At 35.3% G+C, this 576,716-nt stretch overlaps 1 protein-coding gene and 2 pseudogenes across 1 annotated transcript; 2 read left to right on the top strand and 1 right to left on the bottom strand.

The window, feature by feature from the left end:
• The first annotated feature begins 281,986 nt into the window (after positions 1-281,986).
• LOC122745722 lies at positions 281,987-282,679 on the top strand (annotated as a pseudogene).
• Positions 282,680-433,411: 150,732 nt separating this feature from the next.
• On the top strand, positions 433,412-433,738 carry LOC122747339 (small ubiquitin-related modifier 3-like). Its single transcript, XM_043993422.1, has 2 exons — positions 433,412-433,564; positions 433,637-433,738. The coding sequence occupies exons 1-2, from the start codon at positions 433,412-433,414 to the stop codon at positions 433,736-433,738; spliced, it is 255 nt and encodes an 84-aa protein (XP_043849357.1).
• A 132,998-nt stretch (positions 433,739-566,736) lies between these two features.
• LOC122750143 lies at positions 566,737-567,192 on the bottom strand (annotated as a pseudogene).
• Between the last annotated feature and the right edge of the window lie 9,524 nt (positions 567,193-576,716).

Raw genomic sequence — 576,716 nt, 5'->3', positions numbered from 1 at the left:
GAAAAGGAAAATATCTGACATGGAGAATCAGAGGTTCATACAGAAAAAGAATAGAATGGAATGAAGCTATGCATAAGAGAAAGCACATCTTCCATGTATTTTTTCTATTTTCCAAGCTAGTTAATTAAGAGTCAAATGCTCCGATTTGTAGAAAATGATGTAGGATTCTTAACCTGAGGGAAAAAAATTATAACTTATAAAGAAGAACCACTTACAACTGTATTTCACATTTCACTATGCTGCTACTTCCTTTCTATCATGAATAATCTTTGCTTCATCCTACCTATATTGCAGACAAGGAAAAGTCAATATGGATGACAGCAGTAGGATATCATTATGAATGGTGAGCCAGAAGGAGAATTTCATAAAATATATATCACAGGCTAGCTTTAGTATTTTCAATAATATAGCTCATACTCAGTGTCTTGGTTAGCAACATTTCAGGCCTATTCTTTTTTTTTTTAATGTATAAGGTATTTTATTTTTTTCCATTACATGTAAAGATAGTTCTCAACTTTTGTTTAAACAAGCTTTACAATTTCAGAGATTTCTCCCTCCCTCCCCTCCCTCCCCCCTCCCCTAGACAGCAGGTAATCTGATATAGGTTATGTCTATATATCTCTATACATATAGATATAGATATATACACACACATATATATATACATAATAACATTAATCCTATTTCTGCATTAATCCTGTTATAAGAGAAAAAATCAGAGCAGTGATGCAAAACCTCAAAATAGAAAAAAAAAAAAAACAACAGCACCCAAAACAAAAGAAATAATATGGTTCAATCAGCATCTATACTCCACAGTTCTTTCTTTCTTTTTTTTTCTTGGATTTGGAGATCCTCTTCTATCATGAGTTCCCTGGAACTCTTCTGTACCATTGCATTGGTGAGAAGAATATAGTCCATCACAGTAGGTCAACACTCAATGTTGATGATACTGTGTACAATGTTCTTCTGGTTCTACTCATCTCACTCATCATCAGCTCACATAAGACCCTCCAGGTTTCTCTGAACTCTTCCTGCTCATCATTTCTTAAAGCACAATAGTATTCCATTGTATTCATATACCACAACTTGTCCAGCCATTCCCCAATTGATGGGCACCCCCTCAACTTCCAATTCCTTGCTACCACGTAAAGAGCAGCTATAAATATTTTTGTACATGTGGGTCCCTTTCCCCCTTCCATGATTTCTTTGGGCAAAAGACCTAAAAGTGGAATTGCTGGGTCAAAGAGTATGCACAGCTTTATTGCCCTTTGTTCATAATTCCAAATTGCTCTCCAGAATGGTTGGATCAGCTCACAGCTCCATCAACAATGCATTAGTGTTCCAATTTTCCCACAGCTTCTCCAACATTTATTATCTTCCTTTTTTGTCATTTTAGCCAATCTGATAGGTGTCAGGTGGTACCTCAGAGTTGTTTTAATTTGCATCTCTCTAATCATTAGAGATTTAGAGCATTTTTTCATATGGGAATAGATAGCTTTGGTTTCTTCATCAGAAAGCTGCCTGTTCATATCCTTTGACCATTTCTCAATTGGGGAATGACTTGGATTCTTATAAATTTGATTTAATTCCCTATATATTTTAGAAATGAGGCCTTTATCAGAAGCACTGGCCTCAAAAATTGTTTCCCAGTTTTCTGCCTCTCTTCCAATTTTGGATGCATTGCTTCTGTTTGTACAAAATTTTTTTTAATTTAATATAATCAAAATCATCCATTTTGCATTTTATAATATACTCTATCTCTTGTTTGGTCAAAAACTGTTCTCCTTTCCAAAGATCTGATAGGTACACTATTCCTTTCTCTCCTAATTTACCTATGGTATCACCTCTTATGTCTAAATCATGTATCCATTTTGACCTTATTTTAGTATAAGGTGTAAGATGTTGGTCTATGCCTAATTTCTGCCATACTATCTTCCAGTTTTCCCAGCAGTTTTTGTCAAATACTGAGTTCCTATCCCAGAAGCTGGAGTCTTTGGGTTTATCAAACACTACATTACTAGTGTCATTTGCTACTGCATTTCCTGAGCCTAGCCTATTCCATTGATCTACCACTCTGTTTTTTAGCCAATACCAGATAGTTTTGATGACTGCCACTTTATACTAAAGCTCTAGGTTTGGTACCGCTAACCCACCTTCCTGTGAATTTTTTTTTCATTATTTCCCTGGATATTCTTGATTTTTTGTTTTTCCAGATGAATTTTGTTATTATTTTTTCTAGCTCTATAAAAGAATTTTTAGGTAGTCTGATTGGTATGGCACTGAATAAGTAAATTCATTTAGGCAGTATTGTCATTTTTACTATATTAGCTCTGCCTATCCATGAGCAATTGATATCTTTCCAATTATTTAGATCTGATTTGATTTGTGTGAAGAGTGTTTGGTAGTTGTGTTCATAGAGTTCCTGGGTTTGTCTTGGCAAGTAGACTCCCAAGTATTTTATATTATCTACCATTACTTTAAATGGAATTTCTCTTTCTACCTCTTGCTGCTGGACTTTGTTGGTCATGTATAGAAATGCTGATGATTTATGTGAATTTATTTTATATCCTGCTACTTTTCTAAAGTTGTTAATTGTTTCAAGTAATTTTTGACTTGATTCTCGATGATTCCTTAAGTATACCATCATATCATCTGCAAAGAGTGATAGTTTTGTTTCCTCCTTGCCTCTTCTAATTCCTTTAATTCCTTTCTCTTCTCTGATTGCTAAAGCTAACATTTCTAGGACAATATTAAATAATAGGGGTGACAATGGACATCCCTGTTTCACCCCTGATCTTATTGGGAAGGCCTCTAATTTATCTCCATTGCATATAATACTTGCTGATGGCTTTAGGTAGATACTGTTTATTATTTTAAAGAATCCTATTCCTAAACTCTCCAGTGTTTTGATTAGGAATGGGTGTTGTATTTTGTCAAAAGCTTTCTCTGCATCTATTGAGATAATCATATGATTTTGGTTGGTTTTCTTATTGATGTGGTTGATTATGTTAATAGTTTTCCTAATGTTGAACCAGCCCTGCATTCCTGGTATAAATCCCACCTGGTCATAGTGTATTATCCTGGTGATCACTTGCTGTAATCTCCTTGCTAATATCTTATTTAAGATTTTAGCATCAATATTCATTAGGGAAATTGGTATATAATTTTCTTTCTCTGTTTTTGCTTTGCCTGGTTTTGGTATCACCACCATATTTGTGTCATAAAACGAATTTGGTAGAACTCCTTCTTCACCTATTTTTCCAAATAATTTGTATAATATTGGAATTAATTGTTCTTTAAATGTTTGGTAAAATTCACCTGTAAACCCATCTGGCCCTGGGGATTTTTTCTTAGGGAGTTCATTAATGGCTTGTTCAATTTCTTTTTCTAATATGGGTTTATTTAAGGATTTTATTTCCTCTTCAGTTAACCTGGGCAGTTTGTATTTTTGTAAATATTCATCCATTTCATTTAGATTGTCAAATTTATTGGCATACAGTTGGGCAAAATATTTCCTAATTTTTGCTTTAATTTCCACTTCATTGGTGGTAAGATCACCCTTTTCATTTTTGATACTGGTAATTTGGTTTTCTTCTTTCTTTTTTTAAATCAAATTAACCAATATTTTATCTATTTTTTTGGTTTTCTCATAAAACCCGCTCTTAGTTTTATTGATTAATTCTATAGTTTTTTTTTGCTTTCAATCTTATTAATTTCTCCTTTAATTTTCAGGATCTCTAATTTAGTGTCTAATTGGGGATTTCTAATTTTTTCTTTTTCTAGCTTTTTAAGTTGCATGCCCAATTCATTAATCTCCTCTTTCTCTTTCTCATTCATGTAAGCATTTAGAGCTATAAATTTTCCCCTAAGCACTGCTTTGCCTGCATCCCATAGATTTTGGTATGTTGTCTCGTTATTGTCATTCTCTTGGATAAAGTTATTGATTGTTTCTATGATTTCTTGTTTGGCCCATTCATTCTTTAGAATGAAATGATTTAGTTTCCAATTGATTTTCATTCTACTTTTCCCTGGCTCTTTCTTACATGTAATTTTTATTGCATCATGATCTGAGAAGGATGCATTTACTATTTCTGCCGTTCTACATTTGACTATGATGTTTTTGTGCCCTAATACATGGTCCATTTTTGAAAATGTGCCATGTACTGCTGAGAAAATGGTATATTCCTTTCTATTCCCATTCAATTTTCTCCAGACGTCTATCATGTCTAACTTTTCTAGTAATCTATTCACCTCTTTCACTTCTTTCTTATTTATTTTTTGGCTAGATTTATCTAATTCTGAGAGGGGGAGATTCAGATCCCCTACTAGTATAGTATTACTGACTAATTCCTCTTGTAACTCATTTAACTTCTCCTCTAAGAACTTGGATGCTATACCACTTGGCGCATATATATTTAATATTGATATTACTTCGTTATCTATAATACCTTTAAGTAAGATGTAATTTCCTTCCTTATCTCTTTTAATGAGATCTATTTTTGCCTGCACTTTGTCTGAGATAAGGATTGCTATCCCTGCCTTTTTTACTTTAGCTGAGGCATAATATATTCTGCTCCAGCCTTTTACCTTTACTCTGTGTGTATCTCTCTGCTTCAAATGTGTTTCTTGTAAACAGCATATTGTAGGGTTCTGGTTTTTAATCCACTCTGCAATTCGCTTCTATTTTATAGCAGAGTTCATCCCATTCACATTCACAGTTATTATTACTGACTGTCTATTCCCCTCCATTCTATTTACCCCCTTTGTACTTTTCCCCCCTTCTTTCACCCTATTCCTCCTCACCGACGTTTTACTTCTTACCCCTGCCTCCCCCGATCTGCCCTCCCTTTTTATCACCCCCCTCTCTTTTCTTTACCCTTTTCTCCCTTGCTTTTGTCCTCCCTTCTATCAGTCCCCCCCTTTCCCTTCCCCTTTTGTTTCCCTAAAGAATGAGTTAAGTTTCTTCATCCCAGTGAACGTATATGTTATTCCCTCTTTGAGTCAAATCTAATGAGAATAGGGTTGAAACAATGTTCACCCCTCCTTTCTTTCCCTCTATTTTAATAGGTTTTTTTCCACCTCTTCATATGATATAATTCATCCCATTCCACCTCCCCTTTCCTCTCCTCCCCATAGACTCCCTTTTTAACCCCTTAATTCTTTTCTATCATCACATTAAGGACAATTTATATTTATACCCTCTATATAAAGTCCTTCTCTCTGCCCAAATACATTTACAGTTTTTAAGAGTTATGAGTATTATCTTCCTTTGTAGGGATATAAACAGTTTTACCTAATAGGGTAACCTTTTTTTTTTCCCCTCTGTTTACCTTTTTAAACTTCTCTTGAGTCTTGTATGTTGAGATCAAATTTTCTATTCAGTTCTGGTCTTTTCACCAGGAAAGATTGAAAGTCCCCAATGTCATTAAATGTCCATCTTTTCCCCTGAAAGAAAATGCACATTTTTACTGGATAATAGATTCTTGGCTGCAATCCAAGCTCCTTTGCCTTCCGGAATATCATATTCCAAGCCTTGCGGTCTTTTAAAGTTGAAGCTGCCAGGTCCTGAGCAATCCTGACTGTGGCTCCATGATATTCTTAAATTGTCATTCTCTATTTTTACAAACCTCTTATTAACTGATTAGTCCCATTAGATTCTTGTTGATACCAATCCCAGACAGAATTACAGGACACAACAATTCTGAAGTTTTGATAAACCCTGAAATACATTTATTGACTTTGAATTTCACATGATGATGATATATCCTTTTTTATTTAAGTTTATGTGAACTATACTTATTACTAGTTTTCACTGAAGAAAGTACTCTCAAATTTACTTAGCCTACCAAGTTAATGGCAGCTAGGATTCCTGAAGTTTTTCACTTGTCATTGATAATGCCAACATCTTTCTGAACTTCTCTTTTTATCCTTCAATTTCTATAGTGGCTATCTAGTCCTGGAATTTCAGGATGTATGCCAAGAGTTAATCAATATTCCTTTTATTCCTCCAAACTGATATGTCATTTCCTTCATTACTTTCATCATAAAATAATAGATAATAAATTGAAAAGACATTTTGGTGGAAAATATTTTGAAACACAAAGGCTAAATACAAATATCATAGTTACTTTGATATTTCTATAATTCTCTTTGACATATTATTTCCAAATATGGAACCGCACACAAACTGTTTGCTCTCATCCTGTTAACTACTTCCCATATTCTGTAATTCTTCAACCATATTTCATCCAGCATTCTGATCTCTTTCCTCTAGTAGTAGTAGTAGTAGTAGTAGTAGTAGTTGCGGACAACCATGGATCAGCGCCTTGAAGAGCCACAGGCCACAGTGTGGCTGTGCAGTTCAATATGGGAGCCACAGCTTCTGCCGCAATGAGGACATCGGAAAACTGCACTCTCTGTTGCCCATCTCTAGTAGTCTTTACATAACAAGAACACCAAAGGGTGACATATATTCATCATTGGTTTTTCCATATTTTTCTCTACCTTCTTTCTGGCCTTATGTATTTCTGCTTATATCCTGCACTTCTCTATCTTGATTTTTAATTATCAGCAGCCTTCTCATACTCACTCCACTGGCCTTTTGACTGATCCTCTGTTATGGAGAATGTATAATAAATTCCAAAGGAAAGCAGAATTCCTTACAGATTGTGAAATCTTCCAATTGGCCCTTTTTGAAGATGTCATTGTAATGATTTCATCAAGCCTGGGGACATTTCATATCCTCCTTAAGTAGTGTCATGATCACTCATAGAATTTGGTTTGATTATCCAAAATGGCAGGGGGAAAACTATGATTGATGCTTAATGTATAGACTATGATACAAAGAATGATGGACGACCCATACAGGTGACCAGTGTATAAGTTTTGGAAACATACTTCTGGACAATGAACTGGGGACATAATTAACAAGCAAAAGGAGAGTGTGCTAGTTTGCTTTTCAGAAATTGTGATACTTTTAATGACCTAAAACCTTTTCTTATAATAAAGGTTTATCTATTTAAGATATAATATTCTGGTGATGATGTCTGGTGAAATCATGGAATTCCATAGTCTTTAAAGAATTCTATTTCATAGTTGTCAAGTATTTATAGGGTATTCACTGGTTGCATAACTCTGAAAATATATAGTAAATAAATTCAGTGCGATCTGAAAAAATTCACAGAGTTTACTGAAAAGATACCTGGACAGTGAATGAGGAAACTCTTAACTGAGTAGATTAGTGAATAGAGCACTGAACTTTGAGTCAGGATGATGTATTTTAAAGTCCTGACACTGATACTTAATTCCTTTATGACCATTGTCAAATTCTTCACTATTTCTGAGCCTCACACAAGTCTCTTAGACTTATCTGATAAATTATATTTAGATTGGGATATATGTTGATGGTAGGAGTTCCTGAGTCAATGAAATCATATGAATGTAACAGACCACTCAATTCATTCATCATATAACCTACTTCTATGTTAATATAAAATGCTTAGCACATAGATCAATTTAGGAGTAAGACTTATACTCTTTAAACTATGCTTTCTTTAGCCAGGAATTACTTCTAGTCCTGATATTTTTGACTTGAAAAATTACTTGAGAGTCTGAATTAACCAGAAAATGTTGAGGCCAAGGACTAACAGCTTAAGTTAGGGGTATGACTAACTTAATTGCAGAGCAACCAAGAACCACCTCATTTTATTTTGAGATTTTTAAAAAGTTTTTCCTTACTCTTGTTTACTTCAATTTATATTCCAATTAATTTCCATTCTCTAGTATAGATGAGTTAGTGATGGAGTAGAGGAAGTGGTCCAGAACTGTGGGTGGTAGATATTAAAATTTGCTCCATACAATCTGCAGTAGATAATACATGGGGAGATAATTAAGAATTGGCTGGATTATCATTAATCACTATATGCTTCTTAATCATCCTTTATTCTATATCTACTGTTTTATATCCATATGGTGTTTTCAAAATCATATCTTTTTATTTTCTCAAAATAGAGAAAAAATCATTTTCCAAACATTACTTCTTCTAAATTTTAGTTAAAAATAGTCTTTTTTTATTGGATGAGAGGTACCATGGTATACAATGTGTTGGACTTAGAATCAATTAGAACTGAATTAAAATCTTAACTCTGACAATTACTAGTTATGTGAACATATAGAAGTCACTTAACTTCTTTGTATTTTTATTTTCTCATCTGTCAAATGGTATCTATTTCAAAGTAGATATCCACTATTCACAGTATAAACTTCAAAGAATTATTGAATGGCTTAAATATGATAACAAATACAAAGCAAATTACAAACTTTAAAGCACTATATAATTGCCAACTAGTCTTAAAAGAGGCAATGCCAGATTTTATAAAGGAAATGAGACAAAAGATCGATTAATGCATTGTTTCGCAGTCAATGGGGTCTTTAATTATGATATAATTCACATGGGTAATAAGACCAACATTTTTCTCTTTCTTCTCACAGAGCTGCCCTCAGGACCTGATTGTTTTCTGTTTACTATTCTTCTTCTCTCTTCTCTCCCCCTGCCATTCATAACAAATATGGAGTAGGCACAAGATAAAACTGTTACTGGGATCTGATTGGCCTCCGTTTGCCTAATGTGACCTTCTGGTCATTTAGAGTTATATAAAGTCCCAGCCTTACAAACCTGGTAACTACCTAGGAAACAAAAACAAACAAAATTAAATAAACATTTCCAATAATGAGTAAATGTCATATTAAGTTGAGGATTTAATAGAGCAAAATGAAATAAAAAGCAACAAGTGAAACAAACAGGCAAACCTAAGATGAAGCAATTTTTGTACTGTTTCTCCTTCTAGTTCTACCTGAATTTCCACTAATCTTGTGTTATTTTCTTAGAAAATAAAATAAGTTGTGACAATGCATATACATCAATTTTTATTGAATAATGATTCCATTACAAATTGTTTTATTTTGACTCAGGAGAAATTTTTCAATAAGTACCCAAGTACTCCCTTTCTTCATGATCAAAACTTCTAAGGAAAGCCACCAATAATAACCAATATAACCAATAGTACACATATCACTCTTAGTTTACTAATTATTAAAAGAAATGGTGTGTGAATTAACTGTAATTATTTGATAATGACATAGTCTATTGAACTTGAACAGAGTTTTCTAGTCCTTGAGTTTATTTTTTTTACATTGTTATTATTTTATATGTATTGGGGCCACATATTCAATGCCCTAAAGAAAAGGTATTAACACTGAATTTTTGAGCCTTTACAAACAGCAGAGCTGTCAGTGTCCTAGGAAGACAGTTTGGTCATTACTGATCATGAAGAAAGAGAGTAAAAATTCCAAGAACAGACAATGAAGAACAAGAATTTTTAAGAGATATGGGTTGAGTCAAACCTCTATGTATTAATTGCATTGGGCTCCATGATTTTCACCACATTCTTCCACTGTGGTGAAAATGGACATTTAATATTCATATGAGGCCACAGGGTATGTCTGATCTAAACTGAACTCCCTCATCAGAAATCTGTGGAAATGGTAAAGTGCTTTGTTCATGTTGTAAGAGGAAAGTTTTTAAATTTACAACTTTTCTGTTCTTTAAAACTTCATCTATGGTTACTGTTTAAATAGTCTTACAGTTTTCTAGATAAGGTCTCACCAATCTTAATTGTTTCTGATCTAAGTATTTCATTGCTGTGAAGGGGAAGCCTGAGTAAAGGGAGCTATGATGAGACAGTGAATAGAAAAAAGTGAAAGGGAGAGATGTTTGAAATTTCTTTCTATTCCAATCTTTACAAAACTTTCAGGGACCCAAGAGGATCTTAATTTTATATACACATGTATATATGTATAGGCATATACACATATGTACAGACATGCACACATATATGTACGCGCATAACTGTACATGCATGTGTGCATGTATATATACACGCCTGTATGCATTATACAGAGACATGCCAGGTGGACCAAAAGTCACAAAGGGGTCTGGTGTTTTAATAACTTTTTGAAAATTATTTTACTTTATTTCCTGTCTGTCTCTGTCTCTGTCTGACTGTCGCTCTCTCTCTCTCTATGTGTGTGTGTATACATATATACATACACATACATACAGACACATATATGTATACATACATGCATATGTGTATATTGAAACCCCATCATGATAATGACTTTTGGCCCAATGTGTGTGTGTGTGTGTGTGTGTGTATGTGTGTGTGTGTATAATCAGAGATAGTTAAATAAATTGTATTGTTTGAATGCAAAATCTTTTAAGGCTTTGTGTCTAATCCCAATGTACTCATGAATTCTGACTGAGTCAGACCTTCTATGGAATATTGTGTTAATATCTGGCCAAATATAAATCTGAAAATATTTTGATAATGGGTATCCATCTAGATTAGGACAACCAGAATAATAGAGGATGTCATTGTCATGTCACATGAAAATCAGCTTTAGGTAGGAGGTTGTAAGGCAGAGAGAAAGAGAGAGAGAGAGAGAGAGAAAATATGTATGTGTATGTGTGTGTGCATGTGTGTTTGGTGTATTTATGTGTGTATATTTGCAGAATATATCTAAATATAGATATATTCTCTAAGTGTGGTAATAACACGTGTGAACAGAACTCATTATTCCCCACTGTGTATAAATGACTTAAAACAATGCTATTTTGGTAGGTGTTCTTAATTTGGAGTCAGTGAATTTGCTTAATATTTTAAAAAATGTTATTTAACAGTTTCCTTTGCAATCCTATGCACTGTAATATTGTAAATAAATAAATTGAAAATCCTATGCATTTAAAAATCATTCTCATGTGTTGCCCATAGGCTTCATCACACTGCTAAATGGGTACAAGATACATAAGAAATATTAATAAACACTCCTCCCCCTTGAATGAGGGGTGTGAGGTTTGGTAAATAAGAAAACAGGAAAAGCTGGGAGAAAGTTTACCATCTCCCCTCTCTCCATCTCCCCATGCACCATCTCCCCTCATGTCTTCTCTAACTGCTTCTTCTCTGGAATGAATGGTGAAATGAAGGCATTGACTAATGAATTATCATTCCTCTGAAGCTTATAGAAGGAATTATAGGGTGAGTATAACCTATGTAGATCCAATTCTTTACCTTTCTTTTGACTATTTTCTTCACTCTGCACTACTTCAAATGAGGCTTATGGTCGCCCACCAAAATAGGTTTTATTATCCATTTCCTCCTGTAATTTATTTAACTTCTCCTTCAAAAATGTAGATGCTATATGACTTGGTGAATATATGTTCAGTATTGATATGACTATTATCTATGGTACCTTTCAGAAAGATATAGTTTCCTTCTTTATCTCTTTTTTTTTTTTTTTTTTTTGCTGGGCAGTGGGGGTTAAGTGACTTGCCCAGGGTCACATAGCTAGTAAGTGTCAAGTGTCTGAGGCCGGATTTGAATTCAGGTACTCCTGAATCCAGGGCTGGTGCTTTAACCACTGTGCCACCTAGCTGCCCCCCCCCCTCTTTATCTCTTTTAACTAGATCTATTTTTGCTTTTGCTGTATCTGAAATCATTACTGCTACCCCTGCTTTCTTTGCTTCAACTGAAGCATAATAGATTTTGTTCCAAACCTTTACCTTTGCCTTGTGTGTATTATTCTGCTTTAAATGCTTTTCTTGTAAACAGCATATTGTAGGATTTTGGTTTTTAATCCATTTCTGCTATCTGCTTCTGTTTAATGGGTGAGTTCATCCCATTCACATTTCTAGTTATGATGACTGTTTATTTCTTTCTATGCTATTTTTCACCTGTTTATTCTTCCCACTCTGACCCCCCACCCTCTCTCTTCCCACAGTTGTTTTACTTATGATCACCACCTTCCCCAATATCCCCTCCCTTGTATTTGTCCCTCCTCCTCCTATTATCACCATCCCTTTTTGAATTTCCTTATAGGTTAAGATAGTTTTCTATATCAAACTGAGTGTGTTTGTTATTCCATCTTTGGGCCAACTTTGATGATATTAAGGGTTAAATTTTGCCCATATTGCCCATCTTCTCCTCCATTATGATAGGTTTGTTTTATGCCTCTCTGTGTGTGTCTGTGTGTGTGTGTATACCCCATTCAGTTTCTCCCCTCCTACTGCTTCCATGCAATTTCTTTTTAGCCCTTTATTTTGTTTTATGTGGTTTCATATCATCAATGTCACATTACAATCACACCTTCTGTCAATATATATTCTTTCTAATCATTCTTAAGTAACAGTTTTTAAAACTTACAAATATTATCATAGCTTAAATATTACCTTATGAACACAACCTCTTTACATATATTCCTAATTGTACTAACAATTGCTTTTACAATAAAATTATTAAGACTTACAAATATAATGTGATCATACAGAACTAGAAACAGTGTAACGTCATTAAATTTTATACAGTTTTTTTCTTTCTTGTTTCTTTTTTACCTTTTTATGTTTCACTTTAACCTTGTATTTGGAAGTCATTTTCTCATTCAACCCTGGCCTTTTAATCAAATATGTTTGAAATTCCTCTATTTTGTTAAATGCCCATTTTTTCCCCCTGAAAGATTATAATCTATTTTGCTGGGTATATAATTCTTGGTTGTAAACTGTTAAGGGCTAAAATTCTAGCTATTCTGTCTAAAATATCTAATGAGTGGTCACCAATAAATTATAAGGTTCAGCAAGAGTTAGGCTTTTAAGCATTTATTAAGGAGAATAAGAATTTGGTAAAGAGAGAGAAAGGCCTACATTCATCTATCTATTAAAGGGAGAGCACATTTCTAGCTCCACTCTCTACCAGAGTCCAAAGGAAAGAGAGCGAGACAGAGCGCCAGTCTCTTCCTTCTTTCTCCCACTAGCCAATGTCGCTTCCTGATGCCAAAGAAAAGACACATGTTCTTGCCCTCAAAGACCTTCATTTCATGGGTGGAGCTCTTCTACAGTAAGTTTCCAGCAGGTGGCATCATTCCAATCGTTACAGTTCCCCCTTTTGTTTCTTCAAGAAACAGGGCATTTCCTTGATGAAACAGTCAAAAATAACATAATATAATAACCTATGATAACTAACAACATGTTAATAACAATATAGAAAAGGTAGAGAGGAAAGTTTTGTCCGGAGGGGTGGTTTTCTGTCCTCATGAACCGATGCTTTGACATTGGTCTTGCAAAGGGAGGGCCTCTGCAGAGAGTACAAGTTACAGATAGTGTATATTATAACAGAAAGAGAAAAAGAAAAACAACAACAACAACAACAACAACAAAACTGTTCATTTAAAGTCTCTGAAAGTCTTTTCTCAGATGTCCTCTAGGTGTAGTCATGGAATGGAAGTCTTTTCAGGGGTTGATGTGTGGATGCTGGTAATCAGACAGGAAAATTTCCTACAAAATTGAGCTTAACACAACTTTAAAATAGCTTTGTCAATAATCAAATCAAACAATGAAAGTTCTCAAAAACATGTCTAAGGGAATTCAGAATCTTAGTTGTTACATATGAAACATGTAATAAAACAAAAATTGAAACATTCTTTAAAATTAATATTATTATAGTTCCCTCTTATGGAGGGTAATTGAGAAGATAATTGCTGTGATATTAATTTTTAAAAATAATTTTTATCTTTGTTTCATCACTTTTTGCATTATTTGCTTAATTATCCTCATGCCATTATGAGAAATTAAAAAATATAATGTTTGGTAACAGATGTCAAGGCTAAATTCAACACTGTTATTTATCATGACACCTCAGATAATTATGGGGGTTACCATAAAAGAACAGAGAAAGGATGGAATATGAGCATTCCCACATTTGAGCAATATATACTGTCCTTGCAGTATGCCAGGCTTAAAATAGGTGGATAGAATACATGTCCATGCCACTGAACATATTTGAGGAAACTGAATCAGAATTAATCAGATGCATGGGATTGAGATGTCCATGGCATCAGGCATATAGGAGGGGGCATAGAAGCCAGGTGAAGAATGAGATGGGTGGGATCAAGACTTCCAGCCATCTGTACAGCATTGTGGGGAAAAAATAAAATAAAATATTAAACCAAGAGAAGCCAACCTCAACATTTGTCAAAAGCTGTTCCCCCGGCCATACCTTGACTTCATGCATGTCTCCCCTCATGTGACAGTTCAGCGTCTGCTCTTGCATGTATTCCTCTTGTGATTGGATGGCATCTTGGCCAACTGGCATCTGATAACTCAGAATAAAGGCAATTAATGTCTTAAATGATAAATTCCCATAATCCAAGTCTCATATGGATTTAAAAATTGAGGATAATAAATTATCACAAAAAATGTGTATGTACCTTGACTCAGAATATAATATACAATTACAATCTCAAAGAAAACTTTTTTTTTGAAATAAAGAAAACTTTTACAAATGTTCCCCTCTTTTTTTTTTTTTTGGAATATGCTTATCAAAAATAATACTTCTAGAATCAATTTACACTTGCCATGGCAACCAATTTGCCAGGGAAATGCTTTAAAGAGTTTGATCAAATTATCAGTTGAGAAAAAATAACAAAAACAAACAACTTAGAATATGGGAGCACAATACTCCCAGAATTAACATTGTATTATGAAATCAAAACCATCTTTCATTGTTTCTAAATTAGATAGATGAATGAACAGAAGAAAATACACATGGAACAATAAAAGACAATGAAATTCAAACTAGGGAAATCTAAATGAATATTAAATTAATATTAATAAGAGTATTATAAAGTATAAACTTGACACATGACTATAAAAGCTTTTACAAATATTCCCCTTGTTTTAAAAACTAAGTATAAAACACAATCACAAAAGCATGAAAATCTCTATGAAAATAAACCCATACCATTAATTTCAAAATGTATATGTAATAGCATAGAAATCCTATGTAACCTCTGAACTGACATTAATACTCTGAGTAAAGTTAGAACACTTTTGATTCCGGTATCTAAAATTCCCAATTCTCATATCAATACCTTGCTGCTTACTTCTACATTTCTGTAAAATATGTACCCTTCCATGGCAAAAGAAGTGGAGTCTTGAACTATTCAACTTAAGTTTTTCTTCTTTAACCCCTCTACATTGTCTGTCAGTCCTTTCATGATACAAATGCTTTAGAAGGTTACTAATTAAAGACAAAAGCAGATTAGCAAAATTATGAACAAAACGAGCATATCTGGAATTTAAAGGGTTTTCTAAGGTTGTCTCAGAAGCACAGTTCAGCTGAGGTAGGGCCAAAAATGCAGGTAAAGAAAGCTGTGCATGTGCATTAAATCTCTGGACTTCCTGGGCAGGGGAAGCAATGGGCTTAGTCATGGGAGGTATGGAAGGTGGGGTCTGGAGAGGAGGGGACGGACTAGGGCAATTTGAATCAGACTTGATTTTGAACTCAGGCCTGGATTCCTCTTCCTGCACTTTGCCTCCAGGCGCTAGGGGATTAAAAGTTTCTAGAGGGTGGGTTGTTGCCTCTAGGCATGCAAAATTAGAGCAACAATTAGTCTTAGAACTTGGAAAAGCTTCTGGAATCTCTTCAGGTTTCTCTGAAAAAGCATGGTTGGGAGAGGGGGAGATATTTCCTTGTGTGAGTATGTTGCTAGCTCTTCAAACAAAAATAAAAATAAAAATAGAAAACCCACAAAAACAAAGCATTAACATGATCTTATCTCTCATTTGTCTGCTTAAACAGACTAAAATAAAAAATAAGGTAATTAGGGAGTTTAAAAAGTCCATTTGAAAAAATTTAAAGGAAAAACACCCGGCAATTCAGCAGTACTTTGGATTTAAAGGGACAGAGTAGGGGAAATTTCTTACCCAACCAGAAGATCAGAAGAGTGAGGTTCAGCTTTCCTCTTCATAGTCAGCCAACTGTTAAAGGACTAAAATTCTAAAATTCAACTATTCTGTCTAAAATATCTAATGAGTGGTCACCAATAAATTATAAGGTTCAGCAAGAGTTAGGCTTTTAAGCATTTTTTAAGGAGAATAAGAATTTGGTAAAGAGAGAGAAAGGCCTACATTCATCTATCTATTAAAGGGAGAGCACGTTTCTAGCTCCGCTCTCTACCAGAGTCCTAAGGAAAGAGAGCGAGACAGAGCGCCAGTCTCTTCCTTCTTCCTCCCACTAGCCAATGTCACTTCCTGATGCCAAAGAAAAGACACATGTTCTTGCTCTCAAAGACCTTCACTTCATGGGTGGAGTTCTTCTACAGTAGGTCTCCAGCAGGTGGCGTCATTCCAATCATTACAAAACCTAACTTCTTTGCCTTCTGGTATATTATTTACCAATCCCTGAGATTCTTTAATGTGGAAGCTGTCAAATACTTTGCAATTCTGGCAGTATTTGAATTGTTGGGGTTTTTTTGTTTCTTTGGTGTTTTGGGGTTTTTTTTGTTTTTGTTTTTGTTTTTTTCCTTGCTTGCAATACTTTTTCTTTTGTTTGTAAGTTTTAAAATTTGGCTAGGATGTTCCAGGGAGTTTTCTTTTGGGGATCTCTTTCAGGCAGTGATCAGTAGATTTTTTCAATTTCTATTTGGCCCTCCAGTTCTAATATTTCAGGGCAATTTTCCTTGATAATTTCTTGAAAGATATTGTCCAGGCTTGATTTCTTCCTTCCTTCCTTCCTTCCTTCCTTCCTTCCTTCCTTCCTTCCTTCCTTCCTTCCTTCCTTCCTTCCTTCCTTTCTTTCTTTCTTTCTTTCTTTCTTTCTTTCTTTCTTTCTTGCTTTCTTTTTTTCTTTCTTTCTTTCTTTTTTCGGTCATGACTTTCAGGAAGTACAATAATTCCTATATTATCTCTCCTGAATCTATTCTCTAGGTCAGTTGTTTTTCAATGATAAAGTTTAGATTTTCTCCTACTTTTTGCTTTTCTGATATTGTTTTACTTCATTTTGATGTCTTATAGGGTCACTATTTTCCATTTGGGTAATTTTCATTTTGAAATAATTATTTTCTTTATTGACTTTTTGAAATTCCTTTTCCATTTGGCTAAATCTGTTTTTAGGGTGTTATTTTCCTTAGTAATTTCTTTTTCATGGTTCTCCTGCATCACTTCCAATTTTTCCTCAACTTCTCTAATTTGATTTCAAAGTCCTTTTTAAGCTTTCAGGAATTTATTTTGGGCCTGAGACCAATTTGTACTTTTCTTTCGAGGTTCACCTGTAAACATTTTGTTACTGTCCTCCTCTACTTTTGCCTTAATATGTCCTTCATTGAAATAGCTGTGAATAGTTATTTTTTTTTCATTTTTGTGCCAGCTGCTTGCTGATTTGCTAAAGTTAACAGTCTTTTTGGTAGTTGGCCCCAGAGGAGTGATCATTTTGATCATCTGGCCTAGGGGTGTTATATTGCTCCTGGGTTGTTATAGTAATCAATCACTCTAGTAGCAGGCCCTGGAAGGGTAATTTTGTTGTGATTTGCTGAATCCCTGGTGTCAGTTTGCCCTGGAACTGCTCTGAGGTCACAGGGGTAGGCAGTAAATGAGCCCAACACTCATCAGAATTGGCTCCAAAGACCTTAATCTCATCAGAATTGACTCAAGGAGAGAATAACATTCAAACTCAATTGGGTGGAGTAATCTATCTAACCCTGTAGGACAATAGGTGGGGAAGGGTATAAGGAGGGAGGGGCAAAAAGAAGGGAGGGGAGATTGGGAGAGGGGACAGTCAGAGGCAAATTCCTTTTGAGGAGGGATAGGGTGAAAGAAGATAGATAATAGTGTAAATATCATGGGGAAGGGAATAGGATGGAGGGAAAGAGTTAACAATAGAAATTGTGAAAAAGAGAAAAGGGGGAAAATATACAAAAAATATTTATAGCAATTCTTTGTGGTGACTAAGAATTAGAAATCAAAATAACGTCAACTAATTGGGATATGACTGAAGAAGCTGTGATATATGATTGTAATGGAATATGATTTTGCTATAAGAAGTGACAAGCAGGATAACTTCAGGAAAAAAAAACTGGAAAGACTTATATGAATTGATGTATACTGAAGTGAGCAGAACCAGGAAGACACTGTGCACAGTGAAAAAAAAAAATAAGACAGACCTTTCATGCTAGGCTGGTAGGCTATTTTTCTTCTCAGATATTATGGTTCAGAGGCAGTTTTATGTTGGTTTAGAGGAGAAATCTGGGAGAGGTACATCTGGGTTGCTTCCTCATTTGGTCATCGTTGCTCCGGACATTCCCCTCTCAGAACTGGATAGATCAAAGAACAAATCATAGAAACAATTTATGATTTCATTAAAGAAAATGACAGTGATGAGACAAAATATCAAAATTTTTAGGATGCAGCAAAAGCAGTTCTTAGGGGAAAATTTATAGCCCTAACCACTTACATCATTAAAATAGAGATAAAAGCAGATCAATTATTAGGGCATACAACTAAAAAAAACTAGAAAATGAACAAATTAAAAATCCCCAACTAAACAAAAAATTGGAAATCCTGAAATTCAAAGGAGAGATTAATAAAATTGAAAGTAAGAAGACCACTGAATGAATAAATAAAACTAGAAGCTGGTTTTATGAAAAAAAAAACAATAAAATAGATAAACCATTGATTAATTTGATCAAAAAAAGGAAAGAAAAAACCAAAATTACTAGTATCAGAAATGAAAGGGGTGAAATCCCCACCAATGAAGAAGAAATTAAGACAATTATTAGGAATTATTTTTTTCCCAATTATATGCCAATAAATGGATGGAATAGACTGAAGCATGCTATCTTTCATATTGTTTCATTAAGTGACAAATATTGTGGTGTTTTGCATGATCATATGTGTATAACCCATATCAGATTGTTTGCCACCTCAGGAATAGGGAGGGAAGGAGGGCTAGAGATTGGTACAGAAAAATATAACTAAAAATCTTTAACCAGAAAAAAAGAAGGTGAGGGAGGGGTGTGTTGGTACAGGTACAGGATATATGTGTATACACATACACACACACCCAAACATAAATATATATATATATATATATATATATATATATATATATATATATATATTTGTTGTGTATATATGGGTTATTTAGATATTTATTTATATCCTTTTTTGTGAGGCAATTGGTGTTAAGCGACTTACACAAGGTCACACAGCTAGTAACTGTCAAGTGTCTGAGGCCAGATTTGAACTCAAGTCCTCCTGAATCCAGGGCCAGTGCTTTATCCACTGTGCCACCTAACTGCCCCCATACATTATTTATAAAACAATTAAGTACCTGTATAGAAAAAAAAAACTGCCTGTTTATTAAAAAAAAAAAGAGGAAAGATTTAAAATAATATGTACTAGAACATATCAAGGTATATCTAAATGTGATATCATAGAAAATATAAATATACATAATATATGTGTATGGGTATATTATATATAAATGTTTGATATATGTATAAAATTTAATTAAATATCACAAATTTTTAAAAAATAAGACATGCTTCTGTGCATTAATCATCCTTCCAGATCACACAATAATCATAGAATGTTGGAGTTGGAACTTCAGAGACAGTCTTGTCTGTTTCATATCTTAGAAGGAATTCCTTCTTTTCATACCCAACAAATGGTCATCCAGTCTATACTTGAAGACTTCCAGTACAAGATTACTCATTAAATCCCAAGAAAACCCTTGTACTTCCATTCCACTTTAGGGTAACTAAGTGTGAGAAAGTTTTTCTTTATGGTAAATCAATTCACTTCATTACCAAATTCCACCCATTGGCCCCAGTACTATTTTTTCTGGGGCCAAGTAGGACTCTTCCATGGATAAACTGTTAAATCAAGAAATATGGCTATCCTGACACTTTGGGTTTTTCTCTGTTGCTCTGTCTCTCACTATCTTTCTGTCTGTCTCTGTTTCTGTCTCTGTCTCTGTCTCTGTCTCTTTCACAGGCTTAATACCCTCAGCCTTCATCTGATTTTTATGTGACATGATAATGAGGTCCTCCATCATTCTGGTGGCCATAATCTGGATGTTTACCCATTATTAAAATATTTTTAACTATACAGTGACCAGAAATTAACACAATATTCCACAGAATGTCTGATAGTCAGAGTCCATTAGGATTAGACACGAAGCCTTTAAGGATTTTGCATTCAAACAGTACAATTTATTTAACTTGAGCATGTATGTTATTCCCTCTTTGAGCCAATTCTGATGAGAGTAAGGCTTGATCACTCCCTCCCGCTCCTTCCCCATCTTCCCCTCCATTCCATAAGCATTTTCTTGTTTCTTTTATATGATCTACTTTACCACCTTCCACCTCTCCCTTTTCTTTTCTTCCAGTGCATTCCTTTTGCCCCTTAACTTATTTTGAAGATGTCAACATGGGTCAGCTAAGTGACACAGTAGACAAAACACCAGATCTGGACCCAGGAGACCCCAAGCCCAAATTAGGCCCCAGACATAAGCCAACCCACCCTGCCTGCTCCACACAAAAAAAGGATAAACAAACAAAAAAATTGTTTTACAGATATCACCCCTTCATATTCAATTCACACCTGTGAACTCTCTCTAAGTATTTTCTTTTCAGCTGCCCTAATACTGAGAAAGTTCTTATGAGTTCCAAGTATCATCTTCCCATGTAAAAATGTAAACAGTTTAAGCTTTTAATATCCTTCATGATTTCTTTTTCATGTTTACCTTTTTATGCTTCTCTAGAGTCTGCTATTTGAAAGTCAAATTTTCAATTCAGTTCAGGTCTTGTCATCACAAATCCCTGAAAGTCCTCTTTTTCATTGAAATCCCATTTTTTCTCCTGAAAGAAAGATTATACTCAATTTTGCTGGGTTGGGGATTTTTGGTTGTAATCCCAGTTCCTTTGTACTCCAGAATATCATATTCCATGCCCTCTGAGCCTTTAATCTGGAAGCTGCTAGATCTCATATTACCTGGCTGTAGCTCCCCAGTACTTGAATTCCTTTTTTTCTATCTGCTTGAAATATTTTCTCCTTGACCTGGGATATCTGGAATTTATCTTTAATATTCCTGGAGGTTTTCCTTTTGGGATCTCTTTCTGGAGGTGATTGGTAGATTCTTTCAAATTCTATTTTACCTTCTGCTTCTAGAATATCCAGGCAATTTTCCCTGAAGGTGAAGGCTGCTCCTTCAACTAAATGATGATCCAGGGTGGATTCAGAAAGGGCTGAAGAACTATCAGTAAGATGTTTGCTGTCTGACAACCATAGGAGAAATGCCAAGAGCAGAATAATGGTCTGTACAAAATGTTCATTGCTAATTTCAGTCTAGCAATTAAAAATAAGAAAACACAGGTACTCCATCAGCTAGCCCCACAATATTCCTATGTGAAACCATCATTTACAGCAAATGGAGAAGTTTTAAATACTGTGGATAAGTTCACTTAATTTGTCAGAATACTTTCCAGGGATATACACATAGATGCATGCATTGCTAATGTTACCTCAGTTTTGGGAGGCTCCAAAGGAAAGTGGGGAAGAAAAGAGATATTAGGCTGCCTAGCAAACTGAAAGTTCACAGAAACATTGTTCTTATCTCATTGTTGTATGCCTGTAAATCCTCGACAGTATGCCAACAACATGGCAGGAAACTAAATTGCTTCCATTTGAATTATCTTAGGAAGATTCTGAAGATCACCTGGCAAGATAATGTACCGGACACTGAGGTCCTTTCTTATAAAGAAACACCAAGCATTCAAACTCTACTGCAGAGGACATGACTCTGATGGGCTGGCCACATTGTTTGAATGCTGAAGGTATATTTGCCTAAAAGATCATTTTACAGAGAACTCACATAAGGCAAGTGCTCACATAGAATGAAGGACATTCTTAAGATATTTCTGAAGAACTTTGGAATCAATTTTGAGACATGAGAGACACTAAAACAGGGCAGCCCAGGATTGTGTGCCTGCATCAAAGATGGTAGTATGCATTATGAGCAAAGGATTGTGATAACTCAAAAGAAACATGAGAAGTGCATATTTAGAGACTTCTCTACTCCAAATTTGGACTATTTGTATCCAACCCATGGCAGTGCCTTCTTGGCCCCAATATAATGATGTCATTTTGTTCCTCTTAGAAAACAAAGGACAACAAATGACTGATCTTCTCACACTTTCATGGGGGACTTCCTGAAGAAGTGCCTTTAATATTTTGTTTTGTTTGACTGAATAAAAAAGTGAGGGAGTTAATAAACAAATGATAAACATAATGGATCTTGTAGTCTCTCCAAATATCAGTTAATTTTGTGACTGTGAAGACTGGGTCTTCTGTGGAAAATATTTTGTGTGAGTGTTACCTTTTCTCTTATTTTTGACTAGAAAGTTTAAGCAAGTATGGCTGAAAAATAGAGGGAGTTTAGAGTTTTAAAAGACAGATTTATGGGAGGTTTATAATCTTTGGAGATAGAAGGAAATAAGAAACAGCTGAAAAGCTCTGGGGACAGGTGAGAGAGAGAGTTAAATGTAATAAAACAAAGGAACATTTTGGCGGGGTGATTTAAAAGAAAATAAAGTTAAGAGGTGCTGAAAGTGTCTGTAAAAATCTTTTGTTTTCCCTTTTACTTTTTCTTTTCTTTTTTTTTTTTTTTGCAGGGCAATGAGGGTTAAGTGACTTGCCCAGTGTCACACAGCTAGTAAGTGCCGAGTGTCTGAGGTTTGTTTGAACTCAGGTCCTCCTGAATTCAGGAGGTGCTTTATCCACTATGCCAACTACCTGCTCCCTACAAATCTTTTAAGTTGCACTAATTGATAACAATAGACTGAAAATTTTGGGGTTCTGAAACCCAATTGAACATAAATACCCCATTCCAAGTAATTTTATATTGGTTTTAAATGGGATACTATAATTGCTAAAGGTAATAAAATTAAATATATATGTGTGCATATATATATACATATATATATTTATATATTTCCAATCTTTTTTGTTTTGTTTTGTTTTTTGAGTGAGGCAGTTGGGGTTAAGTGACTTTCCCAGGGTCACACAGCTAGTAAGTGTTAAGTGTCTGAGGCCGGATTTGAACTCAGGTACTCCTGACTCCAAGGCCTATGCTCTATCCACTGTGCCACCTAGCTGCCCTATTTCCAATCTTAATATTATTTTTTCCAGTTACATGGAAAGCTAGTTTTCACTAGTCATCTTTATAAGGTTTTGAGTTCCAAACTTTTATCCATCTGTTACTTCCCTACCCACTCCATAAGACAACAAGCAATTTGATATGTTATATATGTACAATAAACTTAAAATTTATTTCCACGTTAGTTATGTAGTGAAAGAAGAATCAGAACAAAAAGGAAAAACCTCAAGAAACATTCAGATTCCACAGTTCTTTTTCTAAATATGGAAAGCATTTTTCATCATGAGTCTTTTGGGATTGTCTTGGATCATTTTATTGCTGAGAAGAGCCAAGGCTGTCTCTGTTGATCATCACACAATGTTGCTGTTACTGTGTACAATGTTCTTCTGGTTGTTCTCACTTCACTTAGCATCAGTCCACTTAAATCTTTCAAGGTTTTTCTGAAATCTTCCAGCTCATCATTTCTTATAGCACAATAGTATTCCATTACATTCATACAACTTCTTTAACCATTCCCCAATAGAGGAACATCCCAATAATTTTCAATTCTTTGCTACCACATAAAGAACTGCTACAAACATTTTGGGTCATGTGGGTCCTTTTATAAAATGATTTCTATGTAAGATAATTTGGAAATGAATTTGAATTGATGTCATCTGAATGGTAATATATTTTTATTTCATGATATTGTGTATGTTATTACTTGTATTTCTAAGTTTTCTTGTATTTGGGAAACCATTGTACAGGAACTGCTATTAGGAAGAAAATACAAATATATCATTGAAAAAATTAACTCCTTTTAATCTGGATACTGTAAATGAATGAATTAATTTATTAGAGGCTATTGCTATAATGTTAGAACCTATTAATTATTTAATTGGGTATATTTTAAAATGGAAGAATAATGATTATTTATTTTGTGGGAAATAGAAAGAAAGAAAGGGAAAGACCTTGTCAAATCTCCTTATTTCTAAATTTGCAGGGTTTCTTGGGACTATACACTTGGGAAATTTCATAAAATCTTATTGACCCCATGAAAGAACATGTTAATTGTTGTGAAATTCCAGAAAAATGACTTGGTTTACTGGGAAAATTGGATTCCCCACTTCTATTAACAACATTCCTTAACAAGGGGTTGCTCAAATTTCAGTTTGTCCATAGTGCAGAAGTGCTTTATGTGATGATTTGTGATTATAAAATTTATGAAGTTATACCTGGAATAGTATATGTTATATGTTGAAGTTACATCTTGGGACTACTTAGTCTCAACAGATTGCACTTTATTTTTTTTAGGGATTTGTTTTTGCTTTAGGGATTGATATGTAATACCTTAAGAAATGAATGTCTGTTAGTCTGGATATTTTCAGTAATAAGTCATTGTGTTTTCTGGCTTGTTTTAAGTGAACTATTTATGTACTATCTATGTGGATTTCCAATATGTAATCATTTTCCTGATATCCAGTGATTTATATTCACACTAGGATGAATTTAAACTGGAGAAAAAGGGGAAAAGAAGAAAATAATATTGAGTACTGTGTGTGTTTTACTGCTAACAAATATTTCAAAATGAAATAACACCAAAAATAATTGTATATAACCCTAAGCTATAATTACTTGTTATTTGAGGTATATTCTCTTAGGACTATAACTGGATTTTGTTTAAGAATTAAATACAGAGTTAGATAAAAATAAACCCTAAGAAGAAAATAACAAAGTCAAAGTTCCTACATCCAAAGCTTCCAAGAAAAATATGAATTGGTCTCAGGACATGGAAGTGATCAAAAAAGACTTTGAAGATAAATGAGAGAGGTAGAGGGAAAAGTAATAGAGGTAGATGAAAAAATAGAAAGAGAAATGAGAGTGATGCAGGAGGGTCATGATAAAATAAGTCAGTAGCTTGAAAAGCCAAATTGGCCAAATGGAAAAGGAGATACAAAAGCTCTCTTAAGAAAATCATTTCATAAGAATTGGGATAGAAAAAATAGAAGCTAATGACTTTATGAGAAATCCATACACAATAAAGCAAATTCAAATGAATTTAAAAAAAGAGGGAAATATGAGATATCTCCTTGGAAAAACAGCTGACCTGGAAAATAGATCCAGGAGAGAGAATTTAAAAATCATTGCACTACCTGACAAACATGATCAAAAAAGAGCATAGACATCATCTTCCAAGAAAATGTCAGGGAAAATTGCCCTGACATTCTAGGAGCAGAAGATAAAATAGAAATTGAAAGAAACCACCAATCCCCTCCAGAAAGAGATGCCAAAAGGATAACTTCCAGGAATATTATATCCAAATTCTAGAGATCCCATGCCAAGGAGAAAATATTGCAAGCAGCTAGAAAGAAACAATTCAAGTACTGTGGAGCTGCAGTCAGGCTAACACATGATCAAGTAGCTTCTACATTAAAGGATTGGAAGGCATGGAATTGATATTATGGAGGGCAAACGAACTGGAATTATAACCAAGAGTCACCTACCCAGATATACTGATTATAATCTTTCAGGAGAAAAAATGGGACTTCATTGAATAAGAGGACTTTCAGGTATTTGTGATGAAAAGATATGAAGTTAATAGAAAATTTGACTTTCAAATACAAGACCCTAGAGAAGGATAAAAAGGTAAATGGGAAAAAAGAAAACATTAGGAATGTTAAAAGGTTAAACTTTTTACATTTTTACATTTACATCTACATGGGAAGATGATACTTCTAACTCATAAGAACTTTCTCAGTATTAGGGAAGCTGAAAGTAATGTATTTAGAGGTCACAGGTATGAATTGAATATGAAGTGATGATATCTGTAAAACATTTATTTCTTGTTTATCCTTTTTTGTGTGGAGCAGGCAGGGAGGGGTGGGTTATGTCTGGGGCTGGATTTGGACTCAGGGCCTCCTGGGTCCAGAGCTGGTGCTTTGCCCACTGTGTCACCAAGTTGCCCCATGATTACATCTTTAAAATAAAGTTAAGGGATAAGAGGAATGTGCTTGAAGAAAGATAAAGCAAGAAGTGGAATGGGGAAAATTATCTCACATAAAAACAACAAGAAAAAGTTTAGGGAATGGTGGGGGAAGGAGCAGGGGAATGAGTGAGCCTTATTCTTATCAGAATTGGCTCAAAGAGGGAATACCATACACACTCAAGTGGGTATAGTAACATATTTTTCCATGAAAGAAAGTGGGAGGGGAATGGGAAAAGTGGGGGAGAGGTGAAGGAAGGGAGGGCAGATTGAGGGATGGGGTAATAAAAAGCAAAACACTTTTGAGGAGTAATAGGGTGAAAGGAGATAGAAAATAGAGTAAATATCAAGGGGAGAGAATTGGATGTAGTTAGCAATAGTAACTGTGAAAGAAATGATAAGCAGGATGCTATCAGAAGGAATTATGAAAATGCAATTCATCTACAGAGAAAGAACTGATGGTATCTGAATACAGATTGAAGTATAATTTTTTTGTTTGTTCCTCTTTCTAAACTTATTGTGTCTATTTCCCTTCACAACCTGACTCATGTAGATGTTTTGCATGACTACACATGTGTAACTTACATTGAATTGCTTGTTTTCTTGGGAAGGGAGGGGAGGGCAGGAGGAAGAAAATTTGGAACACAAAGTTTTAAAAAATCAATGTGAAAAAAAATTTTTTTTTTACATGCAACTAGGGGAAATGCTAAATAAATAAATGATTAATTAGGGAAAATTTTTAAAATAAAGTTGCTCATTTTCACACAAAACAAGATTTAAATTCAGGGAAATACAAGTTGTTAAAAGATAGTATAATCCCAAAACTACTACAGATAGTTGTCTTTATCTTGGAAAAGTTTTAGAGTTAACTTTAGCATAACCAAATATAGGATACTCTTTATTTAATTTACCCATTGTGGCATTTCCTTTTTAAAACAGGACTATTTTCCACCTGATTAATATTGAGCTTGACTAAGATACCCTGTGAATAATGTGGATCTTTGTTATATGATTTGACTGTTCCAAAAAGTTCACTATGACTCTTACCTGAAATCAAACAGAACTAAGAATGCTTTATCCTATTATATGTGAGTCATTCTGTGCCTTTAGGTTTAGGCCTAGAAGACAAGTCTTTATATTCTTATAACCATGTCCCTTCTTCTTTCTTTCATAGCAAATCTCTCTAAACATGGTAGGTAAATTGGTATGTTTTTTTTTAAATACACTGAATCTTATTGCTGCCATACTCCAACACCTCTCCACTGTTATAATAGGATTTTTGTGTAAAATATTCTACTGTTTTCAATATGAATTGGTAGATAATTTTATATCCTAAGCAACTAATTACATAATTTTAGGGTTTGCTAATAATTATATAATTTTTGATAAGTTAGGTCCTTGAAATACCTTATTCTTTCAGGAAGAGATGGAGATGATGTCCTCCTAAAGGGGAAATTTTCACCAACATGCAATAGTAAAGTATTTTTTTTTAATTAAAGTGGTAAACTTTGAAAAAACAGAGTCAGACAGTTTTTTCTAAGAACTAAAATATATAAATGCATATTTGGCTTCCAAATATTTCCAATGGGATAATAAGTTTTAGACATTACAATAAGGATATTACATATCAAATTGTACTGATAGTTGTAAAGACATTATGAATCATATTTATTTTTCTTATTTGAAGTCTTTAATTATTATAAGAGTGAAACAGAGCAGTTTTATAATTTAAACCCTCATATATTCTTTTTACATTTTTAGGTAAAGATAGAAATACCAACTTGTATGTAAAAACAGAAATTCTCTTAAATTTCATGTGAATTATGGGTTCCTAATTTTATGTTCTTATAGATTTGTTAATATGATCAGAAGTAGGGGCAGCTAGGTGGCACAGTGGATAGAGCACGGGCCCTGGATTCAATAGGAACTGAGTTCAAATCCGGCTTCAGACACTTAACACTTACTAGCTGTGTGACCCTGGGCAAGTCACTTAACCCCAATTGCCCTGCCCCCCCCCAATATGATCAGAAGTATAAGACTTGAGCTGGTTATCACCAGCTGAACTAATTATTAGAAAGACATATTTAGGCTGCACTAAATTGTATTCTACCTTGTTACTGGAAGATTTTAGTGGAATTAATTAGGAATATATGCAAGTAACTTAGAACTAGAGAAGCAGATCTTCAAAGAGGAGACCCTACAGAGCAGTCCTAAGAACATGATCTATTCCAGAATATCCAAGAAAAAGATATTTCCAGGGACTAGAAAAGTACATGGTACATTAGGGACTCAAAATGAAACATGCTGATTAAATGAACTTTGGGAATGAGTTATTAAGATTCTCTTTAATGTTGATGATCATCATGATATTACTTTGGCTTTTTGTTCATGGTGCTTCTGTTTTCTGTTTTCTTGGTTACCTTACTGACATGTTAATCTCCCCCAGAAAATTAGTTCATGGTTTTAGACATTTTTTTACTATGATATACTATAATTACTCATTCTTTTTTTTCTTACATTAACCAATCAGGATAAATTGTTACCAGCCTAAGTAAAATTTAACAAACTAGAGCAGTGACACAACTATGCATTGCAGTGAACCCCTGGTAGAATCCCTGTTCCTGGTTCACTTGGCTGCAAGGAACCATCCTGATAGGAACCCTTGTTAAATGCAGCCTTTTTTACTCTGTCTTCTTATCTTTTCAGAATTTGCCTTAGTTACTATCATAAAGCCCATTATGTACTGCTCAAATTGATTATATTACAAATCTTTTAGAATAAGCCCGTATATAAATGATCTATGGAGGATGTCTCCCATTGATCCAAAGGGATAATTGAGAAAATCGAATATTTTTGTAATTGATTTTATTCTGCATGACCAGTATTTTGCACAATGCTTATGTCATATTTCTTGTCTCTGAGTTAATTCAGATTTTAAGCCTTCCTCTCTGAGTTTAGAAATTTGGTTTTATTGCTAAGTACTCTTCTTATGTAAGTGGCAGGTATAAGGAACAGTGGATAGAGTAATAAGTCTGGAGTTAGGAAGATTCATCTTCCTGAGTTCAAATCTGGCCTCAGACACTTACTAACTGCGTGACCCTAGACAAATCACTTAACTCTGTTAGTTTTCTCATCTGCAAAATGAACTAGAGAAGGAAATGTCAAACCACTGTAGTATCTTTGCCAAGAAAATCCCAAATATGGTCATGAAGAATTGGACATGAATGAAAATGACTGAACAACATTGTGTGTGTGTTTGTGTGTGTGTGCATGCATGCATGAAGGTAATATTTTATCCTTCAAGGATGCAGGTAGATAGGATTAGTGGTAGGACACTACTAATAATCTTTCCATAGCAACAAGATGGAAGGAGGGGTTGTGCCTAGCCCTATATTCCATTTTCCTTTTTTCCATCTAATTTTGGTTCTATAGCTTTTGTTTGTACAAAAAATAATTTACTTTAATCAAACTATCCATTTTAACTCCCTTGAAACTTTCTATTTATTATTTAGTCATGAACTTTTCCCTTAGCTATAGATGTGACAGGTGATTTATCCCATGGTCCCCTAATTTGCTTTTGACATCACCATTATATTAATATAGTGCAATATGTTGAACTGTGCCTAGTTTCTGCTAGATTACTTTCCAGTTTTCACAAAACTTTTGGTCAAATGGTGAGTTCTTGCCCCAGTAATTATGTTTGTCAACAGTAAGTTACTATGCTTATTTACTCCTGTATATTATGTACTTAATCTACTCCACTGATCAATGACTTTATTTCTTATGCATTTTTGATGATTATAACTTTTTAGTGTAGTTTGGGATCTGGTACTTGTGGTCTGTCTTCAATTTTAGAAATTTATTCCATTGATATTCTTTACCAAAAGGTCCCTCCAGGAAAATTTTGGAATTATTTTTTCTAGATCTTTTAAAATAATTCTTAGTATTTTACTTAAAAATAACTGATAGTTTACTATTTTATTGATGTTAAAATTACTGTTAATTTTCTCATTGTTGATTTTTCTTATTAGAGGGACTAACTATACTCATCAGTTGTTTTTTTTTTATTTGTTTGTTTGTTTTGCAGGGTATTGATGGTTAAGTGACTTTCCCAGGATCACACAGCTAGTAAGTGTCAAGTGTCTGAAGCCAGATTTGAACTCAGGTACTCCTGAGTCCAGGGCTGGTGCTTTACCACTGTGCCATCTAGCTGCCCCTCATCAGTTGTTTTTAAAAATATACATGTTATTTTTACATCAGAAACAACCAGATGCTTTTCTTATTATTAAAAAGAAGCATATAGAAAACATTACTCAAGGCAGTTCGATCATACAGTGAAGGTTCAAAACAAAATAGAATCCATTATGATAAATCAACAAAATATCATATTTTTTATTTTTTAATTCTTTTTTTTGGCAGGGTAATGTGGGGTTAAGTGACCTGCCCAGGGTCACACAGCTAGTAACCATCAAGTGTCTGAGGTTAGATTTGAACTCAGATCCTCCTGAATCCAGGGCCAGTGCTATATCCACTGTGGCACCTAGCTGCCCCCAACAAACTATCTTATTAAGGCAATAAAACTCATTGTTTTCTTATTATCTGTTACACTAAATTGACAAACCTATCCCTACTATCTTATTTATTGAGCTAATAAAATTTACTCTCACAGCAGAGCTAGATGACAAAACGACTGATCTTGTGATTGAGAAACATGAAGAAGGTTTTAAAAGTACAACCAGACCTCAGTAATATAGGTGTGAAATCACAAATACCTGGGAAATGGCTTTTGTCAGCAAGAAGAAGGACTAATTGGTAGATAAAAATATGAGAAGGGAAAGGAAGGGATTGATCTTGGCAACCATTCTGAATGAAGGGGAAGAGGGAGCAAGAAAGATATAGGCATCTAAAATGACTCCTAAGTTTCTGGCTTTGAATACTTGCAGTACATTGGGCAATTTAGGCAATCAGAACACTCACCAGCTATGTGACACTGAGCAAGTCACTTAACCCCAGTAACCTTATGAAAGATATGTGGCCAACTCCAGTCATACTGATATGTATTTTGCCAATGGACTTAGATAGTTCTGAAGGAGAGAGTGAGGTTGGTGTCCTTCCACAGCCCTCCCTCATTTGAATCCAATTCAGTGCAAGTTATGACATCACCACAATGCCATGGTCCTCTTCCAGAATGAAGGACAAGCGACAACAACAACAACAACAAGAGGTAAGACAGGTATTTCTTTCTCAGCTATTGGAGAACTTATAGGGCTCTTCCAAGAACCTTATATGCAGAGCATAACAGGTACATATTATGCTTGAGACATATTGTGTCTAGCCCTGCTTCCAGTGCACCTTCCATCTCACAGTCCAAGAAAGCACAGGACCAGCTTAAAATAGATGGCTTCAGAGAGTTGTAAAGGGATATATTATAGAACCTCCTGCCAAATACCAGGAGTGAAAAAAGGAGAATAAAGCAAGCTTTCTGGACAGAGATAGGGATAAAGGCCAATTTAAGTCTTGAAATATTCTGCAGTTCTTCCTGTGACATTTATCTATGGCAATAATTTTGGGTGTCATTTCCAGGAACTTTAATGTGTAATAACCTGTTTTGGGACATTGATTTTTGTATTACTGCATAAGTATACTAGAGGATGATTATCAGGCACTGTGTGGCTCATGCCGAGCTGAGCACTATTAGAAAGACAGCTCCTTCGCACAATATTCATGGAAGGTTATTACTCTGATTTCTGTGCAAAGTTCTGAGCCTTCCTTTCCCTGGCTATTTATTTAAAACTTTCTTTTGGCATTCTCTCTAGAGTGTTTACTTCAGAAATTTTGCTTAATGGGAACTGTTTGGATATTTATTGGATGGATCATTAGCCCAGGAATTTTGTCAGGTTTGCAAGTGTACTCATTTCTTTTCCCTGAGGACTGACATAACACTGCATGCTTCTTTAGGGTAAGCCATATATGATGAAAATGGTATGTGATATTTAATAAGCTAGAGGTACATTATAGATTTATTCTCTATCATAGGGCAGAGAGAGCATTTTCATTTTTTTTTAAAAGAACCTAAACTACATTTTTACATGAAATTTTTACTTTTATATGCATTCAATTTACTTTAAAGGAATGGGTATTTTTAATGCTACTGGTAACATTGCAATCCTCGTTTCTTGGAGTCATTAGCTAGGTCTTTAACTGATAACCTTTCTCACCTTTGCTGCAATGAGACACAGTTGAAATGTATTCGAATGACAATTTAACAGTGTGAGAGAACTGGTTGAATAATGTGTGGTACTTTATAAATTGTATTTCTCCAACTTGTGCAGCACTACCTTTTTTAGCTTTTTCTTGAAACTCATTTTCTATTCCTAGCCTAATATTTTTCTCCCCACCCTCATTTCAACATTATATTTTTTTCTATATCAATTTAAAATATAAACAATTAGACCCACTATTCAAATTAGGACTTACTCTGTATATTGCAAGTATTATTTTCTTATTGCAAGTGTTATTTCCTTATTCTTACATATCATTGTCCTTATAAATTATTATATAGTTATATTTTTGCTACATTGTGTAGCTTTATATATGTATACAAATTCACATTTTCCTAACACAGCTAGATTGCTCATTCATATCTAACCTGTTGGTTTCTCAAACTCCAAGGTCAGTTTTACACTAGTGTCCAGCTGTTCTCAGGGAAGAGAGCTCCACTGTACTGCTGTGTATCTATTCTATTAGATGACATTATATTTCCACTTAATCAGCTCATCAATTCACAAGGTCCCTTAAAATGTGGTTCCTTCTGGCAAAATGTTTTATTCAGTTTTGCATCATATATCAACAAGTAATTTAATTTTAACTTACATATTCACATATTAAGTCATGAAGCCATTTAATTTATTATATCTTTAGCATGTGGTGTCTACATTTGACATTTTAACATGAATTCAGAATATATATATGTATTTTTAGTGAGGCAATTGGGGTTAAGTGACTTGCCCAGGGTCACACAGCTAGTTAGTGTTAAGTGTCTGAGGCCGGATTTGAACTCAGGTAATCCTGACTCCAGGGCCGGTGCTCTATCCACTGCACCACCTAACTGCCCCCAGAAAATATCTTCTTAAGGAAATTGTACTCAAAAAATTTAATATGAACTGTCAACTATAAATTAATTCTCTTATAGTGATCAATATATTTGTAGTACAATTATTTCATTTTCTTTCTATTAAAATACGCATTTCTTTTTTGAATGACTTCTTCCCTTTCAAACTGTTTTCCCCCTTCCTTCTTTTTTATCTTTTTTTTTAAGTGATTTTTTTTTCCCCAAAGGCCAAATAGATCTCAGGTAAAATAAATTAAACATAGTCAGAACTGCAAAATGTGAATAAGATATAATTCCTTTAACTTATAGGTACATCCAAAAGAAGTAAGAACATGTGAAGCTGTTGTTTTTGTACAGGATTGTTTCATGATATTAGTCAATATTGAATTAAATATGTCTATATTGAACCTCTTCTAAAAACCAGAAATCTAAATGAATACAGAGAATGTGACATACCTCATAGATCCTGGTAGTGGGAATTTAAGATCATATGGTCAGAGACTCCTATGTGAAAAGTAAAATCACACAAAAAACTTTTCGGTAATTATCCACTCAGAAAACAAAACAAAAACCAAAAACACAAGAACAGGGGATGAAAAATGCATATTACCCAGATTACTAGGTGATGTAATATTTTATGGATTTTATTGACTCTATGTAAAAATAAAATTTAAAATTTTGTATCTGAGTATGCCTGTATGTTCACATGTTTGGGGGTGGGGGGATACTCTATTAAATGAAAGTCATGTGACTAGGATGCAAGAAATTTAGAATTTCAGGGGAGGAAAATTTCTGGTAGTTTTTTTTTTCCTCCAAGTTATCCTGATTAATCAAATCCCCACTAAAGAAACTCCTATAAATAATGGGATATGCTGTCACAAAGAAAGAGGTAGAGGTGAAAAGATATCCCAGTACAACCCCCACCACCACCATCTTTAAGTACCATAGAGAGTTTGGTGCTTTCCCATTACTGTTGCTTGGGAAGAATGCACAAACTCTTTGGAGAATGAGGAACTTCACCAAGGTCTGATCCTTGTTGTTTCATTTCATTTTGTTTTGTTTTAATGTGAACTTAAGAAACAAAACTAGCATTTCCAAGGCAGAGCAGAATGGTAAAAAATGTATATGATTGCACATAAAACTGTAAATTTATTACATACAATGTTCTATTCCATTTAAATATATATTAAAGTTATAAAATGTTACATTTTCCCCTTATCCCCCTTCAACAGAGATGGCTACCATTAGACACACACACATATATATTTTTCTATCTATCTATCTATCTATCTATCTATCTATCTATCTATCTATCTATCTATCTATCCACACATAGACATACATACATATACACATATAAACATATGATATCTATGTATATATATGCATATGATTATTTTATACATTTTTCTATTTGTCATTTCTTTCTCTAGATATAGATAGCCTATTCCTTCCTAGATCCTTTGAAGTTAATTTGGGTTTAATAATTGTTAAAATGATTTAGTCATTAAAAGTTGTTCTTAAAATAATATCACATTCCCCAATTGAGAAATGGTCAAAAGATACAAACAGGCAGTTTTCATATGACAAAATTAAAGCTATCTATAGCCATATTAAAAAATGTTCTCAATCATTAGTGATAAGAGAAATGCAAATTAAAAATACTCTGAGGTACCACCTCACATCTATCCAATTGGCTAATGTGACAAAAAAGGAAAATGATAAATGTTAGAGAAAATATGGGAAAATTGCAACACTTTAATGCATGGTTGGTGGAGTTGTGAAATTATCCAACCATTCTGGAGAGTAATTTGGAACCATGCCAAAAAATCTATAAAACTGTGCATACCTTTTGACCCAGCAATACCACTATTGGGTCTTTTTCCCAAAGAGATCATAAAAAAGGGAAAAGGACCCACATGTACAAAATATTTATAGCTCTTTATGGTGGCAAAGATTTGGAAACTTAGGGGATGACCATCAATTGGGGAATGGCTCAACAAATTGTGGTACATGAATGAAATGGAATACTAGTGTATTATAAGAAATGATGAAGCAGCAAATTTCATACGAACCTGGAAAGTTAACATGAATTGATGCTGAATGAAATTAGAGAACACAATCTCAAAAGATAAATGTTGGAAAATACTCTCCACATCCAGAAAAGAACTTTGGAGCCTGAATGCAGATTGAAGCATGCTATTTTCACTTTTGTTGTTGTTATTTCTTTGTTTTTGTGTCTTTTTTCCTTTTGTTCTGATTCTTCTCACCCAATATGACTAATATTTACATGATTGTAGTGTGTGTGTATATATGTATGTATATATATATGTGTGTGTGTCTATCCATACATGTAAGTGTATGTGTGTGTGTGTGTATATATATATATGTATATGTGTGTATATATATATATATATAACCTACATTATGTTGCTTACTGGCTTCAAGAGGGGGGAGAAACAGGAGAAATGGGGCGGGGGATTTAGAACTTAAAATCTTTAAAAAATGGAAAACTGGGGGCAGGTCAGTGGTGCAGTGGATAGAGCACTGGCCCTGGATTCAGGAGGACCAGAGTTCAAATCTGGCCTCAGATACTTGACACTTCCTAGCTGTGAGACCTTGGGCAAGTCACTTAACCCTCATTGCCCTGAAAAAAAAAATGGAAATCTATCTTTACATGTAACTAGAAAAAATAAATAAAACACTATTATATAACAATATTGCTCTTACTGTATAGAACATTCTCTTGGTGCTGCTAATTTTACTGTTCCTTATTTTGTAGATTTCTATGCATTTTTTTTCTAAAATCATTGAGTTCATCATTTTATATAGCACAGTAGCATTCTATTACAATCATGTACTACAACTTCTTCAGCTATAACCTAATAGACAGGCATCCCCATAATTTCCAATTTTTTGCTACAATACAGAGAGCTGCTAAAAATATTTTAGAATATAGGCATTCCTTTCCTTTTCCCCTAATCATCCTTGGAAACAGGTCAAGTAGTGTTATTGCAGAGCTAAAAGGTATTAGTGGTTTAATAACTCTTTGAACAGAATTCCAGAGTGAATCACCAAGAGTAAATGTGTCCAAATTTTTCCACATCCCCTCCAACATTTGTTGCTCTCTCCTTCAGTAATTTTAACCAATCTAATAAGTGTAAAACAATATTTTAGAATTGTTTATTTTATGCCTCACAATGCTGTCTTTTGATTATTCATAAATTATTTGCCTATCTATAAGTCTGATTGGTAATATATTCCATGTTCTTCAAAATTTCTTAAAATATCTCTTTATATCTATTGACCCTTATTAGTGAATAACACATTCACACTTGAAGGTGAAGATACATGTAGGAAAAAAGAATAGTGAGAGTATAATGCTTTTAGAGAGAAATATATGGATAATCTGTGTGGCCAGGGTATACTTGTAGAGGGATCCAGAAATAGAGAGCATTCAGGAATTATTCTATTATACTTACTATGAATGTTCCCTGTGTAGTCTTGAATGAAATGTGGTATCTCTTAGCTATGTAGTAGTATCTATAATCTATCTATTCATTCTCTCTCTCTCTCTCTCTCTCTCTCTCTCTCTCTCTCTCTCTCTCTCTCTCTCTTTCTATCCACTTCACTTATTTCTCAACTTATTTAGTTATGTATTTGGCCATCTGATGTTTTTATTTACAAATCTAAGGAAAACCAAAGATTTATCACCATATATATGTGTATGTGTGTGTGTGTGTGTATATACTATATACATATATACTATACACTATATACTACACTAATACTATACTATACCACACACACACACACACACACACACACACACACACACACTTGACCAAGATTACACAGCTAGTGTCTGAGGCCAGATATGAACTTAGGTGATCCTCAATCTATGTTAAGCACAGTCTGTACTGTGGCACAAGCTGGGTGATGTGCAGATCTACCTGTATGCAGCTTTAGTATATCATATAAACTCTTCTCATTCACTCCCCCTCCATAAAAATTATTCTCTCCTCTACTTAATCCTATATTGTATTAGAGATTTAGAAATGAAAGGAATTGTTAATTATTAATAATTGATACTACACAGAGAGAAGGGACATAACAAATACTTATTATTTACCTTCCTAAATAACATTTGCATGTTAGCAGAGAGCTTCAAAGCCCCAAAGATTTATTAAAATACATCTTACTGGAAATGTAACAGGCTTTTGAGTTAGTCAGTTGGGGAAGGGGTCTTTTTCTATTATCCATTATATCTCTTATCTCATTTGAGCTTCACAACAATGCCACGAGGTAGGTGTTACAATTATTATCATCAGCTCTCCAGATAAAGAAGTGTTGGAATCTGAGTGGAGATTTAAGCAGGTTTCCCTTTTATTTTTCTTCTATTTTTTCTTTCTCTTTTTCTGGACATGGTTAATGTGGGAAATTGTTTTGAATCAGTATGATATTTGGAATAAGTTTTGTTTACCTTGTTCTCTCAATAGATGGGGGAGGTGGAGGGAGAAAATTTGAAATTGAAAACAAAAAAAAATTAATTAAAAAAAATATTACCAGCACTATTTTACAATAGAGGGAAAAGGGGCAGAACAGAATTAAGTCATTTCCTCCACAGTCAAACAACTGAGAAGATTAGAATGTGAGATTTGAACCCATTCTTCCATTCGATCATAGAGTTTGAGTTGGAAGAGGTCTGAAATATGATGTAGTCCAACCTCTTCATTTTGCACATAAATAAACTGAGGGTCAAAGAAGTTAAATGACATGCAAATTCATACACGTTATAAATGGTAGAACAGCTATTTGAACCTAGCTTCTCTGTCTCAAAATCCAGTGCTATCTCCTGTACCACACTTCCAGTACAGGTGCTGACTACAAGTTTGGTGGTCTTATATTTTTGTGAAATGATTCTGCTTTGTCAAATTTTGTCCTAAGGCAAAGAACAAAAAAAAATACTTGCAAATAAAAGAAAACCAAACATCAACCACACAATCAGACAATCAGGAGATGTCAACGGAGATGAGGCTATGGAAACAAACAAGGGCACAACCTCCGCTCAATGAATTAAGATTAATGATGATATCTAAATCCTTTAGTTCAGATTAAATCCTATTGGTTTTCTTGAATTAGACACTTCTTTTGTCAACTGCACATAAAACACTATAGATAAAATGTAAGAAAAGGCAGTAGGGTTTGTCTAAACACTTTTGAACTAATGGCCTTATTCCTTTTCCTGTTTTACTTTCAGGCAGCTGAGAAATTTACTGTAATTTGTCTGTCTGAAATAAGATTTGATTGTCAGTCATCAATGTTTCCAAGTTGCTGTGGCATGGCCTACTAAAAAAAGAAAACTGAACAGGGAGCCTGGGCATCCTAAATTGGGTCCAAGATTTTCACCTACTTGTCCTGTGACATGGGAAATGATGTTTCTCATCTATGTTCTTTGAATATTTCATAGGTGGAATAAAGATATGTTTTTCTTCTTTGTCATGGTAAATTAGACACAACTGAAATGACTAAAAAACAACAACAATCCCTTCTATGTTCTTTGAGTTCTTCATAGGTAGAATAAAGATGGTATGTACTTCACATTTTCTCTTGATTTTTCACTCTTCCAAGCACAACTGTCTTTAAAACATTTTTTTCACCTAATGCTGATTCCATCTCTTCATTATTTGCCTCCCAGAAAAGCTCCTTTTGGAGGCTTTACTTTTCTTCTTTTGTTTTATCCCATCAAATCGTTTTCACTAGACAGATAACTTTTGCTATGAGTCAGTATCTTGATATTTTAACATAGTATGCAAGGCTTCCTTCTGCTTTGGTAAATGTGATGTCAACTTCTTTAATATGGTATCACATGCATGCACTATTGCATGTATGTTTATACATGTATTTAAGTCAGATTAAATAACTGTGGAGAAGAAATAGAAAAAAAAAACTAATTTTTTTTGGATATAACTACTAAGGGAATCAATTCCTTACATTCAATATTTCCAGATAAAGAATAACTCCCAATGAAAGGTGCTAGCTACACATTCTTCTGGAGAAATGTTCCCTCTTCAGCAATTGACTTCAGATGTCAGCCTGACAATCAATGACTTTTCTCAAAACCAAACCTTCTTTACCCTTTAAACTAGAACACTATGCCAGCAACATCAGTGCCTATGCCTTGAACATGACAGGCACTGATAAAATATATTCTAATGCTATATAGACAAATTAATCACAGCAGTACCCAACTCAAAAAAGTGAATCACCATGGTGAATGATGCTAATATATGGAAGAGAGGTTATTGTTATTATTAAGTCACGTCATGTGATGGTAATTTTGGATGTGTGTGTGTGTGTGTGTGTGTGTGTGTGTGTGTGTGTGAGGAAAACCTATATGGAAATAAGCAACAGTGTTATTCTTAGTTTGTTTTAAGAAGACTGCATTATAAAAGAACTATCAGAATTTTAGACCATTCAACCAAAAATGAAAGTTAGAAAAGACAGGTGTCAGGACATGAGAAGTGAGAAGTGAGGCGAATTTGAAAAGGAAAATAAATATAGTACAGACACTTGGGATTAGAATTATACTATTTTCTGAATACCATTACTTGATTACTGAAGATTATAAGGGAAATCAATTTTTTTCCTGTATCTTAATGTCTAAAATAAATTTCCAATACAAAAAAAAAAACCTCACCAATAACTGAGGGAATAAATTTTGTCTATATCTACACAAAGAAAGTATGTGGCATTGTTTGTTCTAGGACATTTTCTTCACTGCCTTCCTCCCTTCCACAAGCATTGGTCCTCAAGGACATAGAAAGTATAACTCTGAAGTACCATCTCAAAACCTATCAAAATGACTAATATGACAATATTATAAATGTTGGAGAAGATGTGGGGAAATTTGAACAGTAATAAAATGTGGGTGAAACTGTGAACTAATCCCACCATTGGAGAACAATTTGGAACTATGCCAAAAGGGCTATAAGACTGTGCATACCCTTTGATCCAGTAATACCACTATTTTATATGCATCCCAAAAAGACCATAAAAAGGGGAAAGGATCCATATGTACAAAGCTATTTATAGCAGCTCTTTTTGTGGTGGCATAAATTAGAAATTGAGGGGATGCCCAACATTTTGTAAATTGTTGAACAATACATATGAATGTAATAGAATAATATTTTACTATAAGAAATGATAAACAGGCAGATTTCAGAAAAAATCTTGGAAAGAGGGAGGGAGAAAAATATGGAACTCAAAATCTTATAAAAATGAATGTTGAAATATATCTTGACATGTAATTGGGAAAAATAAAATACTTTTAAGTGGAAAAATAAAGGGGAAAAAGATAAAGAATGCTAAAAACAGCTTTGGGGAATTATAGGAGTAAGCAGTATAGCCTCATCAAAGAATTTCTCCTCAAGATAATTCAAACAAATATTTTGAAGGAAAGATGTGAATACAGTGGAAGAGAGAAAAATGAATAGAGAAAGTTCTCACATTATGATACTGCCTCAACAGTCCCTTCATTCCTAAAACTTTTAATTGTCCCCATATGGAGACAATCTACATCATAGATCTCACATCTCAACTATTCATAAAATGAAAATACCTTTGTGTTTATTTCATCTCACAAAATTGAACTACGCTTCTCCTTATAAAACTTGAAACTTTTTAACGTTCATTTTGAACTTAATTTTTAAGACTCTAGTAATCTACTTTGTTTCCAGTTAATCTGATATTTTCAGAAACTTTATTTATCTGTCTTGGTTTCAGATTTCATAATAGTTTAAATACACTGTTTAGGAATATAAGAGTACGTTTTAGCAAATGGTCACTTAAATTGGAAACTCGGCTACCATGAGGATTAAGTAGGCTGTAGCTTGGAAAAATGCCTTTTTAAAAATGTTCTTAAAGTAAACAAGTTAACTTGTGGTACAAATCATTTAACACACCTATATTTAGTGCCACATTTAAGTCACAAAGGGTGTGTTTTGCATTTATCCAAATTCACTTTCTAGATCTCAGTTTCTCAAATTGTATGTGTTGCCTTTTGTGTTTATTGTGTGTGAGACAGACAGATACAGGCAGACACAGAAAGAGGGGGAGAAATGAACAGGGAGGGAGGAAGAGAGGAAATGGGGAGGGAGAGAGAGAGAGAGAGAGAGAGAGAGAGAGAGAGAGAGAGAGAGAGAGAGAGAGAGAGAGAGATTTGTCAGTGTACATTGCCATGAATTGCAAAGATGATTATTTATACTCCTTTATATCAAAATTGAGCCACAATGACTACTTTTACTCCCCCTGACACTGAGTCACTGTCACATTCTCCACCCATCTCCTCACTGAAGTGGCAGACTTTTAAAAGACAAGAATAAGAGAAGCACAGGTGGTACCACCTACTGCAAGTCCTTCAATTCTTGTTAGTTTTGCAACAGCTGTTGGCCTTTTTACAGTCTGTTCAGAGCAAAAGGAAGAATAGGCTGTGGGCTATTGACATTGTGCAACATGGCCATTTGTTTGCTCAGATCATGACAACCAATGGTAATACAAGAGGGAGTGAATATTGCCAGTCTTAGGCTTCTGTTAAGAAATCCAGGCTCTGGCTTTTAACCATCAGACATGACTGCTGATTAATTCTGGGAACTTTGCAAATTATCTAACTTCTTAGTACTTTGGTATTGCTTATTTTGTAAGATGTTATTACAATTTTATTCTAATGGAATTTTGAAGAATTATTGAACTCCTATTTTCATTGGTGTGTATGTGTTGGGGTGGAAGGAAGAAAGACTGGGGAGAAAACAGGCTATTCTAAGGATGAGCAAGGATGACTTAAGTGCTCCTTTCAAGGCAAACAACTGTATTCCACCCCCTCTTCGATCTACACTGTGTTACTCTGTGTAAGTACTGTATCTCTCACCTATTCTGCCCAGGCTACAAATAGCCCAGGTCCTTAATTGTGCATCAAAATTAATCATAACTCAGCAATGCTGAGTTACGTGTTTTTCTTATCAATGCCACCCCAAAGATGGAAAATAGATATCATAGTTGAAGTGATACTAATTTTCCTCCCTATATTCAAACCCTTGCAGCTGACTCAGTATGAGTCTCTGCCTACAAAAGGCCTACATTGACAGAGTAATTATGCAAGGCCAATAATTATCCCACCATGCATAGGATGGAATTTTATTACTAATAAAGCCTCTCAGCCACAGAGCACAGAATACAGTCTTGTATGTATCTAAATAGAATCAATTACATAAAAATATTTTAAGTGCCTAATTTGAATAAGGTCACAGCAGTGGACAGAGTGGCTGACTAGAAAGTCTCATCTTCCTGGGATGTAAATCTGGTCTTAGACATTTACTAGATGTGTGATCCTGGGCAAATCACATAAACCCTTTTTACCTCAGTTTCCTCACCTGTAAAATATGTTAGGGAAGGAAATGACAAACCAACGTTGTATCTTTCAAGAAAACCCCATGTGCAGTCACAGAGTTGACATGACTGAACAATAACAACAAAAGAATAAGGTACTATATTAAGCTCTGAAGATACAATGGTCAAGAAAAACAAGACCTTACTCTCAAAGAATTCACAATATTTAATTCAAAAATTTATTTTGTATTGATTTTATATTTATTTATCCACTTATAAGTTCCCAATTTCACACCTTGACAAAATATAAGCCTTTTGAGGGCAGACTATTGACATTTTTATGCTTTTATCCTAGTGACTTAAGTATAACAGCTTCTTTACAAATACTTTCTAAATTGAATTGTATTTAATGATATATTATGCAGGCATAAATAAATAACTATTACACAGGACAAAATTTAATAAGGGTAATAATGAAGTGAATTAGAAAAAAAATTGTAGGGATATTTAAGGAAGATTTTCAGTTGAAGGAATTTAGGGGAAAGCTTTGAGGAAGAAGCAACACCTGAGTCTGGTCTTGAAAGAATAGCAGTTGAGCTTTTTAATATGGGGTCAGGCCTATTACATTTTTTTTTAATTTTTAATTTTATTCTTTAATATTTATTTATTTATTTAAGGTTTTGAGTTCCAGATCGTATTGCTCTCTCATTCCCTCCTTCCCTCCCCTCACAACTTCCGAAGGTTGTAAGCAATCAATATAGGTTATACATGTGAAATTATGTAAAACATTATCATATTAGTCATTTTACATAAAAAGACTCAAGCAAAATAAAAAGAGAAAGTGCAAAATAGCATGCTTCATCATTAGTTCTTTGGGATTGTCTTGGATCATTGTATTGCTGAGAGTAGTTAAAATCATTCACAATTACTCATAGAACAATAATGCTGTCACTGTGCACAATGTTTTCCTGGTTGTGCTCACATCAGTATACATCAGTTCATATGAGTTTTTCCAGGTTTTTCTGAAATCATCCTGCTTGTCATTTCTTATAGCACAATAATATTCTATTACAATCATACACCACAGCTTGTTCAGTCATTCCCCAATTGATGGACATTCTTTTGATTTCCAATTCTTAGCCACCACAAAGAGTTACTATAAATATTTTTGTACATGTTTTCCCTTTTCTCTTTTTCACAATTACTATTGTTAACTGTTACCCTCCATCCTATTCCCTTCGCATGATATTTACTCTATTGTCTATCTTCTTTCACCTTATCTCTCCTCCTAAGGGATTTGCATCTGTCTGCCCCCTCCCCCAATCTGCCCTTCCTTCTTTTAACCCTCCCTCCTTATCCCCTTTGCCTCCTATTTTCCTGCAGGGTTACATAGATTTCTTCATCCAATTGGGTGTGTATGTTAATCCCTCCTTGAGCCAATTCTGATGAGATTAAGGTCTTTGAGCCTATTCTGATGAGTGTAAGGTTAATTTACTGCCTTGCTCCTCTCCCCATCTCTTCCCCACTCCACAAGTCCTGTCCTGTTTCCTTCATGTGGGATTTCATCCTATTCTGTCTCCTTCCCTCTACCCTAGTTCATTCCTCTCACCCCCCAATTTTACCCTAAAGATGTATCATGGGGCAGCTAGGAGACACAGTGGACAAAGCACCCACAATGGACCCAGGAAGACCTGAGCCCAAATCCAGCATCAGTCAAAAGCCACTCACCCACAGTATGACCCCATGCATGTCACCCAACTGCAAACACCCCACAAAAAAAGAGAAACAAAAATTAAATACTTTACAGATATCATCCCTTCATAATCAATTCCTACTTGTGCCCTCTGTCTAAATTTATTTCTGACCCTAATACTGAGAAAGTTCTTTTGAGTTAGACATATCATCTTCCCATGTAGGAATGTAAACAGTTTAAATTTTTCACATCCCTCTAAATTTCTTTTTCCTGTTTACCTTTTTATGTCTCTCTAGGGTCTTGTATTTGAAAGTCAAAATTTCTATTCAGTTAAGGTCTTTTCATCACGAACACCAGAAAGTCCTCTTTTTAATTGAAGTCTCATTTTTCTCCTGAAAGATTATACTCAGTTTTGCTGGATATGTGATTCTTGGTTGTAATACCAATTCCTTTGCCCTCTGGAATATCATATTCCATGCCCTCTGATTCTTTAATGTAGAAACTGCTAGATCTTGTGCTATCCTGATTAGGTTCTATAGTACTTGAATTCTTTCTTTTAGGCAGGTTGTAATATTTTCTCCTTGACGTGGGAGCTCTCAATTTTGGCTATAATATTCCTGGGAGTTTTCATTTTGGGATCTCTTTCAGGAGGTTATTGGTGAATTCTTTCAATTTCTATTTTACCTTTTCCTTCTAGAATATCAGAGCATTTTTCCCTAAAAAATCCTATAAGATGATGTCTAAGCTATTTCCTTGATCTTTATTTTCAGGTATTCCAATAAATTTGAAATTATCTCTCCTGGATCTATTTTCCAGGTCAACTGTTTTTCCATTGCCCTCAATTTTTTATTTATTTGGATTTGTTTTATTGTGTCTTGATTTCTCATACAGTCATTAGCTTCCATTTGCTCAATTCTAATTTTTAAGCAATGATTTTCTTCAGATAGCTTTTGTTCCTCCTTTTTCATTTGGCCAATTTGACTTTTTCAGCTGTTGATTTTTTTTTCCATGACCCCCCTGAATCCCTCTCATTTCTCTTTCCATTTTTTCCTCTACCTCTCTGGCTTTATCTTCAAAGTCCTTTTTAAGCTTTTCTAGGTCTGAGACCAATTCATATTTTTCTTGGAAGCTTTGGATATAGGAGCCCTGCTATTTCTATCCTCTTCTAAGGGTACACCTAAATCTTCCTTGTCATCAAAGAAACTTTCTATGGTCCTCACCTTTCTCTTTCTCTTCATCTTCCCTGTCTTTTACTTGACTTTTAACTCCTTAAAGTGGGGCACTGTTTCCAAACTGCACTGTCCCAAGCTTCAGGGAGTCCCAGGTGGTATGATTTAAGGAGGGAGAGGTTCTTCACTCACCTGGTCTGTAGATCACCCAGGCCAAATTGCTAATTAACCAGACAGCAAAACTTTTTGTGCTGTGGTTATTAGCTCTGAGAAGCCTCCTCCCCTCCTCCAGCTGGGCCACTGCCACTCAAGCCTACTTCCTGGTTTCCAGTAGCGGTAAAACACCCAAGTTCTGCATCAGCTCCAGCAGAGACCCCTGTAATCTCTCACGTGCCATCCACTCAGCCCTCTCACCAGACAGCACTGGCACTGCAGCTGATTCAGAGGCAGGTAGGAGATTTTCTGTTCCCTACTTCTGACTTTCATCCCCACTGATTGTATTTCCCCCATTTCAGGTGCACAGTGAATATCACCCAAATTTCATTTTACAATTTGACATGCAATTAGAATTAAAAAAGAGATTTGCTTCTGAATTTTATCAAGGACAAATATACCAATATTTCCCCATGAGCTCCCATATATATCAACTCTAACCCAGGAAGGGTGGGGAAATAGGGGGACAGTTTAGTTCATTTCCTACATATCATTGGCCATATAAAGTTCAAACCCAAAGCCAGCAATGCAGGCTTTTCTTCAGCTTCTTCCAGGACCCATAATTCTCAGAGCTTCATTGCTCAGACAGCTATAACATCAGACCAACAATTCATATCTGACTGATCAGCTCAGTTCCCACTGAAATCTCTGTACATATCATGAAAAATTACAAATAAAAATTCCAAAGCCCCAGTTCAGTTTCTTGAGACAATACAGCTGGGAAAGTGTGGGGAGAAGGCAGAGCTTAGGCCCTTCTCTTACACATGGTGTCCAGTCCTGTGAATCAGAGCACATGAATCAGGGATCTTGTGGCATCACAAGGAATAACAAATATACAGAATTCAAGAAACATGGGGACCTAGTATGAAGTAATGATATAAAGTAGAGTAAAAATAGCATATGCATAATGACTACTCTAGTATAAATAAAATCAACTATGAGAAACAACAAAAGCCAAATCAAATATAACAGAAACAATACATTTCATACTAGCAAAGTTAGAGACACTTTTCTACTTCTAATAATTTATAGACAACAAAAACTAAAAGGAACTGTTTTCCATTATCCATATTCATGATATTAGTTGATCTTAAATAGGAGTGTTTGAATGCTTGTTGGTGTCTATTGCTTCCAAACAAAATGTATTTTATTTTCTCTGTAGAAAGATGTAGAATAAGAGACTGGTATTGTATATTAAAATAAGTTTTCAGAGAGTAGAAAGCAGGGCTTTTTTTGTTTTCTTTTAATTTAAAATTTTATTTTTCCCAAATTACATATAAAAACAAAATTGAGCATCCATTTTTAAAACTTTGTTTTAAATTCTCTTCTTGTCTCCCTCCCCACCCCTTCTTAAGATCTCAAGAAATTCAATATTAGTTATACATGTGTAGTCATGCGAAACATTTCCACATTCATCAGGTTGTGAAAGAAAATAGCCAAAAATGTTTACAACAAGGAACTAACAAAAATAATATTCATATCCCATATGCTTTCTTTTTCCTGTTTACCTTTTTGTGTTTCTCTTGAGTCTTGTATTTGAAAGTCAAATTTTCTATTCAGCTAAGGTCTTTTCATCAAGAACACCTGAAAGTCCTCTCTTTCATTGAATTTCCATATCTTCCCCTGAACGATTATACAGTTTTGCTAGGCAGGTGAGTCTTGGTTGTAATCCCAGTTCCTTTGCCCTCTGGAATATCATATCCCAAGCCTTCCAATCCTTTACTGAAGAAGTTGCTAGATCTTGTGTCATCCTGACTATGACTCTAACCTACTTTAATTGTTTCTTTCTGGCAGCTTGCAATATTTTCTTCTTTATCTGGGAATTCTTGAATTTATCTACAATCTTCCTGGAGGTTTTCATTTTGGGATCTCTTTCAGGAGGTGATCGAGGTTGTTTCAATTTCTATTTGACCTTCAGGTTCTAGAATATCAGGGTAATCTTCCCTTTTGGAAGATGATGTAGAAGCTGTTATTTTGATCATGGCTTTCAGGTAATTGTTAATTTATCTCTTCCGGATCTATTTTCTATTTTCTATTTATTTATTTATTTATTTATTTATTTATTTATTTATTTATTTATTTATTTATTTATTTATTTATTTATTTATTTATTTATTTATTTATTTATTTATTTATTCTATTTATTCTATTTATTTATTTATTTATTTCTATTTATTGGATCTATTTTCTAGGTCAGCTGGTTTTCCAAGGAAATATTTCATATTGACTTCTATTTTTCAGTCTTTTGGTTTTGCTTTATTGTTTCTTGATTTCTCATAAAGTCATTAGATTCCTTTTGCTTAATCCTAGTTTTTAAACAATTATTTTCTTCAGAGAGGTTCTGTACATCTTTTTCCATTTGTCTTTTCAAGGTGCTGACTTTTTTTCATGACTTTCCTGCATCACTCTCATTTATCTTTCCATGTTTTCCTCTATCTTTCTTACCTTATCTTCAAAGTCCTTTTTGAGTGCTTCCATGGCCTGAAACCAATTCATATTTTTCTTGGAAGCTTTGGATATAGGAGCTTTGATTTTATTATTATGTTCTGAGGGTAGATTTTGATCTTCCTTGTCACCAAAGAAACCTTCTAGGGTCAGCATCCTTATCTGGCTGCTCATTTTGCTAGCCTATTTCTTGACATTTAACTCCTTCTTAAAGTGGGACAGTGCTAATTGGATGCACTGTCCCAAGCTTTAGGGGGTCCCAGGTAGTATGATTTAAGGAGAGGCATATTTGCCACTCCCCTGGCCTGTGCTCAGGTCTGCAAAACAACAACAAGCCTGCTTGCCCTCTGACTCAGAAGAGAATCGTGTTCCACTGTATCAGCAAGCTCTGGTGTGACTAAGCCCCTGCCTCACATGGGCTGCTACTCAAGACAGTGGCTTGGTTCCATGTATGGACAAAACAATAGAGGCCACACCTCAGTGCCAGAAGAGATCCTTTTAATCTTCCCTTGGCCAACAGCTTGACCCCCTCACCATCCTTGGACTGAGTTCCAGAGGTAGCTGCAGCCACAGCCAAGAGGCTCATCTGGAGTCGCTTCTCTAGGGCTGGATCTGCATAGTGCTGCCTGTGTCTTTAGCTGCGGCATGGCTCTGGGGCTCTGCTCCACTCTTATCCCAACATGAAAGCTCTTTCCCACCAACCTTCTAAGCTGTATTTGGCTGGAAAATTATCTCACCCCACCCTTTTGTGGGTTCTACTGCTACTGGAATTATCTTATGGCATTATTTGAAGGAATTTGGAGGGATTGTTGGGGAGAACTCCAAGAAGTAACTGCCTTTGCTCCACCATCTTGGCATCACTGGCAGAACTTGAGTGTTTTCTTGTTTTTTTTTTCTTCTTTTATTTCTGTTCTTTGCATCCCTAAGGCTTAGCACCATTCCTGATACATAGGAGGTACTTAATACCAATTTGTGTGTATAGGTATGAATATATTATATTTGTATACATGTATTTATGTACATATACATACATATATATATATATACATACATATATATATACATATATATATATATAGAGAGAGAGAGAGAGAGAGAGAGAGAGAGAGAGAGAGAGAGAGAGAGTCTATTTTGTTACTTTGTTATGGGTTCATTGTCAGGGAGTTATATAAAAAAGACTGGTCCAAAAAACAATCACATAAATAAAATATTTCCAAACTATCAACAAATGGAATAAAGTATTTCAAAATAATGCATTAAATTAAAAATAAGTGGAGGGTTTAACTTTGACAAACAACCAAACCACCTCAGTGCCTGACAATATAGAAAAAGAATTAAAAAAGGATGAAAACAGAAAAAATGAGGGTTCAAGTAGAGAAAAAAGGAAAAGATGATTAAAAATGAATAAGTTACAGTCTTCTCAATAAAGTAGAAGGTGAGTGTGCTGTCTGACAGGACAGGCTTAGGTTGAAGATAGCTGAGGGAATTTCAGAAAGTAGAAGGAAAAATATAGTTCTGTAGATTTATGGTGTTCTAGATTTAACAAATGTCTGTATGTGGTGAAGAATTGACAGCATTTTTTAAAAACTAAAAAAGCAGACTATTTTTTTGTTTCCCATTACACTGGACATTGTTAAAACTTTACTATTAAAGGGATGTGTTTTAAAACCACTCCAAAAATACAGAAAACACATATGTCGATATATACATAACAAATGAAAATGTGAAAAATTGAAATGACAAGAAGGAAAATTGAAAGCAGCTCTCACATTATTGTGGAAAGAGTAGAATCTCTTTGGTTGTAATTACTTTTGGCAATACCTGACAATATTAGTCTTATGCTCTATCTCTGCTTTTAACTTCTTTCCTAAAGGGAATGTTTGTGCTTTCTAGGATTGTAGCAACTATAGGATTCATAAAAATGATAATAGAATTAAAATTTTATTTGAAAAAGTAGATGTTACTAATTGTTTTTGAGTAAATTTTTAAATATATATCTTTTCTCATTTGATTTTTTTGATAAACATGAAAATAAATATGGAAAGAAAATCAGCACTAGATTGAGAGAGAAAATTTTGGCAAGGAATATATTAATGTAGGCTGTGTATTGGTGCTATATAGAACATCTTAAGCACCCCTCCAGTATTTTGTCTTTTTATAACCCTACTAGTGTTTTATCTTCTGAGATTTATAATTGTAACTAGTTGCTCCACTTTATATATTTTAATTGAACTCTTTTGAAACTTTTAAAGAAGGGCAGCAGAATTCTGATTTTTTTTCTGGACTTGAAATGGTTCAGGAAACAAATGTGATGTTACAAATAAAAAAAAAGAATTCAAGATAGTGTCACTGTGAAACCCATGGACTCTAGCTTAAAAATTGTAACATTGTTGCTTATCTGACACTGATTGATTGCCTCACAAAGAGCTGTTTAATAAAGTTAGGTTGATAAAGGCATTCTAAATAAGTAAATTGTCAGGAATATGAATGACCATTTCTCAAATGAGAGTATTCAAACTATCAACAAGCTTAAGAAAATTTTCAAAACACTAATAACAAAAATACAAAATAAAACAAGTGAAAGGTTTTGCCTCATACCTGACAGTTTGGAAAATATGCTAAAGGAAATGGAAATTGTTAGAAGCATCATGGGAAGGCAGGATCAGTAAAGCACTTAAAATATATATTTCTTTAGATTTTGAAGTAAGTTACATGTAAAAAAAAACAAAACTTTTCACATTTTTTAAACTTTGAATTCCAAATTTTCTTCCTCCCTCCTTCCTCATCCCTCCCTAAGAAACCAAACAATACAATATGTTATACATGTGCAGTCATGCAAAACATCTTCACATTAGTCAGAGTGTAAAAGAAAACAGACAAAATAACTTTAGAAAGAGGAACTAACAAAAAATTATACTTCAATCTCTATTCAGTTCCCATCAGTTCTTTCTTTGTTGATGGTTTGCATTTTTCATACATCCTTCTGATAGCATCCTACTCATCATTTCTTTCACAATTACTATTGTGAAAAGTACTACCCTCCATCCTATTCCCTCCCCTTGATATTTACTCTATTTTCTATCTTCTTCCTCTCTTGTTTCTCTTCAGATTGTATAAATCTTTTGTCTTTCACTAAAGCACATTAGATTTGAATTGGTGTTACCATTATGAAAGAAAATTAGATTTTACCTCCAACCCCACACATCACCAAATTACATCAATAATTTTACTCAGGTATACTACTCCTAGGCACATACCCCAAAGATATCAAAAACATAAGCAAAGAATCAATATTTATCAAAATTTTTTAATTATAATAAGGAAATAAAAATAGGTGGGTGCTCATTAATTTGAAAATGGCTGAGAAAATTACATTATAGGAATATCGTTAAGCCAAAGAAGAAACATATGACTTATATGAATTGATTCTGAAGTGAGTAAAATCAGAGAATAATTTATAAAGAACAAAACAAGCAGAAGTTCAAAAGGGAATAAATAAAAATCAGATATTTTTAAAAGATGGTGCTAAATTTAAAGTATAATATAAAAGTAATCTGTATGCAATCAAAGTTTACATTTTGCTATATAATCTACCCTTTTCTGTTCTTTATATATTGAAATGTTGATCCTTGTTGATGTTTGTCAATTTCATAATAAAATATGAAGGAGAAAATAATGGATTTATATAATATTATGTAGCTTTTAGTACGAAAGGCAAGATGCTTCAATAAGGTTTATAAAAGTACTATAAAACAACTTCAAATATTGTGTGGGAAATATTGTTTTTAAATTTATGGGAACATAATATGAGAGTCAGAAGCTAAAGCAGAATAAGAGAATGATAAGACCTCTGTTTCAGAAATAGGGCAAGATCATAATAAATGGCAAATAGAAAACATAGCTATAAACCTAATATTTTTTGCTTGCAAATTTTTTACCTTTGTTTATAGTTTCTAAAGAGTTAAAATACATATTACACTGAGGGCAATAAAGAAGTGAAGATTAGGTATGAATCTGTTGTGTTATATGATCAATAAGAAATTTCAAATAATAATAGCTGTAAAAAGGTGTTATCAAGTGGTTATTGTATTATAGGAAGATAAAATGGGCTGTTCATGTGATGATGGCAAGGGATGACAGGAAGATGACTAGCGCATTCCACTGGTACCCTCACAATGTCAGGAGAAAGTTAGGGAAACTTTCAGAATATTATTTTTCTTCCCCTTGAGCCACGAGAATAATGGAAGGACATTGATAATAATCACACAGGTTGGCCAGACATAGTTGGTTCATGGTGTTTATTATTGAAGAGAACTTCCAAATTTATAAGACAACAGATGCATTTGTCTATTTCTTAAACTAAGCAAATAACCTTCAGAATAGGAAGAATCAAGCAAAAATTGCAAATAGAATCAGATTCAAATTAAGTTAACAAGTGATAGTTAAGTACTTAGCTACCTTTAATGAGTTCAAGATTCTAGCTATGAGTAATTAAAACCATGAATTCTGACTACTTGGGGAAGAATTGATGATAAGCATCCAACATGAGTTTGTTACAAGTCATACCAAAAAGAGCTTTTTTTCAACTCTGACATTGTTTTTAGACTGATAGGTTAAAGGAATTCTATAGATATAGCATATCTGTTTTCCATTTGGCAACTGACTGAGTCTCTTGTGGTATCTTTATTAAGAAGATAAAGAAATGTGGACCAGATGATAGGACTTTTATTTGGATTCAGATCTTATTGAATAACGATATTTAGGAAATGATTATCAGTGACTTGAAGGAAGTTATATAGTACAGGGTAACAGGATTCTCATTCTTTGAACTGACTATTAAATATTTTAACCAATAATTTGGATGAAACTACTGATGGCAAGCTTATCAAACTCAGGGTAGTGAATTTCAGATTGTAGTCTAATTAGATCCTGACAAGCTGAAAGGAGAGGAAACTAAGATTAAATTTGATGAGTATAAATGAATTAAATTAACTTCAATTCAATTCAACAAAAATTTAGTAAGTTCATAATAGGAGAAAAATTATGGTGTAAGTGAATAGAAGGCTAGATTTGAAGCCAGGAAGACCTGAATTAACATACCTCCTTTGACATATCTTGACCGTGTGACACAAGGAAAATCAATTAGTTCATCAATGCTCTATGTAACTCTCCAACATTAATTTCTCTGCAATGGTAGAGAAATATGGTATTATTTTTTATTCCTATTGTGAAGTGATAGATGGCATTTTCTAATCACATCATGGTTAGAAAAACCTAGTTTCAAATCCTGCCTCAGATACATGGATCCCATATGATTATAGTCAAATACTTTTGCTTCTTACTATCCTAGCTAACTCTTTAATCTTATAAATTAACAACATTAAAATAAAATCTGACCTGCATCAGTAGAAGGAGTTTTAAGTAAAAACTTTCCCATATGGATAAAATCACAACTCTGTTCCTCTCCTCAATTTCAAACAAACAAACAAATTAATAGACAAAGCAATGTTTTAAGAAGGGATTGCATTGGTTCTAGATGATTCCTGAGATATTTTCTATATCTGGGATTCTATTATCTCATTGTTCTTAGGCAGATTATACACATACACACATGCATACACACACATGTAAAATGAATGTGTGTATATACTTTTTTGTTAGTTGAGAATGGTGGAAGGAACCAGACCTATGATTAATTTTTACTGAAAACTCCCTTTAAATATGTGGATGTTATAATATATACATAAATACACATGCACACATACATGTATATATATATATGCATACGTGCACGTATATACATATTGCATGTGTAATAAAATCAATATATGATGGATGCTCTATGTGTATACATATTTATATGTGTGTCTACACAAACATATATGTATATATAGTACATGTAGAATAAATATATGCAATAAAATCTGTGGGTATATATGTACATATACATAATTATGTGTATATATTAAAATACAGATTAAAATTTTTGGGGGTGTTTAAGCAAGTAGGATCATAAGGATTGACTTGCCAAAGTTGAACTTTGGTAGTTGAGGTGACAGAGTAAGCATATGTTATGATACAGAGTGCTTTCATAAAATTACTATTTTATAAGAAAATTATTTTTTTCCTTCATAGTCCTTGTTAATATTAGTATTGGCTGAGGCAGTAAAGTGCTGCTAAATATTTAGCAATTGCCTCTGAAAAAATGTATGCAGGAAATACATTTAACCTTCATTGTTTACATTTTTCATCATTCATTAAGTCTATACAATAAACTAAACAGTAAATTAAGCCCATATCTGCAGTGTTTGTCAATTCCCCAGATATAAATATTCACCTTGAAAATTTAACTATCAATGCTTATAAACCAGTTTAAGCCGATTTCAACACACCTTTTGAGAAGTAAATAGTAGTTAAAATAAGAAAACAGTATATTGTGGATAGCCTTCTGGACTTGGCATCAGAAAGAACTGGGTTTGAAGAAATGATGAGCAGGAGGAGTTCAGAGAAACCTGGAGGGTCTTGCATGGGCTGATGATGAGTGAGATGAGCAGAAGCAGAAGAACATTGTACACAGTATCATCAACATTGTTGATCTACTGTGATGGACTATATTCTTCTCTCCAATGCAATGGTACAGAAGAGTTCCAGGGAACTCATGATAGAAGAGGATCTCCAAATCCAAGAAAAATAAAAAAAGAACTGTGGAGCATAGATGCTGAATGAACCATACTATTTCTTTTGTTTTTGGTGCTGTTGGGTTTTTTTTCTATTTTGAGGTTTTTCATCATTGCTCTGATTTTTTCTCTTATAACATGACTAATGCAGAAATAGGATTAATGTTATTATGTGTATGTATCCACACACACACACACACACACACACACATATATATATATATATATATATATGGGAGGAGGGAGGGGAGGGAGGGAGAAAAATCTGAAATTAGAAAGCTTGTATAAACAAAAGTTGAGAACTATCTTTACATGTAATGGAAAAAAATAATTAATTAATTTAAAAAAAAAAAAAACAGAAAGAACTGGGTTTGAATCTTGTCTCTCATAATCTGAGTAAGCCCGAACAAGTTCCTTATACCCCATGGCTTTTAAAATAGAGGAAATAACAATTGTAGTACATACCTCATGAAGGTGATGGAATTATAAATGTGATAATATTAGCCTAAAAGTACTACCCTAATGCTAGTTACTATTATTACAATAGAATTGTTCCTTCTCCTCTCCTTTTATTATTTTTAATAATAATGTCACATAACTTATGCCTAGTGAGAGAAAGCTCACTCTAATATAACTTACACTCCTTATAACTTTATTAGTTGTAAAATGTTTCCTCTCTTACATTAACCTCTTACTTTGAACTCTTCTAATTCTTTATAGTATTATAAAGTTTTCATCTTCTAACTTGCTCTAGTGGGCTTTCAGATATTTAGAGTATTAAAACTTTTCTATGTGGCTATTGTTTAGCTAAACTATACACACTTTGTTATTCTTGTATGACTAATATTTAAAATAATTTTAATGCCTTGAATTATGTTTACTGCCTATTATTTATTTACATTTTCATTGGCTTTCTTTTTGTGTTATTTCATCTTTTAAATATATGCTGTTCAGGCATTTCAGGGAATTAATTTAATTTAATTAATTAATTTCAGAGAATGTATCTCCATGAATACATGAAGACCAAATATCTTCGATGAGGATGAAATTTCTGCATCTCATGTGACTTCCAAAATGGGAATCTTAATTTTCCTATGTGATGTTTAAAATCTAAATTGTGGTCGCCTTACATCAGAAGCTTCAGCTCCAGTCTAGCCTAGAGTTCCAGCCTGGTTGGGTTCTTCCTGAAGTCCTCCTCCATGAGCCTGCTTTAATCAGGAACACCTTAGCAAGCTGTTTGTGGAAGCTTTTTTATAGATCTGGAACAGAGGCGATCCTTACACACTGCTTCAAGGTGATTGGTTGGCGTCATCCAAATCCATTGTCTTTGAAGGTGTTCTCAAGTTGAGTTCACAGTCTAGTTTCTGAGAACAATACCTTCTTAAGGGATAGCCAGGTGTGATTACAATCCAATTAACTTGAAGTAGGCTTAATCAGCAGTCAATCACTCTCACTTGATTCAATCAGTATAGATTAATCTCCAGGTGGGTCTTTGAGTATCTGCTAAATCCCATTATTTCATCTCACCTAATGAACTTCTTTAATTTAGTAATGAATAGAGTTTTGCTTCTGTCATCTTCCTCAACTAAGTCTGAATAAATAAAAATGGCAAAATTTTCAGTCAGTCAACATTGTTTCCTTCAGGAGCTCAAGGAGTGGCATGACTATTGAAAGTTATTGTGATCCCAACAAAATAGCATGACTGAACCCAGAATGACAATGCATATATGTATATGTATGTATGTATATATATGTGAGTGTGTGTGTATACATATATATGTAAATTAGAACCCATGCATTTCACTGAATCAGTGGTTCTATATAAATCCTCAAACTACTTCTACTTATCTACAAAAACCCATTGGTTGATGACTCAAATATAGTATTGTCTTTAAATGTCTCAATTTACTTATTAAGTATTTTAGTATGATTTATTTTAGTTTTTTTCTCAGATAAACCAGAAGAGTTCATCACTCCTGATGAGAGTTCTAAATGTGCTCTTACCTCTCCAACATAATTTCTTTTACAAGATCTTGTATTTTTTTTACTCATCACTGAATAAAATTTTCTTGAGCCAATATTATCAACAAGATATTACTCAATTTTTCAAATCATAAATTGGTTTATTAGTTTACTTTTCAACACATTGATGTCTATTTCATTTACTGATTATATATTAATGGAAGAATATACCAAATACCACTTCTTATTCAACTCATTGTCCTTGTACAATACATGTACAAGATAAGTGTACCAACAGGGTAACTTAATGGACTATGTATCCAACATCTTATAGTTTGAACAAAGGTGTTCTTGATCCATTTTTTTCTTGTATGAATTATAAAGCCAATATCTTTTAAATGCTTAAAGATTGAAATCAAAAACAATATAGTATCCCTTCCTGCCACCCAACTCCCACAAAACAGCAGTAAAGAGTATCAATAACTACTACACAGCTACTTTTGCTCTCTCTATGTTTTGTCACATTATATATATATATATATATATATATATATATATATACATCTTTGAAATGACATAACTCTGAGAAGTTTAATGATACAAAATATAACTATATTTACTATTTATTGATTACAAGGAGGAAAACTATTTGAATTATAGAATAAAAATAACATTAAATGCTCCCTTCCAACAACATTTCTCCAGTACGTAAAAGATCACGCAAAAATTCTCGATAGAAGAAACCAGTGAGGACTTTGTTCAAAAATTTTCTGATTATTGCTCTCAAGGGAGGTGTAAAACAGGAAGGCATATGCTCACCAAAAGTGCCAGTGAAATGGAGAATATCCTGAACAGACTTAGAATCATCTGAGTACATGAGAAATTCCCTATAGATGATTAGGTCCTTGAGATGCACCTGTTTGTGAATAAAATGTGCTGATCTATGGAGGTTATGCACCATAAATTTGTCTCCTTTAAAATCAGTTTAGTCATGTGAATTTCTCCATTGAAGTGTATTAGTGTAGAAATGGGCAGACAAACCTTATAAGTAAGGTTAACAGGTATGAAATTGTTAAAGGTCAGGTAGCTTGAGATAAGTTAAAGAAAGGGCAAAAGAAATTTTAAAGCAATATACCATTGGAACAAAGCTATGTGTGGTGGTAAATGAAAGGTACAGAATAAGAGAGATCAACAAAGAATGAGGACAGCAATCTAGGGAAAATAAGTAACAATGTGAGTGAAGAGTAGGTTTAGTGAGGTTGAGAGATTGGACAACATTGAAAGTTGACCGTCAGCAAGTAATTTTACCCCTCCTGACCAGTTTTAAAGCTGTAAGACAAGACTCTTGAACTGTGATTTATAAAGTTCCTTCAAGTTTAAAAAAACACCTTATTTTATGTTTCTATAAGTATTTTGTTAAAAAGTAGAAGTTCAAAGTGTAAGATGTTGGAGGTGGTATAATTCAATGCACTCTCACACTGTTTTCCTCTCCACATAGGTATGAATCTGTGGTTGTAAAATAAGATTTTATGTATAAATGGGACCATGTGTAAGATAACAAATTATTTTCAGTAAGATTATATATATGTGGTTATATCTAAATATTTAAACTAACAAATATATAGACTGTTGCATCATAGTCATGTTAAATTCTGAAGCCATGTAGACTTGATGAGGGACTGTTAGATTGAAAGGAAAGGTAGACATCACAGGAGATTTAAGTTTAATATCTAAACCTATTACCTCAATCTGAGATTCTCAAAGAAGGGCATATCTCTTTTAGATAAAGTCATGCACAGGGAAATAACACTAATCTCTAAAGTCATCTCACTTTTATATACCTGACATAAATAACCTCATCCCCAAGTAACCCAGCCTATGCTCTCATTATTCCCTTGGTGTTGTTTTGCTGCTCCACTGGGTAAGGTCACTTGCTCACATGCATCAGCCATCATGTTCTTCTCTTTTGCCTGGAAAACAGGAGCCAGTGGCATTGAAGCATCTTTGCTTATCTAGTGGGAATTTACAGACCCTTAAGCAATGAAAAATACAAGACCCAGCACAAAATATCTCCCTCAGAATCAAGGGAACATAAAAACCTGGGGGAAAAAATCAATCCTTGGGACTGTGTCAAAGGACAGGCACAAATCCTCATGTTGGCATCAGATAACCAACAATTCTGATAGTTTCATCTTTGTAGTTATATGGACTAAAAAGATTTTAAAATATCTACAATTTTACTTATGATTCTATTTTTCCCTTGGCCTTTGACTATATTTTTTTCTTATCTTTGCTCTCTTTTCAGAATTAAAGTTTAGTATCACCAAAGAGTGGCCATTAGCATCCTTATTTTTCTGGAAACTAAAAACATAAAAAGGTTCTATCCCAAGTAATTATTGATAGTCTTGAGAATTTTTTTTTTTATCATTTGGTGATTTCTTTAGAATGTTTACTAAAACAGGAGTAGAAATCTGCCTTTATTCATCAGGTAGTCAAATCAATTAAACTATTTCATAAAAACTTTGCATTTTACTTGTAATAACTATACCATGCTCATTTCTTCATTGGAAACATAGATATACATACATACATACATAGACATGTGTACATATATACATACACATGTATGAAAACCTTTATACAGCCTTAATATAGACGTATAGAAATTAAACATTTGAGAGAATTAGCTCAAGTTACTACAAAATCAAGTATCCTTTCTAACATATTCTGGAGGTCAACCAACCTATACTAAAGCATGTCCAGTGAAGAGACATACTGAAATATCACATAGCTAAAATGCTTGGAAATTCCAGGTAGGTTTGTGTTTTCTATATTCATTCAATAAAATAAGATAAGAATAAATGAAGGGAAAGACAAAGACAAAGCCAGTCCTAAGAGGCACTACTAGATGCTTCAACATTCTTTAAAGATTAGCATTCAACCAGCTGCAGATGCCTTTAAATACTCACATTTGTCCAATGAACATAATGAGAATTAGTAAATTTCCATAAGGAAATTCATATATTCCATGTCTGTAGGCATTCACCTACCCTGTCAGTTTAATAACCCTAGAAGTCTTTTACCTAAGAGCAAAAAAAAATAAATAAGACAAGGCAGTAATTACCACAAACCCTAGAATTACAGTTCTAAGAGATTTCTGCTTTGTTGAAGTTTTTCATTGCTACCATATCTAGCCTCTGCTAGCTTTGAAGTATGTGCTAGTAAAGCATTATCTATATCATCTACCTGTCTGGGCAAACTATACTCCCATAATTATAGCAATTCAGTGTTTTATCCTTTTTAATCCTTACCCAATATTACTCCATGATTCTACCTCAGGTTAGTGGATAAATAGATAATATATTCTACGTCAGATTTGTTTTCTTTTTTTACATATTTAATTTCTTTGTTCCTTTCCTGTGTGTACTTTGGCTCTAACATAAGTCAAGGAGAGCCAAAAAGAAAACATATTCTGGCAGAAACCGAATCTAGCTACATAATAGGACCAATCAGCTTGCCATGTCAAAGGCAATAGCTGTCTACAATTAGCACGGAAGCAGCCACAGGAAGATGTGTTTGTCCATAGAACTATATTGTCTATCAATAGTTTGAGAGTAATCTAGGCCAAATGTGTTTCTAGAAATTATAAAACAGAGGATTCATTTATTTCCTGCTGTTTATGGTCTCTCTTCTTCCCAACTTCTCAGTTTAATATATATTTTTTTATATTGGCTAGGTTGCTTGGAGTAGTTATAAAGCAGCTGAACCAAACTGATGCCATCTTTGCAGCTGTTCAGTAGTCTCATTTTCACCTTTTCTCTGTAACAGTCTAGGAAAAAATGCAGGAAACTTCACATGTAGCAATATATGGATTTGACCAGCATCACTTCTATGTCACCCAACCTCAGCCTGCTACTTGACACATAAAATATAATAATTTTATCTTACTGAAATGTAATATCTAGAAACATGTTGTGATAATTTATTTATCATTAATAATCTCAGCAACTAAGTGGCACAATGAATAGCACGTTAGGCTGTGAGTCAGGAAGACCTGAGTTCAAATCCAACCTAAGTGACCCTGGGAAAGTCCCTGAACATGTTTGCCTTAGCTTCCTCATCTGTAAAATGTGTTGGAGAAGAAAATGGCACATCACTTCAGTATTTTTGCCAAGAAAACTCAAAGTAGGATCATGACTTTCAGGCTTGACTGAAATAACTAAATAACAACAGTTAATTTGTAATCATTTACATTAATTAATTAGCTCAAGCCTCTAAGAACATGTAGAAAACTCCTTTCCCAATAGTATTTATTCATTCTTTTTATAGTTGAATAAATTGTAAAATTATTGATTATATTAATGAAATGAACAGGAAACACAAAAACATACATAATTGTTCATAGTATTTTGGCAATGACCAATGTCACAGCTAAAATGCCCACAGATTCTGAACATAAAAGTAGTCAATTATTTTATGCTTATCCCACAACTCAGTCTTACTCTATTCAGTTCATTCTAGTTATTGATTAAAGTTCCTTAAGAATTTTCTTATTATTTTCCTTTAAGATTTATCTTTTTGAAAGGTATTTCCTCTTCAGTTTTCATAGAAACAGGCTTTCCAATATACATAGTACTTCTCAGTTTCTCATAGATTCTTCATGTGATCCGCTTCATAAAGTTTCTTCATAATACTATACTTAAAATACTTACAACAAGGAAAACATTTGTTCTCTTTCCTATCTGTCTTCTTCATAGATATTCATGAATCAGAAATGAAACATAATTTGACTTGACTTAACAGAGAGAATAGCTTCATAATGAGTCATTTTCTCAGCTATCATTTCAAAATGTCTGGCAAAAACTGCTTTAATAAATATTCTATTTTCTTCGTATCTAACTTTTAAAGGTACTGTGATAATTAACAATGTACCGGGGGGGCTGAGCCAAGATGGCAGAGAGGAAGCAGCAATCTGCCTGAGCTCTCCTTCTGTTCCCTCAAAACGAACATTAAATCAAGCCTCTGGATGGATTCTGAAACTACAGAACCTGCAAAGAGACAGAGAGACACAGTCCTCCAACCAGAGATAATTTAGAAGACTTCAGGAAAAGGTCGGTCTGACTCGGGCAAAAGGGAGGCCCAGCGCAGGGCAGCAACCCAGCGCCAAGGGGGTTGGGGCAAGTCAGCAGGAGCTGCGGGCCACAGCCGGACAACTGAAGCTCCAGGAACCTGGTTCAAAAATCTGGTGGCCAAGAAGGACAGTGGAAAAAGCTACCTGCACCAGGACGGGAGGGAGACGAACGGGTCAGGCAGGATCAGACGCCGGGGTCTGGCGCCTGGCTGGCCGAGTGCAATCAGACAGGAAGTGCAGGGCAGGGGATCTCCACACACCATAAAGGCCTCAGAGTAAAAGCCCGGTCACACAGCACCTATACACCTGCACAAGAAGCCCAAAACAGGGACCCTGGTGCCCCCAGAGCAGACCTCAACTTAAAGAATAAATAAATAAGTTGCAATAATGAGTAAGAAGCAAAAAAGAGCCCTCTCCATTGAGAGCTTCTGTATCAATAGGGAAGAAGCCAACACAAACTCAGATGAGGACAATAGCCTCAAATTGTCTACATCTGAAGCCTCACAAGGGAAGGTGAATTGGTCTCAAGAACAAAAAGCCTTCCTGGAAGAGCTCAAAAAGGATTTTAAAAATCAATTGCAAGTGGTAGAAGAAAAAATGGGGAGAGAAATGAAAGCAAAACAAGAAAACTATGAAAAAAGAATCAGCAGCTTGGAAAAGGAAGCTGAAGAAAACAAAGTCTTAAAAAATTCATTTGGCCAAATGGAAAAAAAGCTGCATAATCTCACTGAAGAAAACAATACCTTAAAAAATTCACTTAGCCAAATGGAAAAAAAGGTGCATAATCTCACTGAAGAAAACAATGCCTTAAAAATTAAAGTGGGACAGTTGGAAGATAAGGAATCCATGAGACACCAGGAATCAGTCAAGCAGAAAAAAAAATAAAAAATTGAAGAAAATGTGAAATACCTCATTGGAAAGACAACTGATCTGGAAAACAGATCGAGGAGAGACAATTTGAGAATCATTGGACTGCCTGAAAGCCATGACCAGAAAAAGAATCTAGACACCATATTCCAGGAAATTATTAAGGAAAACTGCCCTGATATCATAGAATCAGAGGATAAAATCATCATTGAAAGAATCCACCGATCACCTCCTGAAAGAGACCCCAAAAGGAAAACCCCAAGGAATATTGTAGCCAAATTCCAGAATTATCAGGTGAAGGAGAAAATACTCCAAGCAGCCAGAAAGAAGTAATTTAAATATCATGGAGCCACAGTCAGAATTACTCAGGACCTGGCAGCTTCAACATTAAAGGACCGCAAGGCGTGGAATATGATATTCCGGAAGGCAAAGGAGCTTGGATTGCAGCCGAGAATCTATTACCCAGCAAAAATGTGCATTTTCTTTCAGGGGAAAAGATGGACATTTATTGACATTGGGGACTTTCAATCTTTCCTGGTGAAAAGAGCAGAACTGAATAGAAAATTTGATCTCAACATACAAGACTCAAGAGAAGTTTAAAAAGTAAACAGAGGGGAAAAAAAAAGTTACCCTATTAGGTTAAACTGTTTATATCCCTACACAGGAAGATAATACTCATAACTCTTAAGAACTGTAAATGTATTTGGGCAGAGAGAAGGACTTTATATAGAGGGTATAAATATAAATTGTCCTTGATGTGATGATACAAAAGAATTAAGGGGTTAAAAAGGGAATCTATGGGGAGGAGAGGAAAGGGGAGGTGGAATGGGATGAATTATATCATATGAAAAGGTGGAAAGAAACCTATTACAATAGAGGGAAAGAAAGGAGGGGTGAACATGGTTTCAACCCTATTCTCATTAGATTTGACTCAAAGAGGGAATAACATATACGTTCATTGGGATAAAGAAACTTAACTCATTCTTTAGGGAAACAAAAGGGGAAGGGAAAGGGGGGGACTGATAGAAGGGAGGACAAAAGCAAGGGAGAAAAGGGTAAAGAAAAGAGAGGGGGGTGATAAAAAGGGAGGGCAGATCGGGGGAGGCAGGGGTAAGAAGTAAAACGTCGGTGAGGAGGAATAGGGTGAAAGAAGGGGGGAAAAGTACAAAGGGGGTAAATAGAATGGAGGGGAATAGACAGTCAGTAATAATAACTGTGAATGTGAATGGGATGAACTCTGCTATAAAACGGAAGCAAATTGCAGAGTGGATTAAAAACCAGAACCCTACAATATGCTGTTTACAAGAAACACATTTGAAGCAGAGAGATACACACAGAGTAAAGGTAAAAGGATGGAGCAGAATATATTATGTCTCAGCTAAAGTAAAAAAGGCAGGGGTAGCAATCCTTATCTCAGACAAAGTGCAGGCAAAAATAGATCTCATTAAAAGAGATAAGGAAGGAAATTACATCTTACTTAAAGAACCCAAATAAGGCAACTGGAAATAGTCTTGTTACATGAGGAGCTTCCCAGGTGTGACTATGCTTATGTGTGTGTGTCTGTGTGTATTTCTATGTGATTAGAACTGAAATATTATGTTAAGTTCTTTTTTTTCTTTTTGCAACAAATATTTATTTTATTTTTTCCAGTTACCTATAAGGGTAGATTTCAATATTCATTTTCATAAGATTTAGAGATCCAAATTTTTCTCCCTCCCTCCCTTTCCTCCTCCTTCCACAAGACAGCAACCAATCTGGTATAAGTTATATATGGTCAATCCACAAGTGATCTTTTTATCAGTTCATTATATGAGAGTGGACAGTATGTTTCATCATTAGTCCCTTGGAGGGTTAGATAGATTACCCCACCCAGTTGAGTGTGCTTGTTATTCCCTGCTTGAGCCAATTCTGATGAAATTAAGGTCTTTGATGAGTGTAAAGTTCATTTACTGCCCTGCTCCTCCCCCATCTCTTCCCCCACTCCCAAGCCCTTTCCTGTTTCTTTCATGTGAGATTTCACCCCATGTTACCTCTGCCCTTCCCCCTCCTCCAATGCATTTCTTTCACCCCTCAATTTTACCATAAGATGTCATCATGGGGCAGCTCTGTGACACAGTGGACAAAAGATCCACCCTGGATCCAGGGGGACCCCAGCCAAAATCCAGCCTCAGACACAAGACAGTCATCCACTGCACGACCCCAGGTATGTCTGACAACTCCAATTTTTTATGGTTTTCTAGAGTCTTATATTTGAAAGTCAAATTTTGCATTCAGTTCAAGTCTTTTCATCATGAATACCTGAAAATACAATTTTTTGTTAAAGTCCCATTTTTCCTATGAAAGATTATGGTCAGTTTTGCTGCATATGTGATTCTTGGTTGTAGTCCCAATTCCTTTGCCCACTGGAATATCATATTCCATACCCTCTGATGCTTTAATGTAGAAGCTGCTCGATCTTGTGCTATCCTAACTTGGGTTCCACAATACTTGAATTCTTTCTTTTTGGCAGCTTGCAATATTTTCTCCTTGACCTGGGAGCTCTGGAATTTGGCTATAATATTCCTGGGAGTTTTCTTTTGAGATCTCATTCAAGAGGTGATCGCTGAATTCTTTCAATTTCTATTTTACCTCCTGCTTCTAGAATATCAGGGCATTTTCACCTGACAATTTCTTGGAAGATGATGTCTAAGCTCTTTCCTTGACCATGGTTTTCAGGTAGACCAATAATTTTCAAATTATCTTTCCTGGTTCTCTTTTTCAGATCTGCAGTTTGTCCAAGAAGATAGTTCACATTGCCCTCTATTTTTTATTCATTTGTATTTGTTTTATTGTGTCTTGGTTTCTCATAAAGTCACTGGTTACCATTTGTTCAATCCTAATTCTTAGGCAATTATTTTCATCAGAGAGCTTTTCCATTTGGCTTTTCAAACTGTTGACTTTTTTCTCATGTCTTTCCTGCCTCACCCTCATTTATCTTTCCATTTTTTCCTCTACCTCTATAACTATCTTCAAAGTCCTTTTTGAGCTTTCTATGGCCTGAGACCAATTCATATTTTTCTTGGAAGCTTTAGATATAGGGGCCCTGATGTTGACCTCTTCCTCTGAGGATGCACCTTAATCTTGCTTGTCACTAAAGAAACTTTCTATGGTCCTCAGCTTTCTTTTTCTGCTCATCTTGTCTTCTTTTACTTGATTTTTAACTCCTTAAAGTGCGGCATTGTTTTCAGGCTGCACTATCCCAAGCTTCAGGAAGTCCCAGGTAGTATGATTTAAGGAAGAGCAGGTTATTCACTTGCCTGGCCTGTTACATGGTCCATAGATGCCCCAGATCAACTTGCTAATCAACCAGATTTGTGTGCTGTGGTTGTTAACTCTGACAATCCTGTGCCCATGCCCCAACTGGGCCACTGCTACTCAAGCCCATCTCCTGGTACCAAGCAGGGGTGAAAAACCCAAGTTCTGCCTCAGCACCAGCAGAGACCCCTGTTATCTGCCTCCTGACAAGATCTCAGCCCTCTCACCAGATTGTGAACTTAGTTCCAGATGAAACTGGTGCTTCTGCTGATTCAGAGTCTCTGGGGTTCTCTTTCTCTGGTGAGACCTTCCTGGAACTGGATCTGTGTCAGGGTGACTGTGAGTTTGGGCTCTACTCCTATATCAGCACAGCCTCTCCCTCTTTCCAAGCTTCCAAGCCAACCTTGGATGGAAAATGATCTTAGTACATTCTTCTTTGTACTTTGCTGCTCCATGAATTGTCTTATGGTGTTATTTGAATGTATTTTGGAGTGACTTTGTAGTGTGTTCAAGAGCTCACTCTATGTTGAGTTCTAAGCAATACATTTTTTTTATTGGTAAGGCAATTGGGGTTAAGTGACTTGCCCAGAGTCACACAGCTAGTAAGTGTCATGTGTCTGAGGCCAGATTTGAACTCAGGTGCTCCTGACTCTAGAGCCCGTGCTTTATCCATTGTTCCTGTAAGGGGCTAAAATTCTACCTATACTATCTAAAATATAATGAGTGGTTGCCAATAAATTGTAAGCTTTATCAAGAGTATTTAAATGTTTAAGTATTTTTTAAAGAGCATTAGGATCAGAGAGAAAGGTAAAAATCTAACAATTTCTGAGAGACCCTATCATCTGACCCACCATGGCAAGAGCAGGAACCAAAAAGAGACAAAACCCCTTCACCCATATCCACTTCCTGCTTTGTGTCCTTCTCCCAGAAATGGGAGGCTCCTCAATTTGATTGGCCGGCAGCCTTGATAGTCAGTACCCACGAGAAAACATCACTTCCTGATGCCAAAGAAAAGATGCATGGCCTTGCCCTCAGAGGCCTTCTCCTCATGGTGGAGCTTTCTTACAGTAAGTTTTAGCAGGTGGCATCATTCCAATCATTACAGTCCCCCCTTTGTTTCTTCTAGAGACAGGGCGTTTCCTTGATGAAACATTCAAAAATAACAGAATATAATACATAACAATATAGAAAAGAGAGAGAGAAAAGTTTTGTCCAGAGGGGCGGTCCCTTATGAACCAATGCTTTGACATTGACCTTGCAGAGGGAGGGCGTCTGCAGAGAATACATATTACAAATGGTGTACATAACAACAGAAAGGAATAAAAATAAAAAAAGAAAACTGTTCATTTAAAGTCTTTGAAAGTCTTTTCTCAGATGGTTCTTGGTATGTGCTCTGGGTGTAGTAGTGGAATGGAAGTCATTTCAAGGGTTGATGTGTGGATGCTGGTAATCAGACAGGAAAATTTCCTACACAAATGAGCTTAACATAACTTTAAAATAGCTTTGTCAATAATAAAATCAAACAATGAAAGTTCTCAAAAACATGTCTAAGGGTATTCAGAGTCTTAGTTGTTATACATGAAACATATAATAAAACAAAAATTGAAACATTCTCTAAAATTTAATATTACTATAGTCCCCCCTTAAGGAGGGTAAATTGAGAAGACAATTGCTGAGATATTAATTTCTAAAAATAATTTTTATCTTGGTTTCATCACTTTTTGCATCATCTGCCTAATTATCCTCATGCCATTATGTGAAATTAAAGAATCTAATATAATTGGTAACAGATGTCAAGGCCAAATTCAACACTATTTATCATAACACCTGAGATAATTATGGGGTTTACCATAAAAGAACAGAGAAATGATGGAATATGAGCATTCCCACACTTGAGCAATATATACTGTCCATGCAGTATGCCAGGCTTAAAACAGGTGGATAGAATATATGTCCATACCACTGAACATATTGGAGGAAACTGAGTCAGACTTAATCAGATGCATGGGATTAAAACATCCATGGCATCAGCCATATAGGAGGGGGCATAGAAGCCAGGTGTAGAATGAAATGGGCAGGATGAAAACTTCCAGCCATCAGTACAATATTTTGGGGAAAAAATTTAAACCAAGAGAAACCATTCTCAACATTTGTCAAAAGCCGTTCCCTAGGCCATACCTTGACTTCATGCATGTCTCCCCTCATGTGACAGTTCAGCGTCTGCTCTTGCATGCATTCCTCTTGTGATTGGATAGCATCTTGTCCAACTGGCATCTGATAACTCAGAATGAAGGCAATTAATATCTTAAATAAGTTCCCATAATCCAAGTCTCATATGGATTTAAAAATTGAGGATAATAAACGATCACAAAAAATGTGAATGTACCTTGACTCAGAATACAATACACAATTATGCAACAAATTCAAATAAAACCTTTTTTTACTAAGTATACAATTACTTTTGTGAAAAATCAGAACATGTTTAATTACAAATTAAAGCACAACACAATCTCAAAGAAAACTTTTACAAATGTTCCCCTCTTTTTTGTTAAAATATGCTTATCAAAAATAATACTTCTAGAATCAATGTACACTTGCTATGGCAACCAATTTGCCAGGGAAATGCTTTACTTGAGAGAAAAAAATAACAAAAACAAACAACTCAGAATATGGGAGCACAATACTCCTAGAATTAACATTGTATTATGAAATCAAAACCATCTTGAATTGTTTCAAAATAGAGATAGATGAATGAGTAGAAGAAAATACACATGAAAGAATAAAAGACAATGAAGTTCAAACTAGGGAAATCTAAATGAATATGAACTTAACCTTAATAAGAGTATTACAATATGTAAACTTGATCACATGACTTTAAAAAGCTTTTAGAAATATTCCCCTTTGTTTTTAAAAGCTAAGTATAAAACACAATCTCAAAAGCATGAAATCTCTATGAAAATAAATGGATACCATTAATTTCAAAATGTAGATGTAATAGTGTAGAAATCCTATGTAACCTCTGAACTAACATTATTTCTCTGAGTGAATTTAGAACACTTTTGATTCTGGTGTCTAAAATCCCCAATACTCATATCAATACCTTGCTGCTTACTTCTACGTTTCTGCAAAATGTGTACCCTTCTATGGCAAAAGAAGCAGAGTCTTGAACTATGATGATGAGGTTTGTCTTGTACATCTGTGTTCAGCTTTAGTGTCTCTTGTTTTTTTACCCCTTTATATTGTCTGTCAGTTCTTTCATAATACAAATGCTTTATAAGGTTACTAATTAAAGACAAGAGCAGATTAGCAAAATTATGAACAAAACGAGCATATCTGGAATTTAAAGGGTTTTCTAAGGTTGAGTCAGAATCACAGCTTAGCTGGGGTTGGGCTGAAAATGCAGGTAGAGAAAGCTGAGCATGTGCAAGATCAGGACCTGAGAAAGGTGGATTAGATCTCATGACCTCTGAGCAGGAGGATCAAGGGGCTTGGCCATGAGAGGAGTAGAAGGTGGGGTCTGGAGAGGAGGGGAGGGACCAGGGCAATTTGAATCAGACTTGATTTTGAACTCAGGCCTGGTTTCCCCTTCCAGACTGCTGGGGGATTAAAGGCTTCTAGAGGTTGGGTCATCACCTCCAGGCATGCAAAATTAGAGAACCTCTTAGCATTAGAATTTGAAAAAAATGTAGGAGTCAGAGGTTTCTCTGAAAAGGCATGGAGTATGTCTATATTCCCTTGTGTGAGCACCTTGCTGGCTCTTCTGACAAATGTAACAATTGGAATGACATCACCTGCTGGGGACTTACTATAAAAAAGCTCCACCATGAGGTGAAGGTCTCTGAGGGCCAGCCCATGCATCTTTTCTTTGGCATTAGGAAGTGACGTTTGCTTGTGGGGGGAAGAAGGGGGAGCCTGGAGCTCTGACTCTATGCTCTTTCCTGTGGACTCTGGTGGAGAGCGGAGCCAGAAATGTGCTCTCCCTTTAATAGATAGATGAATGTAGGCCTTTCTCTCTCTCTTTACCAAATTCTTATTCTCCTTAATAAATGCTTAAAAGTCTAACTCTTGCTAAAGCTTATAATTTATTGGCGACCACTCATTAGATATTTTAGACAATATAGCTAGAATTTTAGCCCTTTACACAAAAATTAAAAAAAAAAGTAGAAAATCCACAAAAACAATGCATTAACATGATCTTATCTCCCATTTGTCTGGTTAAACAGACTAAAATCAGAAATAGGGTAATTAGGGAGTTTAAAAAGTCCATTTGAAAATTTAAATAGAAAACAGCCAGTACTTCAGCAGTACTTTGGATTTAAAGGGACAGGGTACAGGAAATTTCTTACCCAACCAGAAGATTAGAAGACAGAGATTCAGCTTTCCTCTTCGTGGTCAGCCATCTGTAAGGGGCTAAAATTCTAGCTATACTATCTAAAATCTAATGAGTGGTCACCAAAAAATTATAAGCTTTAGCAAGAGTATTTAAATGTTTAACTACTTATTAAAGAACATTAGGATCAGAGAGAAAAGTAAAAATCTAACTATTTCTAAGGGACCCTATCATCCGACCCACCATGGTGAGGTCAGGAACCAAAAAGAGACAGAATCCCTTCACCCAAGTCCGCTTCCTACTTCATCTCCTCCTCCCAGAAATGGGAAGCTCCTCAAGTTGATTGGCTGGTAGCCTTGATAGACAGTACCCACGAGCAAATGTCACTTCCTGATACCAAAGAAAAGCCGCATGGCCTTACCCTCAGAGGCCTCGTGGTGGAGCTTTCCTACAGTAAGTCTCCAGCAGGTGGCATCATTCCAATCATTACACTCCACCTAGCTGCCCCTTTGTTTGTGTTTTTAAGTGGAAAACAGCATCCATATTGGGCTGTGCTATAAATATCTCTGGGATCTTCAGACTGTTATGTAGTACAATATAACAAGAATAGGTGAAAATGATTATTATTTTGCGATCAAAATATTTTCCTTGATGATACCTTTTTTTGGAAAAAAATTTAATGACAACTTTTATTTTTAATTTATGTAATAAATTAAGGATTTCTATAACATAGAACAATAAACAAGTTTATTGTATATGAATTTGCAAATCTACTATGTATAATTTGCTATCCATTTAAATATACAACAAAATTATCATGTAAATTTCTTTTTTTTCTTCCCTCTCCTTGCTCCCCCCATACATATGGTTCCCATTAGACACAAATAAGTATATATGTAAAATTAATCTATATGTACTTATCAATTTGTTTATCAATTCTTTCTCTGGATTTAGATACCGTCTTTCTTCACATGTCCTTTACAGTTTCTCCCCCCATAATGTTGTTTTATATATGTATGTATATATATATAAAGATGATTGCACATGAATCTGCAAATCTACTATGTGTAACTAGCTATTCTATTCAACTATACAACAAAATTATAATGCAATTTTTTTCTTTTCATCCCTCCTGCCCTACAGATGATGGCTACCATTAGACAGATGTGTGTGTATGTATATATGTATATGTATATATATGTGTGTGTATGCACATACATATATACACATATGAATGTATAATCTATATCAATATTATCTATATATAATTCCATTTATCAGTTTTCTCTCTGGTTGCACATAATGTCTTTCTTCATATGTCCTTTATAGTTAATTTGGGTATTTGTAATATTCAAAATAATTTATTTACTTCTTGAAGACTCCCTATTCTAAAAGGAAAGTCTGCCACTCCAAGTGAGAACACAGAAAAGCATATATATATATATATATATATGTATATATATATATATATATATATATGTGTGTGTGTGTGTGTGTGTGTGTATCTGTATTAATATGTATATATAGGTATATATGTGTGTGGATAGAGAGATAGAAATATTTATGTTTGTATGTATATATGTGTGTGCATTTTAAATTTTTGACAGTAAAATGAATCTTTCTCTTTAAAGAAATCCTACAAATATAAAATAATAAATATTATTTGTTTTTTCTTAATAATTGTACTTATATTTATTTTGTGTCTATCACTTAGAGTATTTTCATGCCCAATATTCTGCTTACCTATGGATTTATTTTTTCATCAATTTTTCAAATACCTTTCTTTTGTTGAAGAATAATCTTTATTTCTGTGATTATAGGTCTCAACTTTGCAAGATGTTATTTTAGTTTGTAGCTTATGTTCCTCTACCTTATAGATGATTTTTTTCAATTGTCTTAATCCTAGGTTGCTTAAAATGGTGTTTTTTATAGTTGAAATATTTTTATTGGGTTTTTTCCTAAATGTATTTTATTTGAATTGTCATAAGTATTATATTTAACCATTGAATGACTTGGGGTTTCAAATATCAGATTTATATTTGGCATCGAGACTTATTTTTTGGTTCTTTAACTTTCCATTGTTGTACAGAATTCTACCCGCCCGTGCCTTCTCCCTGACCCCCGCCCACTACACACACACACAGCCCATGTCTAGGATTCACTGTGGACTGAGGGATGTGCCTTGTGATGTTGAGCTCTAAGTATTCAAGTAATCTGATACCATTATTTGAGTGCTATTATTTTTGTTCATTATTATATTTTATTAAATGTATATTTATATATATGGTAACTGATATATATCAAATTAAATTAATTATATTATTTAAACAATTTGATCTTATGTAGTGTCTCTGCCTGAGTTTCATAGTAGATCGTACCCCAAAAAATGGCAAATAATCTAAAAGACAATGGAGATGGGGATAATGGCTCTGAATTAACTTATATTTTCAATAAAGATTGGCACAGTTTCCCCAATTTAGAAATTGTCAAAGGATATGAACAAGCAGTTTTTAGATGAAGAAATTAAAGCTATCTATAGCCATATGGAAAAAATGTTCTCAATCACTATTTATTAAAGAAATGAAAATTAAAACAACTCTGAGGTACCCACTCACACATACCAGATTGGCTAATATGGCAAAAAACTAAATGATAACCGTTAGATAGGATGTGGGAAAATTGGAACATAATTCATTATTGGTTGACTTGTAAACTGATCCATCCATTCTGGAGAACAATTTGAAACTATGCCCAAAGGGCTATAGGGCTGTGACCATTTGACCCAGCAATACCACTGTATCCCTAAGATATCATTAAAAAGGGAAAAGGACCCACATTTACAAAAATATTTATAGCCTTTCTCTTTGTGGTGGCAAAGAATTAGAAATCAAGGGGATACCTAGTAATTGGGGAATGGCTGAACAAGTTGTGGTATATGAATGTAATGGAATGCTATTGTGCTATAAGATATTATGACCAGGTAGATTTCAGAAAAAGCTGGAAAGACTTAACTGGACTGATGCTGAGGGAAGTGAGCAGAACCAGGAGAATATTAAGCAAAGTAACAGTAACATTGTGTGATGATTAACTGTGATAGACTTAGCTCTTCTCAGCAATACAATGATCCAAAGCAATTCCAAAGGGTTTATGATGGAAAATGCTCTCCACATCCTTTAAAAGAACATTGCGGGGCAGCTAGATGGTGCAGTGGTAAAGCACTGGCCCTGGATTCAGGAGTACCTGAGTTCAAATACGGCCTCAGACACTTAACACTTACTAGCTGTGTGACCCTGGGCAAGTCACTTAACCCCAATTGCCTCACTAAAAAACAAAACAAAAAAACATTGTAATCTGAATGCAGATTGAACCATACTATTTTTTGCTTTGTTTTCTTTCTTGAGGTTTTTTCCTGATTCTTCTCTCACATCATGACTAATGTGGAAATATTTTTAACATAATTGTACATATATAACCTATATCAGATTGGTTGCTAGCTTGTGGAGGGCAGAGGGAAAGGAGGAAGGGAGAAAAAATATGGAACTCAAAATCTTACAAAGGTGAATGTTGAAGACTGTCTTTACACATAACTGGAAAAAATAAAATACTATTAAGATTGGAAAAAATTAAAACAAAAAAAAATATTGGCACAGTAAAGTATTTTATCAGATAGGCTTCTGTATTTTCTGAAAAGGAGGTGGGCTGATTATGTAGTGAGGACAAAATATTGATAGTGAATAGGTATGGTAGACAGTCTCTTAATACCATTAGATCCAAATGTCTTCAGGAAAGTCAGTTAACTTGTTTTTTTCTATCTCAGTTTATTCCATCTTTAAAATGAACTCTTTTTTTTTGGGTGGGGTGGGGTGGGGGTTAAGTGACTTGCCCAGGGTCACACAGCTAGTAAGTGTCAAGCATCTGAGGTCGGATTTGAACTCAGGTACTACTGAATCCAGGGCCGGTGTTTTATCTACTGTGCCACCTAGCTGCCCCCTAAAATGAACTCTTAAGGAGAACCTCCAAAAGATTGAGTGATTACCGTGTGGAAAAGTGATAGGAGGATCCATGGGATGAATTGAATTAGAATGCTATTATTCAGTCATTTCAGTCATGTCTACCTCTTCATGACCCTATTTGTAGTTTTCTTGGCAAATATACTGGAGTGATTTACCATTTCCTTCCTAGCTCATTTTACAGATGAGGATCTGAGGTTAACAGTCAAATGCCTTGCTCTGAATTACATAGTCAGAGGCCAGATTTGAACTCAGAAAGAAGAGTATTTCTGACTCAAGGTCCAGCGCTCTATGCAATGTGCCACCTACCTGGGTAGCACACCTGGGGTTTTGCCCCATGGTATTCAATTTAGATATTGCTGCCTCTATACCCTGTCATAGATTATCAATGTAGAATTGGTAGGGAGCTCAGAGGTCATCTAGTCCTACTACTCCATTTAGTTTATTTTACAGATAAGAAATCCAAGGTCTAACATCATAAATTAGTATGTGGCAGTTAGGATTTGATCCTATGTTCTCAGATTACAAAGTTTATAAAGACACTGTTATTTAATAGCAAATAAGTACTAGAGTTTAGTACCTACTTAACAAGAATAATTAGTTTACATTAATTTTACTAATTTAAACTAATAGGTGGCAGTTGGGGGTGAGCTTTTCCTTTGAACTACTCTCCTTACTCCACCCATATATAGATCCAAGTTGGTATGTAGTACTTTCATTTAACAGTCCCTTGTAACAAGTCTCATGCTTGTGTCCTATGTCTCTATTGCTTCATTATGTTCTAGTACCACTCCCCCTCTCCTCCCCACCAAAAACCCTCCACTGAAGCTAAACTGTGGTACATTTTTTGGCCACACAAAATCTCTCATTAAGAGACCCCTCTGAGATAAACAACAGAAGAAAAGAATATTAGATTGTGATCAGAACTTTAGAGGGTACATCTTCACTGATAAACTACACATTACTTATTTCTTTCCCTGTGCACTGTTTTGCTCCTGGGAAGAACTTTCATACCCATTTATACTTGACTTGTTTTAGGTGTTACGCTGAAAATCTGATGAAGAGTTAGTTATTAATTTAGCCAGAGTCATATGGTACCCACTTAAATACATGCAAAGCACTAAACAAATCTGTGATTTCCTCTGTATGGATCCTCTCTTTACCAATACAGGTTGTATCCTTTCCATACTTTTACAAATTGTTGTTACAAATCTGTGATTTCCTCTGTATGGATCCTCTCTTTACCAATACAGGTTGTATCCTTCCCATACTTTTACAAATTGTTTAATGATGTCATGGAATTATTTCATTAAACTGAATTGTCCTTGTTTAGCCAAAGTATTTTTAATTACTTGTGTATGGAAAAGGAGAATCAGATTATGGTCATATAAGCAAGTCCCACAATTGTGTTCTTCCTCATAGAAGTATATGATTGGCAATTTAGAGTCTTAAATAGGTTGAGAAGAGAAAGATTACATTGGGGTTGGTATAGAGTTGAAAAATGAATTAATAGTATGGGTTTAGCATAATGCTGATTCAGAAAGTCAACAAACATTTTTGGAAAAAAATTCTATGCAAAAGATAAGCACTGAGGTATTCATATAATTACTGTACAACATGATTCCTCCTGTCAAGGAACTCACATTCTAATGAAATAGCAATCATGCAAGTGAAAATGTACATATGAAATACATATAGTGTAAAAGAAAGGTAAAATTAGAAGGAAGAAACTAGAACTTGAGGGAACCAAGAGGATTAGCGTGACTCAGTTTTGGAGCTAGCTCACTTCCCGTTCTATCCAATTGTGGATCTAGTCCAATTTCTGTCATGTGAGAACATTTTATTTAATTGTGAGAATTATCAGAAAACTTTATTGCATTGTTTAAACTTATCCCTGCATGGCTGGGAAGCTGGACCACCTTTCTCTGATGCTTAGAGATCCTTAACTAAGGACCTAGGTTACCCAGTTAGATCTGATTGATGCAAGGAGTTTTCTTGTAATTGTACATCTCAAGCCACCAATAGCCTTTATCTGAAAACTGGCCCTGTACTGATCATTCAGTTATTGTTTCCATATTCCTTTGAGTGTTCACAGATACTTGTGGGGAATGGGACACATCATACTCTGACTTTATGGAATTTCATCTTTTTGTTCTCCCTTCCCAACTTGGAACTTCCCTAATATTTCATCCAATTAGAAATCAGATTACCTAATTTTGTATCCCAGTTAATTGTTTTCTTTTATTTAATTTGTATTTTTTGATTAATTGTTTCTAATGCAGAAAAATCTATATCCCCCTGTATTACACATCTAGTCCCTGTGAGAATTGGAATGACACCCCCTACTGGGAGAGATATTGCAGGGATGGTCCTCCATGAGAAGAAAGCATGTGACTTGGAAACCACATGACTTTAGCATCCAAAAGTTACCTAGCATCTGGAAGTTACATCTATAGAACCACGTGTGCGACCTGTCAATCAGAGCTACCAACCAATTAGCTTAGAGCTGTGTGTATGTGGATGGCCCTATTTCCGGTTTCACAAGGGGAATTCTGGAAGAACCTTTTGGGTCTTTTGGGTTCCTGACCTCTGCTTGGGGAGTCAGATGCTGGGGTCTATTAGATAGTTAGAGGAAGTTTACCTTTTACCTCTCTCTCTTTCCTCACCAAATTCTGATGCACTTTAATAAATACTAAAAAGCCTAAACTCTTGCAAAGCTTCTAATTTAAGGCAACCACTCATTAGATTTTAGATATCATAGCTAGAATTGTAGCCTCTTACATCCCAAAACTGAGGGTACTGGAACTGATTTGTTATGCAATTAGCATGCATTACTTAATAAACTATATAATAAGTTATGAATTAATTTAATAAATGCTCAGAAGGACAAACCTTTGTTTCATCAACAATTTCATTTTTCACCTGTCACACAGTAAAAAGTTGAGGGGAAGAGGTGAGGATGCTAATTGACCTGAGCCTTAAATGAAGTCAGGGAAGCCAGAAAGCAAAGGTGAGGATGGAGAGCATTCAAGACATGAGAGGCAGTCAATGAAAAATCATGGAATTGGGAGGTGAGGTTTTCTGTTTAAGGAGGAAGTATCTTGACTGTAGATTAAGTGCAGAGAAATAAAGTGTAAGAAGATTGGAAAGGTAGAGAAGGGCAAGGTTGTGAAGTAATTCTGGAGTGTTTTACATTTGATCTTGAGGCATTAGGTAGGTGCTGGGGTGTTTGGGATGTTCAAAGAGGAATAGCACCTCTGGTATGTGGTTTTGTCAGGCACTTTTCAAGGCTGTTCCTTCGGTATCCACCTGGCACTCACTTCTCTAACCTGTTGCTCCAAAAAGTCAAAGCAGGTGCCTCAGTCACAGCCTGGTAAATTGTCTTCACAGATAGGCTAAATGATGTTGAGAGTAACCAACAGGCCTCAAACCTATTGTTGATTAGGAGGGTGACTAACCCAAGCATGTAAAGACTCTCCTTGACAGAATGGATAGATGAGAATAATTTCTCCCAATGGCCATGAAAGCAGCTCAAGCAATTAATATGGAATACTTAGAGCTTGGTCAGATATCAAAGACACCAAGGTCATACCCTGCATCCCAAGCCACTAGGCTTTGATGACTCTAGAAGAGTGAAAGTGATGTCTTTGTGAAACTCTGACTCATTTAAATCCAATTCATTCACAAGTCAAGACATCACCCCATGATGACTTTCATTGGTCTTCTTTTTAAAATTTTAATAGTATTTTATTTTTTTCAGTGACATGTAAAGATAGTTTTCAACATTCATTTCTATAAGATTGGTTCTAAATTTTTCTCCCTCCCTCCAGTCCTTCCCCCTTTCCCAAGACAGAAAGCAAAATATCTTTAAACATATTTCTACATTATTCATGTTGTCAAAGAAGAATAAGAACAAAAGGGAAAAACCAGTGAAAATGTAGAAATAATATGGTTCAAATTATATTCAGATTACAATGTTCTTTTTCCTGAATATGGAGAGCATTTTTCATCATGAGTCCTTTGGAATTGTCTTGGATCATTTTATTGCTGAGAAGAGCTAAGTCTATCACAGTTAATCATCACACAATGTTGCTGTTACTGTGTTCAATGTTCTCCTGATTCTTCTCACTTCCCTCAGCATCAGTCCAGTTAAGTCTTTCCAGGTTTTTCTGAAATCCACCTGCACATAATATCTTATAGCACAATAGTATTCCATGACATTTATATAATACAACTTGTTCAGCCATTCCCCAATTACTAGGCACCCCCTTGATTTCTAATTCTTTGCTACCACAAAGAGAACCACTATAAATATTTTTGTACATGTGGGTCCTTTTCCCATTTTTATGATGTTTTGGAATACCAACCTAATAGTGGTATTACTGGGTTGTTATTGGTCTTTTTAAAAAAATAAAGGACCATCATCTACAACAATTTGTTAGCCACTATAGGTTATTGAGTAGGAGAGCAATGCTTTAAAAATATCACTTTGGACATCAAGTGAAGGCTTTATTGGAGAGGGAAGAGACTTGAATTAGGGAGACCAACTAGAAAGCTATTGCAATAGTCTCAATGCAAAATGATAAGGAACTACAGCCAGGTAATAGCTGAAGTGTGAAAAAAGGTATTGATTTGAAGCATGCTGTGAAGGTTGAAATGATAAGAAGTTAAAATAAAGGGAGAATAGAATAAATTTGGAAAATATGGTAAACAGGAGATTGATAAAGGTTTGGCTAATGATCCATAGTAACTGTTATGTTTAGAATATTCTAGGCAATAGTACTGCAAGTTTGAACAGGTGTTTTCCTATCTTGCCTAAGGATATCAATTTTCCCCCCATGAAACATATTTCCCCAAAATTTCTTCATGTTAACAATATGCAGTTTGCCCATAGGCCTTTAACACTGATGCCAGCTTCTCTAGAAGCACAACTAATTAGACAGGCCTAGGATCCTGCTTCCACATTGAGGTGCTATGGCCAAAATTTATTCCCCAACATGAATGCCATCCTTTTGATCCTCTGGTGTTAACTAGACTGGTCCTCAGATTTCAGTTCACGGTTAAACCTAGCTTAGAAGGATTGACTGCAATTCGTAATCCATTGTCTTGTGATGGAGATAACACTGGCTTCTCAAGTGGTATAGGGCAACTTTGAAAAGGCATTTCGGAGATTTAAAACAAAAGTAATCTATTTATTTCATTTGAGTGTTATATTTGAAAAAGCAACCCTTATCCATGCCATTCAGTATTATAGAAAGCCAAATTATTTCTCATATATTAAAAGGTGGGATTTTCCATCTAAATTTGAGAACCATAATTTATCACATGATTCTATATTAATCATGCCACCTGTTCTACTTCCAGGGAAGATTACTTTTTGCCTTTTAAAAACTGTATTCTATACATAAAGATCTTAGTTCATAGAAGGGGAGGACGAGTCTTGAAATAAACAATAGCAGGATTCTGAAACAGTATGTGGAAAATTAGACATGAAAATTTCATCAACATTAATGGCAGTTGTGGGACTAAATTTCCTTTGCTTGTTGTCTTGAAAGGATACCATTTACACTTAGAATTACCAACTAAAATAAAACCCACAGGAATTCTCACAAGAAAGGCTGAGAATCTAAGTTAACATTCTGGCCTTAATTCATTTCATTGTGCTGAAGTATGGCAGTAAATAAGATGGTGAGCTGCATTCCTTACTGAATTACTATGAAATATTGTAGCCACAATAGTAACATGGTAACTAAAGTGATTTCACTGGAAATGATTTTAAAATAGCCACGCGATTGACTGCTGGTTGTTGCATGATAGCATAATAAATAACTTCTCAACACTGAATGATATGCAGCTACATGCATTGCTGAGACAGGAAGCTAATACTTGGGATGCTTCTGTATCAGGAGGATGGATATGAAAATATATGAAAAAACATAATTTATAACTGAGGTTTACCTTTTATAAAAAAGGGACAGGAGGATATCTTATTAAGAAGGGGAAAAAAACTCCATTTACAGGTAGATATCCTTTACTTGTTCAGTCTTTAATCTTCAATCACAGTTTAACTCTTATATGACCTTAAGTCACATATTTTCTTGTTATGCCTTAGCAGTCTCCATAATTGCAAAATTATTCAACATATGGCAAAAACATTATTAGTGTATGCTGTTATAGAGATGGGATCTGGATCTGTGATTACAATGACATAGGAAACTCCTAGAGTGGGAAACTCCTACTAATACAAGTCAGCACCTTCTTTGCCATTTATATTCTTAGGGAGCTGCCTTAGAACTTTAGAGATTGACTTGCCAAAGTCAAACAGACAATATTTATTAGAGTCTACACTTGAACCCAGTACTTTTTGACTCTGTAGCCAAATCTCTAACCATTATACCATACTACTTCTCATGCTGTGATAGAGAATGACATTTTATTTGGTCAGAAAACTTGAAGTTTTATTGATAATATCGATATTACCTATGATGTTTTGGGCAAGGTTAATAAACCTAGAAAATCTGAGCTCATTTCTTAAAATTAGTTGTTTCTATAAAAATAATGTTGGCAGCATTGTGAGAACATTTGGTTAGCTTCAGGGAGATAATATACCTACTGGAGAATTCAGTCACATGTTTCTTGGGACTATGAAACTTGCCATGTTCAATAAGGGAAATGTTTTAGATTTCCTACCTGCCATTGCTCAGTAGTTTAAATTTATAGTCAAAATAAATTATTCCCAGATTTTTGAAAATTTGATTCTTTAAAGATCTGTGTTTCTTTTAATCTTCTTTTTCTCATGATACCTGTTTTTCTTGTAGCCACTTAACATATGCTTGCTATATTAAATTGCTTTATCCCCAGATACATTTTCATTTAGAAATGGTACTATTTACAAATGTAACAGGACATTAAAAATCATACTCCTGGGCAGGTAGAGGACTCTGATTTCTTTCAACATTAACTCTTGTGAGTTGTGGAGTTGCGACCATTCTAAAAATATAGCTCCCTCCTCTTATTCTAAAGGAGATAGAAGCTAGACTCTCACAGAAGTTGAGAATTTTTCAAGTCATTGGAAGGTTAGCTTTTCAGTGGTTCTTTATTGTGGATGTACAAAGAGGAAGGTAGGAGTCCACAAGAGAATATCTGACCTCTGTGACACGGGAGATGCTCAATGTTTCAGCTTCTGTTGTTACTCAGATTCCTGATTCCCTAACTGGATAGGAAATCCTAAAGATGGAGCCATCCCCATTTTACAATAACTACAAATAGTTTAATTCCCTTCCCAACTCTCATCTCCTTCTCCATCTTCATTTTAAAGAAACACATGGCACAATACAGGCAAAAACCAAACTTTTAAGTGAAGAATATTAGAGAGCCAATATACTATAATCTAGAGCCAATATATCACATTCTTAATCTTTCAAAAATTTGTTCTCTTTTAAAATATTTCTTCCATGAATTTCATTAAAATATTTTTATCTGTTTATCCTTGAGGAAAATTAAAAAGAGGTAAATAGGACTGATTATTGAAGGGTATAGGGAAAGAAGTGAATCTGTTAAATGATTTTCTTAAGTAAGTAGTGGCTAAACCATAATTTAAATTCAGTTAGGAGTCCTGACACTTAAGTGATCCTTCTACTATTGCTTGTTCTGTCACAGAGAAAGTGACATGCCTCTGTTTGTATAACATTATCATTCTATCTATAATCTTGCTATCTATCTATCTTCTATCATTCATCTATGGATTAATTAATTATTTTATTTTTAGTACTGCTGAAGTAATAGACTTATTTAAAGTATTTGAATATGAAATTTAGGTAGTGGTTAAGAATTTTATTTTTCATTAATTCTTCTATGTATTGTCTATCTATCCATTTAACAAATATTTTATCCAATTCATCAAATATGTTGATTGAAATAAATTAATAATATACTTACTTTGGGTCAAGTATTGCATGAAATAAAAGTATAAATAAAACATATCTCCTGCCCTCTTAGAGTAAGAGTGGTACCAATGAATATAATGAAATTTTGAAGATGACATTTACATACAGAGATTAGAAAGTGCTACAAAATTTCATAAAGGAATGATCATTTATTGGGGTAGTAGTAGAAATGTTCATAGAGGATGTGATATTCGATGAGAGCTAAGTATACAGTGGAGTACAAAGAGATAAATGAAAATCCACGGCAAGGAAAAACAAGATGGCTGAATCTATTTGACTTCTACTTCTGGATGAGATTTTATTTACCTTTGTATACTTGTGCCTTATGTCCTTGTGTACTTGTGTTTTGTGTTGAAATCTCTCTGATAAATCAATTGAACCATATTCCCTAGAAGAGACTGAGAGTCAAGTAGCCAGGAAAGTAAGTAGAATTATTAGGACATTAGCAACAAGGAGAAATAAAGTGCATAGTTCAATAGAGAGAAGAAAAAAAATAAAATTTAAGGGATTGAGAGGAAGACATCTTCATCTATGATAAATCCTAATCACTGCCTCTCAGCATGGCAGTACTTTTTAGAACCTGAGGGATAAAGGACCAGATAATTGAAGGCTCATCGTTTTAGCATCTAGACCAATGAAAGGATTTTGCCAATACCTTACCCTGGCGTATAGCTATTTTTCCCATGGATCATTGCCAAGCAGAGGCACTATATATCCTCTATTTAACTAAACAGTTAGGTTAAAGTTACTGTTACTTATCTTCCCTTAAAAATTTCAGAGGCTCAATGTTTGAGTATAGATAAATGTAGGACCATATGATCCCCCATCTAAGGAGTAGACATCTATGTCTGCCCCATAATTCTTTTCAGTACAATCAGAGTGTGACTTTCTGAAAGAATAAAGTGATTTGATCTTGAAATAGTAGATTGGTCATCATGGCCCTGACTATTAAGTTCTGGTATTTCAGCTACTAGAAGGACATTTGAAATGGATTGTGACCATCCTAGGAAGGGAGAGGGTTTTCTAGCATAGCAGGGGATTTTTTGTTTGTTTTGTTTTGTTTTTATTGCTTTTTTGATCCAGCCTCCACAAGAATTACTTCATAAGGAGAGAATGCTCTTGAATATAATTCCAGTTTACCATCTCTGATTTTTGCATTACTGGATTGTAGTTGCCTGGGCTTCGACTGAATAGTACATCTATTTTGCCCTGGCAAGCAGATATTTGCCCTTCCAAAAAGGGCTTGAAGGAAGGGAGGGTAGAAATTGTTTGGAGGTATCTTGCTTTGTAATGATAAGAAGAAGGTGAAATTATCTTTGTATAAATATGGTGAATATTAATTTACAAAAATAAAACTATAGCTTATTTGGGCAAAATACTTAACCATTGTATTAAGGTGAGAGAGAATCCTTGCCTAGACCCTACAAAAGAAGAAGGCAGCAACATGACAGAAGCCTCTAAAGAAATCAAGTTCCAATACTTCCTTACTTCCTCCATTACCATACAGATGATTCCCAGGGAGAGAGGGATCCTGGCTACTAAGATACAAGGTCATCCACTAGCTGGTGGCATAGGTCAAGTCTTGGTATTAGTTCTGGCACTAGGACTGGGAATGAAAAAATGAACCTTACCCAGGATAAGATCCATGAACTATTCCAGAAGAGTTATTATCTTCCCTAACCATTACCAACATTTCGTAAGGAGATCCACTAGGAATGGCAAGATTTCATTTTAACAATCACATGTACCATATGATTAAGATTTGGGATTTGGTCTTTCAGGAGTGGGGATATGCAGTCTAGTCTTGTTTTTTTCTCCACGTTGCTCACTTTTTCATGAGGTATTTATGGTGATTGTATATATAAATATACATATATATATATATATATATGTGTGTGTGTGTACATATATAAAAATATGTGTGTAACATAAATGTGGATAACAAATATATACACTTATATATATTTGTTTATATATAGCAGTATTATTTATATATGCATAATCAACAAAAATAGCTTACGTATATGTATATATGTATATATGTTTGATGTTCTTTCTTTCTTTTTTTTTTGAGGCAATGAGGGTTAAGTGACTTACCCAGGGTCACACAGCTAGTAAGTGTCAAGTGTCTGAGGCCGGGTCTGAACTCAGGTCCTCCTGAATTCAGGGCCAGGGCTCTATCCACTGCACCACCTAGCTGCCCCTTGATTTTCTTTTACATGCATTATCTTCCCCAGTGTTGCCTATAGCAGGAGCATCCATTTTCCAGATCAAGTTTGAACAGTAATAACCATAAGATCTTGTAAGTAGTAGAATATCCTTTAGAATATCTTTGGATCATTGTCATATAAGGGTGAGAGTACTAGGAGAAACATCTACTAAAGTCTCTCTACCAGATAGGTTAGGCAAGTATTTTTCTTGAAAAGTAATAAAAAATACCTTCAATATTTAATTGATCCAGGGTTCCAAGGCTTGAACACTAACATTAATTGCTGGTCAACTAAATACAAACACTTGACACATAAAGAATCAAAGACTCCTTAGGTTTGACATACTGTTTATCACGGTGTGCCCAGTGCAAATGTAAAGTAAGAGAAACTGCAGCCAAATGCATAATTGCCATATTATTTTTTGTTTTTGTTTTTTGTTGTTTTTTTAGTGAGGAAATTGGGGTTAAGTGACTTGCCCAGGGTCACACAGCTAGTAAGTGTTAAGTGTCTGAGGCTGGATTTGAACTCAGGTACTCCTGACTCCAGGGCCGGTGCTCTATCCACTGCGCCACCTAGCTGCCCCGCCATATTCTTAATAAATATGATTTTCATGCTATTCTTAAGGAAACTTTGTTTTGTCAAATATTAGAAGATTCAGTGTTTCATTTAATTTTCATCAATTAAAACATTTATTACATGTCTACTAAGTGTCAGGCACTCTGCTAAGTGCTGGGGATGCAAGAAGAGGCAAAACTTTTATTGCCTTCAAGTCCAGTCCTAAAACTAAACCACCCAATTGGACTGAGTCCAAATCATTTTACAAAATTTTTCATGCTTTAGTACTTTCATGCTATTTTTGTGGACAAAAATGAAAAGATGTGGCCTAGATAATAGTACGGTTAAGTAGAGTCCTATTTGGTTGAATAGAAAAAAGTAGTCAGTCACTGATGCATCAATATCAACTTGTTTCAAGTACTGTAATGGAGGCTCTCTAGTATCTGTCTTTGGCCATATTAAATTACTGATATCAATGACTTGGATGAAGGCATAGGATAAATGAAAGAAATTAATAATAAGTGAAAAACACACTGATTAAAGGCTTAATATTTTCCAGATATTATGCTATATTTTGGGGGATGTATGTGTGTATAGAATATAACCAAATAAAAACCAACCAAACAAACAAACAAACAAATATATATATATTCCACAGGTACCAGTGTATGAGCAAGAAGAACACAACAACTGACTAATATTTATGTACAGCTTTAAGGTCTACAAAGTGCTTTTACATATATTATCTTATTTGATTCTCATAATAACTCTGGGATGTTGGAGAAAGACAGAAACAGAGAGAGCCAGAGAGGCACACACAGAGAGACACAGAGAGAGAGAGAGAGGAAACAGAAAACCAGAGAAAATTTCTTAAATACTTTGGACAAAGAGTGGGGTGCTGGGGGGGAAGCTAGGTGGCACAGTGGATAAAGCACCAGCCCTGGATTCAGGAGGACCTGAGTTCAAATCCAGCCTCAGACACTTGACACACACTAGCTGTGTGACCCTGGGCAAGTCATTTAACCCTCACTGCCCAGCAAAACAAACAAAACACACATACACACACACACACACACACACACACACACACACGCAAACAAACAAAAAAACCTTAAGTGAAGCAGAATTTGCATCCAAGTCTTTCTAACTCCAAGTTCCATATTCTTTTAACTAATAGGTTACTTCAAAATCCAAAGTATCATTAACTATGTGAAAAATACTCCAAATCAGTAATAATTTGAGAAATGATAATTAAAGCACTTCTGAAGCTTTACTCTTATCAGATCAGGAAATGAAATTTATTTTTTTATTTTTAAAGTAATAAACATTTTTATTTATAGTTTTGGGTTCCAATATAATTTATAGTTTAGGTTTCAAATGTATAGTTTTGGGTTCCTTTCCTCCCTCCCCTCCTCCCTTCCCTGAGATGGTAAGCAATCAGATATAGGTTATACATGTACTATTAGGTAACATGTTACCATATTAGTCATTTTGTATAAGAAAACTTGAATAAAAGAAAAAATGAAAGAAAGTGAAAAATAGCATGCTTCCGTCTATGTTCCATCAATATCAGTTCTTCCTTTGGAGATGGCAAATATGTTTCAACAATAGTCCTTTGGGATTGTCTTGGCTCATTGTATTGTTGAAAATAGCAACTCATTCACAGTTCATCAAATGATATTGTTGTTCTGTGCATAAAGATAATATTGTGCACAGAACAGCAATATCATCTGCTTATTTCACTATGCATCAGTTATACAAGTCTTTCCAGGCCTTTCTGAAATCACTCTGCTTGTTAGTTCTTATAGCATAATAATATTCCATCACCATCATATATCACAGCTTGTTTAGCCATTCCCCAATTTATGGGCATTCTTTTGATTTCCAATTCTTAGATACCACAAAAAAAGAGGCTATATTTTTTTTGTACAAATAGGTCTTTTTCTCTTTTGGGGGGATGTCTTTGGGATATAAATCTAGCAGTAGTATTGCTGAATCTAAGAGTATGCACAGTTCTATGGCCCTTTCAGCATAGTTCCAAATTGCTCTCCAGAACAACTGGATCTTTTCACAACTCCACCAACAGTGGATTAGCATAGGAAATACAATTTAAAAGGGAAAAAATAAAAACAAATGCCAATTATTAGAGAATTTGGGGAAAATAAACAGGCACACCAATGCTGTATTGCCAGAGTTGTGAATAAGTCTACTCATTCTCAAAAACAAATTTGCAACTATATCCAGAAAGTTAATAAAATATGCCCTTTCACCCCAATGATATCACTTATTAGACCTCTAGCCTAAAGAATTTTTTTTTTTGGTGAGGCAGTTGGGGTTAAGTGACTTGCCCAGGGTCACACAGCCAGTAAGTGTTAAATGTCTAAGGCCAGATCTGAACTCAGGTCCTCCTGAATCCAGGGCCAGTGATCTATCTACTGTGCCACCTAGCTGCCCCTAAAGAGATTTTAAAGAGGAGAATGATGCATATGAATAAAAATATTTGCAGCAGGATTTTGTTTTTGTTTTTGTTTTTGTTGTTGTTGTTATAGCAGTCTTAGAAGGAAAGAATGCTCTTCATTTGGGAAATAGATAAATAAATTATGGTTCCAGAAACCTATGAAATAACTTGAAGCCTGAAATAACTTGTATGAACTAATGCAGAGTTAAATGATGATGCCAGCTATCATTTATATCATGCATACTATGTGCCAGGCACTGTGCTAAGTTCTTTATAGATATTACCTCATTTGATCCTTGTACGCAGATGCTATTATTATCAACCTCATTTTTATAGTTGAGGAAACTGAGGCAAATAAAAGTTAATGAACTTGCCCAGGTTCACACAATCTGAGGTTACATTTGAATTCAGGTCTTACTGACAGCAAGCCTAGCACTCTATCCACTATGGTAATTATTGTCTGTAAGAAGACAAAGAAATAAATCCCTTAGGAAAACAATATGTCTCACTCTAAGTCAAAAGTCTCAATTTAAATCCTAGTTTCTACAGGAAGCCTTTCTTATCCTTCTTAATCCTAGTTCCTTTCCTCTGTTAATTATTTCCAATTTATCCTACATATGATTAGAGGGTACAAGTGATTTGCTTTCTTATCATATATGCTAGAAGTCATGATGCAAATTTAAAAATAAAAGATCATGTACATTTTATTTATTTTTTAGTGCAGTATTAACAACAAAATTTAAGAATGTCAGAGTGACTTCCTTCTCCTCCCATTCCCCACTCCCAAAGTCAGGAATCTCCAGAAAAACAGTTTGTTTTTTTCTCTGTGGAAATTACTAAGCATTGGAGTTTGGTTATGGAGAAACACAATGTAAAATAGTAAAAAAAAAAAAAAAGTGCCACTGAGATGTCAACATAAATTATTTGGTTATCTGGAAAGTAGATTGTCTCTTATGAAAATTTAAGTCTCTCTTTGGATGTCCAGCCATACTGACATACATTCACAAAGATTAATCCTCAGCCTATATATATATATATATATATATATATATATATATATTTCAATGACTGTCAAATATAGTTCTATTATTCAAATGAAAATGACTATGGATGAAAATGTTTATAATTCTGCATATCAACTTTATATAATCCCACAGATAATTTAAACATTCTCATCTATAGTCTTTTTTTTTCTGGAAAAGTCTGAAGCTTAACTAACTGTCTATTGAATGATTTCAGGATTAGGAGAGCTACATTTCTTTTGTTCATTTCTTTGGAAATAAAAATTTGACATGCATATATTTCAAAGTGAAAGTGATGATTGCATTGGGAATCTGCCATGATTGTCAGCTTTCCTGAGTTGCTATTTACAGTTAGTAGAAGTGTTAGATAAACTGTACATAAAATCAAGGGAATTTTTTAAAAGGTGATCCTATGAGTTGTATCAAACACCTAAAGTTCATCATATATGGAACACTGGACCCCTGAATGCTTTTATTTACTGATAATTTTAAGAACTGTTCTCCTAAGAATGTGTCTGGAAGTTAAGCTGTTCTGCTATTTTTTTAAGGTCAACTGAAACACAAATTAAATTCACACCAAATACTACACCTGAAAAATTTTGTATTTGGAACAGAGTTATTTGTAGCAAGTTTACAAGCAATGAAATCTAGCCCATTTCCCCCTTCATGACACAGATCATGAAATGTAACAAAATGCTACAAGCATGCCAAACCTGAACCTGTATTTTCTGAAAGTTACTTCTATTCTCAGTCCACAAGATCAAAAACTTTTTCTTCTCTTTAGGGCGTAACATCAAGAACAGTGATTATTTTCTCTTTATTGTTTATCAATTTCTCCTCCCTCATAGTAAGTCACAGGTGGATCCAATTCAAAGTCATCCTTCAACTATCCAATAATTAGTAAAAAGAGGTGTTCAATATGAAAGTCCACTTTACAATAGCATCAGGAATATTAGGAAACAAATTATAGGCAGACAAATTGAATATATATTTCTCTATTATGAGTATTTTTTGTGTAATATTATATCACTGTTATAATAGAATACAGCTGGTAGTAGAATTGCACTGTGTAGAAGAATTTAGGATATATAATACAATGATAAATATGAGTTATTAATCTAGGTTTCAAGCAAAGGAAATTAGCAAAGGGAAGAAATATTCAGCAGTATTTTAGGTCTAGGATTACAAGGTCTTGGGGCCAGGAGGCCATAGAAAGTTAGCCATTCCATCTTGCTTATTCCTCCAGTCTGCCCTGGTCTCTTTCTACCTACAATAGAGGGACACACACACACACACACACACACACACACACACACACACACCCTGTTCTCTTACTACCTTCAGAGAAAGGAGAGAAAAACCCTCCCAACCTGTCCCAATGTTTTCACCTGGCCTCTTCCTGCTGACTGAGATTGGGCCTATTAGAACCAGGTTGTTTGTGTAACTGAATAATATTTATGAGAATACGTCCATATCCTTAATACAAAATATGCTGATGCTTCTTGTACTGAAGAGAAAACTATGAACTAGTATACAGTTGGAGATTCTTACTGAAGATCTTATTATATATTTGGGAAAAACAATGCAAGGATATTTTGATAGTGGAAAACTATTTTCTCCAAAATCACTTTCTCCCATAATACCTAAATTGTTGAACCATAGTCAATAAATCTCCTGAACTACCAAGAAGAGTTATTTTCTATTTTTTCTCAGCATTTTATAATTTCCCCACTTCTAACTTGAATCTCTACAAGATCTTTATCTTTTGAGTTTCTTGTCTGTACTGGGAGAGGTATATGATCATTGATTGTTTCAATAACCAATGAGGTATCTTGGGATCTTGGGGAAATAGTGGTGGGATGAGTCTCACTCTCTCAGCGTTACTATAGAGTCCATTATGTTTTCAGAAGTTCTCAAATTGGGCTTAGGTGGTGCTCCAAAGAGCTGGAACTCTAGCAGCTTCTTCTTAGGGATTAAAAAGCAGTGTACCATGGGAGAGGCAGCAATATAGCCTAGGTGTGGGAATGTGAAAAAGGCAAAAAACTTTGTTGTTGCCTTAGTTTTACAAGATGATCCCTTACTCAACTGAATTTTGAGACTGGCTGATTAGTATGGATCAATAATCATACTCTCAGAGGCTACTTGGTTCCCTTATTTTAATCAGCTCCAAGTAAGCAGGCAGGACAATTGCTGAATTATATGCAATGAGATGACCACAGGAAGATGAGGCATACATATTATACATCTGCATAGATACAGGTAACATACATATTATTGGCTAACTCCTGGCAATTCAGTTGACAGGTTCAATTAGGTTAATTCAGAAGATCACAGAATCATATACTTAAGGCTACAATGAACTTTGGAAATCATATAATCTAACACCTTTCATTTATTTTTCCCAATACATTTTTATTTATTTCATTAAATATTTCTCAATTACCTGTAAAAAATAACTTTTGCTTTTTTTCACTTTGAGTTCCAAATTGCTTTCTTTTCCTTCTCCCTTCTTGAGAAGGCAAGAAATTTGATCATGATTATATATAAAGTCATGCAAAATATATTTCCATAGTAGCCATTTTGCAAAAGAAAACACAGAGAAAAAACAGTTTAAAAAGTATGCTTCAATCTGTTGTGGGAAAATTCGATGGAGAAACCCAAATGCACTCAGGAATAAGGAAATGCAGTTTATTGACATTCTGGCCCAAAGCAGAGTAGCCTCTGATTCTTTGGGCCCTGAGCAAGTGTCCAAGCTGCAGTTATATACCTCTTAGGTGTGAAATACATGCAGGTTTTCACAGGTGCACTTGTGGTAAGCTACTGGCAGATAGGAAAGCACATTTAAGTAAACAGAGGCATATGTCAGGAAGTTGGTACTAAACCACAGACTTCGGGGGGAAAAACAGCAGGCGCTCCTTTCATTTTTGGTGTCTCAGTTCGGGCCTCAGTTTTATCCCCCCTACTTTCCCATATTACATCTACATTCAGACTCCATAAGTTCTTTATGTGAAGGGAGGTTACATTTTTCTTCGAAAATCCATTGGAATTATTTTGAATCATTGCATTAAACAGAATAACTCATTCACAATCAATCATCCTATAATATTGCTATTACTGTGTACAATGTTTTCCTGATTCAGCTTACTTCATTTTTCAAGAGTTCACATAAGTCTTCCTATGCTTTACTGAAACCATCTTGCTCATCATCTCTTATGCCATAATAGCATTCCATCATACTTATATACCACTACTTATTCATCCATTCCTCAATTGATGGGTATCCCCTCAATTAAAAATAATTGGTCACAATGAAAAAAATTTGCTATGAAAATTTTTGTATGTATGGGTCCTTTCCCCTTTTCTTTGAAATCTTTGAGCTGCAAACCTAGTAGTATTTCTGGGTCAACAGGCATGCACAGTCTTTTAGCACTTTGGGAATTGGTGAACTAGTCCACATATTTGGCAACAGTTTATTAGTGTCCCAAATTTTCAATATCCCCTCCAATGTTTGTCTCATTCTTCTTTCATCTTAGTCAATCTGATAGCTATGAGGTGGTACCTCAGAGTTGTTTTAATTTGCATTTTTCTAATCAAGTCAATTAGAAAATTCTTAATATACCTATAGATAACTGATTCTTTGTCTGAAAATTATCTTTCATATCTTTTAATCATTTATCAATTGGAAAGGACTCATATTATTATAAATTTGTCTCAGTTTTCTATATATTTGAGAAACGAGAGAGCAGAGATAAGATGGAATAGAAAAGCCAGGAAGATGTCTGAACTCTCCTCAGTTTCCTTCAGAAAGAATGTTAAATCAAGCCTATACCCGGATTCTGGAATGATAGAATCCACAAAAATATAGAGTAAAACAATTTTTCATTTCAAGATAACTCAGAGGGACTTTAGGAAAGTCTGGAAGGGGAGCACAACTCAGCACAGGTGTTGTCCAGGCTAGCTATTTGGAAGTGTTTAGCCACAGCACAGATCTGCAACTGAGATCTGTTGGTCCTGCCTCAGCAGGCTAGTGGTATACTAGGCCAGCTACGAGGCCTTGGCTCCAGCAGAAGAGGCAAATTGCAAGCCCATGAATCAGGCACAATAGGCATGGCTGGGGAAGGCCAAGGCAGCATAATGGGCAAGCCATGAGCCCCAGAAGTCATAGTGCAGAAAGCCAGTGAACAGGCCCTGGTCCCCCAGTGCAAGAAGCTTATGACAATACACCCTATGCACAGGGAGCAGAGCTCAACTTTAATAGTCACAAAATAGACTTAAAATGAGCCAAAAAAAATCCTGGCCTTAGAAAGTTACTATGGTGAAAGAGAAGATCAAGGCATTTAAGTTCAAAAGAGGACAATGTCAAAATGAATACATGTGATACTTCAAAGAGGAATATAAATTGGTATCAAGCCCAAAAAACCTTCACAGAAGATCTTGAGAAGGATTTTAAAAATCAAATAAGGCACTTCACGAGTCAAGATACCTGAGTGAAGAAGCAACCCACTGAAACTCCCAGATTTCCCCTCAAAAATGACATAAAATTTCTTTTGAAGCATCCCAAGACCAGGAAAACAGCCTACCAGCCTGGTGGGAAGGTCTGTCTTACCTGGATAGGAGGGAAGTGAGGTTCAAGAGCAGCAGCAGCAGCTTCTGGGCTCAAAGCAGGGGGCCTGAAGCAGGGCTTTGAGACTGGGTCAATCCATCAGTGAGGCCCTAGACATCTACAAACCAGCATCTACAAACCTCCCTGGGCAGGAGAGCAGTCTGGGCAGCATAGTTGCGACCCTCACTAGGTACCCCAAAGTTAGCAACAGACCACCAGAGAGGCTTTGACCCCACTGATAACCAGTGAAAAAGCACCACCCAAGACCGGTCAACAGGAAGTTAACACCCCTGCAACATCCCAGCAGAGAGAATGTTTCCAGGGCAAACCAGCACCAGGGACTCAGCAGATTGCAACAAAATTACCTTTCCAAGGCCTGCTAGCAGAGTAACTGGTTACCAGAGCAACACAGTAGCAGGACACCCTCCCCACCCCCAAAATACACAGACACTTGTGGCAATTGGAAAGAAAATCACTCTTCCATGGCCTGCTAACAGAGAGGCCCTGCTAATAGACTAACCCAGCACCAAGACACCACCACTAGGGCTGACTAACAAAAAGATTATTCCTTCAGGGCCAGTTACTAGAATGACTTTGTTAACTTTAGCAACCAAACAAAAGCAAGTGGCTAAGCCCTGAAGCCCAGTGAAAATCACCAATGATACCCAGAGCCTTGTAACAATTGGAATGATGCCATCTGCTGGACAACTACTGTAGGAAAGTTCAGCTATGAGGAGAAGGCCTCTGAGGGCAAGCCATGTTGCTTTCCTTTGGCATCAGGAAGTGATGTTTGTTGTGGGAGGAAGAAGGGTCAAGGCTGGCTCTCTTGCTCTCTTTTGTCAGGACTCTGGTGGAGAGTGGAGCTAGAAGTGCACTCTCCCTTTAATAAATAGATGAATCTAGGCCTATCTCTTTCTCTTCACCAAATTCTTATTCTCCTTAATAAATGCTTATAAATCTAAACTCTTGTTAAAGCTTATAATTTATTGGCGACCACTCATTTGATATTTTAGACAGACTAGCTAGAATTTTAGCCCCTTACAGCCTCAAGCACAAACCCTGGGATAATTTACAAAGAGAGCCCAAGTGAAATAAAAATATCAAGGCACAAAAATTAGCAAAAAAAAAAAAAAAGGAAAAATCATGACTATTGACAGTTACTATGGTGATACAGAAAATAAAGGTATAAATATAAAGGAGGAGAATAGTAAAAAATGGCTACAGGTGAAGCTTCAAAGAAAAATGCAAATTGGTCTCAGGTATAAAATGAATTCTTAGAAGAGCTTAAAAAGGACTTTAAAAATCAAATTACAGAAATAGAAGAAAAATTGGGAAAAGAAATAAAAATAATGCAAGAGAACTATGAAAAAGAAATACAAAGAATTACTGAAAAAAGTAACTCCCTAAAAACAGATTTAGCCAAATGGAAAAGGAAATACAAAAGGTCACTGAAGAAAATAATTATTTAAAAATTAAAATTGAAAAATGGAAACTAATGACTCATTGAGACAAGATACAGTAAAACAAAATCAAAAAAGGAAAAACAATATAGAAGAAAATGTGAAATTTCTCATTGGAAAAACAACTGACCTAGAAAACAGACCCATGAGAGATAATATAGGAATTATTGGACTACCTGAAAGCCATGACCAAAACAAAACAAAAAACAACCTGGATAATGTCTTTTTTTTATTGCAGGCTAATAAGGGTTAAGTAACTTGGCCAAGGTCACACAGCTAGTAAGTGTCAAGTGTCTGAGGCCGGATTGGAGTTCAGGTTCTCCTGAATACAGCACCAGTGCTTTATCCACTGTACCACCTAGCTGCCCCAGGACAATATATTTCAAGAAATTATCAAAGAAAACTGCCCTGAAATATAAGAACCAGAGGGAAAAGGGGGAAATTAAAAGAATACACAAGTTGCTGCCTGAGAGAGATTCCAAAAGGAGAATTCCCAGGAACAGCACAGCCCAATTTCAAAGCTCACAGATAAAAGAAAAAGTATTGTAAGCAGCCAAAAAGAAACAAGGCAAATACCATTAAGCTACAGTCAGAATTATACAGGATTTGTCAGCTTTCACATTAAAGAATCTCAGGGCTTGGAATATAACATACTAGAAGGCAAATATACTTTCAGGGGCAAAAATGGACATTTAATGAAATAGGGGATTTTGAAGAATTTCTGTTTAAAAGGCCAGAGTTGAATAAAAAATTTAACCTCCAGATATTAGACTCAACAGAAATATTATAAGGTAAACAAGAAACAAGAAAGAAAAACCATAAGAAATTTAATAAGGCTAAACTATTTCTTGTTCTATATGATAACATTTGTAAGTCTTAATGAATTTATTATAAGAGCAATTATTAGAGTAATTAGGAGTAAATTTAAAGAGGATGTGGTAGTAAGGTTCTATTGAAAGGATGATAATATTTTTAAGTCTTAACAACTTTAATATAAAAATAATTAGAATAAGAATATGTAGACAGAAGGTGTGGTCATAAAGTGACATTAATGGAATGACACCCCAGAAAACAAATTAAAGGAGTAAAAAGAAATTGTATGGAAGAAGAAGGAGAGGAGCATATGAAAGGACTGAATTGCCCCCTCCCCCCACATACACACAAAAGAGGCTTCTTCTGAGCAGTACATGGTACCTGTACAAAAATTGACCATGTATTAGGGCATAAAAACCTTACAATCAGATGCAGAAAAGCAGAAATAGTAAACACATTGTTTTCAGATCATAAAACAATAAAATTTACATTCAATAATGGACAATTGAAAGAGATATTAAAAACCAATTTGGAATTAAATAATCTGATCCTAAAAAAAAAAGCAAGTAGGTCAAATAACAAATCATTAAAGAAAATGACAATGATGAAACAACATATCAAAATTTATGGGATGCAGTCAAAGCAGTTGCTGGGGGAAAATTTTTATCCCTAAATGTTTACATCAATAAAATAAAGAAAAAGGAGATCAGTGATTTGGGCATGAAACTAAAAAAAACTAGAAAATGAACAAATAAAAAAACCCCAATTAAACACTGAATTGAAAATCCTGAAAATCAAAAGAAAGATTCATAAAATTGAGAGAAACCATTGAACTAATAGATAAAAATAGAAACTGGTTTTATGAAAAAATAATAAAATAGATAAACCATTGGTTAATATGATTAAAAAAAGGAAAGAAGAAAAACAAATTGCTAGTATCAAAAATGAACAGGGTGAGGGGCAGCTAGGTGGCACAGTGGATAGAGCACTACCCCTGGAATCAGGAGGACCTGAGTTCAGATCCAGCCTCAGACACTTACTAGCTGTGTGACTCTGGGTAAGTCATTAAACCCCAATTGCCACACCAAAAAAAAAAAAAAAAAAAGAAAAAAGGAAAAAAGGAAAGAGAATGAACAGGGTGAATTCACCACCAATGAAGGGGAAATTAAGACAATTATTAGGAACTGTTTTGCCCAATTATATGCCAATGAATTTGATAATCTAAATTAATAGATGGATATCTACAAAAATGTAAATTACCCAGATTGGCAGAAAAACATATTTAAATAACCCAATTTTATAAAAAAGGATTTGAACAAGCCATCTATGAACTTTTGAAGAATAAAGGCCCCAGGACCAGATGGATTCACAAGTGATTTTTTTTTTTATCTTATCTATATTTTGGGGCAGCTAGGTAGCTCACTGAATAAAACACTGGCCGTGAATTCAGGAGGAATTCAGGAAAGTCAGGTGACTTCAAATCCGACCTCAGACACTTGACACTTACTAGCTGTGTGACCCAGCGCAAGTCACTTAACTCCTATTACACCACAAAAATAGTAGATTTTATTATTTTTTGTCCTGTTAAATGTTTCCCAATTATATTTTAATCATAAAAGTATTTTGTTATTTTCCAGGTGCATGTAAAAATCATTTTTGATATTTGTTTTCATAAGATTTTTACTTCCAAATTTTTCTCCCTCCCCAACTTCTCTCCCCCCTCCCCAAGACAGAAAGCAATCTGACATAGTTTATATATGTAAAATCACATTAAACATATTTCTGCAATAGTAATATTGTGAAAGAAGAATCAGAACACAAGGGAAAAACCTCAAAAAAGAAAAAAAAACAGCCAAAAAGTAGAAACAGTATGGTTCAATCTGCACTGAGAATCCACAGGTTTTGTTGTTGTTGTTGTTGTTGTTGTTGATTTTGTTTTTGTTTCTGGTTGTGGAGAACATTTTCTATCATGAGTTCTTTGTAATTTTCTTGGATCATTGCACTGTTGAGAAGAACCAAGTATATCACAGTTGATCATCACACAATTTTGCTATTACAATGTACATTGTTCTGGTTCTGCTTGCTTCCCTCAGCATCGGTCCACTTAAACATTTCCACTTTTGTTTTTTCTGAAATCTGCCTGCTCAACATATTTTAAACCATGATAGTATTCTATAACATTTGTATACCACAACTTGTTCAGCCATTCCCCAATTGATGGGAAATCCCTTAATTTCCATTATTTGCAACCACAAAGAAAGCTGCTATAAATATTTTTGTACATTTGAGTCCTTTTCCACTTTCTATGATTTCTTTGGGATATAGACCTGGTAGTACTATTACTGGGTTAAAGATTATGCACAGTCCCATAACCCTTTGGGAATAGTTCCAAATTGCTCTAAAGAATGGTTGGATCAGCTCACAATTCCACCAACAATGCATTAATGTACCAATTTTTCCAGTGTCTTCAATGTTTCTTATTTTCCTTTTGTGTCATATTATCCAGTCTGATAGGTGTGAGGTGATACCTCAGAATTGTTTTAATTTGCATTTCTCTAATCAATTGTGATTTATATCATTTTTTCATATAACAATAGATAGCTTTGATTTCTTTATCTGAAAACTACCTATTCATAGCCTTTGACTACTTCTGAATTGGGGAATGACCTGCATTCTTATAAATTTGATTTAGTTCCCTATATATTTTAGAAATATGACCTTTTATCAGAAACACTGGATGTAAAAATTGTTTCCCAGCTTTCTGCTTCCCTTCTAATTTTGGCTCCCTTATTTCTGTTTGTGCAAAAAAAAAATAATAATTAAGGTAATCAAAATTATCCATTTTGCATTTCATGTTATTCTCTATCTCTTACTTTGTCATAAATTGTTCTCCCTTCCATCGATCCTATGGTATCACGTTTATGCCTAAATCATCTACCTTATTTTGGTATATGGTGTAAAATGTTGATCTATGCCTACTTTCTGCTACACTATCTTCCAGTTTTCCCAGCAGTTTTTGTCAAATCCTGAGTTTCTATCCCAGAAGCTGGAGTTTTTGGCTTTATCAAACAGTAGATTATCATAGTCAATTACTCCTCTTATCTCCTGTGTCTAACCTATTCATTCCATTGATGCACCACTCTATTTCTTAGCCAGTACCAAAGAGTTTTGATGACTGTCACTTAATAGTATAGCTTTAGATTTGTTATGGCTAGTCCACCTTCCTGTGCATTTTTCCCATTAGTTCCCTTAATATTCTAGACATGTTGTTCTTCCAGATCAATTTTGTTATTATTTTTTCTACTTCTATAAAATAATTTTAGGGAGTCTGATTGGTAAGGCACTGAATAAGTAAATTAATTTGGGTAGAATTATCACTTTTTTCATATTAGCTCTACCTAATCTTGAGCAATTGATATTTTTCCAATTATTTAGATCTGATTTCATAAGTACATTCTACCAAATATTTAAAAAACAATTAATCCCAAAACTATATAAATTATTTGAAAAAATAAGAAAAGGAGTCCTACCAAATTCCTTTTATAAGACAAATATTGTGCTGATACCCAAACTAGGAGGAGTCAAAACAGAGAAAGAAAATTATAGACCGATCTCACTAATGAATATTGCTGCAAAAATGTTAAATATCACACTAGAAAAAAGATTACAGATACATATCACAAGGATCATTCACCATGACCCACTATGCTCTCACTATGGTGGGATTTATACCAGGAATGCAGGGCTTGTTAGGAAAACTATCACCGTAATTTTCCATATTGATAAGAAAAGCAACAGAAATCATTTGATTATCTCAATAAATACAGAAAAGGCTTTTGACAAAATGCAGCACCCATTCCTATTAAAACACTAGAGAGTAATGGAATAATAGAGCTTACCTTAAAGTGATAAGTACTACTTATCTATAACCATCAGCAAAGATTATCTGTAATGGGGATAATCTAAAAGCCTTCCCAAAATAATCAGGAATGAAGCAAAGATGCCCATTATCACAACTATTATTTAATATCATTTTAAATATGTTAGCTATAGCAATAAGACAAGAAAAAGAAATTAAAGGAATTAAAATAGGTAATGAGGAAACAAAACTATCACTCTTTGCAGATGATATGATATTATAATTAGAAAATCCTAGAGAATCAACTAAAAAAGCTACTTGAAATTATTAACAACTTTAGCAAAGTTGGAGGATAAAAAATAAACCCATATAAATAATAAGAATTTCTATATATCACCAATAAAGTCCAGCAAAAACAGGTAGAAAGAGAAATTCCATTTAAAATAACTGTGGCCAAAATAAAACACTTGGGAGTCTACCTCTCAAGACAAACACAGCCAAGTGCTTTTCACAGAAATAAAATCAGAACTAAACAATTAGAAAAATATTAATTGCTCATAGGCAAGCAGAGTCAATATATAAAAATGAGAATCCTCACTAAGTTAATTTATTTATTTAGTGCTATTCCAATCACACTATCAAAAAATAGTTTATAGAGATAGAAAAAATAATAACAAAGTTCACCTGGAAAAATAAAAATTCAACAATATCATGGGAATCAGTGAATAAAATAACAACGAATGTGGTCTAGCAGTAGCAGATCTCAAACAGTATTATAAAGCAGTAATTGTTAGGGGGCAGCTAGGTGACACAGTGGATAAAGCATCAGCCCTGCATTCAGAAGGACCTGAGTTCAAATCCAGCCTCAGATGCTTGATATATACTAGCTGGGTGACCCTGGGGACATCACTTAACCCCCATTGCCCTGAAAAAGAAAAGAAAAAAAAAAGAAAAGAAATAAAGCAGTAATTGTTGAAACAATCTGACAGTGACTAACAAATAGAGTGGTAGGTCACTGGAAAAGAATAGATAGGAATTGTACTAGAATAAATGACAATAGTAATCTAGTATACGATAACCCAAAGATTCAAGCTTTTGGAACAAAACTTTATTATTTCACAAAAACTGCTGGGAAAACTGGAAAAAAGTATGGCAGAAACTAAGTATAGATCAACATCTCACACTGTATTCTAAAAAAAGGTCATAATTGGTAATGATTTACACATAAAGGATACCATAAACAAATGAAGGGAGTATTGAATCCTTTATTTCTCAGATTCATGTGGAAGACAAGAATTTAGGAACACAGAATATGTAGAAAATAAATTAAATATAAAATAGATAATTTTGATTATATAAAATTGAAAAGGTTTTGTATAAACAAAATAAATATAACCAAGAATGCAAGGGAAGTACAAAACTGGGAAAGAATTTTTGAAACAAATATCTCTGATTGAGGCTTCCTTTTTCAAATATAGAGAACTGAGTCAAATTTATAAAAATGCAAGTTATTCTCCAATTGATAAATTGTCAATGGATATGAACAGGCAGTTTTCAGGCAAAGAAATCAAAGCTATGTATAATCACATGAAAATATGCCCTAGATCATTATTGATCAGAGAAATGCAAATTAAAAGAACTCTGAGGTATCACGTCACACCTATCAGAGTGAAAAATATAACAAAAATGGAAAATATTGGATGTTTGAGGGGATGTGGGAAAGCTGGGATGCTAATCCATTGTTGGTAGAGTTGTGAAAAGATCCAAAATTACAGAGAACAATTTTGAATTATGCCCAAAGGGCTATAGAACTGTCCATAACCTTTGATCCAGGAATACCACTGCTAGTTGATATTCCAAAGATATCCCCAAATAGAGAAAAAACCCTATTTGTACAAGAATATTTATAGCAGCTCTTCTTGTAATGGGTAAGAATTGGAAATAAAAGTAATTCCCATCAATTGGGGAATGGCTAAACAAATTATGGTATATAGTGATAATGGGATATTATTGTGCTATAAGAAAAAACAAGCAGGATGACTTCAGAAAGGCATGGAAACACATGTATGAAATGAAAAGAACCAAGAGAACATTGTACACAGAGAAAGCAATATTTTTTTATGAAGAACTGTGAATGACTTTATTCTTCTCAACAATACAATGATCCAAGAAAGTCCCAAAGGTCTATTGATGAAACATACTAAACCTCTAAAGAAAGAACTGATATTGATGGAACAGACTGGAAAATGTTTTTTACTTCTTTCATTTTTTTCTTTTAATCAAGCTTTATTGTACAAAATGAAAAATATGGTAATGTTTTACATAATCATACATGTATAACCTGTATCTAATTGATGCCTCAGGGAGGTGGGAGAGGAGGGAGGGAGAGAGGGATAAAAATTGGAACCTAAAATTATAAGTAAAACTGTTCACTATTATTTTTTTAAAATCATATTATAGAGGTAGAAGAAAAATTGGGAAAATAAATGAGAGGTATGCAAGAGAGTGTCAACAGCTTGGAAAAGAAAAAATAATCAATATCTTAAAAATACAATTGGCCAAATGCAAAAAAAAAAAAGCCATAGAAGAAAACAATTCTTTTAAAAGTGGAATTAGCCAAATGAAAGAGGAGATACAAAGACTGGCTATGAAAAATAATTCCTTAAGAATCAGAATTGGGAGAGCAAAGACAGTGGAGTAAAGCCAGTGACTTCCCTGAGCTCTTCCCAGAACCCTTCAAATACCTCCAAATAATGCCATAGGATAGTTCCTGGATCAGCAGTACCCACAAAAGGACAAGGTGAGATCATTTTCCAGCCATAGATGTCTTAGAAGGTGAGCAGGACAGGTCTTTTGTGGCAAAAGGAGAGAGGAGCACATCACCATACAGGCAGGCCAGTACAGATTCTGCCCCAGGCAGGCCAGGCCAGAGAACCAGGCCTGAGAGATTCTGATTTGGCTGTGGCAGTGGTTACTTCTGGAACTCAGCCCATGGAGAGTGAGAGAGACAAGTGGTTGACCAGAGGGAAATTGCAGGGGTCTCTGTAGGTGCTGAGGCAGGATTCTGTTGTTTTTCCTGTTCTCAGACACAAGAAGCAGTCTTGGGAGATGGCCCAGGTGAGGGAGGGGCACAGGCACACCAGATGTTGCAGCCACAGTGAAATAGAATTCTGTTTTAGGTTAAAGGGCAAGCAGGCTTGTGGATGCTTACAGACCAAAGCACAGTACAGGGGAGTGGTAAATGTGCCTCGCCTTAAATTGTAGCACCTATGACCCACTGGATAGTGAATCCTGGAATCATTGCCTCATTTCAAGATGGAGTTAAAAGTCAAGAAATAGGCTAAGAAAATGAGCATACCTAAAAAATGCTGACCCTAGAATGTTTCTATGGTGAAAAGGAAGATCGAGTTGTAGCCTAAGAAGAGGATAGCAAGTTCAGAGTTCCTACATGCAGAGATTCCAAGAAAAATATGAATTGGTCTCAGGCCATAGAAGAACTCAAAAAGGACTTTGATAATCAAGTAAGAGAGGTAGAAGAGGGTGGCTTCTAGGTCTCAGATTGGATAAAGCACTGGCACTCAATTCAGGAAGACCTGAAGTTCAGGTTGGGTCTGAGACACTTGAAATTACTAGCTCTGTGACCCTGGGCAAGTCACTTAACCCTTTTAAAAACAAGAGAGTTAAAGAAAAAAATGAAAAGAGAAATTAGAGAGATGCAGGAAAGTCATGAAAAAAACAGTAAACAGGGGCAGCTAGGTGGCGCAGTGGATAGAGTACTGGCCCTGGATTCAGGAGGACCTGAATTCAAATTTGACCTCAGACACTTGACACTTACTAGCTGTGTGACCCTGGGCACTTAACCCTCATTTGCCCCACCCAAAAATAGTGTTTTAAAAAAATGAATGCCCCTTTTCTTTTTGTTCTTTGAGGGAGAATATATACCATAGAGTTTGTGGAATAGAATCTTCTAGAATCTGACCTCAGACACTTGACACTTACTAGCTGTGTGACCCTGGGCAAGTCACTTAACCCAAATTGCCTCATACAAAAAAAAAAGAAAAAGAAAAACAGTCAACAGCTTGAAAAACCAAATTGGTTTTTCAAATGGAAAAGGAGGTACAAAAGCTTTCTGAAGACAATAATTACTTCAAAATTAGGATTGAGCAAATGGAAGCTAATGACTTCATGAGAAATCAAGAAACAATAAAGCATAACCAAAATAATTTTAAAATAGGAGGCAATGTGAAATATCTCCTTGGAAATACAACTGACCTGGAAATGAGTTCCAGGAGAGATAATTTGAAAATTATTGGACTACCTGGAAACCATGATTAAAAAAAAAGAGTTTAGACATCATCTTCCAAAAATTAATCAGGGAAAATTGCCCTGAAGGTAAAATAGAAATTGAAAGAATCCACCAATCACCTCCTGAAAGAGATCCCCAAATGAAAACTTCCAGGAATATTATAGAGAAATTCCAGAGTTCTCGGTTCAAGGAGAAAATTTTGCAAGCCGCCAAAAAGAATTCAAGTACTATGTAGCCATAGTTAGGTTAACACAAGATCTAGCAGATTCTATATTAAAGGATCAGAGAAGATGTGATATGATATTCTAAAGGGCAAAGGGACTAGGGTTACAACCAATGATTACCTACCCAGAAAAACTGAGTATAAGCTTTCAGGGGAAAAAACAGAAAATCAATGAAAGGAGGACTTTCAGGCATTCTTGATGAAATGATCTGAACTGAATAGAAAATTTGACTTTCAAATACAAGACCCTACTGAAGAATAAAATGGTAAACAGGAAAATGAAATCATAAGGGATATTAAAAGGTTCAACTGTTTACATTCCGAAATGGGAAAATGATATGTGTAACTCATAAGAACTTTCTCATTATTGGGGCAGCTGAATGGAGTATATTCAGAAAAAGGGCACAGGTGTGAGTTGAATATGAAGTGATGATATCTTTAAAAAATAAAATTAAGGGGTGAGAGGAATGCACTGGGTGAAAGGCAGATGGAGAGGTGGGATGGGGGTAAAGTATCTCACATAAAAGATGCATGAAAAAAAGTTATGTAGTGGGAGGGAAGATGGGGGAAAGGATGAGTAGAATGCTATCAGAAAGGCCTGGAGAGACATTCATGAGCTGATGCAAAGTGAAATGTACTATATGCAAAATAACAGCAATATTGTAAAATGATCTGCTGTAAATGACTGTTATTTTCAGCAATGCAGTGATCCAACAAAACTCTGAAGACTTAAGAAAAATGCAATCGATCAACAGAGAAAGAAGTGATAGAATCATTTTTGGTTTGTTTTCTTTTACAACCTGACTAATGCAGAAATATTTTGCATGGCTGCACATGTGTAACTTAAATTGAATTGCTTGAGTTCTTAAGGAGGCATAGGGACAGAGGGAGGAAGAGAATTTGGAACACAAAGTTTTAAAAATCAATGTTAAAATTAGTTTTTACATGTAACTCAGGGAAAAGTTCTGAATAAATGAAAATTAAAAGTTTAAAAAAATAAGAATTAGGTAGATGGAAGTTAATGACTTAATGAAACATCAGAAATCCAGTAAAGAAGAATCAAAAGAATGTAAACGTAGAGGAAAGTGTAAAATACCTCATAAGGAAAAAAAAAAACAACTTGGAAAATGAATCTATGAGGGACAATTCAAGAATAAGTAACTGAGGGCCATTAAAAAAAAAAAAGCAAGCCTCGTACACGATATTTCAGGAAATTATTTAGGAGAAGTGCCCCAGAATCTTAGAACCAGAGGAAAAATAGTCATTGAAAGAATCCACTTATCATCTCCTGAAAGAGACAAAAAAGGGAAATTTGAAGGGATATTGTAACCAAATTCCAGAATTATCAGGTTAAGAGAAAATACTGTGCCACAGTGGATAAAGCACAGGCCTTGGATTCAGGAGGACCTGAGTTCAAATCTGGCATCAGACACTTGACACTTACTAACTGTGTGACCCTGGGCAAATCACTTAACCCTCATTACACTGCAACAAAAAAAGAAAGAAAGGAAGGAAGGAAGGAAGGAAGGAAGGAAGGAAGGAAGGAAGGAAGGAAGGAAGGAAGGAAGGAAAGAAAAGAAAAGAATAGAAAAAAAGAAAGAAAAGAAAATACTGCAAACAGCCAGAAAGAAACAATTTAAATATCAAGAAGCAGCCACAATCAAGATTCTACAGCATCTGGCAGTTTCAACATTAAAGGATAAGAGGGTTTGGAAAATGATATTCTGGAGGAAAAAGGAGCTTGGTTTGGAACCCGGAATCTACTAACCTGGAAATTGAGCATAATTTTTCTTTTTCAATATCAAATATTTGTTTATTTATTTATTTAAATTTTGAGTTCCAAATTCTATACCAAACTAAATACCTACCTTCCTTCCTCCCCAAGGTTGCAAACAATCTGTATAGGTTATATATCTGTAATTATGTAAAACATTACCATATTAGTAATTTTACATAAAAATACTTAAGTTAAAAAAAGAGAAAGCACACAAAAAAGCATGCTTCAGTTTGTGTTCAATCGATATCACTTCTTTCTCTGGAGTTGGATAGTACACATCATCTTTAGACCTTTGGGATTGTTTTGGATCATTGTATTGCTGAGAGTAGTTGTCATTCACAATTACTCATAGAAGTATACAGGAGTTTGTATGAGTCTTTCCAGGTTTTTCTGAAATTATGCTGCTTGTCCTTTTTCATTGCACAATAATATTCCATTACAATCATATACCACAGCTTGTTGTCATTCCCCAATTGATTGACATTCCTTTGATTTCCAATTTTTAGCCATCACAAAGAGTTGCTATAAATATTTTTGTACATTTTGTTTCCTTTTCTATTTTTCAAAATTACTATTATTAACTGTTTCCCTCCATCCCATTCCATTCCCCAAGATATTTACTCTATTTTCTATCATCTTTCATACTATCCCTACTCAAACTGGATTTGCTTCTGATTTCTCTCTCCCCCAATCTCCCTTCCCTTCTTTTACCCCTCCCTTCCTATCCCCTTCACCTCCTACTTTCCTGCAGGGCTAGATAGATTACTCCACTAAATTGAGTGTGGATTATTATTCAGTACCTTAGCTAACTCCGATGAGATTAAGGTCTTTCACTACCCAGTTTAGATAGATTATTCCACCCAACTAGTTGTGTTTTTTAATCCCTTCTTGAGCAAACTCTGATGAGATTAAGGTCTTTGAGCCTATTCTGATGAGTATAAGGTTCATTTACTGTCCTGCTCCTCCTGTTTCTGCCCCCCCCCACTCCATAAGCCCTTTCCTGTTTCTTTCATGTGGGATTTCACCCCATTCTACCTCTCCTCTTCCCCCTCCCCCAGTGCATTCATCTCACCCCTCAATTTTACTATAAAGATGTCATCACGGGGCAGCTAGGTGAAACAGTGGACAAAGCACTCACCCAGGACACAAAAAGACCCGAGCCCCAATCTAGCCTTAGACACAAGACACTCATCCACTGTACAACACCAGGCATGCCAGCCAACTCCAACTACCCCACAAAAAAGATGAAAAATAAATGCTTTACAAATATCATCCCTTCATAATCAATTCCCACCTGTATCCTCTGTCTAAATTTATATCATCTGCCCTAATACTGAGAAAGTTCTTATGAGTTAGATGTATTATCTTCCTATGTAGGAATGTAAATAGTTTAACCTATTAACATCCCTCTTAATTTCTTTTACCTGTTTACCTTTTTATGCTTCTCTAGGGTCATGTATTTTGAAAGTTGGTTTTTTCATTCAGTTCAGGCCTTTTCATCATGGATACTTGAAAGTCCTCTTTTTCTTTGAAGTCCCATTTTTTGTTCCACTGAAAGATTATTCTCAGTTTTGCTGGATAGGTGATTCTTGGTTATAATCCCAATTCCTTTGCCCGCTGGAATATCATATTCCATGACCTCTGGTACTTTAATGTAGAAGCTGCTAGATCTTGTTCTATCTTGACTGTGGCTCCACAGTACTTGAATTCTTTCTTTTTGGCAGCTTGCAATTTTCTCTTTGACCTGGGATCTCTGGAATTTGGCTATAATATTCCTGGAAGTTTTCATCTTGGTAAGTCTTTCAGGAGGTGATGGGAAGATTCTTTCAATTTTTATTTTAATTTTGGTTCTAGAATATCAGGCCAATTTTCCCTGACAATTTCCTGGAAGATGATGTCTAAGCTCTTTTTGTTTGATTATGGTTTTCCGGTAGTCCAATAATTTTCAGATTATCTCTCCTGGATTTCTTTTCTAAGTCAGTTGTATTTCCAAGGAGATAGTTCACATTGCTTTCTATTTTTTTCATTCTTTGGTTTTGTTTTATTGTTTCTTGATTTCTCATAAAGTCATTAGCTGCCATTTGTTCAATCCTAAATTTAAGGAATTATTTTCTTCAGAGAGCTTTTGTACCTCCTTTTCCATTTGGCCAATTTGGCTTTTCAAGCTTTTGAAATTTTTTTCATGACCCTTCTTCATCTTTCTCATTTCTCTTTCCATTTTTCCTCTACTTCTCTTACTTTGTCTTCAAAGTTCTTTTTGAGCTCTTCCATGGCCTGAGACCAATTCACATTTTTCTTGGTAAGCTTTGGATATAGGAGTCCTGACATTGCTATCCTCTTTTGAGGGTGCACCTTGATGTTCTTAGTCACTAAAGAAACTTTCTAAGGTCCTCACCTTTCTCTGTCTGCTCATCTTGCCTGTCTTTTTCTTGACTTTTAACTCCTTAAATTTAGTCACTGTTTCCAGGCTGTACTGTCCCAAGCATCAGGGGGTCCCAGGTGGTATGATTTAAGGGGGGGGGGCAGGTTCTTCACTCACCTGGCCTGTTCCCTAGTCCATATATAACACCAGGCCAACTTGCTATTAAATCAGACAGCAAGACTTTCTGCTGTGGTTGTTGGATCAAAGAAGCCTGCTCCCCTCACCCACCTGGGCCACTGCTGCTCAAGCCTCCTTCCTGCTTCCCAGCAGGGGTGAAAAACCCAAGTTCTGTCTCAGTACCAACAGAGTTCCCCCCACCCCCACCCCTGCCAACCACTCAGCCCTCTGAGTGGTTCAGATGTCACTGGTGTTGCAGCTGATTCAGAAGCTCTTTCCCTGGCTCTGCCTGCCTGGGACTGGATCTATGTTAGCTTGACAGTGGGGTTGGGCTCCACTCCAGCTTCAGCACAGCGTCCCCCTCCTGCCAACCTTCTAAGCCATCTTTGGCTGGAAAATGATCTCAGCCTGTTCTTTTGTGGGTTTTGCTGCTGCAGAAATTTTTGTATTTTATTATTGGATGTTTTTTGGAGTGATTGTTTCTTGAGTTCTGAGAGTTTACTGCCTTATAGAATATAATATTTTAGGGGAAAAGATGGATATTCAATAAAATAGGGGATGTTCAAACTTTCCTCAAGAAAAGACCAGACTTCAACAGAAAATTTGATCTTCAAATAGAACAGAGCTTCTTAAACTTTTTCTACTTGTGGTCCCATTATATCCGAGGAATTTTTACATGACCCCAGGTATATAGGCATATAAAATAGGTATACATAAACTTTTTTAGTTGCTAAATTTTTTGCAGACCCTACATTCAGTTATGCAACCCCTATTGGGTTGTGACCCACAGTTTAAGAAGTTTGAAATAGAAGACTCTAAGGAAACATAAAAAGGTAAACCAAAAAAAGAAAAAAAATATATATTCAGTAAGGTGAAACTGTTTACATAAATACATGTCAAGATGATATTTGTAACTCTTGAGAACTGTTTCTCTATTAGGACATCTAGAAGGAGTATGCATAGATAGAGGGTGTAGGTATAAGTTAACTTTGAGCAGATGATATTAAAAAAAAATAAGGGCTGAAAAATGAGTAATGAGGCCTTTATCAGAGAAGCTTGCTATAAAACTTTCACCCAGTTTCATGCTTTCCTTTTAATCTTGTCTATATTTATTTTGTTTATCCAAATACTTTAATTCAATATAATCAAAATAATCAATTTTATATCACAATATTCTCTATCTCTTGTTTGGTCATAATTTTTTTTTACTTATTGATAGAACTTACAGGTAAAAATTTTCCATGCTTCTCTAATTTGCATCACCTTTTATGTTTTAGCAATATACCCATTGAGACTTCATCTTGGTGTGAGATGTTGGTTTATACCTGTTTTTACCAAACTGCCTTCCAGTTTTCCTAATAATTTTTGTCAAATAGTGAATTCTTTTCCTAAAACTTTGGATCTTTACATTCATAAACACGAGATTACTATGGGCATTTACTACTATCTATTATATACCTATTCCACTGATGCACCACCATATTTCTTAGACAGTATCAAATTATTCTGATGATTAGTGCTTTGTAATACAATTTGAGATCTGTTACTGCTGGGCCACCTTTCTTCATAGTTCTTTTTTTCATTGATTCTCTTCATATTCTAGACATTTTGTTCTTCTAAATGAATTGTATTATTTTTTGTTGTTTCCTAAAATGATTTTAACCATTTAATTGCCATGGCACTGAGGAAGTAAATTAATTTTTAGATCTAAAGTTATTTGTGTGAAAAGTGTTTTGTAATCATGTTACTATAATTCCTGAATTTGCCTTAGCAGGTATTTTATGTTGTTTCCATTTATTTCAAATGGGATTTCTCTTTCTATCCCTTCCTGCTAAATTTTCTTAGTAAAATACATAATTTCTTATGATTTGTATGACTTTATTTTATACCCTACAACTCTGCAGAAGGTGTAAATTTTTTCACCTAGGTTTTTTTTTTTTAACTTTCTAGGATTCTCTAAATATGCCTTATATCATCTACAGTTAATAATTCTGTTTCCTCACTGCCTATTGTAATTCCTTCACTTTCTTTTTCTTATCATTGCTAAATATAGCTACAACTACATCCTGATGTTCTTCTAATTTAGAAGTTAAAGCTTCTGGTTTATTTCCATTACAGATAATTTTTGCTGATTATTTTCAGATAGATGCTACTTAGCATTTTAAGGAAAGCTACATTTATTCCTATGCTTTCTAGTGTTTATAGTTGTAATGAGTGTTGCATTTTTCAAAAGCTTTTTCTTCATCAATTAACATAATTTCATATCTATATGTGTTTATGTATATTCTGTTTTTCTTACTGATATGGTCAATTAAGTTGATAGTTTTATAATCTAAGGAGATTATAACAATATATCAGTAAAGTTATACACTATGACTAAGTGGGATTTACACCAGGAATATAAGGCTGCACCAGCCTTATGTTCTTTTGTGGTTTTTGCATCAATATTCACTAGGGAAATTATTTTTATTTTTACTTATTTTTCTGTTTTTTCTCTTCCTGGTTTAGTATCAACACTACATTTGTATCATAAAAAGAATTTGGTAAAATTCTTTTTTTTTGCCTATTTCCCCAAAATACTTTAAGTACTATTATAATTGATTGCTCTTTAAATATTTGCTAGAATTAACATGTGAATCCATCTGACCCTGAGGATTTTTTTTCTTAGGGAGTTCTTTGATGGCTTGTTTATTTATTTTTCTAAGACAGGATTATGTAAATATTTTAATTCCTTTTCTCTTAATTTGGTCAATTTATTATTTTGTAAATATTCATCCATTTAAGATAGACTTGGGGGCAGCTAGATGGTGCAGTGGTTAAAGCACTGGCCCTGGATTCAGGAGTACCTGAGTTCAAATCCAGCCTCAGACACTTAACACTTACTAGCTGTGTGACCCTGGGCAAGTCACTTAACCCCCATTGCCCTGCAAAAATAAATAAATAAATAAATAATAAATGTTAGCTATTATTATAAAAAAAAGATAGACTTAATATTCTAAGATTTTTATTCGTTAAGGATTTATTGGCATATATCTGAGCAAGATAGCTAGTAATTGCATTATTTTCACCTTTATTGGTGGTGAATTTTTCATTTTCATTTCTGATACTCTTCACTTCCTTTTCTTCCTGTGAATCAAATTAACCAATGGTTTATGTATTTTATTGTTGGTTTTTTTTTATAAAACCAGCTCTTAAGTTTAATTATTATTTCATTGTTTTTCTTACTTCACATTTCATTAATCTTTCCTTTAACTTTCAGAAATTCAGTTTGCTGTTTAATTGCAGATTTACAATTTGTTGTTTCTCATTTTTTTATTCATGCCCAATTCATCTATTTGCTCTTTCTATATTTTATTGAAAAAATCATTTAGAGATATAAAATTTCCCCTAAGTATTGCTTTGGCTGTCTCTAATAAATTTTGGTATGTTTTCTCATTATTGCCATTATCTTTAATGAAAATAGAATTTCTATGACTTTTTCTTTGACCAACTCATTCTTTATTATTATTTCCCAATTAATTTTAATATATGTTTTCAGGACCAATTGTTGATTATAATTTGATAGCATTATATTCTGAAAAGTATACATTTAATATTTTTGCTTTTCTTCATTTGGTTGTGAGGTTTTTATCCCCTAATAGAGGTTTAATTTTTGTTAAGGTGGCTTGGAGAATTGAAAAAAGGGTATGTTTCTATTCCCATTCAATTTTCTCTAGAAGTTGATCATATCTGACTTTTCTAAAATTCTATTCAAATCCTTAACTTCCTTCTTGTTCTTTGTTGTTGTTGTTGCTGTTGTTGTTGTTTTGTAAGGGAAGATTTGAGGACCCCTTTCCACTGTAATTCATTTATGTTTTCTTTTAAGAATTTGAATTCTATGCCATTTGGTGCATATATGCTTGGTATCAATTTTACTTTATTGTCTATGGTACCTTTTATCAAAATGTAGTTTCTCTGCCTTTTTAATTAGCCCTATTTTTGCTTTTGCTTTGTCTGAGGTTAGGATTACTACCCCTAATACTTTTTTAAAATCTCAACCAGGGGAAGCTAGGTGGCACAGTGGAAAGAGCACTGGCATTGGATTCAGGAGTACCCGAGTTCAAATCTGGCCTCAGACCCTTGACACTTACTAGCTGTGTGACCTTGGGCAAGTCACTTAACCCCAACTGCCTCACCCCAAAAAAAATCTCAACCAGTATTAATTCCAGTTTTTTCTCTGTTAAATATTTTTTATTTGTCCTCTATTTAGCATGCTTTGTATATATTTGTTTCCATTTTCTCTTCCCCATTATACTGTAATTTCCTTGAGAGCAGAGATAATCTTTCTTGTGTGTGTATGTGTGTGTGTGTGTCCCCAGCTCTTATCCCAGTGCCTGGCACATAATAGTCACTTATTATTGATTAGTTGATTGATTGAAGCATAAGAAATAACTTATTTTCCTACAAGCCACATTTAGACCTGGAACCTTGTAGACACACACACACATGTAACCTACCTGGGCAGCACACACAACTTGCATTAGTTTACATTTAAAATCAGTTCAATAGATATTATTGTTATTATTCCATTTAAAATGTTCAGCATTTTCCCATTAGTTATTTAATAAAATTCATACTTCCTTCACTGTCTTTCAAGGCCCTATATAACCTAGTACAACTTTATATTTCTACACTTATCTCATATTATTCTTTTCCATGCTTTCTACACATTTATTAAACTATGTTTCTCTACAATTCCTGAATACACATTGTTATTTGACACTTCCATGCCTTAACTCAGGTTAATATTTCTTCTTCTTCTTTTTTTTCATGGAGTAACCTCCCTCCCCATCTTTGCATTTCAAACCCCTAACCAACCTGTCTTCTTTGCCTATGGAATACTATCCATCCTTTATAAGACATCAAGTTCTGCCTCTTCTGGAAAGCCTTTCTTGATTCTCTAAGCTGGCAATATCCCTTTTTCTTTGACCTTACACAATATTTTGCTTTGTGTCCCTTTAACACACTTATGATGCAGTGCCATATGGTATTGCTATTTGAGTGGATTTCTTATGCAGATGCTTTTTTTTCTAAACTCTGTAAACAATTTCTGGCACATTTTAAAAAATAGATTTTAAATTTCATTATTGTAAAGAAGTCAGTGAAGAAACTCTACCAAAACATTTTGGCATCCATTCTGCAATTTGTAATCTTACAAAGTTGCCTTGGATCATTGATAAAGGCAAATAGGGTATAATAGATAGTGGACTGACCTTAAACTTATGAAGAACAGGGCAAAAGTCCCATTTCTGTTACATAATGACTTATTTGAAATACCTGTTAAATTTACTTGAATTTGTATCTCACCCAGCGATGAGCATAGCCTCTTTACAAATGCGTACTCAATAAATGTTTATTGACTTGATTTTGCTAATTCTACATGAAAACTGGCATAACCAATTTCTAATAATTAGCAAAGGCCTGGGAATTCTAGTGTATAGCTAATTAGAAGCTAAATTAAAGTATAACCACATATGTTACATATTTGTATCCAATCACTATGTAAAATGTTACTGAAACAAAAGCTATGTGTGAGAATTTTAGAGACCTTAGTCAATCTTGCTGCTTTGGTTAGAACTCATTTTTTCATTGTATAATGGGAGATCAAGCAAAGAGAGGGACTGGAGCAGTAAATTACCTAAACCAAATATGCTAAACATATATGTGGGTCGCTGGGCTATAAGAACTGAGAAAGAGGATGGGGAAAGAGTTTCTATTCACTTAGCGGGGAATAGATGTTAGGCAGGGAACTATTATCTCAAGCTTCAACTGACTTAAGATCTTAATACTCATGGTTCCATGAGCAACCTGAGATATGGCATTTTATCCATCTATATAGGGAAACACATTTAGGGACCTGTCCCCCTGTTCTCCTAATAATCAATATTAACTGTACAATGGAGTATAAGAATTTTGTATAAAAGCAAAGCCTGGAGAGGCATGACAGCTCCAATTTCACTATAAGACTGTCACTGTGGGAGAACCAGCCAACGCTGATATGGAGGAATTAAGCATATGAGAATGGGGGTGGAGAGAAATGCTAAAACACAAAGTACATAATGCACATAAAGTGCAAGCCTATGTGCCTATGTGCTTGAGTTGAAATTAAAAAATCATGACTGACAATTATATTCTTTTTCTAAATATAGATTTTAAAAGGTATGAAGACATAACTGACCTTTTTGAAGCAATTTGTAAAATTAACTGTGAACTAGCTCTTCTCCTCAGTGCCATGAGAAAGCTCCCTTGCCACACACAAAATTGCAATGGCTAAAAAGGTTAAATAAAATTAGTAAAATGCTTCAGTTACAATTTTTAATAATACTATCCCTCAAAGTACAAGCCTGACTCTTGGGTCATTTTACTGCCACCCTTTCCTATCCATCACATTTACCTCCCATTATAATAACTGAGCTACATTCACCTTTTGAATGGCACTAAAAACTTGCAAATGCCTAGCATAAGCAAGAGTCTATTAGAAATGGATAGCTAGTTCAGAAGATGTTGTCAAGAGAATGAGACTGGAATTGGTGCACTAGGATTTAAGATATGGGGATGTTGGGCTCTTGAATTGGGATGGAATGAATCCAATGAGGGCTGGGAAAAATATATAAGTATGTGCCTGGAAATTCATGAATTAAAACAACAGGCATACATATTATAAAACGTATCAGAGGAGTGGAAGAAAACATTGTGTAGGGGGTGAATAAACATTTATCAAGCACCTACTATGTGCTATACACTGTCCTAAATCCATTACACATGTTATCTCATTCAATCCTCACAACAACCTTGTGAGGGAGCTGCAATTATTATCCCCATTTTACAGATGACAAAACTAAGGCAAAGTAAAGATAAATGATTTGCCCAGGGTCACATATCTGGAAAACTAGATTTGATCTCTTCTTCCTAATTCCAGGCCCAGTTCTCTATCCACTGTGACACCTAGTGGCCACTGGGTATATTTACACAAAAAGATTAAGCTATCTTTTGAGTCATGTGACCAACAAGATGAAGGAAGACTTTTTTTTTAAATCTTGAAAATGTCTCAAACATCTCCAAAATAAGAATTATACACAAAAAAAAATAGAGCTCTCTCCACAATCTAAGACACCAAGACACCTATCAATATTAAGGCGCTATGAACTAATAGCAAAGGAGTCAAATCCCTAAAGCACTCACTCAGCACCCTCTGCCCAACCATCCTCCATGATCTAGAAGAGTAAGACAATCTCTGGAATCCATTCAGAAATTCCATTGCTGGAGCACTATTCTCTGCCAGCATATAGCCTCACCACCAACCACCTCCCCTTACCCACATCTGTGGCAAAAAGTAAAGTAAACTGCTAATTAATTGAGAATACATACATACATGCACATATATATGTGTGTATACATATACATATGCATATATGTATTTATAATAATTTAGCAGAATACCTGGCACATAATAGGAACTACCTAAATGTTCATTCTTTTTTCTTCTTTTACAGTCAGCTATTAAGTGAGGGGAGGTGAAAGTACAGGAAAGTAATACTCATGTTCTTAAGTGTGTGGGGGGGGTGTTAGTTTCTGTACTTTAACATAGCAGTTCTCATCAAAAAATATAAGAAACAAAGGTAATTGGGACAGAGTACCATAATGTGTTAAATTTTCCCTGAGTCCTGAAGGAAAGGGCACTGAAATCCAGTTGAGGCCAGCTGTGACCTCTTAGATGTTGAGTGGAGCAAACTAAGCCTGGTTAAGAAAAAGTTAAAGCATTTTTGACATGCAGGCCTCAGTCAAACTGTCATTAAAGGGGAAAGTATGAAAAAGTGAACAATAGCAAAATCTAATTGGAGAAAAAAAAGACTGGACTTACCAAAGATTCAAAGATTTTGAGATGAAGAAAACACAGTTAAAAGCCTTGAGAACAAAAAAAAAAAATGTATCAAGAAGGAGGACCTAAATGACAAAAGACAATATGACTTCTATATTAGCTAAAACAAATCCAAAAGCCATGGACAAATTTTGTTAGACAATGGAAAATTAATCACCATTCGAAGAAGTATAGGATCTTGTGGTTTCCCAAAAGAGCATAGAACTAAAGCAGGATATTTCTGAATAGTTTATAAGAGAAATAAGACTTGAGCCCGCAGACTTTATGACATTACAATGGAGATGATAAGTTTCAAAAATTAATTCATGAGGGCAGTTAGGTGGTGCAGTGGATAGAGCACCAGCCATGGATTCAGGGGAACCTGAGTTCAAATCCAGTTCAAATCAGACACTTAACACTTACTAGCTGTGTGACCCTGGGCAAGTCACTTAACTCCAATTGCCTCACAAAAAAAATTAAAAATTAATTCATGGTAGGAAACCTCACCAAAAAAATTTACTTATTAGGATTACAAATATGCAGAAGTTAAGGACAAACTACAAGAAAAGAAGCAAAAATAAATAACATTAAAAGAATACAAAATGTCCAGACAAGCAAAAGATAATGATCTCTTAGGATGACTAGATACAACTTTAAGATTAAACATCTTCCAGAAGAAAATGACAATGAAAACATCCAAACAATGTACTGGAAGAATAATATAAATATTTTGCCCAGAATTTTGAAGAAAATAATGTCAATCAAAAAAACCCAAAATAACCACAGATAACATCCAGGAGAAAAAGAAAATCAAAAAGAACAACAAACACCAATCAAAAATCTAGTCAAAAGGGGCACAGAGTATTGAGCACTGGCTCTGGAGTCAGGAGAACCTGAGTTCAAATCAGACATTTAACACTTACTAGCTATGTGACCCTGGGCAAGTCACTTAACCCCAATTGCCTCTCTAATGATTAGAGAGATGCAAATTAAAACAACTCTGAGGTACCACCTGACACCTATCAGATTGGCTAAAATTACAAAAAAGGAAAATAATAAATGTTGGAGAAGCTGTGGAAAAATTGGAACACTAATGCATTGTTGGTGGAGCTGTGAGCTGATCCAACCATTCTGGAGAGCAATTTGGAATTATGCCCAAAGGGCGATAAAGCTGTGCATACCCTTTGACCCAGCAATACCACTTTTGGGTCTTATTCCCAACGAAATCATGGAAGGGGGAAAGGGACCCACATGTACAAAAATATTTATAGCTGCTCTATACGTGGTGACAAGGAATTGGAAGTTGAGGGGGTGCCCATCAATTGGGGAATGGCTGGACAAGTTGTGGTATATGAATACAATGGAATACTATTGTGCTGTAAGAAATGATGAGCAGGAAGAGTTCAGAGAAACCTGGAGGGTCTTGCTTGGGCTGATGATGAATGAGATTAGCAGAACCAGAAGAACATTGTACACAGTATCATCAACATTGTGTGTTGATCTACTGTGATGGACTATTTTCTTCTCACCAATGCAATGGTAAAGAAGAGTTCCAGGGAACTCATGATAGAAGATCTCCAAATCCAGGATAAAAAAACCCAAAAAACTGTGGAGTATAGATGCTGAATAAACCATGCTATTTCTTTTGTTTTTGGTGCTGTTGTTTTTCTGTTTTGAGGTTTTTCGTCATTGCTCTGATTTTTCTCTTATAACATGACTAATGCAGAAATATGTTTAATGTTATTATGTGTATGTATGTGTATATATATATATATATTATATATATATAAAACCTATATCAGATTACCTGCTATCTAGGGGAGGGTGTAGGGAGGGGAGGGAGGGAGAAAAATCTGAAATTGGAAAGCTTGTATAAACAAAAGTTGAGAATTATCTTTACATGTAACAGGGAAAAAAGAAAATGCTATATAAAAATGATAATAATAATAATAAAACAAATAAAACTATGCTACAAAAAACAAACAAACAAATAAATAAATAAAGGGGCAGCTAGGTGACACAGTGGATAAAGCACTGGCCTTGGATTCAGGAGTACCCGAGTTCAAATCCAGCCTCAGACATTTGACACTTACTAGCTGTCACTTAACCTTTATTGCCCTGCAAAAAACATAATAAATAAATAAATAAATAAATACACACATAAATAGATAAATAAACAAAAATCTATGCTACAAACTCAATAACCACATTGAGTATTTAAGTTAAACAATTCTGATTAAAAAGCAACAAAAATAAAAAAAAACCCTGTCATTATATATTTCAAAGACATCCAAATATAATGGAAAGGAAATTAAAACAATATAATACCACACTACACCTAATAGAAACTGTGGTAAGGAACAGGAGAAGCTCATAATGTGATCCAAAGTGACATATCTGTAAACCTTATTGCACCTAGAAACACTGATCTCATGTTTACATATGGCTTTCACTCTCTATTGGGAATACAAAGGAAATAAAAACAAACAAAAACCCCAGTGTTTTCTTTCAAGGAGTGCAAAGTCAAATGACAAACAATACATAACTATATAAAAAGAAGATATACACAGAATTAATGGAATATAATTGCAAAATCATTTTTTTCAATTTAATTAATTATCGCCAAATAAAAGCAATGAAAATAGACGAATGGTCATCAAAAGAAGGCCTTTAAAGGCTTTCTATCAAAAAGTTATCCCTGAGCAAATTATTTGTTCAGCAATTTTTTCAACCTCCCCCAAAATGTGTGTGTGTGTGTGTATATATATATGTACATGTATATGTATGTATATGTATATATGATATGCATTAATATATGGGTATTTATAATTTTTGTGAATATATACATTAACATATGTATATATCACATATATTGTATATATTATAGACAAATATATGTTTGGATGTGTATGTATGTATATATTTATTTATTTATTTATTTATTTATATGGAGAGAGAGAGAGAGAGAGAGAGAGAGCAACAAAATATTATAGAGATAAAGAAATAAATTGCCTTGGGGGAAAAACAGACAGAAAAAGAAATAGAAATGCACCTATGAAATGAAAAATAACAGTAGCATAACAGAGACATTAGTTAGAGATTTCCTTCTAAATAAGACAACTGATTTGAAAGTGGAATTTAAATGGAAAATCTGATGGAGGCCTGAAACAACATAGACAAAGGTCTCACTACACCCCCTCCTACAAAAGAATCAATCTTTTATTCATGGAGAAAAAAACTAAAAAATAGTATGGCATGTAAAAGGGGACAAAGAAGGAAGAAGGTGGAGGGAAATCTGTATTGTGCCTTAATCAAATGAATTTTAATGAAGGGAAAATATTTCTATTGTCTCTCAGGAAGAAAAAGGGCCTATAGGACAATGGGTGAAGTAGCAAAGCAAGGAATGGAAATACAAAAATACAGTGGGAAATCTTAAGTTAGTGGTAGGAGGTGATCCCACTGAAGAATACTCCCATTTGAGGAAATAATTATTTTATAAGGGAAATAAAACTTTTCCAGTGGGAATAAGATACAAGAAGCTCTCTATCTCCAGCAGTGTTGTACATCCCTGGATAACATCCTTCCTCAGGAGAAGAGAATCAAAGCTCCTAAAGAAATTGGCAACCAAAGATAATACCTATACATCATATTTCAATAAAATACAAAGGAAAATTGCCACCACCTCAAAAAAAATCCCAAAATGAAAACTCCCAAGAATATTATAAAAAATGTCCAGACCTGCCAGGTCAAGGAGGAAACATTACAATTAACCACAGAGAAACCATTTAAATATCATGGAAACACAGTCAGTATCACAGAAGATTTAGCAACTATCACTTTAAAGGTATAGAGGGTATAGGATATGATACTCTGAAAGGCAAAGGACTAGGATTACAACCAAGAATATCCTACTTGGTGTGAGAAAATAATGGGATTTAGCAGATACTCAAAGGCCCACCTGGAGATTAATCTAAACTGATTGAATTAAGTGATAGTGATTAATTTTGCTGATTAGCCTACTTGAGGTTAACTAGATTGTAACCACACCTGACTAGCCCTTAAGAAGGTATTGTTCTTAGAAGCTAAGGACTTTGAACTCAACTTGAGACCACTTTCAAGTCCAGTGAACCAATGGATTTGGATGATGCCTACCAATCACCTTGAAGCAGTGTGGAAGGAATGCTTCTGCTCCAGACCTAGAAAAAGCTTTCACATTCAGTTTGAGAGCAGTTCTTGGTTGAAGCAGGCCCATGGCAGAGGACTTGAGGAAGAACCAGACTAGGCTGGAACTCTAGGCTAGATAAGCCTTTTCTTAACTCCATGTGTTCTCTTTTTTCTAATACCTAGTATGCTTTAATAAATGCTTAATGCCTAAAGAATAGTGTTAAAGCTTCTAATTTAAGGTGACCACACATTCGATGTTTTAGATATCACAGTTAGATTTTAAACATCACATCAGCAAAACTGAATATAATCAGTGTGGGGGAAATGGACATTTAATGAAATAGAGGATTTTCAAAAATAAATTTGAATAGAAAATTTAACTTTCAAATACAAGACTCAAGTGAAGCATTAAAAAGTAAACAAGGAAGATAAATAATAAGAGAATCACTGGGGCAGCTAGGTGGTATAGTGGATAGAGCACCAGCCCTGGAATCAGGAGTACCTGAGTTCAAATCTGGCCTCAGATACTTGACACTTACTAGCTGTGTGACCCTGGGCAAGTAACTTAACCCCAATTGCCTCACCAAAAAAAAAAAAAGAGAATCATTAAGGTTAAATTATTTACAATGGGGGGGGGGCAGCTAGGTGGCACAGTGGATAAAGCACTGGCCATGGATTCAGGAGGACCTGAGTTCAAATCTGGTATCAGACACTTTACACTTACTAGTTGTGTGACCCTGGGCAAGTCACTTAACCCTCATTGTCCTTAAAAAATAAATATATATTTACAATCCTATACGGGAAGATGGTACATGTAATTCCTGAGAACTTCATTGTTATTAGGAAAATTGGGAGAATTTGCATAGATAGTGCAGGACTGAAGTGATTATGTTGTATAATGAAAACAAACAAACAAACAAAAACCCTGCATGAAAAAGAAGGATCCCTTTGGAGAAGGCTGTAGGGAGAAAAAGAATAGGAAACATTATACCTCAAAAAAGTTGTGCACAAGGAAAAATCTTTAAAGTGAAGGGGGAAATGGTGTGAAAGTATGGGCAATAATTTAATGTTACTCTCTTCTAAATTGGTTCAAAAAGGGTACAAATACACACACACAAATATGAACACACACTCATTTGGGTATAGAAATTTATCTTATTTAATAGGGAAGTAGAATGTGGGATGGATAAAGGAATGTAATGGTTAGTTGGGAAAAAAAAATTTAGATGAGTGATAGGATAGGGAAACAGAAAGATAGAGACCAAGAGACACAGAGGGAGACAGAAAGACAGAGACAAAGATGGATGGAGACAAAGACAAACACACACACACACACACACACACACAGAAAGAGAGAGAGAGAGAGAAGACAAAGGAAAATAGGATGGAGAGAAATGAATAGTTAATAACCATAACCATAAGTATGAATGGGTTAAATTTGCCCCAAAACAGTAGCAGATAGTCAAATGGATTAGAAACTAGAATAAAACAATGTTACTTACAAGAACCACATATGAAATGGGGAGATACACATAGAGTTAACATATGGGGCTAGAGCAGAAATTATTACGCTTCAATGGAAATTAAAAATGCAGGTATGGCAATCATAACCTCAGGTAAAGCAAAAGCAAAAATAGGCCTAATTAAATGAGATAAGCAGGGAAACTAATCTGTCTAAAAGACATCATGGACAATGAATTATCAATTCTAAATAAATATTCACCAATTGTCATAGCATCCAAATCCATTTTTTAAAATTTTAAATTATATTTTTATTTCCAAAATTATTTCCAATTACTTTTAAATTTTTAACTTTTTTTTGAATTTTGAGTTCCAAATTCTTTCCCTTTAAACCTTTCCTTGCTTTAGAAGGCAAGCAATATGATATTGCTTATTACACATGAAATAATACAAAACAATTTCATATTAATCATGTTGCAAAAGAAAACACACATAACATACAAAACCAGGAAGATAAGTTGCAAGAAAAAAAAGGCTATGATTCAGTCTACACTCAAAGTTCCTCAGTTCTCACTCTGAAGATGGGTAGCATTTGCTCATCATGGGTCATGGATCATTGTCTTGACTAGAGTAGTTCTTTCACAGTTGACAATCATTACAATATTGTTATTACTATATACAATGCTCTCCTGGTTCTGCTCATTTCATTTTGCATGAATACGTATAAATCTTCTCAGCTTTTTTGCAAACTATATTGAAATGTTGATTTACTCATTTCCTGCCAAACTGCTTGCCAGTTTTGCCAACAATTTTTTTTTGTTTGTTTTGTTCTGTTTTGTTTTTAAATGGTGACTTCTTAATCCCAAAGCTTAGATCTTTGGTTTAATTAAAAACTACATGAATATGGTCATTTACTTTGGTTTATTGTGTACATAATCTATTTCATTAATCCAGCAATCTATTTCTTATTTCTTAGTACCAGATTGTTTTTGTGATTACCACTGTAATATACATTGAAAACTGGTAATGCTAGGCCACCTTCCTTCACAATTTTTCATTGATTCCTTTGCTATTCTTGACCTTTTGTTCTTCCAGATGAAATTTTTTCTAGTACTATAATATAAGTATTTGGTAGTTTGATTGGAATGGCATTGAACAAAAAAAGTAGAATTGTCTTTTTTATTATATTTGCTCAGCCTACCCATGAGCAATTCATATTTCTCTAATTGTTTTTTTTTTTCCCTGTGAGAAGTCTTTTGTAATTGTGTTTATATAGTCCTTTGGGCTTGTCTTGGCAGGTAGACTTTCAAGTATTTGATAGTATTTGCAGTGATTATAAATGAAATTTCTCTATTCTATCTCTTCCCTGCTGGACTTTGTGAGAATATATAGAAATGATGATGATTTGTGTGATCTTATACCCTGCAACTTTGAAAAAGTTCTTAAGTGTTTCATTGATGGAGTTGATTCTTTGTGGTTCTCTAAACATAAGATCATGTCATTTACAAAGAGTGATAGGTTTGTTTTATCCTTGGAAATGGGGTGATTGGGCTTCCTGACATGTCAGAATTCTTTCCTCAATGAAGGCTGAAAACACTAAAACTTTAGGCATGCATCCATGAGGAAGAGGAAAGTATTTGGTTTCTGAGATTAACAGCACTACCAGAATGTATCTGTGATCTCTGTTTGATAACTGTATCTCTGCACACTGTTGGCCTATTTTATATCTCTGATTTGTAATATATCAATCATTTATACAATCCATTATCTGGGTTTAGGACAGCTATCAGCCTCCTAATGCCTGAGGTTCTTTCAATGGAGTTAGTGAAAATGATGTCCTGGTTCAAGAAGGGAAGAGAAACAGTCAGTCTTCTGTATTGATTGTATACTATCCCCCTGATAACTGGTAAGACAAGGGCTGTGAACAGTGTGGGAGACATTTGATTAATCAAATAAAATCTCTTATGAGCTAGAGGAATTCATGCTAGAAGTTCAAGCTATTAAAATAAGAGTAGCAAAAGTATATAAATGTTTGATTGTGCTGGGAGAGGAGGGATAATGTGTGGATGTGGGGGTGTGGGGGTTGTTAAAACTGTAATCCAAAATGTAGGATTTAGGGGGCAGCTAGGTGGCACAGTGGATAAATTACCAGCCCTGGATTCAGGAGGATCTGAGTTCAAATCCAGCCTCAGACACTTGACACTTAGTAGCTGTGTGACCCTGGGCACATAACCCTCATTGCCTGGCAAAAAAAAAAAAGAGACAGATTTATAGGAGAGAAAACCATAGTCTTTTTGAAACCAGAGGTTAACCCCTATATGTGACAAACATAGCTCAAGTGGTAAGTGTTCTGCCTCATTTTTAGGGGTTTTCAGAGCTAATTTATTCCATTTGTCTTGTTTTATTACATTTTAGTTTAAAAAAAAATAACTGAATTCCTTTTCTCTCTTGGTCTCATCAACCATGATGAGGGGAAAGGTACTTTTACAGAGAAACAAATAGTGAGACAACCTAATAAAAATATTCTAAGCTTTCAGATACCTGTTGGAAGCTGACCAGTCAACAGAATTTGACTCTTTTTTTTCCTGATTCACCCATTTAAAATATAGAGGAGGTAAAAGTATGACGTTTTACTCTTCAATCTTGAGAGTCTTACTGAATCAAAAATATAAAGGAACTGAAATTGTGATACAAGTGTCAAGATAGGATCTTTTTGAATGTAGATTTCCTAATAGGGATGGGAATGATTTTGACTGCTTTATTTACCGAGTTTTTCTTTGATGCATTCCCCTATAAATTGAGTATAAATGTGTATTTGTGGAATTTGTTTACAAAAAATACCCACTCCAGAGGGTGTTCTTTCATCGTATTCCCTCCTATATCTTTCCTAGAAAGTATTCAGTGGTTTAACTGTATTGGGGATGTTTTATGAAAAGAGGTTTATTTTTTTTTCCAAGCCTAGGAACCTTTTATTAAGCCCACCTGCTGAAGAACATCCTAGAACATTGCTAAGTCTCGTAATAATTTCTGTGCTTAACCTCACAGAAATTAAAATAAGCATAACCCAGATTTTTAAAAAAAGTTATTTGAGATTGGCAAAAGGAAAAAGGGGAAAAAAAAAGATATTGTGCAATAAAATTTTTGTGAGAACAGGATGGCATTCATGAAATTTTGGCCTTGTCTATAACCTCATTAAATTTGTGAAAGTAATAAAAATAATTTCAACTTTCATAGGATTGTATGAGCAAGGTAACAAATATAAATGTTTAGCCTGAAAAATATGACATAATAGTAAATTAGCTTTTATCTTTCAAAATCTATGGCAAAATATACAAACACCAGACTATCTTTAATTTTCTACAAGACACTGGTGTTATTTCTAGATCTATCTATTTCCAGGACATTAAATAGAGCCTGCCCTGAGGTTTCCTAGGGCAAAAAAACAATAAAATATCCCAGAATACATATAGTATTCCCTAAAATTAGGAACTTTAATATTAGGTCCACTAATCTCAGTTTTGAAAACTGTTTTATTGTGTATTAATTTTAGGTGTGAAAGCATAGGTTGTGATTATCTTAGTTTTTTTCTTTTTTTAGGTAGTGTTTATACAGTTTTAAAAAAATATATTTGCAAACACAACACAGTGAGGTAAGACCTATTATTATCCACATTTTTCACATGCAGATATTGAGGGTGGTAAAAGTTAAGGAAGTGGAAGTTGAAGTCAGATTATCTCAACTTCAAGTACAGCACTCTTATCCACTCTCATTTTCAGACTGTACAAAACTATGAAAAGAAAAAAGGACCCAAAAGGTGTTGTTGTTTGTTGTTTTGTTCTGTTTTTTGTTTGTTTTGCTTCATTTCATTTTGTTTTGTTTTTAGAAAATAACTTGGGCTTAATGGATTACAACAATTAATGTTTTAGACAATTATGTGTTATACTACAACTATAAACATTCTAGTCTTGATATTAATTTGTTTTGGGTTTTTTTTGTGAGGCAATTAGGGTTTTTGTAGCAGAGTCCAAAATCACCATTCAAATTCTAGCAGCTGCCCAGAGGGAACACTGTCTAGTACCTTAACATATTGTACTATTATTTGGAAATAGATTTCTGGAAAAAGTTGAAAACATCAACTTTGTAAAAGCAAGTTGTAGTAGCCTTTGAACACAGTATACCTATTGTGCTCTTTCCCCTTTTAATGATAAAATGTTCTATTATGCTGTAGTTGGCTCTGATGCCTCTGGAATATCTGGAATTCTGGCACATAAATTGTGTTTTTTTTTAAATACATATGGAGAAAAACAAACAAACAAAAATAATAAAAGTACATATGGAGAGGGCAAAGATGTCAGAGAGAAGCTCCAAAGTTGCCTGAGCTCTTCCCAACTTCCCTCAGACCCAGTGTTAAAATCAAGCATATACTTGGATTCTGGATCTACAGAACCTAAAAAAAGACAGAGTGAAATAACTTCCCAGCTTACAATAACTTAGAAGGACTTGGGTAAAAAAAGAGTGTAGTACAACACAACTGATATATGGGCAAGCCAGCAGGAGGCTCTTAGTCACTGTATAGATCAGCAGGTGAAGTCCTTCAGTCTTAGCTCAGCAGGCTAGTGGGAGAGTGGGCCAGCTGTGTGCCCTCCAGATCCAACACACAAGGCAAACTGCCAACCAAAGAACCTCCCCAAACCATCCCCCAGAACAACAACTAGGCCAGGCAATACCATTGGAGTGAGTAAACAGTGAACCCATGAGGCCCTAGCTCAGAAAGTCAGTGATCAGCCAAAAAGAAACTTGGAACAGTGGCCCCTGTGTGCCAGGAGCAGAGGTCAATTTAAAAGTTGCAAAGCTAAAATGAGTAAAAAAACAAAAAGAGCCATGAACATAGAAAGTTATTATGACAACAGGGAAAACCAAAACACAAACTCAGAAGAGGAAAACACTGTTAAAATACCTAAATGCGAAACCTCAATGAGCAAGATGAATTGGTCTCAAGACCAATAGGCCTTCTTGGAAGGGCACAAACATGCTGTAGAAGAGAAGTTGTGAAAAGAAAAGAGAATTATTCAAGAGAGAATAAATAGCATGGAAAAGGAAGGATAAAAATTTACTGAAGAAAACAATTCCTTAAAAAATACAATTGGCCAACGGAGGGGAAAAAATTCACTGAAGAAAACAACTTCTTAAAAAGTAGAATTGCCAAATGGAAAAGGAGGTACAAAAGCTACTGAACAAAGTAATTTCTTAACAACTAGAATTGGGGAAGTGAAAGTTAATGACAATATTAGATATCAAGAATCAAAATCAAAAGAAAGAAAAAAACAGAAGAAAATATTAACTACCTCATTGCAAAACAAATGACCTTGAAAATTGATTGAAGAGAGATAATTCAAGAATTATTGGGCACCTTGAAAGCCATGACCATAAAAAAGAAAAAAAGAAAAAGAAGAACATAGACAAGTTCTTTTAGGAAATTTTCAAGGAAAACTAGCCTAATATCCTAGAACCAGAGGTTAAAAAACTCATTGAAAGAATATAGTGATCATCTCCTGAGATCCTAAAGTGAAAACTCCAAAGAATATTGTAGCCAAATTCCAGAATTATCACAGCAAGGAGAAAATGCTGCAAGCAGCCAGAAAGAAACAATTTTAATATCAAGGAGCCATAGTCAGGACTACACAGGACCTAGCAGCTTCAACATTAAAGGAGCAGTGGGCTTGGAAGATAATGTTTCAGAAGGCAAAGGAGCTTGAATTAAAAAGAAGAGCCAACAAACGAGTAAAATTAATTCTAACCTTTTAGAGAAAAAGATGGACATTCAACTAAATAGGATACTTTCAAACTATCCTGATGAAAAGAGTGTAACAACAAAATATTTGATCTTCAAATTACAAGACTAAGGGAAGCATAAACAGGTTAAAATGAGCCCCAATTTGTTATTCAATAATGTTAAACTTTTGATATCCTTTCATGGGAAGATGTTACTTGTAACTCTTGAGAACTGTATCTCTATTAGGACAGATAGAAGGAGAATACATAAAGAGAGGGTATGGATATAAGTTGACTGATATGGTGATATTTTTAAAAGGTTGCAAAAAAAGGATTGGTCTGGAATGAGATGAAAGAGGGAGGCAAAAGAGGGTAAATTATATCACATATAGAAGCACAAAAGACCTGTTAAATTAGAGGAAAGAAAGGAGAGGGCTAGCATTGTCTGAAGCTTACTTACATTGTATTTGGCTCAGAGGGAATAACATACATGCTCATTAGGGTGGAAAGGGAAAGGGGAAAGGAAAAAGAAGGTATAGTAAATGATTATAATAATTTCCTGTTTGAAAAACTCAGAGACTCCAGTTTCTGCACTAAGAACTCATTATTTGACAAAACTGCTGGGAAAACTGGAGAATGTATGGGAGAAACTAGGCATAGACAAATATCTCACACCATATACCAAGATAAGATCAAAATGGATACATGATTTAGATGTAAAGGGTGATATCATAAGCAAATTAGGAGAGCAAGGAATAGTTTGCCTGTTACATATATGGAGAAGAGAAGAATATATGAATGAACAAGAGATAGAGTTCATTATGAAATGTGAAGTAGATAACTTTGGTTACATTAAATTGAAAAGGATTTTTTGTACAAATTAAACCAATGCAACCAATATTATAGGAAAGCAGAAAGTTATGAAACAATTTTTACAGCAAATGTCTCAGATAAAGGCCTAATTTATCAAATATATAGAGAACTGAATAAAATTTATAAGAATATAAGTCATTACCCAATTGCTAAATGTTCAAAGGATATGAACAGGCAGTTTTCAGATACAGAAATTCAAACTATCTATAGTCATATGAAAAAATACTCTAAATCCATATTGATTAGAGAAATACAAATGAAAATAATTCTGAGGTACCACCACAGACCTTTCTTATTGGCTAATATGACAGAAAAGGAAAATTATAAATGTTGTATAAGATGTGGGAAAATTGAAACAGAATGCATTATTGGTGCAGTTGTTGATCCAACCATTCTGGAAAATAATTTGGAAATATGTCCAAAAGGCTCTAAAACATTGCATACCATTTAATCCAGCAATACCACTGATAGTTACATAACCCAAAGAGAGCATAAAAAATGGGGAAGGATCTACATGTACAAAAAAAATTTATAGCAGTTCTTTTTTTTTTTACCAAAGAATTGGAAACTGAGTGAATGCTTATCAGCTGGGGAATGGCTGAACAAGTTGTGGTATATGAATGTAATAGAATACTAATGTACTATAAGAAACAATGAACAGGAGGTTTTGAGAAAAACCTGGAAAGACTAACATGAACTGATGCTGTTTGAAATGAGTAGAACCAGAAGAACATTGAACACAATAACGACAAAATTGTGTAATGATCAATTATGAGGGATTTAGCTTCTCTCAGAAACATAATGATCCAAAACAATTCCAAAAGATTCATGATGGAAAATGATACTCACATCCAGAGAAAGAGTTATGAAGTCTGGATGCAGATTGAAGCATACTATTTATACTTTTTTCCTTTCATATAGTTTTTCCCCTTTTCTTCTGATTCTTCTTTCACAACATGACAAATATGGAAATTTGTTTAACACAATTGTAAATGTATAACCTATATCAGAATCCTTGCTGTCTTGAGTGAGAGGAGGTAGGGAGAGAGAAAAATTTAGAATTCAAAATCTTATTTAAAAAAACTTTTGGAGCAGCTAGGTGGCACAGTGGATAAAGCACTGGCCCTGGATTCAGGAAGATCTGAGTTGAAATCTGGCCTCAGACACTTGACACTTACTAGCTGTGTGAGCCTGGGTAAGTCACTTAACTCTCATTGTCCTGCAAAAGAAAAATAAAATGAATATTGGAAAAACAGCAATAAAACAAGCCCTGGAGCAGCAAAACTCACAAAAAAGACAGGCTGAGATCATTTTGCAGATTAAAGATGGCGATACTGGGCTGTAAGCAGAGTCCAACCCTGTGATCGTGCCAACACAGACCCCAGGCATGCTGTGAAAGTGGAACTTACTACCAAGGCTCTGCATCAGCTGCAGTACCAGCATCTTCTGGAACTAAGCTTAGGGCAGGATGAGAAGGCTGAATGGCTGACTGAGGAAGAAAGTGCAGGAGTGTCTGCAGGACCTGAGGAAGAATTTGGCTATCCCAAACCAGCAGGGAATAAGGAAGAAATCCTGAGCACCTGGAGGCCCAGGTGGGAGAGGGAGGTAGACTCACTGAAGCTAAGAACCACTACAGTACTCTGCTGGCTGGTTAACCAGCACGTTGGCCAGAGGTTACTTTTGGAGCAGAGAACAGTTCAGGTGAGAGAAAAACCTGCCCTCCCTGAAAGTGAAATACCTGGGGCACTCTGAAATTTGGGACAGTGTGGGTTGGAAGTAGGGCCCCACTCTAAGAGGGAGCTAAAAGTCAAGTAAAAAAGAGGAAGATAAGCAAGCAAAGAAAGTTGAAAACAGTAAAAAAGTGTCTTTAGCACCCTCAGAAGAAGATCACAAACTCAGGGCCCCAACTTCCAAAGCTTCCAAGAAAAATTTGAATTGGTCTCAGGCCATGAAGGCACTCAAAAGGGATTTTGAAGAGAAAGTAGGGGAGATAGAAGGAAGATTTAGAGAGGTAGAGGAAAGAATGGAAAGAGAAATGAGAGCAATGCAGGAGAGTCATGGGATAAAATTCAATAGCTTGAAAAGCCAAATGGAAAAGGAGATAAAAAGGCTCTCTGAAGAAAATTTTAGTGTAAGACAAGGATTGAACAAATGGATAAAGGTCTAATTTATCAAATATGCAGAGAACTGAAGTGACTTTATGAGAAACCAAGACACAATAAATCAAATCCAAATGAATAAAAAATCAGGGAAAAGAGATCCAGAAGAGATAACCATAACCAAAATAAGAGTTTAGACAGCATCTTCCAAGAGATTGCCAGGGAAAATTGCCCTGATATTCTAGAAGCAGAAGGCAAAATAGAAATGGAAAGAATCCACCTATCATTCCTGAAAGAGATCCCCAAAGGAAAACTTCCAGGAATATTACAGCCAAATTCCAGAGCTCCCAGGTCAAGGAAAAAATATTGCAAGCAGCTAGAAAAAAGGAATTCAAATACTGTTGAGCTACAATAAGGATAAAATAAGATCTATCAGCATCTACATTAAAGGACTGGAGGGCATGGAATATGATTTTCCAGAGGGCAAAGGAACTGGGACTATAGCTAAGAACCATGTACACAGCAAAACTGAGTATAATCTTTCAAAGGAAAAAGTAGGATTTTAATGAAAAAGATGACTTTCAGGCATTTGAGATGAAAAGACCTTAACTGAATAGAAAATTTGACTTTCAAATACACGACCCTGGAGAAGCATAAAAAGGTAAACAGCAAAAAAATCATGAGGAATATTAAAAGATTAAACTGTTTACATTCCTACATGGGAAGATAATACTTCAAACTCATAAGAATTTTTTCTGTAAGGAAAACAGAGAACACAGGTCTGAACTGAATATGAAGGGATGATATCTGTAAACCATTTATTTTTTATTTGTCCTTGTTCTTTTTGGGGCAAACAGGCTGGGGTGTCTCCCTTGTGCCTCCCATCTGTAGAATTCTCTCCATCTACATCTTCATCTCCTGACTTCCCTTGATTCTTTCAAGGTCCAGACATAATCTTACTTTATACAAGAAATCATTCATGATCACCCTGAATAGTAATGCCTTCCTTCTGTGAATATTTCCAAATTGCAAGTTTTCCCCCTTCTCCATTTGAATGTTTGATTTTTTAAAGTAGGCATTATGCTCCATATCTATTTTAGTCCTCAATACTTACCCCAAAACCTGGTTTTGGTTAACCGTTCACTTAACAAATGTATATTCACTGAGTGATGGCTACATCTTGCTGACTTCCTTGTAGATATTTCCAACTTCATGCTGTCTTGGAGGAAAGTAGGTGGCACAAAGACCTGATTTCCAATCTATCTTCAGACACTTAGTAGCTGTGTTGCTCAACTATATAATGAGCATAATAATAACACCTACTTCTGAAGATGATTGTGAGGATTAAATGAGATAACCTTTGTAAAATTCTTAGCACATTGACTAGCACTTAGTAGACAATTAAAATGCATATTTTTCTTCTTCCCTTTCTTTCTTAGCAATACCATATTAAACAAGTCCAAAACAGAACTCATTATATTTCTCCCCAAACCAATTCATCTTTTTTTTTTTTTAGTGAGGCAATTGGGGTTAAGTGACTTGCCCAGGGTCAAACAGCTAGTAAGTATTAAGTGTCTGAGGCGTCTGAGGCCAGATTTGAACTCAGGTACTCCTGACTCCAGGGCCGGTGCTCTATCCACTGTGCCACCTAGCTGCCCCTAAAGCAATTCATCCTTAAACCTTCAAATCCAAGTTTACAACTATAGTAGGTTGAATTAATAATAGGTGAGTCAGGCTGTGAACTTTCTCATAGAAAATGTATTTTTGAAATATTTAATTATTTTATATGCTTAATAAATTTATAACCAGTAACATTATTTGTCTAAGACCATGAGCTAGGGGGTGTATATTGAGGGCAAACTGTAGAAAAGTAAATTATTCACAATAGAGCAAGAACCATCCATCTATGACTAGGCTAAATACTGGTGTTTCAGAAAAAAAAGTGTGTGTGTGTGTGTGTGTGTGTGTGTGTGTGTGTGTGTGTGTGTATGTGTGTGTTTGTATTTCGGGGAGGGGAGTGGGAGAAAGGAAGCCCAATTGTTTCATTTAATTAGAATAGGGAAATGACAGTGACAAAATTCCTTTTGTAGTCTGAGAAGTTGCCAGGGGTGATGCAAAGTTAAATGACTTATCCAGCCTCAAGAAGACAAAGTTTCAACTTGCATTTGTATTCCAGACTTCAAGGCCATGTTACTATAGAGTAGGTTATATTGCTTCTCTATATAGAAATATTATTATCACCATTATAATTATCTGACATACCCAGGTAACTTATTTTAAAGAGAACTCTTCAGTTATTTATTTACTTATGACTATTATAAGATAATGAATAGCTTAGTTATTCATAATTTGTTATTGAGGTAGCAAATAAAAGAGCAGCACAAAGGAAGTACTTTCAGATAAAAAGGCAATTCCAATTCTTTTAATGTTCAGGCTCATTTTTTTTTTAAGTTTATGCTTATCCCATAAAAGGGACTATTGTCACTTTTGTGCATAGGACTACATCATATTTCCACTGAATTGTCTCTGCACTTAAAATGTTACTTGTTGGAACATCACAGGAGAGGGAAAGCTTCATTTCTCATCCCCAATCCAATTCTTAGTTATTGCTTCTTGTACTTATACTTCCTGAATCATGTTTCTTAAATAAATGACTTATGTTCCTCCTAAAAGACAATCTTACAATCCAATTTGAACGTCATGACAACAAAATTATTATTATTATTATTATTACAATTTATTCAGTTTGAAATAGTGTATGTCTTATTGAAACTGAAAGGGGCAATCCTTAGTGTAAAGTCTCACAATCATATCATTACAATTTGCAGGACCACTTAAAAAGTATTTTTATCTCAATCTTACTAGGCTAATAACACTTGTATTTGTACTTCAAATGACTGAGAACCTAGATGGGATGACAGAATAAGACTTATATTTTGACCATAATGAAAAACATTATCTAAATTATTCACATAATGATTGTTTTCTTAAAACTTATTGTTTCTAATTTAATTTTTCATTCTGATTTGTTTTTCTAGAACTTGTGGCTGAGAGCTGAAGGCAGGAAGGAGTGAAACTATCTTTTATTTTACTATTAGGTTAGATAAATTCACTCTATTTGTAATAATTGTGAAATGATCAAATAATGAATGTAGTAAGCTATAAGTCTCAGAATATAACAGAAAATTTCAATTAGAAGAAGCCTTAAAAATCATGTAGTTCAATCCAACCATCTCAAAAACTCTAGGATCTAGTTCAAGCTGCATCATTACCTAAATATGCTCTAAACCTGGGACTACATAACTCGCCCTTCTAAAGAGAGGGAGAGAGAAAGGGGAGAAAGAAAGAGAGAGAGAGAGAGAGAGAGAGAGAGAGAGAGAGAGAGAGAGAGAGAGAGAGAGAGAGAAGGAGGTAGAAGAGGTAGTATGGAGTAGAGGAAAGAGGTCAGGTATGGAAATTGTGACCTGGGTTCAAGTTCCACCTTTAACATACTGCCTATAAGTCCCTAAATCAATTATTTGATGTCTCAGGGCCCATATGTATATATTCCTCTAAAATTATATAATTTCAGTAATTCATTAGCAAAGGAATTTCTTACAGATATTTCCATACATTATGAAATTACAGGTATGCCCTCCACATACATATGTATGTATACACGTTTCCAAACATATCAAGAGATGGTAGATCATACCATTGATTTATATATAGATATCTTTTGGAGTTTTAGAAGGAAACAATTTATCCATTAGTTCATGTTTGTCAGTTTGGGTGTTCAAGGTATCACTGAGGGATACATTAGCATTCTATACAGGCTTATATGTAATGAAGATCTTCAAGAGAGGAAGTAAATTTGAGGATAAGAACCCTGGAAGCAGAGAAGAGAAGGATGTGGAATTTAGAAAGACCTGGCACTAATAATTGAAAAGCAAACTATGAAGAGAAGACTTGTAACCTAGCCTAACAGAAATGTTAAATGCAAGGGAATCTGCATGATTATGCTAAGAGAAAGAAAGGACACCCAGGAATAGTAAAAGTTGTCTTTGTCAAAGATTTAAGCTATGCAAGAGTGCATCATTGTACCATTGTATTCTTAAGTCTTAGTCTACCATCCCTATGGAGGCTACATTTTTTTTTGCTTGTACCTCTTCTTTTCACATATAATCTTTTGTAAATACTTTTGCTAGGAGCTAAATGGGTCTACTGACTGATTTTTAATGGGAAGCATACAGGTAGTATTCATAGGCTAGCCCTAAAATCTCAAACAGCCTGACAAATGTGAGACCAACTTAGATGTATAGCCCTATGTAATCACACACCCCTGTACCCATACATCCATGCACACATAATACACATGTATGTACATATATGCACAAATGTAGGTTTATATATATGTACACATATATGTGCACGTATACACATGTACCTATATGTACATCTATACATGTAAATATACACACACATACATATAAATAATTACAAAATGCTCCTAAAAGTAATAAAGAATTACTTTAATAACTGGAGAGATATTCAGTGTTCAGAACTTGGCTATACCACTATTTATAAAACAAAATGATTCTATCTAAATTAACTTAAATTAGTGGCATACTAATCAAACAATCAGGTGGATATTTTACAAAGTTTGATAAATTAATAAAAATAAAAGATCTAGGAAATAAAATGATTTAGAAATGAAAAAAGAATGGGAGAGGTTTGGGAGACAACACATTTTGCTACAAAGCAGTAATAATCAAAACTTTTCAGCAATAGTTAATTTTAAAAAATGGTCAGGAGAACAAATTTGATCATTTGAATTATTTTATCTTTCTTTTTTTTTTTTTTGAGGGGCAATGAGGGTTAAGTGACTTGCCCAGAGTCACGCAGCTAGTAAGTGTCAAGTGTCTGAGGCTGGATTTGAACTCAGGTCCTCCTGAATCCAGGGCTGGTGCTTTATCAGGGCCAGTGCTTTATCTACTGCACCACCTAGCTGCCCTGAAAATGTTAATTCTTAATAGAATAGGAGATAGAGGTAATCATGAAAAAATAAATAATTTTACTTACATAAATTTTTAAAGCTTTTACACAAATAAAACCAATGGAATAAGACTAAGGAAGGTAGTTTTTTGGGGAAGGGTAATCTTAAGATCAAACATTTGAGATAAATTTATATCTAAAATTGATAGGGAACTAAGACAAATATGTAAACTCAAGTACAATCAGGGAGACATTTTATACAGTTAGAAAAAATACTAAAAAAGGGAATAAATTATCCAGGAATGAAAAAGATTTATTTAGAAACTAAAAAAAGAATGGAAGGTTTCAGGGGAAAACACATTTTACTATAGAGCAGTAATAAAAAAAAAAAAACTTTTCAACAATAGTTAAACAATTGAAAAAAATGGTCAGGGATACAATTTTAATAAGAAAGAATCAGGCCAAACTAAATTTAATAAGCAAGTGTTTAATAAACCTGAAAACATAATTTTTAAAATATAAGAACTCTCTATTCAACAAGAATTATTAGGAAAATAGAAAAAAACAGAAAAAAAGTATACAAAAGAAAGCTTGGCAGAAATTGGGTTTAGACTAGTGTCTTAAACTATATAAGATAATGAGTACAAAATAAATATTACTTGAATATTGTCATGGTCAGAAAAATAAACCAAAATGAAATTGGGAGAGAAGCAGGTGAAATAACTTGCATAACTTTGACTAGGAGGAAAATTCTTAACAAAATAAGGGATAGGGGTGAACATGAAAAATAATTTAAATTACATAAAAGTTAAAAGCTTTTACACAAATAAAACCAATGCAATAAGTCTAAGAAAGGTAATTATTTTGGGGAGCTGTGGGGGAAGAAATCTTAAGATCAAATATTTCAGATAAGAAGTTTATATCTAAAATTGATAGGGAACTAAGACAAAAATGCAAAAATCAAGTATTATTCCCCTTTCTTTCAATAGTCAAAGTATATGAACAAAAAATTATACAAATATTAAATATCTCTCTCTCTTTTTTTTTGGTATAGCAGTGAGGGTTAAGTGACTTGCCCAAGGTCACATAGCTAGTAAGTGTCAAGTGTCTGAGATCTTATTTGAACTCAGGTCCTCCTGAATCTAGGGTTGGTGCTTTATTCACTGTACCACCTAGCTTCCCCAATTACTATCTCTCAATAGCTATTTAAAGCGATATGCCAAATCAGGAATAATAAGGGAAGTACAAATTAAGTGAGTGCTCAACTGAGATCCAGAAAATTAGGAAAGATGATTAAAGATGAGAATAGTCAATGTTAGAGGAAAGACAGGTTGGCATACACTCTTGGTTATATGGAACTTTGAATTGTTCCAACCATTCTGGAAAAAATGGAGAATTATGGGGAGAAAGTAAGTTAAGTGGCTAAGTTCATGTTCCCAGACATTCCTTTGCTAGACATATGCCCTATATAGGTTATATGATCATAGGCCAAGAATGAATGATAGTAATTAAAATAATAATTGCCTCATATACACAAAATATTTATATAAATGCTTTTTACAGAAGCAAAGAACTGGAGGGGGAGCAGAGAAGATATTATTGACTTTTTTTGGTGGGGTAATGAGGGTTAAGTGACTTGCCCAAGGTCACCTAGCTAGTAAAGGTAAAGTGTCTGAGGCCAGATTTGAACTCAGGTCCTCTTGAATCCAGGGCCGGTGCTTTATTCACTGTGCCACCTAGCTGCCCCAATGTTATTGACTTTGAATAGTTAAATATATCATGTAACATTAAAATAATACAATATTACTCTGTTGCAAGAAATAACAAATGTGGTTGAGTATAGGATATCACATGAAGACTATATTGAACTAAGAAAAGAAGAAAGGAGAAAAAAGAAAGTAATATACATGCTAATGAAAAGGCAAATAAGAAAAATGAATTACAAAAATCAAACCTGAATGATTTGAAATTACCAAAGTAATGACAGAAAAATAAACATTTCTCCCTTCTTTTCTGACATGGGGAACTATGAATGTGAACGACAGACTTGGTAAATATTGTTGCCCCAACACACTTTTTTAAACTTTTAGTCAGAGATGGTTCCCTGAGATGGTGAATGGGGAACCAATCAATCAATAAACATTTATTAGTCACCAATTTTATTACAGGCACTGTGTTAGGCACTGTAATAACAGAGACAGAAACAAAATAGTTCTCTTCAGGAAATATATGCTACTGGGAGAGAAAAGTATATCTATAGATGAATACAAAACACATAACATTATACAAGGTAATCTGAGGTAGAAGGGAATGAAGGAGGAATTGACAACTTGGTATAACAGGAAAGGCCTCAGGTAAAATATGCCACTTTATGAGAATTTTGAAGGAAAAAATGAATTCTAAGACATGGAGGTGATAATGAAGTGCTTTTCAACCATAGGAGATAGCAAATGCAGAGATATGAAGAAAGAAGATTCAGTGTTTTGTATGGGGAATGACAAAAACAAACAAAAACCAAAATAGTAATAAATAACATATCCACTTGAGTGACATCATAGAATGTGTACAAAAGAATAATATGTAAAAAACTGGAAAGGTAGGATGTAGTCAGGTTGTGGATCAATCAATAAAAATTTGTTAAATACTTACCATGTACCAGATACTGTGAAGAACTTTGTAATGGCATTGTAATACATGAGCTTTAAGAAAATTACTTTGTTGGTTATGGTGAATTGGAGTGGAGGAAAGATTGTTGGAAGGAGGTTCTTGCATAGTTCAAGCAAGAGGGGAACAGGAAGGGAATGCAATGGGAAATTAGTATATTAAAAGAAAACATACCCCCAAATTATTTAATTTTAGAAGAAAAGAGGGGGTTAATGACACTTTGGTAGCAGAGGAGTGGCAGGGTCAGACTTCTATTTTAGGAATATTACTTTGACAACTGTGTGAAGGATGAATTGAAAAGGAAAGAGAATGGATAGAAGGAAATTAATTAGGTGGCTATAGCAACATCCCAGGTAAGAGGTAATAATAGCTTGATAAATAGTGGTAGCTGTGTGAATGTAGTGAGAGAAAAAAAATATTGCATGCATTGTGAAAGTAGAATCAATAAGACTTTGCAACTGATTGGTCTGAGAGGTGAGGGAAAAGTAGTTAAGGATGACTGGGACTGTAAATTTAGGTAACTAGAAGGGGAAATGTGAGTTCTATTTTGAACTTATTGAATTTAAGATGCTTATAGGGCATCAATTTGGATGTGCAGGAGGCAGTTAGTGGTTCAAGACTGGAGTACTTGAAAGAAAATGAGACTGGATATATAATCCAGGGAGTCCTCTTCATAAAGAAACAGTAGTAGTTAAGGTCACTAAAAGAGAGGATAGAAAGAAAAAATAAAGCCAAGGACAGAGCTTTGGGTGGACCCATGTATAATAGGTAAAACATGGATGATATTATATGATATATTGAGAAGGAGAAGCCAGAGAAGAAGGAAAATAGAGAAGAGATAGAAATGTCATGAGAACCCAAGGAAGAGTGTACTGGAAAAGAAGGTGGTCAACCATTTCAAAAAATACAGGATAGTTAAAAAGTATGAGAAGTGAAAAAAAGGTCTTTGAAACTTGAAAATTAAGGGATCATTTATAACCTTGGACATGGAAATGTCGATAAGGTTATGAGGCCATAAAATAGTTAAGAAAGGAGTTGGAGATGAGAAAATTGAAGCAATAAGCACAAACAACTTTTTCTAGAAGTCTGACTATGAAAGGAAGGCTCTATAGGATGCTGTAAAGGGGAAAAAGTGGTTCTAGGAGGTCATACAATCAAGTAAAGTTTTTGTTTGTTTATTAAAGGGGAAAATGATTACCTTTAAGTCAAAGCAAGTGGGGTCAAATCCTACCTTTGATACTCCCTATCTATAAGCATTGCACTATGACTCTGAGTTTTTTAATATGCAAAATGAGGGGCTTGCTTAGTTTATATGTCAGGATGCTTCCACCTCTAAATCTATGATATTGTGGTTCTATAGAAGGAGAAGATTTTGGCATTTCTAATATTTCAAAGGCTGTAATTCATTACTTGGTGTCTATGAACTTTTATATACATATTATACATATATATGTATATGTGTGTTTATATACATATATACACATAAAACCATGTTTAGCATCACAAGTTACCTTAGTAATCCTATATATTTCATTTGATGCATATAAAAATCATACTGAGAAGGTTAGCATAGGCTTCCCTGGATTATCAAAGTATGGGAGCATAGTGAAGGGATACAAAATGAATCACTGTTCTAATGGTCCTTGTGGATGATTTTTGAAAGTTTCTATGTTTTTTTTCTCCAATGTAAATCAAATATCTTGAATTTTCTGATTTCATACTTCTTTTAAATATTAAATAAATTCAAATATTTAATTCTCAGAATTTCTGTTAGTTACATTATTCACTAAAAAGTGATGTTTTAGACAGTCAAAAAGTTTGTAGGTATCTCATCAGAAAAAAACCCACAAAAACAAAACAACAGAAACCTAATATTTTGTAATAATATTTGTATTTTATTTGGACGCATTATTTAAATTGTGCACACCTCAATAATTAAGACAACCATGTTTTTATTTTTAATAATTAATTTATATTTGTTATATAATAAATATGTCTATGTATGGTTGTGTAGCAAAAATGAACATTTTGTATCACTTCAAAACAAACTAAAATTACTATGAAATATATATATGTATATATATATGTATATATCAGTAAACATAACATATTTCAATGTTTCCTGAATCAAAAATTTAGTCTTTCCCTTGGCACATGTACAACCAATACATACCTTGTCATACTTTGAATTTCTTATGGAATTTTCCCCTCCATTACCCATAACATCCATAAATGATCTGTTCAAGTTACTAAGTGTCTTTCTTAATAACTTTTTCTTTTATGTGCCATGGGTACTATTAAATAATTTTGGCTGTCCACTTTTTTCCTGACAACATCTGCCTTTCTTATCATATATTTCCTTAAGGCACTTCATCATTAGGTTCTATTGTGAGCATCTTTTTCTTCTCCCTCTATACTACTTCACTTGGTGATCTCAGCAACTATGTAATTAATTACCACCTTTTTTGCTGATGCTTCTCAAATCTAACTTTCCTGCCCCAACCACTTTGCCTGACCTCAAATCTCACATCTCCAACTTCCATTTAGACACCTAGACATGTCCAGTAGACATTTTAATTTCACTATATCCAAAACAGAGCACATTATATTTTCTTATAAATACTCTGTCACTTTTACATTCCCTATTACTGTAAAGGGCAACATCACCTTTCCCTCCCCAAGACTCCCAACCCAGGAGTCATTGTGGATTCCTCACAATATCTCACTCCCCATATCCAGTCTGTTTCTAAAGCCTTTGGATTTCACCTTTTCAAAAGCTTTCAAATACCACCCCTTCTCTGACACTGCCTCCACTCTAGAAAATGCCCTTATCACTTTACACCTTGATTATTACAAAAGTCTGCCAACAGATCTCCTTGAATCAAACCTCTTCCGACTCCAAACTTTATTCCATTAAGCCACTAAAGTGATTTTCCTAAAATGTAGATCTGATCATGTCACACACCATACTCCTCTCCCATCAATAAACTCCAATGAAAAGGTACCTCTAGATGCAAATACAAAATATTCTATCATTCAAAGTCCTTCATAACTAAGCCCTTTCCTTACAATTTTGCAGTATTCCTATACCTTATTCTCCAACAAATAACTTCTTTCCAGTAACATTAGCCTCCTGGCTGCTCAATGAACAAGACAGTTTCATCTCTTAGCTTTAGGCATTCTCTTTCTCTCTGGCTGTTCCTCAAGCCTGGAGGGCTTTCCCTCCTCACCACTGACTACTGACCTCCCTGATCCTCCTTTAAATCCCAATTAAAATCTCACCTTCTACAGGAAGTCTTCCCCAATACTGATTAATTCTAATGCTTTCTCTCTGTCAATTATTTCCTATTTATTCTTAATATAGCTTGTTTTGTATATATTTGTTTGCACATTGTCTCTTTGAGGGAAAGGACTGTCTTTTGCCTGGCATACTGTAAGCACTTAATTAAGTGTTTATTAATTGATGGGTTATATCAATAACTACAGAAAATATACTATATGGGCCAGCTAAGTGGTGCAGTGGATAAAATACTGACCCTGGATTCAGGAGGACCTAAGTTCAAATCTGGCCTCAGATACATAACACTTGCTAGCTGTGTAACCCTGGGCAAGTCACATTACCCTCACTGTCCCACAAAAATAGAAGGAGAGAGAGACACAGAGAGACAGAGACAGAGACAGAGAGAGAGAAAGAAAGAAAGAAAGAAAGAAAGAAAGAAAGAAAGAAAGAAAGAAAGAAAGAAAGAAAGAAAGAAAGAAAGAAAGAAAGGAAGGAAGGAAGGAAGGAAGGAAGGAAGGAAGGAAGGAAGGAAGGAAGGAAGGAAGGAAGGAAGGAAGAAAGAAAGAAAGAAAGAAAGAAAGAAAGAAAGAAAGAAAGAAAGAAAGAAAGAAAGAAAGAAAGAAAGAAAGAAAGAAAGGAAGAAAGAAAGAAAGAAAGAAAGAAAGAAAAAATATACTATATAACAGTGGGAAATACATTTGAGAAGTGTATAGCTCCTTTTTTCATATCCATTAATAATCATAAGGTTGTTGAACAGAATTAATCCAATGAATTTTATATGAACTTAATATTAGAAACCCATATGAATGAAGATCTATATGGCAACTTATTATTTTAAGCAATTAATATCTAAATTTCTTATAGTTATGTAAATGTTTCTACCCAATCAGATGTTTATTCTTTGCTTCCTCTGTTTCTTCAGTATTTCACTTAGTCAAATAGGAAGTAGAAGAGGTTTATAATGGGATGGAGAAACACTTTCTACTTTTCTGTTTCATTATTTCAAAAATCTCTTCAAATTCAATACATTTATAACAGTCTAACATTTATATACCTCTCCAGTCTTTGAAAGATTAATCTGTGGAGAGTAGATTGGGTTTCCCAAGTCATATAAATGTCAAAAAGCATTTGTTAAGCACCCATTATGCAACTGACACTTTGCTAAATTCTGGTGCTATGGAGAAAGACAAAAAGAAACTTTGGCCTCAAGGAGCTCACAATATGCTCAGGATGATGACATTGCAAACTACTATTTACAGATTAGATAAATTAAAGATAATCTGACATGGAAAGGTGCTGATTTTAAGGGATATTAGGAAAGGGTTTTGTAGAAGATGGGATTTTATCTGTGACTTTCTGAAAGCAAGGAAAGCTAAGAAGAAGAATCAAGGAGGAAAACCATTCCAGGCATGGGAGACAGCAAGTGAAAATGCAGAGCTGAGGGATAGAGTATCTTTTTAAGGGGACAGTAAGGAAGCTAATACTTCTTGGAGAGGAATACATTGTAAGATAGGGCTGGATGTAAGGGTAAGGAGACAGTCAACAAAATAGACAACCTGCGTGGTGTGATGGCATCAACTGCAACACATCCTGGACCTCCTTTTAAGAGGTTCTGCCCAAACACCTTCTGTGACACCTCCTACTTGGAAGACAGGAATTCAAGGGTTTGATATAGAGGTGTATAATCAGTGCTGCTACCTCAGGAAGGAGGCAATTCCCTGTCCTTAGATCACCAACAATAAACGAAGAAGTACGAAGAAGTACGAAGAAGAAGAAGAAGAAGAAGAAGAAGAAGAAGAAGAAGAAGAAGAAGAAGAAGAAGAAGAAGAAGAAGAAGAAGAAGAAGAAGAAGAAGAAGAAGAAGAAAATATCTACGACAGGTCCCTGGATTAACATCAGCAAAAATAACAAGAGGAATAATGTAAAAATAAATTTAAAATAAAATTTAAAAGGGGAAGGGACCAGATTGTGAAAGACTTTAAAATTATACAAAAGATTTTGTATTTGATATGTTTAGACCTCTGATTTAGAAAGATCACTTTGATATGTTGATGGAAGATGGAGTGGTATTAGGAGATAATTGAGGCAGAGAGACTAGCTGGAAGTTGTTCAAACATAAAGAAATGAAGATCTGATCCAGATGATAGCAACAGCAGAGACGAGAATGCATAAAAGAGAGATGTTATGAATGTAAATTAAAATGATTTAGTAAAAGGTTGACTATGTTAGATGAAAGAATTAGAAATCAAGGATGACACCTAGGCTGCTAGCCTGAGAGACTAGGAGCATGGTAGTGCCCTTAACAGTAGCAGGGAAGTTAAGAAGAGAGGAAGAGTTTTTGTTTTTTTGTTTTGTTTTGTTTCAGGGGTTGAGTTTTTCCTTTTTCTATTTTTTGGTGGTGATGGTGGTATTGTTTATTTGTTTTGTTTTGTTTTCTGCTGTGGGGAATAACAAGTTCAAGTTCAGAATGCTAGGTTTAAGATGTTTACAAGGACAGGAAGTTCAAGATGCCCAGTAGCAGCAGAATTTTTCAGACTAGAGGTGGAGAGAGAGTTTAAGACAGATAAATCTGAGAAAACCAAGACTGAATTTTAAAAAGCATTACAGAATCGTGGAACCTGGGAGACATAACATCCCACACTGAGGCTTCAAAATAGAAATATATATCAGTGTTTTCAAACACATATATATGTATATACGTGTATTTTAAAATGCTCATTTGCAATTATGGTTAAAATACCAGTTATGAAATACAATATATTATTTTTAGTAAAACTATTCAGAATTTCGAATAGGGATACTTTAATTTGTTTTGCTTTGAATTTTTTGCATTTCTGAGAAGGGGAATATGCACACTTGGCTGATATGGCTTAATTATTTTTTATAATTCAGTTTTACTAGAAATTTATTTTATACCCTGTAGCAATTCCGTTGTAGTTTCCTTTCTACATATATTTCCACATTGCATTATCCTTTATTAAATCATTTGAAACAGATTATCAGAATCTTGCATAACATTTATTTTTGTATTGGCACCTAGCAACTCCTTATTAATAATTTCTGCCTTCCTATTATCCAAAGATTCACAAGTTCTCATTACATTTTAATATAAATAGAAAGGGAGAGCAATATAGCTTAGCTGTGTTTTAGATATTGAAAATAAATAAGTAAAATGTTCAGCTGTTATAATTTTTGCCTTTTGAAAGGTCATTCTTAATCCTTGATGGCTAATAGGGCCCACTACTATATTTATATTACAGAGAAATCCAAATATGCCTTCTGAAAGTTTGAAAATTGAACAACCTTATTGAAGAAAACAGAGAATCTTTTCTTTTGAAGAAGGAAAATGAGCTAGGCATATTACTTTTGTAATGACTAGATATTGCATATAAAGAGAGGTGTTAGATAAGGTATATTTAGTCAAATCGTTAAAGTTTTTTTTGAGACTTCCATTTAGCCAGGGCATTTTATTGTATTATACATTGCTTCAACTAACTTTGGAAATATCCATAACACCTCTCTCTCTGTCTCTCTGTCTCTCTCTCTCACACACACACACACACACACACACACACACACAAGCATTTTTTAAAATTGATAACTGGGATAGAAAAGATAGTGGTACCATCCTAAAGTAGCAAAACCTTTATTCAATTTGGAATTAGGAATGGAAGAATGCTTATGGAACTGGTGGTATTTTTGTTCTGAACTGTTTAGTTACATAGCATATTTTAAGGCTTTTGAGAATATATTGAGTCATTTCCATCCACTGAATGAAATTGTATAGTGAATTCCATAGCTTTCTTCTTTAAAAAAAACAACCCAAAACTCTCAGTAGGAATGAAATGATTTTTTAAAAAAAATTTTTACTATGCTATACATACTGTTGTTCATTTATTCCATCATGTTCAACATTTTGTGACCCTGTGAACCACAACATTCCAGGCCCTTCTGTCCTCCACTACATCCTGAAGTCTGTCCAAACTCATATCTGGTGCTTCCATGAAACTATCCTTTTCATTCTCACCCATCCCCTTCTCCTGTTTTTTTTTTTCAGTCTTTCCCAATAACAACATCTTCTCCAATGAGTCTTGTCTTCTCATTATGTGGCCAAAATATTTAAGTTTCAGCTTCAGTATTTTTCCTTCCAATGACTGATTTGATCTCCTTGATGTCCAAAAGCTTCTCAAAAGTCTTTTCCTGCAATACAATTTAGAAATGTTGATTCTGTGGCACTCTGTGTTCCTTATAGTCCAATTCTCACAGGTACACATTACCACGGATGTGGTGGGCAAAATTTTGGACCTCTGTTGGCAAGACGATGTCTGATTTTAGTATGCTGTCCAGCTTTGCCATAATTTTCCTTCCAAAAAGGAAGGGATTTCCTTCTAATTCCCTTTTAATTTCATGGCTTCAGTCATCATCAATAGTGATCTTTGAGCCCAAGAATATAAAATTTGACACTTCTTATTCAAAGGAAAAGTTTTTTAAAAAAAATAATATTGTTCAATTGTTAAATTTTCAAAAGATATATTCAGAGTTCTTTGTAACATAAAAATGTAGTAGGAGATGTAATTAATAATACTAGACTTGGTCAAGACACTTGAGTTTGAATCCTGCCTCAGATACTTATTATTTATGAAATGATGGGCAAATTACTTGACTTGGGAAAACCACTGTTTTTCCATCTGAAAAAAAATGGGGAAAAAGTAGTATTTGCACTATTTACATCATAAGGATGTCATAAGGAAAAAACAGTTTTGTAAACTTTAGAGCATAAAATAAATGAATTCTTTGATTTTTCTGAATTTTAGTTTTTATCAGTATATCAATATTAAAGCATACATACATTTTTAGGAGCAGATGAAAGACAAAGCAAATTCTCCTGTTTCTAAATGAATTTAAAAAAATATATTCCATGGCACCTTCCATTTTCATTTAGCTCTAGATCTATAATCTTATCATCTGATTTTCTTCAAAATAAAATGTAGCAATTATTTAATTGTGGTAGAAACCAATATTCAATGTGATGAAATGTCTAGAATAGTTTAGCCTTCTCTCTCTAAAGCTAAACATTTTGATGAAAACTGAAAAGTTCATTTGGTGACCAAGATTTTTTTTTCTAATACACTTGACTGTTTTGATTTTCTTTTCTACCTCTCAGTGGAATGCTTGCCATCCTGTAGACAGGCATGGAAGGGGCCTAACTTTTTTCCTTGTGTTCTGTATTCTAGTCCCTCCATTTATTAAAACAATTATAAGAAGACTGATAGGTATGCCAGAAATGTATGTTCAATTATCCAAAATATATTGAATAGACTTGGTGAAAAATGAAACTATTATCATAAAAAGGTGAAGAAAAAGAAGCAAATCTCGGTTTTTGTATGATATTTTATCATTTGCCTTCTTCAGCTTTACATAACATTCATATTTCCTCCTGTTTTCCGCTTCCTTAAGATAATTATTTTGGCAACTGCAAATAATCTCAACAAATGTCTTTTGAGGATTACTGAAACCTGTGACAGATTTCAAATCTTACAGTACAAAAGTCTTGACAGCTGTTGCTCATGGATTTAAAACTACTTTAAAGCTTATGAAGAGGCATTTGATTTTCACAGGGTTTCCGCATTAGCAAGACTCCAACAATGACTCACAGAGACAATCAAATGAAGGCCGTCCATTTTTGTCATCCTTTAAGTGATTTATATGTACAACATTCCTCAAAACAGATCATGTGTTGGCACTCTTCACTTTAAAACATTTATCACTTAAAATCAAGACAATGGAAAATGAAGGCAGAATTTTCACTTCATTTGTAATGCAATTTTTTTAAACCTACTACATTAGTAAAAATGACCAATTGTTGTTGTTGCTGTTGTTGTTATTATTAATACAATAATTATTGGTGTCTAAAGTGGTCAGAATAAAAGTTTGTACTATTTAGTAGGAATTAGTTTTCAGTGTCCATCAGCTATTGTTAAATGATAACTACAAATCCAATATTTAGAACTTGCCAAATGTAGACTTATATACACAAATACTTAAGTATTAGAAAGGTGTTCTTTTGTTTTTTTTCTTGTAAAAGGAAAAACGGAACAGAATAAGTGATCACCTAATCATGGAAGATGTAATAGGAACACTCTGGAGGTAGGCCTAACGTCAGCACTCTCTTAGTTCAGGTTAAATGTTGGATTGAAATGTTATTGAACAATTGAACAAGTTATTGAACAATTTTTAAAACGGAGGTTTATTTCCCAACATAACATGGATGTGCAACAAGCCTACAGTGATACCTAGCTTTTCTAGAACTCCCCCCTTCCCCACCATCTTCATAGGGAAGTGGTCATCAGGGTGGGATATGGTGACTCATGGTCTTCTGAAATCTAACAAATTGGAAATGACCACCTGGGCACAATTTTTTATGCTTTTAAGTGGCCAGGAAGTTAAATTAGGGAAGCAGGGGCCAATCAGGTGTCATGGATAGATATTTCTCTTTTTTTGGCAAAACTAATTCTCCTTCTAAGAGGGAAGGAGGAGGAATGGGCCTAACTCATCTTACAGGGGTAGATGTGAAAATAAGCTAAATCCATGTTGTTGGGAATTTCTCGTAGATATTAGTCCTATCATATGATTCAAATATAGGGTTTTCTTAAAATGTTGGAGTAGAAATTTTCTCAATGTTCATTTATTCATATGTGTAAAAGGAAAGCAAAACACACAAAACTCAAAAGCATACGTTTGGCAAAAATGGACCTTAAAATAGGATTAATTTAATCTATTAGGAAGTTAATAGTTAAACCTTATCAGTATGGAAAGTAATATGAAGAACTGCTAATTAGGCATTTTAATGATCACTTTAGATTTGTATATCTTCTAATATATGACTACTATTAAAAGTAGTCTTAGGTCAATCCTTTTGTTGTCAGCCTTCCTCAACAAAAGTATTATAGTCATTTTAAGGCTCTTCTTTTTTCTGTCATTCATGTCAAACTCAATAGGACCTCTGGATCTATTGAATTCAGAAAGTCACCTCTAACTCTATCCATAATCTGTTGTGGGATATATACCTATTTGCTTTAGATCATGAAAGAACATACACAAAAGAAGAAGCTGAAGTGGAAACTCAGGCTTGAGTAGACAGGAAACATACTTTAGATGTCATGTGTCTTTATGACGAGGATTGGGACATAAGTCAAATCACCCACACACATACCCACAGACCTCCTCTCAGAAAGCAAATTAAATTACTTCTGACATAATTAACAATTAAAAAAGAAGAGAGAAAGCTAAGGGGAGGTAATATCCTTTTATACATATATAAAGCCATTAGCTCTTTTGACTATTTTGCCAATAAGGGAGTATTGTCATCTTAAAGTGGAAATTCTTTAGCGATGAGTTACACATGGTCAGAAATAGAATATAACAATCCTACATGTTTGACAAGAACTAGAGATGGCAACTCCGAGTATGCTCCCTGAGATGGTCCTATAGCCAAATTCAAATTTGCTACATGATAATAACTTTCTACCAATTGACATAGTTAAAAAGAATGTAATGGATTGATATAGGGCATACTGAATTCTCTGAAACTCAATGCATATGAATAAATTATCAGAAATCAGGGATGATAAAGAAAAAAACAATAAAACATAATAAATTAGATGAATTGTGAAGTACCTTTTATTACTAAAATTCTCTGATATCAAAGGAGGTATGTATGTATGTATAAATATATGAAAGAAGAGATAAATAAATGTACATACACCTATAAGTAAACATATGCACATATGCACATATTGTATATATATATATATGTGTGTGTGTGTGTGTGTGTGTGTGTGTGTGTGTGTATGTGTGTGTATTTCTTTTGTAGACATTGGTATCCTTACTGGGTTAAATTTTCACCATGTTATGTTTCTTCTAGCTTTTCATTTTTTTGTCTCTATCATCTTAATTGCAGGGTTTCCTTTTAAAAAATTCATAATAACTAAAGATAATGATTTTAGATATTCTTTTATTGAAATTACATTTTGTCCTTGCCTAAAAAAGTTTACATTATTGCACTTGATCAAAAATATCAAACAAAAATCTTCCTATAGAATTCTGTATTCTGTGACCCTAGTCCTAATAGCACATTGAAGTAATTTTAATTGGTCTTTTTGAAGAATTAATAATTCTACGATCATAAATTTGACACAGTGTTAAAGAAATGCAGATTATCATGCAGAGAAGCCTTTGGAATAACAGCACCACCACCAACAACAACAACAGCAACTCTTCAGAAGAAAAAGACAAGATAAAAGTCATGATGTAACAATTTTCCTTGGTATATCCTGGGGAAAAAGAAAATACAAACAAGCCAGGAAATAGAATACTATGAATCAAAAATGGAAGTCATAAGTATAGATAAATATTTCTGTCTATAAAGCTAGTGAGCTATTACACATATTTTTTCTATATTAAGTTTCTAACTATTTAGAATTGGCCTATTGATGTTTAAAATGTGACATTATATTTCTATGATCAATCAATAATCAATTGGGGATAATGGATTGGAATAAGAGAAAGACTTGAAGCAGGGATTCCAATTAGAAGGCTATCGCAATAATCCAGAAAAGAAGTGATAGACCTGCACTAGGTTGCTGCCTGAGTGTATTGAGAGAAGGGGTTATATAGGACAGATATTGTGGGGATAGAAAGAGGACTTAACAAATAACCAGCCCTGTGTTATAGATGAGAATAAAGATCTGAGTCAGATACCGAGGTATTCTCCCTAGTTGACTGTATGTCCTCAACAGTAATACAAAAGTTCAGAATAGTAGCAGGCTTCATGGGGCAGGGGTGGGCGGAATTATAGTGAGTTATGTTTGGGATATATTGCATTTGAGTTGTCTATGGGAAATCTACTTTGAAATGTCCAATAGCCACTTGGTTATATTGGACTAAAGAGATTATAGGACTAAAAATATAGATCTGGGAGTCATGTAAAAATAGAGAATTGAATTAATAGAAACCAATGATGTCATCAAATGAGAGAATACTGAGAGAAAAGAGATGAGGATCTAGACCAGAGACTTGAGAGATAGTCCCAGTTAGTGGCTATGACAAAGATACTAAAGAGCTTTCTCAATGAAAGCAAAACCATGCTTTCCTGTAGAAACTTAAGTCTATTATACTATTCTTTCTTTCTTTCTCTTTTTGTGGGACAATGAGGGTTAAATGACTTGCCCATGGTTACACAGCTAGTGTCAAGTATCGAAATCTGGATTTGAATGCAGGTCCTCTTGAATCCAAGGCTGGTGCTTTATCCACTGCACCACCTAATTGCCCCCCTATTCTTTCTTTTTAAAAATCTTTTTTGTTATGAGTTTAATAAACATCAAGATATATAAGAATTTACATATACTAAGAAAAAGAAAAAAAGAAATTATTTTATATGAAATTGTGGTAGATAGATTCCCTCTACTAGGGAGACTGAAGTTAATGAGTCACTTGAGCACAGAAGCATTAGAGCTAAAAGTGATCAAGTATCTACAATGTATCTGGAAACACCTTGGTATGCTCTCTGGGAATGAGAGTCACCATGAAATCTGGGGGTTGGGAGGAACTTGCCCAGGGGGAAAATATCAAAGCTTTTGAGATGATCAGCAGTGGCATCAGGCCCTGGAGTGATCACTGAACTTTTAGCCTAGGCAAGACAGGGAGATTCTGTTTAAAAAAAAAAAAAAAAAAGGAATGGGGGAAGAAAAAGAGGATAAAGGGAGGAAGGAAAGAATTGGATTGTCTATTGTTATGCAATATATGCTTGAATTTTTTAAAAATCATAGAATTGATATTTTTGAACTCCTTTCTTTTCTCTATTTTAAAAATGATTTATTGATGCTATCTTACTTATTTTTTTAAATATCACTATATCCAAACTTCCCTGTAGATATTTCTCACCCCAAATAAAAAATAAAAGCCATTCTATGTAACAAAGGATGAATATAGAAACCAAAATGAATGGGAAACATTTATTTTCCTTCTAAAAAGCATTGTAGATGTATACAAAAAGTAATTCATTTTTCATTTTTTTTTTCTCAAGGAGATTGTATTCTAATGGGGGAGATTACACATGTAGAAAGTTTCAGCTACAAATCAGATGGAAAGAGAAGCATTTCTTTAATGTCCATTCCACTGATAAAATCATTTCAATTCCTGATGTTGATCCATTTGACAATGTCAAGGTCTTTGATGTTAAGAACTTTCTTTTCTGGGTCTTCATTAGCTATGGCAATAGACAAAAAAGCAGTTACCAGGCCAGAGCTTACCTACAGGGATGATGGCTAGTATGTGTCAGCTAGAAGCAGAACTTTGGAGGCTGTTGGTAATCTCAGGTTCTTTGGCTTACTTGTAAGTGAGTGTCATTTGATGAGGAGTTAATGATGAGGAGGAAAAGGCCATCTTTTCCACAGTGATTGTTCGCCTCAATGAGTATAAGGACAGAACTGGAAGTAGGGATGGTGGTTTGAGTAAACCATTATTTCCAAGGCTCTTGGATTCAGGGATAAGGATAATCTGCAACAGGATGTGATGAGAGTTAAGGTGATGGTAAAAATATATTTCATTTGGTATGTATGATGTTTCCTTCAAGGGGCCTTGCTGATGAAGCTAGGCGACATGCCTGCCAAGTGGGCCATCTAACTACACAAAAACAAATTCATAATTGGCCATTTCTGACAACATATGCCTTATTTTGTACATTTAGTCAATTTTTTTTGTAAAGAGGTGGAAAGCATAGTTCATCATAAGCCATTCACTGGTGATTGGATAAGAGTTCTTAAGTTTTTTTACAAAAAAAAAGAATAAAGCCCCCCAAAAACAGAAAACAAACCAAAACAAAAAAATCAATAAAGTCAATGTTTTGGTCATTGCATACATTGTTTTCCTGGTTCTGATAAACTTATAGCTCCTTTTCTTTCAGACAGCTTACCTCAGTATGCTCTGGCTTCCATAGATGAACCCTCTCCCTTCCTGAATTACACATGTTTACACGTGCTTGGATTGATATCATTGGTGAGATTCCTTTTCCTGACTCTAAAGGCATCTGACCATGTTATTTTGCTGTTCTGGATTAGATGAAAAAGCTTCCTTCTGATTCTTTTTTCTTTTTTTTTTTTTGGCAGGGCAATGAAGGTTAAGTGACTTGCCCAAGGTCACATAGCTAGTAAATGTCAAGTGTCTGAGGCTGGATTTGAAATCAGGTCCTCCTGAATCCAAGGCCAGTGCTTTATCCACTGTGACACCTAGCTGCCCGCTTTCTGATTCTTTTATATTTTTTATTCATTATTAGAATTTCTTGAGTCATTTTAGAATATATTTTGTTCGTTGATATCTTAGAGAAATGGGCTTTTATTGTCACCTTAGCCAGAAGTTTTCCATGTTGTTCTTTGACCAAATGAAACCATTGCTGAGCCACTTTGTTGCTTACTGGGATAAGTTGGCCTGTAACATTAGACTAAAGATGCTTTCTTGAATGTTAAGCAGTTATTGACTTTTTAGTTTGTACAAGTGCATTATAATGAACAAAAAACACTAATTCTTGTCACTGATGCTTCACCTTATCATCTGTGCTTTGTTGCCAAATGCCAAATGGTAGTGAAACATAAGTTACATACTTGCTAAAAACAAAGTAATATAGTGGAATATTTCTGGACCACTTTGCTGGGGTAGTCAAATATCAGTCAGCAGCAATATTGTAATGGTTCACAAAACTCAGTATGAAAATTCTTTATCTTAAAACATATGAAGGGATGACACATAACAAAGAAATCTATGGTACAGAATTTGGGTATTTTTTAGTCTGCAAGAAGTTTGAATTTGAAAACACTGAGAGAGAAAATGAGAGAGCCTCCTCAAGAATGTCAAAGGCTAAGGGTGTATGAGGAAGTCAAGTGAGTTTCTCCCTTAAAGAAAGGGACTATTTTTCATTCTGGTCATTATATAGCTGCTTAGTATTGAATTTAATTCTCAACCTTGTTTTGTGGGGTATTATCAAATAGTATTAAGGAAACATGTCCTCATTTGTGTTCCTATTGTTGAAGTGGAAACCAATAGTTTTTATGTTTATGTGTATCTTGACTCCCTCCCCAAATTGGTTCAATAGTGAAGGGAATTAATATCCCCAAACAGGATATACCATTGTCATGTCCCAGGGTTCTGCTCTTCACCTTATGTTTAAAAGTTTTATCCATGACTTCAAAAAAGGCATCAAATATAAAGACATAAATGGCATGTTTATCAGATTTAGATAACACAAAACTGGGGATGAGAGCTATCATACTGCACAACAAAGTCAGGAACCAATTTTTTTTTTGAAAGATTAGCCTTGACAGTCTAGAGCTGGAATATCAAATACAAATGAAAATGACTTCTATGCACTGTTTATTGACTTAGAAAATCACAAATAAACATTATCCGTGTTTTACTGTATTTTATTTATTTTGTTAAATATCTCCCAAATATTTTAATCCAGTTCATTCTGTACTTGACAGTGTTGTGTACAGGTATGTATATGTAAATGACTGTGTGTGTGTGCATTATGTATTTACAGCACTGAAATAAATTTAATAAGGTAAATTAATAGGAATAAAGGTAAAAGTATGTGGCTACAAAATATGAACCTCAAACATGCAAAATTGGAGAAGCATGGTTGTACAGAACTTGTTTTGTTAAACAAATCAATAATAGTATAATTTTAGTGGAACACAAATTTAACATGTTATTCATGTGATGTGGTACCCACAAAAGTAAATACAGTCTTGGCATTTGTTACAAAAGTGATTGTTTCCAGGAATAGGGAAGTGACAATCCTATTATACCCTACTCTACTGAGACCTCATCTAAAACAAAGATTCTTAAACTGTGGATCATGACCCAATAACAATGTGGGGGCCATGGAAAATTTGGCAGCAAATGTTTGATTTGTATACCTATTTTATATACCTATGTATCTGGGGTCATTAAACAATTTCTCTGGCAAAAAGGAGCCTCAAGTGGGAAAAGGTTAAGAAGTTGTGATCCAGAGTATTGTGTTGAGTACTGAGGAATACAGTTTAAGGACACTAGGGCACTTATAAACTACAGAAGATGGAAACCAGGATGGTGAAAGGCTTTCAATACATGATATAAAAGGGCTGGTTATAAAAACTGGGGATATTTAGCCTAGAGAAGAGAATACATGGGATTGGGGGACAGAGGGCAAGGGCTGAAATGATAGCTATATTTTAGTATTAGAAGTGTCATGTGGATAATAATTTAGATATGTTTAGTTTAGTTCCAAGTAATAGAACCAGAAAAAGAATGTAAAAGTTGCAAAGGGATACATTTATATTTTGTGTCAGGACAAATAATTACTAAAATTGTCATTGTTCAGTCCTTTCAGTCATGTCCAACTCTTCGTGATCTCATCTGGGGTTTTCTTGGCAAAGATGCTAGAATGGCTTGCCATTTCCTTCTCTGAACTAAAAATTAGTTATCTAAAAATAGTATGGTCAGAATCAAGAGTTGATGGACTCCCCCTTCTTAGGGATCTTCACTCAGAGGCTATGTCCATCTATTTTATGTACTGAAGTAATGATTCCTTTCATTTATGAGTTGGACTAGATACTATTTCCCAAGGATCTTTTTAACCCTCAAATTCTCTAATTCTATTACTCCTAGCTCTTCCAATTATCACCTGCGTGACCTTTGACAAGTTACACTTAATGTCTCAGACTCAATTTTGCCCCTCTAAGAAAATGGCTTTTTTGTTAGTTTGTTTGGTTTTTGTTTTACTACATACCTATAAAATGCCTTCCAACTCAAAATTTGTAATCCTAGGAATATCCTGTTTGAGGAACACAGGAAAATAGGCACTCCTAACAAGAATTAGGAAAAACTTCCTGGAGAAGATTATATTTATGCTGAGCAAGGATAACATTGTTCAGTGGAAAGAATATCCAACTTGTAGTCAGAAGATGTGGGTTCAAATTCCAGTTTCAATACCGGCTACTTGTATGAACTTGAAAAAGTCATTTAGGTTTCTAAGCCTCAGTTTCCTTATTTGAGAAATGACGTGGTTGAATAAAAGATGTCTAATATGTACTAATGTACTTTAAAATATGAGTAAGGAGTTGTGAACTAATCTAACCATTGTAGAGAACAATTTGAAACTATGCCCAAAGTGCTATAAATTTGTGCTGCATTCTTTTTGACCCAGCAATAAAACTAGGTCTGTATAGCAAAGAGATCAAAGGAAAAATAAAAAGACATATTTATACAAAAACATTTATAGCAACTATTCTTGTGGTGAGAAAAAATTGGAAATTGAGGGGATGAATATCAATTAGGGAATGGCTGAACTAGTGGCAGTACATGATTTTGATGGAATACTATTGTGCTATAAGAAGTAATGAGTATCATTGTTTTAGAAAAACTGGGAAGTCTTATATGAACTGATGCAAAGTTAAATGAGTCAGACCAGGAGAAGATTGTACACAATAACGGCAATATTATAATGATGATCAATTTTGAAAGACATGGCTACTCTGATAAATATGTTGTTGTTCAATCATTTTTCAGTTGAATCAGCTCTTTGTGACCCTATTTGCTTTTCTTGGTAAAAATACTGAAGTGGTTTTCTATTTCCTTCTCTGTTAAGATAATGGATTTAGCAGATACTCAGGGACTCACCTGGAGATTTAAATTGATTGAATTAGATAAGGCAAATGACTGTTGACTAGATTGTAAGCACATCGGGCTGGTACTTCAGGGTACCTAAGAAAGCAATTGTTCTCAGAAGCTAACAGCTTTGAACTTTGACTACCTTCGGGCCCAGTGAACCAATCAACTTGAAGAACCTCCCATTTCTGGGAGGGGAACAGGAAGGAGGAAGCAGAGGATGTGCAGAGAGCTTGGCCTCTTTTGGCTAAAGACATTGGCATGGTGGTGGGACTTCTCAGGGGAGTTTAGGAAAGCTAGGATTGCCAGGTTATAGGAAATCTGTTCTCAATCTTTCTCTTTCTTTTACTATCTTGCAATAAATCCTTAAAAAACCTAAACTCATTTATCAGTGATTTTAGTCAGTTTCCCCCCAAAACTGGGGGGACAGATTAGAACCCACATTTAGAATTTTAAATTACACACTTCTCCAATTCATTTTACAGATGGGGAAACTGAGGCAAACAAGGTTAAGTGAGTTTCCCAGTGTCACACAGCTACCAAGTATCTGAGGATGTATTTGAACTTGGGTATTCCTGATTCCAGGCCTGGTAATCTATCAACTGTACCACCTACCTGCCACCCCAAAACAGCAATATCCTCTTGATCAGAGTAGCAGTACAGTTCCAGAAAGCAGGAAGATGGTTTTAATAGCAAGAAGACTTATATGAACCAACAGAAAGTGAACTGACTGGAACCAGGAATAATAACAATATTATAATGATCAACCGTGAAAGACATAGCTACTCTGATCAAGACAATGATCCAAAACAATTCCAAATGACCCATGATGAAAAATGCTATCCACCTCCAGAAAGAAAATTAAGAAACACTGAGTGTAGACTGAAGCATCCTTTTTAAACTTTCTTTATTTTTCTTGGAATTTTGTGTGTGTATATTTTATTTTGCAACATGACATATAAAAAAGATATTTGCTTGCCTTCTCAAGATGTAGAAGAGGGGCACAAGGGAAGGGGAGAATTTGGAACTCAAAATTTTTTTTAATGAATGTTAATTGTTTTTAATTTGGGAAATATGTAAGGAAATAAATAAAACATATTTAACATATAAGAGTTAGGTTCTAAATTCTACTTCAGAAAGATTTTTGTTCCTGTTATGAAAAAGTCACTTTGTTATTCAGACAACAATGATCCTGTGATTTTTACCATATTATTATATGGCGAATCCATATCAATGAATGTACTACTTCTTTTCAAGAAAATAAGTTGGAGCTATTACCAACTGCAGCAGGTCTCCAGAGAATTGCAGAATCAATATCTATATTTGGGAAGAACCATTTACTTCTGAATGACTACTGATGTGTCATACAAGAGACATTACCCATACCTATAGTTATGCCATCCTACCCACCTAGCAGTTATAAAAAACATGAAAAAATGTTTGAGTGCTAATTATAAGGAACCTCCACCCTCTTTGAAAATGAATATATTATAGAATCATTCTTTTGAGAAATAAAGCACTAAAGAAATTCATATTTAGATCTATGAGTCACATAACTCTGCTTTCTACCATGTAGTGGCCTTGTCCTCTTTTTACCTAATCTATATATTTCTTCCTGAATCAAAAGCTTGACTTCATGGTCATTCATATTCCTTCATATTCCTATAATTGTAATCTACTTTTCCAGTTTCTGCTTGACTGTATTAATCTAGGTGGAACCACAGGGTTCTGAAAGTGTATCCTTTCAGAAAGAATGGGCAACATCTGGTGAGATCTAACATGGTTTAGTGATTACGTTTATGTTAATAGAGTATATTCTGAGATCTCTACTGTGCCTAACCATAGAAACAACAACCAGGAGCTAGAATAAGATATCATTATACATTTCCTAGTGACTTGGAATTAGTTTAGATATTAAAAAATAACAACAACAAAACCTTTATATGACTATATCATATGTCAGGCTAATCAATAATCTGCCAACATTTATTTACTATATTTGTCTTTATGTCAGTTGCATTTTGCCCTCAAATCTAGCTTATACAAAACCTGAATATGACTTAAAACTGTGAGATTTAAAATTGGATATTAGATCATAAATCTCCCCTACTTAACCCTTCCCTTAACTCATCTCCCAGACTAGTAAATGGAAGAAGCTTCTGGTTTTCTAGATAGAGCCTTTATTGTATATAAGGTGTTGTTGATTAGAAGGATAGGAAAACAGAAATACAGTACAAATCGTCTTAAATCTAGGCTTAGTCTATATTCCTTATAAAAACTCACCAAACCGATTTAGGCCACCTTTGGAGTGAGTCAGACCGTCTGTGCCGCGCCGCCCGGCGTCCCGCCAAGCCGGCAAAAAAGGCTACTCTCCTTCTCTCCACCCCGGAAGTCCCAAAAAACCCGGCAGGCAGTCTGACATGCGCAGCAGGCAGACTGTTCATCTCCTCCCCAAAAGGGTGGTCCTTGAAAAACTGGCGTCTTTCAGTTATCCTAACCGACTGTTAAAAACTTTCATATTTTACCACATTTCCCCCCTTTGCTTCCTCAAGAAACGGAATGTTTCCTTGATGGAACAGTAAAAAGAACATAATAACTTTTGCTGACTAATAATATGCGAACAACAATACAGAAAAGGAAGAGAGGAAAGTTTTTGTCCAGAGGGGCGATTTTTTTTTTTTTTTCTCATGAACCGACGCTTTGACATTAGTCTTGCAAAGGGAGAGCCTCTGCAGAGAGTACATGTTACAGATAGTATATAACAGAAAGGAGATAGTAAAAGCTAATAAAGCAAAACAGTTCATATAAAGTCTCTGAGTTCTCTTGTCTTCTTGAAGTGGTAAGATGTCATCAGGAGGAAACTGGATTCTGGTCTGGAAAACTGGATTCTGGACTCTGGTCTGGATTCTGGATTCTGGTCTGGATTCTGGACTCTGGTCTGGAAAGCTGGATTATCTTCTTTAACTGTTTGAATTGCTGTATTTTTAAAACCTTAGCATAGCATTGTCAATGATCAAATTAATAAATTCCATTACATTCCCTCCTTTATATGGTTAGACTTGTAATAGAGGGTTGAGGTAGTTATGCAATGTGTAACACTTTTTACCACCATGTGTCTGGATCAAAGCCAAATTTAGTATGTGTTCATGACACCTGAAAATGTTATGGAAAGGTTATCATACCATATCTCATGGTTCTGAGACAGCCAGTGATTGTGCTAGGCCACAGGTGAATTCAACTGAGATAAAAAGATAAATAAGTTCAGTTAAATTAGGTTAAATTAGGAGGGAGAGAGGATGAATACTGGACTGTGCCTAGTAATTGTGCTCTACATAGTCACCATCATAAGCAAACCATGGACTTACGTATACCTGTCTCTCCTTTTGTTGCACATACATTCTCTCCAGGGCCTGCATCAGAGTTCACAGCAAGTTAGTCTCTGAAATGATAAGTTCCCATATTTCTGAAATCTCATTAATTTCACCAAAGACAATATGATGGTAAAAATGTGTGCTATGCTGCATAACTGAGAATATATTAGTGATATATACAATAATTCCAAACCATACCCAGAGTATAATGACATATAAATAATAAACGAATGTAAATAGCTGATTATATTAGACATTGTTACATAATCTTCTTTTAGCAATTAGACCACATCATCTTATACATGAATTCTCTAGTATAACAGTAGCAGATACTTAAAGTGGTGATTAATTCATCAAAAAGAAATAAGACTTCAATAAGCAAGATTCAATATTCAATAGCATATACTTAAAATGCCTTTGAAAAGTCACTTAGTTTACAAAATCGGGTTTTTAAAGAAAAGCAAAAGAAACAAAAGTAAACAAAAAGCAAAAGAAACAAAAGTAAAAAAAAAAACAAAGCAAAACCAAAAATAAAAGGCAAAAGATTCGCTAAGCACCCTTTTGTGCTCTTAAAGAATTTAAAGGTGTGGTGAATTCCAGGTCTTTTCAGTGCCTTTCAAAAGTCAAAACAAAACAAAAAGCAAAAAGGATAAAAAAAAAAAAAAATAGGTATAGGGTAGGGAAAAGGGTGGGAGAAATTGAGGTGGGCCAGAAAACTAGGCCATGTGCTTCAGTGCTTTTGCCTGTGGAAGGAAATGCTTGTTAAATTTTAAGGTATTTAAGCTGCTAGAGTTTGGGGTATGCCACATTGTTTTAACTGGTTCCCCAATTCTCTGCATGCCAAAGTGGCAGGGGTTTCTGAATTGTCATTGATCTTTCTAATGCTGTCATAATGTTCTTTATGGTAGAAAATGTGGAGTTCTCTAGCATCAGTTTTGTCTGTGGCACTGATTTTCAATAAAGGCTGATTTAATTGATGAACCACAACATTCAGCTGATGCTGCTTAGCAAATGCTACAATTGAATCATTTCCTCCCCACTTTCCAAATTTCTTTAATTCATCAACATATTCTTCAAAAGGGGAGTCATTTACTATAAAAGACTCAAACTCTTGTCTATGGTTAATCATATAAGAAGCAGCTTCTTGTCTGTGTCTGAGATGATTTCTACAGTGACCTTCTAGCTGGTCTGCTAAAGCCCTAAAAAGGCAATTTCCGTCTCCTGATACTTTACGAAGACTGAGTCCCAAAGCATTTAACTGATCAGTGGGATTATTAAATGGGAACTGCCTTTTTCCTCTGAACTCTCTTTGCTCTTTAACAGTTGCTATCTTTAGGGTTTTTACCTCTTTAGCGTCTACCTCAGGTCTATCTGAAATCTCTTCACCTATGAATGGTGCAGGCTTTATATGAGAGCAATGAATCCATGAGTCTTTTTCACCAATTTTAATGGCAGTAGGAGTTGTCAATAATACCTGAAAAGGTCCTTCCCAGGCAGGTTGAGTTCCACTGGTTTTCTGAAAATTCTTTACATATATTTTATCTCCTGGGTTGAAGTTATGCAATGAAAAGTCTAATGGTCCTGCCTGGACCACAGCTCCTGCCTCATGGAGTTCACGTAGCCTGGTCTGTAATTCCTGTATATAGGAAGCAACAGAAGTATCACCTCCCACCAGTGATGTATAAACTGGGGAAAAAGTTTTAGCTTGGATAGGAGGGTGACCAAAAAGCATTTCATAAGGAGATATATGAAGTTCTCCTCTTGGTCTACTTCGTAGATAGAATAATGCCAATGGTAGAACATCAGGCCATTTCAAATGGGTTTCAGTACATAATTTGCCAATCATACTCTTAAGCTCTTTATTCATACGTTCGACTTGGCCTGAACTTTGTGGATGGTAGGGCGTGTGGAATTTTGGAGTCACTCCCAAGAAAGAATAGATTTGGGATAAAATCGAATCAGTGAAATGTGTGCCTTTGTCAGAATCGATGCGGGCTGGTGGGCCAAAACGAGGTACTATCTCTTTAAGAAGAATTTTGGCAACAAAGGCAGCTGTGGCTCGGGGGCTGGGAAAGGCCTCCACCCACCGAGTGAGCTGATCAACTATAACAAGGCAAAATTTATAATGTCCTGCTTTTGGCATAGTAATATAATCAATTTGTAAGTGCTCAAAAGGTGTATATGCTAGAGGACGCCCTCCATAAGCTTTGGCCTTAAAAGCATACTGATTATAAGACTGACATGTGGAGCAGCCCGAGCAGATTCGAGATGCTGTATTAGTCACACCTGGTGCTATCCAGGTTCTCTTAATAGAGTCTACAATGCCTTGTGTACCAAAATGGCCTTTTCTGTGAACAGAGAGGCATACCTGGTGGTAGAATTTCCGGGGAAGAAATGGCTTACCTTCCGGAGACACCCAGATGCCATTGATCTGTTTCGCCTTAAATTTCTTTTTCCACTTTTCTACTTCAGAATCGTCATAGGTTAGGTTGGAAGGAATATCCTCAGAAGGTGAAAGGTTAAATACATGTTCAGGAGCTTCTAATGCAGCTAGCTTGGCTGCAGAATCGGCTCGTGCATTTCCCTTTGAAACAGGATCACTATTCCCTGTGTGTGCAGGGCAATGTACAACGGCTAGGGAAGAAGGCAGTTTTAGGGCATCTAAGAGGTCCTTGATAAGGTCCCCATTGGCAATAGCCTTGCCCGAGGATGTTAGAAAGCCTCGTTGACGCCAAATCATACCAATAAAGTGGCATATGCCAAAGCCATATTTCGAGTCAGTAAAAATGGTGGCACTCTTATCTTTAGCTATATTACAGGCCTGTGTAAGAGCCACAAGTTCAGCAGCCTGTGCACTAAAATGGGAAGGCAGAGAAGCTGCCCAGAGGGTGTCATAATCAGAAACTACAGCAGCTCCAGTAAAACGGGTTCCCTCTCTCATAAATGAGGAACCATCTGTATAGAGGACAAGATCAGGATTTTCTAAAGGTGTATCAAAAAGATTGTCACGGGGTTTTTCAGCCATATCAACTAAAGAAGCACAGTCATGCAACGGTTCCCCCGAGAATGGTAAGTTAGGGAGTAGTGTTGCTGGATTAAGAACTGTGCAGCGTTTTAAAGTGATATTCTCATTACCTAACAGGGTTATTTCATACTTAGCCAGCCTTTGATCTGAAAAGGCTTGTGTCCTGTGACGTAGTAAGAGAGCCTCCACTTCGTGAGGGCATTGCACAGTTAGAGGGTTACCTAGGACCAAATCAGAGGCTTTTTCTACCAAAAGCGCTGTGGCCGCCACTGCTCTAAGGCAAGGTGGCGCTCCAGCCGCTACAGGGTCCAGCTGAATTGAATAGTAGGCTATAGGACGTTGGTTAGGCCCCAGTGACTGAGTCAGGACTCCAGAAGCCACCCCCCTTTGTTCATGCACAAAGAGAGTGAAAGGCTTACTATAATCTGGCAGTCCTAGGGCAGGTGCTGATAACAAGGCCCGTTTTAATTCTTTTATGGCTGAGAGATGCTGGGGATCCAACTGTAAACTGTCTGGAACAGAACTTTTTGTAAGAGCTATGAGGGGTTTAGTAATTTCACCAAAAGAGGGTATCCATTGTCTACAGTACCCAGCTGCTCCCAGAATGGCTCTCAACTGCCTCTTAGTAGTGGGGGCAGAGAGTTGTTGAATGGCCTGGACTCTCTTAGAAGAGACAGAGCGAGTTCCAGCAGCCAAAATAAATCCTAAATATTCTACCTGGGGCAAACACCATTGTACCTTTGTCTTGGAAACCTTGTGTCCTCTCTTGTGCAGCTCCAGCAGTAAGTGACGGCTATCTTCCTGACAAATTTCAGCATTAGGAGAGGCCAAAAGTAAGTCATCAACATACTGTACTAGTATGGAGCCCTTAAAGGTAATAGAGGCCAGATCCTGCTGTAAAATTTGGGAAAATAATGTGGGACTGTCTACAAATCCCTGTGGGAGTCTAGTCCAGGTCCACTGTCTATTTTTCCAGGTAAAAGCAAATAAATATTGGAAGTCCTCATGTACTGGTATGGAGAAAAAGGCAGAGCAAAGGTCTACCACTGTGAAACATGTAGATTCATAGGGAATCGATGAAATTATCGTAGCCGGGTTTGGAACTATGGAATGTCTAGGAATAACATAATTATTAATCGCTCTAAGATCTTGCACAAAACGATAAACAGGTTTACCATCTGGCCCAGGCTTGGGTTTTTTAACTGGCAAAATGGGAGTATTGCATGGAGAGTGATGACATGGAATAATAATACCCTGGCTTTTCAAAGCCTCAATTATAGGGGTGATCCCTTCTATTGCTTCCCTAGACAATGGATACTGTGGAATGGAGGGGGGTGGTCCCCCCTTAACTTTAAAGGTAACAGGCATGGCAGACTTAAGGAGCCCCACCTCATTAGGGGATGAGGCCCATAAAGACTCAGGAATGTCAGAGGGGATTTTGGATACCTCCCCTGCTGTTCCTTGAGCTTCTGTAAGTAAAATTGGTAATAAATGAACAGTATCCTCTGGCAATTGTAAGGAGACAGCCCCATCTGGAGCACAAGATATGGTTGCTCTAAGCTTGCAAAGGAGATCACGACCTAATAAATTTACAGGGGCATCAGGCATGAGTAAAAATGAATGTTCCACTGTTAAGGGCCCCATAGATACCATGCGAGGATTCAATTTTGCCACTCTCTGGCTCTTTCCTGAGACTCCCACTACATTCAAAAATCCTACAGGTCTACACCCAGCATCTGGTTTGCTTACTAATACTGATTTAGAGGCTCCTGTGTCTAGCAGACAATCATAATAAGTCTCCCCCACTTTTAAGGTGACATGTGGTTCATTACTCTGGGGAGGTGAATGGACTGGCACAAGTGCATTCAAAAAATCCGGATCTGGGAATATATGGCTTTCATTATCTATGTTCCATTCCTCCCCAAGACACCATCATTCCTGTGTCCTCTTCTGAGGGGGGTCTTGGTTACCATTATTCTGGTACTGCCTTTCTGTATTCCTCCAAAAAGATCTATTTCTATTTTGATTTCGCCTGTAATTAGAATTAGAATTTCTTCTCCAAGTCCTACATTCTCTCAATTCATGCCCCTCCTTACGACAGTAACAACACACCTTAGTGTCCTTGTTCCGGTGTCCACATGGCTGACTAGGAATCGCTGGTGCCAGAATGCTCTGTTTAGGGTGATCTGGATCTTCCTCACGTGAGTCAAAGACATAATTTGCAAGTTCCTTAATTCTATCTACTGAGAGATTTCTCCAGTCTGGACATTGTTTCAGAAAGTATCTGCGTATTTCTGGCAGTGAATTATAAACAAATGTGTTGAGAATGATACAGGAATCTCTTAAATCTACTGGATCCAATCTGGTGTACTGTCTAGCGGCCTCACAAAGTCTATCATAAAATCTGTTTGGTCTTTCATTAGCCTCCTGAGGTAGGCTTAAAAATTTCTGCCAGTTTTCCGGTTTTCTAGAGCAAGATTCCATTCCCTTCAGAAGTGTTTCTCTAGCATCTTTTAATCTTTGGAAATCCCTATCATCATTATAATTCCACTCTGGATCCTTTAGAGGCCATTCCACATCGGCCTTACCTTTCGCAACAAGGGCATTTCCTGCTGAGATAATATCTGTAATCTCAGTTGGGGACAGTAAAGTTTCCAAAAGGCAAGTAACATCAGCCCAACTGGGTTGATATGCATTAAATATAGTCCTTAACTGTGAAATTACAGTGTTTGGATTTTTCTCAAAACTAGGGATGATTGATTTCCATGCGCTCAAGTCACTTGGTCTAAAGGGGCTATATTTTCTGACTTGAATTGGCACTCCCTTCTTACTATGTTCTATAGCTTCCTGCAGAGGGAGTAGTTTCTGCTGATCTGATTCTGAACTTGGATCATCTCTAGTAGAAACAGCCATTTTGAGGTCTCTCTCCATATGTGAGAGTTTCCCCCACATCATAACAATGATAATAACAAAAACAATGATAATAACAAAAACAAAAAAAAAACAACAAAAAAAAATAAAATCCTTAGTCGTATGAACTATGGATGTGGTATTAAAAGGTATTTCAATTGCAGGCATAAAATTTCTACTTATATTAAACGTATTTTCCCAAAGATTCTCACGTATACTATTATACAAAAAACCTTTTGCTGCCTGAATGAGGAAAAAACCAATAATGTTATGAAGGACCATTGAGTAAACTATTCCTCTAAGTCGGGATGTTATGCTGTCCCAATACATTCCGATGAGAAAAATCAAAGGGATGGTAGAATATTCTAGCATCTTGCCCTTTAAACTGGGCTGGCTTTTCTGTTTAAAGCAAGACTTTTAGAGGCTTAAAGTCTTTAAGGGAGATTAGACAAAGGGAAAGTCCGCGGGGGGGGGGGGGGGGGGGGGGGTATTTGGAAAATCCACCGAATTAGCCGGCTTATGGCCAAACTAGGGAGGGTGGGAGGGTCCTTAAGGTCCCTTCGGGGTCGCCAAACTGTGAGATTTAAAATTGGATATTAGATCATAAATCTCCCCTACTTAACCCTTCCCTTAACTCATCTCCCAGACTAGTAAATGGAAGAAGCTTCTGGTTTTCTAGATAGAGCCTTTATTGTATATAAGGTGTTGTTGATTAGAAGGATAGGAAAACAGAAATACAGTACAAATCGTCTTAAATCTAGGCTTAGTCTATATTCCTTATAAAAACTCACCAAACCGATTTAGGCCACCTTTGGAGTGAGTCAGACCGTCTGTGCCGCGCCGCCCGGCGTCCCGCCAAGCCGGCAAAAAAGGCTACTCTCCTTCTCTCCACCCCGGAAGTCCCAAAAAACCCGGCAGGCAGTCTGACATGCGCAGCAGGCAGACTGTTCATCTCCTCCCCAAAAGGGTGGTCCTTGAAAAACTGGCGTCTTTCAGTTATCCTAACCGACTGTTAAAAACTTTCATATTTTACCACAAAACTTAGTATATTTCTCAATATATCCTTCTGTAACATTAAGAATCACTGTTGGGCTCAAGGAGCCTCTAAAGGGATGTCACTTACATACCTAACCACTAAAGAGATTCTCTGCTCTTTATCCAAACATGTGGTTCATACAGTTTTCAGAGATTAAGAGGGAGAACCTAGATTCTAATGAGAGCGGTGTACGCCTGTAAGCTCCCTTTTCTCACAACTTGGTTTCTTCATCCTCTCACTCTTGGACTTTGGAGAAAAATGATAAAGTGTAGCATTTAGTTTGGCTTGTCTCTCCAAATAGGGGCTAGAAACAGTACCCAGTGTTAAATGTAAATCAGATAAGGGTCAGGCATTTTATTTCTGGAAAAAAAAAAGTTAAACAAACAAACAAAAAAAGAACCATGGTGTTCATTGGCAGAATGACAAAACAGAGTTCAGTTAAGTTTTAAGTATTATTATGATCTGAGGAAAGGTTTATATTTAAACCTCATCAGAATTTAAGGTAGGGCTGATTGGTCATTTTATATTTTACCTCATCTTTGTACTATCTTTTTCAAAGTCAATGACTCCTGGTAATCTAGGAAAAGCCTTCATCTCTTCCTCTTGTGGTTACTCATCTTTTTCAATGAAGAAGTTCTTTTACTACTAATCAGCTTCACTCAATGGACTAAAGACCTTTTGAAACCCAGATTATCTTTAAGGGTAGAAATGCCCACTTGCTCATGTCACCTATTTAGGAACAGAAAAAAAAAGTGGAAAAGACAGCAAGATTCCTAATGCAGGCCCTCTATTTTATCTGTCACATGAAAGTGGATGTGATGATGTGAGAGAGAGGAAGGACAGACCCTATCATCCCTATTGAAAGGCTCAGTTACAAATACTCTTCACCTCTAGAGAAAGACCTAGTTGGGGGGGGCGGGGCAGGGGAGGGGGGGAAGGGGTCTGAATGAAGATTGAAGCATACTTTTTAAATTTGTTCTTTCTTTTTTTTTTTTGAATTCTGTGTTTTCTTTTGCATTAGTTTATATACATATTATTTATTAAATTGCTTGCCTTCTCAAAGATAGTGAGAAGAGAGTGAAAGAGATTTTGAAGGTCAAAAATATTTTTTTTTAAAAAACTGAATATTCAGGGCAGCTAGGTGGCACAGTGGTTAAAGCACTGGCCCCGGATTCAGGAGGACCTGAGTTCAAATCCAGCCTCAGACATTTGACACTTACTAGATATGTGACCCTTGGCAAGTCACTTAACCCCAATTGCCTCACCAAAAAAACCCAAACCAAAACAAAACAAAAACAAAAACAAAAACCTGAATGTTATTTTTTTACATGTAATTGAAAGATATTTAGTGAAACACATTTTTTAAAAATAGCTTTTAAAAGAAAGTCTCAGTTGCATGATGCAACCTCAGAGGTAAGCATGTGGTACAGTGGCTAGGCTAAGAGCCAGGAAAGCCCAAGTTCAAATCTGGCCTTGAGATACTTACATTTTTGTGACCCTGGGCATGTCACTTAACCTATCTCTATCTCAGATTTCTCAACTGCAAAATAGGGATGTTAATAATAGTACCTACCTCACAATGTTGTGAGGGTCAAATGAGATGGTATTTTAAATATAGTATTGATTCTGTATGTAGACATATATGTATATATATATATATATGTGCATATATGTGTGCCAGTGAATATGTAAATATATGTATATTTGCCCTTGTTTTTAGATGCATGCTACTTATTTTAAGAAAGGTTCCATTGATTTCTATGCTTTACTGTGTTTTACTTTGTCAAAGGGGTTTGTTCTGCATCTATTGATATAATAATTTTTTTGTTTCTGTTATTGACATAGTCAATTATATTGCTAATTTTCCTAATATTGAATCAACCCTGCATTCCTTTTTCTAAATCCCACCTGGTTATAATGTATGATCTTTGTAATTAATTGCTATAATCTTGTTACTAGTATTTTATTAAATTTTTGCATCAATTTTTATTCAGGAAATTGGCTTATAGATTTCTATCTATATTTTGCTCTTCTTGGTTTAGGTATCAAAACCAAATTTATGTCATGAAAGGAATTTGCTAGGATTCCTTCTTTTAAATAGTTTACATAGCTTAGGAATTAATTGTTCCTTAAATATTTGGTAGAATACACTTATGCATAAATCTGATTCTGGGGATTTTTTCTTGGTTCATTGATAGCTTCTTAAAATTCTTTTCTAACCCAGAAAAGTTTATATTGTTGTGAATAATCATATATTATTATATTTTGATTATCAGTTTTAGTGGCATAGAATTGGGCAAAAAAAAACCCCTGCTAATAATTGCATTCGTTTCATCTTCATTGGTGGTTCATTCATTCTTTTAATTTTTGATACCAGTAATTTGATTTCTTCTTTCTTTTTAAAATTAAAGTACCCAATCCTTAAACTATTTTCTTTTTTTTATAAAACCAACTGTTTTTATTTATTAATTTTTTTACTTTCAATCTTATTAAGTTCTCATTTGATTTTCCATATTTCAATTAGGGGTGTGACCCTGGGCATGTCACATGGGGTGTGGTAAAAATTATTTGTGGTAAAGATTAATATTCCTGTTTTCAGCTAACTCATTTGGGAGGGGCCACACCTGCCCTACCCTGACTTTACATATGCTACTAAGCTCAGAAAGGCAGCTTTTGAAGAACCTCCCCTTTTGGGGGGAGGAGAGATTGAACACTCTCTGAAGAGAGGCTAGGCTGCTTCCAGAAAGCTAGGTGTTTTCCGGGGCTTGGTCTTTTTCCTTCTGGGCCCTTGGGCTGGTGGCTCGTGTTTGTGCTCTTGGTGTGGCGACTGCAGTCCGGGTGGGCTGTTCAGATGTTTGGTGAGTTTAATTACAGAAAGCCCTAATAGGCTAAGTTTAGAGTTAAGAGCATTTCTCTGTATTTCTATTTTCCTATTTCCTTATCTTTGATTTTTATTAGTTTGACCTTTGTTGTTTAATTAATTCCCAAGTAATAAAATTTGATTCTTTTGTGAACTAAAGCTTAGAGGCTCCTTTCTTATTGGCCTGGGAGAAATATCTAAAAAGGGAAGTTCAGAGGGGAGGTTAAACATAAAAGGGTCCCTCATATTTGCAGGACCCCAATATTAAGGCAAGTCACCCAAATAACACTCTGCATATCAAATTTTGGCCCTCACAGGGGTTAAATTGGGGATTTTAATTTGTTCTTTGTCCATTTGTCCAATTCTACTTTTTTGTTTTTGTTTTTTTGTTTTTGTTTTGAAGGGCAATGGGGGTTAAGTGACTTGCCCAGGGTCACACAGCTAGTAAGTGTCAAGTGTCTGATATTGGATTTGAACTCAGGTCCTCCTGAATCCAGGGTTTTGGTTTTTTTTTTTTTTTTTTAAATCTATCATGCCACCTAGCTGCCCTGGACAATTCTATTTTTAAGATGTTATCTTCACTTTTTTGTGCCTCTTTTATCAAGCTGATAATTTTCTTCATTTTCTTTAATTTCTTTTATCTATTTTTTTCTACCACTCTGATTTTGAAAATAATTTTTAATTGATCCAGGAATCCTTGTTTTGGTTGTTTCCAATTCATTTTCCTCATTTGAGGCTTTGTTTGTTTGACTTAATTGTCTTCTTCTAAGCTTATTTATTGATTTTCTTTGTGAACATAATATCTTTTTATAATTATATTTTTTTTGTTATTTATTTGTTTTTCCTACTCTATTTCTTTACTTTGCACTTTATATTAAAGATGCATTCCTTTCCCAACATGAAGGGGGTAAGGGGTGCTCCCTCAAGTTCAAGCTTTTATTGTCCTACTCTTTTCAGAGCTTGGTCTGATTGTTTGGAAATTTTCAGTGCTTCCAAGATGTTGTGATCTGGGGAAAGATATAGTTACAGCTGAACTGGTCTGCACTTCAGTCGTTACCCAGAAATGCCCCTGATACCTCCGTATTGTTATCAATATTGCTCCTCAGGGTCCCTGCTTCCTTAGGACTGGAAACGGTAATGTTTCTTATGGTCCCTGATCCCTTGGAACCAGAAATGATACTATAACTCAGGGTCTCTGATCCCTTCTGTCCAAAATTTTTACTGACTCTCAGGCATTCCTCTCACTTTACCAAAAGTCCTCTTCTCTGCCCTTGAACTGTAACCCAGGGGGCGGAGCCAAGATGGGGGGGCGGAGCCAAGATGGTGGAGGAGAGACTGTGACTCCCACAAGCTCCAGATAAACCCGTCCATTCACGCCCAAATAATGCGGTAAAAATCAAAACCCAGAACAGCCTAACGCACATAAGAACAGAGTGAGACTGTTTCTCCGCAAAAGAGGGCGATTCTGATCACCTACTGATCAGGCTGAACAGCTCAGCGCGCGGTCCGGACCCAGCCAGGGACAGTGCTTCCAGCGCATGTCAGAGTCTTCAGCACCAGCAGCTTCTGAGGCTCTGATCACGGACTGGTGAGGGGGTTCGGAGGCAGGCCGGGGTGAAGTGGAGGCAGTATCTGCTGGAGTTGGGGCAAAGCGCCCTGGTTCTGAACCAGTGGGCTGAATCGAGTGGTGGTGGCCCAGTGGGGGAGGGGTAAAAGCACGCCAAGCTTCCAACCATAGAGAATCAGAGCTCAATCAGACTTCTGTTTCCGGGTCAAAGAGAAAGCGGCTGTGATTACTCACAAGCCAGGCAGGCTGAGAAGAAGCCCAATCACCCCCTGGGCCACGCTGTAGCACCAACGGTGTGTCCGGGAAGCAGTGCTACACTTTAAAGAGTAAAAAGCCAAGAAACAGTAAGCCAGGATGAGTAGGCAGAGAAAGCAGAAGACCATCGAAAACTTCTTTGGGGGAAAGGTAGACCACAATACATCCTCAGAAGAAGAAGATAATAATAGGGTCAAAGCTCCAACATCCAAAGCTTCCAAGAAAAATATGAACTGGTCTCAGGCCATGGAAGCTCTCAAAAGGGACTTTGAAGAGAAAGTAGGAGAGATAGAACGAAGATGTAGAGAAAGAGAGGAAGGAATGGAAAGAGAAATGAGAGCAATGCAGGAGAGTCATGAGAAAAAAGTCAACAGTTTGAAAAGCCAAATGGAAAAGGAGATTAAAAAACTGTCTGCTGAAAATAATTGCCTAAGAATTAGGATTGAACAAATGGAAGCTAGTGAGCTTATGAGAAACCAAGACACAGTAAAGCAAATCCAATTGAATGAAAAAATAGAAGGCAATGTGAAATATCTCCTTGGAAAAACAGCTGACCTAGAAAATAAATCTAGGAGAGATAATTTGAAAATCATTGGACTACCTGAAAACCATGACTGAAACAAGAGTTTAGACACCATCCTCCAAGAGATTGTGAGGGAAAATTGCCCTGATATTCTTGAAGCAGAAGCTAAAATAGAAATTGAAAAAATCCACCGATCACCTCCTGAAAGAGATCCCAAAAGGAAAACCTCCAGGAATATTATAGCCAAATTCCAGAACTCCCAGGTCAAGGAGAAAATATTGCAAGCAGCTAGAAAAAAGGAATTTAAATACTGTGGAGCTCCAATAAGGATAAAGCAAGATCTAGCAGCTTCTACATTAAAGGACCGGAGGGCATGGAATATGATATTCCAGAGGGCAAAGGAACTGGGACTACAGCCAAAAATCACATACCCAGCAAAACTAAGCATCCTCTTTCAGAGGCAAACATGGAACTTCAAGGAGAAAGAAGACTTTCAGGCATTTGTTATGAAAAGACCTGAACTGAATAGAAAATTTGACTTTCAAATACAACACCCTGGAGAAGCATAAAAAGATAAACAGGAAAAAGACTTCATGAGGGATATTAAAAGATCAAACTGTTAACATTCCTATATGGGAAGATAATACAGAGGACACAGGTCTGAACTGAATACGAAGGGAAGTTATGTTTTGTTCTTTGTGGGGTGTCTTATGTATGGGGCCGGATTTGGGCTTGGGGCCTCCTGGGTCCAGGGCTGGTGCATTGTCCACTGTGCCACCTAACTAACCCATAATGACATCCTTAAAATAGGGTTGAGGTGTAGGAGAAATAGACTGGGGGAGGGGGAAGGGGAGAGATGGTCTGGGGAGAGGTTATTCATATGAAGGAAACAAGAAAAAAGCTTATGGAGGGGAGGGGAAGAGGGGGAAGGAATTGGGGAGTGATTGAACCTTAATATCATCAGAATTGACTCAAAGAAGGACTAACATACATACTCAAGTGGGTATAGTAATATATTTTGCCCTGAAGGAGGGGAGGGAGATAAGGGGGGGGAGGGGAAGGAGGGAAGGGCAGATTCTGGGAGAGAGTAGTAAAAAGCAAAATACTTTCAAGGAAGGTGAAGACGTTCTGCATAACAGCACAAGTATGAAATATTGAATTGCTTGATTTCATAGGGAGGGTTGAGGAGAGAGGGAGGAAGAAAATTTGGAACATAGAATTAGCTCAAAGACCTTAAACTCATCAGAGTTGGCTCATGGAGGGAATAACATTCACACCCAGTTGGGAGGAGTAATCTATCTAACCTTACAGGAAAGTATGAGGGGAAGAGGATAAGGAAGGAAGGGTGGAAAAAAAGGGAGTGTAGAGTAGGGGAGGGGACAGTCAGAAGTAAAATACTTTTGAGGAGGAATAGTTTAAAAGAAGATGGAACTGTAACCCAGGGTTGTAGATAGAGGCAATGGAGTTGTAAACAGCATCTAGTCCCACATCCAATGCTAGCACAGGGATCCTTGTAATCTCTTTCTAATCAGTTGTCAGAGTTTCTAATGCTGTTAGAGCTTCTGTCACTACCCCCTAGTACCAGCACTGCTTTTTCATACATGAGCTTTGGGCCAACCTCCTCACCTGAACCATGTCATGGATCTCTCTTTCTGACCTCCTAAGTTGCCTTGGGTTGGAAAAATGTCTCACTCTTGACTTTTTATGGGTTCGATCATGCCAGGATTTCATTTGAGTTGTTATTTTTAAATTGTTTAAAAGGGAACATTGGGAAAGTGTGAGGTTGATTTATTTTGGGTAATGTATTAAAATAATTAGGTTTCTGGATAAAAATATAGTTTTTCTTTTGTTTATTATATTTTAGGGACATATAGTATGCATAAACATTTATGAAAAAGATTCATTTATACACACTAAACTAAAAAAAATTAAGTAGTATATACAGGCTTTAAAAGTTCTCCTAAGAAACTAATTACAAGTATATATTGTTATTTTAACATATACAAAAGACTAAACAAATTGTGCTAAATGTAATTGTCTAAAATTATTACCTTTTCTTTAGATACTAGTGGTATTTCCATTGGGTAGATTTAATTGAGAACTATCCTATCATATACATGGAATAATGGGGCCTGGATTCTAGCCTTGGTTCTGTAAAGTTTTAATCACATAAGAGAATTTAAGGGTAGTGCAATTTTGGGGGATGTTCTGCCTCTATAACCCCAATGCCCTATTACTAATTCTTTTTAGTGTCCATTAATAATTTTAGGGACTCATTAGTAGAAAATGCCTACATCTGACACTATTGCTCTGCTATTAACTCTTAGGTAAATGACTTTGGAAAAGCATTTGATCAACCACTTAAGCCAAAAGTTTTGAGTCTTTGAGAAGAAATATTAATCGGGAGATACTACCAGCGTGGTATACTTTCTTACTATGTTGTCAGTTTTTAAAAGGCAAGATTTTCTTGTGTTTAAACTTTTTAAAGTATTTCCCATCCAGATAGTGCTAATTTTATATTATAGCTTTTGCATTTGGTGAGGAAGATATGCCCACTGAAACCCCAAGCCTCTCTGAGGTTTCAGGAATACCTCAGGAATTTGTTTTGCTTGCTTTCAAAATATGAACTTTTTGTACCAAATGAGATGGGACTCGTATCTTATTCTTCTACAGTAAAGAGATACTCTCAACTTTGGATACATGTGTGCATAACCCTAGAAGAATCTGACTATTGAAAATCAGTACCAGTTTTTTTTTTCTTGCATTCTAGTTTTTTACACTACCATCTCAGAACTCTATGTAAAATGACTAAAAACTGAGGCACTGGGGGAAGCTAGGTGACACTGTGGATAAATCACTAGCCCTGGATTTAGGAGTACCTGAGTTCAAATCTGGCCTCAGACATTTGACACTTACTAGCTGTGCAACCCTGGGCAAGCCACTTAACCCTCATTGCCCCACAAAAAAAAAAAAAGAAAGAAAAGAAACAAACAAAAACCTTAGGCTTTGTCTCATATTTAGGGTTTCCCCACAGTGGGAAGTAGAATGGTCCTTAGCAAACACTAATATCAGTTTCCAGTAGGTTCTCATCTCAGGAAGTCAGAGAATAACATGATACCATTACCATTCAGAATCAAAGGGAGGTATGGATCTGGAAGATGTTTGTTCCTTTTAAGTGGCACTTTAATCTATCCCATTGTTGCTGTCATAGGTTTGCTGGGACAGACTAAGGATATTTTCAGAGTTTTGTTCATTATAAGTAAGTGCCAAGTCCCTTAACACTGAGCCACACATGTCCTTGGAAGTTTCTTGGGAAAACCAGGTACAAACTCCTAAAATGGCCTCTGTAGGCTACATGAGGTTCAATTTTAGCTATACCCAACATGAGTTAGAATATGTTCTCTAACAAGAAATAAAGTCCCTGGACAAGGAAGGAAGAATACTTGGGAATTTATCTAATTAATTTTTTTTAAATAGCTTGAGTTCTGGGGCTAAAAAGTTCTGTCTAGGGATATGAGTCCTCAGTATCCAAAATTTTGAAAGGACAAGACCTCAAATGAGCTTTATCCTGGTTCCTAGGCACAGGTTTATGTATTCTGTAAAAGAACTACTGCTGATGGGCTTTAAGACCTTCCTCTTTCTTTAAAGAGGAGATAACCAAGAATTTCAGTTGAGCTGGACATGGAGAGAACGGAAAAGAGTCCAATGACGACTATGTATCAAATTGAGAAGCACCTAACAGAGAGTAAGAGGCCAACATAGAATAGACTCAGAGAAAGCAAAGCGATTGTAGAAAAGACAACAGCAGGTTTGGAGAATAGGATGTATGTCCTCCATTCATTCATCCCTTAGGTGTGCACCCTTAGCCTTGTGTCTTCTCTATATCTGCATTTCAATTTTGTTCATTCTTTGTGCCCATTTTTGCACTGATGTGTTTATCTAGGGAAAAAATATTTTGTTACTGCTTTACTCATACAATACTGTTACTTATATAGTTTTGCTAAATACCTAAGCTTCAAGCTAATCAATCTATAAATAAGCAGTTAAAAAGTATGAAGATAGGGGCAGCTAGATGGCGCAGTGGATAGAGCACCCGGCCTGGATTCAGGAGTACCTGAGTTCAAATCCAACCTCAGACACTTAACACTTACTAGCTGTGTGACCCTGGGCAAGTCACTTAACCCCAATTGCCTTACTAAAAAAAAAAAAAAAAAACCCAAAAGGTATGAAGATTATGTGTCTACTCTGTGTTGATCATTCTAGTAGCTACTGAGAATAAGACACCTAGAAAATACAACAAAGTCCCTGTCCTTAAGGCTCTTTCATTTTAAGATATTATGTCTTCTGGCTATTAAAGGTAAACAAATCAGTGGGGGTGGTCTTAGTTTTAGAGCATGCATTCCCACATAGTAGCTTGATGGGGATGTCTCTAGATACTACAGATTTCATTTTGAAACATAAGGCAATTTAAAGCTGCATAACTAATTTATGTGCATAATCTTAAAGACTGATATGATTCCTTTTCTTGCTTTAATTATTATCTCTAGGGATTTCCTGCTTTAATATGTTATTATACTCTGGTCATAGAGTTAGTATATCTATATCTATGTATATATACACAAGAACACACAGTGTATGTGTTCCCAGCAATATACTGTATGTATATGCCATATAGTATATGGATATATGTATATGTATTCATATATGTGTTTATATATGTGTATATGTATATGTTTTTATCTATGTCTATATGTGTATGTTTAATGATTCTATTGAGCAGCTTTTATTTACCAGCCACTCATTATACTAAGCATTGGAAATATTAAGATAAAACTGAATTCTCTGCCCTCAGGGAGCTTACCAGCTCTGCTGAGTAGTTCTGTATTTTGGTGTAAATATATTCATAAAATCCTAGACTTTTACATTTTTTAAAATTTTCAATACTTGTCTCATGGAGTCTGGCAAAATTATATAGGTCACATTTATAGAGCTCTGTACAATTTACTGAGCACTTTATTCATAGCAATCCTATGAGGTAAGGGCAGCTAGGGGACCCTGTATATAGGAGGTCCTGAGTTCAAATTCGGCCTCAGACACTTGATACTTACTAGCTGTGATCCTGGGCAAGTCACTTAACCCTCATTGCCCAGCCCCCCCCAAAAAAAATACTATATGGTATAAAGTATTATTGCCCCCTTTTTGTAAGTGAGGATATTGATGCATATCATGGAGAAGTTAAATGTTATTCCTGAGAGGCAGGGGAGGGGAAGGAGAGAATACAAATTTATACAGTGCCTACTATGTGTCAGGCACTGTACTAAAAACTTTACAAATCTTATCTCATTTGATACTCACAAAAACCCAATGAAGTAGATAATGCAATAACCCCGTTTTACAGTAAAGAAAAATGAGATTATTAGAGTTTAAGTGACTTGCCTCAGGTCCCAAAGCAAGTAAGTTATTTGAGTCCAGATTTAAACTTAAATTTTCTAGACTCCAGACCTGGCATTCTATGCACAATGCCACTTTACTATCTCATGTACCATGGGCATATGAGGATGGCATAGCTGGTATTTGAACTCAGATTTTCTCATTCCAAGTTCACTTCTCTTTCTACTATAGCATGCCACTTTTGGTAGGCGAAAACAATTTACAAAGGGAAAGAAATATGTATGTGATACCTGTAGGTACAAACTAGTAGGTTTGTTTGTTTTGTTTTGTTTTGTTTTGTTTTGTTTTTGAGAGGAGAATATCAGTGAATAAGTGAGATACAGATGTAGGAGAGGCTGAAAGATTCATTTTGAAGGTACTACCTCTGGACAGTGGAGAGATAAAAAAAAAGAAACGAATGACTGATGTACTAAAATGAAGTATTTAAATAAAATATTTTAATAAAAGTTTTGTGACTTTGCATGAAGATCATTAAAAATAATTATGACCTTGACAGCTAAAGTAAAGAGCACTGATAAATTATTAGCCCACTGATGCTTTGTATGCATCAGAGCACATTGCACAGTCATTTTAGGAAACTCAGTGGAAATGACTGCAAAAGAATTGAAAACTAGAATAAGAGGTGAAGAACGTTACTGGCTACAGGATCATAGATTTGGTGCTAGAAGGAATGTTAGAGGTCATTTAATCCAACCGCTTCATTTTACAGATGAAGATGAAACTATAACACAGAGAGAATAAATGACTTGCCTAACACACACCTAGTAGGAAAAGATAGGATGATTCAAATACAGGATCTTTAACTCTAAATCTAGCACCCTTTATGAATCACTACAAAAGCTGAATGTTTAGAAAAACAGTAGCTTAATAATCTTTGCTTCTTTGAGAAAATATTCAATTTGAAAAAAATGCAGAGCATGCATAAATTCAGTAATTCAATGCATAGAATTTAAAGTATAAGTTAGTGGTTTTGTTATTAAATGATGATTCAAGACAATGAAGAGCTTTGTCATTCCTGTTTTTAAGTTTTACTTACCTCATTTTGTCCCCTACACTAGACTAATTGAGTAAAAAATAATAAATTTACTATAAGCACAAAGAGATAACTTCTTTATCCCCATGTCTCTTTATCTTTGCTAAGGAACTCAAGGAATACACAAAGTGTATTTAGTAAGTGAATTCAAATCTAATTTTCTTTTAAAATTATGATTTTCATTGAAGTTGACATGTATAAAGTACATTTCCACTTCATGATGATAAGCAAAGCCCAAATCAGAGTGATTAGGACTTTTTACACATCAAAGCATAAATGCTAAACTTGCAGCCCTGAAGTAGTTAGCAAAACTCCTGTGCAATTCTTGAAACCAATTAAACTTTAATTGGGAAAGGTTTACCAAAATTAATAAAAATACAGTAAACCAGATAATGTTAATTTGTGGTTTTCTAAGTCAATGTTCAGCTCACAGAAATCCATTTGTCTTTTAATTTGACACAACTAATTAAAGACATCATACTTAATAAAAACGAACTTGCAATTATAAGGCCAAGAGTAGCTGACTATAAAGGGGAGATAGAGAAGGAAGAAAAAAGGGACATATTTAAAAATTTTGGCTTGGCAAAATAGTTTTAAAATACACGTTACTAATTGAAGTCGAAAAGTAACCTGCTAACAAAATCATATGTGATTGTGGCTGACTTGGTGACATTTTTAAATCTAATCCATCCAAAAAGTCAGCAGATATAATGGACTTAGATTTCCTATTGACTATTGACTTTTGCTTTCATGACCTTTTTTATATACACATGTGCCACTGATGAGTCAGCAACATTACCTTTTTATAAAATAAATGTGCAAAAGCTATTTGGGACATCCACTCCACCCGACCCACCCCCAAAATTTAATAAGATGTATATTTTAATTGTTTTTTTCAGATTTTTATGGATGTTTATCTCTCATACACTTTCATCTACCATGCTGCAAGGGAAGAAACCAGAGTCAGGACAAGTCTTATGCAAAATTGTGAAACAGATGAAGTTTGCCTTTAATACACTCTCCCACCATTAGGTTTCCTATATATTCATATTCTCTCCCCCAATCATTAATAAAATCTATACTCAAGAAAGAATAATTTGTCAGTTATACATTAATGTGAATTTAACTCAATGCTTTGCCAATTTTAGAACTGTTTGTATTTTAATACTCTACCACTAATGGTAGAATGAAAGGTTTTCTCTTAACTGAAATAATTTCAGGACATCTACAAGCTGGTGGGCTCATTTATACTTAGATAAATGAATAATATAAAACTTTAAAGCTCACTTGAAGGTTTACAAAGGCTTTTTCTTACAACCAAGATAATCCCATGATTATTTTTAATGGGATATGGTTATGTATCCCAACTGATGGTGTAGGAAAATTCTAGTATGTGTATGAAAATACCCTGTACCATTACAATTCTATAGCCCCTTTGTAACTTAGTCTTAAGGACTTTCTGGGGGCAAAGAGAGGTTATTTGAACTTCTCAAGGTCACACACCTATGGCAAAATTGAAAGCAGAATTTTCTGCTTCAAAGCCGAGTTCTCTATCACCTATTCCCTTACTATCAAACTCAAATAGAAGAGGGAGTAGGGATGAGAGGAGGGAGACTAAATCTTACATAAGAATCCATGTGGGAACACATATTGACTTAGGAAGCCACATATTAATATAATCTATGTTTTATCTTATTTCTATTTCATTTGTTAAATGTTTCCCAATTACATTTTTATCTGGTCCCAGCCACACTCAAGAATATTGTGAGCCACATGTAGCCCACAGGCCTGTGTTTGACAGCTCTGTACTACCTTATTCTTCCTCTTACATGAAGTTGGTTTTGTTTTTGTTTTTAATAATTCAGACCAGAAAAAGTCTATTTCATTCATTATGTTCCTCTTGAAGGCAAAGTCTCTTTGTGAAAGTTTTAAGCACATATTTTGTATTTCCCTTTAACAGTTTCCTTTTAGTTAATGATTGAGGCACTCTCACTCACTGAGGTCCAAAGACAAGGATCTTCACTATTGTCTCTATTAAGATTGCCCAGGCTTCTTTTATTGATTTTCTTCAATACATGAATCCAAGACATTATGTGAGAAAAAAAAAGGCAACAAGAACTAAGAATGAATTTTGCATGAAAGGCAAGACACTCAATGAGTTGATCAATCAAGTTGCTTTTATTTACTTTAATCAATATATGAACACTTAGTTACTGCACTCAATTTACTTAATAGAAGGGGGGAAAGCCCCTATATATGCAATTGAAATCACCTAAGTTCTCTGATAGGTGCATGTAGAGAATTCCTAGAATAACATTTTATTCGAATTACCCCCAATGGTTTTATAATTCCTCCCTATCCCAAAATACAATTGACAATGGTGGATCAGAGATCCAAGTTGAAAAGAGGCAGAGACTTGGATTTGAGTAGACATATCTGGTTTGTATGGGCAGTGATGGCTTGCCACTGGAATTCAAAATGGTTTGGTTTCTGGTAAAGCTGCAGTTAGTTTTTTCTGGACCCCAGGAAGCTAGATTGTGGTTTCTTCTATGCTTAGGCTCACACTCAACTGTATTTCCAGGGCGTCCTGTCAAGATCATAAGTGGAAGTCTGTTCTACACAAGTCAGTTTTAATGGGAATTTGATCGATGGTATTTTTGCTCATGTAATTAGTGGTCAAGATTATTTGTGTCAATCTATGAATATTTCAAAGTCTAAGTTTAGGATGATATATGATAAACAGAGGTATCTATGAGAAGCATCGTGGCACAATGGATAGAGGAAGACCTGGTTTTGAATCTTGTCTCTGACTCATAAAAGCAGTCTGACCCTGGGCAGGTCAATGAACCTTTCATTATTGTAATCAGGAGTGTCAAATACTCAGCCAGCTAATGCAATATGAGTGCTTTAGGAACCATATAAACATGTAAGCAGGAAATTTTAAAATTAAAAATACAATAGAACATAAAAAGTATTGATATGTCATTTTCTAAGTCAACATACTCCCTACAGAGATCCTTATATATGTTTTAGTGGCTCCCATTTCTATTTGAGTTTGATACTGTTGCAGTAGGCACCTTTCTAATCTTTAGGTTGCAGAGGAGTTAAGTTGTATTGATAGAGAGTGTTTCGTTCCCTGGGAGTTCCTTTTGCTAATGAAAGCATATGTCTAGTTTCTATCCTTATATCCTATAATAAGCAGTCCTGGCCATCCTCACCAGTAGAAACATGAGGTTAAGATAACCAGACATGCTAATCATAAGCATCTAGTTATCAGATCTTAAAACTCAAGTGTTTTTTATATGTGTATGCTCACTACAAATTCAAGCGGCAATCACTCTTGTCAAAGGAATTCCTATGACAACTAGTAATTTAATGCTCAATTTTATGTACACTTAATTGAAAATAAAGTAATAATAGCTAACATTTATACAGGGCTTACTATGTTCCAGGCACTATGCTAAGTGCTTTACAATTATTATCTCATTTAATTCTCACAAACAACCCTAAAAGATAGGTACTATTATTATCCCCATTTTACAAATGAGGAAATTGAGGCAAATAAATGTTTAATGACTTACCCAAGGTTGTACAGTTCATAAGTGTTTAAGTTGAGATTTGAACCTGGATCTTCCTGACTCCAGATCTGGAGCTTTTTCCACTTCACCATCAGAATTTTAGAACTTGAAAGAAATTTAAATGTTATAAGTATAGACTACATATTTTATGTATCAAGAAATAGGCCTAGAGAAATGAACTGGAAACATACAGCTAGTTAAAGTTTAGGGACAGTCAGGTGATAACTCTTGGCACTATGAATTTCTCCTATTAACAGCTTAAATTTGCAAATAGAAGAATTTCTCATGCATACAGAAAAAAGTTTTCCTTTTAGAAAGGCATATCTTGGACATAAACATTGATGACACTGTATATCCCTTCTTAGGGCTAAATTACAAGGCTGGTTTACATTTAAGATTAAAACAATAACTGATAGAAATTTCATCAAATTCTAATCAAATTGTGGAAATTACAATAGGTTCTCAAAGGTTATTTGATGGAATGAAAACTCTGAAACCACGTGTTTTGGAAAATCTTTGAATATTGCTTTGGCAACACACTGAGCCTATTTTCTGGAGTCTGGCCATAGCTCAGTAGAAAGTAGGCTGGACACAGTGCAGAATTATTTGCCTATAGAATTTTATGAAATACAGAGAAATATAAAAAGGGACAGCCCTGTGTGGCTTCTCTTATGCTTCTCCAATGACTATAGCAAGAAATGGAACAAAGAAATGGAACTAACAAAGAGTTTTTAGTCAACAATCATTTGCCCTAAAGAACCTTACAATGTAATGGGGGAAACACCATGAAAATAGTTATGTGCAAACCAACAATAGATAAGGATAAAGACAGAGAGAGAGACAGAGATAGAGATACACACATATATAAACACATATAAACACATGCATATTTATATGTACATGCATGTATTTGCGTATACATGCATACATGTATATGTGTGTATATAAATAAAGATCTATATCTATATAGGATGAATTAGAGGTACTCTTTCGGAGAAGGGATTAATATTAAGGGGAAATAGGAAAGGCTTATTCCTTCTTTAACTGGGACTTGAAGAATATAAGGAAACCAGGAGACAAAGTCTTAGAGGGAGAGCATTCTAAGCATGGGAGACAGTCGATGAAAATGCACAAAACAACTATAAATTTTAACTTGCTTCTTGGTTTTGTAAAAGTGAAATTCTTGTCCACTTATCAACAGATAGACATTCTGTAGAAGGAACTGAATCACAAAAACAATCTTTTCATTCTCACTATAAATGAAACCATAAGAAAGAAGAAAATTAATGTTATAGGGGATGATGGTCACAGAAAGGGCGAAGGCGAAAGAGACAGAGAGTAAGGAAAGGGAGTGATGAGATAGTATAGAAGTGCAAGGTATGATTTTAAATGGTCCAATTTGTCAGTAACCCAGAAGAAGTGTAAGGAAGTAACATGCAATTGTCTGAAAAGATTGGTTGTAATCAGATTGTGAATAGATTTGAAATTTTGAGCTGACAACTTTTAAAAATATTTTTATCCAAGTTGTAACAAGGAATTAATTACTACAAGTTTTAAAATCAAGGAAGTGATGCGGTCAGACATGATTTATAATATTATTGTGTGGATTGGAGAGGAATCATTTGATGATAGATTTTTAAATTGACTGGATTTTGTGATTCATCTCTCTGTCCCAATGCCCTCATTTTATAAATGAACAAACTGAGAACCAGAGAGAATTTTTTTTTTCAAATCTGGCCTCAGACAATTGATACTTACTAGCTGCATGACCCAGGCAAGTCACTTAACCCTCATTGCCCCAGAAAGAAAGGGAGAGAGGGAGAGGGAGAGAGAGAGAATATTTTTTCTTTTCCTAACGTCATAAAGTTAGTAATTAGCAGAATTAAAATTAAAATCCTCTAGTCCAGTGGAAGGACTAGAAGCAGAGAAACCAACAATAATGCTATTATAAATAGTTCAAATGACACACCTAAAGTATAAATAGAACACAGTGCCTGGAGTCAGGAAGACCTAAGTTCAAATTCTGGCCTCAGGCACGCATTAACTGTGTGATCATGGGCAAGGAACTTAACTTATGTGTGCCTCAATTTTCACATTTATAAGATGAGGGTAATAGTAGTATTTACCTCCTAGGGTTGTTGTAAGGATAAAATGAAATAATAATTATAAAATACTCAGCAAAATGCGAGCACATGGTAAGTCACATATATTCAGTATTATCATTTATGTCAGACAATTTGGAGGTAGAATCTGTGAGAAAATAATAGGGTCCTGTGGGCCCTAGCCCCCCCCCCTCCACTTAAGGGAGCCTTGCTTGACCTCTTTTAGGTCCAGCCCAGAGTCAGTAGAATTGCAAAAGAAATGTAGATTGACCTTCCTGACCACCTAAAGGAAGTTAACTCACCTAGGCAAACACCCTCAAGTCATGCCAATCAATGGACTGGCCAATTAGCTTGGAACAATGTGCAGTGACTCACCTCTACCTAAGAGAATTAAAACACTTGAGATGAGGCAGGGTCACTCTCTTCTCTCCCCTGCTATTCTAGATGTGCCTCACCGCATCCTGGGATTTTATGATGGACCTGGGTTGCTGGAGGATGCAGCCACCCAGTCCTCACTCTTTCTTATCTATCTAGGTATGTAGAGCTTCTGAACTCTAATTCTAAGCAATGTGCTCTCTCTCTTTACTAACATTTAATATGATTTAATAAATGCTTAATGCCAAAGATTGATGTTATAGTCTCTATTTTTTTTTTTTTTTTTGCGGGGCAGTTGGGGTTAAGTGACTTGCCCAGGGTCACACAGCTAGTAAGTGGCTGAGGCCGTATTTGAACTCAGGTACTCCTGACTCCAGGGCTGGTGCTCTATCCTCTGTACCACCTAGTTGCCCCTAGTCTCTAATTTATAACTAGCAATATAGTAAAAACCCCAACTAAGTTCCCTAAAACCTTGAAAAGAGATAGTCACCCCCACATATTTTTAAATGACACAAATCAGTAAGACAATTGATGATTGGATATGGTAAGTGATGGAGAAGGAAGAGATAATAATTACTTTTTTTTTTTACATACAAGGTATTTTATTTTTTCGTTACATGTAAAGATAGTTCTCAACTTTTGTTTATACAAGCTTTACAATTTCAGAATTTTCTCCCTTCCTCCCCTCTCTCTCCCCTCCCCTAGACAGCAGGTAATCTAATATAGGTTATATCTATATATCTATATAGATATAGATATAGATATATACACACATATATATATATATACACATAATAACATTAATCCTATTTCTGCATTAGTCCTCTTATAAGACAAAAATCAGAGCAATGATGAAAAACCTCAAAATAGAAAAAAAAAAAACAACGGCACCAAAAACAAAAGAAATAGTATGGTTCATTCAGCCTCTATACTCCACAGTTCTTTTTTTTTCCCTTGGATTTGGAGATCCTCTTCTATCATGAGTTCCCTGGAACTCTTCTGTACCATTGCATTGGTGAGAAGAATATAGTCCATCACAGTAGATCAATACTCAATGTTGATGATACTGTGTACAATGTTCTTCTGGTTCTGCTCATCTCACTCATCATCAGCTCACGTAAGACCCTCCAGGTTTCTCTGAACTCTTCCTGCTCATCATTTCTTACAGCACAATAGTATTCCATTGTATTCATATACCACAACTTGTCCAGCCATTCCCCAATTGATGGGCACCCCCTCAACTTCCAATTCCTTGCTACCATGTAAAGAGCAGCTATAAATATTATTGTACATGTGGGTCCCTTTCCCCTTTCCATGATTTCTTTGTGAAAAAGACCTAAAAGCGGTATTACTGGGTCAAAGGGTACGCACAGCTTTATCGCCCTTTGAGCATAATTCCAAATTGCTCTCCAGAATGGTTGCATCAGTTCACAGCTCCACCAACAATGAATTAGTATTCCAATTTTCCCACAGCTTCACCAACATTTATTATTTTCCTTTTTTGTCATTTTATCCAATCTGATAGGTGTCAGTTGGTACCTCAGAGTTGTTTTAATTTGCATCTCTCTAATCATTAGAGATTTAGAGCATTTTTTCATATGGGAAGAGATAGCTTTGGTTTCTTCATCAGAAAACTGCCTATTCATATCCTTTGACCATTTGTCAATTGGGGAATGACTTGGATTCTTATAAATTTGATTTAGTTCCCTATATATTTTGGAGATGAAGCCTTTATCAGAAGTACTGGCCACAAAAATTGTTTCCAGCTTTCTGCCGCCCTTCTAATTTTGGATGCATTGCTTCTGTTTGTACAATTTTTTTTTTTAATTTAATGTAATCACAATCATCCATTTTGCATTTTATAATATACTCTGTCTCTTGCTTGGTCATAAACTGTTTTCCTTTCCAAAGATCTGATAGGTAGACTATTCCTTTCTCTCCTAATTTACCTATGGTATCACCTCTTATGTCTAAATCATGTATCCATTTTGACCTTATTTTAGTATAAGGTGTAAGATGTTGGTCTATGCCTAATTTCTGCCATACTGTCTTCCAGTATTACCAGCAGTTTTTGTCAAATACTGACTTCCTATCCCAGAAGCTGGAGTCTTTGGGTTTATCAAACACTACATTACTAGTGTCATTTACTACTGCATTTCCTGTGCCTAGCCTATTCCATTGATCCTCCACTTTATTTTTTAGGCAGTGCCAGATAGTTTTGATGACTGCCGCTTTATAGTAGAGCTCCAGGTTTGGTACTGCTAACCCACCTTCCTGTGAATTTTTTTTTCATTATTTCCCTGGATATTCTTGATTTTTTGTTTTTCCAGATGAATTTTGTTATTATTTTTTCTAGCTCTATAAAAGAATTTTTAGGTAGTCTGATTGGTATGGTACTGAATAAGTAAATTAATTTAGGCAGTATTGTCATCTTTACTATATTAGCTCTGCCTATCCATGAGCAATTGATATATTTCCAATTATTTAGATCTGATTTGATTTGTGAGAAGAGTGTTTGGTATTTGTATTCATAGAGTTCCTGAGTTTGTCTTGGCAAGTAGACTCCCAAGTATTTTATATTATCTACCATTACTTTAAATAGAATTTCTCTTTCTATTTCTTGTTGCTGGACTTTGTGGGTCATGTATAGAAATGCTGGTGATTTATGTGGATTTATTTTATATCCTGCTACTTTGCTAAAGTTGTTAATTGTTTCCAGTAATTTTTGAGTTGATTCTCTTGGATTCTTTAAGTATACCATCATATCATCTTCAAAGAGTGATAGTTTTGTTTCCTCCTTGGCTATTCTAATTCCTTTCATTCCTATCTCTTCTCTGATTGCTAAAGCTAACATTTCTAGGACAAGATTAAATAGGGGTGAAAATGGACATCCCTGTTTCACCCCTGATCTTATTGGGAAGGCCTCTAATTTATCTCCATTGCATATAATACTTGCTGATGGCTTTAGGTAGATACTGTTTATTATTCTAAGGAAAGCTCCCCCTATTCCTAAACTCTCTAGTGTTTTTATTAGGAATGGGTGCTGTACTTTGTCAAAAGCTTTCTCTGCATCTATTGAGATAATCATATGATTTGGGTTGGTTTTCTTATTGATGTGGTTGATGATATTAATAGTTTTCCTAATGTTCAACCAACCCTGCATTCCTGGTATAAATCTCACCTGGTCATAGTGTATTATCCTGGTGATCACTTACTGGAATCTCCTTGCTAATACCTTTTTAAGATTTTAGCATCAATATTCATTAGGGAAATTGGTCTATAATTTTCTTTCTCTGTTTTTCCTTTGCCTGGTTTTGGTATCACCACCGTATTTGTGTCATAAAAAGAATTTGGTAGAACTCCTTCTTCATCTATTTTTCCAAATAATTTGTATAATACTGGAATTAATTGTTCTTTAAATGTTCGGTAAAATTCACCCGTAAACCCCTCTGGCCCTGGGGATTTTTTCTTAGGGAGTTCATTAATGGCTTGTTCAATTTCTTTTTCTAATATGGGTTTATTTAAGGATTTTATTTTCTCTTCAGTTAACCTGGGCAGTTTGTGTTTTTGTAAATATTCATCCATTTCATTTAGATTGTCAAATTTATTGGCATACAGTTGGGCAAAATAATTCCTAATTATTGATTTAATTTCCACTTCGTTGGTGGTAACATTACCTTTTTCATTTTTAATACTGGTAATTTGTTTTTTTTCATTCTTTTTTAAAATCAGATTAACCAATCTTTTATGTATTTTATTGGTTTTTCCATAAAACCAGCTCTTAGTTTTATTGATTAATTATATAGGTTTTTTTGCTTTCAATCTTATTAATTTCTCCTTTGATTTTCAGGATCTCTAATTTATTATCTAATTGGGGATTTCTAATTTGTTCTTTTTCTGACTTTTTAAGTTGCATGCCCAATTCATTAATCTCCTCTTTGTCTTTTTTATTCATGTAAGCATTTAGAGCTATAAATTTTCCCCTAAGCATTGCTTTGGCTGCATCCCATAGATTTTGGTATGTTGTCTCATTAATGTCATTCTCTTGGATATAGTTATTGATTTTTTCTATGATTTGTTGTTTGGTCCATTCATTCTTTAGAATGAAATTATTTAGTTTCCAATTGATTTTCATTCTACTTTTCCCTGGCTCTTTCTTCATTGTAATTTTTATTGCATCATGATCTGAGAAGGATGCATTTACTATTTCTGCCTTTCTACATTTGACTATGATGTTTTTGTGCCCTAATACATGGTCAGTTTTTGAAAATGTGTCATGTATTGCTGAGAAAAAGGTATATTCCTTTCTATCCCCATTCAATTTTCTCCAGACATCTATCATGTCTAACTTTTCTAGTAATCTATTCATCTCTTTCACTTCTTTCTTATTTATTTTTTGGCTAGATTTATCTAATTCTGAGAGGGGGACATTCAGATCCCCCACTAGTATAGTATTACTGTCTAATTCCTCTTGTAACTCATTTAACTTCTCCTCTAAGAACTTGGATGCTATACCACTTGGCGCATACATATTTAATATTGATATTACTTCATTATCTATAGTACCTTTAAGCAAGATATAATTTCCTTCCTTATCTCTTTTAATGAGATCTATTTTTGCCTGTGCTTTGTCTGAGATAAGGATTGCTACCCCTGCTTTTTTGACTTTACCCGAAGCATAATAGAGTCTGCTCCAGCCTTTTACCTTTACTCTATGTGTATCTCCCTGTTTCAAATGTGTTTCTTGTAAACAGCATATTGTAGGATTCTGGTTTTTAATCCACTCTGCAATTCACTTCTGTTTTATAGCAGAGTTCATCCCATTCACATTCACAGTTATTATTACTGACTGTCTATACTCCTCCATTCTATTTACCCCCTTTGTACTTTCCCCCCCTTCTTTCACCCTATTCCGCCTCACCGACGTTTTACTTCTTACCCCTGCCTCCCCCAATCTGCCCTCCCTTTTTATCACCCCCCTCCCTTTTCTTTACCCTTTTCTCCCTTGCTTTTTTCCTCCCTTCTATCAATCCCCTCCCTTTCCCTTCCCCTTTTGCTTCCCTAAAGAATGAGCTAAGTTTCTTTATCCCAATGTTATTCCCTCTTCGAATCCAATCTAATGAGAATAGGGTTGAAACAATGTTCAACCCTCCTTTCTTTCCCTCTGTTGTAATAGGTTTTTTTTTCACCTCTTCATATGATATAATTCATCCCATTCCACCTCCCCTTTCCTCTCCTCCCCATAAAAAACCCATTAATTCTTTTTTGTATCATCACATCAAAGACAATTTATATTTATATCCTCTGTGTAAAGTCCTTCTCTCTGCCCAAATACATTTACAGTTCTTAAGAGCTTTGAGAATTTTCTTCCTGTGTAGGGATATAAACAATTTAACCAATAGGGTAACCTTTTTTTTTCCCCCTCTGTTTACCTTTTTAAACTTCTCTTTAGTCTTGTATGTTGAGATTGAATTTTCTATTCAGTTCTGGTCTTTTCACCAGGAAAGATTGAAAGTCCCCAATGTCATTGAATGTCCATCTTTTCCCCTGAAAGAGACTGCTCAGTTTTGCTGGGTAATAGATTCTTGGCTGCAGTCCAAGCTCCTTTGCCTTCCGGAATATCATATTCCAAGCCTTGCTATCCTTTAATGTTGAAGCTTCTAGGTCCTGAGCAATCCTGACTGTAGCTCCATGGTATTTAAATTGCTTCTTTCTGGCTGCTTGGAGTATTTTCTCCTTCACCTGATAATTCTGGAATTTGGCTACAATATTCCTTGGAATTTTCCTTTTGGGGTCTCTTTCAGGAGGTGATCGGAGGATTCTTTCAATGATGATTTTATCCTCTGATTCTTTGATATCAGGGCAGTTCTCCTTAATAATTTCCTGGAATATGGCGTCTAGATTCTTTTTCTGGTCATGGCTTTCAGGCAGTCCAATGATTCTCAGATTGTCTCTCCTGGATCTGTTTTCCAGATCAGTTGTCTTTCCAATGAGGTATTTCACATTTTCTTCTATTTTTTCATTCTTTTGATTCTGATTGCCTGATTCCCAGTGTCTCATTGATTCCTTATCTTCCAACTGTCCCATTTTAATTTTTAAGGCATTGTTTTCTTCAGTGAGATAATGCACCTTTTTTTCCATTTGGCCAAGTGAATTTTTTAAGACAGTATTTTCTTCAATGAGATTATGCACCTTTTTTTCCATTTGGCCAAATGAATTTTTTAAGGCATTGTTTTCTTCAGTGAAATTGTGTACTTCCTTTTCCAAGCTGCTGATTCTTTTTTCATAGTTTTCTTGTTTTGCTTTCATTTCTCTCCCCATTTTTTCTTCTACCTCTCTCAAATGATTTTTAAAATCCTTTTTGAGCTCTTCCAGGAAGGCTTTTTGTTCTTGAGACCAAATTCGCCTTCCTTCCGGAGGCTTCAGATGTAGGCAATTTGAGGCTATTGTCCTCATTTGAGTTGGTGTTGGCTTCTTCCCTATTGATACAGAAGCTCTCAATGGAGAAGGCTCTTTTTTGCTTCTTACTCATTATTACAGCTTATTTATTTATTTTTTAAGTTGAGGTCTGCTGTGGGGGCACTAGGGTCCCTGTTTTGGGCTTTTTGTGCAGGGGTATAGGTGCTGTGTGACCGGCTTTTTACTCTGAGGCCTTAATGGTGTGTGGAGATCCCCCGCCCTGCACTTCCTGTCTGAGCACTCTAGGTCAATGTGCCTAGTCTCACCTGTCCTTTTCATGGCCCTACAGCTGGCAACTTGCCCTCTTGGCTGGTACAGGTAGTTTTTTCCACTGTCCTACTGGGCCACCAGAATTTTGAGCCAGGTTCAAGCGGCCTCAGTTGTTCCGCTGTGGCCCGCAGCTTCCTGCTGACTTGCCCCAACCCCCTTGGCGCTTGGCTGCTGCCCTGTGCTTGGCCTCCCTTTTGCCTGAGTCAGACCGAGCTTTTTCTGAAGTCTTCTAAATTATCTCTGGTTGGAGGACTGTGTCTCTCTGTCCCTTTGCAGGTTCTGTAGTTTCAGAATCTGTCCACATGCTTGATTTAATGTTCTTTTTGAGGGAACAGAAGGAGAGCTCAGGCAGCTTGCTGCTTCCTCTCCACCATCTTGGCTCCGCCCCGATAATAATTACTTTGATGTTGTAAACATAAATATCTTCTGGGATAGTGATGTCTTAAGAGATATAGAAAAGATGGAGGTGAGATGCATTTTGGAGGTATAATGAACTTATTTTGGACAAATATGTTTTAACATGTCAAAAAACGTACTGATACAGGTATCCATGAAAAAAGTGATATTGGACTGGAAGTCGGAAGCAATAGGAGATCTGGAAATTTTGGTAGCCATATGCTTCCTATAGGATCACAGAAGTTAGAAAATAAAGAAAGAAGAGAAAGGGCCTCAGGGAAGAGCCTTTACAAAAAGTTCATCCCATTCACACTGATAGTTATTATTAACTGTGTATTTCTCGCCATCTCATTTTCCAGTTATGCTTCTCTTTCTGTTTCTCTGTCTTGTCTCTGTCTCTATTTCTCTCTTTCATTTCACCCTAAGGTTTCTCACTAGTATTTTTCTTCTGACTACAACCTCTCTCAATCTGCCCTCTCTTCTAATAGCCCCTCCCTTTTCATGTCCCCCTTCCCTCTTACTTCCTTTTATGATGACAGATTTATTTACTCAGTTGAGTGTGTATGTTATTCTCTTTGAGCCAAATATTATGAAAGTAAGGTTGAAACAATGTTCACTTTCCTCCCTTCTTTCTTTCTACTATAATAGGTCATTTGCACACCTTCAAATGATATAATTTATCCCAATGTGCCTCTCCCTTGTCTCTTCTCCCAGTGCAATCATCTTTAACCCCTTAATTTTTTTCTTTCATCCCTTCAAAATCAACCTTTATTCACACCAGAATGTCTACATTTATTCCTTCTAACTCCCCCAATATAGATACAATTCTTAAGAGTTATAAGTGACGTCTGGTGCCAAGATGATAGAGTGAAGAAGGAACCCTCTGTAGCTCTCCCATAGAAACCAAGAGAAAACTGATTTGCAGTTGTTCCAGGAGCAGGGAATCAGCTTACCAGCCTCAAAGGAAAGGCCTGTCTTACCTGGATGGGAGGTAAGTTATGCCCAAGAGCAATAGCAACAAAAGTATCAGCAGCAGCTTCTGACATCACAGAAAGGAGCCTGAAGCAGGGTTTTAAGCCTGGAGGAATCCACAAGTGAGGCCCTGCCCATCTGCAAACCAGCAGCCCCCTGGGCAAGTGAGAAGTCTGGGTAGCATAGCAGGGACCCTTACCAGACTATCCACACATAGCCCAGACCACCAGGGAAGAGTTGACCCCACTGATGACCAGTAGTGAAGCCCTGCCCAAGAATTGTCAACAGCAAATTCCTGGCCCTGGGTTCTACCAGCAGAGAGACTTTTTTCCAAAGCAAACAAGCAGCAGGGGGCTCCAACTCTCAGTCAGACCTGCAAGAAAATTATGCCTCCAGGGGCAACTAACAAAGTGATTCTGTTACCATAGCAACCCAGCAGCAGGGCCCCCACACTTGGGCAGATTTGCAACAGAATTACTCTTCCAGGGCCTTGGAACAGAGAAGACTTGTTAACAGAGCAACTCAGCAGTAGAGCACCATCCCTGAGGCAGACTAGCAGAAAGATTTTAACTTTTCCAAACCAGAAACAGGTTACCACCCCTAGAGAAGACCGGCCCACACCCAGAGGAAGCAAAAATGGAGGAATAACGCCCCCAATAACAGTCAGAAGGGAAGTTTATAGAGAAAGCAAGTGGCTAAGCCCTGAAGCCCAGTGAAAGCCACTAGTAAGACCCAGATTCACAGTACAAAAACTTGGGACAGTGTAGGAAAAGAGCCCAACCCTCTCATAAAAGATCAAGTTACAAAAATAGGCAGAGGAATGAGCAAAAACAAAAGCTTGACTATTGAAAGTTACTACAGTGATGGAGAAGATCAAGGCATAAACTTGCAGGAAGACAATAACAAGATGTCTACATGTCTTCAGAGTGTGGTAAAAAGTTTTTTAACAGTCGGTTAGTGAGGGGGCAGCCAGGTGGCACAGTGGATAAAGCACCAGCCTTGGATTCAGGAGGACCTGAGTTCAAACCCAGCCTCAGATACTTACTAACTGTGTGACCCTGGGCAAGTCACTTAACCCCCATTGCCCTACAAAAAAAAAATTATAAAAAAAAAAAAACGGTCGGTTAGTGAATACAGAAAGATGCCAGTTTTTTAAAGGACCACCCTTTCGGGGAGGAGACCGACAGCCATGCATGGGTTATGTACTCCACTTCCTGGGTGCGAGCTTAAAAGGCAAGGAGAGAACGGAAGTGGATGCTCTTGCCTGCTCTCCTGGTCCGATGACTTTGCTGCTCAGACAGATGCTAACTGGAGTTGGACGCGGCCGGGCTCGCCATTAGCAGCATGTGTTTGACTCGGCTCTCTCCTCCCCAAAGGTGGCCTTGGGCTTTTGGTGAATTTTATACGGAATATAGACTAATCTTAGACTTAAGAATATTTGTTTTGTATTTCTACTTTCCTATCCCTCTAATCAACATCACCTGGTAACTACCACACAATAAAAGCTCTAACTATAGACCAGAAGCTTCTTCCATTTACTAGTCTGGGAGATAAATTAAGGGAAAGGTTAAAGAGGGGAAATTAATGCTATAGTATCCAATTTTAAATCTCACAAGAGAAATATGTAAATTGTTCAGAGGCCCTAAACGAATTCCTGAAAGTACTTAAAAAGGACTTTTTAAAGCAAATGAAATAAATAGAAAAGAAATTGGGGAACAAAATAAAATGCACGTGAACCATTAAAAAGATGTAGAAAATTTTACTGAGCAAAATAATTCCATAAAAAACTGAATTAGCCAAATGGGAGAAAATGTACAAAAGGTCACAGAAGAAAATAATTATTTAAACATTAGAACTGAACAAATGGAAACTAATGACTCTATGAAACATCAAAATACAACAAGACAAGAAAAAAGAAAAAGAAAAATGATAGAAAAAATGTACAATTTCTTATTGGAAAAAAAACTGACCTAGAAAATAGATCCAGGAGAAATAATAGAAAAAAATGTTGAAGTACCTGAAAACCATAATAAAAAAAAATCTTGGACAATATGTTCCAAGAAATTATCAAAGAAAACTGCCCTGATATATTAGAACCAGATAGCAAAATAGTAATGGAAAGAATCTACTGATCACCACCTAGACCAAAATAAAAACTCCCAGGAACCTCAAAGCAAAAAGAAATAATTCAAATATCATGGAGTTACAGTCAGAATTACACAGGATTTGTCAGCTTCCACAGAACCACAGAGCATAGAATATGATATCCTGGAAGGCAAAGGAGTTAAGTTTACAACTAAGAATCACCTACCCATTAAAACTGAATATAATTTTTTTGGGGAAATGGATATTTAATGAAATAGAGGACTTTCAAGCATTTCTGATTAAAAGGCCAGAGTTGAATAAAAAAGAATTGACCTCCAAATACAAGATTCAAGGGAAACATAAAAAGGTAAAAAAAGAAACAAGAAAAACAATAAGAAATTCAATAAGATTAAACTGTTTATATTTCTATATGACAAGATAATATTTGTAAGTCTTAACTTTATTATAAGATCAAGTAGAAGGACTATACATAGAATGAAGATTTGATTATAAAGTGACATTGATAGGATAATAATATATGCAAAGCTTAACAACTTTATTATAAGAATAATTAAAAGGAATATAAACAGAGAGAGGGTGTAGTTATAAGGAGATATTTATGGGACAACACCCCAAAAAACAAAATGAAGGGGCAAGAAAGAAATTACATGGAAGAATAAGGAGGGGGAGAATTGAATGGGATAAATTCCTCCCCACAAAAAAAGTGGCATAAAAGGACTATTACAATGTAGGGGACAATAGGGGAGGGGAGTGGTGGTGGGAAAAACCTTAAACATTACTCTCATCAAAGTTGGCTCAAAGAGGGAATAGCACATACACTCATATATAGAAATCTATCTTACCCTATAAGTTAAAAAAAATGAGGTGGGGTAATAGAAGGAGGAAGGGGCACTGATGGGAGGAGATATAGGGAAGGCAGTGATCAGAAGTAAAACACTTGTGTTTAGAGAAATGGTGGGGAGATAAATAGGTGAAAATAGCATGGAGTGAAATAAACAATGATCATAACTATAAATGTGAAAGGCATGAACTCATCCATTAAACAGAAGCACATAGAAGAATGGATTAAAAACACAAATCATACAATATGCTATGTATAAGACACACTTTTAAAATAGAAAGATACACACAGGGTAAAAGAAAGCAGGTGTATAAATCATGATATTAAGAAAAAGCAAAAATAGAATTATTTAAAAGAGACAAAGAAGGAAACTATACCTTGCAGAAAGGTACAATGAAATCATATAAATACTTAACATAAATGCCAAATGGTATAGCATCTAAATTTTTGAAAAAGTTGAATGAGTTATAGAAGGACCTAGATAATAAAACTATACTAGCAGGGAAACAACCTTTCCCTCTCAGAACAGGATAAACCTAAACAAAAATGAAATAAGAAAGAAGTTAAGGAAATGAATAAAATTCTTGAAAAGTTAGATATGATAGATCTCTGGAGAAAATTGAATGGGGGGGCAGCTAGATGGCGCAGTGGTTAAAGCACTGGCCCTGGATTCAGGAGTACCTGAGTTCAAATCCGGTCTCAGACACTTGACACTTACTAGCTGTGTGACCCTGGGCAAGTCACTTAACCCCCATTGCCCCGCAAAAAAAAAAAAAAAATCATATAAAAAAAAAAATTGAATGGGAAGAGAAAGGAATATACCTTCCTCTCAGCAGTACATGCCACCTACACAAAAGTTGACCATGTATTAGGGCATAAAAATCTTACAGCCAGATGCAGAAAAACAGAAAAAACACCCTTTTCAGATAATGCAATAAAAATAACATTGAACATTGGACAATTGAAAGAGTGATTGAAAATCAATTGAAAATTAAATAATCTAATCCTTAAAAAAGTGGGTCAAAGAACAAATCATAGAAATTATCAATTTCATTAAAGAAAACATGAGAAAACATATCAATATTTATGGCATGCAGCCAAAACAGTACTTAGGGGAAATTTTATATTCCTACCTGCTTACAGCAATAAAATAGAGAAAAAATCAGATTAATGAATTGGGTATGCAACTAAAAAAATTCTAGAAAATGAACATATTAAAAATCCCCAGCTAAATAACAAACTAGCTGTGTGACCCTGGGCAAGTCACTTAACCCCCATTGCCCCGCAAAAAAAAAAAAAAAAAAGAAATTGAACAAATTATCAATGAACTTCTTAAGAAAAATTCCCCAGAACCAGATGGATTCACAAGTGAATTCTACCAAACATTTAAAGAACAATTAATCTCAACACCATATAAATTATTTGATAAAATAAAGAAGAGTCCCACCAAATTCCTTTTGTGAGAAAAATTTGGTGCTGATACCCAAACCAGGAAAAGCCAAAACAGAGAAATAAAATTATAGATAAATCTTGCTCATGGCTATTGATGCAAAAATTTTAAACAAAATACTGACATTAAAATTACAGAGATATATCACAAGGATCATATACTATGACCAGGTGATATTTATACCAGGAATGAAGGGCTGATTCAATATTAAGAAAACTATCCGCATAATCAACCACTTCAATAAAAAACCAGAAATCATATGATTATCTCAATAGATGTCAAAAGGCCTTTGACAAAATACAGCACCCCTTCCTCTTAAAAATACTATTGATCATAGGAATAAATGGAGCTTACTTCAAAAAGATAATGGATATTTATCTAAAACCATAAATGAATATTATCTGTAATGGGGATAAACTAGAAACCTTGGAAATATAATCAAGATTGAAGCAAGGATCCCCATTATCACCTCTATTATTTAAAATTGTAGGGGCAGCTAGGTGGTGAAATGGATAAAGCACCGGCCCTGGATTCAGGATATTCTGAGTTCAAATACAGCCTCAGACGCTTGACACTTACTAGTTGTATGACCCTGGGCAAGTCACCTAACCTTCATTGAGTTGCAAAAAAAAAAAAATGTAACTGGGACATATTTTAAATAATAAATAAAAATACAATAAAATTGTACTAGATATATTAGCTACAGGAATCAAAGAAGAAAAAGAAACGTAAAGAATTAGAATAACTAATGAGGAAACAAAATTCTCATTCTTTGCAGATGATATGATGTTAAACCTAGGAAATCCTAGAGAATCAACTAAAAAAACTACTTGAAAATATTAACAACTTTAACAAATTTGCAGGATACAAAATAAACCAACATAAATCATAAGCATTTCTATATCTTACCAACAAAGCACAGCAGCAAGAGATAGAAAGAGAACTTCCATTTAAGATAACTGTGGACAATATAAAATACTTGGGAGTCTACCTGCCAAGGAATTATATGACCAGAGTTATAAAACACTTTTCATATAAAGTCAGATCAAAACAATTGGAAAAATATTAATTGCTCATGTGTAGGCTGAGCCAACATAATAAAATGACAATCCTACTTAAGTTAATATATTTACTTACTGTTATACCAATCAAACTATCAAAATATATTTTATAGACATAGAAAAAATAATAACAAAATTCATCTGGAAAAACAAAAGCTCAAGGATATCAAGGGAATCAATAAAAAATATGAAAGAAGGTAGCCTAGCAGTTCAAGATCTCAAACTGTATTATAAAGCATTAATTATCAAAACAATCTCATGCTGGCTAAAAAAAGTGGATCACTGGAATAGAATAGGTAGAAATTAAATGAATATAGTAATCTATTAGAGTATAAGGCCAAAGATCCAATCTTTTCTTTCTTTCTTTTTTTTTTTATTAGCAACAAACATTTATTTTATTTTCCATTTACATGTAAGGGTAGTTTTCAACATTCATTTTCATAAGATTTAGAGTTCAGTTCCAAATTTTTCTCCCTCCCTCCCTCCCTTTCCTCCCCCCTTCACAAGATCATAATCAGGTTATATATGTACATTCCACAAGTGTTCTTTTTATCAGTTCTTTCTATAGGGGTGCATAGTAAGCTTCCTCATTAGTTCCTTGGGATTGTCTTGGATCATTGCACTGCTGAGAGTAGTTAAGTCATACACAATTGCTCATTGAACAATACTGGTGTCACTGTGCACAATGTCCTCCCAGCTCTGCTCACTTCACAACTGTGAGATTTAAAATTGGATATTAGATCATAAATCTCCCCTCTTTAACCTTTCCCTTAATTTATCTCCCAGACTAGTAAATGGAAGAAACTTCTGGTTTTCTAGTTAGAGCTTTTATCGTATGGTAGTCACAAGGTGATGTTGATTAGAAGGATAGGAAAGTAGAAATACAATACAAATCGTCTTAAGTCTAAGCTTAGTCTATATTCCATATAAAACTCACCAAAAGTCCAAGGCCACCTTTGGGGAGAGAGAGAGAGACCGTGTCAAGCGCGTGCTGCTTCTAACCGCAAGCTGGGCCAAGTCGAACTCCCGTCAGCATCAGTCTGTGCAGCGCAGTCAGGAGACCAGCAGAGCAGGAAAAAGCTCCCACTTCCGTCCTCTCCTTGCCTTTTAATTTCGCACCCTGGAAGTCAAGTGCATAGCAGGCAATATGACGTGCGCAGCAGGCAGACTGGCGTGCCATAGCTCATGCCGTTGGTCTCCTCCCTGAAAGGGTGGTCCTTCAGTTATCCTAATTGACTGTTAAAAGACTTTCATTTTTTTTTACTACATTTCCCCCCTTTGCTTCCTCAAGAAACAGAATGTTTCCTTGATGGAACAGTAAAAAGAATATAATAACTATTGCTAACTAATAATATGTGAACAACAATATAGAAAAGGAGAGGAAAGTTTTGTCCAGAGGGGCGATTTTTTTTGTCCTCATGAACCAATGCTTTGACATTAGTCTTGCAAAGGGAGAGCCTCTGCAGAGAGTACATGTTACAGATAGTGTATATTATAACAGAAAGGAGATAGTAAAAAGTAATAAAGCAAAACAGTTCATATAAAGTCTCTGAGTTCTCTTGTCTTCCTGAAGTGGTAAGATGTCATCAGGAGGAAACTGGATTCTGGTCTGGAAAACTGGATTCTGGACTCTGGTCTGGAAAGCTGGATTCTCTTCTTTAACTGTTTGAATTGCTGCATTTTTACTAAACCTTAGCATAGCATTGTAGTTATGCAATCTGTAACAATTTTTACCACCATGTGTCTGGATCAAAGCCAAATTTAGTATGTGTTCATGACACCTGAAAAGGTAAGGAAAGGTTATCATACCATATCTCATGGTTCTGAGACAGACAGTGATTGTGCTAGGCCACAGGTGAGTTCAACTGAGTGAGATAAAAAGATAAATAAGTTCAGTTAAATTAGTTTAAATTAGGTTAAATTAGGAGGGAGAGAGGATGAATACTGGACTGTGCCTAGTAATTGTGCTCTACATAGTCACCATCATAAGCAAACCATGGACTTATGTCCATGGACTGCCTGCTAAGCTCATGCCGTTGGTCTCCTCCCTGAAAAGGGTGGTCCTTCAGTTATCCTAACTGACTGTTAAAAGACTTTCATTTTTTTTTACTACACTATACATCGATGTTCAGTAGTCTTTCCAGGTTTTTTGGGGATCATCCTGTTTGTCATTTCTTGTAGCACAAGACCATTCCATGACAATCATATAACACAGCTTTTTCCATCATTCCTCAATTCTTAGCCTCTACCAAGAGTTGCTATAAATATTTTTTGTACAATTTTTCCCCTTTTCTCTTTTTCATGATTACTGTTGTTAACTGTTTCCCTTCTATCCTATTCCCTTCCCCATGATATTTGTTCTATTATCCATCTTCTTTCATCCTATCACTCTTCAAAAGGGATTTGCTTCTGTCTGTCCCCTCCCCCACTCTGCCCTTCCTTCTTTTGTCCCTCTCTTTTTATCCCCTTCCCCTCCTATTTTCCTGCCAGGGTTAGAGAGATTTTGCCACCCAATTGAGTGTGTACATTATTCCCTCCTTGAGCCAATTCTAATGAGATTGAGGGCTTTGAGCCAATTTTGATGAGTGTTAGGCTCATTTATTGCCCAGATTAAATAGATTACTCCACCCAGTTGGGTGTGTCTGTTAGTCCCTCCTTGAGGTAGCTCTGAGGAGTTTAAGATCTTTGAGCCTTTTCTGATGAGTGTAAAATTCATACTACCCTGCTTCTTTCCCATCTCATCCCCAACTCCATAGGCCTTTTCCTGTTACTTTCATGTAGGATTTCACTTCTGCCCTTCCCCCTCCCACAGTGAATTCCCTTCACCCCTCAATTTAACCCTAAAGATGTTATCATCTAGCTAAGTGACACAGTGGATGAATCATCACCTCCGGACCCAGGGGGATCCCAGCCAAAACCTGGCCTCAGACACAAGACAGTCGCCTACTATATGACCCCAGGCATATCCCCCAGTTGCCATTCAGTTCAGGTCTTTTCATCACAAATATCTGAAAGTCTTCTTTTTCATTAAAGTCCCATTTTTTCCACTGAAAAATAATGCTGAGTTTTGCTGGGTAGGTGATTTTTGCTTGTAATCCCATTTCCTTTGCCCTTTGGAATATCATATTCCTTGCCCTCCAGGACTTTAATGTAGAAGCTGCTAGATATTGTGCTATCCTGACTGGGGCTCCACAGTACTTGAATTCTTTCTTTTTGGCAGCTTGCAATATTTTCTCCTTGACCTGAGAGCTCTGGAATTTGGCTATAATATTCCTAGGAGGTGATTGGTGGATTCTCTCAATTTCTATTTTAGCTTCTTCTTCTAGAATTGCAGGGCAATTTTTCCCTGAGAATATCTTGGAAGATGGTGTCTAAGCTCTTTCCTTGATCATGGTTTTCAGGTAGACCAATAATTTTCAAATTATCTCTCCTGGACCTATTTTCCAGGTCAACAGATTTTCCCAGAAGATATTTCACATTACTCTCTATTTTTTTTTATTCATTTGGTTTGCTTTATTGTGTCTTGATTTCTCATAAAGTCACTGGCTTCCATTTGTTCAATCCTAATTCTTAGGCAATTATTTTCATCAGAGAGCTTTTGTACCTCCTTTTCCATTTGGCCAATTTGACTTTTCAAGCTGTTGACTTTTTTCTCATGTCTTTCCTGCATCACCCTCATTTCTCTTTCCATTTTTTCCTCTACCTCTCTAACTTTATCTTCAAAGTCCTTTTTGAGCACCTCTATGGCCTGAGACCAATTCGTATTTTTCTTGGAAGCTTTAGATATAGGTGGCCTGATGTTGATGTCTTCCTCTGAGGGTACTCCTTGGTCTTCCTTGTTAATGAAGAAACTTTCTATGGTCCTCACTTTTCTCTGTCGGCTCATCTTGCCTTTCTTTTACTTGACTTTTAGCTCCTTAAAATGGGGCACTGTTTCCAGGCTGCAGTATCCCAAGCTTAAGTAGTCCCAAGTGGTATGATTTAAGGAGAATCAGGTTCTTCACCTGTTTCCTGGTCCTAGATGACCCCAGACCAACTTGCTAATCAAACAGCTTTATGTGTTGTGGTTGTCAGCTCTGACAAGCCTGTACCCCTCCCCAACCTGGGCCACTGCTACTTGAGCTTACCTCCTGGTTCTCAGCAGGCGTATAAAATCCAAGTTCTGCCTTAGCACCAGCATAGACCCCTATAGTCTCCCCCATGCCCAGGGCTCAGCCTACTCACCAGACTGTGAACTTAGTTCCAGACAACACTGGTGCTTCAGCTGATTCAGAGGCTCTGGGGGTCTGCTTCTCTCGTGAGGCATTCCTGAGACTGGATCTGTGTCAGGGTGACTGTGGTGTTGGGCTCAACTCCTGTATCAGCACAGCAGCTCCCTCCTTCTGACCTTCCAAGCCATTCTTGGTTAGAAGATGATTTCAGCACATTCTTCTGTGAGTTTTGCTGCTCTGGGCATTTTCCTATGGCATTATTTGGATGTTTTTTGGAGTGATCGTGTCATGAGTTTGGGAGCTCACTGCCTTTCCTCCCAATCCAGTCTTTTCTAACAAAGACTCATTATTTGACAAAAACTGTTGGGATGGGGCAGCTAGGTGGTGCAGTGGATAGAGCACTGGCCCTGGATTCAGGAGGACCTGAGTTCAAATCTTAGCTCAGACACTTGACACTTACTAGCTGTGTGACCCTGGGCAAGTCAATTAACCCCAATTGCTTAAAAAAACTGTTGGGACAACTGGAAAATGATATGACAAAAACTAGAAATGGTATGGCAGAAACATCTTACACTTAATACTAACATAAAGTCAAGAGGCTTAGATGATTTAGACATAAAGGGTGATAAGATAAGCAAATTAAGAGATCATTTAATAGTTTATCAGATTTATGGACAGAGGAAGAATTTAGGACCAAAGACGATATAGAGAACAAAACAAAATATAAAATACATAATTTTGATTATATGAAATTAAAAAGTTTTTGAAGAAACAAAACTAATATAATCAAAATCATACAGGAAGCAGAAAACTGGGAAAGCATTTTTGAAGCAAATATCTCTGATAAAGGCCTCATTTATCAAATATATAGAGAACTGAGTCAAATTTATAAAAAATACAGGTCATTCCCCAACTGATAAATGGTCAAAAGATATTAACAGGCAGTTTTCAGACAAAGAAATCAAAGCTATCTATAATCATATGAAAAATGCTCTAGATTTCTATTTATCAGAAAAAATCATATTAAAACAATTCTGGGATATTATCTCACACTATAAGAGTGGCAAATATAACAGAAAAGGAAAATATTAGATGTTGAAAAGAATGTGGGACAACTGGGACTCTAATTCACTGTTGGTGTAATTGTGAAATAATCCAACCATTTTCAGGAGCAATTTGGACCTATGTCAGAAGGACTATAGAACTGTACATACCCTTTGATCCAACAATACCACTGATAGCTTTTTTTTTCCAAAGACATGCCAAAAAAAGAGAAAAAGATCTATTTGTACAAAATATTTGTAGCAGCTCTTTTTGTGGTGGCTAATAATGGGAATTCAAAGGAATGCCCAACAATTAGGGAATGATTAAACAAACTATGATACATGGTGATGATGAAATATTATTATGCTATAAAAATGACATGGAGGATGATTTCAAAAAGGTCTGGAAAGCCTTCTATGAACTGATGTACAGTGATGTGAGCAGAACCAAGAAAATATTTTTTGATGAAAAACTGTGAATGACAACTATTCTCAGCAATAGGATAATCCAAAGCAAACTCAAAGGGCTAATGATGAAGCATATGCTTCACCTCTAAAGAAAGAATTGATATTGATTGAACACAGACTGAAGCATGCTATTTTTCATTTTTTCTTTTATTAAAATTTTCTTATAAAAATGACTAATATGGTCACGGTTTATATAATTGCACATGTATAACCCACATCTGATTGCTTGCTGCCTCAGGGAGATGGGAGGGAATGAGGAATATAATTTGGAACACAAAACTTTATATAAAAATGTTTATTATTTAAAAATGGATATGGTAAAAAGCTTTATTCGTATCATCTTCCCATGTAGGGATATAAACACTATAACCTCACTGAATAAAAGGTTTGTTTGTTTGTTTTAAGCTGTCTACTTCTTTTGAGTTGTGTATTTGCCAATCAAATTTTCTTTTCAGCTCTCATCTTTTCATTAGGAAAGGATGAAAGTCCCTATTTCATTGAATATCTATGTAATTCCAATTTTGCTGGGCAGTTGATTCTTGGTTGTAATCCAAGCTTCTTTGCCTTCTAGAATATCATATTCCAAGCCCTCTAATCTTTTAATACAGAAGCTGCTAAATCCTGTGTAATTCTGACTGTGACTCTATGTATTTGAATTGTTTCTATCTGAATGCTTTGAGTATTTTCTCCTTAACATGAAAAGTCTGGAAGTTCTCTATAATATTTCTGTGAGTTTTTATTTTGGGATCTCTTTCCAGAGATGATTGATGTATTCTTGCAATTACTAGGATATTCGGGCAGTTTTCCTTTAATTTCTTGAAAGATGCTGTCCAGCCTCTTTTTTTGATCATGACTTTTAGGTAGTCCAGCAATTCTTTTTTTATGTTTTTTTTATTTCTTGAATAGAATTTTATTTTTCAAAATATATGTAAAAACAAATTTTAACATCATTTTTTTTAAACTTTGTGTTCCAATTTCTCTTCCTTACTTCCTTCCCACCCCCCACCCTCAAGAACTCCAGCAATTCAAATGAAGTTATACATGAGTAGTCATGGAAAACATTCCCACATTAGCTATGTTGTGAGAGAAAACCATCAAAAAAAAACCCAAAACTTCAGATTAAGGAATTGTTGTCAGAGGAAAAAACTAATTTTTAAATGTGTTTCCATCTGTTTTCAGATACCATAAGTTCTTTCTCTGTAGATGGGTTGCAATTTTCATAAGTCCTTCAGGGTTATATTGGATCATTGCCTTTCTGAAAATAACCACGTGCTTCCTAGCAGATCATCTTACACTATTGCTGTTATTTTGTCTACAGTACCTTTCACTCTGCTTCAGTTCATTTAGGTTTTCCGGGTTTTTCTGATAGTATCCTGTTCATCATAACCTGTATATAGCACCTTACACTTGACAGAGAATTTGCTTCATAATAGCCCAGCAAAGTAGGTACTATATGTTTTGTCATTATAATCAATCATCATAACTATTTCCCTCCATCCTATTCCCTTCCTGTGATATTTACTCTATTTTCTATCTTTTAACCTATTCCTCCTCAAAAGTGTTTTACTTCTGACTGACCCCTTCCCCATTCTGCACTCCCTTTTTTCACCCTTCCATTCTTATCCTCTTTCCCTCCTGCTTTGCTATAGGGTTAAATAGATTACTCCTCCCAATTGGATGTGAAATTATTCCTTCCATGAGCCCACTCTGATGAGATTAAGGTCTTTGAGCTAATTCTGTATTCTAAATTTTTCTTCCTCCCTCCCTCCTCAACCCTCCCTATGAAATCAAGCAATTCAATATGTCATACTTGTGCAATAATGCAGAACATCTTCATCTTCATCTTCCTCAAAAATGTTTTGCTTTTTACTGCTCTCTCCCCCAATCTGCCCTTTTCTCCTTCCCCTCTCCCCGCCTTATCTCCATCCCCTCCCTCAGGGCAAAAATATAATACTATACATACTTGAGTATGTATGTTAGTCCTTCTTTGAGCCAATTCTGATGATATTAAGGTTCACTCACTCCCCCATTCCTTCCCCCTCTTCTCCTCCCCTCCATAAGCTTTTTTCTTGTTTCCTTCATGTGAACTACTCCTCTCCACACCATCTCTCCCCTTCCCACTCTCCCAGTCCATTCCTCCTACATCTCAACCCTATTTGAAAGATGTTGTCATGGGTTAGTTAGGTGGCACAGTGGACAAAGCACCAGCCCTGGACCCAGGAGGCCCCAAGCCCAAACCCAGCCCCAGACATAAAACACCCCACCCTGTCTGCCCCACAAAGAACAAAACATAAATGTTTTACAGATGTCATCCCTTCATATTCAGTTCAGACCTGTGTCTTCTGTGAATTACTTACTGAGAAGGTTCTTATGAGTTTGAAGTATTATCTTTCCATGTAGGAATATACACAGTTTGATCTTTTAATATCCCTCATGTAGTCTTTTTCCTGTTTACCTTTTTATGCCTCTCCAGGGTCTTGTATTTGAAAGTCAAATTTTCCATTCAGGTCAGGTCTTTTCATCACAAATGACTGAAAGTCCTCTTTCTCATTGAAATTCCATTTTTTCCTCTGGAAGATTATGATTAGTTTTGCTGGTATATGATTTTTGGCTGTAGTCCCAGCTCCTTTGCCCTCTGGAATATCATATTCCATGCCTTCTGGTTTTTAATGTAGAAGCTGCTAGATCTTGCTTTATCCTTAATGGAGCTCCACAGTATTTGAATTTCTTTTTTTTCTAGCTGCTTGCAGTACTTTTTAAATTATATTTCTTACCTGGATCTATTTTTCAGGTCTGGTGTTTTTCCAAGAGGTATTATTTTACATTTTCTTCATTCATTTGATTTTCTTTGATTCATGATGTCTCATGGAATCATTAGCTTCCACTTTTCCAATTCTAATTTTTTTCACATTGCCCTCTTTTTAAAATTCATTTGGATTTGCTTTATTGTGTCTTGGTTTCTCATAAAATCACTAGCTTCCATTTGTTCAGTCCTTGTTCTTAGGCAATTGTTTTCTTCAGAGAGCTTTGCCATTTGGCTTTTCAAGCTGTTGACTTTTTTTATCATGACTTTCCTGGATCACTCTCATTTTTTTCCTCTACCTCTCTTAATTTATCTTCAAAGTCCTTTTTGAATGCTTCTATATATCCTGAGACCAATTTATATTTTTCTTGGAAGCTTTGGATGGAGGAACCCTGACATCACTATCCTCTTCTGAAGTTGCACCTTGATCTTCCTTGTTACTAAAGAAACTTTCTATGGCCCACATCTTTCTCTGTCTGCACATCTTGCTTGCCTATTTCTTGACTTTTAATTCCTTCTTAAAGTGAAACCCTGCTTTCAGGTTGCACTATGCCAAGCTTCAGGGGGTCTAAGGTACTAAGATATAAGGAGGGGCAGGTTGTTCACTCACCTGGCCTATGCTTTGGTGTGTAAATAACCCCAGGTCTACTTTCTGTCCAAGCAGGAAACAAAATTTTGTTTCACTGGGAGATCTCCAATGAGTTTGCACCCCTCCCCAACCTGGGCCACCACTCAAGATGTCTTCCTGGTTCCCCACTGGGGAAGAACAAATGAATTCTGCCTCAGATCCAGCAGAGATGCCTGTATTCTCCCCTGGGCCAACTGCTTAGCCCTCTCACCAGACAGTGAGTTTAGTTCCAGAAAACCCTAGTGCTACAGCTGATTTGGAGGCTTGGGGGCAAATTTCTCTGGTGTGGTCTGCATGAGGCTGGATCTCTGTCAGAGTGATTGCAGGTTTGGGTTCCACTCTGACCCTGGTACAGCAGACCCCTCCTGCCAAACTTCTAAGCTATGTTTTGAATTTTTTTTCAAGGAACTATTTTCTTCAGTAAGCTTTTGTACTTCCTTTTCTATTTACCCAGTTCTAATTTATAAGGATTTGTTTTCTTCAATGGATTTTTGGACCTCTTTTTCCAGTTAGTCAATTCTAGTGTTTAAGGAATTGTTTTCTTTTTCCAAGTTGTTGACTTTCTTCATGATTCTCTTGCATCGCTATCATTTATTTTCCCGATTTTTCTTCTACCTCTCTTATTTCATTTTTAAAATCCTTTTGAGATCTTTCAGGTGGGTTTTTGGGCATGAGACCAATTCCTATTTCTCTTTGAGGCTTCACCTATAGGTGTTTTGACATTATTGTCCTCTTCTGATTTTGTGTTTTGATATTTGCTGTCACCATACCTTTCTATGGTCAGAGTTGTTTTGTTTTGTTTTGTTTTGTTTTGTTTTTTGTTCCTCATTTCACAGCCCATTTCATGACTTTTAAAGTTGAGCTCCATTCCTGGCCCAAGCTTCTTGCAGCAAAGGCAAGAGACCTAGTTCCTGACTTTTTTCCATAGGGCTTTCAGGACTGCCAGCTTGCCTTTTGCTCTGAAGTCTTTGGGGTTGGTGGTTTGCCCACTTCTCTGGGGTCTCTTGGCTAAGTCATGCCCCCTGTATTGACTTTGCAAGGTTGACAGTTCATCTACTGCATTAGGGTTGAAGGTCTCACAGTTGGCCCAATTTGGCATTGGCCTGCTGAGCCAAAACTTTGGGATCTCATTTGCTGATCTGTTCTGGGGATAGAATCCTCCTATGGGCTTGCCTGGACATTGTATGGGCTGTATTGTGCTCCTCTTTTGCCAGTGAGACAGACCTTTCCTAGAGTCATTCTAAGTTATTTTTACCTGAAAAAAATGTTTCATTCTGTTCTTTTATGGGCTCTGAATCTCCAGAATTCATTTTGAGGCTTGATTTCAAGAAAAAACTGAGGAGAGCATAGGCAACTCCCTTCCTTTTCTCTGGCATCTTGACTCTACCTCCTGAGCCTTTGCAATATGAGAGTGTAATCACAGAAAGATGAGATAGAATAATGATACAGAAATGTCTATGGACTCTACCAGTAAAAAGAGAATTAATGATGTTTGAAGAAATTTCTGTAGAATAGTGGGGCTGGATTGAGGTTGCAAGTGGTTGAGAAGGCAGTGGAAGATAAGAAAATGGGAACATTAAGCTTTTCCTCATAACTGTGTTTGTTAAAAGGGGAAAAAAATACAGATAAACTCTAGGAAATTTCAGGGACAAGTGAATTTTTGTCTTCTTTTGCTTTTATTTCAATAATGGAAATACCTGAGTATATTTGGTAGCAGCAGGGCATAAGCCAATAGATAGGGAGACATTGAAGATGAAAGACTGACAGAATGATTAAAAGGGTGGGTTCTAAGAGGACATGAAAGACCATAGCATGAAGGTTGGAAATAAAGAGAATGTCCTTAACAAGGAGAAGGGTCATTTCTTTCCAGTAGTGAAGATATGTGCCTGAGACATAGCAAATGCTTAATAAATACTTTTTGATTGAAGGATTGATTAAGTAGAAGATGAATGGTATTAAGATTAGTGAGTAAAGGATTCAAGGATGGAGGTAATATGCAGTTGCACTAGTCAGCTGCAGGGTCAAAAGTATAAAGGGAGGAAGATGGAGTTAGAGCAGGGGTGACCAACTAGGGTAATAACAACAAATGAAATTATTGAAAGTCATAGTGAAGATGGATGGCTTTGGGAAGAGTGAAGCAAAAGGAGAGAGGAAAAATAAAATATTATGAGAAATTATGATCAGACACAACAATTTGAAAAATTTTAAATTATAAAGGTGACGCAATTTTCAATGATAATGAATTCTAAGGTATTTTCACTCCTGTAGGTAACTGAGGTTGGATAAGCTTAATTAACTAGGAGTTCAATGTGTTTAAAGGAATTATTCACAGTACTTTGACATTTTCTGGTATCAAGGCAGAATGGAAAAGACTGGAAATTCTTGAAAAATGAGGGATTCAGTACTTTATAGCAAAAAAAAAATATTTGGATGGCATGATACAGATGGATACACTAAACCTTAAAGGAGAAGTGGTGGCTGAAGTAGAAATGGATCTGAGGAGGAAAAAGTATGCAGAGTCCTCCTCCTAAGCCATTGTCTTTGGGCATGAAAGATGTAACACAGTACCTGAGAGGGTAGTGAGGGATGCATTCTTTTCTGAAAGGACCTCATAAGGAGGAGGAGAGAGCATAAGAGAAAGAGAAGTAGGATGAAGGAGGATTTTTTTTTAATAATTGGACTTACAGAAGGCAAATAGGAGGTAAGGAACAAAATAAGATAATTGAGTTTTACAGTGATGAGAGTGCAAGCAGAGATACTAAGGGAAAGGCCTATTTCTTTTTTCCTTCACAGTTAGCAATTCTGAATCTCAGACATAAGGGGAGGATAAATGCTATATTGTTGAGCCCCTCAACATCCTGGGTTCTGTGATGATGGAAGACAATTTTTGTTTGGTGGTAATATTGTTAAAGATCATGACATTTTCTTGAAAACACTGGGATCCTGAGTTGATGAATGGTGCAGTGTTATGATATGGTGCTTGAGTCCTCAAGCCAAAGGTGTTATTGTTTGACCTTCATTTTCAAAGAGGACTATGACTTCAGAGTGATGTCATAACTTCACTGAATTGGATTTAAGTGAAGGAGGGCTGTGCAAGGTCACCAACCTCACTCTTTTCTCCAGCTCCATCTGGGTCCAGTAGGAAGATACAGATCAGGAAGGGGTGGAGCCAAGATGGCAAGAGAAGCCAGGAGTTCTCTGAAGTTTCCCTCAAAAACAACATTAAATCAAGCCTCTAAACAGCTTCTGAAACCAAAGAACCTACAAAAAGACAGAGAGACACAATCTTCCAAATTGAGATAATTTGGAAGATGTCAGGAAAGGATGTTCTCACTTGGGAAAAAGTGGAATGCAGTACAGCTCACAGCACTGTGCAACATGGAGGGGTCTGGGCAAATCACCAGGAAGCTCTTGGCCACAGCAGAGCAAGTGAGGCACCCCGATCCTGTCTTGGCAAGCTGGTGATTCAGTAGGTGCACCAGCACCAGTGGAGAGGGCAGGCTACCAGCTGGAAAGCCAAACACAGGACAAGCACAACCATGCCTGGACATTCTAGCACCTGGAGCAAGCACAGGGATCAAACCCAGGGCAGTGAGAAATCCACAAGCCTTAGAGGCCTCAGAGTAGAAAGCCAGTAACACAGCCCCTTTCCCCTAGCACAAGAACCTTGAAACAGTGACCCTTGTGCCCCAGGAACAGACCTCAACTTAAAAAAAATAAGCTGTAATATGAGTAAGAAACAGAAGACTCTTACCATTGAGAGTTTCTGTGTGGACAGGGAATAGCAAAACAGAAACTCAGATGAGGACAATATTCTCAAATTGACTACATGTGAAACCTCAAGAGGGAAAATGAATTGGTCTCAAGACCAAAAAGTCTTCTTGGAAGAGCCCAAAGGATTTTTAAAATTAATTGAGAGACGTAGAAAAAAATGGGGATAGAAATGAAGGCAAAACAAAAAAAATTATGAAAAAGAATCAGCAGTTTGGAAAAGGAAGCACATTCTTTAAAATATTCATTTGGCCAAAAGGAAAAGGAGGTGCAAAAGCTTACTGAAAAAACAATACCTTAAAAATTTGAATTGGACAGATGGAAGCTAATGACTCCATGAGACACCAGGAATGAGTCAAAGAGAATCAAAAGAATGAAAAAAAAGAAGAAAATGTGAAATAGCTCATTGGAAAGACAACTGACCTGGAAAATAGATCCAGGAGAGACTATTTGAGAATTATTGGACTGCCTGAAAGCCATGATCAGAAAGAGTCTACACACCCTAATGCAGGAAATTATCAAGGAAAACTGCCCTGATATTATAGAATCAGAGGACAAAATTATTGAAAGAATCCACCAATCACCTCCTGAAATAAATCCTCAAAGGAAAACTACAAGGAATATTGTAGCCAAAATTCAGAATTATCAGGTGAAGAAGAAAATACTCCAAGCAGCCAAAAAGAAGTAATTTAAATGTCATGGAGCCACAGTCAGGATTTCTGAGGACCTGGCAGCTTAAACCTTAAAGGATTGCAAGGCTCAGCATATGATATTTTGGAAGACAAAGGAGCTGGGATTGCAACCAGCAAAACCAAGAATTCTCTTTCAGGGAAAAAGATGTACATTCCTGATGAAAAGACCAGAACTAAGCAGAAAATTTGATTTTAACATACAAGACTTAAGAGAAGTTTAAGGGGGCATGATGAGCAGAACCAGAAGAACATTGTACACAGTATCATCAACATTATGTGTTGATCAACTGGTGAGACTAGATTCTTCTCACCAGTACAATGGTACATGAGAGTTCCAAGGGACTGAAAATGCTTTCCAAATCCAGAAAAAAAACAAAACAAAACAAAAAACTCTGGAATATGGATGCTGATTGAACCATACCATTTCTTTTGTTTTTTTGTTTGTTTTTCTTTTTTTTTTTTGGAGGTTTTTCCTTTTTTGCTAATTCTTCTCTTATAATGTGACTAATGCAGAAATATGTTTAGTATTATTGTTCATGTATAACCTATATCGGATTGCCTGCTGTCTTGGGGAGGGAGGGAGAAAAATTTGGAAGTTGAAATATTGTGGAAACAAATGTTGTAAACTGTCTATACATGTAGCTGGAAAATAATAAAATACTTCTATTTTTAAAAAAATGATGATTTGGGGGGGAAAATCATGTTGAAACAAGAGATAGAGAATACTATGAAATGCAAGATGGAAGACTTAGATTACATTAAATTTAAAAAAGTTTTTGTACAAACAGAAGCAATGCAGCCAAAATTAGAAGGGAGGCAGAAAACTGGGAAATAATTTTTACAGCCAGCATTTTTGATAAAGACCTCATTTCTAAAATCTATAGGGAACTAAATCAAATTTATAAGAATCCAAGTCATTCCCCAATTGAGAAATAGTCGACGGATATGAACAGGCAGTTTTCTGATGAAAAAATGCTCTAAATCACTATTGAATAGAAAAATTCAAATTGAAACAATGCTGAAGTCCCACCTCACACCTATCAAATTGGCTAATATTACCAAAAAGGAAAATAATAAATGTTGGAAAAGCTGTGGAAAAATTGGAACACTAATGCATTGTTGTTGGAACTGTGAACTAATCCAACCATTCTGGAGAGCAATTTGGAATTATGCCCAAAGGGCTATAAAGCTGTGCATACCCTTTGACCCAGTGGTACCACTGTATCCGAAAGAGACCATAGAAAAGGGATAAGGACCACAAGTACAAAAAATATTTATAGCAGCTCTCTTCGTGGTGGCCAAGCATTGGAAATGGAGGGAATGCCCATCAATAGGGGAATGGCTAAACAAGTTGTGGTATATGAATGTAATGGATTGCTATTGTGCTTTAAGAAACAATGAGCAGGGCAGCTAGGTGGCACAGTGGATAAAGTGCTGGCCCTGGAATCTGGAGGACCTAGTTCAAATCTGAGCTCAGACACTTGACACTTTCTAGCTGTGTGACCCTGGACAAGTCACTTAACACCAATTGCCTCACCCAAAAAAAGAAAGAAAGAAAGAAAGAAACAAACAAACAAACAAACAAACAAACAATGAGCAGAAGGAGTTCAGAGAAACCTGGAAGGACTTACATGAACTGATACTGACTGAGAGGACCATAACCAGGAGAACATTGTACACAGTAACAGTAACATTGTATGATGAACAATGGGAATAAACTTGGCTCTTATCAGTAGTGCAACGATTCAAAATGGATTCAAATGACTCATGATAGAAAATGTTCTCAACATCCAGAAAAAATAACTGTGAATTATGAATGCAAATTTAACCATACTATTTCATAACCATTACTATTTGGACGTTTTTTTTTTCCTTTCTTATTTGAGATTTTTCCCTTGTGCTTTGACTCTAATGACTAATGTATCAATATGTTTAATGTGATTGTACATATACAACCTATATCAGACTGCTTTGCATCTTGGGGAGGAGGGAGGGAAGGGATGTTGGGAGAAAAAAATTGGAACTAAAAATTCTGTGAAAACAAATGTTGAAAATGATCCTTATATATAACTGGAAAATTTTTTAAAAATACTTTTAAAAAACATTAGAAAGAAGACAGAAAGCTGGGAAACAATTTTTTAGCCAGTATATCTTATAAAGGCCTCATTTCTAAAATATATCAGGAACTAAATCAAATTTATAAGAATCCACGTCATTCCCCAATTGAGAAAGGGTCAAAGGATATGAACAGGCAGTTCTCTGATGAAGAAATCAAAGCTATCTATTGTCATGTGAAAAAATGCTCTAAATCACTATTGATTAGAGAGATGAAAATTAAAACAACTCTGAGGTACCACCTGACACCTATCAGATTGGCCAATACGAGAAAAAAGGAGAATAATAAATGTTGGAGAAGTTGTGGAAAAATTGGATCACTAATGGTTGTTGTAAATAACAATGGTTGGTGGAGCTGTGAACTGATCCAAGCATTCTGGAGAGCAATTTGGAATTTTGCACAAAGGGCTATAAAGCTGGAGATATACTTTGACCCTGCAATACCACTATTAGGTCTTTTTCCCAAAGAGATTATAAAAAAGGGAAAAGGACCCACATGTAAAATATATATATATATATATACATATATATATATATATATATATATATATATATATATATAAAACTACTCTTTTTTCTGGTGGCAAGGAATTGGAAATTGAGGTGTTGCCCATCAATTGGGGAAAGGCTAAATAAGCTGTGGTATATGAATGTAATGGAATACTATTGTGCTATAAGAAATGATGTACAGTTGGATTTCAGAGAAATCTGGAAGGACTTACATGAATTGATGCTGAGTGAGATGATCAGAAGCAGGAGAACATCGTATACAGAATCAACAACATTATGCTTCGATTAATTGATAGAATTGACTCTTCTCCACAATACAATGGTCCAAGATAGTTCCAAAAGACTCATGAGGGAAAAAATGCTCTCCAGACCCAGAAAAAAAAGAACTGTGGAATCTAGATTCAGATTGAACTGTACTATTTTTTATTGTGTTTGTTATTGTTGTTTTCCTTTTTTGAGGTTTTTCCTTTTTGCTCTGATTCTTCTTTCATAATATGTTTAATGAGATTGTAGATATATAACCTATGTCAGATTACTTGCTGTCTTGCGGAAGATGGAGGGAGGGGAGTGAGTGAGAAAAATTTGAAACTAGAAATCTTATAAAAACAAATGTTGAAAACTATCTCAACATGTAACTAGAAAATAATAAAATATTTTTATGGAAAAAAATATACCTATCAGGATGACTGGAGATGGCTCTGGATATTTTAAGGCAATTAGGGATAAATGACTTGCCCAGGGTCACACAGCTAGTAAGTGACAGAGGTGAAATTTGAACTCAGGGCCTCTTGACTTCAGGGCCAGTGCTCTATACACTGTGCCCCCTAGCTGTCCTCAAGCTAAAGACTAAACTAACAAATGATTCCAGCTCTGTGGCCTCATCCAAAAAATCTGGGAAAGAGGCTCATCTGGAGGTCCTGAAGTTTGGTCAGGTCAGAAAACTCTGACTACAGTCAGGTAAAGTCATGGACAGTGTTCACTTAAAGGTAGTGGTTCCGAACTTAGGCAGTGTCCAGTCAGGGAAAAGATCTTGTGTTTAAAGCTTTTGTTCTAGCAAACCAGGGCTTGTAGCTGTGATTCAGATTCAGGTCAGAATGATAGCAATCTAATGGCCAGTATCTTTTTGATATTTATCAGTAAGAAAATGTTAGGTTAACTTTTGTCAGGGACATAGAATTATGCTATGTTTTTGCTTAGAGGGTTGGAAAGGCTCAATTCCCATGTGTTCAAACAGCAGCAAACTTTCATTTACAGGCAAATTCCCTTATAAATACCTGTGTGCTGCTTTCTTAACTAGTCAAGGCCAACAACATACCCCATCTGCCACTCTTCACAGATAACACAGATGCAAGCATGTTCCCTGTGGGACCCATCAAAGGTAACAAGACACTCAAGAAGACACAGAACGCCTTTACATGAGAAACGGGAATACTGGCCTTCTCAAGACAGCATAACAACTTCCACACATAAGGAGAGGACTGCTCCTTGTCTACCTTGGTCTCCAAGACACTCAAAATGACTTTTTAACCCTGAAAAAAAAAAAACCTAGTTCTGTTATAATCAACATTTTGTGACCCTGTAAGGTTTGCAAATTGCTTTCTTTCCTCACAATAACCCTGTGAAATAGGTAGTACAAGTATTTAATTATACTTACTTTATAGATGAAGAAATTAAGTAGATGGTGCCATATATAGAGTGAACACAAATGCGGTCATGAAGAGTTAGATATTACCAAAGAACTGAATAACAACTTTAGGCAAGCCAGTTTTTACAATTTTATTTTTCTTTTCTATAAAACAGGAATAATAGTATATGCCTGATAGGTGTGGGGACCAATTTTTAATTAGGCAGTGCTAGCTAAGTGGCTCACCGCAATATTGGGGCAAGGAAGGAAACCGGCAGCCTCCCTCAAAATAGAACAAGATTTATTTTAAGAAGAATGAACTTAAAAAAAACACAAACAGGATCAGTAGGATCAAGGGAAAGGAAATAAAAATGGGGAAAGGGAAATTATAATACCTGAAAAATACCACCGCCCAGGAATCAGCAGAAAATATGCAGCAGAATGCCTGTTGCTCCCCAGCTTCCACCTAGAATGCCCAGTTCTCCTCCCCCAAACCTAAAAACACCATACACAGTCCCAGCCAATGGAATGGCCGCTCTGACAGTCATATGACTGCCCTCACTAGGCTTCCAATCATTATAATTTTGCCAGGCCCTCGTAGGTGTCAGAGAGTGGTGATGACGTGAAGTGCCAGAGCTCTGGCAAGGGCTGCAACCAGTAGGTGGAGCACCGTGTGGTTTGCAGGGCCCCAGGCCAGTGCTCACCAAGGCATAAAAACGTCAAATAACAATTAATTCTTTACATTCCCCCCTTTGTTTCGTCAAGAAACACAGGGTGTTTCCTTGATGGAACAATAAATAATAAATAAACTTTTAAAAATAACAGAATATCATAACCAATGCTAACAAACAATATACTAATAACAATATAGGAAAAGGAAAATACATATTACAGATGATGTATATACTAACAGAAGGAAAAACAAAAATGTCCATTTAAAGTACTTAAAATCTTGTCTTCAAAGGAGATTTGAGATATCATCAGGGGAATTGGACTCTGGTCTGGATTCTGGCTATCTCTGGATTCTGGTTGTCTCAGGAACTGCTGGATTTTCATTAATCTTTAGCATAGCATTGTCCAAAAAGGTTCAAATTAAACAATGAAAGTTCTTCAAAATGTACAAAACAAATTTGAACTTGATATATATACAGCATATTGGAGTCCCCCCTTTGGTGGATACTCATATCCATACGCAATAGAAAATTGAGATAGTTATGACATTACTAGCACTTTTTACCACTATATGTCTGGATCAAGGCCAAATTTAGTTATGTGTCCATGATGACACCTGAAAATGTTATGGAAAGGTTACCATACCACATCTCATGGTGCATAGACATCTAATAATTGTGCTAGGCCTTAGGTGGATTGATTCTGACCATGCCACCAGATTGAGTGAAGAAGCCAAGTTAAGTTAAACTGGGTGCATGCATTAGGACTAACATGACACCAGAACATTTCTGGAGTGAGAGAGGTAGAAACTGGACTATGTCTAGCAATTGTGCTCTACATAGCTGCTCTCATAAGCAAACTATGGACTTCCTGAATGTATTTGGCTGTTCTCTCAGCCTCTATCAGGGTATCTTACATGTACCTGTCTCTCCTCCTGTTGTACATATATTCTCTCCAGGGCCTGCAATGTGGAGTTGAACCATCTCCATTAAGCTCATTGCAAGAGCTATTAGTCTCTGAAATGGTAAGTTTCCATAAATCATAAATCTCGTATTAATTTCACCAAAGACAATGTGATAGTAAAAATGTGTGCTACACTGCATAACTTAGGATATACTTGAAATATATATATAATCCAAAGCCATACTCAGAGTATACATAGTCACAATGACATACAAATGATAAATGGATGTAAATGGCTGATATTATTAAACATTATTACAGAATCTTCATTAAGCAAGTAAACCACATCATCTTGTCCATGAATTCTCTGAGAATTGACAATAACAGATACTTGAAATGATAAACAATTTGTCAAAAGGAAATAAAACATCAGTGAGACTCAATATGTTCATTAATTAATTGCCTTATAAATCAAGCAATAAGGTTCAATAACCCTTTCTAGAAGACAGAGCCATGTGCGCTTGGTGGAAAAGTTCTTCACCTGTAGGAGGAAAAGCTTGTTTAAGGTAAAAGCTTATAATGCTAGAATTTGGGGTACACCACATTTTTTAAACTTGTTCCCCAATTCTTTGCATGCCAAAGTGGCAGGGGTTTCTGAATCATCATTGATTCTTCTAATGCTGTCATAATGACTGTTATGGTAGAAAATATGGAGTTCTTTAGCATCGACTTTGTCTGTGCCACAAATTTGCCATAGAGGTTCATTCAACTGGTGAATGATTACATTCTGTTGGTTATGTTTGGCAAAGGCTACAATGGCATCATTCCCAGCAACATATTCTTCAAAGGAAATATCTGTTTCTATAAAAGACCTAAAGTCTTCTTTATGACTGAGCATATAATTAGCAGTTTCTTGTCTGTGTCTGTGATGGTTTTTGGAATGACCTTCTAACTGGTCTCCAAGGGCTCTGAAAAGACAATTTCCATCTCTTGATACCTTATGGAGTTTGAGTCCCAGGGTTTGCAATTGAGTGATAATGCTTGCAAATTGGAACTGTCTATTACCCCTGTGCTCTGTTTGGTTTCTTTGCTCTTTAGCAGCTGGTTGTGTTTTATCTGAAATTACTTTACCCACAAATGGTGTGGGCTTCACATGGGAACATTGAATCCAAGATTCTTTTTCTCCAATTTTAATAGCAGTAGGAGTTGTCAATAACACCTTAAAAGGTCCCTCCCAAGCAGGCTGGGTCCCACTGGTCTGCTGAAAATTTTTAATGTATACATTGTCTCCAGGAGTTAAATCATGCAAGGAAAAGTCTAAAGGACCAGCTTGTACAGCAACTCGTGCTTCATGGAGTTCATGTAGCCTAGTTTGTAGTTCCTGTATATAGGAAGCAATGGAAGTATCACCTCCCACCAGTGATGTATAGACTGGGGAAAAAGTTTTAGCTTGGATAGGAGGGTGACCAAAAAGCATCTCATAAGGAGATATGTGGAGTTCACCTCTTGGTCTACTGAGCAGATAGAATAATGCCAAGGGTAGAACATCAGGCAATTTTAAATGGGTTTCAGCACATAATTTGCCAATCATGCTCTTAAGCTCTTTATACGTTCAACTTGGCCTGAGCTTTGAGGGTGGTAAGGAGTATGAAATCTAGGAGTTACTCCCAAGAAAGAATAAATCTGGGAGAGAATTGAATCTGTAAAATGTGTACCTCTATCAGAGTCAATGGCCCAAAGCGAGGAACAATTTCTTTAAGGAGAGTTTTGGCCACAAAGCCAGCAGTTGCTCATGGGGCAGGAAAAGCCTCCACCCATCGAGTGAGCTGGTCAACAATAACAAGGCAAAATTTATATTGTCCTGCTTTGGGCATAGAAATAAAGTCAATTTGTAGATGTCTCCATATGCTTTAACACAGAAATCATATTGATTATAAGACTGACATGTGGAGCAGCCCGAGCAGATTCGAGATGCTATGTTTGTTATACCTGGTGCTAACCAGGTCCTTCTAACTGAGTCTACATTGCCTTGTGTGCCAAAATGGCCTTTGTTGTGAATAGAGAGGCATACCTGGTGATAGAATTTCCGGGGGAGAAGTGGTTTTCCCTCCGAAGACATCCAGACTCCATTGATCTGTTTAGCCTTAAATCTCTTTTTCTACCTTTCTACTTCAGAATCATCATAAGTTAGGTGGAGAGAAACATCATCAGAAGGTGAGAGGTTAAATACATGCTCAGGTGCTTCAAAAGCAGTGATCTTAGCTGCTGAATCAGCTTGTGCATTCCCCATTGAAACAGGATCACTATTCCCTGTGTGGGCAGGTCAATGTACAATTGCTAGAGCAGAGGGAAGTTTCAGGGCAAATAGGAGGTCCTTGATAAGGTCTTCATTAGCAATAGCTTTGCCAGAGGATGTTAGAAAGCCCCTCTGTAGCCAAAACATGCCTACAGCATGGCATACACCGAAGGCATATCTGGAGTTGGTATAAATGGTAGCACTCTTCCCTTTGGCTATGTTACAGGCTTGTGTAAGATCTACAAGTTCAGCAGCTTGTGCACTAAAATGTGAAGGCATAGAAGCTGCCCAGATAATATCATAATCAGAAACTGCAGTAGCCCCAGTGAAATAGGTGCCATCTTTCATAAATGAAGAACCATCTATATAGAGGACAATATCAGGGTTCTCTAAAGGTGTATCCAAAAGATCATCACAGGGTTTCTCAGCCATATCAACTAAAGAGGCACAGTCATGCAATGGCTCCCCAAAGAGTGGTAAGTTAGGGAGCAGTGTTGCTGGGTTAAGGACTGTACAGCATTTTAATGTGATATTTTCATGACCTAGCAGGGTTACTTCATACTACTTAGTCAGCCTTTGATCTGAAAAGGCTTGTGTTCTATGGCATAGTAAGAGGGCCTCTACTTTGTGGGGACATTGTATTGTAAGAGAATTACCTAGGACCAAATCAGAGGCTTTTTCTACCAAAATGGCTGTAGCAGCCACTGCCCTGAGGCAGGGTGTCACCCCAGAGGCCACAGAACCTAGTTGACTGGAATAATAAGCTATTGGATGCTGGAGAGGTCCTAATGATTGAGTCAGGACTCCAGAAGCCACTCCCTTCTGTTCATGCACAAAAAGAGTAAAAGGCTTACTGTAATCTGGGAGTCCTAGTGCAGGTGCTGATAACAATGCCTGCTTCAATTCTGTTATAGCTGAAAGATGCTGGGAATCCAGCTGTAAAGGTTCTGGGACAGAATTTTTGGTTAGAGCTATAAGAGGCTTAGTAATTTCACCAAAAGAGGGTATCCATTGTCTGAAATACCCAGCTGCTCCCAAAATGGCCCTTAACTGCTTCTTAGTAGAGGGAGCAGCGAGTTGTTGAATAGCCTGGACTCGCTTAGGAGAGACAGAGTTCCAGCAGCCAGAATGAAGCCCAAATATTCTACCTGAGGTAAACACCATTGCACCTTTGAATTAGAGACCTTGTGGCCTCTCTTGTATAGTTCTAATAATAAATGACAGCTGTCTTCCTGACAGGTGTCAGCATCAGGGGAGGCTAAAAGTAAATCATTTACATGCTGCACTAAAGTGGAACCTTTAAAAGTAATAGAGGCCAGATCCTGTTGTAAAATTTGAGAAAATATTGTAGGTCTGTCCACAAATCCCTGTGGGAGTCTAGTCCAGGTCCACTGTGTATTTTTCCAGGTAAAGGCAAATAAATATTGGAAGTACTCATTCACTGGTATAGAGAAAAAGGCAGAGCAGAGGTCTACCACTATGAAGCATGTAGGCTCAGATGGAATTGAAGAAACTATGGTGGCAGGATTAGGGACTATAGCATGTCTAGGAATAACATAATTGTTAATAGCTCTAAGATCTTGTACAAAACGATAAACAGTTTTGCCATCTGGGTCAGGCTTTCTAATTCTACATTCTCTCAATGAGTGTCCTTATTTTTCACAGTACTGACACATCTTAGGGGTTTTGTCCTGACCTTTAAATGCCTGACCTGAAAGTGCTGGTGCCAGAATGCTTTGCTTAGCCGTATTGTCTTCATTTGCCTCAAAGATATAGGTGGCAATTTCTTTAAGCCTTTCTACAGCCATATCTTTCCAGCCTGGACACTGTGTCATAAAAATTTACATATTTCTGGCAATGATTGATATACGAATGTATTCCTTATAATATAGGAATCTTTTGAGGCTAGTGGGTCCAGTCTTGTAAATTGCCTAGCAGCTTCACAAAGTCTATCATAAAATCTATCAGGTTGTTCATTAGGCTCCTGACCAAGTTTTAAAAACTTTTGCCAATTGTCAGATTTCTTAGAACAGGATTCTATTCCTTTCAGTAGTGTTTCCCTAGCATTTTTTAATTCTTGGAATTGCTGTGGATCATTATAATCCCAGTTTGGCTCCTGGAAAGGCCACTCTCTTAACGCTTCCCCAGAGGCCACTTAGGAATTTCCTGCTGTGACAATATCTGCAATTTCACTTGGGGATGGTATAGTTTCCATAAGACAAGTGACATTGGCCCAAGTGGGTTGATATGTATTAAATATAGACCTTAACTGTGAAATTACTGACCAGATTCTGATCAAAGCTAGGTGTAAGTTTCTTTCATGCACACAGATCCTTTGGACTGAATGGACTTTATATTTTATAATGTGCTCCTCTGCAGGCTGTAACATTCTGTAGGGGGAGCAGTTTCTGTTGATCTGATTCTAAAGACTGGTCTAAATCTGTTTCTGAACTCAGGTCATCTCCAATAGAGGGACCTGTACTGGTATCCCTCTGAACATGTGGTCTACTATGATCATATCCCTTCCTCTCTTTACAGCTTTTTTGGAAAACATACCACATTGCAATAATGACAATAACAAGAATAAAATTTATAGCCATTTGAGTTATAATGATAGTGGTATAGTAAAGTTCTAATTTAGTTGTAATGGTTCCAGTAAAATTATATATATGCTCAGTGAGAAAGGTAAACTCTCCCATACCATTGTTCCAAAGATTTTTTACTGTGTTTGTGAGGAGGAAACCAGCAATGCCATGAATAAGTATTGATCAGGCCAACAGTTTAAATCAGGACAATATGCTGTCCCAAAATATGCCAATTAGAATATACAAGGGGGGAGCCAAATATTCAATCATGGTGCAGTTCAAAATGAACTGGTTTTTCTCTGACCAGCAAGATAAACACTAAGGGTTTTTTTTTTTTTAAGAGCAAGGGAGATTGCCTAAGGGGGCAGTGGGGGAGGGGCAAGAAGGTCCCCCAGGTTAGTTGGCTCGTGGCCAAATAAGGGGGGGGGTAAAGAAATTCACTAGGTTAATCAACTCCTGGTTGACTTGCCAAAAATTGTGGGGACCAATTTTTAATTGGGGAGTGCTAGCTAAGCAGCTCACCGCAATATTGGGGCAAGGAAGGAGACTGGCAGCCTCCCTCAAAATAGAACAAGATTTATTTTAAGAAGAATGAACTTAAAAAAAAACACAAACAGGATCAGTAGGATCAAGGGAAAGGAAATAAAAATGGGGAAAGGGAAATTATAAAACCTGAAAAATACCACCGCCCAGGAATCAGCAGAAAATATGCAGCAGAATGCCTGTTGCTCCCCAGCTTCCACCTAGAATGCCCAGTTCTCCTCCCCCAAACCTAGAAACACTCCACACAGTCCCAGCCAATGGGATCGCCACTCTGACAGTCACATGACTGCCCTCACTAGGCTTCCAATCATTATAATTTTGCCAGGCCCTTGTAGGCCGGCAAGTGGTGATGAAGTGAGGTGCCAGAGCCCTGGCAAGGGCTACAACCAGTGGGTGGAGCACCGTGCGGTTTGTGGAGCCCCAGGCCAGTGCTCGCTGAGGCATAAAAACCTCATATAACAATTAATTCTTTACATAGGATTGTTGGAAGGATCAATTGATATTATTTATGTGTGGTGCTTTGCAATCCTTAAAGGGCTATATTTATGAAGTATAGAAATTCAGATTCAAAGTCAGGTCTCCTGACTCCATGTCTAGCATTTCTCTCCCAACCCTTGGAAACACACTACAGTTCTCTATGGCCAAGTACTCACATCTACCAGGGTAGGATTGGCTACAGGTATCTTCCAGGATATCAAGCTCTATCTGACAACATTCCCCCACTAATAACTGAAGATCTGCTGTCAGTGTCCCTGCCTTGCAAGCTTATGACAACTCTAGGTATTAACTCATTGATTTATAAGATTTTAAAATGATGAAAGGGGTAAAACTTCCATAGGAGATAGGAAAAATAGAACTGATATAATTCAAAGAATCAAGTGTTGTTTTTTTTCAGTCTCTGCCCTACCTAGACAGCCTTTGAATAATCCCAATAATTTAGAGCAAAGGAGCTTCTTCTTTTTTTCTTTTCTTTCTAGCAAGTGTGCTCGAGAGATCCCAGGAGTCTGAATGCAGCAGTAGGCAGAAGTAGCCGGGGGTCTCTTCCCCATCACTTTGTGAAGGTTAAGGAAGTGACTGAGGCAGAAAGGTGAATGCAGAATGTATATTCAGATACAATGAGACTTAGCAAAAATTTTTATTATCCTGCCATGGTGCTGTAGACTTGAGAAATATGTAAAGGCACCATGACCATTGACCATTAGGTTAAGAAAAGAAGAAAAAAGAAAGCAAGGGAACGGAAGGGAAGGGAAGGGAAGGGAAGAAGATATAATAATTGTAATTTTCTTTGATAGGAAATTTGTCCCATGTCCTAAATGTGCAATAAAGTAAATTTGTTCAATTAATTACTATTATAAATATATGTTTCATTTTCAAATGATTTGTAAAGAAATTGTTGTTTGCAAAGAGTGGAAGGAGGTAAAATGTGCCATATTTTTTTCCATAAACATTATAAGTGAGATATAAACCATATGAGAGAGTATTTAGTTATGATTGAATCTGGGTCTATCTCTGCTCAAATTAATTGGTAATCAAATAAAAATATATTTAATTCCAGGGGTCTTTTTTTGTTGTTGTTTATTTAGATGATAAATCTAACAAAAATCCTAATCTTTCCCCATATAAGTGAATCATAGAATTTAGGACTTGAGAGAATTCCTTTTCTATTAACATATCAAAGAAGTAGCCATTGATTCATCATTTGATTACATCCAGTGAAAAGTAAGTCATTACATCCCATTAATAGCTTGAATTGTTAAAAAGTCATTCCTTATATTGTGATGAAACAAGTCTCTCTGTATGAGAGACTCTATGAATCTCTGTACTTTCCATCCTCTTACCTCTAGTTCTGTTCTGTGCTGACAAGCAAAACAAGTCAATCCCTTTTTCATATTCTTCTATCTGCCTCTGAGACAAAACCAGTGAGGTGGCACAATGAATATAGCACTGGACCTGCAGTCAAGAAGACCTTTGTTCAAACCTGGCTTTCGACTCTTCCCAAATAATTCCCGTTTATGTTTTTCAGATTAATATAGTTAAAAAAATAAACTTCTCTTCTCTCCTGTCTCCATTGCCTTCACATAAACATTTCTGAGGAGGTTAAATATTTTTTTTTCTTTTGGATTGTTATGGCTGTTTAATCTATCCATGGGGGAAGGAGAAGTTTTGTTAGCCTCTTCTCACTGAATTTTTTCTCTCAAATTTTTAGACTATAAGACTTTCTAAGGTCTATTGTACTTTTGCTAAAATTGAATAAACTTGTTATATTCTGTGGAACGTGTATAAGTGTGTATATATGTGTATATGTATAATGTGTGTATGTGTATATATGTGTACCGGTACATAGGTATACATGTGTGGATGTTGTGTTGTTTAAAATCTAAATGTGGATCCTAATCTGTGGCCCCCACCCCCCATATTGGGGAGGGGAAGCTGGCTAAAATCACTGATGAATTCATCAAGAGTTTAGGCTTTTAAAGATTTATTAAAGCTTAGATCTATTTGGTATAGCCAGAGAGACAGAAACATTTCCTTTCCTAGCAGCCCACGTGAAATCTCTCACTACCAAGATATTGTCCAAACGACAAGGGGGACGCCTTCTGTTCTCTGTCTTCTGCCACGAGCCTATTCCTCACCAAAAAGAGGCTCCTTCTGTGAGCAAGCGTCGACTTACTAGATCCTCTCTCCCTCCCCCAAAGGGGAGATCCTTCAAGCTAATTGGTTGAGAGTGGCCTCTTGCTGATGTCAGTAGTACACCGCCTCTGAGAACAACTTCACTCAGGGCCAGCCAGGTGTGGTCCCCATCTAATCATCCTTAAGCAGGTAATTAGTTTCTCATTCTCATCCAATTCAAACAATACTAAATCAATCAGGTGGGACCCCTGGGCATCTGCCAAATTACATTATTTTATCACAATGTGTATGTGTTTACACATGTATGTATACTCATACACATATGTGTATGTATTGCTGTATGTATAAGCATCTGTAAGATTAAGCATGAAAACTTTCTATATGTTTTCCCAAAGGACTGGCAGAAGATTGGATCTGTGTGAGTGAAAGTTTCCTCATTTTGGGAAAGGGAATATTCTCCCAGTCTCTCATTCATTATTCACACCTTAAGATAGATTTGTTTTGAGATAAAAGACCTCCATTCTAAGACTTGTCTGATACTGCAGTATTTCACACTAAAGACTTGTATTCCTATTACACTAAGCATAGTTAGTTTTAGTACAGAGCTTAATAAAACAGTTCTTGCCCATGTATTTCATCTTCATCATTGGTGGAATTGTAAAGGGCTGGATAGAGTAAAAGGAACAGAATAGAATAGAGTGTTCTTTAGAATAAGTGTATTTGTATATTTCACAAAATATTCAATAAAATCATCCCTATGAATGTGCATTTAGGAAACTCTACTAGAAAATTCAGCATAAAATAGTCAAAGCTCATTTTATAACAGTTTAGAAATGCATATTCATAAAGATAATTGCTGAACAGTTTGATTTGAAAATTTAGTCCCCTTTTAGTTTCCCTTGTGTGCATTAGGATGTTAGAATCTATATATGGTGGCTTCATTGTCTTTAGTGGATGAAAAGAATTTGTGATTAAAAATCTTCCCATACCTTTTCCATTTTATAATCTACTTGTCATGTTCCCAGTTAAATATGGAATGTTATGGGGAGATAATTTAATTAAATTTTTCACCAAGTTGCTGTAATTTTTTCTTTGCATTGTTTTTGATGTTTTATGAGGTGATACTACTCAAAATTTCCCAACACATTTGTTTTTAAGATTCTAGAAAAGAAATAATAATGCATGCTGTAAACTGGTATTGACTTTGCTAAATCTCTCAGCAAAAAGATAAGTGCAGTCTGACATGAAGATTTCTGGGCTATTTTGTTCTACTTAGAGTAACTGATTTAGATAAGTAAAACTTGCTTGGGAAATTATTATAGTGGTGTCTTCTCTTTTATACATTTCCTACTTTTCACTGCTGATAGATGTATTTTTTGTTGTTGTTGTTTGTTTTTGGTGGGGCAATGAGGGTTAAGCAACTTGCCCAGGGTCACACAGCTAGTAACTGTCAACTGTCTGAGGCCTGGATTTGAACTCAGGTCCTCCTGCATCCAGGACTGGTGTTTAATCCACTGTGCCACCTAGTTGCCCCCAATATATGTCTTAAAGAAGTCACATGGATTGACTGAACTGTATTTCAACTCTTCTCATTTTTAGTATTTACTTTGCTAATCATTTTAATATTTTCTTTAAAAAGTCAATGTTTTATTTTACAGATTTGAAATGATTTCTATATAGGTAAATGCAAAAAGTCACCTCAAAAAGGTTCTATTCCCAATAAGTTTCCTCCTATGCATATGTTAAAATCACATAAGACTCTTTGAAATATGTAAAAATATATATAACATTTTTAATGATCCTCTATTGTTACTATCACATGAAACATAAAACAAGATTTTTTTTTCCATCATTGAGCATATCTCCGGCTATGCCTGCTTAGAGTTGACAGCTTTGCGACATTACAGAGCCTCATAAATGATCTTATAATTTAATAATTTGATCTGAGTATTCACATAGGAAATTTTAAGTATATAAGGAAAATTGTTGAAATGTTCACATGGCGGGGGGGGGCAGGGATCAGCTAGGTGGTGCAGTGGATAGAGCATTGGCCCTGGATTCAGGAGGACCTGAATTCAAATCCAGCCCCAGACCCTTGACACTTACTAGCTGTGTGACCCTGGACAAGTCGCTTAATCCCAATCGCCTCACCAAAAAAAAAGAAAGAAAGAAAGAAAGAAAGAAAGAAAGAAAGAAAGAAAGAAAGAAAGAAAGAAAGAAAGAAAGAAAGAAAGAAAGAAAAAAGAAATGTTCACATGGAGGAATAGCCCATATCTTTGTTCCATCAGTGCATCTATAGCTATACACATTTCTTTCTATCTATCTATCTATCTATCTATCTATCTATCTATCTATCTATCTATCTATCTATTATCACTACAAACTGGGAATAAACAGTGGACTTGGCCCAGAAATAAATGGGAGAAAATGGAAATTACCTCTTCAGAAAAACAGTAGAAATGGAAAATATATCTAGGAGGGAAAATTTAAGAATTATTACCTGAAGGCCATGATAAAATAGAGCCAAATAGCATATTTCAGGAAATTATTAAGTAGAACTCCCCAAATGGCTTAGAACAAGAGGGAAAAAAGGTCATTTAAAGAATCCACTTATCACTTCCTGAAAGATACCCCAAAAGGAAAACTCCAAGTAATATTGTATCCAAAATCCAGAATTATAAGGTTACAGATAAAATACTGCAAGCAGGCAGAAATAAACAATTTAAATATCAAGAAGCCACAATCAGGATTGCACAGTACCTGGCAGCTTTAACATGAGAGGATGGGAGGGTTTAGAATATAATATTCTGGAGGGCAAAGGCCCTTTGATTTCAACCAAGAATCTACTACTCTATAAAACTGAACATAACCCTTCAAAGGAAAAAATTGGACAGGTAATGAAATAAGGACATTTTAAACTTTCCTGATGAAAAGTCTAGAACTAAACAGAAAACTTAGTCTTCAAATACAGGACTCAAGAGAAGCATAAAAACAAAACAGGGGAAAGATGTTATTCAATAAAGTTAAAATGTTTACATCCCTACTAGGGAAGAACACATGTGTAACTCTTGAGACCTGTATATCTATTAGGGGAGATAGAAAGCATATACATAGTCAGAGGGTATAGGTTGATTTTGATGTGATTATATATAGAAGAAATTAAGGGGTGTTAAAAGGAATTATATTAGGCGAAAAGGAAAGGGGAGGGAGATTGGAATAAATCACAGCATATGAAGAGGCAGAAAAAGATCTATTACAATAGAAGGAAATAAGGGAGAAATGAGCAATTGTTAACCTTATTCTCCTCATATTTGGCTCAAAGAAGGAATAGCATAAACACTCAGGTATAGAAATTTATCTTACCCTATAGGTAAGTAAGAGGGAGAAGGGGGAAAAGGGGTGGGATACTGATAGAAGTGATGGCAGAAGTAGGAGTAGAAAGGGTAAAGAAAAGTGTGGGGTATTGATAAAAGGTGGGGCAGAAGTAGGAAGGAAATCAGTAACAAAAAGGGAGGTGGGGCTGATAGAATGGAAGGCAGATTATGGGAGGAGGTGGCCAGAAGGAAAACTCTAAAGAAAAGGGAAAGGGCAAAAGGAGAAATAAAAGTATAATGAAGGGGAAAAATAGAATGGAGGGAAACATACAGTTAGTAATCATAACTGTGAATGTGAATGGGATGAACTCCTCCATAAAACAGAAGCAAATGGTAGAGTATATTAAAAACCAGAATCCTACAATATGTTGTTTAAAAGAAATACATTTGAAGCAGAGAGATACACACAGAGTAAAAGTAAAAAGCCTGGAGCAGAAATTATTATGCTTCAGTAAAAGCAAAAAAAAAAATGAATAAACAAACAGATAAATAAATAACAATGATGCAAGAAAAGATATGTGTTATAAAGGGCCATGGCAAGTTAGACTATCAATTAATTGGAAACTAAATAATCTACTCTTAAAGAATGAGTGGGTCAAACAACAAACCATAGAAATGATCTTACTTTCATCAAAGAGAATGATGATAGGGGCAGCTAGGTGGCACAGTGGATAAAACACAGGCCCTGGATTGAGGAGGACCTGAATTCAAATCTGGCCTTAGACACTTGACAGCTACTCGCTGTATGACCCTGGGCAAGCCACTTAACACTCATTGCCCCACCAAAAGAGAGAGAGAGAGAGAGAGAGACAGAGACAGAGACAGAGAGAGAGACAGAGAGACAGAGACAGAGAGAGAATGATGATAATGAAGCCACATACCAAGACTTATGGGATGCAACCAAAGCAATTTTTAGGGGGAGTTTTATATCTCTAAGTGCCTACATGAATAAAAAGAAGAAAGAGAAGATCAGTGAATTGGTCATGCAACTAAAAAAGTCTAGAAAAAGAACAAACTAAAAATTCCCATATAAATACCAAATTAGAAATTCCAAAAATCAAAGGAGAGATCAATAAAATTTAAATAAAGAAAACTATGACCAGGTGGGATTTATACCAGGAATGCAAGGATGTTTCAATATTAGGGCAAATTACCAACATAGTTGACCACATTAATAAAGAAACTAACCAAAAATCATATGATTATCTCAAAAGATGCAGAGAAAGCTTTTAGCAAAATATAGCACCTGTGAAGCTTAAAAATCTAACTGTGATGTCTAAAATCTAATGTGTGGTCAGCTTAAATTAGAAGCTTTCGCACCATTCTTTGGGCATTAAGCATTTATTAAAGTATATTAGGGGTTAGCAAAGAGAGAGAAGAAAAGCCACTTTCACCTAGCTATCTAAGAGAGAGAATGTCTTCAGTTCCACTGGAAAACCCCTGCCAAATCAGAAGAGGGTAGTCCACACACAGCTCCAAGCTAATTGGCTGGTCCATTGATTGACATGCCTTACAGGCAGTAGACATAACTTCCGGATGCCAATCTGACCATCAAAATCTCAGAAAGGTCACCTCATGCTTTCTCCTCAGGGCAGAACTGCCCTGGTTCTCACAATGTCTTTCTCAGTAGGATGGTGGCACAATGATTCTCACACACCCATTCCTATTACAAACACTAAAGATCATAGGAATAAATGAAGCGTATCTATCAGTGCGCCTGCTGCGCATGTCAGACTGCCTGCTACGCACTCAACTTCCGGGGTGGAGAGAACGGAAGTGGGGCTTTTTTCCTGCTCTGCTCGTCTCCTGACTGCGCTGGACAGACGGTCTCTCTCTCTCTCCAAAGGTGGCCTTTGGTTTAGGTGAGTTTTTATAAGGAATATAGACTAAGCTTAGACTTAAGACGATTTGTATTGTGTTTCTACATTCCTATCCTTCTAATCAACATCACCTTGTGACTACCATAACAATAAAAGGTCTATCTAGAAAACCAAAAGCTTCTTCCATTTACTAGTCTGGGAGATAAATTAAGGGAAAGGTTAAGTAGGGGAGATTACGATCTAATATCCAATTTTAAATCTCACAATAAAGAGTATCTATCAAAAACACCAGCAAGAATTCAATGTAATGGTCATAAGTTACAAGCATTCTCAAGAATATCAGGGGTGAAATTAGGAAGTTCATTATCACAACTATTATTCAGTGTCATAGTAGAAATATTAGACATAGCAATAAAAGAAAAAAAAAGAAATTGAGGAATAAGAATTGGCAAGGAGGAAACAAAACTATAACTCTTTGCAGATGATGTGATGAAAGAGAATGCTGAAGAATCAATTAAAAAACTACTTAAAACAGTTAACAATTTTAGCAAAGTTGCAGGATATGAAATAAACCCATATAAATCATCAAACTTTCCATATATGACCAACAAAGCACAGAAACAGGAGATAGAGAAATTCCATTTAAATAATTGTAGAAAATATAAAATATTAGGGAGGCTACCTGCAAAGGAAAATCCAGGAACTATATGGACACAATTACAAAACACTTTTGAAACAAATAAAATCAGATCTAAACAAAGAGAAAAATAGCAATTGCTCATGGGTATGCCAAGCTAATATAATAAAAAAACGAAAATTATTTTTCTTTCTTTTTTTTTTTTTTGTGGGGCAATGAGTGACTTGCCCAGGATCACACAGCTAGTAACAGTCAAGTGTCAGAGGCCAGGCCAGAATTCAGGTCCTCTTGAATCTTTTTTTGTTTGTTTGTTTGTTTTTAAATGACAATTCTACCTTATTTATTTATTTAGTGCTATACCAATCAAATTACCAAAAAGTATTTTGTTTGTTTTTTCAAAGAGCTAGAAAAAAATAATAACAAAATTCATCTGGAAGAACAAAACATCAAAAAATACCAAGGGAATTAATAAAAAATGCAAAGTAAGGTGACCTAACCATACCAGATCTAAAACTATATTACAAAGTGGCAATCATCACCACTATTTGGTACTGGCTAAGAACTAGACTGGTGGGTCAGTGGAATAGGTTAGGCACAGAAAACACAAAAGTAAATGAATATAGCAATCTACTGTTTGATAAACCCAAAGACTCAAACTTCTGGGATAAGAAAGCACTATTTGACCAAAAAAAAAATTCTAGAAAAACTGAAAAATTGTATGGTAGAAGCTAAGTATAGACCAATATCTTATGTCATATGCCAAAGTAATGTCAAAATGGGTTCATGATTTAGACAAAAATGGTGATACCATAGGTAAATTAGAAGAGGAAAGAATAATTCATTTGTCAGATCTATGGAGAGGGGAAGAATTTATAGTCAAAGATGAGATAGGGAACATTGTAGCATGTAAAATGGAAGGAAAAAAATATTGGAACTCAAAATTTTACAAAAGTGAATGTTTGAAACTATCCACATGTAATTGAAAAAAAATAATATGACTTAAAAAAAAAGATTATGTATACTTTTGGTCACAACACAAAGGATTTGTAATCTTAGATTTGTAAACTAATACACATATTTGGCAGTGACTTTGGAAACTATTTCATCATGTAAAGCATGTCTATTATTGGAAATTCTCACACCACTAAATTCAGTCTTTTAAAGTACTAGAGCATTCAACTATACTTTCATTTGTTTGTGTTTCCTATAAATTCTTCACTCTGTTTCTAATGGGTAACATCAATTGTTGCAAGAGCATTTAATAATTTTAAAGACAGTAGAAGTAAATATGTTTTGTGATTTTATTATTTCCTAAAGGAAAATACTTAAACAATGTCCACGAATTTGATTATCATTGATTGTAATATAAGATGGAACTTTTCATTTTATTTCTTAAATAATTCCATATGATTTAAACACCACAAATTGAGTTTTGATTTTCTTTATTAAAACAGGTTTAAAATAAAACATTTTTGGAACTTGAAAGAGAGGACAAATGATGTATTAAAGAAATAAAAATATCATTCATGTATTTCAAGACTTTGGGGAAAATGAAAAATGCCAATGATTTTTCCCATATTTCCATTTATAAAAGGTTTTGTACAATATTCTATTTTATTACATACTCCATATATTTTGTTACTTTATTCCACATTTCATTTCTCTGACTGTTTTGTGTAACTTTTCATGACAATCATTAATCAGAGAGAGTAAATCAGCATGACTACAGAATTATGCCCTTGTATGAATAATAACCTGTTACTGGTCATTCACGCACAATCCTATGTACCTATTATTCACCAAGTTGATATATAGTATTTTTATACACACATATACATCCACATATACACTCACACATATACACACATACACCTGATAGCTCATGCACAGAAAAACAAATGTTGATACTCTCTAAAAAGGCAATACAGTTAAAGATTTGCATATATGTAAACCAAGAGAGCACATTTTTATTGTATATTATATGACAAACTTTTCATGCTTTCTTTCTTTCCATTCTACCTTCTGTAGCTTCTTTCCTCATTAATTCTTCTGGTTAGCTTTAATTTTTCCACACTACTCAGAAAAAAAAAACAGCAATTTTAATATCTGTCTAAGCATACAGCAAATGACACATTCCAATGACAAATGGAAGCTACCTTAAGACATTTGCCAATTAGAGATTTTGGATATCCATCCGTATCTCAAATCAAAATATGCAAAGTAGAACTCATTTCCCACCAAAAAGTCACTTTTCTTACACATTTCCTATTATGTCAAAGGTACCATCATCTATTATCAATCAGGTTACAAACTCTGCTTCTTATTCTAATTTTCCTCACACATCAGTGTAAGGAATTAATTATTATTTGAGGTTTTTATGCCTCGTCGTGCACTGGCCTGGGGCTCCTCAAACTGCACGGTGCTCTACCCACTGTTTGTAGCCGTTGCCATGGCATTGGCACCTCACATCGTCACCACTCGCCAACGCCTACATGGGCCTGGCAAAATTATGATTGGAAGCCTAGTGAGGGCAGTCATGTGACTGTCAGAGCAGGAAGACAATTGGTTGGGTTTCTGGGAAAGGGGAGAAGTCACCATTCTAGCTCGAAGCTGGAAGGTGACAGGAGCTCTGCTGTGTATTCTCAGCTGATTCCTGGGTGGGGGTATTTTTCAGGTTGTATAATTTCCCTTTCCCCATTTTATTTCCTTTCCCTTGATCCTACTGATCCTGTTTGTATTTTTTTTTAAGTTTGTTCTTGTTAAAATACATCCTGTTCTGTTTTGAGGGAGGCTGCTGGTCTCCTTCCTTGCCCCAATATTGTGGCAGGCCACTTAGCTAACATTCCCCAATTAAAAATTGGTCCCCTGGTGCCCATCAATTGGGGAATGGCTGGACAAGTTGTGATATATGAATACAATGGAATACTATTGTGCTATAAGAAACAATGACCAGGAGGAGTTCAGAGAAACCTGGAGGGTCTTGCATGAGCTGATGATGAGTGAGATGAGCAGAACTAGAAGAACATTGTACACAGTATCATCAACATTGAGTATTGATCTACTGTGATGGACTATATTCTTCTCACCAATGCAATGGCACAGAAGAGTTCCAGGGAACTCATGATGGAGGAGAATCTCCAAATCCAGGAAAAAAAAAAAGAACTGTGGAGTATAGATGCTAAATGAACCATACTATTTCTTTTGTTTTTGATGCTGTTGTGTTTTTTCTATTTTGAGGTTTTCCATCATTGTTCTGATTTTTTTTCTCTTATAACATGACTAATGCAGAAATAGGATTAATGTTATTATATGTATATATATATATGTATATATATATGTGTATATATATATGTGTGTGTATATATATATGTGTGTATATATATATATGTGTGTATATATATATATATATATATATATATATATATATATATATATATAACCTATATCAGATTACCTGCTGTCTAGGGGAGGGGAGAGGGAGGCGGGGAGGGAGAAAAATATGAAATTGTAAAGCTTGTATAAACAAAGGTTGAGAACTATCTTTACATATAATGGAAAAAAATAAAATACTTTATTAATTAAAAAAAAAATTGGTCCCCACATTAGTATATCTTATTCTAGGAAGAATGACCAGTAAAAGACTTAGCACTTGGTCCTTCCAAAGAGGAGATTAATGTTCTAGATTCCACATTTGCCCCTTTGTCCCTTTTCCTTCCCTTTATACTACCTAAGACAGGAGAACATTTAAATGATGGAAAGTTCTCTAGAAGATCATTAGATCCTTATCATCACAGGGTGGTATGTAATCCTCCAAGATGTCTAGATGGCTGTGTTATAGCTCATAGAGAGACTTCTATGTTTTGTTCAATTCAACACTCTGACTTTTATATGACCAAATGGAGGGATGGCATAATACAAAAAGATAGATTCCCTTCACATTTTTCCTTTCTGGCAAAACAGTACTCCATATACTGCCCATTTTGTTTAGCCCACCACATGAAGCAATCGTCTTTCACCTTCTAAAATATAAATTATAAATTATATCTTTTATAAATTAGTAGATAAAAATTCATCAAATTCCATTCAAACAATGCATAGTAAATATAGTAGACAATAAATGTTTGTTGATTGAATAACTTCCTCAAGATATGTTATTGCTTTTATGTACTATGGATAGGTAAAAGCTTGCTCATGTTTTCATGTATATTCTATCCTTATTGCTAAGAAATTCCTTAAGGAATTCATTCCTAGATTTAAATTATCATTTGCCACAGAATTTGTGTCCTTAAAATTTTGTGTGTCAAGAGATCTTCAGAAGTCTTGTGAAGTCTATGGATCCCTTCTCAGAATAATGTTTTGCAGACTATGTTCAAAATCAAAGGAAATACTTAATTTCACTTTGAGGCTGTTGAAATATATATATATATATATATAATTTCCCCCATTCAAGTTTATAGGCCTTCTATCAGTGGAACAGTTGACATCTTTTTACTTCAGTTTAAGAATCCCTACTACACATAGTAATAGTATATTACATATTAATTAATAGTATATTAATATATTATTATAACATATATAATATAATATATTAATAGTATATTAATATATTAATAGTATATTACATAGTAATATACTTTTGACAGTCCAAATTTAAAGACAGGTAAGGCACTTAACATAAAACATCAGTTGCCCCGAAACAACCAACAGTAGAATTGTAGAATCCTTAGTCAAGACTTACACAGAAATCACCTTAAATAACTTTATGATTTTCCTTTTACTCTCACATGTATTAGAAACAATGTGAACAGAAAGCATGGCCTAAGAGCACATCCAATTTTCATAGAATGCCCTAAGAAAATGCCACACAGACCATTAGCAGACCAATGCCAAACAGAACTCTACTTTTCAAATGTTTTTGTTTTTTGTTTTTTGGGAAGGCAATTGGGGTTAAGTGACTTGCCCAGGGTCACACAGCTAGTAAGTGTTAAGTGTCTGAGGCTGGATTTGAACTCAGGTCCTCCTGAATCCAGGGCCTGTGCTTTATCCACTGAGCCACCTAGCTGCCCCACTACTTTTCAAATGTAATTGTGGAACCATTATGCAGCAGGAACGAAATGGGGTGCACCAATACCCCTTGCCAGAAAATTTAATTGGCTCATGAAGTCTCACAACTACCACCACCACCATAACCCTCCTCTTCATGATCATCATCACCATCATTATAATAACCATCAGTAGCAGCACATTTCTCTCTTTTTTAAACATAAGACCTAGGAATAGAAATGTGAACATTCAGTCATCCTCAAAGTATCTGGAGACATGGGTAAAGGCTTCTTTCTAACACCATGCCCCAAAAAATATCATGTGCAGTTTTCTCTTTGCAAAGTTGGCTCTAAGTATCACTCAATCAGCCAAACAAGAGGGAAATATTAAGTTTCTGTTGAGTTCTCAATAGTATGCAATTATCCATTGCTATAGTATTATTCATTCCATAGCAAAATTACTAGAGATGATTTTAAAGATATCTTTACCTTAATTCAAAGACACTGACTACCAAAGGGCAGCTATATTGTGCTATATTGGGAATCAGGAAGACTCATACATCTTCCTGAGTTCAAATCTGTCCTCAGACACTTACTAGCTGTGTGATTGTGGGTAAGTCACTTAACCCTGTTTACCTTAGTTCCTTATCTGCAAAATGAGCTGGAGAAGGAAATGGCAAGCCACTATAGTATTTTGGCCAAGAAAACCCCAAATGGGGTCATGAAAAGTTAGGCATGACTGAAATGACTGAAAAACAACAAGAAAAACCAAAGAATCAAAATTGAATGGACACATACAGGCAATATGACAGCAGAAAAAAAGCATGTACTGGGTAATGTGTTATAAAGAATAGTGTCCTGAACCTGGGCTTTAAATCATGTAATGTTTATGTAATTGTGGGCAAGTCAAAACTTATCAGTGCTCTAGGGAACTCCCTAATGGTATAAGTTAAAGATACATGGACAATTTACATTAGTAGAGAGAGTTTCTTTACCAGATATTTCCTATCATATTGGAATGACAAGTCAACTCCCTAACCATATTTCTAAAAAGGACCTTGTTAGTTCCTGGTCATGAGCTACTCTTAAAAGTTTTATTTCTACAATTTTCCCTGGGTCTCTGGATTGCAGCTATGAGCTAGAGGGTGAATGTGAGAAAAACAAAACAAAACAAAACAGAATAACAACAACTACAAAAAAAAAAAAACCTAAACCCTTTCTTTGAGATCAGACTCCCTCAAGGCTGAACTCAATCAAGTGGGCTCCTAGATCAAGGGCCCACTATGGGAAATGGCACTACCCCATGAACCCAACTGCTATATTAAGATGGGTTTGAGATAGAAGGGACTTATTCTAATAAATGTTATATCCTTAATTTTTTATTGGAGCTCCACAAATATTGAGGTTTTATTTGCATTTGTTAACTATTTTAAGCTGCTCTCTTTACCCTATTATCATATGAATGCAGACCTTCATTTGCAATGACTTTAGATATTCATTGGAGGAAAAAAGAGGGTTTCAATATGTGGCATGGATACATAGCAAGATTTTTACCAAGACCTTGGTCCTTTATATTGACACGTGACTCACTGAACATCTGTATGGGTTGCCCTATGTCCTACAGGGGCACATGGAGGGATTTTCACTCAGGAGAGTTTTGATTTTCATCTGTACCTATATGGGTGACTTCCAATCAACCTTATGTCCCCATTCTGAGTTAGGAGAGCTTCATGTCCTCTAAAATCTCAGCCGGGTCAATTTTTTTTTTTCTAAGAGGGTTGGTACAGTTATTTTTTTCCTATTTTTGCAAACATTTTATAATGACAATGAGAAAGCTAATTTATTTTATTTTAATTTATTAAATAATTTTAGTATTTAATACACCAAAAATATTTGAAACTTGGGAGCAAACAATGTCTGAATTGTATATCTTTTACAGATTTTTGGACATACCTTAGTAGTGTTATCTATCCTTATGTCAGGTTCTAAATCTTATGCTTATAACTGAATATGCAAATATGGATTTTAGTACAGAAACAATTAACCTTTTCTGTCATTGTTCTGTTGAATTTCTGCCAGGATCCTCTATTCTTTCCAATTCTGAAAATTACTATGTTGAATCAGATGGTAGTTCTTGGCAGCTCTATAAGCACTGAAATGAAGATCTTAGATTCTGCTGATTTCAGAAATGTGGATTATGAGGTTTCTTCTTTATGCCATGAATATAAAATATTGAATGGCTCAGTGGACATTAGTATTTCAAGAGAAACAATAGCAATAATCCCTATGAAGATAGGATAATTACTATGGAGAATTAGAGAGGGACTCACTACTTTAAATACTTCATTCCCCTTTGGCAAGGGTCTTAAACTGCCCCATAATGCAACAAATTATTTAAAGTTCAAACTTTCGTGTGTGGGCAGATTAGACAGAGGAATAAACAAGCAGATTCTGGGTTCCAACAATATGGCTTAAAGGCAATTAAAACTTCCATATTGTAAATTAAAAAAAATAAGATGACCTACAGGAACAATCACAATGAGAGGCAGAGGTATTGCTTTGAACACTAACATTTCTATTGTGTTCTATTTCTCGACTTCATTTCTCTTGTTCTGTTAACATTATATAACCAACTGAAAGAGTTATATCATATTATTAGTAAAGTATTCCTCTTATAACATCACAGGAAAAATTAATTTCATTACATTACATTAATTACTTGACTCTAATTATTATAAATTGATATCTTCCCATGGTAAAAAATCTTTGGAAAAGATTACATTTTGCTAACCAGTATTTCAATATGATTGATCTCTGTATATTTTATCACCTTTTTCCTTTTATTCTTAAAATATATAAATTTAAAATTCTAATGTTGTATTTTTACTTTTGTATTTATGAATTGGTTAAATTAACTTTTATAAAGATTTCTGAGGATTTGACATTATAAAATTTTACCCCCTCTCTCAAAATTAGAGGGAAGAAATAAAATGAAGCTTGATGTCAGTCTCAGAATATGGGTAACTGTCTCTTCCAATCAAAGACTGAGAAGATTCTTCTTTATACTTATTAGATAATTGATATGGAGGCTTTTTACTGTTTCTAGAAATGGTCAAAAGAGGATGTCATGAACAGAAGGGAAAACAAATTGATTTAGAGAAGAGATAATGAATTCTTACCAGCAACTACCTGGCCCCTTTCTATCTATACTCTATCTCTATTTATTCCAATATTTTCCTTTCTTTCTGAAAAGGATTAAGACAAGATAAATAGAATATCTGAGCTTCAAAGTACAAATTCTATTGATGTCTGATATAATAACCAAGGTCTAAGAAGGGCAATGCTGTAGATACTAAGAAAACTCTATTTGGCTGTGTAACTATAACATTTAATTTTATTGGACCCATTCACTTTCTAAGAAGTTGTAGGTGAGAACATGGCAGAATCTGCAGCACTAGAAAGAAAATAAAATAGTTGAATCTCCTTACAGCATTTCTTTTAGCCACGAGATACTAAAAGTATCATAGGACACACACAAAAGAGATAGATTTTGGCTTAATGTAAAGAAAAAATTCTGACTCACAATAAAATCTATTCAAAATTTGAATGGGAAAGTGTTAGAGTTCCCTACTGGTGTATATATTTAAGTAGAAGTTAAATGACCCTTCATCAGGATGGGTAGTATAGATGGAGTTCCTGTTATGGGGTTGGAGATGACTCCCCTTTCAATTCTATAATTCTATCATTTGATAAGGCATTTTAAGCTTTAAAGTAGAACAGTTTGGCCTCCCATATTTCTATGTCCCCTTGCTTTTCCTTAACCGTTCTTAGAGAGTAAAATATTTGAAAATAGAGAATGACTATTTGGATAACCTACACATTTTCTGAGATGACTCTACTTTTTTACTTATAGCATAAGTTTAAGATGATAGAAGATAAAAATCTAGCTTCTTTCAAATAATTTCTATGCATCCTGGCACATTTACAAGGAATGAAATCTACTCTGGAAAGTTTGGTTACATTTCATGTATCTACTATGTTGGATAAATACAAGTTTTTTCTTAATATTGCAGCATCCATAATTTCTATTATTAGAAAGACTCATTCCTTGCCTTTGTGTTAACCACTGTTAAATGTCTAGCATCCACAGTTACTAATATCTGTTCAGTAGTAAATCATGAAACAGCTTTCTAAATTATTTTATAGAAGAAGATAAAAATATAAAGTAATATATAAATGAAATGTTTGGGGTGTTAGAGAGGTTTGTTTTTTAATATATTCAAGACCACAGAAACCCAGAATATGTTATGATGGCTCTCAGAGGATAACCTGTACCTGACCAATAATCCCTTTTACCACATCCTCAATCACTTGTCATTCAGCTTCTCCATTAGGAGATCTATCACCTGTTAAAACCACCTACTTTTCTTTTGATTGTATTGAAATTTCTTTACTCCCAACCTTTAATTGGCACAAATAGTAATTTAACCTTTATTCTATATGGATAACGAAAACCTTATGGATTAGCAGAGTAGGTGGCTAACTGGGAAGTGTTAGGAAATCATTTCCCCAACTAGACCCCTAGTGTTTTAAGGTAAAGAAGACAAAGCTTTTCATTATACAGTGAAAGATAGGTTTAAAATGCAAATACCTGGGAGATTATTTGATTTAATTGGTAATTTAAATATATTAAATTTTTTGACAAACTTATTCACACTAAAGTAGAGTATACATAAATTCTTGGGAACTGAAGGCTTAAGTGAAATAAATCATATTGAAAACATTAGCTGGAGGTGCCAAAAACCATTTTTCCCCCTTACTTCACAAGTTTGCAAATCAAAAGTTCCTGTCCCTTATTTTTAGGGAACAATATTTATTTGTATATGAATATTTATTTGTATAATTTTCCCATTTTCTTTGGTTTTCTTCCAGATATTTACTTTTTTTTAACAAAAGAAATAATATGGTTCATTCAGCATCTATACTCCACTGTTCTTTTTTTTTTTCCTGGATTTGGAGATGCTCTTCTATCATGCATTCCCTGGAACTCTTCTGTACCATTGCATTGGAGAGAAGAATATAGTCCATCACAGTAGATCAACACTCAATGTTGATGATACTGTGTACAATGTTCTTCTGGTTCTGCTCATCTCACTCATCATCAGTATATGCAAGGCCCTCCAGTTTTCTCTGAACTCCTCCCGCTCATTGTTTCTTTCTCTTTTTTTTTGGTGAGGCAATTGGGGTTAAGTGACTTGCCCAGGGTCACACAGCTAGTAAGTGTTAAGTATCTGAGGTCAGATATGAACTCAGGTACTCCTGAATCCAAGGCCAGTGCTTTATCCACTGTGCCGTCTAGCTGCCCCTGCTCATCGTTTCTTACAGCACAATAGTACTCCATTGTATTCATATACCACAACTTGTCCAGCCATTCCCCAATTGATGGGCATCCCCTCACCTTCCAATTCCTTGCCACTACATACAGAGCAGCTATAAATATTTTTGTACATGTGGGTCCCCTTCCCCTTTCCATGATTTCTTTGGGAAAAAGACCCAAAAGTGGTATTACTGGGTCATGTAACGATTGGAATAATGCCACCTGCTGGATACTTACTGTAGAAGAGTTCTGCCCATGAAGGGAAGGTCTTTGAGGGCAAGACCAGGAGTCTTTTCTTCAGGATTCAGGAAGTGACGCGGACTAGTGGGAGGAGGAAGGAAGAGACTGGCGCTCAGTCTCGCGCTCTTTCCTCTGGACTCTGGTGGAGAAGGGAGCTAGAAATGTGCTCTCCCTTTAATAGATAGGAATCTAGGCTTTTCTCTCTCTCTTTACCAAATTCTTATTCTCCTTAATAAATGCTTAAAAGTCTAACTCTTGCTAAAGCTTATAATTTATTGGCGACCACTCATTAGATATTTTAGACAGTTTAGCTAGAATTTTAGCCCTTAACAGATGGCTGACCACGAAGAGGAAAGCTGAACCTCACTTCTGATCTTCCGGTTGGGTAAGAAATTTCTCCTACCCTTTAAACTGCTAAGTACTGGCGCACTGGCTGTGTTTTCCCTTTAAATTTTTTCGAATGGACCTTTTAAACTCCCTAATTACCCTATTTTTGATTTTAGTCTGTTTAACCAGACAAATGGGAGATAAGATCATGTTAATGCTTTGTTTTTGTGGATTTTCTATTTTTCTTTTTATTTTTGTTAAAAGAGCCAGCAACTTACTCACACAAGGAAATATCTCTCCCTCTCCCAAGCATGCTTTTTCAGAAAAACCTGAAGAGATTCCCGCAGCTTTTCCCAGTTCTAACAGTAATTGTTGCTTTAATTTTGCATGCCTGGAGGCAATGACCCACCCTCTAGAAGCTTTTAATCCCCTAGCACCTGGAGGCAAAGTGGGGGAAGAGGAATCCAGGCCTGAGTTCAAAATCAAGTCTGATTCAAATTGCTCTGGTCCCTCCCCTCCTCTCCAGACCCCACCCTCTACTCCTCCCATGGCCAAGCCCATTGCTTCCCCTGCCTGGGAAGTCCAGAGATCTGATGCGCATGCTCAACTTTCTCTAACTACATTTGCAGCTTCAGGCTCAGCCCTTCCCCAGCCTGGCTGTGCTTCTGAGACAACCTTAGAAAGCCCTTTAAATTCCAGATATACTCGTTTTGTTCATAATTTTGCTAACCTGCTTTTGTCTTTAATTAGTAATCTTATAAAGCATTTGTATGGTGAAAAGCCCGACAGACAATATAGAGGGGTTAAAGAAGAAAAACTTAGGCTGAATAAGAATGACAATCAACATAGTTCAAGACTCTGCTTCTTTTGCCATGGAAGGGTATATATTTTACAGAAATGTAGAAGTAAGCAGCAAGGTATTGATATGAGTATTGGGGATTTTAGATATTGGAATCAAGAGTGTTCTGAATTCACTCAGATTATTAATGTCAGTTCAGAGGTTACATAGGATTTCTATGCTATTACATATACATTTTGGAATTAATGGTATAGGTTTATTTTCATAGAGATTTTAATGCTTTTGAGATTGTGTCTTATACTTAGTTTCTAAAACAAGGAGAATATTTGTAAAAGCTTTTTATAGTCATGCGATCAAGTTTATATTTTGTAATACTCTTATTAATATTAAGTTCATATTCATTTAGATTTCCCTAGTTTGAATTTCATTGTCTTTTATTATTCCACGTGTATTTTCTTCTATTCATTCATCTATCTAATTTTGAAACATGGTTTTGATTTCATAATACAATGTTAATTCTAGGAGTATTGTGCTCCCATATTCTGAGTTGTTTGTTTTTGTTATTTTTTCTCAACTGATTATTTGATCAAACTCTTTAAAGCATTTCCTTGGCAAATTGGTTGCCATGGCAAGTGTAAATTGATTCTAGAAGTATTATTTTTGATAAGCATATTCCCAAAAAAAAAAAAAAAAGAGGGGAACATTTGTAAAAGTTTTCTTTTTTCAAAAAAAAGTTCTTTGAGATTGTGTTGTGCTTTAACTTGTATTTAAATATGTTCAGATTTTTCAAAAAAGTAATTGTATACTAAGTTAAAAAAAAGGGGTATTATTTGAAATTGTTGCATAATTATATATTGTGTTCTGAGTCAAGATGTATTCACATTTTTTGCAATCATTTATTATCCTCAATTTTTAAATCCATATGAGACTTGGATTATGGGAACTTATCATTTAAGACATTAATTGCCTTTATTCTGAGTTATCAGATGCCAGTTGGCCAAGATGCCATCCAATCACAAGAGGAATACATGCAAGAGCAGACACTGAACTGTCACATGAGGGGAGACATGCATGAAGTCAAGGTATGGCTGAGGGAACGGCTTTTGACAAATGTTGAGGTTGGATTCTCTTGGTTTAATATTTTATTTTATTTTTCCCCACAATATTGTACAGATGGCTGGAAGTATTCATCCCACCCATCTCGCTCCTACACCTGGCTTCTATGCTCCCTCCTATATGCCTGATGCCATGGACATCTCAATCCCATGCATCTGATTAAGTCTGACTCAGTTTCCTCCAATATGTTCGGTGGCATGGACATATATTCCATCCACCTATTTTAGACCTGGCATACTGCATGGGCAGTATATATTGCTCAAGTGTGGGAATGCTCATATCCCATCATTTCTCTGTTCTTTTATGGTAACCCCCATAATTATCTCAGGTGTCATGATAAATACAGTGTTGAATTTGGCCTTGACACCTGTTACCAATTATATTAGATTTTTTAATTTCTCATAATGGCATGAGGATAATTAGGCAGATGATGCAAAAAGTGATGAAACAAAGATAAAAAAATTATTTTTAAAAATTAATATCACAGCAATTGTCTTCTCAATTACCCTCCATAAGGGGGGGACTATAGTAATATTATAATTTTAAAGAATGGTTCAATTTTTGTTTTATTATATGTTTCATGTGTAACAACTAAGATTCTGAATTCCCTTAGACATGTTTTTGAGAACTTTCATTGTTTGATTTGATTATTGACAAAGCTATTTTAAAGTTGTGTTAAGCTCAATTTTGTAGGAAATTTCCTGGCTGATTACCAGTATCCACACATCAACCCCTGAAAAGACTTCTATTCCACGACTACACCTAGAGGACATCTGAGAAAAGACTTTCAGAGACTTTAAATGAACAGTTTTGATTTGTTTTTGTTGGTTTTTTTTCTCTTTCTGTTATAATATACACCATCTGTAACATGTATTCTCTGCAGAGGCCCTCCCTTTGCAAGACTAATGTCAAAGCGTCGGTTCATGAGGACAAAAAAAAAAAAATCGCCCCTCTGGACAAAACTTTCCTCTCTTCCTTTTCTATATTATTGTTCACATATTATTAGTTAGCAATAGTTATTATATTCTTTTTACTGTTCCGTCAAGGAAACATTTTGTTTCTTGAGGAACAACAGGGGGGACTGTAATGATTGGAATGACGCCACCTACTGGAGACTTGCTGTGGAGAGCTCCACCATGAGGAAAATGCCTCAGAGGCATTGTGGCTTTTCCTTGGCGTCAGGAAATGACGCTTGCTCATGGGTGCTGTCTATCAAGTCTACCAGCCAATCAACTGGAGGAGCCGCCTATGGTCTGGGAGGAGACAGGAAGGAGGAAAGGGAGCCTGCGCAGAGAGCGCGGGCCTTTTGGCTTCCGGACTTGATGGTGGTGGCGGCAGAGGACTTCACAGGAGATTTGAGGAAAGATAGGAATGCCAGACTGTTAGAATTCTGTTCTCAATCTTTTTCTTTCTATTTTCCAATAAACCCTTAAAAACCTAAACTCGTTTTATCAGTGATTTTTAGTCAGTTTCCCCCAAACTGGGGGAACACATTAGAATCCACATTTAGAATCTTAAATTACACAGTCAAAAGGTATGCACAGCTTTATTGCCCTTTGGGCATAATTCCAAATTGCTCTTCAGAATGGTTGGATCAATTCACAGCTCCACCAACAATGCATCAGTGTTCCAATTTTTCCACAACTTCTCCAACATTTATTATTTTCCTTTTTTGTCATTTTAGCCAATCTGATAGGTGTCAGGTGGTACCTCAGAGTTGTTTTAACTTGCATCTCTCTAATCATTAGAGATTTAGAGCATTTTTTCATATGACAATAGATAGCTTTGGTTTCTTCATCAGAAAACTGCCTGTTCATATCCTTTGACCATTTCTCAATTGGGAAATGACTTGGATTCTTATAAATTTGATTTAGTTCCCTATATATTTTAGAAATGAGGCCTTTATCAGAAGTACTGGCCATAAAAATTGTTTCCCAGCTTTCTGCCTCCCTTCTAATTTTGGATGCATTGCTTCTGTTTGTACATTTTTTTTTAATTTAATGTAATCAAAATCATCCATTGTGCATTTTATAATATACTCTGTCTCTTGTTTGGTCATAAACTGTTTTCTTTTCCAAAGATCTAATAGGTATACTATTCCTTTGTCTTCTAATTTACCTATGGTATCACCTCTTATGTCTAAATCATGTATCCATTTTGACCTTATTTTAGTATAAAGTGTAAGATGTTGGTCTATGCCTAATTTCTGCATACTATCTTCCAGTTTTCCCAGCAGTTTTTGTCAAATACTGAATTCCTATCCCAGAAGCTGGAGTATTTGGGTTTATCAAACACTACATTACTAGTGTCATTTACTACTGTGTTTCCTGTTCCTAGCCTATTCCATTGATCCTCCACTCTATTTCGTAGCCAGAACCAGATAGTTTTCATGACTGCCACTTTATAGTAAAGCTCCAGGTTTGGTACCGCTAACCCACCTTCCTGTGAATTTTTTTTTCATTATTTCCCTGGATATTCTTGATTTTTTGTTTTTCCAGATAAATTTTGTTATTATTTTTTCTAGCTGTATAAAATAATTTTTAGGTAGTCTGATTGGTATGGCACTGAATAAGTAAATCAATTTAGGTAGTATTGTCATTTTTACTATATTAGCTCTGCCTATCCATGAGCAATTGATATCTTTCCAATTATTTAGATCTGATTTGATTTGTGTGAAGAGTGTTTGGTAGTTGTGTTCATAGAGTTCCTGGGTTTGTCTTGGCAAGTAGACTCCCAAGTATTTTATATTATCTACCATTACTTTAAATGGAGTTTCTCTTTCTATCTCTTGGTGCTGGACTTTGTTGGTCATGTATAGAAATGCTGGTGATTTATGTGGATTTATTTTATATCCTGCTACTTTGCTAAAGTTGTTAATTGTTTCCAGTAATTTTTGAGTTGATTCTCTTGGATTCTTTAAGTATACCATCATATCATCTGCAAAGAGTGATAGTTTTGTTTCCTCCTTGCCTATTCTAATTCCTTTATCTTCTCTGATTGCTAAAGCTAACATTTCTAGGACAATATTAAATAATAGGGGTGATAATGGACACCACTGTTTCACCCCTGATCTTATTGGGAAGGCCTCTAATTTATCTCCATTGCATATAATACTTGCTGATGGTTTTAGGTAGATACTCTTTATTATTTTAAGGAAAGGTCCACCTATTCCTAAACTCTCTAGTGTTTTTATTAGGAATGGGTGCTGTATTTTGTCAAAAGCTTTCTCTGCATCTATTGAGATAATCATATGATTTTGGTTGGTTTTCTTATTGAAGTGGTTGATTATGTTAATAGTTTTCCTAATCTTGAACCAGCCCTGCATTCCTGGTATAAATCCCACCTGTTCATAGTGTATTATCCTGGTGATCACTTGCTGTAATCTCCTTGCTAATATCTTATTTAAAATTTTAGCATCAATATTTATTAGGGAAATTGGTGTATAATTTTCTTTCTCTGTTTTTGCTTTGCCCAGTTTCGGTATCACCACTATATTTGTGTCCTAAAACAAATTTGGTAGAACTCCTTCTTCACCTATTTTTCCAAATAATTTGTATAATATTGGAATTAATTGTTCTTTAAATGTTTGGTAAAATTCACCCGTAAACCCATCTGGCCCTGGGGATTTTTTCTTAGGGAGTTCGTTAATGGCTTGTTCAATTTCTTTTTCTAATATGGGTTTATTTAAGGATTTTTTTTCCTCTTCAGTTAACCTGGGCAGTTTGTATTTTGGTAAATATTCATCCATTTCATTTAGATTGTCAAATTTATTGGCATACAGTTGGGCAAAATAATTCCTAATTATCGATTTGATTTCCACTTCATTGGTGGCAGATATTTACTTTTTAAAAAAATGTTTGTAGAGGCTGTTTTCTATTTATTCAATTATTCCTTGCTATATTGGAAATATACATACACATACCTATAAGCATGCACACACATAAATACACATATACATACACATGTGAACATGTACTACACACATAGATATGTACATGTACACATTACTATATATTACTATATATTCACCTTAGCTATGATAAGGACCAGCTACCAGGTCATCTGTTGATGTTCCCACAGGACCAGGAACAACTCATCATTACTAATTTATATTAGAGTATTTTGTGACCTTTAATGCTTTGATCCAATTCTGTTCTCTCAAGTCATATTCCCAACTCTGACTGACCACTTGATTCAATTAATAATTGAATCCATTGTTAACTCTTTCAATATTTCACTATTAATCTAGAATACTTATCTCCCTACTTTCTCACAAATACACATCTTAGATGTGTCTCCATTGGATAACTACTACTATCCAATTTATCTTACTGTGAACTTTGTCAGTATTATTAGATAAAATAAGGTAATTTATTGAATTTCTCCTGCTACAAATTTGTCATATAGCCCAGCTGGGCTCACACCACTGCATGATCACCCTACCATAATCTCTGCTCTGGACTACTCTCCCAACTTTTATTGGCACTAGCAGGTTAAGGTGCCAGAACTCAGCTATTTCTTCTATCATTGATCTAGACCAGGACATAATCTTTTTCCACTTGTGAACCCCTTTTACTTGAGACATTTTATGTGACCCTGGGTATATAGGAATATTTAGTTGTTAAACAGAATGCTTTACTGTTGCCAAATTTTTGTGACCTCCATCTGAAGTTACTTGACCCCAAAGGGGGTCACCCACATACAGTTTAAGAAGCTGGGATAGAAGACCCTTAGAGGGTGGCAATTTCTTAAAATTAGACCACAATGAGGTTTAACCAAATTAATTGACTCTTCCTTTCATGAATTACTTCTCTGTCACATGAGATGCTGGTCGATAGTATTTTATCCACAGTAGAATGTCTTTCAGAGTGGGACTTAATCCTCTGAAACCCTGCCTCTGATCTATTCTCTAAGTTTATATAATATTCTTCAATACTATTGTGACTCAGGGAATAGGGGGCCTGTGGAAAGGGAAAGAGAAGGGGGAATGGCTTGTTGGTAGAATAGTCAGAACACACACATTTGTTAATTAAGTTCACAGTCATATAGGCATAGGTTGTGGCACAACCACCCCAAATTATAATAAAAATGTCAAGATCACTGGTCAAAGATTACTGTAACAGATATAATAATAATGAAAAAGTTTGAACTATTATGAGAATTAGCAAAATGTGATGCTGAGACATGATGTAAGCACATGCTGTTGAAAAAAAAAACACAACAATGCTGATTGACTTGTTTGACACAGGGTTGCCACAATCCTCCAGTTTGGAAAAAAAGAAAGGAATATCTGAGAAGTGCAATAAAGTAAAGCACAATAAAACAAAGTTTGCCTGTAGTTTGCATTAGCCCAATAAGTAGATTTATTGGTTATATTATTTAGATTTAACTAAACTAATCATAAAAGGACAAGAAACTTATATAAATATACAATTGTAACTTGAACTGTAACTTATACTAATAATTCAAGTCTGAGAGAAGAACAAATGTCAGGGCTGACACTTCTACTTTTGATATGAACTTTTCATCAGACACATTTTTAAGGGGAAAAAAATATCTATACCGACCTGACAATTCCCTTCCCACCAAAATGTGAAATTATCAAATGTATAATTAAAAATGAGGATATACCTCTGTTATCATTAATGCTGGACCCTAACTATGTATTGTATCTCTAATAGTAGATAATGATAGTAAGAATCAATAATATTGAGCAGTTTATTTAAATGTTAAGCATCTTTAAAAGCTGTTTATATAAAACCCAATTAAAGAATTCATCTTCAGTTTTTCTGCACTGTTTCAAGTTATATAATTTGTGATCTAATATTTTATAGAATTTCACTAAATTTTGTGATTAAGGTATAATTAAGTCCTCCTTTCATGATTTTGATAAGAAAAAAGAAAAAATGACATTAATCTATAATAAATATTTATTCTTCCTAGATTGGCAAAAATAAAAATGCCTGAAAAATATAAAGAAAACAATAATTAGACAAAATAAAATTCATTGATTTCTTAGTAATCACTGTTGAAAAATACACAGAAAGCCTGAATAAAGATGACAAGAAATAAGCAGTAGAGTAAATTATGTAGTGTGGAAGGTTATATATAGATTAGATTAGTTTTCAATAATGTAGTACACTTTTTTTTTTAATCACTAGAGGGAAGATACACTAAAACAGCTATCTTCTCATAATCAATGCCTTACTTAAAAATATGATATTTTCTGGAAATGTGTCAACTAATATAGAATAAATTTAATTGGAATTTTAAAAAATTCAAAAGTAACAAATTAACCCTATTCTTTGTATCAGTAGCAAAGAAGTTGGAGGAAGTAGTTGCTCGAAGTCCTACAGAATCTCATAGATGTTGTTAATTTTATAAAAAAATAAATTTTTAAGTGGTAACAACTTCATAAAACTTTGTATTGAAATATAATCAGAAGAGGAGTAACCATTATTTCTGGGGTAGGGGTACCACATGGAGGATCTGGGTTATTCATGGCAAAGTCCTTAAAATAGTATCCAACTTAGAGATAGATGATTTATATATTCACGAATATGCCAGATTCCTGATATTTTTCACTTAGTTTCAAATACTTTTCAGTAGTATGCTACTTTTCTTAGTTTGATTTTTTTTTTTTTGTGGGGCAATGAGGGTTAAGTGACTTGGCCAGAGAGTCACACAGCTAGTAAGTGTCAAGTGCATCAGTCCAGATTTGACCTAAGGTCCTCCTGAATCAAGGGCCGGCCAGTGCTTTATCTACTGCACCACCTAGCCGCCTGTTAGTTTGACATTTTCAATGAAAGAAAGTAACTGCAACTTGAAAGCATTTCATGCTATAACAAGAATATTTCACAAAGGGATTTTGGAAATATTTCCATTTTTATGCTTGATTTTGTTGCTGAAAGTGATGTAAAAGTGTTTACCTATAAAAACTCGCATATATTTACCTGTGATTCTTTTAACATGTAAAAAAACGCAACAAATTGCTAGAGTAAATTTTGAATCCATTGTTAGAAATATGAAAACACAATACTTTCTGATTAATCCATATGAATAGTTGATTTGGTTAATTTGTTAATTTCCTTGCTGAAATTGAGTTAAAAAACACTTTTGCATAATTGGTATAAAGCATTGGAAAATAAGTATTATGATTTAGCAATCCCAGTCGAGGATGTACTTCCATTTGCAACTATGTATCTTAGGTATCATTTTTCCTTATGAAATCCAATAAAACCAAATAGTAAAATAAATTGAAATGAAAATCAGATCTTCAAAGCACTGTATTACAATGTTAAACCAAAATTTACAAAACTAATGTAGCACCAAATAATATTATTTTAACTAAAATGGAATTTTTAAAAAATATTTTAATTGGCTTATTTAATCTTAATATTTTAAAAATAGTTTTAAACAGTATGGTAGTATTAGCATGTGGTATCTAGGTGGAGCAGTGGATAGAGCACCAGACCTATAGTCAGGAATACCTGAGTGCAAATTTAACCTCAGAAACTAAGTGGCTATTAGACCTTGGGCTAGTCACTTAACCCTGTTTGCCTCACTTTCTTCATTTGTAATATGAGTTGGAACAGGAATGATTCAACACTCTAGTACCTTTACTAAGAAAACCCCAAATGGGCTCATGAAGTGTCTGACATGACTGAAATACTGAACCATGATTAAGTATAGACATTTTATTAATGAATGCACAAATACTCACATATCTGTATATTTGTTCATTACTCTGGGGAGGTGAATGGTGATGACGCGAGGTGCCAGAGCCCTGGCAATGGCTACAACCAGTAGGTGGAACACCGTGAGGTTTGCGGAGCCCCAGGCCAATGTGCACAGAGGCATAAAAACCTCAAATAACAATTAATTCTTTACATTACTCAAAGCCATTTTACTAATTAGAGTGTATAATAACAATTTTAGAGGTCACTGCTTTACAGTGATATTTCCAAGCACCATCTCTAGTTTTCTCACTATCTTGAGTACCCATCCTAGATTGATTTTAAATTGATTTTGTGATTTACCCCTTATTATTTGTGTCATGGCTTTTGTACTTAGGACATCAGAAATCTATATTAGTGGTTCATACTCTAGACTCCAAGACATATTATGTCTTTTCCCATGAAAGAAAAAAAAATAGTCTATGGTCCATGAAGTAGATTTTGTTCCTCTGACATACCACTCTTTGGGTACAAGATCCTAAATATACTCTTGAGTGTATTCTACCATTTAAATGTTCTCAATGCTATTACTTCCCCAGGAATATGAGAATCCTGTCACAAACACTATAAACAAATGATAGAATATAGAAATTTGAGATTATTAAACCCCTTTTATGAAGACCCAGTCCTGGAACTTAATGATCTGATCTATATAGCAGGTAAAACCAAGTTTTTGTACTTCACCATGAGTCCCCAAATACACATTACTGTTCCTGGTCAGCACATCAGCTCAAGAACACCTATAGTAAAGTAACTAAGAGATCATTATGTTCTTGCAAGGTCAGTTCTTAGGCTTGACCAGTAAAGAACCAACATATATTTTTCTGGTTTACCATGGGAGCTCCAGGGGAGATAAATAATAATTAATCTATTTTTCTTGTAAATGTCTTTCATGTAAAGAAGTGCTCCTCTTCCTTAACAGAAGGTAGACAAACAATTTCAAACTTTCTTTTGTGTCCAGAAAGCATGGCACCTCCCAATAACTCCACCCCTTGGTCCACCACACACTACGGAATTGTACAATGACCACAAGGGTACTGCATTAGCAACAACATAGAAAGGCACTCAGTTTTAAATAAAAGTAAGCAGAGGTCTCTGTTTAGCCTGCATACATTGCTACTATATCAGTGGCCACTCTACAAATGGCAGTTTTGCTGATAATTCTTTTGCCATTAGAACATTCCTCACTGTACACCATGACTCCTGCTCACATTGGGAACCTTCACTACTGCCTGATTCTGTAAGGTCCCATGAAATTGATGCTAAACTCCTACGTTACTGCCTGGTGGCCCCCTGCAAACAAACTAGTAATATACCCTATACCAGGGTCTGAACACTGCTTCTCTGTAGTGGAACATAACAGAACTCCTTTGAAAGTGGCAAAATACTGCCACAGACACTACTGTTTCTCTCATTTGATTGACTAAGCTATTGAATTGACCAGAACATCTACTTTAGGGTTGAAGTTTGTTCACCTATACTCAGGGAAAAAACACAGAGAAAGTAAGACAGACAGGGACTTGTTTAAGCATTTCTTCCAGAGTGTAAGGATCCTCTCCCAGGGAGAGAAAAAGAGGGAGATGGAGAGAGAGACAGAGAAAGAAACAGAAAGAGAGACAGAGAAAGAGACAGATAGACAGAGACATAGACACACATACACACACACACAGAGACAGAGAACAGAGAGACAGATACAGAGAGAGACAGAAAGACAGAGACAAACACAGAGCAAGACAGAGAGACAGAAACAGAGACACAGAGAGAGACATATGAAGAGACGGAAACATTCACACATAAAGACAGATATACAGAGACAAAGCAAGACAGACACAGAGGCAGACACAGAGAGAGAAAGACATGGAGACAGAGACACAGAGATACACACACATACATAGAGAGAGACAGACAGACAGATACAGAGACAGACAAGCAGATGGACAGAGAGACAGAGACAGAAAAATAGAGACATAGAGAAAGACAGAGACATACAGAAATAGAGAGACACACAGAGTCAGAGAGACATCCACACAGAGAGAGACAGAGATAGACATAGAGACAAAGTGAGATACACAAAAACAGAAAGAGAAAGAGAGAGAGAGAGAGAGAGAGAGAGAGAGAGAGAGAGAGAGAGAGAGAGAGAGAGAGAGAGAGAGAGAGAGAGAGAGAGATTATAATTATAGAGTATAAGAAGTTCTATTTCCCTTTAAGAGGAGAAAGCTTTCAACCTGCCATCAGGAAATCATCCGAAATATATTTATCACATATATCTCTATACTCTATTGCAGAAAGGTCATCAGGATCCTGGACAGCATCAAACATTGTACTTTCAAGTGCTTCTCCCATGCTCTTTTACCAACAAATCGCAATAAATTTTAAGTAGAAAAGTTCCCAAGGGACTTCCTAATGCTGTGCGAAAATCCTAAACAATCAATTCAGCATGGTTCACAAACAATCTTAAAACTGTATTTTACGGAGGGTTTAGAACCATCATAACTTTTGAATCTGGAGATCAATATCATCTCCACCCCCCAAACAAAAATATGCAATTTTACAATATTATTAATTTCACTGCATGGTTATTAAAAAGACAGAGCATATTCACCTCTTTCTCTAGTTGTTGAATAATGACAGTTTACTTTCTAATTCCCATGGTTATATTGTGGCTTCTTGGTAGATGATTAGAAACACTACCAGAAGCAACAGAGCCACAGGATGAAGAACATTCACATAGAGAATTATTGTCATTCCCTTTTTCTTTCTCCCTAGATATTTCCCTTTACTTACTCAACCATGAAATCATTCTGATCAAATACTACCAAATAACAAGAAATGCTGGCAGCATTGCCCTGAATCAGGCAAAGACAGTGATTTCTGGTTCAGGAGTGAAATGAAATGAAATATTTGTAGACCATCTACAAGTTCACAAAAAGGAACTTTGCTTAGCTGTTTCATGAAAAAAATAGTCTACAAAGATGTAGCATTGTTTTAAATTTGTGCAGCTTCCTTGACAATGGTTAGTCTAAGCTGATTCTTCTGCCAGAAAACAACTTTATTGCTAGTGTCCTGGCTTTTGGATTTAGGTTACCAGAAAGCTCTATCAATTGTGTAATCCTTAGTTCCATAGATCAATCAAGTCTTCATGATGATTTCATTACATTCTTAAGGAAAACAAACAAACAACAACAAAAGCTTAGCCTATGTGAGATAGGTGTTGCTTCTACAACATTATGGTTTAGTACTCCTTCTAGATTTCATTCCCAAAACATATTTGAAGTTGGAGACACAGAATCGCAAGGGCCAGGTGGCTTCTGATTCAAAGCCCTTTGTTTTATAAGGGATAATCTAAAAGGTTTGGGGATCTTTTTAAAATAAAATCATTCCCAAATTCTCATTTGGTATGCTCTTGATTACCAGCCAAGAAGAGTTAATTAGATTTTTAGAAGTTTGTATCTACTAAGATAGTATATTACTACCAGTTGGCACAAAAACATCCCCCAAAAGTCTGAAAACAGAGTCTCCCATAAGCACATACTAAATTTAAATGAAGGTTGTCTCATCTGTAGAAAGCACATGTGGTAGAGAGGTAACTTACAGCTTCTGGTTGGCTAGAAGTCCTTCTTTTCCACTTCTGGAGTTCATTAAATCCTCCCTGATATTTATTTAGCTCTCTATCAGACACTAAAGACTGGAGCCCTTGTAGAATGCTAAACTTGCATATTCTTCAATTCCCAAAAGACCAAGGTCATGTCTATTTTGTCTTCTCTCAACTTTTGGAAGGCTATGATGCTTATTACTTTTCTAATTTCTCCAGTGATGACAGATGTATCTTTGTTGGGGGAGGGAGAGAAAAGGAGACAGAAGCATAGTATGACATTTTCTCTGGGCTTATTCCACCTATCCCTTGATTCCCTTTGGCTATAGATGGTTTTATTCCTCAAGTGCTAACAGTTTCATGAATGTTCCTTCTGAGTTCCCCTTTGCTAGACATAGACTCAGAAGTGTGTTGAATTGTTTCAGCCAAACAATTAATTTCATCACCTGATTTCATTCACTGTCTTGAAGCACTTCACTTCCCAACTTTGTTTTCTAAGTTGTTTGAAACTAATTTGCATACTTAACTGATTGATTTGAGTTGACTCTGGATTGGTTAAGGAAACCTGATTGCATACTAAGGTTCCTCTCTGAAACTGACAACTGCTTCAGAACCCCAGCTTTGAGTTCCTGGAAGTAGAGAGCAGAGCCTGTTCATATTAATCCCTAAGATGTAATAAGTTGTGGGTGGGAAAGTAGCTATCTTGGCCTTGGCCTCACTTTTTTATTTACTTTTTTATTCCCCACAATTACATGTAAAAACAATTTAAATATTTTTTCTTAAAACTTTGAACTCCAGATTTTTCCCTCCTGTTCCTCCCCTGCCCCCTATTGAGAAGGCAAGAAATTTAATATAAGCTATACATGTTCAGTCATACAAAACATATTTCCATATTAGCTAAATTTAAAAAAAAAAGATGAAAAATGTTTTTAAAAGTATGCTTTGATCTGTGTGGATGCCATCAGTTCTTTCTCTGGAGCTTGACAGCATTTTTCATAAGTCTTTAGGAATTGTCTTAGGTCACTGTATTGCTGAGACCAATTAAGTCATTTGCAGCTGATCATTATACAATATAGTTGTTAACTGTGTGCACTAGTCTCTTGGTTCTGCTCGATTCAATTTGCATCAGCTCATGTAAATCTTTCTGGGTTTTTCTGAGAGCATCCTGCTTGTAATTTCTTATAATACAATAGTATACCATCACAGTCATATACCACGACTTGGTCAGCCATTCCCCAATTGATGTGTATCCCCTCAATTTCCAATTTATTTTGAACAAGAAAAGAGCTGCTAAAATATCGTATATATATAGGTTATTTTCCTTTTTAAAAAAATCTCTTTGGGGAGAAGCTAGGTGGCACAGTGGATAGAACACCAACTCTGCAGTAAGAAGGACCTGAGTTCAAATCTAGCCTCAGACACTTACTAGCTGTGTGACCCTGGGCAAGTCACTTAACCCCAATTGCCTCACCAAAAAAAAAAAAAAAGAAAAAAATAAGAAATCTCTTTGGAATATACACTCAAGTAATAGCAAAAGTATTTTAAGATCTGTGAATGAGTTGCTCCTTTGCCACATGTATTTTCAAACATGTATGTATTTTCCCCTATTATCTATATGTACTGGTAAGAAAGTATGTAACAGACATTGGGAAGGGGTTATGTTTTGAACCTATTAAATTTGCTATATTATCTTGGTCCTTCATTCTAAAAGTTAATTAATTCTCGCTTGTTAAATGACACATACTAATAATCTTAGTGTAAGTCACACTGATGGGAACTCTTGATACTTATTAATAAATAGTCTCCACCCCCTCATGTTTCCCTATGAATTCCTGAAGGAACCCAGTAGCCACACTATGTAAACATGACTCGTCAATGAGAATGAGATTTGGTATAGCTGTCCCAGAGCATGTATTACATGGGAAAAAATAATCCATAAGATAGGGTATGCAAAATGCCACTTGGGAAATTTTACTCTTCCTCTAATTTCTACAATTCCACAGAGGATCTCTAGTTTGAGAACTGCCAGTTCGAAGCCCTAACAAAGTTAATGGTATTTTAAATTATGCCAGATAAGTATCCAATTTGATGAAGATCCTCACCCTCAGCAGTCTAAGGTTTTTTGTTTTTTTTTAAACAACATTCTCTTGACAGGAAATTTCAGATGGGAACCATATTTAATTCTGAGGTTCAATGTCTAGGAATAGGTGAAGAGCTAAATAGGTGATGATGGAGGAGGATCATTTGGTTAATCTTTTAATTTTAGGATATATTGTAGCCTTGTTTCTTTATTGGGGTTATAAATATATGTATGTGTGTATAACGTATGTACATATTTGGGAGACATAGGTCAAATAAGGAATCATTATTGTTTGGGTAATGCAGAAGATTACCAACTCAAGAGAATCATATCCATTTGATATATTAGTCCCAAATCCATTAACATCTGAATACCTAAGTCAAGTCATTGTATTTCTTTAGAGTCTAGTCTTATAAATTCAATTTGTTTCCTAGCTACATTAGCTGCTAAATAGAATGCCAGTTGGTCAGACAACCATGTGGGAAAAGTCAATAAATTTGAAATAATAGAAAAGCCTATATTGAAATAAAATGTACAGTGTCTGCATTGCTACCCGGTGTTCCACTATGAGATGCTATTTATAGTGAAATATAATTAGGTCACTTCCAGTGGTCAGAATTCAGTTTCCCTATTATTCTGGACTCTATAGCTCATCTCCTGCTTAAGGTTTTGGCTATGCCTTCACGGTAATATCTTTGTCATGATCAAAAGCAATGGCTTTGTTAATGGGGGTATCAGTAGGATTATAGTGGCTGCCAAAATCTTGTGGCATCAAATCAAATGCTGTAGTGTAGCATTATTCTAACTCATTGATCATAACACATAAAATAGCAACATACCTACTATTTATTTAAATATTCATTTAGGAAATAAAACTATAAGAAATATATTATGTACATTCATTATAAAATTTCCTTCTGCTGTGGCTATGTTTTAAATAAATTGTCAAGGAAACAAATGGAAAACATGGAAATATAAATAGCAAAGTAAAGGTATCTAAAGTAGATTTAGAGTCAGGTTGTTAATTACATACATCAAAATGACTACAGATTTCATCTAAGCTTAGTTGACCTAGGTCCTAAAGTGTAAGAGGAGTTAAAACCACAAAGAGCCTATCCACAGACAAGGTTGGGATATTTTTTGTTTGTTTGTTTTACATGATTAATGATCATACAATCAATCAAGGGAAGGGTTTTTCAAATCATTGAACATTTTATGAAAAAAAGGCTCTTTAAAAACATGTAGTGCATATTTGTTTAATTATTTTGGGAAAGAAAGTGGCATCTTAGAGTGTTATTGACAAGATGTTGTTAGTATGGTTATCTTAATTTTTTCTTAGATCATTGACTTTAATCAGGCTGGTTGCAGGAAACGGTACATGCTTTTTGTGCTCCCTGCTGGTCTACTGAACCCTTGTAATCTTTTTTTATGCCATAGCTCAGCTGGAATCCCTTTCTGTAGCCATATTACTTGATGCTGGGAAGGGCTTTTTAGAAAATAGGATAATGTTATTCACATTGAATCTTTGAACTTTTTTTCAGGAACAAATTATTGATTGTGTCAGCATCCTTCAGATTTTGTGCAAGGATTCAACGTGGAACAACGATTCATTCTATAAAAGAACACAGGCTATGATTGCCCTGCCTCTAACCCTATTAACGCTGGTAACATTAGAATGCTTTACCCAGCTGATTTGACATAGAAGTCATCTCAATTGGTTTCTGGCAATAAGAACTATGTTTATATGCTACTGTCATCTTATTTTATCCCATTATAATCACAAACCTCATTTAAGTATGGAAGCTTGTGACCAGATCTCTTGATATAAGGTTAATTGGAAGAGATAAAAAAGTACCTACACAAATTATGATAAAAAACAGAGCTTAATGTAGATTATACTGACAGACCATTATGTTCAAATAGCAAGTGAGCTGAAGAATTTCAATTAAGGGGCACACCTCAAATCTGAATGCTGATGCAAAAACTATTTATTGTTTTTTACATTTTATGATGCATAATTTGATATACATAGCATAAATATTATTCTATTTAAAAGCCTTATACTTTTAACATTGTTTTTACTTTTTGACTATTTACAAATAAAAAAAACCCATACAACTTACAAATATACATTTTGGAGTCAAAAAGGAATCTTCTAACATTTTACCCAGTTGATCTCTAAATTTTTGCATTGGTTCTCTATGGCATTATCACTGAAATATCCATTAACTTTAATATAAAAGACTATTGCTTAGAAGAGAGAGGGGCATTTTTTTTCTTTTTTTAGGATTCAAGTTTCTTTAATGTTCATATTTATATTTAGTTTTCATATCAATACAAATGAGCATGTCATTGTACTATCAGTTAGAGTAATGATTATACAGAAGTACATTATCATATTAATATCCCAGGTGACAATTCACAGAGCTTAGAAATTTTTTCTTCCTCTCATATTGCATACAAAAGGATAGTACAATAATAATTGGAATGCCTTGTAAGAATTTGCTAAAGGTTCTCTTGAAGAGTTTAAGACTTTATAGCTTGCTTGGATAAGAATATGGGGAAACACTTTTATGTATAAAAGGTATTTATAAATGACTCATATAATAACCATTTAGCAGCAACACAAGACCTTGTAAAACTACGTAGATGATTTCATGAAGTGAAATACTTTAATGAGTGCGTATATGTGTGTGTTTATCTACCTGAAAATCTGTAATATTCAAAGAGATTTCAATTACACTGGGTAGACCCAAAACATTCTCACTAAGTAAAGTATAAGGCAAAGTTTGAGCAATTTAAAGTAAATCAAGTGTATTTATTTGAAAAGCCAACACTTTTTCAGTGGGGTGTGTCTTCAGAAAAGAGGAAGACTTAAATAGGAAGCCTCAGACAAGAAGCAGAGAGCTGAACCTAAGGGCTTTTAAGTCATCACTGGCTGATGATCCAATTAATCAACAAACATTTATTGAGAAGCTATTTTGCACTTTTTATACTAAGTGGATAAGAAAATACAAAATATGTCCAAAGTAAATCTTTTTTTTTTTTTAGTGAGGCAATTGGGGTTGTGACTTGCCCAGGGTCACACAGCTAGTAAGTGGTAAGTGTTTGAGGCCAGATTTGAACTCAAGTACTCCTGACTCCAGGGCCAGTGCTCTATCCACTGAGCCACCTAGCTGCCCCCCAAAGTAAATCTTTTTTGAGGTGGGAATATCACTATCACTATTAGAAAAGACCTTATGTAGATTGCTTTATGTGACCTTTAAATGAGATAAAACATGATAAGAGGTAGATGAGAGGAGGAGAAAATTTTAGTCATCAAGTCAGCCTATATGTCATATATATGAGGAACAGTAATTTAGTCACTTTGGGTGAACGGAGGAATATGTGAAGAGAAGTAATATATATGAAGTCTTGACAGGTAGGATGGAGGCATATTATAAAAGCCTTTAAATGCCAAACATATCAGTTTATATTTGATCCTAGAGGTAATAGGGTGATTCTTGGGCAAGGAGATAGCATGGTTAGAATTGACCTTATTTCCCTAGTTGTCTTTGATTCTAGAATTTCATTGATCCTTGTCTCTGCTACTTAAGACAGATGTAACAAGTGACACTTTTTTATTACTTCATAAAACAACACACACACACACACACACACACACACACACAACCATGAAATACACCCTCTGAGCATCATTTTGAATTAAAGGATGTTATTTAAAGTCAGGGAGGTCTCAACAGAGTACCAGTATGACCATATTGGCTTAATTGTATTGAAATCCCCTTTTAAAACACTGTGCACTTCTCTGTCTCTATGGGGAACTAAAGTCACCTCTACAGAATTGCCTCTTCAGTTTAATATTCCAGAGTTTTAAAATTTGCTCTGTATGGGTGGGTGCTCATTCCACCTGTGCACATCACAATACTTCTATGACTTGGTAGATAAATAGTCTTCAGGAATTACTATGGACAAAACAGTTATTGCATTGCAGCCAACTTAGGGACCAGTTTCTATAAAAAAAAAAATCTTTAAAAGGTCAGCAGTTAATTACCATTCTCTCAGAATGAGATCAAACTATACATATTCATTTGTTTACTACTTGCTCCCAAGTGGATGTACTGATGGTGTTTAGTGTTTCTTCTCCCCACCACTCAAAGTTTTGAGTGATAGTCCTTTTTAAAAATAGCTCTTCTCACATCCAGATAATCAAATGGTTTTTCATCCCTGCTATTCTCTGCTTACAATTATTAATAATAGATCATTTTGAGAACTTACATTTGAAAAGGACACTTTAAGAATTAGCAAAATCCTTTTTATAGGTTTCAATGAGAGCTTGTAAAAGTTACATCAGCACAAAAACACGGATTCCCAGGAAAGTCTATTACTTCTTAAATATAAATTAAATTATTCATATCCTTAATTTAAGAATTATAGAGAATTATACCTCCCCCTACAGTGGTTCCCAATTGATATTTATAACAAATTTAAAAGTAAAATTAAAAAAAAAAACTCTTTCAACTCTCCTCCATCTGGGTACATTTTAAAACAATCTTTTTTTTTTTCTTTTTGTGCTCACTGTAAACTCTCTACCTAATATAAGCAATTTGTTTCACAAAAATGTTTGTTCCTTCCACTATCTCTGTACTCATGTTATTCAGTTTCTGGAAGCATTCTCCCACCAATCCATGTTCACCATTACCATTGTAACAAGGCTCAATGTTGTATTTTCTTTTCATGTATCTTATATAATATTTATACTCCTATCATTTCATCAGCTTTCTTAGTTTTCTTTGTGACCATTTCTAAGCATATATTCTTTATCTGAAAAACACAATTATAAAGCAAGGATTATATTTCTAGGTTTATTTTGGTCACATATCCCCTATTATAATGCCTTACACACAGTAGGTGTTTAATTAATTTTTCCAAATGAAATAAGACAGGTAGAGGATGAAAAAAAGTTCTTTATTACAGTTCAAATTAACCAAAAGTATTGAGAATATATAGGCACTATCTGGTTCCTAATTGGTGTTATTGAATTTAAAAAGTATGCTTATTAATGTTTTTAATAACTGAGGGAGGAAGAGTCTTACAGTTCAGATCTCTGTGTCTTTGTGGTTTCGTTCTTAATTAATTCCATACATTTAATCCCATTAAAAGATTAAACTCATAGTTTTCCTTACTGGTAAACCAAAATCATTATCCTACTTTGATAAATTATTCAATCCAACATTTCTGTGTACTTCTTTTTTTTAAATTTCTTTTTACATTTAAGTAAAAATATTTTATTATTTTCCACTTACATGTAGAAATAGTTTTCAGCATTTGTTTATATAAGATTTCCAATTTCAAATTTTTCTCCCTCCCCTCACCCCTAGACAGGAGGCAATCCGATATAGGTTTATATATATATATATATATATATATATATATATACACACACACACACACATACATATATATATATATACACATATATATATACATATATATATATACATATATATATACACATACATATACATAACAACATTAAACATATTTCTCCATAAGTCATGCTATAAGAGAAGAATCAGAGAAATAAGGAAAAACCTCAAAAATGAAAAACAACAGCACAAAAAAAAAAAAAAAAAAAGAAATAGTATGGTTCAATCAGCACCCATATTCCACAGTTCTTTTTTTTTCTGAATTTGAAGAGCCTTTTCCATCATGAGTCCCCTGGAACTTTCCTGTACCATTGGGTTAGTGAGAAGAATCCAGTCTATCACAGTTAATCAACACATAATGTTGATGATACTGTGCGTAATGCTCTTCTGATTCTGCTCATCCCACTCAACATCAGTTCATGAAAGTCCTTCAAGGTTTCTCTGACCTTCTCTTGCTCATTGTTTCTTACAGCACAATAGAATTGTATTACATTCATATGCCACAACTTATTGAGCCATTCCCCAACTGATGGGCAACCCCTCAATTTCCAATGCCTTGCCACCACAAAAAGAGCAGCTATAAACATTTTTGAACATGTGGGTTCTTTTCCCTTTTCTATGATCTCCCTGGGAAAAAGACCCAATAGTGGTATTATTGGGCCAAAGGGTATGCACAGCTTTAAAGCCCTTTGGGCATAATTCCAAATTGCTCTCCAGAATGGTTGGATCAGTTCACAGCTCCACCAACAACGAATTAGTGTTCCAATTTTTCCACAACTTCTACAACATTTATTATTTTCCCTTTTTGTCATTTTAGTCAATCTGATAGTTGTCAGGTGGTACCTCAGGGTTGTTTTAATTTGCATATCTCTAATCAATAGTGAGTTAGAGCATTTTTTCATATGGGAATAGCTAGCTTTGATTTCTTTATCAGAAAACTGTCTGTTCATATCCTTTGATCATTTCTCAGTTTAGGAATGACTTGGATACTTATAAATTTGATTTAGTTTCCTGTATGTTTTAGAAATGAGGCCTTTATTAGAAGTAATGGCCATAAAAATTGTTTCCCAGCTTTCTGCCTCCCTTCACATTTGGGATGCATTGCTTCTCTTTGTACAAAAACTTTTTAATATAATGTAATCAAAATCATCCATATTGTATTTCATAATATTCTCTATCTCTTGTTAGGTCATAAACTGTTCTCTTTCCAAAGATCTGAAAGGCACACTATTCCTTCCTCTCTTAATTTACCTATGGTATCACCCCATGTCTAAATCATGTACCCATTTTGACCTTATTTTAGTATAAGGTGTAAGATGTTGGTCTATGTCTAATTTCTGCCATACTATCTTCAAGTTTACCCAGCAGTTTTTGTCAAATACTGAGTTACTATCCTAGAAGCTGGAGTTTTTAGGTTTATCAAACAATACATTAATAATGTCATTTACTACTGTGTCTCCTGTGCCTAGCCTATTCCATTGATCCTCCACCCTATTTTTTTTGCTAGTACCAGATAGTTTTGATGACTGCCGCTTTATAGTAGAGCTTCAGATTTGGTACAGCTAACCCACCTTCCTGTGCATTTTTTTTTTCATTATTTCCCTTGATATTCTTGACCTTTTGTTTTTCCAGATGAATTTTGTTATTATGTTTTCTACATCTATGAAATAATTTTTAGGTAGTCTGATTGGTATGACACTGAATAAGTACATTAATTTATGTAGAGTTGTCATTTTTGTTATATTAGCACAGCTTATCCATGAGCAATTGATATCTTTCCAATTATTTAGATCTGATTTGATTTGTGTGAAAAGTGTTTTGTATTTGTGTTTATAGAGTTCCTGGGATTGACTTGGCAAGTAGTCTCCAAAGTATTTTTTATTGTCTACCATTATTTTAATGGAATTTCTCTTTCCATCTCTTGCTGCTGGACTTTGTGGGTCATGTATAGAAATGCTGATGATTTAATGGATTCATTTTATATCTTGCTCCTTTGCTAAAGTTGTAAATTGTTTCAATAATTTTTGAGTGGCTTCTCTAGGATTCTCTAAGTATACTATCATATCATCTACAAAGAGTGGTACTTTTGTTTCCTTCTTGCCTATTCAAATTCCTTTAATTCCTTTAATTCCTTTTTCCTCTCTGCTTTCTAAAACTAAAAGTTTTAGTACAATATTAAATAGTAGAGGTAATAATGGACATCCCTGTTTCACCTCTGATCTTATTGGGAAGAGCTCTAACTTATCTCCATCACATATAATGCTTGTTGATAGTTTTAGATAGATACTGCTTATTATTTTAAGGAAAGCTCCACCTACTCCTAAACTCTCTAGTGTTATTATTAGGAATGGGTGCTGTATTTTGTCAAAAGCTTTCTCTGCATCTATTGAGATAATAATATGCTTTGGGATAGATTTCTTATTGATGTGCCTGATTATGTTAATAGTTTTTCTAATGTTGAACCAGCCCTGCATTCCTGGTATAAATCCCACCTGATCATAGTGTATTATCCTGGTGATCACTTGCTGTAATCTCCTTGCTAATATCTTATTTAAGATTTTAACATCAATATTCATTAGGGAAATTGGTCTATAATTTTCTTCCTCTGTTTTTGCTCTGAGTTGTTCTGGTATCAACACCATATCTGTGTCATAAAAGGAATTTGGTAAAACTCCTTCACCTATTTTTCCAAATAATTTGAATAATATTGAAATTAATTGTTCTTTAAATGATTCATAGAATTCACTTGTAAACCCATATGACCCTAGATATTTTTTCTTAGGGAGTTCATTAATGGCTTGTTCAATTTTTTTTCTAATATGGGTTTATTTAAGGATTTTATTTCCTCTTCAGTTAACCTGGGTAGTTTGTATGTTTGTAAATATTTATCCATTTCATTTAGATTGTCAAATTTATTGGCATACAGTTGGGCAAAATAATTCCTGATTATTGATTAATTTCCAGTTCATTTACAGTAACATCACCCCTTTCATTTTTGATACTGGTAATTTAGTTTTCTTCTTTCTTATTTTTTAAATCAAATTAACCAATATTTTATCTATTTCATTGGTTTTTTTTTCATAAAACCAGCTATTAGTTTTATTGACTAATTTTATAATTTTCTTACTTTCAATTTTATTAATTTCTCTTTTAATTTTCAGGATCTCTAGTTTAGTTTCTAATTAGGGATTTCTAATTTGTTCTTTTTCTAGCTTTTTAAGTTGCATGCCAAATTCATTGATGTCCTCTTTCTCTTTTTTATTCATGTAAGCAGTTAGAGCTATAAATTTTCCCCTAAGCACTGCTTTCGCTGCATCCCATAGATTTTGGTATGTTGTCTCATTATTGTCATTGTCTTTGGTGAAATTATTGATTTTTTCTATTATTTTTTGTTTGACCCATTCATTCTTTAGAATGAAATTATTTAGTTTCCAATTGATTTTCATTCTACGTTTCCATGGTTCTTTCTTACGTGTAATTTTTATTGCATCATGATCTGAGAAGGATGCAATTACTCTTTCTGCCTTTCTACATTTGACTATGATGTTTCTGTGCCCTAATACATGGTCAATTCTTGAAAATGTGCCACGTAGGGGCAGCAAGGTGGCTCAGTGGATAGAGAACCGGCCCTGGAGTCAGGAGTACCTGAGTTCAAATCCGGCCTCAGACAATTAACACTTACTAGCTGTGTGACCCTGGGCAAGTCACTTAACCCCAATTGCCTCACTAAAAAAAAAAAAAAAGAAAATGTGCCACGTACTGCTGAGAAAAATATATATTTCTTTCTATCCCCATTTAATTTTCTCAGACATCTGTCATGTTTAACTTTTCTAGTATTGTATTCACCTCTTTCACTTATTTTTTATTTATTTTGTTGCTAGATTTATATAATTCTGAGAGGGGAAGATTCGGATCATCCACAAGTATATTATTACTGTCTAATTCCTCTTGTAACTCATTTAACTTCGCCTCTAAGAATTTGGATGCTATGCCACTTGGCGCATACATATTTAATATTGATGTTACTTCATTATCTATAGTACCTTTTAGTAAGATGTAGTTTCCCTCTGTATTGGACCGCACAGCCACACTGTGGCCTGTGGCTCTTCAAGGTGCTGATCCATGGTCGTCTGTGCCTGGTGGAGGCCTTCTACTAAGTTTTCTTCCTTATCTCTATTAATGAGGTCTATTTTTTTCCTCTGCTTTGTCTGGAATAAGCATTGCTACCCCTGCTTTTTTTTTTTTTACTTTAGTTGAAGCATAATATATTCTGCTCCAGCCTTTTACCTTTACTCTGTGTGTATCTCTCTGCTTCAAATGTGTTTCTTGTAAACAGCATATTGTAGGATATTGGTTTTAATCCATTCTGCAATTCCCTTCTGTTTTATAGCAGAGTTCATCCAAATCACATTCATTGTTATTATTACTGTCTATTCCCCTCCATTTTATTTACCCCCTTTGTACTTTCCCCGCTTCTTTCATGTTATTCCTCCTTACTAGCATTTTGTTTCTTACCCTTGCCTCCCCCAATCTGCCCTCTCTTTTTATCAGCCCCCTCACTTTTCTTTACCCTTTTCTCCCTTGCTTTTTCCCTCCCTTCTATCAGTCCCCCCTACCCCTTCCCCTTTTACTTCCCTAAAGAATAAGGTAAGTTTCTTTATCCAAATGAATATATGTGTTATTCCCTCTGTGAATCAAATCTAATGATAGTAGGATTCAAACAAAGTTCACCCCTGCCTTCTTTCACTCTATTGTAATAGGTTTTTTTTTATCTCTTCATATGAGGCAATTCACCCCATTCCACCTCCCCTTTCCTCTTCTCCCCATAGTCTCCCTTTTTAACACCTTAATTTTATTTATATCATCACATCAAAGACAATTTATATTTATACCCTCTGTGTATAATCCTTCTGTCTGTCCAAATACATATACAGTTCTCAAGTTATAAGTATTATCTTCCTGTGTAGGGATGTAAACAGTTTAACCTAATTGAGTAACTTTTTCCCCCGTTTATCTTTTTAGACTTCTCTTGAATCTTGTATGTTAAGTTCAAATTTTCTATTCAATTCTGGTTTTTTCATCAGGAAACCTTAAAAGTCCCCAATATAATTGAATGTCCATCTTTCCCCATAAAAGAGAATGCTCAGTTTTGCTGGATAATAGATTCTTGGCTGCAATCCAAGCTCCTTTGCCTACCAAATATCATATTCCAAGCCTTGCGATCCTTTAATTTTGAAGCTGCCAGGTCCAGAGCTATCCTGACCATTGCTCCATGATATTTAAATTGCTTCTTTCTTGCTGCTGATAATTTCTGGCACCTGCTAATTCTGGAATTTGGCTACAATATTCCTTGGGGTTTTCCTTTTGGGGTCTCTTTCAGGAGGTGATCAGTGGATTCTTTCAATGATGATTTTATCCTCTAATTCTATAATATCAGGACATTTCTCCTTTATAATTTCCTGGAATATGGTGTCTAGAATCTTTTTCTGATCATAGCTTTCAGGCAGTCCAGTGATTCTCAGATTGTCTCTCCTGGATCTGTTTTCCAGGTCAGTTGTCTTTGAATGAGGTATTTCACATTTTCTTCTATTTTTTTCATTTTTTTGATTCTGTTTGCCTGATTCTTGGTGTCTCATGGAGACATTATCTTCCAACTGTCCAATTTTAATTTTTAAGGCATTGTTTTCTTCATTGAGATTATACACCATTTTTCCCATTTGATCAGATGACTTTTTTAAAGAATTGTTTTCTTCAGTCAATCTTTGTGCTTCCTTTCCCAAGCTATTGATTCTTTTTTCATAGTTTTCTTGTTTTGCTTTCATTTCTCTCCCCATTTTTTCTTCTACTTCTCTCAGTTGATTTTTAAAATCCTTTTTGAGCTCTTCCAAAAAGGCTTTTTGTTTTTGAGATCAATTCTTCTTCCCTCTCAAGGTTTCACATGTAGGCATTTTGAGAGTATTGTCCTCATCTGAGTCTGAGTTTGTCTCTTCCCTGTTGATACAGAAGCTCTCAATGGTAAGAGCTCTTTTTTGTTTCTTACTCATACTGCAGCTTATTATTTTTTTTTATGTTTGGGTATTCTCTGGGGGCACCACCATCCCTGTTTCAATCTGGCAACCTGCCCTCTTCTCAGGTGGTTTTTGCCACTGTCCTGCTGTGCCACCAGATATTTGAGCCAGGATCCAGGGGCCTCAGTTGCTTGGCTGTGGCCCACAGCTTCTTGATGACTTGCCTCAGCCTCTCAGTGCTGAGCTGCCACCCTGCACTGTGCCTCCCTTCTACCGGAGTCAAACTGAACTTTCCTGAAGTCTTCTAAATTATCTTTGGTTGGAAGACTGTGTCTCTTTGCAGGTTCTGTAGTTTCAGAATCTGTGCAAAGGCTTGATTTAGTGTTCTTTTTGAGGGAACAGAGGGAGATCTCAGGCATCTTGCTGACTCCTCTCCGCCATCTTGGCTCTGCCTTTGTGTGTACTTCTAATGGGCAATTCAAACTCATTTACACCTTTCTTCTAGATATATTTTCTAAATCCTATATTTTTCAGTTTATCTATATTTTTTATTATGAGATGAGCAGTATAGTGATGTGAAAAGTCCAACTTAACTAATATGGTGCTTTATTTTCCATGTTTTTAATGTTGTTGAATGAATTTTCAAAGATAAAAAGAGGTCAGTTCTTTTTATGTACTGAACTGTATCAAACCTTTTGTGAAGCATTTAGCACCTTTGTTGGAAGTCTCAGTAGATAGGCCAAAACATTTGATAGGTAGAAAAAACTGGCATATATTTGCTTTTCAGACAAGCTGCAAAATAGATTTTGGCTTGATAGGGTTTTTATTTTATTTTTCTTTCAATTGAGCCACAGAAACCAAGACAAGTAAATTTCAAAGATTAACTCTTCAAGTTCTTGCTCAGTAGTAACCAGGATTCTGACTCACCCTTTGTTTATCCACCTCCACTATAAGGTTAAAACAATATAACCCACTGATAGAGTCAATAACCTTTGTACTGGTTCTCAGCGCAATATATCCAAGGGAAGTATCAGGGAACCATTTTGCTCAGCCAAGAACCTCATTGAGGGCTGCCACTGGGGAGACCTGCCAATACATCAAATCAGAAAGATGACAGGGTCTTTCATGGATGCTATATGTGCTCTTGGAACCGGACCCTCCTCAACAGCAATGGTGTGATTTGAGATAATAGAAATTACTCTTAAGATAAATTGTATAGTGAGACTATGTATTGAATGAATGAAACAGATATATTTGTTTTGCTGCTGGTTCTTGGAGTTTTTCTTCTCTCTGCTTTACTTTGTGCTAGATTTTATGATTTGAGCATAGCCACATAAAATATCAACATTTTATGGAATCAATTATTGATTTTTGTTACATTTGGGGAATTCTTTACACAAATGAAGAAGCTGAGGCCCAAGAAAGTAAACTGACTCATCCAAGGCTACTCAAGTACTGAGAGAGTGAGAATTGGAAACAAGATCTTGTGACTTCAAATAAAGCCATATTTCCAGTAGAAGTGATTGTGTAGTAAGGGCATAAAATAGATTTTTAATATATTTTAAAGATTATATAGAGGGTGGAGTGAAGATTGCAGAGTAAAAGGAGTGACTTGTCTGAGCTCTCCTCAAAACCCCTCCAAATTCCTTTAAATAATACAATAAGATAATTCCTGAAACAGCAGAACCCACCAAAAAAAGGGTGAAATAATTTTCTAAGCAAAGACAACTTAAAAGATCAGTAGGAAAGGTCTGTTGTACTAGGATAAGAATGGAGTACAGCCCAGTGCAGGCCATAGCACAACCCCAGCCCCAGCCCCAGAAAACCAGGAACAGGCCTTGGGAGACTCTAAATCAGCAGGGGCAGCAATTGTTATTGGGACTAAGGCCACAGACAGTAAGGCGGTCAAACAATTGACCAGAAGGAGATTACAGGGATCTTTTGGCTCTCATGGCTAGCATTGAGACAGGACCCTGTTGTTTTGCCCATACTCAGATACAAGTCACAGATTTGGTGGTAGTCCCAGGCAGGAGAAGACAAAAGCACACTGGAGCTTGAAGTCATGGTGGAGTGGGACTCTCTTCATAGTTCCAGGGCAGAAAAGCAGGCCTGTGGTTGCTTACAGACTTGAACATATGCCAAGAGAGTAGTAAACATAACTCTCCTTAAATCATACCACATTGGAAGAACTAAAACTTACAAATTCCTTGAAGTATCTCTGAAAAAAGCTGCACAAATCCCCTGAAACTTGGGCCAGTGCACCTTCCACATTGGAAACAGTGTCCCACTTTAAGAAAGAGTTAAAAGGGGGCAGCTAGGTGGTACAGCATATAAAGCACCAGCTGTAGATTCAGGAAGACCCGAGTTCAAATATGACCTCAGACACTTAACACTTACTTGCTGTGTGACCGTGGGCGAGTGACTTAATCCTCATTGCCCCACCAAAAAGAAAGAAAGAAAGAAAGAAAGAAAGAAAGAAAGAAAGAAAGAAAGGAAGGAAGGAAGGAAGGAAGGAAGGAAGGAAGGAAGGAAGGAAGGAAGGAAGGAAGGAAGGAAGGAAGGAAGGAAGGAAGGAAGGAAGGAAAAGAAAAGAAAAGAAAAGAAAAGAAAAGAAAAGAAAAGAAAAGAAAAGCCAATGAGGAAAAGAATGCCTTTAAAAACCAAATAGGCCAAATGGAAAAGTAGTTACAAAAGCTTTCTGAAGAAAATAACACCATAAAATTAGGATCGAGGAAATAGTAGCTAATGACTTTATGAGAAATCAAGAAACAATAAAGGAAAATGAAAGAATAAAAAAATAGAAGGCATTGTGAAATATCTCATTGGAAAAATAACTGACTTGGAAAATAGATACAGGAGAGATCATTTGAAAATTATTGAACTACCTGAAAGCCATGATCAAAAAAAGAGACTAGACACCATCTTCCAAGAAATAGTCAGGGAAAATTTTCCTGATATTCTAGAAGCAGAAGGTAGAATAGAAATTGAAAGAATCCACTGATCACCCCCTAAAAGCGGTCCTAAAATGAAAACTTCTAAGAACATGTAGCCAAATTTCAGAGCTCATATCTCAAGGAGAAAATATTGAAAGCAGCCAGAAAGCAATAATTCAAGTATTCTGGAGCCACAAGTATGATAACCAAATATTTAGCGCCTTCAACATTAAATGATGGGATGGCTTGGAGTATGATATTCTGGAAGGCAAAAGAATTGGGATTACAATCAAAAATGACCTACCCAGAGAAACTAAGTGTAATTCTCTGGGGGAAAAATGGGAATTCAATCAAAGAGAAGACTTTCAGGAATTCTTGATGAAAAGACCTGGCTTGAAAGGAAAATTTGACTTTTAAATACAAGACTCTACAGAAGCATAAAAAAGGTATACAGGAGCAAGAAATCATAAGGGATATTAAAATATTAAACTGTTTACATTCCTACATGGGAAAATGATACTTGTAACTCATAAGAACTTTCTTATAATTAAGGAAGCTGGATGGAGTATATTTAAACATGGCACAGGAGTGAGTTGAATATGAAGGGATTATACCTTTAAAAAAATTAAATTAATGAGTGAGAGAGGAATGTATTGAGAAAAAGGGAAGGGGAGAGGTGTGATGTGGTAAAGTATCTCACCCGAAAGAAACAAGAAAAAGCTTATCAAAAAAAAAAAAAGCTTATACAATGGAGGGGAACATGGGGGAGGTGCTGTAGAGTGAGTGAACCTAACTGTCATCAGAAAGGTCTCAAGAAGGAATACCATACACACTCAATTGTGTACAATAATCTATAGAAGTGTAGGTATTTGATAGAAGGGAGGGCAGATTGGGGGAGGGGACAGTCAGAAGCAAAACACTTATGAAGAGGGACAGGGTGTAAGCATATAGAGAATAGAATAAATGTCATGGGGAAAAATAGGATGGAGGGAAATACTGTTACCAATAGTAACTTTGAAAAGAATTTGAGGCAAGTTTGTCTGACAAAGGCTTCATTTCTCAAACACATAGAGAACTGAGTCAAATTTCTTAAAATAAGAACCATTCCACAATCGATCAAAAGATATGAAGAGTTTTCAGATGGAGTAATCAAAGCTATCTATAACCATATGAAAAATTATGCTCTAACTCTCTATTCATTAGAAAGATGCAAGTCAAGACAATTCTGGAGTACTATATCTCATACCTTTTGGAATTGATGATAGGACAGCAGAGGAAAATGGCAAATGCTGCAGGGGATATGGGTAAAATGAGACATTAATATGTTGTTGATGGAGTTGTAAAATGATTAAAACATTCTGTAGAGAAATTTGGAACAGTGACCATGCATACACTTTGACCTAGCAATACTCCTACTATCTAAAATAATATAATAAACAAACAAATTAATTAAAGGACATATGGTACAAAAATATTTATGGCAGCCTTTTTCCTGTGAAAATAACTTGAAATTGAGGTAATGTTCTTCAATTAGGGAATAGCTGAAGAAATTATGAGATAAGATTATGGTGGAACAACACATGTACAAAAATATTTATAGATGCTCTTTTTGTGGTGGCAAGGAATTGGAAATTGAGGGGCTTGCCACCAAGTGGGAAATGGCTGAATTATGCTATAAGAAATCATGAGCAGGTGGATTTCAGAGAAACCTGGAAGGACTTGCATGAACTGATGATGAATGAGATGAGCAGTAGCAGGAGAACATTTCACACAGTATCATCAATATTATGTGTTTATCAACTATGATAAACTTGATTCTTCTCAGCAATACAATGGTCCAAGATATTTCCAAAGGACTAATGATGGAAAATGCTCTCCAAATTCAGAAAAAAAAAGAACTGTGGAATATGGATGCAGATCGAACCATACTATTTCTTTTAGTTTTGATGGTGTTGTTTTTCTTCTTTGAGGATTTTCCTTTTTGCTCTGATTCTTCTCTTATGACATAACTAATGCAGAAATATGTTTAATGTTATTGTACATATAAAACCTATATCAGATTACTTACTGTTTTTGGCTAGGGGGCGAGGGAGGTGAGGGAGGGAGAAAAATTTGAAAATAGAAATTTTATAACAACAAATGTTGAAAACTATCTCTACATGTAACTGGAAAATAATAAAACACTATTATAATTTTTTAAAAAAAGAAATGATGAGCAAGATGCTCTCAGAAATACCTGGACTTACATCAACTGATGCAAAGTGAAATGTACTGTATACAAAGTAATAGCAATATTGTAAGATGATCAGTTGTGAATGACTTTGCTATTCTCAGCAACACAATGATCCAGGACAACTCTGATAGACTTCTGAAAAATGTGATCCATCTTTAGAGAAAGAACTGATGGTGTCTGAATACAGATTGATGTAATAATTCCTTTAGTTTCTTTTTCTTAAGCTTTTTTGGTCTGTTTTTTCACAACCTGACTTATATGGAAATGTTTTGCATGCCTACACATGTATAACTTATTTTGAATTGCTTGAGTTATTAAGGCAGGGTGGTGAGGGAGCAAGAGAATTTGGAACAAAAAAATTTTTAAATGAATGTTAAAAAATTGTTTTTACTTGTGATCGGGGAAAAATAAAATTCTGAATAAATAAAAAAGAGAGATTACCTAGTTCACTTGACAATCTGTAATGAGGAAACTGAGACTGAGAGGTTAAATCACTTGCTTGGTGTAATAGTGGCAGAGCCAGAATTTTAACCCCAATTCTAAAACTATGGATCCTGACATGTTACTAATGTTATCATACCACCTCCATGAAATCAATCAGCCAATCAACAAGCATTGAGATATTATTATGTGTCAGTCACTAAGCTAGATAATGGGTTTCCAAAGGCCAGTATGACAGTTCCTCCCCTCAAACATTCCCCAGGGAGAAATAGTGATTGCACCATATAGTATGTATTCATGATTTTGGGGGGATAATTAAAACATAGGCAAAAGAGAAGGGGAGAGAAGGGATATCTGGGGTTGTTTAGATATCCTAAAGACCTTGGGAGATCAGAATTAGAACTGAAATTCAAATACTTTCTCAGCAAACTTTCTTATGTCCCATTCACCTTTCTTAGACTTTTAAATTCATTCTAATATGTAGAAAATACACATTTTAATGATTTAATCCTAGTTTTTGTCTCCTTAGAATCCCATACTTTTCTAGTATTGTCTTTCATTGCTCCAAAAAAAAAAAGAATCCCCAAAAGTATTTGCATCAAAGAAACTAAATGTTAAAGTGAATAGTGTCAATCACCAGACTTTCATTGTGCAGCTGGAGCCCCCACCCCCGAATCACATGGAAAACTCAAAGACAAGCCTACAGTCTAGGTACTCTAGAGAAAAATCTGCTCATATGCCATCAAGATATAACATGAATGGAAATGAGCTTTTTACTGTGGATTCTTTGGTCTCCCATCAAAAAGACCCTACTTCATTCTGTTCCTCTAAATTAAAATAAGCATTGCTGTCTATTAATGATTTAGTGCTCTGGGTGCTTCAATTTTGAATAGTCATTTGTCAGTGATGTCTGAGCTGGAGTTTTTACTTGGGGTTAAGCATGAGATGGAAAAAATAAAAAGCACAAAATTAACTTGAGAATTTTCAAGTTTAGTGGTTTTGAACATTTTTAAGGTACTGATTTTTTCCCCAAAGAAGTAAGAAGAGGATTGTTTATAAAAGTAGACTATAGTTCACCCATGCAAAATATTTTAATATAGGTACAGTTACCAGTATAAATTTAAGTCTGTGACAAATTCTCTGACAAGGTACTAATGTGAATTGTAGAAGAGGTACTGTAATCAGTGTTTTATTTTTAAGATGGAATTCCATAGGATCAGTCTTTTATTCAAATTCCATGGATGAAGTTTTCCATTTCTCCTTTAAGTGACTATGGAAGAAGATATAATCCAGACAGGTTAGTGCCTTCATTATTTCTTTAGGAAGTTGAAGTTTGATGTGTACATGATTTCCTTCATCAAATTATTTGCCTTTAGAAATAGCACTATTTCTTCCATTCTTTATTTTGTAGGGCTTCATTATCAAAGCTTGGCCTGACATTTTCCGGATTAAAGATATTAAATTTGTCTTTTTCAACCATCTGGGTTAATTCATGTGCTAAAACCATCATTTGTAACTTTGTCCTAATTATATTCAACTGTACATTATTCAGTACCCCTAATAGTTCAATTCCCACTATTTTTCTGCTTTCCTGCTTTAGACAAATTGTATCTTTGCTGAAATAATCATAATCATAATCATAATAACTAATGTTTATATAATTCTTACAATATGCCAGGAACAGTACTAAGTACTTTAAAAATGAATGTGGTTCAATGACCTTAAGATAGACATGCATGCCATAAAGCAGGAGCCCCCTTTAATAATACCTGTCATACCTGATTTTTTTTTCCTTTTAACTAACTCTCTATTCTTCTTCACAATAAAGGACATCAATAATGAACTTTTCTATTCCTATCTCTCTAACTGCAGTTTGTCAAGCTTTTTCCATTGCCTTCACCTTCACCTTTGCTCTGTTCTTTTCCTTGCTTGCCCCTCAGACATTTTCATCTATCTGCCTTTGTTAATGTTTTGCTGGATTTGTGTAAGCCATAAACCACAATTCTGAGTATGTGATTAATTTATTTTAAATTTAGTGACATATGTCATTTTTGGAGAAGCAACTGTACTTTACTGATACAGCATTTGTGTCTTTTTTCTATTAGTTCAGTATTCTAGTCAATTAGTAATCTATAAATAGCATGAAATAATACCACTGTTCAACTGCCTCCTAGTCTCAGTTCTTCAAGCTTCTCCAAAAACATAATGTTGCTGACTGCTCTGATATACAAAAAAAGCATAACTACACCACCCACATTCGCAAATAACCAATTACACTGATTACTTGTTCAATTCAGGTCAAAATTGTCCTTCTTATTGTTAAACGTTCCCTGGCTTCAATACAGATTTCTTCACTTTCTGTTGCTTTCACTATTCATCTGACTGTTCCCTCTACTTGTCTGGCACAGACTTCATCCCTGCCCTTTCATGCAGTTTTGCCCCTGTTGGTACAAACGATTTTTCCTCTTGAGGTTTTGCCTAGTGGAAAACTTTTCTGTTAGAAAACTTTTTATCAATGATCCCATATAATTTGAAAGACTGTTCAGTCCTTTTTGTATATCATATTTCTTCCTCCAATTTTATAACTTTCATTTTAATTATTTTATTGTTTTACAATTTATTTTGTGCACAGTTTGCTATAGAGTAATATATATATATATATATATATATGTATGTATGTGATATGGTGGGAAAATGAGGTACGGGTTGGGGTTGGGGTTCTTGGGAATTCCTCTTTAAAGAATTACACGCTCTTGCACACAAAACTTAGTTAGAGTAAGGTGATAGTTTATTTAGGAACAAGGGAAGGGAAGGGTGGGGGGAGGGAAACCATGAAAGAAATCCTTGGACTTTTCATGGGGAGATTTGGCATAAAGCACATGGCTCAGAGGTACCAAATCTCCTCGAACAGGAGATTGGAAGGTACTTTTATAGAGGCCTGATGGGGGTGGCCCATCATCTGCCAGTGAAAAGTTCCTTTAGTGAGAGAGGACCATCCCCCACTGGTGGTAGCTAGGGGAATTGGGTGAAGAGTGGAGGACCATCCCCCACTGGTAGTGACTAAAGGAATTGGGTGAGGGGTGGCTACAGATCCCTCTTCAGAACACAAAGGCCGAAGCCAAACCCAAACTTATCTCCCCAGGGTAAGGGAGACCAGAATGAAGGGTAGGAATCTGAAGCTAGCTCAGTCCAATTTGGTTCAGCTTATCTCTCTAGGTGTTATCTGTCCTCTGGTTTAGTTTCTCAAGGAGAAGATTCCTTGGTGTGCCCCAGAGAACTTCTGGGGTGCTCTGCACCCCATGACATATGTGTATATATATATATGTTATATTTGTGTATGCACATTGTCTGTGAAGCCTATCAGTTACTTAACTTTTTGAGTTTGTCTCTCAGTGTCTTTCTCTTTCTTTCTGTCTTTGTATGTCTGTTTCTTTTCTGTCATTCATCTATTACATCTATCTAGCATTAGCCATTTTTAATGAGGAAAGCACTGCCACATACAAGATGTGGATTTTCTTTGTGAACAGAAAAGACTGTCTTAATAATTTTGGCAGCATGATTAATATCAAAGAACAACAATTTTACTTTAAAACAGTTTTCATACATTCCATTTCACTTTTAGATTTAAAAAAAAATTCATAAAAAGACAAAGACGTGCTACCCATGACATGAATCAATCCTGCTTTGGCCTCTCAAATACAATATTCGACTTTATCTTAAACCAGGATTGTTAATGCTTCAAAGTTAAGACTTTTCTGGGGGTAAAGAGAAAAAAAAACAAAAACATTATAAATACATATTTAAGTCAGCCAATCAAAAAGTTTTATTTTAATTTGTGAAGTCAAAGTGCCCAGAAATGTAAAAGAAAGAGACTTCTCTTGCCTTTCCTGGAACCAGGTCATTTTATGTGGTAAGGAAAACACCTATCTGTCCTTCAATACCACCACCCCCTTTTTATGGAAAAAAATTCTGAAACTTTGTTCAGGCTAATTAAAATTCTTATTAAAAAATACTATGGTTACCAAATCATTTTCAAGCTTCAAAGGTTTCTGGTCTCATTTTACAAATATAAATCTTTAAATCTACCTTCCACTGCTCCCATATATGCACTAGTCTGGAATGTCCTATCTGCTTCCTTCCGATTATCTAAATCCTACTCATGTTTTAAGGTCAACCTCAAGTTCTATGCCTTCCAAAAAAAAATTCTCTCAGCCTACATTGGTCTTTTTCTGTCTATAAATTTCTATTACACTTGTGGCAAGACCACATAGTTGGTTATTAGTATTTCTGTATTTGCTCTCTGTGCATTGGCTCTGTCTGTCTAATTAGATTGCTAGATCATTGACAGAAATTCATATGCTTTTCTCGTGTCCTCCACAATATCAGGCTAAATATATGGTGCTCAATAAATACTTCTTGTTTAAATGACATTTGGGGGTGCCGGAATCTAGGGTTGTAAAGCAAAGAAATTCATTTTGGGCAAAGGAACCAGAAAAAATAATTTCTTGCATTTCCTTGGGTGACCAAAAGTGAGATATTCTGCTTACCCATGGTTTATTTTGATTTTATTTTATTAAACTCTTTTCACTAACAAAGACAGTGAAGTCTCCACATACAAATGCTAATATCACATATGCAGGTTTGCTTATAAACAAAGAGGAAGTGACATTAAAGAGTACAAATGTAAGAAAATCAACTGAAAATGGACTGGACCAAGGATGCATAACAGGAGTTCATGTTAGAGGTTATATTTTTTTTAAGTTTATCATCACAAATCCTCAAGTAATTTAAAAGAGAGGAAGATAGCACAGGTGTGGAAAAATAACATCATTAAAAATGTGAAAGAACATTAGTAACTATGTAATACATATTTTTCTATATATATAAAATTTTAATGATAATAATTTTCACATGTGTTGAGAGCATACTTGATGAAAAAAGGAATAGGCAAACTTTAAAAAATGGTATCTTTCCCTTCACTATAAGCTGGAAAATGCACAGAATTACAATATCCTACTGGATATATTATTTGTAATATGTTATTTAGTAAAACAAAACACAGCCTTAAAAAAACTGTTCTCTAATAAATTGTCTCCTATGATTTTTTTCAGAATTATGCAAGTTTTATTAAAATATAAAACAAATTAAATAACCTTGTTTGACTATATGCTCACCAAAGTTACTTATTTTTATCATGGAGAAGACTCATAAGAGTCCTATTCAAAGAGAAATTCATTTTGGATGGTAAGAATATTCATATGTACCTATTTTCAGAAAACATTGTACTAATTGTATTAAGTTCAGACAATTGCAGTTTCCTAAATGGGATCCAAAATCACTCCAGGGTTTGGTCTGGCTACACAAATGGGAAAAATCAACTGAATGAAGAATATCTGTTGTCTAGATGGTGTAACACAGTTGGACAGACAACCTATTGGGTATTAGTAAACATATCTTAACAATTCAAATGGACAATGAGTTGGTCCAAGAGTTATCAGGAAATAGACAGAAGACATGATTTCCTTTGGGAAATTGCAAAGTTGTGTGCATATATGTGGTTGCTGATTTGTTTTCTTTCTTTTGGTGATTCTAATATTCTAACTGAAATGAATGCAGCACAAAAGCACAGTAGATGTAAAGCTGGACTTGGTTCCAATTCTTGGTTATGTGATTACTGTTGTTTCCACTTTATGAATTGATGGCACAGATGCAAACTTCATGTATTAAAAAATGGAAAAAGTAAAACCATTTCCTTATGAGTTATCCATAACCAAATATATTGTTCTCATCTAGTTCTTCAAATAAGTCTACATTTGTCAAAGTGAATCATATCATGTAAAAGATAAATATGGTATCTTGTATATAGTAGAAAAAGCAGAAATGAACAGTGCCATAACTCATAGAAACCAAAACATGAGTACCAATCCTTCCTTAGCCACTTAATACTTATGAATTCTGTGCAAGTCAGTTTCTCCCAGCTTTATTTCCTTCAGCTGTAAAAGGAGAATAATGAAGAATTTATATATATATATATATATATATATATATATATATATATATATATATACACACACAGACAGACATGTAGCCATACAAATATAAATGCAAAATACATATAAGATATTTTAATAACCATAATATTCTTCAAACATCATCAATAAATACAATTATCCTAATAATATTTTATTCACCTTTGTGATAGTGTGGTATAGTAAAGCTGTGAGTCTTGGAACACTAAGGCATCCAAGAAATTAAAGAAAAGCATTATCCAAAAGTCCTTGAAGTAATATGTGGTAAGTGTTGGTAGAATGCATCATGTTAAAAAAATTACAAAGAAGCACGACCAAATATGCCATCAAAGGGATATTTCTATTAAAATGGACAAGTCATAGGGCCAGCTAGGTGGCACAGTGAATAAAGCACTGGCCCTGGATTCAGGAGGACCTGAGTTCAAATCCAGCCTCAGACACTTGACACTTACTTGCTGTGTGACCCTGAACAAATCACTTAACCCTCATTGCCCTGCAAAAAAAATAAAATTAAATAAAATAAAAATGGACTGGTCACATGGTAAGAATTACTAAAATCTAATGAGAAACATTTATTTTCTACTGGTACAAATGTCACCAAAAATAATCAAGCCTGAGTAGCTTGTAAACTGAATTATTGATCATAATGTTGTTTGTTCTTCATTTAAAAAAAGGACCAGTGGCATCACTGGGTAATACCTTGACTTGCATGTGCATTGGATTTATAGTAGGCAGAGTTGCTCATTCATCAGCCTCATACTCTCTTCTAAAATCCTTTATGTCAAGTGACAAAAGTCTAGATGGGGGCATCTAGGTGGCACAGTGGATAAAGCACTGGCCCTTGATTAGGGAGGACCTGAGTTCAAGTCTGGCCTCAGACACACCTGACACTTGCTGTGTGACCCTGGGCAAGTGACTTAATCCCCATTGCCCTGCCAAAAAAAAAAAAAAAAAAAAGTTCAGATGACTGGGAATAGCCCAGAATGCAGTGGATGACTTTGGCATCTTTGATATCTGAGCAAGCTCTAATCACTTCACACTGCCTTCATGGACATTGGAACAAATCAGTTTTATCTGCTTATTGTGCTGGGCGAAGTTTTCATATGCTTTGGGGTAGACATTCCTCTTTGTCACCAGTAGGTTTGAAGCTTATCAGTTACCTTCTGTCTGGTTTATGCCACCAGCCAAGATAATTTTATTAGGTTGTAACTGGTGAGCATACTACAGCTTCTAGAGCCACATGTAAGAGCTGGGTGACAGGTGGACACCAAAGGTGGATGAGCAGCCCTGAAAAGGTCTCAGCAAGTCTTTGCACCAGAGATACTAGTCTTCCCTAAACACCCCCTATGCTTTGTCTATGAGATTACAGGTTTATTTACAAATTTGAATTTTCTCACTTGGAAAAAGGGATAACAGGTTTATAAAATTTTAAAAGGTAGCATGTGCACAGTGACTCACTAAGGTCATCTGATGAAATCCTTAAGGACCCACTCTCTCACTTTACTGCTTAGTACATGTATTCTTAAAATTATGAAAAACTTGCATTCTGGGGGCAGCTAGGTACCACAGTGGATAAAGCACAGGCCCTAGATTCAGGAGAATCTGAGTCTTAAAAGAACTTACATTCTAGACATGGTGGTAAGTTGAAAAACTGTCCTCTGGGGCTGCCCTGGGCAAGATGGAAGAGCCATGTCCTCTTCGTCTGTGGTGGCTGGTGGAGTGGCCCTACGCTGCGATGGCAAGAAGCTGGTACGCTCGCCCAGAGGGCTGCACATGGTCCCTGACCGCCGGGCCTCTGCAGCCCCTTTAGCCTTGACGAACTGCAGTGGGTCCCGGACAAGGATTGTCCAAAATGTATACAGTGTGACATCAAGTTTGACTTCCTAACCAGAAAGCACCACCATCACCACTGTGGGAAGAAAATACCCTTACCTCAGGTATGCTTTGTGAATCCTGTATGACAGTATGCAGAGTGTGTGCTTCTGTCTCAAAAAGAAATGGAGTTTTATGATAAGCAACTCAAAGTGCTCATGAATGTAGCTATTTTTTGTGTGAAACTAGGAACAGCAGAAAAATCTGAATTGATGGTTTGTTGCCTTTCTAATAATCAGAGATACTTGTTTCTGGTTAGAGATAGGCATTATGAAATTGAAATTGCTCACATTTCAACTGTACCAATACTTAACAGAGGGAGTTACTCCTGAAGGAGGCACACTCCAGCCACTGGCATGCTTCTCCAGTAAAAAGAGCCAGGAGCTCAGGATGTGACCCAGATGAAGGTCACTGCCGACAAAGTCTGTAACTAACAAAAAGCAGTCAGTCACCTTGTTAGCAGCCATGCTTAAGGCAGCCAAACTCCTCTATGAATCCCGGGACCAATGATCATGGAAGTGGTTGAGAAGCTCTATGAAACTTCCTGTATGTTCACAATTGATTACTTCTGTAAGTGCTGATAAATGCAATCAAAATGTTTGGAAAAACCTAAGTGTTCATTGATATAGTTCAACATGTGTGCAGTTTATTAATGCTTTAAATGGAGCTTCACATTTGACTTTGTATTCTTTATCTTATTGGTACTTAGGGGCTAAAGGAGAATCTCACCCATAACTACTGTTAAACTGTCAAGTATTTTTAGCATAATGTATCCAATGTTTATATAATACATACTGGGTTACTATAGAGTACTTACTAGTAGGTCATTTCAATGTCCTCTTTTTTTTTTTTGCATTCTTATGGGAATAAATCACTCAGGATTTTTGCTTTATATTTGGAGGTGAAATGTCCTGATGTCAAACTATCCATTGCCAATAAAACCTTCCTTAGATTGTTTTATACAATGTTCTTTTACAATGTCACTAACTGGACTTAAACAAACTTTTGATAGTTGCTAAAAGTTTGCAGCTTTTATGGTCCAGGTTTTATAGTTTTCACTTGATTAACATGATCGCATGGCAATTTGTGTATAAAACATGATTAAAAACTATTTTGTAAAAAAAGAACTTACATTCTACTAGAATGATGCTATCTATATTCAGATATAAAATATGTTAAAAGTAAGAGATTGTTCAAGGAATATATGAAAAGGGAGAGGACAGAACTCAAAGAGAATGAATTATGCAAATCTTCTTAGGATAGATGGAGCATGAGCTTAACTTGGAAAAAGGGCAACCAGTTAGCACAAGAGATAGAGCACCAGCCCTGGAGTCAGGAAGACCTGAATTCAAATCTGGCCTCAGACACTTACTAGCTGTACACCCCTGGTAAAGTCACTTAACCCCTATTGCCTCCATGAAAAAAGAAAGGAAAGGAAAAAATGATAGGGAACTTGAAAAACAGAGACAAGTAGGGAGCAAATTTAAACACAAAAAATGTATGGGAATGGAGTCTAAAGGGTGTTGGTTGTGAGGAAAACTGGATTCTTGGTCTTAACTGCACTAATTAGATAGATGATCTCTTGGGTAACTCATCTCACCTTTCTGGGTCTCATTTCCCTGTTTTTAAAATGAGAAATTAAACAAGATGGTCCCTAAGGTGTCTTCTCATTCTGAAATTTTATGATTCTCTAACAATACCCCTCTAAATTTCTTATTTACTCACTTAGCATGAAAAAGATTACACCGAACTTAGAGAAAGGACATTGTGGAAATCCAGGAAGGAGAGAAATTTTCCACTAATAAATGTAGCAGAGGACAAAAATTTTAAGGCAGGAATTAAATTAGGCATGATCTCATGGGGTGTATGGCTTGATTTAGCATTTTTCATTTCAGTTATGGTTATAAGAAATGTTTGGAGATATAATGACCCTTTTCTTCCATTTCAGGGTCTCCTTTAGACAAAAAAAAAGAGAAACATGCTAAAATTTGCTAACTGGAACCTATTCAAAATTTGCTAACTAGGGTCAGTTAGGTGGCACAGTGGATAAAGCACTGGCCCTGGAATCTGGAGGACCTGAGTTCAAATCTGGTCTCAGACACTTGACACTAGCTGTATGACTCTGGGCAAGTCACTTAACACTACTTGCCTCACACACACACACACACACACACACACACACACACACACACAAATTGCTGAGTAGAAGCAATTAAAAAATCACATCAATGGCAAACCTATTCAAACATACTGCAGGAGTTATGATTGTTCATCTTGGTTTTTTCTACTATATCATATTGATCTTTTTGCATAATATAATTCATTTTGACAGACCTATTGGAGTGATCAAATAAAATCAAGATATATTTGGTTGTGGAAAACACATAAGGAAATGCTTTTACTTTTTTCCATTTTCTTGATATATGAAGTTTATGTCTGTATCATCAAATATATAAAATGGAAAGCTTTTCAGGTCCTCAGGAGTATAGACTCCATAGAACCAATAGTAAGAAAAAACCAGAAATCACAGAACCAAAACAGAACAAAAACCAGAAAGAATATTACAAAGTCTTAACTATCAGTGGCAATTATAGATGTCAAAAGATATGATTCCTAAATTTCTCTGTTACTCATCCAATATATGGAAATCACAGAATTTTTTTAAGTGAGGCAATTGGGGTGAAGTGACTTGCCCAGGGTCACACAGCTAGTAAGTGTTAAGTGTCTGAGACTGGATTTGAACTCAGGTCCTCCTGATTCCAGGGCCCGTGCTCTATCCACTGCACCATCTAGCTGCCCCGAAATCATAGAATTTTGAAGAATAATTTGTTAAAATAAAAATGGGGGCACTAGGTGGCCCAGTGGGTAAAGCACCAGCCCTGGATTCAGTAGGACCTGAGTTCAAATCCAGCCTCAGACATTTAACACTTACTAGCTGTGTGACCCTGGGCAAGTCACTTAACTCTCTTTGCCCCACAAAAAACAAAATTAATTTAATTTAATTTAATTTAAAAAAAACATCTTGGGGAAAACAAAAAAAGCTAATTTATATGATGACATTAAAACTAAGAAAAACTCACCTAAGTAAATGTAAGGGAGGTTAATTTGTGATATATGGAATCCCAAATGAGTAACATCATCAAATGCCATGAAAAGTAGAAATCACTAGGAACAACTTTGAGAAGCTTGATAAAAATATACTATTTGGGGAAAACAAAGTATACGAACATAAGTTTGCATCAAATATATTCTCCCCTTGGGAGTGGAAGTCTGTCCAGATAGGGGTATGGGACTGAAGTAATGGATGGAAAAAAAAAAGCAGAGGTTATAGGATAAGGATAATAATATTTGGCCATGTTTTCAGGCTGAAAGAATGATTCTGTAGCTAAAACACTCCAAATAGTAATCATATATAATAAACAATTGCATAAAAACAAGTTTTTTAAATAATAAACCTTTTTTTATTTGTAGTTTTGCATTCCAATTTTTACCCTTCATTCCATTCCTCCTGTCCTCCCTCCCTGAGGCAGGAAATAAATAATCAGATATGGGTAATACATGTATGACTATGTGAAACATCATATATGTCATTTTGTTCAAGGAAACTTGATTGAAAGGAAAAAACGAAAGTGAAAAATAGCATGCTTCAGGCTATTCCATCAATATCAGTTCTTTCTTTGGAGGTGAATAGTATGTTTAATCAATAGTCCTTTGGGATTGTCTTGGAACATTGTATTGTTGTGTATAGTCAAGTCATTAAAAGTTCTTCATCAGGGCAGCTAGGTGGCACAGTGGATAGAGCACCGGCCTTGGATTCAGGAGTACCTGAGTTCAAATCCAGCCTCAGATACTTAACACTTACTAGCTGTGTGACCCTGGGCAAGTCACTTAACCCCGATTGCCTCACTAAAAAACAAAAACAAAAAACAAAAACGTTCTTCATCAAAACATATTGCTGTCTTTGTGTACTATGTTCTTAGGGTTCTGTTCACTTCATTATATGTCTTTTCATACATGTCTTTCCAGGCCTTTGTGAAGTCATCCTCCTTGTCATTTGTTATAGTACAATAATGTTCCATCACCATCATATTGCACAGTTTGTTTAGCCATTCTCCAATTGATGGGAATTCCTTTGATTTCCAATTCTTAACCACCATAAAAAGAGCTGCTATAAATATTTTGTACAAATAGGTCTTTTTACCATTTGGGAGATATCTTTAGGATAAAAACCTAGCAGTGGATAAAAGCATATGCACAATTCTATAGTCCTTTGGGCCTAGTTCCCAATGCTGTCCAGAATGGTTGGATCTTTTCAAAACTCTACCACCAGTGGATTAATGAACCAGTTTTCCCACATCCCTTCCAACATCCAATATTTTCTGTTATATATATATATTTGCCATTCTGATAGGTATGAGGTGGTACCTCAGAGTTGATTTAATTTGCATTTCTCTGATCAAGAATGATATAGAGCATTTTTTCCATATTATTATAGATAGCTTTGATTTCTTTGTCTGAAAATTGCCTGTTCATATCCTTGGACCATTTATCAATTGGGGAATGAATTGTATTTTTAAAATTGGATGTAGTTCACTATATATTTGAGAAATCAGGCATGATATTTGTGTCAAAAATTATTTCCCAGTTTTCTAGTTCCCTTGTAATCTTGTTTACATAAACTTTGTTTCTGCAAAGGCTTTTTAATTTTATGTAAACAAAATTATCTATTTTAAATTTCATTTTATTCTCTATATGTTCTGTGATCCTAAATGCTTCCCCTGCCCATAAATCTGACAGATAAATCATTCCATACTCCCTTAATTTGCTTATGGTATCATCTTTTATGTGTATATCATGTACCCATTTTGACCTTATTTTATTATATGGTGTGAGATGTTGGTCTATACCTAGTTTCTGCCATACTGTTTTCCAGTTTTCTCAGCAGTTTTTGTCAAATAATGAGTTTTTATTCCAAAAGCTTCGATATTTGGATTTATCAAATACTAGATTGCTATAGTCATTTACTATAGTGTAATTTCTATCTATTCTCTTCCACTGATCCACCTCTCTATTTCTTAACCAGAAAAAGATTGATTTGATAATTACTGCTTTATAATACAGTTTGAGATCTGGTACTGCTATACCACCTTATTTTGTATTTTTTCACTGATTCCCATGATATCCTTGAACTTCTGTTTTTCTAGATGAAATTGTTATTATTTTTTTAGCTCTATAAAATATTTTTGATAGTTTTATTGTTATGGCACTAAATAAATAAATTAACGTAGGTAGGATTATCCTTTTATTACATTGACTCTGCCTTCCCATAATCAATTAATAATTTTTTCAATTTTAGATCTGATTTTATTTCTGTGAAAAGTGTTTTGTAGTTCTGGTCATATAGTTGCAGTGTTTGTCTTAGGTGCCTGAATCCAAAGTATTTTATATTGGCCACAATTATTTTAAATTAATTTCTCTTTCTCATATATATATATAAATATATATATATGCTGATGATTTATGTGGGTTTATTTTGTATCCTGCAACTTTGCTAAAGTTGTTAATAATTTCAAGTAGCTTTTTAGTTGATTCTCTAGGATTTTCAAAGTATACCGTCATATCATCTTCAAAGAGTAATAGTTGTGTTTCCTCACTACCTATTCTAATTCCTAAAATTTCTTTTTCTTCTCTTACTGCTATAGCTAACATTTCTAATACAATATTAAATAATAGAGGTGGTAATGGGCATCCTTGCTTCACCCCTGATTGTACTGGGAAGGCTTTTAGGTTATACCCAGTAAAAATAATGCTTGCTGATGATTTTAGATAAGTAGTAATTATCATTTTAAGGTAAGCTGTATTATTCTTATGCTCTCTTGTGTATTTAATAGGAATGTGTGCTGTATTTTGTCAAATGTCTTTTCCACATCTATTGAGATAATAATAAGATTTCTGTTGCTTTTGTTATTGATATAGTAAATTATTCTGACAGTTTTCCTTTTATTGACCTAATCCTGCATTGCTGGTATCAATCTCATGTGGTTGGTTGTACTGTATGATCCTTATAATCTTTTTGCTAGTATTTTATTAAAAATTTTTGTTTCGATGTTGATTAGGGAGATTTGTCTATAATTTTCTTTCTTTGTATTGGCTCTTCTTCATTTGGGTATCAGCACACAGTGTCTTATAAAAGGAATTTGGTAGGACTCCTTTTTCACTTATTTTTTCAAATAATTTATATAGTATTGAAATCAATTGTTCTTTAAAGTTTGGTAGAATTCTCTTGTGAATCCATCTGGTCCTGGGGATTTTTTCTTACAAAGTTCATTGATGATTTGTTAAATTTCTTTTTCTAAAATTTGGTTATTTAAATAGTTTATTTCTGCTTCTGCTAATCTGGATAATTTATATTTTTGATGATATATATTCATTTCCTTTACATTTTCAAATTTATTGGCAAAATAGTTCCTAATAATTATCTTAATTTCCTCATCATTAGCGGTGAGTTGATCCCTTTCATTTTTGACACTTAGTAATTTGATATCCTTCTTGCCTTTTTTTGATCAAATTAAACAATGGTTTATCTATTTTATTGGGTTTTTTGCATAAAACCAGCTTCTAGTTTTATTTTTTAATTCAATGGGTTTCTTACTTTCAATTTTATTATTTTCTCCTTTCATTTTCAGGATTTCCAATTAGCTGTTTAGTTGGGGATTTTGAATTTACTCTTTTGCTAGTGTTTTTAGTTGTATGCACAAATTATTGATCTTTTTTCTCTATTTTATTGATGTGAGCAGTTAGGGATATAAAATTTCCCCTAAGAACTGCTTTGGCTATATCTCATAAATTTGAATATGTTTTCTTATCATTGTCATTTTTTAAAATGAAATCTTCAATTGTTTCTATGATTTGTTCTTTGACCCACTTGTTATTTAGTATCACATTATTTAATTTCCAATTGATTTTTCTTCTTTCTTCTTTTTCTTTTGTTCTTCTTTCCTTTCCTTTCTTTCTTTCTTTTTTTGGAGGGGGGCAGTGCAATGAGGGTTAAGGGACTTGCCCAGGGTCACGCAGCTAGTAAATGTCAAGTTTCTGAGGCCACATTTGAACTCATGTCCTCCTGAATCCAAGGCCAGTGCTTTATCCACTGTGACACCTAGCTGTCCCATTAACCTTTCTTTCAATTGTCCATTCCTGAATGTAATTTTTATTGCATTATGATCTGAATTGGATTTATTTACTATTTCTACTTTTCTGCATCTGATTTTAAGGATCTTATGTCCTAATACATGGTCACTTTTAATGTAGGTCTCATGTACTGCTGAGAAGAAGGTATATTCCTTTCTTTTCCCATTCAATTTTCTCCAGATGTCTATCATATCTAACTTTTCAAGAATTTTATTCATTTCCTTAACTTCTTTATTCTTTATATTTTGGGTTAGATTTATCCAGTTCTGAGAGGGGAAGATTAAGATCCCCCACCAAGACAGTTTCATTATCTATTTTCTCCTGTAACTCTTTCAAATTCTCCTTCCAAAATGTAAATTCTATATCATTTGGTGCATATATGTTAAGTACTGATATGACTTCATTGTTTATGTTACCTTTCAGCAAGATATGGTTTCTTTCTTTATCTATTTTAACCAGATCTATTTTTGCTTTTGCTTTGACTTAAATTATAAATGCTACCCCTGCTTCTTTTGTTTCAGCTGAAGCATAATGGATTCTGTTTCAGCCCCTTACATGTACCCTCTGCTTTAGATGTTTTTCTTATAAACAACATATTGCAGGATTTTGGTTTTTAATCCATTCTGCTATCCATTTCCATTTAATGAGTGAGCTCATCCCTTCCACATTTGTAGTTATGATGACTGTTTATTTCCAATTTTTCGCCTGCTTATTCCCCCACTCTGACCTCCTATCCTCTCCTTCTCACAAGTGTTTAAGTATGTTCACCACCTTCCCCAATATCCCCTCCCTTGTATCAGTCCTCCCTCCACCTTCTGTTATCACCCTCCCTTTTTAAACTTCCTTATAGGATAAGATAGATTTCTATATCCAACTGAGTGTGTTTGTTATTCCCTCTCTGAGTGAACTTTGATGAGAGTAAGGTTTAATCCTAGCCCATGTCCCTATCTTCCCCTCCATTATGGTAGTTATTTTATGCCTCTGTGTGTGTGTGTGTGTGTGTGTGTGAGACAATTCACCCCATTCAATTTCTCTCCTTCTTTCATGCAATTTCTTTTTAGCCTTTATTTCATTTTCTGTGGTCATTCCATCAATGTCACCTTATGAACACACCGTCTGTCTATATATACTCCTAACTGCTCTAATAATTGCTCTTATAGTAAAGTTATTAAGACAAATACTATATTATCATATAGAACTAGAAACAGTTTAAAATTATGAAATTTCTTACAATTTTTCTTTCTTTTTCTTTTTTACCCTTTTATGTTTCTATTGAGTATTGTATTTAGAGTTCAAATTTTTTATTCAACTCTGGACTTTTAATCAGAAATGCTTGAAACTCCTCTATTTCATTAAATATCCATTTTTATCCCTGGAAGAATTTATTCAGTTTTGCTGCATAGGTGATTCTTGGTTGTAAACCTAGCTCCTTTGACTTCCAGAATATATATTCGAAGCCCTTCAGTTCTTTAATGTAGAAGCTACTAAATCCTGTGCAATTCTGACTGTGGCTCCACGGTATTTGAATTTTAACTTTTTGGCTGCTTGCAATATTTTTTCTGTCATCTGTGAGCTTTATTATTTGACTATGCTGTTCCTGGGAGTTTTCATTTTGGGATCTCTTTCAGGCAGTGATCAGTGGATTCTTTCAATTTCTATTTTGCCCTCTGGTCCTAATATTTCGGGGGAGTTTTCTTTGATAATTTCTTGAAAGATGTTGTCCAGGCTTTGTTTTGGTTTTGGTCATGACTTTAGGGTAATCCAATAATATTTATTTTATCTCCCCTGAATCTATTTTCTATATTAGCTGTTTTTCCAAGGAGAAATTTCAAATTTTCTTCATTTTTTTTTACTTTTTTGATTTTGTTTTATTGTGTCTCATAGAGTCATTTATTTCCATTTTTCAATGTTAATTTTTAAATAATCATTTTCTTTAGTGACCCTTTGTATTTTGTTTTCCATTTGGCTAAATCTGTTCTTTGGGGAGTTATTTTCCTCAATAAATTTTTGTATTTCTTTTTCATGGTTCTGTTGCAATATTTTTATTTTTTCTACTTCTCTAATTTGATTTTTAAAATATTTTTAAGCTCTTCCAGGTATTCTTTTTGGGCCTGAAGCCAATTCGCATTTTTCTTTGAAGCTTCACCTATAGCTATTTTGTTACTATTGTCCTCTTATATGTTTATGCCTTGATTTCCCCCCTCACCCTAGTAACTTTCAATAGTTAAGCTTTTTTGTTGTTGTTGTTTTTGCTCATTTTTATGCCTTGATGTTTTATTTGAGTTGGACTCTATTCCTAAATTGTCCCAAGGTTTTTGCTGAGGTTCTTGGTCTTATTTGTACTTTCTACTGGGCTTCAGGGCTTAGCTGTTTGCTTTTGCTGTGTTGCTAAAATTAACAAAGTCTTCCTGGTGGCTAGCCCTGGAAGATTGATCTTGTTCGTCTGTCCCAGGGATGGTTCCTTGCTGTTGGGTTACTCGGTTAGTAGGGACTTTGTGTTAGTAGGCCCTGGGGGAGTAATTTTATTTCCAATCTCCACAATTGTGTGTGTGGGAGGTAGTAGTGGTGGGGTCCTGTTGCTGGTTTGCTATGGTAACCAGTCACACTGCTAGCAGGTCCTGGAAGAGTAATTTTGTTGTGATCTCCTGAGTCCCTGCTGCTGGTTTGCCCTGCAAACAGTTTCTCTGCTGGGAGGTAGAAGGGGTTGGAATTTGCTGTTGACCTGCTAGGCAGAGATAAACTACTGGTTATCAGTGGGGTCAAAGCTTCCCTGGTGGTCTCTGCTAGATGTGAGGTACCTGAGGAGGGTCCCTGTTATGCTGCTTAGACTGCTCAGGTGGGTGGAACCTCACTGGTAGATTGCTCCAGGCTCAGAGTCCTGGTTCAGGCCATCTGCTATGAGACCAGAAGCTGCTGCTTCTTCTGTGGCTGCTCCTGGACCTCACTTCCCTCCCAGCCAGGTAAGACAGCCCTTTTCTGCCAGGCGGTAGGCTGTTTCCATACTTTGGGGATGTTTCAGAGGTAGTTTTATGTCAGTTTGTAGGGGAAATCTGGGAGAACTTCAGTGGGCTGCTTCCTCACCGGTCATCTTGGCACAGGAAGTCATAAAAATAATTTTAAATAGGAAAACTTAGTACTTTCCATAAATGGTCACCAGAAATTATGTATATATGTATATATACATGCAAATATATATTTACTATCATATGCATAAAACATGCACATATATTTATACATATAAATATGGATGCAGATAGGAATTATCATTTTTTTAGTAATAAGCATTTTTATCTTTAGTTTGGGGTTTCATGTTTTATCCCTTCTTCCATTCCTCCCCTCCCCCTTATCTGAGGTGGTAAGGAATCAGTTATGGGTTATACATGTTCAATTAGGTAAGACATTACTACATTATTCATTTTGTATATGAAGACTTAAATAAAAGTGAAAAATTGCATGCTTCAGACTATTTTCCATTTTTGTTGTATTTGCCATTCTGATAGGTATGAGATGATTTCTCAGGCAGGGTTGTTTTAATTTGATTTTCTCTTATCAATAGTGATCTAGGGCATTTTTTTCATATGATTATAGGTAGCTTTGATTTCTTTATCTGAAAACTGCCTATTCATATCCTTTGACCATTTAGCAATTGGAAAGTGACTTTTATGTTTATAAATTTAACTCAGTTCTCTAAATGATTGAGAAATGAAGCCTTTATCAGAGATATTTGTTTCAAAAATTATTTCCCAGTTTTTTCTTCCCTTGTAATCTTGGTGAAATTAGATTTGTTTGTGCAAAAAAACTTTTTAAATTTTATATAATCAAAATGATCTATTTTACATTTTGTTTTACTCCCTATATCTTCATTGGTCCTCAATATTTCCTCTGCCCATAAATCTGACAGATAAATGATTCCATACACTCTTAATTTGCTTATGGTATAATCCTTTATGTGGAAATCATGTACCCATTTTGAACAGATAGGAATTACTGAGTCATTCACTTCACTCCAATTTCCTTAGTTTCCTATTGTGGTATAAGGGCCAAATTTAATATGGGAGAATTAATTGGGCAGCTTGCTGTAATATTGGGGTAAGGGAGGAGATTAACAGCCACTTTCAGAAAAAAATGAAACAGGGTTTATTGATGGGAACAAATTTAAAACACAAGTAAGGTTAATAAAATAGGGACAAAGAAAAAAGTAATAGGACAAGAAAATTATACAACCTGCAATCACACCACCGCCCAGGCTCAGCAGTTCCCAAAGAGCAAATAGATGTGTCCCATCTCTCTCCCTCTTTCATACCAGAATGAATCTCTCTTTCCTTCTCCTTCCCAGAAAACCCCCTTCCCAATAGGAAAAACCAGGCTGTCCACACATAGCCCCAAGCTAATTTGGCAAGACTGAGATTCAAATCCAGGTCCCCTTATCCACATCCGGTGCTTATTCACTGGGTTAAAATCTACCACATTTTGGGGCCACAAAAAATTCATGAGACTTAAATTTATTTATCATTCATGCTTTATTCTAATTGATTTATTTTTCATTATTTTATTCAGATAAGTATGTCAGACTCAGTAAATTATAGTAGAGTTATATTGACAAAAGTAAAGATTCATAGTAGTGTGAGAAAAAAAGGAGAAATAGAGTAACAACATTTATATAGCACCTACTATGTGCCAGGCAATAAGTTTAACCCTTTGTAAATAGCATCTTATTCAATCCTTACAACCATCCTTTGAGGGAGGTGCTATGATTATAACCCCTATTTTATGGTTAAGGAAAGAAGAAGGAAAAGAAAACTGGGGCAGAAAGAGGTTTATCGATTTGTCCAGGGTCACACAGCCAGTAAATATCTGAGGCTGGAGATGAACTCAGGACTTCTTGAATCCAGACCCAGCATGCTATGTCACCTGGAAAGGAGATGTACTTTTATAGGTCCTACAACTATTCTAATGTAATCTTCTTCAACTTTTAACACCCACACTTACATCTTAATACCTGTCACTGTTATTAATATGAGTGGATTTCTCTACTCACAGGAACCTCTGTGACTCATTTCACCATCATCCTTTCTAATTTCTAGACTTCAGGGAAACAAACATTTTCATTTAAGGTTAAAAAATTTGCACAAGTTCCACTTCATTTTATCCAAACAACAAAAAGCCTTTTGAATTGGTAGATAGAGATATGTATATAATCAAAGAAGGCCCCAAATGCATTTGTAATGCATTAATGAGAAATTGAACTGATTGTAGAGATATGATTATGCAGTCATATATAAGGTACATATAAGGCACACACATGTCTTTGGGCAGAGAAAGGAAATATGGGATTGTCAGGGGAAAATATCCTCTTTTATGAGGTCTTAAAATAGCTAAGCCTTTGATGTATTCCAGAATTCTAAAGTGTTAGACGTTGCAGATCAGGAACTGTCTGTGGAAAAGCCTGCTGGCATTGGGTTCTGATGTTTAAAATCTAAAGGTGGGTCCTAACCTGATGCCCACAGTTTTGGGGGGAGGAAGCTGGCTAAAATCACTGATACATTCAGCAAGAGTTTAGGCTTTTAAGGATTTATTAAAGTGTATTAGAAGTTAGTGAAGAGTCAGGATAGCCAGAGAGAAACCCTTGCTTTTCCTAGCAGTCTACGTGAAGTCCTTCACCACACTGAAGTCCTGGACAGAAAGAAGGGGGGGGGACCTCCTGTTCTCCATCTCTGCTGCCACCAGGCCAGTTCCAAATGAAAAGAGGAAGATCTAGCCAGCCAGCCTCCACTTCCTACTTCCTCTCTCCCTCTGTGAAAGGGGAGTTCCTCCAAGCTGATTGGTTGAAAGTGGTCTCTTGCTGATGTCAGTAGTCCACCACCTCTGAGAATAACACCCCACTCAGGGCCAGCAGGGATGGTCTCTATTTAATCCTTCTTAAGTAGGTACTCAGTCAGTTTCTCAGTCTCAGTCAATTCAAACAATTCTAAATCAATCATCAGGTGGGGTCCCTGGGGGTCTGCCAAATCCCATTATTTTATCACAGGGTGTAGGCTGGGGAAGAATACACTGACCTTGTAGTTTGGGAGAGGTGTAATAGCAAAATAAGAGAAAGTGCATTTAGCAGAGAGTAGAGGACCACATGTGAGACAAACATGGGTACAAAGAGACAGTCACCCAAAGGAAGAGTCAGATGATAAAGGGGAACAGAGCTTCAGAAGTGTGGTTATCAATGTAACCAGCAGAGATTTTGTGTGCTGCATAAGGCTCTATGATGAAAATAAGGTCATGTATTTTCCTTTGTGTGTTTTTTTCACCATTACCACTTTAATGAATTTGAAGTTGAATCTTGGAGTTGTTTTAGTTTCCATTTCTCTAATTATTGGTTTTATTAAATTTGAAGCTATTGGTCAAATAGTCATTTAAAATTTGGATTTTTTGTTCCATTTGTAAAGAATTAATTGTTATTTGAGGTTTTTATGCCTCCGCGCTCACTGGCCTGGGGCTTTGCAAACCACACAGGGTTCCCCAAACCACATGGGGCTCCGCAAACCACATGGTGCTCCATCCACTGGTTGTAGCCATTGCCAGGGCTTTGGCACCTCATGTCATCACCACTCGCCAATGCCGTGGACCTGGCAAAATTATGATTGGAAGCGTAGTGAGGGCAGTTATGTGACTGTCAGAGTAGCCATCCCATTGGCTGGGACTATGTGGGGTGTTTCTAGGTTTGGGGGAGGAAAATTGGGCATTCTAGGTGGAAGCTGGAAAGCGACAGGCATTCTGCTGTGTATTTTCAGCTGATTCCTGGGTGGTGGTATTTTTTCAGGTATTATAATTTCCCTTTCCCCATTTTATTTCCTTTCCCTTGATCCTACTGATGCTGTTTGTGTTTTTTTTAAGTTCGTTGTTGTTTAAATAAATCTTGTTCTGTGTTGAGGGAGGCTGCTGGTCTCCTTCCTTGCCCCAATATTGCAGGGAGCCGCTTAGCTAGCACTCCCCAATTAAAAATTGGTCCCCACACATTAAAAAAAAAAAAAAAAACGGCTGGGGCAGCTAGGTGGCACAGTGGATAGAACACCGGCCCTGGATTCAGGAGGACCTGAGTTCAAATCTGACCTCAGACATTTAATGCTTACTAGCTGTGTGACCCTGAGCAAGTCACTTAACCCCAACTGCCTTTCCAAAAAAACAAAAACACCCCCCCCCCGCTTATTGAAATATTTTGATCAATTAATTTATCTCTTTTAGGAAAGAAAGTTCCCACTTTAGGAGTTCCATAAACCAAAAAAGCAGATGTCCAGACAAAACTACAAATGCATATGCATATACATATGCATATATATATAGTTATATAGTAGTATGTTCATGACAAAGGATAAAATTAAATAATAGAATTTAATGGCTTATTAAATAATCCTTTCAACTTTTGAAATCTTTTTAAAATTAGTATGCAATGGCTTCCTTTTGCTGCAATTGTTTTATATGATTTATTGATTTCAAAAGATTTTGATATTTATTATTTGATTCTTCATTTTAAACTCATATAAAAGTCTATTTATCAAAGCCTAGTCTTGATTATAGCAGACAGGAGTCATTATTCTTTCACTTACATCTCTCTCTCTCTCGCTCGCTATATATGTATGTATATATATATATATATATATATATATATATATATATATACACACATATACATATATATATACACACACACATACATATATACGTATATATGTACTTTCATATACACTTCCATATATACACTTTATTAAATGTTTCCAATTATATGTAAAAAATGCCATTCATTTCCATTCATTTTTTAAAAAGTAGTTCCAAATTATTTCCCTTTTTCCTGCTTATCCCTCACCTCTTCAGAAGAAAATCAATATTACAACAATTACACACATGAAGTCATGCAAATTTCCATATTAGCAACATTGCAAAAGAAAACACACAAAGAAGAAAAACAAAGTTTTAAAAATTGTTTCAACAACATTGTGTTTTGATCAACTGTAATAGACTTAGGTCTTCTCAGCAATACAATGATCATAGACAATTCCAAAGGACTTATGGAAAAGGCTCTCCACATCCAGAGAAAAGAACTGTGGAATCTGAATGCAGATTGGACCATACTATTTTTATTTCTTTTTTCTTTTTTGAGGTTTTCCCCTTTAGTTCTTATTTTTTTATACACCATGATTAATGTAGAAATATATTCAATGTGATTGTACGTATATAACCTATATTATAATGCTTTCTACCTTGGGGAGAAGGGAGTGAAGGGAAGGAGGGGGAAAAAATTTGGAATTCAAAATCTTATAAAAACAAATATTGAAAACTATCTTTACATGTTTTTTTTATTTTTACAGAAAAAATAAAATACTATAAAGGTTGAAAAAATGAACTGATTTTACAAGGAAAATAATTATGCTTTAATCTATATTCAGAGTTCATTAGTTCTCTCTTTAGAGGTAGATAGCATTCTTTTCACCCTAGGTCCTTTGGAACTCTGTAATTTATCTTGTCCAGAATAGCTGTCTTTCACAATTGATCATGATTATAATATTGCTGTTACTCTCTACAATGTTCTCCTGGTTCTACTTCCTTAACTTTGCATTGGTTCACTTAATTCTTTCCAGGTTTTCCTTAAACCATTCTGCTCTTCACTTTTCCCTTTAATTATGCTTTTATTTAGTATTTTATTTTCCCCCAATCACATGTAAAAACAACTTTAAACATAAATTTTTAAAACCTTGAGTTACAAATTCTCTCTTGCCTTCCCTCCCTCCCCGCCCCGTTCAATGAGAAGATAAGCAATTTGATATAGGTTCTACATGTGTAGTCATGTAAAACATTTTCATATTGGTCATGTTGTGACAGAAAACAGAAAAAAAAAGATCAAGAAAAATAAAGTAAAAATAATTATGGTTCAATAATTATTCAGACACCATCAATTCTTTCTATTGGGATGGATACCATTTTTCATCATAAGTCCTTCAGAGTTGTCTTGGATCATTATATTGCTGAGAATATCTTAGTCATTCATATCTGATCATCTTACAATATTGCTGTTACTTTCTACACACTATATTTCAATTTGCATCAGTTCATGTGAGTCCTTCCAGATTTTTGTGAGAGGATCTTGTTCATCATTTCTTGTAGCACAACAGTATTTCATCAAAATTAGATGCAATAATTTGTTCAGTCATTCCTCAATTGATGGGCATCCCCATCTTTGCCATCAGAAAAGAGGCGTTATAAATATTTTTATACCTATAGGTCCTTTTCCTTTTGTTTTTTTTATTATTTTTAGATATAGATCTAGTAGTGGTATTTTAGTTCAAAGAATATATGTATATGGCTATATAACCTTTTGGGCATAGTTCCATATTGCTCTATGGGATGTTTTGATCAGTTTACAACTCCACTAATATCCCATTAATGTTTCATTTTTTCTGAAATCCCCTCCAATATTTGTTATTTTCCTCTTTTGTTCTCTTATCCAATCTAATCAGTAGGAGGTATTACCCCAGAATTGTTTTGATTTGCATCTCTTGATAGTGAGGTTTTTTTTTAATTTTTCATACAGCTATAGATAACTTTAATTTATCTGAAAATTGTTCATATCTTTTGATCATGTGTCAGTTGGAGAATGGTTCTTACTTTTACAATGAGAAGAATCTAGGAAGAGAAGCTAGGAAGTTGTTTGAGCTCTCCCAAATTTTCCTTGGAAGCAACATTAAATAAACATCTGAACAAATTCTGGAGCTACAGAACCTACAAAAAAGACAAAGTTAATCTTTTGTCTTAAGATAATCTGGAAGAGGGGCAGCTAGGTGGCGCAGTGGATAGAGCACCAGCCCCGGAGTCAGGAGTACCTGAGTTCAAATCTGGGCCTCAGACACTTAACACTTACAAGCTGTGTGACCCTGGGCAAGTCACTTAACCCCAATTGCCTCACTAAAAAAAAAAAAAAAAAAAAAAAAAAAAAAAAAAAAAAAAAAAAGATAATCTGGAAGGTTTTCAGGAAAGTTTCTATCTCAACTGGGTAAAATGGGAACACAGCTCATAACAGTGGGTGTCTGGGCAAGCCAGAAGAAGGTACTTAGCCATAAGACAGATCAGCAGCTGAGGATCTGAGGATCTTGGATCATAGCTTAGCAAGCTAGTGGCAGGCCAGTTGGGAGAACCCCAGCCCTAATGCAGAAGGCAAAGTGTCAGCTGGAGTTACCTGCTATGAAACAGGCCTAACTAGGCTGGGCCACTCCAATGCAATGAGCAAGCTGCAAGCTTCTGAGGCCTCAGGGCAGAAAGTCAGGGACTGGGCCCCTGGCCTCCAGCAAAAGAAACTTGAGACAGTATTCTCCAGGAGAAGAACTCAGCTTTAAAAGGCATGGAAGAGTCTAAAATATGAATAAGAAACAGAAAAAACCCTCATCATAGAAAATTACTGTGGTGTCAGGGAGAATAAAAACATAAACTCAGAGGAGGACAACAATGTCAAAATGTCTACATATAAAGCATTAAAGGGGAAGAGAAAGTTGTATCAAGACTAAAAAGGCCTTTTGGAAGACCTCAAAGAAATTTTATAAGCCAAATAACAGAGGTAGTAGAAAAAAGTTGTGGAAAAGAAATGGGAGTTATGCAAGAAAAAGTCAATAGTTTGAAAAAAGGAATGCCTTAAAAATACAATTGGACAAATGTAAAAGGAGTCGCAAAAGCTTAGTGGGGAAAATAAGTGCTTCAGAATCAGAACTGGACAGATGGAAGCTAATGACTTAATGAGACAACAGGAAGAAGTAATGCAGAATCAAAATAATATAAAAGTAGAAGAAAATGTAAAATACCACTTCAGAAAAACAACAACAATATACTTGGGAAATAAATCCAGGAGAGACAATTTAAATACATTTGGACTACCTGAGGACCATGATCAAAAAAGGAGCCTGAGCAGCATATTTCATAACTTTATAAAGGAGAAATACCCCATCGTTTTAGAAACAAACAAACAAAAAAGTATTTGAAAGAATTCAAGAATGACCTCCTGAAATGGAATCCAAAAGGAAAACTCCAAGGAATATTGTAGCCACAATAAAGAATTATAAGGTGAAGGAGAAAATATTGCAAGTAGCCAAAAAGAAACAATGTAAATATTAACGAGCAACAAACAGGATTACACGGGATGTGGTAACTTCTACATCAGATCATTGAGCTTAGAATATGATATTCTGGAGAGGAAAGAAACTTGTATTGCAACCAAGAATGTAATATCCAGCAAAATTAAGTGTAATATTTCTGGGGAAAATTTGGATATAGGAGACTTTAAAACTTTCCCAATAAAAAGCCCAGATCTGAACAGAAAATTCCATCTACAAATACAAGACTGAAGAGAAGCAGAAAAACATTAAACGGGATGGTAGTGAGGGTATGTTATACAATAATGTTTAAATGTTTATATCCCTACACAGGGAGAAGATACTTGTAATTTTTGTTTTTTTGGTGAGACAATTGGGGTTATGTGACTGGCCCAGGGTCACACAGCTAACAACTGTTAAGTTTCTGCGGCTGGATTTGAACTCAGGTCCTCCTGAATCCAGGGCCGGTGCTCTATCCACTGCACCATCTAGCTGCCCTGATACTTGTAATTCTTGAGAAAAGTATCTTTATTAAGACACTCAAGGGCTCTGATTCTATCTGAGTCACTGAACCTCTCAGTACTCAAGCAGTTCTCTGAGATAAAAGGTGGTTTAAGAATGGTGGCAGTGAGGGCAGCTAGGTGGCACAGTAGATAGAGCACCAGCCCTGGATTCAGGAGTACCTGAGTTCAAATCCAGCCTAAGACACTTAACACTTAATAGCTGTGTGACCCTGGGCAAGTCACATAACCCCAATTGTGTCACACACACACACACACACTAAAATGGTGGCAATGAAAAAACAGGCAGAAAACAACTCCTGGAGCAGTAGAATCCACAAAAAGATGGCTGAGATTATTTTTCAGCCAAAGACACCTTGGAAGTTCAGCATAAAGGGGAGCTAGGCTGGGAGTGGAGTCCAGCCCCACACCAACACAGATACAACCCCAGGCATGCTGCACTGGACAAACTTACCCCCAAGCCTCTGAATCAGCTGCAGTGCTGGTGTCTTCTGGAACTAACCTCAGTCTGGTGAGAAGGCTTAACAGCTGGCTGGAGAGGAGTCTACAGGGGTGTAAACAGGAGCTAAGGGGGGATTTGGATGTCCTAAAACAGTGGAGAACCAGATGGGGGAAGGGTACAGGCTCAATGGAGCCAGCAACCATGGCATATACAGTTTTTCTGCCTGGTTGATTGGCAAGTTGGCCTGGGGTTATCTACAGACCAGAGAAAGGTCCAGGAAAGTGAAGAAACTCCCCCTCATTGAATCAGAACAACTGGAATCCCTGAAGCTTGGAACACTATATCCTGGAAGCAGGACCACACAACAGAAGGAGTTAAAAGTCAAGTGAAAGACAGGCAGAGATAGTAAATGCATCCTTTTCAGATCAGAATGCAATAAAAAACTATGTGTAAAAAGGGTCATGGAAAGGTAGACCAAAAATTAATTGTTAACTAAATAAACTCATTCTAAAGAATGAGTGAGTCAAACATCAAACCACAAAAACAATCAATAATTTCATCAAAGAAAATTAAAATAATGAGACAAAATACCAAAAAGTATTGGATTAAGTGAAAGTAGACCTTGCAATTTTCTCTGAAATCTGCCTGCTCATCATTTCTTACAGCACAATAATATTTCAGTAGATGCTTATTGCACAACTTGTTCAGCCATTCCCCAATTGATGGGCACCCCCTCAATTTCCAATTCCTTGCCACCACAAAATGAGCAGCTATAAATATTTTTGAACATGTGAATCCTTTTCCTTTTTTTATGATCTCTTTAGGGAAAAGACCCAATAGTGGTATTGCTGGGTCAAAGGGTATGCACAGCTTTATAGCCTTTTGGGCATAATTCCAAATTGCTCTCCAGAATGGTAGGATAAGTTCACAGCCCCACAAACAATGTATTAGTGTTCCAATTTTTGCACAGTTTCTCCAACATTTATTATTTTCCCTTTTCATCATATTAGCCAATCTTATAGTTGTCAGGTGGTACCTCAGAATTGTTTTAATTTGCATTTCTCTAATCAATAGTGATTTAGAGCATTTTTTCATATGGCAATAGATAGCTTTGGTTTCTTCATCAGAAACCTGGCTGTTCATATCCTTTGACCATTTCTCAATTGGAGAATGCCTTGGATTCTTATAAATTTTATTTAGTTCCCTATATAATTTAGAAATGAGGCTTTTGTCAGAAATGCTGGCTATAAAAATTGTTTCCAAGCTTACTGCCTCCTTCCTAATTTTGGATGCATTGCTTCTGTTTGTACTAAAACTTTAAAATTTAATCCAATCAAAATCATCCATTTTGCATTTCATAATATTTTCTATCTCTTGTTTAGACATAAACTGTTCTCCTATCCCTAAATTACAAGTTAATTCTACCAAACATTTAAAGATCATCTAATTCTAATACTGTACAAACTATTTGGAAAAATAGGTGAAGTCATCATACCAAATGCCTTTTATGAGATAAATATGGTGTTGATACCTAAACCAGGAAGAGCAAAAACAGAGAAAGAAAATTATAAACAAACTTGCCTAAAGAATCTTGGTGCAAAAATTCTAAATAGAATATTAGTAAAGAGATTACAGCAATATTATCATGAGGATAATATAGTATGACTTGGGGGGATTTATACCAGGATGCAGGGCTGGTTCAAAATTAGAAAAACTAACAACAAAATCAAACACATCAATAATGAAATTTACCAAAATCATATGATTATCTCAATAGATACAAAGAAAATGTTTGACAAAATACAACAGCCACTCCTTTTAAAAACATATGAGAGCATGAGAATAAATGAAGCTTTGTTTAAGCTAATCAACAGTATCTATCTAAAACCATAAGCAAGTGTTATATGTAATGGGGATAAGTTAGAAGCTTTCCCAAAGAGATTGGGGTGAAACAATTATGTCCTCTATCACAAATATTATTCAATATTGTGCTGGAAATATTAGCTTTAGCAATAAGAGAAGAAAAATAAATTGAATGATTTAGAATAGGCAAGGAAGAAACAAAACTATCACTCTTTACAGATGATATGATGATGTATGTAGAAAATCCTAAAGAATCAACTAAAAAACTACTTGAAACAATTAACAATTTTAGCAAAGTTGTAGGGTATAAAATAAGCCCACATAAATCATCAACATTTTTATATGAACACAATTAAAAATACTATTCACACAAATAAATTCAGATGTAAACAAATGGGAAAATATCAATTGCTCATGGGTAGGCTGAGCTAATATAATAAAAATGGTAATTTTACCTAAAATAATTAGCTTATTTGGTGCTAAACCAATCAAACTACCACATTTTTAATAGTGCTAGAAAAAATAAATACAAAATTTATCTGGAAGAAAAAAAGTTCAAGAATATCAAGGGACTTAGTGGGAAAAATGCAAAGGAAGGTAGCCTTGCTATACTAGTTCTAAAATTATTTTATGAAGCATCAACGATCAAAACAATTTCATATTGGCTAAAAAAGAGCGTAGTTTATCAGTGGCATAGTTTAGGCACGCAAAAAATAGCAATCAATGAATATAGCAATTTCCAAGATCAGAAGTCACTATTTGACAAAAACTGCTAAGAAAATTGGAAAATGGTATGGCAGAAACTAGGTATAAACCAACATCTTTCATCATATACCAAAGTAAAGTCAAAATGGGTTCATGATATAGAAATACAAGGGTGATACCATAGGCAAATTAGAAAAGGAAAGAATAGATTATTTGTCAGATCTAAAGAGAGGGGAGGAATTTATTACTAAAGATGAGATGTAGAACACTATGAAATGCAAAACAGATAATTTTCAATACATTAAAATTTTTTAAAAATGCACAAACAAAACAAATTCAACCAAAATTACAAAGAAAACAGAAAACCAGGAAACAATTTTTATAGCCAGTGTTTCTGATAAAGGCCTCATTTATAAAATGTATGTTAAACTGAATCAAATATATAAGAATACAAGTCATTCCCAAATTGAGAAATGGTCAGAGGATATGAAGAGGTAGTTTTAAGATGACAAAATTAGAACTATCTACAGCCATATGAAAAAAAATTTCCCAATCACTACTGACTATAGAAATGCAAATTTAAATTTCTCCTCACATCTATCTGTGATGTTTAAAATTAAATGAGTGGTCACTTTTTTTCTGTCCCAAGTGTAGGGGAAATTAGCAAGGATTTACTTATAAATTAGAAGCTTTAGCACCAGCTTGGGGCATTAAGAATTTATTAAAGCATACGAGGTATTAGTAAAAAGACCTGGGTCAGAAAGTTAAGAAAAATCTATCTAGTCTAGAATTCCAACCTTGCTTGCTTCTTCCTCAAGTCCTCCACAACAAGCCTGTTTGAGAGACAAACTGACAGAGCAAGCTCTCTTTCCATCCCTAGGAGAGGCGGTTCTTCCACCTGCTTCAAGCTAATTGGCTAGCATCACCCAAATCCATTGGTTGACTGGACTTAAGGGTGGTCTCATGTTGAGGTCAGAGTCCCCAGCTTCTGAGAACAATACCCTCTTGACGGCCAGGCAGGTGTGGTTTCAATTGAATTAACTTTAAGTGAGTTAATCAGCAGAGTCAGTCAGTATCATCAAATCTAATCAATCCAAATGAGGTGGGGCATTTGAGTGTTCCAAAACCCATTATTTTCTCACATATTCAATTGGATAATATGACAAAAAAGGAAAATTATAAATGTTGAAGAAGATATGGGAAAATTGGAACACCAATAGAGTGTTGGTAGAATTGTCAACTTATCCAACCAATCTCCAGAGAACATTTGGAACCAGGAACAAAAAGCTATTAAACAGTGTATACCTTTCAGCCCAGCAGTACCACTACTAAATACATATCCTAAAGAGTTCATAAAAAAGGGAAAAGTACCCACATGTAGAAAAATATTTATAGCAACTTTCTTGGTAGTGACAAAGAATTGGAAATTGAGGAGATGTCCTTCAATTGGGAAATGGCTAAGCCAGTTGTGGTATATGAATGTATTGGAATACTATTATGCTTTGAGAAATGATGAGCAGGCAAATTTAAGAAAAACCTAGAAAGAATTACATGTTGATACTGATTAAAGTGAGTGAAATTAAGAGAACATTGTACACAGTATCAACAGTGTTTGTTGAACAACTTAGATTTAGCTCTTCTTAACAATAATGTCTTGGGTAATTATCCAAGACAATACAAAAAGCCTCATGATAGAAAATGCTTTCCAAATTAAGAAAAAGAACCATGGAGTTTAATAGCAGATTGAAGCATACTATCTCGGGTATGGTTTTTGTTGTAGTTGTTTCATCTTTCATGGATTTTTCCCCCTTTCTTATGATTCTTCTCTGCCAAAATTACTAATGTCAAAATGTGTTTAACATGATTGCAATGTATAACCTTTATCAGATTGCTTGCTTGCTTCAGGAATGGGGAGAGCAGGGAAGGTAGGAGAAAAATAGAACTCAAAATCTTACAAAAATGAATGTTGAAAACTATTTTTGCATATAATTGGAAAAAATAAAAGAATATACTATTTTAAAACATTTTTTAAAATGTTTAAAACCAGTTATGCTGGTTGGGTAATTCTTTTCTATAATCCCAGTCTGATTGCCCTCTGGAATATTGTATTCCAAGCCCTCTGGTCCCTTAAGATAGTAGCTATTACATCTTGTGTGATCCTGACTGTGGCTCTACTGGATTTGAATTTTTTTTCCTGGCTGCTTGAAGATTTTCTCTTTGACCTGGGGGTTCTGAAATCTGGCCATAATATTCCTGGAACTTTTCATTTTAGCATCTCTTTCAGGAGGTAATTGGTGCATTATTTCCATTTCTATTTCACTATCATATTCTAGAATATCAGAGCAACTTTCCTTGATAACTTCTTGAAAAAAGATGTCTAGACTCTTTTTTTGATCATGGCTTTCAGGTAGTCCAATAGTTTTCAAATTATCTGTCCTGCATCTATTCTCTGTCAATTATTTTTCAAATGAGTTATTTCATTGTCTTCTATTTTTTTTCATTCTTTTGGTTTACTTGTATTACTTTTTGATTTCTCAGCGTTGGTAGCTTCCATTTGCTCAATTCTAATTTTTAAGGAATCATCTTCATCAAGCTTTTGTAGCTCTTTTTTTTTATTTAACCTATTCTAATTTTTAAGGAGTTTTGTTTTCTTCAGGGTATTTTTATTCTTCTTTTCCCATTTGTTTAATATTCTTTTTATTGGCTTCATTCTTCTATTCATTGGCTTTTCATACCTCTTTTACCATTTGGCCTTTTTTTTAAAGGTGTTCTTTTCTTTAGTATTTTTTTTTCTGTCTCCTTTACCAAGCTATTCAAACTTTTTTATGACATTCATGCATCACTCTCATTTTTCTTCCCAATTTTTCTTATACCTCTCTTACTTTGTTTTCAAAGTCCTTTTTGAGCCCTTCCAAGGCCTGAAAACAATTTGTATTTTTTGGAGACTTTGGATGTAGCAGCTTTAACTTTGTTATCTTTTTTATTTTTCCTGAGGGTTTGTTTTGATCTTACTTGTCACTATAATAACTTTCTATGGTCAGCATTATTTTCTGTTTGCTCATTTCCCCATCCTATTCTTTAACTTTTTTTTTTTGTAGGCAATGGGGGTTAAGTGACTTGCCCACGGTCACACAGCTAGTAAGTGTCAAGTATCTGACGCTGGGTTTGAACTCAGGTACTCCTGAATCCAGGGCTGGTGCTTTAACCACTGCACCATCTAGCTGCCCCTTCAAGAATATTTTTTTTGCACTATTCCTTAACTTTTAACTCTTTGTTAAAGTAGAGCTCTGCTTCCAGGGTAGAAGGCACACTGTTCCAAGCTCCAGGGGTTTTATGCAGCTGTTTTCAAAGATACTTCTAATCAAATTAAACAATGATTTATTTATTTTATTGTTTTTTTCATAAGCCAGTTCTTAGTTTTATTGATTAATTCTATAATTTTCTTTATTTCAATTTTAGGAATTTCTACTTTAATTTTCAGGATTTCTAATTTAGTATCTAATTGGGGATTTTAAATTTGTTCTTTTTCTTGCTTTTTAAGTTACATGCCCAATTCATTGATCTCCTCTTTCTCTTTTTTAGTCATGTAAGCAGTTAGAGATATAAAATTTCCCCCTAGCACTTCTTTGGTGGCATCCCATAGATTTTGGTATGTTGTCTCATTATTATCATTCTCTTGGATGAAGTTATTGATTGTTTCAAAGATATGTTGTTTGACCCACTCATTCTTTAGAATGAAATTATTTAGGTTCCAATTAATTTTCAGTCTATCTTTCCATGGCTCTTTATTACATGTAATTTTTATTGCATCATGATCTGAGAAGGATGCATTTACTATTTCTGCCCTTCTACATTTGACTATGAGGTTTTTGTGCCCTAATGCATGGTCAATTCTTGGATATGTTCTATGTGCTACTGAGAAAAAGGGTGTATTTCTTTCTATACCCATTCAATTTTAGCTAGACATTATGATGTTTAACTTTTCTAACATTCTATTCACCTCTTTCACTTCTTTCTTATTTATTTTGTGGCTAGATTTATCTAATTCTGAGAGGGGAAGATTCAGATCCCCCCCTAATATAGAATTACTGTCTATTTGCTCTTGTAACTCATTTAACATCTCCTCTAAGAATTTGGATGCTATACCACTTGGTGCATACATGTTTAGTATCGGTATTACTTCATTACTTTTAGCAAGATGTAGTTTTCTTCCTTACCTCTTTTAATTAGATCTATTTTTTGCCTTTGCTTTGTCTGAGATAAGGATTTCTGGCCCTTCTTTTTTTACTTTAGCTGAAGCATAATGTATTCTGCTCCAACCTTTTACCTTTACTCGGTGTGTATCTCTCTGCTTCAAATGTGTTTGTTGTTAAAAGCATACTGTGGGATTCTGGTTTTTAATCCACTCTGCTATTTGCTTCCATTTTATGGCAGAGTTCATCTCATTCACACTCACAGTTATTATTGTCTATTCCCCTCCATTCTATTTACCCCCTTTGTTCTTTCCCTCCTTCTTTTTACTGTGTTCCTCCTCACCAACATTTTGCTTCTTAGCCTTGCCTCCCCCAATCTGCCCTCCCTTTTTATCAGCCCCCTTCATTTTCTTTATCCTTTTCTCCCTTGCTTTTGCCCTCCCTTTTTTTTAGTGAGGCAATTGGGGTTAAGCCTAAGGTCACACAGCTAGTAGGTGTTAAGTGTCTGAGGCTGGATTTGAACTCAGGTCCTCCTGACTTCAGGGCCGGGTCTCTCTCCACTGTGCCACCTAGCTGCCATTGTCCTCCCTTCTACCAGTCCCCCTGTTCCCTTCCCCTTTTACTTCTGTATGTGTTATTCCCTCTTTGAATCAAATCTAGTGAGAGTAAGGTTGAAACAATGTTCACCCCTCCCTTTTTTCTCTGTATTATAATAGTTTTTTTGCACTTCTTCATATGATTTAATTCACCCCATTCCTCCTCCCCTTTCCTCTTCTCCCCATAAACTCCCTTTTTACCCCTTAATTTTCTTTATATCATCACATCAAAACCAGTTTATATTTATACCCTCTATGTATAATCCTTCTGTCTGCCCAAATCCATATACAGATCCCAAGAGTTATAAGTATTTTTTCCCATGTATGGATGCAAACAGTTTAACCTTACTGAGTAACTTTTTCCCCCCTGTTTACCTTTTAAAACTTCTCTTGAGTCTGGTATGTTAAGATTGAGTTTTCTATTGAGATCTGGTCTTTTCATCTAGAAACCTTGAAAGTCCCCCATTTCATTGAATGTCCATCTTTTCCCCTGAAAGAGAATGATCAGTTTTGCTGTGTAAGAGATAAGCCTTGTGATCCTTTAATTTTGAAGGTGCCAGGTTCTGAGCAATCCTGACTGTGGCTCCATGATATTTAAATTGCTTCTTTCTGGCTGCTTGGAGTATTTTCTCCTTCACCTAATAAATCTGGAATTTGGCTACAATATTCCTTGATGTTTTCCTTTCAGGGTCTCTTTCAGGAGGTGGTTGGTGAATTCTTTCAATGATGATTGTATCCTCTGATTCTATAATAACAGGGCAGTTCTCTTTTATAATTTCCTGGAATATGGTATCTAGAAACTTTTTTCTGATCATGACTTTCAGGCAGCCCAATGATTCTCAAATTATCTCTCCTGGATCTGTTTTCCAGGTCAGTTGTCTTTCCAATGAGGTATTTCACACTTTCTTCTATTTTTTCATTCTTTTGATTCTGTTTGAGTGATTCTTAGTGTCTCATGGAGTCATGACCTTCCTACTGTCCAATTTTAATTTTGAAGGCATTGTTTTCTTCAGTGAGATTATGCATCTTTTTTTTCCATTTGGCCAGATGATTTTTTTTTTGCAGGGCTATGGGGGTTAAGTGACTTGCCCAGGGTCACACAGCTAGTAAGTGTAAAGTGTCTGAGGCCGGATTTGAACTCAGGTACTCCTGAATCCAGGGCTGGTGCTTAATCCACTGCGCCACCTAGCTTCCCCCCAGATGACTTTTTTAAGGAAGTGTTTCCTTCAGTCAATCTTTGTGCTTCCTTTTCCAAGCTGCTGATTCTTTTTTCAAAATTTTCTTGTTTTGCTTTCATGTCTCTCCCCATTTTTTCTTCTACCTCTCTCAATTGATTTTGAAAATCCTTTTGGAGATCTTCCAAGAAGGCTTCTTGTTCTTTTGTTTGTTTGTTTTGGTGGGGACATGGGGGTTAAGTGACTTGCACAGAGTCACACAGCCAGCAAGTGTCAAGTGTCTGAGGCTGGATTTACACTCAGGTACTCCTGAATCCAGGTCCGGGGCTTCATTAACTGTGCCACCTAGCTGCCCCCAAGGCTTTTTGTTCTTGAGTGCAATTCATCTTCCCTCTTAAGGCTTCACATGTAGGCAATTTGAGAGTATTGTCCTCATCTGAATTTGTGTTTGCCTCTTGCCTGTCAACACAGAAGCTCTCAATGGTAAAAGCTCTTTTTTGGTTTCTTACAACTATTATAGCTTATATATACACACACATATAAAAGTTGAGGTCTGCTCTAGGGGCACCAGGGGCTTTGTTTCAATCTTCTTGTGCTGGGGTATAGGGGCTGTGTCACTTGCTTTCTACACTGAGGCCTCTATGGCATGTGGATTTCTCACTTCCCTGGGCTTGCTCCCAGTGTTCTACGATAGCCAGGCCTGGTTGAGCCTGTCCTGTGGGTGGTCCTCTAGCTGTTAGCCTGCCCTCTGTAAGGGGGAAAAATTCTAGCTTAACTATCTAAAATCTAATGAGTGGTCACCAATAAATTATAAGCTTTAGTAAGAGTATTTAAATGTTTAAGTATTTATTAAAGAGCATTAGGATCAGAGAGAAAAGTAAAAATCTAACTATCTCTAAGAGACCCTATCATCCAACCCACCATGTCAAAATCTGGAACCAAAAAGAGACAGAACCCCTCCATCAGCGTCAGCTTCTTTGGTCTATTAACAACCAAAAGCAGTCTTTTCTCCCCTGGTACTGTGAAGAGAGTCTTAGCTCCACTGTGGTAGCAAGCTTTGGTGTGCTAATGTTCCCCTCTCCCTTGGGACTAAAACCCAGCATCACAACCAGGATCCAAATATGAGGAAAGCAACAAAGACCTGCCTCAGTGCCAGAAAACTGTAATTTCCTGAAAAAATATCGAACCCTCCCCTCTCCCCTTATGGTCTATGGGCTGAGATCTCCAGAAGCAGTCACTGCAGCTGCTGATTCAGTAGTTCATGAGGCCTGCTCCTAGTTGGCTGTAGCTTGTGCTGATGCAGCCTTCACTGGACTGTGCTCCATGATCTTTCTAGTATAATGGACTTTTCTGAAGACCTAAGTTTTCTTTGGCTGGAAAATTATTTCATCCTGTCCTTTCTGGGTTTTCTTCCTCTAGGAATTTTCTTAACAGCATTATGTAAAGGTATTTGGAAGGAATTGGGGCAGAGTTCAGGTGAGTTACTTCCTTTTCTTCACTATCTTGGTTTTGCCAATTCCCCCCTTCACTTCTTAGAGCATGATAGTTTTTCACCAACATCATATACCAGAACTTGTTCACCACTTCCCAAACTGAATGATAAGCCCTAGATTTCTAATTTCTTGCAACTACAAGAAGAGCTGGTATTAAATTTTTGTCTATATAAGTCTTTTTCCCTTTTCTTTGATCTCTTTGGGATACAGCACTAGTAGAAGTATTGTTAGCTCAAAGACTATATACATTTTCATAACCCTTTGATTATAGTTCCAAATTGTTCTAAGAATGCTTGGACCAGTTAATGAGAAATGTCTGACCAAGTTGTGGTATATGATTGTGATGCAATACAACTTTGCTATAAGAACTGATGAGCGGGGGCAGAGCCAAGATGGTGGAGAGGAATCAGCAAGCTGCCTGAGCTCTCCTTCTGTTCTCTCAAAAACAACATGAAATCAAGCCTCTGGATGGATTCTGAAACTACAGAACCTGCAAAGAGACAAAGAGACACAGTCTTCCAACCAGAGATAATTTAGAAGACTTCAGGAAAAGATCGGTCTGACTCGGGCAAAAGGGAGGCCCAGCGCAGGGCAGCAGCCCAGTGCTGAGGGGGTGGGGCAAGTCAGCAGGAAGCTGCGGGCCACAGCGGAACAACTGAGGCTCCCAGAACCTGGCTCAAAATTCTGGTGGCCCAGTAGGACAGTGGAAAAACCTACCTGCACCAGCCAGGAGGGCAGGCTGCCAGCTGTAGGGCCATGAAAAGGACAGGTGCAACTAGGCACATTGACCTAGAGTGCTCAGAAAGGAAGTGCAGGGCGGGGGATCTCCACACACCATAAAGGCCTCAGAGTAAAAAGCCGGTCACACAGCACCTATACCCCTGCACAAGAAGCCCAAAACAGGGACCCTGGTGCCCCCACAGCAGACCTCAACTTAAAAAATAATAAATAAGCTGCAATAATGAGTAAGAAGCAAAAAAGAGCTCTCTCCATTGAGAGCTTCTGTATCAACAGGGAAGAAACCAACACAAACTCAGATGAGGAAAATACCCTCAAATTGCCTACATCTGAAGCCTCAGGAGGGAAGGCGAATTGGTCTCAAGAAGAAAAAGCCTGCCTGGAAGAGCTCAAAAAGGATTTTAAAAATCATTTGAGAGAGGTAGAAGAAAAAATGGGGAGAGAAATGAAAGCAAAACAAGAGAACTATGAAAAAAGAATCAGCAGCTTGGAAAAGGAAGCACAAAAATTGACTGCAGAAAATAATTCCTTAAAAAACATATCTGGCCAAATGGTTAAAAAAGTGCATAATTTCACTGAAGAAGACAATGCCTTAAAAAATTCATCTGGCCAAATGGAAAAAAAGGTGCATAATCTTACTGAAGAAAACAATGCCTTAAAAATTAAAATTGGACAGTTGGAAGATAAGGAATCCATGAGACACTGGGAATCAGTCAAGCAGAATCAAAAGAATGAAAAATTAGAAAATGTGAAATACCTCATTGGAAAGACAACTGATGTGGAGAACAGATCGAGGAGAGACAATCTGAGAATCATTGGACTGCCTGAAAGCCATGACCAGAAAAAGAATCTAGACACCATATTCCAGGAAATTATTAAGGAGAACTGCCCTGATATCATAGAATCAGAGGATAAAATCATTGAAAGAATCCACCGATCACCTCCTGAAAGAGACCCCAAAAGGAAACTCCAAGGAATATCGTAACCAAATTCGAGAATTATCAGGTGAAGGAGAAAATACTCCAAGCAGCCAGAAAGAAACCATTTAAATATCATGGAGCCACAGTCAGGATTGCTCAGGAACTGGCAGCTTCAACATTAATGGACCGCAAGGCATGGAATATGATATTCTGGAAGGCAAAGGAGCTTGGTTTGCAGCCAAGAATCTATTACCCAGCAAAAATGTGCATTTTCTTTCAGGGGAAAGATGGACATTTAATGACATTGGGGACTTTCAATATTTCCTGATGAAAAGACCATAACTGAATAGAAAATTTGATCTTAACAAGCAAGACTCAAGAAAAGTTTAGAAAGGTAAACAGAGGGGGGAAAAAAAAGGTTACCCTATTAGGTTAAACTGTTTATATCCCTACACAGGAAGATAATACTCATAACTCTTAAGAATTGTAAATGTATTTGGGCAGAGAGAAGGACTTTACACAGAGGGTATAAATAGAAATTGTCTTTAATGTGATGATACAAAGAAAATTAAGGGGTTAAAAAGGGAGTCTATGGGGAGGAGAAGAAAGGGGAGGTGGAATGGGGTGAAGTATATGAAGAGGGGAAAAAAGATCTATTACAATAGAGGGAAAGAAAGAAGGGGTGAACATTGTTTCAACCCTACTCTCATTAGATTTGATTCAAAGAGGGAACAACATATACGTTCATTGGGATAAAGAAACTTAGCTCATTCTTTAGGGAAGCAAAAGGGGAAGGGAAAGGGGGGACGGATAGAAGGGTGGACAAAAGCAAGGAATGAAAGGGTAAAGAAAAGAGAGGGGGCTGGTAAAAAGGGAGGGCAGATTGGGGGAAGCAGGGCTAAGAAGTAAAACGTCAGTGAGGAGGAATAGGGTGAAAGAAGGGGGAAAAAGTTTAAAGGGGGTAAATAGAATGGAAGGGAATAAATAGTCAGTAATAATAACTGTGAATGTGAATGGGATGAACTCTGCTATAAAACAGAAGTGAATTTCAGAGTGAATTAAAAACCAGAATCCTACAATGTGCTGTTTACAAGAAACGCATTTGTTTTTTTTGTTTTTTGTTTTTTGTTTTTGCGGGGCATTGGGGGTTAAGTGACTTGCCCAAGGTCACACAGCTAGTAAGTATCAGGTGTCTGAGAATGGATTTGAACTCAAGTACTCCTGACTCCAGGGCCAGTGCTTTATCCACTGCGCAACCTAGCTGCCCACAAGAAACACATTTTAAGCAGAGAGATACACACAGAATAAAGGTAAAAGGCTAGAGCAGAATATATTATGCTTCAGCTAAAGTAAAAAAAGCAGGGCTAGCAATCCTTATCTCAGACAAAGCACAGGCAAAAATAGATCTCATTAAAAGAGATTAGGAAGGAAATTACATCTTCCTAAAAGTTACTATAGATAATGAAGCAATATCAATATTAAATATGTATGTACCAAGGGGTATAGCATCCCAATTCTTAGAGGAGAGTTTAAATGAGTTATGAGAGGACTTAGACAGTAATATTATACTAGAGGGGATCTGAATCTCCCCCTCTCAGAATTAGAAAAATCTAGCCAAAAAATAAATAAGAAAGAAGTGAAAGATGTGAATAGATTACTAGAAAAGTTAGACATGATAGATGTCTGGAGAAAATTGAATGGGGATAGAAAGGAATATACCTTTTTTCTCAGCAGTACATGGCACATTTTCAAAAATTGACTATGTATTAGGGCACAAAAACATCATAGTCAAATGTAGAAAGGCACAAATAGTAAATGCATTCTTCTCAGATCATGATGCAATAAAAATTACATGTAAGAAAGAGCCAGGGAAAAGTAGAATGAAAATCAATTGGAAACTAAATAATTTCATTCTAAAGAATGAATGGGCCAAACAACAAATTATAGAAACAATCAATAACTATATCCAAGAGAATGACAATAATGAGACAACATACCTAAATCTATGGGATGCAGCCAAAGCAGTGCTTAGGGGAAAATTTATAGCTCTAAATGCTTACGTGAATAAAAAGGAGAAAGAGGAGACTAATCAATTGGGCATGCAACTTAAAATGCTAGAAAAAGAACAAATTAGAAATCCCCAATTAGATACTAAACTAGAGATCCTGAATATTAAAGGAGAAATTAATAATATTGAAAGCAAAAAAACTATAGAATAAATCAATAAAAATAAGATCTGGTTTTATGAAAAAAACAATAAAATAGATAAAATATTGGTTAATTTGATTTAAAAAAAAGAAAGATGAAAAGCTAATTATCAGTATCAAAAATGAAAAGGGTGATATTACCACCAATGACCCTTTGACCCAGCAATACCACTTTGGGGTCTTTTTCCCAAAGAGATCATGGAATGGGGAGAGGGACCCACATGTACAAAAATATTTATACCTGTTCTTTATGTAGTGGCAAGGAATTGGAAGTTGAGGGGATGCCCATCAATTGGTGAATGGCTGGACAAGTTGTGGTATATAAATACAATGGAATACTATTGTGCTGTAAGAAACTATGAGCAGGAGGAGTTCAGAGAAACCTGTAGCATCTTGCATGGGCTGATGATCAGTGAGATGAGCAGAACCAGAAGAACATTGTACACAATATCATCAAAACATTGTGTGTTGATCTACTGTGATGGACTATATTCTTCTCACCAATGCAGTGGTACAGAAGGGTTCCAGGGAACTCATAATAGAAGAGGATCTCCAAATCCAGCAAAAAAAAAAAAAAAAGAAAAAGAGAACTGTGGAGTATAGCTGCTGAATGAACCATACTATTTCTTTTGTTTTTGGTGCTGTTGTTTTTCTATTTTGAGGTTTTTTGTCATTGCTCTGATTTTTCTCTTATAACATGACTAATGCAGAAATATGTTTAATGTTATTATGTATATATATGTAACCTATATCAAATTACCTGCTATCTAGGGGAGGGGAGAGGAAGGGGAGGGAGGGAGAAATATTTGAAATTGGAAAGCTTGTATAAACAAAGGTTGTACTATCTTTACATGTAACTGGAAAAAATATAAATACTTTATTAATAAAAAAATTTTAAAAAAGAAATGATGAGCTCAGTGATCTTAGAAAAACATGGATAAACTTACACAAAATACTAAAAAGTGAAATGAGCAGAACCAAGAATATTTTGTATACAATACAGGCAATATTTTTTTAAGAACAACTTTTAGGGGCTGTCATTTTGACTATGATAACTACCCAAATTAACTACAAAGGATAAATGAAGAAAGATGCTACCAAAAATCATAGACTGAAATAATAAATAGAAGTATGTACAGAATGATTTTACACACAAATACAAAGTGTGTGTGTGTGTGTGTGTGTGTGTGTGTGTGTGATGGTAGCCATCTTTAAGTTCGGGTGTGCTGAGGGAAGAAAAAAAGGAAAAAAACATTATATGAGAGCTCTATTATCCATTTAAAATGAATAGCAAGTTGTACATAAGAGATTTGTAGTTTAATGTGCAATCACCTTTTTTTTCTTATTCTACTATGTTATGGAAATGCTTGGTTTATTTCTTAAGTTCAGAACCAAATAAATTTTAAAAAAACACCTTCATGTTTACTTAGAGTAACAGAAATTCTTAAAATTAAAAATTAAAATTCACAGATTTTAAAATGGAACAAAAGAGAACAAAATAAACAATATTCAAGTGATAGACAACAAAAACAAACTCTGGTTTCATCTGGAGCATGTCAGATGTTTTGAGGTCTTCTAGTTTCTGTAAAAGCATAGGTTCATGAAAATTATTGTCACAAACATGAAACTATATCAAAATTCTTACTTATGCCAAATGATCCATACATCATCATTATATCTACCTCCATTTACATAGAAATGTTTCTATTATGTATATTTTCTTCTTTAAATAACTTTTCATCTTAAACATATTTGGATACATATTACACACATAAATGCATATGTTCACAGTTATTTCTGTTATGGAATAAATCCCAATATATTTACGACTTGGAAGAAATTATATAAAGGGAAACTACAAATATATAATTATGTATACACACAGACACATTTGTATATATATTTATATATGTACATATCTTTGTATATGTATGCTTATATATATTTTTATAAATGCATTCATTCAAAAAATAATGTGAATATATTCCTTGAGCATACATGCAAAATACATTATATATGTTCTTAGATAATATATATGCATACATATAAACATACCTACAGATACAAATATGAGCATAAATTATCCTTAAGGCATCTGGGAAAATAAAAGAAGAATTAATAATTTGGCCACATTTTAAACATTCTTTTTGGAAAGAAATAACATCATTTTGTTTACTCTTCTATTATAAAGGAATAAAATACTATCTAGCCATAATGTACTCCTTACTAAACTAAAAAGTAAAAAACTAATGGTAATTTCACTTAATTATTCTATACACACATGTGTCCATATACACACATACATATATATGTGTGTATATATACATACACACATGTATTTTATATACATGCGTGCATATATTTGTATATACATACATATATATTATATATATGCATGTAAATTAGTACCCACACACACTATTTTGGAATTTTTTCATAAAGAAGTAACATTACTTTTATTTTATTTTATTTCTTAGTTTGCTTTGGTTACTTATTTCTGTGGAAAGAACAGTTTGGTTCTCCATGTCTATTGTTAGGCAAAGAAAATTCCCTGAGTTTTCTCAGCTTTTAAAACTGAATGAAATGTCACCTTTTCCTAAGAATAATAGAAATGAAAGCACCATATATTTCTATTGAATAAAAATGTCCAACAGAAGATAAGCTACTTTCCTTCGTGGGTACTGTGAATGTGTAGGATGATCTAATGGGAGCAGTTGTTGAGCTTTAAACATTATGGTCATTAAAAGAACCAATTAGAAGATGTACTCTCGGGGATAGAGCTCCAAAAAAGATAATGAAACATAGCTGGAGTGGCCATTTGGAGAGGAGCGATTTATTGAAATATTCACCTACTTCTTACTAAAGACATTATGCAAATTGCACATGGGATGCAGAGGTGAGGAAGGGGGATTTCACAGAATTAAGGACCTAAAAGTGGTGAACCTTAAAATAAATAATTCTTATTCAAATAAACTCAATTATTACAGAGTATGAAATGGACCTTAAAATATACAATAATTTTATATCCTTTCTTCTTCTTCACCCTTAGGAGATGCCCAGAAACCAACACCACTGTAATCAGTACATGGTTTCAGGGTATTTTGTAAATACCTTCCACTCCCTGAATTTTTAATTCCTATTGACCCTTTTTTCTGGTTCCTCATTGTTTACTTCACCTTATTCATTCTCTTGGCTACAACTATTGACTATCTTATGGTTATATCATTATCACAAACTCTGTGCTCTTAAATAAACTACATACTTTACATACAATTAGCTAATAAATATTTTAATTTGAATATTTAAGCTTTTAAAACTCAACATCTCCAAATATAATCAAATTATCTTCCCTGTAAAAGTACTTAAGGGAACCCATTTCTCTCTCATTGTTAGTGATACATTCTCTAATTCAAAAACCTAGAAATATCTTAATTTTATCCCTCTTCTTAAACTTGTTCAGTTAGCTGGCTTTTTGTTTAACTGATTCTACCTTCAAAATAAATATTGTATTCAAATTTCCTTGTGTGTTTATTTGCTTTGTTCTTTTTAAATATTTTATTTCATTAAATATTTTCCAATCACATCTAAAAATTTTTGCATTCATTTTTTAAATTGTAATTCAAATTCTTCCCTCCCTCTCCTTAACCTTCCCCATCCCTCGAAAAGGTAAGCAATATATTCATCACATAAGTGAAGTCATGAAAACACATACATAAATACAAGAAAAATCAAGTTAAAAAGTATGATTCAATCTGGATTCAGTATTCATCAGTTCTCTCATTCTGGATATAGAAAGCATATTTCATCACAGGTCCTTGGATCATTTTCTTGATCCAAGTAGCTAAGTCTATTACAGTTGATTATTTATACAATATTGTTGTTACTCTGTACACTGTTCTTCTGGTGCATAAAAGTCTTCACAAGTTTTTCTGAAACCGATATGCGTTCTATTTCTTATAGCACAATGTTATTCCATTATAATCATATATCACAATTTGTTTACTCCTTCCCTAATTGATGGACTTGCCTTAATTTCTAATTTCTTGCCATCCAAAAAGAGCTTCTTTTTTAACAAATAGTTCTAGTTCCCTTTAGTTTGATCATTTCAGGACACAGACCTGGTAGCTGTATTGCTGGATTAAAAGATACCCATAGATTGATAGCCCTTTGGGCGTAGTTTCAAATTGTTTTTCAGAATGGTTGGACAAATTCAAAACTCTACTAACAGTATATTAGTGTCCCCATTTTTCCACAACCCCTCCAGCATTTCTCATTTTCTTTTTCTGTCATGTTAGCTAATAGGCATGAAGTGGTATCTTATAATTGTTTTCATTTGCATTTATGTAATCAGCAATGGTTTGGAACATTTTTCATGTGACTACTGATAGTTGTCTTTTTTTCTACTAAAAACTTCTGGTTTCATATACTTTGACCATAAATTTATTTAAAAAATTGAAAAGTGAGGCCTTTAGAAGAGAAATTTGGAGTAAAATTCCACACACCGCCCCCCCCCCCAGTTTTCCTTCTAATTTTGACTGCATTAGTTTTGTTTTTGCAAAACATTTTAATTTCATGTAATCAAAATTATAAGTTTTACTTATTGTGATCCTTTTATTGATTGTTTAGTCATAAACTTTTCCCTCATCCATAGATCTTTCAGGTACATTTTTCTAGGCTTCTCTATTATCAATCTATTGTCTATCTATAGATAATGTAGAAATATCAATCATTATGCCTTTTTATATAATGATCAATTTATTGATTTAGAATTTTTCCCAAGTTACATGGAAAACCATATTTTCACATTGATTTTTTAAAACTGTATGGTCTAAATTCTCTTGCTCCCTCCCTCCTCACCTTTCCTTATATGTAGTCATGCAAAATATCTGCACATTAGTCAGGTTGTGGAAGAAAACAGACAAAAATAGCTTTAAAAAGAAGAACTAGCAAAAAATATATATACTTCAATCTGTATTCAGATACTATCAGTTCTTTTTTCAATATTACCGATTTCTTTCCTTCTTTATTCATATATATTTTATTATATACATTTAATACAATTTTATATACATTCCCATTCTGAGAAGACATCTATAGGCTTCACCGGTCTGTCAAAGGGGATCTATCACTTAAAAAAGGTTAAGAACCCCTGAGCATTTTTATTTAGCCATTTGAAACATAATTGTAATAATTTAATTTAGTTGAATAATAGTAACATTTATGTAAGTAATTTTTATGTAACTTCTGATAGCATCTTGTTCAACATTTCTTTCACAGTTACTATTACTAACTGTATTACAATCAAACCTATTATTACCTTCTCTTGGTATTTACTCTATTTTCTATATTCTTTCACCCTATCCCTCCTCAAAAGTGTTTTGCTTTTTTACTACCCCTTGCCCCAATCTGCCTTTCCTTCCTTCACCTATCCCCCATTTTCCCCTTCCCCTCCCACTTTCCCCCAGAGCATGATATATTACTATACCCACTTGAATGTGTATGTTATTTCTTCTTTGAGTCAATTCTGAAGAGAGGAAGGCTCACTTACTCCCCTGCTCCTTCCCCATCTTCCCCTCTACTCCATAAGCTTTTTCTTGTTTCTTTTATGTGAGATACTTTACCCAATTCTATCTCTCACTTTCCCTTTCTTCCAGTGCCTTCCTCTCTCCCTTTAATTTTATTTTATTTTAAAGATGTTATCATGGGGAAGCTAGGTAACACAGTGGACAAAGCACCAGCTAGACCCAGGAGGCACCAAGCCCAAATCCAGACCGAGACATAAGCCACCCCACCCTGCCTACCCCACGAAAAAAGGATAAATAAAAACAAATGCTTTACAGATATCATCCCTTTATATTAAATTCATACCTGTGCCCTATGTCTAAGTATATTCCTTTTAGCTGCCCTAATAATGATAAAGTTCTTATGTGTTAGAAGTATCATCTTCCCATGTAGGAATGTCAACATTTTAACCTTTTAATGTCCCTCATGATTTCTTTTTCCTGTTTACCTTTTAATGCTTCTCTGGGGTCTTGTATTCAATAATCAAATTTTCTATTCAGTTCAGGTCTTTTCATCATGAATGCATGAAAGTCCTCTTTTTCATTGAAGTCTCATTTTTCCCCCGGAAAGATTGTACTCAGTTTTACTGGGTAGGTGATTCTTGGTTGTAATTCCAGTTCCCTTGTACTGTGGAATATCATATTCTATGTCTTAAGATCCTTTAATGTAGAATCTGCTAGATATTGGGTTATCGTGCCTGTAGCTCCATAGTACTTGAATTGTTTCTTTCTACCTGCTTGCAATATTTTCTCCTTCACCTGGGAGCTCTGTAATTTCGCTATAATATTCCTGGAACTTTTAATTTTGTTAGCTCTTTCAGGAGGTGATTGAGGGATCATTTCAATTTCTATTTTACTTTCTGTTTCTAACATATCAGGGTAATTTTCCCTGACAATTTCTTGGTAGATGATGTCTAAGCTCTTCTTTTGATCATGATTTTCAGGTAGTCCAATCATTTTCAAATTATCTCTTCTGCATCTATTTTCCTGGTCAGCTGTTTTTTCAAGGAGGCATTTCACATTGCCCTCTATTTTTTTTATTCATTTGTATTTTCTTTATTTTGTCTTGGTTTTTCATAGTCATTAACTTCTATTTGCTCAATCCTAATTCTTGAGTAATGGTTTTCTTTAGAGAGCTTTTGTACTTCTTCCATTTGGCCAGTTTGGCTTTTCCAGCTGTTTACTTTTTTCTTCATGACCCCTCTGCATCACTCTCATTTCTCTTTCCATTTTTTCTGTATCTCTCTTACTTTACCCTCTATGTCTCTTACTTTATCTTCAGAATCCTTTTTGAGTACATCTATGGCCTGAGACCAATTCATATTTTTATCTTCTTTGTCACCAAAGAAACTTTCTATAGTCCACAACTCTTCATGTTCCTAGCTTCTTTTTCTTTCTTTCTTTCTTTCTTTCTTTCTTTCTTTCTTTCTTTCTTTCTTTCTTTCTTTCTTTCTTTCTTTCTTTCTTTCGGGGCAATGAGGGTTAAGTGACTTGCCCAGGGTCACACAGCTAGTAAGTGTCTGAGGCCAGATTTGAACTCAGGGCCTCCTGAATCCAGGGCTGGTGCTTTATCCACTGTGCAACCTAGTTGCCCCCTCCTAATCTATTTCTTGACTTTTGAGTCATTTTTGAAGTGGGGCACTGCTTCCAGAATGCACTGTCCAAAGCTTCCAAGGGTCCCAGGTGGTAAAATTTAAGGAGAGGCTTGTTCTCACCTCGCCCATCATGTGTTTGGGTTTGTAAAGAACCCCAGGGCTACTGGCTCTTTAATCTGGAAACAAAAAAAACACATCTGTTTCACTATGGTTGCTAGCTCCAGGGAGCCTGCACCCCTCCCCTACCTAAGCCATTACTCACTGTGGCTTCCTGTTTCTCAGGGTTGACAAAACAGCCTAGTTCTAACTCAGCTCCATCAGAGACTCCTTCAATCTCTCCCCAACCCCAGGTCAGTCACTCAGCCCTCTCACCAGACTGTGAGGTTAGTTCCAAAAGAAGGTGCTACTACAGATGATTCAGAAGCTCCTGGGTTCTCTTTCTCTAGTGCAACTTGCCTGGGGCTAGATATGTGTTGGCATGACTATGGGGCTATGTTGTGCTCTCACTGTGGTACAACAGGCTTTCCCCAACAAACTTCTAAGCTGTTTTTGGCTGGGAAAAGATCTCACTCCATCCTTTTGTGGGTTCTATTGCTCCAGAAATTGTTTTATAGCATTATTTGTAGGTTTTTGGAGAGAATGTTTGTGAAATTCGGGGAAGATATTGGCTTTCCTCCCCCATCTTGTGTCCACCTTCAATCATTATGTCTAAAACATTTATCCATTTTTGTCTTATCTTGGTAGGTGATATGAAATGTTGATTGGTCTGTGTCTAGTGTTTGTCAAGTCCATTTGCTTTCCAGAATTTCATACTTTAATACTTCTCCCATTTTAATGTGACAGCTGCTAAATCTTAAGTGATCCTGACTATCTTCACAGTATTTGAATGGTTTCTTTCTGGCTGTTTGAAGTATTTTCTCTTTGGCCTGGAAGCTATAGAATTGGGCTCTAATATTCCTGGGAATTTTTATTTTGTGATTTGTGGATTCATTTATTTCTATTCTACTTGTTGTTTCTGGGATATCCCTAGCCCTTATAATTTCTTGAAATATGATATCTAGACTTTTTCTTTGACTATGGCCTTCAGATAGAACAGCAATTATTAAATTATTTCTCCTCAATATATTTTATAGTTGAGTTGTTATTTGGGTGAGGTATTTCACATTTTCTTTTCTTTTTTCCTCTCTTTTAATTTGTTTTATTCTTTCTTGATGGGTCATATAGTCATTAGCTTCCACTTTCCCAATTCTAACTTTTAAATACTAATTTTCTTCAGTGAGCATTTGTACGTCTTTTCCCCTTTAGCTAATTCTACTTTTTAAGGTGATATTTTCTTGAGTGATTTTGTGTTTCTTTTACCAAACTATTTTTTCATAACTTTCTCCATTTGATCTTATTCCTCTATTTTTTCACTACTACTCTGATTTTGAAAATAGTTTTTCCTAGCTTATACAGTAATTGGGACCTTTTTTTCTTCTTTTTTTTTGTAAGGCAATTGAGACTAAGTGACTTGCCCAGGGTCACACAGCTAGTAAGTATGTAAAGTGTCTGAGGCCAGATCTGAACTCAGGTCCTCCTGAATCCAGGGCTAGCTGCCCCCCCCCTTTTTCTTCTTTCCTTTGAGTATTTTGCTTGTAGCTGTTATGACTTCATTAATTTCTGTGTTTGTTTTTTGATCTTTCCTGCTACCACAATAACTTTTATGGTCAAGTTGCTTTTGTTGTTATTGTTTGATTTTTCCCACATTAATTCTTTATTTTGAACTTTATGTTTAAGTTGGTCTCTTGTGGGTGGGAGTGGGTGAGGTTTAAGAGGGACACTGTCCCAAGCTTTGGACTTTTTTGCATAGCTTTTTACAGAGCTAATCCAGGGCTTTGGACTTTTTCAGTGTTTCCAAAATGGTAATCTGAGGGAAGGTATTGACATTGTTCTATTAGTCTTATTTTTTTACCCAAAACAGTCCCTGTTCCCTTGGGATTACAATCAACTCTATACCTCAGGGCTTCTAGCCCCTTGATACCAGAAGTGATACTGCTCCTCAGAGCCCCTTCTCCCTCTTGAATGTAAGTGCTTCTCTCTGTACTTGAACTTTGACCCAAAAGTGGATATAAGCAATGCAGTTGCCAAACCCCATCCTGTCTGATGTCCAGTGGTAGCATAGGGTTACCGTCTAATTTCTTCGTGACCAGGTCCCTTTACTGTCTCTGGTTTAAGATTTTCTAAAGTTATTGCTACTTTTATTGCCATCACCTAGTCCCATCACTGCTGCTGCATCCACATGGGCTCTGGGCCAGCCTTTGCAGACCTCTCCTTTGAACCCCCTAATGTTTTTTGGGCAAGAAGAATGTTTCACCTTGGCCTTCTTCTGGCTCTGGCACTCCAGAATTTGAATTGAGATATTCTTTTTAATTTGCTTGCAAAATAATGTTGCTATAGGTCAGCTGTCTTCTACTCCCCTATCTAGGCTTTACCTCTGGAATTTCCTTCTCTATTTTCACAAATGTCACTCTAGTATTCTAGAACAAACCCTTATCATTCCAAAACTAGATTCATGAAAAATCTCCTTAGCCCACATCTCTGACTACAGCCTCTCTTTAACTTAGTATTCTGTTTATAGTCCTGTCAAATAAATCTTCTTTAAACATCAGTTTCATCATGCAACAGTATCATCCCACTCAAAAACTCTTAATGGTTGTATGAAATCTATTTTGTTTTTTAGTTTTCAAGAACCTCTGAAATCTGACCTGATCTTTTCTTCAATATTTTCCAATTCGCATCCTCTGCTTCAGTCAGGTTAGTAACTTTCTTGTCTCCTGAACAAACTTTGTCCTTTCTTTCTCCAAGACTTGTGATTATTTTATGTGTTTGTAAAGTTTTCCTATTTTCTTTTACCTAGGCATGTTCTATACTCCTACACTGAAACTTTATCCTAACTACTCCATGAAATGCTCCCTAATTATTTTTACCTTATTGATTCTTCTCATATCCAAATTTCTTCTAATTTTCATAATGTATAAAACAAATTTATTACTTTGTCAGTTTCCCTTCATGCTTAATGCATTTATTAACTCCCTGCTGTATTATGTGCAGAATATTGTATGTACTCATGGGAGGAAGATTTAAACCTAGTTATTAAGACATGCTTCTGCCCTCATAAAACTTTCAGTGTTATATCAGCCTATAATAATATACAGATTACTCTTTATCAGACTATATCATGAAATATGCAATATGGCATGATAAAATATAATGTGAGATGTACATGAGGTCATTGGGGAAATAGGATCAGCAGGATTCATGAAATGGATCATATTGAACTTGGATTTTAAAGGATACATAGAGATTTAAGAGATGAAGAAGAGAAAATAAGTCAGTGTACAGCTTGGAGGCTTGGAGTTGGTATTAGGGGTCAAGATTAAATTAATCTAAATCCAGAAAATCAAAGGTTAAAATGCAATAAGTACTTGTAAAATGCAATTAAAAACCACTTTACTATTTACAAATTTAATGAACACACTTTAAACATATGCATAGTTAAAATATTATAAATTCCTACTTTATATTCCACTTGGAGGAGTCCTAACAAGCTTTTGATTTATTTATTTCCAAATGGGATACCTTTTTTATTTTATTTTTGAACAGCAAGTGTAACAACTGGTGAAAATGAACAGAAAGAGATAGACAGACTCAGACACAGACACAGAGACAGAACATGCACACACACACACACACACACATACATTTTCTTTTTTGTTGTTGTTCGGTTTTTGTGTGTTTTTTTTTTTTTTTTTGGTGAGGCAATTGGGGTTAAGTGTCTTGTCCAAGGTCACACAGCTAATTAAGTGTCAAGTGTCTGAGGCCGTATTTGAACTCATGTCCTCCTGAATCCAGGGCTGGTGCTTTATCTACTGCACCACCTAGCTGCCCCCCACACACATCTTCTTTAAGAGCCAGCCTGGTTTATCTGTTTCTATGCTCCTGGAGTACCTCTTCCTAGAGTATGTGATTCTAGGTGTTACATCCAAGGGGGAAAAAGGGAAGAGAAGATAAAAGGAAAAGTAGAAAAAATATCTCCTTCAGCAGCTTCCTGGAAGAGGTGCAAACACAAAACTTACCCTTAGAAATATATAGGATTAGATTTGGTTATGGTTAAGAAATAGAGTGGCGGAACAATGGAATAGCTTAGGCACAAGAAACACAGTAGTAAATGACTATAGTAATGTACTGTTGGATAAACCCAAAGACTCCAGTTTCTGTAATAGGAACTCATTATTTAACAAAACTGCTGGGAAAACTGGAAGATAGTATGCCAGAAACTAGACATAGATCAGCATCTTAAACCATATACTAAAATGAGATCAAATTGGGTACATAATTTAGACATCAATGTTGATACCATACATAAATTAGGAGAGGAAGGAATAGTTTGCCTCTCAGATCTTTGGTGAGGAGAACACTTTGTGACAAAACAAGAGATAGAAAATATTATAAAATGCAAAATGGATGATTTTGATTACATTAAATTAAAAAAAGTATTTTTTACAAACAGAAGCAATACAGCCAAAATTAGAAGGGAAGCAGAAAGCTGGGAAACAAATTTTATAGACAGTGTCTCTAATAAAGGTCTAATTTCTAAAATATTTAGGGAACTAAATCAAATTTATAAGAATGCAAGTCATTCCCCAATTGAAAAATGGTCAAAAGATTTGAACAGGCAATTTTCAGATGAAGGAATCAAAGCTATCTATTGTCATATGAAAAAAAAATGCTCTAAATAACTATTGATTAGAGAAATGCAAATTAAAATAACTCTGAGGTACACCTATCACACCTATCAGATTGGCTAATATGATAAAAAAAGGAAAATGATAAATGTTGGAGAAGCTGTGGAAAAATTGGAACACTAATGCATTGTTGGTGGAATTGTGAATTGATCCAGCCATTCTGGAGAGCAATTTAGAACTATGCCCAAAAGGCTATGGGAATGTGAATACCTTTGACCCAGTAATAGCTCTACTAGGTCTGTATCCCAAAGAGATCATAAAAATGGGAAAAGGACCCACATGTACAACAATATTTATAGCAGCTTTCTTTGTAGTGCCAAAGAATTGGAAATCAAGGGAATGACCATCAACTGGGGAATGGCTGAGCAATTTTTGGTATATTTATATAGTGGAATACTATTGTTCTATAAAAAATGATGAGTAGACAGATTTCAGAAAAATCTGGAAAGACTTAAGTGGACTGATGCTTAATGAAATGAGCAGAACCAGAACATTGTACACAGTAACAGCAACATTGTGTGTTGATCAAATGTGATAGATTTAGTTCTTCTCAATAGTGCAATGATCTTAGACAATTCCAAAGAACTCATGATGGAAAATGTTCTCTTCATCCAGAAAAAAGAACTGTGGTTTCTGAATGCAGATTGTACCATACTGTTTCTACATTTGTTTTTGTTTTAATTTTTATTTTGAGGATTTTCCCTTTTGTTCTGATTCTTCTTTCAAAACATGTCTATCGCAGAAATATGTTTAATGTGTTGGTACAACCTATATCAGATTGCTTTCTGTCTTGGGGAGGGGGGAAAGAAGAGAGGGAGGGAGAAAAATTTAGAACCAAAATCCTTATAAAAACAAATGTTGCAAACTATTTTTACATGTAACTGGAAAATAATAAAATACTTTTATGATAAAAATATTTTTAAAAATATAGAATTCATAAACTAGAGTTCAATTGAATTAAATTTCCCCCAACATCCCACTCACTGTGCATATAAATCAATAGAATTCCCATCATAGGTTAGTTCCAGATGAAACTGGTGCTTCATCTGATTCAGAAGCTCTGGTGAGGCCTTCCTGGAACTGGATCTGTGTCAGGATGAATGTGGAGTTTGGCTGGACTCCTGTCTCAGCACAGCAGCTCCCTCCTTCTGACCTTCCAAGCCATCCTTGGATGGAAGATGATTTCAGCACATTCTTCTGTGAGTTTTGCTGCTCCAGGAATTGTCCTATGGCAATACTTGGATGTTTTTTGGAGCATTCATTTCATGAGTTTAAGAATTCACTGACTTTCCTCCACCATCTTGGCTCTGCCTCCAAAGTCTCAGTCAAAAGGAGTTTGAAATTAATTTGTGTAAACCTAGGCTGAAATTCATTTACATATTGCTCTCCTCCTTGGTGGAGTTGTAGAGAATTTGGGAGAGGAGAGAAATCTTCATTTGCCAGACTTCCTGTTTGGAGAGAAGAAACATAGATGTTCCAGATTCTTTTCAGGGAGAGGTCCTTGGGGGAAGGACTGAATAAAAGTAAACATGTAGAGGAACCATCACCTTGATCCTATGATACTATTCCAAGATTCCTAGGAGAAATTTTGGGAAATTTAACCTGGAGGGAGATATGCAACTTTCTTATGTTCAAGTGTCTATATCAGTTCCCTAGAAGGAGAGGTTCTTCACTCTGTGCATTATCTGACACATTCTAATCTGTAAAATGTCTCAGATTTTTTTGTTGGCTAAACTTTGGATGAAGGTGTTTCTTTTTATTATTATTATTATTATGAATCATGATCCTTTAGAACTGGTAATTGGTGAGGAGACAAGCCTTTGGAAATATAGTTTGTGGTATGCCTTTTCAGTCAAAGGAAATACCTTGGGTTTTTGTTTGTTTGTTTATTGTTGTTGTTGTTGTTGTTGTTGTTTTGGTGGGGCAATTGGGTTTGAGTGACTTGCCCAGGGTCACACAGCTAGTAAGTGTTAAGTGTCTGAGACCAGATTTGAACTCAGGTCCTCCTGAATCCAGTGCTAGTGATCTATCCACTGAGCAACCTAGCTGCCCCCAGAGGAAATACCTTGAACATAAATGTTATTCTGGATTATTCTTGGTAAGCATTAGGAATATACTGAATATATTTAAGCCAAGGATTAGAATGATTTTTTTTAAATAAGGAAATTGGTTTTAATATAATATGAAAGATATAGTGGAGGAGGGAGAGAGTAGATGTGAAAAATCTTAGAAGTCTCTAGTATGAGGTCCTGTACCAGAATGCTGGAAATGGAAATAAAAATGAGAAAGCGTATGTGACAAACACTTTACAAGTAGAATCTTGGTAAATTAATCATATTGCCTTTCACGAGTTATATATTTATATATTTAAGTAGAGAATATCCTTCAGGTGAAAGTCCATGTTGTATATAGCACCCAGCTTAATATTGTCTTTGTAGTAGATACTCAATAAATATTTCTCGAAAGATTTCTTGACGTCCAGTGTTCAAGCCATTTATTTTTTGGATATCTCTTTTTCTGTAGCAGGAAACATTGAAGATATTCCCTACTGAAACAATTAATTTCAAATATCAGGTTGAATATTCAGATTTTATTGTGTTATATAAAGTATATTATTTATATTATATCACATCATACTATGTAATATTAATTATATCATATTATAAGCTAATTGTAATGATACTATCAAGAAAGGAAATGTTTGTTGTATATAGCATAATTCTAAAGAGAATTAGAGTCAGATTGATCTGAACATTTACCATTTATTTCACAAATACTTCTCTAACTTGCTGCTACTCTTACACTATCCTAAAGAAAAAGGCAATATTCTGAGGAATGCAAATGCATTCAATCTTATTGTGCAATGGAATTTTTTGTAGCTTTCACCTAATAACTAGTGTTATGCAAAGCCTATATAATAGCACAATGATAGCACATTGTGGGTCATATCTCTATGGAAAATTTAGTCAGAAACTTCAAGTTTTAAAGTTTTTGTAATATTTTACCCTCCTGTTAGCCTGAAGCAAATAGGTACTTTCAGAGCCTTCATTCTCTTCCTGATGTTGTTAACCTACAGTTTTCATTCACTAAAGTTAAAATTTAACAAATGGTGACAATAACAATATTAATGTGGGGAACTGAAAATTGTTCATCGTTTTATGAAGTTTTCCCCAAAGTTGATCTTTCTGGGCACCAAATTGTAGGAGCTGTTTTGGACAATGACATTCCAAGAAGACTGCATAATAGATCTTTTGAGGAACATTTGTAAATTGAAATAAATGTGCTTTTCTCCATGCTACATGCTAAGGGTAGAAAGCAATTGACGGGGCATTACCAGATCTCGAAAAACATCACAAAGCAGTAATCATAAAATGGTTATCTGTGTTGTTGTTGTTGTTGTTGTTGTTTTAATTTGTAAAAACTCAATAATTGGACTAGGCTCTACTTGCAATATCTAGAAGCAAATGGATACAGAACTTATGTTTCATAAATCCAGGAGCCTACACTTTAATGGAAACTATTCACTATTTTACAAAAACTTCTTGGGGGAAAAAAACAACAACTAGTGAGCAGTATTCAGGGGAAGGGTTTAGATTAGGAACTTATAAAATTTACCACAATAAATTTCAAATAAATCAATGGCCCACCTAAAATAATAATTCCCTAAAATACATTAGATAGCATTAGAATCTTTTTTTTTAATTTTTATTATTTTGGACTGGTAACAGTCACATGAGTTAAAGAACAAATTATGGGGGCAGCTAGGTGGCGCAGTGGATAAAGCACTGTCCCTGGATTCAGGAGTACCTGAGTTCAAATCCGGCCTCAGACACTTAACACTTACTAGCTGTGTGACCCTGGGCAAGTCACTTAACCCCAATTGCCTCACTAAAAAAAAAAAAAGAAATTAAAAAAAAAGAACAAATTATGAAAAGAATAAACTATCGAATAAATATTAAAAATAGTTTCCCCAGTCAATCAACAAGCATATAAGAGCCTGTAAAAGTACATAATATACTTCTTGACTAGATTCTTTTCCCTTCTGATCAGGTACTCTATTTCAGTGATATAAGAATTAAAATGAATGAAAAAATTCAATGAATAAACATTTGTTAAGAATGGACTACAGAACAAGAATTGTGTTAGGCACTGGGTATAGGAAAAATAAATAAAACACTCCCTGCACTTAAGGAGCTTACAGTCTCTCATGAGAAACACCACATAGTTATATAATGATAATAATATTAATAAAATAGTTATCATTTATATAAGACATTATTTTTTGCTCAGTGTTTACAAAGGTTATCTAATTTTCTCCAAACAAAAATCATGTAAGCTAGATTCTTACAATTATCCAATTTGCTAGATGAGGAAATCTTAGTCACGAAGAAGTTAAGTGACTTGACCAGTGGATTCACACAGTTATTAAGTATCTGAGATAGAATTCCAGCTCAGATATTTGTTTTTAAGTCAAGCACTTCATTCATTAAGGTGTTTAACAGACTTTATGAATTATGTATAAAATATGTGAAAAGTAAATAGAAGATATTTCCAAGATCAGGAGTAGCCTTGTCTAAGAGTTGGTGCTTGAGCTGAAAAAACTAAGGATGCTAAGAAGAAGAGGTTAGGGGTTAGCATATTCCTATTACACAGTATGTGCATGGGAATTAGGTGTGTAGGGTTGTAATGCTATCTCTAAGGAATAGTAAGAACTCTGGTTTGGCTGACTTACAGTTTATAATGGGGGGGGGGGGTAAGTTGTAAATGTTACATTAGAGCCAGGTCATGAAGAGCTTAAAATACCAACCTAATGATTTTGTTTTACAGCCTAGAATATAATATATGAAACCTTATATATAATAACTAGAACCACAGATCTTTATTGAGCAGAGGGAGTGGCACGGTCAAATCATTCTTCAGGAATATACTTTTGGTGGTTTTATGGAGCTTGATTTGAGGTAGGAAAATCAGAAATCTGTTGTAATAGCCTGAATGAGAAATGATTAGAACCTAAACTAGAATTTGTTGTCATACAGGAATAGAAAAAAGTGGATGGAAAAGACATCATATTGATAGAAATGACAAAGATTGGCAAAGAATTACATAAGAAAGGTGAGAAAATATAATAATCAAGGGTCCAGGAAACCATAGTTGTAGAATTGAAAAAGACCATTTAATCTAACCCTTTCATTTTGAAAATGAGGCACTTGAGGCCCAGAAAAGTTAAAAGAATGATCAAAGATCCCAAAAGAAGTGTCAGAGTTGGGATTGAGTCAAATCAATAGGTTTAGGGAGGTTCAGAAGAGAAATATTTTAGTTTGAGATACCTATGAGACATTCACATTTAAATGTCCAATAGATAGTGTTGTGCAATTTCATAAAGACTAGGGCTGGATTTTGAGACCTGGATATCAAAAGTTATTTTCTAGTTTTGCTATAAAAGAGAGAAAAGGGATGCTTGTTTGAGGGGTTTTGTTTTTGTTGTTTTAGAATGAGGAAGTCCTGGGCATTTTAGACTACAGAGAAGGAGTCTATTAATTTTAGAGAGACAGACGATTATGAGAAAGAGACAAAAGACAGAGACAGAGATATAGTGAAAGACAAAGAGGGAGAGAAGAGGAGAGACAGACAGATGAGAAAAATAGAGACAAAAAAATAGGTAGTGGCAGAGGAGAGATTGAAACACAGAAGAGAGCATACTTTTTAGGTCAATCTACAAAAGGAAACAAGGTGAGATATGTGTTAAATAGAATTAAAAAAATAAAAGATATAGATTGGAAAAATAATCTTTCCATTAAATTGGTGACATAAAATCTATACAAAATTAAGATAACTAAGATCAAGTGCCATTCACAAATAAACCAATGGTCAAAGGGTAAAAGAAGTCTTCAAAATAGTGTTTTGTATTATTAAAATAAACTTAGAATGTTTAAAAGCATGATAAATCAGATAAGAAATTTAAACAACCCTGACTTTTCATATCACATTCATCAAGCTATCAAAGATGTTAAAAAGTAGAAAAAATATGTTCACAGGGGCAGGTGTGAGAAGATAGACACCTTAACTCTGGAAAACAATTTGGAATCATTCAATACAATTTATTAAATTATGCTTACCCTCTTATCTAGAGATTCTACTACTTTGAAAGGGATTATTTAATACAAAAACCCCACAAACAAAATTTCATGAGTACAACAATGTTCAAAGCAGAATTATTCACAATAACAAATTTAAGCAAATCTTGACCAAATTAGAGGTTGACAATTGGAGAATGACTGAACAAATTATGTTATGTGAAGATAACAGGATACTATTGCAGGTTAATAAATGGTGAATATAAAGAATTTGGAGAAACATGGGAAGACGTATGAAATAATGCATAGTAAAGAAAGTAGAGTCAAAGGAATAATAGAGCTCTGTCTGCAAATATGTGAATTAAAGGAATAGGAGAGGTTACAAAACCCTTTTTAACATCATGTTACTACAATGCCTCCAAAGTAAAAAAATAAGTATGTCTCCTTTCTGTTGATAAATAATAGTTTCCCTCTTCCTTTGGAAATATACTTTGGAAAAAGTGTTATTGAGAAGCATGTGTTATATACAAAAAAGTTCTATTAGTCACTGAAGTATTTTTAATCACACCTGACATGATGAATTATTTTAATCATTTGGAATAGTCATTCATTACTGTATGTTTTCAAGGGAATTCTTAGTAGTGAGACAAATCAAATATGTATATTATTAGGGTATCAAAACAAATGACGACAGCAAAAAAAATTCTCTAAATATTACAATTGTTTGTTTTTGCATGCCTAATTTGCAGCATAAGAGTGACTGCAAATTTGTTGACTGGGGAAAAAAGGTAAGTTTTTTCAGTCCATGAGGGTGTCCTTGTTTGTTATAATAAGATGATCTGTCCTCTGGTGGCTATCATTTATAAGAATATAAAAAAGCAAAAAAAAAAACCTGAACAGAATTATAATTATTTTTTCAAAGCATCTGGCATGAAATATCATTATTTTTTTCTCAAACCTTTTATATATCTTAATGGTTCCCCTACAAAGAGGGACATAAACTCAGCTTTCTTTGTTGAGTTTGAGATCTGAGCAAAAGGAAGATAAGTTTATCTGCTGGGATTTATGAAAAATTGACTTCACCATAGTTTTCAATAACACCTTATCTTGCTGAAAACTTCCAATGTGATCTTCATTAGACAGTGTTCACAACTTCAAAATTTATTTTGTAGCTGATGTTAAGGTTCCTGACAATGCTACTTGGATAAATAAACAAGAAAGCATCAAATGTTCAAATGTTTTCTTTTATTAGATGCTAAAATTCAGTTTAGTATCCTCAAGGAATATGACTTGATATCACATGTTTGAAATGAAATGGTCATATTTTTAAAGGACCCTCTGCATGTCTTCTACATTTCTGCCTCATAGTGGAAGCTACCTTTAAAGAAGCTTTTCTCCAGAGAAGTTCATTTATTTATACAGTCATCTACTATGGATAGATAGATAGATAGATAGATAGATAGATAGATAGATAGATAGATAGATAGATGGTTGGATTGCATGGATGGGTGGGTGAATGATAGAGATACACACTTTTTCTGATATATGTGTGTACATGTATATATTTGCATATGTGCACGTATATATGCATATTCATGAGTGTATATATACATATGTTCTCATAACAAAAGAAATTATATATACATGTACTCATGACACATGCTCATAACTGAATATCCTGTATATGCCATGAAATGTGAAGATATTTAAAATGTAATAAACTGGGACTTTTTCATGTTTAAATAAATAATATGCAAATGCATAATAAAAAGACTTCAGGATGTTCTTTCAATCATTTATGCATTATCATTTAGAAGCACAATTTTCCACAGGTAAGAAGCAAGCTCAACAATACAAATGCAATATAGAATCATTTCTACAATAAATATGCATGAAGCCTCTGTTCTCTTTCTAATGCATGAGTTCAAAAATCTCAGTCAGAAAACTTAAGGAGAGAAAGTAAAACTTATTCCAGTGTTAGAGTATTAAGGATTATATAGAAATCATACCCTTACAGTTGATTTTGACTCACTAAAATGGGAAAATTCTAAAGTTATCCTCAACTCCTTAAAGTTTATTTATTTATTTATTTATTTATTCATTCATTCATTCATTTATTTGTTTGTGTATTTATTTATTTAAATTTATTATTTTATTTATTTATTATGTGATTAGATTTATCTAATTCCTAGAAAGGAAAATTGAGGTCTTCCAAAATTACAGTTTTATTGTCTATTGCCTCCTGTAACTCATTGAGAATGGATGCTATGCCACCTTCTAGCATATTCAATATTGATATCAATTCACTGTCTATCATACCTTTTACCACAATGTACTTTCTCTGATCATTTCTTTAGATCTACTTTTACATTAGCTTCATCTGACATCATTATTGCTTTCCCTGCTTCTTAAAACATTTTTAACCTTAGCTAAGGCATAAAAGATTCAGCTTCAACCCATGATTTTAGCTGTGTGTGGCTTTCTGTTTCAAGTGTTTCTCTTGTAAGTGACATATTCTTGGATTCTGTTTCTAAACCATTCTACTATTCACATCCATTTTACAGGAGAGTTCATCCCATTTATCTTCACAATTATCATTATTACCTATGTATTTCCTATTTTCCATAATCTACCCACCCTCTTAATACTTTCCTCCTCTTTCTTCTTACCTCCTTCCCCTCCTTCTTTCCTGTTAAAAAAGATAAACCCCACTGTCTGTTTATATAAATATATAATCTATACCCAACTGTGTTTTTTATAATCATTTCTCTTTGAACCAGTTCAGATGAGAGTCAGTTTCAAGCATTTCCTCCAACCTTCCATTTTGCCTCTCCTTTGTAAAATGTCTCCCTTGTGTGTCTCTTTTATGTGAGATAATTCTCCTCATTCTTCCTCTCCCCTTTTCCCTTCTCCCACTTCATCTCATTTTCTCATTTCAAGTTTTGAGATCATTCCAATATAATAGATAAAACACATGCCTTCTATCTAATTGAACTCATTTTAAATTACCATAATGATAAAAGTTATTAGGAGTTTCATGTATCATCTCTTATGATTTGTGTTTCATATTTACTTTTATATGCTTCTCTTGAGTCTTGTGTTTGAATATGATTTTTTAAAATCAAGCATTGGTTTTTCATCAGGAATTATTGGAAATCCTTTATTTCATTAAATTATTATTATTTTTTCCTATTCTGTTATACTCAGTTTTGACGGATGATTTTTTTTTTTAGTTTTAATCCTAGCTCCTTTGCCAGCCGAAATACCATATTCCATTTTCTCTACAACTTTGCAATGGTAGATGCTAAATTTCTTGTGATGCTGTCTGTGGCTTCATAAAATTTGAATGTTTTTTTTGAGATACGTGAAATATCTTTTCCTTGACCTGAGACCACTGGAATTTGGATTGTGGAAGTTTTCTTCTTGGGTTCTCTTTGGGAAATTATTTCAATGTCTTCTCTGTCTTCTGGTTCTACAATATCAGAGTAGATTTACTTTATAATTTCTTGAAATACAGTATCTAGGTACTTTTTATTTTGATAATAGCCTTTAGATAGTCTAATAATTCTTAAATTATCTCACGGGGCAGCTAGATGGAGCAGTGGAAAGAGCACCGGCCCTGGAGTCAAGAGTACCTGAGTTCAAATCTGGCCTCAGACACTTAACACTTACTAGCTGTGTGACCCTGGGCAATTCACTTAACCCCAATTGACTCACTAAAAAAAAAAATTATATCGCCTACATCTATTTTCTAGTTAATGTTGTTTAACAAGCTATCTCACTTTTTTTCTATCTTCTAGTCTTTGATTTTTAAATTTTGGATTATACTTTTTAAAATTTTTGTTATTTATTTATTTTATAGATTAGTCTCACCATGACTTATTTTAATTGTTAAATAATTATTTACTTCAGTTGGATTTTGCATCTCTTTTGCCAAGCTATTAATTTTCTTTTTGCTCTTTTATAAATCTTTAGTTAGTTATTTTAGGAAATCTTGTTCTGTGCTATCTGCATTTTATTTTGAGGCTTTGCTTATAGATGTTTTCCACTCAGCTTCTAAGAATTAAAGAGCTTTATACCGCCCCGGGGAGAAATTATGAAGACTATAATCATTTTGATAAAATGTTTTTGTGTTTACAAAGAAAACTTCAAATAATAAGCACAACAAAATCTTGTATCCTCTACTTCATAGTTAAGTGTGTAGTAGAAAATACGGCCTGTTGTAGAAAATAATTTCTAACAGCTTTCCTTTTCCTTTTATCCCCACATTTTCATCAAGGAGACCAGTAATACATGTACAAATTATCATCACAATTATTTCATATTTTTTATAAATGATAAAGTTATTGAGATATATCCATTGGTCCATTGCATTCCATGATTATTGTTTTTAATAATCAGTTTCATCAATCACAATGATGAAACAAAATGAATGGATGAATGAAAAAAGAAATATTTCTTATTACATGTAATTAGATGAGTAAAGTTAGTCCATCAATATATGTCATTGAATTAGTCCAATAGTATAGAAACTACTAATAGACAATAATTTGGGCCAAAACAGGGTTAGCAGAAGATAGAACTAATTTATTTTTTCAATATAATTGGTGTTTATATCCTTATAAGGCTATTTTTTTTTGTAAACCATGACCTCAAAAAGAATACAAATTATAATTTATCTAAAGGGCAGTGGAAAAATACCTAGAACATTTCATTAAATATTAGTGAACCCACTTTATGTTATGACGTGGTATAAAATGTTAATTAAGAAAAGTAACTTGAAAATAAAATGGTTAATTTGAATAAAAAGATTTGTGTTTGAATCTTTTTTTTTCAGGGCAATGGGGGTAAAGTGACTTGCCTAGGGTCACACAGCTAGTAAGTGTCAAGTGTCTGAGCCCGAATTTGAACTCAGGTCCTCCTGAATCCAGGGTCAGAGCTTTATCCACTGCTCCACCTAGCTGCCCTCCTTGTGTTTCAATTTTAACTCTATTATTTGTTCCTTTTATGACCTTGACAATTTTTTCAAACATCGATATACTTAACTTTCCTTATCTGTAAAATGATGGGTTAGACAAGATATCCTCAAATGTCACTGTCATCTCAAGAATAAGGAGTCAGAACAGTCCTGTAATAAGTGTAATGGATAACACATTGACAGCCTGTGGGTTGTATTTTCTCCACAAAATATTAAAACACCTTGGAAAATATGTCTGATACCCTGAATCCTTTGTGGAGGATTTATTGAAGAGTTTCAACAAGAATTAAACACTGTAAGAATGTAAGGATGAGTTGAAATTTGTTCCAGTGGAGAGAGTTCCCACTTCAGGGGAAATGGCATTTACTATGACTTTATTCTGATGACAAATATTTAAAAAAACATTTATCATGTTTAAAATATCTTTGAAATAAAAAGTAAGTTTCTTTTTATTAGAGGGCATGAGAAACTTCAAAGCATGAAAGAATAGAAGTAATAAAATAGCAGAATAAGATAATTGCTAGAAGTATAAAAGTAATTACAATAATTATTGATGAAGTGTTTTTAAAAGGAAAAAACTGTCAATATACAGCAGATTTTAGTCTAATTTTGAATTTTTCCATTGCCCTAGATATCTAATTAGTTCCCCTTATGAGCCAGTTTTTTAAAAATAATTATTTAATAGTTAAAAAGAAAATAAAAAACAAGGAGAGAGGCTTAAAAAAATTGAGAAGTCTTTGGTTTCCACAGTCTTTGCTGTCTTTTATAAATTCATAGCCCATTATGCCCTTAAACTACTTTTTTCACCCAAAAAATCCTCAGAATCTATGAAGCTTAATTTAAATTTTATCCAACATTTCAAAAGTTCTTTATTTTAGTGGATTTCCTTTAGCAGTTGTGATCATTCTGTGATATTTGACAGTGAGTTGCATGTTATCTGTAATTTAATATGATTTGCATATGTGTGCTAGTAGCAGTCAAGTCATATCTGCATTCAGTGGCAAAAAAATGTAGCCCTTGGGAGTCATCCCATTAGCATGCAAGAACAATGTGTCATAGACAAGCATGTGCTGAAAGGATTGTGTTCTCTGCTTTGCACTTGAAATGCTTTTGTATAGGACCTATACAAATCTGTGAGGTGAGAGCTGGCAGTTTAAAATGTTCTCTGCCACAGAAGAAATGAAAATTATGACAGCCAAGGAGAAGTCTAGGCATAAATGTTAAGGCCATATCTTAAAGCATACTTAGGGCTATTTTAGAACTTTCATTCAAGATTTATGTTTCTTAATATAAACATTTAATACCTACAAGGTCTGTTATTAGAGCATTTGAATTTCCAAGTACTTCATCCTGGAAGCTTTTGAGTATTCTCTAATTAGTCTTGGAAAATGGTCCACAATTGGAAAGGATGAGGTTTTTGAGTAATCCTTATTTATGTTATAACATTTCTATCTTTTTATTAACTTTATATTAGGTGTACACTATATATATATATATATATATACACTATAATACTATATATTAAATGTATACTCCTTTGATAGTACCATTCTCATTTACCTTTGTATATCCTTCAGGATGTTACTGCTTTTGTAGTTTGTGGGAAACAGGTACTATCAGTGTCCTGAATCTCTTTGGTAACCATGCATCATCTTAGAAATTGAAGGGTTGAAATGGACTTCCTTGAAATATATATTTGGGAGGGGGATTACTAGTTCAAAAAGGATGGGTATTGTATTCAATTTTTTAGTATAGTTTCAAACTGCTTTCTGGATAAGTTAGACGAATTCAAAATTCCACAAGCGAAGCAATGTGTCCATATTTTTGTAACCAGGAAGGAGGGTGTAATTAAGCATATAGCCAGGGTTCCAGAGAGCACAGTGGAAACATCATATAGAGGCTATAAAGACCTATGAGGGGGATGAGTGAGCAGAATGAAATTTTTAGGACACATAGTATGAATGAATTACCTAGCATCAAAAACAGTGAAGTATTGGGTGCTTTTTCCTTCTTCCTATTTCACCACATTGCTTCACGATTGTCAAATATTAGATATTTGTTAAATATGTAAGATTTCAGAGAATGTGATGATCAAACTAAGTAGAAGAAATTCCTCATGCTAATGAAATTATAGGTCTGTTAAAAGTTGTTAAATATGTATGAATCAAAAACATTAAATTTATAGCTATTTTCAATATGGAGATATGTTTATTTTACTCTAGGTATCTGGGTAGCACAGTGGATAGAGTGCCAGGCCTAGACACAGAAAGATTGATATTCCTGAAGTGACATCCAACTTCAGACACTTGCTAGCCATGTGACCCTGGGAAAGTCACTTAATCCAGATTTCCTCAATTTCTGCATCTTCAAAATGGGCTGGAGAATGAGATGATAAAGCATTCTAATATCTTTGCCAAGAAAACTCAAAGTTTTGTAATGAGGAGTCATACATAACTGAAATTAATGAACTACAACAGCACTTTGCTCCAAAATTCACCTGAAGTGCTTATAAATGAAATAATGAAAAAATAAGCATTTTTATGTACCAGGAATACTGATAAGTACTATATATACAAATACAAAAAACAACAAAATCCCTTCCCTCAGTAAGCTTATAATCTAATAATCTGTATGGTGCAATGGTGGCCAGGGACATAGATGTTTTGGTCAGAAAAAGCATAGGAATTTTGAGTGGATTAATGAGGGAAATGATTAACAAGTACTTTCTAAGATTGGTAGTGCTGATTTGATTACTGTTGCCACAGAGAGGGTTGTGTGTGTGTGTGTGTGTGTGTGTGTGTGTGTGTGTGTATTTGGTGTCAAGGAGCTGGAGAAGGAAGGGAAGTTTTATATGTTAAATGTGTGGCATTTCATGAAAATGTCTGGAGTGTATCAGGGTGGGATCACAGATGCAAATGTATGTTGAACTCTAACCAATCAATAATTCAGGATCCCAGGGAAGGAGCTAGAATGATAAGTTGGATCCAAAGGAATTCTATCCACATGCATGGCTACTCAGCAACCTCACCTTCATTTATTCCCTGCACCCTCCTAACCAGATCTCCAGGTTTTACCTTGAGGCCTTGTTGATTGATAGGAACTTGCTCCATCTCAAAACCTCTACTACCAAAACACGTATTTCTTCTGTCATTTGTTTACCTCATCTTTGGGTTCCCACCTCCTTCTTTTAAGCACAGTAATCAAATTAATATCATCACTACTCCTGGAGTTGGTGTATCATTTGATTAACCCATAGATTTACTCATCATCCATTGACTTCACCCTTCCCTGGCTACTACTTTTGCCATAAATTATTTCCCCATATTAGGATATAATCATCTTGTAAGAAGAGGGACTCTTTCTTATTTCTCATTCTTATATATCTCCCTAATAGCACAATGCTTATGACACATTAAGTGCTTGGACAAGGTTTTTCCTCCCTTCTTTCCTCCCTTCCTCCTTTCCTTTTTTCCTTCCTTCCTTCCTTCCTTCCTTCCTTCCTTCCTTCCTTCCTTCCTTCCTTCCTTCCTTCCTTCCTTCCTTCCTTCCTTCCTTCCTTCCTCTCTTACATCAGTTTTCTTAGCCTATCAATGTGCCTTGGAGGTAATGTAATGTTGAGAATATTGAGGTACTGATATTTAAGAAGTCCAAAAGAGAGAAAGATACCAAAATACCAAATGAATAACATTATTATAAATATTATTTTCAAATAATAAAAAGGACATCAGTATCTATACTACTATCAGTGTTATGTAATATATACATATATAATATATATACACATATATGCATGTTCTACACATAAATTAAGAGCCCTTTTATAAAATTACAAGAAGGGAATAGTTAGATATCTGTAAATGATCCTCTATAGAAGATCACATATCCACAGGCAAATAGTGTTGGAAATCTCTGTATTTTTATTTCACAATTAATTGTTGTTTTGTTTTCTTCTGCTTTGTTTTTTTTTTGCTGGGGACAATGACTGTTAAGTGACTTGCCCAGGGTCACACAGCTAGTAAGTGTCAAGGGTCTGAGGCCAGATTTGAACTCAGGTTCTCCTGAATACAGGGCCGGTGTTTTATCCACTGTGCCACCTAGCTGCCCCAGCAATTAAAATTTAAGAGGATGACTAAGCAATTTTGAAGGATATGCTTTATTAATGTCCCCTATGTATGCAAGATTGCTTCATAGTGCAATCACAGGGTATCTAATAATTCCTTAATTGTCATTATTTCATGAGGCATACAAAAGCGTTAATTTTGCCTTATCATAATAACTGAATTTTGTATAGCATTTTAAAGTATACAGATTTATTTTATGCTAATAACTCTATGATGTAGGTACTACCCAAAGGCAACATTCTAAAAAAAGAATTGGGATATTCAGAATTTAGAGGGGACAGTGGGTGATAATACATATTGAAACCATCTTTCCAGTGATCAGACTGACACTAAATTTTTGGCACTTAATTTATAGCTTAGTTCATACTCCTAGACTGGGCATTGACCTTCTTCAAAAGCAACATTAGACAAATGGGCATGCTACGGTCATGAATTTTAACTTGAAGACGGAATAGATCAGTGCAGCTTTCTCAGTCATTCAAACATCTCCATGAAGACACATCAAATAAAGTTATTGACTATAAATGACTGGAAACACAGACCAAGATGGAAACTCATCCACGTAACAATCATTTATGTGCTCCATAACCACTATTTGAAAGGAACTGTTGCAAGATGGAGACTGGGAAGAATTTTACTTAAAATAAATAAATAAATGAAAAACATTCATTAAATGTTTACTTTATGCCGAGCACTGGGCTAAACTCCTGGAATAAAACTAGGAAGGCATGACAGTTCTTGACCTCAATGAGCTTGTATTGTGTTCAAAGAGACAACTCGGATAGATGAGTGTTTAAATTTTAGGTAAGAATATTAGCACATAAAACTTGCAGTAGACTAAAAGCCAAAGGTATTTTTCACAAGAAATTTTGGTTCCTTCATATTGGGGCTCATGTTATTTTAGGTTCAGTAGACAAAGGAAGATGAAATCTTTTATAAATGCACCAATCTTACATAAGTTCATTCCAGGCATCTATGAACAGCCTGATCATGAGTTAGCTAGATTTACTAAAAAAATAATAACAATAATAAAAAGTTTAGAAAATTATTTTATATTTCATTGGTCACATTTAGGGATTCCTGAGTCATATTTTAGCATTTCTGTCTAATTTTCACTCCTTCTTCCTCTAGAAAATGTAGATTAGTCTGACCACATTGCTTCACTTTAATGTTAGATACTCTCCCTTTCTTGTATTCACACTTTATTTGAGAAAAGGAACCAAAAAGTGCATGTTAGAAAATAATTTGGGCTAAAATTGACTCAGATAAATGTACTTAGAGGATCTTTTTGAAAGTAACTTAGAGCATGATGGTTTAAAAAAAAACAAAAACCTGTGAAGGTGTGTATATGAACTCATGCAAAGTGAAGTGAGCAGAACCAGGGGAACATTTTGCAAAGTAACAGCAAATTTGCACAATGATCAACCATGAATGACAGTTTTTCTGATAAATGAAATGATCCAAGACAATTAAAGGACTTATGATTTTAAAAATGCTATTCACCTCCAGAGAAAGAAGTGATGGATTCTGAATGCAGTTTGAAACATAATTCTTCTACTCTCTTTTTTTGACTTGCTCTTTTTGAAATATTGAAAATTTGGAAATGCTTCATATGATTGCAGTTGTATAATTGATATCACATTTCTTACTTTCACATGGAGTAAGAGGGAGGGAGAAAATTCAGAACTCAAAATATTTTTTTAAATAAATGATGGAAATAAATAATACATTTAAAAGAAAGAAAAAAGAAAGTAGCTCCAAGACTCAAGTATCAAAAGAAGATGTGGATGATTTCAAACCATTGCTGATGTTCAGTTCATTTATATATTACTATTTTCAGTCTTGAAGGACATAGCTGAAAAATGATATATAACAAAAGTATCTAGGAAATACAGAAAAGTTGTATTTGCTGTTGCTGTTTTTATTATACCTGATTGAACTGTGGATTTGTTTTTCAAATCCAAATCTAAATCAGAGACAAGTCCTTATTCATCAGGAGATGATAATTTGAGACAGTGGAAGATATAGAAGAAGAGCTTAAGAAAAAAAAAAAAGAATCCAAGAGATCAAATGAAAGGAAAGACACAGTCAGTATTGAAGAGACAACACTTCCCTCTGCTCCTCGTGAGAAGCAAAGTGAAGAGGAATCAGAAAATAAGAGTTCTGACTAAATAGAAAACTTCATATTTGCTTCTGCATTGTCTGTTGTAATATGCTGATTTGGTTTCAACTATATGAAAAAATATCTAGCTCCACAAAGATATGAAGTTGGAAAAGGGAAGAGCATTTTAAGCATATAACATTTTGGGGGTCTCAAAGTCCCCCAGAAATCAAAAGATCATTCTATGTGAACTACTAGATTAGGGGAAAGTTGCTTTGTTCAAATGTAGTTGGACTTATTGACCTTTAGCTCCTTCTACAACATGGGGAAAAAAGAAAAATATTGAGAAAAGAAACAAAACAAAAAGAAAAGGAAAGGAAAGGAAAACAAAAAGATAAGAAAAGAAAAGAAAGAAAAGAAAAACCTTTCAAGAGCTGACTGTTGCTCAGTACTTCTCTCTCAATTGAAAGGGAGAAGGGCCCCAGAGAACAACTCTGGGGAGATTTGTAGTTCTCTAGTTTTTAAAGGAATGGACTTAAAAAAAATTCATTGGCCAGTCAAAGGTGGAAATCAGAAAAAACTGCAGAATAGCTGTTTCACAAAAAGAATGAATGCTGCTGCTTTACTAAAATATCTTATTCAGTTTCAGCACCTCAAATGTAGCAAACACGTAAGTTTATCCAGCAAGAGAGTGGTTAGGCTCTGAGGTTGATTATTCCAACTTTTACCTTGTGTTGAGTAAATGTTAAGAGTATTCTCATTTTAACTTTTAAAATTTTATTTTGGTGCAGGGCAATTAGGGTTAAGTGACTTGCCCTGGGTCACGCAGCTAGTGTCAAGTGTCTGAGACCAGATTTGAACTCAGGTCCTCCTGAATCCAGGGCTGGTGCTATATCCACTAAGCCACCTAGCTACCCCCTACTCATTTTACCTTCTGAAATAGTGAGTTATTCATATTTAAAAGTTAATAATATCATTAGCAGTTCAATTGTTTGAAGCACACCTGTGGAGGTTCAGGATCTACAATAACAAGTAGTAGAAATGTAATTCCTCTCCTATCATGGTTACCTCTAGGACCCTGTGAGTGGATTGTGACATTATAATTACCCATGATTGGACCTTTTATGGTATCACCTTACTCTGACCTGCTCACATGAGCATGAAGTGAGGTATGTATAGGAAAGGTGGAGTAGATGCAATTTTGGTTGCCTCACTCAAGTTACAGTTACTGAGGCTTCTTTTAGGTACATTGCTTTATTCCTTAAATATTTATCAATCACATCAAAATAAGCATAAATCTCTTCTGACACAGGAATTCCCAAAGGACTAGAAAATATATTTGAGGTATTGGCAGAGTAATTGTTTCTGGTAAATGCCATGTGTCATTTCCTCCACAGGTTCAAAGATATCATTCAATCCATGGGTTGCAACCCAATTTCATTGGTCATTATTGCTCAATTGCTGGCACTGACTGCAGGTATGACCTAACATTTTCTGTTGGCAGGTGGTATTGTCACCCAGGGAGAAGGGGTGCAGTCAAAAATAGTAACTGCATTTTCAGAAAGGAGTCAGTTGGCACACAATTATTTAATCATTTTTTTCATTCCTCACATTTGACTTGAATGTAAATTTCAATCCTCCATCTCCCTAGGATGCAGGAATTCCAAGTATGGTTACCATGAAACCAAATAAATAGTCCTAGCCCTAGTTCCCTGGAACAACTAAGTCTTGTAATCAGTTTCTGTCTTTTAAGGAAATGCTGGCTCAGCATACAAGGCAGATGTTCTAGTACAGGTTATTTCTACCATGAATTGGTATTTATGTGAGTTTGTGTATGTCTGTGTTTTCTATATACTTGTATGAATACAAGTTGTCTTCCACTATAAAATGTAAATTCTTTAAATTAAGAGACTAGTTTACTCTTACCTTTCTATCATTTATGCCTAATATATTATTTGGCACATATTGGGTACTTAATAAAAGCATGTTGATCAATTGATTGAACTAGTTGCTTACCTTCACTGTTCCCTGTTTCCTCATCAATAATATTAAGGGGGCACCTCTGAAGACCCATCAAGGTCTAGATCCTACAAATTATTAATGAACTCGACAGTTTTGTTTCCAGTGCTTTTTTTGGTAGTTGTTGTCAGCTCCTTCACCTAATCTATTATATAATTGTTAACAATTACCAGGACTGGTGCAGCTATGTGGCGCAGTGGATAAAGCACCAGCCCTGGATTCAGGAGTACCTGAGTTCAAATCTGGCCTTAGACACTTGACTAGCTGTGTGACCCTGGGCAAGTCACTTAACCCCAATAGCCCCGCAAAAAAAAAAAAAAAAAAAAAAAAAAACAACCAATTACCAGGACTTACTGCCCTTTTCCTTTCTTCTTTCAGACTTAGATTAGTGACAGCCTTATAGAGGAGCTTTGTTGTCTCCCTGCAAGTAATGTGACTCTAGTCTTGTGATTCTACATGGCAGAACATTCCCATACCTATGATATTGCCACTAGTATATGCTTAGATTATATCAATAATTCTTGTATTTCCTTTTATAGTGACTCTATCCTTTGGTCTGTCCCACTCTACAACCTTGGGTCATTTTAGGTGAGCATAAGGTAGCCATGAGGTCATCAATTGGGCAGAAATCCTGGATCTTGTGCCATTTGGCTGTGTACCACCCAGCAGCTTGAATTTCACAATCAGTTTCTATAAATCAGCACTCGCTATCTTGGGAGTGGCATTCCTCCAAATGCCATACTAAACTGGGTCATTGAGCTGATGGCTCTTCACTTAGCTCAAAATATATAGATCTAATTCCTGATGCAATCAGTCAAAGGTTTTAGGATTGCTACCCAAATATTCTATTAATTGTTTCAGAAAATATCTGGTGCTCTGCTTTGTTTCCCTCCCCACCCTAACAGATACCCACACCAACATCCATGAGTAGGTACTGTATTTGTGAAGATTATCCTACTATCACTAAAATTCAGTATTCCAAAATTATCATCTTTCCTTATAAGTGGACCAATCACTATTCCCATCATAGTTTTTCACCAAGCAATTATACCAAGCCTACTTATTTTCTATAAGTAGTATGTATTTGGGGCAGTAGCTCGTTGTTTTGTCTCTACTCAAATGCATTTCCTTGGTCTTTGGGTCTTAGCACCCTAATCTGGAGATATACTTTGCAGAATAGATATGGGTTCTAAAAGGTATTTCCAAAAATTCTGGTTCCTAGTTTGCTTTGAAATGACAAGAAAGGGTATTAACAGAATGTTTTTTCTTTCCCTTTCCCCCTTTTTTAACTTATCTCCTCAACTATTTTTCATGATATAGTTAGATATTAGGCTAATACTCTTTTTTAAAAATCCAGCAGTTAAACTGAAGGACTGCCTCAGAAGAGTGCAATCTCTAGTGGTCCAAACAGGTGGAAGCCAACAAAGTGTCAATACTGCTTCAAAGCTTTATTCCATCCTTCTATAAGACTGACTATGTCAGAGGATGTTCAAATAAAGCTTGGGCTATGGGCCTAAATTCAAAGTTTTTTCTGGGTTGTGAAGAAAGTGTTTGAATTAAAAGAAATCAATGTCTACTCAAGGCATTCAAAGATGGATGTTGGGTCAAGCAAAACTGACCAAAAAGAGTATGTAGAAATTCCCTTCCCTATTTCCCCTTCCCTCAGAGTATGGAGCACATGTCAGCCATTTTGAGGAATGATTTCTGTTGTGTAGGACTTATCTTTTTGAGTACCCTGATTTGTTGATGTAACAGAAAAGTTGATAATGTAGGCTACCATATAGTAGAAAAGAGGTGCCTTCCAGCTATCAAGTGGCCACTTTTAAATATTGTCCTCTATGTGAAAAGCTTTTATGTTAATTATTGGAGGAAAAGAAGGCCTTTTTCTTTTCTTTCTTTAATTTTATTGTTTTATTTTTGTTTTTTTGGGGGGGCAAGGCAGGGAAATGAGGGTTAAATGACTTGCCCAGGGTCACACAGCTAGTAAGTGTCAAGTGTCTGAGGCCAGATTTAAACTCAGGTACTCCTGAATCTAAGGCTGGTGCTTTATACACTGTGCCACCTAGCTGCCCCCAAGAAGGCCTTTTTCTATGCAGATATAGTGACAGTGGGAGACTACGACTAGACACATGGAAGGGGTGGACTCAACTACCCAGGCATAACAAGTCCCCTGGCTTTCTTTTACTTTTTATGGTATGTAGCATTGAATGTTATTCAAATAGAGCAGCTGGCAACTTCCCCTTCCTTGGAATGGTGGAAAAGGAGAGAAATAAGTGCATAAGTGGTGGCAGGAGTGAACTGGCTCCAAGGTTGGACTTGAAGTGAAAGAGAGGCCACTGGTGCAATAAAGATTGGCTGATGGTCAGGCAATGTTAGTGAAGAGGTGAAATGAGAAATGCCTAATTAATAATTACCTTTATGTGTTGAGAAGGCTTAGCTATCAGTTTCCCAGCTAATTGTATCTTCAGCTATAACTTAAATTACTCTTTAAATAGTCCTGGTAAGGCATGCTGTGACTCTGTTAAGTTTATCTTTGCTTTCTGTGTGGGAATAAAATTACTTGTACTATGTTTAATTTATAAGGTATATTGTATATGATTTTACACCCTCCATTTTTGGGAAAAATCTTTAGATTTTCAAACCCACAACTATTTCTAAAAGTAAAATACCATAATTAACAATTTTACTCTGGACATTTAGGTAAGGGTCATTAACTAATGAACCTGAGACTTAGAGTACCTACTTGCCATGATGAGAAGTTTGGTTTCCTTCAGAAATGAACCCAATACACAACCACATGACTGGGTTAGAGAAAAGGGAGTGGTTATAGCTTGCCAGCTTTGTGAGTCCTAGAGAACTAGTTACATCTAGAAAAAAAATTAACTTGATTTTCTCTATCTCCCTGTTTCTCTATTTCTGTCTCACTTTCTTTCTCTATCGCTCCCTCTCTGTTTCTCAATCTACCTCTCTGTCTCTCTCTTTCTGTCTGTCTGTCTTCCTGCATGTGTCTTTGTCTCTCTGTCTCTCTGTCTCTTTGTCTCTGTCTCTCTCTGTTTCTCTTTTTCTGTCATGGAACACTTTGTCATTCTGGTAAAGCCTATGGACCCCTTGTCAGAAAAGAAAGTGTTACCATCAAGTTTTGATAACCAGCCACCAGGGAAACTGATATTATATGAGAGGATGTCAGAAAGCAAGTCATAAGAGAAAATAAAGGGAAAAAAGATGAAAATTGTCAAAGATCTCAGGAGATAGAAAACTAATTTAAAAACCTTGTGCATAAGGATACAAAACAACAAGAGGTTGGGGGAGATTGGCACTGAGTCAAAAATAAAAAAGGATGATAACAATAGAAAGCTCCTGGAGTTAAAAGGATGGTATGAAATCAAGAACAGAAATGGAGGGCTTAACCTTGACTAATTCTTGCTGCAAGACTAAAGCAAAAGAGTTAGGATTGGGGGCTTATGAATAGGGGTTTTCATATGGAAGAAAAGATTGAGGTAAATATAACAATTTTCTTAGTTAACTAGGAGACAAAATCTTCTGTTAAAGGTAGAAGTAAGAGGTAGTTAAGAAAGTCTGACTCAGGAAGGCTGGGAATAGTGATTGTTTTTAGTGTGGCAGGGATTAAGAAAAAAAGATTGCCGTGGAGTTCTATGGGCCCTGTTGCTATTGAATAAAATACATTTGTAGGAAATCCAGTTGTCACAGTTATGTGATATTAGCCAGAATTGTTCAGTTGCAAATCAATAATAAATGTTAACATGGTATAGCACTTTCAAAGAAATTTCAATCTACCAACAATGAGGAGGAACAAGAGAAGGAGGGAAAAGAGGATGAGGAGGAAGAGGAGGGGAAGGAAGAGAAGAAGAAGAAGAAGAAGAAGAAGAAGAAGAAGAAGAAGAAGAAGAAGAAGAAAGAAGAAGAAAGAAGAAGAAGAAGAAAACCAACACAACTGCCACCACCACGACCACCTCCAACAACAACAAGGGAAAGGAAGAAAAGGAAGATGAAGGAAAAAGTCTATGGAAAGACATTTATAACATCTCGATATGGTAGCAAAGAAATGGAAACTGAATAGCTGATTATTGGAAAATGGTTGAGAATTATGGTATATTACATGTCATAAAAAATTATGAAATAGCAGCTTTCATAGAAACTATGTAGCACTGCTATAAATTGATACAGCGTGAAGTGAGCAGAGCCATGAGAATAATCTATTCAATAATAACAACATCGCTGTTTGTTTAGTCATTAAAGACATATCCAACTCTTGGTGAACCCATTTGGGATTTTATTGGCAGTTACTAAAGCAATTTCCCTTTCCTTATCCAGCTTATTTTACAGAAGAGGAACTGAGGAAAACAGGGTTAAGTGGCTTAACTTTGGTACACAGATAGTGTATGAGGCAAGAGTTGAATACACTCTGTCTTCTGCACTGCCTAGATGCTCAAGAACAACATCACAGGAAAAAAAAGAATTTTGAAGGATGTGAGAATTCTCAACAATGTAATAATAAACAATGACTCTACTTATGGAAAAACTTGCTACCTCCCACTTGAAAAAAAAATGATGTGCTCAATCTGCAGTTCAAGGTATGCTCTTTCAGTCAATAGGAATTACAGGCACTTTTTCTTTTTTACCATAAAGGATGGAAGGCATATGAGAGATAGTGAGAGGATAATAAATGAGAAAGAAAAAATGCAAAGTTAGTTATAATTTCTAAAACTGAAGAGAAAGGAACAGAAGGAAGGGTAAAAAAAAGTCCAGAAAAGCAGGATAGATTTGAAGGGTATAGGTTAATCCTTGTTATATACTTAAATAGAAAAGGAAGCTTTAAATATTGGAAACCTGCAGTTTCATGTTCAATCATTTTTTAGTATACTAGTATGTAGATAGAATGAGGGAAGGAGGGATGAGGATTTTAACCTTTGACTTTAAAGGATGGATATAAGGGGAGTGGAGTATTAAGATGGAATTAATAGGAATGGCACAGTGATACTCTATATGTAATCCAGATACTTGGTTCTTAGTTTTTCTGTTCCTTTGAGTAAATGGCCCTCTCAGTAGCATTTAAAGTGGATCAGGGGGGCAGCTAGGTGGTGCAGTGGATAGAGCACCGGCCCTGGAGTCAGGAGTACCTGAGTTCAAATCCGGCCTCAGACACGTACTAGCTGTGTGACCCTGGGCAAGTCACTTAACCCCAATTGCCTTGCTAAAAATAAATAAATAAATAAATAAATAAAAATAAAGTGAATCAGGGAAAAACATTAAAAAGAAAGTATTTTATTATTTTCCAGTTACATGTAGAGAGAGTTTTCAACATTTGTTTATTTACGATTTCCAATTTCCATTTTTTCTTCCTCCCTCCCCTCCTTCCCTAGACAGCAGGTAATCTGATATAAGTAATATATATACATAATATTAAACATATTTCTGCATTAGTCATGTTATAAGAGAAGAATCAGAGCAAAAAGGAAAAACCTCAAAACAAAAAAACAACAACATCAAAAACAAAAGAAATAGTATGGTCCAATCAGCATTCATATTCTGCTGTTCTTTTTTTTTTCTGGATTCAGAGAGGCTTTCCATCATAGTCCTTTGGAACTTTCTTGTACCATTGTATTCGTGAGAAGAATCTAGTCTATCACATTTGATCAATACATAATGTTGATGATACTGTGTGTAATGTTCTTCTGGTTCTGCTCATTTCACTCATCATCACTTCATGCAAGTCCTTCCAGGTTTCTCTGAACTCCCCCTGCTCATCATTTCAAACACCACAATAGAATTCCATTGCATTCATATACCACAAATTGTTCAGCCATTCCCCAATTGATGGGCATCCCCTCAATTTCCAATCCATTACCACCACAAAAAGAGCAGCTATAAATATTTTTGTACATGTGGGTCCTTCTCCCTTTTTTATAATCTCTTTAGGAAAAGGACCCAAAAGTAGTATTGCTGGGTCAAAGGGTATGCACAGCTTTATAGCCCTTTGGGCATAATTCCAAATTGCTCTCCAGGATGGTTGGATCAGTTCACAGCTCCACAAACAATGCATTAGTGTTCCAATTTTTCCACAGCTTCTCCAACATTTATTATTTTCCTTTCTTGTCATATTAGCCAATCTGACAGGTGTCAGGTGGTACCTCAGAGTTGTTTTAATTTGCATCTCTCCAATCAATAGTGATTTAGAGCATTTTTTCATAAGGGAATAGAAACCTTTGATTTCTTCATCAGAAAACTGCCTGTTCATATCCTTTGACCATTTGTCAATTGGGAAATGACTTGGATTCTTATAAATTTGATTTAGTTCCCTATATATTTTAGAAATAAAGCCTTTATCAGAAGAACTGGCCATAAAACTGTTTCCCAGATTTTTGCATCCCTTCTAATTTTGGATGTATTGCTTCTGTTTGTACAAAAGCTTTTTAATTTAATGTAATCAAAATCATCCATTTTGCATTTCATAAGATTCTCTATCTCTTGTTTGGTCATAAACTACTCTCCTTTCCAAAGTTCTGAAAGGTAGACTATTCCTTCCTCTCCTAATTTACCTGTGGTATCACCTCTTATGTCTAAATCATGTACCCATTTTGACCTTACTTTAGTATAAGATGTCAGATGTTGGTCTATGCCTAATTTATGCCATACTATCTTCCAGTTTTCCCAGCAGTTTTTGTCATGTGGTAAATATTATTTGTGGTAAAGATCAATATCAAAAATTTTAGCTGAATCATTTGGTAGGGGCCAAATTTGCCCCCCCCTTTTATGACGTATGCTACTGAGAAGGACCTCCCCTTTTGGGGGAGGAGAGATTGAACTTGACCTGAAGGGAGAAGAGGCACTTCTGGTAGGCTAGGCTCTCGGGAATTTCTGAAACAGGGTAATGATCTGTGGCTGGGGACTATGTTTGTGGCAGAGCACTTGTTGCTGCTCTGTCTCAGGAGATGGCTGTCTGTGTGAGCAACCTTAGACTGGCGGGCTGTTCAGGCTTGGGTGAGTTTACTTACAGAAAACCCTAAATTCCTTTGAACCAACTTAGGCTAAGTTTCTACTAATTTACCAATGGTATCACCTCTCATGTCTAAATCATGTACCCATTTTGACCTTATTTTAGTATAAGGTGTAAGATGTTGGTCTATGTCTAATTTTTGCCATACTATCTTCTGGTTTTCCCAGCAGTTCTTGTCAAATACTGAATTCCTATCCCAGATGCTAGAGTCTTTGGGTTTATAAAACACTACATTACTAATGTCATTTACTACTGTGTCTCCTGTGCCTAAGTTATTCCATTGATCCTCCACTCTATTTCTTAGCCAGGACCAAATAGTTTTGATAACTGCCACTTTATAGTAGAGCTTCAGATTTGCTATAGCTAATGCACCTTCCTGTGCATATTTTTTCTTCATTTCCCTTGATATTCTTGACCTTTTGTTTTTCCAGATAAATTTTGTTATTATGACTAATAGCTCTATAAAATAATTTTTAGGTAGTCTGATTGGCATGGAACTGAATAAGTACAATAATTTAGGTAGAGTTGTCATTTTTATTATATTAGCTTTGCCTATCCATGAGCAATTGATATTTTTACAATTATTTAGATCTGATTTGAGTTGTGTGAAAAGTGTTCTGTAACTGTGTTCATAGAGTTCCTCGGATTGTCTTGGCGGGTAGACTCCCAAGTATTTTATATTGTCTACTGTTATTTTAAATGGAATTTCTCTACCTCTTGCTGCTGGACTTTGGTGGTCATATATAGAAATATTGATGATCTATATGGATTTCTTTTATATCCTGCTACTTTGCTAAAGTTGTTAATTGTTTCAAGTAATTTTTGAGTTGATTCTCTAAGATTCTCTAAGTATACCATCATATCATCTGCAAAGACTGATAGTTTTGTCTCCTCCTTGCCTATTCTAATTCCTTTAATTCCTTTTTTCCCCTGATTGCTAAAGCTAACATTTTAGTACAATATAAAATAATAGAGGTGATAATGGACATCCCTTTTTCACCCTTGATCTTATCAGGAAGGCCTCTAACTTATCTCCATTACATATAATGATTGCTGATGGTTTTAGGTAGGTATTGCTTCTTATTTTAAGGAAAGCTCCACCTACTCCTAAGCTCTCTTATGTTTTTATTAGGAATGGGTGTTGTATTTTGTCAAAAGCTTCCTCTGCATCTATTGAGATAATAATATGATTTTGGCTTATTTTTCTTATTGATGTCGGTGATTATGTTAATAGTTTTTATAATGCTGAACCAGGATATTTTAAAGGAGAACTGCCTTGATATTATAGAATCATAGGATAAAATTGTCACTGAAAGAATCCAATGATCACCTCCTGAAAGAGACCCCAAAAGGAAATCTCCAAGGAATATTGTAGCCAAATTCCAGAATTATCAGGTGAGGGAGAAAATACTCCAAGCAGCCAGAAAGAAGCCATTTAAATATCATGGAGCCACAGTCAGGATTTCTCAGGACCTGGCAGCTTCAACAGTAATGGATCACAAGGCTTAGAATGTGAGACTTTGGAAGGCAAAGGAGCTTGGTTTGCAGCCAAGAATGTATTACCCATCAATCTTCCATCAATCTTCATGCTTCCTTTTCCAAGCTGCTGATTCTTTTTTCATAATTTTCCTCTGTTGCTTTCATTTCTCTCCCCATTTCTCTCAATTAATTTTTTAAATCCTATTTGAGCTCTTCCAAGAAGGAATTTTCTTGTTGAGACCATTCATCTTCCCTCTTGAGGCTTCACATATAGGGAATTTGGGAGTATTGTTCTCATCTGAGTTTCTGTTTGCCTATTCCCTGTTGATACAGGAGCTTTCAATGATGAGAGCTCCTTTTTGTTTCTTATTCATACTGCAGCCTATTTATTTATTTTTTTTAAGTTGAGGTCTTCTCTGGGGGAACCAGGGTCCCTATTTCAAGCTTCTTGTGCTGGGGTATAGGTACTGTGTCACTGGCTTTCTACACTGAGGCCTCTATGGCTTGTGGATTTCTCACTGCCCTGGGCTTGCTGGCTGGACACTGGGATTGGTAGGCCTGGTCGTATCTGTCCTATGGGTGGCCATCCACCTGGCCACCTGCCCTGCCAGCTGGTGCAGGTAGGTTTCCCCACTGTCCTGCTGCACCACCAGCTTGTTGAGCCAGGATCCAGGAGCCTCAATTGTTTGGCTGTGGCCCACAGCTTCCTGCTGACTTGCCCCGACCCCTCATCACCACGCTGCCACCCTCCCTTTCTGCCCAAGTCAGACCAACCTTTCCCGAAGTATTCTAAATTATCTCTGGTTGGAAGACTGTGTCTCTCTGTCTCTTTGCAGGTTCTGTAGATTCAGAATCCATCTAGAGGCTTGATATAATGTTCTTTTTGAGGGAATAGAAGGAGAGATCAGGCGATTTGCTGGCTACTCTCCGCCATCTTGGTTCTGTCCCCCAGGAAAAACTATTTTAAAAAATTTAAAACAAAAACAAACAAAATAAAAAGTGAATAAAGGGGGCAGTTATGTGGCAGAGTAGATAAAGTACTGACTGTGTATTCTGGAGTACCTGCATTCAAATCCTGCCTCAGACACTTGACACTTACTAGCTGTGTGACCCTGGGCAAATCACTTAATCCTCTCCCCTCCCACCCCCCTAATAAATAAATAAATAAAGTGAATCAAAACTCAATCTGAGTTTGGGGGGCATTCTATTGCCCTGGGGCCCTAGAGGTTAAGGCCTCAAATGGATGAAAAATGCAGTTAGTACCATTCTCCGATATAGATTCAGTCCATTAATACACACAAAACTATGTCATGTAGCCAAACTCCCCTGTTTAGTTTCTCTGTCAAAGATCACTTATATATTTATTTCCTCAGGTGAAATGGTTTTCCTACTTTTTATCCAGCATCACAAAAAACAAGAGTGTTCTGAAGGAGAGACTGAACTGAACACTTGGCTCTCTACCATACACTACCTATGTGACCTTGGACAACACTATTCATCTTTCTGGGCCTATTTCCTGGTGGTGGTTTAAGAGATTTGCTTAGATGCCCTCTCAGATCCTTTCCAGGTCATAATCTATGATTCTGAGATCATAGTTTCTGATACTAAAGACCAAATGTGTCTCAAGTTTCATTGATCTAGTAAGTAGCCACTAATAGAAATCTTGAGGTATTTTCATTTTTCATCTATTGTCCTACTTATTTCATAGATGGCTCCAAATTTTCTGTTAATATATTTTCTCTTTCTACTTCATCTTGCTGTTTAATAATAACGTATTATAATATCCCACCATCCTCCTTCTTAAAATCATATTCTCATGAAGTATTGACCTTTACCATCATTTCAATATGTTGGTTAAGGCTTTACTGTTGAACTTAGAAAATGGTAATGATCTATTTTGATGTTTATCCTTAATACCATTTCATGGAGAATTTACCTCATTACAATTTATTGGAATTAAAAATAAAAATGCAATAAGACCCCTTGATTATATGTGAGAAATCCAACTGGGTCCTTTTTTTTTTCTTAATCTAGTATATGTATACTTTGTTTTTATGAATGTTCCAGTGTAGACAACTTTGAATGCATCAAATTATAAGTAGATATGAATGAACATAGGTTGGTAACATTCTTTTGACATTAGTTATGTTTATGTATTTATATCACTCACTCTACTTGTTTGTGTTTATGTGTTTTCCTTAGTTTGGGAGATGAAGCATAGTCTCATTACAATGACTCAATTATTCAACCAGTTCTGAACAGAAATCATACACTAATCTGTCAATCAGATTATGTGCAAAGTCTTATACTAAGTACTGGGAATACAAAGAAAGGTCACAACACAATCCTTGATCTCAAGGTGTATACTTTCTAACTGATGATATAGAAAGTAAATATCAATATTTATATATGATATATGAATAGTATATGAAGGCAATTGGTCCCATAGTGCATCAGGAAAGATTTTCTCAAACACCTTGCTGAAATTCAGCTGTAGCTTCTCCATAACATATTCTTAAGCTAATATTCCAGTGGGCTTACCATGTATCAAGGGGAAGAATAACAATTAGTACTCCAATTACCCACATAATATAAAATATTTTTCAGAAAGTCACAAGAATCAATCAATAATTTTTTTAGTGAGGCAAGTGGGGTTAAGTGACTTGCCCAGGGTCATACAGCTAATAAGTGTTAAGTGTCTGAGGCCAGATTTGAACTCAGGTACTCCTGACTCCAGGGCCGGTGCTCTATCCACTATGCCACCTAGCTGCCCCTAATCAATAATTATTTATTAGCCACCTACTATGTGCCAGGAAATATGCTAAGTACAGAGGATAGAAAAAAGGCAAAAGATAGTCCCTACCCTCAAAAAGATCAAAATCTAATTCGAACTTTGAATGGTCACCTTGTTGAAGATTTACAAGAGAGCATACATAAGAACTTACCAGAATGGAAAGGTGTAAATTGCATGTCTATACATTAAAAGAAGTATCTACATGAATATGATTACATATCCAGCAAAGTTACAGTCCTCAGATGTATTGAGATGACTTATGATGTGGATATGTCTCTAGGTTCTCAAAGTTTCTATCAGTGGAGCTCACTCTCTAGTGAGGTCTACCAAGCTTCAAAATCTTTAAATATGGCCTTAATGATGGACTAGTTGAATCCTATAAAAAGGATATCCTACCTCAACTTGAATATGTTCATTCCCAGATTGACTACAGAGTGATAAATTGTTCAGACACAGGAACTCTGAAAAACAATTGTTGTAAAGCAGTTACAATCTGCACTGATGGATATAGTATCAATATTTATGAAATTATAGATCCTTGAAGTATTAAAATCATCATTTCATTGAATTCCCAGTACCTGGGAATAGATGATGTTGGATAGACAAAGATTTCTTGCTGCTGATAGGGTGGTCTTGAAATGAATTTGTGACAGAGAGATGGGAAGGGATTACTGAGGCAGTAGTAAATCATGCTTGGATTGTTTCAATATCCTTCTGGTTGGACTCCTTCAAGTCTTTCCACACTGAGAAAGACTCCCCAATGCCATGCCCATTAATTTTGAAGTCCTTCATAACTTTATCTTTTCCTGTCTTTCAGTGTTATTGCACTTTACTCCTGTGTATCCAAGGACTGACTTTCTTGCTTTGGTTGGTTTCATTTTCACTGTCCATTCTTCAAATCTGGATCTTTCTCCCTTCTAATCTCTTTGTTGTACTTTCTCTGGCTTCCTTCAAGTCTCAGATACAATCCCACCTACTGCATGAAGCCTTTCCCAGACCTTCTTAAAGTTAATCACGAAGATCAGTAATCATCTCCATTTTTCCTGTATATCTTTTTAAAATATGCATAATTGTTTTCATGTGGTCTCCCCATTATATTATAAGCTCTTTGAGGCCAGAGATTGTTCTGCCTTTCTTTGTAGCACCAGCACTTATCAAAGTGCCTAACAGATGGTAAGTGTTTAATAAATTTTTGTTGCCTTGACCTGAACACGGTCAAGGAAGTAGATCTAACAAGAAAATTCCAGAGACCCTATTAGGTAACAGCAAAAAGCAGACAGAAGCCATGAGTTCAAACTGTAGTACTATCAGAGGCTTTAGAATTGCTATATTCCTACAGGTTCCATGTGCTTTCTGGTGGTCTCAAGGGACAATCTGTTACCATTATCTTGACACTAAAAGAAGTAAATTCTTGACAACTTCTAATATTGTTCTTTCAAAAAGGAGGTGGCATCCTGTAGATTTTTTGGGTACATCATCTCAAAAAGATTTCCTGTTTATCTTTTTTAATGTATCTCTGTGTGTGAGTATATATATAATATATATATGAAATGAATGGCATATTCACTATTGATGCCTATAAGATGAATACTTAAGACTTTGTTATAGTCTTTTATGTATTGCTACTTTATGTACAAATGCATTTACTAGATAAAAGTTTTTGAATAGTGGAAATAGTGGTCTATAACAAACACACACACACACACACACACACACATAAACACATAATAACAAAAAATAAAAGAACACAATAAGTTCCAGGTTTGCTTCTGCCAAAAAAACTTCCTGCTAAATGACTTTAATTTTAATAGTGTTTAATATATATATATTTGCTGGGTCAGGGGAGTCCTGCTGTAACTTGAATCATCTCTTTGTCTTCATCGTATTTCAGTGCATATTATCACCCTTCCCAAGTCTCTATAGGGAAATTCTACTATTCCTCTTCTTCTTGAGAATTTTCAATAATTCCCTGAAGGTCAATACTGTTTAAATCCTACTTGAAAACACTTTGAAAAGTGATCTTTCTTAAAAAAGAAAATTGTATTCAGAGATGTAGGAATAGTTCCATATCAGAAGAACATCAAGGACACTCAAAGCAACTTAGGGAAGATACTAATTACTAATTTTGAGGCTGAGTATATATAAAAGGTCACAGGTTGGAGGGAAAACATTGAAAAAGGAAAGGAAATCTTTTAAAGTAATTTTATAAATAGCAAGAGAAATATTACTGGGCAAAAATAATTTTCAATTTGGTTTATTGTGTATTTCTCAAAATAGTTTCTTACATTTGCTGTCATCTCTCCTACCATATCTGCATCACCAAATTCAAATGAAATATATATGTGTGTATGTCTACAAATTGTGTATGTATATATGTGTGTATTTTCCTAATAGTTCAATCATCTACATATCTAGAGAATCTTCATAATACCTAAGTCTTTCAAAATTAATCATCCTTGGGGGCATCTAGGTGGCACAGAGGATAAATCACTGGCCCTGGATTCAGCAATATCTGAGTTGAAAACTGGTCTCAGACACTTGACAGTTACTAGCTGTGTGACCCTGGGCAAGTCACTTAACTGTCACTGACCCACAAAAAAAAGGAAAAAGATAAAAAAAATAATCATTTTTGCTATATTGCTCTTATTGTGTACAATGTTCTCCTGTTGCTGCTAACTTCACTCTGCATTAGTTTGTACAAGTCATTTCAGGTTTTTTGAAAACATCCAGCTCATCTTTTTCTATTATTATTTTTATTATTATTGCTATAGCACAATAGTAATCTATTATAATCATATACCACAGCCATTCTCTAAATGGTAGTACCCCCTCAATTTCTACTTCTTAACCACCAAAATAAATATTTTTATATAAGCATGTCCTTTTCACTTTTTGGATCTCTGTGGGATATTGATCTAGCAGTGGCATTGCCAGGTGCAAAGGTATGCCCCATTTTATAGCTCTTGAGCACAGTTCTAATTTCTTCTCCAGAAATGTTTTTAAAAGTTGAATAAAGGAATCAACAATGCATTACTGTTGCAATTTTTCCATGTTCCCACCAGAGTTTGTTATATTAGACAATATGATATATGTAAGGTTGTATCTCAGAGTTGTTTTGATTTGCATTTCTCTAGGAAGTAGTGGTTTAGAGCATTTTTCATGTGACTATTTTTAGCTTTGATTTCTTCTTCTGAAACTGCTTGTTCATATATTGTGATCATTTAAAAACTGGAGAATAACTCTTATTTTTATAAATTTGTTTCAGTTTCCTATATATTTGAGAAATGAGTTTTGTGTCAGAGAAACTTGTTATATTTTCTTAGTTTCCCGTTTTCCTTACTATTTTGGATACATTAGTTTTGCTTGTGCGAAAAACTTTTAATTTCATGTAAACAACATTTTCTATTATACTTTCTGCGTTGTTATCTATTCCTTATTTGGTGGTATTATTTTTCAGTTTTTCAAATATCTAAAAGTCACATTGTCCAATGCTTCCTTAATTTACTAATGAAATTTCCCTTTTAAATCATTTATCCATTTTGAACTTATTTTTCTATATTCTGTAAAATGTTGTTCTAAAACTAGTTTATGTCAAATTGCTTTACACTTTTCTTATCAAATTTTGACAAATATTAAATCCTTACCCCCAAAACTTTGATCTTTGAGTTTATCAAACTGTAGATTGGTTTGGTCATTTCCTATTGTGTATTGTGTACCTGATTTTTTCCACTGATCTACCACTCTCTTTCTCAACTAGTACCAGATTGTTGATTACCATTTTGTAAAATAGTTTGAAATCTGGAACTGCTAAATTGCATTCATTCAATTTTTTTCACTGATTCCATTGGTATTATTGAACATTTTTTTTTCCAAATGAATTGTGTTGTTTCTACCTCTATAAAATTTCTTTTGTAGTTTAGTTGCTATGGCACTAAATAAGTATATTAACTAAGGTAGAATTGTTATTTTTATTATATTGGCCAGCCTACCCATGTACAAGTACTTTTTCTCTAATTATTTAGATCAGGCTTTATTTGTATAAAAATGTTTTATAATTGTGTTCTTATGATTCCTACATTTTCCTTTAAAGCTAAATTCCCAGGTATTTCATTTTTCAATTTTTCTTTCTATCTCTTAAGGCTGGTTGGTAGTACAGAGAAATGCTGATCACATTGGTTTCTTTTATATCCTGCAACTTTGTTGAAATTGTTAATTCTTTCAACCAGTTTTTGTTATTGTTGTTGTTGATGATGATGATTTCCAGGGTTCTCTAAGCATACAATCATTGTTTTCAAAGAGTGGTAGTTTCTACATCATTATTGTCTATTTTTGTTCCTCCAATTTTGTCTTATTGCTATAGGTAGCATTTCTAGTAGAGTATTGAATCACATTGGTGATAATGGACATCTTTACTTCACCCCTGACCTTATTGGGAAGAGTTCAATTTTATCCTTGTTTTAAATAATGCTTCTTGGCTTTATATACATACTACTTAACACTTTAAGAAGGGCTTGATTTATTCCTATGCTGTCTTCTCTTTCTCTCTTTTATTAATAAAGATAAAATTTCACTTAAGTACTTATTTGGCTTCATTAAACAAAGTTTGGAATACTATTTCATTGTTGCTGTTCTATTTAATGATTTTATTGGTTGCTTAAATGATTTGTTCTTTGACCCACTCATTCTTTTCTTTTTTTTTTTTTTTTTGTAGGGCAATGGGGGTTAAGTGACTTGCCCAGGATCACACAGCTAGTAAGTGTCAAGTGTCTGAAGTCGGATTTGAACTCAGGTACTCCTGAATCCAGGGCCAGTGCTTCATCCACTGTGCCACCTAGACACCCCCAGACCCACTCATTCTTTAGGATTAAATTCTTCAGTTTCCAATTAATTTAGAATCTATGATTCTATGGTCATTTATTGAATGTAGTTTTTATTGCCCTATAGTTTGATAATAATTTATTTAATATTTCTACTTGTATGCATTTGTTTGTTAGAGTTTTATACCCTAATAAATGGTGAATTTTTGTGAATGTGCTATGTAAAGTTGAGAAAAACGTATGCTTCTTTCTATTCCCATTTAGTTTTCTCCAGAGATCTATCATATCTAACTCATTTTTTAAATGAGTCTACTCATTCACTTGACTTCCTTTTTTTGTTATTTTATGGTTAATTTTATCTAGCTCTAAGAAACGAAAGTTGAGATCCCCTACTAGAATAGTTTTACTATTTCTGTAATTCATTTAAGTTTTCCTTTAAGAATTTTGATGCTATGCATAATTTTGGTACATAATTTTATTATTCATTTATAATTCATGTTTAAAGAAACATGAAAGGAAGTCTTAAAATAAATATATAACATCAGAACCCATATATTTATATTGGTATCTGTTGCTCTATGGCGCATTAAGTTAAATAATTAATGTTGATATAATTTTACCTTTATAGGAAAGCATTTGCAGGATTCACCAGAGACAAACCATATTGTTATTTTCTGCATTTCACTATGGGAAGTAGTGGCATTCTTGTTTAATGAGGGTATCTTACACATACAGATGTTGACTTATCTGCAGTGAATGCACTGTAAGGAAGAATATTGAGATTTCAATTCACCTAGCAGGAGAGGAAATTATATAATTAGCTGATGAAAATTAAGTGGAAAAATAACAAAAGTTAATCTACTAGGAGATAGGTTGTAATGGAACAGGTAGTATGTCTTTTCTGACAAAAAATTTCTGAGGTTAAAAAATAATGTTATTTCTAAAAATTTGAAAAATTAGCTTAGAAAAGCAGATCATAAAAATCTGAATTTTTGTTATTTTACATGATATCAGAATTAAAAATTTATATTTCATGTTGTTTACTACACAATATGAAGTTCTGTTACAAAGATCAGTTCTCGACTCAGGTTTGAAGCCTTTATACCATCTTCAGCTCCAAACTCTCACCTCAAATATACCTTCCTTTTTCACATTGTGTCAATTGTTTTATTCTGTTTTACAATTCCCATTCTATTGAATTTTTCTTCAAATTCTATTTCTGCTGTCACAATTATTTACTCTCCCTCACTACATTTATCCAATCAATGGCTATGTTTTATCCCAAAACATCCCTCACACCCATTCTCTTCTTTCTCCTAATGCAGTCAACACAAGTCTGAATCACAGTTTAGTTTCTCATCTCTTCTCACCTGAGCTATTGCAATAGCCTCCCAATTGATTTCCTTCCCTCAGTCTCGCCCACCTTCCACAGAGCTAACAAAATAATTTTCCTAAAACCCAAGTCTTTCTGTGCTATTCCTATAGTTATTAGACTCAAACCTCTTCCTGTTATCTATAGAGCTAAATATAAAGTTCTCAGTTTTGGATTTAAAGCCCTTTAAATCCTGGCCCCCACATACCTTTCCAATTTTATTATACATTTCTTTTCCACATGTTCTCATCCAGTCAAATGGACTTTCTTGCTCATACTCCTTCATGACAATCTATTTGGCTGGTCCCATACACAGAATACACTCTTTTTCAACAATACATCAAATAAACTTTAGATTCCTTCAAGACTTGTCTTTTTTCCCTTTATTTAGAATTTTATTTTTACCCAATTACATATGAAAACAATTTTAATGTCCATTTTTAAAACTTTGTGCTCCAAATTTTCTTTGTTCCTCCCAGCCCCTTAAAAAGGCAAGCTAGGGGGCAGCTACGTGGCACAGTGAATAAAGCACCAGCCCTAGATTCAGGGGGACCTGAGTTCAAATCTGATCTCAGACAATTGACACTTAACCTTCATTACCCTGCCCCCCAAAAGGCAAGCGATTTAATATAAGTTATACAAAGGTATTCATGCAAAATATTTCCATATTAGTCAGGTTGTGAAAAAACAGACCCCCACAAAAATAAACCCTCAAGAAAGATGAATTAAAAAATACATTATGCTTCAATCTGTATTCAGACACCATCAGTTCTTCTCTGAGGATGGACTGCATTTTTCATCATAAGTACTTCTGAGTTACCTTGGATCATTTTATTGCTGAGAATTACCTAAGTCGTTCACCTCAAAATCATCTTAAAATATTGCTGTCATACTTGTATACAGTATATTTCACTTTGTATAAGTTCATGTAAGTCTTTCCAGGTTTTTCTGAGAGTATCCTGCTTATCATTTCTTATGGCACAATAGTGTTCAATCATAATCAGATGCCAAACTTTTTTTTAGCCATTCCCAAAATTGTTGGGTATTTCCCCAATTTTTAATTCTTTGCACCAAAAAAGAGCTGCCATAAATATTTTTGTACATATAGGTCCTTTAATTTGGGGGTTTTACCTCTTTCTGGATACCAACCTACTCTTGCATCACTAAGTCAAAGGGTATGCATGGATTTATAGTCCCTTGGCCATAGTTCCAAATTGTTCCACATAATGTTTGAATTGGTTTACAACTCCACCAACAGTGTATTAATGTCTCATTTTTCCCATATATCCTGCATTTGTCATTTTCCTCTGTTGTCCTATCATCCAATCCAATAAGTATGAATTACTACTCCAGAATTGTTCTGACCTGCATCTTTCTAAGCAAAATGAGTTAGAACATTTATTTTAAAATTACTATAGATAGCTTTATTTCATGTGAAAACTGTTCATATCTTTGGATCATTTATCAAGTAGGGAATGGCTCTTATTTTAATAATTTTGACTTAGTTCTCTATATGTTTGAGAAATGAGGTATTTAACAGATAGAGGTGCTTCAAAATTGTTTCACAGTTAATATTGTCAAATGTCTTTCTCTCCATCCTAGTCCAGCCCATGACATTTACTCTATTCTATATTTCCTTTCACTCTGTTGCTCCTCAAAAGTGTTTAGCTCCTGACAGTCTCCATAATCTGACCTCCCTTAAATCTAAACCCTCAACCTTTTCCCCTTCTACATTCCTGAAGGGTGAGATAGATTTCTATACTCAATTAATTGTTTATGTTATTCCCTATTTATTTTTTAAATAAAAGTATTTTATTTTCCAGTTACATGTATACATAGTTTTCGGCATTTGTTTATATAAGATTTCAAATTTTCTCTCACCCTCCCCTCCCTCCCCCCTTCCCCAAAGCAGCAAGTAATCTGATATAGGTTATAAATGTACAATAACATTAAACAATTCTGCATTAGGAATGTAATAAGAGAAGAATCAGAGCAAAAAGGAAAAACCTCAGAAAAGAGAAACAACAGCACCAAAAAAAAAAAAAAAGAAATAGTATGGCTTAATCATCATCCATACTCCATAGTTCTGTTTTTGGTTTGTTTGTTTTTCTGAATTTGGAGAGTCTTTTGCCATCACGAGTCCTTCGGAACTTTCTTGTACCATTGTATTGGTGAGAAGAATCTAGTCTATCACATTTGATCAAAACCTAATGTTGATGATACTGTGTGTAATGATCTTCTGGTTCTGCTCATCTCACTCATCATCACTTCATGCAAGTCCTTCCAGGTTTCTCTGAACTCCTCCTGTTCAACATTTCTTACAGCACAATAGAATTCTATGGCATTCATATACCAGAACTTGTTCAGGCATTCCCCAATTGATGGGCATCCCCTCAATTTCAAATTCCTTGCCACCACAACAAGAACAGATATAAGTATTTTTGTAACAGGTGGGTCTTTTCCCCTTTTTTATGATCTCTTTGGGAAAAAGACACAAAAGTGGTATTTTTGGGTCAAAGGATATGCACAGCTTTATAGCCCTTTGGACATAGTTCCAAATTGATCTCCAGAGTGGTTGGATCAGTTTACAGCTCCACCAACAATGCATTAGTGTTCCAATGGTTCCACACCTTCTCAAACATTTATTATTTTCCCTTTCTTGTCATATTAGCCAATCTGATAGGTGTCAGGGAGTACCTCAGAGTTGTTGTAATTTGCATTTTTCTAATCAAGAGCTATTTAGAGCATTGTTTTCATATGGCAATATATAGCTTTGATTTCTTCATCAGAAAACTGCCTGTTCACATGCTTTGACCATTTCTCAATTGGGAAATAACTTGGATTCTTATAAATTTGATTTAGTTCCTGATATATTCTAGAAATGAGGCCTTTATTAGATGTAATAGCCATAAAAATTGTTTCCCAGCTTTCTGCCTCCCATCCAATTTTGGATGCATTGCTTCTCTTTCTACAAAATTTTTTTTAATTTAATATAATCAAAATCATCCATTTTGTATTTTATAATATACTCTATCTCTTGTTTGGTCAAAAACTGTTTTCCTTTCCAAAGATCCGATAGGTAGACTATTCCTTTCTCTCCTAATTTACCTATGGTATCACCTCTTATGTCTAAATCATGTATCCATTTTGACCTTATTTTAGTATAAGGTGTAAGATGTTGGTCTATGCCTAATTTCTGCCATACTATCTTCCAGTTTTCCCAGCAGTTTTTGTCAAATACTGAGTTCCTATCCCAGAACCTGGAGTCTTTGGGTTTTTCAAACACTACATTACTAGTGTAATTTACTACTGTGTTTCCTGTCCCTAGCTTATTCCATTGATTCTCCACTCTATTTATTAGCCAGTACCAGATAGTTTTGATGACTGCCACATTATAGTGAAGCACCAGGTGTGGTACTGTTAACACACCTTCCTGTACATTTTTTTTCATTATTTCCCTTGATATTCTTGATTTTTTGTTTTTTCCAGATGAATTTTGTTATTATTTTTTAGCTCTATAAAATAATTCTTAGGTAGCCTGATTGGTATGGCACAGAATAAGTAAATTAATTTAGGTAGTATTGTCATTTTTACTATATTAGCTCTGCCTATCCATGAGCAATTGATATCTTTCCAATTATTTAGATCCGATTTGATTTGTGTAAAGAGTGTTTGGTAATTGTGTTCATAGAGGTTCTGGGTTTATCTTGGCAAATAGACTCCCAAGTATTTTATATTATCTACCATTACTTTAAATGGAATTTCTCTTTCTATGTATTGCTTCTAGACTTTGTTGGTCATGTATAGAAATGCTGGTGATTTATGTGGATTTATTTTATATCCTGCTACTTTGCTAAATTGTTTCAAGTAATTTTTGAGTTGATTCTCTAGGATTCTTTAAGTATACCATCATATCATTTTTTTCTTGTTTCTATGATTTGTTGTTTGACCCATTCATTCTTTAGAATGAAATTATTTAGTTTCCAATTCATTTTTATTCTACTTTTCCATGGCTCTTTCTTCATTGTAATTTTTATTGCATCATGATCTGAGAAGGAGGCATTTACTATTTCTGCCTTTCTACATTTGACTGTGATGTTTTTGTGCCCTAATACATGGTCAATTTTCGAAAATGTGCCATGTACTGCTGAGAAAAAGGTATATTCCTTTCTATTCCCATTCAATTTTCTCCAGACATCTATCATATCTAACTTTTCTAGTAATCTATTCACCTCTTTCACTTCTTTATTCTTTATTTTTTGGCTAGATTTATCTAATTCTGAGAGGGGGAGATTCAGATCCCCCACTAGTATAGTATTACTATATAATTCCTCTTGTAACTCATTTAAATTCTCCTATAAGAATTTGGATTCTATATCACTTGGCGCATACATGTGTGAGATTTAAAATTGGATATTAGATCATAAATCTCCCCTACTTAACCTTTCCCTTAATTTATCTCCCAAACTAGTAAATGGAAGCAGCTTTTGGTTTTCTAGATAGACCTTTTTATTTATAGTTATGATAGTCACAAGGTGATGTTGGTTAGAAGGATAGGAAAGTAGAAACACAATACAAATCGTCTTAAGTCTAAGCTTAGTCTATATTCCTTATAACAACTCACCAAACCGACAAGGCCACCAACCGACAAGGCCACCTTTGGAGAGAGAGTCTGTGCCGCGCCGTCAGGAGTCCCGCCAAGCAGGCAAAAACGTCCTCCTCTCCTTCTCTCCACCCCGGAAGTCCAAAAAACCCCACAGGCAGTCTCACATGCGCAGCAGGCGCACTGTACCTCGCAGGCAGTCTGACATGCGCAGCAGGCGGACTGTACCCGGCAGGCAGTCTGACATGCGCAGCAGGCAGACTGTTCATCTCCTCCCCAAAAGGGTGGTCCTTGAAAAACTGGCGTCTTTCAGTTATCCTAACCGACTGTTAAAAACTTTCATATTTTACCACATTTCCCCCCTTTGCTTCCTCAAGAAACGGAATGTTTCCTTGATGGAACAGTAAAAAGAACATAATAACTTTTGCTGACTAATAATATGCGAACAACAATACAGAAAAGGAAGAGAGGAAAGTTTTTGTCCAGAGGGGCGATTTTTTTTTTTTTTCCTCATGAACCGACGCTTTGACATTAGTCTTGCAAAGGGAGAGCCTCTGCAGAGAGTACATGTTACAGATAGTATATAACAGAAAGGAGATAGTAAAAGCTAATAAAGCAAAACAGTTCATATAAAGTCTCTGAGTTCTCTTGTCTTCTTGAAGTGGTAAGATGTCATCAGGAGGAAACTGGATTCTGGTCTGGAAAACTGGATTCTGGACTCTGGTCTGGATTCTGGATTCTGGTCTGGATTCTGGACTCTGGACTCTGGTCTGGAAAGCTGGATTATCTTCTTTAACTGTTTGAATTGCTGTATTTTTAAAACCTTTGCATAGCATTGTCAATGATCAAATTAATAAATTCCATTACATTCCCTCCTTTATATGGTTAGACTTGTAATAGAGGGTTGAGGTAGTTATGCAATGTGTAACACTTTTTACCACCATGTGTCTGGATCAAAGCCAAATTTAGTATGTGTTCATGACACCTGAAAATGTTATGGAAAGGTTATCATACCATATCTCATGGTTCTGAGACAGCCAGTGATTGTGCTAGGCCACAGGTGAATTCAACTGAGATAAAAAGATAAATAAGTTCAGTTAAATTAGGAGGGAGAGAGGATGAATACTGGACTGTGCCTAGTAATTGTGCTCTACATAGTCACCATCATAAGCAAACCATGGACTTACGTATACCTGTCTCTCCTTTTGTTGCACATATATTCTCTCCAGGGCCTGCGTCAGAGTTCACAGCAAGTTAGTCTCTGAAATGATAAGTTTCCATATTTCTGAAATCTCATTAATTTCACCAAAGACAATATGATGGTAAAAATGTGTGCTATGCTGCATAACTGAGAATATATTAGTGATATATACAATAATTCCAAACCATACCCAGAGTATAATGACATATAAATAATAAACGAATGTAAATAGCTGATTATATTAGACATTGTTACATAATCTTCTTTTAGACATTATTACATAATCTTCTTTTAGCAAGTAGACCACATCATCTTATACATGAATTCTCTAGTATAACAGTAGCAGATACTTAAAGTGGTGATTAATTCATCAAAAAGAAATAAGACTTCAATTAGCAAGATTCAATATTCAATGTTTTCAGTGAGGTATCAAGCAATTTCTGGTACTTTTTAGTTAAACAGAACAACATACAAGAGAAAGGAGAAAAATAAATAAATAAAACAAAACTCATTAGAACTCATGGTTCTCTCAAAAAGAAAGAGTAAATTAAAAAAAAAAGAAGAATTCTGGTAGCTTCTGAGGCCCGATAGCCTCACCCACAGCATATACTTAAAATGTCTTTGAATAATCACTTAGTTTACAAAATTTAGTTTTAAAGAAAAGCAAAAGAAACAAAAGTAAAAAAAAACCAAAGCAAAACCAAAAATAAAAAATAAAAAGCAAAAGATTCGCTAAGCACCCTTTTGTGCTCTTAAAGAACTTAAAGGTGCGGTCAATTCCAGGTCTTTTCAGTGCCTTTCAAAAGTCAAAACAAAAACAAAAAAAACCAAAAATTAATAAAAAAAATAGTTGAGGTAGGCCAGAAAACTAGGCCATGTACTTCAGTGCTTTTGCCTGTAGAAGGAAATGCTTGTTAAATTATAAGGTATTTAAGCAGCTAGAGTTTGGGGTATGCCACATTGTTTTAACTGGTTCCCCAATTCTCTGCATGCCAAAGTGGCAGGGGTTTCTGAATTGTCATTGATCTTTCTAATGCTGTCATAATGTTCTTTATGGTAGAAAATGTGGAGTTCTCTAGCATCAGTTTTGTCTGTGCCACTGATTTTCAATAAAGGCTGATTTAATTGATGAACCACAACATTCAGCTGATGCTGCTTAGCAAATGCTACAATTGTATCATTTCCTCCCCACTTTCCAAATTTCTTTAATTCATCAACATATTCTTCAAAAGGGGAGTCATTTACTCTAAAAGACTCAAACTCTTGTCTATGGTTAATCATATAAGAAGCAGCTTCTTGTCTGTGTCTGAGATGATTTCTACAGTGACCTTCTAGCTGGTCTGCTAAAGCCCTAAAAAGGCAATTTCCGTCTCCTGATACTTTACGAAGACTGAGTCCCAAAGCATTTAACTGATCAGTGGGATTCTTAAATGGGAACTGCCTGTTTCCTCTGAACTTTCTTTGCTCTTTAACAGTTGCTATCGTTAGGGTTTTTACCTCTTTAGCGTCTACCTCAGGTCTATCTGAAATCTCTTCACCTATGAATGGTGCAGGCTTTATATGAGAGCAATGAATCCATGAGTCTTTTTCACCAATTTTAATGGCAGTAGGAGTTGTCAATAATACCTGAAAAGGTCCTTCCCAGGCAGGTTGAGTTCCACTGGTTCTCTGAAAATTCTTTACATATATTTTATCTCCTGGGTTGAAGTTATGCAATGAAAAGTCTAATGGTCCTGCCTGGACCACAGCTCCTGCCTCATGGAGTTCACGTAGCCTGGTCTGTAATTCCTGTATATAGGAGGCAACAGAAGTATCACCTCCCACCAGTGATGTATAAACTGGGGAAAAAGTTTTAGCTTGGATAGGAGGGTGACCAAAAAGCATTTCATAAGGAGATATATGAAGTTCTCCTCTTGGTCTACTTCGTAGATAGAATAATGCCAATGGTAGAACATCAGGCCATTTCAAATGGGTTTCAGTACATAATTTGCCAATCATACTCTTAAGCTCTTTATTCATACGTTCGACTTGGCCTGAACTTTGTGGATGGTAGGGCGTGTGGAACTTTGGAGTCACTCCCAAGAAAGAGTAGATTTGGGATAAAATCGAATCAGTGAAATGTGTGCCTTTGTCAGAATCGATGCGGGCTGGTGGGCCAAAACGAGGTACTATCTCTTTAAGAAGAATTTTGGCAACAAAGGCAGCTGTGGCTCGGGGGCTGGGAAAGGCCTCCACCCACCGAGTGAGCTGATCAACTATAACAAGGCAAAATTTATAATGTCCTGCTTTTGGCATAGTAATATAATCAATTTGTAAGTGCTCAAAAGGTGTATATGCTAGAGGATGCCCTCCATAAGCTTTGGCCTTAAAAGCATACTGATTATAAGACTGACATGTGGAGCAGCCCGAGCAGATTCGAGATGCTGTATTAGTCACACCTGGTGCTATCCAGGTTCTCTTAATAGAGTCTACAATGCCTTGTGTACCAAAATGGCCTTTTCTGTGAACAGAGAGGCATACCTGGTGGTAGAATTTCCGGGGAAGAAATGGCTTACCTTCCGGAGACACCCAGATGCCATTGATCTGTTTCGCCTTAAATTTCTTTTTCCACTTTTCTACTTCAGAATCGTCATAGGTTAGGTTGGAAGGAATATCCTCAGAAGGTGAAAGGTTAAATACATGTTCAGGAGCTTCTAATGCAGCAAGCTTGGCTGCAGAATCAGCTTGTGCATTTCCCTTTGAAACAGGATCACTATTCCCTGTGTGGGCAGGGCAATGTACAACGGCTAGGGAAGAAGGCAGTTTCAGGGCATCTAAGAGGTCCTTGATAAGGTCCCCATTGGCAATAGCCTTGCCCGAGGATGTTAGAAAGCCTCGTTGACGCCAAATCATACCAATAAAGTGGCATATGCCAAAGCCATATTTCGAGTCAGTAAAAATAGTGGCACTCTTACCTTTGGCTATATTACAGGCCTGTGTAAGAGCCACAAGTTCAGCAGCCTGTGCACTAAAATGGCAAGGCAGAGAAGCTGCCCAGAGGGTGTCATAATCAGAAACTACAGCAGCTCCAGTAAAACGGGTTCCCTCTCTCATAAATGAGGAACCATCTGTATAGAGGACAAGATCAGGATTTTCTAAAGGTGTATCAAAAAGATCATCACGGAGTTTTTCAGCCATATCAACTAAAGAAGCACAGTCATGCAACGGTTCCCCCGAGAATGGTAAATTAGGGAGTAGTGTTGCTGGATTAAGAACTGTGCAGCGTTTTAAAGTGATATTCTCATTACCTAACAGGGTTATTTCATACTTAGCCAGCCTTTGATCTGAAAAGGCTTGTGTCCTGTGACGTAGTAAGAGAGCCTCCACTTCGTGAGGGCATTGCACAGTTAGAGGGTTACCTAGGACCAAATCAGAGGCTTTTTCTACCAAAAGCGCTGTGGCCGCCACTGCTCTAAGGCAAGGTGGCGCTCCAGCCGCTACAGGGTCCAGCTGAATTGAATAGTAGGCTATAGGACGTTGGTTAGGCCCCAGTGACTGAGTCAGGACTCCAGAAGCCACCCCCCTTTGTTCATGCACAAAGAGAGTGAAAGGCTTACTATAATCTGGTAGTCCTAGGGCAGGTGCTGATAACAAGGCCCGTTTTAATTCTTTTATGGCTGAGAGATGCTGGGGATCCAACTGTAAAATGTCTGGAACAGAACTTTTTGTAAGAGCTATGAGAAGTTTAGTAATTTCACCAAAAGAGGGTATCCATTGTCTACAGTACCCAGCTGCTCCCAGAATGGCTCTTAATTGCTTCTTAGTAGAGGGGGCAGAGAGTTGTTGAATGGCCTGGACTCGCTTAGAAGAGACAGAGCGAGTTCCAGCAGCCAAAATAAATCCTAAATATTCTACCTGGGGCAAACACCATTGTACCTTTGTCTTGGAAACCTTGTGTCCTCTCTTGTGCAGCTCCAGCAGTAAGTGACGGCTATCTTCCTGACAAATTTCAGCATTAGGAGAGGCCAAAAGTAAGTCATCAACATATTGTACTAGTGTGGAGGCTTTAAAGGTAATAGAGGCCAGATCCTGCTGTAAAATTTGGGAAAATAATGTGGGACTGTCTACAAATCCCTGTGGGAGTCTAGTCCAGGTCCACTGTCTATTTTTCCAGGTAAAAGCAAATAAATATTGGAAGTCCTCATGTACTGGTATGGAGAAAAAGGCAGAGCAAAGGTCTACCACTGTGAAACATGTAGATTCATAGGGAATTGAGGAAATTATCATAGCCGGATTTGCGACTATAGAATGTCTAGGAATAACATAATTATTAATCGCTCTAAGATCTTGCACAAAGCGATAAACAGGTTTACCATCTGGCCCAGGCTTGGGTTTTTTAACTGGCAAAATGGGAGTATTGCATGGAGAGTGATGACATGGAATAATAATACCCTGGCTTTTCAAAGCCTCAATTATAGGGGTGATCCCTTCTATTGCTTCCCTAGACAATGGATACTGTGGAATGGAGGGGGGTGGCCCCCCCTTAACTTTAAAGGTAACAGGCATGGCAGACTTAAGGAGCCCCACCTCATTAGGGGATGAGGCCCATAAAGACTCAGGAATGTCAGAGGGGATTTTGGATACCTCCCCTGCTGATCCTTGAGCTTCTGTAAGTAAAATTGGTAATAAATGAACAGTATCCTCTGGCAATTGTAGGGAGACAGCCCCATCTGGAGCACAAGATATGGTTGCTCTAAGCTTACAAAGGAGATCACGACCTAATAAATTTACAGGGGCATCAGGCATGAGTAAAAATGAATGTTCTACTGTTAAGGGCCCCATAGATACCATGCAAGGATTCAATTTTGCCACTCTCTGGCTCTTTCCTGAGACTCCTACTACATTTAAAAATCCTACAGGTCTACACCCAGCATCTGGTTTGCTTACTAATACTGATTTAGAGGCTCCTGTGTCTAGCAGACAATCATAATAAGTCTCCCCCACTTTTAGGGTGACATGTGGTTCTTTACTCTGGGGAGGTGAATGGACTGGTACAAGGGCATTCAAAAAATCTGGATCTGGGAATATATGGCTTTCATTATCTATGTTCCATTCCTCCCCAAGACCCCGTCAATCCTGTGCCCTCCTCTGAGAGGGACCTTGGTCACCATTATTCTGGTACTGCCTTTCTGTATTCCTCCGAAAAGATCTATTCCTATTTTGATTTCGCCTATAATTAGAATTAGAATTTCTTCTCCAAGTCCTACATTCTCTCAATTCATGCCCCTCCTTATGACAGTAACAACACACCTTAGTGTCCTTGTTCCGGTGTTCACATGGCTGACAGGAACAACACACCTTAGTGTCCTTGTTCCGGTGTTCACATGGCTGACAGGAACAACACACCTTAGTGCCCTTGTTCTGGTGTTCACATGGCTGACTAGGAATCACTGGTGCCAGAATGCTCTGTTTGGGGTGATCTGGACCTGTCTCACGTGAGTCAAAGACATAATTTGCAAGTTCCTTAAGTCTATCAGCTGTTAAGCTCCTCCAATCTGGACATTGGGTCAGAAAATATTTGCGTACTTCTGGCAGTGAATTACAAATAAACATGTTGAGAATAATATAAGAATCTTTTGAATCAATTGGATCTAATCTGGTGTATTGCCTGGCGGTCTCACAAAGCCTATCGTAAAATCTGCTTGGTCTTTCATTAGCCTCCTGAAATGTGCTCATAAATTTCGTCCAGTTTTCGGGTTTTCTAGAGCATAATTCCATTCCCTTCAGAAGTGTTTCCCTAGCATCCTTTAATCTTTGGAAATCCCTGTCATTATTATAATTCCACTCTGGATCCTTTAGAGGCCATTCCTAATCGGCCTTACCCTTCGCAACAAGGGCATTTCCTGCCGAGATAATATCTGTCATCTCAGTTGGGGACAGTAAAGTTTCCATAAGGCAAGTAACATCAGCCCAAGTGGGTTGATATATATTAAATATAGTCCTTAACTGTGAAACTACACCATTTGGATGTTTCTCAAAACTAGGGAAGATTGTTTTCCATGAGCTCAAGTCAGTTGCTGTAAAGGGGTGATATTTTCTAACCTGAACTGATACTCCCTTTTTATTAAATTCTATATCTTCCTGCAAGGGAAGTAGTTTCAGCTGATTTGATTCTAAAGACTGGCCAATATCCGTTTCTGTAACTGGGTTACCTCCAGTAGGCGGAGCTATCTTAGCGTCTCCCTCGCCACGTGGTGAGGCTGGGTTACCTTCAGCAGAGGGAGCCATCTTAGTGTCTCCCTCGCCACGTGGTTTACCTTTAATCTCTTTCCATATTACAACTATGATAATACCCATAATGAGAGTTACAGTCATGTGAACTATCGTGAATATGGTATTACAATTTATTTCAACTGCAGGCAAAAAATTCCTACTAATATTAAACACATTTTCAGTGGAGACAGTTACACTCATACCATTATACCAAAAAGATTTTGCTGTGTGAGTGAGGAGGAGACCTATAACACAATGAAGGAATACCGAGTAAACTAGATGTCTAAGTTTGGACAGTATGGTACCCCAACATGCTCCAATGCAAAAAACCGAAAAAACCAAAGGGAAAATGACATATTCGATCATATTTTAAACTGGGCTGGCTTTTTCCTTTAAAACAAGGCTTTTAGAGGCTTAAAGTCTTTAAGGGAGATTAGACAAAGGGAAAGTCCGTGGGGGGGGGGGGGTATTTGGAAAATCCACCGAATTAGCTGGCTTATGGCCAAACTAGGGAGGGTGGGAGGGTCCTTAAGGTCCCTTCGGGGTCGCCAAACTGTGAGATTTAAAATTGGATATTAGATCATAAATCTCCCCTACTTAACCTTTCCCTTAATTTATCTCCCAAACTAGTAAATGGAAGCAGCTTTTGGTTTTCTAGATAGACCTTTTTATTTATAGTTATGATAGTCACAAGGTGATGTTGGTTAGAAGGATAGGAAAGTAGAAACACAATACAAATCGTCTTAAGTCTAAGCTTAGTCTATATTCCTTATAACAACTCACCAAACCGACAAGGCCACCAACCGACAAGGCCACCTTTGGAGAGAGAGTCTGTGCCGCGCCGTCAGGAGTCCCGCCAAGCAGGCAAAAACGTCCTCCTCTCCTTCTCTCCACCCCGGAAGTCCAAAAAACCCCGCAGGCAGTCTCACATGCGCAGCAGGCGCACTGTACCTCGCAGGCAGTCTGACATGCGCAGCAGGCGGACTGTACCCAGCAGGCAGTCTGACATGCGCAGCAGGCAGACTGTTCATCTCCTCCCCAAAAGGGTGGTCCTTGAAAAACTGGCGTCTTTCAGTTATCCTAACCGACTGTTAAAAACTTTCATATTTTACCACACATGTTTAATATTGATATTACTTCATTATCTATAGTACCTTTTAGCAAGATGTAGTTTCCTTCCTTCTCTCTTTTAATGAGATCTATTTTTGCCTGTGCTTTGTCTGAGATAGGGATTGCTACTCCTGCTTTTTTTACTTTAGCTGAAGCATAATATATTCTGCTCCAGCCTTTTACCTTTACTCTGTGTGTATAATTCTGCTTCAAATGTGTTTCTTGTAAACAGCACCTTGGAGGATTCTGGCTTTTAATACACTCTGAAATTCTCTTCCATTTTATAGAAGTGTTCATCCCATTCACATTCACAGTTATTGTTACTGACTGTCTATTCCCTTCCATTCTATTTACCCCCTTTAAACTTTTCCCCCCTTCTTTTACCCTATTCCTCCTCACCTGTGTTTTACTTCTTAGCCATGCCTCCCCCAATCTGCCCTCCCTTTTTATCACCCCCTCTCTTTTCTTTACCCTTTCCTCCCTTGCTTTTGTCATCCCTTCTATCAGTACCCCCTTTCCCTTCCCCTTTTACTTCCCTAAAGAATGAGCTAAGTTTCTTTATCCCAATGAATATATATGTTATTCCTGTTTTGAATCAAACCTAATGAGAGTAGGGTTGAAACAATGTTCACCCCTCCTTTCTTTCCCTCTATTGTAATAGTTTTTTTTCCACCTCTTCATATGATGTAAATCACCCCATTCCACCTCCCTTTTCCTCTCCTCCCCATAGACTTGCTTTTTAAACCCCTTAATTTTCTTTGTATTATGACATCAAAGACAATTTATATTTATACCCTCAGTGTAAACTCCTTCTCTCTGCTCAAATACATTTACAGTTCTTAAGAGTTATGTGTATTATCTTCCCATGTAGGGATATAAACAATTTAACCTAATTGAGTAACTTTTTGTTAAACTTCTCTTGAGTCTTGTATGTTAAGATCAAATTTGGTCTTTTCATCAGGAAACATTGAAAGTCCCCAATGTCATAGAATATCCATCATTTCACCTGAAAGAGAATGATCAGTTTTGCTGGGTAATACATTCATGGCTACAGTCCAAGCTCCTTTGCCTTCTGAAATATCATATTCCAAGCCTTGCGGTCCATTAATGTTGAAGCTGCCAGTTCCTGAGCAATCCTGACTGTGGCTCCATCATATTTAAATGGCTTCTTTCTGGCTGCTTGGAGTATTTTCTCCTTCACCTGATAATTCTGGAATTTGGCTACAATATTCCTTGGAGTTTTCCTTTTGGGGTCTCTTTCAGGAGGTGATTGGTGGATTCTTTCAATGATGATTTGATCCTCTGATTCTATAATATCAGAGCAGTTCTCCTTAATAATTTCCTGGAATATGGTGTCTAGATTCTTTTTCTGGTCATGGCTTTCAGGCAGTCCAATGATTCTCAAATTGTCTCTCCTCGATCTGTTTTCCAGATCAGTTGTCTTTCCAATGAGGTATTTCACATTTTCTTCTATTTTTTCATTTTTTTAATTCTGCTTGACTGATTCCTGGTGTCTCATGTATTCCTTATCTTCCAACTGTCCAATTTTAATTTTTAAGGCATTGTTTTCTTCAATGAGATCATGCACCTTTTTTCCATTTGGCCAAATGAATTTTTTAAGGCATTGTTTACTTCAGTGAGGTTATGCACCGTTTTTCCATTTGGCCAGATGAATTTTTAAGGCATTGTTTTCTTCAATGAGAGTATGCAATTTTTTTTCCATTTGGCCAAATGAATTTTTTAAGGCATTGTTTTCTTCAGTGAAATTATGCACCTTTTTTAACACTTGGTCAGATGAATTTTTTAAGGAATTGTTTTCTGCAGTCAATCTTTGTGCTTCCTTTTCTACGCTGCTGATTCTTTTTGAATAGTTTTCTTGTTTTGCTTTCATTTCTCTCCCCATTTTTTCTTCTACCTTTCACAATTGATTTTTAAAATCCTTTTTGAGCTCTTCCAGGAAGGCTTTTTTTTTTCTTGAGACCAATCACCTTCCCTCTTGAGGCTTCACATGTAAGCAGTTTGAGGTTATTGTCCTCATCTGAGTTTGTGTTTGCTTCTTCCCTGTTGATACAGAAGCTCTCAATGGAAAGGGCTCTTTTTTGCTTCTTACTCATTATTGCAGCTTATTTATTTATTCTTTAAGTTGAAGTCTGCTCTGGGGGCACCAGGGTCCCTGTTTTGGTCTTCTTGTGCAGGGGTATAGGTTTTGTGTCACCTGACATTTTACACTGGGGTTTTTATTTTGTGTTCAAGTCTTCCACCCTGCACTTCCTGTCTGAGCGTGCTAGGGTCAGTGGGCCTAGTCATGCCTACTCTGTTCATGGCCCTCAGCTGGCAACTTGCCATCTCAGCTGTGCAGGTAGGTTTTTCCCCTGTCCTGCTGGGCCACCAGATTTTTGAGCCAGGATCCAGGGGCCTCAGTTGTTAGGCTGTGACCTGCAGCTTCCTGCTGACTTGCCCCGACCCCCTTGGCACTGGGTGGCTGCCCTGCACTGCTCCTCCTTTTTGCCCAAATCAGACTGACCTTTCCTGAAGTCTTCTAAATTATCTCTGGTTGGAAGATTCTGTCTCTCTGTCTCTTTGCAGGTTCTGTAGTTTCACAATCCATCCAGAGGCCTTATTTAATGTTCTTTTTGAGGGAACAGAAGGAGAGCTCAGGCAGCTTGCTGATTCCTCTCTGCCATCTTGCCTCCACCACCCCTTTCATTTTTGATACTGATAATTTTGTTTTCTTTTTTCTTTTATTTTTGATCAAATTAACCTGTGGTTTATCTATTTTATTTGTTTTTTGATAAAACCAGCTCTTAGTTTTATTGATTAATTCTATAGTTTTCTTGCTATCAGTTTTATTAATTTCTCCTTTAATTTTAAGGATTTCTAATTTAGTATTTAATTGGAGATTTTTAATTTTTTCTTTTTCTAGCTTTTTATTTTGCATGCCCAATTCATTAATCTCTTTTTTTTTTTATTCATGGAAGCAGTAACAGCTCTAAACTTTCCCCTAAGCACTGCTTTGGCTGAATCCCACTGATTTTGGTATGTTGTCTAATTATTTTTATTCTCTTGGATGAAATTATTGATTGTTTCTATGATTTGTGGTTTCACCCATTCATTGTTTAGAATGAAATTATTTAGTTTACAATTTCTTTTCAGTCTACCTTTCCATGGCTCTTTATTACCTGTATTTTTTATTGCATCATGATCTAAGAAGGATGCATTTACTCTTTCTTCCTATCTACATTTGACTATGGGATTTTTGTTCCCTAATACATGTTCAATTTCTGGGTATTTGCCATGTACTGCTAAGAAAAAAGTATATTCCTTTTTATCCCCATTCATTTTTCTCCAGACATCTATCTTATCTAACTTCTCTAACATTCCGTTCATCTCTTTACCTTCTTTCTTATTTATTTTGTGAATAGATTTATCTAATTCCAAGAAGGGAAGGTTCAGATCCCCCACTAGGATAGCTTTGCTGTCTATTTCCTCTTGTAACTTATTTAACTTCTCCTTTAAGAATTTCAATGATATATGAATTGGCACATACATGTTTAGTATTCATATTACTTCATTATCTATAGTAACTTTTAGCAAGATGTAATTTCCTTCCTTGTCTCTTTTAATTAGATCTATTTTTGCCTTTGCTTTTCAGGCAATCTTCGTGCTTCCTTTTCCAAGTTTCTGATTCTTTTTTCATAATTTTCTTTTGTTGCTTTCATTTCTCTCCACATTTTTTCTTCTACCTCTCTCAATTGATTTTGAAAATTCTTCTTGAGCTCTCTTCCCACTTTTTCATCTCTCTCAATTGATTTTTTAAAATAAAAGTATTTTATTATTTTCCAGTTACATGTAGAGAAAACATTCAGCATTTGTTTACATAAGATTTCCAATTTCCAATTTTTCTACTTCCCTTGCCTCCTTCCTCCCCTCCCCCAACAGCAAACAATACAATATATCTTATATAAATGTGTATATATATATACACGCATACATATGCACATATACATATATATGTATATATATTTATACACATAAATAACAACATTAAACATATTTCTTCATCAGTCATGCCATAAGAGAAGAATCAGAGCAATAAGAAAAAAACCTCAAAATAGAAAGACAACAGCACCAAAAACAAAAGAAAAAGCATGGTTCAATCAGCATCCATATTCCACAGCTCTTTTTTTTCTAGATTTGGAGAGCCCCTTCCATCATGAATCCCCTGGTACTCTCCTGTATCATTGCATTGGTGAAAAGAATCCAGTCCATCACAGTTGATCAACACACAATGTTGATGATACTGTGTATAATGCTCTTCTGGTTCTGCTCATCTCACTCATCATCACTTCATGCAAGTCCTTCCAGCTTTCCCTGAACTTCTCCTGCTCATTGTTTCTCGCAGCACAATAGAATTCCATTACATTCATATACCACAACTTGTTCAGCCATTCCCCAACTGATGGGCAACCCCTCAGTTTCCAATTCCTTGCCACCACAAAAAGAGCAGGTATAAATATTTTTGAACATGTGGATCCTTTTCCCTTTTCTATGATCTCTTTGGGAAGATGACCCAACAGTGGTATTGCTGGGTCAAATGGTCTGCATAGCTTTATAGCCCTTTGACCATAGTTCCAAATTGCTCTCCAGAATGGTTGAAACAGTTCACAGCTCCACCAACAATGCATCAATGTTCCAATTTTCCCACAACTTCTCCAACATTTATTATTTTCCTTTTTTTGTCATTTTAGCCAATCTGATAGGTATCAGGTGGTACCTCAGAGTTGTTTTAGTTTGCATCTCTAATCAATAGTGATTTAGAGCATTTTTTTCATATGGGCATAGATAGCTTTTATTTCTTCATTAGAAAAATGCCTGTACATATCCTCTGACCATTTCTCAGTTGGGGAATGACTTTGATTTGTAAAATTTCAGTTAGTTCCCTATATATTTTAGAATGGAGGCCTTCATCAGAAGTACTGGCCATAAAAATTGTTCCCAACTTTCTGCCTCCCTTCACATTTGGGATGCATTGCTTCTCTTTGTACAAAATCTTTTTAATATAATGTAATCAAAATCATCCATTTTGCATTTCATAATATTCTCTATCTCTTGTTTGGTCATAAACTGTTTTCCTTTCCAAAGATCTGAAAGTATACTATTCCTTCCTCTCCTAATTTACCTATGGTATCACCTCTTATGTCTAAATGATATACCTATTTTGACCTTATTTTAGTATAAGGTGTAAGATGTTGGTCTATGTCTAATTTCTGCCATGCTATCTTCCAGTTTTCCCAGCAGTTTTTGTCATAAACTGAGTTCCTATCTCAGAAGCCAGAGTCTTTGGTTTATCAAACACAATATTACCAATGTCATTTACTACTGTGTCTCCTGTGCCTAAGTTATTCCATTGATCCTCCACTCAATTTCTTAGTAAGTACCAGATAGTTTTGATGACTGCCACTTTGTAGTAAAGCTCCAGATTTGGTACAGCTAACCCACCTTCCTGTGCATTTTTTTCATTATTTCCCTTTATATTCTTTACGTTTTGTTTTTCCAGATGAATATTGTTATTATTTTTTTCTAGCTCCTTAAAATAACTTTTAGGTAGTCTGATTGGTATGGCACTGAATAAGTAAATTAATTTAGATAGAATTGTCATTTTTACTATATTAACTCTGCCTATCCATGATCAATCCATATCTTTCCAATTATTTTGATCTGATTTGATTTGTATGAAAAGTGTTTTGTAATTTTGTTCATATAGTTCCTGGGTTTGTCTTGACAAGCAGATTCCCAAGTATTTTAAATTATCTACTATTACTTTATTTATTAATTTTTTTGGTGAGCCAATTGGAGTTAAGTGACTTGCCCAGGGTCACGCAGCTAGTAAGTGTTAAGTGTCTGAGGCCGTATTTGAACTCAGGTCCTTCTGAATCCAGGACCAGTGCTCTATCTGCTGTGCAACCTACCTGCCCCTCTACTGTTACTTTAAATGGAATTTCTCTTTCTATCTCTTGGTGCTGGACTTGTTCATCATGTATAGAAATGCTAATGATTTATGTGGATTTCTTTTATATGCTGCTAAAGTTGTTAAAGCTGCTAAAGTTGTTAATTGTTTCAAGTAATTTTTGAGTTGATTCTCTAGGATTCTCTAAGTATAACATCATATCATCTGCAAAGAGTGATAGTTTTGTTTCCTCCTTGCCTATTCTAATTACTGTAATTCCTTTTTCTTCTCTGATTGCTAATGCTAACATTTCTAGTACAATATTAAAGAGTAATGGTGACAATGGACATCCATCTTTCTCCCGTGATCTTATTGGGAAGGCTTCTAAATTATCTCCATTACATATAATGCTTGCTGATGGCTTTAGGCAGATACTGCTTATTATTTTAAGGAAAGTTCCACCTATTCCTAAGATCTCTAGTGTTTTTATTAGGAATGGGTGCTGTATTTTGTCAAAAGCTTTCTCTGCATCTATTGAGATAATCATATGATTTTGGTTAGTTTTCTTATTGAGGTGGTTGATTATGTTAATAGTTTTCCTAATGTTGAACCAGCCCTTCATTTCAGGTATGAGTCCTACCTGGTGATAGTGTATTATCTGGGTAATCACTTGCTGTAATCTCCTTGCTAATATCTTATTTAAGGATTTTTGCATCAATAATCATTAGGGAAATTGGTCTATAATTTTCTTTCTCTGTTTTTGTTCTGCGTGGTTTTGGTATCACCACCATTATTTGTATCATAAGACGATTTGGTAGAACTCCTTCTTCACCTATTTTTCCTAATAATTTGTATAATATTAGAATTAATTGTTCTTTAATGTTTAGTAGAATTTACCTGTAAACCCATCTGGCCCTGGGGATTTTTTTCTCAGGGAGTTCATTAATGGCTTCTCCCATTTTTTTCTAATATGGGCTTATTTAAGGATTTTATTTCCTCTTCAGTTAACCTGGGCAGTTTCTATTTTTGTAAATATTTATCCATTTCATTAACATTGTCCAATTTATTGGCATACAGTTGTGCAAAATAATTCCTAATTATTATTTAATTTCTACTTCATTGGTGGTAAAAATCACCCTTTTTCATTGTTGATACTGGTAATTTGGTTTTCTTCTTTCTTTTTTTAATCAAATTAATCAATATTTTATCTATTTTATTGTTTTATTCATAAAACAAGCTCTTAGTTTTATTGATTGAATATATAGTGTTCTTACTTTCAGTTTTATTAATTTCTCCTTTAATTTTCTTGATCTCTAGTTTAGTATCTAATTGGGGATTTCTAATTTGTTCTTTCTCTTGCTTTTTGAGTTGCAAGCCCAATTCATTGCTCTCCTCTTTCTCTTTTTTATTCATGTAAGCAGTTAGAGGTATAAATTTTCCCCTAGGCACTGCTTTGGCTGCATCCCATAGATTTTGGCATATTGTCTCATTATTGTAATTCTCTTGGATACAGTTATTAATTGTTTTCTATGATTTGTTGTTTGACCAATTCATTCTTTAGAATGAAATTATTTAGTTTCCAATTGATTTTCAGTCTACTTTTCCATAGTTTTTTCTTACATGTAATTTTTATTGCATCATGATCTGAGAAGGATGCATTTACTATTTCTGCCTTTCTACATTTGACTATTATATTTTTGTGCCCTAATACATGGTCAGTTTTTGAAAATATGCCATGTACTGCTGAGGAAAAGGTATATTCCTTTCTATCCCCATTCAATTTTCTCCAGACATTTATCATTTCTAACTTTTCTAGTATTCTATTCACCTCTTTCACTTCTTTCTTATTTATTTCTTGGCTAGATTTCTCTAATTCTGAGAAGGGAAGATTCAGATCCCCCACTAGTATAGTATTACTGTCTAATTCCTCTTATAACTCAATGAACTTTTCCTTTAAGAATTTGAATGCTATACTACTTGGAAAATACATTTTATTATTGATATGGCTTCAATATCTATAGTACCTTTTAGGAAGATGTAGTTTCCTTCCTTATATCTTTTAATGAGATCTATTTTTGTCTGTGCTTTGTCTGAGATAGGGATTGCTACTCCTGCTTTTTTTTTTACTTTAGCTGAAGCATAATATATTCTGTTTCAGCCTTTTACCTTTACTCTGTGTGTATCTCTCTGCTTCAAATGTGTTTCTTGTAAATAACATATTGTAGGATTCTGGTTTTTAATCCACTCTGCTATTCACTTCTGTTTTATAGCAGAGTTCATCCCATTCACATTCACAGTTCTTATTACTAACTGTCCTTTCCCCTCCATTGCATTTACCCCCTTTTTTACTTATACTTAAATAAGGTCAAAATGGGTACATCATTTAGACATAAGAGGTGATACCATAGGTAAATTAGGAGAGGAATGTTTTCAAATTAGTAGAGCTATTCACTCTTTAATTCAATAAATATTTATTTAGTGCACACTAATAAAAGACACTGTCCTAGCTTCTGTGAATAGGAAGCCTTTTTTTTTTAATATAATGGTTTATTTTATACTAAGTAAATTACTGTTGCAAGTCATTGATAATCTTTTGTCCTGGAAAATAACTATATGTTTCCATTAATGTCCATCATATTTGTGTTTTCATTATATATGGAAATTTCATTTTGATTATGCTCTGGAAAATTTATTTTCCAGGTCTGCTATATATACACACACATAGATACACACATTTATCCATATCCATATATGTTAAGGCAAGAGAATTTTAATGAATTCAAAGAATGTCCATATTCTAATTCAGAATAAGGAAAAATAGAAACTAAGAATAAAAAGATGGTGTTACTCAAAGCTCAAAGGCACTGTGGTTCACACCACTGTTTTGTAGAGTCATTGAAGCCATTGCAGAGATATCAAGGAAGACTTGTGAACTCATTCTGATGTCATTTTGATTTAGCCTTCCTTTACTACCAGAGATCAGAAAAAGATGAGAAATGCAATTGCTTTGGATCTTGGTGTCAGAGAATTCTGACCCCCAAAGCTAACGGCTTAAACTCCAATGAATCTGTGTGTCTAGGTTTTATTAGCATTATTTAGAGGAACAGATATTTTCTATATGGAACATAATAAGGTATAACAAGAAATTCATGATGGTTATTAATTCGGATTTTATATAACAGATGTTTTCTCTACCGAATAGACCTGCTCAAATTACCCTATGTCTTAATGTAGTCTATCTATTATTTACATGTGAGCACATGCATCATTGAGAAAAGGGATAGCAGGGGCATGGCAGGGGGATATCAGGACATCTGTTGAGGTGATTGCTTACAAAATCAAAATTCTTGGCTGCATCTCAAGATGTGAAAATAATTTAGAAATGCAGAGGTCTTTTTTTCCTCTGTCTTCATCTTCAATTCTTTTACCTTCAAAATAGAATAGAAATAGAAAGAAAGTACTCACGATATACCTTTTTAACGAACAAGTTGGTGAAATAAAAGGGCAATGAAATGATGAAAATACATTTTCTTATTCTCACCTTCTCTATTTCCTTCAATAACAAGAATATGCCAAAGTACTTGATATAAGATATACATCAAGGTATCATGGAATATCTTTGGGAATATGAATCCATTAGATGATTCACATGATAGCTCTTTTTGTCCACTACAATTCATTCACTGGGCAAATGTAGTATACTGTCTAATTTAATTCTGCATAATTTATTTTCTCCCTTTTTCCCAATGATTTTAAATACAATTTGCACAGAAACATTATCATAAAATTCAACTGGAGTAGCATTAATAAATGTAGGAATTTGACTTGTGGGGAAAAAATCCCTGTGACTGTGGTCAAAGCACATCTCTCTTTTTTCTTTGAATAGAATTTTATTTTCCAAAATATATGTAAAACAAAATTTTAACATCAATTTTTAAAAAACTTTGTGTTCCAACTTCTCTTCCCCCCTACATTTGCACCCCCATGAACAAGAACTCAAGCAATTCAAAATAAGTTATACATGAGTAGTCATGGAAAAATTCCCATATTAAGTAGTTGTGAGAGAAGACAGTAAAAAAACCCAAAACTTCAAATTAAAGAATTGTCAAAGAGGAAAAGAAAGAAAAATTCAAACGTGTTTCTATCTGTTTTCAGATGCTGTCAGTTCTTTCTGTGCAGATGGGCTGCAATCTTCATAAGTCTTTGAGGGTTATATTGGATCATTGCCTTGCTGAAAATAACCACATGCTTCCCAGCAGATCATCCTCCACTCTTGCTGTTATTTTGTATACAGTACATTTCACTCTGCTTCAGTTCATGGATGTCTTTCCAGGTTTTTCTGATAGTATCCTCTTCAACACAACCTGTATACAGTAGCTAAAGCTTGACAGAGAATTTTCTTCATAAAAGCCCAGCAAAGTAGGTATCATATGTTTTGCCATTATAATCAATCATCATAACTATTTCCCTCCATCCCACTCCCTTCCCATGACATTTACTCTATCTTCTTTTTACCTATTCCTCCTCAGAAGTGTTTTACTTCTGACTTTCCTCTCCCTTGCTCTGTACTCCCTTTTTTCACCCTTCCTTCACTCTTCACTCTTCCCCTGCTATTTTCCTGCAGGGTTAAATAGATTGCTCCTCCCAAATGGGTATGAAAGCTATTCCCTCCATAAGCCAACTCCAATGAAATCAGGGTCCCTGAGCTAATTCTGTGTTCTAAATTTTTCTTCCTCCCTCCCTCCTCAACCCTCCCTATGAGATCAAGCAATTCAATATATCATACTGGTGCAGTAATGCAGAACATCTTCATCTTCCTTGAAAGTGTTTTGCTTTTTACTGCTCTCTCCCCCAATCTGCCCTTTCTTCCTTCCCTTCTTCCCCCTTCCCCTTTTCTCCCTCCCCCCCACCACAGGGCAAAAATATATTATTATACCTACTTGAGTATGGATGTTAGTCCTTCTTTGAGCCAATTCTGATATTAAGGTTCACTCACTCCCCAAGTCCTTCACCCTCTTCTACTCTCCTCCATAAGTCTTTTCTTGTTTCCCCTTTTCCCTCTCCCAGTTTGTTCCTACTACAACTCAACCCTATTTTAATGATGTCTTCATGGATTAGTTAGGTGGCACAGTGGACAAAGCACTAGCCCTGGACCCAGGAGGCCCAAATCCAGCCCCAGACATAAGACACCCCACCCTGTCTGCCCTACAAAGAACAAAACATAAATGCTTTACAAATATCATCCCTTCATATTAAGTTCAGCCCTGTCTTCTGTGAATTTCTTACTGAGATTGTTCTTATGAGTTTGAAGTGTTATCTTCCCATGTAGGAATGTAAACTGTTTGATCTTTTTATATCCCTCATGAAATCTTTTTCCTCTTTACCTTTCTATTCTTCTCCAGGGTCTTGTATTAGAAAGTCAAATTTTCTATTCAGTTCACATCTTTTCATAGCAAATTCCTGAAAGTCCTCTTTCTCATTGAAATTCCATTTTTCCTCTGAAAGATTATGCTTAGTTTTGCTGGGTATGTGATTTTTGGCTGTAGTCCCAGGTCCTTTGCCTTCTGGAATATCATATTCCATTCCCTCTGGTCCTTTAATGTAGATGCTGCTAGATCTTGCTTTATCCTTATTGGAACTCCATAGTATTTGAATTCCTTTTTTCTAGCTGCTTGCAATATTTTCTCCTTGACCTGGGAGTTCTGGAATTTGGCTGTAATATTCCTGGAGGTTTTCCTTTTGGGATCTCTTTCAGGAGGTGATCAGTGGATTCTTTCAAATTCTATTTAAGCTTCTGCTTCTATATCAGGGCAATTTTCCCTGACAATCTCTTGGAGGATGGTGTTTAAGCTCTTGTTTTGGTCATGGTTTCCAGGTAGTCCAATGATTTTCAAATTATCTCTCCTTGATTTACTTTCCAGGTCAGCTGTTTTTCCAAGGAGATATTTCACATTGCCCTCTATTTTTTCATTCAGCTAGATTTGCTTTACTGTGTCTTGGTTTCTCATAAGGTCACTAGCTTCCATTTGTTCAATCCTAATTCTTAGGCAATTATTTTCATCAGACAGTTTTTTAATCTCCTTTTCCATTTGGCTTTTCAAACTGTTGACTTTTTTCTCATGACTCTCCTGCATCACTCTCATTTCTCTTTCCATTCTTTCCTCTCTTTCTCTACATCTTCTTTCTATTTTTCCTACTTTCTCTTCAAAGTCCCTTTTGAGAGCTTCCATGTCCTGAGACCAGTTCATATTTTTCTTGGAAGCTTTGGATGTTGGAGCTTTGACCCTGTTATTATCTTCTTCTTCTGAGGTTGTATTGTGGTCTACCTTACCTGCAAAGAAGTTTTCGATGGTCTTCTGCTTTCTCTGCCTACTCATCCTGGCTTACTATTTCTTGGCTTTTAACTCCTACTTAAAGTGTGGCAGTGCTTCCAGGACACACTGTTCAAGCTACAGCATGGCCCAGGGGATGGTTGGTCTTCTTCTCAGCCTGCCTGGCCTCGCTTTCACTTGATTTTAAACTCTCCACTGGAGGGTGATGTGGGTGGGCGTGGGGCTTCTTCTTGCCTCCACTCTTATTCTCAGCTTCAGAGGGTCCCAGGTGTTTTGTCTTTAGGGGGGGCAGGTTTTAATCTTCTCAGGTCTAGAGATAACCTCAGGACTACTTTACTAGGCAACTAACTAGCAAAGCATTTTGTAGTGTGGTTCTCAGCTTCTGATGAGCCTGCCTACTCCTCTCCCCAACCTGGGTCTTCCATCACTCAGGATTTCTTCCTGGTTGCCTTCTGGGGTGGGGCAGTTGAATCCTTCCCCCCAGTCCACTGGTACCCCTGCACTTACCCCCCTGGGCCAGCCGTTCAACCCAACCACATGCAGTTGGTTCCAGAAGACACCAGTGTGGCAGCCGATTCAGAGGCACTGGGGTAAATTCCTCTGGTGGGTGTCTGGTGTGTTGGGCCGATTGCAGGATTAGGCTTTATTTGTGGCCCAGCATGGCCACCTGAAGTCTATCTATAGCTGGAGAAAACTCTCAGCCCATATTTTTGTGTGTTATTGTGCCCCAAGGGTTCTGTTATTGCTATTTTGGGAGCGATTGAATCAGGAGCCCTCTGGGTTTCATGTCTTTCCTCTCCCATCTTGGATCCACCACCCGCCCCCCCCCCCCCCGCCCCATCGTTCAATTAAAACCTTATTATAGGAGCAGCTAGGTGGTGCAGCAGATTGAGCACTGTCCCTGGAGTCAGGAGGACCTGAGTTCAAATCCGACCTCAGACACTTTACACTTACTAGCTGTGTGACCCTGGGCAAGTCACAACCCTCATTGCCTCACCAAAAAGAAAAAGAAAAAGAAAGAAAAAAGAACAAGGCAAAACAAAAACAAAAACAAAAAATATATTATATACTACCTAATAGATTTGGGTTTTAATTTTTTTAAATATAGTCTACCTCATACATGGATGAAGTAGATAGCAGACTATGGAATGTTATTTAAATTTTCATTCAAAGGTTTCCCTTCCCTTAAATATATATATATATATATATATATATATATATATATATATATATATATATATATATATATATAATTTTACATATTTATTTTTCCCCATGATCTATTTACTTCCATTGCAATACTAGAATCACTTTTTTTCTGGTGATGCTCTTTGTATATTCCAGATAGTTTTGCTCTTCTCCTCCCCCTACTATTTCCCCGTTTAAGTCTACTTAAAAACACTTCCAAATTTTTTCCACAACAACTTTTACAACAATTATAATCATATATTTTCTCCACCCCCACTCCTTTTTTGATTTTGGGGTAAAGCTCTTTCACTCTGTCAATTTTAAGATGCTTTACCTACAATTGTATTTTTATAGAAAAACTAGCTGTCTAGGAGGTTCTAGTTTAAGTGAAAATGCCCATACCTAAAGTATAATATGTTTCCCATCATTTATTAATAACATATTTGCTGAAATTAGTTTTTGAGGAAACATTTGATGTGACCTAGGTACATCAAGTTGGTGGGAAAGAGGACATTTAAACATTTATTTCATAAAGACAAGATATCACTTGATCATTAATATGGCAGTTAGAAGGATTCTACATAGAAAGAGGGCGTGGGAGTAAATTGTTTATGTTGGGATTATGTAAAGAAAATGGATAGATGAGAAAGAGGGATGCCCTGGCAGAAGAAGAAAAGGAAGAAGATTGGAAAAATCATCACATATAAAAAACACTGCAAGGAATATTATTAACAGTAGGTGAATGAGCAACACTTGAACTTCACTCACAACTTAAATTGGTTTAAAAAGGGAATATATACATTTCCATGTATATGTACTTACATATATATATATATATATATATATATATATATTCAATAATATAAATATATTTGGAACAATAGAATTATAGGAGGAAAAAAAGAAAATGGGATGATAAAAAGGAGAGCAGATAAAAGGAATCATAGTTAAGAAACAAAACAGACAGAGGAGGGACAGAATAAAAAGAGAAAAAGAATGAACAATATAAAATAAGATGAAGAGAAACATGCAATTAGTAATCATAACTGTGAATATAAATGGACTGAACATACTCATAGAATGGAAGTGGATTGCAGAATCCATTAGAAACCAGAATCCAACAAAATGTTTTTTTAAAAAGAAAACACTTTGAAATGGGTAGACACACACAAAATTAAAATAAGGAGTTTAAACAGAATCTATTATGTTTTACATGAAGTAAAAAAGGCAGGTGTAGCAATCATGATCTCAGACAAATCAAAAGCAAAAAATAGAACTATTAATTAGGCATAAGAAGAAAAACTGTGTCTTGCTAAATGGAACCATAAACAATGAAACAATATCAATAATATATGTATATGCACCAAATAGCATAGCATCCGATTTCTTAAAGGAAGTTGAGTGAATTATGTGAGGAAACATTAAACTGTAAAAATATTAAACTATACTAGCTCTATCCTGATTACAGATAATAATTTCTCTTGATTTTATATACATACTGCCTATCATTTTTTAAAAAGACTCTATTCCTTTGCTTTCTAGCATGTGTTTTTTAATAGGAATGTATATTGTTCTTTGTCAAAGGCTTTTCCTTCATCTATTTATATAATCATATGATATTTATTGGGTTTTTTATTATTCATGTGGTCAAGTATGATGATAATTTGCTATTATTTAAGCAGCCCTGAATTTGTTTTACAAATCTTGGTAATAGTATTTTAACTACGTGATGTATTACTATAATCTTAACTTTTTGCTCTCAGAGATAGATAAATCTATCCATAAAATAAATAAGAAAGAAGTCAAGGAGATGAAGAGAATCTTAGAAAAGTTAAATATGGTAGACCCCCTTGAGAAAACTGACTAGGAATAGAAAGAACAACTTTTTTTTCATCTGTACATTGCACCTTTGCAAAAAATTAACCATTAGTGCATGAAATCCTCAAACCAGATGCAGAAAAGTAAAAATATTAACTGAATACTTTTTAAAATAAAATACAATCAAAATTAAATTAAATAAAAAACTAAAAAAGCATAGATAAAAATTAAAAGAAAACTCAGTAATCTAATCTTAAAGAATGAGTGGTTTAAAGAAATCATAGAAACAATCAATAATTTCACTAAAGAAAATTATGATAATAAGACAACATTCTAAAATTTGTGGTATATAACCAAAACAGTAATTAAGGTTAAATTTATATGTCCCACCATGTACATTAGTAAAAGAAATGGGCATATGAAACTAAAAAGTCAGTAAAAGAACAAATTAAAAATCCACATTAAATAAACAAATGGAAATTGTGAAAATCAAAGTAAATATTACTCACATTAAAAGTTAAAAAACAAAACAACAACAACCTTGGGGGCAACTAAGTGGCACAGTGGATAAAGCGCCAGCCCTGGATTCATGAGGACCTGAGTTCAAATCTGGCCTCAGACACTTGATACTTACTAGCTATGTGACCCTTGGCAAGTAACTTAACCCTCATTGGCCCACCAAAAGATAATAAAATAAAATAAAATAAAATAAAACAAGAACCATTGAGCTAATACATAGAGGTAGGAGATTAAAAAAAAATAAAATTGATGAATAATTGGTTAATTTGATTAAAGAAAGAAGAAAATAAAATTACTGGTATCAAAAATAACGTGCTGAATTCACCACCAATGCTGAGGAAATTAGAGGTTATTTTGCTTAATTATATGCCAGTAAAACTCACAATCTAAGGGGAATAGAGAAATATGTTTGAAAACATAAACTGTCCAGATGTACAGAAGAAGAAATAGGAAATATAAGTAACCATATATTTAAAAAAGAAAGAAAGAAAGAAAGACAGGAAGGAAGAGAGCAAGCCTTCAATGAGTTCTGTAAGAAAAAAAATCCCCCAGACCAGATGGATTCACACATTGAATTCTAGCAAATTTTTAAAGATCAGTTACTATCAATATTACAGAAACTATTTGAAAAAAAAATAGGTAAGGGAATCCTACATTTTTTTTTTATTGTCATGAATATGGTTTTGATACCTAAACCAAAGGGAGCAAAAACAAAGAAAACTATAGACTGATTTCCTCAGTGAATATCAATGAAAATTTTCTAAATAAAAATTCAATATATCACAAAGTTAAAAAAAAAATCCTCTTACAAGGCTTTATACCCAAAGTGCAGCACTGGTTTAATATTAGGAAAATTATCATCATGATGGACCATATCATTAACAAAAGCAAAAAAAAAATTCGTGATTATATTAATAGACGTAGAAAACTTGACAAAGTATAATGCCTATTTTTATTAAAATATTATAAAACAGAGGAATACATGCAGTTTTTTTTTTTTACATATACGGTATTTTATTTTTTCCGTTACATGTAAAGATAGTTCTCAACTTTTGTTTATACAAGCTTTACAATTTCAGATGTTTCTCCCTCCCTCCACTCCCTCCCCCCTCCCCTAGACAGCAGGTAATCTGATATAGGTTATATCTATATATCTATATACATATACATATAGATATATATACACACATATATATATATACACATAATAACATTAATCCTATTTCTGCATTAATCCTGTTATAAGAGAAAAAATCAGAGCAGGGATGCAAAACCTCAAAATAGAAAAAAACAAACAACAGCACCCAAAACAAAAGAAATAGTATGGTTCAATCAGCATCTATACTCCACAGTTCTTTTTTTTTCTTGGATTTGGAGATCCTCTTCTATCATGAGTTCCCTGGAACTCTTCTGTAACATTGCAGTGGTGAGAAGAATATAGTCCATCACAGTAGCTCAACACTCAATGTTGATGATACTGTGTACAATGTTCTTCTGGTTCTGCTCATCTCACTCATCATCAGCACACGTAAGACCCTCCAGGTTTCTCTGAACTCCCCCTGCTCATCATTTCTTACAGCACAGTAGTATTCTATTGTATTCATATACCACAACTTGTCCAGCCATTCCCCAAGTGATGGGCATCCCCTCAACTTCCAATTCCTTGCTACCACGGAAAGAGCAGCTATAAATATTTTTGTACATGTGGGTCCCTCTCCCCCTTCCATGATTTCTTTGGGAAAAAGACCTAAAAGTGGAATTGCTGGGTCAAAGGGTATACACAGCTTTATCGCCCTTTGGGCATAATTCCAAACTGCTCTCCAGAATGGTTGGATCAGTTCAGAGCTCCACCAACAATGCATTAGTGTTCCAATTTTCCCACAGCTTCTCCAACATTTATTATCTTCCTTTTTTGTCATTTTAGCCAATCTGATAGGTGTCAGGTGGTACCTCAGAGTTGTTTTAATTTGCATCTCTCTAATCATTAGAGATTTAGAGCAATTTTTCATATGGGAATAGATAGCTTTGGTTTCTTCATCAGAAAACTGCCTGTTCATATCCTTTGACCATTTCTCAATTGGGGAATGACTTGGAAATTCTTATAAATTTGATTTAGTTCCCTATATATTTTAGAGATGAGGCCTTTATCAGAAGTACTGGCCATAAAAATTGTTTCCCAGCTTTCTGCCTCCCTTCCAATTTTGGATGCATAGCTTCTGTTTGTACAAAAAATTTTTAATTTAATATAATCAAAATCATCCATTTTGCATTTTATAATATACTCTATCTCTTGTTTGGTCAAAAACTGTTTTCCTTTCCAAAGATCTGATAGGTAGACTATTCCTTTCTCTCCTAATTTACCTATGGTATCACCTCTTATGTCTAAATCATGTATCCATTTTGACCTTATTTTAGTATAAGGTGTTGGTCTATGCCTAATTTCTGCCATACTATCTTCCAGTTTTCCCAGCAGTTTTTGTCAAATACTGAGTTCCTATCCCAGAAGCTGCAGTCTTTGGGTTTATCAAACACTACATTACTAGTGTCATTTACTACTGCATTTCCTGAGCCTAGCCTATTCCATTGATCTACCACTCTATATTTTAGCCGGTACCAGATAGTTTTGATGACTGCCGCTTTATAGTAAAGCTCCAGGTTTGGTACCGCTAACCCACCTTCCTGTGAATTTGTTTTCATTATTTCCCTGGATATTCTTGATTTTTTGTTTTTCCAGATGAATTTTGTTATTATTTTTTCTAGCTCTATAAAAGAATTTTTAGGTAGTCTGATTGGTATGGCACTGAATAAGTAAATTAATTTAGTCAGTATTGTCATTTTTACTATATTAGCTCTGCCTATCCATGAGCAATTGATATCTTTCCAATTATTTAGATCCGATTTGATTTGTGTGAAGAGTGTTTGGTAGTTGTGTTCATAGAGTTCCTGGGTTTGTCTTGGCAAGTAGCCTCCCAAGTATTTTATATTATCTACCATTACTTTAAATGGAATTTCTCTTTCTATCTCTTACTGCTGGACTTTGTTGGTCATGTATAGAAATGCTGATGATTTATGTGGATTTATTTTATATCCTGCTACTTTGCTAAAGTTGTTAATTATTTCAAGTAATTTTTGAGTTGATTCTCTAGGATTCTTTAAGTATACCATCATATCATCTGCAAAGAGTGATAGTTTTGTTTCCTCCTTGCCTATTCTAATTCCTTTAATTCCTTTCTCTTCTCTGATTGCTAAAGCTAACATTTCTAGGACAATGTTAAATAATAGGGGTGATAAAGGACATCCCTGTTTCACCCCTGATCTTATTGGGAAGGCCTCTAATTTATCTCCATTGCATATAATACTTGCTGATGGCTTTAGGTAGATACTGTTTATTATTCTAAGGAAAGCTCCCCCTATTCCTAAACTCTCCAGTGTTTTTATTAGGAATGGGTGCTGTATTTTGTCAAAAGCTTTCTCTGCATCTATTGAGATAATCATATGATTTGGGTTGGTTTTCTTATTGATGTGGTTGATTATGTTAATAGTTTTTCTAATGTTGAACCAGCCCTGCATTCCTGGTATAAATCCCACCTGGTCATAGTGTATTATACTGGTGATGACTTGCTGTAACCTCCTTGCTAATATCTTATTTAAGATTTTAGCATCAATATTCATTAGGGAAATTGGTCTATAATTTTCTTTCTCTGTTTTTGCTTTGCCTGGTTTTGGTATTACCACCATATTTGTGTCATAAAACGAATTTGGTAGAACTCCTTCTTCACCTATTTTTCCAAATAATTTGTATAATATTGGAATTAATTGTTCTTTAAATGTTTGGTAAAATTGACCCGTAAACCCATCTGGCCCTGGGGATTTTTTCTTAGGGAGTTCATTAATGACTTGTTCAATTTATTTTTCTAATATGGGTTTATTTAATGATTTTATTTCTTCTTCAGTTAACCTGGGCAGTTTGTATTTTTGTAAATATTCATCCATTTCATTTAGATTGTCAAATTTATTGGCATACAGTTGGGCAAAATAATTCCTAATTATTGACTTCTGTGGTAAAATATGAAAGTTTTTAACAGTCGGTTAGGATAACTGAAAGACGTCAGTTTTTCAAGGACCACCCTTTTGGGGAGGAGACGAACAGTCTGCCTGCGGGGCACTTGACTTCCGGGGTGGAGAGAATGGTAGAGGAGGCTTTTGCCTGCTTTGCGGGACTCCTGACGGCGCGGCACAGATGGTCTCTCTCCAAAGGTGGCCTTTTCGGTTTGGTGAGTTTTTTATAAGGAATATAGACTAAGCTTAGACTTAAGACAATTTGTATTGTGTTTCTACTTTCCTATCCTTCTAATCAACATCACCTTGTGACTACCATAACAATAAATAAAAGGTCTATCTAGAAAACCAAAAGCTTCTTCCATTTACTAGTTTGGGAGATAAATTAAGGGAAAGGTTAAGTAGGGGAGATTTATGATCTAATATCCAATTTTAAATCTCACAGTTTGGCGACCACGAAGGGACTTTAAGGACCCTCCCACCCTCCCTAGTTTGGCCATAAGCTGGCTAATTCGGTGGATTTTCCAAATACCCCCCCCCCCCCACGGACTTTCCCTTTGTCTAATCTCCCTTAAAGACTTTAAGCCTCTAAAAGCCTTGTTTTAAAGGAAAAAGCCAGTCCAGTTTAAAATATGATCGAATATGTCATTTTCCCTTTGGTTTTTTCGGTTTTTTGCATTGGAGCATGTTGGGGTACCATACTGTCCAAACTTAGACATCTAGTTTACTCGGTATTCCTTCATTGTGTTATAGGTCTCCTCCTCACTCACACAGCAAAATCTTTTTGGTATAATGGTATGAGTGTAACTGTCTCCACTGAAAATGTGTTTAATATTAGTAGGAATTTTATGCCTGCAGTTGAATAAATTGTAATACCATACTCACAATAGTTCACATGACTATAACTCTCATTATGGGTATTATCATGGTTGTAATGTGGAAAGAGATTAAAGGTAGACCACATGGCGAGGGAGACACTAAGATGGCTCCCTCTGCTGAAGGTAATCCAGCCTCACCACATGGCGAGGGAGACGCTAAGATAGCTCCCCCTACTGGAGGTAACCCAGTTACAGAAACGGATATTGGCCAGTCTTTAGAATCAAATCAGCTGAAACTACTTCCCTTGCAGGAAGATATAGAATTTAATAAAAAGGGAGTATCAGTTCAGGTTAGAAAATATCACCCCTTTACAGCAACTGACTTGAGCTCATGGAAAACAATCTTCCCTAGTTTTGAGAAACATCCAAATGGTGTAGTTTCACAGTTAAGGACTATATTTAATATATATCAACCCACTTGGGCTGATGTTACTTGCCTTATGGAAACTTTACTGTCCCCAACTGAGATGACAGATATTATCTCAGCAGGAAATGCCCTTGTTGCGAAGGGTAAGGCCGATGAGGAATGGCCTCTAAAGGATCCAGAGTGGAATTATAATAATGACAGGGATTTCCAAAGATTAAAGGATGCTAGGGAAACACTTCTGAAGGAAATGGAATTATGCTCTAGAAAACCCGAAAACTGGATGAAATTTATGAGCACATTTCAGGAGGCTAATGAAAGACCAAGCAGATTTTACGATAGGCTTTGTGAGACTGCCAGGCAATACAGCAGATTAGATCCAATTGATTCAAAAGATTCTTATATTATTCTCAAAATGTTTATTTGTAATTCACTGCCAGAAGTACGCAAATATTTTCTGACCCAATGTCCAGATTGGAGGAGCTTAACAGCTGATCGACTTAAGGAACTTGCAAATTATGTCTTTGACTCACGTGAGACAGGTCCAGATCACCCCAAACAGAGCATTCTGGCACCGGTGATTCCTAGTCAGCCATGTGAACACCAGAACAAGGGCACTAAGGTGTGTTGTTCCTGTCAGCCATGTGAACACCAGAACAAGGACACTAAGGTGTGTTGTTACTGTCATAAGGAGGGGCATGAATTGAGAGAATGTAGGACTTGGAGAAGAAATTCTAATTCTAATTACAGGCAAAATCAAAATAGGAATAGATCTTTTCTGAGGAATACAGAAAGGCAGTACCAGAATAATGGTGACCAAGGTCCCTCTCAGAGGAGGGCACAGGATTGACGGGGTCTAGGGGAGGAATGGAACATAGATAACGAAAGCCATATATTCCCAGATCCAGATTTTTTGAATGCCCTTGTACCAGTCCATTCACCTCCCCAGAGTAAAGAACCACATGTCACCCTAAAAGTGGGGGAGACTTATTATGATTGTCTGCTAGACACAGGAGCCTCTAAATCAGTATTAGTAAGCAAACCAGATGCTGGGTGTAGACCTGTAGGATTTTTGAATGTAGTGGGAATCTCAGGAAAGAGCCAGAGAGTGGCAAAATTGAATCCTTGCATGGTATCTATGGGGCCCTTAACAGTGGAACATTCATTTTTACTCATGCCTGATGCCCCTGTAAATTTATTAGGTCGTGATCTCCTTTGCAAGCTTAGAGCAACCATATCTTGTGCTCCAGATGGGGCTGTCTCCCTACAATTGCCAGAGGATACTGTTCATTTATTACCAATTTTACTTACAGAAGCTCAAGGAACAGCAGGGGAGGTATCCATAATCCCCTCTGACATTACTGAGTCTTTATGGGCCTCATCCCCTAATGAGGTGGGGCTCCTTAAGTCTGCCATGCCTATTACCTTTAAAGTTAAGGGGGGACCACCCCCCTCCATTCCACAGTATCCATTGTCTAGGGAAGCAATAGAAGGGATCACCCCTATAATTGAGGCTTTGAAAAGCCAGGGTATTATTATTCCATGTCATCACTCTCCATGCAATACTCCCATTTTGCCAGTTAAAAAACCCAAGCCTGGGCCAGATGTTAAACCTGTTTATCGCTTTGTGCAAGATCTTAGAGCGATTAATAATTATGTTATTCCTAGACATTCTATAGTCGCAAACCCGGCTACGATAATTTCATCAATTCCCTATGAATCTACATGTTTCACAGTGGTAGACCTCTGCTCTGCCTTTTTCTCCATACCAGTACATGAGGACTTCCAATATTTATTTGCTTTTACCTGGAAAAATAGACAGTGGACCTGGACTAGACTCCCACAGGGATTTGTAGACAGTCCCACATTATTTTCCCAAATTTTACAGCAGGATCTGGCCTCTATTACCTTTAAAGGCTCCACACTAGTACAATATGTTGATGACTTACTTTTGGCCTCTCCTAATGCTGAAATTTGTCAGGAAGATAGCCGTCACTTACTGCTGGAGCTGCACAAGAGAGGACACAAGGTTTCCAAGACAAAGGTACAATGGTGTTTGCCCCAGGTAGAATATTTAGGATTTATTTTGGCTGCTGGAACTCACTCTGTCTCTTCTAAGCGAGTCCAGGCCATTCAACAACTCTCTGCCCCCACTACTAAGAGGCAGTTGAGAGCCATTCTGGGAGCAGCTGGGTACTCTAGACAATGGATACCCTCTTTTGGTGAAATTACTAAACCTCTCATAGCTCTTACAAAAAGTTCTGTTCCAGACATTTTACAGTTGGATCCCCAGCATCTCTCAGCCATAAAAGAATTAAAACGGGCCTTGTTATCAGCACCTGCCCTAGGACTACCAGATTATAGTAAGCCTTTCACTCTCTTTGTGCATGAACAAAGGGGGGTGGCTTCTGGAGTTCTGACTCAGTCACTGGGGCCTAACCAATGCCCTATAGCCTATTATTCAACTCAGCTGGACCCTGTAGTGACTGGAGCGCCACCTTGCCTTAGAGCAGTGGCGGCCACAGCGCTTTTGGTAGAAAAAGCCTCTGATTTGGTCCTAGGTAACCCTCTAACTGTGCAATGCCCTCACGAAGTAGAGGGTCTCTTACTACGTCACAGGACACAAGCCTTTTCAGATCAAAGGCTGGCTAAGTATGAAATAACCCTGTTAGGTAATGAGAATATCACTTTAAAACGCTGTACAGTTCTTAATCCAGCAACACTGCTCCCTAACTTACCATTCTCAGGGGAACCGTTGCACGACTGTGCTTCTTTAGTTGATATGGCTGAAAAACCCCGTGACGATCTTTTTGATATACCTTTAGAAAATCCTGATCTTGTTCTCTATACAGATGGTTCCTCATTTATGAGAGAGGGAACCCGTTTTACTGGAGCTGCTGTAGTTTCTGATTATGACACCCTCTGGGCAGCTTCTCTGCCTTCCCATTTTAGTGCACAGGCTGCTGAACTTGTGGCTCTTACACAGGCCTGTAATATAGCCAAAGATAAGAGTGCCACCATTTTTACTGACTCGAAATATGGCTTTGGCATATGCCACTTTATTGGTATGATTTGGCGTCAACGAGGCTTTCTAACATCCTCGGGCAAGGCTATTGCCAATGGGGACCTTATCAAGGACCTCTTAGATGCCCTGAAACTGCCTTCTTCCCTAGCCATTGTACATTGTCCTGCCCACACAGGGAATAGTGATCCTGTTTCAAAGGGAAATGCACAAGCTGATTCTGCAGCCAAGCTTGCTGCATTAGAAGCTCCTGAACATATATTTAACCTTTCACCTTCTGAGGATATTCCTTCCAACCTAACCTATGACGATTCTGAAGTAGAAAAGTGGAAAAAGAAATTTAAGGCGAAACAGATCAATGGCATCTGGGTGTCTCCGGAAGGTAAGCCACTTCTTCACCGGAAATTCTACTACCAGGTATGCCTCTCTATTCACAGAAAAGGCCATTTTGGTACACAAGGCATCGTAGACTCTATTAAGAGAACCTGGATAGCACCAGGTGTGACTAATACAGCATCTCGAATCTGCTTGGGCTGCTCCACATGTCAGTCTTATAATCAGTATGCTTTTAAGGCCAAAGCTTATGGAGGGTGTCCTCTAGCATATACACCTTTTGAGCACTTACAAATTGATTATATTACTATGCCAAAAGCAGGACATTATAAATTTTGCCTTGTTATAGTTGATAAGCTCACTCGGTGGGTAGAGGCATTTCCCTGCTCCCGAGCCACAGCTGCTTTTGTTGCCAAAATTCTTCTTAAAGAGATAGTACCTCGTTTTGGCCCACCAGCCCGCATCAATTCTGACAAAGGCACACATTTCACTGATTCGATTTTATCCCAAATCTACTCTTTCTTGGGAGTGACTCCAAAATTCCACACGCCCTACCATCCACAAAGTTCAGGCCAAGTCGAACGTATGAATAAAGAGCTTAAGAGTATGATTGGCAAATTATGTACTGAAACCCATTTGAAATGGCCTGATGTTCTACCATTGGCATTATTCTATCTACGAAGTAGACCAAGGGGAGAACTTCATATATCTCCTTATGAAATGCTTTTTGGTCACCCTCCTATCCAAGCTAAAACTTTTTCCCCAGTTTATACATCACTGGTGGGAGGTGATACTTCTATTGCCTCCTATATACAGGAATTACAGACCAGGCTACGTGAACTCCATGAGGCAGGAGCTGTGGTCCAGGCAGGATCATTAGCCTTTTCATTGCATAACTTCAACCCAGGAGATAAAATATATGTAAAGAATTTTCAGAGAACCAGTGGAACCCAACCTGCCTGGGAAGGACCTTTTCAGGTATTATTGACAACTCCTACTGCCATTAAAATTGGTGAAAAAGACTCATGGATTCATTGCTCTCATATAAAGCCTGCACCATTCATAGGTGAAGAAATTTCAGATAGACCTGAGGTAGACGCTAAAAAGGTAAAAACCCTAACGATAGCAACTGTTAAAGAGCAAAGAGAGTTCAGAGGAAACAGACAGTTCCCATTTGATAATGCCACTGATCAGTTAAATGCTTTGGGACTCAGTCTTCGTAAAGTATCAGGAGACGGAAATTGCCTTTTTAGGGCTTTGGCAGACCAGCTAGAAGGTCACTGTAGAAATCATCTCAGACATAGACAAGAAGCTGCTTCTTATATGATTAACCATAGACAAGAGTTTGAGTCTTTTAGAGTAAATGACTCCCCTTTTGAAGAATATGTTGACGAATTAAAGAAATTTGGAAAGTGGGGAGGAAATGATACAATTGTAGCATTTGCTAAGCAGCATCAGCTGAATGTGATGGTTCACCAGTTAAATCGGACTTTATTGAAAATCAATGGCACAGACAAAACTGATGCTAGAGAACTCCACATTTTCTACCATAAAGAACATTATGACAGCATTAGAAAGATCAATGACAATTCAGAAACCCCTGCCACTTTGGCATGCAGAGAATTGGGGAACCAGTTAAAACAATGTGGCATACCCCAAACTCTAGCAGCTTAAATACCTTATAATTTAACAAGCATTTCCTTCTACAGGCAAACCACTAAAGCACATGACCTAGTTTTCTGGCCCACCTCAACTATTTTTTTTTATTAATTTTTGTTTTTTTTTTGTTTTTGTTTTGACTTTTGAAAGGCACTGAAAAGACTTGGAATTGACCACACCTTTAAGTTCTTTAAGAGCACAAAAGGGTGCTTAGCGAATCTTTTGCTTTTTATTTTTTATTTTTGGTTTTGCTTTGGTTTTTTTGACTTTTGTTTCTTTTGCTTTTCTTTAAAACTAAATTTTGTAAACTAAGTGATTATTCAAAGACATTTTAAGTATATGCTGTGGGTGAGGCTATCGGGCCTCAGAAGCTACCAGAATTCTTTTTTTTTTTTTACTCTTTCTTTTTGAGAGAACCATGAGTTCTAATGAGTTTTGTTTTATTTATTTATTTTTCTCCTTTCTCTTGTATGTTGTTCTGTTTAACTAAAAAATCCCAGAAACTGCTTGATACCTCACTGAAAATATTGAATATTGAATCTTGCTAATGATAAATTAATCACCACTTTAAGTATCTGCTACTGTTATACTAGAGAATTCATGTATAAGATGATGTAGTTTACTTGCTAAAAGAAGATTATGTGATAATGTCTAAAAGAAGATTATGTAATAATGTCTAATGTAATCAGCTATTTACATTTGTTTATTATTTATATGTCATTATACTCTGGGTATGGTTTGGAATTATTGTATATATCACTAATATATTCTCAGTTATGCAGCATAGCACGCATTTTTACCATCATACTGTCTTTGGTGAAATTAATGAGATTTTGGAAGTATGGAAACTTATCATTTCAGAGACTAACTTGCTGTGAACTCTGATGCAGGCCCTGGAGAGAATATATGTGCAACAAAAGGAGAGACAGGTATACGTAAGTCCATGGTTTGCTTATGGTGACTATGTAGAGCACAATTACTAGGCACAGTCCAGTATTCATCCTCTCTCCCTCCTAATTTAACCTAATTTAACTGAACTTAATTATCTTTTTATCTCACTCAGTTGAACTCACCTGTGGCCTAGCACAATCACTGGCTGTCTTGGAACCATGAGATATGGTATGATCACCTTTCCATAAAATTTTCAGGTGTCATGAACACATACTAAATTTGGCTTTGTTCCAGACACATGGTGGTAAAAAGTGTTACACATTGCATAACTACCTCAACCCTCTATTACAAGTCTAACCATATAAAGGAAGGAATGTAATGGAATTTATTAATTTGATCATTGACAATGCTATGCTAAGGTTTAGTAAAAAATACAGCAATTCAAACAGTTAAAGAAGATAATCCAGCTTTCCAGACCAGAGTCCAGAGTCCAGAATCCAGACCAGAGCCCAGAATCCAGTTTTCCAGACCAGAATCCAGCTTCCTCCTGATGACATCTTACCACTTCAAGAAGACAAGAGAACTCAGAGACTCTATATGAACTGTTTTGCTTTATTAGCTTTTACTATCTCCTTTCTGTTATAATATATACTATCTGTAACATGTACTCTCTGCAGAGGCTCTCCTTTTGCAAGACTAATGTCAAAGCGTCGGTTCATGAGGACAAAAAAAAAAAATCGCCCCTCTGGACAAAACTTTCCTCTCTTCCTTTTCTATATTGTTGTTCACATATTATTAGTTAGCAATAGTTATTATATTCTTTTTACTGTTCCATCAAGGAAACATTCCGTTTCTTGAGGAAGCAAAGGGGGGAAATGTGGTAAAATATGAAAGTTTTTAACAGTCGGTTAGGAAAACTGAAAGACGCCAGTTTTTCAAGGACCACCCTTTTGGGGAGGAGACAAACAGTCTGCCTGCTGTGCATGTCAGACTGCCTGCGGGGCACTTGACTTCCGGGGTGGAGAGAATGGTAGAGGAGGCTTTTGCCTGCTTGGCGGGACTCCTGACGGAGCGGCACAGAAGGTCTCTCTCCAAAGGTGGCCTTTTCGGTTTGGTGAGTTTTTTATAAGGAATATAGACTAAGCTTAGACTTAAGACGATTTGTATTGTGTTTCTACTTTCCTATCCTTCTAATCAACATCACCTTGTGACTACCATAACAATAAATAAAAGGTCTATCTAGAAAACCAAAAGCTTCTTCCATTTACTAGTTTGGGAGATAAATTAAGGGAAAGGTTAAGTAGGGGAGATTTATGATCTAATATCCAATTTTAAATCTCACACTTCATTTCCACTTCATTGGTGGTAACATCACCCTTTTCATTTTTGATACTGGTAATTTGGTTTTCTTTCTTTTTTTTAATCAAATTAACCAATATTTTATCTATTTTATTCGTTTTTTCATAAAACCAGCTCTTACTTTTATGGATTAATTCTATAGTTTTTTGCTTTCAATCTTATTAATTTCTCCTTTAATTTTCAGGATCTCTAATTTAGTGTCTAATTGGGGATTTCTAATTTGTTCTTTTTCTAGCTTTTTAAGTTGCACACCCAATCCACTAATCTCCTCTTTCTCTTTTTTATTCATGTAAGCATTTAGAGCTATAAATTTTCCCCTAAGCACTGCTTTGGCTGCATCCCATAGATTTTGGTATGTTGTCTCATTATTGTCATTTTCTTGGATAAAGTTATTGATTGTTTCTATGATTTCTTGTTTGGCCCATTCATTCTTTAGAATGAAATTATTTAGTTTCCAATTGATTTTCATTCTACTTTTCCCTGGCTCTTTCGTACATGTAATTTTTATTGCATCATGATCTGAGAAGGATGCATTTACTATTTGTGCCTTTCTACATTTGACTATGATGTTTTTGTGCCCTAATACATGGTCAATTTTTGAAAATGTGCCATGTACTGCTGAGAAAAAGGTATATTCCTTTCTATCCCAATTCAATTTTCTCCAGACATCTATCATGTCTAACTTTTCTAGTAATCTATTCACCTATTTCACTTCTTTCTTATTTATTTTTTGGCTAGATTTATCTAATTTTGATAGGGGGAGATTCAGATCCTCCACTAGTATAGTATTACTGTCTAATTCCTCTTGTAACTCATTTAACTTCTCCTCTAAGAACTTGGATGCTATACCACTTGGCGCATACATATTTAATATTGATATTACTTCATTATCTATAGTACCTTTAAGTAAGATGTAATTTCCTTCCTTATCTCTTTTAATGAGATCTATTTTTGCCTGTGCTTTGTCTGAGATAAGGATTGCTACCCCTGCCTTTTTTACTTTAGCTGAAGCATAATATATTCTGCTCCAGCCTTTTACCTTTACTCTGTGTGTATCTCTCTGCTTCAAATGTGTTTCTTGTAAACAGCATATTGTAGGATTCTGGTTTTTCATCCACTCTGCAATTCGCTTCCGTTTTATAGCAGAGTTCATCACATTCACATTCACAGTTATTATTACTGACTGTCTATTCCCCTCCATTCTATTTACCCCTTTTGTACTTTCCACCCCTTCTTTCACCCTATTCCTCCTCACCGACGTTTTACTTCTTACCCCTGCCTCCCTCAATCTGCCCTCCCTTTTTATCACCTCCCTCTCTTTTCTTTACCCTTTTCTCCCTTGCTTTTGTCCTCCCTTCTATCAGTCCCCCCCTTTCCCTTCCCCAAAGAATGAGTTAAGTTTCTTTATCCCAATGAACGTATATGTTATTCCCTCTTTGAGTCAAATCTAATGAGAATAGGGTTGAAACAATGTTCCCCCCTCCTTTCTTTCCCTCTATTGTAATAGGTTTTTTTTTCCACCTCTTCATAAGATATAATTCACCCCATTCCACCTCCCCTTTCCTCTCCTCCCCATATACTCCCTTTTTAACCCCTTAATTCTTTAGTATCATCACATCAAAGACAATTTATATTTATACCCTCTATGTATAGTCCTTCTCTCTGCCCAAATACATTTACAGTTCTAAAAAGTTATGAGTATTATTTTCCTGTGTAGGGATATAAACAGTTTAACCTAACAAGGTAACCTTTTTTTTTTTTTCCCACTCTGTTTACTTTTTTAAACTTCTCTTGAGTCTTGTATGTTGAGATCAAATTTTCTATTCAGTTCTGGTCTTTTCACCAGGAAAGATTGAAAGTCCGCAATGTCATTAAATGTCCATCTTTTCCCCTGAAAGAAAATGCACATTTTTGCTGGGTAATAGATTCTTGGCTGCAATCCAAGCTCCTTTGCCTTCTGGAATATCATATTCCAAGCCTTGAGGTCCTTTAATGTTGAAGCTGCCAGGTCCTGAGAAATCCTGACTGTGGCTCCATGATATTTAAATTGCTTCTTTCTGGCTGCTTGGAGGATTTTCTCCTTCACCTGATAATTCTGGAATTTGGCTACAATATTCCTTGGAGTTTTCCTTTTGGGGTCTCTTTCAGGAGGTGATTGGTGGATTCTTTCAATGATGATTTTATCCTCTGATTCTATGATATCAGGGCAGTTCTCCTTAATAATTTCCTGGAATATGGTGTCTAGATTCTTTTTCTGGTCATGGCTTTCAGGCAGTCCAATGATTCTCAGATTGTCTCTCCTCGATCTGTTTTCCACATCAGTTGTCTTTCCAATGAGGTATTTCACATTTTCTTCTATTTTTTCATTTTTTTTATTCTGCTTGACTGATTCCTGGTGTCTCATGGATTCCTTATCTTCCAACTGTCCCACTTTAATTTTTAAGGCATTGTTTTCTTCAGTGAGATTATGCATTTTTTTTTCCATTTGGCCAGATGAATTTTTTAAGGTATTGTTTTCTTCAGTGAGATTATGCACCTTTTTTTCCATTTGGCCAAATGAATTTTTTAAGGCTTTGTTTTCTTCAGTGATATTATGTGCTTCCTTTTCTAAGCTGCTGATTCTTTTTTCATAGTTTTCTTGTTTTGCTTTCATTTCTCTCCCCATTTTTTCTTCTACCTCTCTCAATTGATTTTTAAAATCCTTTTTGAGCTCTTCCAGGAAGGCTTTTTGTTCTTGAGACCAATTCACCTTCCCTTGTGAGGCTTCAGATGTAGGCAATTTGAGGCTATTGTCCTCTTCTGAGTTTGTGTTGGCTTCTTCCCTATTGATACAGAAGCTCTCAATGGAGAGGGCTCTTTTTTGCTTCTTACTCATTATTGCAGCTTATTTATTTATTTTTTAAGTTGAGGTCTGCTGTGGGGGCACCAGGGTTCCTGTTTTGGGCTTCTTGTGCAGGGGTATAGGTGCTGTGTGACCGGGCTTTTACTCTGAGGCCTTTATGGTGTGTGGAGATCCCCCACCCTGCACTTCCTGTCTGATTGTGCTCGGCCAGCCAGGCGCCGGACCCGGCGTCTGATCCTGCCTGACCCGTTCGTTGTCCTCCCGGCCAGTGCAGGTAGGTTTTTCCACTGTCCCTCTTGGCCACCAGATTTTTGAACCAGATTCCAGGGGCCTCAGTTGTTCGGCTGTGGCCCGCAGCTCCTGCTGACTTGCCCCGACACCCTTGGCACTGGGTTGCTGCCCTGCGCTGGGCCTCCCTTTTGCCCGAGTCAGACCGACCTTTCCCTGAAGTCTTCTAAATTATTTCTGGTTGGAGGACTGTGTCTCTCTGTCTCTTTGCAGGTTCTGTAGTTTCAGAATCTGTCCAGAGGCTTGTTTTAATGTTTGTTTTGAGGGAACAAAAGGAGAGCTCAGGCAGCTTGCTGCTTCTTCTCCGCCATCTTGGCTCTGCCTCCACATGCAGTTTTTTTAAATGGAAAATTTAAAAGAAATATAAGTAGTATATATCGAAAACTAAGAGCAATTGACTATTTTGGCAAAGTTGAAAGATAAAAAATTATTTATTTTTTTTTTAATTTTTTTTTTTTTTTTTGCAGGGCAATGGGGTTTAAGTGACCTGCCCAGGTTCACACAGCTAGTAAGTGTCAAGTGTCTGAGGCTGGATCTGAACTCAGGTACTCCTGAATCCAGGGATGGTGCTTTATCCACTGTGCCACCTAACTGCCCCAGATATAAAAATTTTAAAAAGCAACAACCTTTCTATATACTACCAACAAAATCCAGCAGCGAGATAGAGAAATTGCTTTGAAAATCACTACAGACATTATAAAATACTTGGAATTTTATCCACCATAAAAAATCAGGGATTTTGTTAGCACAATTACAAACCATTTTTTACAGAAATAAACCCAGAGCTAAACAATCTGAGAAATAATAATTGTTCATGGGTATACTTTCACTATAATAAAAATGACAATTTTATCTTAGTTAATTTACTTATTCAGTTCCATACCAATGAAATAGCCAAATGATTATTTTATACAGCTTGAATAAAAAAAAAACAGCATTTATCTGGGGCCAGAGAAATCAAATTTATCAAGGAATTAATTAAGACATTTTTGTAAAGAAGGTAGTCTACAGACTTCTTCTGGCAAGATGGCAGAGTAAGGAAGGAACCCTCTGAAGCTCTGAAGCCCTCCCAAATGCCTCTTCCAAAACAACAGAATACAGAAGACAGAAGCACAGAATCAGCTCACCAGCTCTGGAAGGAAAGGTTTGTTTTACCTGGATGGGAGGGAAGTTTAAGTACAAGAGCAACAGCAGTAGCAGCAGTTGCCAGCTTCATAGCAGGGAAGACTGAAGCAGAGCTCTAAGATTGGGGCAATCCACTAGTGAGGTCCCACCCTCCTGCAAACTAGCAGCTCCATAGGTAAATGAGCAGTCTGGGCAGCATAGTAGGGAGACTTGCCAGTCACCCCAACCCCAGCACAAATGTCCAGGTAGATCTTCACACTATGGCTGATCAATAGTGAAGGCACACACAAGGTTGAGCAACAAGATTCCACTCCTGGGCCTTAAAAGCAGAGAGACTTTTTCCAAAGCAAACCAGCAAGAGCTATCTCCAAGTCTGCTGCAGATGTACAATAATATTACTCCTCTGGGGCAGCTAGGTGGTACAGTGGATAAAGCACTTGCCCTGGATTCAGGAGGATATGAGTTCAAATCCAGGCTCAGACACTTGACACTTACTAGCTGTGTGACCCTGGGCAAGTCACTTAACCCTCATTGACTTCCAAAGAAAAAAAAAAACAAACAAAAACAAAAACACCCAAAAATTACTCCTCTAGGGCCTGCTAGCATAGTGAATCTATTACCATAGCAACCCAGCACCATGTCCCCCAAGGCTTGGGCAAGTTTGCAACAAAATTACTCTTCCAGAGCCTATTAACAAAGGCCAGGTAACAGAATAACCCATCAACAAGGCACCATACCTGGGGCCAACCAACAACTAGATCCCCCTTCTATAAGGCCAGCCACCAGAAAGATTTTGCTAAACAGCAATCCAGCAGTAGGGATCCACCCCTGGATCAGGCCAGACCACACCGAGGGAAAACAAAAAGGCAGGTGGAGTCCCCCAATACCAGTCAGAAGGGAGGCTTACTCTACAAAGAAAACAAGCAGGTAAGCACTAAAGCCTAGTGGATGCCACCAGTAAGACCCAGAGCTTCAGCATAAAAACTTGCTCAATAAAAAACTCACTCAAAAAAAAAATCACAAAAAGGCATTAAAATGACCAAAAACAAACAATAAAAAAGATTGACTAGAAAAATTTACTATCCTGATGGGGAAGATCAAAGAATAAACTAAGAGCTTGACAGTAGTAATAAAATGGCCACATATGAAGCTTCAAAGAAAAATGTAAATTGGTTTCCGGCCCAAAAACAGAATTCCAGGAAGAAATTAAGAACTTTTAAAGCAAATTAGGGAAGTAGAAGAAAAATTGGAAAAAGAAATTAGAATGATGCAAGAGAACCATGAAAAAAGAGTCAAAAGCATGGGAAAACATATACAAACATTTAATGAATAAAATAACTCCCTAAAAAACAGAATTAGCCAAATGGAAAAGGAAGTACAAAAGGTCACTAAAGGAATAATTCTTCAAGAACTATAATTGAACAAATGGAAACTAATGACTGTATGAGACATCAAGATACAATATAATAAAATTTAAAAAGTATAAAAAAATAGAAGAGAATGTGAAATTTCTCATTAGAGAAACCACTGACCTGGAAAATAGATCCAGGAGAGATAATAGAAGTATTTGTACCTGAAAGCCATGATTTAAAAAAGGCAAGGACAATAACTTTAATGAAATTATCAAAGAAAACTGCCTTGATATATTAAAACCAGGTGGCAAAATAAAAATTGAAAGAATCCATCAAAGACTGCCTGAAAGAGATCCCAAAATGAAAACTCCCAGGAACATCACATCCAAATGTGAAATTCCACAGATCAAGGAAAAAGTATTGCAAGCAGACAAAAAGAAACAATTCAAATATCATGGAGTTATAGTCAGAATTACACAGGATTTAACAACTTCCATATTAAAGAACAGGTCTTGGAATTATGAACTTGAAGGAAAAGGAGTTAGGTTTAGAAACAAGAATTACCTACCCGGCAAAATTTAATATACTCATTCAGGGGGGAAAATGAACATTTAATGAAATAGTGGACTTTCAAGCATTTCTGATTAAAGAGTCAGAGTTGCATAAAAAAATATGACCTCCAAATATGACTCAAGGGAAACATAAAAACATAAAAAGGAAACAAGACAAGGTATAAGAAATCCAATGAGGTTAAATTGTTTATATTTCTATATGACAAGATAATATTTGTGACTCAACAACTTTATTATAAGAGTAATAAGGAGTATATGTAGACAGAGGGTGTGGTTATAAGGCGACATTGATGGGATGACACCCCAAAAAGCAAAATAAAGGAATAACAATGAAATTTCATGGAAGATGGATGAGGGAAAATGAATGGGGGTAAATTGGCCAACAAAAAAGTGTCATGAAAGAACTAATATAATGGAGTAGAGGATGGGGGCATGGAGTGGTTGCAGGCAAAAATTAAACCTTAATCTCAACAAAGGTGCTTCAAAGAGGGAAGGACATATACATTCAATTGAATATAGAAATCTATCTTACACTATAAGGAAAGAAAAAAAGGTACAGGAAGAATATAAGGGGGAATGGGGACTGATACAAGGGAGGGGATATTGGGGAAGGTGATGATCAAAAGCAAAACACTTGTCAGGAGGGAAAGGGTGGAGAGGAAGAGCAGGGGGAATAAACAGACAAAAAACAGCATGGAGGGATATAAATAGTTAATTGTCATAAATATAAATGTGAATGAGATGAACTCACCCATTAATCAGAAATAGATACCAGACTGGATTGAAAATCAAAATCCTATAATATGATGTTTGAAGTAGAGAGATTCACACAGGGTAAAAATAATGGAGTGGAACATTGTAGTATGCTCGAGCTGTCACAAAGGAAGCAGAGGTAGAAATCATGAGTTCAGACAAAGGAAAAATAAAGAGATCTTTTTAAGAGAAAAAAACCTAAAGAAGGAAACTATATATTGCTGAAAGGTACCATAGACAAGGAAGTCACATCAAAACTTAACTTATATGCAAAAAATTTAGTGTCTAAATTTTTGAAGCTGAATGACTTACAGGAGGAAATAGATAATACAACTATAGTTTTGGAGGACCTTAATCTTCCCCTCTCAGAACTGGATAAATCTAAAAAATAAATAAGAAAGTGAATAAAATTCTGGAAAAGTTAGATATTATATGGAAAAATGAATGGAAATAGAAAGGAAAATAACTTCTTCCTCAAAACTATTTGGTACTGGCTAAGAAAAGAAGTGGTAGAATAGTGGAATAGGTTAGGCACAGGATACACAGTAGTAAATGAGTATAGTAATGTGGTATTTAATAAACCCAAAGACTACTGGAATAAGAACTCGCTATTTGAGAAAAACAGCTGGGAAAACTGTACGGTAGGATGGCAGAAATTAGGCATAGAACCAGAACTTATACCATATCCTAAAAAAAGATCAAAATAGGTACATAATTTTTCTTTTCTGAGGTTTTTCCCTTTTGTTCTGATACTTCTTTCAGAACACAACTAATGTAGAAATGTTAATTCAATTGTGCATATGTATCCTATATCAGATTGCTTTCTGTCTTAGGGAGGGAGGAGGGAATGGAGGGAAGGAGAAAAATTTGGAACTCAAAATCTTATTAAAACAAATGTTGAAAATTTTCTTTATGTGTAAATGAAAAAATAAAATACTATTAAGTTTTGAAAAAAATAAGTAGAAAAAAAGTTAAATAACAGTCCAGATCCTCTCCTCCATTTAAAATTTTTCTATGTATCATAAAGAAGTATTATGATTAAATTTTATAGTTGACTAAAATAAAGATAAATTTGAGGAAATTATCAAATAAAAAGGAAAAAAAGAAATGTTAGCTATAGCTGTAAGAGAAGGAAAAGAAAATAAAGGAATTCAAATAGTAAATGAGGAAACAAAATTTTCACTCTTTGCAAGTGATAGGATATTATACTTAGAAAATCCTAGACACTCAACTAAAAAACTATGTTAAATTATTTATAACTGTAACAAAGTTGCAGGATGCAAAATAAATCCACATAAATGATAAGCATTTCTATGCATTACTAACAAAGTCCAGTAACAACAGATAGCTAGAAAAATTCCCATTTAAAATAACTGCAGACATGTGGGCAGCTAGGTGGTACAGTGGATAAAGCACCAGCACTGGATTCAGCAGGACCTGACTTCAAATCCAACCTCAGACACTTGACCCTTACTAGCTGTGTGACCCTGGGCAAGACACTTAACCCTTATTGCCCTTATTAATATTATTATTAATTATTATTATTAATAGTATTATTATTAATAGTAATAATATTATATCAATAATAATATTAATATTAATAATAATAATAACAGTATACAATATAAAATACTTGAGAGTCTACCTGCCAAGACAAACCTAGGAACTATATGAAAACAACTATACAACACTTTTCACACAAATAAAGTCAGATTTAAACCATTGAAAAAATATCAATTGCTCATAGGTAGGCAGAGCCAATACAATAAAAAAGACAGTCCTACCTGTTTATTTATTTAGTGCTATACCAAACTATCAAAAATATTTTATAGATATAGATAAAATAATAACAAAAGTTATCTGGAAGAACAAAACCTCAAGGATATCAAGGGAATCCATTAAAAAATGTGAAAGAAGCTGGTCTCAAACTGTATTATGCAGCAGTAATTATGAAAACAATGTAGCACTGGCTAAGAAACAGAGAGATGGATCAATGGAATAAAATTACACTATAGCAATCTAGTATATGATATACCCGAAGATGCAATCTTTCAGAATAAAGACTCATTATTTGACAAAAACTGCTGGGACAACTGGAAAATAGTATGGCAGAAACAAGGTATAGACCAACATCTCACACTCTATACCAAAATAAGATCAAAATAGGTACACTATTTACACATAAAATATGATACCATAAGCAAATTAAAAGAGCATAGAATAGGTTATCTGTCAGAATCATAGACAGGGGAAGAATTTAGGACCAAAGAAGATATAGAGAGCAATACAAAATGTGAAATCAATAATCTTGATTATATAACATTGAAAACACTTTTGCTCAAACAAAATTAATGTAACCAAGATTATAAGGGAAGCAGAAAACCCAGTAAGAATTTTTGAAACAAGTATCTCATTTCTCAAATACATAGAGAATCGAATCAATTTAAAAAAATACAAGTCACTCTCCAATTGATAACTGATCAAAAGATATGAAGAGGCAGTTTTCAGATAAAGAAATCAAAGCTATCCAAAGTCATATGAAAAAATGTTTTAAATCATTATTGCTCAGAGAAATGCTAATTAAAACAACTCTGAGATATAACCTTACACCTATGAAAGTGACAAATATAACAAATAAAAATCCCCAAAATATTGGATTTTGGAGGGGATGTGGGAAAACTGGGGCAGTAATCCACTATTGGTGGACTTGTAAACTGATCCAATCATCCTGGAAAGCAATTTCGAGCTATGCCCAAAGGGCTATAGAACTGTGCATACCCGTTGATCTGGCAATATCACTGATAGTTTTATATTCCAAAGACATCCCCAAAAAGAGAAAAAGACCTATTTTTACAACAATAATTATAGCACCTCTTTTTGTGATGGATAAGAATTGGAAATCAAAGGAATGTCCAGTAATTGGGGAATGATAAACAAACTGTGGTATACAATGGTGATGGAATATTATTGTGATATATAGATATAGATATAGATATAGATATAGATATAGATATAGATATAGATATAGATATAGATATAGATATAGATATAGATATAGATATAGATATAGATATAGATATAGATATAGATATACACACACATATATATGTATGTGTGTACATACTTGTGTTGTATATGTATGCATATACATATGTATATTTATGTATATATATAACAAATATTTAATAAGTAATTGGGAAATATTTTACAGAATAATTTAAAATTAGAAAAAAAAAGGCAAGAGAGTAGGTCCAGATCAAGGCAGCTGCTTCCTTTAAGTATTTAAAATCTGGGCAGGGGTGATGGAGAGAGATGTACTATGATAACCATGCAACAGCATAACGGAACAAGGTTCTCAAGAGATATGAAAGAATGAGTTATTAAGAACAAAGAAAGTATCTATGGGACCTCAAAGATCAATTTTATTTTTTCTCTTCATTTTCTCAGTCTCCTATAAAAGGAAAAAATGCAAACTAAATGTCTTGGTTTGAATTCTGAGTTTGCCCATTATTGTGTATTGCAACTCTGTTCATTTTTATTATTGTTCTGTTCTTTTTCTTTCATGTCTTACTCTTTGAGATGCCATTTGGGGTTTTCTTGACAAAGATATCGGAGTAGTTTGCCATTTTCTTCTCCAGCTTATTTTAAATAAGTGGAAACTGAATCAAAATTGACTGAGTGACTTGCCCAGTGTCACACAGCTCATGTCTGAGGCCAGATCTGAACTCAACAGTATGTCCTCCAGACTCCTGCCCCAGCATTCTACCTATTGCACCATAAACCAGCTCTGATTCTGACATCCCAAATCTAATACCATATAATTGTATGACCTTGTACAAGTCACTTAATTTCTGTTAGTTTTTTTCTGGTTTATAATTTTTAAAAATCAATCTGATTCCCAGGATTGCAACAAATTTTATGCAATAATTTATATGAACTAACTATATGAATTTTAAGACCAATAATAATGAAAGATAATATTGCCATTGTTCATAATTTTGCCAGCTCTACATCTTACCAGTCTTCTTGCATATGGGATCATATTTGTATTTCTTTTTTTTAGCTTTGTTATAAGATTATAAAGCTATCCAAGTCTTGTGTTATAAATTTCAGGAAAATTTGAAATGTTTTTAAAAGCTTTTCTGTCACCAAACATCTGAGATTTTATTTCTTTCTCACAATCCAATACACCCTGAAGCTATAGAAGTATCTTAGGAGAATTTTTCATTTATATATTTTAATTGTTCACCAAGCATCAAAATACATACCTTTGTATTTAATTTATGGACCTGAGTTTACCTTATGAAGAAGAAAATGGACAGTCTTATTTCTTCAATCTGATTTAAATTCAAGCACTTAACTAAAAAAAATGATCTCAGAGCAAAGTTTTCTTATCAGTTTATCTGTGGTGGAGTGGTCGTGACATAGAGTATTTACTAATTCAATTTACTCTAAAAATAGTATGAAGATTTCTAAATATACAGTATTGTCAAATATTTTAAGTTAAATCTATAACTGTGCTGGGCAAGGTGTCTCTTTATTTTATTTGTTTTGATGAAAATCTATCATTTAGGAGATTTCTTTTGAGCTGTCTTTCGACAACTTGCCAAAGGTCATTTTTTACTACAACATATGGGTATCTGAAAAGCAGATTTCAACATGATTTAGGTTTATGGTAAATGTCTCCTTTATTTTATCCTTTATTTTTCTTCACAGCAGTGCTCAGGTAATGCCAGCTGTGATTCTAGCAGAATGAATCAGCTTAACACTATTGAGGCATTTCAAGTTCCCATGTTCTTACTTTTTCATCCCCCTAAAATAGCAAGAGCTTCATTGCATATCTAGTCTGGCAGGATTGACCCTAGAAAGTATAGGACTTCTAAAAGTGATGAAGATCATCTCTGTCAGTTGTGTTTTCATTCAAATCCTCAGAAGTAAAGGACAAGAAAAATAAACATCCTTATCTTTCTTTAGTTACAATTCAATTATCATCCTATTATAATTCAAAAAATGAGGCAGTCTTTAGACTTCTGGGCTAAAGGAGTCTAAAAGAATTCTAAAAAGCATTGTATGATGAAGTACATAATTTTTAAATTTTTAGAAATCATATTATGGATTTTTCAAATGCCTCAATTTGTACATGCTTCAAAAGCATAACTATTTAAGAAAATTTGGTCATAGCTTACTCATGTTAAATGAAGGTAATTACTAATACATGATGCACTCCATCGTTTCTTTCAACACTTATAGAGTATCAAATAAGCCACTATTTAACCTCATTTATTTGTGCATGTGTGAAAACAAGACTGATTTTATTCTTCAGGAATAGTAAATCTATTCTGTTCTTCCCTTTCCCCCTTTTCAACAAGCATCATTTTATAATAGCTATAATTAACAAAAACATTCCCTTAAAATGACATTGTGTTCCTTTGTCCTTTTGACTGTGGGTTGAACCTTTTCTGGTTCAAAAAAGAACATATAAACCCAACAGTCAGCCTTTCTTACCTTTTTTCTTCATTCTGTATGCCAAATATTGTGTGCCGCTTCAGCTTTCTGACCAAAGAAGCCTGGCTCAGCATCCCTTACAATGAACATCTGCAGCCCAATCTACAAGTAGTTGACTCTCAGTAGGTTTGTATGAAAGTGGCAAGAGGCTCACAAGATAAAGTTCACAAACTTCAAGGGGCTTTTCCTTGAATTTGACTTGATTAGAGAACAGATGACAAGAGTGCTATTTGTTTGTCATTATGTCTTCACTTCATTTTCACACCAATTTCATTTTCATCCATCCATTGACCTTTAGCAGTTTTAATATGCAGCCTTATGCTTAACTTCAGCTTTAAGTCAGAATAAGAATGAAAGCTTCATTTCCTGTTTTCTTTTTTCTATGAATTTGATAAGCTATGTGTGTATATATACAAATATACATATATGCACACATACATATATGTGTAAGCATGTATATATGCATATACACACATATCCATATAGATATAGTTATGATTGATTATTGTGTGTAACATATCTTTTATAAGATAATATATGTATAACTATATACTTACACATATAGGCAGGAAAGTGAACTGTCTTCACTCTTTAATAGGTTTTGAATTCAAGAAAATCACTTAACTGGAAAGAAAGAAAGCAACTATTAAATCAACTTTGAGCATTTTGGTATATCTATAAGGGGAATGACATGCAGTGTGTTCTCATTCAAATGACTTTACAATATTATGAACATTTCTAAATATATATTTCTGAATAGATTTCACAATGACTATCATTCCTTTCTCTATGTCAACAAAACACAATGACTACTCTATATTAACCAGGATGATGAAGCTGATATGGTCAACAAAGTATGGAAGATCCAGGATTAATTTGGAATCATCACTGGAGAATGACTAAGTGATAAATATTTTGGGATATTGATAATTAGCAATAATAACAAGATGAAATATAACAATCTCTTGAAAGAAGTCATTTGTTTTTGAGGACAAGTATTGAAAATGCAATTAGGGAAATTAAAAAAATATCAATATATGTCCTTTCCTTGGGGCAGGTAGGTGACACAGTGTAAAAAGCACTGGTCTTAGATTCAGGAGGACCTGAGTTCAAATCTGGCCTCAGACACTTGACACTTACTAGCTATGTGACCTTAGGAAGTCACTTAACCTTCATTGCCCCATGAAAAAAATAAATAGAAAAATAGATAAATAAATAAATAAAATATCCTTTCCTTCTGAAGTATTAGAATTTGATATACAAATTTGTTTTATATTTAAAAGCAAAGATTATCATAAACTTTAATGCATGTATGTATACTCTAATAATTCTGAAAGATAAGTAAGAATTGAATTTTTATAGATTTGGAATTTTCTTGAACTCTTCTTAATTTATTTTTATGCCTTGCCAGAAAAAAATATTCGAAAAGAAAAATTGGAAAAGTTCTTAATGGTACTGAAAAAAGTATAGCTCAAATATTTATAGTTATTATATTCACTCATATGATTTATTTCACAGATTATTTGAATATGAGGATGCTTTGTCATATATTATGTGTGCAAATCAATACCTTTTTAAATAAAATAACTTACTTTTCTTAGTATTATTTAACTATATTCAGAATTTCTAACAAAGAAAGACCTAATGGTAATTTTCAGTTAGTAATTCATACTTAAATGAGAAAACATAGTTTGTCAAAAATGACAATGAATATAGATTTACAAAAACATCCCATATTGAAAGATTTTAGTGAGTGCTTGCTAAATAATATAAAATGTTCTTTCCAGAATTTAATGATTATTCTATTTTCTTTCTTTTTTCTTTTTTGTTACTTTAAGCAGTAGTTGTGTTTTTCATTGTTGATGTTGTTGTTTTCTATTACAAGTCTCATTTAATCATTTCATTCAGACCTACTTATTTGGTAGAATTTGGAAGGACTCACCAGGTGTCTACACTTGGGAATTGTACTTTTTTGATAAAATCTGTACCAAATATGTTTCATTATGTGACCTTTGCATATTTGAAAACAAGGGTTAAACACAAAAGTCTTTAAAATGCTTCTTGAAAAAAATTTAGTTTTGTTTTGCTTTATGAAAGTGACTTTTAGAATGTTAAAATAATAAATATAGCTGCTGTTGATATACTTTAAGGCTTATAAAATACTTTACATTTGATACAACACTTTTGGTATCTTTATATTTATTTTATACATGGATATAACTTACTGAATGTCAGGAACTGTCTAATTTTTGAATTTGCTTAAAAAAATCTGCCATATGGTATATGCTTAATAAATAAGTTGCTTGATTGATCAAATAGGAAAAGCATTTTTTCATAATACTATTTTATTTTTCATAGTATTTATCTTTTCCCAATTGATTGTCAAGACAATTTTTAGCATTCATTTTTACAAGATTTTGAATTCCATATTTTCCTCCCTCCTTCCTTTCCCTTCCCCTTCCTAAAATAGTAGGCAATTTGATATAGGTTATACATGTTCAGTTATGTAAAACATATTTCAATATTAGTCACAGTTCTGATAGAAGAAATAGATCAAAGGGGAAAAAAATTTTTAAGTTAAAGAAGTATGCTTCGATCTGCATGAGAGTCTAACACTTCTTTATCTGGATGTGGATAGCATTTTCTCTCTTGGTTCCTTTGTATTCATCTTGGATTGTTTTGTTGCTGAGAACTAAGTCACCAAGATAGGAAAATTATTATAGTGAGACTAGTAGAAAGCTTGCTTTGAAACGAGAAAGACCTTGCTTTAAGTCTGACAAAGAGTTGTGTGGTTTCTCTGTGTCTCAGTTTTCTCATCCATAAAGAGGAATTGAACATGACAGTTTTCAGGATTCCTTTATGATCCAAATTTGTGACCCTATGATGTTCCTTGGGCAAACTATTGAATTCCATAATGCCCAAGGCTACTTTTTAAGATTATAGATTTCATAAGTTTAGCTGATCATCATCAATGAAGAGAATTTCCATTTGGGGTGTTCCCTATAGTGATGAAATTTCAGAACTTGCCCTCATAAAAAGAAAACAAATACTGATGGGAAAACAAGATCATGGCATCATAAAATAGACATAGAGCTAAAGAGAACTTCACAGGCAATCTATTCAAACTTAATTTTTATGGGGGCGGAAAATGGATCCCAGGGAACTTGTTCAAGGCTACACACTGGTGGTAAACCGCAAAGGTAGTGATTTAATATGTATCATTTTCCTCCAGAGTCAGTGCTTCTTCTTCATACCATCATAATAGGGAAAAAAGTATTATAGAATCATAGAACTGCAGCTAGAAGGGACCTAGGTATCTAGTGTAATCCCTTAGTTTTACAGAAGAGAAAACTAAGCCTCAGAGTGTTTAAATGACTTGTTCATTGGTCCCTTAGATATCATGGAGGCAGGATTTTAATCTAGATAGTTCCTTCATCCAAGTACAGTGTTCTTTCCAATGTTTCCCTAAACATTTTAATTCTTAAATACAATTGGGATCTGAGATCTCATATATGTAAGCATTTCCTGTGTCCGGATAGATCAGAATCAAATGATACTTTCTTACTTTTCATGATTTTTATCCACATTCCACCACAGAGTCCTCCCAAAGGAAGTCTAGTTTGAGGTCATTTTACATTTCATGGGACAATGGCATTCCTCACTTTATTTACATGAAAATTCCACCTTTTAGGGTCATATATTTCTTGGATAAATTTCCTTCCAACACTTCTTGGTAAAAGTCATATTAAGATTTCTGAGAAAATTATTATCAATAATGGATTTCTAGGAGAAATTTAGAAGCTGCTTTCCCCCAACCTATCCTGGGAAGAGCCTGCAGCTTAACAAAAGGAACACAGATTGACCTTTCTGATGACCATGGGGAAGGAAACTCCCCTTGACCACCCCCCAATTAATGTCAATCAATGGAGTTGAATGATTCTAGCCAATTAGTTTTGAGCTGTGTGTAAGAAGCACCCCAGGGAAGGAGGAAGGTGTCTGGAGCACAAAAGGCTTCTCTCTTGCGCCTGGGAACCCCAGTGGACTTGCCATGTGCCCTCTCTCTGGCCCCCTTCCTGGTACTCTCTCTTCCCTCTTTGGTTAATGTAGGACTTGAGGTGATTCTGGGGTGAGGAAGGTTGAGTTCTCTTTCTAGGTAATATAAGGCTTCTTAACTCAGCTTGGAGTCATGTGTTCTTAATTAGACAATATGTTTCTGGGGATGCTTTTCAGCTTGTGTTAAATGTGATCAATGCTCTCCTAACATTTAAATATGTTTTAATAAATGCTTGCTCCCAAAAACTGGTGAAATAGCCTCTAATTTATAAGTAGCATTATATTAGAAACCCCAGCTAAGTTCCCCAATAATTTAGAACAGAGGCAGGGGCAGCTAGGTGACCCAGTGGATAGAGCACCAGCCCTGGATTCAGGAGTATCTGAGTTCAAATCCGGCCTCAAACACTTAACACTTACTAGCTGTGTGACCCTGGGCAAGTCGCTTAACCCCAATTGCCTCACTAAAAAATAAAAATCATAAAAAATAAAAAAAATAGAACAGAGGCAGGCTTCCCCCAAATATTTCAAAGGACATAGATTAATCTGAAGAACTGATATTTAATTTTGATTTAAATGGCCAATATTCTGAACATTTCTTTAAATGGGGGTATTTTGTAATCCAATGTAAATTCAGACTTAATTATTATGGGAATTTATTAAAAATACAATTTAGGTTCATGATAATTTTTACAATATTTTGTTTTATAAATCACCTTCTCAAGAAGTTTTCATGCAGATAAGTCTGTTATAGGCTTTTATGATCATAGGCCCAATTGATTAGCTTCTATTTACTACCAATAAAATTAAAGTATATTTTAATGAGAAAAAAGAATTAATTATATTAACACCAAAAAGTAGAATTGCTGGCTTGGATCATTTGTGAACCTACAGCTATCATTTTAGATATCATAAGGTATGCATGTGCAGAGGTTTTAGAACATGGAAGACTAATTTTACAGAACACTTTGTTTAGTGCCCAAGGAGAAAGGAAACTGCTAGGACCAAGAGAGTGAAAATTTTCAAGATAATTTGATTGCTTAAATTTAAGCTCCTGAAAAGTGTGTTATAGAAATCATTACCAATGTAGAGTATTCAAAAGACTAAAGACTGTATATTGCACAAAGGACCTATATCACATTTTAGAGAGACGGATAAATAGTCTTCAAACCTCTTTGATCTTTGAATACTTAAATGTTCTCTCAATCAAACCTTGATTACACTCATACATAAAAAGAATAAAAGAACTATCTGATACCAGTTTGTGTTGCTTATTAACAGTGATTGTGAGTAGTACACAAAAAAAGTACCTTTCCCGAAGAGCAGAGGAAATGTTGCTGAAAGTAACTGATCTGAATTTACCTGTATGCTAAATTGTAATTAGAGCATATAAAATATTTTAGAGGTCTTTTTGCTATGAATCCTTCAGGGCAACAATTCAAGGTTAGTCAAAGGATCATTAGGTAGCAACAAGCAGTCTTCTTTTCTGAAAATTTCATGAGTTTGAGAGCAATGGCTTATGAGGTCCTTTCAGACACTGCTATCCCGTGATTGGTTGTTGTTGTTGTTGTTTTGTTTTGTTTTGTTTTTTTTAGTGGGGCAATGAGGGCTAAGTGACTTGCCCAGGAGTCACACAGCTAGGAAGTGTCAAGTGTCTGCCGCTGGATTTGGACTCGGGTCCTCCTGAATTCAGGGCCAGTGCTTTATTCACTAGCTACCCCCTGGCCAATGCTTTTAAAAAGGTGATATGAATTCCCAATTGGAGGAAGTTATTCTATTGTTATTTCTGTGTATGTTCAGTCATATTATTTCCATTCAGCCAAAATGGTCAACCAATGTAAAAAAATTAATAAAATATTTATTAATACAATCATTCTGTTACCTTAATATCCTCCAAATAGTAGAATTGTTTTAAAAATAAGAATCATGGATTTAGCTAATTGATCTAAATAGCATGTTATTGCAACTATCACATGAAATGAGACATTATAAATTAAATATATTTGTTACATATATTATAAGGAAAATGAACTGTTTGTTATAAGTATACTTACTCTGATGTGGAACCAAGAAACTAAAACAAGATTCCATTTCCAACCTCTATTATTCTACTTTTGTTTAAATCCAATACTTGATTCTGATAAATTCTTAACTAGTGAAGGTCTTTTCATTATCTTGACCTATGTTTTTGTAATTTAGAAGGGAAAGGAAAATATTCAGAGAAGAAATCATTAAAATGTAAACATTGTCAACTTCATAATTTTATATGGGATATTTAAATTTTTATGTGAATATATATATATTTATTTATTTATTTATTTATTTATTTATTTATTTATTTATTTATTTATTTATTTATTTATTTATTTATTTATTTATTTATTTATTTATTTTTAGTGAGGCAATTGGGGTTAAGTGACTTGCCAAGGGTCACACAGCTAGTAAGTGTTAAGTGTCTGAGGTCGGATTTGAACTCAGGTACTCCTGACTCCAGGGCCGGTGCTCTATCTACTGCACCATCTAGCTGCTCCTGAATATATATATTTATGTATACGTAAATGTTGACATATAAAAATAAATTCGATATACAAATTATAATGATTGGAATGATGCCACCTGCTTGAGACTTACTGTAGGAAAATGACACCATGAGGAGAAGGCGTCTGAGGGCAAGACATGCGGATCTTTGGCATCAGGAAGTGACATTTGTTTGTGGGAGGAAGAGGAGGAGAGGCTGGCACTCTTGCTCTCTTTCATGAGGACTCTGGTTGAGAGTGGAGCTAGGAATGCTCTCTCCCTTTAATAGATAGATGAATCTAGGCCTTTCTCTCTCTCTTCCCCAAATTCTTATTCTCCTTAATAAATGCTTAAAAGTCTAAACTCTTTCTAAAGTTTATAATTTATTGGCGACCATTCATTAGATATGTTAGACAGACTAGCTAGAATTTTAGCCCCTTACAAAATGTGAAACTAATATATAATTGTTAGTATATACATAAGATAAAATTGACACATAAATATATTAAAATTTAATATTTAAATAAACATATGAAATATTTATGTTTCAAATGAGTTAATAATTATAATGAAATTAAATTACATCTATATGTATATTAAATAATTAGCTGTGAGAATCCATTCCATCAACATAGATTTAAATATATGGTCAATAAAGCTGATAAGATAAAATTGAAAGATTATCTGAATTCTGAAAATAACTAACATAATTTGTCTACTATTTATATATAATCCATAAAGATGGAGGATCATAACGTGTAATATTTACCTCACAGGAGCAAATGAGCACATATACACATAAGTTCATATCTACTGTGGAGTTGAAATTGGCCTCAGGCTCCCTGAGCAGAGCTGCCGCTGCCCCTCCCCCTCCACTTCAGCTGTGGGGGGGGTGTCTGAGCCGGGCTAAACTACATGAACGAAAAACCCTGAGCCACTGGTGTGGCAATGCACAGCTCTGTGCCCATAGTGGAAAGACCCACAAAAACCCTCAGGGACACTGGGGTTTGCTTCGCCCAGCCCCAGCTGCAGGTGGGTGCAACATGGGGCTTGGCTGGCCCTGGGGGCAGCCAGCCCCAAGTTTCACCTGAGATAGAAAGTTAATAAAAAGGGACATTAGAGATGCTTTGGGGGATGGAAAAAGTGAGAGGGGGCAGACTGACAGAGTGGACAGAGAAAGAAAGCTATGGAGAAAAGGTTTTTGTTTTTGTTTGGGTTTTTGGTTTTTTTGGTGAGTTAGACAGAGAAGAGAAGACACCGGAGGACTAAGAGTACACAAGGAGGTCAATGAGAGAAGTGCTTGGGGGTTTGTCACAACCGTACAGAAAGGGAGTTCGATAGCTGACTGAGGCAACAGTGGTGAGACAGAAATTAAAGAGTGAAGCAAGGGACTTGAAATTAGAAGGAGCCGAGCAGTGAAAGTGAAGCAGGGGAGCTGGAGTGAAGGAGAAAAAGAGTGAAAGTTGGAAAGGACTGGAGGTGAACAGGTCCAAACAGCATGCCCTCAGGCAAGAGGCACTCAGCCCTTATTATATTAAAAGCAGTCAGGTCTTGTATAACTTTGCATTTCTTATCTCTTGCATTTATTTTTATTTATTTATATTTTATTTATTTATTTATTGCTTTGATTATTTAATTCAGAGGCTTCTTAATCATTTGCTTATCAATTTGGGAGCAGAGGAGTGTGGAGAAATTTTTTAAAGGCCCTAACAGATTGGTTTAGGAAATTAGTAGCAGTCAGCCAGCAAGTCAAAAGCCCCAGATTAGGCCTCCAGTTAGATTAGGGCCCAGCTAGTCAGTTAAAATATCCTTACACTACCTATGTATTACATTTTGCAGACTTTAAAATTCCTCATAATCATATTTTTTTTAATTTGTTTTAAAGGCTATCTAAAGTATAGAAAATTTTCAAATGAAGGCTGAGATGTGTTCGAACAGGGCTATCATCCCAAAGCTCTGGACAAATAAGTAAAACTTGGGAGCAACATCCACTCATGAAGACCATTTACTAAGAAGGGATGTTCCAATCATCACTGGTAGATGGGTGAAATCACTAACTGTTTAAAATATTGAACAAGTATAAAAAATACAGTCTATTAAATACCACAACACATTCACTTCACAAAATCTGTCAAACCTTTTGGAAAAAAGTTTAGGGTGGATAAATTTGGTGAAGATTATTTTACTGAATTACCATATAAAATATAGTTGTCATGATTGTAAAAGATTTAGGACATTTAATTCAAAAGAGAATTGAAGCTCAATTAGAGGAAGGGACAATCCAAGCATTTAAAGGGCATTTCCCCCTGGTGTGTACAAAAGAAGTAGCATGCTCTTCAGATCAATAGGGAATGCCCTAAAACAGAGATCTAGACTGACCTACATGTAGGATATCTCTTAGCTCCCTTCTGGGAATCTTTGACTTTTAAATAACCTTTTTAGAAACAGAGGACATTGCCAGTAGAAAGTGGTTAGGAAAATTGCGTTGAATGAGTGAATGCTTCATAGCAACAGCTAACTATATATGTGTGTGAATGTGTGTATATATATACATATACACACACATATACATATTTATACAAGCATACATATGCATACATGTATACATATAGATGTATTTTTGTTCAATTTCTTTTTGCTGTAAATTTTTAAATTAAAATTTTATTGATAACTTTTAAACTTCAAATTCATTTCTAAATATATCCTTCCTTTCCCTTCAAATAGCAAGTCACCCACTGTAGCAAAAAATTAAAAATTCAAAGAAAACAAACAGAAAAAAAAATTATGTGTTCATTAAAAATTCAAAGAAAACAAATAGAAAAAAAATTATGTGTTCATTAAAACTAACCCATAAATCCACAGACCAAAATATGATGTCGCACAGTCATGGTACCTCATCTCATCAAAGAAGGCAAAGAGATATTCTATTCAGAGATAATCTTAGTCATCCATGTTTCAATTTCAGGACTTGGTATATTTTTGTTGTTTTACTCTAGTTATATTGTTATAGTAATTGTCTTATACTTTTCCAGGTTATTTAAATTTAAATCAATTTATATCCATCTTTTCATGATTCTCTGGATTGTGAAAATGTACCAGATCTTGAGATTTAGAAATATTCTCTCCTCTGTGTATATGTATGTAAATATGCATATGTATGCCTATATGTATGTACAGGTACATGTATATATACATATATACTCTATGTGTATTTAGTTATAGATATGTATAGATGAGAGAAATTTATTCATTCCCCAATAAATGGATGATAATATTATTTTCATTTTTTTGTTATAACAAACAAGTGCTGTTTCTAATATTTTGTTATCTATGCTACACCTTCACTTTTGAATTCCTTAGAAAATTTCCCTAGATCTGACATCATTGGGTAGAATAGTGTGGACATTTTAGTAAGTTAAAAAAATGTTCCAAATTTATTTCAAGGATAGTCGAACCATTTTTGGATCTACCAATATTCTTTCTGCAGCCCTTCTGAAAGTGAATATTCACATGTGTTGTTTTTTTGTCATCTTTGCTCATTTGTTTTAAGTGAGATGCAATCTCAGAACTTTTGATTTTAAATTATTTTCATTTCTCTTCCTATAAGTCCTTGGAGCAATATTTTATGCTAATTTTTTCAGTTTTTAAAAACTGTTTATTTATTATCTATTACCAGGTCATCTATGCAGAAAAACTCTTTGTTTTACATTTTTACCACAGTTCCCTGTGTATATTGGACCACAGACCCTTAGCAGAAATATTTTAGCCAAAATGTTTTGCAAGAATTTTTTGCCCAATTTGCAGTTTCTTTTTGATGCTATTGATTTTATTGATTTTATTACAACAAACATCTTTCAATTTCATGTATTTAAAATTATTCATTTAACTTTTGATTACTATCTGTTGATTTTTAATGTTTTGGTTTTTGTTTGCTTTTGTTAAGGGCTAAAATTCTAGCTAAACTGTCTAAAATATCTAATGAGTGGTCGCCAATAAATTATAAGCTTTAGCAAGAGTTAGACTTTTAAGCATTTATTAAGGAGAATAAGAATTTGGTAAAGAGAGAGAGAAAGGCCTAGATTTCTATCTATTAAAGTGAGAGCACATTTCTAGCTCCGCTCTCCACCAGAGTCCAAAAAAAAGACCGAGAGACTGAGCGCCAGTCTCTTCCTTCCTCCTCCCACTAGCCCGCGTCACTTCCTGACGCCAAAGAAAAGACTCCTGGTCTTGCCCTCAAAGACCTTTGCTTCATGGGTGGAACTCTTCTACAGTAGGTCTCCAGCAGGTGGCATCATTCCAATCATTACACTTTTTTCTTGTGATGTGTACCCCTTTGTCAATCTCCTGAGGACTGTTATTCTCCTCTCAGAATAATGTTCTTAAATGCATAAAAAGACTAATAGCATTATACTTAAAACCAAATATGTTGGGGATGGCTAGGTGGCACAGTGGATAAAGCACTGGCCCTGGATTCAGGAGTACCTGAGTTCAAATCCAGCCTCAGACACTTGACACTTACTAGCTGTGTGACCCTGGGCAAGTCACTTAACCTCCATTGCCCCACAAAAACAAAACAAAACAAACAAAAAAAAACCCCACCCAAATATGTTGAAATTCATTTAACAGATTAAAACAACAGCAGTAATACCAACTTCTTCTGGTTAGCCACATCTCTGAAATTTGCCTGATCTGATTTTCTTCTATTTTTTATTTTTTCTTTAATTTGGAATTTCATATTAGTTTGATCTTAATGTCACATGTAGAGTATTGTATTAATATAAGCCTATTTCAGCCAAATTGTTTTTCAAGCATTTCTTATTTAATAGGGAGTTTGACTAATGCATTATTGCAGGAGTTGTGAACTGATCCAACCATTCTGGAGAGCAATTTAGAACTATGCCCAAAGGGCTAAGGGGCTGTGTATACTCTTAGACCCAGTAATACCTCTACTAGGTTGTATCCCAAAGAGATTATAAAAAAGAGAAAAGGACACACACATAAAAAAAAATATTTCTAGCAGCTTTCTTTCTGGTGGCAAAGGATTGGAAATAAAGGGGATGCCCATCAATTGGGAAATGGATGAACAAGTTGTGGCATATGAATATAATAGAAGTCTACTGTGCTATAAGAAATGATGGGCAGGCAGATTTCAGAAAAACTAAGAAAGACTTAAATGAACTGATCCTGAATGAAGTGAGCAGAATCAGAAGAACATTGTAAACAGTAACATCAACTGTGATAGACTTAGCTCTTCTCAGGAGTGCAATGATCCAAGAGAAGTCTTAAGAACTCATGATGGAAAATGTTCTCCACATCCAGAACAAGAACTATGGGATCTGAATGAAGATTGAGCCATATTATTTTTACTTTTTGTGTTGTTGTTGTTTTCTTTTTTTTGAGGTTTTCCACCTTTCTTCTAATTATTTTTTTACAACATGACTAATATGGAAATAGGTTTAATGCCATTATACTTATATAACCTATATGAGATTGCTGTCTTAGGGATGAGAAGAAGGGAGGGAAAGAAGGTGGGAGAAAAATGTGGCATTCTAAATCTTATAAAAATTAATGTTGAGGGGCAGCTAGGTGGCTCAGTGGATAGAGCACTGGCCCTAGAGTCAGGAATACCTGAGTTCAAATCTGGCCTCAGACACTTAACACTTACTAGCTGTGTGACCCTGGGCATGTCACTTAACCCCAATTGCCTCTAAAAAAAAAATTAATGTTGAAAACTACTTTTACATGTAACTGGAAAAAATAAAATACTATTTAAAAATGTATTTTGTCCCTACACAAGTAATGTTCTTGGGTTTATCATAAACATAGTTTTTTTTTCTAATTATTTTTACTTTTTTCCCTATTCTTAGGGTACATTTTCTGCCTTTTAATGATTACTGGCATGAGTAAAATTGGAGGTCTTCAAGTACTATTACTCTTCCATTTATTTCATATTTCCCTTAAGTAAATAGATCTTTTGATTCTCTGAATGCGTTTTGTTATTATTTTTTCTAGTTCTAATGTAACAAATGGATAATCTTATTGGAACAGCACTAAAATTTTTGAATTATATTAGGTGCTATGAACATTTTCATTATACTTTTTTAAAAAAGAGCAGTGAATACTCCTCTAGTTAAATAATTTCTCACTTGTTTTGACTTTTATAATTGTGTTTACTTTCTTGAGTATGTGTTAGTGAAACCTAGATATTTTCTGCTTTTTGTAGTTTTTAAAGAAAATTACTCTTCCTATCATTTTAATCCTTACTTCTACTGTGATATAAAAATGTGTTCAGATTTTGGATTTATATTCTATCATGGTACTTTTCTGTGGTTCCTATTTGACTCATTTACTTGTCTTATTTTTTCCTAGAAAAACCCATAATTTCATCAATATATTGGAATAATTATGTCTATATTTTGCCCAAGTTTTTGCTTTAATGTATTTCTTTTGGATAGTTGCTATCACAGGCATTTTTAGAACTATATCAAATAACTTGGGGGAAAGAAGGAAGTATTGTAGTACTCCTATATTGGTTGGCAAAGCTTATATTTTCCTATGGACATAATACTTTTGACTTTAGAGATATACTCTTCTCATTTTAAAGTGGCTTTTGAATTTATACTTGTAATGTTTTAGTATATGTTAACATTATATTTTGGTAAGTTTTTATGTATCTGTTGATATAATTCTGGTTTGAGGTTCATTTTCAATATAATTATGATAATTTTTTGAAATTTTGAGCTATAATTTGTATCCCTGGTTCAAATCCAACTTGATCTTAGCAAATATTTTTTAAAATTTTGCTCTAATACTTTTGCTAGAGTTTTATTTAAAACTTTGGAATCTATATTCATTAATAGTATTAAGTATTTATAAATTTCTTTGCTTTATCTTTCCCTAGTTTATGTACTAAAGTTACATTCATGTCATAAAATGAACACATAGGACTTTTTCTTTATATTTTACTAATGATGTGTGTAGAATAGATATTAATTATTCTTTAATTGTCTGAAGTAATAATCCTATAAATGCACCTGAATTTATGTTTTGTTTTCCTTTCCTAATTCAATATACCTAGTTCAGTATCATTTTCTGAGTCAGGTTTGTTTTAAGTTTTATAATTCATAATCTGGTAATTTAACCAAGAAAATCATTCTTTGGAAGAGCAGAGTTGAGTTGAATGTTGCAAGAACTTGGCAAACATAATTTAGTAAGGAGTTCATTCTAGGCACAAGGTTCGTTGGTTGGTTGGTTGTTCTCCTTCCTTCTTGAAGAGGACCAAAATGACATCAATATATTAGAGTCAAGTTATAGTGTGTCTGACTACAGCTGATCTGAGCAGTATGTGCTGGGAATGCTCTACCACTGGTCGGGCACAAATAAATCCATGTGTAAATTTGGGTTGGATTTCTTAAATTTGCACATCTCAAATATCTTTCAAGCTACTTCAGTTCTATTTTGCTCATGGAGAACAGCATCTTCTCTGATGAGGATATGTCACACTGAGAAATCCTGTGCCAGTGTCTCCCGTGTTATGTAATTAATTCCAAAGTTTTCAAGGGAGACCTTGATATTGCTTTTCCTGACCACCAGGTAAATGCTTGTTTTCTGTGAGTCCTCCATAAAATAGTCTTTTAGGAAAGCATATGATTAGCATGTCAGCAGCATGGCCAGCCCATTAGAGTTGGGCTCTCTGCAGTAGAATTTGAATGCATGGCAGTTTAGGTCAAGAGAGGACCTCAGTGGCTGGTATCTTAAGCCATTAAAAATCTGGCACCTTCTGACCTTGCCATTCTTCCTTTTTTATTCTCCTTCACAAATGCTACAATGTGGGGTCAATGGCATCTTTGTGATTCCTCTCACAAAACATCCTATCTCCTGAACTGTTGTCCTTACACTGGTTTTCCCTTATGTCCCCTGTCCAGGTTTCATAGTCATACAAGCAGTGCGATGTCAGGAAATTGAATCATTTCCATTTGAATTATCTTAGGTTTCAGAAATGCCTAGAAAGATGTGTAAGAACTGAGGAATACTGAAGTAAGCAGAACCAAGAGAATATTGTGCACAGAGACAGAAATATTGTATGATACAAGACAGCAATGCAATGATCCAAGACAATACCAAAAGACAAATGATGAAGCATACTGTCGATGTTGAGAAAAAAAAAAAAACTGACATTGATTGAACACAGACTGAAGCATTCTATTTTTCATTTTATTCCTTTCAATTTTTTACTTTTAGTCAAGTTTCTTGTACAAAATTACTAATATGGTAATGTTTTACATAAGTGCACATGTTTAGCTTATATCTAATTGATTACTGCCCTAGGGAGGGGAGCAGGGGGAGGGGAGGAGGAATAAAATTTGTAACTCAAACGTATAACAATGTTTATTATTTTTAAAAAATTGATTGATAATAAGGATGAGGATGGTGGCTTGGAGGAATATGATGATATTACCAAAATGATAGACCATTAGTTGAAGGATATTTTCCTAGCAGTCATGGAACAGATGGAGATCAAATTTCATTAGCCTTTCATTTTGGATGTAGCAGCTTCATTAAAGATGAAAGGTTTATAAGCATCCAGCATATATTTGTAGGTAGATAGATAGATAAAAAGATAGATTATAGAGGTAGAGATTATTCTTCCTACTGCTCCTCATCCTCCTTATTCTCCACCACCACCACCATCATCTTCTTCCTCCTCCTCCTCCTCCTCCTCCTCCTCTTGCTCCTGCTCCTCCTGCTGCTGCTTCTCCCCTGTTCCCTTGAAGCAAACCATCCTGGTGCCTATTTTGTGAAGCGGCTGCTGAGGAGACCCCTGGACTCCCAATGGCCAAAGGAAAGCTGAAGGAAGGAGTCAAGAATGAAAAAAATTACCAAGTTAATTTGAAGGTGGTAGGGCATGATGGTTCAGTAGTGCAATTTAAGGTTAAGAGACACACACCACTTAGTAAACTAATGAAAGCCTATTGTGAAAGGCAGGTTTTGTCAATGAAGCAGATGAGATTCTGATTTGATGTGCAGTGAATCAATGAAACAGATACACCTGCATAGTTGGAAATGGATGATGAAGATACAATTGATACATTCCAGCAACAGGCAGCATTTCTTAAAAAGAGAACCTGCAACTCTACTCCAGAACTGTGCTACCAATAAAAATAATACATTCACAATTAGAAAACCAAGATTTGCTTCATCCCCATCCTGACTACTGCAGGATAGTTTTCTCTCTTCTTTGATTCCCTTCCCCCATTTCTTTATTGTACATAAAGTAACTGGAGTATGTGCACAGACAAAATGAGTATTTTTTTAACTAATTTGCCAATGGGGGCAGCTAGGTGTGACAGTGGATAGAGCACTGACTCTGGATTCAGGAGTACCTGAGTTCAAATCCAGCCTCAGACACTTGACACTTACTAGCTATGTGACCCTGGGCAAGTCACTTAACCCCAATTGCCTCAAAAAAAAAAAAAAACTAATTTGCCAATGGTAGGTTTTTCCAACCTATCATCATTGTGAATGATGAACATTTTTGTAATTTTGTATGTTTTGCATATGTAGGACCCAACTTAACTTTTTTAAAATTTTCATTTATTTATTCATTTATCTATTTATTTGCTTACTTATGCATTCATTCATTCATTCATTTATATGCTTGTTGTTTATTCATTTATTTATTCACTCATTCATTTGTTTATTCATTCATTCATATATTTGTTTGTCTATTTGTTCATTTACTTTTTTTTGTTTGTTTATTTGTTCATTTATTTGTTTGTGGGCAGGTTAGGATTAGGTGACTTGCCCAGGATGACATAGCTAGTGAGTGTGAAGTATCTGAGGCCAGATTTGAACTGAGATCCTCTTGAATTCAGAGCCCATGCTTTATCCACTGTGCCATCTAGCTGCCCCTCCCCCCAATGGTATGTTTTGATCAACATCAAATGGACATGGGGAAAAGTTAAAAAACCACACTGGTTCTGTGAAAATATCCCTTTTCTTCATTAATGGCATGATCATTCAAATTTATCTTTATATTCCAGTAAGTTATTTTGCTCTCACTGTTTAACAACAACAACAAACAGAAAAAAAATCCTTGAGTGCCTGCCTTGATTGGATAATTTCAATGTTTTTCTTTTATCATTGTAAAACCAGGGATGATTTTATGACTTTTTTGTACATAACTTACATGAAGAGCAATCTCTGTCTCTCAGTAGGGATAAATTACTATAAAAGAATTGATCCTAGATAATTTTCCCTTCAAGTCAAACATCTTGTTTTAAAAAAAATTCTTATTTAAAATTTTAAAAAATAGAGTTTAGATAGCTTGATAAATCAATCAATTAATCAATAGATATAGAGATAGAGATACATAGATAAATATATAGCAGATATAGATAGATATAGGATATACATACAGAGATATATACACATATGTGTATGCATGTATATATATGTATATATTTATATCTACACACATATGTGTGCATGTATATGTATAGTTTATTTCCATTAAACATAAATATAACCCTGTGTTGTCAAATGTATTTTGTTGTTCTGAGGACATGGGTTCAAATGCTACCTCTGATACTTAATCTATATGGCATTAGGCAAGTCATTTAAATTCTCTGGCTTCATTTTCCTTACCTGTAAAATGCAGAAGTTGGACTACATGGCTTTGGGGTCCCTTCCAGCACCAGATTTATGATTCTATGATTGTATATCACTTGAGATCCCTGACCATATTTTTAAATTTATTAGATTGCAAGGGACATGATATTTATTCTATAACATTACAAAAATAAAATTAACTCTATGTTAACAGACAGGAAATAAATGGATAGTGTGACTTACTACCTCTACAACCTTGAGCAAATCAAATAACCTCTTGGATTCCATTTCTTCATCTATAAAATTAGAGGTTTAGACTAGTTGATATCAAAGGTGATTCTAACTCTAAATCCTATAATCCCAAAATATAACAGGCCTTTCAGAATCTGCTGTCAGAGCAGTAAGACCATTGGCAGTTTAGAATAAAGGTTAAGAAAAATATCAAATTAGAATAAAAACCAAGAAAATGCTACACAATTGTCACAGTTATTAAATCCTACTTTTTCAATCACATTGTCAACTACAACATACAGGAAATGGACAAAATTTAAAATACTGACTTTATTACCATTTTTTCAAAACATTAATTGATATAAAAGTTACCACAATATAAGAATTTTCCTCACATAGTATATTTGTTGTCCTGACAAGAGGCAGGCTACTACCTTGGTAATAATGATCAAAACTCCAAACATATACAAAACTTTACAGAGAAGAATGTTAGAAGAGTATTTATATTGTAGGATCACCTCTTAACATGATGGACATTTAGAAGAAAATTAATCTGTAGCTAAGTTGGAATAAAATTAAAATAAAACCAGACCATTACTAGGAGAATTTATAGGTTAAAATGACTATATACATGAATGAAACTGGTCTGCTGATATTATTTTAGTGATTTTTAATTATTAGGAACAACAATGGAAGCAAAAAATTTTGGTCACAATAAGGAGTGGCAGTATCAAGAAGTGACAATGTCATATAAAATAATTTAATTAACTACTCAATATTTAAACTAATGTTTTCTCATCATTTTGGGAGTTGCTTGCAGAGAAATAAATTATGACACATCCATGCTTCTCCATAATGAGTAATTCTTTTTTACTTGTGTCTTACCAAAAGTTTTCCATCCAAATTGAGAAATGCCTTACTCCCTTTGTTCTAGAAATTGTGCGGGGGCAAGTAGAGAACTTTTTTCTATCCAACCTTGTTCTTGTCAATTAATCGACCGTCTTCTCTTCCTATTATCATCATAATAACCATCATTTATATGGCGCTTTAAGGTTCGCAAAGCTATATAAATATGATCTCATTTTATCCTCACTCCAATAGTGTGACCTAGCTATTATTATCTCCATTTTAGAGATGAAGAAACTGAGGTATACAGAAGGTAAGTGAATTGCCCAGAATTATGTAGCTTGTTGGCATTTGAGGTCAAATTTGAACTTTGTCTCACTGAACCCAGGATCACATGGCTACCTCTAACCATATCTCATAAAGATCCTCAATGTCTTTCTTTGTTATAGTTACTCATTTGTTATATGTTGCAGACTTTCCACGTGTCTCTCACCCTCTCAGTAAAAGAGCTTTACAATTTATCGAAAAAGATTTCTAGCCTGCTTTTTCTTCCATTTCAACTCTGGATCCCACTCATTGTTCATCTGTACTATGTGTTCTAGGTATACAGATTGTTATGTAAGTTTTTTATAAGGTATCTATAAAGCAAACAGACATTTATCATCCACTTGGTTTTCATAGTGTGAATGTATAAGCCAAACCTGTGGGAAAATGTACTGATTCCCTACTCATATTTCCATCAATGATGCCTTTTATTCATATGGAAATGACTCATAATTTTTAATAGATGAAAATGTTAGTATATATTGAAGTAGTTATTGATAATTTAGGCAAATAGAATTTACTTCATAGTAGATAGAGTACTGGACTTCAAAGCAAGAAGACCTGAGTATTAATTCAACTCAGTTACTATCTAGTTGTGAGATCCTGGGTAAGTCCCTTAATTTCTCTTAGCCCTAGTCCCTTCATATCTAAAAGAGAGATAAAATAGCACTTCCTTCCCGTCAAGAATTATTGTGAATAGCTCACTGGATAATGTATGTGAAATATCTTACAGGCTATTATTAGATCTTATATTACTTTGTCATCTTTTTAATAATAAAAGTCCAATGTTTTCCACACCTTTTGCATTTTCCTTCCTTCTGATAATCCTCAATAGTCTCATACAAGTATTATAATTTATGCTGGCTTTTTTCCTCTCTTTACTCCCTTTAGAAGTATTTTTTCTCCTCTATAATCACCACAATGATGTGAAGTTGAGGTCGAAAAATGGAGGTTTTATTATCTTTAATGAGGAAAAAAAGTTGTCTTTTTTGGGGGTGGAGGGGATCTTTTCCATCTTTCTAGGCTTTTAAAAAATTCCTTATTCCATTTTCATCCCTGAATACTCTTGGGATAATTTTACTCACTTGGTTTATCTTGCCAAGCTTTCTTTGAAATATTTTTATTCTCCATTACTTCACTATGATTGATGCACATAATTGACCATTGTCCTTTTTCACACAATTTTACAAGCAAGTTTTTACACTAGTCCAGTGTTGCCTTTGGCAACAATCTTTCCCTTTTTTGGCTAGTAGAGACAAAGGTGAGCTTATATCTTCCAAGTCCATAGCTTGTGGTGCACAGATAGATGACTTATGAAACCCCATGTCAATAAGATTTTTTAACTTTGTCATAAGTCAGTTAAATTGTGTTTGAATTATATCTTCTCAGTCCCTAACCTGTGAGAGTCTCAGCTATTCTTGCTTCCTTGTGACTGCTTTCTAGAGCATTTAACTTAAAGAATATACATAGTCTTTCCCTTCAACCCTTTAGTTTAAAGCCTTTTTGTTTGCACATCTGGTAAATACTTTTTACATATGTGCATACTGTATTCCATGATAGAATACAAGCTCCTTAAGGGCCAGAATTGTTTCTTGTCTTTATATGCCCAGGACCTTGCATATACAGGTTCTTCATAAATGCTTTTTCATTGATTTATTGGGGGGGGCAGATGAAGTGGTAAGCAAAAGCCTTTGAGGGGGCAATAACATTTAAATGAAACTGCAAATTACAAAGGTAGAGCTTATCTTAAAAAGGAAGATTTTGAAGCAACTTTAACTGTTACAAAGGAGGGAAAATGATTTGAGGGCACATAGATAATAGCATTTGTCTGTATTGGATTATGCATGGATGAAATGAGCTAAAAGAAGAGGTAGGATAAGGAAGTCCTGAAAGTGGCAATGGGATTCAAAAAGCTTGTTTATTTAATTTCCTGACTACAGGTTGTGTTTTTTTTTAATGAAATCATGGAATTCTCAACTAGCATACACAAATTAATGAGAGCTTTGAGAGTCCCACTGAGGAAGAAGGAGTAATGCCTAAATTTCAAATCCTTAGATTTCTTCTTTCATCTTGCTTCTCTGAAAGCTTTGGAACTATGGTCTCTGTCTTCCTTTCCTTACTTTGGAGGGAAGAAAATGACTTTCAAATGATATATTTCTCCAGTAGCCATTACTTTAGCTCACAAATGACATCAAAAGACAGATAAGTCCAGGAGCCCCAGGAAAAGCAGTTCCCCACAAGCTGGTCTTGATTTCTTCCCATTTGCAATAGACATCATTCAGGGAATCAATCCTGATGAAGGTGTGATTTAGTAGCTGTTTCTGCAGGATCTGTAACACTGGCTTCCTTCACAGTCATAGTTACTGAAGTGCTGGAAAAAAAGTTCTTGCCACAAAGTCATTAATATCTACTGTGGTATTGAACCCTAAAAACCATGGCATCTTTCCATTTGACTTCCAGTTGAAATCTATTCTATTGTATTATCATCTCTGTTAGAATGTGATCTCCTTTGAAAGCAGGGATAGTTTTACTTTTGTATTTGTGCCCCCCATAAATTGGCACAATCTATTACACAGAGTAAACATTCAATAAATATTTTTCACTTATTGAGTTCCTCTTTATACCTCATGAAATAAATAACTTAAATTTTGAAATTTCATGTTGTGGGAAAATGTAGTATAATTATTTCATGAGTGATTTATAAGTTTTTGTGTTTAATTTCTGCATAATGAAGAATAGGTATTGTAAAATAAGTATAAAGAAGTGTTTATAATTCTTAAATAAAATTATTTAAATATATAAATAAATATAAAGCATAAATAATCTTACATTTTAAAAGTAAATCAATACACACTCTATAATAATATTTATGTGTGGATTTGTGGCCCCCATTTCTATTTGATTTTAACATTGCTGGTTTAGAGAAAGGCAACTAGGATAGTGAAGGGTTTTGTATGAATGAGAAAAGAGGATTATTTGGAGGAAATAGGATGTTTATTCTATAAGAGAGAAGGCTCAGGGGTGATATAATAACTCTCTTCAACTCAATGAAATATTGTTATGTGGATAAGGGATTAGGCTTGTTTCCTTTAGACCCAGAAAGCTAAAGTAGGAATGACAGTGGTAGCTGCAAAAAGAATTGATGTCAGAAAGAAGCTTCTTTCATGTTGGTTGGACTAAATGGAAACTGAGGTGTTTCCAAATCTCTAATTAACTCCTGTGATTCTGTGGCAGTGATTCACTTTTCATTTTTATTTTGATTACTTTCCAACTTTAATGGACTTCTACCAAGGGGCTGAAAAGCATTCATTATTTATTTGACCTTCTTGATGAATGATTAATTCTTTACTCGGCTATCACTCAAGGCCAGTGCTAGGTATATAGGTTTAAAAAGATATCAATAAACAAGCACTTATTAAACACTTATTATATGCCAAATATTGTGCTAGGTACTGAAATACAAAACCAAAAAATAGTCCTGGACATCAAGGCACTTTCATGCTATCATAGGAGGCTATCTGTGCATATAAAATGCATATGTGTATATATCATATTTGAGCATATTACAAACAAATATAATATTCATAGCAACTACAAGATAATTTTGACAAGAAAAGCAGGGTTTTAGGCCTGAGTATCATAGAAGATAAAAAGTAATTGAAATTCAGGTGGGACACTAAAGTGTACACCAGTATTTCAGAGTGGTTTGGTGAGACATTGGCTTCTTAAAATCCATGACAAAGAAGGATAAATTTTATGAAGTTTTATAAAGTTCTATCAAGTTTAAAAATATTTTGAATAAAGGAAAAATGAAGGATATTGTTTCTGTTTGACATAAAAACTAGATAAGTCAAGCTAAGCTTCATTGTCAAAAAACTGATTAACAAATGGAGAATTTAGCAGCCATGGCACTTTTAAAAAATGGAAGAACTACACTATTTGTTCCTTGAGAGTGTGTCTGCACAATGAAATAAAGATCTTTCAAAGAATCTGAACAAGTGGTAAGGCTTATACTGGGGCAGAGTGGGATTGGAAGCATACCTTAATAGTCATGAAAATGTATCTTAATGATACTTAGTTTTTCTCAATATCTTGTTGACTGTTTATCTGTGATCTTAATTTCTTTATTATCCCCAATTTTTTAATATTATTGGGATAAATGAGGGACAATGGTTATATTACAAGAGATGACACTTCATTTCTTGCTTTGATTTAAAGAAATAAAATAATAGAAGATGAGGATGTCTTTGTTTCAATGCAAAAAAAAGAGAGAATGTACTTTGTAGTTTTTAATCTAATACAAAGATCATTATATAAAATGTAAGCTTTTTGAAAGCAAGGGCTAATTGAGTATTGTTACTGTGTTCTCAGTAATTAGGATACTGCTTTACATGTTCTAGGCATGAAATAAATACTCATTAAATTTAACTGCATTGATAAGATGGGATGGTAATATTATCCCAAATATGGGGAATGATTTATAAAGAAATCAAAGGAAAAAAGAAGACCAAATCAAATTTGTTAACCTTAGACTCAGCAGAGAAAACAAACAGCTACAAGAGTGATATGAAAGAAGTGATGATTTCTCAATAACAGAAAACTGGGTCAATTTTATAAAAATACAAGTCATTCGCCATTTGATCAATAGTCAAAGATATGAACAGGTGGTTTTCAGACAAATCAAAGCTATCTATAGCCAAAGGAAAAATGCTCTAAATAACTGCTGACCAGAGAAATGTAAATTAAAACAACTCTGAGGTATTACTTTGCACCTATCTGAGTGAAAATATAGAAAAAAAGGAAAATATTGGATGTTGGAGGGGATGTGGGAAACCTGGGACACATCCACTGTTGGTGGAATCATGAAGAGATCCGACCATTCTGGAAAGCAATTTGGAACTATGTTCAAAGTGCTATGGAACTGTGCATTCCCTTTAATCCAGAAATACTACTGCTAGATTTATATCCCAAAATATCCCCCCCAAAAAAGAAAAAAGACCAATCTGTACAAAAATATTTATAGCAGCTCTTTTTGTGGTGGCTAAGAATTAGAAATAATAGTAATGCCCATTAATTGGGGAATGGATAAACAAGCTGTGGTATATGATGATGATAGGATATTATTGTGCTATACAAAATGACAAGCAGGAAAATTTCAGAAGTGCCTGGAAAGACTTCTATGAACTGATGTATAGTGAATTGAGTAGAACCAAGAGTATGTTGTACACAGAAACAGCAATATTGTATGATGAAGAACTGTGAATAACTTAACTACTCTCAGCAATACAAGGATCCAAGACAATCCCAAAGGATGAATGATGAAGCACACTATCCACCTCCAGAGAAAGAACTGACATTGATTGAACACAGACTGAAGCATGCTATTTTTCACTTTATTTCTTTCATTTTTTTTCTTTTGTTGGAATTTTCTTGTACAAAATAATATGGGAATGTTTTACATAATTGCATATGTATAACCTATATCTAATTGCTTAATGCCTCAGGGAGGAAGAAGGTGGGATAAAATTTGGAATTCAAAACTATAAATAAAAATGTTTATTATTTAAAATAAAAAAGTCATGATAGCAGAATAGAGCTATTGATTCTCAGAAAAAAGTGTGAAGAGAGGATTTAAGAAAGGGAGGTGAGGTAGTCTTGAGGAAGTTGATTCTGGAAGAATTTAATGAATGATGGCATGGAAAATAAGCTAATTTGTTCATGATGAGTGAAATTGATGACTTTTTTCAAATTAAATATTAAATTAGAAGAGACAAGCTTTTGTAACCTTCCTCACTACCATCTGAGACTAAATATTTTGGAATACTTAATATATTTTTTTTTTCTATTTGGAAAATAATACTATTACCAAACAGTATGTTGATTATTAAGGTTAATGTCTGCCTCTTAAAAAAAAAGATTATACTTGACAGAAATTGTAATTTCTTTTAAAGATACATATGGAAAACTTCCCAGATTATACATCTGTGTTCATTTATTCCACCAAGGACAAGATTGCCAGAAACATAGAGAGGGAGTGACAATGTCTAAATTTATGAACAGTGGGTGGACTATCCTCTGTGCGAAATAATTGTGGAGGATGCCCCCTCAAAAAAAATTCTGACTGCTTTGTATGTATCTAAAAATATGCCATCAGATCTCAACATTCTAGAAACTAAGTACACAAAATGTAATTTTAAGAAGTACAGAAAAGAATGAGTCAACGTGACCTTCATTTTAAATGTCTATATCCTACAGGTAACAAAAAACAAGTCATTAGTTTAGAGAATTCATGAGCTTCCTGTTTCTAATGATATTTAAAGCCATTAAGGGGCATTATTAATATGCTAAGACTTTCCTGAAGTATATAACCTTAAGTAGGAAGAAGAGATTAATTTGTACAATTAAAGTATAAAAAACATATTAATTCATTGGAAGACTATCAGAAGCTGGGTTTCACCACTGAAATTCTATAATCTTGTGTTATTACCTAACTTTTTACATTATTTTTTGAAAGGAGTAACAAAAAAGGTCTCAGAAGCCTGGGATGAGGCAAAGTCTGTCAGAAGTAGAATTGGTTTTACTCAGGGTTCATCACAGAACCCCATCAAAGGGAATGACTTGTACAGGTTAGTTGATTAATAAGGGGATTCATTCATTTAAAATGCTATTAAATGCTTCTGTTTTGCAAAACAATGTCCTAGATATTGATGAGTACTTATGACATTTCCTGCCTTCAAGGACAAAGAGTTTGGCATAGAGTCAGCTTGTGGCACATTCCAGTTCAAATGTGATCTTGGGCACTTAGTAGTTCTATGATCCCGGGCAAGTCTCTCATCTTCTAGTGCCTTGCATTCTTTATCTGTAAAATGAATATAAAAATATCACCCAACAGTTACAAACTGATTGAAACATTCTGTAGAGCAATTTGGAACTATGGTCAAAGGGCTAAAAAACAATGTATTCTCTTTGACCTAGCTATACCACTACTAGATTGGTAACCAAAAGGAGATAAAAACAAAACCTTTAAGGACCTATATGTACAGATATATTCATGGCAGCTCTTTTCTGGTGCAAAGAATTCAAAATTGAGAGGATTCCAATCAGCTGAGGAATAACTGATCAAATTGTGGGCTGTGATTCTGATGGAACACTATCATGCTATAAGAAATGAGCAAGATGCTCTCAGAAAAACCTAGAATACCTTAGATGAGTTGATACAAAGTGAAATGTGCTATATACAAAGTAAAAACAATATTGTACCATGATCAGCTGTGAATGACTTTGCTATTATCAGAAATATAGTGATCCAAGACAACTCTGAAGGACTTATAATAAAAAAATGTGATCCATTACCAGAAAAAGAACTGATGGTATCCAAATACAGATTGAATCAATTTTTTTGTTTATTTTTCTAGAACTGTTTGTTTTCTTTCACAACCTGACTAAAGTGGAAATATTTTGCATGTCTATACATGTATAACTTATAATGAATGGCTTCCCTTCATAAAGGGGAGCAGAGAAGATGCAGAAATGAAAAGAATTTTGAGCATAAATTCTTAAAAAATGGGTGTTAAATTGTTTTTGCATGTAATTGGGAAAAATAAAATTCTAAAAAAAAAATTTTTAATATATCACCCACCTTTCATGGTTGTTATAAGGATCAAATGAGATGATATCTGTATAGTACTTTACAAAACTATATATGTGTGTGTGTGTGTGTGTGTGTGTATGTATATATATAGAGAGATATGTACACACACGTATGTATACTGTATATATGTGTGTGTATGCTAGTGAGCTATTAGTAGTGAAGGTAAGACTGTAAATTAGAGATAATATAGACTAATACTTGAAATGCAATATGAAGTATGTGTTGATATACAAGTTCTGAGAGAGTCTTTTATTATATGGTTTTCTCTATGATTCTTCACCAGAGCAAAGATAGTCAGATTAAAAGGTCACTGTTTTTTGTTTTTGCTTTTCTGTTTGTTAGCTTGTTTGGTTTGTTTTGTTTGTGGAGGTTATTCAGGTACAGAAAACTTTTCAACTGATAAAGATTGGCAACAACCATAACTTAAGTTTTAGAAGGTTGCTTGGGAGCACTGACAGGTTCAGTTACTTGTTGATGTATTAGATATAGAACTTAAAACCCAGGTTTTCCTGGCTCCAATGAAGGCCCTCTATCCATTATATCTCTCAGTTTAGTACTTTGTTCTAGTCTTATAATGACAGTGTGGGGATCTACAAGTATGAAAAGACCCACAATAAGGGGAAGCTAGGTGGCACAGTCGATAAAAGCACCAGTCCTGGATTCAGGAGGAGCTGAGTTGAAATCTTACCTCAGACACTTGACACTTACTAGCTGTGTGACTTGGACAAGTCACTTAACCCTCATTACCCTGACCAAAAAAAAAAAAAAAAAAGAAAAGAATATTTATTGGCAACTTGGTTGTAACTTGTTGTCATAGAGAGTTGCATATAAAAAGGAACGGTGAAATGACATGTCTAGTTACATCATCAGTGTATGTCATAGGCAGGATTGGTATCAATGGTTTTTTAGACTCTGAAGCTGGCTCTCTATACACACTTCCTCTCAAATAATGTTTGATATTGAGATTTGAGTTCTTCTTTGAAGTTCACTTGCCAAAATATTTAGTAGGACAAAAAACAGGACCAAGTCTACATGACACAAACACATACACATATGCATGTATGCATATATAAATAATATACATACACACATATACGTATATGTATATGTGTGAATATATGTAGGTTTTTAGCTATGTATGTAAGTATATATATATGTATGTATGTATATGTATATGTGTATGAATAAATGAAGCAAGTGAAATGAATGTTCAATCCAATGGAACTGTGAGAAGAAAACTATTCAAACATTCTAAATTATTTCTAGTACATATGAAAACAAAGGCACCCAGAATAAATTACCTAATTATTATTAAGGAATTCCTAGAGAGGCACAAATCAGAAATTAATTGTTTATGGATTTTTTTCTGTGAACTAAAGGGAAGCTCTTTACAAATGGTGCCTGAAGAATCAAAACCATTGTAACTCCCATAAACATTATTCACTTGCATATAGCACATACCTTTTCTTTTTTGAAGTGTACTTGACAATTATATTCAAAACTTGCCTCATTTTTTATTTCTTCATCACAGGTTGACATTAAGTGAGTAGAAAAGGTGAACAGAAGCACATTACTATTCTACTATATGTTTGTTATTCATTGAATATATCAGTGTTTCACCTAAGAGTTTAAAATCAAATCACATTTTAAAATAATCAACAGACTTATTTCTACTGAATAATGTAAATAGGTTCCATTTATTTATACTGGATTTGTAATAATATTAAAAATTGCAGTAATAGAGGTGGAGCCAAGGTGATGAAGAGAAGCCAGTAAGCCACCTGAGCTCTCCCAAATTTCCCTTAAAAACAACATTAAACCAAGCCTCTAAACAGATTCTGAAAATACAGGACCTACAAAAATAAAGAAGAACACAGTCTTCCAAATGGAGATAATTTAGAAGACTTCGGGAAAGGTCAGTCTCACTTGGGCAGGGGGAGAGCACAGCGCATCTCAGTGCAGCACAGCATCGAGGGGGTCATGGCAGTCAGCAGGAAGCAATTGAGGCCCCTTGATCCAGGATTAGTGGGGTAGTGGTACTGTGAGCCAGTAGTGAGACCCACCAGTACCAGCTGAGAGGGCAGGGGCCACGCAGAGGATGAGTGCGACCAGGCCTGGCCATCCCAGCATACCAGGAGCAAGCCCAGGGTGGTGAGAAATCCATAAGTCATAGAGGCCTCATAGCAGAAAGCTAGTGACACAGCCCCTATCTCCAAGCACAAAAAGCTTGAAACAGTGACCCTGGTGCCCGAGCAGGGTGCCTCAACTTTTAAAAAAAAATAATAATCTGCAATATGAGCAAGAAACAAAAACAGAGCTCTCAGCACTGAGAGCTTCTGTGTTGACAGGAAAGAGACAATCACTAACTCAGATGAGGACAATACTCTCAAATTGCCGCCAAGTGAAGTCTTAAGAGGGAAGATGAATTGGTATCAAGAAGAAAAAGCCTTCTTGGAAAAGCTCAAAAAGGATTTTAAAAATTAATTAAGAGAGGTAGAAGAAAAAATGGGGAGAAAAATGAAAGCAACACAAGAAAATTATAAAAAAAAAAAAAGAATCAGCTGGTTGGAAAAAGAAGCACAAAGAATTAGCAGCTTGGGAAAGGAAGCATAAAGATTGACTGAAGAAAACAATTCCTTAAAAAATCAATTTGGCCAAAAGGAAAAGGAGGTACATAACCTGACTGAAGGAAACAATGCCTTAAAAAGTCAAATTGTACAGTTGGAAGCTAAGGACTCCATGAGGCACCAAGAATCAGTCAAACAAAATAAAAAGAATGAAAAAAAAATAGAAGAAGATGGGAAATACCTCATTGGAAAGATGACTGACCTGGAAAACAGATCCAGGAGAGAGAATTTGAGAATCATTGGACAGCCTGAAAGCCATGATCAGAAAAAGAGTCTAGACACCATATTCCAGGAAATTATCAAGAAGAACTGCCCTGATATTATAGAATCAGAGGATAAAATCATCATTGAAAGAATCCAATGATGACTTTCTGAAAGAAACCCCAAAAGAAAACCTCCAAGGAATATTGTAACCGAATTCCAGAATTATCAGGTGAAAGAGAGAATACTCCAAGCAGCTAGAAAGAAGCAATTTAAATATCATGGAGCCACAGTGAGGATTGCTCAGGACAAGGAAGCTTCTACATTAAAGGAACACAAGGAATGGAATATGATATTCTAAAAGGCAAAGGAGCTTGGATTGAAGGCAAGAATCTATTACCCAGCAAAACTTCTTGTTCTCTTTCAGGGGAAAAGATGGGTATTCAATGAAATAGGAGACTTTCAAAGTTTCCTGATGAAAAGACCAGAACTGAATAGAAAATTTGATCTTAACATACATGACTCAAGAGAAGTTTAAAGAGGCAAACAAGGGGGGGAGTTATTAAATAAGGTTAAACTGTTTACATTCCTACACAGGAAAATAATACCTATAATTCTTGAGAACCATATATATATATATATATATATATATATATATATAGGCAGACAGAAGGATTATACACTGAGTGTATAAATGTAAATTGTCTTTGATGTGATTATATATAAAAAATTAAGGGGTTAAAAAGTAGTTTATGGGGAGAAGAGGAAAGGGGAGGTGGAATGGGATGAATTAAATCATATGAAGAGGAACAAACAATCTCTTACAATAGAGGGAAATAGGGGAGGGGGCAACATCGTTTCAACTTTACTCTCACTAGATTTGATTCAAAGAGTGAATAACATATACATTCATTCCGATAAAGAAACTTAGAATATTCTTTAGGGAAGTAAAAAGTATAGGGGAAAAGGTGGGGCTAATAGAAGGGAGGACAGAGGCAGGGGAAAAAAGGGTAAAGAAAAGGAAGGGGGGCTGATAAAAGGGAGAGCACATTGGGGGAGGCAGGGGTAATAAGCAAAATGTTGGTGAGGAAGAATAGGATGAAAGAAAGGGGGGAACTACAAAGAGGGTAAATGGAATTGAAGGAAAGAGACAGCTAGTAATAATAACTGTGAATGTGAAAGGGATGAACTCTGCCACAAAACAGAAGAGAATAGCAGAGTGGATTAAAAAACAGAATCCTACAATATGCTATTTACAAGAAACACATCTGAAGCAGAGAGATAGACACAGAGTAAAGGTAAAAGGTTTGAGCAGAATATGTAATGTTTCATCTAAAGTAATAAAAGCAGACTTAGCAATCCTTATCTCAGACAAAGCAAAGGCAAAAATTAAAGATCTAATTAGATTTTTTTTTTAGTGAGGCAACTGGGGTTAAGTGACTTGCCCAGGGTCACACAGCTAGTAATTGTTAAGTGTCTGAGGCTAGATTTGAACTCAGGACCTCCTGAATCCAGGGCCGGTGCTCTATCCACTGCGCCATCTAGCTGCCCCTAATTAGATCTTTTAAAAAATCTAATTAGATCTAACTAAAAGAGATAAGGAAGGAAATTACATCTGCTAAAAGGTACTATAGAAAATGAAGTAATATCAATACTAAACATGTATGGGCCAAGTGCATTCTTAGAGAAGTTAAATCAGTTACAAGATTAAATAGACAGCAAAAACTACACTAGTGGGGGATCTGAAACTTCCCCTCTAAGAATTAGATAAATCTAGACTCAAATTAAATAAGAAAGAAGTTAAAGATGTGAATAGAATATGAGAAAAGTTAGATATGATAGATGTCTGGAGAAAACTGAATGGGGATAGAAAGCAATATACTTTTTTCTCAGCAGTACATAGCACAATAATGCATTGTTGTTGTAGCTGTGGACTGATCCAACCATTCTTGAGAACAGTTTGGAACTATGCCCAAAGGTCTATAAAGCTGTGCATACCCTTTGACCCAGTAATACCACTTTTGTGTCTTTTTCCCAAAGAGATCATAAAAAAGGGAAAAGGACCCATATGTACAAAAATATTTATAGCTGCTCTTTTTGTCATGACAAGGAATTGAAAATTGAGGGGCTTCCCATCAATTGGGGAATGGCTGAACAAGTTGTTGTATGTGAATGTAATGGAATACTATTGTGCTGTAAGAAATGATGAGTAGGCACATTTCAGAGAAACCTGGAAGGACTTGCATGAACTGATGATGAGTGAGTTGAGCAGAACCAGGAGAACATTGTACACAGTATCATCAACATTGTGTTTTGATCAACTGTGATGGACTGGATTCTTTTCACCAATGCAATGGTACAGGAGAGTATCAGATAGGGATGGTGATAATGGAGGGGGGCAGGGGCACTGATATAGGGACAGGATATTGGGGAAGACAGTGATCATAGGTTAGGCAGTCATAGGAAAGGAGATGGTGGGGATCAGAATGGGAAAGATAAGCAGATGAAAATAGCATGGAAATATATACATTCAGTCATAATTATAAATGTGAACATGTTTGAGTTAGTGTGATACACATAGAGTGAATGTAGAGAATTGGAGTGGGATCTATTATGCTTCAGCTGGAGCAAGGAAAGCAGGGGTAGAAATTATGACTTCAAACAGAACAGAAGCAAAAATAGATCTGGTTGGGAGATGGGGAGGGAAACTATATTTTACTGAAGGACAATGAAGTGATATCAATACTTAACATCTATAGTCCAAGGGTTGTTTTTTTTTTTGAAGGAGAAGTTGAATGAGTTGAAAAATCTCTAGGACCAGATGGATTTACGAGTGAATTTCTACCAAACTTTTAAAGAACAATGAATCCCAAAACTATATAAATTATTTGAAAAAATAAGAGCTTCAAAAAAACTTGGAAAGGCATGTATGAAATGATGTGTTGAGAAGTGAGCAGAGCCAAGAGAATACTCTACACAGAGACAGTATTGTTTGATGAAAAACTGTGAGTGACTTAACTATTATCAGCAATGCAATGATCCAAATCAATTCCAAAGTAATATTGCTGAAAGATACTATCCATCTCCTGGGAAGGAACTGGTATTGATGGAATAGATTGGGGCATGCCATTTTTCACATTTTTTCACTAAGTGACTAATAAGGTCATGTTTTCCATGATTTACATATATATATATAACTGATATCATATTATTCACAACCTTGGGGAGTGGGGAGGGGACAGGGTAAGGGAGAGACAGAGATTGGAATAGAAAAATATAAATAAAAATGTTTAATCCAGACAGGTGGGGGAGGAGTGTGCAGGGAAGGGTACAGGAGGTATATATGTATTCACACACACACACACACACACACAATGCATTTATGAGTTATTTAGGTATTGTTTATATAGTAATTATATTTAAATAAATTTGTCACATAAATGATATAAATTCATATGTATTTGGTTTTTTATAATACAGTTATTTAAGGAATTAAAATACTAAGTTATATGTATTAGAATATATCTAGATATATCTAAATTTGATAATGTAGAAAATTTGCATTATATGTGTTATATATGTGTGTCTTTGTGTCTATTACATGTATGTTTGATATATGTATAAAATATAATTATATATCACAAATAAAAGAAAAAAGAGAAAAAAGAAGATAAAAACAGAGTAGATTTAAAGACCTTTGTTTTTTAAAAGAGTGACAATTATAGATTTGCAAACTATGTTGTTTTAATAGAATTTCTTAACTTAAAGACCTAGTAATTGATATCAATTTTAAAACTGCAAAAAGGTAGAAAAAGGGAAAATTTAAAAAGAATTAAAAGGTTGGTAAAGAGGCACAAAAATACTGAAGAAAATAACACCTTAAAAAACAAAATTCACCTAATGGTAAAGGAGCACAAAAATCAAGGTTAAAAAACAAATAATATATATTTTTTAAAATGATGGCACCTTTAAGAGGCAGAAACTATTCTATTACATAGTTCATGATAGATAAATTAGGAAATGCAAGCTAAAATCTGACTTGTACCATAGCCTTCAGGAAGGTAGATTCAAAATAGTTCAAAGATAAGATATATGTGGTCCCAAGACCTAAGAATTCAAAGAAAAATTGTTTTTTGGGGAGGGAAGATAGAAAGGAAGAAAAAGGGTTAATAATAAAATTCCAACCAAATAGCCACATAGAATTCAGATAAGAAAATAGGGAAGATAGGATAAAGACATATAAAGTCATCAATTCAAATTCCAAAGGTCTATAAATGTTTTGAGATATATGAAGTATTTGTATACAAAATGAAAGTGAGTACAGCTAATTGAAGACAAATTCAAGTGTCCGTGTTATGTAAACATAGTAGAAGCACAATTAAGAAAGAGTATAAATTGAGATTTATAATGAATGGAAGGGGAAGATCAAAGAAGATATAAGACCATTACTTAGTGTGATTGAGGTTAGCAAAATCAGAAATATGAAAGATAGTAAGAAGGTAAGAAGACTAAGCTCCTCTGTTTGGGTATTTGTCTAATAAGAAGCAAACTGAATAACACCAGTATGAGGAGGATTCCAAACCAATCAACCAACAGAACCTAATTACTATTTTGATTAGTGGTATAAAATAGAAATTGGAACAAATGCAAAGGTACTTCCTTGGGTTTTTAAAAAATCAAGTATAAATAAATGTATGACATTCTAGGCCTTTACCAGGGATTAAGCCATAGTTATATTGACCATTTTATCTTCTCAGGCTGATATTGATAGCAGAAAAGAGAATGAGAGTAACTGGTAGGTGGTTGCTGAACTTTCTGAATGACATGCCATGATTCATATAGATAAAAAGGCCAGAAAGTAGCAATGGGTGTTAGAATGATTAACTGTCACTTACACAAAGGTCCCAACTATTCACCAGGCCCAGTCTTACCGCTGTTGTTTGTATAACTAGACAAATGAGTTAAATGAAGTAATGAGGTAAATGAGTTAAATGAGACAAATGGGTAAATGAGGCTATAAAGTAGTTATTGTAGGGGAAAAAACCATGAAACTCCTGGTTATTTGTGTGTATGTCATGACAACATTGTTAGAAAACACTTTTTAAGTAGTGTCATTATGTCCTTAGAATATTCTTGTAAAAAAGGAACTTACCCCTATTTTAGAGGGATTTTAGTTTCTTCCTCTGAGAGCATCCAAGGAGGAATCTGAGGCTCAAAAATAGGTTGTGACTTGTCAATGTTCAAGGAGTTAATGTTGAGATTGAGATTTGAATTCAAATCATCCTGACACTAAATCTGATTTTATAAATTTTCTAGGTTTTTTTATATGCCCAGAATAAATAGCTTCTGAGAGTAATAGTTAAAGGAAAGCTCAGACATTTAATCATTCTGAAAACCTATTTATTGTGTACATAATACATAGCAATAGAGAAGATTTCTATTACCAAATGAGCCAAAATACAATTAAAAATGATAGCCTTCTTCTCATCTGAGAGTTTGAAATTTGGGTGAATTCTTTATTTCTTAGGACTTCTTCAAATGTAGGTGGTAAGTGCAGCCAGCAATTCAGGGGAATCTCATATCCTTGAAAAGACAGTGAAAACAAATTCCATGTCAAAAAAAATCTATTCCCAGGGAATGGGGATTACAATTGTAGAGTAAGGAAATGGTCACTATTTTCTCTGGAGGTTCAGAGTAAGGGCTAGCCTGAATGATTTCTGTAAGAATTACCCTGTAAAATAACTAGGTAGACGAGAAGTTCTTAACAGGGAAAACTGGATTTGATTTGTATGTGAATTGGATATCATTGTGTGGCCTTTTTCTCATATTTTTGAGTGCATATAAGTAGAAGATTATGTATTCAGCATTAATGAAGGGATGATGAGGAAAGAAAGAAATTTTTGCAGTCTGTCTACCTTTCTAGTAATATAAATAGATATAAGTAATATAGGCAGTTCTCATCATAAACTAAACATGATTGAACATGGTGAGAAAAATGAGCATCCTGCCACACTTACCACTGAGGTAGTTTTTTGAAAGTTAGCTAAAGGGAAAACAGAATGGTAACCAAGTTTCAAATATGCCTTAATGGATCTGAGAATTGAACATTATCAAAATCAGTACAGTGACTCTAACACATCTAAGTTTATCAAATGTGCAAGCAGTGAATTGTGAGTGGTAAAATTTAAAAACAAAAACATAAACAACATTCATATGTGTTTTTTATAAACTTACATATCTTTGGGTTGTTCCCCCCAAAAAAAATTTAATTTATATAAAAGATAACATAATGACACACAATTTTGAATGTCCTAATTTTAGCTATAAATTCTGAGTGACAAAATAAATGTGCTTTAGATTTTTTTTTAAACTTCTTCTTTCCGTGTTTTCCCCTTGTGTGATTTTCTTTCCTTAATATCTTTTGCTAACACCTGGTTGAGATAATTAAAAATGGCAACATATTGACTTCACACTGCTGACATTCTCCCTTATAATTGTATTATAAGAATGCTATGTGGGGAAATACATACATATACACACAAATACATGCATACATAAATAAATACATACATATGTATGTGCATACATATGTAGTGCATACAGTATGATCTACACACATTGTACATACGTTTATATGTGTGCATAGCTGTGTATGTATATATGTGTGTATAAGTCTATGTTTGTATATATCTAAATCTATATCTATATCCATATCCATATCTATACGTGTGTGTTTGTATATTTTTTTCAAGGAAATGTACTTCAGTATTGGAAGGAAGACTTCATATTTCCTAATGCCATGTATCTGGTTAGTGAAGAATACACTGCTGGGACATAGCTTCCTATTTTGAGGTTTTCTAAACACAGTTCCATAAGTTATAATGCTATGATGCCATTATGCCCAAAGGGCATGGTGAATTGAGATTTGAGAAAATGTGGATTAAACGTAGGTCTCAACTCCTCTGGATTTTCCTTTGCCATGTTTTATATTTTTTCCCAACTTATAATTTCTTCATACCATGAAGTGTTTAAAACATAGACAAAATATTTATAGTGTTCCCAGAAATACAGAATGATTCATTTGTTTCAGGCTGTCCACAGTGGCTTCTAGAAAATAGGCATGTTTATCAACAGTAAAGAGAATTTTTATGAAAATTATCCCACACCATGTTCTTGTCCTATTGCAATAAACCTCAGCAAATCAGCTAAATCATAAAAAGAAATAAGTACTTGTACCCTGGAAACTTAACATACTATTAATCATAGATTTTCTGATTGGCAACAACACAGTGCTAGGTACATAGTTGTTGTTGTTCAATCATTTTGGCAATGACTGACTAAAAGCTATGTCAGCATATCTAAGTCATTTCACATTCATAAGCCTCAGTTTCCTTTTCTTTAAAATAGGGATAATACTTACACTATCTCACAAAAGTGATATTAAAGCATTCTATAAAATAGAAATGACTCTATAAATGCAACAAAGTTGTTTACCTTTTCTTTCCCCAATTCATTTTATAGATGAGGAAAGTGAAGCAACAGGGTTAAGTGACTTTCCTAGGGTCACACAGCTAGTAAGTGTGAGGCTAAATTTGGTCTTTCTGACTCCAGGCCCAGCATTCTTTCTACTTTACCATGTAGCTGACTGAAGTGGTATAGAGAATGTATTTAAAAATACTTGCTGATTTAAGTCCCCTTTTCTTTAAACCCTCATAGGTCCAGATATTTCCTCATATAATAATTAAGATATAATGCTTTAAATTTTTGTGATTTTATCTATATAGATATTCCCTCCCTCATGTTAGCCTCTCCATGTTAGCAACCTCTTCATGTATTGCTGGGGGGGGGGCGGAGGGGGCAGTGTCTGATGGTTAATGTGTGGCAATGGTCAGCGTGATTTAAAGAAAAAAATGTTAAATTTGGAGTTAGGATCTTGGGTTCAAATCCCATCTCTGGGACTTACCATACTGATTACCAATGTGACATTAGGCAAGGTAATTGAGTTCTCTTAGCTTTCAATTGCCTCCTTTAGATAGACAAAGTAAAATAATATGAAGGAGTAAGGTAGGAGAGCTGTCTACTAAGGTTGCATCATTTCTACTGGCCTAATTTCCCTTAAGAACATAACATATTAACTGGACCTAGTGTTTTCACTTTGTTGTTGCTATTGTTTTGGAGGGATTCTTTTCTTTTCTTTTCTTTTCCCTTATGTGGCAAGGAAATCAATCCCAAAATTAGATTGATTAAAAGCACTAAGGATTGAACTACAGGCACAGTTTCTTGTTTTGTCTACAATGAAAAGAAAAGTCAGTCAATGATGTCTGGGCCCTTCATACTCAAAGGCTATTTCACTGCTGTGCAAATAAATGTAGCCTTCTTATTCAATTTACACAATTCTGACCAAATACTATTTTCAAATAGAGAAAAGGTAACAGCCACTGACTCCCTGAACCCAAGTCCTAACCTTGCTAAACAGGTTTTCCATGCTATGGTTAAATAAAACTGATTTTGTTAACTATCAAATGGTCTATGAGATCTCATTTCATTTCACTTTTTGATATAAATTTATTTATTTGGAATTTTCCCCACATTACATGTAAAAAAAATTTTTCACATTGACTTTTTCTTTTCTTTTCTTTTTTGTGGGGCAATGAGAGTTAAATGACTTGCCCAGGGTCACACAGCTAGTGTCAAGTGTCTGAGGTCAGATTTGAACTCAGGTCTTCCTGAATCCAGGGACAGTGCTTTATCCACTGTGCCATCTAGCTGCCCCCACATTGAGTTTTTTTAAAACTTTGTGTTCCAAATTCTCTTCCTCCCTCCCTCCCCATTCCTCCCTAAGAAATCAAGCAATTCAATATAAGTTATACATGTTCAATCTTGAAAAACATCTCCACCTTAGGTTGTGCAAGAAAACAAACAAAATTTATTTAGAAAAAGGAACTAACAACAACAACAACAACAATATATATATATATATATATATATATATATATATATATATATAAACTTCAATCATGTATTCAGATACCATCAGTTCTTTCTCTTTAGATGGATTGAATTTTTCATAGGTTCTTCTGATAGCATCCTGCTCAACATTTCTTTCACAGTTACTATTGCTAACAGTATTACCCTCTATCCTATTCCCTCCCCTAGATATTTACTCTATTTTCTGTCTTCTTTCACCCTATACCTCCTCAAAAGGGTTTTGGTTTTATACTGTCCCTTCCCCCATTTGTCCTCCCTTCCTTCACCTTTTCCCCCTTATCCATTTCCCCTCCCACTTTCCCATAGGACAAGATATATTACTGTATCCAGCTGAGTGTGTATGTTATTCACTCTTTGAGCCAATTCTGATGAGAATAAGGTTCATCACTCCCCTGCTCCTTCCCCATCTTCCCCTCCACTCCATAAAATTTTTCTTGTTTCTTTTATGTGAGCTATTTTAGTCCATTCCACCACTCACTTTCCCTTTCTTCCAGTGAATTCCTCTCACCCCTTAATTTTGTGTTAATGATGTCATCATGGGGCAGCTTGGTGACATGGTGGACAAAGGACCAAACCTGGACCCAGGAGACCCCAAGCCCAAATCTGGCCCTAGACATAAACCATCCCACTCTGTCTGCCCCCCCCCAAAAAAAAGGATAATCAAAAATACATTACAGGTATCATCCCTTCATATTCAAATCACACCTGTGCCCTCTGTCTAAATATATTCCTTTCAGCTTCCCTAATACTGAGAAAGTTCTTATGAGTTAGAAGTATCATCTTCCCATGTCAGAATGTAAACAGTTTAACCTTTAAAAATCCCTCTTGAAATTTGGGTGAACTCTTTATTTCTTAGGACTTCTTCAAATCTAGGTGGTAAATTCAAGTAAGTAAGTAAACTAGAAATCAAATGTAAGGTCAGTTTGAACTTGGGTTCAAGGAGTCAGTGGCTGTTACCTTTTCTCTATTTGAAAATAATATTTGGTCAGTTTGTTTGGATTGTAGAATGCAGGAGGGAGGATAACCTAGAATAAATTTGGAAAGCTAGGTTGGGAGAGGAGAGGATTGAGGCAGAGACCAATTAGACTTCTGCAATTTTCAAAGTAAGAGATGATAAGGAAAGGGGTCTGATGTGAGAGATATGGAGATAGAAAAAGTGAATTTTGGCAAATAATTGGGTATTTTGAGTGAGGGATAGTGAAAAGTCAAGGATAATCTGGATGTTAATAACCAGAGAAACTCAAAGATTAGTGATGCTTTTCTCATTAATAGGGAAAAGTGGAAGAGTATATGGGCTTAAGGAGAAAGATAAAGAGTTGTGCTTTGGACATATTGAATTTGAGATTTCAATGGGAAATTCCTACAGTTATTTTTAGTGACTTCATGAAGTGAAATACTTCTGTGGATAGGAAAATTATATTTTATGTTATGTAGAAATGGAAAAAAATCAATCTAGGTAGAATTGTAGTTGCTTTTTTAAGTCATATAATAAAATACTATCTTGGTATTTATGTATGTAAGTGTGAATATGCCTATGATGAGTGTAAATAAAAATTAATTTTTTTTTTTGTGCGGGGCAATGGGGGTTAAGTGACTTGCCCAGGGTCACACAGCTAGTAAGTGTCAAGCATCTGAGACCGGATTTTGAACTCAGGTCCTCCTGAATCCAGGGCCAGTGCTCTATCCACTGCGCTACCTAGCTGCCCCCAATAAAAATTAATTTTAAAAATAAAATGTTTTATTAGAATTGATATTGAATACCAATAATCAAATAAATGTACTTATTCATTTTTTATATTTAAGTTAATACCAATGCATGAAATAGAATTTTTGTTATTCTCTTTCAGTCTTCATCAAGATTAATTTGTCGATTAATTCTAATTCACTTTTCTTGATATAGTTGGATCTAGGTGATAGTTTTGATTTATTATTTTGTATTTTTCAAAATATTTTCTACATTTCTTTGTATTTCTCATATTTGTTGCTCTTGTATTATAGTGTTCCATTATATTCATATGCTGCCATTTTTAACCATTCCCCTATTCTTGGACATTTAGTTTGATTCAAGGATTTTGTTTTTGATTGCATTTATGTATGATTCTGCCACAAAGATCTTCAAACAGATCACTTTTTATGGTAATTTCATGGTAGAACACCCCCAAATAGTTTATATAAAAGAAATTTTTTTAATTTTAATTGAATATCAGAAAAAATCAATATTTTACTCATTCTGAAAAAGGATAATTAAATATTTCTGAGGTACTTACAATGCCCAAAACTGTACTTTTTTCCTCACTATTCACATTGTCTATCAGTCTATAAACAATTTTTAAGCACTGACTATATGCAAGGCCTGTGTAAAACACTGAAGATACAAAAAAAAAACCAGTAAAAGACAACTGAAAAGGCAAAGAAGGGAGGGTGTGTGATGGAGAGAATAAGGAGAGGGAGGGTATCCACCTGGGTCGTGACTTTTGCTGCTGATTGGGAAATAATGAAGCGAAGTATTAGATATAAGGTCTCCAATGTTCTCCTTCCACTCTTTCCAAGGACACCAAAGAGAGGGAGTACTGAGGAGGTATTAATTCAGGGTAGATGTAGTCTTTCAGGAAGAATAGTTTCTCAAGACAAGGATGAAATTCATTAGAGGACCTAGGTTTTTACCACTTTAGTTATTGAGCTTATAGCCTCTCATTCATACAACCACTACCTAAATATCTCTCCATTACAGTCTGTCCTCCCCACAAGTGTCAAAATGATTTTCTTTAAGTACAGACCTGACCATACAATTACCTATTCAATGTGACTATACTATACTCTGACTATTTGCTCTAGAATATAGTATTACTCTGTTTTTTTTAAATGCCTCACAACTTGGCCCCAACCTACTTTTGGAGACGCTTTTGACTATAAGATATTCCTTAATAATAAGAAATATCTAATTTTCTTCTTGGTATTCTCAGTACCTAGGATAGTATCTAGGACAGAGTAGGCATTTAAGGTTGATTAATTAATTGATGATTTTCAACATGAAACTTAGAACTTTCATTGATAATGACATAATTTATTTCTCTGTCCGAAGAAATATCTTACCATGACTAGCATTTTACTTATGAAGTTGTTTGCATTTGGCTGGCTAGTCCTTCAATAGTAGACTTCAGAATATGCTACTCTGAATCTTTCTAGCTTGGTAGAAACCTGAGAACCCTACACTATCTCCATAGCACAATGAAGAATCATCATCATAGAAATTCATGATCTCTGATTATTCAAAATTTGGGGTTACACAAAAGACAATGGAAAGATAGGGTTCAATTTCCTAAAAACCAACTTGCTTGCACAAACTAATGTGTGTAGGGCAGCTAGGTGACATAGTAGATAAAACACTGGCCCTGTATTCAGGAGGACCTGAGTTCAAATCCAGCTTCAGACACTTGACACTTACTAGCTGTGTGACCCTGGGCAAGACACTTAATGCTCATTGCCCTGCAAAAAAAAAAAAAAAAAAGTAATGTGTGTGTATAAAATGAAATAAATGTGCAATTAAAAAGCAGGCCTCTTATTTTGTAAAAATAAAGTACAAGTACATTTAAAAAATAAAAAAACAAGCTTTAATGCTACAAATGGTACCCATAATTATTCTAGTTCAGAGCATCATGGTGTACTGTAATAGCCTTTTAATTGGTTTCCATGCATCTGGGTTGTCCTCTTTTTAATCTCTTCCCCTCACAGTTACCAAGCTGATATTCCTAAGGGACAGGGATACTATGGTTCCTAATAACTATGCCATTCCCCTGCTAAGGAAACTACAGTGGCTCTAAAATAAAATAAAATCCTTTAAAATCTAAGCTTAACTTACCTTTCACAATTTATTGAACATTACTGTATTTTATAAACCCTCTGTTCTAGCCAAACAGATCTCCTTGCTGGTCTATAGCATGACATTCCATTACTACCTCTGTGCTTTTGCATTAGTTACTCCTTATACCTAGAATGCACTAACTTCCCACTTCTGCTTTGTAGAATCCTTGGTTTTTCCCCATACTCTTTGCTCAAGTGCTGCATCCTACAGCTCCCAATTTCCATAGTTAACAACAACACCAACCTCCTGGCCAGCTGACACAGATCTAACTCCAGTCCCCACCAGAGAAAGAGACTTCCATAGCTTCTGAATCAGTTACAGATTTGGCTAACTCAATTTACAGTCTGGTGAAATGTTTGAATAGTTGGCCAGGGGAAGATTATAAGGGTCTCTGCTGGCACTGAAGTGGAACTCTGATGTTTTTCCTGGTTTGTATACAGGACATAGTCTTGGGTTGTGGTCCCAGGTCAGGAAGGGTTTCAGGAAATTAAAGTGAACCAAATTTATTTCTGTGTTAAGGGGCAAGTAACCTGTGGTTACTTACAGACAAGAACACAGGCCAGGTGAGCTGATAATGTGCCTCTCCTTAAATGTTACCACGTGGGACCACCTGAAGCTTGGAAAACTGCATCCTGGAGACAGTGCCCCACTTTATGAAGGAATCAAACAAAAAAAGAGAGAAGGAATCATACAATCTTGGACCCCATGAATCTCAGGACAGTGCATACAGGAAGCAGTGCCCCAATTTAAGAGGAGTAAGAGGAGTCAAAAATCAAGAAATAGGCTGGAAAGAAGAGCAGGAAGAAAAAATGTGCAGATCATAGAAAGTTTCTTTGGTGACAAGGAAGATAGGGTACACTCTCAGAAGAGAATAGCAATGTCAGGGCTCCTACATCCAAAACTTGCAAGTAAAATATGAATTGTTCTCAGGCCATAGAAACACTCAAAAATGACTGAAGATAAAGTAAGAGAGGTAGAGGAAAAAATGGAAAGAGAAATATGAGTGATGCAGGAAAGTCATGAAAAAAGTAAACAGCTAGAGAAGCCAAATGGAAAAGCTCTCTGAAGAAAACAATTACCTAATAATTAGGAATGAACAAATGGAAGCTAGTGACTTTATGAGAAATCAAGACACACTAAAGCAAATCCAAATTAATAAAAAATAGAAGGCAATGTGAAATATCTCCTTGGAAAAACAGTTGCCCTATAAAATAGATCCAGGAGAGAAAATTTGAAAATTATTGGATTATCTGAACACTATGATCATAAAAAAGAACTTAGACATAATCTTCCAAAAGATTATCAGGGAAAATTGCCCTGATAATCTAGAAACTGAAGGTAAGATAGAAATTGAAAGAATCCACCAATAACCTCCTTAAAGAGATCCCAAAATGAAAACTTCCAATAATATTATAACCAAATTCCAAAGCTGCCAGATCAAGGAGAAAATATTGCAAGCAGCCAGGAAAAAAAAAAAAAAAAACAATTCAAATACGTGGAGCCACAGTCAGGATAGCACAAGAACTATCAGCTTCTACATTAAAGGACCAGAGGGCATGGAATATAATATTTAAGAGGGCAAAGGAATTAGGATTACAACAAATAATCAACTAACCAGCAAAACTGAGTATAATCTTTCAGGGGAAAAATGGGACTTCAATGAAAAAGTTGATTTTCAGGTACTCCTGATGAAAAGACCTAAACTGAATAGAAAATTTGACTTGCAAATACATGACCCTAGAGAAGCGTAAAAAGGTAAAAAGGAAAAAGAAACCATGAGGGATTTTAAAAGGTTAAACTCTTTACATTCTTTCATGGGGAGATGATATGTCTCACTTATAAGAACTTTCTCAACATTAGGGCAAATGACAGGAATAAATTTAGACAGAAGGCACAGGTATGAATTGAGTATGAAGGTAATCTATCTGTAAAGCATTTATTTTTTTGTTTATCTTTTTTGTGGGGGTAGTCAGATTTGGGTGGCATGCCTGAGCTTTAGGAGTTGGTGAGTGTCTTGTGTCTGAGGCTGGATTTGGGCTCAGGTTTTCCTGGGTCTGGGGTGGGTGCTTTGTCTACTGTGTCACCTAGCTGTCCCATGATGACATCTTTAGGGTAAAACTGAGGAGGAGAGGATTGCCCTGGGGAATGGAGAAGGGGAGAGGTAGAATGGGACAAAATCTCATATGAAAAAAGCAGAAGAGCAACGAGGTGGCGCAGTGGATAGAGCACTGGCCCTGGATTCAGGAGGACATGAGTTCAAATCTGACCTCTGACACTTACACTTACTAGCTGTGTGACCCTGGGCAAGTCACTTAGCCCCAATTGCCTCACCAAAAAAAAAAAAAAAAATGAGCAGGATGCTGTCAGAAAGACCTGAAAGGAACTGTATGAGCTGATGCAAAGTGAAATTTACTGCATACAAAATAACAACAATATTTTGAGATGAACTGCTGTGAATAATTTGGTGATTTTCAGCAATAAAATAGTCCAAGACAACTATGATGATCTTATGAAAAATGCATTCCATCTACACAGAGAGAACTAATGGTATCTGAATGCAGATTTAAGCATAATTTTTTTTGTTACTTCCTTTATCTGAAGGGTTTTTTTTGTCTGTTTTCTTTCACAACTGGACTATGTGGAAATATTATGCATGACTACTCATGTATAGCTTATATTGAATTGCTTGATTTCATGGTGGGAGGGAGGAAGAGAATTTGGAACACAAAGTTTTTAAAAAATTGATGTCAAAATTTGTATTTTACATGTTATTTGGGAAAATAAAATTCTAAATATTCAAAATTTCATGATATCTGAATTTTCTGATTGTTGTGATTTGAAGACAATGCTGGGGTCTCTAAGGCTTTGGAGGTGGAGAAAAAAAAATCCTGTTTGCAAGTGCTATCCTTCTGCAAAGCCTTTGAGTATGGTCCTAGTACCAAATTATGTTTACTTCCACATGGAGATGTCTATCTAAACATGACAAGGCTCATCACCAGTATTCTGACTACTTGGCATGCATACTTTGGCCACAAAAATCCCTCAAACAAAAACAATAATAAAATATCCTCAGTCCTACATAGAGCTATAAATAGTATTATTTTTTTAATTTGGGGTAAAACTTATTTTGGGCAAATTGTACAGGAGACAACCCAATCAGGAGAAGGATGGAAGTGGTGATGAGTATTGTGACAGATGACACCAATGTAGAGAATATGTTTTTGTGGTTGTGGGTATAATTATGCTGAAAAAGGGGTTGACCTGGGACTCAGTGAGAATTTGTGGGTAAAGTATGCAGGAGAACCAAGGGAATACTTAGGATTAAGGAGAAAGAAAAGTCATGGTTTCCATTTTTTATGTCTATGCCATTTGCTCTCTAATCTACATATCTAGACCTAGTATTAGAGCTCTCTTGAGCTTTAATCTCACATCATCAATTTCCTATTGTACACATTGAAGTGGATGCCACATAAGTTTCTCAAATTCAACATATCCAAAATAGAACTTATTCTCTTTTCTGCTAAAACTACTCCAAACATGCCTGTTTGTACATCCAAATTCATAGGCATATTGTCATCATTTATTCTTCACTTTCCCCCAGTCTAAATATCTGGTGTAGTATCATATTATGCCAATTCTAAATCAAAATAATCTCTTACACATGTCGTCACTTACCCAGTCACCATCCTAGTTCAGGCCTTCATCACATCTTGCTGTACTACTGCAATAGACTCCTAAAAGATTTCCCTGCCTAAAATCTTGCTCCACTACAATTCATCACTACAAAGTCACCAAAGTGATGTTTCCAAAAATACAGAGTTGATCAGGGAATCCCTCACTCACTAAATTATAACATATAATACCGGTGTTAACTCATCTTTGTTATTTAAAACTCTTCCCAACCTTATTCACTATCAGAGAGTTCACATTGTATCAGTGAATCCAGTTTTTAAAAATAGAAAAGCAAGGAATGTTATTGCTTAGTAATAATCCTTTGTCACATAGCTCTATTTACCATTGGACAAGATATAGTTCTTATTAGTTAAAAAGCAAACAAACAGGGGCAACTAGGTGGTTCAGTGGATAGTGCACCGGCCCTGGAGTCAGGAGTACCTGAGTTCAAATCCGGCATCAGACACTTAACACTTACTAGCTGTGTGACCCTGGGCCAGTCACTTAACCCCAATTGCCTCACTAAAAAAAAAAAAAAAGCAAACAAACCTATTTACATTTTTACTCCCCTCTTAGAAACATTTGTCTATTTGCAGGACTCTCTATAACATAAGCTTGGCCAAAACTTGCAAATAAATGAAAGTTGTTGTTCAGTCACTTTTCAGTCCTGTCTTACTCTTCCTGACTCCATTTACAGGTTTTCTTAGCAAAGATTTTGGAGTGGTTTGCCATTTCTTTCTCTAGCTCATTTTAGAAATGTGGAACTGAGGCATACAGATTTAATTGATTTGCTCAATCAGCTAATAAGTTTGTGATTTGCTCAATCAGCTAGATTTGAACTCAGAAAGATGAGTCTTTCTGATTCAAAGTTCACTCCTCTAACATACCATCTATCTGGCATAAATGAAACTTGCTTTTTTTTTTTTAATAGAAAGCTGCAGCAAACAACAACACACTCAATTGTTTATATGTTTACTTTTAATGTAAGGGAAATGACAGTTTATAATTTCTTGGAATAATATTTTAACAGCCTGACTAATCATTAGCTGCCTATACTTATTTTTCATTTGTCCTATTTCTAATGATGATTTGATTCTGTGGATTATACAACTAATAGCACAATTTTGTATTTCATACATATTATTTCTTAGAGATATGTACAGGACATCTTAAAGTCAAATTTAAGTGTTTTCCTTAGTCACTAGTCTAGAAAAATTCAATTTTGCTTGCAAACTATACATTGGGCACACCCATACTATTCTCCTCTTTAACTTCCAAGGCCCAGAAAAATCTTTTTCTCACAATCATTGCTTCATCTGATCAACTATGGGTTAAAACATTAGCCTGAGAAATAAAAAGTATGTCAATAGTCACTAAATAAACCCAGGTTTATACCTCCACCATATTTTTAATTCACCAAATAAGTAATAAAACCTACAACAAAATGAGGGGAGAAAAGTAATAAATATTTACATTGTAATTATTACAGAAAAAAAATAGCAGAGAAGCACTTTTCTTGTTTCATAGGTTTATTCCCCTCTATATGTGTTGTCTCACACTTTTGGTTTGTAGTCTTCATTGTGTAAGGAGACTAAAATATTAAATAACTTGCCCAAAAACTCCCAACCAATCTGTCATAAGAAAGTCTTAAATTCAGTTCCTTGTGATTTTCAGGCCAACACTCAACTAACTCCTCAATGTTGCTCTTAGCCCTAGTAATGTGACTAGAAAAATTCCTCTAGGCCCTGGGAGAATTAATCCAGGCAGCCTTCAAACAACTATCTTGAACCAACCAGGATGCCTTGAATAAATGAGAGCAAGGTAAGTGAGTGTAAACTCTGGACATGTTGATTAACGATGATGATTCCAAATTCACTTTGTAAGATTCATTTGATTTTGTTACCCCACCATCTTAAAAGGAAGCCTGGAATTTTATTGAATTCTTCAGGTTCTGCACAATTTTTATTCTTGACCTAAGGACCTCCATTTAGTGTACCTCTTTTGAGTAGGGCACAGAACAAGATGTATATAATACCAAATGACCTAAAATGGACCTTTCAGTAGTATACCTCTTAACTACTTAGGACCCTATGGCACATACCACTCTCTCTATCCATAAGCACTAGGATGAGTAGGGCTTTTGCCTGGTGCCCCGATCTCCAAAGTGGATATGAAGTACAATCAATTTTCAACTTTTGTGGTGCAAAAAGTCTCAGGCCAAAAAGAGGAAGTTCCTGTGCCTGTGAGAGTGGAAGCTACCTGCTGGTTTTGAAGAGGGGTTGTCCTTACACATGACTCCAAGCTAATTGGCCAGAATCACCCAAATCCATTGGTTCACTGGATTTGAGGGAAGTCCATGTGTAGAATGGGCTGAGGTTAGAGTTCAGATACTCTGGCAGAAACAAGACTTTCAAGGTAGGTGTGGTTTTGAGCAAGATAACTTCCTCTGAGTCAATCAGGAAAGTCAATCCAATCAATCTTAATATAATCCCCTCAAACAAGGGGGGCGTCTGGGCATTCCAAACCCCATTATTTTCCCACAACAACACATGAAATCTACAATACTGTATGGTAAATAAAATCATTAAATTTAAAATATTGTTTAACCTCAATCTTACCTTCCAATGTGCCAGATAGTGGTATGAGAGCATTGTACTGTATACTTTACTTCTTTTTATGGATATAAAAAAGTGTTGATTTGTTAACACCAAAATCAGAGTTCAAAGAGGCTACAGACATTCTGGTATGAAGTTTATTTTCTCACTAAGCTACTTTGCACTTTGCATACTTACGCCCCAAAAGACTTACACTATCCTCTGAAGATATAATTACAATGTAAAACTTGAATTATAAAGGCAAACTATGTAAATATGCAATGCATACATAGGGAGCTTTTTACTCTTCAAAGGTAGAGTGAACAGGACTAGTGAGGCACTAGTAGGATACCAGCCTCTTCACAAACTTGCATGAATTTCATCCTTCATCTTTTTCTCATCCTTCTCCCTCCTCATATTTGCCTTTTGCCTTCCCTGGCTTCCTTCAAGTCCCAAGTAAAGTCTCACTTTCTACATGAAGTCTTACCAAATCTCTCTTCATTCTAGGGCTTTCTGTCTGTTGATTATTTCTTATTTATCCAATATATGTATAGCTGCATGGGTACAGTTTCCAATGGGAAAGTAAAATGAGGTTATTAATAAAATCATGTGAATGCTTGAAGTAGTGAATGTTAAATGCACAAATATAGAGGACTGACTGTATATAATTTTTGGAAGTTTACTGTTAGTCTGTTATTGGACTATAGTTGCTAATAAAGAGAAGAAGTAAGGTCTTGTCATTACTGTTCATACAGAGTTGCCTGTTAGGAGTTGGGTACTATAAGATGTTCCCTTGAGGAAGAGAGTAGGGCACAGGAGGCATAATATGTTACATGGAAATCATGCATTTGAGTTCACACCTATTTAGGTCTATCAGATGTTAGTGCTTTTAATGAAGAGATTGTAAATTTATTGGAGGTTAAAACCACCAGTGATTTACCTCTCCAATATCCCAATAATTTAGTGGATTACTGGTTCTTGACTATTATTACTTTGCATGAGTCACTAATGGGTCCATCTGTAATAAAAGAAGTATGAATAACTGGATATTGACATCTATTAATATGGCAATGAGGGTTACCCTGAGGTCTAGGTGATTTCTCCTTCTTGGCTCATATACAAGTTATATTTCTGCCATTTACAGGACCCCTGGGAGATGGACAGCAAAGGTCTTTATCTATTCTCCCTCCTGGTCAATGTCCTTGGATCCTAGTGAGTGGCCTAGTGCCTGGAGAGAATAAGATTAAACAGTCTTTTGCAATTGTAGCCCAGAGTTACAGAAGGATATTGCTGATGCCTCGTAGCTATTCAGATGTAGGCTAAGTCCATCAGAGGCATGATATATTCTCTGCTAAATTGAATAATAAAATTAGCACCCTTAAAAGAAAGGCAGAATTTGGAGAATGGTTCTATCACTAATTTTCACTCAGGGACTGTAATAGTAGGTTGTGTTGGGCATAGGACCATAAGATCTCTTTAAGAATAAAGTAGTGTAAACAAAACAAACAAACAAAAAACCTAAATAAAACAAAAAATAAAGTAACAACTTCTATTCAGTGGTGATCCTTATACTAATTAAAGAGCACACTGAAACATCAGTAAGGCATGATCTAATTTGGATTTTGACCTTTATCCATGGCAAATGGATTATATTGATACCTGCTCATTGCCCCTCTTCCCATTTCAAAGCAAGAGGTTTGTCTTTATTATACTAAATGCATTTTCAGGATATAGTATCACAGTGCCAGTCATATCTGACCCTTCATTAACCACCATCAAAGCTCTTACAAAATACAGCTTTCTTCTTCTTGGGTTGTAATATACAATTGCTTCTGTCTAGAGTACTTCTTTCATCTCAAAAGTGATATGTAGGGGCAGCTAAGTGGCACAGTGGATAAAGCACTGGCCTTGGATTCAGGAGGACCTGAGTTCAAATCTAGCCTCAGACACTTGACACTTACTAGCTGTGTGACCTTGGGCAAGTCACTTAACCCTCATTGCTCCACCCCCCCAAAAAAGTGATATGTAATGATACCCATTGTGATCATATTTTCTGCATTTCTCACTTCCTTTTTCATCATATAAATAGCAAAGGACCAACTATAGATTGTGGGGAGTATCTGGTAATCTCCAAGAGCTTCCCATTATGTTCTTTTTTTGTTTGTTTGTTTGTTTTTTTGTTTTTTTAGTGAGGCAATTGGGGTTAAGTGACTTGCCCAGGGTCACACAGCTAGTAAGTGTTAAGTGTCTGAGGCCAAATTTGAACTCAGGTACTCCTGACTCCAGGGCCGGTGCACTATCCACTGCACCACCTAGCTGCCCCCCATTATATTCTAAGCAACCTGTCTAGTCACCTACAGCTCCTTAAGGCTTCCCTTGCCCTGCCCAGGAACCCTTCATATCCCACCTACCTTCTTCCCCACTTTTTAGACAAAAAGCTTTTTAAACTTTGAGATATCACCACCCTAGCCTTAACTCTTATAAACAAGGATAACCAACCTAAGGCCAATTCTAAATCATTAACGTATTTTTTATCCTGTCATATCCAAAAAATCCTCATTATTCTCAACCCTCTCTGCCATTGTTCATACAATGTTCTCCATCATACATTGACTTTTCCATTTGATGTATCTCACTTCATTCCATCAACCCACTGCACACATTCCTACAAGCATCCAAATCTAAAGCTACCCCATTGTTCCACTGTGCTATTTAAATGTGGGCTCTACTGGTCTACTCCATAAACTTCATTGACTCCCCATCACTTCCAGGATCAAATACAAAATCATTTGGTTGACATTCAGGGATTTTTATAACCTCTCCTCTTCCCCCACCTTTTAACCTTTTTTTCTTACATTTTACACCCCAATACTCTTTTATCCACTGACACTGTCCTCTTTGCTATTACCTGAACAAGACATTACAGATTTTGACTCAATGAATTTCCTCTGGAAATCCCCATGCCTTTTGAGGAGGAATAGGGTAAAAGAAGATAGAAAATAGAGTAAATATAATAGGAAGGGAATAATTGGAAGAGAAATAGTTATGATGATTGATTATAATGGCAAAATGTATGGTACCTACTTTGCTGGGCTATTGTGAAGAAAATTCTTTTTCAAGTTTAAGGTACCATATAAAGGTTATGATGAAGAGGATGCTATCAGAAAAATCTGGAAAGACATACATGAACTGAAGCACGGGTGAAATATACTGTATACAAATGAATATCAATAGTGTAAGATGATGTGCTGGGAAGGATGTGGTTATTTTCAGCAATGCAATGATTCAATATAACTCTGAAGGCCTTATGAAAATTGCAATCCATCTACAGAGGAAGAACTGATGGTATCTGAAAACTCATGTATACCTTATATTGAATTGCTTGAGTTCTTGTGGGTGGGGGGATGGGAAGGGAGAGAGGAAGAGAAGTTGGAACACAAAGTTTTAAAAAATTGATGTCAAATTTTGTTTTTACATGTAATTTGGAAAATAAAATTCTAAACAGAAAAAAGGTTTCTTTTTTCTATAATATGTAAGCAATAGACTTGTTTAGTGATAAATTTGAGGTTAGTATGTCCTAGAGTGAAGCTAATATTATTGACTTAGTGTATAGAGCATAGTATGTGTTTCTAATTCAAAGGAAGGTCACTTTGGCCAAAATAATTTTAGTAATTATATGTTAAAATATTCTATAAAATATTATAGAATATTTAAATTCTCTTTCATTTCAGAGTGCAACAGACTACAATTTTAAGTAAGTGATTACCTAATTGCCTTTTGATTATTATTTAAAGATAAGAACACTACACTATTTTCAGGTAATATAGCATACCTATTTAAATATTAATCTGTGTTATATATTTTCTTCTTTACAAAGTGAAAGTGTAGCAACTAATATAATACAAAACCCTGAAAAATTAGAAATGAAGAGGTATTAGATGAGATATAGTCAATTGTAGACTTCATAATTGTTACCTGTATATATAAGTGGACTCAAAATGGACAATTACAAAAAAAAAAAAAGAAAAAAAGAAAAAAAGGGGGTCAGCCCTGGATTCAGGAGTACCTGAGTTCAAATCCAGCCTCAGACAGTTCACACTTACTAGCTGTGTGACCCTGGACAAGTCACTTAAGCCCTATTGCCCTGCAAAAAATAAAAAGAAAAGAAACAAAATGGACAGTTACTTAGGAAAGTATTATGGTTAAAAGAAAAGATTTTTAGAGGCCTAGATATATTAATTTGCATAAATTATTTGTTTTATCAGAAAGTTAAAATTAGAGAAATCTGCATTGAACAATAACATAGAGAAATTTCTTTGTTTGCCCTTACAGTGACAGTACAGGGCCAACCAGGTGAAATAGCCTAAAAGTTATAGAAAATGTTCTCCAGGTAATTAATAATTATATAAAATTAGTGTCACTTTTTGAAACACCATTACATTTTACTTCTTATTAGTTAAAGAAATGTATCAGTGACTAATATTACTAGACATAATAGATACAAACTCAGAACAGAAATTTTGAATAATACTTCTTTCATTTAACTTTATTATTCTCTCTTATCCAATTTCCCATCACTTTACCTCTCTGGAGAGGGTATGTAACTTGCCCAAAACCACAGAATTCATTTGTGTTAATGCCAAGATCAGAATGCAAGTCTTTGCTCCCTCATTTACTCACACATATACCATACACATAATAGCAGAATAAGTCCTGTGAGTAATAAAAAGTGTGTATGTGATATATAGTCCCTACCTTAAATAAGGAATGGAAGAAATGAATTTGAGCAAATTAATTCTTTCAAGTATTTAAATCTTCCCTATTTCTGAAGATGAACAAATTAAAGATATTGATGTATTCCTATTTTCTTGTTTGAAATAATACATATTGAGATTGTATGCTCTGTTATAGAGGAAAGATTACATTATTTCTGTTGTTATATCTCTACCTAGACCCATAACCTGGCATAGAGCTTAGACTAATGGAAGATCCTCCACAGATCTTAGGTCTATAATGAACTTTAAAAGATCTTCTGATATACATTGCTTCCAGGAAGGTAAGGTATTGTTATCTATTTTTATAAGCAAGAGAATGGAAATCCTGTCTTGCTGAGTTGGGAGGGCAGGGGAATTGAATTTAACTGTACATTAATGAATAAGAAACTATCTGAATGAAAACTAGAAAATATGCATCTTACTTTATGATATTGCCAAGAAACTTGAATTATTTTTAAAGAGCAAAAAGGATATGGGAAATGATGACTTGGCAAGATAGATAGTGTCAATGAACAGGATTTGACTTTGTGAACCATGGCTTAAGAAACGAGATATGATGGGTTCTTGCCAGGGGAGAGAATGCATCTCATGAGGACTAGTCAGTGTATATTTGGCAGGATATTTGCTGACCTGATTGAGAGGTCTTTAAATTGAAATTTAGGGAGCAGGGAAAAATGTTTAGATAAAACTGTAAAACCAGATATTGTGGAGGACAACAGGCATGACATGGGAAGAAGAAAGATATTATAGGAGCTGACTAGTTATTCACAGGAGAAAAGAAAAAGAAAGAGGTTTAAGAATAATATTTATGCTTTCATATACCTGCATAACAGTACAGAAAATGGACCAAAATTGTTAACTTGATATTTTAACAAAAGAGAGATGTACATCATTGAGACTGGAGCAAAAGATGTTTATAATAAGTGGCAGGCCCTCTTTCCTTATTCTTAGTCCTTTCCTAATATCTTAGCCTCATAAAAACCATTTCATTTTTTTGAACCAAACTCATTACCCTTGATACTGGTTACTGTTACTATTGTTGTTTCCTGGTTGCGAGCAATTGGTTTCCCAACATGACCATTGTGGCCCACCTTTTACCATCATCCTAGACAATAAATGGGTGATTCTTTAATTCCCTTGGGCCCACTCTAGGACTAAGGTCCTGTTATATGATTTATTTTCACTACTTCCTGGATTGCCAGATTTTTCTGCACTAACACTATATTTATTTAGATCTTTTACTATGTATGATGTGTCCTCACAGTATTCTGATATAATGGTACACCCACTGGCTAGGACACTCATTATCTCTATTGTCCACATTTAAACAACTGCCTACTTGACTAGATTTATGTATATGGCCTGTTACCATATTTTCTTTTTCTTTTCTTTTTTTTTTTTACATATAAGGTATTTTATTTTTTCCGTTACATGTAAAGATAGTTCTCAACTTTTGTTTATACAAGCTTTACAATTTCAGATTTTTCTCCCTCCCTCCCCTCCCTCCCCCCTCCCCTAGACAGCAGGTAATCTGATATAGGTTATATCTATATATCTATATCTATATACATATATATACACACATATACATATATATACACATATATATACACACATATACATATATATATATACACATATATATACACACATAATAACATTAATCCTATTTCTGCATTAATCCTGTTACAAGAAAAAAAAGCAGAGCAGTGATGTAAAACCTCAAAATAGAAAAAAAAACAACAGCAAACAAAACAAAAGAAATAGTTTGGTTCAATCAGCATCTATACTCCACAGTTATTTTTTTTTCTTGGATTTGGAGATCTTCTTCTATCATGAGTTCCCTGGAACTCTTCTGTACCATTGCAGTGGTGAGAAGAATATAGTCTATCATAGTAGGTTAACGCTCAATGTTGATGATACTGTGTACAATGTTCTTCTGGTTCTGCTCATCTCACTCATCATCAGCTCACGTAAGACCCTCCAGGTTTCTCTGAACTCCTCCTGCTCATCATTTCTTACAGCACAATAGTATTCCATCGTATTCATACACCACAACTTGTCCAGCCATTCCCCAATTTATGGGCACCCTCTCAACTTCCAATTCCTTGCTACCACATAAAGAGCAACTATAAATATTTTTGTACATATGGGTCCCTTTCCCCCTTCCATGATTTCTTTGGGAAAAAGACCTAAAAGTGGAATTGCTGGGTCAAAGGGTATGCACAGCTTTATCGCCCTTTGGGCATAATTCCAAATTGCTCTCCAGAATGGTTGGATCAGTTCACAGCTCCACCAACAATGCATTAGTGTTCCAATTTTCCCACAGCTTCTCCAACATTTATTATCTTCCTTTTTTGTCATTTTAGCCAATCTGATAGGTGTCAGGTGGTACCTCAGAGTTGTTTTAATTTGCATCTCTCTAATCATTAGAGATTTAGAGCATTTTTTCATATGGGAATAGGTAGCTATGATTTCTTCATCAGAAAACGGCCTGTTCATATCCTTTGACCATTTCTCAATTGGGGAATGACTTTGAAATTCTTATAAATTTGATTTAGTTCCCTATATATTTTAGAGATGAGCCCTTTATCAGAAGTACTGGCCATAAAAATTGCTTCCTAGCTTTCTGCCTCCCTTCTAATTTTGGAAGCATTGCTTCGGTTTGCACAAAATTTTTTTAAGTTAATATAATCAAAATCATCCATTTTACATTTTATAATATACTCTATCTCTTGTTTGGTCAAAAACTGTTTTCCTTTCCAAAGATCTGATAGGTACTCTATTCCTTTCTCTTCTAATTTACCTATGGTATCACCTCTTATATCTAAATCATGTATCCATTTTGACCTTATTTTAGTATAACGTATCAGATGTTGGTCTATGCCTAATTTCTGCCATACTATCTTCCAGTTTTCCCAGCAGTTTTTGTCAAATACTGAGTTCCTATCCCAGAAGCTGGAGTCTTTGGGTTTATCAAACACTACATTACTAGTGTCATTTACTACTGCATTTCCTGAGCCTAGCCTATTCCATTGATCTACCACTCTATTTTTTAGCCAGTACCAGATAGTTTTGATGACTGCCGCTTTATAGTAAAGCTCCAGGTTTGGTACTGCTAACCCACCTTCCTGTGAATTTTTTTTCATTATTTCCCTGGATATTCTTGATTTTTTGTCTTTCCAGATGAATTTTGCTATTATTTTTTCTAGCTGTATAAAATAATTTTTAGGTAGTCTGATTGGTATGGCACTGAATAAGTAAATTAATTTAGGCAGTATTTTCATTTTTACTATATTAGCTCTGCCTAACCATGAGCAATTGATATCTTTCCAATTATTTAGAACTGATTTGATTTGTGTGAAGAGTGTTTGGTAGTTGTGTTCATAGAGTTCCTGGGTTTGTCTTGGCAAGTAGACTCCCAAGTATTTTATATTATCTACCATTATTTTAAATGGAATTTCTCTTTCTATCTCTTACTGCTGGACTTTGTTGGTCATGTATAGAAATGCTGTCAATTTATGTGGATTTATTTTATATCCTGCTACTTTGCTAAAGTTGTTAATTGTTTCAAGTAATGTTTGAGTTGATTCTCTAGGATTCTTTAAGTATACCATCATATCATCTGCAAAAAGTGATAGTTTCGTTTCCTCCTTGCCTATTCTAATTCCTTTAATTCCTTTCTGTTCTCTGATTGCTAAAGCTAACATTTCTAGGACAATATTAAATAATAGGGGTGATAATGGACATCCCTGTTTCACTCCTAATCTTATTGGGAAGGTCTCTAATTTATCTCCATTGCATATAATACTTGCTGATGGCTTTAGGTAGATACTGTTTATTATTCTAAGGAAAGTTCCACCTATTCCTAAACTCTCTAGTGTTTTTATTAGGAATGGGTGTTGTATTTTGTCAAAAGCTTTCTCTGCATCTATTGAGGTAATCATATGATTTTGGTTGGTTTTCTTATTGATGTAGTTGATTATGTTAATAGTTTTTCTAATGTTGAACCAGCCCTGCATTCCTGGTATAAATCCCACCTGGTCATAGTGTATTATACTGGTGATGACTTGCTGTAACCTCCTTGCTAATATCTTATTTAAGATTTTAGCATCAAAATTCATTAGGGAAATTGGTCTATAATTTTCTTTCTCTGTTTTTGCTTTGCCTGGTTTTGGTATCACCACCACATTTGTGTCATAAAATGAATTTGGTAGAACTCCTTCTTCACCTATTTTTCCAAATAACTTGTATAATATTGGAATTAATTGTTCTTTAAATGTTTGGTAAAATTCACCCGTAAACCCATCTGGCCCTGGGGATTTTTTCTTCGGGAGTTCGTTAATGGCTTGTTCAATTTATTTTTCTAATATGGGTTTATTTAAGGATTTTATTTCCTCTTCAGTTAACCTGGGCAGTTTGTATTTTTGTAAATATTCATCCATTTCATTTAGATTGTCAAATTTATTGGCATACAGTTGGGCAAAATAATTCCTAATTATTGACTTCATTTCCACTTCATTGGTGGTAACATCACCCTTTTCATTTTTGATACTGGTAATTTGGTTTTCTTCTTTCTTTTTTTTAATCAAATTAACCAATATTTTATCTACTTTATTGGTTTTTCATAAAACCAGCTCTTAGTTTTATTGATTAATTCTATAGTTTTTTTGCTTTCAATCTCATTAATTTCTCCTTTAATTTTCAGGATCTCTAATTTAGTGTCTTATTGGGGATTTCTAATTTGTTCTGTTTCTAGCTTTTTAAGTTGCATGCCCAATTCATTAATCTCCTCTTTCTCTTTTTTATTCATGTAAGCATTTAGAGCTATAAATTTTCCCTTAAGCACTGCTTTGGCTGCATCCCATAGATTTTGGTATGTTGTCTCATTACTGTCATTCTCTTGGATAAAGTTATTGATTGTTTCTATGGTTTCTTGTTTGGCCCATTCATTCTTTAGAATGAAATTATTTAGCTTCCAATTGATTTTCATTCTACTTTTCCCTGGCTCTTTCTTACATGTAATTTTTATTGCATCATGATCTGAGAAAGATGCATTTACTATTTCTGCCTTTCTACATTTCACTATGATGTTTTTGTGCCCTAATACATGGTCAATTTTTGAAAATGTGCCATGTACTGCTGAGAAAAAGGTATATTCCTTTCTATCCCCATTCAATTTTCTCCAGACATCTATCATGTCTAACTTTTCTAGTAATCTATTCACCTCTTTCACTTCTTTCTTATTTATTTTTTGGCTAGATTTATCTAATTCTGAGAGGGGGACATTCAGATCCCCCACTAGTATAGTATTACTGTCTAATTCCTCTTGTAACTCATTTAACTTCTCCTCTAAGAACTTGGATGCTATACCACTTGGTGCATACATATTTAATATTGATATTACTTCATTATCTATAGTACCTTTAAGTAAGATGTAATTTCCTTCCTTATCTCTTTTAATGAGATCTATTTTTGCCTGTGCTTTGTCTGAGATAAGGATTGCTACCCCTGCCTTTTTTACTTTAGCTGAGGCATAATATATTCTGCTCCAGCCTTTTACCTTTACTCTGTTTGTATCTCTCTGTTTCAAATGTGTTTCTTATAAATAGCATATTGTAGGATTCTGGTTTTTAATCCACTCTGCAATTCGCTTCCGTTTTATAGCAGAGTTCATCCCATTCACATTCACAGTTATTATTACTGACTATCTATTCCCCTCCATTCTATTTACCCCCTTTGGACTTTCCCCGCCTTCTTTCACCCTATTCCTCCTCACCGACGTTTTACTTCTTACCCCTGCCTCCCCCGATCTGCCCTCCCTTTTTATCACCCCCCTCTCTTTTCTTTACCCTTTTCTCCCTTGCTTTTGTCCTCCCTTCTGTCAGTCACCCCCCTTTCCCTTCCCCTTTTGCTTCCCTAAAGAATGAGTTAAGTTTCTTTATCCCAATGAACGTATATGTTATTCCCTCTTTGAGTCAAATCTAATGAGAATAGGGTTGAAGCAATGTTCCCCCCTCCTTTCTTTCCCTCTATTGTAATAGTTTTTTTTTTCCACCTCTTCATATGATGTAATTCCTCCCATTCCACCTCCCCTTTCCTTTCCTCCCCATAGACTCCGTTTTTAACCCCTTAATTCTTTTGTATCATCACGTCAAAGACAATTTATATTTATACCCTCTATGTAAAGTCCTTCTCTCTGCCCAAATACATTTACAGTTCTAAAGAGTTCTGAGTATTATTTTCCTGTGTAGGGATATAAACAGTTTAACCTAATAGGGTAACCTTTTTTTTCCCCGCCTCTGTTTACCTTTTTTAAACTTCTCTTGAGTCTTGTATGTTGAGATCGAATTTTCTATTCAGTTCTGATCTTTTCACCAGGAAAGATTGAAAGTCCCCAATGTCATTAAATGTCCATCTTTTCCCCTGAAAGAAAATGCACATTTTTGCTGGGTAATAGATTCTCAGCTGCAATCCAAGTTCCTTTACATTCCGGAATATAATATTCCAAGCCTTGTGGTCCTTTAATGTTGAAGCTGCCAGGTCCTGAGCAATCCTGACTGTGGCTCCATGATATTTAAATTGCTTCTTTCTGGCTGCTTGGAGGATTTTCTCCTTCACCTGATAATTCTGGAATTTGGCTACAATGTTCCTTGGAGTTTTCCTTTTGGCGTCTCTTTCAGGAGGTGATTGGTGGTTTCTTTCAATGATGATTTTATCCTCTGATTCTATGATATCAGGGCAGTTCTCCTTAATAATTTCCTGGAATATGGTGTCTAGATTCTTTTTCTGGTCATGGCTTTCAGGCAGTCCAATGATTCTCAGATTGTCTCTCCTCGATCTGTTTTCCACATCAGTTGTCTTTCCAATGAGGTATTTCACATTTTCTTCTATTTTTTCATTTTTTTTATTCTGCTTGACTGATTCCTGGTATCTCATGGATTCCTTATCTTCCAACTGTCCCACTTTAATTTTTAAGGCAGTGTTTTCTTCAATGAGATTATGCACCTTTTTTTTCCATTTGGCCAGATGAATTTTTTAAGGTATTGTTTTCTTCAGTGAGATTATGCACCTTTTTTTCCATTTGGCTAAGTGAATTTTTTAAGGTATTGTTTTCTTCAGTGAAATTATGTGCTTCCTTTTCCAAGCTGCTGATTCTTTTTTCATAGTTTTCTTGTTTTGCTTTCATTTCTCTCCCCATTTTTTCTTCTACCTCTCTCAATTGATTTTTAAAATCCTTTTTGAGCTCTTCCAGGAAGGCTTTTTGTTCTTGAGACCAATTCACCTTCCCTTGTGAGGCTTCAGATGTAGCCAATTTGAGGCTATTGTCCTCATCTGAGTTTGTGTTGGCTTCTTCCCTATTGATACAGAAGCTCTCAATGGAGAGGGCTCTTTTTTGCTTCTTACTCATTATTGCAGCTTATTTATTTATATTTTAAGTTGAGGTCTGCTCTGGGGGCACCAGGGTCCCTGTTTTGGGCTTCTTGTGCAGGGGTATAGGTGCTGTGTGACCGGTTTTTTACTCTGAGGCCTTTATGGTGTGTGGAGTTCCCCCGCCCTGAACTTCCTGTCTGATTATGCTCAGCCAGCCAGGCTCCGGACCTGGCGTCTGATCCTGCGTGACCCGTTCGTGGTCCTCTCGGCTGGTGCAGGTAGGTTTTTCCACTGTCCTTCTTGACCACCAGATTTTTGAACCAGGTTCCAGGGGCCTCAGTTGTTCGGCTGTGGCCTGCAGCTCCTGCTGACTTGCCCGGACCCCCTCAGTGCAGGGTTGCTGCCCTGCGCTGGGCTTCCCTTTTGCCCAAGTCAGACCGACCTTTTCCTGAAGTCTTCTAAATTATCTCTGGTTGGAGGACTGTGTCTCTCTGTCTCTTTGCAGGTTCTGTAGTTTCATAATCCATCCAGAGGCTTGATTTAATGTTCGTTTTGAGGGAACAGAAGGAGAGCTCAGGCAGCTTGCTGCTTCCTCTCCGCTATCTTGGCTCCACCCCCCCTACCATATTTTCTTTAAACCCTTCCACCCCTTTCTCCAGAATTTATCCTAGTGTCTACTGCTAAAACCTTCCTGCCTTAGAAGTTTTGTCTAGGGAAAGAACCAAGATGGTGAAGGAGAGGCTGTGACTCCCACAAGCTCCAGATAAATCTGTCCACTCACTCCCAAATAGTGCTATTAAAAACAAACAAACAAACAAACAAAAAGAACCACCAAAGCAGCCTGATGCACATAATAAAAGAGTGAGTCTATTTTTCAGCAAAAGAGGGTAATTGCAATTACCTGCTGATGATTGGGCTGAGCAGCTCAGCATGTGGTCTGGATGCAGCCAGGAACAGAGAGTGCTTCCAGCGCCTCAGAGTCTTCAATGCCAGTGGCTTCTTCTGAGGCTGAGATCGAAGACTGGGGAGGGGGTTTGGCAGTAGGCTGGGCTGAAGTGGAGGCAGTCTCTGCTGGAGTTGGGATGAAGTACCCTGGTTCTGAAACAGGGAGCCCAGTAGGGGAGGGGCAGAGGCACTCCAAGGCACTCGACCATAGAGAATCAAAGTTCAATCAGACTTCTGTTTCTGGGTCAAAGCGAAAGTGGCCATGGTTTCTCACAGGGCAGGCAGGCTGAGAAGAAGCCCAAGAATCATGTACTCAGCAAAACTGAGTGTAATCCTTCAGGGGTAAAAATGGGACTTCAATGAAAAAGAGGACTTTCAGGCATTTGTGATGAAAAGATGGGAACTGAATAGAAAATTTGACTTTCAAATACAAGAACCTAGAGAAGCATAAAAAGGTAAATAAGAAAAAAAATCAAGCTATATTAAAAGATTAAACTGTTTACATTCCTCCATGGGAAGATAATACTACTAACTCATAAGAGCTATCTCAGTATTACAGCAGCTGAAAGGAATATACTTAGAGGGCAAAGGTGTGAATTGAATATTAAGGCACGATATCTGTAAAGCATTTGTTTTCTGTTTATCCTTGGTTTTTTTGAGCAGGAAGGATGGGGTGGTTTATGTTTGGAGACGGATGTGGGCTCAGGGCCTCCTGGGTCAAGGGCTGGTGATTTGTCCACTGTGATACCTAGCTGACCCATGATGACATATTTAAAATAAAGTTAAGGGGTAAGAGGAATGAGATGGAAGAAATGGACAGGGAAAAACAGATTGGAGAAAAGTAGTTCATATAAAAGATAAAATAAAAAGCTTATGGAGTAGAGATTAAGATAGGGAAGGAGTAGGGGAGTGAGTGAACCTAACTCTCATTAGAATTGTCTCAAAGAGGGAACAATTTACACACTCAAGAGGGGATAGTATTATATCTTGCCCTGTGGGAAAGTGGGAGGAGAAGGGTATGGGGCAGGGAGAGGCAATGGAAGGAAGAGCAGATTTGAGGAGGGGGCAGTAAGAAGCAAAACACTTTCAAAGAGGGATGGGGTGAAAGAAGATAGATAATAGAGTAAATATCAAAGTGGAGGGATTAAGATGGAGGGTACTACAGTTAACAATAATAACAGTGAAAGAACTGATGAGCAGGATGCTATCAGGACATATGAAAAATGCAAACCATCAACAGAGAAGGAACTGATGGTATCTGAATACAGATTGAAGTATAATTTTATTTGTTAGCTCCTCTTTCTAAAGGTATTTTGGCTATTTTCTTTCACAACCTGACTAATGAGAAGATGTTTTGCATAACTGCATATGTATGACATTTAATTGCTAGATTTCATAGGGATGGTAGAGGAGGTAGGGAAGAAGAAAATTTAGAACACAAAGGTTTAGAAAATCAATGTGAAAAGTAATGATGAACATGGAGAGTTCAGAGAAACCTGGAAGAACTTACATGAACTGATGCTTATTGAGAAGAACAGAACCAAGAGAACATTGTATACAGTAACAGCAGCATTGTGTGATGAACAATGGTGACAAACTTGGCTCTTTTTAGCAATGCGATGGTCCAAAATAATTTCGAAGAACTTCAAAACAGAAAATATTCTCACCATCCAGAAAAAAGAACTATGGTTTAGGAACACACATTGAACCATACTGTTTCTTATTTTGGGCGGTTTTTTTTTTATTTTAAATCTTTTTTGAGGTATTTCCCTTGTGCTCTGACTCTTATGTCACAATATGGGTAATGCAGAAATATGTTTAGTGTGATTGCACATATATAAACTATATTAGATTGTTTTCTGTCCTGAGGAGGAGGGAAGGGAAGATGGGAGAAAAATTTGAAAGTGGAAATCCTATGAAAACAAATGTTGAAACCTATCCTTATATGTAACTAGAAAATAATAAAATACTGAAAAAAAAAAGTTTTGTCTAGCCTCTAGTTCCCTGGACATTCTCAAAATGGCCTACCTAATACATTTCTTGGTACTGATATTCACAAAGAGACTATAGTAATGGAAATGTATACATCGTTTGAAGGTAAAAGACTTTTTAGAAGAGCTTCAGAGTAGCACATTTTGTCAAGAAGATGTATACGTGAAAAAATAGCCAAGAATCTAAGTAGGAAATCATTGCAATGAATGTTTTGGTTTTGTGATAATAATGTTGGAAAATACTATAGGCTATTTACCCTGACAGGGGATGTAGATAAATAATTACTTGTATAAAAAATGAAAATGACACAGAGGCAAGTTATAATAAGGAACTTTAGCTATTTAGATGTCTGCTGAAAGTCTGATTTTCACTAAAATCAGATTATCTAAAATATTCTAAGGAACTGTTATCATTTCATCTCTCAAAAATAGAGGGATCAATGGAGAAAGCTGATATTCTGACCAAACAGAAAATTCATCAGTGATGATAACCTTGGGAGAAATTTATTATGCCTTATCCTTAGGGGTATATTATATAGTTTTACCAAATGAAGCCAGATCACTTAATTCATGGTTTTCTTTTTGATATAGGATAATAATTGTCAGAACCAAATGAGTAGGACAAATTTAGTCCAGAAAATATTTATTGAAGTTCAGTGCAATTAAGGAAATTGTAAGATTTGACTGTCTGCTATTAATTGTGCATTAAATAACTTCCAGATTAATTAACTTCCACAACTGAAGTTGAATTTGTAAACATGATATTGAAAACACTTCTAGGGAGGTTCAGAAGTCTTGATCATACTTGTTTTTCTTTAGATATCTTCTAATTCTTATCCAATGATTAAATGATTTCCTTATTATTTTATATCCCACTATGGCAAAAACAATAATACTAATAATACATTTTTCAAGATATAAATGCATTATGCCACATACTAGTCATTGTACAGGGTGGACCAGAACTCATGAAAGGGCTTCAATATTTAGTAACTCCTTTATTTTTTGTTTTTAATTTATAATACCATAGAACCATATGCAGTATCAATATATGAAATGGATTTATTTTACATGTGAAAAATAAAATTTCTTAAATGTCAAAAAATAAAGAAAAAATAATTTTCAAAAAGTTACTAAAACACTGTGATTTTTGGCCCACTCTGTATATGAAAGGGGAAGGGTAACAAGGTATAGCTATACTACAAGAAAGTATTTCGTGATATCTCTCCCAGAATAAGTACTAGTACTATCAGAATAAATCTTTTTAATTTTTTGGTGTATTTAACCTCCTTTCCTTTTTAATCATGTTCTATCCTACAGGTGAACTGCCTCAGACAGGAGGTACGTGGGGCTTCAACAGTATCCTTGACAAGAGATGGGAGGTTTGGCCCTTCCAAAGTATTTCTTTGAAAACCCTAATTTCTACTATGCTTTTTAAAAACCCTTCATAGCATTTGACAATGCCTGGCAGTGATCATCACTTGGCAGCTTCCCCTGCCCACCCCCAATACCCTACATGCCAGAGAAAGTAAAACTTGGTAATTTATATAATTAGCCAAAGGGAAATATACAAATCCCACCATCTGGTGCATGCAAAATACTGTGGGGATTTTTTGGTCAAGTTCTTATATCTCTGAAGTTTACATATATGAACAAAGCATTATAGAATTATGCTGAAGTAGTGGTGATGGGGAAATGACAGAAATCACTGAAACTGTGATAGAGTGATATAACCTGGCATTAGTTATGGAGATCAACTTGAAGGTCAGAGAGATGTCTTCATGTTCATGTGTCCTAGGCAAGATCTTATGTTATGAAAATGTTTATAAGAATTATCATTAAAGGAAGGTACTTTACAGTAGTGACACTCTGGATCAGTCTGCATCTGAACCCTAGCATTACCATGACAGAAATCCTGAAACATTTCTACTGCCTTAGTGAGATGATCCACCAAATAAAAGGTGACATTTTTTCCCCTGAGAAAGAAGATAACAATACCATTCACAGGAAGCTGAGAGGTATGAAACTGCTGCGATAGTGCTAATATAAGCTTGGAGCTACAGAAAGATGCTGAGTAAGACAAAACAAAAACCAAACAAACAAAAACATCCAACCATCTGGAGAATTCTAGAGAGATTAGAGATTGATGTTACCAGTTAGAATCTCCAGAGAGTTCTAAATGCTACCATGCTTTGAAGAACCATGAGAGGTAACACCTTCTGGGATCCATACCTGTTACAAAACTGTAAGTGACTGAGATTATACTGGTGTCTGAGGAAGGGTTGCTCATGGTGGGGGAGAGGAGAGGATGGCAGCATTAGCTTTCAGGTTTAATGAAAATTCTATATAAATTCATTTATTCCTCTTCTTTGAGCTTTGTAAATTGTATGCTTTCAAGGGCTGCTGGTAACAACACATTGTATAAGCTATATAGTGGAGTTACCAGATTTCCTGTGAGGGAGAAATGAACCATGAGAAAGCTTCTAATGCTAGCTATCTTTCCTGTTCTTTAACTAGTGACCAAACGACTCTCTCTCTCTCTCTCTCTCTCTCTCTCTCTCTCTCTCTCTCTCTCTCTCTCTCTCTCTCTCTCTCCCTCTCCCTCTCTCCAGATCTTGTGCTCTTCCATGTACTTTTCACAAAGAGATTTAAAGGTATTGAAAGATCACAATTAACCAACTTTTCAGGGAAGGTTACTTAGAAATTCTTAGTCAAATAGAAAATAAAATTTTGGGGGGAATATATACATGCACACACATATATATGTCTGTGTGTATCTGCATATATGTATATATAGGCATATGTGTGTATATGTATACACAGATATATACATACAGACATATATTATATATATATTTACATATATACTATTGTAAAGAAAAACATACACACATACATATATTTGCATGTGTATATGTATGTGTGTATATTTTTCTTTACATAGTATTTCAAATCTACAATTGTTTTTAAGTTCCTCATGGAATTATGGAAATTTAGGATAAAGAGACCTGAGATTTAGCCTTGGTTCTTTGACTAAGTGATGTTAGGCAGGTCACTTTAACTTTCTATATTCTCTGTTTAAGTCTGTATAATAAAAGATGTTGAAGTAATTGATCTTCAAAGTTTATTCTTTAATTTGGATCCCATGTCTACATTCACCTTGGATTCATTAGAAGTAAAATAGGAATAAGAGCTCACAGTTTATGAACTATTTTCACTATTTTATAATTGGTTCACTAAAAATATGGTCGACAGTAGTGCCATCTACTATGTTGTGTTACTTATAATTAGTGGGGATTAGACCTGAATGAGTAACAAAGGAATATTAGATGTTAGTAGTCAAATGATGAAATTTGATCAGTCATGTATACTGTAACACTACCCATATCAACTCAAAATTATTTTATAAGAAACAGTTGAATTTGTGAGTTGGAGTTTTATCAATAGTCCCACCTGCCTTCTTCAAGGGCTAAAAAGTTAGCTAATATTTATAATTTTTTCCATCTCAAATTTCAATTCTATTTTTAACCAGGTTAGGTTTCATTGTAATGGATTTCTGTTTTCAGCTACTCCCAATTTAGCAGCACTTAAGATTTAAAATAATGTCCTATTTATTTTTCTCTCATATCATTAATGAAGGAGTTAAAACTCAAGCTAGCTCTATTCCCAGGGCACCTCATTAGGAAACTCTATATGACTCAAAAATGCATCATTTATTTTTATGCTTCATTTATAGCCCTTCAAAAACTTTTCAGGAAAATTTTCACATTGAAGATCTTTTGCAGCCATTTTAACCTTCATTTTAAGAAGCATTATATAAAATCTATAATAAAAAAATTAAATAAGTAAATTACATTCTTCATCATAATGTGTTTTTTTTATCATAAACTAATTTTGGAAGGACATATACCATCATTTCATTGCTTATTTAATTGTTCCTCTCGACATATGTCTGTTTTGTTTTAATATGTTTGCTAAGTAGCACAAAGAGGGAACTGAACTTCCTACAAAGAAAATGTTAGGACCAGCTGTTTCCTTTTCCACTCTTTATATTAGTTCCATTTTTCTGTCTCTTTCAAACTTCTTAGTCCTTTATGCTTTAAAATAATGTAGAGTTGGTTGGCTATGAGTTGACACTTGAAAATCGTTTTTATTTTATATCTCTTACTGAATATTATTATTTGCACTGGTATTTCTATTTTCTTGATATACTTGTAAAAATCCCTTCCTAGATTCCTTTTGACCTGAATGGCTAGCTTTACCATATTCTAGTTCTTGCTGTCCTTATCTTTTCCCTGCAAACCTCAATAGACTCTTTACAGTTTATTTCCATTTCTCTGTGTGTGTGTGTGTGTGTGTGTGTGTGTTCAGGCAGGTACCTGTGTTTGTAGGGAAGGAAAGAGAAAGAGAGAATCCAAGTTCTTATTAACCTGCCTACCTTTTTAATAGTCTTTCTGAAATTAGAAGCTGCATTTTTTTGGTTACTTTATGGTGCATGTGTATGTATCTTGAGATGTGTGGGATGTATGTATATTGGGAATGTGTGTTTCTCGGGTTAGCCTGGATTCTTGTTTTAAAGACAATAAATTCTTTTAAGGTACTACAAAGCAAACAATTAAAGAAATAAGAGGTATAGTTGAAAGTGGTTTTGCTCTAAGAATTCAGTGAAACTAAATTTCAGTGGCATTAGTTACTTTAAGCTTAAGCTTAACAGCAGTTTTTCATCTATTTGCGAGCTCATAATTAAAGGCTACTCTTTCACAAACTCTCTTTTTCCTCCCTGGTGATTTGGACAAAATATTTGGAATATGACATCTAAACTATAACTGATATAAATAAAGTATAGCTAAATACCACACATACTTTGTCTCACATGAACAAATCTATGATGCCAAATGCAATATGTAATTTTTATGGGAACAATCACTCAAGGATAATTCTTGATTCAAAAACTGTCTTTATTTTAATGTTTTTCTTTTGTTTATCATTGCTCTGCAAAGACAGCAATTATTTGCAATTAGTTGCAGCAAAAACAAAAGTCAATTAAAATCTAGGGATTTATTTATTAGTTATTTGTTTTTGTTTAAAAAACATTAGGTATAGCCTTATAGTCCAAAAATTGATAAACTTTGAGTGATAGAAAATTTTAATTTTTACAAAGTTTAACTAAAAATATCATGCTGTGATATTATATAGAAATTATATTGTCTTATGTTAATGATTTTTTCAAACTTGGAAACATGATCATAGAATAATGATATAACATAAATTCTTTTTTAAACATAGTAGATCATGGATAGCACCTTCAGAAACCTGCCAAATAAATATATTAGTCCATTGTTCCAGCATGGAAAGTTTCTCAAATGAATCAGGATGACTTATAAATATTTGAAACAATGGACCTTTATTAGCATATTTTAAGTCACATATCAGGGTAAATGTGAGCTCCCCAATTAGGATCATAGAGGCAAGGGAAGGGAGCTTCAGATAAAAGGATGCTTTCAGGTTTCAGTCTACAGGAACAACTTTCACCATTTCTTCTACCCAAAGCGTTATACATACTTGCCCTCTGACTCCTCAGCAACACAGATCAATGACTATAGCAGGACCATAGCTTTTGAATTCCAAGTTCAGTTATCACTCTCAGGATTGTGCAAAAGTTTGACCAGAAAAAAAGTCCCTGTTATAAAGTCATGGTCCCTGGAAGTTTTCAGATATTTACAGAAAGGGGGAGAGGTCAGAGGGTGGTATTGAAAGGACTGTGATAAGAAGTGATCTTTTCCAGATGCAAGAAACATGAAAAAAACATTAAAAAACAGTTTAACCCCTATAACAAATCTCTCCTCATTGATGACAATGGAGGAGCTGTCCTGTTTCAGAGATGGGAGGAGTTGATGAGTAGTGGAGAGATTCCTTTCTCAGCTATCTCCCTCCGGGTAATCATCATTTGGGATTTCATGGCTTCCATCTTTGAGAGAGAAGATGGAAAATATCAACCCTGTATCAAATTGCTAAAGGAAAAGACTCTGGGAAGGTATGAGGGGAGTTGGCAGAATCCATCATATTCTTATCTGACTTTGCTAACACTAAATATTTTAGAGAGTTTTCCTATGAGCAAGATCCAAGGTATTTTCTCATGGTTGAACAAAATTATTGTGTTCCTAATGGGAACGCTCCTCCATTCTGTATCATCTGATATATGTTCTCCTATGTACACGTCCTCTGATTTTTGTTTTGCTATGATTTAGATTAGATCAACTTTGTTGCTATTCACTATGCGTGTTCATTGTGCAACTGTTATTAAAAAGAGAGGGAGGGGCAGCTAGGTGGCTCAGTGGATAGAGCACAGGCCCTGGAGTCAAGAGGACCTGAGTTCAAATCTGGCCTCAGACACTTAACACTTACTAGCTTCGTGATTCTGGGCAAGTCACTTAACCCCAATTGCCTCACAAAAAAAAAAAAAAAAAGAGAGAGGGGGCCAAGTCTAGGGTAGAAAGCTTGTGGTCACCCTTCCCTTCCCAAATGACAATGTGATCAAAAGTTAGGAGGGATATGATCACAAACTCCAGAAGAGAAATATATAAAGAGGATAGATATATGTTTCTAGGAAAGCAGAATGATGGCCTCCTGGCTCAATTTCCTGATAGGCCTTCTTGAAGCACTGAGAGTTTCCCTTGGAGAAAGGTTGGAGAAAAGAGGCTACAGATTTCTATTTTGCCTCCTTCAAGCCACAAAATTGACCTCACTATACATGTGGAGCCCTTGGTCACTCTTCTTTGCTTCAATATTAGAAGGTAGAATTATAATTTCGAATAAATTAACCATTGATTTTATTGCAAAATATTATATTATTGATTAGTATTTAGATATTTGATTTCTTTGGATTCTACTTTTTATAATTTGGTAGTGAATTTTATTATTTTTTAAATTATTATATTCAGTTGAACATATAATAAGGGTCTACTAGATATATAATCCTCTGCTAGGGTGAAATGCAAAGTTTAAATAAAATATTGTCTCTATTTTCATGTACCTGATAATCTAGTAAGGAATTTAATATGCAACAAGTAAGTAGGGGAATACAAAATAATATATAAGGACATTGCTTTACTCTCCTCCACCTAGTCTTCATTCTAATCTAACTGAATGTCAGTAGATTGATTACTTGCTTATGAACTCTTTGATCACTGCATGTTTCCAAACACTATGAGAAATATCATTTATTGCAGTAAGTGATCATAATGGTGATTTACAAAGAAACTGCCATGAACATGTTAGGGAGAAATTCTATAAAGAACTTGATAAGGCCTTCCAAATTGTAGGAGTTATTTTATCAGAATACATGATAATAGAGCATTTTAAATATGAGTAAAGAGATGTAGAATATAATTTATTTTATTATCTCTGGAGTTAAATCACCATTGGTGAAGGCAAAAATTGGTTTATTTGGGGCAGACACAAGTTGCAGTTTACCATACTGAAGGTAGTAGCTAAATTACAATACATTCAAATTTCAAAATCTGAAATATTTTAATGGTATTTATCATCTTGTTATTTTCCCCAAGGGGATATTTCCTTGGGATAATTCTCAAAAGCTAAAAACATATCAGAAGAGGCAGTATTACAAATGTTGGTCCAATATTCTTTCCTAATTGACAATACATTTGGGATGGTGTCATGACACTTATAAAATGCTTTATATTTCACAGAATACTTCATTACAAAAGAAGTATATAAGTTGTATAATGATAACAATATAACCGACTGAAAAATACTTGTGGAACAATAGTAATCTCCAAATTTAAGGAAATGTATGTATCAGGAAAAAATAATCGAATTGTATCTCCATAATCAAACTTTTTAATTACCATTAGACTGTAAGCTCCTTGAGGTCAAGCAACTATTTTGTGTCTCCTTTTTAACTCTCCAGCACTTAGTAAGGGACTTTATAAATGGTTACTGATTAATTGATTTACCTTGTTTTAAATGAAGAACTCATATCACCATACTTTAAAACATTATAAATATTTATGGATTAAATAATTGAGCTAATGTAACCTATATCAGAGCCTCACATTAATATTCATGTAATAATAATAATATATATTAGGCACATATGTATTATATTGGGGGCAGCTAGATGGCACAGTGGATAAAGCACCAGCCCTGGATTCAGGAGGACCTGAGGTCAAATCTGGCCTCAGACACTTGACACTTACTAGCTGTGTGACCCTGGGCAAGTCACTTAACCCCAATTGCCTCACCAAAAAAAAAAAAAAAAGCTCAATTATGGGCAGCTAGGTGGTGTAGTGGATAGAGCACCTGCCCTGGAGTCAGGAGTACCTGAGTTCAAATGCGGCCTCAAACACTTAACACTTACTAGCTGTGTTACCCTGGGCAAGTCACTTAACCCCAATTGCCTCACTAAAAAAAAAACAAAAACAAAAACAAAAAAAACACATATGTATTATATTACAATCATATTACAATGACTTTGTAAAAGAGAAATAGGAAACATTTTAAAGTCTTTTAGCTGTGAAGTATTTTGATGGGGAGGGATCTTTTGGTCACTGTAGGGGTTAATCAGTGTGGAAATGCCTTCCTTATGCAAGTTGGCAAAAAAAAAATCCTCTTATAGGGATTTCTGGGAGATTTCTTAAGTCTGGTCATGATGATACTGCTAAAATATTTAAGGGAAGAAATTAAGCCTTGTTCTTCTTGACTCCAAGGTTTCTCCCTTTAGCCACTACAACAGATTGACTATCAGAAGTACTTTTTCTTTTATTATGTTTCATTCACCTACCTTGTTTGTAATTGTTATATTTTAGCTAAAAAAAAAAAAAAGCTTCATTGAGTCCCTATTGGCCTTTCTGCTCTATAAGAAATTAGTTTGACAGTGGTGGGTGAATTGTAAATCTTTCTTCAATATCAATGAAGCAAGTAATTTCAAAGATTTAAGAGCTGGAAAGAACCTAGAAGATTATCTGGTTCAAATGCTTTATGAATGAGGAAACTGAGATCAGATCTATAAAGGTTCAATGACTTGCTTAAGATCAAAGAGGTTGTAAGTGGTAGAGCAAGGAGTTGAACACTGGGTCTCTGATATCTAACTCAGCATTTTTCCCTATTATATCATGCTGCATAATATGCAGTATAACATTAATGATTCTATGAATACTTCTAACTTTCCTCAGTACTATCTACAGTGTTTTACATACTTTATATATAAAATACCTTTTTGAGTGAATGCCAATTGATTCATGAAATTAGGTATGATTGATAAAAGAACTCAAATATATGGACATGGATGTGATATCATTGTTAAGCCTCAGGGTAGCTAGGTGTTCCAGTGAATAAAATACTGGATCTGGAGTCAGGAAGACCTGAGTTCAAAACCAGTTTGAGACACTTACCAGCTGTGCGACCCTGGACAAATAATTTAACTAGTGGTTACCTCAGTTTCCCCATCTGTAAAATTGGAATAATAATATTGAACTCCCAGGATAGTTGTGAAACTCAAATGGGATAATATTTGTATAGCACTTTGAAAGTATTAAAATGCTATATAAATTCTAGATATTAGTCTGGGGACTGCATCACTTCAACACTGAGGGTAAAGCCTGGTCTGGAAGGAAGTTAATATTCATTTCATAGATATTTATTAAGCACCTGTTATGTGCTAGACACTGTTCTAGGTCCTGGGGACATAAAGATGCAGTGTCACAGTCCTCTTAAAGAGCTAGTAAAAGAGATAACATATATGCATAAACAACTGTAACAATTGGAATGATGCCACCTACTGGGGAGTTACTGTAGGAAAGCTCCACCATGAGGAAAAGGCATCTGAGGGCAAGCCATGAAGCTTTCCTTGGTGTCAGGAAGTGAGTTTGCTCATGGGTACTGTCAATCAAGGATACCAGCCAATTAGCTTGGAGATGTGTGTGTAAGTGGAGGGGATGTTCCCAGTTTCACAGGAGGCTTGTGGGATGAAGGAGATGTGGCTCACTGTCTTTCATGAGGACTCTCGTGGAGAAAGGAGCTAAAATGCATGCTCCCCAAGATAGATAGATGTAGGCATTTAGGCTTCTTTCTCTCTCTTCACCAAATTCTTATTCTCTTTAATAAATGCTTAAAAGTCTAAACTCTTGTTAAAGCTTATAATTTATTGGTGACCACTCATTAGATATTTTAGAAAGACTAGCTAGAATTTTAGCCCCTTAAACAACTATAATATAAATTAGGATATAATAAGTTTTATGTTGCTTCTCTCCTTAATAGCACTGTATCTCCATGGATTCCATCACTGAAGTTCATCTAGGAGCCTGGAAAATATTTGAGGCCAATTAATAACTGGTTGAAGCAAACCCCAATTTCATCTATATAGCCAAATGCAAAGACTTCTCTTAATTCTATGGTTAGTTAACCAGAACCAGTTACAGAATATCCAGGCCTGCTCCACAGTTTTACCAAAAGACTTCCATTATACATCATCACAACCTTAAGAAGCAGACTTTCTACCTTCTTTATATATGGAGACTGTCAGAAGCAGAGGTTGTGCTGGATTCCACTTTTGTTAAACTATTGGCATATGCTGAATATATGGGGACATGGAGAAAGAAACGAAACTAGAAGTTTGACCACAAAATCTACTTAACCCTTCTCTTTTACCCCCTCCCCACATGATACCCATGAGTGAGAGAAAGAGTTCTTTTGCAAGCCCAGATATGCTGAGGTTTCTTAGCCTCTGCATTCATTCACTGCTTTCACTTTTACCTGACATTTTCACCCAAAATATACCATTGAGAACTGAAGGTTTACAATTTGCATATCTATGGCCACTTTATTTCTTCTCTAACTCCTCAAAACCATATGAACAAATATTGTGCTTATTTGTTGATATTGCTAAATGGCTCTGGAAAAATTACAATAAATTTGTTTTCCCTTTTCAGCTTCTTGACAACACTAGAATAGGGGGGTAGGGGTGGGGAATACCTTCCAATAAAAAGGTACACCTGTGTGTGTGTGTGAAGATCTGATTCACTTCATTAATTATTTATTAAAATCATGATTCCAGGAGGAAGAGGTCAATTCCTGCTAAGGAAATCAGGAAAGGCTTAATGAGATAGGACAACTGACCTCTGGTGCTAAACTTGCCTAATTTCCAGTCCCGTATTTCCAACTGTACATCTCCACTTCATTGTGAATGGCTTACATGGACAGCAAAATCAACATGTCCAGAAAACAAATTCCAACACTTAGGTAATTATTAAATAATTGCTGAAACTAATTCACTTTACCATATTTCCCTCAAAATCTGACCCTCCTCTAAATGTTGCTATTTCTTTTTTTTTTGGGGGGGGGGGAATGAGTGTTAAGTGACTTGCCCAGGGTCACATAGCTAGTAAGTGTCAAGTGTTTGAGGTCAGATTTTAACTCAGGTCCTCCTGAATCCAGGGCTGGTGCTTTATCCATTATGCTACCTAGCTGCCCCTAAATGTTGCTATTTCTGTAGGTGACAATGCTGTTTTGCTCCCTGTCACTCAGACTTACTTGAATATTTATTTCCTTACCTCATACATCCAACCAGTTGCCAGATATATTTGATTCCAATTCTCCAGTGTTTCTCATATTATACATTTTTTTCCTCATGGACTCTACATTTCAACCGTACTTTCTATTAACCATCCACAACATTCCCATCTTTATGCCTTTTCATAAGAATTTCATGATTAGAATGTCCTTCTTCACCTCAGCCCCTTGGAACTCATATATTACTTCCAGTCTAAGTTTAAATGTCACCTCTTTCAAGAAACTATGTCTGATTCTCCTACTGATTTGGACTCCTCATATCACTTTTTAGCTTATTTCATTCATATATATATATATATATATATATATACATACACATACACACGCATATACATATATACATATATATGTATATTCAGTGATTACATATCTGTGAACATGCTATATGTATTCTCCCAGTAGAGTATAAAATATTTCAGGACAAGGACTACCCTGTCTTTTTATCCAAATGCTCATTACATTGTCTTGCACATGTCCCTTGAACATAAATTTTCAACACTTATTTGTTGAATTAAATAAATTGCTCTTATTTTAATAACATTGTTCCTTACATTGAACCAAATTCTGTGAAATTTAGGAGGCTCTGAAGTCAGAGGATTTATATCCTGCCTCTGATATTTATAATCTATATGACCTAGATCAAGAACTAACTTCTGGGGGCGGCTAGGTGGCACAGTGGATAAAGCACCGGCCCTGGATTCAGGAGTACCTGAGTTCAAATCTGGCCTCAGACACTTGACACTTACTATCTGTATGACCCTGGGCAAGTCACTTAACCCCCATTGCCCTGCAATAAAACAAAAACAAAAACAAAAAAGAAGTAACTTCCCTTGGCCTCGATTTCCTCATCTCTGACATGAAGGAATTGTACCAGATTTTCTTTTTGAGATCCCTTCAAACTAAAAAGTTATAATCTTATATTCAGTGCTACATTGCTTTGAAAACTTTCATCTGTTTTCAGAATCCCTATCCCATAGAATTTGAAAGTTAGAAGGAATCTCAGTGGTCATCTCTTTCTAATATATACATAAAAGGAATCCCCACTATATCATACATGACAAGTGATCTTCCATGCACTGCCTTCAGACTTCCAGGAAGGAGTAACATGTGACATCTGGAGGCAGCCCTTTGAAATTTGGGAAAACTTTAATTGTTAGGAAGCTTTGCTTGGCATCCAGCCTATATTGGCCTTCTTGCACATTTCACCTATTACTCTAGGGCCAAACAGAACATGACTGTTCTCTCCTCTCCATGACAGTGCTTTGAATACTTGAAGACAACTCTCATACCTCTCTGAGTTTTCCTTTCTCCAGGTTAAACATACCACTTTTCTTGAACTAATTCTCATATATCATGAGCTCAAAGTCCTTCAGCATCCTGACTGTCCTCCTCTGGATACTCTTCAGTTTGTCTAGGTCTTCAAACCGTGTAGCCAAGAACCAAAGAAACGTCTCCAAATGAGATCTAACAAGGGCAGACTACATCAAGACAATCACTTCCATAGTCCTAAGAGCTATTTTCCTCTTAATGTAACTCAAGTTCATTTTTAATTTTTATGGTTGCCGCATTAAACTGCTGTTTCATATTAAATCTGCAATCTATTCATATCCTAAGGTGTTTGTTTTTTGTTTGTTTTCTTGGAGCAACTGCTGTCTAACTTCTCCATCCAATGCTTCTAAAGCTGCCAAAAGATTAAAACTCCTCAATTGTGTGATGATATATGTTGTATGGGGAATAAATGCCTAATTATTTTGTTCACAGTTAACTTTCTCCCTTTTATTATTTTTTTAGTTTTTTTTTTTTTTTTTTTGGTGAGGCAACCGGGGTTAAGTGACTTGCCCAGGGTCACACAGCTAGTAATTGTTAAGTATCTGAGGCCAGATTTGAACTCAGGTCCTCCTGAATCTAGGGCCAGTGCTCTATCTACTGCACCACCTAGCTGCACCTCTCTTTTATTTTTGAAAGCAGAGGTGATTATTTTTTATCTCACATTATGCTTGTGCTAATACCAGAAATTCCTTGACTTCCAGGTCATTCTGAATATGCCACTGCTACAGATATGTCTTTTAGGAAACAATTATTAAGTTACTACTATGTACCAGACACTGCATTAAGAACTGGGAATACAATGAAAGACAAAACCAAAGTCGCTGATTTCAAGGATCTCAGAGAATAAAAGGGAAGTACAACACACAAACAGCAATGTGAAAACAAATTATATACAGGAAGCAATGAGCTAGTATTAAGGAGGATTTGGAAAGGCTTCTTATAGAAGGTGAATTTTATCTAGGGACTTGAAATAAGTCAGGGATTCCAGGCTGTAGAGAAGGTGGAGAGAAATCCAGTATGGGGTACAGCCAGTGAAAATTCAGATAGGGAGATTGAGTGTCTTACCTAAGGAACAGCAAGGAGGCCAGTATCACTGGATCACAGAATTTGTGGGGGTATAGGGTATGCATATATATCACAGAGGTTCTCATATGGACAATGCTATGGTTGTATCAGCAATTTAGGGAATAATCAATTGATTATTTTTGTTTCTCCTTGAGATTTTCCTCCACTTTAATATTTTTTCATTCCAAATCTGTTAATCTCTCTTTTTTTTTCCTTCAAAGACTCTCCATTTCTACTTGCATATAGGAGACTTTGCTCTAATGCATCTCTAACAGTAATGCTGTGGAAATTCTTGAATATATTGCTCTATCTCTATTTCTCTATCTATGTATTTTCAACTATCTATCATCTATCTATTTATCAATCTTTCAATCTATCTATCTATCATTTATATCTCCAGAGGTTGCCTGTCTGAGATGCTAGATAATATGAATAAAAGTTGCTAAATGTTAGATGTTGCTATGCATAGTCTAGCTATAGTGAATCCATAAAATGTCTCATATGATTGAAATGATCCAAAACATCTTTCCAGTAAGACTATGAGAAAAAAAACAAGATGACACTGCTTAGATTTTGACAGCATGTCAAGAAAACAATCCCTCCTGACAACAGGAAATGAAAATAACTTTGAAATTTTTGCTTTGGACTTTCTTCTTTCTCAGTGGAATATAAATGGTTACCAACAAATTTGATGTATCTAGGAAATTAAAAGCATAAGAGGCCTTGACAATATAATTAAAGTTAATTTGAATTTGGTTATAAAACAGGTTCATAGGTGCTACTTAGATAGTGAGTGCTAAAGTTCATCATGTGGGAAGAATAAATACAATTAAAATGATATTGACACATCAGTTTAATTACATAACAGAAATGTTTCCACCAGTTACCCCAAAGATTCATTTTACAGTGGTGAGCAAATTAATGCCAGCATTTTACTGAATAAAGAATCCAAATTTTAAAAATTAAATCATTATTAAAGTGTTTAAATTACTACAATTTAATGACACAATATTTTCTTTTGATCAAGCAATATATGAATAGAGTCATAATTCATAAAGATTACAGTGACTCCAAATCTTTAATGAAGTAGGACAAGATGATATTTTTTCCCCTTGGAAAAGCAGAGCTCATCTATCTGTGGCGCCAAATGGTCTGTCTTTGAAGAACTGATTCACCTCAAATATATAAGCACTTCAGTTATAATAGAGGGAATATTTTATTCATCTTATTCTTTTTTAAAATTGATCCCCATAATAGAGTTTTGGCAGCACTTTATATGTTAGCGAAACAAAATTTACATTGAATTATATTGCTACTTCCCCTTGGTATTATACTACTATCTCATGCTGATTAGCTCAGGAAAGACAGAACTTCTTTTTTAACTGGTCATATTCTTCCTTCTCAGATTTCTTACCCCTCTGCCAGACTTTATTTTACATGGGTAACACTGGTTCCTCTCATTGTTCATTTTTACTATTTTGACCTAAATGTCGGAAAGAAGAAAATGTGAGATCAGGGTAATTTAAGGGGCTATGTGTTTATTGCCTGTTTAAAATTACATCTTTTTCTCTATAAAATTTGAAAAAAATTACAATTAATATTTGTCAATAATTAAAGTATTATTTCGGGAGGTATTATGTATATTATTATTATACGACTATGCTATTGTTGGTTTGAAGGCTTCAATAAAACTGTCTCTTTATCCTGTGAGCAATATTTTTACTCTCATGATCACCTCATGACAGATCCTCCAAGAATCTGACATCATGTATAACATAGTGTAAATTTACCTTTTAATATAAAGCTAAACACCCCAAGATAACCAATATATTGCATGGATAGACTTAAAATCGAAGCTTTCCCATTCTAGGTGTTAGAAGCTAAATAACCCCTAAGTCCAAGAGCTTCTTTTAGTCTTCTGGTTAAACAGCTGCATGTGGGCTAATGAGTAAGAGATTAGACTAGAAATAGAGATTGGGGTGAATATTGTTCCTGGACTATGGATGAATGACATGCTAAAAGCAACAAAAAGATGACAATCAAATTTTGGTCAATTTGGGTCAAATTTGGAAAACTTAGACAGAAAAAAATCTAAACCTACCTATATGCTGGGTTAATTATATGGAATATTTAGTTAGGCCATGAATCATTATGCTGAAAATTAGTCTATAATTTTTTTTACTCCTTTTTCCTTGAGTATTGAGAATTTCTCAATGATTTCCACTGTATAACATTTTCATAACTCATAACGGTGTAATGTAGATTAAGTAATATTTTTCCTTGACTACATACAAAAGTTGATTTATGCTTTACACATATTTCCTTTGATTCTAAGAGAAGTGAATTTAAATGAAATAGCAGCATAATATTATTTAATTCGTGCTTGGTTTATTTTACTGTGCCTTACTAGAATTTACTACAGTCCTAGTTGGATCTTCAAAGTCATTCCGGATGAAATTAACAATATATGGTTACCCAAACTCATAGACTATATATAAAGATAATGAAGATGATGTCAAAAGTAAACCAAAGATACATATTGGAATTTCTATGAGACTGGATATTTTTAATGGTGATGCCTCTTTTCAAAGTTAGTTTTCATGCTTATAAAACTTTTAAGATGTTTTAAGATATTTAAAATTATTTGGCTAGTTATTAGAAACTGTGGTCGAGAAGATAGGTCTTGTTACAGAACTATATGAAATAAATCTTTTACTAATTTGGTTTGAATGAGTAAATCATGGTACCTAGGTGGCACAGTGAATAAAGTGCCAGGCCTAAAGTGAGGAAAACATGAATTCAAATGTGACCTCAGAAACTATGTGACCTGGAGCAAGTCAGTTTACTTATTTTTAAAATGAACTCATGAAGGAAATGGCAAACCACTCCAGAATCTTTGCTAAGAAAACCCCAAAAGGGGTCACAAAAAAGTCAGGTACAACAACTCAACAACAACAAAATACCCCTTTGAACCAGTCATCACTCCTACTTTCCCCCATACAGCTCTCTTAAATATTCTCATCTTAATTTCTGGATGATCCCTTATAATATTATATTACTTGGTACCAAATTTTTATTGGTTTTCTTTGTTTTCCATTATCTTTCCTTCCTGCTTTCATTCCTTCCTTCTTTTCTTCATTCCTTCCTTCTTCCCTCCCTCCCTCTCTCTTTGTCTCTCTGTTTTTCTCTGTCTCTGTCTGTCTGTCTCTCTGTCAATGTCTATCTCTGTCTTTCTCTGTCTCTTTTCTTTTTTGGGTAGCGTTGTGGGGGTGAAATGAGGGTTAAGTGACTTGCCCAACATCACACAGTTAGTGTCAAGTGTCTGAAGCTGGATTAGAACTCAGGTCCTCCTGAATCCAGGACTGGTGCTTCATCCGCTGCGCCATTTAGCTGTCCCCATGTCTCTCTCTCTGTCTCTGTCTCTCCTTAACCAAAACAGTTACTCAGTCTATTTTGGTGAAACATTTGTATCTAGCCAAGAAGTATCCACATAGATAAAATCACTGATCTGGGAATTGGTTAAGTAAGACATTTGTAGTGCAAGGCCTTAAACATTGAATTCAATTATGTAAAATGGTAAAGAGAAATTAATAGATGTTGACCTTCCTAGGAGACCTGTAAAAATACACCCTTTAATTTCATTGTGGTACCAGAGTATTTGGAGCTGCAAGGGCATGGGTCTGGACTTGGATGAATTAATGTTACATGCAAGTTCCTGGTGTAAGAGACCTGCAGATCCATAGAATAGCCTGTACAAAATCAGATAATTCTGTGGGAATTTAAATTCAATTTTTATATCTCAACTCCTCCCTTTAATAAAATGGAATTTCATAAGATGATCAAAAGTTATACAACATAGCCCCTCTCACTTCTGTTTTGAGTTAAAGAATAAATTATGAACTTCAAGGACCAATGGCATAAAGAATTCAGTTTCCTTACAAATGTCTCAGACCACTTCAAAATAGGAATTATATGCAAAAGATAAATCAATCTCATCTCTTTCCACAGTCAAGGACATCAAGCACCCTAATGGGGAAAAAATACAATGATCCAAGAAGAGATTGTTAATCAATTTGGAATTTTCTTGGCAAAGAAAAGGGTTGTTTGCCCTTTTCATCTCCAGCTGATTTTATACATGAGGAAACTGAGGCAAACAGGGTTAAGTAACTTGCTCAGGGTCAGATAGCTAATAAGTGTTCAAAGCTGATTTTGAACTCACCAAGATAAGTCTTCCTGATTCCAAGCCCTATACTTAATCCACGGCACCACCTTGCTGCCTCAAAGCATCATAGACAGCTATTTTTTAAACTCTTAACAGGCTTTCCCAGTAGTTCTATCTCACTCCTCTACCTCTCAGTTTGCATAAAACAAACCAAGTACTAATATTTGACCTCAGTTTTACCTCACCCTGACCCCTCTATGGAAAATCAAAAGGCAGAAGCATGTTCGGGCAAAGATTATATCACACAGTGTTGCAACAGTATTCAGAAAACTGAGAAAAAGATAGAAATGTGCCAGGACTCATGAGTGTGTGTGTGTGTGTGTGTGTGTGTGTGTGTGTGTGTGTGTTTGTGTGTGTGTGTGTGTGTGTGTCCATTAAGCCTGCCAAAATCAAAGGGCCAGCATCAAGCTGAGGATCCCCATAGAAGTCAAGTAGGGCAGGGCAATGAAATGGGAAATGGCAAGTGAGGCTGAAAAGGATTTGAGGTACACCCATCCGGGAAACCACAAACAAAAAAGGGAGTGATAAACTGACCAGTAGGATGACATAAGGGAAAAATACTGAACTTATAGAAAATACCAGGAGGAAGATAATTCAAAGACCTCAGTTATATGGCCCAGTGAATATAGCATTGTGCCTAAAGTCAGGTAGACAAGTTAAAATCTGGCCTCAACTAAGAAACTATGTGACCTTGGACAAGTCATTTAACTTCTGCCTACCTCAGTTTCTTCAGATATAAAATGGGTGTAAATAATGGCACCTATTCTACAGGGTTGTTGTAAGAATCAAATGAGAAAATATTTGTAAAGTACCTAACATCATTCCTGGCACATACTAGGCACTAAATGAGTGCGTCTTTCCTTCTTTTCTTTCCTTCTATGAGCATAAGTAGAAAAAAACTGGGAAGATATTATAATAAATCATAGCTTAATATAAATAGTTAATCCTTTCTTTTATTATTAATTTCCTTTTCTGTTTATCTGCTTATGATATGAACTCCATATCACCTAAATAAGTCCAGACATCTTTGAATAAATATTCCAAGAAAAAATAAAATTAATCAAGGCAGAGGATTTTGTATATTCCTTAGAAAATATGGAACAAAGGAGGATTTTCCTGAATGGTTAAAAAAATAAGAATAAAGAAAGCAGAATTTATGGCCTACATAAGCAGAGATACTTGACTGAAAAGAAAACCTGGAATCTTTGGTGAAAAAAAAAGTTAAAATAACTGAGTGGGAACACAAATACACAGAAATGAAGAACAATCTAGAGGAAAAGAAGAAAAAAGAAATAACATTAAATATGTATATATGTATATGTGTGCATATGTTTGTTTTGTTTTTTCATTCTGAAGAGTAAAAAGGGCTCAAGATGCATCCTAAGGTGACATACCATGCAAACTCAGCCCAAACATTATTGAAAAATATGGATGCTCAATAAAGAACTAATATTCAGAGCATCTCTAGAAATAAAAATAAATAAATTATTCACTTTATAACACCCCAGACAATAGAAATATAAGTAAATAAATGCAGAAGCCAAGAACAGTAACACCAGGAAAAAATATTAAAGAGGTCTTTTGTTTTATTTGGGGTTCCTTGGTGGTTTTCCTAGAAGTACATAAGGAGACAAGGGTGAAAGCAGAAGTCAAATAGAAGTTATGAAGAATCAGAACTATGGATTAAATACTCTAGCTTTATGACAGCATTATCTTTAGGATTATTGATAATTGAATCAATATTGTTTTCTGGAACTTAATTGCAGAATGGAAAAGTACATAAAATAGGGAAAAAACAGAGGGGGATAAATGATGTATTCTAAACAAATAAAAGTTTAATAGTGAAGGGAAAATAACTCCTGTAGTCTCCTAGACTCTCCTTAGAAAGTCTCCAGAGAATGATAGAAAAAGAAAGGGAGGGTTTAAAATGGAAAGAAGAAGGGACCATTGTTGTGTCAATTTATGGGGACTGATGAATAAGGAGATGGGAAACTTACAATCCGTGTGATCTGCAGGGATTTAGTGCTTAGAGAGAATATGTATTGTGTCTCAGAAGGAGAATAAAAATTCCTAGGGCAAGTGACATTCAGAAGACTGGGACAGCATGGACCAGAGAGGATATTTCTTGGTAGTAGGGCATCATGGAGAGTGCAAAAATTGATTTTAAAAATATCTGTTCAATCAGGGACATGAGAAAATTACTGCCATGGTGAAATACATTTTCCAATATTTGCAAGAATTGGTATTTCAAAGAGTGAGGCACAACAGTTAAAGGAGTTAGGTGGCAAGATCTACAAGGCAACAACATAGAAACTCTTTAGGATAAAGAACCTAAAGAAAAATTTAAAACTAAATAAGTATAAGGGCAATGAAACAAAAAAGAAAAGTCTAGAATAGAGAGGGAAGATAAAAAATGAAGATGAAATATGAACAAGTAATGAATAGTTTCAGCCATACAATCTCAAACTTACACTAAACTTTGAAGAATATTTGGAGAATTAGGTTCAACAATTTTTGAAAAAGAAATCCAGGAAGTAAAATCTAATCAAATAATCCATTCATTCTGACTTCCCTGTCTCCAGTCATAAAAACTCATAATCGTCCTGGAACCAATAGAAATCCCTTTTGGTTTTGTCTACAATTTTTTAAAGGAATTCATGAAAAAGTGAAAGGAAAAATGAGGAATAATTTCTTACTTGCTACAGTTTTATTTTTCTCTTGAAAATGAATCAAAAGCACCGCCCCTGGATTCAGGAGGACCTGAGGTCAAATCCTACATCAGATACTGGACACTTACTAGCTGTGTGATCCTGGGCAAGTCACTTAACTCCTATTGCCCCACAAAAAGCAAAAACAAAACCAAACAAACAAAAAGAGAAAATGAATCAAGCATTCTTAAAAATAGATGCTAAATGGGCCAGCTAGGTGGCACAGTGGATAAAGCCAAGTACTGGATACAGGAGGACCTGAGTTCAAATGTGGGCTCAGACACTTGACACTTACTAGCTGTGTGACCCTGGGCAAGTCACTTAACCCTCATTGTCCCATAAAAATAAAAGAAACAAACAAACAAAAAATAGATGCTAAATATAAAGCAGTGTTTCTCAAGTGAGGGGTGGTATTATAGTTTTGGATAAGTGGGAAGCTGAATTCTGGATCTTTGTTTGGACCAGACTTGTGACTTTATCTTTGTAATCACAAATTTTTTGAGGGTCTTTCTTTACCAAAGTTTATCAGCAATACTCTTGCTACAATTACAGTGTTGTCTATGGTACTCAGAGGTTAAAGTGTCCTTCAAATTCACCCTATATTTTCTCAAGATAAAAAAGACCATGTGTCTCAGAGATGTGACTAGAACCTCGGTCTTCTTTACTCTAAAGCCAGTGCTCATTATGTTACACTGCCCCTTGGAATATGGAGGGTAGTTACAGAGAGGAGTATAGATAAGCATTTTTCAAAACCTAAAATTAAACATTAATCTTAGCAATCACTAGTCATGTGTCCCTTTGCCTCTCTGAACTTGAGTTTTGTCATATGTAAAAATGAGACTTTTTAGTGTACTACTGGACCCCAAAAGGGCTGAAAGAAGAACTAAGGACAGAAGCTGAAGATGGATTTATTTTAGGTTTGATATAAATATGAATGTGCTGTGATACATTGCTACAAGACTATCATGTCATCACCATCATCATAATCTCCATCTTTGTCATCATCATCATCATAAACAACAAACAAAAAAAATATTTGAAATCCATTGATAGAACAGATTGAAGCTAAGGTTACCAAGATAATGAACTTTATGTTATTTGCTCCTCAATTAATATTGCCCTTCAAAAGAAGTAAACTCATTTTCTCTTATTTTTCTTTTGTGTGGTCTTTCTGTTTTCTTCTTCCCTCTCTCTCCCCTCTTTCCTCCTCCCTTGCCCGTGTCACCTTCCCTTACTCTCCCCTCCTCTCTTCTCTACTTTCCCTTTTACTGCTCTCCCCACCTCCCTGAAATTTTCCATTATTTATGGAGACTCCCATATTATTGAAGAACACATGAATGTTATTGATGCAACAATTAATTTCATTGATCTTTTCTGAGGAGGTAAGATTAATAGTCATGAAAAAAGTTCTCATACAATCTCTTCTAAAAAACAAAAAAATGTAAGAAGTGAAAATACACTTGAAAACATGAATTATGTAATTTTTTGACTAGAGTTAAAAAAAATAATTTTGTCTTACCTACCATACTTTGTTTATATTGCTACTGTGGTTGTGTACATATTGAAATATCAGATGACAAATTTGATGCTGTTTTTTTTTTAAAGAGAGAAATAAAAGCAAATGTGAGGCATATATTCATCAACACTAAACTATCAAAAAACTGAACATGTATTCAGTCTTTGGTAAAAAAAATTTTATTATTATTGGGCTGAAGTACTATCAATTTTGGACAGTTTTTCCTCTCTGAATTATTTTGTAGTTACTCTTAGGCTAGACCCAACCCCAATCAATCAAGACAACTCTTATTTGGTGTTGAAATACCCGACAATGCTAGTTTAATACTGACACCTGCATATATTTCCTCAAGTCACTTTTTATTATGACTTCAGGGACACATAACTCAAATAACCTGCTTAAAGCTACTTATATTTTCACATAACACACCATGCAGAAAAATATTTTTGCGTGTGTATAAATGAGTGTTAAATTTCATTTGTTTGAACATAAACTTTGTCCAAGTTTGAGAATATGTATATGCAGTTCTATAAACTTTGGATATATTTTATAAGCAAGTTCCAGAAATATCTATTATAATATTCTTCCTTTAACTTGAAGCAACTTCTCAGAGGAAATAATTACAGTGTTTCAAATAAGATTAGTACTTGAAACTTTCTCCAATCTTAGCAGTAAAGTCATAAAGGACAGACATAGTATAGTTGATTAAAATCAAATGGGATAAAGTATATGTATTTATAGGCATATTTCCTCACTGTGCATTTGACAGATAATATTAGTTTGCCTTGAGCTGTTGTCTATAAACTTTTTTTTCATGTACCCCTATCAGGAAAAAAGCAAATGCATGTGTATATGCACAGAAAAATATATTTAAAATTTTATAATTATCTTAATATACTAAAATAGAAATGTATAAGTAGAAAATAAGACAATATCTAAAATAATTATTTTAGCTCAACATCATATTTAAATATTATTAATAAAATTTTAAGGAACAATATGTGACAATGTTTTTTTAATCTTGATTTAATAGTGATATTAGGCACTGGAGTTAATCTGTTTATTAAATAAAATGTTTTATTAATTTTTAATTTTTCAGATTAAAAAATCATAAATATTTTTGTTATTTCTGTACCTCCATGGATCATATCATACACTGAAATGGAGTATGCCCACCTCACTTTATAAATTGGTGCTTTCAAAAGTTATCTTTTTTAATAATTAAAAATAAGGAAATTTGTCATACTAACATTTATAGAATAAATTGACACTACCACTCTCTGGGCAGGTATGGAAAACTGAAGGAATAGACTGTAATTAATGCCTTGAGGTTTCTCATAGTAGGACCAAGAATGCTCAAATGTTACATAATACTTAAGCTGTAATTAGGAAATCTTTTACACCACCTGGACACAATATTCACCAAGTAGCCAGCCTCTCTGGATGGACAGATTAGGCATGGTAAATAGCAGGAGAGGAGAGGAGATAGTCATCATCTGTCTTTTACTGGACCCTAACTTGGACTCAATATTCAATTTCTTCTTTCTTTCTTCTCCTCCTCCTTCTTTCTTTTATTAATTGAATATTTTTAAAAAATGAAAATACAACTTCTTTCCCTCTAATATCTCCTCCAAAAATAAAATAAAAATAATAGTTGTTTGCAAAATTCTGTAATCAAGAAAACAAATTCTTATCTAGTGAAGGAAAACACAAGCTCAATTTATACTCTGAGTCTTCTGGAATCATGGTTGGACATTGAATTGATCAGAATTCCTCAGACATTAAAAATTTAATATTGTTATATTTTTTATGTTGTATACATTTTTCTGGTAGCTCTGCTCCCTTCATTTTGTATCAGTTTATACAAGTCTCCCCCTTTTCTCTGAATTCAACCCTTCATCCTTCCCTATATCATGATAACATCTATATACCATAACTTGTCCAACTGTCTTTCATTTGATGAGTACCCCTTCCATCCCCATTTTTGTACTTATGGACCCCTTTTTACCTTTCTTGATCTTCTTATGGTATAATCAAGTAGTGGTATCACTAGGTCAAAAAATAAGTATATTTTACATATAGTTACGTAGTTTACATGTATCATAGCTATCTCGAATGGCCAGACAAGTCCACAATTCCATCATTAATGTGATCTGTATTTGCACTGATGTACATTTCTCCCACCATCCCTCCAGCATTCATCATACTCGATTTCTGTCAAATTTGACAGTCCAGTGGGTGTGACACAGAATCTCAGAGTTGTTTTGTGTGTGTTTCTCTATTCTTGACTTATATAATTTTAATATTGCTATTGATACTTTCAATTTACTCTTCAAAAATTACCTACTCGTTTTTACCCTTTTATCATTTATCACTTGGTGATTGATATTATTCTTATAAACTTGAGTCAGTTTCCTGTGTATCTGAGAAATTAGACACTTGTCTGAGAAACTAACTACAAAAATTTTTCCCACATTAATTATGGGTAAAACTTCTGAGTATAATGAGATAGAGGGTAAAACAATGCATTTTCTACTAAATTATATATAAATAAATATATAAATAAATGCATTACTATAATTTATTCAATTTGCATTTTGAGAGTTTCAGCAATTAAAGTCCATAAGCCCTTTCCATTTCATCTATGATAGAGATTAAAATCAAATTTTGAAAAACAAAAACTGAAAATCTAGCTGCACCACAAAAATGTTAGACCAAATTTTTTTTAAATAATGAATCGTAGGCTACCATTTAGCTAACATTAAAACTATTAAATCATATATTTTATTGAAAGCAAAAGAAAGTTGCATGATTTACAAACTACTTTAGAGTCCAGAGAATAAGGTGAATGCTGAAGAAAGGAAAGTCATGTTTGTTGGTGATACTGGGCGAAGGAAAGAGGAGCTATTCAACAAACATTTATTAAGTTCTTTCTGTTTCTTTGGTGTTGGGAAGGGAGATACAAATTTTAGATATATTAAGGTCCTGTTGCTTCTGAATGAGTCTGTACATAGAGGGATTAAGCTGTAACAGCTAGCTGGCTTAAGAAGTAGAACCATTGACATGATAAAATATTATCTAGGATATCTAGTGAGAGATGTGGATGCTTCTGAACAGCTCTCCTATATCAGCATGAAATAACCTGAATTTGAAGATAGCTGTTAATAAAGAGTTGATACTGTTGTACACTTTATAGAATTTTAGAGCTAGAAATCACTTCAGAGAATATTCATTTTACAGAGAAGCAGACAGGTTAAGTGACTCCCTAGAGGGGAATTAGCTTCTTAGTGTCAAGGTCAGATTTTCTCATAATCCATGATGCCATATGCAAACCAATTTTCCTTCAATTTATGATAACTCAGCCTTAATCACTTATCTACTCTATATTCTTTGAGGGCTTATTAATTTTGTAATGTATTAATTTATGATTTTTGATAATGATTTACTGGATAAATTTCAAGTTATTTTATATGTTTATTTCCTTAACCAGATGGTGTAACGATTGGAATAACGCCACCTGCTGGATACTAACTGTAGAAGAGTTCTGCCCATGAAGCGAAGGTCTTTGAGGGCAAGACCAGGAGTCTTTGGTATCAGGAAGTGACGCGGACTAGTGGGAGGAGGAAGGAGGAGACGGAGGCTCTCTTCCTTTTGGACTCTGGCGGAGAGCGGAGCTAGAAATGTGCTCTCCCTTTAATAGATAGGAATCTAGGCCTTTCTTTTTCTTTACCAAATTCTTATTCTCCTTAATAAATGCTTAAAAGCCTAACTCTTGCTAAAGCTTATAATTTATTGGCGACCACTCATTAAATAGTTTAGACAGTTTAGCTAGAATTTTAGCCCTTAACAGATGGCTGACCACGAAGAGGAAAGCTAAACTTCAGTCTTCTGATCTTCTGGTTGGGTAAGAAATTTCCCCTCCCTCTCCCTTTAACTGCTAAGTACTGGAGTACTGGCTGTGTTTTCCTTTAAATTTTTTCGAATGGACCTTTTAAACTCCCTAATTACCCTATTTTTGATTTTAGTCTGTTTAACCAGACAAATGGGGGATAAGATCATGTTAATGCTTTGTTTTTGTGGATTTTCTATTTTTCTTTTTATTTTTGTTAAAAGAGCCAGCAACTTACTCACACAAGGAAATATCACTCCCTCTCCCAACCATGCTTTTTCAGAGAAACCTGAAGAGATTCCTGCAGCTTTTCCCAATTCTAACACTAATTGTTGCTCTAATTTTGCATGCCTGGAGGCAATGACCCACCCTCTAGAAGTTTTTAATCCCCTAGCACCTGGAGGCAAAGTGGGGGAAGAGGAATCCAGGCCTGAGTTCAAAATCAAGTCTGATTCAAATTGTGCTGGTCCCTCCCCTCCTCTCCAGACCCCACCCTCTACTCCCCCCATGGCCAAGCCCTTTGCTTCCCCTGCCCGGGAAGTCCAAAGATCTAATGCGCATGCTCAACTTTCTCTAACTACATTTGCAGCTTCAGGCTCAGCCCTTCCCCAGCCTGGCTGTGCTTCTGAGACAACCTTAGAAAACCCTTTAAATTCCAGATATGCTCGTTTTGTTCATAATTTTGCTAACCTGCTTTTGTCTTTAATTAGTAATCTTATAAAGCATTTGTATGGTGAAAAGACTGACAGACAATATAGAGGGGTTAAAGAAGAAAAACTTAAGCTGAATAAGAATGACAATCATCACCATAGTTCAAGACTCCGCTTCTTTTGCCATGGAAGTATATATATTTTACAGAAATGTAGAAGTAAGAAGCAAGGTATTGATATGAGTATTGGGGATTTTAGATATCGGAATCAAAAGTGTTCTAAATTCACTCAGATTATTAATAGTATCAGTTCAGAGGTTACATAGGATTTCTATACTATTACATATACATTTTGAAATTAATGGTATGGGTTTATTTTCATAGAGATTTTAATGCTTTTGAGATTGTGTCTTATACTTAGTTTCTAAAACAAGGAGAATATTTGTAAAAGCTTTTTATAGTCATGTGATCAAGTTTATATTTTATAATACTCTTATTGATATTAAGTTCATATTCATTTAGATTTCCTTAGTTTGAATTTCACTGTATTTTATTGTTCCATGTGTATTTTCTTCTATTCATTCATCTATCTAATTTTGAAACATGGTTTAGATTTCATAATACAATGTTAATTCTAGGAGTATTGTGCTCCCATATTCTGAGTTGTTTGTTTTTGTTATTTTTTTTCTCAACTGATTATTTGATCAAACTCTTTAAAGCATTTCCCTGGCAAATTGTTTGCCATGGCAAGTGTAAATTGATTCTAGAAGTATTATTTTTGATAAGCATATTCCAAAAAAAAAAAAAAGAGGGGAACATTTGTAAAAGTTGTCTTTGAGATTGTGTTGTGCTTTAACTTTTATTTAAATATGTTCAGATTTTTCAAAAAAGTAATTGTATACTAAGTAAAAAAAAGGGGTATTATTTGAAATTGTTGCATAATTATATATTGTGTTCTGAGTCAAGATGTATTCACATTTTTTGCAATCATTTATTATCCTCAATTTTTAAATCCATATGAGACTTGGATTATGGGAACTTATCATTTAAGACATTAATTGCCTTTATTCTGAGTTATCAGATGCCAGTTGGCCAAGATGCCATCCAATCACAAGAGGAATACATGCAAGAGCAGACACTGAATTGTCACATGAGGGGAGACATGCATGAAGTCAAGGTATGGCCGAGGGAACGGCTTTTGACTAATGTTGAGGTTGGATTCTCTTGGTTTAATATTTTATTTTATTTTTCCCCACAATATTGTACAGATGGCTGGAAGTATTCATCCCACCCATCTTATTCTACGCCTGGCTTCTATGCTCCCTCCTATATGCCTGATGCCATGGACATCTCAATCCCATGCATCTGATTAAGTCTGACTCAGTTTCCTCCAATATGTTCGGTGGCATGGACATATATTCCATCCACCTATTTTAAGCCTGGCATACTGTATGGGCAGTACATATTGCTCAAGTGTGGGAATGCTCATATCCCATCATTTCTCTGTTCTTTTATGGTAACCCCCATAATTATCTCAGGTGTCATGATAAATACAGTGTTGAATTTGGCCTTGACACCTGTTACCAATTATATTAGATTTTTTAAATTTCTCATAATGGCATGAGGATGATTAGGCAGATGATGCAAAAAGTGATGAAACAAAGATAAAAATTATTTTGAAAAATTAATATCACAGCAATTGTCTTCTCAATTACCCTCCATAAGGGGGGGGACTATAGTAATATTATATAATATATAATAGTAATATTATAATTTTAAAGAATGTTTCAATTTTTGTTTTATTATATGTTTCATGTGTAACAACTAAGATTCTGAATTCCCTTAGACATGTTTTTGAGAACTTTCATTGTTTGATTTGATTATTGACAAAGCTATTTTAAAGTTCTGTTAAGCTCAATTTTGTAGGAAATTTCCTGGCTGATTACCAGTATCCACACATCAACCCCTGAAAAGACTTCCATTCCACGACTACACCTAGAGGACATCTGAGAAAAGACTTTCAGAGACTTTAAATGAACAGTTTTGTTTTGTTTTTTTCTCTTTTCTTTTTCGGTTATAATATACACCATCTGTAATATGTACTCTCTGCAGAGGCCCTCCCTTTGCAAGACCAATGTCAAAGCGTCGGTTCATGAGGACAAAAAAAAAAAAATCGCCCCTCTGGACAAAACTTTCCTCTCTTCCTTTTCTATATTGTTGTTCACATATTATTAGTTAGCAATAGTTATTATATTCTTTTTACTGTTCCGTCAAGGAAACATTTTGTTTCTTGAGGAACAACAGGGGGGACTGTAACGATTGGAATAACGCCACCTGCTGGATACTAACTGTAGAAGAGTTCTGCCCATGAAGCGAAGGTCTTTGAGGGCAAGACCAGGAGTCTTTGGTATCAGGAAGTGACGCGGACTAGTGGGAGGAGGAAGGAGGAGACGGAGGCTCTCTTCCTTTTGGACTCTGGCGGAGAGCGGAGCTAGAAATGTGCTCTCCCTTTAATAGATAGGAATCTAGGCCTTTCTTTTTCTTTACCAAATTCTTATTCTCCTTAATAAATGCTTAAAAGCCTAACTCTTGCTAAAGCTTATAATTTATTGGCGACCACTCATTAAATAGTTTAGACAGTTTAGCTAGAATTTTAGCCCTTAACAATGGTAAGGCACTTGAGGACAAGAGTAATATTTTCTTTAAGAAATTTAGAACCTTAGCAAATGCAGTTGAATGAAAAAGAGGTTTAGCAATCACTTGCAGCTAAAATTTAGGAGCATCTAGGCTTTATTGTATATATTATTTTTCCTCCTTAGCACCTTGAGTAATATCTATTTCAGTGCAAGAATAAACTTGTGCATATTCTTACAAAGCATATAAAAATGTATTATATTTTTTAAACTTTTCACATTCTACCACTACAATTATATTTGGCTTTGTTTTGAACACCAGAGGATGTGAAAAGTATATTAGTTCTTCCCATACCTGTTCTATTCAGTCTTTTGATCCTCACTTCAGTTTTCTCCTTTCCACCTGATTTTGATATGCCTAGTGACATAAAGAATAGATTGTTAGAGAGCTGTATAAGTCTTTTTTTATTTTATTACAGGTTTAAAAAGAAAATTGTTCTCCCCCCCAAAAAAAAATACAATTGAAGATGAAGATTGTTACCTGAGTTATTGGATTATAAGGGAAAATATCCAGGTACCATGATGATGAAACCTACACAAAATCACCTGCAGTTTATGGGGCAGACCCTGGGGTTTATGTAAATTCAGAAACTTTTTGCCAGATCCCTAGGAATTAAAAAAAGGTTGTCATATTAGGCCAAATGGAAGGAACAGTTTGGTAATGATTGTTTTTCCCATTAAGTACAATTATCTGTGTCATTACTATGTAGAAAATACAAAAGAAGATGTTTCAAATACAGTTGTGCGGACCTAATAGATTCTTTATGTTGAACCAGGAACTTCCCCAAATTTAGGGAGGTTCTTTGACACTGGCATTTATAGTTAGATTTCTGACTTCAAAATAGAAATAAAGTGTCATACATGTATCAAATGAGTAAAAGTTATATAACTAAAGTAGATGAAATTGATGGTGGACTAGAGTGATGTGGTATTGCTAGACTTCATATATTTTCTATAAAAAAATAGAATATTATCAGTATATATATATATATATATATATATATATATATATATATCTTCCTGAAATTTATATTGACTTTCCCAAGTATGTAACAACAAAAATAATAGTATAATAATACCTGGAATTTACAAATGTCAAAATTGTTTTACATTACCACCTTTTTATATTCAAAAAACAAGTAATCATTTTCCCCATTTTTTATATCATACACATAGGAAGTTTCTGAGTGTGAGATCTGAAGCTAGGTCATAGGATCACAAATTTTAGATTTAGAAGTAAAATAAGAAGTTATCCAGTTAAATCAATACCGGTTTGGACCCTTTTTACTGCACTATATGTCATGGCACATTGATTCTTCAAAAGTATATATCAGATATCCATCTTATTTGTATTTTCTCCTTTTGTTTGAAATTCAAATTTTCTCATTTATCCAATTTTTACTGCCATATCTTTCACCAATCCACAATATTAATCTTTTTTAAAAAAAAAAAAAACTAAACGTATTATTTCCTTAGTGTACAATTCTTCCTGTAAGCAACTTTATCTGCCAATACAGATCTGAAACATACAGTCTTTGCAAATTTCTTGGGATTATTGAGAAGTTAAATCAATCAATCAATAAGAAATTATTGAGTTGTTACTATTTACTAGTGTAACGATTGGAATCATGCCACCTGCTGGAGAGCTACTGTAGAAAAGCTCCACCATGAGGAGAAGGTGTCTGAGGGCAAGCCATGTGGCTTTTCTTTGGGGTCACATTTGCTTGTGGGAAGAAGAAGTGGCAAGGCTGGATCTTTCACTTTATTTTTTTGCTAGGACTCTCATGGAGAGAGAAGCAGGAGAACTGTAGGTCCATGAGATAGATAACTGGATCTAGGCCTTTCTCTCTCTCTTCACCAAATTCTTATTCTCCTTAATAAATGCTTAAAAGTCTGACTCTTGCTGAGGCTTATAATTTATTGGCAACAACTCAGTAGATTTTAGACAGACTAGCTAGAATTTTAGCCCATTACAGATGGCTGAGCACAAAGAGGAAAGCTGAAACCTCCATCTTCTGATCTTCAGGTTGTATAAGAAATTTCTCCTACCCTGTCCCTTTAAATCTGAAGAACTGCTAAGTACCAGCTGTTTTCTATTTAAATTTTCAAATGGGTTTTTTCAACTCCCTAAGAACCCTATTTCTGACTTTAGTCTGTTTAACCAGACAAATGGGAGATAAGTTCACATTAGTGCTTTGTTTTTGTGGATTTTCTATTTTTATTTTTATTTTTGTTAGAAGAGCCAGCAAGGTGTTCACACAAGGGAATATAAATAACCCCCCTCTCATAACCATGCCTTTTCAGAGAATCCTCTGGCTCCTGCATTTTTTTGAAATTCTAACACTAAGAGGTTTTTTTTTTTTTTTTTTGTGCATGCAGTGGAGGGAGGGAAAACCAAACCTGATTCCCCGGGTGTGCACCACATGGGAGAGGTGGTCTCCTCCCCTCCTCTCAGGCAACCACCTCCTGCCCCTCCTCTGGCACCACCTCCTTCTCCTCCCATGACCAAGCCCTTTGATCCTCCTGCCAGGGAAATGCAGTTATCTAATCCACCTTCCTCAGGTCCTGATCTTGTGCATGTGCAGCTTTCTCTACATGCATTTGGAGCTTCTACTCAGTTGCTGAAGCAGTCAGCCTTAGTGTTTCCACAGTCTGGCTGTGATTCTGACTTGACCTGCTGTGGTTCTCCCAAACCAACCTTAGAAAACCCTTTAAATTCCAGATATGCTTGTTTTGTTCATAATTTTGTTAATCTGCTTTTGTCTTTAATTAGTAACCTTATAAAGCATTTGTATTATGAAAGGACTGACAGACAATATAGAGGGGTTAAAGAAGACAAACTCAAGCTGAAAAAAAATGAAAATCATCATCATATTTCAAGATGACAGTAGGTCAACACTCAATGTTGATGATACTGTGTACAATGTTCTTCTGGTTCTGCTCATCTCACTCATCATCAGCTCACGTAAGACCCTCCAGGTTTCTCTGAACTCTTCCTGCTCATCATTTCTTACAGCACAATAGTATTCCATTGTATTCATATACCACAACTTGTCCAGCCATTCCCCAATTTATGGGCATCCCCTCAACTTCCAATTCCTTGCTACCACATAAAGAGCTGCTATAAATATTTTTGTACATATGGGTCCTTTCCCCCTTCCATGATTTCTTTGGGAAAAAGACCTAAAAGTGGAATTGCTGGGTCAAAGGGTATGCACAGCTTTATCGCCCTTTGGGCATAATTCCAAATTGCTCTCCAGAATGGTTGGATCAGTTCACAGCTCCACCAACAATGCATTAGTGTTCCAATTTTCCCACAGCTTCTCCAACATTTATTATCTTCCTTTTTTGTCATTTTAGCCAATCTGATAGGTGTCAGGTGGTACCTCAGAGTTGTTTTAATTTGCATCTCTCTAATCATTAGAGATTTAGAGCATTTTTTCATATGGGAATAGATAGCTTTGGTTTCTTCATCAGAAAACTGCCTGTTCATATCCTTTGACCATTTCTCAATTGGGGAATGATTTGGATTCTTATAAATTTGATTTAATTCCCTATATATTTTAGAGATGAGGCCTTTATCAGAAGCACTGGCCTCAAAAATTGTTTCCTAGCTTTCTGTCTCCCTTCTAATTTTGGATGCATTGCTTCTGTTTGTACAATTTTTTTTTTAATTTAATATAATCAAAATCATCCATTTTGCATTTTATAATATACTCTATCTCTTGTTTGGTCAAAAATTGTTTTCCTTTCCAAAGATTGGATAGGTACACTATTCCTTTCTCTTCTAATTTACCTATGGTATCACCTCTTATGTCTAAATCATGTATCCATTTTGACCTTATTTTAGTATAACGTGTCAGATGTTGGTCTATGCCTAATTTCTGCCATACTATCTTCCAGTTTTCCCAGCAGTTTTTGTATCCTCAATTTTTAAATACAATAAAGAGACTTGGATTATGGGAACTTATCATTTAAGATATTAACTGTCTTCATTCTGAGTTATCAGATACCATTTGGCCAGGATACCATCAGTTCATAAGAGGAATACATGCAAGAAGAGACATTGAATTGTCACATGGGGGGAGACAAGCATGAAGTCAAGGTACGGCCGAGGGAATGGCTTTTGACAAATGTTGAGGTTGGTTTCTCTCGGTTTAATATTTTCCCCACAATATTGTACAGATGGCTGGAAGTTTTGATCCCACCAATCTCATTCTACACCTGGCTTCTATGCCCCTCCTATATGCCTGATGCCATGGATGTTTTAATCCCACGCATCTGATTAAGTCTGACTCAGTTTCCTCCAATATGTTCAGTAGCATGGACGTATATCCCATCCACCTATTTTAAGCCTGCCATACTGTATGTGCAGTATATATTGTTCAAGTGTAGGCATGCTCATATCCCATTATTTCTTTGTTCTTTTATGGTAACCTCCATGATTATCTCAGGTGTCATGATAAATACAGTGTTGGACTTGGCCTTGACATCTGTTACCAATTGTATTTGATTTTTAATTTTTCATAATGGCATGAGGATAATTAGGCAGATGATGCAAAAAGTAATGAAACAAAGATTAAAATTATTTTTTAATTAATATCACAGCAATTGTATTCTCAATTTACCCTCCAGAAGGGAAGATTATAGTAATATTATGTTTTAGAGAATACTTTAATTTTTGTTTTATTATATGTTCCATGTGTAACAACTAAGAGTCTGAATTCCCTTAGACATGTTTTTGAGAACTCTCATTGTTTGATTTGATGATCGACAAAGCTATTTTAAAGTTGTGTTCAGCTCAATTTTGTAGGAAATTTTCCTGGCTGATTACCAGCATGCACACATCAATCCCTGAAAAGATTTCCATTCCACGACTACACCCAGAGGACATCCAAGAATCATCTGAGAAAAGACTTTCAAAGACTTTAAATGAACAGTTTGGTTTTGCTATGTTTTTTTTTCCCCTTCTGTTGTTATGTACACCATTTGTAATATGTATTCTCTGCAGAGGCCCTCCTTCTGCTGGCCAGTATCAAAGAGTTGGTTCATGAAGAACCACCCCACTGGACAAAATTTCCCCTTTCTCCCTTTTCTATATTGTTATTAACATATTGTTTGTTAGCATAGGGTATTGTATTCTGTTATCTTTGATTTTCATCAAGGAAATGCCCTGCATTTCTTGAAGAAACAGAGGGGGGACTGTAATGATTGGAATGATGCCACCTGCTGGAGAGCTACTGTAAGAAACTTCTGCCATGAGGAGAAGGCATCTGAGGGCAAGCCATATGGCTTTCCTTTGTTGTCAGGAAGTGACGTTTGCTTGTGGGAGGAAGAAGGGATGAGGCTGGCTCTCACTTTTTTTTTTTTCACCAGGACTCTTGTGGAGAGAGGAGCAGGAGAACTGTAGCTCCACAAGATAGATAGCTAAATCTAGGCCTTTCTCTCTCTCTTCACCAAATTCTTATTCTCCTTAATAAATGCTTAAAAGTCTGACTCTTGCTAATGTGTATAATTTATTGGTGACCACACATTAGATTTTAGACAGACTAGCTAGAATTTTAGCCCCTTATACTGGGCAGTGTTAAGTGTTGGGGATACAAAGTAATGTAAAAGTCAATTCCTGCTATAATGGGGGTGACAACATAAAACCAACCATGTACAAATAAGAGATATTATTAGAGAAAGGAAAATAGTACTAAGGGAGAAGAGGAAAGAGATTTTACCTGGATCTTGGTGGAAGGAAGGGAAAGCAGTAGGGAGAAATAAAGAAGGAATATATTCCAAGCATGGGAAATAGCAACTGAAAATGTCCAAACTCTAGAGATGAAGTGTCTTCTGTAAGAAAAAGCAATAACACTAAGGTTAAGTGAATCACCTTTGGTCAAACAGATAGTATGTATCAAAGATGAGACTTGAATAGATATCTTATTGCCTTTGAGGTCATCTTTCTAGCAACTTTGAAAATGTGGGTTGAAAGCATGATCTACATAATAAGTCACCATTCCATTTAATGACAGCCTTACATTTTGGAAATTTTTTTTTATCTTTCTGTGTTTTATGTTAAGTCCAAATCTGATCATTACCCCTGCAGGTTTACCTATTGCTTTTCATTCTGTTCCTCTCCTTTATTGCCTCTCCATTCTGTTTCACAATCCTTTTCTGGTATATGACATTTTGATACCTGTCCTTCAACACAGAAGTGTCAAGTTTAAATAAAAACAGGTAATAGTCTATACAAAAGAATCTCTTCAGTCTGCATATTGTCATATTTTTAAATATAATGTTATCTATGTTTTGTTGTATTTTTTGTTAAATATTTCCAAAGTAATATGAATTAGGCTACCTTCCAGAATGTTACTATTTACATTCAGCCTACAGGCCATGTTTTGGAAACTTCTGCCTTAAAAATTTCCTTATCAAGACAATCAGGGGTGAAGCAAGGTTGCCCATTATCACCTCTATTATTTAAAATTGTGCTACAAATGTTAGCTATAGCAATAAGAGAAGAAAAAAATGATTAAAGGAATTTGAATAGGCAACAAGGAAACAAAACTATCACTATATAATTTTATAATAAGAACATCCTAGAGAATCAACTAAAAAATGATGCGAAATTACTGACAACTTTAACAAATTTGTGTGATACAAAATAAACCCATGTAAATCATCAGTATTTCTATATATTAACAACAAATTCCAACAACAGATAGAAAGAGAAATACCATTTAAAATAACTGTAAACAATATAAAATACTTGGGAATCTAACTGCCAAGACAAACCCAGGAACTATATGTACACAATTTTAAAAGAATTAAAAAAAATAAAGTCATATCAAAAACTTAGGAAAATATTAAGTACTCCTTGGTAAGCTGAACCAATATAATAAAAATAGCAATAACTACCTAAATTAATCTTTATTCCAATCAAACTATCAAAATATTTTATACATCTAGACACAATAATAATATACTTCAGCTGGAAGAACATACCAAAACCTATGGGATGCAGCCAAAGCAATGCTTAGGGGAAATTATATCTCTAAATGCTTAAATCAATAAAAAAAGAGGATATCAATGCAACTTTAAAAAGCTAGAAAAAGAACAAATTAAAAATCCCCAACTAAATACTAAATTAGAAATCCTGAAAATCAAAGGAGAAATTAATAAAATTGAAAGCAAGAAAACTATAGAATTAATTAATAAAACTAAGATCTGGTTTTATGAAAAAAACAATAAAATAGAAAAACCAATGGTTAATTGGTGATTTATTTGTTTTTCATTTTGTTTTTTGCAATGAGGGCAATGAGGGTTAAGTGACTTGGCCAGAGTCACACAGCTTGTGCCTGAGGCCAGATTTGAACTCGGGTCCTCCTGAATCCAGGGTTGGTGCTTTATCCACTGCACCACCTAGCTGCCCCTAATTGGTGATTTAAAAAAGAAAGAACAGAACCAAATTTTCAGTATCAAAAATGTTATTTCACCAAGAGTGAATTGGAAATTAAAACAATAATTAGGAACTATTTTGCCCTACTGTATACCAATAAATTTGACAATCTAAATGAAAAGGATAAATATTTACAAAAATACAAATTGCCCAGGTTAACTGAAGAGGAATTAAAATCCTCAAATAAGCCCATATTAGAAAAAGAATTTAAACAAGCCATTAATGAACTCCCTAAGAAAAATCTCCAGGGCCAGATGGTTTACAAGTGAATTCTATCAAACCTTGAAAGAAAAATTAATTCCAATTCTGTACAAATTATATGGAAAAAATAGGTGAAGAATGAGTTCTGCAAATTACTTTTATGACACAAATGTGTTGATACCCAAATGAGGCAGAGCCAAAACAGAAAAAGAAATTTGTAGACCAATTTCCCTAATGAATATTGATGCAAAAATCTATAAATAAGATATTAGCAAGGAGATTACAGCAAGTGATCACCAGGTGGGATTTATACCAGGAATGCAGTGCTGGTTCAAAATTAGTAAAACTTTCAACATAACTACATCAATAAGGAAACTAACAAAAGTCATTTGATTATCCCAATAGATGCAGAAAAAGCTTTTGACAAAATACAGCACTGTTTCCTAATAAAAACACTAAGAGAGCATAGGAACATGTGGAGTTTTTCTTAAAATAATAAACAGTATCTACCTAAAACCATCAGAAAGCATTATATGTAATGGAGATTATTATAGGAAGCAGTAGAAATTTATATATGTATATATATTATATATCTAGTGTATATATATATATATATATATATATATATAAATCAAAATAATATAAAAGTAGAAGAAAGTATAAAATAAATGTACAGAAAAACAATAGAACTGTAAAATAGCTTCAAGAGGGAAAATTTAAGAATAATTGGACACCATGAGGACCATGATTAAAAAAAAAGAACCTGCACAGCATATGCCATATTATTATCAAGAACTTCCCCCAATGTCTTAGAGCTAGAAGAAGAAAAAAAAATCACTGAATGAATCCACCAATCACCTCCTGAAAGAGATACCAAAAAGAAAACTCTAAGGAATATTGTAGCCACATTCCAGAAGTATCAGGTGAAGGAGAAAATACTGCAAGCAGCCAGAAAAAGAATTAAAAGAAACAATATAAATATCAAGGACCCACAGTCAGGATTACACAGGATCTGGCAATTTCAACATTAAAATATGAGAGGTATTGCAATATGATTTTTGAGAGGATAAAGGAACTTGAATTAAAATAGAAAATGTACTACATAGGGGCCAAAAGTAAGTCATCAACATATTGTACTAGTGTGGAGCCTTTAAAGATAATAGATTACAGATATTATCTCAGCAGGAAATGCCCTTGTTGCGAAGGGTAAGGCCGATGTGGAATGGCCTCTAAAGGATCCAGACTGGAATTATAATAATGATAGGGATTTCCAAAGATTAAAAGATGCTAGAGAAACACTTCTGAAGGGAATGGAATCTTGCTCTAGAAAACCGGAAAACTGGCAGAAATTTTTAAGCCTACCTCAGGAGGCTAATGAAAGACCAAACAGATTTTATGATAGACTTTGTGAGGCCGCTAGACAGTACACCAGATTGGATCCAGTAGATTTAAGAGATTCCTATATCGTTCTCAACACATTTGTTTATAATTCACTGCCAGAAATACGCAGATACTTTCTGAAACAATGTCCAGACTGGAGAAATCTCACAGTAGATAGGATTAAGGAACTTGCAAATTATGTCTTTGACTCATGTGAGGAAGGTCCAGATCACCCTAAACAGAGCATTCTGGCACCGGCGATTCCTAGTCAGCCATGTGAACACCAGAACAAGGACACTAAGGTGTGTTGTTACTGTCGTAAGGAGGGGCATGAATTGAGAGAATGTAGGACTTGGAGAAGAAATTTTAATTCTAATTACAGGCGAAATCAAAATAGAAATAGATCTTTTCGGAGGAATACAGAAAGGCAGTACCAGAATAATGGTAACCAAGGTCCCCCTCAGAAGAGGACACAGGAATGACGGTGTCTTGGGGAGGAATGGAACATAGATAATGAAAGCCATATATTCCCAGATCCGGATTTTTTTAATGCACTTGTGCCAGTACATTCACCTCCCCAGAGTAATGAACCACATGTCACCCTAAAAGTGGGGGAGACTTATTACGATTATCTGCTCTCATTTTGTAAACCAGTCATTACCAGAAATTCGGAAATATTTTAAAAAGCAATTACACAGTTATGTTGTAAGAGAAAAATCAGAGCAATGATGAAAAAACTCAAAATAGAAAAACATCAGCACCAAAAACAAAAGAAATAGTATGATTCATTTAGCATCTACTCCACAGTTCTTTGGTTTTCCTGGATTTGGAGATCCTCTTCTATCATGAGTTCCCTGGAACTCTTCTGTACCATTGCAGTGGTGAGAAGAATATAGTCCATCACAGTAGGTCAACAATCAATGTTGATGATACTGTGTACAATGTTCTTCTGGTTCTGCTCATCTCACTCATCATCAGCCCACACAATACCCTCCAGGTTTCTCTGAACTCCTCCTGCTCATTATTTCTTACAGCACAATAGTATTCCATTGTATTCATATACCAAAACTTTTCTAGCCATTCCCCAATTGATGGGCATCCCCGCACCTTCCAATTCCTTGCCACCACATAAAGAGCTGCTATAAATATTTTTGTCCATGTGTGTCCCCTTCCCCATTCCATGATTTCTTTGGGCAAAAGACCCAAAGGTGGTATTGCTGGGTCAAAGTGTATGCACAGCTGTATAGCCCTTTGGGCATAATTCCAAATTGCTCTCCAGAATGGTTGAATCAGTTCACAGCTCCTCCAACAATGCATTAGTGTTCCAATTTTTCCACAGCTTCTCCACCATTTATTATTTTTCTTTTTTGTAATTTTTAGCCAATCTGATAGGTGTCAGGTGGTACCTGAGAGTTGTTTTAATTTGCATCTCTCTAATCATTAGAGATTTAGAGCATTTTTTCATATGGGAAGAGATAGCTTTGGTTTCTTCATCAGAAAACTGGCTGTTCATATCCTTTGACCATTTCTCAATTGGGGAATGACTTTGAAATTCTTATAAATTTGATTTAGTTCCCTATATATTTTAGAAATGAGACCTTTATCAGAAATACTGGCCATAAAAATTGCTTCCCAGCTTTCTGCCTCCCTTCTAATTTTGGATGCATTGTTTCTGTTTGTACAAAAAGGTTTATAATTTAATGTAATCAAAATCATCCATTTTGCATTTTATAATATACTCTATCTCTTGTTTGGTCATAAACTGTTTTCCTTTCCAAAGATCTGATAGGTACACTATTCCTTTCTCTTCTAATTTACCTATGGTATCACTTCTTATGTCTAAATCATGTATCCATTTTGACCTTATTTTAGTATAACGTGTCAGATGTTGGTCTATGCCTAATTTCTGCCATACTATCTTCCAGTTTTCCCAGCAGTTTTTGTCAAATACTGAGTTCCTATTCGAGAAGCTGGAGTCTTTGGGTTTATCAAACACTACATTACTAGTGTCATTTACTACTGTGTTTCCTGTGCCTAGCCTATTCCATTGATCCTCCACTCTATTTTTTAGCCAGTACCAGATAGTTTTGATGACTGCCACTTTATAGTAAAGCTCCAGGTTTGGTACCACTAACCCACCTTCCTGTGAATTTTTTTTTTCATTATTTCCCTGGATATTCTTGATTTTTTGTCTTTCCAGATGAATTTTGTTATTATTTTTTCTAGCTGTATAAAATAATTTTTAGGTAGTCTGATTGGTATGGCACTGAATAATAAATTAATTTAGGCAGTATTGTCATTTTTACTATATTAGCTCTGCCTATCCATGAGCAATTGATATCTTTCCAATTATTTAGATCTGATTTGATTTGTGTGAAGAGTGTTTGGTAGTTGTGTTCATAGAGTTCCTGGGTTTGTCTTGGCAAGTAGATTCCCAAGTATTTTATATTATCTACCATTACTTTAAATGGAATTTCTCTTTCTATCTCTTGCTGCTGGACTTTGTTGGTCCTGTATAGAAATGCTGATGATTTCTGTGAATTTATTTTATATCCTCCTACTTTGCTAAAGTTGTTAATTGTTTCCAGTAATTTTGGAGTTGATTCTCTTGGATTCTTTTAGTATACCATCATATCATCTGCAAAGAATGATAGTTTTGTTTCCTCCTTGCCTATTCTAATTCCTTTAATTCCTTTCTGTTCTCTGATTGCTAAAGCTACCATTTCTAGGACAATATTAAATAATAGGGGTGATAATGGACATCCCTGTTTCACTCCTGATCTTATTGGGAAGGCCTCTAATTTATCTCCATTACATATAATGCTGGCTGTTTATTATTTTAAGGAAAGCTCCACCTATTCCTAAACTTTCTAGTGTTTTCATTAGGAATGGGTGTTGTATTTTGTCAAAAGCTTTCTCTGCATCTATTGAGGTAATCATATGATTTTGGTTGGTTTTCTTATTGATGTGGTTGATTATGTTAATAGTTTTCCTAATGTTGAACCAGCCCTGCATTCCTGGTATAAATCCCACCTGTTCATAGTGTATTATCCTGGTGATCACTTGCTGTAATCTCCTTGCTAATATCTCATTTAAGATTTTAGCATCAATATTCATTAGGGAAATTGGTCTATAATTTTCTTTCTCTGTTTTTGCTTTGCCTGGTTTTGGTATCACCACCACATTTGTGTCATAAAACAAATTTGGTAGAACTCCTTCTTCACCTATTTTTCCAAATAATTTGTATAATATTGGAATTAATTGTTCTTTAAATGTTTGGTAAAATTCACCCATAAACCCATCTGGCCCTGGGGATTTTTTCTTGGGAATTCATTAATGGCTTGTTCAATTTATTTAAGGATTTTATTTCCTCTTCAGTTAACCTGGGCAGTTTGTATTTTTGTAAATATTCATCCCTTTCATTTAGATTGTCAAATTTATTGGCATACAGTTGGGCAAAATAATTCCTAATTATTGACTTCATTTCCACTTCATTGGTGGTAACATCACCCTTTTCATTTTTGTTACTGGTAATTTGGTTTTCTTCTTTCTTTTTTTATCAAATTAACCAATATTTTATCTATTTTATTGGTTTTTTGATAAAACCAGCTCTTAGTTTTATTGCTTAATTCCATGAGTTATTTTTTTTTGCTTTCAATCTTATTAATTTCTCCTTTAATTTTCAGGATCTCTAGTTTAGTATCTGATTGGGGATTTCTAATTTGTTCTTTTTCTAGCTTTTTAATTTGCATGCCCAATTCATTAAACTCCTCTTTCTCTTTTTTATTCATGTAAGCATTTAGAGCTATAAATTTTCCCCTAAGCACTGCTTTGGCTGCATACCATAGATTTGGTATGTTGTCTCATTATTGTCATTCTCTTGGATATAGTTATTGATTGTTTCTATGATTTGTTGTTTGGCCCATTCAATTGGAGTTAAGTGACTTGCCCAGGGTCACACAACTAGTAAGTGTCTGAGGCCAGATTTGAACTCAGGTACTCCTGAATCTAGGGCCAGTGATTTATCCACTGCGCTATCTGGCTGGCCCCCATTCATTCTTTAGAATGAAATCATTTAGTTTCCAATTGATTTTCATTCTACTTTTCCCTGGCTCTTTCTTACATGTAATTTTTATTGCATCATGATCTGAGAAGGATGCATTTACTATTTCTGCCTTTCTACATTTGACTATGATGTTTTTGTGCCCTAATACGTGGTCAATTTTTGAAAATGTGCCATGTACTGCTAAGAAAAAGATATATTCCTTTGTGTCCCTATTCAGTTTTCTCCAAACATCTATCATGTCTAACTTTTCTAGTAATCTATTCACCGCTTTCACTTCTTTCTTATTTATTTTTTGGTTAGATTTATCTAATTCTGAGAGGGGGAGATTCAGATTCCCCACTAGTATAGTATTACTGTCTAATTCTTATTGTAATTCATTTAATTTCTCCTCTAAGTACTTGGTGCATACATGTTTAATATGGATATTACTTCATTATCTATAGTACCTTTTAGCAAGATGTAATTTCCTTCCTTATCTCTTTTAATGAGATCTATTTTTGCCTGCACTTTGTCTGAGATAAGGATTGCTACCCCTGCTTCTTTTACTTTAGCTGAAGCATAATATATTCTGCTCCAGCCCTTTACCTTTACTCTGTTTGTATCTCTCTGTTTCAAATGTGTTTCTTGTAAACAGCATATTGTAGGATTCTGGTTTTTAATGACTCTGCAATTCACTTCTGGTTTATAGCAGAGTTCATCCCATTCACATTCACAGTTATTATTATTCCCCTGCATTCTATTTACCCCCTTTGTACTTTTCCCCCCTTCTTTCACCATATTCCTCTTCACCGATGTTTTACTTCTTACCCCTGCCTCCCCCAATCTGCCCTCCCTTTTTATCACCCCCCTCTCTTTTCTTTACCCTTTTCTCCCTTGCTTTTGTCCTCCCTTCTATCGGTCCCCCCCTTTCCCATCCCCTTTTATTTCCCTAAAGAATGAGTTAAGTTTCTTTATCCCAATGAACATATATGTTATTCCCTCTTTGAATCAAATCTAATGAAAATAGGGTTGAGACAATGTTCACCCCTCCTTTCTTTCCCGTATTGTAATAGGTTTTTTTTTTCACTTCTTCATCTGATATAATTCCTCCCATTCCACCTCCCCTTTCCTCTCCTCCCCATAGACTCCCTTTTTAACCCCTTAATTTTTTTTTGTATCATTACATCAAAGACATTTTATATTTATGCCCTCTGTGTAAACTCCTTCTCTCTGCCCAAATACATTTACAGTTCTTAAGAGTTATGAGTATTATCTTCCTGTGTAGGGATATAAACAGTTTAACCTAATTGGGTAACCTTTTTTTTTTCCTTCTGTTTACCTTTTTAAACTTCTCTTGAGTCTTGTATGTTAAGATCGAATTTTCTATTCAGTTCTGATCTTTTCACCAGGAAAGATTGAAAGCCCCCAATGACATTAAATATCCATCTTTTCCCCTGAAGGAGAATACATATTTTTGCTGGGTAATAGATTCTTGGCTGCAATCCGACCTTCTTTGCCTTCCAGAATATCATATTCCAAGCCTTGTGGTCCTTTAATGTTGAAGCTGCCAGGTCCTGAGCAATCTTGACTGGCTCCATGATATTTAAATTTCTTCTTTCTGGCTGCTTGGAGTATTTTCTCCTTCACCTGATAATTCTGGAATTTGGTTACAATATTCCTTGGAGTTTTCCTCTTGGGGTTTCTTTCAGGAGGTGATTGGTGGATTCTTTCAATGATGATTTTGTCCTCTGATTCTATGATATCTGGGAAGTTCTTCTTAATAATTTCCTGGAATATGGTGTCTATATTCTTTTTCTGGTCATGGCTTTCAGGCAGTCCAATGATTCTCAAATTGTCTCTCCTCAATCTGTTTTCCAGATCAGTGTCTTTCCAATCAGGTATTTCACATTTTCTTCTCTTTTTCCATTATTTTGATTCTGCTTGACCAATTCCTGGTGTCTCATGGATTGCTTATCTTCCAACTGTCCAATTTTAATTTTTAAGTCATTGTTTTCTTCATTGAGATTATGCACCTTTTTTTCCATTTGGCCAAATGAATTTTTTAAGGCATTGTTTCCTTCAGTGAAATTATGCACTTTTTTTTTTTCCATTTGGCCAGTCAATCTTTGTGCTTCCTTTTCCAAGCTGCTGATTCTTTTTTCATAGTTTTCTTGTTTTGCTTTCATTTCTCTCCTGATTTTTTCTTCTACCTCTCTCAATTGATTTTTAAAATCCTTTTTGAGCTCTTCCAGCAAGGCTTTTTGTTCTTGAGACCAATTGACCTTCCCTCAGGAGGCTTCAGATGTAGGCAATTTGAGGCTATTGTCCTCATCTGAGTTTGTGTTGGCTTCTTCCCTATTGGTACAGAAGCTCTCAATGGAGAGGGCTCTTTTTTGCTTCTTACTCATTATTGCAGCTTATTTATTTATTTTTTAAGTTGAGGTCTGCTCTGGGTGCACCAGAGTCCCTCTTTTGTGCTTCTTCTGCAGGTGTATAGGTGCTGTGTGACCGGCTTTTTACTCTGAGGCCTTTATAGTGTGTGTAGTTCACCCCCCTGCACTTCCTGTCTGAGTGCGCTCGGCCAGGCACCTGATCCAGCCTGTCCCATTCGTGGCCCTACAGCTGGCAGCCTGCCCTCCCAGCCGGTGCAGGTAGGTTTTTCCACTGTCCTTCTTGGCCACCAGATTTTTGAGCCAGGTTCCAGGGGCCTCAGTTGTTCGGCTGTGGCCCGCAGCTCCTGCTGACTTGCCCCGACCCCCTTGTCACTGGGCTGCTGCCCTGCACTGCCTTTTGCCTGAGTCAGACTTACCTTTTCCTGAAGTCTTCTAAATTATTTCTGGTTGGAAGACTGTCTCTCTGTCTCTTTGCAGGTTCTGTAGTTTCAGAATCTATCCAGAGGCTTGATTTAATGTTGTTTTTGAAGGAACAGAAGGAGAGCTCAGGCAGCTTGCTGCTTCCTCTCCGCCATCTTGGCTCCACCCCGATAATAATTACTTTGATGTTGTAAACATAAATATCTTGTGGGATACTGATGTCTTCAATAACTTTTTTAGTATTCTATTCACCTCTTTCACTTCTTTCTTATTTATTTTTTGCCTAGATTTATCTTATTCTGTATATTCTAGTACAGTGTTACTGTCTATTTCTTCTTGTAACTCATCTAACTGCTCCTCTAAGAATTTGGATGCTATACCACTTGGTGCATACATGTTTAATATTGATATTACTTCATTATCTATAGTACCTTTTAGCAAGATGTAGTTTCCTTCCTTATCTTTTTTAATTAGATCTATTTTTGCCTTTGCTTTGTCTTAGATAAGGATTGCTACCCCTGCTTTTTTTTTTTACTTTAGCTGAAGCATAATATATTCTGCTCCAGCCTTTGACCTTTACTCTGTGTGTATCTCTCTTCAAATGTGTTTCTTGTAAACAGCATATTGTAGGATTCTGGTTTTTAATCCACTCTGCAATTCACTTCTGTTTTATGGGAGAGTTCATCCCATTCACATTCACAATTAAAATTATTAACTGTTTATTTCCTTCCATCTTCTTTTCCCCTTTGTACTTTTTTCTCCTTCTTTCCCCCATTCCACTTGACTAGTGTTTTGCTTCTGACCACTGCCTCCCTCAATCTGTCCTCCCTTAGATCAGCTGCCCTTCTTTTTCTTGCCCCTTTTTCCCCCACTCGTGCCCTCCCTTCTATAAATATCACCTTTTTTCCCCTTCCCCTTTAGTTTCCTTAAAGAGTAAGCTAAGGGGTAGCTAGATGGCTCAGTGGATAAAGAACCAGCCCTGGATTCAGGAGGACCTGAGTTCAAATCCAGCCTCAGACACTTAACAATTACTAGCTGTGTGACCCTAGGCAAGTCACTTAACCCCAATTGCCTTATACACACACACGCAAACACACACATACACACACACACACACACACACACACACACACACACACACACAAAAGAGTAAGCTAAGTTTCTTTATACAAATGGGCGTGTATTTTATTCCCTCCCTGAATCAAGTGTGATGAGAGTAAGGTTGCAACAATGCCCACCCCTCCCTCGTTTCCCTCTTCCAGTATATTTTTTAAAAATTCAATCATATATAGCCCTTGCCCTAAAGCCTACTTGTATGGAACTCTTACCTTATTGCTGGAGATAAATACCCTGACTTGTGGAGTAGGGAATGGAGATGGACAAAGCAGAAGGGTTCCAGATTTCTCAAGTCTTGCATATCTTGGAATATTATTATTGTTGGAGATAGGTATTAAACTTTATATGCGTGTATTTACACACAAGCACATATGTCTTGTCTTCCTCAGAATATTGTAACTTCCTTGAGAGAAGTGACCATATTTTCTCTCTTTGTATTTCACACATTAGGTGGTACATCACATGTGTATTAAAGTATGTAGGTCACAAAATATCCTTGTAAATATTCAGCTGCTATGCAAATATTAGCTGTTTTTCAGTGCAAAGACCATTGGACTTGATGATCTAAGTTTGGAAATTGTGAGAGCACTGAGGCAATGAAAGCCACATTGGTATAGTGGAAAACAACTTCATTTAAGTGACTGAAAAAGATAACTAGGCAGGGGACAGTGCCAGGTATATGCTCCAAAATGTGTCTGCAGGATGATCTTAATCAAATCTCTGTGGAGTTAGAAATCTGTATGGGGAGCTCCCAAGATCATAAGTTTCATTTGTCTGAAAGTTTTACTGAATTGCATTCTTTGCTTGAGAAAAAGCTCATGGTTTGTTTCTTTTGCAGCAGGTCATATCCGATTAAGCACTTGGATCTTATGCAGTGGAGAAAATCAAATAAGGGGGTTCCATTAGGTCAAGTTTAGACAGAGGTCACTAAAGGTTTAAAACCAAAAGAAACATATTCATTTTGGCTTTCAGTATTCAATTCTTCTGCAAAATTCCTTATATCCTATAGACTTGAAACCATAAAATTGAGGTTCATGGTTATAGCTCTAGCCTTGTGTAATTATGGACAAATCACTTAAATCTTCTGAACCTCAGTTTCCTCATCTGTAAAATTAAGATAATAGCATTTGCCCTATTTACTTCACAGCATTGTTGAAGAAAAAAGTTTATGTAAAATATAGTGTTACATAATATGAATATAAATTATTTTTAAAAATAGGAATTAGAGGCAAAATGGTAATAGGAAGTATAGTGGTTTGGAGTAAAAAGAAAATAAAAACACCTTAAACTTAGATTGTGATCCCATCTCTGCCACTGTTTACCTGTGGCTTAATCTCTCTAGACTTGTTATTTATCTATAACTCAGATCCTTAGTTACCTCTATTGTCTATGTTTGGCCTGGATAAAGTCTAAGGTTCTTTCCAACCCTAAATCTCTGATTCCTATGATCAAGAAATATTTTGAATGAATGTTGTCTGAATGAATATGAATTTGGACAAACTCTGAGAGATAGTAAAGGATAGAAGGGCCAGATGTGCTATGGTCCATGGGAATCATGAAGAGTTGGATATGATTTAATGTCTGAACAAGAAACAAAAAAAAAATTAGCTTCTTCAAGGCAGGAAGAACATCTAAAATTCTGTATTCCTAGATCAATATAGAAACCAAGAATCTAACAGTAATGTCAAACTCTTCTCATAGTTTGTGGATTTCTTTCTTTCTGTTTTTTTTAGTAGAAATCTGTAGAAGGTTTCAATAGAAGTATTAAATGATCTTGGGCTCTGAAAAGGATTATATACAAAGAAGGAAAGAAGGAAGGAGGAAGGAAGAAAAGAATGAAGGAAGGAAGGAAAGAAGAAAGGAAGGGAGGAAGAAAGAAAGAAAGCATTTATTAGGCACCTACCATGTTCCAGGAACTGTGCTAAGAACTTTACAAACATTGTTTCATTTCATCCTCAAAACAAGCTTAGAAGGGAAGAACTATTTTTTTTCCCATTTTTCAAGTAGAAATCTAAGGCGGGGATTAAGTAACTTGTCCAGGGTCACACAGGAATGAAGTGTGTGAAGTAATATTTGAATTCAGGCTTTCCTTGCTCCAGGTCCAGTGCTGTATCCACTGTACCACATAACTTCCCCTTTGAAAGGCACGTAGAAGCTTCAATGACCCTTCTCCATTTCTTAAAGTTATGATAGTTCCTCTGATGTTCTTGTCATGTAACTTGTTACCATGCCTCTCATTCTTTTCCTTTAAACTAGAATGCCAACATGAGAAACTGGTCAAGCAGCACTAAAGCAGGACTACTTAAGTAGAAACTTCCAGTATCTAATGTTTTGATCACTTTTAATTGATTCCTCTCTTTTTTTCTTTAAAATATTATTTTTACATGGGGTGACTTTTTAGGAGGAATAGTAGAAGGAATATTGGCAGAAGAAATTGATACAGTAAGGTAAAAAATATCAATAAAATCATATTTAATAAAGGAAAAATACAATTCAATGTTACTAACCTATATTTTGCATACTATTCTTTTCTCTGTTTTGGAAATTAGCATTTACCCTTCCCCAGTACCATATTACCTCACTAGTTCTTAATGTTTCAAATATTTTAGTTGATGGCTCAATAATAATTTCTTCCAGTTCTTTCAATACTCAAGGATGTCTTTCATTTGGGTTCAGTGACTTAAATTCTTCAATGCTAACTAGATACTCATTATTCCTTTATTGATCTTGAATTTTACCTGCCTCTCCACAACTTTTTTCCTGTTATTTGTTTGGTGGAGAAAAGAAAGTATGAATTGAACTACTTTGTTATTGTTGTCAGTTTTCATGATTCCATCCACCTGTTAGCAGTATCTTTCATCATCCTACTTTCCCCAACAAAGCTTAAATAGAAACCTTTTTTGTTGTCCTTAGCTTTCTTTGCCAGCCTCAGGCTATTCACCATCTTAGGGTTTCTGATACTCTTTTGAAAGAATCATGCCACCCTCATGATCATCCTATGCTACCTGTCTTTGCTTCCATCTTGAGTTTTTTAAAAAATATAAATTGTTTGGTTTGTTACATTTGTATCCACATTTGTCTTTTTCAGACAGTCTCTGTTTCCTTCATATAGGAACATTGTCTCCCAATGTGGTTTCACAATTTCATTATTGAAAGTTACCTATTTTTCAGAGCTGACATGCCCTGAAAAACTTTTAGACATGGAATCTAATCAGTCCTTCTTCTGAACCTTTGAAATTAACTTTCTCAAAATTTAAGAGGCATATTGGTATGGCTTTCTTTTCCTGCTCTAGCACCATTTCTAGGTGAAAGTGATGACTTCCTTCCATAGTTCCCATCGGTATACATTTCTATACTGCTAGTGAGAATTAGATGCAGAATTAACTATTCATTTGATGGGTCTTACATCATTAGAAAGATGAAATTATCATTAAGGAAAATCAAGAATTTGTTAGCTGTTCTATCTCTGTTAGAAAGAGGATCCAAGTATCTGAATGTCTTAAGTTCCCATTCACTACTCTAGCATATCTCTGTGGAAGGCTTACGATTTACCAAATTCCTGACTATTCATTTTTTTTTTCCTGTCTGAGGAGTCTAAATTGTACTTTGATGAAAATGCTGCTTCAATTTATTCTTCCATATCTTTCCACCATGCTTCTTCCCCTTAGTTCATAGATATCCTCATATGAGTTCATTCTCTTAATATACACTCCTTCCCTACTACTTGCCAATGCTGTTTGTTCTGTTGTACTCTTCCTGAGTGACCTCAGACAAATTGTTTACCTACTACACGCCTCATTTTCATCTTCTATAAAATGAACAAAACTGACTGAACTCAAAGATCAGATCTATGTGCTCATATAAAATGTGGCATTTTTCAGGAAAAGAGTTTAAGCTTATTATGGTTTTGCCTAGAATTAAATCTCTTTTCTCTCTTATAGTTTCCAAATCTTATAATCACTGTATGTATATTAATGATATTAAGTAATATGGCTCTAAGGAAAAAAAAAAGCATTAAATAGCTTCTTCATTGTGTGGAATATTTCTCCAATGATATAAAAATGTTATGGGGACTAGGTAAATGTAAAATAATTCTGAATGTATGACATACATGGAGAATAAGGTCTTCAAATTTAAATCCATAAATAAACTAATAGTCAAAGGCAGTGAATGGCATAACTAACATACTTGACACCCAAAGAAGAGCATTTTTAAAAGTCACTCCTTTATCCCAAATACATATTTTCAGTTAATATGTATTAATTAATTAATTAAATTAATAAAAATGGTTAGAAAATAAACTACTGAAAATTATCTTTTATTTTTATTGTTTTTGTTGAGTAATCTTAGTCATGTCCAACTCTTTGTAATAACAAAGATATTGGAATGGTTTGCCATTTCCTTTTCTAGCTCATTTTCCATGTGAAGCAACTGAGGGAAATAGGTTTAAGTGACTTGCCCATAGTCAAACAGTTATGAAGTGTGTAAGGCCAGATTTGAAACCAGGAAAATGAACTTTCTTGACTGCAGGAGCAGCATTCTATCCATTGCCTACCTGGCTTATCCCTTCCTCTTTAAAAAACAAAACAAAATGAAACACCCCCCCTATATATATATATAGGGGTACATATGTATGTATATTTGTGTAAATATAAATATGTGAGCAAAATAATACACATAATATATAAAAAGAGAATAAATGCTAGATTAATATCTTTTAAATAACATTAATGCATTTTATAAAAAACATACATATCAGTCTTTCACATTAATGAATAACATTCTTTCTGATTTTAAGTTTCTACAATTTTTTTAATGATTTCATCAAAACTAATCTTTCTAGATTTATGTTCAATAGACAGTATAGCCCAATCTGTCAATCCAACTTCACTCAAAGTTGATTGAAGAAAAATCTTTACTTTTAATTTCAAAATGTTTTTTCATAGGAAGAAAATAACATACAAGTTAGGAAAAATCTTAAACATAAGGAAGCATTTGGTAGAGAGTCATAAAAATGCCATTTCATAAGCAAATATTAGTAAAATAAAATTAGTCAAAAATATAATTAAGCTACCATTTAGGCTTGACACATGGCATACTAATTCCATTATCATGGTTTATACTCACTGTTTTCAATGCCTAGAATGATGTCTCTCTTCACCTCAGACTGATATCTTTTAAGACAATTTAAATCCTGTCTTCTACAGGAGACCCTTCTTAGTTCACCACAGCTCTTAGTATCTTCCCCTCTTAGATTAGCTTCCATCTATCTATCTATCTATCTATCTATCTATCTATCTATCTATCTATCTATCTATCATCTATCTATCTGTCAGTCAGTCTGACTGTCTATCTACCTATCTATTCTCTATCTTTCTATCATCTATCTATGGCTATTTTTATATCATCTCCTCTATTAGCATGTAAGCTTCTTGGGAGCCTAAGTTGTTTGTTTGTTTGTTTTAGTCTTAAGGCACTCAATAAATTTGTATTGGCTATCATTAATACTCTAATTCATAAAATAAGGTATTGCTTTTAGTTGCACTAATGGAAATTTCATTTTTCTAAGGTGCATGTCTATGCTGCTTTCATTTAATCTGCATGGGGAACTGCTTGATAAACATCAGTCATTACCACTTCTCAATCGCATTGCTTCCATTTTCTCTTGTGTGCTTCCAAAATGTGAAGTATCTCTACTCAAGCTATTCACCAGTGCAAAGTTCTTAACACAGAAACTAAATGGCCTTTTCCTTAATTATATTTCTATTTATCTTGCCAAATCTTGAATTCTTAATTAGATTCACAGTATCTTCTTCTCTTGCTAATCAGTGTTTTAAAAGGTCTGTATGCATGATATCTGTGACTTGTTGTAAACCAAAAATGTATCCAGAGCAAGTTTCCCTTCTGTCTTGTTAAATCCTACCTACTTATCTACCTATCCATCCATCCATCTCTCTCTCTATCTCTCTATTTATCTTCTATCTATTTAGCTATCATCTGTCTGTCTTTCTATCAATCTATCAGTTCCTTTTAGCTTAAAATACCCTACTTCACTATTCCTTCTTGCAATCTGCCAGTAAAACATTGAAAAGTTACCTACTATTTTTATTTCTCTCAATCATCAACCATGGAGAAAATTTTATATATCATCAAAATTTTCCAGAACATTATTTACCTTCTCTTTATATTTGGTTATGAGTTACATAATTAAATACATTTGGCTAAATAATTAAAATCTAAAAAAGAAAGAAGAGATTTCCATATACTGGTTACAGGAATACATACTGATCCTACAAATTATCTCTCAAAAATATGAATAGCACAATCAAAACCACATATCGAGATACAAAACATATTTACTAGACTCATCCTGACAGAGAAGCAGACTGAAAAATTACAATTTCAGGACAGGAACCTTAGATAGAAGTAACTTCAGGCAACTTACTCACTCAGAAGAATCCAAGATGATGTTAAAGAAACGACAGACTTCAGGCAGCTCATTAGCCTCTATGAATCTAAAAGTTAAAGAAAAAGGAAATAAATATCTGTTTAGTATTAAATTAAGTATTTTTTGAGAATGTAAGACCCTCAAAAATATAAGCTAAGATGCTCATTGCTAAAGAGGTTTAAGGTAAACTTAGTAATGACTTTAAAAGATAAATGTAATATTTTAAATGCATAGAGATAATTTGACTCAATAAGATATCAAAAAGTAACTACAGTATATAGTCTTTCATGAAAGGGAAATGCCAGACTCTGCAAGGATTCCATATGTATCTTAGCTATCATATTTTATCCAATGACTTTTGAAATTAAAACTATCAAAACAGAGGCAGCTAGATGGCGCAATGGATAGAGCACCACCCCTGGAGTCAGGAGTACCTGAGTTCAAATCCGGCCTCAGACACTTAACACTTACTAGCTGTGTGACCCTGGGCAAGTCACTTAACCCCAATTGCCTCATTAAAAAAAAAAACTATCAAAACAAAGTCTACCCTTTATAACTATGTAACATGTATTTGGTTTTCTTGTTTGTTTTTTGCTTTTTGTGGGATTTTTTGGTTTTTTTATGGCAGGGCAATGAGGGTTAAGTGACTTGCCCAGAATCACACAGCTAGTAAGTGTTAAGTGTCTGAGGCCAGATTTGAACTCAGGTCCTCCTGAATCTAGGGCCGGTGCTCTAGCCACATGTATTTGTTAATATACATTGGTTCAACCATATATCTCATATCTCGTATCTCATGTCCTGGTGTATGTATTACACTATTTTATTAGGTCTTATATAATAAACACAAACATGTAGTCTTGCTTCTGTATAGAAATTATCACTGCTACAGAAACAATATAATTCTAATATAGATAGTATTGTAAGTATATAGGTGAGAGATAGAGAAAGACAGAGGGAGGGAAATAGAGAGAAAGAGAGAGAGAGAGAGAGAGAGAGAGAGAGAGAGAGAGAGAGAGAGAGAGAGAGATATTTTGTCTGTATCAGTGAAATAATTTATTTGGAAACACTTCCATTCTAGAAACTCTCAAAAATACAGATTAGTAACTCATTCATAGTTTCCTGACTTAATATAGGCTACACTGTCTATTTATGAACATGCAGTATATATGTGAATATAATCTAGAATACCATATTCTATTATGCACATATATGTAAATATGTGTATTGAATAGACATATGTACATATTTGTGTTTGTCCAGATTTGTGATTTTACCCACATAGGGAATTCAAGGTGAAGAAATTGCTTCATAAAAGCACATCAGCAAGTATTCTACAAATTATAGTCATAGAGTTTCCTGGGACCCTAAAAGATTATGTGACTTTTTATGGGTCATACAGACAGTTTACAACAACATGGATTTTTATTCCAGACCATCTTTGTTCAGAGGCCAGCTCTTTATCCACTATATAACATTGTTTCTATGAATATATGTTCACATGTTTATATATTTGCATATGTGGATGGATCTAAATTTCCCTATCCAAAAAGTTGAGAAACTATTTCTTATTTTGAGCCAGGCCTAAATTAAGCCAGTCAAGTCTTCAGATTTGAGGTTTAAATGTATTAAAGCACTTATGGTTGACAAATATATATTGAAAACCAACTTTACTGATAAGAAATTAAAAGAATCAATTTAGGGGCGGAGCCAAGATGGCGGAGAGGAAGCAGCAAGCTGCCTGAGCTCTCCTTCTGTTCCCTCAAAACGAACATTAAATCAAGCCTCTGGACGGATTCTGAAACTACAGAACCTGCAAAGAGACAGAGAGACACAGTCCTCCAACCAGAGATAATTTAGAAGACTTCAGGAAAAGGTCGGTCTGACTCGGGCAAAAGGGAGGCCCAGCGCAGGGCAGCAACCCAGCGCCGAGGGGGTCGGGGCAAATCAGCAGGAGCTGCGGGTCACAGCCGAACAACTGAGGCTCCCGGAACCTGGTTCAAAAATCTGGTGGCCAAGAAGGACAGTGGAAAAACTTACCTGCACCGGCCGAGAGGGCCACGAACGGCGGGTTCAGACGCCGGGGTCTGGCGCCTGGCTGGCCGAGCACAATCAGACAGGAAGTGCAGGACAGGGGATCTCCACACACCATAAAGGCCTCAGAGTAAAAGCCCGGTCACACAGCACCTATACACCTGCACAAGAAGCCCAAAACAGGGACCCTGGTGCCCCCAGAGCAGACCTCAACTTAAAGAATAAATAAATAAGCTGCAATAATGAGTAAGAAGCAAAAAAGAGCCCTCTCCATTGAGAGCTTCTGTATCAATAGGGAAGAAGCCAACACAAACTCAGATGAGGACAATAGCCTCAAATTGTCTACATCTGAAGCCTCACAAGGGAAGGTGAATTGGTCGCAAGAACAAAAAGCCTTCCTGGAAGAGCTCAAAAAGGATTTTAAAAATCAATTGCAAGAGGTAGAAGAAAAAATGGGGAGAGAAATGAAAGCAACACAAAAAAACTATGAAAAAAGAATCAGCAGCTTAGAAAAGGAAGCTGAAGAAAACAAAGCCTTAAAAAATTCACTTGGCCAAATGGAAAAAAAGCTGCATAATCTCACTGAAGAAAACAATACCTTAAAAAATTCACTTAGCCAAACGGAAAAAAAGGTACATAATCTCACTGAAGAAAACAATACCTTAAAAAATTCACTTAGCCAAATGGAAAAAAAGGTGCATAATCTCACTGAAGAAAACAATGCCTTAAAAATTAAAGTGGGACAGTTGGAAGAAAAGGAATCCATGAGACACCAAGAATCGGTCAAGCAGAATAAAAAAAATGAAAAAATAGAAGAAAATGTGAAATACCTCATTGGAAAGACAACTGATCTGGAAAACAGATCGAGGAGAGACAATTTGAGAATCATTGGACTGCCTGAAAGCCATGACCAGAAAAAGAATCTAGATACCATATTCCAGGAAATTATTAAGGAGAACTGCCCTGATATCATAGAATCAGAGGATAAAATCATCATTGAAAGAATCCATCGATCACCTCCTGAAAGAGACCCCAAAAGGAAAACTCCAAGGAATATTGTAGCCAAATTCCAGAATTATCAGGTGAAGGAGAAAATACTCCAAGCAGCCAGAAAGAAGCAATTTAAATATCATGGAGCCACAGTCAGGATTGCTCAGGACCTGGCAGCTTCAACATTAAAGGACCGCAAGGCTTGGAATATGATATTCCGGAAGGCAAAGGAGATTGGATTGCAGCCGAGAATCTATTACCCAGCAAAAATGTGCATTTTCTTTCAGGGGAAAAGATGGACATTTAATGACATTGGGGACTTTCAATCTTTCCTGGTGAAAAGACCAGAACTGAATAGAAAATTTGATCTCAACATACAAGACTCAAGAGAAGTTTAAAAAGGTAAACAGAGGGGGAAAAAAAAAGTTACCCTATTAGGTTAAACTGTTTATATCCCTACACAGGAAGATAATACTCATAACTCTTAAGAACTGTAAATGTATTTGGGCAGAGAGAAGGACTTTATATAGAGGGTATAAATATAAATTGTCTTTGATGTGATGATACAAAAGAATTAAGGAGATAAAAAGGGAGTCTATGGGGAGGAGAGGAAAGGGGAGGTGGAATGGGATGAATTATATCATATGAAGAGGTGGAAAAAAACCTATTATAATAGAGGGAAAGAAAGGAGGGGGGAACATGGTTTCAACCCTATTCTCATTAGATTTGACTCAAAGAGGGAATAACATATACGTTCATTGGGATAAAGAAACTTAACTCACTCTTTAGGGAAACAAAAGGGGAAGGGAAAGGGGGGGACTGAGAAGGGAGGACAAAAGCAAGGGAGAAAAGGGTAAAGAAAAGAGAGGGGGGTGATAAAAAGGGAGGGCAGATTGGGGGAGGCAGGGGTAAGAAGTAAAACGTCGGTGAGGAGGAATAGGGTGAAAGAAGGGGGGAAAAGTACAAAGGGGGTAAATAGAATGGAGGGGAATAGACAGTCAGTAATAATAACTGTGAATGTGAATGGGATGAACTCTGCTATAAAACGGAAGCGAATTGCAGAGTGGATTAAAAACCAGAACCCTACAATATGCTGTTTACAAGAAACACATTTGAAGCAGAGAGATACACACAGAGTAAAGGTAAAAGGCTGGAGCAGAATATATTATGCCTCAGCTAAAGTAAAAAAGGCAGGGGTAGCAATCCTTATCTCAGACAAAGTGCAGGCAAAAATAGATCTCATTAAAAGAGATAAGGAAGGAAATTACATCTTACTTAAAGGTACTATAGATAATGAAGTAATATCAATATTGAATATGTATGCGCCAAGTGGTATAGCATCCAAGTTCTTAGAGGAGAAGTTAAATGAGTTACAAGAGGAATTAGATAGTAATACTATACTAGTGGGGGATCTGAATCTCCCCCTCTCAGAATTAGATAAATCTAGCCAAAAAATAAATAAGAAAGAAGTGAAAGAGGTGAATAGATTACTAGAAAAGTTAGACATGATAGATGTCTGGAGAAAATTGAATGGGGATAGAAAGGAATATACCTTTTTCTCAGCAGTACATGGCACATTTTCAAAAATTGACCATGTATTAGGGCACAAAAACATCATAGTCAAATGTAGAAAGGCAGAAATAGTAAATGCATCCTTCTCAGATCATGATGCAATAAAAATTACATGTAAGAAAGAGCCAGGGAAAAGTAGAATGAAAATCAATTGGAAACTAAATAATTTCATTCTAAAGAATGAATGGGCCAAACAAGAAATCATAGAAACAATCAATAACTTTATCCAAGAGAATGACAATAATGAGACAACATACCAAAATCTATGGGATGCAGCCAAAGCAGTGCTTAGGGGAAAATTTATAGCTCTAAATGCTTACATGAATAAAAAAGAGAAAGAGGAGATTAATGAATTGGGCATGCAACTTAAAAAGCTAGAAAAAGAACAAATTAGAAATCCCCAATTAGACACTAAATTAGAGATCCTGAAAATTAAAGGAGAAATCAATAAGATTGAAAGCAAAAAAACTATAGAACTAATCAATAAAACTAAGAGCTGGTTTTATGAAAAAACCAATAAAATAGATAAAATACTGGTTAATTTGATTAAAAAAAAGAAAGAAGAAAACCAAATTACCAGTATCAAAAATGAAAAGGGTGATGTTACCACCAATGAAGTGGAAATTAAAGCAATAATTAGGAAATATTTTGCCCAACTGTATGCCAATAAATTTGACAATCTAAATGAAATGGATGAATATTTACAAAAATACAAACTGCCCAGGTTAACTGAAGAGGAAATAAAATCCTTAAATAAACCCATATTAGAAAAAGAAATTGAACAAGCTATTAATGAACTCCCTAAGAAAAAATCCCCAGGGCCAGATGGGTTTACGGGTGAATTTTACCAAACATTTAAAGAACAATTAATTCCAATATTATACAAATTATTTGGAAAAATAGGTGAAGAAGGAGTTCTACCAAATTCGTTTTATGACACAAATATGGTGGTGATACCAAAACCAGGCAAAGCAAAAACAGAGAAAGAAAATTATAGACCAATCTCCCTAATGAATATTGATGCTAAAATCTTAAATAAGATATTAGCAAGGAGATTACAGCAAGTGATCACCAGGATAATACACTATGACCAGGTGGGATTTATACCAGGAATGCAGGGCTGGTTCAACATTAGGAAAACTATTAACATAATCAACCACATCAATAAGAAAACCAACCAAAATCATATGATTATCTCAATAGATGCAGAGAAAGCTTTTGACAAAGTACAGCACCCATTCCTAATAAAAACACTAGAGAGTTTAGGAATAGGGGGAGCTTTCCTTAGAATAATAAACAGTATCTACCTAAAGCCATCAGCAAGTATTATATGCAATGGAGATAAATTAGAGGCCTTCCCAATAAGATCAGGGGTGAAACAGGGATGTCCATTATCACCCCTATTATTTAATATTGTCCTAGAAATGTTAGCTTTAGCAATCAGAGAAGAGAAAGGAATTAAAGGAATTAGAATAGGCAAGGAGGAAACAAAACTATCACTCTTTGCAGATGATATGATGGTATACTTAAGGAATCCTCGAGAATCAAGTCAAAAATTACTTGAAACAATTAACAACTTTAGCAAAGTAGCAGGATATAAAATAAATCCACATAAATCATCAGCATTTCTATACATGACCAACAAAGTCCAGCAGCAAGAGATAGAAAGAGAAATTCCATTTAAAGTAACGGTAGGTAATATAAAATACTTGGGAGTCTACTTGCCAAGACAAACCCAGGAACTCTATGAACACAACTACCAAACACTCTTCACACAAATCAAATCAGATCTAAATAATTGGAAAGATATCAATTGCTCATGGATAGGCAGAGCTAATATAGTAAAAATGACAATACTGCCTAAATTAATTTACTTATTCAGTGCCATACCAATCAGGGTACCTAAAAATTATTTTATACAGCTAGAAAAAATAATAACAAAATTCATCTGGAAAAACAAAAAATCAAGATTATCCAGGGAAATAATGAAAAAAAATTCACAGGAAGGTGGGTTAGCGGTACCAAACCTGGAGCTTTACTATAAAGCGGCAGTCATCAAAACTATCTGGTACTGGCTAAAAAATAGAGTGGTAGATCAATGGAATAGGCTAGGCTCAGGAAATGCAGTAGTAAATGACACTAGTAATGTAGTGTTTGATAAACCCAAAGACTCCAGCTTCTGGGATAGGAACTCAGTATTTGACAAAAACTGCTGGGAAAACTGGAAGATAGTATGGCAGAAATTAGGCTTAGACCAACATCTTACACCTTATACTAAAATAAGGTCAAAATGGATACATGATTTAGACATAAGAGGTGATACCATAGGTAAATTAGGAGAGAAAGGAATAGTGTACCTATCAGATCTTTGGAAAGGAGAACAGTTTTTGACCAAACATGAGATAGAGTATATTATAAAATGCAAAGTGGATGATTTTGATTATATTAAATTAAAAAATTTTTGTACAAACAGAAGCAATGCATCCAAAATTAGAAGGGAGGCAGAAAGCTGGGAAACAATTTTTGAGGCCAGTGCTTCTGATAAAGGCCTCATCTCTAAAATATATAGGGAATTAAATCAAATTTATAAGAATCCAAGTCATTCCCCAATTGAGAAATGGTCAAAGGATATGAACAGGCAGTTTTCTGATGAAGAAAGCAAAGCTATCTATTCCCATATGAAAAAATGCTCTAAATCTCTAATGATTAGAGAGATGCAAATTAAAACAACTCTGAGGTACCACCTGACACCTATCAGATTGGCTAAAATGACAAAAAAGGAAGATAATAAATGTTGGAGAGGCTGTGGGAAAATTGGAACACTAATGCATTGTTGGTGGAGCTGTGAGCTGATCCAACCATTCTGGAGAGCAATTTGGAATTATGCCCAAAGGGTGATAAAGCTGTGCATACCCTTTGACCCAGCAATCCCACTTTTAGGTCTTTTGCCCAAAGAAATCATGGAAGGGGGAAAGGGACCCACATGTACAAAAATATTTATAGCTGCTCTTTACGTGGTAGCAAGGAATTGGAAGTTGAGGGGGTGCCCATCAATTGGGGAATGGCTGGACAAGTTGTGGTATATGAATACAATGGAATACTATTGTGCTGTAAGAAATGATGAGCAGGAAGAGTTCAGAGAAACCTGGAGGGTCTTACGTGAGCTGATGATGAGTGAGATGAGCAGAACCAGAAGAACATTGTACACAGTATCATCAACATTGAGTGTTGACCTACTGTGATGGACTATATTCTTCTCACCAATGCAATGGTACAGAAGAGTTCCAGGGAACTCATGATAGAAGAGGATCTCCAAATCCAAGAAAAAAAAAGAAAGAAAGAACTGTGGAGTATAGATGCTGATTGAACCATATTATTTCTTTTGTTTTGGGTGCTGTTCTTTTCTTTTTCTATTTGGAGGTTTTGCATCACTGCTCTGATTCTTTCTCTTGTAACAGGATTAATGCAGAAATAGGATTAATGTTATTATGTGTATATATATGTGTGTGTATATATATATCTATATGTATATGTATAGATATATATAGATATAACCTATATCAGATTACCTGCTGTCTAGGGGAGGGGGGAGGGAGGGGAGGGAGGGAGGGAGAAAAATCTGAAATTGTAAAGCATGTATAAACAAAAGTTGAGAACTATCTTTACATGTAACGGAAAAAATAAAATATCTAAAAAAAAAAAAAAAAAAAAAAAAAAAAAAAAAAAAAGAATCAATTTAAAAGAATACTAAATCAAAATAAAGCACTATTCCCCCTCCTCCAAAGCTACCTATTTGCTAATAAAACAATAATCTGGAACAGGAAGATATTCTACCCAGGAGGACAGAAAGAGCTGAGGTGAAACAGTTTCAGGTAGCAGTTTCTCCCCAGGTCGTACCCCTTACACTTCAAGTAGACAAAATCCCTAAAGAATCCTTGCCTAATAGAAAGGCATCTTGGTGGTTTTCCGTAGAGAAAGGATGGAGAAAAAGTATAACTTCTTGATTCTTGTCCTTGGTACTACATCTTCAGGTAGGTCTCTTGTTCCTCCTTAATTATTGCCTTCAGGGCCCAACTAATGGAGCTCAATGTAGACATTATCTACCCAATGTACTGCTTATGATTATCTAAAGAATCAAATGAGATAATTTCGAAATCAGAAAGTATAAAACAATTGTAACTGACAGCATTTTAGAGCCTTTAGATCCCTTTCACTCTGAACCTTGATGAAATCTGGTCAAATTATATGTATTTTCAAGCATATTATACCCATTTTGGCTGGTTTAACCTCATTCAGAAACTGGGAATATCTAACAGCTCATTTAGGACTAGATATTCATTGCCTCACTATACTAAGAAATCCCAAAAAAGGAAGACAATACAAAAATATTTAATTTGGACAAAAATAATAACAAGGCAATAAAAAAATCAGAACACATTTCAGAAATAGAATGATGTCCCTCCTTTTATTTCATCAGAATAATTTGAAAAATGAAGAAGGCAACAGGAGCACAATCTCTCTGCTGACAGAGTGAAGCATGGAAACTTCAGCATTGGAAGCTTTGGCATTGTTTCTTGAAACTTGGTTCTGCCTACGTTTGCTGTTATCCATCACTTACCAAACCATTACTGGCCCTCAGCTCCCAGAGTAGCTTGCCTCAGGCAGTACTAACTGTTCTTAGTGGCAGTTTTCTAGATTTAATTCAGTGCACTTCAACAAGCATTTATTAAGTGTTAACCCAGGTTGTGTCTTTCCCACTGGTCACAAACCCCATCAAAGACTGCTGCTAAACCATCATCTTCTTGACAAAGAAAACTTCTTCAATAGTTGCTTTACTAAGGAAAGGAAGAGAACAAATCCCTCAGATAATGGATGGGTTATAAAAATTTCCCCTGATTCTCATGCATGCCCCTTTTCATATGAATGTATGAATCACCTGGATTTGATGGAGCTGCCTTATTAGACAAATGGATTTTATGAGACCTTAGATTAAGAGGAGAAAAATGTCCTTTGACTACAAACTGAACTCAGATGGCTAGCAGATAAGTCCCTATTTACTATCTTCTTTCCCCAAGAAAGTAAATAGACCTTATTGTTCTTAGCAAATACCTAGGCATCCCTGTCCTTGGTAAACTCTCCCTGTGTCTTTAACCTGCCGGGTACAGGATTTCCTTTAGGTTAATTTGTATCATGCTAATAGCAGCGAGCCAAGAAAACTTTATATACTCTCAGAAATAGGGAGTCCTCAAGCTCCCTTCTTAGTAAGGGGTCTCTGCATGATTCATGCTGTTTCATTTTAGGACAAAATAAATTGCTCTTGGTTTTCCTGTCTGTCTCTGATCTGGTTTTTTCCTGTAGGAGACATTATGTTCTCTGAACTGTTTTGTTTATAGGAGGACAGGAATGGAAACAAATTGTAGGAGATATTCTAAAATTAATTTCTCTGATCTGTTTATTATTTTTTGTAGGAGATGGGCAAAGAAAAACTATATTTAATTGTCCAAGCCCCCACCAACCCTGAGCCTGCGTGTCTCCCAAGAGAAAAGAGGGAATGGGGAAAGAGCTGCCTTCTTTGTTTGTATACCCACCGTTTATATGTTGTATACCTTACTTTTATGTGTTGTTTTCCCTTTTAGAATGTAAACTCCTCGAAGGAACAGAAGGTCCTTTTGCTTGAATTTGAAATCTCAGTATTAAGCATAGTATCTGACTTATGACAAGTGTTTAATAAATGACTTGAAAAATATGTGCAATGAATGGCATGCAAGGATCTTTGCAAAAGTATAGGGTGGTAATTTCTTCTAAAATCTCTTTTTTGGAGCTAGGTTTATTATTGGTAGTGGAACATTCACTTTTGATTGTTTTGATTTGATTTCTGTTTACACTGTCAAAACTCCTGACAGAATCACTCCAAAAAACTCCAACTAATGCCATAAGAAAAGTCCTGGAGCAGCAGAACTCACAAAAGGGTGGTCTGAGGCCATTTTCCAGCCAAAGATGGCTTAGAAGTTTGGCATGAGGGGTCTGCTGTACGAGGGTGGAAGTGAAGCTCAAACCTGTGGCCACATTGACACAGATCCAGCCCCAGGCCATGCCAGAGAAAGAGAGTTCCAGAAACCTCTGAATCTACCGCAGCTTTAGCTAACTCAGCTTACAGTCTGGTGAGAGGATCAAGCAGTTGGCCAGGGGGAGATTATAGGGGTCTTTGCTAGCACTGAACTCTGATGTTTTGCACAGACTCCTATACAAGACACAGTCTTGGGTGGTGGGCCCAAGTTGGGGAGGGGCACATGAACATCAAAGTGAGCTTGCAATCAAAATGAAATAGATTTGTTTCCAGGTTAAAGAGCAAATAGACTGTGGTTACTTACAGATGAGAGGCCAGGTGAGCTAAGAATGTACCTCTTCTTAAATCTTATCCACCTAGGAGCCCCTGAAGCTTGAGATAGTGTGTCCTGGACACAGAGACCCACTTTAAGAGACAAAAGCCAAGAAATAGGCTGGCAAGATGAGCAGGCAGAATAAGGTGCGGACCATAGCATGTTTCTTTGGTGACAAGGAAGATCAAGGTACACCCTTACAGGCTAAAATTCTAGCTATACTGTCTAAAATATGTAAAGAGTGGCTGCCAATAAATTATAAGATTTAGCAAGAGTTAGGCTTTTAAGCATTTATTAAGGAGAATAAGAATTTGGTAAAGAGAGAGAAAGACCTAGATTCATCTATCTATTAAAGGGAGAGAGCATTCCTAGCTGCCTTCTCCACCAGAGTCCTCAGGAAAGAGAGTGAGCAAGCGTGCCAGCCTCCCCCTTCTTCCTCCCACCAGTCAATGTCCCTTCCTGATGTCCAAGAAAAGCCACATGGTCCTGCCCTCAGAGGCCCTCTCCTCATGTTGGAGCTTTCCTACAGTAAATCTCTAGCAGGTGGCATCATTCCAATAGTTACAACTCTCAGAAGAGGAAAGCAATGTCAAGGCTATATTTCCAAGAAATATATGGTCTCAAGCTATACAAGTGTGCAAAAAGGACTTTAAAGATAAAGTAAGAGTGGTAGAGGGGAAAATGAAAGTGATGCAGGAAAGTCAGGAAGAAAAAGTCAATAGCTTGAAAAGTCAAATGGAAAAGCTCTCTTAAGAAAATAATTGCCTAAGAATTAAGATTGACCAAATGAAAGCTAGTGACTTTATGAGAAACCAGAACACAATAAACAAACCCAAATGAATAAAAAAAAAAATAGAGGTCAATGTGAATGATCTTCTTGGAAAAACAGCTTACCTGGCAAATACATCCAGGAAAGATAATTTGAAAATTATTAGACTACCTGAAAACCATGATCAAAACGAGAGTTTAGGCATCATCTTCCAAGAGATTGTCTGGGAAAATTGCCCTGATATTCTAGAAATAAAAGGTAAAATAGAAATTGAAAGAATCCACTGATCGCCTCCTGAAAGAGATCCCAAAATGAAAATTTCCAAGAATATTACAGCCAAATTCCAGAGCTCCCAGGTCAAGGAGAAAATACTGCAAGCAGTCAGAAAGAAACAATTCAAGTACTGTGGAGCCACAGTTAGGATAGCACAAGATCTATCAGCTTCTATGTAAAAGGATCTGAGGACATGGAATATGACATTGCTGAGGGTAAAGAAATTGGGATTACCAACACGAATCACATACCCAGCAAAACTGAGTACAATCTTTCAGCAGAAAAAATGGGAATTCAATGAAAAAGAGGACTTTCTGGCATTCTGAACTGAATAGAAAATTTGACTTTCAAATACAAGACCCTAGAGAAGCATAAAAAGTAAACAAGAAAAAGAAATCATGAAGGATGTAAAAGGTTAAACTCTTTACATCCCACATGGGAAAATGAGACATCTAACTCATAAAAACTTTCTCTGTATTAGGGTAGATGATAGGAATTAATTTAGACAGAAGACACAGGTAGGAAGTAATTGTGAAGAGATGATATTGGTAAAGCATTTATTATTTGTTTATCTTTTTTGTGGGGTTGTCAGGGTTGGGTGGCAAGCCTGTGATCACTGAGTTAGTGAGTGTCTTGTGCCTGAGGCCAGATTTGGACTTGAGCTTTCCTGGGTGTAGGGCAGATACTTTGTCCATTGTGTCACCTAGCTACCCCATGATGATATCTTTAGGGTAAAATTGAGAGGGAGAATATTGAACTGGGGGAGGAGGAAGAGGAGAGGTAGAACAGGGTGAAATCTCACATGAGAGAAGCAGGAAAGGGCTTATGTTGTGAGGGGAGAGATGGGGGAGAATTGGCTCAAAAACCTTACTCTCATCATAGTTGGCTCAAGGAGGGAATAACATACACACTCAATTGGGTGGAGTAATCTATCTAACCCTGCAGGAAATTTGAAGGACAAGGGGATAAGGAGGTTGGGGTGAAAGAATGGAGGGCCAAGTGGGGGAGGGGCAAGTCAGAAACAAAACACCTTTGAAAAGGGATAGGGTAAGGGAAGATAGAAAATAGAGTAAATATGGGGGGCATAGGATGGAGGGAAACAGTTAACAACAGTAACTGAAAAAAAATTTGAAGCAGAGGCAAGAGTAATGTAAGATGATAATGATGATGGTTGGTTGGTTGATTGATGGATTAATGATGATTGGAGGAAGTTGAGGACTGGTTGATGATGAAGACTAATTGATGATGATGACAAAACTTCATGGGTTTATTGTAAGGAAACCACTCTTTAAAGTACTATACAAATGTAGTTTACTATAAAAAATGATGAGCAGGATTCTATCAGAAAGACCTGAAAGGACCTACAAGAGCTGATGCAACATGAAATCTACTGTAAACAAAATAACAGCAATACTGTGAGATGATCGGCTATGAATGACTTTGTTATTTTCACCAATGCAATGATCCAACACAACTCTGAATGTCTTATGAAAAATGCAGTCCATCTCCAGAGAGAGTTTGTGTCTGAATAGATTGAAACATATTTTTTTGTTAGTTCCTTTATCTGAAGTTTTGTTTTAGTCAGTTTTCTTTTACAACCTGACTAATGTGGAAAAGTATTGGATGACTGTTCATTGAATTGCTTGAGTTCTTGGACAGGGGGTGATGGGATTAGAGGGAGGAAGAGAATTTGGAACACTAAGTTTGTGTGTTTTTTTAATTGATGTCAAAATTTGTATTTTATATGTAATTTAGTAAAATAAAATTCTAAATATACTATAAAAAAGAAAAAAAGATTTCCATTTACATTTTTATAGTCTTCTTGCTTATTTTTTCTTCTACTTCACTCTTTATAGGTTCATATATATCTCTCTTGATCTGTATTCATAATTTCTGTTGTTTCTTTCTGCACAGTAATATTCTATTACCTTTGTGCACCACAAATTGCTTAGTCATTCCCCAAACAATGGGGATTTACTTTGTTTCTAATTTTTGTTACTTCAACAAGTGTTGTAATAATTATTTTTGTGTTGTGTCATTTGAAATTTTATGGAGATGCCTATCTCTGTCCCAAGTTTTAGGGAAACCACTGGGATTTCTAATATAGTGTTACTTAGAAATTAGAGGCTACTGCACCAGTTTTGGGCATTAAACATTTATTAAAGCATATTAAGTATTAGTAAAGAGAGAACACATGGCTCTGAAAGTTCAGAAGCCCTACTTACCTAGGACAGAGGGGAGAAAGAATGGGCAGCATCCTTCATCTTCCCAGGCCAAGCAAGCTTGAGAGAGTATAAGCTCCCCGTGGTATGGAGGAGAGGTGACCTTTACATACTACTTGAAGCTAATTGGCTAGCATCATTCAAATTTATTAGTTTGCTGGAGGGTGGTCCCTGAGCAGTATGTGCTAATGTCAGAATATGGAGGGCAGACCCTCTGAGGGGAAAGGCTTTCAGGTAGGTGTGGTTTTAATCTCTATTACCTCTATTCACTGTCCAAGGTCCAACTTGACTGACTCTGAGCAGGTCTTAAAAGTTCAAGCAGTTAAGGCCCTCGAGTAGGGGGGGAGGTCTTTGGGATCCCCCAAATCCATTATTTTCTCACACTGTATATGGAATATTTCTATTTATCAATGTGCTCCTTAAGATAAAACCTAGTAATTGATTCTCTAGGTCAAAAAGTATGGACATTTTAGTTACATTATTTACGGAATTACAAATTATTTTCCAAAACATTTGTACTGATTCAAAGGTTTATCAACAATGAACAGATGTGTTTATCTTCCCTCAGTCTCCTAAGGATTGACTATTTCTATCTTTTTTTCACATTTATTAATTTGGGGAAAATGAGATGAAACTCAAGTTTGTATTGATGTGTGTTTCTGTTACTAATGGATTTCAGATAACCGCTAACAGTTTGCAATTCTTTTGAACACTGTTCATAACCAATTTGATCAATTGAGCAATGGCTTTTGTCCATCTATCTATCAACCTATCTATCTATCTATCTATCTATCTATCTATCTATCTATCTATCTACATCTATCTATAATCTTTCTATCATCTATCATTTAATATATGTTTGTTGATTATATAACTTAGATACCAAATCTTTATCAGAGATTTTATGCAGAGGATTTTCTTTTGTTTGAATACTCTTTTTTCTTCTCTTGTGGGTATTAATTTTATTCAGAAACTTTTCAGTTTCATGTAATCAAAGTTACCTATTTTGTCTTTTGTTAGATACAGTTGTCTTTCTCAAGCTTTAAGATTGAATTTACAGTATTACTGTTCTTTGAAAAATTGATATAATTCCCTGCAATTCCATATGGAGGAAAACTTCTGCTTGCTCACTCGGCTAGTCCTTCTAAAGTTAGTTCACTTTCCTTTTCTGAAATCAGATTAAGCCATTAAATTATTTGATAATCTGTCAGTTTAAGTATTTTATATTTTAGTAAATGGTCCTATATTTCCTTATGATTTTCAGTATTGTAGGTAATATATAAATATGTACAATTGTCCCTATTAATTAGTTCTATTAATTTTCTGAGGTAATTTCATGTTGTTCTTTTTAAAAATTTTGTCAATATTGCATTTCCTCCCTCATTAAAAAAAAAGCAAGATTAACTAAGGTTTGTATTTTTTTAGCCCTTTAAAAACAATTACTTTTGATTATTAATTCTTCTGGTTTATAGTTTAATATTTCTATCCCAATTTTCAAGATGTGTTCTTTTGTGCCTATTTTGGTTCTTGGTTTTTGGTTGTTAGTTCATAATTTTCTTTGTGGTATTAATATGAATGTATAGCTCGCCTGGATTTGATGGAGGTGCCTTATTATCCAAAATATTTTTTTATGAAACCCTGGGTGAATAGGAACAAAATGTCCTTCAACTGAACTCCAAACTGAACCCAGATAGCTAACAGATAAAAGTCCCTACCTGGTGACTTCTTTCCTCAGGAGAGTTAGTCCCTATCTTATGAGGACATCTGGGCATCCTCATCCTTGCAAAACTATTTGGAATCCTTTAATAATGGTGCTTCTATATTTTTCCGTATGTGTTATAACTGAAATCATTAAAAGTGCTTTGCATTACATCCATTCTTGTTATAGTATTTGCTTTTAGGTTGATTTGTATCATGCTAATAAAACTGACAACACCCTGTAACCAATGAACAAACAAACAAACAAACAAAAACACCTTATATACAATCAGAGAAGAGGAATACCCAAGCTCCTTATTAGGAAAGGGTCTCCACATGACTCATGCTGTTTCTTCATGGGACAAATAAACTGGTACAATGTTTTTCCTGTCTGCCTCTGATCTGTTGCTGTTATTGCTTTGTTTTGTTCTGTTTTGTTTTGGTAGGAGGACAGGTATGGAAACAAATTGTAGGAGATATTATAAAATTAATTTCTCTGATTTGTTTATTATTTTTTAGTAGGAGCCAGGCAAATAAAAAACAATATTTAATTTTCAACAGTGGCTTATTCTCCTTATATATTCCCTAAACCTCTGCTTTCACTGGTAGGTTGGGCCCCCAGAGAGTAAATTCTACTTACCTTTGGTCTTTGTGTACATCCGTGTGTGTGTGTGTGTGTGTGTGTGTGTGTGTGTGTGTGTGTGTGTATGTATTGTGAGGAGATGGGGAATGGTCTCCTCTAAATAAGAATATAATAGTCACCATTCAAATTACATTTCTCCTGACCTATTTGAGGAAAAAGGCCTCAGGCCCCCTCCAGCAAACAAGATCACATGGTTCAAGGAGACCTGAGCTGGTCTCAATTAGGTTTTCTCCTCGGCTGTGTCTATATAAGGGAAGATCGAAGAAATGCCCCTGTGTCACCTGCCCCAATTTGCTAAAAACCCAAATAATAATTATGGAAATTAGGGTTAGGAATACAGCATTCTGGTTAGCTAGTTTTTGCACATAGAGTGTAACCCTTGAGTAATCAGACCAGTGATGAAAAAGGGGAGGGTTCATTCACATTAGGGACTAGAGTTTAAAATGGGGCCTGCGAGCCTCCGTTCTTTGTACCCACCAGCTGCACACCGGGTTGCCTATTCTCATGAGAATGACAATAAAATGAGCCTTTGACACATCACTGCTGCTGAGTTCCAGAGAATTATTGAGCAGGAGTCTTTTTCCTCACATATATGTATGTGGGTATATGCGGGAGTGTATGGGTGTATGCATGTGCATATATATATATATATACAGTGTGTGTGTGTGCGTATTTATACATACACTGAGTCATAGATATAGATATATAGATGTATATATGTACATATATGTATGTGAATGTATATATTTGTTGTTGTTTTGCCTTCATTCTGGAAGAGAACCAATGTCATCAGGAACGTCATATCTTCACTCTGAAGTGAATTGGATTTCAGCGAGATAGGGCTTTGCAAAGTCACTAGCCTCATTCTCTCCTCTGGAACCATTTGGACTCAGTGACAAGATGACCAAGTGAGGCTTGGACTGGGAACTATTATTGGCTAATAAGTAAGAGCCAGTAAAAGCCAGAATGATTTCTATTTGTGGCATCATCATGTAGCTCAATTGGTCTCAATGGGCTTTATCAAAGCTTGAGTTGCTAATGCTGTATCTTAAGAAATCATAAATAAAACTACATGGGGCAAATGACTTGGGTCCCAGTTGTATATTTGTAGGCCTAAATACATATACATATATAAGCATACATATATTTACATATACATGAAGTAACTAAATGGTCATTTTTGGGGTTTTGTTAATTCCAAGTGAGTATAATTAACAATTGTTTCTGTTTTGGCAAGAAACCCTAAGGGTCTTCCCCTCTCAGATTGATTTTTTTTTTACTAGGTAAAAGAGGACCTTTGTTTTTGTTTTTGTTTTTGTTTTTGTTTTTGTTTTGGCTTATTTCTTACCTAGTCTTAATCACTGAAGATACATAGCTCCAGACAAAATGAGACTTGGGAAAAACAAAACAAAAAACCTTAGCTTAAGAAGGTCTCCTACTGCACCAGGGGCCATCTTCATCTATCCTGATCTATATATCTTGCCACTGAAGCCAGATGGCTCCAGAAGAGAAAATGAAGCTGGTGATTTTGCACAGCCCTGCCTCACTGAAATCCAATTCACTTACAAGTCATACAGTCTTATTTAGATGGATATCTACATCTATATCTATATCTACATATACCTCAGTATAGATATAGATCTCTATCTGTATCTCTATGTGTATAGCTCTCTATATATCTACATCTATATCTATATCTACACCTACATCTATATCTATACCTATATGTCTATGTCTATGTCTATATATGTCCATATGTATGTATGTATATTTAATATACAATGTATGGCCCACCTATATTTGATGGAAGTGCATTATTATCCAAAAGTATTTTTATGAAATCCTGGGTTAATAGGAGAAAATTTCCTTCAGCTGAGCTCCAAACTGAATGCAGATAGCTAGCAAGAAAAAGTTCCTACCTGGTGACTTCTTTCTTCAGGATAGTAATTCCCTATCTTATGGGGACATCTGGGCATCCTCATCCTTTCCAGACTCCTTTATGGAATCCTGTAATCTTATCATGGTGCTTCTGTATTTCCTTCACACTTGTTATAACTTAAATTGTTAAAACTGCTTCACATTACATCCATTCTTGTACTATATATATCTATAAATATAATTTGTGTTTGTGTTGATTTGTATCATGCTAATGAAATGACAACACCCTGTAAACAGTGAGCAAAGAAAACCTTATATATCCTTAGAAAGAGGGAGTCTCCAAGCTCTTTCGTAGGAAGGGGTCTCCACATGACTCATGTTTTTCTTCTTGGGACAAATAAACTGGTACCATTTTTTTCCTGTCTTTCTCTGATCTGTTTTTTTGTTTTTTTGGGTAAGGATGACAGGCATGGAAGCAAATTGTAGAAGATATTATAAAATTACTTTCTCTCATCTATTTATCAATTTTTTTTTACGGTACAGGCAATAACAACTATAATTTTTGAAATATATATGCATATATTTGTATATACATATATAGTGTATGTGTGCATACATGTATACAGATACATACATAAACATATATCCATTTATATGTGCATACATATATACTTGTATGACAACAATTCTATAGTGTGTGGGCATGTATATATACATGTATACATGCACATATATCTCACAAGATGGAACAGAGAATGATTCATTTTTTTTCTTGAGTAAATTACTGATTCCATAAAGATCTTCTTGCCTGATAAAGGTATTAGTTATTTACTTGCTTTAAGTGGGGTGAGGGGTATTGATTGTGTCAGTTTATAGTCACAGTTGCTTTAATTATTTTTTTAAACTGCATATTCAGTTCATTAATCCTCTCATTTTATTAAAAATGTTCTCAGGGACCTAATTTTTTCTCTTTGTACTATTTTACCTGCTTCTTAGAAATTTTGGTATATTATCTCATCTTTATCATTCTCTTCACATTATTATGAATTTTTCTATGATTTGTTCTGTGACACATTCATATTGTTATTCAGTTTCCCTTTAGGTCTTTATCATTTATCCTTTAGTTCCTTTTGCTTATTACTTTTATTCCATTTTGATTTAAATAAGATACATTAGTTTTTATTCTTTTTAGTATTCATTTACAATTTCATTATGCACTAGCACATGATCTGTTTGTTGTAAAGGTATGTGACATAAATGTAAATATAGTAATCATATGTATGTATGTAACACATTCACATATATACACACACATATATATTCTCACACTATATCACATGATATCTTTACAAAATAAAGAGCATGTGCTACATCATATACATACATATGTATGCGCGTGTGTATATGTCTTCATATATATGTTATCTTCCCTCCACTTGCTCTATTCAATTAAGAAAATGGTTCAAAACATTTCTTCTTCTCCTCCCCCTTAATGCCTTGTTTTTTCAATTAATTTTCTTTTTTTAATCCACATTTATATTTTTTTCTCTTCACTATTCCTCTTGCCTTCGAGTCATTCTGAATTTTATTTTTGGATTAATGGGCAATATACTTTTATGTTTATTCTTGTGTGTGTATGTTTGTGTGTAATGGTTCAAGTTGACCAGCTTTGAACTCCCTTATTTAACCAATTCCAATTTTATTTCATCATAGATCTTTTCTTATCCATATGTTTATCTTCTGGAATTCCCTCTGAGAAACATCATTCCATTAGGGAAGTAATGTTTTACAGAAGCAATATGAGTAGCAGAGCCCCACCATTGCTCAGCATTATCAATATCCTTTTCCAAACCCAAGCCACCCTACCTATGCTCCTCTATTCTCTTCTCCCCAACCCCAGTATACCACTTCCCCTAAGAACACATAAATTGGGGACAGCTAGGTGGCACAGTGGATAAAGCACCAACCCTGGATTCAAGCGGATCTGAGTCCAAGTTTGGCCTCAGACAATTGATACTAACTAGCTTTCTGACCCTGGACAAGTCACTTAACCCTCATTGCCTCAGAAAAAAAATATCCTCACTGGCAGAAAGTTGAATACTGAGAACTGATTCCCCACCCAGTCCCCTTTTTCCCAGACAAATGAATTGCCCTGGGCTGACCAGTCTTTATGATTTCCAGTCTCTTGACCACTTATGCATCTCCCCCAAACAAACTATCCCCTCCCAAAGATTCCCAAGCTTACTTCCTGGATTTTAGGTTATTATGTAAAAAGATTCATTTACATTAAATAGTTCCTGTCTGTGAGAAACTTACCTTTCCCAAGGGTAGTTTCATAGCTCCCTCTGTTCTGTTACCTCATAAAAAGCCTGTCCTTGTTTCCCATCTTTGGGTATTCCTAGCTTCAGAACTTTGTGATACCATGAGCTATAGTTCTTCTGCCTCAATTAAAGACCTTATTTTCTCCTATATTGATTGTTTCCTTAATTTCCAGATTGACATTTCTTTCCAAGATGCTAGAGAAATCACTATCCCTTCTCTTTTAACCCATGTATACCAGGAGAACTTTGCCCATTTTCCTCTGTTCCCTATCTCTTCTCTTACAATTTATGCATCTTCCCTCCAACAAAGAATTGATTTACCTGAAGAGAGTTCAGTTCTTTTGCACATGATGTTTTCTCCACCTGTGCTTATCCAAAGTGTATTTTTTTCTATTGTCATTTACATTTATCATTCTTTTAAAGCAAAACCCAAATTTTCTAAACTTGAGATAATTGGTAACATTTTTATTAATTTCTTTATATATATAATTTTTAGATTTATTCAAATTATTATACTTAGTGAATTTGCATGTTAAGTATCCTGTTCACTTTCTTAATATGACTGTTTTAAATACTTGTATCACTTTAATTTCCATCTTTTTTCACTAGTACTAAATTTCCAGTATGCAGGGTAATTTTAGGGAATAGTTTGAGTTCCTTTGTTTTTAGGCTATTCTCTATTTTTGTTGTTCTTGACTTACACAATATCTTCTGTCTCACTTTATCTTCCAAAGTCATTAAAGTCCAGTAGCAAGACCAATAAATTCAAGATGAACGGTGATGGTTCTGATGAAATGGATATCCTTGATATCTTTGATGTCTTTGCACTCCACAGTGCCTGCTTGAGCCACCTTAATTGGAACAAATTGTTTTTATCTACCTATTCCACCAGAGAAAGTCTTCACATGCTTGTGGTGGCCATCCCTCAACACTGACAGGTTTGAGGCCTGTTTATTACCCTTAACCTGCTTTGACAAATGAGAACCCCCAACAGTTTCCAGGTAATTAATAATCAATTTATTAGTTAGACTAGCCTGTAATCAATAAATTGATGGTCAATGATTTTTCTCAGGAACCAAAGATGCCAAAGGAGATTCTCACATGCCTTAAATTCCTTCTGAAAGGAAACTCCTCTGAGAAGTGAAGCTCAACATTGATTGGTGTACTAAAAATATTTAGCTCTCCTGCTGAGAATGTGGTTTCATCATGAGACTTAGAAGCCTCAAGGCTTCTGCTCAGAGGAAAGGACCTCTCTGGCTAGTTTTCTCCTTGAAAACTTGAGCTTGGTTGCTTTAAACTCTAATGGAGGGGATCAAGGACAGGGGTTTGTTTCCCCAGGCAAAGGCTCATCCAGATTGGGTTCTATTTGTACTCTAAACAGAAATTAGGTTTCCTAGTTAGATGGTGTCCAGCCCAAATAAATTAAGGAGTATATGCCTTGGGGCTAGGAGTAATCTTATCAATCTGCCATGCCCTTTGGAGACTGAATTTTTTAGGAGTTGATCCTTAACAGAACTAGGAGAGAAATGATGGGCCACAAATTAATAATTAGTTATTAATATAATAATATAGTATTGATTCCTCTCACTGGTTTAGTGTATCTGCTGAGATAGTTTACTGGGGTGTAACTGCTGCACAAGCTACACTTTCTCAGAGCCACAGGTTGCATGACAGACAGACACCAAAGATGACCCATGTTTGGATAAATGCATTTTTGTCAATGACTTGGATAAATGCTGATATGTCATCCTCATCAAATTTGCAGATAAAGCATTTAGTCAAAAAGAATTTATGAAACATATATAATATATAACACAACATGTCACTAAGCCAGGAGGGATGGCTAACATGTTGGGTGATAGAATCAGAATTTCAAAAGATCTTGGTGGTAAGAATACATCCTTATAAATTAAATAGGAATTAATGTAAAGTATTACATTTGTGTTTTAACTATAGGCATTCAATGAAGGAAGCATGGATAGACAACAGTCTGGGGGAAAAAAACAATCTAGAGGTTTTAGCGGAGTATAAGCTCAATATAGTTACAATATGGCAGTCAAAAAAAGTGGTCTTGGACTTCATTAAGAGGTCAATCAGTCATCAAATATTTGGCATGCACTTATTATATGCCAGATACTGTCTTTATTATAATTTCTTAGAATAATAAGGAAATAATAGCCACTTTGTACTCTTCTGGGTCACATCACATTGAATATTCAGTATGCATAGAATAATTTTACATATAGATATATCTATTTGTATACAATGTTAGCCATCTCTAGGTAGGGGAGGGGGAAGAATAATAATAAGAAGAATTACACAATTTTTTTGGGTATATTTGAAATGAATAGCAAGTTATACATAGTAAATTTGTAGTTTTGCGTACAATTATCTTTTTTATTGCACTATGTTATGAAAATGCTTGTTTTATTCCATAAATTAAAAAATAAAATTAAAAAAGAGGAAATTGATAAGCTGAAAAAAAAATCTAGAGCATGGCAACTCAGATGTTCAAGGGCATTGAGTACCACCAATTGCATACATTTTAACCTATCCACTCCTTATCATCATGCACAATTTGAAACTGGCAATATGTTGAAGACTATTCAAGTACCTCTCCACTGAACTTTGGATGACCCTCAACTTTCATTCTTTGGACATTGTGATTTTCCAAGAGTCAAGGGAAACAGAAGCTCAACAGAAGAAATACTATTAAAAACAGATCTTTTTTTCTAGTAGAGGTCTATGAGAATTACAAAGTATCCATGTTTTCCACAGAAAATCCAACCAAATCTTTTCAAAGTTTGATTTCATTTCATTATTCATTCTGTCATGGGGTGCAGAGCACCCCAGAAGTTCTCTGGGGCACATCAATGAATCTTCTCCTTGAGAGATTAAACAAGAGGACAGATAATGGCTAAAGAGATAAGCTGAACCAAATCTGACCTAGCTGGCTTCGGATTCCCACCCTTCATTCTGGTCTCCCTTACCCTGAGGAGATGAGCTTGGGTGTGGCTGCGGCCTTTGTGTGCTGAAGAGATCCGCAGCCACCCCTCACCCAATTCCTCTAGTCACTACCAGTGGGGGATGGTCCTCCCTCACTAAAGGAACTTTTCACAGGCAGATGGTCCACCCCTATCAGTCCTCTATAAAAGTACCTTCCAGTCTCCTGCTTGAGGAGATTTGATACTTCTGAGAGGGACATATGGATATGACCCTCCACTGAGATGGAAAGTGCCCCCCCTTCGGCCTAGTGATCTGATCTCAAAGTCTTAAAGCCCCTTAAAGCCCCCTATTTCTCTCTCTGTTTTTTCTCTAGAGAGAGGCAATAACGGGAAGCTACTATCCCCCTTTCTAAATATAGGCATATCAACTTAAAAATTGCTTCATAGGGTCTGCACCGAGACATTATGTAGATATGATAAATTGTTGCTGAAACGTGAAATTTTGCAAAATAACCTATGACTGAACCCCTGAGGTTGGGGCACTCTGACCCAGGAGAGAGGGACTTATCACTGAACATCCCAGGAGAAAGATTTATTGCTGAACCCAATTACCGCATTTTTGCTCAAATTAGATATCTGTAAAAAGTATAAAAACTGCTTGATTCCTAATCCCGGTGTGTCACACCTCCTGGTTGTCCCAGTGAGTGTGGTACACCTTTCTTTCGAAAGAAATAAAATCAATGCTTCGGCCTCCTTTCTCCTCGAGTCTCTATTACAGGGGTCAGGGGGTGTACTTCCCATCCCACTCACCTCTGAGCCATGTGCTTTGTGCCTATCTCCCAATGAGAAGTCCAAGGATTTCTTTCATGGTTTCCCTCCCCCCACCCTTCCCTTCCCTTGCTCCTAAGTAAACTACCACCTTATTCTAAATAACTTTTGTGTGCAAGAGGGTGTAATTCTTTAAAGAGGAATTCCTAAGAACCCCAACCCCAACCCCTATCCCTAACCCCGCACTCCCTTTCCCCCATTACAATTCTCAAGGTTTCCCAAAGATAAATTCATACACTTTCCCCACCCTGTTTGGATGTTAGGGCTGAGCTCTTTTGAGGACTCATGGATTTTATTTACTAGGTTCTATAATATTCTAGTGTCCGAAGAATGTTGGACTATGTCATTTGCAAACAAAAAAGCTCCACCAAGGGTTAGCTCTGCTTAATTATCCTCATTGGATTCTTACTGCATTTGTGTATGGCTACTTTATTTCTCCACCTACCTATCTTAAAGGCACTCATTAAACATTGCTATAGTCTTTTTGAAGTATCCCTTTAATAATATTTTAGATACAAGAATATCTGTTCCATCCATCCATCCTGTCTACTCAGATATCCTTAAGATAAAACGCTTATAATACATCATGATTAAATTAAGTTAATACATTTTTAATGGTGATGCTAATAAGTTTATTAATGTCTTTAATGGTTTGCTACTTTGCATCTTGTGTTCTTCAATCCTCATATTTTTCAACTAAAAGTCAATCAATCAACCAATAAACATCTACTAAGCACAATAAGAAAATTCCTGCCCTCAAGGAGGTCACAATCAAAAGGAGAAGATAGCAAACATATATATATATATATATATATGTGTGTGTGTGTGTGTGTATATATATATATATATATATACATATATACACACACATATACAAAGAAGGCATATTCAGGATAAGTTGAAAATAATTAACAGAGGGATGGCACTTGAAATAAGAGGGGTTTAATTTAGAAAGCTTTCTAGAGAAGATGAGATTTTAGTTGGGACATAAAAGAATTCAGGAAAGTCAGTAGGCAATCATTTTAAACCCTTTGGCCTTTGTAAATAAGATACCATGTTTAAGATGACTGAGTAAAAGATGCCCTCCCATAATAACCAGAAATACTGTGGGTCATACATAGCATTAGGTCTATGATATCTTGATGTCAACACCAGTAGCAAGTCTTCTTTTTATGAAGGTTTTATGAAAGAAAAACTATTTTATAAACCAACTCTATACTCACTAAATGCAAACCTAATGACTAGATTTGGATATTGGTCAAAGCATGTTTTCTCATAGAGAGGAATCTTTTCTTTCTTCTAGGATTTGTGCATGCCTCATACTGGTCACTTGGCAGCGGCTTACTTCATAATATAAATTTGTGATTCTAACCCACTGAAAAGGAAGGATTTATGAAAGTATTTTCTAGATTATTTGAAAGCCACCTCTTCACTCAAGACATATTTCCATCCTCTTCCCCATATCTAGTGCTACAATTCAAAAGCATTGGAAGCAGACTAAGGATATCCAACATAATCAAGTATTCTTACTGTAGGAAGCATCTATTTCTTAAAAGAGGCAGGCATTTTGCTTTATGCTAAGGAAATAAATACCAAAAGAGCTTATATTCTACTGGGTACATTTGATACATGTATAGGTAAGTAAAATAGTGGAGAGAGAAATACAGAGTTATTTGAAATAGGGGCTTTTGAGTGGGGTTGAGGAATAAGCAATGTCCTTTTAAACTAGGTCGTATTTGAGTTCAAATGAAAAGTGGAAGGGAATGTCCACCTAAATACACTAAGCTTTATGAAATTATGGAGAAAGGAAATTAATATCTTGACGAAATGGCTTGTATAAGCCCATAATGAAATGAGGAGCTGTATGAGAATACAGTAAGAGGTTTTTCAGAAAATGCCATTGGTTCACTCACAGTAGTGCAAAAGGAGAGCACTGTCTTTCCCAGGCTATAATGGTCATGGGTGAGCACATAAGTTAATGACCTGTGAGCAGCATGATGATACCCTCCTGGGGGCAAACCTAGCTGCCAATAATTCTAACCATGCAATTATACTCATTGACCTACTGTTGAAATTAGGGTGCGCTATGTTGTAACCATTTGCAACAATTAAACTAACTTCTCCATTTCCATGGGGGGAAGGGAGGAAGTTAAGTTAATTGTTTTTAAGTCTGTCTTTTCTTTTTGTTTTATATCCTGCAGGTTTAGATGCTTTGCTTCCCTCTTAACTGGAAATTTGCAGTGTCATGTGATTTTTCCTATAAAGGTTGTCTGTCAATAAGAATAGTTTCATTATAAATGATAGGAAATTAACAAGTATGGAAAAGAATGGAAAAAATACAAAGTAACTTTACTGTACATTATGCAGGAAACTGATATAGTTATACTAGAAGGAATGTCATGTGTCTATGTAAATCTCAGTCTACAAGAACTATATTAGGGTTCTAAATTGGAATAAAACAAGGGGAAAAGTCACTTAATTTTTCTCCTCCTTTCTACATACATTTCTTAAGTATTCCTTGATACAGCATATTAATACACACTGTATTATTTATTCATAAATCATGCATTTAGACATGACAATTTGATAAAGGGATTCAGTTAACACAGCAAGAAAAAAATGAAGAAAAAAAAAACCCTGGAGGGCAGCTGAGAAAATGACCACTAGTGCTGCAAGGATGCCCATTTAGAAGAGATGATGTGTGCTTTCTTCTTCCAATTTTCATTTCAGATACCAGAGGGTACTGGCCAAAAGAGTCTTGTTTGCACCTGTTCTAACTATATCATGTAAATGTAAAGGGGGGAAATGAGGTACGGGTTGGGTAGGGGTTGGGGTTGGTGTTCTTAGGAATTCCTCTTTAAAGAATTACACCCTCTTGCACACAAAAGTAGTTAGAATAAGGTGGTAGTTTATTTAGGAACAAGGGAAGGGAAGGGTGGGGGGAGGGAAACCATGAAAGAAATCCTTGGACTTCTCATGGGGAGATAGGCACATGGCTCAGAGGTACCAAATCTCCTCGAGCAGAAGACTGGAAGGTACTTTTATAGAGGACTGATGGGGCTGAACCATCTGCCCGTGAAAAGTTCCTTTAGTGAGGGAGGACCATCCCCCACTGGTGGTAGCTGGGGGAATTGTGTGAGGAGTGGAGGACCATCCCCCACTGGTAGTGACTAGAGGAATTCAGTGAGGGGTGGCTCTCTCTTCAGGACACAAAGGCCGCAGCCACACCCAAGGGAGACCAGAATGAAGGGTGGGAATCCGAAGCTAGCTATTATCTGTCCTCTGGTTTAGTTTCTCAAGGAGAAGATTCCTTGATGTGCCCCAGAGAAATTCTGGGGTGCTCTGCACCCCATGACATAAATAATACCAGGAATTTCATCAGCTTTTTTATTGAATAATTTTGTTTTTGTTCATTTACAGAGGGAACTTTCATCAGTGTGAATATAACGTTTTTTTTAAACATATAAAACTCAAAATAAACATTTGTTTCATAATCTGTAATAAAATAAACTTCATTTAATCTAGAAACCTTCTCCAATATTTATGACCCATCAGATGATTAAACATCAAAGAAATCTTTACATTTTTTTCTTTAAGGGCTTTTAAAAAATTCTGCCTCTGTGACATTCTATACAAACATGGTTTTAACTTCTTGCTAGGAAAAAGAAATGCTCACATAAATTTTACTGGGTTTGGGGGTTCTTTTGGTTGCTGTTAATGAAACACAGCTTGATCAGACTATTATTATTAATGTTCATAAAATTAAGAAGATGTAAGCCACTGAACAAATGCTGCTTTTTTTAGGGGGAGAAGGGGATTGTATTCAGATTGAATTTTGAGCCCTTTATTTTGCTCCTTATTCAGTCATTAAATTAGGTAGGTGATTTTAGGGAAGTTGTTTTACCTCTTTGGACTCAATTTTCTTACCCGTAAAACTGAGTAGATTGAAATAGATTAGATCTAAGATTCTTTTCAGCTCTAATGTTCCAATGTTCTGATGAAGTGCATGTTGACCAAGATTGGAAGATTCAGGGAAATTTGTCATAAAGATTGCAGACTGCCAGAGAAAGAAATAGTGAGAGAAAAGAAAAAATAATTTATGTTTAGTGGCATAATTGACATCTACTTCAGTGTTTTGTATATTTTCTAAGGTATATATAATATTATGAAGAATTTAATTTTCACAATATATATCAGAGATGCCTGGAAAGGTGAAGGGGGCTTTAATAACAGAACTGGTGGTCTAAAGAAAAAGTAATGAAAAAGTGCAAGGAAGAACCAAAGTTTTAATTCATCCATTGTCCCTTCTGTCAGTAGAGCTGTTGTCTGCAATCTTCTAACACTTTCATAATATTGAAAATAGGTCCGAACAAAGGCAGGCTTCTTTTTCTTTTCTTTTTTCCCCCTGCAGGTGAGGAAAGGAATATATTTCATACCAAACAGTAGAAATGTAGATACTCTTATAAAGCTAAGTGGGGACAGGCAGCATAAGTTTGAAGGCAACTTATGGGATTGGGGAACTGAAAGTTTTACTTGAAGTTTAGTCATTTATAACATATAGAAACAAATAGTATAATAACTGATGGTGGGCCCTAACACAATAAATTGTTCCAATTAATTTCACCCTTTGTAGTCAGGGATACTGAAGATCTACTTTGATGCTGTATTGTGGTACCCTGGTTACTTGAAGATTATGTCAGTGTAGCATAAGTTCTTCCAAGTCCCACAGTCAAGTAGCAAAGGTGCCTTTGGTTTAATTTACTGATGTAGTGAATTGGTCCTGCTGACAAAATTTGTTCTGTTAGCTGCAGAAGAGGTTAGCTGAGATTGGAGAGGTCTGTTACCAGAAGGTGGGCCACATAAGTTTGGCTTGTAGTCAGTTAATATACAAAACACAGTCCCTCACTAAGAAAAACAAACAAACAGAAATAGTACCTGACCACAAGGAGCACATATTCTAATAGGGATTTGATATGCAGTTAACTAAGAATATATAAACTATATACAGAGTCAAAGGAAGATAATCTGAAAGGGGAAACAGGTATTAGCAGTTGAGAGGACCAGGAAAGGCCTCCTAATAAAGGTCAGATAAATAATGAAGAAAGCCATTGAAAATAGAAGATAGAGGTGAGCAAATCAGAATATTCCATGCATGATGGACAGCCATTATAGCGTGGAATTGGAAGATGGGATGTCCTTATTCAAGGATATTCAAGGGGGACAGTAAAACTGAATAGGGAAGCAAATAAGAAGCATCATAATGCTTTTGGCACTGTGCTAATCACAATGGAATGCTTGCAAAAAGATAGTACCTATCCTCAAGAAGCTTATATTTTAATGAGTTAAGATACACAAAAGGGAGCTCAGAGAAGCATGGTGGATAGGATGGGGATCTACCCACATCTGGCCATGAAGTTCCAGAAAGTTAGAAACAGAAAAAGTTGGTGAATGAAAGTTGATTGGCTTAGGCTTCTCCCTACTAATCTAGCAGAGTGTACAGATGAGAATAAAGTGTGAGTGAGTCATTAAGATTGATTACTAAGGTATGATCTTGAAAGGGGAGGTCATCTGCATTAGTAGAAAGATTGCCCACCTTTATGAAATCACAGAGTGTTTGTTTAAACTATTAAAGAAATTAGATGGAAGAAGACAACAGCACAAAGTAAAGTAATTCTTTGAAAGGAACATCACAACTGCCTTTTCTGGAAATTAGCTAATAATTGAATAACAAGAAGTAACTGAATAAGTAGAAGAAGTAATCTCCTGGCTTGTGAAGCCAGTTAATTCTTGAAGGCTTTTCTTCCAGAAATCCACTAAAACTTGTGATCTTACCCCTTTCTTTTCCTATCAGTTTATGGTAAATATGATTCTTATGACAGGAGAAACATGCTATTACAGATCTCAACAGTGTTGGGGAATTCTGAATATTTATGGAAGCTAAGAATATTCTTGAGAAGTAATTATCATCCATAGGAACTTGTCTCAGATCTACAGTATTCCTGACATATTATAATAAATGGTCCCCAATCAGTTTCAATTAAGCTGGAAAAAAGAAGAGAATTGCAACCAGTAATTGTATAGAAAGAAAAGTACTGATTTGCTCAATTTTTTAATGTCCTGTGATTGGTATTATCTTTCTTTGCAAGTGAATCATGTTTGTAATCAATGTTAGGATCTCTCACTATTGGAAAGGAAAATAGGAATATGTTACCTCGTAGGTGGTCTTTTGCATATTTAATTTCATAATTATAAATAATGATGAAAACAGCAATAACAATAATAAACCAGTCCTGATTTGGGGGCACATAGGTACTCTGTAATGTCATTGCCCATTCTCTTTTCTTTCATACTTAATCATTAAATCTGTTAAGAGGGAAGATTTTAATTAAGTAGTGTATTTTTTTTCTTTATAGTGACAAAACACCCAGGGATATAGTGTTCATTCAGTGTGTGTATGTGTGTATATGCTTGTGTATGTTGATATTTACTGTGGTAAAAAGTATTTGTGGTAAAGATTAATATTCCCATTTTTAGCTAACTCATTTGGGAGGGGCCACACCTGGCCCACCCCGAGGTTAGGTATGCTACTAAGGTCAGAATGAGAACTCTCCATAGGCAGCTTTTGAAGGAGAGGAGATTGAACAGTCCCAGAAGGGAGGCAGGCTGCTTCCAGAACACTAGGCTTCTTCTTGAACTCGAGCTCGCTCTTGGCTCTCTGTCTGTCTGGTGATTCCCCTTGTGGTGGCGCATGTTCGTTCTGTCTTGGCGTGGTGTGAGCAACTGTAGACTGTCCAGGGCTGGTGAGTCAATTATGGAAAATGCTAAATTCCTTTGTCCTAGCTTAATTGGGAATGATCTGGGAAGTGAATAGTTTAAGCTTAGAGTTAAGAATATTTATCTGTATTTCTATTTTCCTATTTCCTTATCTTCGATTTTTATTAGTTTCACCTTTGTTGTTTAATTAATTCCCAAGTAAAAAAATCTGATCCTTTTGTGAACTAAAGCTTAGAGGCTCCTTTCTTATTGGTCTGGGAGAAATATCTAAAAAGGACAGTTCAGACAGGAGGGAAAATCTAAAAGGTCCCTCATATTTCCAGGACTCCAATATTAAGGCAAGTCACCCAAATAATGCTCTGTATATCAAATTTTAGCCTTCACATTACTTAAAATCTAAGGATGGCAAATGGGCAAATTAAATGCTCTACTTAATATTTGGATCCATTAAGCAATATTTACTTGAATGAAAATTTTTGGTTCTTGATTTCCTTTTATAAATTATTATTATAGGGAGGGGGGTTAATATTCTTCTAATTAGGAAGTGATTTAGCTGGCTAAAACCTTTCTCATGGGTTGTGAAAATTTACTTAAGATCTCAAACATTGCTTAGATAAGAAGCCAGGGGAAGAATCTCAATTATAATCTACACCTTGGTTATCTTGGAGCCTTCCTCCTCAGATCAGCCTATGAACCCTCTAAATGTAATTTAATCTTTAACCTTACTTAGTTTAGGTATAGGGTCTGTTAACTAGGTTAGTTTGCTTAGGGGATTATGAGATTATGACTCTGTTTAACAAAGTTTGTTCAACTTTTGTGAGATCAAAGAAAGCATGAGGTTATGATCCTGTCTTTTCTTTAACATTTATGACCTAAAATGATATTTGAGATTTCAATATGTAAAATAATTATTTTTCTATAAATCTAACTTAATTTTATCTTAAGGAGACCTTATTAGAATCTTAATCTTCATTCAGATTTTTATTTTTGATCTAGATGTGATTTTATTATTTTAGTACATAAACCAAAATTCATGCAACCAGAGCCTCTGCTCTGGATGATTCATATTTCCAACTGGGTGGGAGCACTCTCTTGGTCTTCTAGTAACAAGACAGCTGGTGAATTCAGCTCTTGTTGAGAATCAGAGAGAATTTAGAATCCTTGTCCTTTCTGTTTCTCTCAAGATGCTTTCTAACAGCAACAGCTTTCTTGATCAATTGATAAAGATCTTCAGGAAGATCAGGCACAAGTCCCTTGGATTTGAGAATTCTCAAAAATTTGTTTCCAGTTACACAGCGCACTTGTGCCACACTATGAGAATCCCTCAAGATCTCACTGATCTGGGAAGGCATCAAGCCCTTCTTGGCCAGCTTGTAGATCTGTTCTTTCACGTTATCTGAGGTGAACTTCAGCTAAGTGGACACGCTGCAGCAGGACAGCTTAGCTGCCTGGGACAGGCCCTTCCACGGAGCATGCATGCAACCCATGATGGCAGCAAAAAAGAGGCAGCAAAAGAGAGAGGACCATAGAAAGCAAGGTGTTTGTTTTTTGTTTGTTTTTGTTTTGTTTTGTTTCATTTATCTATGATCTGAACCATATTAAAACATAAGATTTTACCTCTGTAATTACTGTATTGTGGTAAGTATAATTTGGCATCAGTTACCTACCAAATGAACTAAAAATGTAGATATTTCTTGCATAACATTACTATTTATTGCTTTCTTCACTTAATTGATAATTACTAAAAATTCATATCCATTTCATATTTTTCTATATAATATAAAATCAAATTTCCAACAAATATTCTGAAAATTTTCTCTCACCCTCTCACACACATGCTGTCATAAAAATGAATGAATTTATTATACATGTCCCTATTGATGTAAATATCATATGTATAAGTATACCCATCCTCACATACTAATATTTATATATACACACTTATATAAATATTTCATCCTCTCCTCTTAAATAGCATGATGTGCTACATACTGAAGATATTCAACATAAGTAAAGAGGAGGTAGCTTTTGCAAGTAGAAAAATAAGGATTATGTACTGTGGAGATGATTAACCTTTTTACTATCTGGACTTATGAAGCAAGCATTTTTTTTCAGGGCAATGGGGGTTAAGTGACTAGTCCAGGGTCATACAACTAGTAAGTGTTAAGTGTCTGAGGTCAGATTGAACTCAGGTCCTCCTGAATCCAGGGCTGGTGCTTTATCCACTGCGCCACCTAGCTGCCCCTTGAAGCAAGCATTTTATCTATTACCCTAATACCCTTACTGATGAGAGAAAATGAATCACTGGAATTAGCAGAGGTTGCAGAAGCAAAGAATGGCACATACCACACTTTTACATTTTGAGATAAACAGATCTGGTGAGACATAATGGAGCTTACAGACAAGCCCTAGAAATGTTTCATGGGATCTGTCTAAACAAAGGGAAGTTTAATTTTCTTCCCACCTCTCCCCCTACCAAATTTTCCTAGTTTAGTTCCTAGTTTTAGAGCAGTCGTAAAAGCAAGAGGAGAAACTGGCTCAAAAAATTAATGCTGATATTAGCAGAGAGTTATGGCTTTTATCTCAGCTAGTTCAGAGAAATTGTGATACTGAAGATGAGAATAACTATATGGAGAATGTATTTTTTAAGGTAGCACCTGATATTAGCCCTCCCCTCTCCCCAATTTATGACAGGTCTCCCAGAATGTGATACCTTAAATTTCAAGATATATTGGGTCCATACTCACTAATCCATAGCTAATGAGCTTCCAGCAGTTTGTTTACCTTTAGGAGTCAACCAGATCAAATAATTGGATCAAAGCCATTTAATGAAATAACCTAGTTTAAGAAAAGAAAATGGCAATAAAATAATCTCTTCTCCCAACCTAGTTCTCTCTCTCCCACAAATACATACATACCATTTATGGGAAATCAGACACATATAGGACATACACTTATGGCAGCAACTCATGTATCTGATGCTGCAAGGCTTCTGATGTCTTATACTGATATTCTTGGCCTGCAACTGTAAGTCCTCTCTCTATTGGTTTCTTCTATATAATATTTCCCAGGCTGATGTCTGCTAAATGTGTAGTCTTTATTGGAAACTGCCTTATCAAAAACATACACTTGACTACTGACTATCTTTTGCTAAATATGTCTTTTGGAGCTATGCATCTATAGGTTCATGTGAGTTAACTGCATAAAATTTCAGTTACCAATTGAAATTTCTCATATGAAAGCATAAGTAGCATACATTTATTTATTTTTTTGTTTGTTTGTTTTGTTTTTTTTTTTGTTTTGGGGGGGCAATGGGGTTTAAGTGACTTCCCCAGGGTCACACAGCTAGTAAGTGTCAAGTGTCTGAGGCCGGATTTGAACTCAGGTACTCCTGGGTCCAGGGCTGGTGCTTTACCACTGTGCCACCTAGGTGCCCCCCATTTATTTTTAATTTTAATTTTTTTTTTGGTGAGGCAATTGGGGTTAAGTGACTTGCCCAGGGACACACAGCCAGTAAGTGTCAAATGTCTGAGACCCGATTTGAACTCAGGTCCTCCTGAATCCAGGGCTGGTGCTCTATCCACTGCGCCACCTAGCTGCCCCCCCCATTTATTTTTAATAATAAAGAGAGAAAATTAATTATTTTATTTAATAATAATAATAGTAATTTATAGAGAACTTTAGGTTTTGCAAAGTGCTTTACAAATATTTCAATTTATCCACACAGTAACTCTAGAAGATATGTATTATTATTATATCCATTTTATGTTGATGAAATTGAAATACTCAAAGGTTAAGTGACTCACAAGGATAGCAAGTAACTGAGGCAGGATTTAAACTCAGGTCTTCCTTACTCTGAGTCCCATATTTTATTCACTGTCACCTAGGTGCCTCTTATTGATGATAACTTTCCCATTAGAGTTGTGTATTAAAAGAAGGTGGATGGGAGTGGCATTAGCCTATGAGTAGAAACCTTGTCAAGTGTTAATAGATGTCATAGGAACTGCAATCTGTTGGACATAAATAGTATATATGAGCATTTGGAGTGGGGATGTCTCTAAATTTCTGCTTCTGAAGTTTCTTTTGAGATATTGAAGTTCTACTTTGCTCATAGAGCACAGCACTTTGTTTTGCTCACACCAACATATCTCACAATTGATTCCAAAGTTCTTTAGATAGACCTTGAGGGTTTCCTTGGCTAGCTTCTTCTGACCTCCATTTGAACACTTGTCTTGTGCTAGTTCTCTATAAAATAGTCTTTTGGACAAAGTGTGATTGGCATTCAAACAACATGTCCAGTCCATCAGAGTTGAACTCTGCAGTAGAGTTTGAATGCTAGGCAGTTCAGCTTGAGAAAGACCCCAGTGTCCAATACCTTATCTTACCAGGTCATCTTCAGAATCTTCCTAATACAGTTCAAATGGAAGTGATTCAGTTTCCTAGGACTGCACTATATTTAAAAATGCTATCTTAAAAAAAATGCTATCTTGAACTGCCTAAGGAGTCCATAACACAGAAAAGGCTCAAACCTTTTATTTAAACTCATATCCTCAATTTTTTTTCCTTCTAATTATTTTATAAATTCCACATCTTGGAAAAGTATATCATATTTTTTTTGCAAGATCAGGATTAAACATTTGAATAATAATTATGTTTGTTTGTTTACCATATTACTCTTTTCTTTTTTTAATAGGATATAGAATTTTCCCCTTTGTTTTTAAAATTCACTGTTTGGTTTTTTTTTAGTTCCAAAGTATACAAATTGGAAAAAACAACAACATGCAAACATTACTTGTTAACCTAACATATATGACAATTAGGCTTTCTTGACAGAACAGTAATTTAATTTTAAAGAAAAGTTCCATCTCAAAGAAAGGTCAACATATAATAAAAATAGGGAGTGGACCTTCAGTTTGATTGGTATGGAAGCCATCTGGATGAATGTAGTATCTCTCCCAAAGCAGGTTAGTACCTTGACTGCAATAACACTATTAGAGAGTTGCCTAAGGCATGGAAATTTAGATGACTTGCTCTGGGTCTGCCATCTAGTCTATGCTATAAAGAAGAACTTGAAGCTAGGTCTTCCTGGCTTTGAAGATGCCATTCTATCTACTTTATCACCCTGACACAGAAAGTAACAAACATAAATCAACCAACACCTTTATAAGTAAATCAGAGGGTGGCTAGGTGGCACAGTGGATAAAGCACCAGCCCTGGATTCAGGAGTACCTGAGTTCAAATCCGGCCTCAGAAACGACACTTACTAGCTGTGTGACCCTGGGCAAGTCACTTAACCCCCATTGCCCAGCAAAAAAAAAAAAAAAGTAAATCAGAAGCCTCACTTGAGCTAAAGGGTAATCGTGCATCCACTTACTTCTTTGTTTTTGACATAGTTACTATGAGAAAAGGAGCAATAGTTTCCTGCTGGACATAGCAAGCACCATTCAAATTACATTCCTCTGGACCTGTTTGAAGATTCAGGTCTGAATCCCCCTTCCCTCTGGCAGATATATCACATGGTTCAAGTAGCCCTGAGCTCGTCTCAGTGAAGTCCTCTTCTGGGCTGTGTCCTTATAAGGGAAGATTGAAGGAATGTCCCTGTGTCACTTCCCCATTAGCTGAGAACTAAAAGAATAATTATGGAAATTATGGTTAAGAATATTGCATTCAGATTAGCTAGCTTTCACACTTAGATTGTAACTGTTAAGTAATCAGCCAATGATGAACAAGGGGAGGGTCCATTTCATGTTAGGGACTAGGGATTAAAAAGGGGCCTGGGAACTCCTACCTCTGCACCTGCCTGCTGAACACTGGGGTGCCCTTTCTCATGAGAAAGGAATAAACAAGCCTTTGTCACATCACTGATGAGTTGCAGAGGATTATTGAGAAGGGCTCATTTTCTTCTCAATTACCAATGATTTATTAAAATCCTTAACTTAATTATTTAGATGTAGCAGCAGATGAATGGAGGTGAGTAGTGTATAAAATAAACTATGTCATTTAAAAGTAAGGTATTGTGCTGGATTAAAACTTTTCTGGGTCTTCAAAGATGACGTGACCTAGTCAGTATAAAAATAAACAAAGGCACACATAAACAAAATCAAAGCAAAGCAAAGAATCAAAAACCTTTTCAAACAAATATAGAAACAATGACCCCAAAGAGAAGACTTAACTAGCTATACACTAGAAGGACTGTGGAAATCCCTGAGACAATCTATTCTACAACCTTGGTTGCCATTGAAGTAGAAATATTTAGTAAGTACTATAGAAAAGTATAGTCCAATTGAGGCCTCATTTTAGGAGATTCAAATTCTTTCTTTGAAATGGATTTGTTTATAAATTAAAGATAAAACTGCTCTGTTTTCTGACATAGGGGAAATAAAATAGTTTTTAATGCTCTTAGATATACTCAATTATTTTTCACTCTATATACACTCACAAACACACACACACACACACACACAAATATATATATATAAACTTGATATAGCTTACTAGTACATGGTGATGATCATACACTATGCCTTCTAGCTGCCCCCAAAGTTACATTTGTGAGGTAATAATAATAATAATAATAATAATAATAATAATAATAATAATAATAATAATGTGTGCCATAAACTTGGAGCTTGCCTATAGATGAATTGGGCCTAGGATCAATAAGAGGGGGCTCTTCCTGTGAGAAACTAAATCATTGATCAACTAGATAACAGGGAAGACATGTCAAGGAATTAAGGGGCCATAAAAGTTAATGGCAGGATGGCAAATGGTTACCAAGTCTGTTTACTATCTGACTAGAATCAGGAGACAGCTGTCAGTATTGTGCTAACCCCAGGGGTTAGGATTATAATATCAAATGTCCCCTAAGACTTCAGAGATCAGGAATGTGACACATTTACCAACTGTTTCAAGTATGCTCTGCCCCCAAAAGCTTTAACTTTCCAGTCCCCCTATCTACCTCCTATAAAAGCATTGCCTTCTCTCTGGTTTGGGGAAGGGAAGTCTTACACTTCTCCCAGCCACATTCCCTCATGTCAAATAAAAACCACTTTATTTCTGATTTGAACATGCATGAATTTAATTCTTTAATTGAAGATATCAAAAAACTAGTCCACATATTAACAGTAAGTCACTCAAAACCTACTTTCTCTATCAACTCTGCATTGATTATTTCCTGCCAAACGAAACATGGAATAGACAAATGAGTCTAAAGTAATTTTCTTGACTTCGAAAAAATTATGAAATAGATATAAATAATATAAATTATCCCTGCCTTTTTTTTTATCCAAACACATTTCCAACAACTTTGGACCCTGAGTACTATTACTATCCCAATAAACGTATATAAGCATAGTTTCTATATTCCTACTCACTCTATAATACTTGTGATTATTTTGTAAACTTTAAGAAATAGATCTTTATTAAACTCTATACCAAAATGCTAACATGGTATAAAATCTCCAATTTCCTTAAAACTACAGTGGCATGCCTTGATTGCAATTCTGCTTTGACATTCAGGGCTTAAAAGGAACTGAGATATTATTTAGTTCTTGGATCCTTAACTTGTTTTCGTGTGTCATGAACCCTTTTGGCACTCTGGTAAAGCTTATGTTCCCCTTCTCAGAACATTGTAATTAAATGAATATTTTTTTTTAAAGAAATCATTATTATGGGGAAGCTAGGTGGTGCAGTGGATAGAGCACTGGCCCTGGAGTCAGGAGGACCTGAGTTCAAATCCGGTCTCAGACACTTAACACTTATTATCTGTGTGACCCTGGGCAAGTCACTTAACCCCAATTGCCTCACTAAAAAAATTTTAAAAATTAAATTAAAAATAAAAAAAAGAAATAATTATTACAAAGGAAACCAAATATGCTGAAATATAGTCATCAGATAAATGATAGATAGATGGATAGATAAATACACAGATAGATATTTAAATGAAAAGTTTGTATACCCCAGGTTAAGATGTTGTCAGAATGTAGCATAATCCCAAGTAACCTAAAGATTCCAACCCCCAAAAGAATTCTTACACTTTTCCAAGGGAAAAACAGCTCTACCTCCCAACTGAGGAATAAGGTGTGACAGAGCAGGACCTTGGTATGCTGATAAGCAATACCAGGATATACAAGATGATTTGCAAGATATAGGTGGGAGCTGCATGTATTACTAATGCTACATTGTTCAGTTGCTTAGCCCTTCCTTGATGTTTTGCATTTCCCTCCCAGTTGCTTTGTAATTCTCTTGCCTTTTTTTGTTTTGTTAACATACAAAAATATTCAGAAAGACAGGGTCTAATAATCTTACCAAGGAGGACAGTCTCCATAGTGAGTTCTGTTGATTTATATTCCCTGGCCATATATATATATGTTTGTGTGTGTGTTTCATTCATTTATTTATACATCTACCTGTTTGTTTATTCATTCATTCATTTCTTTTTTTCTTTTTCTCTCCTAATAAATCTCTTTTTATTTTAAAAAATTTGTGATGAGCCTCCAATTCTTTGGGTGAGCTAAACCACCCCCCTACAGGTCAAAAGTCCACCCATCAAAAGCCACTGATTTAATCCAGTCCCTTCATTTTATATTGTTGTTGTTGTTGTATGTACTTTGTTCTGGAACAGGACTGTGACATTGGGGTGATATGACTTGCAATGAATTAGATTTAGGGAGAGAGGGCTGTCCAAGGTAACCAACCTCACTTTGTCTTCCAGAGTCCTCTGGGTCCAGTAGCAAAATATATATCAAGATCACTGGAGATGGCCCTGGATGTCTAAAGCAGTTGGGATTAAGTGACTTGCCCAGGGTCACACAGTAAGTGTCCAAGGTGAGAGTTCAATTAAGTCCTCCCAACTTCAGGGCAAGTGCTCTATCTACTATGCCACCTAGCTGAGCCATAAGTGGAGGCCTCATGAAATTCATACTGCTAATAATTATTAGGGCTTGTATTTGAATGCAACTTTCCTGACTTCAGATTCAGGATCTATTCTTACATTGCCTCTCTTTGAAGGATCTGGGTAACAATAATGAGGAAAGGACTTGACCAGGGTGTTTGCCTGGGGAACTTTAACAACAAGAAAATTCAAATCACCAAATTTAGGAATTTGTAGAAACCAATTATTTCTCCATAGTGTTTCTAGCCATGCTTTTGCTAAATATTCTTCTAGAATTATGTCATTGGTCCTAAATCATTTTCTTTTCCACTTCCATTTCCTATAAGAATGATAAAAGGAATTTAAAATGCATTTCAATATAATTATTTTTTCTCTAAGACCACCCAGTTGTATTTGCTGCTAACTGTATATTCTCCCTAATCTTTTTATTTCTTTGTAGAATCCCAATCATCCGTTCTGTCTGTCCAATATTTCCAAGAGTTCTTTTTTTCCCCATATCATTAATCACTCAAACATTATATTTCCAGGGACATTGGTCTATGTTTGTTCATACCACAGAAGTAAGTTCAAACTTAATCTGTACCTGGTATCTAAAGACTTGACAATTAGGAAGATAAGGATTTAGTTTTTCATTCCAAATGCATTTGGGGGCTTGAGGCAGGCAGGTATGCAGTGTCACAGTGCATTGAAAGGAACACGTTATCAAGATTTGGGTAGGCAAGTATGTTGTTTGGCATCTCAGCAGAAACAGTGAAGTCAGTGATGGTTAGTTATTAATACAAAAAGTTTAAACAAGAAATTTCACTCTATTGCTTCTAAAATGGTTTGGGGATTAACATAGGCAAAGAATTATGACATCATTTTTTAAATTAAGGGAGTTCAGGGAAGAGAAGTGAAAAGTGGAAGCCTTTTAATGTTGAAGCCATTTCCAGAGTACATGAAAATTTTCTTAAAGATGGACCAGAGCCAAGGATGCTTTCCAGAGTTTAAGGTACTTTGTGGGTCAAATGAAATATTGCTTGGAAAGGAGGGTCTGGTGGGATGGAGCCAGGCTCAGAATTCTAACATTATAGTAAAGGTGATCTAAAGCTGAATTTGATGAACCAACAAAAGAATGCAAATATAGAAGTGAAAATAATTCAATATTTTCTTCATTATTTTTTCTCATTCTAGTGAGTATTGGAGATTTTTTTTTTGGCTCAATGAGTTATGGTTGCTTAACATTTTGTAGATTGTGTATTTATTTGATTTATTCATGTACTTTTTTTTTTTATTCATGTACTTTTTTTTTTTTTTTTGGTGAGGCAATTGGGATTAAGTGATTTGCCCAGGGTCACACAGCTAGTAAGTGTCAAGTTTCTGAGGCCGGATTTGAACTCAGGCCTTCCTGACTCCAGGGCCAGTGCTCTATCCACTGCGCCACCTAGCTGCCCCTATAATGTACTATTTAAAAAAATTGTTACTCCATATCTTCTACTTTCCATTTGTCATATATTAATAACTAATACATTTTTACTGGGTTCCCCCAAACCATCTTTTTCCTAACATCCCTGTTACTACTGAGGAGGCACCACAATCTTCCCGGTCCCCCAAGTCCGCAACTTAGATTTCATCTTTAACTGCTTACTTTTTCTTATATTTTCATATCCAATCAGTTGTCAAATCTTGTCAATTCTACTTAACATCTCTCATATTCCATCTGTTTCTCCACTGGCACCAGAACCACCCTGGTGAAGACTCCCAGCACTTCACACCTTGACAATTGCCTGCTGATTGCTCTCTCTGGTTTGTTTCTCTCCACTCTAGGATATCTTCAACTCATTTGTCATATTGATCTTCCTAAAGCACAAAGACTATGTTAGTAACTCCCCACCTTCAATAAGTGACAGTGGCTCTAGTATCCAATAGGAAATCTTCTGTTTGACTTTAAAAGACCCTCATAACCTGATTCCATATTACCTTTACTCTGTCTCTCTCTCTCTGTCTCTCTCTCTCCCTCTCTCTCTCTCCTCCATATATTCTGTACTCCAGTGCCACTGGCCTCCTTGATGTTCCTCATAAAGATACTCCACCTCCCATCTCCAGGCATTTTCTTTCTCCTTCCACACCTCCATCTTT

Source organism: Dromiciops gliroides, chromosome 3 (genome assembly GCF_019393635.1).
Source record: "Dromiciops gliroides isolate mDroGli1 chromosome 3, mDroGli1.pri, whole genome shotgun sequence".
Lineage (NCBI taxonomy): Eukaryota > Metazoa > Chordata > Mammalia > Microbiotheria > Microbiotheriidae > Dromiciops > Dromiciops gliroides.
Note: the sequence above shows the minus strand (reverse complement) of the source record. Positions and strands in the feature narration are given on the sequence as shown.

Coding starts and splice junctions, on each gene's coding strand:
- LOC122747339 (XM_043993422.1), top strand. CDS start 433,412: ATGGCCAAAGGAAAGCTGAAGGAAGGAGTCAAGAATGAAAAAAATTAC. Junction 433,565..433,636: donor AAGCCTATTGTGAAAGGCAG/GTTTTGTCAATG, acceptor ACACCTGCATAG/TTGGAAATGGATGATGAAGA.